This window comes from Anopheles funestus, chromosome 2RL, assembly GCF_943734845.2.
Source record: "Anopheles funestus chromosome 2RL, idAnoFuneDA-416_04, whole genome shotgun sequence".
In the NCBI taxonomy this organism is placed as follows: Eukaryota; Metazoa; Arthropoda; class Insecta; order Diptera; family Culicidae; genus Anopheles; species Anopheles funestus.
In genome coordinates, this window is record NC_064598.1 from 32,351,394 (window position 1) to 32,827,931 (window position 476,538).

Consider the following 476,538-nt stretch of genomic DNA (forward strand, 5'->3'; position numbering starts at 1 on the left):
CGCCATATGAAGCACTAAGCTAGGGAAACGGTCTATCTGAAGATGATCTAGTATTGGTGATCCATAGTATGGGAGTATCCGATGAAGGAGAAATTATCTCTCATCTCCGTCAGTCCTTTGGAGCAATAGTAAAGGCCGACGGATTACCTTCAATGATGACATGCGGGAAAGAGCGCGCCATAGAAAGTGGTTAGCCGGCGAACGGCAGTTGATGCTCCCTCCTTGCTTGGATGTCTCGTGTTGTTTTGGTAAAATCGTCGAAAAATGAACCCTCAACACCAAGAGAGCATCCCTGAAAGGAGGTAACACTTAGTTCTATCAGAAGTTCATCTAGTATTGGTGATCGATAATATGGGAGTATCCTATGAAGGAGAAATTATCTCTCATCTCCGTCAGTCCTTTGGAGCAATAGCAAAGGCCTACGAATTACCTTCAATACTAACATGCGGAAAAGAGAGCGCAATAGGAAGTGGTAAGCCGGCGAACGGCAGTTGATGCTCCCTCCTTGCTTGGATGTCTCGTGTTGTTTTGGTAAAATCGTCGAAAAATGAACCCTCAACACCAAGAGAGCATCCCTGAAAGGAGGTAACACTTAGTTCTATCAGAAGTTCATCTAGTATTGGTGATCGATAATATGGGAGTATCCTATGAAGGAGAAATTATCTCTCATCTCCGTCAGTCCTTTGGAGCAATAGCAAAGGCCTACGAATTACCTTCAATACTAACATGCGGAAAAGAGAGCGCAATAGGAAGTGGTAAGCCGGCGAACGGCAGTTGATGCTCCCTCCTTGCTTGGATGTCTCGTGTTGTTTTGGTAAAATCGTCGAAAAATGAACCCTCAACACCAAGAGAGGATCCATGAAAGGAGGCAACACTTAGTTCTATCGGAAGATGATCTAGTATTGGTGATCGATAGTATGGGAGTATGCGATGAAGGGGAAAGAATTCTTCATCTCTTTCACGCGCTGAAGGAACTTATGCTGCATCTCATTTCAGTTGTTCAATCAGTACAGTGTGTACCATAGCTATATACTAATTTCGTTTTTGAGAATTTAATTAAAAATAAAATAAAACTAAGGGAAATTAAATTATAAATATAGAAAAAATGATGAATAATATCAATGTTTACAGTATTTAAATACATACCTATTTAAACTACAAATACGGCTCTGAAGAATTTGAACGTACATCAACGGATAAAGATTTTAATGAAAGGAAGGATAGTAATTAAAAAAGGTTTGATTGTTTATCCATTTATTCGTTGATCGAGTTATCTGGCACAATTTTCCTACATCTAAAAATGCATAAATAATCTACTGATCGTTAGAATAGTTGTCTTTATGTCAACGAAATTGTTTGTGAATATTGCATGTACCCATTATTTGAATAATAGGATTACTACAGCTATGTGTTCGAAGATTTAAATTCAGAAAAAATGATTTAAATTGATCAAGCAATAAATGCGGTAATATGTAATGCAAAGTGCAATTTGTACTTAATTAAATCACTCTATATTCGGATAAATAATCAATCGATCTGGAACACATGATCGACTCAAATAAAAGCATAAAATAAAGCATTCATCTGTGGTAAATATGTTGTAACACTACTGTAATATTTTACTTTATTTCTTTCCTACCATAATTATAAAACATGCGATTCGCATCGTCCAGTTAATCCAACAACTTAACCTCCCCTTGTGCCATTGTTCTCGTCAACAGCTGGCGTATCTTGATTGGGAGATTTCTGAAGGAAAAGAAAGATTACATTGCTTAGTAAAAATTAAATTTTTCATGTTCCCGGCAAGGGATACTTACTCATAAATAGAAAGTTGATAGGGTTTAACCATATCCGGAACGACCAACTTCCGTCGATTAGTTTTGATAGCCTTCACTACACTCTCACCCAGAGTGGCTGGTTCGTAGATCGGTACACGTGTTAGCCCACTACGAAAAAAAAACCAAGGACAATCAACAGTCCAACAATCCTTTTTTATAATGTTTCTTATTATCACTTACGAAGATGCTTTCAGCAAGTTGATAGCCTGTTTGCGTGTGTTAAAGGCAAAAGGAAATACGGTCGTAGTGTGGACATGTTTCGCCTGGCCGCGTAAATACAAATCATCCTCTAGCGCATCCATAAAGCCTCGGATGGCAAATTTAGTCGTAGCGTACGTCTTTGCCCAGCCCGGTGCAATATAGCCCGCGATCGAGCTGATTGCCACGATGTGTCCTTTCCGGCGACGGACCATACTGTCGATGAAGGTTTGTGTGGTCTGGAAAAAGATTAGATAGAAGATTAAATCATTACACGTAGGAAGGTCAACGGGAACTGCAGTAGAACGTATTTATACCCAAAAGCTTGACAGCACGTTCACCTCCATGCTACGCTTGGTGTGCGAAGGAAGAGCGTCCAGGGAGAAGCTAGTTGGCAAGATGCCAGCATTGTTCACTAGAATATCGACCGGACCAAGATCTCGCTCGACGTCACGGCCAAGCTGACGCACAGCATCGTAGTCCGAAACGTCCACCTGAGATTGAAATGGCCTTTTTATAAGTAGACGATAATGTTTTTAAATAACAGCTTCAAAATGTTAGTATATCCGACACACGGTCCACTAAATGTACTAAGGGGTATACTACTTGTTTTGTTTCAAAAATTGCTCAAATGGTTATCTTTTTGCCCCGAAATGTCTTACATATATCTTTAAGCTGAAATTCTCCGTCTGACTTAATGTTTTTTCAACTGAAGATAATGGCCAATGATTGTCAAAATAACCAATTCTTTCTCCTGAAAGCACCGTAACGTAGACAATAGTCTACCGTTTCTTATCCTACACACACGTAACCATCACCGAGATACGTTGTGACCTTTGCCCACCGTCCGCGGAAATCACGTCAGAGATCTTCTTTATCTCGCTTGTACCTTGTACGCCTCGGCAGACACATTGTGGCGCCGCAGCTTGGCCACCGTTGCCGCGCTATTTGTTTCATCCACATCCACAATGGCCACGTTACAACCTTCCCGGGCTAGGGCGATCGCAATCGCTTGCCCTAACCCGTTTGCGCCACCCGTCACCAGTGCCGTCTGTCCGGAGATGTTTTTCTCCTTCGGTGTGACAACCAGTGCCACCAGTGCTTCCCACCAGAGTGGTATGGATTCGAAGGCAAACATAATCAAATTTAGCACCATCTCAACCAGCTCTCGGACACGCTGTACACTGGTTTTAAGCGGCACTGGTTCAGCCCATTCATATGGCCGGGTGATGTGATGCTCGTCCACGGTTGTCATTGTTTTGGAGATCGATTCACTTGATTTTTTTGTAATTAAACACAATGCACAAAAACTGCACCCTACACGCTGTATCGACGAAACGGAAGCAACTGAATCACCGCCGAATTGGGCACAGTTTGATATGGATGTTGGACCTGTTGGAGAAGGGAACTGTAATCTTATCCAATTGAAAGCTCGTCGTCGTCGAACACCCTTCCTTCGATAGATAAGGTACTTGGTGCGATTATTTGCTACAGGTTTTCGTTTTATTGCTTCGGAGTTGTAACACGAATCACACCCGTTAACAAGGCCGATAATGTAATACCAATTCAAATCGGTTTCGGGCAGTATTGGGCATATATCGCTTTTTTTGTATCGAGGTTAATGAATCCTATAAATTTTTGTTGTGTGGGGAAATGTTTGCTTCTAAATATCATAAAATTTAATAGTTTCATCTAAAAGGTTCCTTTCAACAGTTATGAAGGCACATGTTAAGAAGGTTATTGAAAGTTGATTTTGTTGAGCATCGTGCTGCATGTTTCCGAGGCATTTAATGTTGCAATTTAGGGATTATATTTGTGCTGGTAGTGCCCAAAATATACTATTTTAGCGGACTTTTCAACGTGTGCAATTTTAAGTCTTTTCTGGAGGTTTTTGGCCAGACAATCTCGGGTAAATTTAAGAAAGGAAAGACTCGAACAATACTTTACTTTCCATTCTACTTATTTGCACGATCGATCATGTGTTTCATAGCTGGTATCCACGATTTTGGAATTTTGGAAGCATCTTATTTTTTTACTTCGTGATACAAATTAAAACCCTTTTCACGATTTTACGACTTTTTAAAAAAAATTAATTCTCTTCTCACTCAAATAATGCTTTAAATAAAAAAAAAGAATACAAAATAATAAAAAAAATAAAAAAAATCTAAAAATTTGAAAATTTCCTAAGGCTATACTTTTTTTTGAGAAATTTAGCCAAATTTTATAAATTGATTTATTTTAATGCCAATTGGTTCAAATAAGTTTCTTTTCACTCAAATAATGCTTTAAATTAAAAAAAGAATAAAAAATCAGAAAAAAATAAAAAAAATATAAAAATTTTAAAATTTCAAAAGGTTCATTTTTGCACCAAGTTTTGCCTATAACTCGGTCGGTATTCACCGGATCGCCAATCTTTAACCTGTGGTCGGTAGATGACATCAATGGCTACATTTTCTTCTTGGACGGCCATGCCCTCAGATGTCTGTGTCGGAAGTTATTCGAGGAACCAAGTTCCATACCCTGTTTGAGAAAATGTAAAATTTTCCTCATTTTTAAGCAATGTAGCAAAATTTATAAACGTGATATATTTTAATGCGAATTTGTTGCAATAAGTTTCTTTTCACTCAAATAATGCTTTAAGTTAAATAAAGAATAAAAAATCAGAAAAAAATTTACAAACAATTTTCAGCTCGAAAATTTCATAAGGCTTACCCCTTACGTTTTTTTTGAGAAATTTTGCAAAAAAAATTAAATTGATTTATTTTAATGCCAATTGGTTCAAATAAGTTTCTTTTCACTCAAATAATGCTTTAAGTTAAAAAAAGAATAAAAAATCAGAACAAAATAAAAAAAAATATAAAAATTTGAAAATTTCAAAATTTTCATTTTTGCACCAAGTTTTTCCTATAACTCTGTCGGTAACCAACAGATCGCCAATCTTTAACCTGTGGTCGGTAGATGACACCAAAGGCTACATTTTCTTCTTGGACGGCCATGCCCTCAGATGTCTGTGCCAGAAGTTATTCGAGGAACCAAGTTCCATACCCTGTTTGAGAAAATGTAAAATTTTCCTCATTTTTAAGCAATGTAGCAAAATTTATAAACGTGATATATTTTAATGCGAATTTGTTGCAATAAGTTTCTTTTCACTCAAATAATGCTTTAAGTTAAATAAAGAATAAAAAATCAGAAAAAAATTTACAAACAATTTTCAACTCAAAAATTTCATAAGGCTTACCCCTTACGTTTTTTTGAGAAATTTTGCAAAAAAATTAAATTGATTTATTTTAATGCCAATTGGTTCAAATAAGTTTCTTTTCACTCAAATAATGCTTTAAATTAAAAAAAAGAATAAAAAATCAGAACAAAATAAAAAATATATAAAAATTTTAAAATTTCAAAAGGTTCATTTTTGCACCAAGTTTTGCCTATAACTCTGTCGGTATTCACCGAATCGCCAATCTTTAACCTGTGGTCGGTAGATGACACCAATGGCTACATTTTCTTCTTGGACGGCCATGCCCTCAGATGTCTGTGTCGGAAGTTATTCGAGGAACCAAGTTCCATACCCTGTTTGAGAAAATGTAAAATTTTCCTCATTTTTAAGCAATGTAGCAAAATTTATAAACGTGATATATTTTAATGCGAATTTGTTGTAATAAGTTTCTTTTCACTCAAAATAATGCTTTAAGTTAAATAAAGAATAAAAAATCAGAAAAAAAATTACAAACAATTTTCAACTCGAAAATTTCTTAAGGCTTACCCCTTACGTTTTTTTGAGAAATTTTGCAAAAAAATTAAATTGATTTATTTTAATGCCAATTAAAAAATGCCAATTAATGCCAAAAAAGAATAAAAAATCAGAAAAAAAATATATAAAAATTTTAAAATTTCAAAAGGTTCATTTTTGCACCAAGTTTTGCCTATAACTCTGTCGGTAACCAACAGATCGATAATCTTTAACCTGTGGTCGGTAGATGACACCAAAGGCTACATTTTCTTCTTGGACGGCCATGCCCTCAGATGTCTGTGTCGGAAGTTATTCGAGGAACCAAGTTCCATACCCTGTTTGAGAAAATGTAAAATTTTCCTCATTTTTGCACCAAGTTTTGCCTATAACTCTGTCGGTATTCACCGGATCGCCAATCTTTTACCTGTGGTCGGTAGATGACACCAATGGCTACATTTTCTTCTTGGACGGCCATGCCCTTAGATGTCTGTGCCAGAAGTTATTCGAGGAACCAAGTTCCATACCCTGTTTGAGAAAATGTAAAATTTTCCTCATTTTTAAGCAATGTAGCAAAATTTATAAACGTGATATATTTTAATGCGAATTTGTTGCAATAAGTTTCTTTTCACTCAAAAAATGCTTTAAGTTAAATAAAGAATAAAAAATCAGAAAAAAATTTACAAACAATTTTCAACTCGAAAATTTCATAAGGCTTACCCCTTACGTTTTTTTGAGAAATTTTGCAAAAAAATTAAATTGATTTATTTTAATGCCAATTGGTTCAAATAAGTTTCTTTTCACTCAAATAATGCTTTAAGTTAAAAAAAGAATAAAAAATCAGAAAAAAATAAAAAATATATAAAAATTTTAAAATTTCAAAAGGTTCATTTTTGCACCAAGTTTTGCCTATAACTCTGTAGGTATTCACCGGATCGCCAATCTTTTACCTGTGGTCGGTAGATGACACCAATGACTACATTTTCTTCTTGGACGGCCATGCCCTCAGATGTCTGTGTCGGAAGTTATTCGAGGAACCAAGTTCCATACCCTGTTTGAGAAAATGTAAAATTTTCCTCATTTTTGCACCAAGTTTTGCCTATAACTCTGTCGGTATTCACCGGATCGCCAATCTTTTACCTGTGGTCGGTAGATGACACCAATGGCTACATTTTCTTCTTGGACGGCCATGCCCTCAGATGTCTGTGCCAGAAGTTATTCGAGGAACCAAGTTCCATATCCTGTTTGAGAAAATGTAAAATTTTCCTCATTTTTAAGCAATGTAGCAAAATTTATAAACGTGATATATTTTAATGCGAATTTGTTGCAATAAGTTTCTTTTCACTCAAATAATGCTTTAAGTTAAATAAAGAATAAAAAATCAGAAAAAAATTTACAAACAATTTTCAACTCGAAAATTTCTTAAGGCTTACCCCTTACGTTTTTTTTGAGAAATTTTGCAAAAAAAATTAAATAGATTTATTTTAATGCCAATTGGTTCAAATAAGTTTCTTTTCACTCAAATAATGCTTTAAATTAAAAAAAGAATAAAAAATCAGAACAAAATAAAAAAAAATATAAAAATTTGAAAATTTCAAAATTTTCATTTTTGCACCAAGTTTTGCCTATAACTCGGTCGGTATCCAACGGATCGACAATTTTCAACTTGTGGTCGGTAGATGACACCAATGGCTACATTTTCTTCTTGGACGGCCATGCCCTCAGATGTCTGTGCCAGAATTTATTCGAGGAACCAAGTTCCATACCCTGTTTGAGAAAATGTAAAATTTTCCTCATTTTTAAGCAATGTAGCAAAATTTATAAACGTGATATATTTTAATGCGAATTTGTTGCAATAAGTTTCTTTTCACTCAAATAATGCTTTAAGTTAAATAAAGAATAAAAAACCAGAAAAAAATTTACAAACAATTTTCAACTCGAAAATTTCTTAAGGCTTACCCCTTACGTTTTTTTTGAGAAATTTTGCAAAAAAATTAAATTGATTTATTTTAATGCCAATTGGTTCAAATAAGTTTCTTTTCACTCAAATAATGCTTTAAGTTAAAAAAAGAATAAAAAATCAGAAAAAATTAAAAAAATATAAAAATTTGAAAATTTCAAAAGGTTCATTTTTGCACCAAGTTTTGCCTATAACTCTGTCGGTATTCACCGGATCGCCAATCTTTTACCTGTGGTCGGTAGATGACACCAATGACTACATTTTCTTCTTGGACGGCCATGCCCTCAGATGTCTGTGTCGGAAGTTATTCGAGGAACCAAGTTCCATACCCTGTTTGAGAAAATGTAAAATTTTCCTCATTTTTGCACCAAGTTTTGCCTATAACTCTGTCGGTATTCACCGGATCGCCAATCTTTTACCTGTGGTCGGTAGATGACACCAATGGCTACATTTTCTTCTTGGACGGCCATGCCCTCAGATGTCTGTGCCAGAAGTTATTCGAGGAACCAAGTTCCATATCCTGTTTGAGAAAATGTAAAATTTTCCTCATTTTTAAGCAATGTAGCAAAATTTATAAACGTGATATATTTTAATGCGAATTTGTTGCAATAAGTTTCTTTTCACTCAAATAATGCTTTAAGTTAAATAAAGAATAAAAAATCAGAAAAAAAATTACAAACAATTTTCAACTCGAAAATTTCTTAAGGCTTACCCCTTACGTTTTTTTTGAGAAATTTTGCAAAAAAAATAAATTGATTTATTTTAATGCCAATTGGTTCAAATAAGTTTCTTTTCACTCAAATAATGATTTAAATTAAAAAAAGAATAAAAAATCAGAAAAAAATAAAAAATATATAAAAATTTGAAAATTTCAAAATTTTCATTTTTGCACCAAGTTTTGCCTATAACTCTGTCGGTAACCAACAGATCGCCAATCTTTAACCTGTGGTCGGTAGATGACACCAAAGGCTACATTTTCTTCTTGGACGGCCATGCCCTCAGATGTCTGTGCCAGAAGTTATTCGAGGAACCAAGTTCCATACCCTGTTTGAGAAAATGTAAAATTTTCCTCATTTTTAAGCAATGTAGCAAAATTTATAAACGTGATATATTTTAATGCGAATTTGTTGTAATAAGTTTCTTTTCACTCAAAATAATGCTTTAAGTTAAATAAAGAATAAAAAATCAGAAAAAAATTTACAAACAATTTTCAACTCGAAAATTTCTTAAGGCTTACCCCTTACTTTTTTTTTTGAGAAATTTTGCAAAAAAAAATTAAATTGATTTATTTTAATGCCAATTGGTTCAAATAAGTTTCTTTTCACTCAAATAATGCTTTAAGTTAAAAAAAGAATAAAAAATCAGAAAAAAATGAACAAAATATATAAAAATTTGAAAATTTCAAAAGGTTCATTTTTGCACCAAGTTTTGCCTATAACTCTGTCGGTAACCAACGGATCGCCAATCTTTAACCTTTGGTCGGTAGATGACACCAATGGCTATATTTTCTTCTTGGACGGCCATGCCCTCAGATGTCTGTGCCAGAAGTTATTCGAGGAACCAAGTTCCATACCCTGTTTGAGAAAATGTAAAATTTTCCTCATTTTTGCACCAAGTTTTGCCTATAACTCTGTCGGTATTCACCGGATCGCCAATCTTTTACCTGTGGTCGGTAGATGACACCAATGGCTACATTTTCTTCTTGGACGGCCATGCCCTCAGATGTCTGTGCCAGAAGTTATTCGAGGAACCAAGTTCCATACCCTGTTTGAGAAAATGTAAAATTTTCCTCATTTTTAAGCAATGTAGCAAAATTTATAAACGTGATATATTTTAATGCGAATTTGTTGCAATAAGTTTCTTTTCACTCAAATAATGCTTTAAGTTAAATAAAGAATAAAAAATCAGAAAAAAATTTACAAACAATTTTCAACTCGAAAATTTCATAAGGCTTACCCCTTACGTTTTTTTGAGAAATTTTGCAAAAAAAATAAATTGATTTATTTTAATGCCAATTGGTTCAAATAAGTTTCTTTTCACTCAAATAGTGATTTAAATTAAAAAAAGAATAAAAAATCAGAAAAAAATGAACAAAATATATAAAAATTTGAAAATTTCAAAATTTTCATTTTTGCACCAAGTTTTGCCTATAACTCTGTCGGTAACCAACAGATCGCCAATCTTTAACCTGTGGTCGGTAGATGACACCAATGGCTACATTTTCTTCTTGGACGGCCATGCCCTCAGATGTCTGTGTCGGAAGTTATTCGAGGAACCAAATTCCATACCCTGTTTGAGAAAATGTAAAATTTTCCTCATTTTTGCACCAAGTTTTGCCTATAACTCTGTCGGTATTCACCGGATCGCCAATCTTTTACCTGTGGTCGGTAGATGACACCAATAGCTACATTTTCTTCTTGGACGGCCATGCCCTCAGATGTCTGTGCCAGAAGTTATTCGAGGAACCAAGTTCCATATCCTGTTTGAGAAAATGTAAAATTTTCCTCATTTTTAAGCAATGTAGCAAAATTTATAAACGTGATATATTTTAATGCGAATTTGTTGCAATAAGTTTCTTTTCACTCAAATAATGCTTTAAGTTAAATAAAGAATAAAAAATCAGAAAAAAATTTACAAACAATTTTCAACTCGAAAATTTCTTAAGGCTTACCCCTTACGTTTTTTTTGAGAAATTTTGCAAAAAAAATTAAATTGATTTATTTTAATGCCAATTGGTTCAAATAAGTTTCTTTTCACTCAAATAATGGTTTAAATTAAAAAAAGAATAAAAAATCAGAACAAAATAAAAAAAAAATATAAAAATTTGAAAATTTCAAAATTTTCATTTTTGCACCAAGTTTTGCCTATAACTCGGTCGGTATCCAACGGATCGACAATTTTCAACTTGTGGTCGGTAGATGACACCAATGGCTACATTTTCTTCTTGGACGGCCATGCCCTCAGATGTCTGTGCCAAAAGTTATTCGAGAAACCAAGTTCCATACCCTGTTTGAGAAAACGTAAAATTTTCCTCATTTTTAAGCAATGTAGCAAAATTTATAAACGTGATATATTTTAATGCGAATTTGTTGCAATAAGTTTCTTTTCACTCAAATAATGCTTTAAGTTAAATAAAGAATAAAAAATCAGAAAAAAATTTACAAACAATTTTCAACTCGAAAATTTCATAAGGCTTACCCCTTACGTTTTTTTGAGAAATTTTGCAAAAAAATTAAATTGATTTATTTTAATGCCAATTGGTTCAAATAAGTTTCTTTTCACTCAAATAATGCTTTAAATTAAAAAAAAGAATAAAAAATCAGAAAAAAATAAACAAAATATAAAAATTTGAAAATTTCAAAAGGTTCATTTTTGCACCAAGTTTTGCCTATAACTCGGTCGGTATTCACCGGATCGCCAATCTTTAACCTGTGGTCGGTAGATGACACCAATGGCTACATTTTCCTCTTGGACGGCCATGCCCTCAGATGTCTGTGCCAGAAGTTATTCGAGGAACCAAGTTCCATACCCTGTTTGAGAAAATGTAAAATTTTCCTCATTTTTAAGCAATGTAGCAAAATTTATAAACGTGATATATTTTAATGCGAATTTGTTGCAATAAGTTTCTTTTCACTCAAAATAATGCTTTAAGTTAAATAAAGAATAAAAAATCAGAAAAAAATTTACAAACAATTTTCAACTCGAAAATTTCATAAGGCTTACCCCTTACGTTTTTTTTGAGAAATTTTGCAAAAAAAATAAATTGATTTATTTTAATGCCAATTGGTTCAAATAAGTTTCTTTTCACTCAAATAATGCTTTAAATTAAAAAAAAGAATAAAAAATCAGAAAAAAATAAACAAAATATAAAAATTTGAAAATTTCAAAAGGTTCATTTTTGCACCAAGTTTTGCCTATAACTCTGTCGGTATTCACCGGATCGCCAATCTTTAACCTGTGGTCGGTAGATGACACCAATGGCTACATTTTCCTCTTGGACGGCCATGCCCTCAGATGTCTGTGCCAGAAGTTATTCGAGGAACCAAGTTCCATACCCTGTTTGAGAAAATGTAAAATTTTCCTCATTTTTAAGCAATGTAGCAAAATTTATAAACGTGATATATTTTAATGCGAATTTGTTGCAATAAGTTTCTTTTCACTCAAAATAATGCTTTAAGTTAAATAAAGAATAAAAAATCAGAAAAAAATTTACAAACAATTTTCAACTCGAAAATTTCATAAGGCTTACCCCTTACGTTTTTTTTGAGAAATTTTGCAAAAAAATTAAATTGATTTATTTTAATGCCAATTGGTTCAAATAAGTTTCTTTTCACTCAAATAATGCTTTAAGTTAAAAAAAGAATAAAAAATCAGAAAAAAATAAAAAATATATAAAAATTTGAAAATTTCAAAATTTTCATTTTTGCACCAAGTTTTGCCTATAACTCTGTCGGTAACCAACAGATCGCCAATCTTTAACCTGTGGTCGGTAGATGACACCAAAGGCTACATTTTCTTCTTGGACGGCCATGCCCTCAGATGTCTGTGCCGGAAGTTATTCGAGGAACCAAGTTCCATACCCTGTTTGAGAAAATGTAAAATTTTCCTCATTTTTGCACCAAGTTTTGCCTATAACTCTGTCGGTATTCATCGGATCGCCAATCTTTTACCTGTGGTCGGTAGATGACACCAATGGCTACATTTTCTTCTTGGACGGCCATGCCCTCAGATGTCTGTGCCAGAAGTTATTCGAGGAACCAAGTTCCATACCCTGTTTGAGAAAATGTAAAATTTTCCTCATTTTTAAGCAATGTAGCAAAATTTATAAACGTGATATATTTTAATGCGAATTTGTTGTAATAAGTTTCTTTTCACTCAAAATAATGCTTTAAGTTAAATAAAGAATAAAAAATCAGAAAAAAATTTACAAACAATTTTCAACTCGAAAATTTCATAAGGCTTACCCCTTACGTTTTTTTTGAGAAATTTTGCAAAAAAATTAAATTGATTTATTTTAATGCCAATTGGTTCAAATAAGTTTCTTTTCACTCAAATAATGCTTTAAGTTAAAAAAAGAATAAAAAATCAGAAAAAAATAAAAAATATATAAAAATTTTAAAATTTCAAAAGGTTCATTTTTGCACCAAGTTTTGCCTATAACTCTGTAGGTATTCACCGGATCACCAATCTTTTACCTGTGGTCGGTAGATGACACCAATGGCTACATTTTCTTCTTGGACGGCCATGCCCTCAGATGTCTGTGTCGGAAGTTATTCGAGGAACCAAGTTCCATACCCTGTTTGAGAAAATGTAAAATTTTCCTCATTTTTGCACCAAGTTTTGCCTATAACTCTGTCGGTATTCACCGGATCGCCAATCTTTTACCTGTGGTCGGTAGATGACACCAATGGCTACATTTTCTTCTTGGACGGCCATGCCCTCAGATGTCTGTGTCGGAAGTTATTCGAGGAACCAAGTTCCATACCCTGTTTGAGAAAATGTAAAATTTTCCTCATTTTTGCACCAAGTTTTGCCTATAACTCTGTCGGTATTCACTGGATCGCCAATCTTTTACCTGTGGTCGGTAGATGACACCAATGGCTACATTTTCTTCTTGGACGGCCATGCCCTCAGATGTCTGTGCCAGAAGTTATTCGAGGAACCAAGTTCCATACCCTGTTTGAGAAAATGTAAAATTTTCCTCATTTTTAAGCAATGTAGCAAAATTTATAAACGTGATATATTTTAATGCGAATTTGTTGCAATAAGTTTCTTTTCACTCAAATAATGCTTTAAGTTAAATAAAGAATAAAAAATCAGAAAAAAATTACAAACAATTTTCAACTCGAAAATTTTATAAGGCTTACCCCTTACGTTTTTTTTGAGAAATATAGTAAAATTTTATAAATTGATTTATTTTAATGCGGATTGGTTGAAATAAGTTTCTTTTCACTCAAGTAATGCGTTAAATAAAAAAAGAATAAAAAATAATAAAAAAAAATAAAAAAAACTTAAAATTTGAAATTTTTATAGCCTTACCTTTTTTTTGAGAAATTTTGCAAAATTATTTAAATTGATTTATTTTAATGCGGATTGGTTGAAATAAGTTTCTTTTCACTCAAGTAATGCGTTAAATAACAAAAAAAAATAATAAAAAATATGAAAATTTCCTATGGCTATAGCCTTACCTTTTTTTGAGAAATTTAGCAAAATTTTATAAATTGATTTATTTTATTGTAAATTGGATGAAATAAGTTTGTTTTGACTCAATTAATGCTATATTTAAAAAAAGAATAAAAACTAATACAAAAATTTAAAAAATTCTAAGCATTTAAAAATTTTGCAAGACCTTTTTTTGGGAAATTAGGCAAAATTTATAAATTAATATGTTTTAATGCGAATTGGTTGAAATACGTTTTTTTCACTCAAATAATGGTTAAAATATAAAAAAAAATAAAAAATAATTTAAAAAAAACTAAAAATCTGAAAATCTCTTAAGGCTATAGCCTTAGCTTTTTTTGCTACTCGAAGCTGCTTCTAATTGGTGCTAGCCGACTTCTAATATTCGATCGGTACTGTTAGTAGCATCCGTTGTTTGTATCACAGGAGTCAGCAGCATCCGGCGACGAACTTTCTTGATGGTCCGTTTTTTTTTAAACATCGTCAATGGTTTTTAAAAACTTGCCTTTCTCGTCGACTTCATCAAAACAATAAATTTATTAATTAACCGTGAATCGGAATGACTTGCAACGGTTATTCCATGGAATGCAACTAATTTACTGCATTTCTTCTACATGTGACATAGGTACAGAAATTATTAAAAGGAAACGTTTTGCGCTATTTAGTAATTCCTTTAAGGTTCTTTTAGGATTTCATTTGATATGTGTTGTGGTAACGCTGTGTAACGCATGATGCAGCTTTTACAGCTTACAGCTTATAGCTGTATGCAGCTTGTACAGCTTATAAATGCTTTTTAAATGTTTCCCCAGTTTAAATGCTGATCAACTAATTTTGACTTGCTACAAAAGTGATCTTCATCATGTGAAATGGCAAATAATAGCTCTCTACACATATTTTCGTAACCCTGACATGATCGAGCCACGGTAAGTCCATTCAGCAATCTTTCTTCAGCCACTGGAGAATATACGCCCCAAAATAAATAAAAATCCAACAAGCACAGGGAACAAAAGCAAACCACTCTGGCGTGTTTATGGTGGCAGCATGCATCTTTCAAGGCTACGAAGCTACGAAAAAGGTGAGATAATCATAATCCTCTGCGCGTCTTCGCGAACTCCAGAGGTCATCATGATTTGTGATCACGAACAACACGTAAAACCCAGCAAGAAGAAAGTACCCACACCGGAGGAAGATCTTCGAATCGATCGACATTTCACATATATCAGCGAGTTTTCGAGAAGTGACCCGATCCCCTACCATAAAGACGATCAGCTGAGAGAGAGACTTGACTGCGGGTGGGAGATTCGGACCGATCGCATCGCTTCCGTCCCTTTTGCCATTCGTTCGGTGTCTGTTGGATCGTACAGATCGGTTTTTTACTTTGGTGGAAACACGTCGAAATCTCAGGTGTGGACCAGATTGTACAATTGTGCCTGTGTGTGTTTTGTTTGTGTCCCTTTCCTTTAGATGTGGTTCGTTTAATCTCGTCCGTGTGGTTGTGTTGTATTTGTTTACAGCTTGGATAAACATATAGCCTGGGTTACCGGCAGCAAAATGCGGATACTTCACACTGGAAGCATAGTTTTGCTCTGCCTGGCATTGACGATCGGTAAGGCATATCAAAAAGAAGTAATTGTTGAGTTTAATAGTTTCAAAGAGTTTGGTAGAACAAAAGCTCGTACATAATGTTACGATCGAACGCGATCACCTTCGATCATGTCTACCAGAGCAGTTGGGCGCTCTGATGTCATCCGGTGGCATATAAATTAGCAAACTGACATTCGATCCCAGAAGGTCGCAGCACGTTTCATTTCGATTTGATTGATTCAATTGAACCCGGTTAAACTTGCAAATGATGCACCCGAACGGTACGGAACACTACCGGCAATCATTTATCGTTGTTTTGAATCGTCTGACACAAACCCCTGCTGAAGGTCATTTCGGAAACATACAAATCTACCGTTCGGATCAGAAAGTGCCCTGTTGTTGGGTAAGGGCAACACGATCCGTCTGTGTGTTCTTTCTGATAATTAGTCTCGATCATTTCCTTTTTTCAAAATTTATTAGTTTCAAACGCTTGTCTTGTCCGTGTATTGTCTGCTCACCAAAGTGTAACTGCAATCGCTTGACCTTCTTGACTCTGGCCTATTTCGAATGTTTGAGCTGAACTCATCTCTTTCGTATTTAATTAACGCCTGTGATCACTTAACGTTACCGCCTGTGACGTGTGGGTTTTCGGATGTGGAATCGTGTTTGTTCACCTCCCGCTGAAATCAACAAGTGGGATATTGGCACTAAGAGGGTTTTGATGTTTCATTTCCCAGAAACAAACGATTGTTGACGTACGACAGAAGAAGAAAAACGATCTAGTACAACATTGCTCCAAGCATTCGAAGCTGTGGACAGTTGCAATCAGTTAGAATAATCAACTAAATCGATCACAATCTTTTAAACCGACACGTGTTTGAGCCGGATCCCGTGTACACGAGACAGTATTTATAATCAGCCCCTAAAGGGCAACAGAAACAGTTCTAGGAATACCTTTCCCTTAGGGGAACGCTATTAGATTAATAAGGTTAATTATTTCATAGAACCCATTTAGCTCTTGTCACATCTTGGTTGAAAAATGAAGAATTCATTATATTTTAATTATTATCAGGAAAGTTTTCATTTAATATGGAAATGATAATACGTAACAGTTCCACTTCATGGGAGCTACTTTCGATGCGTATAACGAGATCAAGTGAAAGTGAAACATCTCACCTTAACTAACCGTTTTATTGCAGATGCCCAATGGTTCGGTAGTAGCAAAAAGAAGCAGGAAGAGGATCCGAATGTTTCACTCCTTTCGTATGCACCCGTCGATCCGAGCGTGACTCCATCCGCAACGATCGCCGCCCCTACCAGTACCACACCGATTCCGTCGACAACGACCAAAAAAGGATTCTTTGGCAAACTGTTTGGTGGAAGCTCGAAGAATGAAGAAAAAACGACTACCACCACAACGACGACCACTACCACGACCACCGTAGCGACACCGACCACAAAGAAGCAAGGCTTCTTCAGTGGTTTGTTCGGTGGCAAAAAGGACAAAACATCCACCACCACGGTTGCCCCATCGACGACGGCTAAATCGGTCACTACGGTAAAACCTGGTGTCACCACTGCAAAGGCAGCCGCTGTTCCAACGGCCGTTACTACCGCCAAAAGTCCGGTGTCCATTGCGGGAGTTACATCGACTACTGCAAAATCTGTCCCGACTCCATCCACTGGTGGAGCGTCATCGACAACCACGACGACACCCAAATCGAAGGATGCCTTCCCAGCACTTCCGACATCGCGCAGTGGAAGTCCCACACCCCCACCCGTACCGACATCAACCGTTGCCAATGCATGGACCCGTACTCCACCGACCGTACAACCGGGAGGTAAACCTGGCGTTAGCTTTGTCCCAACCACACCCGGAACGCCCGGTGCCCAGAAGGCGAGCAGTACTCCAGCTTCAGCAAGTGCCGTTGGTGATGGCCCGGCTACCGACGATGAGCTGATGGCACTGTCCGAGTTACTGTTCACTAAAGACTCCAACAGCCCGAGCAAGTTCGTTACGATCAATTATCAGAAACAGACGTCGTCCTTCGTTAATACCGATGAGGCACCAAATCCGTACGTTTATTCTGAATTTTAAAACCAGCAGCGGAACAGCTAACAATTGGTTTGCTTATTTCCAGATTCCTGACTGTGGATGAGGCCAAGATCTTCGCCATTCCGACGATCGAGAAGATGCGTGCGCTCTTCAACAACTACGAGCTGGATACGATGACCAACGAGTATGTGACGCCGCTAGAGAAGAAGGAGGAGAATGACTTTGTCGATGCACTGCTGGCCACGAATGTGATGCGTCAAGCGATGCTGTTCCTGCAGAAAAAGGGCATCGTGACGGCTGACCCGAAGACGCACCACGAGCTGCTGAAGACGATCTGGTTTACACTGTACTCGCGCGGTAATGGCAAAATTGGCAGTTCCGGGTTTGAACATGTGTTCCTGAACGAAGTCAGCAATGGTACGATGATTGGGCTGCACAATTGGCTGTACGTGTACGATATGGAGAAGGCCGGACGTATCGATTATAAGGGCTGGAACAAGAAGATGGAGCTGGGCACGGTAAGTGCAACGAGGGGAGTTTGGGACGGGGTGATCAATGATCGCTAACCTTTATCTTTATAACGCTTTCCCGTAGAAAGGAGAAATTGCAAAGGTTCGACTAACGTTCGATAATCTACAAAAACCGTCCAATTCGCTGTTTGTTGGCACATCACCCGAGCTGGAATTCGCCCTTTACACCGTATGCTTCCAGGTGCGACCGGACAAAGAATGTCCGCTGGCAATCAATGGTAAACCGTTTACGATCAAGACCTTCACGTTCCGGTATCGAGGCAAAAACTTGATCGGTGGAGCATGGCCCAACATCTAAACGTTACGAGACATTTATACCTTTCCGTTTACATCGAACTGAGTGTGAAATGGTTCAAGGACATTACTAATTTTATACCTGCAGTACATACACACACGTGCACGGTATTGATCAAGCATAATACCTCATTTTTTAATGAAATAAACACTTCCTTTTTATCTAAAAAGCTTTTTACGTAAAATAAATTATGAAAGAAGCCCGAGTATTGTTTATTGTATCGAAACGAATGATAAAAACAAAATTCTAATAGCTGTAATAGATAGTCAAAGAATAGATTTATTTATTTAGTTTTTGAATAAATATTTACGTGCTCTACTAGTTTATTTACCAACCGTAGATTTAATTTAAAAACTATCTTGAATATAAAACCCAATGCTATATTTTCCTGTGTGATCTAAAACCATTTTCGAGTTCGAATTCGAACACACCTACCTTTTTCGAAAATTTTCGAAACACTTCGGCAAATGCTCGTGTCTCGCGTTTACAAGCGAACGGGGTTCAGTACTTCACGAAACCAACACGCCAAAATACACGAAAAAAATAAAAAATATCAAGCCGTGAGCTGCGACGGACGTGTTTAGGTACATCTCGTGTCATGTTTTAGTTTTTTTCCGCGTACAGTTGTTAGAAAGAAGAAAATGCTTGTTTAAATTGTTCGCAAAGAAAGCAATTATATCGGTGTAAAATAATTTACATGTTTTACGTGTTTGTACAACATAGAAATCGTTGTGTTCTTGAAAAGAAAAGTGATATTGTTGAATTGTACTGAAATCCATATACACAAGACAGCGTAGCAGCAGTGCAAATGGAATGGAAACAAGTAATAACGTGTTCATGATGAGAATGCGTGTGAAATAAGAAGGATACGGCCCATCATTAGCTGCTTACAATACGCAAAACGTTTGCAAAATCCGCCAACGCAAACACTTGGCCGCACCTTGTGGGCAGTCCTGCAACAGTCATGGAAGGGTTGCAAAATTTCTGTGTAAAGAAGCGACCAGTAAACCAGGCTAAAGAAGGGTCGTTCAAGGGTCCTTCCCGTCTCCGAAGGGAGGCTGCATACGATTCATTCACGCATGCACGCACGCCCAAGATGGTCCTCCCGGGTTGTTGAGTTTGTGTGAAAAGTCACGGCATGATTTTTTTTTATTCTACATCTGCAAACTATTCCCATATAATTGAGATGAAAGCAGTTAGTGGAATCCATTTGTGGATGGCCCAACTTTGTTTAGAGTCGCTCGTTTTCCCTTTTTAGATTAACAATTTGTTTGCAGGGAAAAAAGATCCTTCTTCTTATACGTTAATCACAGTAGCGGATTATCCTTCCGGCAGGATTACTTTGATTACGTAGCTACCCACCACGCAAGGCGTGCCGAATACATGTGTGCGTGAGCAAGAGTAACTTCTGTTTTCTGAGAATGTATTTAGAAATGGGATGCTGATGCGATAGTGTCCGTATGTATGTGTGTGCGTGTGTTATTCATCACGAAAGAAGAAGAATATTATTGCAAGGATATTTTTTCCGGTTCTGCTCGCAAAAAAAAAATGGAACAGAACCATTCGTTCTGTTTGCTTCTTCATACGCAATGAAACGGGATAAACACAATGTCCTGCACACACTACCACAGTGATAAGGAAGCTGTCAAGATGCGATGGCTAGGCTCACCAGCATGAATTCGTTCACGCCAGCATCCCAATGTTTAGTACCAAAGTCGATACGCAAGGACTTGGTGCCCTTTTTTTTTGGGCGAACAAATGTGCATTGGTGTGTGTGTGCGCGCGCGTGTGTGTATTGAAACAATCGCCAGCATCCCCTTGATTAATTTTACGCTGCAGTTGCTTGTTTTGATTGTTCCAACGGGGAATTTTCTCCGTCTCTCGTCCTTTCAGTTTTGCGGGAAATATTTTGTTTTAAAGCAGCAGTGTGTATGTGTGCGCGCGCCTGTGTTCAGGATGAAATATTTTAGCGATTTGCGGCGGCGGTTGAAGATGCTGGTGTGCGAGTGAGCAAGGCACAGTGAAAAGTGAGTTCGTTTCCGGGTTCCAACATCTCCAGCACGGAAAAGTTCAATATTCACGGCAAAAAAAAAGGATCAACAAAAATAGTTGCTTTATAGTGGTGCGTGTGTGTGTGTGTGTGTGTGTGGTTTGGGAGGGTCCACCTGCGTGGATGTGTACAGTGTGGAAAAGTTGAAAAAGCCACGTTCTATAAAAAAAAAATTATAGCCAAGAATTCCGAACGTGGCAGAAGTGAGTAGAGCGTTTAGAAGAAGCTGTGAAAACGAGAAAATCTTTGCCCTAGTGCAGTGTGTATGTGTGAGTTTATGTTGTATTGTGTGTGAGCGTAAATTTGTGGTTGTAGTTGTCGACAGTGTGTATGTGTGTTGGTTGCTGTTTCATCCCGACACCGAGTTTAAGAATGCGTTAGTAAGAAAGAAAAGCATTTTTAATACCAGCGGATAGTCGTTTGTGGATAAGCTTGGTCAGCGAGATAATCAACTGCACGACTCACACATCCAAGCACGCACGCACGCGTGTGCACGGAGCGGCATAAGCGGTTTTCAACAAGCCACCCCCCCGGGGCGGAAGGGGCTATCCGTGGAAAGAGGCTAGATTCACCCAACTTACCGCCCTTTCTCTCAACGCAATGCAGTACGGAAACGTGATCATGGAGCATCATCAGCCTGCACCGTCCTTTCTGGTGCAGCTGCTGCATTCGGTACCGCACATCAACATAACGCTGCATCGGGTCAACGATACGTTTAATCCGAACAGCACCGTTTACACTGAGGTAAGTGCCAAGTGGCGAATCTTAGTGGAATGTGGAATTAAATTTTGTTAAAACCTCGTTTAGCTTAGGTGATTTTTCCTCATTACTTGTTTAGTATTGGGAAAAGTTGTACATCTGCTACTGGGAAAAGTCGGAGGCAAAAGGTCCGTTCTCTTCAAGGCTCTCTTTAGGGAATGGTGGTGGAAACTCGTGCTCGTGTTTGGAGAAGTTAAGAGCCACAAAAAAAAACCCCCAGCATCACCATCTTTCTGGAGAGAAGTTTGTTGACAGCATCTGATCTCTCGCGCGCGTTTCTCTTCTCGGTGCGAAGAAAATTGGCTGGGGCTCGTGTATATGGGACTGGAAGAGAAAATTTACCACAATGTCAACATTATGTCAGATAGCAACGCTATATAGGATCCTTTACCACCCACTGTAACCACTAACCGTACCACTTGTGTATATCGACCTACTCTGGCTAACTGCGGAAGGAAACTGAGTGAGCGTTCGTTTCCAAGGCGGCCCAACATGGAGATGATAAGTTAATGATTGATTATTCTCCCGTTGAAGTATATGTTCCTTTAAGTAAATAAAACGCGTGCTGACGTCACACGAGCATAGAAATATATCAGTTGGGTATGTTTTATGCTTTAGTGTTTTTTTTTTGTTTTTTGAAGAAGTTTTTTAAATTTAAAGCTTTAAATCAAAGGCTATTTGAGGGGTATTTTAATGTCTACCTCACTGTACAAAAAGGCTTAAAGAACAATATTTTCCAAAGTTTTGGAAAAAATAATAAAATTTCTTATTTTTTGAAATTTACACACTACAACTGTCATCTTTCTTTTGCGTGTGTTTGGCTAAATTTTATCATTTCCTAGCAACGATTCTTAAGCCACCGAAGAACTGTGTAAACAAGAAACACACTAAACAGTTGTGGATGGTGAGGGCGTTACAATTATTTTTCAATTACTATTGCTTTTTCTACCGGTAAATTCACATTCTCGGGAAATGCTTGTACCACGCTCTTTCGGCGACGTGGGAGGATGAGTTGGCCCAGAGAGATGGTGTTAGAAAATGAATATCCTTACTCGATTCTACGCAAAAAAAATCTTACGCTACACTTACACAAACAACTGTCAACGGGATGGTACGCACACAGTGACGAATGGTTCACGCAATTTTTCTCTCTGTATGCGTGCAGTCCTCTTCCGATTCGTGTCATATCCTGGAACGCTCTATCTGCCGGGCAGGTTTAAAACAATTTTGTACCATTTTTATCAAGTTCCGATTTTAGTAAAAGTACTAATTTTGAGGGTAAAGAAAACAAACAAAAATGTAAAGCATTTTGAATTGTTGATCATCAAAGGACGTACTGCATGTCAAGGAAATCATCCTGCTGTGGTTTATATCGGTGGAAGTGACTACAACCACACATCACATGCATGTGTGTGCGTGTGGGTGAAGGTCGTAAAATAGTTCATCCTCCCAGCGGCGTGTCCTTACATTTTGGTATGTGTGTATGTGTGCACGTACCGGAACACACCGGAAACGCGTATACGGTCATTTTACTGCTGAAGGAAGTTGTCCCTTCGTGCGCGCGATGTCGTCAGTCCTGGCAACGGGGCGATGACGCCATAAAGATTGCGTCCTCGTTTGGATTTTTCTTCTTCCTGTTGTTGTTGCGCCCCATCGTTAATCCTTTCCCGTGAGTGATTGACGCTAAAAGTGGGAAGGAAAAAAAAGAAGAGTGTGATCAAATTTGTTTAGCAAATCATTTTCCAGTATCCCTGGTTTTGTGGAGAGGGATTTCATTTATTTTGGGACATACCTTTGGCGAAACCTATTTTTGGATCATCATTGCTCGTTTTCGAACAGAAGTAGACTGCATTAAAATAATGATATACATTCCAGTAATGATGACGGACGTGTCCTAACCATTTGGCAATAACGTTATTTGGTGTGTCGTCCCAAAACGCGTGACGTAAGTATCGTTACCTCCGGAACGATGAGTCTTGGCGTTGGCCAGGTGCATTCCCTTGAGAACACACACATACACACACGCGCGACTTCTCACTTCCTTCCCTTTTTTAAAACCTTCAACTTCAATTCCAATTTTCCTGAGCGCTTTTTACGCTCAGTGTCTCCCCGCCCCAAAATACGATGCCCACTTCTCACCGCCAAGGGCAACAACAGGGCGAGATATAGGCGTTGTCTATAGGGTATTACCTGGTAATGGTAGGTTTTTGATTTTGACGCTTCCCTTGCCCACACAACTCACAAGAGAAAAAAAAGATGAAACCGATCGATTGATGATGTTGGCGTCAAGCTTTTGCAAAATCGGAATCGGCGGGATACCCCAGCGGTTTGATTGAATTTATTTTCGCGTGATTGTAATTAGTTGATTGAATCGATTTTACCGTGTTCCGGCCCTTTCATTCGACGCTGGTGTTCTGTTTTCCTTTTCTTTTCGCCGTAAATGGTTCCAGTGTGACGTTTCGTGTACAATTTTCTCCTATCAGTTATCGGGGAGGGGGAATCATTATCGGTCATACATTATCGTCACACCGGGTATGGGTTTTGTGTGTAACCTTTATCTGTTTAATATGTGTTTCCACCCCTGTACCGGTTCTGGCCCCCACCCACCCCAAAGGTAGGGTATGAGGCAAGGCGTAGTAAAGCACTCAGTAAATACAACTCCCATTCATGGGTGTCACCATCCACCAATGTGGTAACGCTTATCGGGTACGATTACTTTCGCTATTCATATAACACATTCGCCGTTAAGTTAGTGCCTGGCCGTATGATTAGCTACACACGGTTTTATTAATTTTGTACCGTGGACCCGATATCTTATCCGAGTTTTATCTTAATCGTGGCATTTATTTCATTCAACTGTAATTTACAAAACCTTTGGTTTGTTGATGTCATAGGTAAGGTATTTGTGTTATTTGTGCGATTAAGAAATGGTGGAGCGAATTGATCATGTTTGTGAGAGATTTTTCTGTTTAACACTAGAACTACCGGACCAGTCATTTTGACTGGAACGCTTCATTTTCATGACATTATTTTTTGTGGGTTAAATAATCCAAAGATAGTTGAAACATGAATTTTACATATAAATATATTCTATAGTACGATCTCCAATAAATAATAAAATATATTTAAACTCTTCGAAATTGTTTTAAAATTACCGACGAACGAAAAACGCTTAAAACGCTTGGTAGTTCTAGTGTTAAAGAGAACAGCACTAAGTTTAAATATTTACTTCTTCTTATTAACTTCTTGTTAAAGCTTAAAATGAGTTTTTTTTTACATTAAATTTATTACCTTAAATATTTAATCCTCTTCAAAACACGATGTCAGCATCAGTAACATGTTTTATGTTAGTTTAAAATTATATTTTCGCTTCTAATGTTTTTACATTTTTTTCTAAGTTTTCCTGACATTTTCTGCGTCAATAAACAACAAAATGCCAAAAAAAAAGAGCGTACCAAAAATAGGCGTCGATGAAAAAGGCAAACAGTGCTATAATTGTCTCGGTTTGTCGGAAGTCTGATCAAAAACATCTTTTAAACCCACATGAAAACTGCCAGACTGAATAGTCTGAATGGGCGTGTGTGTAGCATTAGAACGAAAAATAGAATTTTCTCTCTTTAATCTGTTGGCCTGTGGTGTAGCATGTGTTGCGAATGAAAATTCTTTTAGCCGAAAGTATCGTAGCGGAAATTTTTATGATCACAGGACGAGCAATAGTATGCCCTTTTAGGTGGACGGTGTTCACTCCCATCCCATTAACGTCATTTGGTAGCGATTTAACATTTTCCTTCTAGTGAATGTGTAATAGTGATGGTCGTCGTGCAGATAAACCAGGTTAAGGCTGCTGCCCCACGATTAACGATCTCGTACGCGGCAGATTGACGTTGATGGATCGAGGCGAAATTGTAAAATTCGATTTGATTTCTTAGCCTTCGGTCAACGTTCAGCAAAGGTTTAGCATTATTTTTAGTTACTCATGTAACAAACCGCCTATCGAAATGGAAAATAGTTTTAATCGTCGAATTACGTGTCTGAAACTTGTTTGTTTTTTAATACAATATTAGGGAGAACAAACACACGAACAGAGCTTATTCGAATAATGGCTCAATGATCAAAACGAACAAAAAAAATTTAATCTGCACAATTTTAACTTATGGAAGGCGTAATTTATAGCAGAGAAAAATCCACACATAAGCTGTAAAAAAGGTCTGAAAAATTAAAAAAAAAATTACTTCATGTATTGGATGGGTATTGCTTCTATTGGTAGATTTTACACTTTCGAGGGTATGTAGGTAAAACAGATTTAAATTTATAATTATTCAAAAAAAGTTGAATTGAATCAATTAAATAATGAATTATTTCTATTATTAATTTAAATTAACTGAACATAATTCAAAACTTTGTTCTTCATACGAAAGTAATTAAAGTAATAATTAATCATTTCTTTTTGAGTTTCCAAAAACAAAAAAAACATGATTTGTTGCACATTTTTCCTTCGATTACGTTCGTTTATTTGGACCAGCAAAAATAAATACGCTTTCGTGCTTCAAATCAAACAAAATGCAGCCATCGCATGTTTAACAATAAAGCAAAAAAAAGTGATAAAAATCACACACCACAATAGACGTTAACGCAAACAACAAACCCTGCCGATGCCGAGGCGCATTAGTGTGTGCTGCAAACGTACCAGAACTCGCTGGCTTCTCGGCGATATACGTGTACGATTCCGACCGATTCGTGATGTGAGCAGCATAAAATGCGCTCCAAAGCCGCCCCATATTTCGTAACATTCCCGTGCAGCGCTTGGGTGTGCTCCAATTTCGTGGGAGACCGCTTGTGGTCTCGCCTGAAATCGCTCGCGGTTTCCGATTACTTACTGGTGCGTCCCGGGGAACCCCTTTGGGCTTGTGTGACCCAATCGGACACACAAAAACCCCGACGCGTTCGCTCCCGTGTCCCGTCCCCGGTGGAATGTTTGTTTGACGATCTAAAAAAACAATCCAAAGCCGGTATGCACTACAATTGTGTGGAAGGTGAAGCAGGTTTGAGGTGAGTAAAATGTTCTATTAATTTACGGCAAGCCTCCCCGAAGGAGTTTTTGGATGAGAAGTGCCTTTATGTGGTGTGATGTATGAAATCGAGGTTTTTTTCTGCTTCCTTTTCGGACACTAATCGATACGCGAAGAAAGATGGATGTGGTCGACCATTCTCATCACAGTGGTACGTGCCCTCTATCGCAGACAAATGCCGGCCTGCACAGCTGCCGGAAGCTTTCGACAAAACGCTCTACTCTGGTGAGTTAGTTTCACCCATCTTTAGCACATTTCTGCCTTGTGCTAGCATCGTAATCACTACGCTGCACCAGCGCACCATTCGCATCGTTGGTCACGTTTTGCATCGCATGCAGCTGCACTGGTGCAGTGTGATAGTGTTTTGGCACTGGGTAAAAAGGAGGGACGACTGTAAAGCAAACTGAACCAGATTGCGATAAAAGCCTACACCAGAAGTGTAATAACAGCGGATGGTACAAGTTCGTTCTTGATATTGGGAACGATACATACGGAAAATGTGAAAAGGCAGAGGGCACCATACATGATGTGGGTTGTAAAAACGGGCAACATTTGCCAACGACAGGATTGCAAAGATATCAATGCTTCCTATAAAGAAATGCAGTGTTAGATTGAGGCGGCTTTTTATTTTTGTTCACACTTCCTGTGCAAGATATTGCATCTTTGTTTGCTGTTTGCGCCTTGTATCGTTTGGGGTCCTGACTTTGCTCAACTACAATCAGCTGTAAAACGGAAATTCATCATTCAATATCGCAATCTAAAAATTGCGCAGTATCGATTTCAACCCGAACAACACAGTGCATTGTAATAAAATTATTATTTATTTTGTTTACAACCTTATAAAATGTCACAGAAAATTATCTTCTTTGTTGCTCAATTGGCAATTATTAGAAATTATTATTAAAATAATAATAATTTGTTGAAAATCTCGTGTTCTATTCAATGGGTAGTCAACCCTTTTTTATATAAAGGAAGTTGCCTTCACTTACAGGGGTTTTAGATTTAATTCGGTCTTCACATTTTTTCTTGCTCTACTCACTTTAAATTTGGTCAGCTGCTCGTAGATGTGGGTCCGAATGGGATTTGTGATATTCGATCCAGTGATCCTCATTTTTCCCAGAGTCGGATTAATCGGACTCCGAGCCATTCCGGAGTTTAGTCCGGAGTAACTCCGGGGTAATCCAGAGTTTGCTCGGGAGTTAATCTGGAGTAATTCGGAGTTTACTCGGAAGTAATCCGGAGTAATCTCTGATATTAACTCCAGGATTCAACTCCGGAGTGCACTGGGCAATCAATTCCAGATTACCCTGGATTACTCCGTAGTCAATTGCTGATTTCACTTCAGATTCAAAACCGAAATCAAAATCGCTGTCGATTCGGAAGTAATTCCGCATCCGTAATCCACTCCGGAATTCCCACCACTAATTCGTTCCTGTCGTGTAGAAACCGGCGCCTCTCCTATGTAAGCCTTTACATTACAAAAGAAATAGACAATTTCACATATAAACAATAGCACATTCACATCAAACCCAACTCCATCTTTACTAGTGGAAGCTTAAAAACTGTCAGAAATTGACCTGTTGAAATCAATTGCGTGGAGTAGCAAAACGTGTGAAGCTAACAGCAAACCAACTCGAAAAACCCTGTATCAGTGTAGTTGTACTTCGTCAACTATGCATATAAAAACAATCGTTACGGACAAAAATTTGCGCATTAAATAAAGTTTGCTTTTCTAACACCACCTTATCATCTTCTCTTTGACCTTTGATAAGCTCCCTCTTAAATCCCTTCCCAGTCTTATGTCTATCCGACTATCAGCTGTTAGTAAATTGGATGAGGAATGAATTATTATTCCACCAAAGTATCAAATGCCGGGTACGTTAACTAATCATTTAGCCACTCAATTGGTGCTTTGTGCGTCATCTAATTGTCATTAAAATGTATGAAAAAAAACATAATCATTTTGGAGTGCAATAACGCCGCGGATCGGGCAGCATTATTAAATGCATTTGTTGCTGCACATGTGACGCGCACTCACTGCCTTTAAGGGCCCATATGCACTGCATCGGTCACAATCAGAATTTAGAAGGGAAACTTAATATTTTACGCACAGTCTTGTCGGAACAGGGTAGTAAATTTAAATAGGCGTGTATTATTCATTGTTTAGCATGGAGCTGAAATTGTCGCAACTGTATACGGGTCGAGCTGTAGCTGTGATTATGCTTTATGATTTTCTCACATTCCCCCCATTTTTTTCTTCTTTCTCTCTTTAACGCACGCACACACCCATAATGGGCTGTAATTGTTGGCATATGTTTAGTGGCAACAGGGCACCGTTCAAAGCACTTACGCCGAAGGAAACGTGTAGCCTTTACTAAAAGCGTTATTCACTTTGCCACCTTTTGTTTTGAGGACGGGGTTCGTTCGGTATGGGGCGAGTGTGAGAAGGCAGCGATGGGATGTTGAACGTCATTAGTAGTCAGAAAATGCACAAGGTCGATAAAGGGAACCGACAAATGTTAGTACAAGCGTACTGAGGTTGACTTTTTCATAATGGATGTTTTTTTGGGTTATTATTGTTTTTTTATTTATATTTTTAGACGTTCATAAAACATTTAGAATTGTTTCTTAATTACAAATGTTGTAAAGCAAATACATTTTTTTCCTTCTTTTTTCGAATGATAGAAAGTAAATAAAGATTTTTTCTTGTTCGCCTTGCCTTCCAAAATTATCTGGCCTCCCGTTAGTCTTCGCACCGAGATCTTCCAAAACATGTGTGTCAGCATTTTCTCTTCATTAACTTCATTCATCAGCAAATGATCCCCGGCAAACGGCCAAGTAAAACTCTCTCTGCCGCAACCTTCCAAACCTTTTGTTTTTCATTGCCGGCCACGAAAATCCCAAGTTAAGCTACGGCGGCATCATCGCCAAGCACTTTGTCCCGGTTTACCAACAAAACATTGAACGTCGTTCCTGTGCGTAGGACACTTCTGCATGTAGAGTTATGGGGAAAAAGTAAGAAATTCACCATTGCGTTCACCATTTGCAGGGTGGCTGCACGATCGCGACATCCAAGTCGCTGGTATTTGTTTATCGGTGTGTCTTTCCGCTCAACCATCTGCAGCTAAAACTCAACCAAACAAATGCTTTTACATGTTCACCTATGGTATATTAGAGATAGTACTGGCGGTTTCTTCCAGACCGTTTTGCAGTGAAACAGATGTTCGTATCCGTATCTCATTTGTTTGATGTGAGAGGACGTTTTTGTTTTCGTTTGTGTTATGTTTTTCGTCTCTACTCTCAATTCCCAACGTTTGCTGAAAAGGCTGCTGGCTGCAGTCGTGTTTACTTAAGTGCATGTAAAACAAAACATAAAATCGTTTTTCATCTTTTGCAATAATTGTTTGATAAATCTATCTTTCCGATTTAGATTGACTTTGCAAAATCGTTGGGAAAATCATTCACTTGACATACATCAAGGCATAAATAAATACGGTTTACTAGCTCCTTTAAAATCCTTTGATAGATTATTTCAATTCTTTGGTTGATAGAGTAACCCTTTACCAATATAAGGAGAAAGTTAGGAAAACTAAGGGAAACTATTTTACAGAGCAGACACCAAGGGCAAGAATGAATAATAAAATATGAAAAAATGGATTTGAGCCACACTTATTTCAAATTAATATAATTTAAATATTGTTGCTTCTACAGCTGAGGAGCGAATGACACAGTTTGCCGTAGAAATCTGCTAGAATAGGTAAATTCGTCAACTCGCTGTCTCTTTGGAAAGACTATCTACTGAAATCTACTAAAAAATGTTTTATTTTTACATTTAGCGAGCAACAAATTGAATCTCTCAGCAGGAAAACAATCGAATCTGCTATGCACAGACTATTTTGGCTTCACAGTTTTTATGGCGTTTGATGCGATATGCCAAAAAATGTGGATTTAATGTAACGATGCGACGGGATAAAAACTAATTAATTAAGATATTATAACTGTACTTTTACTGTACAGAATTAATTAATAATCATAACTGTACAATACTGTTATATGAATGTAGATTAGTGTGTATTATCAAAATTAATTTAGCTTAGCAATCACAATTACAAATAGCATTAATAATAGGCCTGAGTCGGAGCGGCCCGGTAGTGTATGTGATAAACGGCGGGGGTCCACCCGGCAGGACCGGGTTCAAATCCCATCCGAACCGTCTCTCCGTAGCAAGGACTGACTATTCGGCGACGTGGTAAGAATAAGTGTAGTAAGTCAGAAATGGCCAGCATGACATGACCTGAAAAGTTTTGAATTAAAATAGTAAACCAAATTCAAATCATTGACTAAATTATATCGTTTAATTTAAAAACATATAAAAGCTCGTTTTACTTAATATATCTTATCCGCAGTAATTCAATAGACATCATAATAAATTACAAAATTATATCACATCACTTTAATAGTTTTTTCTCTCGAATTTATTGAGTATTTGCTATCATTTTTATTCTCATGATCCAGACAAGCAAATACATGATATGAAGCAAACTTTTATCCGTGTGTTACATAAAGCTATTGTGACGTCCTTTGTATGAAGCATTGTGATTGCGTTTTTTCACTTCCCTTTGTTTATACGCGCCGCACCGAAGCTCATCTAGCGCCAAGCTTTCGTTGATGCATTAAAATACTTTCACTTCCATTAAGGCGCCAGGTAAAAGCCACTCTTGGGCGAATGCGTTCAACATAAGGCTGGGATGAGTGTGGCATGGCTTTGTCTCGAATAGAAATTACTTTCCTATGTTGATGCATTTTGCTGACACTCTAGCCTAGCATCGGATGACTTTCAAGGGGTTTGATGTGTGTGTTTTATTATTTCGATTGTTGCCCAGATTGCTTTTAAAAGGTTAAATCCCATGTTTGGAAACCCTTTTGCGCTAGCTCTTGTTGGGTAAGAGTAGAAAACAACATAAAAAAATCATTGGAAATAGATTTATTTTTGTATTTAAAAAATCCCTATTTTATTGAATGTTGAGTTATCTCGTAAAACATATTTGGTATAGCAAGAGGTTTCCAAAATGATTTCATTCTCTTAAAGTATCGCAAATTAAATTTTCTCGTAAACGAACCTCTCCTCTATCAAAAGGTAATTCCTAATTCTTATCGTATTGCGCCGTACGTTGTGTTCCTTTTTTAGAAATTGACAACACCATTCAATACAAATAGGGTATTCCATTGGTGCCAAACACTTCAAATGGACCATTCATCTCAATTTGCTGACCGTATTAAGCAGTGGACCCAAAAACGCAAAGTGTTCTAGCGTAAATTCCCGGGTACACCGTACTCACCCAATTGTCATTGGCACCGTTGTTTATATTTGCCGCATTCGAAATACGAGGTAAAAGTATCTTTCTTTTTTTTTGGATAATCTTTTTTTTTCACGCAAAATTTTCCAATCGCTCGACCCATTGCTTACCCCATTTCCATCAACTTCCGTACGGCGCTTAATAAACGCACGATTGGGTAACGGGTTCTCGAGGGAAATGTGGGTCCCTTACTGGAGCGTAACGTGTGCGGATAAAGAGTGCTTTTTCCCAACTGCTCTTAGCCTGGTCCCGTTCACGCATTCGTGCTCCATCAGGAAACACAACCAGGTATGAAAATGTACAGCAGCGATAGAAGATGGAAGTGGGAAAAAGTGGGAGAAAAAAAGAAAGAAACTAAGTAAAAATAATTTCGTTCTTATAAATATTAATTTCCGCAAAACCAGTTACGGAACAGAACGTGGCTAGGTCGCTGGAACCTTTCCCGGGCACACTGGAGCGAACCTTTTGCCAATGGAGCGGTCAATTTTTGGACACCTCAATGAAATTGTTTCAACGTTGCAGTAGAAGGAAGGAAGAGGGGTTGGAAGACTGCAGTGGCAGTGGAAGGTCGCAAAGAAAAACAAAATGCTTCAACTCCCGAAAAGCGGGTAGGGGGTTAATGATTTGGTTTGGTGGAGCACTGATGTCGTGGCTCGTTCGTTCGTTCACTCGCAACCGGAAGTTCATCGTCAGCGCAATGGACGTCACAATCAAGGTCCAAAAATGGGGTACCCAAGAGCGGGGATGTCTAACAGAGGAGTTTGGGGGAATTTGGTCGTGTTTCGGGTTCGCTGGTTCTCGTTCGAACTGGAGCACTCGGAACAGCATGATGCTATAACGTGTTTGTGTGTGCGCGAACCTGTGTAACTTCCACGGCTAACGGTAATTAATCAGAAAATGTTAATGTTGAATCTGGCGATGCCTAGAGAAATGCGGACAGAGAAAAACGAAGAGCGAGAAAGACGACATGGACAAGTATGCTAGGTTAGAATAGAGAACACACCACTGCTGGGAGTGGCTCCTCTTTTGGGGAGCATAAAACAGCATTAAAGTTTTGACCGGGAGAAATTCTTTCAATTTCAGTTTGTCCAATGTTTCCAGTCTGCGTAGTCTTTGTGTGACGCGCAAAGTTCATTTATTTTTAAATCTTCCCTTACATGTAAGCGTCAGGAAATGTAGCAGGGGTTTTCTTCTCAATAAAACTAGAAACTCTGGTAATTGAGCTACAATATCACTGTGACGTGGTGCTCTTCGTTTTTATTTCCAATGTTTACAGACCATTCATTTCTCGTCCGTTCCATAGAGAATATCGTCTCGGAAGCATCGGAACGACCCTGGGCGACACGATGCAGGCATCGTCACTGTCGCCTGTTTGCCATCGTAAGCTTCCCCACGATGCTTGCTTGAGGCTAAACAGTATATCAAATATTTATGTACATTTTGCACTCCGCTATGTTTGTTTATTGCCGCTGTGTTGCTTCCCGGTGGTGATCCCAACAGTACAACACACAAAAAAATGCTACAACTCAGAAGTTTCTCAATAGACGGGGCAACCAACTGCAGTAAAGCGTTGCACTCTCAGGCACTCCTAGTGCGCTGCTGGTTCAGGGTTCATCGTCAAGATAGTCTGAAAGGAAATATTAATTGACTAGACCTACGTGTGCATACACACACACACGTCGTGTGTTGAACCTAACCTAGATCTAGGAAAACTCGTTTTGACTACTCATACACTCCAGTAAGCGAGAGTAGTGCCGATTGCTCGGATTTCTACTCTTGCCGCTTGTCGTCCAACGCTTGTTTCTGCTTCTTTTGAGGCTCTGTTACCAGTTACCAATCCTCACTGGTGCCACCAACCACACCGTTGTACAAGATGATCCGGCTGCGTAAGTCGATACTTCGTATCGCTTCTCTTTAATCCGAGGTCATGCGGCGGTACATTTCTAGGGGTCTGCATACACGTTGAAGTGAGGTAGTGAAGAATAAAAAAAAAAGATTTTATTTGAAGTCGTTCCGGCATTGAAGCCAATCAAAGTGAACCTCGGTAAAATCTCTTATATATTTTGCATTATTTCGAATTCTCGGTGTATGATGTACCTGTTTCCATGGGATTTTTGCAATGCCAGATATGAATCGTTCTGATTGTTAAGACAATTGGATGATTGGACTCACAGCAATTGGGTTGTAAGACTAAACAACCCCAATTTCGATCCAGATTACATTTACCTTGACCTGGCTGGCTACAGAGTGGCTCAATTTCTTCTCCACTTTCTATTCGTTGTTCTAACATTCAGCATTGTGTGCTGTACATTCGAACTTGTTGTTATGCTGTTGGCCGCTACGCAAGAAAGTTGCGTATTGGACATTCATTTGCATTTGTTTCTCTTCCTGCACCGTTTGGTATAATTCTCACCAACCTGATAATTACCGCAAAGGGAAGGTGCTAAATTAACCGATTTACATTCATTTAGGGTGATAAAAATCTAATCAAAGTGTGGAATGTGTCATATTCGTAACGTGTTGTTGCACAATAATTGCGGGGTTTTGTTAGTGAAATTGATCATTGATCTACAGGCGCTATAAGTATATTAATCAAATAGTTGTAATATGATTTGAAGTATTCAAACAGATCCTTATCTCCATAGGATTCAAGATGTATGGAGGTATTTTTTAGCAATCCAAATCTTTCGATTAGCAATGCGACAAGACCCTGGTTAATGATTAAAAAATAAGAATTTGTAATAGGTCTGTTCGGATTTATTGTTCGAAATATTACTTCTTCAGTATTTTATCATGTAACAGCAGCAGTACATCTTCTTCATTCGATTGCATTATTCAAGATAGTCTCATATATCTAAGCGTTTTTAATTGCTTTTGATGGTTCTGAAAGTGTCTAAACATAGACGTCTGTCTAGCCAAGAACGAATGCAAACGAGTCTCTCCTGATGTGTTCAAGTGCACTTAATCGACAATCGGTATCATCTGGCACAAACTTTACAGACTTTCCGACAGAAAACTATCGGTAGAGTATGTATGTAGATGTTCAATTTTCTCTACCGCCGCCTCTTTAGTCCGGATGGCATCCCCCCGGTACATATGCCGACAGGTTAGGACCATCGTTCCTCGATATCTCGATGTTTCAATAAACAACCCACAACTGTGTGTTCTGGACGGGTCGAATGGACGACGGAATACCGTTTTGTTTTTTTCTCTCTCTCTCTGTGGTTTCCAGCAATGGCATGCTTGCCATGCAAGCGGTGCAAACGTGAAGGGCCATGAGACATGAGTGCATTTCAAATCTTTGGTCCGTGGGCGTGCGGAACTCTGTTGTGGGTTGTTGGTGAAGAGAAAGTTTATTGAACCGACGCGAATGCTGACACCGAAACAGATCAACATTCTCTCTCACTCTCCTCAGGAAGAGGAAGCAGGCCTAAAGGAACTGGATGATAATATTTTTCAAGGGTTCATGGTATCGGTTTTCTTGATGCTGCTGTTCAGAGTTCTGGTGCAGAATTTGTAATAGTAAATGTTGAAGATACAACAGAAGAAAAAATACAGAACTTGAAGCTGAAGTAGAAATTTGTCTGTTTTAAAATCACCTAAAACTCATAGTTATGAACTGGAATATAGGAAATAGAGTGTAACATTCCTATCTCTAGTTCTCTTGGAAGTTCAGTTGCATGAATGCCTTTTGATCAAGCAATCTTTTCTGGAGAGTCAAAAAGTTGAAATTCGAACGCCTAAATTTGTCTAAGGTTCCATTCTCCAAGTTATACTTGTTATAAGACATAAACGAGTCAACCATCTCTAGCAAAACATTCAAAGTAATGACTTTTGAAGACCTCCTGCCGAGTCGACCGACAAACCGAACAGACTGTTTTCAATTCTATTGAAAAGGCTCACTCTACCACCTCCCGCAAAGTCTTTAGAAATCTTTAATGCACTTAACTGTTGTCAGTTCGATGCATTATTAGTCAAGAACCTTGAGCATAGGTTGTGACCTCCTGCCGATTTTTGGATAGCTTTCCCGTGTTCAATTCCTTTTTTTTTTTCTTCTCCCGTCCAATGTCATCCAGTGTCGAATTTTGCAATATGCATTCAGTTACACAATGCAAGCCCCTACGTCATTCCTCAATTTACTCGTGTTTTTGTTTTTGAATTCATCTGTGCGCGAATATCCTTGTACCGAGATCCGAGTTCGGTTGCCATGGTATCGTTTAACCTAGTTTCCAATGTTCCACTTGCTCCTAGCATCTCTCGTGGGGCGTGTGTTAGTTGAGTATCCTAGTTTACGTCACTACCTGCGCCGATGACGTCAACGGTCGATGAAAATAGAATTGAATCGAATATTGGTCCTGCATCATGTTTCTACCAATGTTGTAGAATTCGTAGAATTCTGTGGTTCCGACCACAATTGCACTGTTGCATCCTTCCTTATAACCACGATGAAAGTGCAGTTGTCAGTATTATGCGCTGTTCTCGATCTCTCACTGATTCAGGGCTGTTTGTCCACACCAAAAACCCTTCACACACCCTTTAGATTGTTCCCTCGTCGAAGCGAATGAGAAATCGGCTCCAAACAAAGCGTGATTGCACATAAATTAGAAGAAATTGAGTTAGTGCGTTCAGTCGTCAACATGTCCACAGCGCCCCAAACGGCAGCTGCTTTTCCCCACGTGCCCTTTTCTCCCCAATACTTTACGTAAAAATGTTTGCATCTACAATGCTCATGCTCGCCCACACTCAAACCCATCTGAAATGGGGAGGGGTGTCGGCTTGTCCAGCATTAAGCAAAATTTATGATTTTATTCGATTTGTTGGAAGATCCAATTCACTAGCGCGCCCGTTCAGGGCTGCAACAAAATGTGGAGCAGTTTTATCCGGCAAAACAGTATCAAATCGTAGGCAGCAAAAACCACGACACCACTCGCTGGTCCGCTGGTGGAAGGTTTAGGGCACGCTGAAGAAGTTAACCCGTGTGTGTAGAATGGTAGATCGCGCGGAAAACGATAAAGCATTATTTTATTTGTTTTCTCACTTCGGTCACGAACACTAAAACCCGCTCAGACACGGGAGTGTGTTCCGGGTTTTGGATGAAAGGCTGCAATGTGTATGTGTTGCTGTTCGGTTGGATATGATTTATTTATGCCTCGGTTAAATAAAGAAATATCACTCTTCATAAATCCGCCGGGCTGCCAACCCTTTTCGATCTTTTGCTTAAGGTTTGGCACCCCAAGCACCCTTCATGAGCCTTCATATGCAAGCCTTTACTTTATTGCCCTGTGAGTCACAGATATTGGTTAGCGTTAACGAGAACATATTTATGAATGATTTCGGTTCCCAAATAATTATTTTATTGCTTAAACAGTTCAAATATATTTAATAATTGAATATGTAAAACTTTTTTCAAACATAATTTCCAACTTCCGATGTTTCGCTCGTGGTCCTTACGAATGACAAAGTTTCATATTTATATCCCACTACCGGAAACCATACATCATCGGTCATAAAAGAACGAAAAAGGAACAGCTAGCATGTAAAATCTTGATGCTCTGTCTCTGGCCTCAAGTGTTTGCTTCCTCACCGTTAATCTCGATCCACACATTGCCACGGCCAGGGCCAGCACACGGATCGGGTTCCTTCTTTTAGCTGTTTTCCACCCCTAATACTCCCGTGTTTCGTGTTGGCGGTGTTGGGCCGTCTGTGGTGGTGTGCAACTAAGCATTAAAACGTTCGTAGCCGCGCATGCAGCATGGTAAAGAGACATAATTTTCTTGCTCCGTTTTTTTTTCTTTTACTTTCAATCCATTCATTCGATGCTAAGGGTTTGACTGTTTGGATGCGTTTGGAGGGGGTGAAAAAACAGGGGCCCTGTGGCGCATTGTGGCACGACGGAAAAGAGAGCAAAAGAGCATGGGCATGAGTGAAGTGTGTGCGACTGTAAATCTCAGCACGGCAAAACATTGACTTTTCGAAGCCCAGCAATGACGCCGCCGAATGCGTGTGTCGTATGCTGATGGGTGTTTTTCGTGTGTTTGTGCAAAGGGGGAAGCAAAGTAAGAGAGAACGCATACTGCGAGAACCGACCGAGAACCGGTTGCGCCGAGCGAGCGTAAGCAGCATAAAAACCGGCAGCATAAATATTCATAAATTCCATTTCCTCTCTCAATAATGTATGTGTGTTCTGCCGGTGGTAAGACGCGGCCCCGGGCAACCATGCCAGACTGCTACCATGGAGGGTCAACGTGGTGTAAGGGTAGGTTTGCTGGGGGTGAACAAAATTGTCAAATCGACCTGATCGGTCCATGTCGAGGAGAAGGCAGGAAAGTAAGAGTGAAAAGTTGTGTGACAAGGGAATACCAACGCATAGACACTTCTTGGGAGTGAAAAGCATGGGGAGTTTTTTTGTGATTTTAGGTAAAGTAACATATCTCTAATCGTCGACCGTCTGTAGTGGTGGTTGTTGGTTCCACGCAGAGAATAGCCTCCAAGACCTCCATCGTTGAAGAAAACGATGGTGTTAGTTTATTTGCCAAGCAAGCATGTCTCGTTGTGTACAGCATGATTCATTCGTTTTTCAATGTCTGGACCTTCGGCGTGATAAAAAAAATGTGTTTATGGCAAAAAATACAAGTATTTTTCTAATAATTGAAACAACGAATCGATCAACCGAATGAATGACTCTGAATCTCAATTCTGAAGGTTCATGAATCCTCATTGAATTATTATTCCTTGGAGTTTCTGATGATTGATGTGTTATGTGGATCACCAACCGGTCGGTCCTTTTAGGATAAGGGCCCATAGTAATATTTTGAGCGTCAGCTCATGATTTGAACGACTCTTTACTGAAGATTCATATGAATGACTCTTTTCAAAAGATTCAAAATGATCCATTTTATTTGTATTTACATTTCCTCTTCTCGTAATTCTTTTAAGAAGATTAGCATATAATACAAATAATAAGTCACACATGCAAATACGGGTGCAAATGGGTGGCCATTTTTCACGCAATAAAGTTTAGGTAGTACTCCCCCAAAAACGCATACATACGGTGGTCCTATATTATACTTTACGAGGCACATCGATCTTTACAACCTGACCGCACTGTTCACCTTTGCGCCTGGCACTAAATTTTATTACTTCCTCTGCATCGACATGTGTATGTGGGTGTATCGTTGGCTGTGATTTTGGTGAATGATCGATGATCAAGACGTGATGAAAAGGGAAAGCAACCTACCGGGGTCATAATATGTTGACAACATAATTGCAGTCGTAGGTCGTCGAGTTGACTTTGGTGCTGTATGAAGTAGTAAAATGTTGATTGTTTGTTTGTTTTTTTCTTCACACAGTTCCGTACTTTGTCGTGCAGGGTCATGGTTTTCTTATTGTACCACAGTGTTCTACTATTGCTCGCTTTATGCAAATATGAAATCGGTCACGTGCAAGAGTTAAATCATTTTTTGTTGTTTCTTTTTCTCCTACAGGTAAGCTACAATGTTCACCGGACAATTAAACCATTTACATGGATCAGCAATACACAGCAATATGGTTTAACAATTCTACAATATGCCACTGTGCGTAAAACAACTCTGCGAAACAGCTTCGGTAACAACATGAACTTTGGTTATGATTTATGATTAATGGTTCTAGCGTTATAGCGCGGCACGGTGGAGTATGTGTTAAACGGCGTCAGTACCACATGATAGGACTGGGGATCAAATGCCATCTGGACCGTCGTCCCCTCGTAGCAAGGACTGACTATCGGGCTACCTGGTAAAATAAGTCTTAATACGGTCTAGCCGTTCTTAAGAAGAAAAAGACTTTGATGACTGATTAGACGAAGACAAACACAATTAGACACCTTTCTCTTCGTTATCAAATGATAGGCATGGAGTTGGGAACATAACCAAAATTGTCTAAAAATATTGCTATATTATATAATCACATTATTGCTTTGAGTAGATAGTAATGATTTCTTATTGGAAAAATATGTTTACAATTATTTTTTACCACACTCGAGAAATTGTGTCACAACTTTGTGTGCAGGAGTTCAAAATCTTGAAGTAAACCAATAAGATACAGAAATCCATTAACAACAGTAAGATGCATAATGTTTATCAGGCAGACAAAAAAAAGAAAATGAGAGAAAAGTAACAATATTGATAATGGTTAAGATAAGAGATAAAGAAAGAGGTACTCTTTTGGTTTATGCAAACGTTACCGAAACGCGCCATATGCATGTTTGCCCAGCGATAAGATCTACAGATCAAACGACAGCGGCCATGTTTGTTGTGCAGGGAGACATCCTGCTGTTGTGTCCCATGCCTGTTGCAGATGTTGCAGATGGCATGCTTCGGCACATTAGTTGTTAACAGATAGAATTTCGGTACTTATTCGTGTTTTTATTTTTGAAGAACGTGAAATGTTGTTTTAGAATTTGGAATACCTCTCATCTACTTTGAAATAGCGAAAATAAAATTTAAATATGTAGGAGAGAAGAAGAAAATATTGCGCGGGTACTGTGCTATAATTATTATAGCATTTAACCTAAAAAATATCGCTAAAGAAGTGTGCGCGGACAGTCGCATCGGAGCAACGAAGCGGTTGCAAATCAATAAACACTAAATTCAACCTACCCACTTAATATTCCTACATATATAATATACTAATAAATTAAAAGCGATAATGTATTTCCCTCAAAAGTGTCGCCCATTTTTACCACGTGTTTTACGCCTGGTTTAAAAATAAAAACCCGAGTCGCTTGAGCAACAACTGATTGGAAACAAGTTTCCGCTGGAATGGGCCAACAACCCCAACTCGTATCTCGCTAAGCACATACCGACCCTCCCGCAAACAGACCGAGGACGATTATCAAAGTGTCGTAAGCTGTTAAACGACCTTCCCTTTGCAAAAGCAGGCAAAACGTCCTTCGCTTTTAATGTCTTGTGTTCACATCGGACGGTCTACCGAAGGTCTTGGCTGTTTTATCGATCATACTCAGAAACGATACCATTTCGCGATATCGACGCGTTGTCATCATCGTCATCACCATCGCCATTTGCCAACGCCATCAACAAGTAAATCAAGCACACTTTCTCGTATCGAATATACTGAAGTGAAGCAACAAAAAAAGCAGGCACCTCACTCGTTGCTTTGTTGGGCAAGTTGTTTGACCTTGAAGTAAGTTTGTCAACTTCATTTTGTTTTTTTTGCTGTATTGTGTGGCGATGTCATTTTTGTTTCCCCGGTTATGCTGGTTCAACCACCGAACGGGGAAGGCATCGTAATGTTATCGATGTAGCAAAGTGTCTCTGACTACAAGAAAAAAACCACTCCTCTGTCTGGTCCTTCTTTTACCAATGTTCAAATAAGGCAGAAATTCGTCCATTATTCCGCAGTCGAATTGCGTCTTCTAATGAGCCTCTGGCAGTGGGGCAGACCGAGTGAGATCGTTTAATGGAATGTGGAATTAAATCCATCGTTCGGTGGTTGTTGCTGACCGTGAGCTTTTGTGAACCACAAACCCGTTTCCTTAGCGTTCTTCCTATGCGCTCCATAGTTGTTCAGCTTCCGTTTCCTGTTCTGCGACCATTGCGGTCTTCTTGCAATTGATATTCTATAGACGCGAGGACTCCCCGCAATGGACTTACCCATTTCTCTCCGGCTAAATTGTTTTGTGCGGAGAAGTGGGTATAGAAGTGTGGTTCTTCGGTTTATGAATTCTTCTCATAGCTCAAAGATTGGTAAATTGATAAGTCTGTGGGGTGAGCCGTATTTATTAGTGTGTATTGGTAATAGTTTCACTGTCTATAGGTTAGCAAATGTTGACACCATGCATGTTAGATTTCTTCCAACATGGGTGAGTCGTTTTGAAAGGGTATGCCGATTGGAATCAATTTCTTGAAGTTCCCATTTTCCAGAGTTTCTCTATCCTGATTAGACGATGTGGTCATGTCTTGTGGTAAGACATAACAAGTTTTGAAATATGCGAATTGAAATTCTTTTTTGAAGAATTCCTTTTGTATATAGCATACAGAGTAGAGTAGTTACATCAACAAAAAAGAAACAATCAGAACGGAAGCACCCAAATATAATTGACAGGAAGTCATTCTTCCCCGCAAGGAAATCAATTGTATTGAATTATCGTTTCCTAAATAGGACAGTCGATAAAGTGTCGAAAGCAAACGAAACCCCGTAATAGTACACCCACAACAACATAGACCTCTCATGCATAAATCTCACACAAAATTCTTGATTTTAGTTCAATTCTACGTTCACAATGTACTGACAACATTTTGGGGCTTGAGTTATTAAAATATTCTGTCTTGAAATTCGAGAATTGAGCAATTGCAATATCTTATGTCTGTGTCTATCCACTGACTTGAGTATGGTATCTCTTAAGTATGGATACAATTGAGCAGAATATCTCAGTAATTTCTTGAAATTTGTTGACGAACATAGCATTTAAAATTTGACAATTTTTTAAATATTGAAACAAACGATTATAAAACATGTTTATGTATTATCATTTCCATTTTTACATTAATCGAGCAGCTAATTGTATCGCTTATTAAGAAAAAAATCTAAAAGCGATCAAAAATCAAAATAAGCCCCCAAGCGTCAAAACGCGTTAATAAAAACTCGTTGAAGGTATTATAGATTCCAGTAATAAAAAGAAGAAAAATGTTACCGTATTCTGTTCGAAAGACAATTTATTCTCAAGTGACATGACATCATGAGGGAAAACTGGAATATTGTGCATAAAGACAAACTGTAGTTCCATCTGTAGGAAATAATTCACGCTTTGCTGATTCTCTTCATCTTCGCCTTGTGTGACCATCAGAACCCAAACACACAGGAGAAGAAGGAAAAATCGAACTGAAAATTCAAACAGATAGCAACTAATGTAACTGCATTCGTGGTAATGTCAGAACGTTGGTCCCTTTGATTGTGTGCCAAGCAAATAGATTCCTTAATCATTCGAACATTAATCGCTTGTTGAAAACTCATTTGCGTGTCAGTGTAAGGATGATTTTTCCCCTTCTTAATTCTGCAAATTGATTCAACATTTAGAAGCAATCATCAACTTTACTACTTTTTGTCATCCTTCCTTCGTGAGAATCGAATTGGTGGTGTGATAGAAAGGTAATCGATTTAAATTATAAAAGAGACATCGGAACACTTTGACGTAACAATTCGGCAACAATTTGTCAAATTTACTCAAAGTTCTCTTATCAGCATTATTTTCCTACCAAGGGTTCGTTTTTTTTGTTCCAACGAAACATTGGTTCGTTCGGTGTAAAGAATGTCTTGCGATGTGATAAATTGAAGGAAGCAAGGCCCGGCTAAGGTCACCGTTCGAACTTTTTCTAGATTGAACAGTACATTTCAATGTCCATTTCTGAGCAAAATCCAATCTTGGGGAAAATTGAATTACATAAGCACCGGAAGCCGTTCAACTTGGGATGGGTACCGGCACCGGTTTGGCGTTACAAGGAACGTAAAGCTTGATTCTCTTTCCTCCCGGGATGGTGATTGATCATTGGCCTTTAAATAAAGGTGATTGAAGAATGAGACACTCGAGTGGTACACTCCGAGAAAGTTGAGATGGTTTGATTAATCACGTAATGTGCGCTCCCGGTACGAGCCTATTCGAGCAAAGAATGATGTTGTACTCGTTGAGAAAAATTATGCAACGTTAAATATGTTTTATAAATTTATTAGGTTAATCATATTTAAAGGTCAACGATTGTTTGTTAAATGGAGAGCTATACAGTCGACATATTCGAAGAATTCGAATATATTTTTATTGAATTCTTCTCGAAGCTTCTGGTATCGGAAACAATTGGTAATGATCTCTAGTCAATATATTGACATATAACAAACATGCAGCGCACTCCCTATAAGTAACTCCATTTTCATTGTTCAATCGCGGGTTTTCTCACGTTTTGTATTTTGCAAACTGATACTCAGAATTCAGACATACGAATTGATTGACTTGGAATTTCTTGGAAAGTGTTCTTTCCGCCATTTACTAGAACATTTCGAGATTGTTTTTCTTGGTTCCATTTTGTTTGGTAGATAAATTTTCAATCGAATATCGTTCTTAATAAAAGTATAAATATCGTCATGGCTATTTATAAAATGTTTAGAGACGTTAACCAAATTGTTTTAATATAATAAAGTTTTAATAAATATTTTAATATAATTTAATTTTAATATTATTTGAAGAAATATTATTGATGGGCTTGTAAGAAATTTGGTTTTGACCCTTCATATCAAACCATACTAAAATCATGTTCCAATAAACGTTTCACTACAATTGTGGTCGTGTCGAAAGTGGTTGCGTTCAACGCCACTGTCCGTTTTGGGGTAGTTCCATTTTACCCCTTCATAATTGATAATATCATAACTGATCGACGGACATTCTTCACTTTCCCGTCCGCCCAAAAATGCCGTGTCAGGCTTCACTTTGGACGCTTTTTTTCGATGGATCTAAATTTGTTTTTAAAAAATTCTACCGATAAACAAAACAAAAATATCACACAACCACAAGCAAACCCCTCGCCGTTAAGCCGGTAGCACACCGTAATAGAATTGGTTTGAATCAAATCCATCAAATGAGTTTTGCTATTTGCCTTCGTCAAGTATTTACCGTGTCCAAACAGCTGATAAACATATTTTCATGGATTGATGTGTTTTTCGTCGCTTTGCCTCAGCCATCCTTACGCCGTTGTGAGTGTTTATTTTTGTTAGCGAAAACATTCTCCTAAACCCAACTTTGCGGCCCCATAGTATCGGCCGGTTGAAAATGAGGGAAATATCAAAAACCATGTGCTCGGTAACTACCTAGGCCAACTGATTATGCAGAACTTGAACGAGCTGTCAACGTGAAACGTACATGTGATGGGCAGTAGAACGAAAGCAAAGAGGCAGTTGGGCAAAGTTTGTGTTCAATCATAAGCAAAGATAAGCATCAATGTGTAACAATATAATAAAAGATTTCATAACATTTTTTTTACAGTTTAAGCGATTAAAAATAATAATTTTGCCTACCGACTACGCTCAAATAAGCTTTGGAACATATAAACATATATATTAGAACAACAACACCTTAAGAGTCATACTGAGGTGTTTATGCCCATTGACTTATTTTAGCACAAACCCGGCTGGTTGTGTGTGTGGAGGTGTTGCGGCAAACATTGGCGCAAAAATAACACAACTGTTGCGTTCGTCAGTCTCTGTCACAAAAATAAAAAGCCGGAAAATGCAGATTTGACATTTTGTCTTTCTACTTTTCCCCATTTTCCACCACTAAACGACAACCTTCGATCGATAGACGTAAGTAGCGCAATTTATGTACTTTGCTTTGACATTGATAGGACACTTTTATTACGACTTGTTGATGAAAAGAAACGGTTTAGTCTACGAATGTCTACGATTCTCAATGACAACACGAAATTTGAAATTGAGCAAAAATGAGATTTTTTAGTTTTTATCAAATAAGTTTGCAATTACAGGCCATTCTATCTGAATAAAAAAAATAAAAAATATGTTTGCAATTGTTGAAGTTATATTGATTGAAAATATCTTACGGCCTTTCGCATTATAATGATGTTCTCATACGGTTTATTTTGTCGAAAAGATGAATCATAGAATAAACTGTAAACTTCAAGATTTTCTGACTCATCTCCGTTTCTTTTAAAAACAAAGAATTTGTTTGGAAATCAGATGATTCATTGTGGAGATTTCTATATTCAGATCGCTTTCTAGACACCTTCAATGATCAATTTTTATTTTATGACTGACAAAATATTGGTGTTTTGCATTGGTATTTATTGGTTGGAGATAGTTGCGGTGGTCTTCACACAACAAAACCGACATCAAATCTCTTCTGGATCGTTCCTTCGTACTTAGGGCTGATTATCGAGTTAGTGAGGAGGAAAGACATGGAATGTTACAAAAAAAAATCCTTTTGGTAGTTGAAATATCAACGAACATAAAGGATATCACAAGAGGTTTTACCCAAGGAGATATTTTTAGTCCTGGGCCGCTGTCGTGTCGTGTCCGAAAATACTCAACACTTGAGAGAGTTCGTCTGACAATAAGTGCGGTCCTTCTGGGTGTAATATACAAATTTAGTTTTCTTTTCACCACTTAGCGGACTTCGGCTTTACACTGTAATTTACTTTACTTACACTGTAAAGTTTCTTTCTTGATCGTTGGAGTCATCGAGGCCTTACCTTGGGTAGGGGGACTCTCGATACTCTTGAAATAATAACACGAAGAATTTGGTTTGGAATCCCAGTTTTGAATCTGATCCTTGACAACTGTCAACTCACGATCGATCTCTGGAGACTGACCGCGTTCTAACAATTTTGGTTTATTTTATACTCTGAGTTGTGTAGGTGTACATGGTTTTTACATAACGGCTTATGTATCGAATGTTTCTATTTCTGTGTTTCTATTTGCTTGTAGTAATTCCTAATGCATTTCTGTAATTTTCGGTTGATGCGCATTAGCCTATAAATCATGCGTCGAGTTGGTCTTTGCGAAGCAGGGTACGGAATGGAAACTTAGGAAACCTTTTCAAGTGCAATTCACATCGTGAGAAAGTATTGCATATGCAACGTAATGAATGGTCTTCTTATATGTCAACTTTCAGGTACTTGAAAGGGACAAAACAGATGTGTTTAGAAAGGACGTAAAAAACCTAGCCATGTGTTTTATGTCAAGTGTCAGAATGAGAATAGAAGAAAATAGGAAAGGACCAACGCGATTTTGTTAACCGATTCTATACTTTGAATTTTTATGTGTTATTTGAGATTTCCAATATGTTGGTTATTTTAATGTTTAGCAGATATGCTACATGGGTATTGTAGGCCTTTCCAGAAGACTCAAAAGGATTTTAAGGACAGATGTCATTAGCATGTCATGATCGATCTACTTAGATTTTTGATAACTTTGATTTGGATTATTTTTTTCTTCCTCCAATCGATATCGCCTGATTTGTCATGTTTCGAACATGGAGTTGCTACGTGTTCAAATAAATTCGATCCTTCGATTCGATACAGTAATGGAATATTAACGATTTCATTAGAACACTTATTTTTAAAACACTTTTCTTTTCCGATGGTTATGTATATGTAGATACATTTGCTTCCTCTTTTTTGGTACAAAGACATCCTCAAGAGGTCTTCTTCTTGGTCTGCAATTTCTGACTCTCCTTAACTTTACTTATCTGTAGCAGGGTAGTACGGGATTTTGGCTCGGATGGAACTTGATCCCAGGCCCTGTCATGTAGAGACCAGCGCCGTTACCATCTCTGCCGCCGTTCCGCGGCTATCTACAGGTGATTAAATAAAATTAAAAAAGAAATATGAACGAGTAGGGCAAAAATTCAGAGTTTTTAGTTCCACAAAAGGTAATATTGTGAGGTTGACAGGTACTCAAGACTCGACTATTGAATTGTTTCAACGCTAGAGGAAAAAAAGAAAACCGAGAGCTGAAGTATTTCTTCTGACAAAGATTCAGTTTCTATTTTTTCCTAAGTTGCTATTTTTTTCTCTCATTCTACACAAAGAGGGAAAAGCCAATTAACGAGGGAAACTCGCATTTCCATTCATGGTACTTGTAGTGCACGACTGCACGATAGTAGGGGGCAGCTAAGGATGGGCTGTTGAATGTTACAAATCCATTCAAATGTAGCAAGAGGCGTTTGCCGGTCAATGAGAGATTCACTCGCTTTAAATTGCCCTTCCCATTTGCATCTTCGTACAGGCTCCCGTGCAAAAGGATCTGCATTCCGACGGGGGAAAACAGACACTTTTGCTATAAATAAACTGCACTGACCCATGTTTTCGTTGCCGGAAGAGTACCGGGGACGGGTGTACATTGTGTACTCTTTTAGTCTCTTTTTTTTATTACATATCCTTTTACAATCGGACACTGGTCTTGGGCGGCCTCCACCAACCTCTGGTCGAAGTATATCATGGTTCTTGTATATGGCACGCAAATATGCATATGTTGCACCATTGCAGTGTGTAGTAAATGGAAGAGCGGTACATAATTTCTATTGGTTTGCGATAACAGGACAACAGAAAAACGTATCCACTAGAAATGGTATTAATAGTTTTTATATTCTTCTCCATTCCCCGGTGCCTTTGTTCTATTTGTTCGCAATCTGCAGGAAGTCTTTTTAATTTGTTTTCCTTCTTTCTGCCCATCATCTCCGATTCGTTTTGTGGACTTTAGCAAGTTTATGATTCGTTCAAAGTTGCTCCACTACTTGTTCCTCTTTTTTGTCGATGCACTGTCGACTGCTTCCGGTTAATTTCCTGGCATCCATGTGCACCGGGACGCCCTCATATTCGCTGTGTTGCAGTTGTGACTTCTGTTTGTCGATACCGTAAATCCGGTTCGCGAAAAATCGATCCTGCAGTACTCATATTCATATGTTCATGGTGAATAGAAAAAAAATCCTACACGTCAAAGGATATTCATTTTCAATTGCCTCCTAGGCTTTTTCCAAACAATTCTTCTTGTAGTAATATAGTTTTGCGGAGAGAGAGAGAGAGAGAGAGAGAGAGAGACGAATGCTGGAACTAATTATGTTCGCTATCACAATGAAGTCGATGACAAGTATAGGTTCATATTGTACATATTAATGAATGATAGTCAATATGTATTGAATTCATTCCACGGTTATGGGTCACGTGACGAGAATGCGTCCTTTGCATTGACAGACAATTGACATATAGTCATCATGAAAGGTTCAATGCTTCGAAATTGTCTACTTCTAGGGGGTAAATAGAGTTATGAAAAAAGTAACAATTATATTTTACCCTATCGAACGACCCATTATTCTTGACCTTTAATAATTAATTTCCTTCCCCATCCGGGTATTACCATTAGCAGCTTTATTTGGTGCTAGACGTGATTTCCGGTCGTATTACCAATGGGACACCGAATGCTTCCGGAATGCGATGCAATTAGCTTTTTTATTATCATCATGATGGGCAGTTTGGTTGTGCACGTTCTCTCTAGTTCTGCCACAAGTGTTTCACCCCCTTTCACCGTATATATGCTTGTGTACAGGAGGTACTTGGCGGTGAGCCATGGGTTTGAAATGAGCCGAAGAATTTCATCAAACAAACGAGATTCTTCACCGTATCTCTCAACCGCTCGGAACTTGTGACCTAACTGACTAATCGTCGGACTTTCAGCATGTTCGAAGCTTTCGCTGATTAGCTCATTGAATCCTTTATGGAAGGACGAACGTGCCTCTTTTGCCCAGCTAGTCCAAAACAACAGGTATCCTAGAATGAATGTATTTTTGGGTTCTTTTCTCTGCTCGTATTTAAGCAATAGAACTACAATTCTTCGCCTTAAGAATTCTGTTTAATATTGGAAAAAATGTGTTTACTGGAACTCAAAATATATTCATTGTTTTGTAACGTTTTTCGTTTTGTGAAGTAATATCATTGTTTGATTTGCGACCATTTGTCGCCAGCATTCCGGAAGCATGCAGTACCCATAGAATTTAAAAAATATTGCCTAGTCCAACAGACGTACCTGGCCGACAAAAATGTGTGCATAAATTAAGGCATAACATACATCGCGTGCTGGAGCATTAGTTTAAAGCATAATTAAACCATTCCCCCCAACACCTACCAGAGAGTGGTACAGTACGGTATTGTGACTGGGTAAAAGTAAGGTGAATAGGTTTTTTTCTTCTTTGTGTTGAGCAAATCCGCATTGCTGCCGGTAGTGGAAAGTTCAATTAAGGAAACTAAGGATTAAGTTTCGTCTATCGTCACCATGTTACAGTATCGTTTCTTGAGCCTCGTTGTCTTGCTTTAAAGGTTTCCACGGCCGAAAGCGGATGTTTGTAGCGAGGTTTGAAATGGTATATACTTTCAATGGAGCATATTCGGGTCACCACGACCTCTTGGTGGGATATTGGGAACTTTGTGGAAAAAATTTGGAAGAAGTTTTGGGCTTCTTCACGGTTGCTATCCAGTGTGGCAAGTATTAACACGGGGAATTAGGAAAACTTGCACACTTTTGCAAATGATGAAAGTTTTATGGTTTCTGCCCATCATTAGGCTGAGTAAACTTGTGTCGAAAGTATTTTTAAAGTTTTACCACGATAAAAACAATCGCTAGAAGCTAAACGATTCCTCAACACGGTTAAGACTTTGTTTATGTTTAATCAAATCGTAATGTCCTAATAACAAAAAGGCACACAACATTTGTACCACTCGTGTACTATAAATTATTTAGCAGGAAAGATAAACAGGTCCTTTTGCAACGGGGACATAATTCTTTTAATAGACATCCGGTACCGCGATAAGGCAGCTTTAACATTGAATTCGTCTATACGGCAGGGGTTGGCAAAGTCTGGTGCACCAAATTTCGCCAGTTGTGTCACATTTTGGAAGTCCTTTTGTCAATGTTTGAATTCAACATTAGGTAAAAGTATCGCGGGTCGTATTTGATGTTGCCTCAGGCCTCTATTTTATGATATCATCTAATACGTACTTCAAGAAATTTGTTCTTGGTTACCCAAGAATTACCAAGAACACCTCGCATCTTCAGAATTATCTTTACGTGATATGTGACCCCTTTCGTGAGATGTGTTGGTACCCCTATTCTAAAGGGGTAGACTTTTTTTCGTATTCCCTGGCACACACGGAAGTGAAACACACCGACATCCACATCTCCAATTCGTTTGCTTCCGTTAAATAATAGCATTGAAAGAAACCATACCGGAGGGAACATTACCAGCTGTACTAGTTCAGACAAATAGTGTATGACGCTAAAATGACTCGAAATGAAAACGTCATTGTGCAGCACCATGGTTCTAGTTACACCACGACAATCATTGCAGAAGGCTTATGAATAATTTGTCCTGATTTGTCCTCATCATATTCATGCAAAGGTCTCCCCTATTTACGGTGATGGCGAAATGATGGAAGTGCGGTTGCATTGGATTCCGCAACCACAAGACGTTAGTCCACAATTGAATGAAACTGTGTCTGGAGTTCGTTCGACCGTCGTCGCACAGCCATTCTGGGTGTTCTACCTTTTTCCCCGTGTCGGAAAAACATATCGTGCGAGTGCTATTTGCTACACCTCCAGTACTCCTCGTACTCACCATCAAATTACGGACGCCGTCTTCGATTGCTTTTTTGCCACCATTGTGGTTTTTTTTTGGTTCTATCCGGTCAAGCATACGGAAATTCTTTCCGTCCCCCTGTCTTGGAAGATTGTTTGGGCTGTTTGTTGAAAATTGTTGACGTGTAGTAGTAGTACAGGACGCGCGTGCCGGTGGCATTGGTGGTAAATGTAATTCTGCATAGTTTATTGCTCGTTAGCATGCTTCTGAACCATTTTGGTTGTGGTTGGAAAGGGGCATTGATTTCGTCCCGGAATCACTTACACGCTTTATAAGGCTGTGTGTACTTAACCAATAAGTAAGCTTAGAATAACTGCGACTTTAAAGAAATAAAATTCTTGTCCATAAGCACATTTTCTTCGCATAAAATTAATTCTTTTAAATATGAATAACATTTTATACATATTAACACCGTTACTAATGTGATCTAAATATGTGTTCTTTCTCCTTTACAGAGTCTCGGTATACTGGCGTCAATACCGGCAGCCCTACTGATCATTTCACTCGTGTTCCTGCTGCTGTATCTGTTGACGCGCTGTTGCGACCGGAAACCGCGTAAACCCAAGTCACACGGCTGCCAAAAGTGCACCCTAATCTTTTTCGCCATAATCTGCTGTGCTGCCATCGGGCTCGGTTTGTACGGCAACGACGATCTGCATAATGGTGTGCTACAGATCTTTGGTTCGGGTCGCAAGATCGAGCAACTGATACTGAACGTACGAAATCAGGTAAGTGATGTCGTACTGAGCTGTAATCCGTCCGTCTTTACTTTTAGATGCGGTGTGTACGTTTAGTGGTGTTTGCTGTGCCCGTCGCAAAGTACATTAATGTTGAGCATTGCATAGAAAACTAACATACAAGAGTGTGCTAGAGGACATCCAGATTGGAAAAGGAATGTTTTGCGTTCTAATGTTGATGCTGCAAACGTCTAATGCGGCGTTCGTATTCAACTCATTCGAAGATTATGACCACAAACGGGTTTATCGAAGAGTTTGAGCTGCTCGCAGACGAAATCTAAGAAAGCAGGTTTTTGCGGTTTAAATAATACCAGTCATTTATATCGATCGCGAAACTGGCCAACGGTAAAATAGTGCCAGATTTGTCACAAGAACGAACGCGATGTAGTTTGTGCTGTTTCTTTACATTTAACATTAGTCATGGTGTGGTTGCAAATGCGGTTACGGCATGCATATGAGATGCCCTCATTGGCGTGTTGGTTTCGTTTCAGTATTTACCGTGGATGGTGGTTTCATTTTTTTGTTGTTGAATATTTCCCCCCAAGAAATTACCCTTTCCACGAGCAACAGGCAAAGTAATGTGCTCACGAATAACCCTTGATATTTACCCAAAAAAGATGAAATACTTTAAGTTCGTAATAAACGTTTTCTATTTTCCGGATCAAAACGGATTAGTCATGTAAATGATCATTTTAGCCTTAGGCATAAAATAGCTTGATTGTTTAGTTACAGCAATCGATTATCGTCAAATTGAAATGATATCCCCTATCAACTAACTTGAATACTGTAAACATCAAACATTATCTGACCTTTGGCTGGTGTTCGAATAAACTGTTGTAGTGACGTTCATTCTCAATAGATTCGTTAACATACTAATTCTCTCTTAGAAACCAGGCAGTAAAGTATTGGGGATTATTAAAGATGGGGGTAGATGTTACCCTTGCTTCTCCCGCAGTAAATAAAATGCGGAAGGCATTAATAAGTAGAATCGTTCAAGGTACCAGCAGTTTTTGTTTTCTGTGCGATAACTCCTTTATTTTCTCCTTCATTATTCAATTTCGAATATATGTACGCGTGCACTAAAGAATACTTTTTCATCTCAAACTAATTTTTAATACGCTTTCTTCTCTTTTTACTTCACAGACGGAACTGGTTAAGCATAACCTAAAATCGAAGGTGGTACTTTCGGAGCTGGAACAAATCTTCGAACAACCGGCCCATCGGCCGAATGCAACCGCTCTTTATATGCTTCACGATACGGTTAAGATGGCCAAAGACAATACGACCTTTGCTATCAATGCATTGGAAACGATCGTGTATCTTACGCGTCCTGCGTATACGGACATTACATTAAAAAGTTTACTGGACGTAAGTATATCTAGAATTTTTAAAGTAAACATTGAAGTCTAATTGCATGAGGTTACTTTTCTGAAACTCGTATTGAAATTGAAATTAATGTTATTAAATTCATCTTCTGGAGTTGTTATTATTTCTTTAACGGGGTTATGAGACAAGTAATAGGATAATTAGAAAAAGTAATTTCAAAGCTATTCTTCCTGTTGCTGATTCTAAATCAACATTTTTAAAGCATTTATAAAAGAAACTATATAAAGAGCTTAGTAGCAGGTATTAATGGCGTTAGATAAGTATCGACTGAGCTAGAGATCGGAATACCCAAGAGTAATTCTTTTGTGAAGTGTATCGTATGCATCGTATGCAATCGTATGCAATATTACCAATTGACTGTAGCTACACTTAAGCAGAAAAGTGCTAAGCAATGCACTTGGTAGAACGAAATCAGAACACCCGATATCAGCATGTCGATTTGGCTTACATCACACTTGCATTTTCGGTTTGTTCATCCGCTTGACCTAGTTCTTTAGACAGTAAATGAGAAATGTAGCTGCCGAACAGATACGTACTCCCTTCGTCAACTCATCAGAATAAACTACTATTGTCAAAAGCGTTGACTAATGCCGCCAAAAAATACATAGTTTTTTAGGAACCTATTCAAAATTTTATGATAAATCAGACCCCAAAGTACAAGCTCTGCCGCATCAGCTACTATCCAGGTTCTGTACACATTTAGTTAAATTTTCCATTAAAAAAGGCCGGTATTTTTGCAGCATGAACTGTGAAGCGATACGGTAGTAATTGCTCCGGGCTCCATTTCTTCAGTATCGAACAACCCGGTCCCTATGACGCCAGCAACTGGAGAAACACAAAAGCTTTCGCAGAAGATGAAAAATTCACGCTTCAACGCCACCAGTGTTCTATCACACAAACTCCGTGCACTCCCCGAAGGTTTTTAGCAGCAGTGGTTTGGTTCTGTTTTCCCTTGCATAAGAATGCCTTCGTCGTACAAGGGGCCAGGAACGATTGGGCGAAACAGTTTTGATGAAGGATTCTGTTTAGTTTTTTGTTTTATCATGAAGCACTCAACGGTTGACACTTCTTTGACTGACATTTGTGTGTTACGCTTTCGAATGTTTATGCTCTTTACAATAGCCAACATTAGTCGAGAATGTTTTCCGTGTTGATTCCATGGTGTTTCGTCGTGGTTTTTCGATTTTAGATTGCTAACTTTTCTGCTGGTTTAAAGTTAACTGTAATCGTGCACTAGCTCTGGGACCAAAGAATGAATCACATTTTATCTATTGCATAAATTAAAAAGAAAAGCAATTTTCTTTCCTCATTCATTCGTACTATTTTATCGCATTTGAGATTCAACTTGAAACCGTCTGAAAACTACTTGAGTGATGCCAGATTTAACAGCGCTTTCGGCAACCTTTCCCCGCCCCAAAAACATGTTGTTGCCTTTTTGGGGCACCATAGAAATTGCGGAAATGAATTGGTTCACTCTTGCTATTTCTTGTGTACTATCCCTTACTCCATTCTATTGCTGGGGCGTAAATTTAATGAGAACGATAGGAATTGTAGAACCCCGGAATTGAAAACAACTCGAGAAAGAATGTTTGGAAAGTTTACAGGTAGTGCAGTGAAACTTTCCTAATTAATAATTAAAATAGTTTTCTCGTGTGTTCTCACGTAAGAAAATGTTTTGCAGCTTCAGCTTTGCGAACCAGACCCGTGCTCTTGGGTTTTCCATCTTTTGCCTTTCATCGTCATGCTTCTTTCTTTTGAGTGGTGTTGAAAAATTTGATAAAACTTTGTTGAATAGCCGCAGGCAGAATTTTCTGTTTTTTGTTTTGTTTTTAAACTTTTTGTTCGCTTGTGTTTTGAGAACTATATTTTTTTTTATCTATTCAGAACTACATCGTATTGTACTCTCCTACTCTCAATGTATTAAGATTTAAAGAAAAGAATGAAATAAATACGTTCAATCAATTTAAGTATGAAATAAAAAATATTTTATTCTATTTCCTTTTGCAGACTTACGAGTTTTACGAGGAGCTGCGGTGGCCAATTACGCTCGGTTTTCTTACGTTCCTGTTGCTGCTGTGCATTATCCTGATGATTGGAGCGACACGAAGTTCTCGTTGCGCCCTGATCTTCTTCAGCGTTTGCGGGCTGCTAGCCGTCACTGTGTGCTGGCTGCTGTCCGGCATCTACTTGGCTAGTGCTGTTGCGCTGGGTGATTTCTGCATGAAACCGAATGACTTCATATGCAGCCATGTAAGTCTACGAATCGATAATATACTAACAAGAAGGAAGAGAAGTTTTTAAAAAGATAAAAATAGTTGCGCTCGAAAGAGGAAAGTGTAACAAATATTGTTTCTCATGAGATTAACATGCAGAAACTAGTATTGTCGAAGATGCAAAATTCTTGTGTCGATATGTTTTTTTTCTTTATTAAACAACAACTGTCCCCATTCAAATTACTTGAAATGATGTGAACATTTTGAAGAAATGTTGTTTATACAAACTGTTTACAAATGTTGGAAAATGTTCTCTTCGGATACTTCTATTTATCAAACAATTTTATGTGCTTTATGTGTTTCCTTCCAACGGTTGTAGTATCATTCCGCCGATAAATTCTGTAATGCGAAACAATATTCCAGGAACTCCATCACAGATCATCGCATTTCTAAGGAGGCGTACATACGCGGCCCAGGAGGACCATGTATTCATGTTACAACACTTGATGAGATGAAGCTCTTCACCGTTCATTCAACTCTTGTTCAATCCCGCCGTATACGTATTGTCTAACGAAGGAATCGTTTTTTTCCTGCATTTGTTAAGTCCTATGGTCCTACCGTTCATATAATTCACATTTTTTACTTGTGTGTGTTATGATGTGGAATGAATGAAGTTCCCTTCTGGTATTCTGGTGGTTTTGGAGGACTTGAAGAGTTCTGAAACGCAACAGCAATGCAAGAGCATATCTGTGTCCGAGGAAGCAAACAGCGAGTGTGGAGTAATTATTCAGAGTTGATGTTAGACATGTACGTTACCTATTGCGTTCATTCTTGAATGGCCGTCATCCAATTGCTTGGCTTTTCACTATGGTGCGCTGAACAAATCACTGTTCATGAGCATAACTATTCATTCACCATTTGCATTGATGTAAGACTTTGCTTGAAACATGGAATTTAATTTTCATATTGCTTTAGAGGAAATTGCTGACGTTCATTAAATAAAACATCATGGTTTAACGAGTGTCTAGTCTCACGAAGTTCTGTGAGGTTATTAAGAAAATCACAATCTGTTTATTACGAAAAACCCAACTGTTTCACATCTGAAAGCGTATCATAGTACAAAAACAGTAACGATATCTTTAAAGAGCCCAACCATATTAAGAAGTTCGAAAACCCTCTGGAACTTCTTGCGACAGTTTATCGCCATAACAGTGTGAGCTTGTTCATACACCCAAAAACTTGGTAAAAAAAACTACGGTAAAGCGCACGCGAAAAGACGTTTGATAACTTTTCTCTCACATCCGAGCAGAATTGGTAAAATTTGTAATGAAAAAAAAAGAAAAGATCTTTCGATAGAGGAGAAAGATAAACAAGATATAAAATTATCTCCATTATGTCATATCTCAACGTTAATTGGATAATAAAGTTGAAAGTGGGACGAGATTGAGCTGTCTTCATGCAAACTCTCACCACCAGAAGTGACGCTCCGCGAACCGGAACGCATCCTTCGGGGTGTGGATTTGTTGCCGTATACAACGGAAACAATTCTTCCATGCTGACCATATGCTGGATGGTGGTCATGGAAGCGGCATTAAGTTGTTGTACTTCTTTCGTGAATAAAGTCCTTAACATTACGGTTGCCGAATTTCTTCATCTTGGAACTTTAGCTATTTGTTACGCACGTTTTTTTTTCGCAAAAGATGTAAGTTTGTAAATGAAGCACTGCACTGCATTTTCTAAATGCTGCATCCTACTTACTGTTTTTGGTGTTACAACTTTTATCTTAAACTTTACGAGTGGAAACAAAATTTTCGGGGATAAATTTATCATACTTACTGCTAAATCTTTGGGATTTTACATAAATGGGATGGATAAAAATCCGATGCAATGAGAAACTTTGCATACTGGTTGTAATAATTTTGAGTGTTACAGACTACTGTTATTAACGATCGAATAAACCGCATTTTATTAAACCACTCTGATAAAGTTTTTCAATATTAGTTTTCCTATACTTCACTCTATTTTGATAAAACAATGATCTCTGCTTGACCGACTATTTATAAATGTCTGTATAATCTTCAAGGACAAATTTAATTCCACATTAAATGAGTACTTAAGTATGCTTGATGTTTGGGATTCTGCTTTATGGCTGTTGCCTGATAATTCGTGGACTTTGCTGAAATTGCCTGCTTGTTGCTTTTAATGTCCCATTTTAATAGCAGATGAGCAGATGAGGACGAATCGTACTCATTTGGCGTGATTAACATCTGTTTTATCGCTAATACAGTTCTTATTTCATGTTATGTTTTCTCCTATCGTTACAGCCAAAGCTAAAAGATGTCCAGTATACGTATTGCAGCACCGTCGGCACCAACCGGTATGTGTTACGGTTGAACGAATCGAAAGTACACGTGGATCGCGCTAAAGAATCGCTAGAGACAGTTAACAGCATCGGCATGGATTTGTATCCGGGCATTCAGATCAGCTCGAAAGTGAACAAGATCAACGGGGAGCTCGATGATAGCAAGCGCCAGCTGACGGCACTCTCGGTCATGCTGGACCGTCGCACCGTAGCCGAACACTATGCGGATGCTACACGAAGCTTGTGCGAAGGTGGTCTGCTTGGACTCACTTTAATGCTGCTGGCCAGCTTAGTGTCCGCAGCCATTTTAAGCTTGCTCGTTTGTGTCGATTCACACACATGGATTTATCTTACGAAAAAGTATGCAGTTGGTCTGTTTTTGTGTTGCCCTTAGATAATTTAACTAACGATAAATCACTGTTTTTTGGCAATCTCTTAACAGGCGGCCTGGTTACGAGGATAAGGCGGAAACAACGCCACTGTTTCCGGCGGGCGCAAACGCATCACCGGCCGCACCAATCATCGCTTCCGGCACGATGACGATCAATCGAACGCTGCTGCACGCACAAACCGCTACAAGCAACGGGACAACGGGTGGTGCCGGAGCAGCAGCTGGCACCGGAACGCTCATACCGACCAGTGGGCGTAATGGCACCACACACGGAATGCGCGGGTTTGCATCCTATAGTGGCGATGAATCACCGCCACCAGATTATAACGTTGTGGTGCATGATAACAACAGGCATGGCTTCTTTGTTCTTATTTTTTTATTCTAAGTTATCTACATCAAACAAATTGTTCTGTAAAGCATTTTGCAATCATTTCATTTACGTATGTAATTGGTTGTTGTTTTTTTTGCAAGCTGCGACTGCTGGTACTTGGCGACAGTTATACTATGCGTTGTGTTGGGCACGGAGACAAACAACTTTGTACCGCAACAAAGTGCACCGTGTTTGGATGAATATTGTTATTCATGTTTTATATCCTTACTCACTATTCAACATAGTTTTTCGATAAACGGATGCAAACTATTATTAAAGTTAGCAATTAGCATAGCTATGCTCATAATTCGTCGACTGCATTCATTCCAAATGTTAACTTTATTCGTTTGTATTAGTTTCCTTTTTGGGATTAGTGATTTTTTTGCATATTATTTATCATCCGTACATCAGCTACGTACAAGTTGAGGTCATGCATATTAAACCATTTAACAACCCACACACATTTTCATCAATTTTAAAACTTGTGTACTGGAAAATGTATTCGATCGATTTTTCCTTTTATTTTACGATGGTTTGTTTAAGGTTTGTTTTTATTGCACCGCAAATTGATAGGATGTATTACACACAGATCCAATTTATGTTTGTTCCTTAAAGCCCTCGCTTGTACCCAACTGTGCAGACGGTTGTTTCTGCTAAATGTTTCTATACATTTCTTTTTGTTTTTTTTTGTTTTTACTAATACTAATTATGTGTCGTGTAATTTCACAGAGCATCTGGCCATCACACTCTTGGGCGACTACCCTCGCAGCACGCTCCTATGATGGGTCCTAATAACGGCAAATACGCCACCCTAAGTAAACAGTGCAAAACACTCGAATCGAATGATTTCTACTGAGAATCGCCTGCCTGCAATATGTCTGCAGGCAGCAATAAGCTAGGTGAGCATTTTTTTTAGTCTAATATGGTTCTGTTTTACGTATCACAAACTCATGTAATGTTGAATTTCTTTCAGATAAGAAACTGACAGCATCATCCGCAACACTATCCGACAAAGATCCGCGCGACATTTCCAACAATGGCTTTAATCGCTTTGATCCTAAGTATGTGAGCATAGGACCGAAAGCTATCCGCAGCACGGTGAACAACGCAACAGCAAATGTAAACAAGTGTGCGACTCTGCGGCACGGTGGACGTTATGGTGGTTCACTAAGCGTGAGTGCTGGAATAGGAGGCAGTGGTGGCCATCATGCGGTGGCCGGTTTGGGTAGTGCTCGATCAGGCACAAGCCCGAGTCCGAATCTCAAAAACGTTCAGCAGCCAATGTTGAGCCAAAGCCAAACACAGCAATACAAGCAGCATCATCAGGATCGGCAGCTGTCGTCCTCAGGTGCTGCTCCGGGAATGATCGTCGGTGGCGGTTCAGACCGAACCGAGCAAAAGCTTGCCATTTCAACCGTGTCGAAAGAGTACAGCCAACAATCCTACTCGTGCGCCACACTGCCGTACAAGAAGCCCGGAAGCGGCTACACCGAAACAACGACTGCACCGGCAACGGTAACCACATCGATACTGAAGAAGGAAAGCAATCTGGATAGCCAACATAACCAGCGTTACGCTCCAACGGTTTACAGCATCGACACTTCCGCCTACCATCATCAGAGGGAAGGCAGTGGAGGTGGCTTTCATCATCATTCGCAACAGTCACATCATCAGCAAGCGCTGCCACAAACGCAACAGCCACAACAGTATCAACAGCAGCAGCAAACACACCACAGATCGCTGTCGAGCACAAATCAGTTGTATCAGGAGACGGGCGCGGGTTCAGTATTCGCCAGCCCGCCACCATCGATTGCGTCAACTGCGACGACACGTTCGAATGTGTCGATCATTAACCAACCGCTACCAGACATACCAACCAGTGCTGGCGGTGGCGGGAGTAGCAGCGTTGCTGGCAGTTCAATCAAAAACAGCCAACAACCGCTCTGTGCCGCCACCCTCAATCAGTATCGGTCGCTGCAAAGACCACACAAGCAGCAAACCGGTAGCGGCGGTCTGTCCACCCTAACGACCCCAACGGGACTCGGAAAACCCACTATTCCACCCAAGGTGACCCCACCGATGTTGCCCCCGAAGAACCGACACAAAGACGATTCGCAGTACCAGAGCAAATCGGCAGCGATGGCGTCCGGTTCGGGCGGATTCATCGTTACCCCTCCACTGCCACCCTCACGGCCACAACAACCGTTACCTCAACCACCACCGCCACCACCAATTCAATCGCTTCACCATCACCATAGCCAGGCAGGAGGACAGCAGGGCAAATCTTCGTACGGTGGTAGCAGTGGTATGAGTATATCGAGCAATTTTAATGCCATCCAGCAACAGTTGCAAAATCAGCTTCATTTCAAGCAGTACCATCAACTTACGCAGCAACCGTGGCAACGGGAGCAACTACCCCAGCAATCTGGGCCGAACGTGAACGTAGCAACGAATAGTAGCACTTTTGCAAATTACGATCGTCAGCAGGCGGGTCTCAGTTCTAGCAGTCGCAATCGTTCGTATTCCGGTGGAAGTAGTAGCATCGACCAGCCACCACACTCCAAACCGAGCAATATTGAAAAGGCCAAGAGCCATCACCATTCGTCGTCTGCAGCCGCTCCAGCCCCCAGTGGAGGAGGATCAATGGTGGCGAATTATCAAACTCTTCCGAAAAATCACCATCATCACCATAACCCGCAGCAGCAATTTCAGCAGCAACAACAGCAGCAGCAACAGCAACAGTACCTACAACAAGGTCAATCGAGTTCGTTCGGTTCCACGAGCAGTGCTGGTCAACATCAGCCGCAACCGAAAAGCATCCTCAGCAAAACACGTCCCAACGAAACACGAGAACGGGAGCAGCGTGAACGTGAAAGGGAGCAACGGGAAAAGGATCGGGATCGTGATCACCATCGCGAGCGAGATCGGGATCGTGATCGAGATCGGGATCGAGATCGTGATCGGGATCGTGATAGAGATCGAGATCGGGACCGTGATCGAGACCGTGATCGAGACCGCGATCGGGATCGAGATCGGGAACGAGACAGAGATCGGGACCGCGATCGAGATCGGGAGCGAAATCGAGACCGCGAACATCGTGAACGAGACCGCGAACGTGACAGGGACAGAGAACATCGAGAACGGGATCGTGAACGGGAAAAGGATCAAGACCGAGAACGTGACCGCACCGAACGGAGTCACCATCATCGATCTAGTCATGAGTATCATCACGATTCTAGCCACGGTACGCAAACCAACAGCAAAAATCCGAACGTGTACTATCGTTCGCTGCAGCGTGGTGGTTTGCAAGCGAATAATGATCTCTACTCTGTAACAGAATTGTGAGAAAGGTTTGATTTTTAAGTTTGTTCTTATGCAGCTTAAGTTCGACTTAATCAACCCATCTTTCAACTGCTACTACTACCAGTACTACTACTACTACTACTAATGCAACTATTATTCGATTCGGAGCGATTAAATTGTAGCGATATGTATCGCGACCGCACGCACAATAGAGAGCAGGCTTCTCATAGCGTGTCGGAGATGTCGCGTGTGCTAGAGTTTTCTTTTCGATTGTTTCTTTGTCTACCGAATGTATCTTTCTCTAAGCGTTCTCTTATATTAAAACCGAATTTCTTATCTGATATAGAACACAACAAATGCTCATACGTAACAAAACGTAACTCGGATGGCACAATTTCTTTCTCTGCAATTTGGGGAAAGGCCTACCAGCAATAGTATAGAGAGTTAAGGAAATTCAAGCGTAAAGAGGTCTATGCAAATTTTAATACAGTCTTACTAGGGACAAACAATCGGCAGAGTTAAGTGTGTTGTCTATGCGTAGACATTTTATTGTCTAGGTAAACTGACTGTGGCCAAAAAGGATCGCAACGTAGACTCACGATTGAACAAATATCGACCTGTAACGATAATGTCACCAACAAGGTACGGAAGCATAAAAATCTATCAAACCAATATTCAATTTTTACACAAGCTATTGTTGATAAAAAAAAATGTCATGACTGTACATAGAAAGCAAAGGAAATACAAGCGGAAAAAGACTCCAAAAGGGGGGGCGAAAACTTTTACTGTTAATGTTATTCAATACTGTCTTTTCAGACTAATGTAGTGCAACCACAAAATAAACAACGTAAATAAGGAAGATCTCTTTACTCTACAAAAAAAATAGAAACTTCAACCTAAACTCGCCAAAAAGTAAACAAACAAACATGAAATGAATTCATTGCAAGTTGCACGAAAAGAGTTTCTAAAAATAGGAACTCAAGAAAAAAAAAATAGTTTTGCACAGTTATGAAACATTAAAAAAAATCTCAATCGAGACATTCCTCCAACAGGATATGAATAAACATGGCAAAGACACGGGAAATGTATAGTTGTTTAGAAACGAGTTAAGCAAAATGTAAGCAAAAACAGGTCAAGATTTTCCAACAGGAGTGCACGCAAAGTGAAAAAGTTTAAAGAAAAAAAAATACAGCAAATGAGATCTAATATGGCGAATTAAGAGAGATAAAGCATGAACACTTGATATACAAAATTATGCCTAGAGTGAAAACGTACATTATAACACTACCAATTGGGAAACAGTTACAAGGTGGAAATTTAGAAAGGCGGAATGTCATTTCCTTTCTTTGGTTGCGAATATTTTCCATAAAGTTTCCACTATATTTCTATATTTTCATACTGCTGTTAATGCTTTCCTTTTTTATGCACATGTAAAATCATATCCTTGTTACCACTATCTCTACTAGACACCCAAAACCTTTTCTTTCTTTGCCCTGCAGAGTATTTGTCAGTTTTCTTATCTAGTTTATTTGTTTGCAGTAAATGTTTTTAATTTGTTTAGTTCCATGTTCCAAATACTATATAATGAGAATACTATGTGTAAGTGGAAATGAAAAGCGGCGAAGAGTAAATGAATGGAGGCAAGCCGAAATTTTTATACCAAATCTCGTTAAGCAACATGAAGGAAAAGTAATATAGAACTTTAAAGAATAACTAAGGCGTATCAGCGCTTATAAGTATGAATCAATTCCACGATACATGAGAGACTACAAACCGCGGTAGCGAATAAGGGATAGGAACACTCTTACAGTACACAAACACGAAATCGATTTTTCAAACACATACACACACACGCCCGTCGAGCCTACACCAGGTAGGTGGACAGAATGGCAAGTAATAACATATGATGCATTAATTAATTCTCGAAACAAATCAAATTCTAATCATAGTTGATGAAAGCCAACACACAAGGAAATCTCGTTGAAAGCATTACATAAACAAAGCGATAGGCACATGTATCGTAAAATTATATTAAGCATATAATAAAGCATTGAAACATTACAACGTTACAACAGGTAATAGAAGCGAGGACGAGGGTTTGATGATGGTCACAACATAGTTTAGGCTGTTAGTCACACGGGAACCCCTTTTGCAAATGTGAGAAATGACGCGGTATTAAGTAGAAACGGGAAGATGGAAAAACACTGTTCGTTAGAAAGCGAAAACTAGGTATAAACAATGGAAAACGATTTACAAGAAGAACAAAAAAACACATAAAACGTAGTAGCGGATTAGTACTGGAAGTAAAATCCGATAGTAATCAAAATTTTCCCTTCACTTACCCTTACAGCATTACACATACACCCAAGTCAGCAAAGATAGGGAATTAATTTAGCTCAAATTAAAGGGAATGAAAACAGAATGATTCAAATGCAACGGACGCCGTAGTTGATTGAGCCACATCGTTTTGTTTATTTCAAAGCCATGCTAAAATGTACAGTTGCAGTTGCTAGTTAGAGTCAAGTTAATGGTTAGTGCTGATCACCATCTTCACAAATTTCAAAAAGATTCCTTTTACGCGAAGGTAATACTTGACGGTAGCGTGATGCAACTGAATGTTTATTGTTTTGTTTTTAAATTTTCTCAAATTAAAGACCGAATTAAACTTAAACAAGGAATTTTTTTTAACAACAAATTCTAACGTGTTGTTGGATACAGTTGATGTAATACAAATTAGAACGGATAACCAGTCGGGAAGAGGAATTTTTGAAAAGTGAAAGTGAAAGCAAAGTGAAGACATACTTACTGCAAGCAAGCCAGCATTTTTCGGGTCAATTTACTAATGTATAAGAATGGGATGAAATGTAAAAAAAAGGAATCTATTAAAACATAAAAACGAGCGGGATGAACGCGCAGTGTTTGCTGAATTGGGTTGTATTGTTTTAGTAAGCAATAGTTATGCATTTTAATTATAAATAGAAGGCTCAATATTTATAAACGTTTTCTTTCCGCACTACGTTTGCCGTCTTGAACACCGCTCCTCCCCCCATCCAGTAACAATACCTTTGCCCATAATGATGCCACAGCCTAGCGCGATTTTACAGTATTTTAAATTGACTTCAAACATGGACCGAGTGATACACCGTGTCCGTAGGCAAACGACAATGATTTTATAGCATTTTGTTCGCCAAATAGAGAACGAAACAAAGCGCGTAAACCGTGTGTGCTTATGTTAAAAGTTGTAATAAAACAGATGTTCTAATGCTTAAGTTGCACCGAGAGTAGACTGAAACGAAGAGTTAACGAAGCAAATGGAAAGTATGATAGATACAATGAAAAGATCAAGCGAATGATTGAAATCCAAACCCAAATAGATAACGTACCGAATGCAGATAGCATTGAACTTATTGAGTTGCAGTTTAAATTTTAATCAATCAGTACATTAAAATGTTCATAAGTTTCGTAAATTAGCACACTTTGGCAAATACTAACATAACAACAAAAACAAACACACCAACTGAGCTTTTCGATATCAGGCAATGTTGCATAGGGAGCAAAGAACACGCACAATATATTTGAAACGGTTTTTAAGTTTTCCGTTTATAGTCTGTATGAAGAGAGAAAAAATGTAACTCAATCTTTCGCTTTGGTTGTACGATTCAAACCTTATAAATGAACGCATGTTCATAAAGCTGCAGGGTGACATTAATCATATTTTATTTTAATTTTTAAGAATACAAAATCCTACGTTATTATTCTGCTCAGTGGAAATACAGTAAGATGAATAACGCAAACAAAGCGGATAGAGCCAACGACAAAGTAAACTTATAAAGAAAATATGTAAGGAAAACAAAAATAGCAACTCCTGTCGGGATGCACTTGGTAACAGTTTGAGGAAAATGTAGAATATGTCAAAACTTTTAGGACTTATTAGTATTACGATATAAAAAAAGACGAAAGAGCTGATTTTCCATTAAGTAAAGCAGCAGTTATTTGTATCAGCACCCGACGGTGAATGATGAAATGATGGTGTGTGAAGTACTCGAATGGACCTCTTTGATAGGCTCACGTGGCGCATCCTTGATTGCATTTTACATTAACTTATGGACAGGGTGCGCAAAGTAGGAAATGAAACCAAGTGTGTGTGTGTGTGTGTAAGTGTGTGTAAGTGTGTGGTCGTTACGGTAGACCGATTGTTTATGCTGTGTGATGTTGCTAGTTACATGAAGGGTGCCATCTTGATTAGAAATGAAAACATATAATCGTAATATAGAACACGCAGAACGTGAAATAATATGCGCCAATCACACATACATACACACACGGACACATACACATATAAATATATATATACATAAATAACACCGCCACGCACAGATGATATAAAGTGGAGCGCGCCTATATTCAGCTCTCGGTTCTGTTAAGTTTAGTGCTGGTTGTACACGATGATTTTTTCCTGTTTTCCATTTCAGTAGTTAGTTGGTATAGATTAAGCTCATACATTACTTGTGCTTCAATACAGTCAGCATAAGGGCAGAAAATTAATTTCCAACAGTGGATTTCAATTGCAATATTACGTTTCCAAGATCCATGGAAAACCCGAAGCAGGAACACTTGCACGCATACATACACACCCGTGAACCGATTTTCCGTTAGTCAGCAAAGAATCGGTATTTATTTAACGTACACTTCACTTGGCCGTGCATCACTTTATCTGCCGAATCGATTAGTGTTTCATATTTAGTCAGTTTTACTTCCATAAAGAAAACACGAGAACACACGATTGTGAAAAGGATTAATAAACAAATCAAAATAATTGATACGCATTTGATCTTTTATTCATTAAACGAAGTTTTGGTAAAAAGGTAACAGTATCTCGGAATCTTTTACATTGTAATCATTTTAAGGTTTTTTGTTATGATTTGTGTTGATACAATTTAACGACATCTACTGACCACGTGCTCAGTGTTAAGTTTTTTCAAGTTAAACGCATAAGCTTCACAATTAAGCTACAAATGATTTATTTTTACTGGCGTTTAACTTACATATGGTAATGAATTCTCGCTTATTTATCGAAAAAACAATGATTTCTAATTTCATACAAAATTATTTAAAATTTCAGCGCCCTTTTGAATCAAAACATTTCACGGTTGCAGTTTGACACGTGTCAAACCATAGTCTTTTTCACTGATCACCCGTTGTGCGTAGCTGTCAATACTTGCACGAGGTTATTGTTTTTCTTTTGTGCGTTGTTGCGGCTTTTCTCGTGTTAGCGGAAGGAAAAATAGCCTTTAAATTGGATAAAACATGGGTAAATCAAAAGCACTCCGTATAAAGAAAATCGCCGGGCCGAAAGCTTTCCTCGAAGAGCAATTGAACGATGGTCGAGTGTCCAAGAAGTCCAAACAGCCCAAAATACGGCTGCGGGCAGAAGAAAGCAACTATGTCGATTCGAAATCGTCCAAAAAAATCTTGCGACAAGCGCGTAAACAACAGGCGGAATTGAATTTTCTCGACAAATCCTTCGGTCCATCGCTGGCAGAATCCGCTTCGCTAAAACGGCGACATCGTTTGGATGGTAAATATCCCATGGGGCTGCCTTTTTTTGCGGAATGCCACATCACACATCTTGTTTTCCCTTCACCAGACAGAGAATCATCCGACGAGTCGGACTTGGAGGATCGTAATGAACCCGATATTAATGGAGAAAATTTGTACGACGATATTAAAATCACCGAGGAAGATGAGCGTGCACTGCAAATGTTTCAAAACAAGTAAGGACTCTCCGAATGAAGTATTTTGCGTTGCGATACTGATGTATGCCTTTTTGTTTTACAGAGATGGCACGAAAACCCGTACCCTGGCCGATATCATTTTAGAGAAAATGACGGAGAAACAGACCGAAATTCAAACACAGTTCTCCGACAATGCCTCGCTTAAGCTGGACGATATCGATCCGAACGTGCGCCAGATGTACAAAGGCGTGCGGGATGTTTTGAAACGCTACCGGAATGGTAAAATTCCGAAAGCGTTCAAGCTCATCCCCAAGCTGCGGAACTGGGAACAATTTCTGTATATTACGGAACCTCAGCAGTGGAGTGCAGCAGCAATGTTTCAGGCGACACGTTTGTTTTCGTCCGGTCTTACGCAGCATATGGCGCAGCGTTTCTACAATCTCGTACTGCTGCCGCGCGTTCGTGATGATTTGGCTGAATTCGGTCGTCTCAACTTCTTTCTGTATCGATCGTTGAAGAAAGCACTGTTCAAACCGGGCGCATTTATGAAGGGTATCGTGTTGCCTCTGCTCGAGTCAGGCGATTGCGCCCTGCGTGAGGCAATCATCATCGGCAGCATTGTCAGTTGCACGTCCATCCCCGTGCTGCACACAGCGGCATGTTTGTTGAAAATTTGTGAAATGGAATATTCTGGCGCGTGTTCCGTATTTATTCGCATCATTTTGGATAAACGGTACGCGTTACCGTACCGAGTAGTCGACGCGGCGGTGTTTCATTTCCTGAAGTTTGAACAGGATAAACGTGATATGCCTACGCTTTGGCACAACGCTTTGCTGACGTTTGCCCAGCGGTACAAAAACGATATTTCCTCCGAGCAGCGAGATGCGCTGTTGCATTTATTGAAGTAAGTATACTCGAATCTAGTAACTTTTTAGTACATTTAATTAACCTTATGCTTTCGTTTGCAGGAAAAAATCGCACCCTAAAATTACTCCGGAAATTCGACGGGAACTGCAGGCTGCTCGTTGCAGGGATGTAGAAGTTGGTCAAAGTTTAGCTTTGGAGGGAGAAATGGAATTCGAGGAAGATAATGATTATGCACCAATGGAAGACGATGGAGAGGCACACGGATCCCAACGTGTAACGTTCTCATCGAGCACACAAAGGAAAGACGTAGAACCCTTGGATAGCGACGACGATGATGATGATGATGATGATGACGATGAGGACGAGGACGATGATGAGGAGGAAGATGAAGAGAAATTATAATAGCGCTAGTTTCATGAGAAGGTAAAATATGTTCTATAATAAAAATATTATTGCTTGTATAATCCTCCTGTTTATACAAGGTGCGTCATAATACCATAAACTTTTCCATTTTTTGGTCAAAATCCTCATTCAGTAATAATTGGTACAATCGTAAGCTAACTATCGGTTATCAAATTAAGATATAACGAACCGTTTTGCGTCGTTTTTCCTGCTTATTGCCAATTCCCCGCGGGAAGATTGGTCATTTGTCTGTGTTAATTAGCAGTATCTTCTTTTCCCCATAATCCAAAATCAGAATCCGAATTTTCATTATTGTAAAAATTATGTGTTTGAGTTGTAATTCACAAAACAAATCGAAAATATTTGGTAGAAGTGCAATCCAAAATTAGGAATTCAAAAAAGCCCTCTATTGTCACTTGAAATGGCCTGGAACTTTTGACAGCAGAGAATCCTCACAAAAATCAAGCTGTCAGGTGGATGAGTAAGCCAAGTGAAGAAGGAAAAAAGAACAATCCTGTTAAGTTCGCTTTTCCAGCTGCTTGTATCAAAAACCGTACAGAAAGGTGTAAATATTAATTATTCTACCCCGCATCCCCTGCGTTGTGAAGTAAGTTTTTGTGCCGAAAGCCACTAGCGAACAGTTGCGCTTCATAGCTATGTGTTTACATGCTAAAAAGCGTACGAATTTCATTCCGAATCGCAGACTGATAACAGCGGACAAATGACGTAGCTACTGTTTGTGGGTAGTACGAGAAAAAGTTTGCTCTCGGTTGGTGCTGCTTTGATGTAGGGAATAGTTCGCCGAAATAGGGAACCATTCAATCCCACGCGATTAGGAAGCAAACACAGTGCGTGAAACATTACGGAGCAGTGTCATTAATTCCGCATTTTTTCCATTTTTCCTTATTAGTCTCCCCCAGCCTGTACGCGATTGGAGTGAGTCGTCGCCAACAATCGTGCACGACAAGTGGCGACACAGCGAAAGATTGTTTGCTTGAAGCTTGACAAATTGTGCTTGACTACTACGACGCTTACAGTGGTACAAACGGCAACACAGCAATGGCTGGATTGAACGACAATCCGTTCGGTGAGCCGGAAATCGACAATCCGTTTGCGGTAAGTGTGATTTGGAAATCCAACACCGTAATGCGAACCAAACCCGCCGGCGTTTTACGCTAGCTGGAAACTGACTCTGCTTCTCAATCCTTCACAGGATCCTTCGATACAGCAGATCACGAGAAACACGACTAGTTTGCAACAGACTCTAGATGACTACCGACCGTTCGATAATGATCGTAATGTGCTGGGCAATGGCAGTGGAGCTAACCAACCGGCTACTCTACACCCGTCCACACAGTCCCCACCAGTGTACAACCAAAGTGGAGCCCAATTTCAAACCAATAGCAATGGTGCAATGTCACCGAGCGGAAGCAAACCGGACGGAATGACACAGATCTCCACCGCCGAACTCGAGGTAAGTGATTGGCAATGATTCTTTTCTCCTTTTTTACCATATGGCGAAAAACTCTAATCATTATTGTAATATTCCTCATCATTGACCCTATGATACAATGGCAACACTTTCTCGAATCTCCACACATCCTAATGGACAATCGTTGGCTATCTTCCGCTGTCTTGCGTGACCGGTATTGTGATGAACTTTTTACAACGAACCAAAGAATCTTCGGGTATGTTTAAGTGTTTTTTTGCTGTTAGTTTGTAACACTTGTTCTATTTTAAAATGCCCTTTTGTTTCGGTTGTTCTTAACTAATCGCTTCATTTTCCAAATCTTGATGCTTTCAAAACGGTCTCAATTGTCCGTCCTGCTTATTACCCCTTATCAATCATTAAAAAGAAGAGAAAAAAAATGCATTCCTTTTCGTCATCTCCGATTATTTTTTTTTTCTTTCTTTTGGTGCTCAGTGACAATTTATTTCGATTCGTGTCTGACAAAACAGTGCCTTATCAAAAACTACCATAGCAAGCCACAAACCGTGTACCGCGTATATGAAGCAATACGCTTGTGTTTGTGAGATGACTAATTAACGGCTTCCGTTTCCTTCACACTTGCTTTGATTGATTTTCTGGCTTCGATTAACGTTTTGCAATGGGAATGCCATTATAAACACATTTACATTTCATGGCAGGGAAGCAGACAGTTCCTGTCGATGTATGATTATTCTTTGTAGAAATAAATGCTAATATTATATCATTTATCGCATCGAAAAAAAGAATACATTTACAGCACAGAATAATGTAAAACCATTGTATAAATGCTTTGTTTCTTCCCTCCACAGCGTGCTCAGGAAGAGCTGGAGCGCAAAACGCGCGAACTGGAACGCCGGGAAGCAAATATGATGCGCAGCACCAATGGGCAACCGAACAATTGGCCCCCGCTGCCATCGTTCTGCCCGATGCAGCCATGTTTCTACCATGACATCAGCCTCGACATTCCGTCCGAGTTCCAGAAAACGGTCACCCGACTGTACAAGCTCTGGATGTTTTATGCGCTTGTGATGGTGGTTAACATTCTTGGCGGGCTGGTGATACTGATCCATTCGGGCGAGTTCCGCACGTTCGGGTTAAGCATCTTCTATGCGATACTCTTCACGCCGGCATCGTTCCTGTGCTGGTAAGAAAATGCAATCGACGCATTCCTTGGACTTCCTGAATGCTAATAATTTATTCTTTTTTTTTTTCATTCCATCTCTCCTCAAGGTATCGCCCAGCGTATAAGGCCTTTAAGACGGACTCGAGTTTCAACTTCATGATGTTCTTCTTCATCTTCTCCTTCCAAGCGCTCGTGACCACCATACAAACGATCGGGTTTCCCGGTTCGGGCACGTGCGGTGTCATCATGGCCATTAGTCAGTTTAGCTCGGGCTGGGGCGTTGTAGTCGGCCTGTTTCTGATGTGCATAGCGCTTGCCTACGGTACCTGTGCTGCTGGCAACATTTTTATGCTTACGAAGGTAATCTAAAATTAAATGAATCCATTATCAAATCGATCTTTACTTATGTGCATTCCGTTTTTTTCCCCAAACAGATCCACCAGATTTATCGTTCGGGTGATAAAATCACGATGGGCAAAGCACGCGAAGAGTTCCAGAGCCAGTTTATGAGCAACTCGATCGTGCGTGATGCAGCAGCCGGTGCGGCCCGTGCCTCCGTTCAGAGCACCTTGAACAGGTACTAGAGACGTATTTTGATTGCGTCTCCTTCACATCCTCACTACTTTCATTGCTACTTCTACTTCTAAAACTGCAACAACAAAAAACAATCCCCGTTGTTATTATTACTGTTACTACAAAACACCACCACTTACTCACGAGCACTACCTACATTTACCTACCAACCCAACCTGTACTTTTGTCCAATACGTACGCTTCGATTCCGAGACCACTTAGACCAGTACGGACTGTCTTTAACGAATTCTCCTCCTTCCTGCATTGCCTATCGCCTTGCCGGCCTTTGTACGGCAGAGAGACCGATCTCGCTTAACCCAATCCCCCAAATAATTAAAAAAAAAAATGAACAAAACCACCCTGGAACTGTCGTGTAGAATGGACAAATCACACGTTATGTTTCGTACTGCAGCCCCTACAGTTTATAAAATCCTGCAATCCCAATGTTTCCCCCCAATTTCGGTATTAAATGTTTTTGATAGTGTACGGTTTTTTTTTACAGTAGCATTTTTGTTATTGTTTTTTGACAAAACCTTTTACACACCCCCTATTAGTAGAGCGCCTTTCCGTTTTTCATCGCGACGTTTTTCCACCATTCCGCGCGATTTTGTCGTTTTGTTGTTGTTTTTGTTTTGTTTTATTTCGAACATTTCTTTTTCCTGTTTGATAAAGAATGTTCTCAGTTTACCTCATATGTCTCCAAGCTCATATGACCGAACGCAGCGTAGTTGTGTGCTATCCGTTTAATGAATTCCGTTTGCTTAAGGATCGTATTTAATGACGCAAGCTAAAAGGTGTATTGTCCAAAAGTTCTAGGCAGCAAAATTTACTTTTCCTTCGAACTATCAAAAGCAACATAGGCCGGGTGGGACAAAATAAAAAAAAAAACCTAACAGTAATAGTAAAGGGGGGATATGATACCTTTGGAATGTTAGCATCCGAGTGTGTCCAAGAAGCGTGTAAAACTCGCATCATCTCCATTGTCGTTACTTAACCAAACGGTGTAAAGAATTGTTACAAAATGTAGCAAAATGGAATTGATTGCGAACAACTTTCGTTACAACAGTACAGGAAACAGGTGTGTCTTAAAAATTCTTTTCCACTAACATGTGATCATTCATCATAAAACGATCGATACTCCCTCTACCCGCTATGCAACGATCCCGCGTGGATAAAGTTTCGTGGTTACTTTTTGAGCGCAAAAAGATTGAATTAGTTTAGGCAAAACAAAAACCCCCCCTTACTTTATGACTAATAGATATACGTGAAAAAATTCCACAACTGAAGGTTCATTTTCTAAATGGCGCAAATTGATGTGTTGAGTCAGATGTAGGCGCAAAACAAAGGCAGAGCCCCCCGCGGCCTGTCGATTTAAAAATGTGAAGTTAATTTTTGATGAGCAAAAGATTCAAACGACGTTTAAAACGATTATCATTACTATGGAAACTTTACTTATGATTTATATTTATCTTAGCTTTACAACGTGACAGGAGATAATATGAAAACACTATTACACGAATAAAGAACTCTCCGCCACCAGGAATGAGAAACATACATATGAAGATCGGGTTTTTTTTGTTTGTTTGTTTGTTTGTTGGACACTGTCTTTTGTATGTTTTTTTTATGCTAGTTGCTAGATTCTTCTTTCCCAGTACGCATGCATTTTCCCCGTTTACAATCTGCCGGTTTAGGTGAGAGTTTTCTTTTTATTCCTCTAAGGAAATTTTGCCTTTTTTTGTTTTTGTTTAAAGTGATGACCTTTATCTATTGAATACGATTAATTTTTTGAAGTAGTAAATTGCCTGCCTTTAAATGCTAGTGAGTGAGTTTCTAATTTTGTTTTCGGTTCCTTTTTGTAATGCATGTTTCATTAAAAACTTTCCCCTTTGCAAAACATGAATTTAACGAATACCCACAGATCAGTCGGGAATTGGAAAGGGTTCAATGATGTACGACATTCGAAATGTTTACTCTTACCGATGCAACTTTTTCCTTCCCAGCTGTGTGTTCATTAGCCATATATTAAAATCCACCTGTGTTTCTGTATTCGGTGTGTTGTTACATTTCTAGCCCGTATTGAATAAAATGTACCGAGCGAACCCGATTCGATGCGATGTTATCTCACAGCCTTTCTCCTCCTTCCTCCTCGGGGCAACGGAAAGGTTGCAGGAACCGGAAAATAGAAGCTCGATTCGTACTCTGACACACGCGGGAACGGATTCAACGGATGGAATCAATAGTTCCAATGCTACCCAAGTATTCCTATGAGAAGATGGCAATGTGGCAGATTGTTAGCGGTGTCTAGGATGCTCAGTGTCCGCTATGTTAAATTTACTAAACCAATTCCGTTTGACGCATGGCTCCCATCAGTACTTCCAACCCTCAAAACTATCATGTTTGGTAATGTTTCCGAACTGTTCATCCTTTCTTGTTGTTCGTTTATCTTGTTTTAATCGTTTTGATTTGCCAAGCAGCTATTAAATTGTGTCCCAATGGATTTTAATGTTTAGATGTCCCAGGAGCTCTGTAAGGCGCATCCTCCCAGTATCCCATACCCGGCCTGCAGCTTTTTTGTTTAACTTTTTTTTTTGCAAATTGGCCATCACACAAACGCTGCCACAAAGGAATGCTGAACTAGGTGAAATTTCCTTTTTCTTATGTAAAACAAAACGCAAATGGAAAACGTGTCCGAACGTTAAATGAACTTTTGTTTTTGTAAGCCGTTAAGTAATCACCTGCATATTTAGAGGCACCTTCCCTACCTGTTCCACAACTCGAAAAGTACACGATATCCTATCATAGCAAGAATATGTGAATTGAGTGTTATACTTTTATATTAATGATGCAAAGTAATGTACAATTTATGTACTATTGCACTCCGTGGAACGTGTGTCGTATGTTTTTTTTCTAATGCACTGAACGCAAACAAGTGTAAATTTATAAACTTATTAATAAGAACAAACTCACGTGTGCTAAAGCAAGGATAGATGATAGATGGCTCTAACGCGAAAGTGTTGTAATGAAAGCATGAGCGAATCGTTTGCTGGATTGAATAGTAATATACACCGTAAATTCAAATCAAAACATATTAATTCGTTACACATATTTTCTTCAAATCATCACACATAAACGGTACACCGTATATTATGCTGAAGGAAACCAACATAAACGGATACAAAGAAAGAAAGTGTTTGTGTTTGCTCTAGTACCTACTAATATGATTTAACTTTATTACTTAAAAACGGCATTTAGTAACGTGAGCAGCAGACGTGTGAAAGAAAGTAGATAAATGATGTGAAACCCAATACACACATGATGTGCTCTCGATGTAAAATTTAATACTGCTAAACATAATGGAATAAAAACTGTATTATCCGTACCATGAAGATGGTTTAAGAAATTGAGCAAAATAATATAATATATGTACAGATAATGCTTTTATGATGACATGCTTGTAAAACCGAATTAGAAAACTTTATTTTCCGGTTGTTCGTGCACAACCGTACGATGATTGTTTCCAACAGTTGCTTTAAACACTGCGGGGAAAAACTAAAGGAAAATTTGCTGCAACACCTTGAAGGAAAGCGAAGAAAAATATGCCTTAAAATCTGAGTTGAAAAAAGTGTAAAACTGCAGAAAATTCTTCATAAAACGGATAGTAAAAACGGAAAAACAAACCTCGAGAACTCAAAGAAAACTATGGAGAAACTCAATTGAAAAATTGCTGAAATATTTGAGTAAAACTAGAGGAAACCCTATGGAAAATTCTTATACTCCCCGAAGGAAACCAACATACAAATGTCGAAAAACAAATTACCCAAAAGCTTGCGGAAGGTTATTGAAAAGTTTTGAAAAAAAATCCATGGAAAAGGGCGGGCCCTAGCACCGACAAATCCTTCGAAACCTAATAGAATACTCATACAATCCATGAAAGACAAACACCGGATACAATCAATCGTGATATTGAAACAGGAATCAAGACAGTCTGGAGAAGGCAAGTTGCACATGGAGTAAAATCTAGTTTTTCTGTGTCCGAGTGATATCCTGTAAAAATCTCCCATTCTTACAATATATCCACCGTGCTTGCATACTTAAAACATAATACACAATGAAATAATGGGCAGTTTATGGTGGATTTAAATTTTTTTGTATTTCTCAAGAATGTTTCAATCCTTACACAAACATCATCACCATCAATCATCACCCGGGCAGCAGTAACTTACGCCCTTCCACGATTGTTCTGTGAGTCGCACGATCGTAAAGCTGATGGTATCGACAACCACCCATCGATCGTATGACGGATGATCGTGATTATTACCATTCGATCGAACGAAAAGGCGTGTAACTGCCACACCAACCGACAGCAAGTAGGGTTTACTTGTGTGCCGCCTTGCGCATATGGGCCAAAATGTTGGACAGTTCTTCGCGCTTCCTCTTGGCACGAATGTGCGTGCCGAGACGCCGCTTCAGGAACTTGAGCGCACGCTTATCCTTGGACACCTTCAGCAATTCCATACCACGCTTCTCGTACGGGGCATGTCCAACGACCTCACGCACCAGATCGCGCACGAACTTCGTGTGCTTGGTTTGGATCTGTTGTGGAAGAAAGAATGTGATACGAATCGTTTACTTAACGGTTCTAAACGGCTGGATGATGCCGGTACTATGCCACATGAGTGCTATGTGCGAATCAGAACCAGAGATTAACCAGCGAGAACGATTTTGCAAACTACATCAACAGAGACGACCAATAAAACATTGGCCGGTCTGTGATTCGTAAGCAAGTTCGAACAGTCTGTGAATGGATTAATGGAAGTTTCATCATGGTAAAGAGAGGATAAATAAAGGTGTTTTTCAACAAGGTGGAAGTTAAAAGAACACCACCGACAAGGGAGGATCGGTCGCGAGGCTTGCTTGGTTAACTTTAATGGATACTTACACCCTTCAGACGGGACGGGCGGATTCCTTTGACTTTGCGGTCACCGCGGTACTGGAGCTGCTTTATTTTCGTCGTCTTGTGGCCTTTGTTCAGGCCGACGCACATTTCATATCTCGGAGCCATGGTTGTCTCCTGCGCACGCCATCGCGCGAAAGGTAAGGTTTGATATGCCAGCAGCGAACAACAACCACACGCACAAATCAGCAACACGATGCAGGAAGAAATGGAATGGAAAAACGTACCGTTAAAATTGAACACATTACACACGCGAAAGTCACTCAAATGTTCTGCACGTGAACCAAAGCAACATGGGCGAATATTGTCGACATTATTCTTTCCGGTCGCGCGAGGCAAACCGTGAAAAAATTGACGAAAATTGCCGCACAACAGTTCGATCACATCTTACCTCCTTGCAATTGACAGCCGGAAAAGACCACCAAAGGTCTGAAGAGATGCGTAGATGGGTTGTAAAGGCGGAAGTTGATCTTTTTTTTGACATCACTCCCATGACAGCAGTCGACATAGAATCGAATGCATTCGGTGCGGTGCGGAATGTCGACTTTCTAAATGGGAAAAATGATCGTTGCCAACAATTGGACAGTTTCTGTGGTAAGTTTTATGTACGTTCTGCTTTTTGGTTGGAATGATAAAAATGGAGAGAAAAATATACTTTTTTCTTGTACCACTGACAGTGACCGTTATCAAAATGGTTGTTTAATGATATTTGTTGATATACATTCTTCTGCGTCTTTTTCTTTCATATGCAATCACATAGACATGGCGTTAAGTGGGACGTCATACGTCAAGTGTTTACCACCGAATTGTTGTAATGTGGTTAGGCCCGCGCTTTTCAACAGTTTCATTCTGGATGTGAAATTTAATACATGCTGTAAGACAAAAGCTCTACAATGGATGTAGGTTCGAAAAAACGAAAAAATAGTTTATCTCCCAAAGAAGGGGTGAAGACACCAAAGAAGGTGAGATTTTCGCTCGCGGAAGACACAGAGAAACAGGCAGTATCAGAACCAATCTTGAAAAAGGACGCAGTAGCAGCAGCAGCAGCATCACCACCAGCAGCAGCATCGCCACCAGCAGCAGCATCGGAAAATGATAGCAGTTTGTCCGAATTGCATGAAACCGTTATTGCTTGGCTTCGGAAAAATTCGACCAACACGAAAGTGTCTTTGCATGCATATTTGAGAGAGTGTGATAATGCTGAATATCAAGAAGAGGAGGTTGATACTGCAGCGATTGAGGTAATAATGATCCGCGCATCACAGTTGATTGATTCTAAACTAATCTCGCTTCCTTTCCTTGCACCGCTACCCTTGCAACAGACCCCCATAAGGATAGCACTTGGCGACTATACGGACAACATGAAGCGCAGAAGCTACAAGTTCGAGTGCGAGTGGGGCAAATGCCAGTTCATGACCGGAACGGATCGCAAATATTTCCTACACGTAGAATCGCACGCTGAAACGACAGTTGGTGAGGAAGATGGAAGCTATACCTGCAAGTGGGATCTGTGCGATTTCAACACCGCGGAAGGGGGCGATTTTATTGGCCACGTGCACTATCATGCGTATCACACGAAGCTGAAGGTACACGGTGCCAGCATACATATGCTAATGCGGCTGCCCAGCTGCACAAATGATAGCCGTGCACGTAACAACATAAGCAACCGGCCGCATATGTTTCGCTGCGAGTGGGCTGATTGTGACGAACGCTTCAACAAAGCGATGGACTTTTTCCATCATACAAAGTACCATATGATGGATATGTTTGTACCGGGGAAGAAATCGACGAGGAAACCAGTAAAGTGCCAATGGTCGCTCTGCAAAAAGTCATTCACTTGCATGGACGCAGCAAAGAAGCACATCAGAACGCATTCGACCGAGCGTGAAATTGCGTGCTATAACTGTGGTACTATGTTGTGGGCGCGTGTAAAGTACATTGATCATTGCACCCGCCAGTTGGGAATGGCCCGTAAGTATTTTCGGGCATACTTATCTCGATGATTCATCGATTCACATCTAATTTATTAATTGTTTTTTTCTTTCTTGTGTTTCTTCTTCTCTCTCTCGGAATTCCCTCTACCGCACGTACCAAAGATCGTAAATATAAGTGCCCGCAATGTGACCGAACCTATGCTACTAAACCTTTGCTGCACAATCACATTGAAAATCACGACAAGTCACATGAATGCGCACTGTGTCCTATGAAGTACCAGTGTGCCAGAAAGTTAGCGCAGCACATGCTTCGAAGGCACATGAAGCTGCGTAACTTCAAGTGCCAGCAGTGTGATTACGCAACGTTCACCCAGTACGAACTAACGAAGCATTTGGCAAAACATGACGAGACGAAAATATTTCGATGCGAAGAGTTTGGATGCAATGTCGCTTACAAATCGGAAGTGTCCATTAAGAAGGTAAACGATGCATGGTTGTGGATAAAACGTTTTCACTGCAGCTACAATTATTCTCGTTCCCTTTGTTCCCTTTTCAGCACATCGGCTGGCATTACAATCTGCCCGTACCGGTTTACGCGTGTCACCTTTGCAAATTCTCGCACAAACTCTCGATCAGAGTGTCGAAACATTTGCGGTTTACGCATAACATTGGACCACCGCCCGGTTTTTGCAACAACCGGTACAAGATGGACAGTGACGGAGTGTTACGGCTGCAGTCGTACGTTACACAAAAGCAGAAAGCAGCTACAGCAACGACAACGGAGGAGGCTGCAGTGCTCCTATCCGATGACGGATGCGATGCTAAAGTTAATGGTGAAAGTGCAGAAAATGCAAACACAGATCTAAGCAAACATAGAAAGCGCGGTACAACGGAACGGAACAAAAAAGCTAACAAGGCAGATACGTACGCCCCGATTAAAGGGATACCACAAATCGAATCATTTAAATCTATCGGTTTGGGTGAGTTTGCTGTTGAGCTAAAAATGGAACCGGAGCCAGAGATGGAACAGCAATCAACATCCGATAGTGATGTTGCTGCTGCTGCGGCCAATCCGAAAGATGTGAAGAATTTTATGGTTATGAAGCGTTACTTGAAAAAAGAGAAAAGTTAAAGAAACTTGGCGAATGACAAGGAATTATCTGTATTTGCTATTTGTATTGTAATTAATGGATTATGGTTTAATAAAAAAAATGTGAACCTATCAGAGATCTTGCTCTGCAGCATATCATTGTGCGTGGAATACTGTATCATTCGTGCTTTGACAACCGTCAGGATCTCTGCAGGCAAGCCAACACAGCTGAGCTAATGAATAAAAAAAAACCAGCCCAACTAGCTCGTGGTTCATTCTTCTCGATAGTCCTTCGTTAGCATAGTCCAGGGCTCGTATCCGTAGGGGACTACCGGGCGTATCAGTGTGCGATACATCGTGCTGGAGTCTTCTACATCGCAGAAGTTTGTGGAGCCCGTAGTAGGCACGATAGCCCTGATAAATACCCCTTCGCAATGGTGTTCCTTGAGTTGAGTTTCCAATTGTTGGCCTGTCGACTTCGTAGCGTGCGTTGATATCTATTAATCCCAAACGAAATTTCATGGTTACTGGTTCTTTGCGGTGGGCAGGGCATCTCTCACAACCGCGTATCTTGTCGGAAGATCTAAGCATTCTAGTTGTTTAAAGTCCCGCAGGATGTATCCTCTAACATGGAGAACAGGGGGTCGGGATTCCCCGTGTAAATAAACTCAGTATTTCAGAGAAATATGTTGCCTTTCTGTATACCGTGGACATATTGATTAGGATATGGAGAGCCTAAAAAGGCTTCGAATCCATACCCATGTTAGTGCGGTAAGGCTGCAATGCACCGACGATAGAACAGGAAATGTAAAAATTTAAATATTGATAAAGATATAAAAGCTAAAAGATAGAATTAAATAAAGAGTGATGATTAATCACAAACGCGAACATTTTACTTTCATCAATCTTCCATATCGGAGTTTTGCTCCGAATACAACATTGCTAAAACAGTCGAGAAATTAACCATGCAGATATTGTTGCTAGAAATAAAAATTTAATTTTGTTTAATGCAATTTGGTCCCTAGTTGTAGCGAAAAAGAAGGTTAATAACAAATTGTAGAATAACATAATATTTTGTTCCAAATTACATTATTTAATGTCGACATAAGGCGACATCTGCGTGCTGGTTCGCATCGAACGCATTCCCCGCCTAAAGTCGACATCATTGACAGTGACAAACGTCATTACGACGGAAAACGGAAGTAGGTAGCGGTGTTCAGCTTGCTAGAATCGCTCCGATTTGACAGCCTTTTTACTCTCCTGGAGTGTATGGGAATAGACGTGTAAAATGAAGGTACGAGCGAATAATGCTGAAATAAACATGAAATACGGTGCTGATTGATCTGCTGCGGTTGTGATTAAGTAGTGGGCTAGTAGATTGCGTTTGTTTGTTGCAGTGAAACAGTCTGGTGAAGCAGAAATGGTGCAATAAATGGTTGTCGGCCACAAGGCAACGCGTGTTAGCTTGCTGTGTGTTTCGTTGTCGTATCCAATGTTTGACAGTCGTGTCTTGCGGGGGATGGATATGATGAACCCGGCCTGATGAAGTATAGGCCAGTTGTTAGATGGAGATTACGATCCCCCTGTTGACCCCCGATCTTAACGATGGTTAACTGATGCTTTCGCCATATTAATAACGCAAATTTGAATTTTTTTCATTGCATCATTGCATCCCTATGTTTCGATGGTTCTTCAGTGCAACAAACAACCGATCTCTGGATAAGATGGCGATGTTCCGGGGTGTATGCTTTGGAATCGAATCGATGTGTTGACTCTTTTTTTTGCATTACAGTTGAACGTTTCGTTTCCCGCTACGGGGGCTCAGAAGACCTTCGAGATCCCCTCGGATGACCACAAGCTGCGTCAGTTCTATGACAAGCGTATGGGCGCGGAACTTGCCGCCGATCATCTCGGTGACGAATGGAAAGGCTACATCTTGAAGATTGCCGGCGGTAACGATAAGCAGGGTTTCCCCATGAAGCAGGGTGTGCTGACCAACAGTAAGTAAAAGTGGAAAGAATCAAAACGGCTGTGGTGCTGCTCGTTCGGAGGCTCTAATTGCAACCGTTTCCTTCTCAGCTCGTGTTCGTCTGCTCCTGAAGAAGGGCCACTCTTGCTATCGTCCGCGTCGTACCGGAGAACGCAAGCGTAAGTCGGTGCGTGGTTGCATTGTCGATCAAAACCTGTCCGCCCTGGCGCTGATCATCGTGCGCAAGGGTGAGCAAGAAATTCCCGGCCTGACTGACGTGAATGTGCCGCGCCGTCTCGGTCCGAAGCGTGCGAGCAACATCCGCAAGCTGTACAATCTGGACAAGAAGGAGGATGATGTGCGCCAGTATGTTGTGAAGCGTCAGCTGCCGGTAAAGGATGGCAAGAAGCCGCGCTACAAGTCGCCCAAGATTCAGCGCCTGATCACCCCGGTGGTGCTGCAGCGCAAGAGACACCGTCTGCTGATTAAGAAGCGCCGTTCGGAGGCTCGCCGTGAGGCGGAAGCGCAGTACTCGCGACTCCTAGCCATGCGTCGTCGCCAGGAGCGTGTGCGCCGTCATTCGCGCCTGTCGTCCATGCGCGACTCCCGCAGCTCGCTGACCTCGGAGAAGGACAAGAAGTCGTTGGCTGCGGCCAAGAAGAAGGAAGCCGCTTCCAAGAAGGAGGCTACTACGACCACCGCCGCCACCGCAACCAGCGCGAAGAAGGGTGCCGTTGCGAAGAAGGAAGTCGCGAAGAAGGACGCTGGCAAGAAGGCAACCGGCGGCAAGAAGGAGGTGAAGAAGGATGCCACCAAGAAGGAGGTGAAAAAGGATGCGCCCAAGAAGGAGGTAAAGAAGGACGCTGGCAAGAAGGATGGCAAGAAGGAGGAGAAGAAGCCGGCAGCGGCATCCGCTACCGCCGGTAAGAAGGCGGTGGCGGCCGCTAAGCCCGAGGCCAAGAAGGCCGCTCCGAAGACCGAGGGCAAGAAGCCGGCAGCAGCTGCGGCAACCGGTGGCGACAAGAAGCCGGCGAAGAAGGAGGCAGCACCGGCGGCTGCCGCCAAGAAGGAAGCCCCGAAGCGCAAGCCCGAACCAGCCCAGCAGAAGGGTGAGGCCAGCGCGGCAAAGAAGGAGAAGAAACAGCAGCAACAGAAGAAGAAGTAGACGTGTGTTGGCCCCGGGGGGTTTGTGGCCATGAGGTGAAAAAGATAAAACCGGTTGTTCCAGCATATCCGGCGCCCGGATCTCCGATCCTGATTCTGACACCTGCTACCGGTTTCCTGCTACCGGGTTCGCTATTAGGGGTTTTTTTGTAATTTAATCTTAAACGATATGAAGAAAAACACAATACAACAGAGGTAATGATAAAGGATCGGACATGGTGTATAGTTGAATTGGTTTCTTTCTTGTTATTAAACACTTCACTGAGCAACTGACGCTTGCTGTTGATCATCCGAAAGGAAGTAATTTATATCGCGGTTTTGCTTTTCTTCCGCCGGCATTTCCGAGTCTTTGTGAAATAAAACTAGACTTTGGTCGTAAACCAACGGACTTAAATGTTTATGGAACATGTAAACAAAGTTCAATGAAGCATAATCACTAAGCAGAACAGAAAAGCATTATAAAAAAACGTGATTTTTATTCATTCTAAATCGCATAAAACCTGTTACGCACAAAAATAAGTCTTTTGACCGCAGAAAGTGATTGTGTGTAATGGGCTTTATTATTCCAAATATATCAAGAAATAACTAATGCACATTATCAACACAATTAGGAAAAACTATTCAAACAGATCGGTAAACGGTTCTGTGACATCAACATTTGTTTTGCTTTCATTTTACAATTCCCAATTCCAGCGCCTTCGCTATATTGCTAGTCGGGTGCATACGGGTCAGATGGTTCCGTAAGTGCACCTTCTGCGTGAAGTGCCGATTCGCACAGATAATGCACTGGTACGGTTTCAGCCCGGTGTGGGTCCGTTTGTGTTTGTTCAGATCGGAGCTGCTGGTAAATGCCTTGTCGCACACATCGCACGAAAACGGTTTAACGTTCGTGTGCGTTAACAGGTGCGTCTTCATGGCGCTCGATTGCGTGAACGCTTTGCCGCATATGTTGCACTCGAACGGTCTTTCAGCCGTGTGCGTCCGCAGGTGCGATTTCAGGTTGCCGGACTGGACGAAACTTTTGTCACAGTAATCACACTCGTACATCTTGACCTGTGCATGAAGCCGCAAATGATCGACCAAGTTGGACCGCCGCAGGAACGTTTTATCACATACGTTGCAATGGTGCGCGGTGGTGGCACGAGGTTCCGAACGAGGTTTAGGCTCGGGCACTTTTGTGCCAATCTGCTGCAGTACGATCTCGACTGCTGTTAGGGCACGCTTTTCACTCTCCAAACAATCGTTCGGTTCGCTTTCTTTCTCGCCCGTTTGCTGGTGTTCGTTCAACTCTTCATCTTGTTCGATTTCCATGTGTATTTCATCATTTTCGGCTGAGGCATAGCTGTCGGCATTTTGTTCCTCAGCGTTCGACTCGAGTGCTTCCTCGTCGAGATAATTTTGTAGCATCTCATTAGTGCGGTAAAAATCTTGAATGAAGCAATACGCATCGTCCAGACGGGTGGAACACAATTTGCAGATCTTCGAAGGAAGCTTGCTGGTTAAAAGTATCTGCGTGGGAAGGATTTGAAACGTTTAAACTTTAGAGAAACATCCCCATCAATGCTAACGTTGTACCGCGGCAGCCGCACTTACCTCATTGCTGGTAACCTTCTGTATAGCTTCTATCAATGTGATATCATTATCCGATGCAAGCAATGTTTTGGAGATGTCAAAGTAATGATCAGACTCGTTCGACGATAAGCAGAGCCGGCAGCAGGTACTGAAGTTGGTAATTGTTATTTCGAACGTACATTCGTCCCTTGAGCCCATCGTTGTAACGCAAATCGGGGAAACCGAGCGTAAGCAGAGTCGCACTGCGTGAAACTTTGTTATGATGCTGTGAAGCAGCTGTCAAAATTTGGTAAACAAAAAGCGAACACAAGGTGGCTCAGGCTCAATTGCAGCGGTCAAATTATGTTCTTTTCGAAAAATATATTACCGATATAGAAAGTAAATTAAAACGTGTTGGATTCAACAAAAATTAATTGCTAATTACACATAATTATATTCTTTTACCATGAGTTTATTTGTTTTGTGTAACAAACTTCTGACCATCGCATTTTCATTTTATTCCTCCTCTAATGGCGAGTGTTTTTTCTATTATACGATTATGTTACGGTTTCCTTCAGTTTAAACTATTCAACTAAAAACCAAATGCTCAAGCTTAATGCGATAGCACGTGCCTTCCTTTCAATATTTTTCTCATCAACACTCGGCGACCGGACAGAGTAGACATCCTTTTCAACCAACCGTGCACACGGACGCGTTTGGTTTCTCGTGCACGTGGAAATTGGTTGCGGATGACTGTCCGTGTGGAAAGGAAGCCCCAGGCACCACCGGCCGTTACTTCCGAGAGGCTATTTGCTAGATTGCCGCTGAAGAATGGAACTGTCGGTAGCTTAGGCAGCAAGATTCTGGAAGTTACGTAAAGCGATACGAGCGGTAGTTTTGTGGAATTTGTGTACTACAAACCAATACTCACTGCAATGATCGCACCAAAGCCATCTGAAAAGCGTTTTACTCGTATAATAAACAGGAACCGGTAGGTAAACGCAATTTGTGTAGAACAATCCGTGTTTATGGATTATTTTAGCTGAAGGATGGTATTGTTGTGATCTAGCAAGACATTTGACAGCTGATTGCTATGTACAAGGTGTGCAGAGCAACAGCGCAACAACTGCTCTAGATCAGTCATGATTGACATGTTTGGGAGTGAATTTTTAAAGTAACCGTTAAATGGCACTAGTTCGATATTAAAAACTAAACTACTTTAAAAATGTAGCAAAAATGCCAAAGTAGATTTGGCCCCTTTATTTATAAATTTGACGCCCCTGCACCTCTACCACTGACAACTTAAACTTAACAAAACCGATCGAGTATCGGTTTATACTACATAGCGCAGTGCTAGTGCAAACATACTCCCTCACATGACAGAATGTCATAACAACATTAATATAAACAAAGTAGCATGTGCTCTTCGCGGTCCATGGTTACAAGAAGGATGTAAATCTTATAAATCGGAAGCGTTTTATCGAGAGGGGACAAATCTTATTTATCGGAAGCGTAATAATTCCCTTTGCCGTGGTGCCATCCGTGTTGTGTGTTGTGTTGTGCTTCATCTTGTGCAGCTGGCCTCGATGCCGTGCCAAGTGTTCCGTGCGGGTTAAGTGCTTCGCATCCGTGTGATCGTCTATGTTGTGTGTTGTGTTTGCCGGTTTATTTTTCACAGCTGGCTTCCGTTCAGTTGAATATATCCCGATGGATTGCGGCTTCAGTTCAGTTCTCGCTAGTTGTGTACCAAAAAGTTAAAGTGTAGCAAAATGTGTTTGAAATGGTAGTATATATTCAGGTGTTGTGATATCGGACCAAAACTCAACATTATCAGAATCAGGTAAGCAATAAATTTACTACATTTGGAACTACTTACCATTACAACATTTCAACCGATAAGCGTGATATATTCATGTCATGCTAATAATTGTATAAGAAAACAAACATTACTTATATCAGGACAAAATGGAGCAAAGTTTTACCACAATACTTTTGTGTGTTTTGTGTTTTTGTTTTTTTTTTATTAGTTTAAGTTAAGTTTATTTTCATTAAGATTAATTTCCTGTCGGATGTCAAAACCATTTAAATTATTTTATCTTGTTAAATTATTACTCCATCTGTTTTGGGGGGTTTCTTCTTCTGCTCGCCAGTAGTTCTCTTGTAGCTTAGTTTGATTTTTTCTTCATTCCCCATTTTCTGCCCTTCGATTAGTTTCAGCTTTGCTTATAAGATTCATTTGTTTTGTTCATTTTCTAGTGTGTTAGTGTTACTTTTTTGTTATTTTTGTCGATGAATTTCATCTATTGTTTTTTTTCTCTCTTCTTCTCTTTCTTTCAACATTTTCATTACAAAAAGGAATAAAGCTTCAATTAGTGTGCATGCGTGTTTCGTTTCACTTTTGTTTGTTTTTTTGGTAAGAATATGTTTGGAAATATTTGTTCCACCCTTTTGGAACACAGCGCCTTCGGCTTTTGGTTTAGTTTAGCATTGCTGTTTTAAGGACGTGAGTTAAAAACCCCTACTGCATTCGTACGTTCGTAGCTTGGTTGGTTTAAGTGTCCCTTTTTGCGTGCTACGTTTCGAGTCGTTTGCGTTTTTCTCTTCATTCATTTTGTCTCATCTTATTGTACGCTACTACACTATCGCTTGCAGTAAGTGTAGCTCAAAACCATCTAGGGTTGAGTGTTTGTAATTGGCATTGTTACGAATCTCATTCTAGTAGAAAATAAAGAACAATGTTTGAAAATTTGGTGAAAAACATTTGAAAAATTTTAACGATTGTAAGAGAAAACCAACACTATTTTACATGCAGACCTGGGATGGGCCATTACAGGCATCCTTTTTTTTTTTTGTTTTGTGTGAATTTTTCTTTTGTTAGTACAGCCATTAGAAGTCTAGCTAGCTAGGCGCGATATCGTTGCGAGGCGCAGTTTGACTGCACCTCAATTCCTATCAGTTGATGTATGCTTGTTTGCCTTACAATCTAAAGTCCAATAGGGAATAGTGTGTTTTGTTTTGTTTTGCGCTTTGAGCCACATCGTTAAGTGTAAGTAGTATTCTGGCGAAACGGAGAAGCTTTTAGTGAGTAAAAAAAAACAACAAACACGCATCCCCCCCACGTGTTTGACAGGAGCGATTTGGCGCCTACTTGTTTGACGTGTTTCTTCATTAATTTATTGTGATTGCCTATAACCACCAACACTACCTACAAGCCTTGCGCAGGCTGCTAGGATCAATTTTGTTTTTAAATTTAAACTAGAGCTAGAGCTGTTTGGAAGGATTTTTCTTACCGCCTACACCCGAAGCGCCGATTTAGCGCCGTTAACAGTGTTTATAGTTTATCTTTTTTTTTCTTCAGAAAAAATGGGAAAAAACAATCACTTTATCTTATACTCGAGATATGCATAATCTGTGTGGTATTTATTTCACTTCTTCCTCGCTTTTCCCCCCCTTCCCGCCTCCCCTCCCATCGTATTGCCAACGCTCGTGAAAACCGAAGGACAGTGGTTGGCGCCGCAATGTATGCAAACGCATCACAACTAAAAATTAAAAGCGTTCTAAAGCTTTGTGGCTTTAGGAATCATATCGTATATGGTCGAGATGGTGCAAATGATCGCCATGTTCTACCTACCCCTAAAACTAGCCTTTCTGCACCCCTCTTTTTTTAAAACCAACTTGACCATCACACGCACACAGGAAAGCTACACACATAAAGGGCGTACGTAATGCTACACATACAAGCTTTTTATTGCGCAAAATTACACACCGGACGCAAGTGCAACATAATTCCTTTAGGTATGTGTGTGTGTGTGTTTGTATTTTCGTATGCAATTTGTCATTTTGTGAAATTAGCAAGGAGGACACAGCATCGTCCGGCATCGCTAAAAGGTGGTTGCACGCAAAATGGCCGTGGCCATCAATGACGATGTTAATAAGCTTTCTTATTGCAGCAAACAAGGCACTGTGGATTTTTTATCGATTTTTAGTGATTTCCGTTCCATTTGTTTTTTTTTTCTCCCCCGCGTCCCACTCTTCTAGCTTCATGCTGCAGCTTTCGATTCGATGCTTGAAGATCTACAGCGTTCTAATGGACAATTTTTTTTTGTTATATACTTTCCTATTACGTTCTGCTTTTTCCATCACCATTTTTCATTGTTTTTGTTTTATTATTTCACTCGCGTTTCACTTCCACTCTAGTTTCTGTGTGCTGTATTTGTTTTGTTTTACTTTTTTAGTTAAGTTACCGTTGTTTAGGGATCGGTTTCGTTTTTCTTTTTTTTACTTTTTTTGTTCCATTTTCTTTTCCTTTACGTATCATACAGCAGCCAGACCATCGCGCCATGCTTTTAGCTCCTTTAATCCATTGATTTTTAAATTTCCTAACCTATCATCACCTGGTGGCGGTTGCTGATAATGCTGACGACACGTATCGTACCAGCAGAATCATTGCACCGTTTTACCGTTTATTATCTTAGCTCTCGTCACCATCATCATCATCATCATCATCGCCGTCATCAACCTAAAGCAAAACCACCATAATCAGTGGTAGTATTTTCTGGTTCCCTTTGGTTTCCTTTTTTTTCCCTCCCCTCCCCTTGTTTGGACGTCATTTGTGTTGTGTGAAAAAAAGGGGAAACAAAAAACGCGATACGCCCCAAAAGTTGATTGGAGTCGTTTTGCAGTCAGCGCGAAAGAAGCGTTTCGTTAGCTTCCCAGGGCAGAGTTTCACCCATGCGGTGATGGTGTGTATTTGTTTATTTTTATATTTGTGTCTCTGTTTGCATCACGACATCTCAATATCCTTCCGAAGCGAATGGTTTGGAGCGCCTAGGCAGCGTTACAACATTATTCTTAAACTGTAACCGTGAAGAGATATAGCGCGCTTGGTTTTGTTTAACGTTGCGCTGCTTGTAAGATTTATTATCTTAATCATGTTTTTTTTTGTTGCTTTTCTCCCCCCAATCTGCTGCTTTGATATTGCAATGATAAAAATCTTTAAAAATTGGCTTATGTATATTAAAGGGGATGTGGTTCGCTGAGATGTAACAGTAGCATCACACATGTGTGGTTTGGTCTTCCATCCGATAGTGGTGTGTTCTCCTCCCACGGAAAGGGGGAGCTGTTGTTTTAACGAAAATAGCTTATCAAAGCTTACAAAAAAAAATGGACGTTGCACGCGTATATGCTTTGCTCGACCTGAAGCTGGATTTCTTCAACTATATGCAGCAAAACAGGCTTAAATTAGATTGGTTGATCTGCTTTCTATTTGTACGAATCCAGTCAAATCCAATCCCACGTTTGCATTTTATTCTGTGTGTGTGTTTTTTTTTTGGCGAGAAATGAAACGTGCACAAATTGCTATTAATACTTTTTGTTTGTAGTCTTGCATTTTCTATTTTCATTGTTTATTTTCCTATCAACCGTTGTTCATTTTTACTGGTCTGGAAAATCTGGTTAAACAGCATAATGGAGTGACTTTTTAAATTTGTTCTAAATCCTACCATTACCCCTTTCTGAATGATCTAAAACCCCCCTCAGTCATGTTCGTTCCGCTCCATTTGTGTTGTTGTTTGATTTTCTCCCACAGGATAATCATTAAAAGAAAAAAACTTTTTCAACCTCCCTATGTTTGTAAATGTGTATAAACATACCAACATCGTGTTTGGTTTGATGCTGGTAAGAACCAAAAAAATCTAAACAAACACAAAGTTAATGAGCAACAAAGTCGAAAAAAAACGAATGTTTTCCAACAACTAGACTAAAACAAAATGGAGCAAAACATGATACATGTGTAACACAAAAAAAAAATCGCTTCCAACGAAATATCATTTTCAAAACGCGGTATTAAACCATCATTAAAAAAGAACACCGAATCAAGCAAAGTTGTGACCAAATTTCCACGAGTGCGTGCAAAAAAAAAACCCGGTGCTTTTTGATGTTTGGAAAATTAACTTCTCAGTTGGAAAAAAGGAATCAAAAAAAAAAAACACCAACCGCTTAGATACCCCTAGAGCTCGTTTGATTAGGCCTGATATTTGGGAAACCGTAAGGAAGAAACTTTTTTTACTTTCTTTCCTCCATACCCGTTGGGTTAATCCTGATCCGTGGGAAAACTCTTTCCAAGTTGTGACTAGTTCCTGGAACAGGGCGCAAACATTTTGCCATGATTTGCCATCGATGGATTTCCTTTCCGTTTTCCTTGACGATGGCTAATGGTTTCGAGTGAAATAATCAAGTCAAGCAAGCCTCACCCAAAACGACAGGGTGCCTGTCGGGTATTGAAGTTACAGTTGTTTAATTGGCCTAAATGTTAAACCATTAGACAGGATTGATAAGGCTGAAAATGTGTATTTTTTTGTATTTGTTTGCTAATTCTTTCATTCTCTTCAAGCTTTAAGGATGAAAGTCCGGTTGAGGGTTTTTTGGGGGTTAATCCTGTACCTTCACAACCATCATCAATTGCTTCACTTTCTGCCCAAGTCGTTAAGCTTGGTGGCACATTTTCTCACCACATTTTATATAGACGAGACTTTAATAAACGGTGTCTCCAATCTGTTTGGGGAGTGATTATATTCTTTTCAAAGCTTTAAAGCTCATTAATTTGACATAAATTGCTCATCGCTCAATATCGCTATCGGTTACTGTAGTAGCATCACTTCGTTGAATGTAATTTGTCCGTTATTGCAACACTGTTGGAAAGAGGAATTCAAACAAGCAAAAAAAAAATCATCAAAAACAGTTACTTGATGTTTTTCAAGCGTGCAAAAGACAACAAAATAATAATACAAGCTTGCAATTGCAAGAAAGATGCTAAAGGAATTATTTACACTTCGCGGCTGTGATTGAGAAGCGTTGTTGGTATTTATGTTTCATCATCAATCGGTGTGTGTGTATTTGTTTGTCTTTTTTTTTGCTTTCTTTCCCACCCCAGCTATAGTTGTTTGAAGAGCAGCTCTCGCTTCGTAAAGGTAAAGGCAAAAAAAAAAATACTTTAAGAAGGTCCAACTTTGGTTGGGAAACGTTTACTGTACAAATTTGCACTTTTGTTCCACAATGTTTGTTACACTATCCGCGTGTGCTCTCCCTTACTACCATCTCTCTCTCTCTCTCTGGATCTACATTTTTATGAAGATGAGCGAAAGTTTCCAACAAAAGAACAACGAACGAAGAGCTGTAAGAAAGCGTTGTGTTTCTAAGTAAATTAAGCTGTTGCTGTTGATTAATTTATTGTTCGAGCGTTGTGATTTTCTTTTTCGGTGTAAGTTGATGCTTTTGGGTATCTTGTTGGTTGTGCCATATCACGTTCAATTAAATTGATTCTTCTTTCAATTGCTAATTGCTAAAAATTGAAGATGCTATTGTTTAAGTTGTTGAAAACGAATCAAAACGATGAGTAGCACGTGCGAGTTGTGTAGTGAAAATTTATTTAAATATTTAATGTCAACAAACGGATTTCTTTAGAACATTCGCCACCTTCTTGATTTCATAATGTTTTGTTCGAGGTCGTCGCATTCCTTCTCCCATTCGGGATACTGCCATCGGTGTACAATGTGCGGAATTTTGATTGATGATGTCAAACATCATCATCATAACCATCATGAACGTTCCCAATAGAAATATCAATATGAAAATTGTGTCACTTCTTCAGCGAACAGAAGTGTTTCATTTCTTTTTCGTTCGGTACAAACCTTTCATAATGGAGTGTGATTGTGGGCTATGAGCTTTAAGAATGGATGTAATAAGATGTTTCAGACCGTTGTAACCGTTTCTGGTGCCATTCTCTACTAACGAGTGAGGACGGTTGAGAGGTTTTGCTTCTCAACTTGGTTTTTAGTGCGGGTATTGTTTTGCAGTATGTACATTAATGTAACAGCGAGAGTAGGATTTTTTCTAAATTCCTTTAAACGAAACTAAATGGCACTTTTAAAACTGGATGCTTTCTAGCCGAGTAGGCTTGGCAATGGGAAGTAATGCTTGAAACCGACTCCCATTGGTTGTAGTTTTCCTGGATTGTGGGTTAAATGTAAAAATACTCTATATTTTGTACATGTTCCATTGAGTATTTGTACAAGAGCTACTGTACAAGAGTAATAAAACAAGTTGATAGGTTAATGAACCTTTTTGAAAAAACACAAAACAAAAGTAAAAAATACCTTCCAGAAACATAAGATAAAGCGTGAAACTGTTCTCAAATTTTGCCATGGTAATAAAGAAACTAAAGTATATTCTTATTTTAAGAGCATGCTAACAGGCTTTTGCGAAGGTTTTGCACAATTTGTTACAAGATGAACAAAAATTCTAATTTGATTATAATTTGAGCAGTAAAAATGTTGGGCACTTGCGATCATAGCCATAGAACTCACAAGAACTGCCTTGTTGATACTGTTTTAAATTTAATATAATAATTTTTTTTGTGTAGAGTATTGTTTTTTGTTGGTTAGTAATTTTATGGTATCCCTATCGTGTGGATTGCGTATTGCAATACAAGAAAATCATGCTTAAGAATTATTGCTTCAAATAGAGCATTTTGCATTTAGATTATTTTACATACATTAATAACTGGATGATTCCATTCAAAATCAGATACCGCAATAAAATATTATATTTTTATATATAAGTATCGAAACGATTATTACAGCAATTCTGTATAGAAATTCTGCTTTTTTGAAGATAAATTAAATTGCAATGTTGGCCTTCTCTTAGTCCAGATCTGTAGTTCGGTAGGATATAGCTGTTTGTGCTACGATTCCTAATCATCGAAGAAACAATGGGGATGATATTATGCCCACAGTTCTCTTCCAAGTTATAGAATGAGCCAGATAATATACATCATTAAAGCAACATTTTTAAATTTTTTATATTGTTTTGTTTTTTTTTTATCGATATGTTTCCAGAAGTTGTTGAATAGAGTAGTACGATTTTATACCCAATTTCTGAACTACAAACAAGACATTGGTGCTGATTAGTGTTGTGCTTAATGAATCTTAGGACGAGAATCATTGATAGGAATTTTCACTGAAGAGTCATTCCAATCATGATTCAACTTCCAAAAAAGTTGGAGAATCCTCAAAGATTAATTAATTGTCAAAGGTTTATGTATCATCAAATATTTGGATGGGATTTGATATCTGTTTCTGTTCTTGTTTCCCGCTACCACATACAACACCGGGCAGCCTCGAATCTGTGAGAAAAAAAATCTGTGATTCAAGAATCTTTTAGTGATCATGAATATTTGAGGATACATGAATCTCTTGAATATGAATGATTCAGAGTCATTCGTTCCATACGAAGATTAATTCAGATTTATTCAACACTATGAAACAGATTTATCCAACACTAGTGCTGATACAGAAAGTAGTTGGAAAATTGCATACCACCAGGCGCATATTCACAGAGAAAAGCTGTAAAACATTTAAAATGAATTTTCTTTTCCTAGTGTAGAGATAAATCATATTGTGCATTATTTCCATGAATGAAGGATAAAGAATTGGAGACAATCTGCAATTTGCAATCTGAAGTAATTCGATTTGCCTCAAAGTATGCAATCTGCATGACAGAGCAATCTACTTAAAATCAGTAGTGCGTTAATATTCTTAAAGCTTTATTTCAAGAAATACTAAAAAATGAATTTCCGTATAGTCAAATGCAAACAATAACATGCTTTTTATTTGCAGATTATTGAAATTCCTCACACATGGAGGTAATTTCGTTGGCATTTTATTTGACGTGTTTATATACCCATTTCGGCAGAGCACAACAGACACCATTGTAGCACATTTTTCCAACATTTTTTGTCACGATTTTTCCGGAGGTATGACGATAGTTCAATACCGTGTTCACCGGAAGATAATTCTACACATTCCGGTAGCAAACAGCTTAATAAGAACAGACCTTTCAGAAACATTCCGACGCACGTTTGATCGTACTCGTTAGAAAAAAAAACACACACAGAAAAAACCCATCTGTCGTCATCAATTTGCGTTAAAGGAAAGAGCGTTAACGTGAGGTATGATAAAAATTGCTTTCCATTTTTCCGTCCGTTAGAACCCACGAAGGTTTAAACCATTTGATAAAATGTCCCCAGACTCATATAGAAAACCCAGAGCGGCCTGTGGTTTGAACCATTGAACTACACAAAATTCAATTACGGCACGTTGCATGAAGCATGAAGAAGGTGTGTAACGCTTTCCGGGTACATTCACATGCTTGGTGACCTTTTTTTTTTGCTCCTTTATTTCCCTTCACCGATGTGGGAGCCTTCATCCACCATGTTCAAATGATGCGATATGTTTATGTGTGTATCGGTAAGCAGTATCCAATGCACCATCCATGCCCGGAAGTGTCCTACTCTTTCCACACCAAAATGGACACACACATACACACACACACATGGGACACACTCTCCAAGGGACTATTGTGGATACATTAAATCGATGACAAAAATGTGTCGCCCCAATTGCTGCGCTTCGTCCACTTTCCCCCCCCCCCACACACACACACACACACACGTACACATCTCGTACGGCCTTCCATGGACGATTTCCCATCGGATTACTGTTACTTATCGTGGTGATGGTAAAATTTTGATCCCTCCATTTTCCACTCGAGCACGGTCGATTGGGACAGATTTTTGTTGCCTTCTGTTTTTTTTGTTGCTTCTCATTTGGCGCTTTATAGGAGCGATGTTTTGTTTGTTGTTTGTTGTTGCTGTTTCGGATGTCGCCAGTATCCTTTTGTAGTATCCTTTTTTTTGTTGCTCTCTTCCATTCCACTTCTCATCTATCTATTTTCGCTGCCAAACAATGAAATTATCGGTGGCTTACTCTTTGTTTGGTGCTGGTGGTTTTTTCTTTTTTTTTTTGGGGTGTTTGGGGGTTTTTTGTTCTTCCTTCCGTTTCTGCATGCCTCATTGCTGTATTGGTCTTTTTTCTATTTTAAGGAGGTTTTATCCTTTTCCATTTTTATGGCGACAGTTCAACCAATTTAGCGTGTTTTGGGCTGTTGTGGTACCGAGCGAGTGGGTGCTGTCTTTTAATGTTAAGGTGGTTCCGTTTTTCCATCTCCTTGTATCGAGTAGCACTCGGTTGGGTTTGTTAGCCTTTGCGTAAGCTGATCGTACAAAAAGGCACCAAAGGTATCGCTTTGCAACAGTTCGCTGAATATGTTGTCGCTTTCGGTTGCGGACGTCCTTCAAGCGTTAGCCTTTCCTTTTTTTGTAATGGTTCATGGGTAAACGCTTTTACAGGCAAATTGTAAGGTGTGATGTTTTCCGAAGGATTTGACACGAAATTATAGCAAAGCGATTTATAGTAGAACATTGAACAACAGCAATGATGAATGATAGGGATTGTTTGTATGATATTGTTTTGTAGCTGATATAAAAATTACATACAATTAGGCTTAAAATGGAATAAATCCCCTATAACATTTAAACAAGCAATAATCTGATCTTTGTTTTCCAATATCAGCAAAAAGTCCACAATAATCTGATAATAATCAACATAAATCTGATATTTGTCCTCTCGTATTTTGTACAACAATAGGAACAAACAAATTACAAACAGTCCACCTTTGTATACAAAAAAGGTACAGAAATAGTAAATACATTTGTATAAAGTAGAAAACAATGCTGGGGCAGAGTTATCGCAGTTCACCTGTAAAAACCCCATTATGTGACATAAAACAAAAATGTCGCACAATTGTTGACATTATCAAGGAAAAGCATCAACAAAAAAAGAAACGTAAATCACTGTGATTGTTTTAATTATGTGCTTTAAATTCGACCATGCATCAACATTTGCCAAAAACGGAAAAGTTACAACCCTCCGCTACAAAAGACTCTCACGGGTCGTATGATCCTTTGAAGCTTTTCCCCCGTCCTGAATACAGGATCAAAGCGAGTGCACGCTTCGTTTCGTTCACCATCGTGCTGGAAGTATGTGTGTGTGTGTGTGTGGGTCTCATTATTTCACTGCGCCAAGAGTCAACCACTACAAGAAACGTGCGATTGTGTGACAGAGAGACATCACACAAACCGTGTACTTTGTGTCGCGTTTTGATATTTACCACAAAACAAATCCAAACGCGTTTGATGTTCGGTCGGTTCGGTTAAGTTTGTTTTTTATTTGATTCTTTCTTTTGTCAGTGTTGTAGCTGTACTGAAATCATCTGGTTGCGTGAACATTTTGTGTCTGTGTGTGCTTGACTGTCTATATCCAGTGTGTGTGGGCTTGCGAGGGTGCGAGTGTGTGGGGGTTGAAATTTATGAACCTAATTTTAGCGTCCGAAAATGGATCGCATTGGGCTGCATTGTTCATAGTCCCCCGGAGAGCAATTTAAAATATTATCTACAGCCTCCCGGAAGGTGGTTGGTGTACGAATGGTACGACTGGCATTACAAATCGATCCCTCGGTGATGAGCACGCGCGATGGTCGATTTTTGACAGCCCAGTCCAAAAAGTTGGATGGAAGGATCAGGTGAGCTTGAGTTCTTATGTCGGGTAGGGATTTTCTTAAAAAAAAAATAAAAAGAAATACAACCCCATCACAAGGGTTAACTTTTCCTTTTTGCTCGGTTAACCTCCAGAATTGGCCGGAAGGGGTTATCTGTGCTTTGGTTCGCTTTTTTTTTTAAATTGATGTGTTAAGGAAACTAATACTACACAAAAGCCCACCATTTCTGGCGGGAGGATAGCAGACAGCGCTGAGAGCGCTTTTGTAGAGCTTTTCTTTGGTTGTAAACATCCAACACATCCATTCCCCAAAACCGGGAGGGATTTTGGAGGCCTTCATTTTGAACAATTCATTGACCAATTGACAGGTAGTTCTAGACGGTGTATGAAACACCTGTCACAAACAGTGGACTGGTTCCGGGGGACCGGGGTTTAGCTTAACCTCAACTCGTACCTTTGACTTTAATCCTACCTTCTGATGTTGCGCAGCAAGAACAGAACAGTGAAATAACAGGATAACCGGAAAAATGTCATCCCGATCGATTTTTCGCTTCACATGGTTTTGTTGGGATGATGCTTTTGAGTTCGGTTCCGGAACACGACCGGAAGCGATCTAATCAATTTTTGTCCACTTCTTCCCTTTTGCGAGAAAGCCGAAAAAAAGGCTTGATAAAAAAAATGGAAATTTGTGATTTATTTGTGATTTGTGAGCCCAACCGTTCGTGTTGGAACGTCTTGAAAAAGGGTTTTGTGTTGCTAGAACCGTAAAATGTTGATTCGTAAATTTTTTTATTTATTTAACAATGTAAAATGGATAAAGCCACGCCGAACAGAGAGGCTGGTATTGTATTGAGTTGAGATTATTGGCAACATACTACCAGCGCTTTGGTGAATGAAACATCAATTTGTGCTTTACGATTTTGAATTGATTGAGTGGATTGCTCTGGACGTTCGATACTGTAATATTTATGCTTTGCTATGATGGAAATATGCAAAATATTGTTGTAAAACTTTCCCAAACTTCGATTAAAATAGGCTTATTTATTCTTGGTATGAATTGTTTGTTGTCCAATCGATTACTTTATGTTGCTTGATGTGTTGATATTCTTTGCCTCCTGCCGGAGGATACTTTTGAAAATGAATGGCTTTTTTATTGGAAATGCTATTTTGATGGAAGAAAATTTTCATATGACGTTGGAAAACCTTTTTATCAACTTATAAGTAAGAAAAGCTTGATGTTTTAATCAAAATAGAAATCAATGAAACAATTATAGAATATACACTGCTTTAAATTAATAAGAAAATAATTATAAAAAAAACGTTCGTCTCCCTCTTTGAATCTTCTCTTCGAAGTCCCTGCTGTTGCGGGAAGGTTATACGATGTATAACTAGCTTCAATTTAAATTTTCAATTTGCCAACCACATCGAAAGGTCATGTCGCCAACTTCCCATCGACCTAGTTCTCTAGGCATACTATCTCGCTTGTGGTTGGCATTGGGTCAACCAGAGCTTTTGCATACCCTCTGGTAAGTTCTGCCAGCTTCAAGAGCTGTGCTTGAATTAAAATGGAAAACAAATTTCGAGTCGAGATGCAGCAGAGAGAGGATCGAATTCTTGGAGATTGCCAAAGCAGCTGCACTACTGGACAGTACAAATATGCTGCAAACACAGTATCGTTCTTTTGAAAAGGTTAGCTGCTTTCTGGAATGAAATCCGATTTCCAGAACCAAGCGAACTTGGCCGATCGGGTTTTTGGCACAGCTTTTTGTGCATGGAAGTTTCCCAGATCTATGGCGGGTGTAATTGTAGTAAATGCTTGAAACAAGGTCAAGCTTTACATTTCTTCCGCTGTAATTCCTTTCTGGGTGTGGTGTGCATAAGAAATCGAAGCAAATTTAACGCTTTTTTTAATTTTTTTCCATAGAATTGTTTTTTTTCTTTTTAGGCATATTAGAGGTACATTTGTGAAAATGTTTCTATTTTAATTAAAACAACAGTTTTTAAAAGTCATCTGTATATTTATAGCATGTTATCAGCAGCTAATGTCAATTCCCAATTCTTTCAAAGCAAAACCCAGACGTTTTACTTTACTTAAGCAATAAGTAACGTTAAATAATATATAACAAAGCAAGGCAAGAGTGCAAGAATACCAATGTCCAATCTCCACATAGTTTTAAACAAAACAAGAAATAATAAAACCGTTCGACCGCTAACTGACGTTGCCGCTCAATCACACGATAGAGGGCGCTACTGTTATTAGTAGCTCAGCTTTACTTCACCCCATCCCATGCAAAAAGTCACTCCGCCGCTTATCAGTTTCCAGACCGTTAACGATGCGCTCGTGTGTCTATGGATAGCACTGGATAGTGTCTATGGATAACAACCACGCGCTTACTGTTAAAAGTGTTACGTTCGGTTAAAGCTAGATTCTAGTGTGTGCTCGTCCACTTCGTGGAAGGTTTAAGTATACAATCACTGTACCGAAACCTGTTTCAGCTGTAAGAGGATTTTTGTGGGAACGCGGACGGGTACGTCAAATGGTACGCACGAATCTTTCTAAGCCGCGCACTGGCTGCACGTTACGCTAGTTTGTCTAACGGGCTTTTTTTGGAGCTAGAGAAACACATTTTCCATCCGTAGGAAACAAATGGAAAAACGGGGCGGTTTTATTTTTTCAATGCGCTCCACTGTGCCAACTACCGACATGACCAACGGGAAGTGCTTTCGTACCGTGGGCGTGATCCGTTACGTCTAATTCCAGTGTTACCCGCGCTTGGTTGAACGCTTCCGGTTGGCTCCGCAATTGCCTTGAATCTGTGTTATTTACTGTGGGTATTAAGGTATTTGCTAGTAGAGAAATATAGTTTTTTTTTAAACTTGAGGATCGTTTGTAGAGACCGGTAGAAGAAATAGGATCTGATGCAATAGTTTGCCGTTTTTGCTGCTACGCTTCATGTAGTAAGTTTTGCTCTAGTTATTAGCTTTAGAATGCTCCCCGACTCTAACCGTACCAATTGCTCTTTTCAATCTCTTTAAAAGCTATACTCTATTGACTAGGTTGATTTTCTAATTGTGTTTTTTTTGTTTGTTCGCTTGATGGACTTGCTGGTGTTCGTAAAGGTGTCGATTTTTATTATGTCGTTTTCCCCTCCAAATTTTTTAGCTGCATCTTTCGCAGCTGCTAATAATCACGGTTTTACAGCTTTTACGGTTTTACTGTAGTGTTAAGTTTTAAAGAAATGTAGGTTGTAGAAATGTAGCATCTCATTTATTTTCCCCTTTTAATTTATTTTCGCTCGTTGTGTTCCCTTACCATTATGTAATGTGCGCTGGCCGGTAAAGCCAGCAGTTAGCATTACTTTAGAACTTTATTTGCTTTTTCCGATTTTTTAAATATTCTATAACGCGCCGAATCGTGCCACCGGCAGTCCACCGATACGTACCCCGAAAGTTGGCCCTTCGGGCGAATGCAACCACCAGGTGTTATGACGGTGAGCGAAGAAACGAACATACCGGTGTGCTATACCCTCAGCAAAGCTATGACGGCAGCAGTAGCAACCTTTGCGTAACGCTCTGCACTAACGCTAGCAGTAGTAGACCGGCTGCGGTTGCTCTGCTCACCGGTGACCAGAACCAATCGCCGGACCGTGCTAGCTGGTTGGCCCCATTTCCGGCCAGAATCTCGGCCCGCTTCCGGAGTCGTTCCTGGGGGAAGAATTGCACGGGAAAAGTATTTGTATATATATCAATGCAGAATAACAAGGAAACGAAGGCATTCGCCGTAAGATGGAGACGGTGAGGGAGAGTTTAAAATTAGTTTGAAGCGCGCAAAAGCCTGTCGGTGTAATCGGTGCTGTTGAGTAATGGCATTGAATGTTTTCCTTTTTTGGGAATGGAGGGGGGAAAAAGAAAAATGTTCCGGTAAACGATAAATTATGAACGCACTTCAATATGGCGTACGGATGAAGGGTGCAGATGGAACAACGGCGAAAGCTCTCGGTGCCACGGGAGAGTTGGTTTTAACGATGGATGGAATAATCGGAAATGCTTTTTTTTCGTGTGCAGCTTGGATGGTTTGCGGGTAACGATAGAGCACGGGGAATTGTGGTTCAATTAATTGTGGGAAAACGTTTTTTTCGACGATTTTCCATGGAGGAAAAGCCAGGAAGTGATACAATGAAATGCATTTCAAATGAAGCAACTACTGAATGGTTAAGGAACAATTAGCGAGAGAAAAAAATGGATATTTTTAGCAACGAAAGGTATGCAGTATAAAAAAATGTAACAAGTTGCTTTGAATTTCATTTCGATGCTACATACCTGATACATGTCGTCCTCACCGGGTGGATCTAAACATTCAAATTCACAGCATCGTTCACCTACACGAAATTTTTTACAGAACTGCAGCAGTAAGGAAAAGAAAAGAAGGAAGGAAAATTCGGAAAAATTTATTAATAAAGGTAGCAACATATTTCAATACACGAAAAATCATATCTTGAAAGGATGCTCTCAAGAAACAATAACTTCTAGTTCTTTATTGGGACCATGGTTTTGTCGAAACATGTTCGTTTCCATACCTATCTTTGAAATGATTTCATTTTTCTCAAACTTTTTCTTACCTTCTGCTACAAAAAAACCTCATTGCATAAGCGTTACCTGGATTGAAATACTTTACGTTATATTTCCAATTCCAATTTTCTCAAGTCTTCACAGTAATTTCATTATGAAAACCATGAAACAACATCAAATAAATAACAATTTTCTTTTGTGGGCGCAAGCATTTCATTCAATTGGAAGGTAGAATTCTTCAGAACTAAATTAATAAAGCTAGAGATTATTTTCGTCTTCGCCCGACGCCGAACGGCCGAACCGCGTGAGCGTAACGTGAATCCGTTTTTATTTCCTCCTTACCGATGCTGGGAAAGATTTAATAACAATCGTTCGAATGATTGCACACCGGCAAACGGCATAGCAACGCTTAAAACTCCTACGCCGCGAACTAGGGAATGGAATTTCCTCCGGATGAATCACGCTCAGTGCTGGGTGCAATTTTCCTCTTTGCCGCTGATTAAGTGTCCAGATCGAGAAGACGGGAGAGTTTAAATAGCTAGCAAAATGCCAACCTGGTGGAGTAGAGTTCCGTTTTTCACTCTGATCGATCGGGTTTGCAAAAGCGAAAAAAAAGTCACCATCTTTGGTGCAATTGCTTTTTGCCTTCGTAAACGCAAAACCCATCCGAAGCAGTTTTCGAACCACCAGTGAGCGGACGGGAAAAGTAAGAATATTTGTTTAAGCGTTCGTGTTGGGTTTTAATTCGAACAAAATTTTATTACCGTGTTGCACTTCATCCCGGTTAATAGCAGATGCAATGTGATAAGAAAATTGCATTTACATGCTGTTCGATGGTTGGGTCACTTACATAAGAAGAGAGAGAGAGAGAGTATACATATATCGGTGCATTAGCAGCATGTAATAAATGTTTTGATCGGTATTGTGCTTATTGAATCCTTTGAAAAGAGTCAAATGAATCTTCAGTCATTCAAATCTTGAGCCGACTCACAAAATATTAATCAATTTTTATAAATTCAAATGAATACTGAAAGATTCATGAATCCTGAAAGAGTCATGAATCCTGAAAGATTCATGAATCCTGAAAGATTAATGAATCCTCTGAGTATAAGCTGCTATCAAAATAGAAATTCAGAGTTATTCATTCAGCTCAAAGATTCGTTCAGATTCATTAATCTGAATCAGATTCAGTTTTGATGAATTTCATTCAATTCAAGTGGAATTAAATATAAATTTTCGATGTTGAACTTTTCTTTCTGATCAGTATATTCGATTAAGGCATTGGAAAGTGCATTAAAAAGAAAACAAATTACCCGTGAGTTATCTTTTCTAAATATTCAATCACGGAAAGCAAAAATAGATTTTTTTGTATAGATTTATTGGTTAGACCTTTGAATAAAATATATATTTCTTTTATTTTTGGTATACAATGTATACAATGTCTATTTTGGGGTCTTATAACAGATAGCGACATGTTCAGGCTCGTTGAAAAAATAAAACTCTGGTTCTGGTTTGACTACTCTAATTAACGTATTCCAGTTGGTCTTATTTTACCACACGCTGTCTTGGACGGACTTCCATCGGAACACCAGATACGACATCAACTTGAAGCATGATGTTTGCACTGACAGCAATCTTCTTTAGTGGTTACATTCAAGGGCAACCGTGCGTTCGATTCGACGTACAGAGAACGATTTTTACTTGTTTTTCGTTCGAATATGTTTCCGAACAACTACCCTTAGGTATATGCGGATGATTCGTTCATCAGTATCGGGGTGTGTTTCGGCACTAGAGCTTTTATCCCATGATCCGTGTACGGGAAAAATGAAACTCCCTTCCCCAGTACGTCAGCGCATCTATTTTTATCCAGCAACAATCTTGTTAGAGGTAATTGCCAATTCATTTGAGCCGAGTATCTATACGACTCCTTTAACCGTGGGGGTTTTATATGTACCTTGCCAACGTATGTGTATGTGCTACACTAGCCCCGTGAAAGGATATGATGCTTTTTTCTTCCTGGATGGCCCCCTTATCCAATCACCTAGCAATCACATCTTGGCATCTGGTTCGAAATCTGAAGCTTCCCCTAATAACAGTTGATTGTAAGCTAATGAAAGCATGTTCATTAGCTGTTCCGAGGGAGGTTTTTTTTCTGCTGTATTATGGCCAATACTGATGCAGCATATCTACATACGGTTTTCCCCTTGATTGACTCGTAAGTGAGATTGATAAAGTGCAGCGAGCGTTGATGTAGTGAAATTATGTGGAACAGAATTTATTGCAATTGGAAATTAATGAATCGAACACATTGCTAAAGAAATTCCACATGTGATGTTCGTGATGTTCCTAAAGTTTCTTCATTAATTAGCGTTTTCAACCGTGATGATGGGTATTAAAGTCTATTACCGAAGGATATTTTTTCTAGCTCATTGATTCAAATTTAACAAACTCACAATGGAAACACATTTCTTTCTGTGGATTATATCTCCACAATGTAGGATTGTCCCTTATGATTCACGTCAAGCTGTAAAAATATCCCTCGATGAAAGCGTGACGTATACATAAATGGTGTTACGAAAAAGGTACGTACAAAGGATTCCGATTGTCTGAGATTGCAAAGGATAGCAAAAACTGGGATGAAAAGATAAGCTTTTCTAATACGTACAAGCATTGTGATACACGCTACTGCGCATGGAAATGGTTGATTTAATGTGAAAAAATGGATTAAAAAATATCAGCAGGGAAAGTGGCGTAAGATTCTATTGTTGAAAATATCTAGCGAAAGAAAAAAAAATACTCGTAAAGTTAATTCTTCTCATCAACTGTAAGAAATCTAAGGGTAGTAGGAGATTAAAAGGTTTGAAGATTTATTTTCCTACTTTTATGCCTAACATTTTTTATCAATTTCCCCAAATACTTAAAAAAAGTGAATTTATTATTCCTTGATTTTAAATAGTCACTTGTTCACCACAAAATGTTTAACCTAAAGTTGGAAAAACAAAATAGTATCGTGGTGTAATATAATTCCATAACGGGGTATAAAATTATCACGCAAGGCTGATTTCGCATCTGGGTTAGTTAGTTTTTTTGCTTCATTCGCAATCCGAAGCGACGAAACATTATGGAACAAGTTCGTTTTAGAACCGTGGGCAAGCACTCCCTGTTTAATTGCTGTTAAATTGCATTACTTCCCAAACTAACAGCCACACCGGTGGACGGATGATGAACTGTTTCGTACTGTACCAGTAAAACGATGGCCTCCAGCGCAAGCCCGTGCTCGGATTCGGGCGATGTTGAAGCTCAAAATTTCCATTCTGTGCAATCGCTTGTATTTCAGCTATCGTCTACGATCATTATCACCGTTCGGCGGGATTCATTTCACACCGGATACTGTTCTTTACGTAAGTGCACGGACATGGTTGGTTGGTTTTAGTGTTGGTGGTATCCGTTAATTAATGGTATAGATATTTGTATGCGGCGTCAAACCGTTGGACATTACCAGGTAAAGCAGATGGAGGGTTGATCGAAATAATGGACTATGTTGGATGTTTTTTTGAAACCATGTGTTACAAATGGTGCATGGTGGTGGTCGGCACGTAGCAGATGTGACAAAAATTACAAAAGGTAGAGCAAGTATAGGAAGGAGAATAACTATGCTAAATATTCTGTGAACATTTGTTTCAATTTGTGTGACATTTTGAATTGAATTTTACATTAGAATAAAATGTAAAGAATTTAATTTTATGAATACTGGATTTACAAATGGATCGACTTCAATAATTACAAACAGAGAAATTATTTTCCTTTTTTCTTTTGATTCAGTTTCACTGACATGCAATAGTAAAGATTTCTTGCTTGGTATCAATCGTGTGCGTAGGCGAGGCCATATTTCGCTACGAGGAATTATTTCCTAACTCCTTAGGAACTTTTTTTCCATTTATAGTGAATTGTTTTCAATACCTTGAAACAAAGGTTTTAAACCCCTTTTCAAGACCAAACATTTTGACTATGAAGCTGAACATCTGGGAATTGTAATTGTTTCCAGAGAGTTAAGATGCTGCATCAATAAATTGCATGGTTTCTATCATGAAAATCGATCAAATTGATCCTTTTTTGCAGAACGAAGAGAGTACCAAAATACACACGAATGAAAGCGAAATATTGTATTGTTGTTTATGTGAATCATTAACAGAAAGTTTTTTCTGAAATAAAGTATTTTTGTGTTGTACTCCAAGAAAAAAGGATAAAAAAATTAGTCTTTCAACTTTATGGAAATATTAGTTACCATAGAATCTGCTACTTATATTATTTTTTGTTTGTGTTTCGATAAACAAATTAGAAAATCTATTGAATTGTACTCAAAGGAATCGAATTAATTGATTAGTCTGCAAAAATAATCAATTTTAAAATAAAAGTTCCCATATTTCCATGAAGGTATTGCATTGAATAGTAATAGGTACCAGGCGTCTCCATTGATTTGGTGTTTTGTATGTACATCTTCTTTTTCACGTTTTGAAAGGAAATTCAAAGTTATGTTATTTTTTGCAACTTTTAATTTTTAATTTGATTTTTTTACTTGTATTGAACTTGTTTAAAATAATTTGAATTTTTATATCAAATTATACAGTGAGGAGTGGAACTTTCACCTAAAACAGGTTGTCAGGGAATTCACGTATGCAAGTATTATAAAAACGTTTTTCCATAAAATAGAATGTTGACTAATATCAGAGGTCTCCAGGGGCAAAAATGTTCTGTATTCAATATTCTTCTTTTGTAAACTTTTAGTAAATATTAGGTAAAATAGGAAAGTAAAACGTTTCCTGAAGTAAAAAACGTGATGTAAAACAAAAAGTATGTTAAGTTGTATAACATGAACAGTTAATTGTTAAAATATCTTTAGTTTACACGAATCCGGTGATGCATACTTTGCACTTCCGGATTTAGAGCGGGATAACTGGGCGGAACTGTGCTCGGTTACCCGTTTGAAGAGGTAAATCCTTGGAAAACTAAAGCTCGTGCATGTATGACTGAGTGAGTGATGGTGTGGTTTACTAGGTGGAGAATAAACTTTACATCAGCTTTAGAGCTCCATTCATACGTACGAACCGGTGTGTCATAGAGCAGTAGCGGTTGTTTTACACGCCGGGTTGACATTTATCCCGGCATGTATACCTTGCAGCATTAAGCCCGTGATCTACACGATACCGGTACGAAACCGCTCGCTGGGGGCTTTAGCTAGCGTTACCATACAAAAGCCACAAGTAGAATGCAATGTACGTGGTAAATCTGGATGCTTGAGACGGATGAGCAGATGGTGAGATGGGATGAGCGCAACCACGTTTGTACAGGTATGCCCATCCGTCAGCGTACTAGGTCACGGTGGGATGGCTCGATGAATGCTTTTGATCGTCAATTCTCTTTGAATACTGCTTGATGGCAGTAATACGGGCGGTATTTCGTATGGTTCAATAAACACTGTATGCATTTTCAAGCAGTGCAAAAGCACGTCAAACCGCGCTTTGCTAGAGAAATTTGAGCCAGTACTTTGAGGAATGTGTTCAAGAACATAAGCAGGTTCGTTGAAGGACATTCGATTCGGAACGTTACGGTGGAACCCGTTTGCAGAAAATTCATTTGAAAGTGTTTTACAGTTGGATGTTTGGATTTGTATTTCACTTATCGCGAAAACCCACAATCTTGGAATTTGGGGTCGGTTTTTTGTGAAACAAACCTAGCAAAGGAGAATTTGTTATCTGACTATTGAATCATCATGATATGACAAAAAAGCCTTAAGAACAATCATTTTAAATAAAATCAATTTTAAAATGTAAGTGGTTCACACATATTTCAATAAAGGCAAATATTGAATAGTACCAGGTACCAGGCGCCTCCATTAAAGCGATGTCTTTTTAAAGCTCGATGTTTTCACCCTTTTCAAACGAAACTAAAAGTTTTTATCTTGTGTGCGACTATTTTTAAATCTAACGATAAGTAAAACCTAATGATGCTATTTCATAAAACTTCCCATTTTACTCAAAGATTCTCAAAAAATAACTGATTAACTTATGCAATATAAAAATAACTACAACTTATCAACTTCTCTTTATGTTAATCTGTCAATTTAACATATTTCTATCGTTTCTTTTATAAATCTTGAAACTAAACAAACACATACACAATGAACAAATGTAAGAAGGTTGAAACGATGAAGCTATATGGCCAGTCTTTTGAAAGTGGTTGTGTGTTTGTTTAGTTCATAAAAAAGAGTTTGGTGCTTAAAAGGAAAACCAAAGCTATTCCCTACTGTGTGGAAACACTTCATTACCGTACCGTAAAAAGAACAACGAGCAAACATGCTAAAACAACACATGGTGCGCAGTAGTTTTTCATAACACTTAAGTATGCAAATAATTCCGTACAACAGCTGCGCCAGTTACCGTTGAGTACCGGTTCACCCAGTGACTAACGTGTATTAAGCTTTTGACACATCAAAAGACCCAACATTGGGGCAAAGCAAACTGCACTGCAGCAAGTGTATGTTAAGCGTCTGTTTAAGTTTTAAGAACAAAAACTGTACAGAGTCTTGTTTCCCGCACTGGTTGGGGTTTAGTTTTGTTCGCATGCTTTCATTATAAAAGACTCAGCTCGGTTATTGATGGATGGAGTATTCAAGTTGAATATTTAAAGGGCATGATTTTCTGAATGGTTTTTGGTTTTAAACAAAAGTTAGTACCATTTTTTCCCCGCAAGTTATATTAGTTTTTGTTGTATTTTTATTTAATTTAAACGCTTCTGTTTAATGATGCTTGACTCCGTTGTTTATGCGGTATTGCATCAAGCATGATGCGGAATATTGTATTCTTGTGTATTTGACTGATTAAATGAAATAAATTATATTTTTGTTCTAATTCAAGAAAAAAGAATAAAGAAAACTTTAGTGTTTCTGCTCTATAAGAGCCTTCAAAACATGGCGGCATTTTTAAAGAAAAAAAAATAACTTAGTTAATTAAAGTAGAATCTGTTATTTATTTTTATTTCTAATTTTTTGTTTGTGTTTTGATTAAAAAAATAAAAAAATTACTGAATTATGCAAAAAAGGAGAGCCTTAAAAAATTAATTTTAAAATGAATGTTCGCATATTTCAATGAAGTAAAATATTGAATAGTGCCAAGTACCAGGCGTCTCCATTAGTGAGATATTTTGTCTCTTATTAAAAACTCTTAATTTTTCACCTTTTGAAACGAAATTCAAAGTTATGTTATTTTCCGTTAATTCACCATAATATAAAAATCATATAAAAAAGTTGTTAAAAAGTAAAAAAATGAAGTAAAAGATTGAATAGTACCAGGAACCAGGCGTCTCCATTAGTGAGATATTTTGTCTCTTATTAATTAATTAATATTAATATTTTTTCACCTTTTGAAAGGAAATTTAAAATTATGTTATTTTTCACAAATTCATCATAATATAAAATTGTATAAAAAAGATGTTAAAAAGTTTCAATAAAACAGACACCTAAACTAGCGATAAAATTTCACTAGTAAAAAAACATTTTCACATCTCCACCCGTTCTACAACCTTTTTGAACAAAGTTTTATCAGACAGGAAAATAAGAATAGCATCTTAATTAGTGCAAAATGAAAGTGATTAATAGCACCCGAAAGTAATCTGCTACAAACAAATAGGAAACAACATTTAATTATCGTGTAAGTACACAGCTTTCCGTTCACCAAGCGGCTGAAAGGTATTTTCGCGCATAATTGTGGTTAAGTTCTTCCAAGATCTAGTCTCATCAAGTGCACGTTCGTCGCAACCATGCGTTATGATTCGCCCCGTTACGATTGTCACTGTCTTATCACAGCGTTCATTGTGCCCATTCGTGCTCTTATAGATGGGCACCTGAACGTTTTACCTTACGACTGATGAGTACGATGGGAAAACTTTTTTCCACGTGATTTAATGAATTCATTGGTCTTGCGTCTCGCGGCTAAAAGAAGATAAAAATAGGGGTCTCCGGGGGGGCGTAGGAGGAACCTAAAAACAGCCGTGGATGTAGTTTATGAGCATGCTAATTGGAGAATCTAATTAAAAAGTTTGTTCGGTTTTTGAAATTTCTGGTCGGTTTCTGAACATTGTTCGCTTGGTTTGAAAGCCGATGCTTCTTGCGGTATAAGGCAACATGTCAAACGATGCGGATGGGTATTTGGTAGAAGTAATGGTTGAAGTAATTTATTCCGATATCCCGGTTGAAGGTGCTACAAGGTGGAAGTACAATTTTTGACGCTGTTTAATAGAGTAGCCAGCTTAGAAGTGAACTTGAAGGGTAATTTTAAAGTGCGCAAAAAATGTGACGAGTAAAATAATTCCAGGAATCCGTCCTGTTTCAAACGAATTGGTCAGTTAAATGAAATATTTAACCTTTAAGTCTCCTTCCGGCTAAATACCAATCGACAGAACGATGTTCTTAAGAACAGTTTTTTAAGAAATGAAACAAAAACAAAGTTATTCCCTTTAGAGTTTATAATTAACACCTTTAGAATAATAAATTGCATGCTGCCAAAGTGAGAAACATGCCTTCAAGTTGATTTTCCCCATCACCTTTCTCATTATGCATCACAACATCATTATGCTTCAATGTTGTTTGAATAATTGTTCAACAATTCAATAACACCGCTTTCATCGAATTGATCGGCATTTGCCTCATCACGTTTTGGATGGGGACGTTGTGATTTAAATTGCGTAGCATCAACTCGTCAGCAAACAGAGCAAGATTCAACAACGATGAATGTTTGCATAATTTCACTGCTAGCATGTGCTTCGCGTCGAATAATAAAAATCTGCGCCAGCAGCACACAATCGATGGCGTGTGTGACCTTTTTTTTTGTTTGGCAAAAGGACGTACACACAAGCGCGGTTACAAGGCTCGGTAGAAAATTTATTGTCGACCATTTTAGCGTCCGTTTTTGAGTGGTGATGCTATAAATTATGCTTCCTTTTTTTTGGTAACGGCAGTATGGTTCATTCAGTTTAGAAGTTAAGAAAATACGGAACAATCTACCACAAAATGGTGGAAATCATAAGGTAGTCGAGACGGTGCCCTATGAAAATTAATAACGGATTTCTCCGCAAGTTTTGAGCAATCCAGTATAAATTTCCTGTACGTTTTAAGTGGCTTGTGAGATGCTTTTGTCTTTAGTTTTTCCCATTCGAATTTATGTCAAAGTTTGTAAACATTGTTGAAGTGTTTGTTTGCTGCTTGCTCGTATGCGTGGAAAGGGATTGTTTATTTTGAAATTCAATTAAAATTGATTCAATTGCGAATTGTCGTGCATGGAAGTAAATAAATTTATCGTTAATCGATCACTTGGTTATGTGTTACATGTATAAAAATTTGTTAAATAGTTAACGAAGTTTTTTTTTATTAAAAAATCATTCCAATTTCTTATGTTATTGAAATAAAATAACTTCGTTTGTTTGAAAGAGATTTAATGAAATTGAACTTAAATTTAACTCTACAATTTGTTTAAATCTCCTCTGTAAATACTTACATAAGGTGGATCACAGTATATTGCTTTGCACCATAGTGGCTCAGAGTGGTAGCAGACGCACAGACTGCACACTCCCGGTCCAGGTACGTAGAGTAGACCGTGTGCGACCGAGTTTCCCTGGAAGTCGACACAATCCTCTTCTAGACTAGCTGCAAAGAGAGAAAAATGGAGAAGAAAAAAAAGAAAAACATTGTTAGTTGGCAAAAGGGACACATGACAGCAAAACTGACAAAACAAACTTTTTGTTCCGATCTTTTTTTTCTGCTTTCTAAAGTTTGCAAAGACTACTAGCGGTTGTTAATCGATTATGCTTCGATTGTATATCCATACCAAACACTTATGGCACAGCACTTAATGGTACATTGGAAATAGTTCGACGGGTTATCCTTGATTCATTGGCAAGTTTATTTTCGAAAGTTCGTCGACATAGTTTTTTCAGTTTTTTTTTCGATAAAGAAAAATCCTGCTGTACGTAAGTTTTCCCCCCAGACAAGTTATGAACATGACATTTTGTTGTCATATTTATTGGAAAACAAAATTCATATGGTATGAAGAAATGAAATACATTATGCTAAAGTTCTCTCCCATGTGTAGCTTAAGAATTTGAAGGTTACTTATGAATCTAGTCATAATTTGTTCACGAAAAGTAGTGTTAATATGAATAATTCGTATGAATATTTTTAATACACATTCTATATTATGTCATAGTATTGAAAGTGATTCATGATCCATTATTGTTCCATTAACACTAGAACTATCAAGCGTTTTAAGAGTTTTTCGTTTGTGATTAATTTTTAAACAATTTCGAAGAGTTTGAGTATATTTTATTGATTATATTAGGTCTTACTACAGAATATACAGTGGAAGACCGATTATCTGTGCTCATCGGGACTAGGCCCCTGTCGGATAAGCTAGTATCACGGATAATAGGTAAAACTATTTTTATTGATAAATAAATAAGTGTTTAGTGTGTAATGGTTGGATTTTTTATACCTAAATCTTAATATGCTTTGGTGCACTTTGCAAACTAAACCTGTTCTATTTGGTCGAACTTGAGTCAATTGTATCATTTCCTATTGAGGCTTTTATTACTTGTTATCACCGATTTGTAGTAAATATGTCAATTCGCCTTTGGAACTGTCATTTCCGAGCTGCACGGATAATGGGACAGCCGGATAAAAGGTATCCGGATAATCGGCGCTCCACTGTACGTGTAAAATTCATGTTTCAACTAGCTAAGGATTGTTTAACCCCAAAAACGAATGTGATGAAAATGAAGCGTTTTAATCAAATAGACTGGTCCGGTAGTTCTAGTGTTAAAGATAATAAAAAATTGAAATGCATAAAGGATGCATCAACTAAACTAATTAATTACAGTGTTTTTATTGTGGATACTTGCTGACTGGATCTTGAAATGTGCTGCATGTGAAGCAACCAAAGCACGCATCCACAAAACATAAATGCACCATGAAGTCTTTGTTTCTGTCAGAAACTTGCCTTGTTCTTGCCCAACCACTCCTGTTTAACTGTTGTAGCTAAAAAGCACAAAGTGTGTGTGCCATTGAAATTCGTTGCACTATTTCCTCACACAACCAGACTGGTAACTAACTACTATAACGAGCATCTTAGGCCAAAGTTGACAACCATTAGACGTAGCGTAGAACACTTCCTGTATTGCGAAGCCATGTCGCTAACCCATTCAAGAGCGACTTTACCTCATAAAGCAAATTACTTGAGGCAGGATTAAGGAAAAAGGGAAAGATGAATGAATGGGGTGAGTTAAGAACCTGCCTGGTTCCTACCATCCAATGGTTTCAAATTTGTCTAGTTAGAGAAACTGAACCACAGTAAGATTTCACAGGGGGAAAAGTTGTGCATAATCTTCTACTGTCAGTGCTGGGAAATGGAAGGATAGACGATGCGTGTCTACCACGGTGAAGAAAGTACCGAATGAACGATTGCAGGCTTAACGCTCGAAGGAATGAGTATTCAGATTTTGAAGGATACTTGAATGAGAATGTCGGTCTCTAGAAGAAGGTATGATTTTACTTTGCCTCACACACACAGCAACTCACAGAACCCTTTTACCCTTTTGTCTAGAGGTTCGCGTAATGTAGCATTGTAGTTCGTGCGACTGTCTAGTGCAGCAGCACCCGATGGTGAGGGTTAGTGATGTAAAGGTCAAGATAATCAAGTGTGCAGCAATTGTGTAGACAAGCATTTCGTGGAATTAGCTACACAAACGATGGTGGATTAGGACGCTGAAGATACGATTCCGCGTATTGTATGTTGCGCTGGATTGACGCAAACCTTTCCGATTGTTTTGCTGCTAATTTTGTTGTTGATAAATAAATGTTTTGTTTTGATAATAAGTTGATAATGGCCAGCTCTATCAGTTGCATGATGAACTCACTAACGCGTAAAAAATCAGAATTGTAAAGATCCGATGGTCATGACACTGCAATGATAAAGAACGACCTATCCTTTAGAATTGTTTTGGGCCATCCTCAAGGACAGACGAAGTAGGCAAAATCTTCTGAAACTATTAAATAGAATCAAACTATTTTTGCAGAGGAGCTTCTTCATAACAATTGCTTGCATATTGGCACCCCATGAGGTAAATAATAAATTGTTTTTTAAGACATCTTCTAACATTTTATGTTGATGTTTACCTATTCCGACCAATGGCAGGCAAATGAATTTGATAGATTTTTTTTGCTGAATTTCACACAGTCTAACCTACCGAAAGAGTATTCGATGCAAGATTCGATGCAAGATCAAATTTAACAACACATATTTTATTAAAGGGTGCATTGGCAATGTATCAAGCAATTTGCATGAAAATATTGTAGTTGGTGGATTATTTAATTTAGCCAAGATATTGGCACGACGCTGCCAACCAGTGTGCCGTGGTACAATATGGCAAAAAAAAGCTTCGACGCGTGCAAACCCAGACAAATGAGTTTTATCTCCATCTATCGATCCGGTAAGCTGCCATAACACATTCATAATTAAATTTTCCTCCTGTCACCTGTGTATCCACATCAACTGTCATCGGTAAAGGTAAAGTTGGAACGGAACGGAATATAATTGCAAGTAGATTTGTATGCAATCGTGCCAGCCAGAATGGTGGATGAGTTCCAGCACAGATACAGCGTGCAACAGTGTTCCGCGCGGCTAATAATCGATTTTAAAAGCACTATTTTTAGACATCGTTGTGAGTTTCTGCATAATATCAAGTTATGTTGTATCATGGTGCAGCCTGTTTTTGGTAGTACGGTTAGCAAAACTGGATGAATTTTCCACAGGCAGAAGTGACTCTGGCCAACAAACTCACCAACCAATTCATTATTGTGCTTGCAAAGCACGTGAAGCGTTCCGTTCCAAAGGACGCAAGGGTTTGAAGATTTTGAAAGAGTTGGTACTGTGGTAGCTGACGGCTAGACCTTATTTGGTGACACGAGCTGGAATAAGTTGATCGAGTTTCAGGTCTGTGTGTGTTTTCTCGAAGAATTTAATTACGATCGTACTTCGCCGTACAGAAGCAGTACGTGAAACGGAAGCAGAACTCGAATGCGAAACATTTTCCGCAGGCTATGAAAAGGACACGCTCAGCACCAAGTCCTAACGTTGCTGGACGAAGGAAGCCAATGTGTTACTATTTACCTCCCGTTTTCCTCTTGTTGTTCGCCAGGTCTGAAATACGGTGTGCGGTGCAATTATGTTTGTTCATGACGTACGTTCCATCCGAAGCGTCCCCATTTGTCTTGCCAATGGTAAGCGCCGTGGGCAATGCCTGGCTTGGGGATGCTTGTATGGTGTCATCAAGCGATAGAATTACATTAGCAATTGACCAGAGTAGTTATGGTTGGATGCAACTGTAGGTCATGGTGCAAAACAACAACACTCAGGTGAACGCTCAGCGTGCCTCAGGTGAACCACGGCGTTTGAAAATGGAACCGGTGTGTTCTGTTTATCATTATGATGAAACATGTAATGTGGATGATAAGGCAAGTTTTAATTCGTTGAATGATTCCAAGAATGTTTATCATGTTACAAAACCATTTAAAATGATTCTCTTTCAGATCGCATAGAAGTTTTCCAATTGGATTGCAATTGTAACTTCTTAATGTAGATGCGTTTTTGTATGAAGCAATCAAATTCAGCAGTGTTCTGTATGGCTAAAGGTCATGCTGGTCATTTATGGCTAACTGGACTTATTTTTACCAAGTAGCCGGATAGTCCTGGTGGATACTGGTGGACGACGGTCCGGATAAGGTTTGATACCCAGTCCTGTCGTGTAGAACCGACGCCATTTATCACATAACCACCGGGTCGCCCCTAAATCCAGCAGTCAGATAAGCGAATAAATCAGGGGTCCTCAGAGTTTTCACCAAAAGGGCCAGATAGTAAAAAAAATACCTGAAACTACGGGCCAAATATAGTGGAGCGCCGATTATCCGTGCTCATCGGGACTCAGCCCTTGCCGGATAAGCGAATATCACGGATAATAGGCACAATTTTATTTAATGATGAATGTTAGTGTTTAGTGTGCAATGGGATGACTTTTTTATAAAGCTAGATGTTAATTTCTTATTTACACTTTGCAAAGTAAATCTGTGTTTTTTTTAATTTTAGCAAATTATATCATTCCCTGTTGGAGCTTCTACATATTTCTTGTTATCATCGGTTTTGCATTTCATATTTCATTCCTCTGTTATAAACGTACAAACCCGATTTATTGGTGATGTTAGCGCGTTTTATTGTAATGGTAACGTGCGTTACCCACGACGTACGAACAGAGAGAGAGCGTGCCCACTATTTGCCACTAATTATATTTCCTAACTGAGTGCCTTGCGCAGGCACTCACTACTTCGGTAACTTACTATAATAAAGGGTGCGTTACACGATTTACTTATGTGCTAAGCTGACTCCATGACACCTCCTTCGGAACTGTCATTTCCGAGCTGCACGAATAACAGCCGGATAAAAGGTATCCGGATAATCGGCGCTCCACTGTACTTGAAAAAAATCTTGAAACTTGTGGATACAGGGTTTTCTGCCCAAGAGATTAGGTGATTTTTTTCGAAAAAATGTAGATAGATACAACATAGTTGGTGTTGATTTGGATTCGAAGAACTAAAAACAATCTGATATCGTGATAATTGGATTTTGTGTTCTGCGTGAGCCCTACAAACTTTTTCTGGCGGGCCGGATCAAATCGCCCAGTGGGCCGGATTTGGCCCGCAGACCGGACTCTGCCGACTCCTGGATTAAATGATGGATGTTTTTCAATATTAAATGCTTAGACATGCTGTTTTTTATATCAAAGATCAATTAATAAAATTCTATCAAACAAGTATTTTTTGCTTTTTTATCTAAAATGCACGTAGTGCGGTTTAGGTCAGCTTTTAAAATCTCTACTCAAAATCAAATAATCAAAACGCCGTTTCAAATAAGTTTGAGATTTGGTTGTTTTTTTTTTTTGTTTACGAGAATTGGGTATGTCTCATTCTGTGTTCCGTGAGCTCCTACATGTCCATTAATTACAGCCTACTGAACGAACTGTTTAGGTATAATAGTTTATTGGACTTCTTCTTCTCCTTCTTTTTGGCTTAATGACCTCTAAGGTCATGCCGGCAGGATAGTCAGTCCTTGTTACGGGGGGACGGTCCGAATGGTATTTAATATCCAGTTCTGTCGTGTGGACCGTCACCGTTTATCAAATAAACCCCCATAGTTAGATTATTTATTTATATTAGAATTTATTGATGTAAATTTTATAAATATATTTATAAAATTTATATAAAATAATATTTATAATTTATATAAATTTATATTTATATAAATATTTTTTTTTATTCATAAAGAACGGGCCGGCCGTATTGGTGTTTGATAATAATTTGTTTGGTCCGGAATAATTTTTGGCTTAAAAAGCACTACCACAGAGAGCCATTTTATTGTTGGATAACGCTCCATCACATCCAGCAGAATCTGTTTTGAATACATATGCCATGTTTTTGGCCAAATTTCTTTCACCAAATGCAACTAGGATAATCCAACCAATGGAACAAGTAGTAATAAGTTTACTTAAACGACTTTGGAACAGGACGACCAACTGTTGGATTTTTGAAAAAAAGTGTTCGCTATATACAGTGATAAAGCTATATAGATACTATATACGCTTTATCTAGATGTATAAGTGTCATTGACATTTAAGGGACTTTTATCCGTGGAAATCGATTATTCGGCATCAGCCCGTTACCAAGCATCCCGGATAATCGACGTTCTACTGTTCTACAATTCAATGTGTTAACGAACTATATGATTTAAATTTGTTTATCCAATTAAATTACACTCCTGTATAAGTCACCATAACTCGTTTGGTAGATGTATTTACGATCAGTGCACATGTCAGTAAGCACACTTGCGGTTACTGAACAATTGTCAATTGTGGCAACCAACACTAAAATAGCCAATCCGGTACTAATTGTGGACCAGGAAATCGTTTGATTGATCGTAGAATTCTCAGAATCACTTCCGATGGTCAATGCGGTGTAACAGAAATCGGAGAAGATGCAAATCTTGCTTTATGGTCGTTAGAAGTACTGCTTCGATAGCACTTCGAAAATATTTGCATACTCGTTATTGCTACGCGCTGTGTCTGACAGAAAAAAAAACCCGGCAGTTAAGAAGATTGTCTCGAATATCCGTTCGCTCTAATACCACTTTTCTCACCCTTCGACAAACGCTCCGTGAAGTTAGCAGTTTTCGCTCACCGCATCGTCAAAAGCTATTCATGGTTCTCCGCAAATAGGCACTCACCGGAGAGCGAACGTGAGTGAATGTTGTTGAGCGCTCTCTGGGAAAAGCTCTGAAAAGACAGCAAAAGCTGTCTGTCAGCCTGGTGTAGGACACGTTGCCGGAAGTACAGCATTATGACGTCAACATTGACACACATCCTTCGTCGCGCAGCTGCTACTGTCAGATCCTTTTTGCGGCTTGCGGAAAATGTCTGTTTGCTACCATCCAGACATGCAATGTCGCCATCCTGATGCAATCTTCGTCTGCGTCCGCACTGGCCCCAACCGGGGCCGGAATGGAATTTGAATGGATTGACGATGGTGGGCGATACATACGCGCAATTGAAATGCAACCGTTAGCGTCCGCCTTTGATGAAAAGTTCGTCTTTTCGCACCATGGCAAAGGTCAACTCAAAGCGGGTAAGAATTGCAAAGATGTTGGAATTTATCCAATGATAAAATGTCTTGTACGGGAAAACGGAAAACAGCAGAAAATCGAACCAATCCAATTTTTGGTGTAACATTTTGTAATGCTCTTTCCAGCTTTAGTTGTAGCGAAAAAGAAAATGACGATCGATTGGTGTCGTGTTGGAGCGTAAAGGACGTTTTTTTTACAAATGAAGGCAAAACTTTAAATTGCAGCGAATTGAAGATGAAGCATAGTTGATGAAAGCAATCCAATGGTAATGTTATCATCTCATCTTACGAAAATCGACAAAATTGTTTCTTGATTGCTTACAAAGTGATGCCCTTTGCAGCATCTATTCCGCCTGATAATTTGTTTGCTTTCTAATCTTTTGTATAATATTTTTACAAAAACTGGACATGGTTAAACGAAAAAAAGTAAACCGTTTTGATTCCCATAGGAAGGTAAGCAGATAGTACGATAGAGCAACATTTAGCAACAATTAAAAAGTTAATCTGCATCATTGTGTTATAACAAATAAGCTATTTTTGTAGCATAACTGCTCGTTTCATTGTTTTGCTGCAAAAGCAAACGATCAATGGAGGCTCCTGGTGGCGCATTGTTTGAGAGTGTGTGTGGATTGGGAACAATACCCGTTTTGGAATTGTGAACAATACCTTCATCAGGCTCAGCTCGGCCGCAATGGCTATCAACACCGGTACCACCGAGCAGCGACAGCGAAACCGGGTGTTGGAAAAAATAAAATGCACAACTTAACGGGTGGACGACGCACTGGGTTGGTGGGTGCCTGTTGGAGGTTGGAGGCAGACAAACAAGAAACATAAAGTAGGATGCTTCTTTAAGTTGGAAAGCGATAAACCAAGCTGTGAGCCCCTTTGAGGCAGGCGGCTTTTAGTGCGAAATGTAGGCATGGCATGTTTACGGTCGCTTGCGGTGTTACTCTCGAAGCCATAGCGACGGAACGAGCGGAAATTCCGTGAATAGCGCTATGGCGAGTAGCCATCAGGCATGACGGAAATTAAAAATTAGAAGGGAAGAAAATAATGTTCGCAACCAGTGCGGCTGCCGGGGACAGGAAGTCACAAATACTGTTTAACCTAGAAAAGAAAGAAGAAAGAAATCTCGTAGACCTTATGTTGTATTCAGTAGGTCGGATATGACGCTTATACTAAACTCGCAGATGTATCATAGTATAAAGTTGCTTATAAGTATATGATAAACTCGTTTGAAAGATCCTTTTTACTATTATGTATTATTTGCACATTTTCCTACTTCCATTAAAATAGAAAAAAATCTAAAAGAGGTGTAAAATAGGCCGAAATTCAGAGGATTTTTTTAAATTCCTTTTAACACCTTTTTATTAACTTTTAATGTTGCTTTTTTGAAGAAATTGTTAAAGGCGTATTTTCTGTTCGCTTCTAGATGCTCATTGGTATATACCTTTATTGTTACAAGTTAGATAACAACACCATTCATCCGTGTATCATTACTTATGTATTTGATTCAGTATTTAAAGTTGCATACCCTGTTGCCGGTTTATCACACGGAACAAATAGGCCACCAAAGCTTATGTAATTTTGAGTGTGGTATGCTCTGGATTCAAACTATTTTTAGCACAGTATGCATTAAATATTTCAAGCGTTTCGAAGAAGCGTCGGATTTGCTGCGAGCGACCCAGCACCTTGCGCAAAGTTGCAAAACCTTCGCTTTTGGTCAACGTTCCGCTTTTGAAGTCTTGCTGAAGCTTTGTGGTAAATAATTTAGCTGAAACAAACCCCACAAGAAGCGGTGCGTCCTGTTGTGTGACAAGGTTAATGCCATTTCGTAGCTCACTCACACATGCCGAGCTAAACTGCACACTTTCCTTAGCAGTGAGCAAGAATTTCCCCATCCCCCGAAGAGATGGTAAAGAATGTGTCGTCATTTTATAATCTTTACCGGGTACGAACATTCCAGAACTGACTGGGAAATGATCGCGAACCCCGACGGTGTGTCGTTTCATTTCTTATTAAACACGTTAACATTGGTCGAAGCGTTAGGATGGTTGAGTGATTTTGGTGCTGCTCTTCGGTGGTCACATTTGTTTAATGTTTAATGGTACGTACGCGGTTTCTGCGCATTCTGGCCATAAGCCTTGGGGATAGTTTACGAGTGCTAGTTTCGCGCGTGAAGTGATCTTTTATGGAGCTTTTCTTTCTTTGAAGCAGTCGCCAAACACCAAGTGTAAAGCAATGGTAAAACTTTGAGTGCCAACCCAATCCTACACTGAAGTAGTTCGTGTCCTAATCGGACATTTTACGGAAGGTATTTTTATCTGTACAGCAACCAAAACTGTCATTAATCCATCAGTCACAGCTGACGGTTAAGAGGTTTGCTTCAACATTATTCACACCTGCTTACATTGCTCACACTCTCGACACAACGTAAAGTGAGGCGTTTTCCCGGTTTTTTTTCGCTTCCGTTCTACCGACCAATCTTCATTTGTTAATACGTTTGCTCTACTTCTACCACTCGGGGCTTGAGAATTGAGAATTGTTTGCGAATAATTTAAACCATTCATCCAAAACGACCGTGAACAGGTAAAGGCAATGGTTTCCACCAAAAAAAAATCAATTCCTTTTCCATTCGGATAGCGGACTTCTTGGCTACGGGTCACTGACAAAGACAAACATTTTCTTAGATTGTTTGGGGACGCTTTGGAAACAACGTTTTTCCCGAAGAAAAAAAAAGGTTCCGGTTTTTTATTTGCCCTTATCAGGTAAAACTCTTAAAGGTAACAGGAGAAGAGTTGGCAAGTGAAAAGGGAAGCATAAATTTAATTTTTTGGCTACTACTTGGAACTTTCGTTGATTTTGGGCTGTGTTCCGACTGACCTGATTCTTAAAACGCATTCATTTGATTGTTCGTTCCCTGAACAAAAAGTCAAGCCTTCGAACAGCTATCGAACAATCTGTGGTAGTGTGAAATGGAGGGAAGATTTGGCATAATACCTTTGACGCCGAAGGTTTTGTTTTCTTTTACCCTTATCGAAGCGGATTGTTCGATGTAAGAAATTTTTTTTAATGTTTTCTATTTGTCTATATGTAAACAGTTTATTCTGATTGTGATACATGTGGTATAAACGATGGGTTTTAGGAAGTATTACTTAGTTTAAGGATAGCTTTATAAATAAGAATTTCGAATATAATGAAAGAGATTTTTCTTCCACTTCTCCATGCAGCTTACACTTATCAACTGCCGTGAGTACTTTAAAATCTCTCCTCCTTGTTTGTTGGGCGGTTTATTTATAAAAAAGATGAGAAAAAAGTGAATAATTCCCCATGTCATTCAACGTTTATTAATTTAATTACCATCCCATGCGCACATTAAACGACACGCGAAGACGTATACACGACTGAAAAGCGGTAGCTATTTTTCGATCTAGAATTCCTATCTATAAACGGAAAACCAGCAGTCGGCGAGCAGTCGAGCGATGCCGTACATTGTTGGTGCCATTTTAAAATACTTCAGGCACATCCTCAAACCGCAAGCATTTATGAGACAGCTCAGAAAACCTGAATGCTTGGCGGTGGGCTTCCACTGGAGGCAGGCAGAACCTGTCTGATTCGTTTCCGTTTACGAATGGTATTCGTTTCCCATTCATTGCCGCGGCACGACACGTACATATCCGTGGGAAATATTACGATCCCATCCCATTCTGCTGCCGGCTAGGAGGGCAATAAGTGTGCCGCAGCATTTAGGCTTCGTGCGCTTGCCCGGACGGTTATTATCGTTAGCATTTTTCGCCGAAATGTATGCAAATTAGATAGCAAGCGTTATAATCGACTACGAAGAGCACCGGAATGCGTAATGGAAAATGGGGCGTTTGACGTGGATAAAATGGGATATGGGACGCGGGTGGGGGTCTGTTGGTTTGCAGCTAGAATTTCCCAAGTAGTTGCCTTCTTCGATCGAGGATACCCAAATGCTAGCGCGTTGTCTGCGGTCGCGCTCGGTAGAAATATGTGCAAGCGACCAAAACTATGGCATGGTGGCGTGGCAAGAAGCTGCTAGTTTGCCTGAGTAGATTGCTTTTATGGTAGAACCGCTGTAAGCTTCCGCGTGCGATAGCTTTTTTGGAGGTGACTTTGAGCTGAAATATGGTGAAGCTGAAAACAAAGATAGACAGTTGGTAGAAAGCATTTTGTGTGAGACATAGTAATGGCTGTGAATAAATTGTTTCGTTACGCAATATGGGGAAAAATAGGAAAATGTAACTCTATATACAGGCGACAGGGGGAGCCCGGTAGCGTATGTGCTAAACGGCGTCGTAAGGGACCTTCCCTCTGTTGCAAGGATTGACTATCCGAATACGTGGTAAAAAATAAGTAAAATAAGCCAGAAATGACCGGGTTCTTAATAGAGAGAGAGAGAGAGAGAGAGAGAGAGAGAGGGAGAGAGAGAGAGAGAGAGAGAGAGAGAGGCAAAGAGAGAACGAAGGAAAGAGAGAGCTCTATATAAAAAGTGACAGATTGTAAATATATATTGGAATACACCGCAGCTGTCAAAAGTGCGGTCCTCTTAGCTCAGTTTTGCTACTCGTTCCACCATAAGTTCAAAAATAATGTACTACGGAAAATATTTCTTATTTCCTATTGCTTAAAGTAGCAATAATATTTGAAACTACAACAGCAGTACGTGTAAATGAATAAACATTTTACATAAATACATGAAATTCATAATAAAGCAAATGGATACAATAAAAACATTGGATAAAGGTTCTGGGCGCTCCTAGTAAAGTGGTGGCCCATGATAATTTAGATTTAGGAACTTTTGGGCAACAGAGTTTATTGAGTTTGACAGCCCCGATGTACACATACATATACGACCTTGAAGTGGTTCTATGGCAATGGTAGTACCACACGTAATAGATAGATTGATAAATATTGATATACGTTACCGAGTGAACATTGGTTTTTTGTAAGCTTTTAGATGAGGATGGGAAAATATTGACGAAGAGATAAGTTTATCTACAATAAAAAGAAAATGATTCTCAAAGAATTCTCGTTTAGATTAAATATGGTATCGATTACTAATATAAAAACAATTTTCTTGGATTTATCACGGATCTTTCATCTAACAATACCTAGCGGAATGATAGAAAAAATACTTCAATTGTTAGTAATAAACAGTGAGATAACTTAAGCCCTAGACAAAAAAAAACCTATCATTCATAAATCGATGAAGCGAGTCACCCTTCAGGGAAGTTAGACGTGATCCCACGTTGCTGTTCATTGTTTGTTTTTCCCGTTCGAACATGTGTTGATGATTGCTGGTTAGTTTTGTCGATGAGACATTGCTTCCGATGTGATGGTTGCTGATGACTATGATTTGTTTGAGCGGTGTAAAACAAAAGCTCACTCTTCTAGCGATAGTGGTGTGAACATTTCGATGAAAGAACATGAAAACCCTAGCATAGGCGAGAAAGAAAGGTTTTGTGACAACACAGATGCACAGTCACGTAAACTGAGTCAAGCACTGGGTAGAGAACGTATTTTTATACATTTTTGTTACACTGATATACGATATCGATCGTGAAATCAACATTTTCGTACATCAAGAAAATCGATACCACCATAGAGATTCGTCTGATTGCTGTCGGTAGACCACCGATTGGTCTGTGATCGTTTGGTACATATTTCAAGCTGACAGTAAGGAGTGGAAATACACATGAAAGGTAATTCCTAGCGTTTGAAGCTGCAGGCTAATATTTGAATGTTGGTAATCGATTGCTACACAGATGGCTGGGAGTAATCCTTTTCATCATAGTAATGAGTGGGGAAGTGGATGGAATTTGAACACAGTTCTATCCCGATGTCGATAGCGCTAGCGGGATAATACGGGCAAAGCGATATGAGGGGAGTAATGTGAGTGAAAAAGATGTACGTGGAACTTTATGTTCGTAGTTTCGATTGCATTAGCCCAAGGGATTTGAAATGAACACAAGATGATGAGATGTGGGAAACGTGCTTATAATGTGTTTATTCCACACAAGATCGATCATGGTATTGATGTGAATGCAAACATGTTTGTTCGTTGTTACTATCGGGCTGGTTGTTCATCAATCCACAGCATACAAACGTTACTTTCCTTTGTTGATTTAATGAGTGGTACTGACTTGTGATATGTACGATATTGATTGGTTTTAAGTACATATGTTCAAATTTAAACGATTGGTATGTCACGGATGTCAGAGTATTTATTGCTATTGAACGACATGATTAATTGAGAATTAATTTCAACATTGATTGTTTCATATTTTTACTGTACAACACATTTTATTGGTACGTGATTGAATTCCCCGTAAAATGATGGACATTTCTGTAAATAATCCTGATTAAATCCTATTGTCATTCAACAGTTGAAAGCGTCATTGTATTGATTCGCATGACATTGAAATGAGCGTTTGAGTTTCGTCCAAAATGTACGTCTAAGCTAGAAATGAAAACGGTGATGAGTGCTCGTAAATCCACACACTCTCCACACTTTCCCGCTGAAAGGGTTGAAACTTGAGGCGCAATTCTCATCCGAATGGATCATCCCAAAACTGGCTTCACGCCAAGCGTCCTGCCGTCTGCCGAGCAATCGAAAAGGGTTGGATGTGCTAATTTGGATTACAAATCAAATTTACCATTCCATTTCAACGTTTGCGTGTGTTAGGTGTGTGGAAAACTTTCCGATCAATGAAACTGTTTGCCCAACACCGGTGATGAAAAGAAGGTGTGCGCTGGTGTATCAGCTATGGTAAATGAATTATTTGGGCTTTCGTGCTCACATTAGGCACAGCGTTTCCTTTCCAATTGTCGTCTCCCCGATGAGGGTGGGTGAAATTTGTACCTTCAGATTTAATGTTTTCCTAGCAAATGAATGTTTTTGTGGAGATTCTGTCCTGTTGGGAAAAGGTCCCCGTAGGGAGTTAACCGAGATTTGAGGGATGCTGTAGTCTACGTAAATTTAATTCCCTTTTAACGTTATAAGAGGGTGTTGTTCATGTAGACATTAACCATAAGATTAGTGAGGTGCCGATTGCTATTCGAATGGATGAAAAAGTGTAACTAATGTTGAGAAAATATTGTTTCGTAGAATTTGTGAAAGGAATAAGGTTTTAGATGTAGATGTATATGCCTTTTTAGTCATAAATATTTAATTTTTTGTTGTTTTGTTTAGGCGTATGATTGACACATTCAGCAAGCTATTGAATTGTATAAAAGATGGCGTACCAAAGATTTTTGTTTTATTCAGATAGAACGGCTTGGCCGTATTGATACGTACAAAAGAATTGTTGAACAAACAAATTGTTAAAAATCTTTGCTATAAGTTCGATATACAATCCACAACTTGCTGCCACAACTTGAAATCGTTGCTTAACAATTTTGTTGAACATGTCAACGCCATATTTTGAACACTTCAAAATCTCTCTATCTTTCTGTCTATCTCTGTCTATTTCTGTCTATCTCTCTATTTCTTTCTCTCGTTTTCTCTCTTTCTCTCTCTTTTTATCTCTATCTTTCTCTCTCTCTCTCTCTCTCTCTCTCTCTCTTCTTGGCTTAATGATTTACTAGGTCTTTCTTTCTTGACTTAACGACCTTAGAAGGTCACGCAGGCCATTTCTAGCTTTTTAGACATGTTTTCACCACGTAGCCTTGTCTTCGCAGACTTTAGTCATGAAGGGCGGCCCGGTGGTGCATGTGATAAACGGCGCCGGTCCACACGGTAGGACCGGGTTCAAATCCCATCCGAACCGTCCCCCAGTAGCAAGGGCTAACTATCCGGCTACGCAGTAAAAAAAAGTCTAGTAAGCCAGAAATGGCCCGCGTGACCTGTAAGATCGTTAAAGCCAAGAAGAGAGATAGAGAGTCATGAAGGTATTGACATATACTGTCCAATTCGTATCAGAATTTCGGTGCTTTATCAAGAAATTCATATCCATTAGCCAAAACTTGAAAGTGGGTCCAATAGAAAGCATCAAGATCAGCTTTGATCGGGAGCATAACCCGAATACTCTAAACAGAACCGGTGAGTAAAAGCTAAATTGCAACAGCAAAGCGTGACGGAAACGGTTCTTCAATTTGCCACATCAGGCAAAACCCCTTACGGTACTGCGCGGCCAACATCTGGCCTAGGTCGGAAACAATCCACAACTACTACTTGAGTTTTGCCGCCTACTACTACCACTGAACCGAGCCTAGCACACGCAACCGGAAGGAAACAATGTTTCGAGCTGGGCGTGTGGGCAGAAAAATGCATAACGCCACTTGGACGGTGGCTGTCAACAATGTTTATTGCTCGCTTGAAAAGTGTCCTTGTGCACACCGGAAGACATACCAACGGGGAACCGGGATGTGAAGCTGGTAGTGGTTAGCTCGATCGCTCTCGCGTACAAAAGGGCATACTTGCAAAAAAGCGTTCCTTCGGGCTAGCAGCTGTCAGTACGAAAGCATATCGCAGTTATAATTCCTTTTGGAACTCTCTCTCTCTCCATATCTTCCTTACGCGCTTAAGGGTGTTTGGTGGTTCTTTTCTATTCTTTGAATGTCTTTCCGCCACACTGTGCAAGGCTTGTGAGCATGTGAGAATGTGCGTGGCAAAATGTCTGTGTTGACTTCACTTTGCGCCGATTACTTCACTAGTGGCTGTTATTTCCTTATCCACGCTTATGCTTTCGCACACATTCCTTACGGCTGGGTGGTTTTGACCTCGGTCAAGTGAAGTGGTGCTCGGGCTCGAGTCTTTGTAAACTAGCAAGGCCGTGTTTGAGTTAGCTTTGCCTCGGCGCATATGTGGCACGGTGAGAAACATTTGAAGTAAGTACAAGATTTGAAAAGAAGAGCTCAACAAATCGCTACTGGGAAGTGTGCGAAGTGTTTTGCAAGACTCCCAGGCAGTAGCCATAAACTATTATGAACGAAAAAGTGAAAAGAAAATCGAGACATGCTGAATGAATGCTTAGCGAAAACATGTGAACGGTAACTCGAAAAAACTGCTCGACATGTGCACGTACGATTACAAAAACATTGACATAGCTTATTGCATCCGGCGACGAGTGCCACTGCAGCTTGGACCTTTTTCGACCGATTGGTACGGCAAAAGGCGAAAAGGTTAAGTGTTTTTGCTGTGGGGAGAAGGAAAAAAAAATCAAGCGAACAAAGCCATACTGCATCCGTGCTAGATTGCCGTGATGCAGGGCTAAGTATGCAGTTGCATACTCGTTAGGGTAAATTAAACGTACGTAAGTGGAGTGTATAATTAGTTCCTGCTATGGGTGGACCTGAGTCTAGCTTAGGACTGACTTTGTAATGCATGATGTACGGTGAATCCCTACCGTAACGTACCATCAAGCGTAGGTTAAGGAAAAAAAGTGTTCTTTTGACAAACCCCGTTGCTTCGTTGTTTAAAAAGCTTTCTCTATTTATGTATGCAACTTGCTCGAATACCAAGGATATACCCAATTATGATTTAACATACCTTTATTGTTTAATCAAATGAAATTAGATAAAAAATCACTACACTTTGACAAAAAGAAGAACACTTTAATTGCTTATTTAGATTTCGCCATATTTTAGACACAGAACTAATAAAGAACAGGGAAATAAACCTTTGAAACGAGTTTATTTACATTCGTGAATATGTGTTGACGTAAAAAACTAACGTCAAACTTGTTATCAAAAATTTATGTCAAAAATGTTATCAACTTTTTGTCGTGGAAATTATAAGTTATAAAAATCTGTCAAAAGCTAAAAAAAGTGACAAAAGCTCTGTTGTTTCGTTTTTGTCAGGCCTCGTTTTCCAGTGCCTTATATAATTTCTCTTAATTCGTTTTTTATATTTATCTGTAATGATAGAGATTGTATTCTCTATAAATGATTAACAAATTATTCTTCGCTATGTTACAATTTTTTTCCAATGATGATTGACGCACCCCAAGAGATCTGCGCAATCAGTGAATAAAATCAAATGCCAACTACCATTTAAACATGATTGAAAACATGAAGTTAAAAGTAAATTGTTTTTGCTGTTAATAGTTGGTTAACCACTAAGCTAGGAAAAGATACACATTGCAGGACCGCCATAAGAATGTAACCTCTACTCTGCTCTAGAATCTGTAGAAGCCGTTCCATTAGCTAAACATATGACTTCGGTGAAGAGTCAAACCACAAGTTGGGAAAGGATCAACACACCACTCTCACACCACTTAGATGGTGTGGTATTTTTTTTTCTCCATCGAGTACTTTTCCCTCATCCAAACTGAACCATAGTTCAGGCCCAGTTTGGTTGGAATTGGTAGAAATTAAATATCATCCATTTAGGGTGTGTGTGGATGCGTGTGGTTTAGAGGATAGGTGAAAAAGTTTTGTTGCTTTTTCCAAGTTTCGAGGCCGATGTCGTCAGACGAAAGTTTGTCGTACACGCAAACGTTTCTGAATGCTACTGTGGGGGAAATCTGTCTAAAACTCTTATTAGGAGGAAAGTAGTCATAGTATCGTGTGGAAAAGCTTTTGACATTTGACTTACCTAAAAATAACTAACACTAACTGAAAGTAGTGAGGGAAACTAGATGGAATAGGTTGATGTATCGCTTTGATTGAGTGTACATATAATTTGGTAGAAAGTTTTTCTACCCACTTCGTTCGAAAGCACATCGTTGAAATAGAACCATTTTCGTGATTTTTTTTAAATAAAGTTTTGTTACTATTTTTACTTTCGTTTTTTTCTCTTTTAAAAACACTTCTGAAGTTGAGTATTTTCCACTTAAATAAGACTTCCAGTGAACCGTACCGTAGCAGAAACCGTAGTGCAAAAGCGACTGTCGAGAGTACTTAACAAAAGCGATAAAAATACGGTCCCTTTACAAAAGGGCGCACCTGCAATACTTACCTACATAGCCCATGAACAGGCTGAGCAAGGGCACAGCCAGCAGATGCAGCTTGCTATTCATTGTGTACTATAACGGTTACACGTTCCACGGTGTGCCGGTTTTTTTCCCGGCGTTGCTCTGGTGTCGATTTCAAAACCTACGGACACTCAATTTATCCAGTTTGGCAGAAAAACGCGGCGTACTCTGCCCAAAATCGCGGGATCGAATGAAAATTTCCGAGAATGCCGAAGCTTGTAGTTTGCAGAAAAATTGCAATACTATGACAAGATAGGAACCGGTTGTATTGAGCCTTTTTTTTGGGTATAGGTTACCGAAAAAAAAATACAAAAAGGAAAACTCACAATGGGAAGTGGGTATGAAATAAGTGAAACCGTTTGTATCAAACACGGCCCGGTGTCAGTTTGCTTCGTCGGCAAGTGGTTACACTTTACACGGGCAGTACGCTTTTCCTGCAACCAACAGTCACACTTCCGTTAGCGTATTTCCATTCCAGTAGTAACTTCCTTAGCAAATGGGCGGAAGATGCCCATAAGGTGCGATTTTCAGATGTTGCTTTAGTGTCGGCAAGCGATTTTTTTTGTTCACTCGATGTGTAATAGAATGGGCATTGCGTTTTTAACCAGGTTTTCACCACTTACTCCAACACTCGCAAACAAAACGTCGGGGGATCGTATTTTTCCCGGCTGGATGTTTTGGACTTTTTAATCATTTTGTAACTTCCACCTCACATCTCTTGTCGAAAGCAAAAATGGTTTAATTTAATAAAAGAAACAAAATCTTCACTTTTCGCTTGCCGGTTCGTTGGGAAATTTTGTTTTCTTTTGTTTTATTCTCTGACTTTCACATCATGCACCAAATCGATAGTGGTCGGGCAGGAGCGTTCAGAAGAACGTTGTGAAACACCGCCCTTAGGTTTCTTGCGCACAACAATGTGTTGAGTAGATTTTGGTGAACCGGGCATCCGGATGAGGCAATCTGAAATTAATATTGAAAAAGGAGAAGAAAGAAAAACGTAAGATTTCGTGCTTTGGCTGGTAATGATTCAAATAATATAAACGAGAGCTGTGTATGTATCTATAGATGTGTGCGTTTGTGTCCGTGTGTATTATAATTGTGTTGGTTCGATTTCGTGAATCCGTGTCTCCGGCCGATGGCTTATGTCTTTTCGCATTAGTAGCAGCAGAGTTACGAACTTGGCCCACAAGTCCAAGGGACGGTATTGATTTCCCGTGTTTGCTTTTACTAGCACGAAAGGATAAGCTCTGCCCGGTAAAACGTACGGCAGACTGGTGTTGGATGAGAACGATCAAACATAATATCAGGCAACTCCTAAAGTTATGGTCTATAAGGATGGGTTTTGCGTTGGAAACTATTAAATATAAAAAAAAACTTATTTGGCTTTTTGTCAAGTCGCGTTTGGTGAAATCTTTATGAATTTATTGATTTTAAGCAAATGTTAGAGTGAAATAAACAGTTCTAACGCAACCTGTTTGAGAATATCGCTCTATCTCTTTCCGTCTATCTCTCTCTCTCTCTCTCTCTCTCTCTCTCTCTCTCTCTCTCTCTCTCTCTCTCTGTCTTTTTGCTTAATGACCTCTAAGGTCACGTTGCCCACGTAACCGAATAGTCAGTGCTTTCTACGAGGGGACAGTCCGAATGGGATTTGATCCCCGGTCCTGTCATGTGGACCGGCGCCGTTTATCACATACACCCCCGGGCAAGTGAGGATGTAAACCGTATATGGTAAAATTAAACTTACAGTTACGAAATGCTAAATATCTTTCCATGCACCACAGAATACGATGAAACTATACCGTTCACCTAATAGATAACATTTACAGCACCGAAAAGAAGTTTGCCTGTGGAGAAAAGTAGCAAATCACCAACGCCTTATAGGTTGATTTATCATTAGAAATGATTTATGAGCAGCCCCATCGGTAAGTCGATAGGATAATGGTGTCAGCTGTCGTTTTCTTTAAAATCTTCCACACGGGGTAAAAAGGAGACGAGTAATGCGACGCCTTGCGTAAGAGGAAAATACGATGTATAGGGAAGGGAAAAATTAAGCGTAACGAACGAAAACCCGGCACAAAAGGCGTATTACCCCCGCCCGGTAGGGGTAAGAGTATTGCGCCAAAATATTCAACATAAAATTTGACTCCACCATCCCCAAAAACTGAAACCATGAACTGACTACCCGAAATGGTGATGTGCGACAAAATAAAATAAATCATCCAAAGCAATCAAATTTTCGTTCGAAATACGGGTACCCCTGGGTGCTGACGGGCATTCCGGATACTTGCAAACGAAGGATGTAAACAAATTAATGTGAAATTCAAGCTCCAGCACGAGCAAGACGCACACACAACCACGGATCGGTTTTTGCCGGTAAATGCGAAAGCATCTTGCAGCTGCTGGTCTTTCCAAGGGAGGTGATCATCATGCTGTCTCCGTGTTTTTTGCCATTTATCATACCGATAATCGAATAAAATGAAACTTAACGACTTAATGTGAGGTAATGTTAACCATTGCGCTCTCTGAAGCGGTGAAGTTGGTACTTAGGATTATTTGCTGTTGATGTAATGCTTGACGGTTAATTAATTCTTTCCGATTGACTGACGTTTCAAGTTTGCAAAGCAAAACAAAAACAAAACTTAGTAAAACGTTCAAGAAAATGTCATATTGAAACTTTTTCGTAAAAGCTCTAAAACTTTCTTTCTAGAGTATGGTGGAAAAGCTAAAATAAAAACAAAACAACACCAAACAATAATATGTCCACGTGCCACACTGCTTCCAAAAAAAAAATTGACAAATGAAACATAATCCAATAAATCGTCCGCAATTTGATGACCGGCACAGGATGACGCATGCGACTTTCGGCTCCAATCTTTCCAAACCAGCTTCCTCCTGGGCGGGGAGAAACAGTGTCAAGAGAAACAACAAAAAAACAACACCAAAACGGCAGTCACGGAACGCGTTTCGGGCGCGTAATTTCAATTCCCTCAAGCGTCTTAGCAATCCGGATGATAACTGGTGTGGCGTACTGTTTTATATTTTATTTTTAACTTAACCTTTCGGGTTTCCGCGGGGGGAAATGGGAGCTTCCGAAGTGTGGACATTGCGAGATGTTTCGTTATTGTGTCTCTTACAACAGTAAAAAAAAGAAGAAAACTGCTTGCTCTTTACACATAAATATTCATGTTAAGAGCATTAAGTGTGCGGGACGAGAGATTATATGAAGGTGCGCTAGAAATACGAAGCTACAACTCTGGTGTGAAAACAAAACGATGCTTAAAGCACACAGTCAGCCAGTTTCTTATACCACCAATAGGCGTTCTCATTCGCGTTTGTTTTACAGCGTGAAGGATGCTGGTATTTATAAAATTGTTCTCACTTGATGTTTTTTTTTGCATTGAATTGGAGGGGTGATACTGTAGTATACGGTATGAAGACGGGACGTAACTTTCTGTTTTGCCATCTTTGTAACAACCGTCCCTCCGTTTGCTATTGTATTTTACTGTCTGACAGCAGTGGCAGCTCTAATGTCAGGGAAGAAGCCAGCATCTGCATGTTTGTACGAAAGCAGCACAGCAAGGAATGGAAAACAGTATAAGTTTCTGTCGTTTGGTATGATACGTACGGATGTCAGCTTCATTACGGATGTGTCAAGCAGGTTGGAAAATCGAGATGAAAGAGGGAAAAAATTGAGTAGCAAAAACACGTTCAGATATAAAAATAAATTTCACACAAATAAGAAATTAGATGACATTAAAATTGCATTGCGAATGCATTGGCAAAGGTATGGTTGGTAAAGCTTAAAGTGTCAAATATAAACTTTCGTTAAAAGATACAATTTTCCTACCGACCGAATGACCCAGCATTTTCAGCAAGAGGGTCGAAGTTATCTATCCAATGCTTTCAACGCGGCGTTTGCCTTTTGTTTAACCTCCAGCACAAAAAGTGCCCGGTACCACGGGTACACCCTCGGAGCGATGGTGACGCGTTACAGAGGGACAGGCCAAATTGACACATTCCGTAAACGAATTTTCTCTTACACAAAGCCGTACCGTTCGCTCATTGTTTGGGAAAGCTAAAACTCACGCTGAGCGGTTTTCGTGGATGAAGAAGCATCAGCCTCTTGTTGTCTTTTTGTATTAAAACTGGAGATGAAGGTTGAATGGCGGGAACGAAACGTCCCGCTGTGAAAGTGAGCAGTGCAATGTTTACGGAAATGCTTGTGAAAAGTGCGATCATTGTTCCTTTTGCTTGCTGCCGCTGTTGTGCATTTCATCAGCAGCCTTTATTTGTTTATTAAGAGCTTGGTGTGCTGGTGCTAGTTGATAAGTGGTAGTACCATTGGTTTAGTTTACGGTAATTGAAGGTCGTGACGAGTGTAAGGAGCAACGTATTATTTTCGTATTAGTGGTTTACTAAACAGGAAAACAGTTGAGGTGTGGAGTTAAGAAATATTTCGTTACAGGGTTCGCCTAGTACCTTGTGATTGGTAGATGAAAATTTATTACACATTAGTTGTGGGTACTCTGGAGTGGATTCATTAATCCACTCCGACTCCGACGTATAAAAACCGGATGCAACTCTGGGAAGAATCACAAGTTGACTCCGGATTACTTTGGAGTAGACTTCTGACTACTCCAGGGTAGACTCCGGATTACTCCGAAGTCAACTCCGGATTATTCGGAAGTTAACTCCGGATTACTCTGGAATAGACTCCTAATTACTCCAAAGTAGACTCCTTAGTTTATTACTCCTTAGTTGATACCGAATTACTCTGGAGCTCCTCATCCCCCGGGCGTTAATAATGCCGGAGTCTCTCCGGAGTTTTCTCCGGAAAGTCTCGGAGTCGGATTAATGTGACTCCAGGAAAATTGAGGGTCTACCAATCATTAGTAGACATTGGATGTTTTTATATAAAGAGTTAATATTTGACATTTTAAAGGTAATTCACATTTTACCAAACAAATTCATTATGAGACACCTGTCGGTATACTGGACTTGAAGCAAATGTTTATCGAGACTAATATCAGTCCAAAACTCATCATGTTACGAATCAGTGGATTATTTCAAAGCTACGAATACACCTCTTTAGGGGCAAATAATGTAATTCAATTGCTTCAAAACCACAGAATAATTGATTCTTTTGTCTGATCTTCTAAAGCAAACATCAAATGTAGGCATTTGCTAATAATGAAAAACAAAACTCGACTTGTTATCTTACCTTCTCGTGTAAATTAGCAAATAAATGGACCTAAGAGTAAACAAAAAGCACTCAACATCTTCAAACACGAAGATATTTAACGTCGTCGGTCAACCGAACAAAGGAAAACACTTAGTTGCACTCGATTAGAATTGGTTTTCAAGAGACAACCTACAGAGAAAGGAACGTTAAAACAACGACGTAAGATTATTCTGTGCGGATGATGTACGATGCGAAGCTAAAAGAGGGTGTCGGTGAGATACATTTCGGTACGGCGAAGGATATCTAGGGGTAAGGAAAATGAGATACACAACTTGAAAGAAGCGAACCGAAATCAACACTTCACTCTCTTGCCTTTTCTCTCTCTCTCATTTCTCTCTGTTGTTTATTTGTTGTGCCGCTGCGAGGCAACACCATCGTCCATCCATCATTTGTTGCAAAGCGAAATTATTTTTGGCAACTCCGTCACACACCCCACATCGGTGGGGCCGTTTCGTGTTGATGCTCGTGCTTGATGGCAACATAGCAATTAGCGTAACCGAGTGCCGTTTTCGGGGTTAACCGGTTGACGGCAAAACGGGGAGCAAAACTCAAAACATTCCGCCGATGCTAAGAACAGATAATAATTCGGTTGTTCGGTTTCGTCGCGCACCGGCGACGGTTACGATGAAAATGTCGGTTTAGCTGCTAAAAATACACCAAATAAACCGAACCGTCTAGGAAAAGGTGTGTACGGCGTGTCTGACTTATAGCGTGATCAGTGATTTTTTTCAGGCGGAAATTGTTTTTTGATATTTTGTGTCGCTTCAATGCGGACCGCCATGCTTTTGCAATACTAGTTGTAAACTATCAGCATCGCTTAGTGAATGACAGGAAATAGGGAAAAATCGTTTCAATCATATTTGGTATCTAGGTCAAATTGTTAACTGTGAAGAATGTTATGAAAATTGAAGTAAACTTAAATGTTAATGTAATTAAATTTACTGCATAATAGCACAAATAAATCCGATTCCATCTAGCGTCGGAAATTTAACTTTGATGTACAATTGACATATCTATTCTTGCCAACGTATCGTAGGGTTGTTTAACAAATGTCAAACTGTCAATTGGAATAAAAATAGATGGAAAAATCACGCTTATTTCATATTTAGTTGGTATACGACCCAATTATTGAGGTGCCAACTAACGAATGACCCATATTAAACCGACTCAATTAGTGAATATCGAACATATTGCTATCGTTTTTATCAAACACTATTTTTCATGTAATCCTCGAAGTTTTTTGAAGTAAAGTTAAAACAAAATTAAATCCTATTAAATTTGAAGTGTGTTATCTTTTATAGACATTCTTCTACTACAACTCTTATGTTCCACTAGGCAGCAAACTTGGTTCGCTCCTGTTCATGCTTTACATTGAAGATACCACCCACCTGACGATTATAACATACTGATGTTTGCGTATGATGTCAAGCTGTATGTCTCTATGAAAAATGCTAGTAATTGTCTTCGTCTTCAACATGTAATAGACGTTTTTAGTTCTTGGTGTTGTCGTAATTGATTGTCATTATCTGATGAAAAACTTCAAGTCTCGTCGTTTTAGAGATCTAAATCTTCTACCCTTGTTGACTACAATATTGACAAGAGTTCGCTAAAACATCCTTTACATGCTAGAGAGCTAGGCTAGCCTTCTTGACAAGTCACTCAGCTTTAGACGTCATACATTTAATATGTTAATAATTGTGGTAATCAGATGATCTTTCGAATGAATCAAACATCCATTTAAATTCTGTTGTGATCGTTAGTCAGATCAGGTTTAGTCTTTTCTAGAATTTTATGGCCCTCCTAATCCCAAAAGTCTCAGTTAGCACATTTAAACAATCGCCACCCACTAACGTACGACTAGATTTTATCATCCGTTTCCATTTGTTAGTACTCATGCCACGGGAAATACGATTTTCGACTGCCTAGAGTAAATATTGATTTATATTTTAATTATTACGCCATTTTGCCTTATTGTCAGCAATTGAGCAATTAAATCGATGCCTCAGTTCCGCTTAGCTCAATACATTTTTAGCGCCTTCCAGGAATCTTAAGTTTCGCGAAATAATCCGGACAGTTTCGTACCGTACCTGGTTCCTTTAAATGTTAAGTTCACCGCCTACAATAGAACATAATATGCACGAAGTTGGTATACCTCAACCCTTGTTTCGGGAAAATGATCATATACGTTATAGGTCAACTCACCCTGATAGATCAAAAATATTTTTATTAGGTTTTAAGGCTGAATTCATTATTACTTACGCATGTTACATTTAAATGATTCAATGTAAACAATCCTTGTTAAAATAAGCAACAGTTTGTTATAACTTTTCACTTAATTAATTTTTATTTTTTTCATCATATAACTTTCTAAAATATCTTCTTTATATCGAATGTATCGAAAAATGAGACCACCTTGTGCATTATCTGAACTTTTTTGCTTCACTAAAAATCAAACGTAAATCACTGCTCTTTGAAGCATGCTGAGAATTAAATAGAGCTTGTTAGTTGAGCAACTTCACTGCAGTACTAACTATGCATTGAATATTTATGAGGGTTTTTTTACACACTCATACATTTTGATAAACTCAAAACGCTTCATCGCTAATGGTTAAGCGATCACAAATGCACCAAACAGCAGGAGCGACTGTCCAAACGAAGTCGCTTAATCAAATCAGGGGACAGCAACAACAAAAAAATGTGGGAAAAAATCGAATTTATAACTTTCCCTCATTGCTAATGAAAATTAATGCGTAATTCAACGAACCACAACGGAAATTAGGATTCATGAGTTGGCAGCCCTTCACTCACGCGTTCATCGGCGCGTTCATTTGGGTCTATCCCGGGGTGGTGTAAGTGGGTAACGAGAAGCCATTTTATCAGACTGGTTCCATTCGTGATGGTGGGTGTTGTTGATCTTGACACCCTGTATAGCAAGGGTAATGGTATTCATCAAGGGGAGAAGAGCCACCATAACATAGGGAGGGACATGCAAATATGACACTGGGCACGTGGGAATGATGTTCCGGGTATTTAAGGGTGCAAAAAAAGGGGACGCTTAAGCAGAAGAGGTCTTCTTTCCGTTCGTTACCAAATGACGGATTAGTGGTTGTGAAATTTAGGCGGTGGAAATAGCTACCTGTACTTTTGCAGTGGGAAATTGTAATTGGAAGGTAAACACTTTGGGTTGCACTGCATCAAAATTAACAGTGGTGTGGTCGATGGTAGTATAAATAATGTAGTTTGTGGTCTTTCGCTAGTTTTGAGCATTCAGAGCGAATGAGGGAGAAAGAATAAATACTAAGTGGGAGAGAATGAGACAGAGAACCAAATAGAGCGACACAGAGCTCAATTTTGTAATTCTAGGCATCGGAAATTCAAATGTCTATTGATCCAAATAATTATCAAGTAGGTGGAATGGCAAGTATTGCACTTGACTATGAGGTAGAATTACCTGCAGTGCAGTTGTTGCAGTTGCACAAAATGTACTCATCTGCGTCAATGACATAATTATACGTGTATCGTGATTTACTGTTGATTTACACAAAAATCTTTCATTAACAATCGTTCCTGTCCATAGCAAAAAATATTTAATTTATATTTTACACCATAAAATATTACACAACAGTATAGTGTGAATCTGATTCTGATTCAAGTATCTCAACGAATCTTTGAACTGAATGAATGAATGACTCTGAATCTCTATTCAGAAGATTCATGAATCGTCATTGAATTATGAATCCTTAGAGTTTCGGGACAGCGATGATTTATGTGGTTACCTCACTACCCCCCGGTCAGCACTTTTGGAATAAGCCCATCTCCCCACTTTTTAATTTAAGTTTGTTTGCAGCCTTAGGAGACTGGCAAATTTATAGATATTTTTTTATTTTTTTTAGGTCTAGGAGATTGAAAATTTTATAGATTTTATTTGAATTTTTTTTATTATTTTTTATTCTTTTTTTATTTAATGCAATATTTGAGCGAGAAGAAACTTATTTCAACATAACATACATCAATTTATATTTTTTTTAATTTACTCAAAAAAGGCTAGGAAGGAATCGGCTCATGATTTGAATGACTCTTCACTGAAGATTCATATGAATGACTCTTTTCAAAAGATTCTATAAACAAAACTAATATATAATATTATATAATTGTCCTTAATGCAGTTTTAGATCGAACCATAATGGTATGGTCCATACGAAAAACAATATTCTTTTTTTTGTCGTGCGAACAAAAATGTTCGTAGACATGCCATTGTGCAATCAAGTTGAGATTATAGTTTCGGTAGCTTCACGTTTCTTTGTGGCGTAGACTTTCGCGTGACTACCCTTTCGTGCTTGATAGTAGACTGCAGAAAATCGTGAAATTGATTAGTTTGTTACGTTGCGTTTGATGTGTTAAACCATAAACTGCTCCAGTGCTAATATGGCTGAGTGCGTGTATATTATCGTGCTTACATGCCTTTTTCATTGGGGCAATGTTAGTGCACGAGTTAAAAAAAAAACTCCCTCGAGGCATATAAATATTTTGGTGTGAATTAAGGTTTCTTCTATCTCATTGATTTTACTAAAGGTGTGTATATATTTTCCCCAAAAAAAAACGCACATTTAAAGGTACTGGGACACATTGTTAAAGGTGTGAATGAGCCATGCATTGCCGGCTTTGGTCGTTACTTTGACTATTGATACTGGAGCAAGAGGCTGCCGGTAGCATTTTCATGGGTGTGATTTACTGGAATGTTGATGCACATGGTAATTCCGGAAAATGTTCGCATGGGTGATGGATAGCAAACAAGCGCAAAATTTCGACCAATCCCCGCCGGCTGAAACGGAGCCTTGGTGTAACGCAACCATGCATCTGCCATGTTTGATGTACCGTACCACAGTGGGTCGTACATTGCCCGGTCACATGGTACGGCGCTAAAGAGTCCTTCGGGGTAGCCGTCATTATAGCGTGGACCGGATGCGAAAACAACCGGAAACTGATGAGTGGCGTCTGCTGGAGCACTGTTTTGTTGAGCGAATCGACCAAGCCAATCTGTACTTCTAGGTTTAGATGGAAAATTTTACAGGGTTTCTGTAAGTTGATGGTATACACATGTGTGCAAAAAGAAGCAAAAAGGTAAAGCAATTGTACCGTGGTACAACTCATCCATCCATTCATTCATGTTGTATGAGTAAATTTGTTTTGTTTGTTTTTGAAGCATATTACATAGGATGGAGATTTTTTTATTTAACTTACTAAAAGTTTTGATTTTGAACAAAATAAACTATTTTAAAAATGTTTGACAATTGTTTGACTAGTATTGTAAATAACAACGCGTCGTTGTGTGCGTGATGACAGATTTCAGACTATATAGCTCATCATAACACAAGTCGGAACATTGTGACAAAATGGTCGATATAACGGTCGCTTGAAAACGGTATAAATAAGCGCGAAAGGCACGTTTTCGGACCTCTATCTCTTTATAAAACGACCGGGAAATGAAGACCAATTCGTGAATTCTTTCCTAATAGGGGATAAAAAAAATGTTTAATCATTTTCTTCACAACTACCTTTACTGCCTTTCAAAAATGCAACAATTAAAAAAATGATTGAACCCTCATTCTTTTCTATTCTTTTCAAAACAGGAAAGATTCTAAATGATCTAAATTGTTTCTGTGAAGATAGTTTTACTATTAATATTGAAGAAAATTGTGTTTAATTTCCGCTTTTTCATGCAAAAGTAAACCAATTTCCCTACCAAGAGACGGCGTGTACACACACATAGGATTGTAGGTTGAGTTTGAAACGAAAGAGTAATCACCGATGTGACATGGGACCACCGATATGGTTTGGCATCGCACAAAAAACCCCGAACGCACCAAAACGGTACCACAGGTATTTTTAGAGCGTCCGAGCAAACCGTGCGGTTGCTTTCGCGTATTTTCGCAAAATCGCTTCAATGTCGCAAGTCCGCAAAGGAAAAGCGGGTCATGGGTGTAAGGTTTTATCAACTTGGGACAGCGGCAGAGGCTGCAGCTTCGTTACAAAAAGGATATTACTGTGTTAGTGTGAGAGCATCACAGTCGTTCAAATCACGTTTTAACATTTTATATCCAAATCTTCGCAGCGTTGTGCACGGTTTGTAACGTAGAGTTCTTCCTCGGAGCAAGAAACCATCGCGTAAGAGGTGCTATGTATATTCTGAATGCGCCACAAAGAGAAGATCTTTACGGATGGTTGAGATGGAAGCTGAAAGAGTATCAAAACTAAAAAAAAGACAAATTCACCATGCGGCACTTAGTGTGTGCCCTTCTGTTTCACGGTTCCTAGTTGGTGAAAAAGATTTTTTTTCTTTTTAAAAGCATATACACACTGTGTTTGAACCCATCAAACTGTGAAATGAATTTGTCCTTTTGTTTCAGCCGTCTTTTGTAGCATAGCGCCTTCTAAACCACGAGAAATCAGATGAAAACTTAAACCAAACTAGCTACAGAGCTTTAGCCACAGTTTCCAGAGTTTGTGATTTTGAGAGGTTTTTTGTTGGTTTTGGTTGTGACGAAAATAAGGGATACTTACTCTTCACTCCTTAACGTTGCATGATGTTGTGTATCCTTTTAGTACTGTTACTGCAGCGTATGCGTTATTCCTATAGAAACATGCCCATACGGAAAGTATGAACTTTAGCAATAGGGGTACAGGAACGGTCACACAATAAACACTGCGAAATTGAAAGCACTATTTACCAGCTTTACCACTCACTTTAGGTGCATTTCATTATTAACACCCTGATCTGACAGCAAAAGCAATTGATTTTACTTCAAATATTAAACTTCCACATCACAACTTCCCCATGTAAACGAACACCACCAAAAACACTTTTCTTAAGGATGATCAATACTGCATCAGGTTGCCGTAAAGGCTACATATCGTAACCGTTGCTATGACTTTTTTTACCTCAACCGTGTCACGGAAGGGTCACGAAAAGGGTCACGGAAAGAAAGAAAAGAGCTGGTCACCGCATCATCAATCGCATCCGCTGAAAGCACGGTCCATACGCTCACGTGCCCACAAACACATCAGACACACACACAGCTTACACACACGCACCCCTTTCTTTCCCTTTTCACTTTTTGTCACCCCCTGGTACACTGCAGCAAAACTCACTGGAGACAAAACTCCTAAATTCACCAAGCAAACAACAACAAAAAAAAGGATATATGAGGCGGAAAGCACTGCAGTATGAAACACTTTTCGAGCGAGTTTTCCACGGCGTGGGGGAAATTTTGTTGTGGTGAATGGGAAGGTTTTGTTCACCTTTTGCTGCTGTTATTATTGCTACTTTGATCTTCTTCCGTTTTCGTGACGATATTTGCTTGCTGCCTTCTGTACGGCAGGCGTCCAACCGTCTGCTGGTTTATCTGCAGTCCGCAGAGTGTATTTGGTGTATGAGAGAGATATCCTGGGAGAGAAAGAGCGAACAACGTACCCGTATACGGGTACCACAGTCGGTAGCCGCCTTAGACGTTAGGTTCGGGTTACCCCCGGGTCACCATGATACTGGACAGATATGTATTCACACGCATTGTGCCGCGAGATGTGCCGAAACACCCGTCATCAGGCTGAAGCACAAATCGATTTCCCTCTGGTCGTGTATGTGGTAATCTACACGGAAATATTCTGCACAAATTTTATGCGGTAATGGTTGCGTTCCAGCAAAAACCGCTACCGTATGACTGACACAAGTGCGCGCGCGTTTTCGTACCAACTCGTCTGGCAACACGTTTGCAACTGAATCATACTCCTTGCCCGAGTACGGTCGCGAGTTCAAAATACTGCAACGTCTCCCGTCTGCCTGCATACCGCTAGGCTTTGTTTCGGTCAGCTGAGCTGACGGTAGAGAGTGATGATGTCAGAATTCGCGAGAGCGTAATGAAGAGCCAAGAGCGACAAAAGAGCACTTTGCTCTTTACGCATATGAATCGAGATTTTCCCCACAAGCGATGGAGACGCCTGGTGAGTGACTCGTTCACATAAAACCGGCATTAACGGTGGAGCGCGATGGGACACTCAGATATCTCATATTTACCGGCGATTTATTTATTCCCTTATTCCCCACTGGTAATGTGCATGGGAAAATGCGTGTTTGTATGCGTTTACATACGGTTTTGTTTTGTTAGCGTACATGGCACGCGGTTTGCCACGCGGTTCTATGCAATGGTTATGCGAGTGCTATTTTCAGATAAACTATTTTTCCCCCCGGGGGGTGGAAGGGGGGAGGGGGGTGGTTTCGTTAAAATTAGCTACAAAATAGAAAATAGATTTTCCAAGCTGGAGGGATGTAGATTGTATCACAAATGAGGTATGATTGAGGCTTTACAGATTTTTTAACGTTACATCAATATTTTGTGTAAGTACAATTTATAGTTGATAAATACTTGACTGAAATGAAATATGTCATAATAGTATACGTATAGTTAAAAGAATTGTTTACAAGTTGCTCTCTTAGTATCTAACAAATCTCTAATAAGAGATTTCATTTTGTACTTACATTGCAAATTTTACTTACGATAGAAAAAGATTGTCCCTTACATGCTTGAAGTTATTTTTCGTGATCAATTATGTGTTCGAATGGATTTTCCCAAAAAGCACTAAGTTATTTATTAACCTAAAAAGGGCTTGAACTATGGGTACGTGTGAACAAAACAAGCCGATGACACATAGCAACACACAATAGCCGTACTAAAGCATCCAAAAAATCTAACACAGGAAAGTGAAACATCATTTCTGGCATTCCTCAACGAGATGAAAGAAAATGTACATTCTGTACCAATTCCTACACTGGTACACTGGTCACGGACCGGGTATAAAGGTTTATTTCACAAAGGCTCGAAAGAGCAACAAAGAAGAGAATGGTGAGAGGAATTTGTAAAGGTAACAGAAAAATAACAAACATCACAGAAATATTAAACCGGGCTACAAAAAATGAAACGGCCAAGCATTCCGATTCTTTTCGGGAGGTCGACTTTATTTTGACGCGCTGAAGCTTAATTTCGTGCACCTTTCGCCTTACTTCATCACCTTGCGAGTAATGGAGCAACGATGACAATATGAAAAGAAATATTGAAAAGTGCGCCGGAAAATATGTCATAATACTGACGTCACAAATGGTGCAAACGCGAACTCACCTTCGTCACTCAGTGAGCGCTTTATGGCAATGGTTGACAGTGAGTGCTGCTTTCCACACGTTAGCTTCTCACAGTGTCATGTTTAAAGATATGAAGATAGTCCTACGATAGCATAATTGTCTAAAAAAGTGCGTGTTGTGATTCTGTCTTTGGAAGAAAAACCATAGTAATTGTATCTACTCACACCTTTCGATAGCTCTCCTTTCTCTTCAAGTCTCTACTTTCCTTGATCTGTCAGTATCTCTTTTCTTACCGTTTTCTCTCGGGAGAACATTGTTTTTGCAACATTGTGGAACCCATCATTTGTTATTTACGATGTGATATTTTTGTTTTACTTTTGCTTCAACAATCCCATGCAATAAAAAAAACATATAACAGCTGTTAAAGTGTAGAAAAATAAACGAAATTATACAGCAACAACTCGGTGAATTAACTTGTGATAAAAAATAGTTTTTGGTTTTTTGCAATTTTTTTGAAATCTTCAGTTAACATGCTACGTATTTACAATATTAATGTTGATGTTAGTTTTTCTCAGTCTTTGTGAAGATATTTTGAAGAATTTCATTAGCTACCTTTTCTTTACCTGTTTCCATTTATTTACGCGGGAAAATACAAACTTGTACGATGTCGTTTACCTTCCAAAAACAACCCACACACCGAGACAGTATTTGTTTGATTGAACTAGTTTTATGGAACTTTTCTACAACTTTTGGGAATACTTTCCTCCTTTTGGTCTGAAGTTTATGGCCTTCCGAAACGCACCGAACAGCTCGATTCGATTGTGTGTGTCTGTGTCTAGGTTGACATTTGGTACAAACGTTGGTTGGACGTCCTAATTGAAATAACTTTTTCCACGAAAATCCCTTCGAATCATGCTTCTCTTGGTGTGTAAATTTGTCAGAGATGAAGAGAGCTAATAGGTACAGCCAAGTTGCTTACTTCAAGTGGCTCAACAAATTCATTAGCTTCACTTAGTTCAACAGTAGCAGTGTTTTCATTATCACTTTAACTGTTCCATTGGTACGTTGAAGACGTATACAAATGTCAACTTGGATGTAGCAAGCTCCGGGGGGATGTTTTTTTTCTTCTTCGTTCAATATTTGATTGTCTTTTCAATGGCGGCGTTTTACATCTTCTTTTAAGTGGTATTTATCCTTTTATCTTATTTGAACGGATTACAATGATTGACAGCACAGTAAGCAGCGTCACAATATGAAGTAAAATAAGCATCTTAAGACATTTCGTTTGAAGTCATCTCCTGATTGCATGCCATTTGAAGATACAGTTCCTAGAATGTATTTCAATTGATTAAAGAAATTGTTTTTCTTATATCAATTGCTTTATTTTGCGATCGTCTATGACATGACTGCGATATAATGCTGGACTTATTTTTACCTCGTTGCCTTCCTTATAGGGGTAAGGATTAGATGAAAGTTATTTTTCAACCCCTTCTTCTTCTTGGCCTGCTCAAGGTTGAGCACGTCACGAAGACATGGCCAGGTCTCCAATAAGTTTAATGTATATTTTTCGACCCCTACCTTCATTGTATTCCATCGAACGCTGAAGCATGAACCCATTCGAGATAAACAAAATATAAGCTACTTTATCTTAAATTTATTTATTTTTATTTATTTATTTATAATTAATTATTACGGCATTCATCTTAAATTTAGTCGGATGAATAATTTTCGATCGACAAGATCGAAACGACAAACAATAGTAAAACAACGAGTTTCTCTCTTCTCTTCTAAACTGCGACATGTAACAAAAGAAGCAAACATTGTGCTAGTCGAAAGCAACGAATGATAATTGCATTACAGACAGAAAATGACATTGAAAAACAAAAGGGCTGTGCCCTTGCTTTGAATTGTGTGCCTGCAAAATACCTTCTTCAGCGTGTATGGGAAAAAAGAATGTGCATAGCAACGAAATAGTATCGAACCTATCGGCGTTGGGTAACATAAGGATTGTGTCTATTGTGGTTTAAAATATTGATGACCCAAGTGCACGGACACGTAATTGGAAAATCAATCAAAGTTTCAAGGTTGACACGTTAATTAGTCTTTGAATATTTTATACGAAATGCATGTTTCCATATGCACAATGCTGTCTGCAGCTACTCATAACCGTATGGGTTAACCATATGGAAGGTAATGATGGTTTAGCAAATTTACTAATTTACTGCCTTAAACAGATTCATCCTTAAACTTTGAATTAAAATTTTAATTAATTTTAAATTTTAAATTTTAATTAAAATTTAAATTAAAACTTTGAACAAGTAATAGATAAGAATCAGGAAACATATAAATAATGTCTCATAAAAGGTGTTTAGAAAAGGAAAAGAAAATGTTTAAGATTTAAATTCTTTTTCCTTTTTAACAATATTCAAGTTTTTTTTCCATTTCAGGTAAAAGGTGAGGAAATGAAAAGCTGCATTAAGCTCTACTCAGATGAAAATATCGGAAAAGGTTCATGCGCAGAATAACCGAAAGCTCTCGCCTAAAAAGCTTATTAAGCGAGCAATTGGAGCTTTTCCTTCGAAGGGATACTTCTGTTCTACGGTATTTATTCAATTTTCTAATTTTTATCTGTAGATGGCTTTTTGCTTATGCAAATGTTCAACATACGTGCTATTTTTTTTTCATAAACGTATAATAAAAAAATGAGTTGAAAACATAAAAAAATATTCAATAAACTTTTAAATAGTTTGATACAATTTATGAAAATTTTATGAAGCTGATAAAGCTAAGCATCAGATTACATCAATTAAACTGATTGAAGCAATTGGAATCAAATTTGTTTGGTAGAATCAATTGAAATTAAAATTTGGACAGCAGTTGCTACATAAACATCACGTAAAAACAAAAATTTAAAACATATTTTGAGAGATTGTAATAGTAAGCACTTGACTAACAGCAGAGCAAAAATGGCCAAACTTTCACAGCTCCAACGAGATTGATTTGTTACAGCATGCACTTTTCGATATTTTCGATTTAAGTGCATAAAACAGCAAAATTAGCAGAATAATGAACGGAAGTATACATGCTGCTGCCTGCTGTCCAGAATTCGGCCAAACTGAAACATTAATTTTACAGCTTTCACGCTATGTTGCAGCGTGTGAGATGTGCGCTTTTCCAAAAACTATGTTATCGATACGCAACGCAGCGAAAATAATGCTAACCGAATGTTTCAGCATGAAAATTAATTATGCAGTTTCGTTTGGAAGGTATCGTGTGCAAGCGAAATACGATGGATGTTTGGATTGACGATGATTGTTGAATTTTCATACAGCCTCAGTGAATGATCGTCCAGCATTGATTGTGCCATCGTTCTAATTAAGCATAAAAAAATGTTCGTAAACTTGTGGCAAGGAGTTTTACTGCTGTTTAGTTTTTGGAAATTTAGGAAAAGTGCTTATGTGATATTTCAGAAGCTTAAGCGAGGTCCTCTCACACTACAGAACCTATCACAAAATCGAATCCGAGTCGCCTTCTTGTCTGACTGACAAACCGAAATTGTCGTACAACATATGTTTAGTAAGCAAGAAATGACAGGCCGGATCTAGGAAGTCAATACGACAAGAACAAGTAAAGGTTTTGAATATGCCATAATTAATTTCGAATTGTAATAATTTTCATTCGATTAATGGCGTTATTTCCATCTTCTGCTACTTCTATTTTCATTCGGTAATAAATCATACAAATCACAAAGTTGCCGACAATGCTCAAATCAAATGCTTAATGCAATGACATTTCATTGCACGTTTTGTAGTGAATATTTTCACGAACTGCTTCCAGAAATGGATTTACTTTAAGTGCCGAGAAATTATTTATGTATTTTATGACGTGAAAAACAGATGCCTCAAGGTAGAACGGCCTAATGCCAAAATCACTCATCGCTCTCATTGTAACACGCCAGGGGAGACCGGTTCGATATTAAACCTTTTCTTTGACTTTGGATTAAAAGCAACTGGTTGTTCATTGTTAACCCAATCCGTATCAAATGGTTCCGTTGCTGAAAGTCTCGACGGCAAGATAAAGTTTCGCAATGTCGTTCCAGAGCAAATCCATAAGCCAATAAGCACTGCCGCACTCCGACACTCGATTAAATATTGATTTTACTAAAAAGGGGTGCGCTGTGATCGCGAAGAAATGGCCAGTTTGACCGGAAATGCCTACGGCGAAAAATTCGACAGCCCGGAAATAATCAGAATTTCTAATCAATCAATCGTACTGCTGAGACGTTCGTTGGGCAAGGTGATTGAAGAAGTTTTTCATCACCCACACAAAAACGGGAAACGGATGGGTTTATGTTTGCCGTCGGATGATTGAATGGTGGCGAGCGTAATAATAATAATATGCTGCACAAAATCAGTTCGTAGAAAAGTTTGCAAAACGATGTAGATTTCCCCCGGGGGCGTGGTAAGATTTTAGATTGATTCCGTTGCAAGCGATATTGTGGTGCGGCAATAAAGGGTTGATATTGTTTTTATTTGATTGGTTTTAATAAATTTGTTCCATTGTGTTTCGTACATTGTAACACTGTAGCTTTAATGTAATTTGTACAAATTATTTAGGTTGTTTTGTTCGCAGAAATGGTTGCAATTGTTACATTTTTTGTTATTTGTTCATAATAATGCGACAAATTTTAGAAGAATAAAATAAAAAGCTAAAGAGATATATTTAAAACACGTTGTACATTGATGTAATGGAATTTGATATTGATTGATATTATTTGTACATTGATTGATATTTAAATATAAATATTTTTAAACAATTGCTTTAGAGTAAAGGGACCATTTACCTCGCACCGATTTTTTAATTTGGCATTTCTATACAGAGATTACACAGTTTATTTCAATAGTTTCGATTATATTTGTGAAACTTTTTAGTTTATGGATAATTATACTACTGTATTATATTTCATAACATACTTGAAATCTATTTCATCGAATCTTTTTTTATTCTACTGTTCTATTATTAAATAAACAGATGATCAAATTGTTATGGAACGACCAATATGCCAGAGTTTATTCAAAGATTTTTTTCCCAAAGGTGTAACCTTGAATTATTATACAATTATACCTCATCAAATGGCTTCGTCCAAATCTTTTCAAAAGTATTGAATTAAGGTACATATTAGTGATGGGCACCCGGAATCGGAGCTACCTGATTCCGATTCCATATTCGGAATCGGTTCTGATTCCGATTCCGTGTTCGAAATCGGTTCTGAATCCGATTCCGTGTTCGGAATCGGTTCTGATTCTGTTGTAAATAATAACGCGTCGTTGCGTGTGTGATAACAAGTTCCGATTATAGCAACTAGGAATAACGATCATCACCACATGACCCTAAGTCGGAACACTATGATGAGTCGATATAAAGGTCGACACAGTATAAATAAAGGCGAAAGGCGCGCTTTCGGCCCTCTCTTGCAACAAACAGACGAAGATAAAAGACTAATTTTTTGACTTCTGATTCGATAGGAGACCAACAAACGTTTAAACTAGTTTTCTTCACAACAGATTCCGAGTCCGTGTTCGGAATCGATTCTGATTCAGATTCCATTTTCGAAATCGTTTCTGGATCCGGATCCTATGCTGGAGTCGGTTCCGGAACCGATCTTGGCACCGATTCCAGATTCGATTTTGGAACCGATTTCGGGATACAATTCCGAACCTACTCTCCGGAATCGATTCCGGAAAATTTGGAGCACTCAGGAATCGTTTCCGGAAAATTTGAAGCGCTCTGGAACCGATTCCGGAACCGATTAGGAGGTTACTGTCGATTGGGGATTCGATTCCGGAACCGATTCCGGGATACAATTCGGAACCAACTATTCGGAATCGATTCTGGAAAATTTGGAGTGCTCCGGAATCGATTCCGATCAAAACAGCATTTTGCCCATCACTAGTACGCATGTAAAACTTACGAGGCTACCAGATCCAATATGAAATTTGCGATTTAATTGAAAAATTTAATGCATCAATAAATACAACAACAACTACTATTACTACTACTACTACTACTACTACTGTTAGATAAAAAATCAAATCTTCGTAATCAAGTCAGATTTTTCCATAGGCAATGACAGTCAATAATCTGGTACATAATCGTTTGTTTATTAACTTTAAGAAGAATATATGTAAGTAAACAGTAGGGCTCACCGCACCACAGTTGCTACTTATCGTACAAATGAATTGGCTCAAACCAAACGGATGCTCATTCGCAGCTTTTCCACGTTCTGCTTCATGGATTGAAAATTGACTCATGGCTGGTAGCGATTGCAACAAGCAGTAAGTCGGTATCAAAAACCAATTTATCAAGCAATGAAAGGAAATCTAACCATGTGCTTGGTTGTGCTGTTTATTGGTTGCTGTTACTGCTCCGGCCCGGCATGTAGTCTCCATTCAATTGCCGTATCAACATGGTAATACACAGACACTTCTTTATTTGCTATCGTAAAACGCCAGAACATGGTGAACTCCGGTGCATGTAATTGTTTGTTTTATTATTTTAGTCACACCATTTAAGCGGTTTATGCTCATGTTGATCCCCCTAACCTTATTAAAGTGTTTTGCCTTTGTCATTGGGCAAGTTGTAGCGTTGGCATGCATAAAGGTGGCCTGGTGAGAAATGTTTTGTGTTGTTTTATTTAAACACACTTTCTCACGCACCCTTTTGGCCGACATGCTAACGGATTATCATGGACATCGTACCACTTTTGTGCTGGTACCGTGTTGTGAGCTTTTCCGTGTGTGTACATTTTGCACAATTCGGTGACAGTGTGCAAGAGTGAAGCTGCTAAACATTGCACCGATGAAGCGTGCCGCTTGCAAAATGAGGCAATAAATTAGCTGCATGCGTTTATGTATTTGCATTTGGTTTGGTTTTGCCAAGGACAAGCGAAATTGGTCATAAATTTCTGGCACCGATAGAGTCATTAGTCTCGGCTTGTGTCGCTTTGAATCGAAAACATAAGGAGAAAACAATTAGCCATGTTGGTGTGTAGAAAATAGCCTTTCCCTCCCGTGTGTATTTCGTGTGTGGTTTGTTATAAAAAAAAACTAATGCTTCGTGTACGGATCAATAAAAAATGGATTTACCAACTACGTGTAAGCTTATACGCTTAAACACACTTCAGGGCAAAAATCCAGGTTAACAAGCTGTAAAGTTTCATTTCCAAGAAGATAAAATTGAACGCTTCGTCTGCAATAAAAACGTACCTATCATCGGGCAAAGCGATAGACCCGGTTGCCAACTCGTCCAACCTATCAGATCCAAGCAAGCGAATTCCGAATTAAACGTCACTTAAGGTCCTATCGCGGTGAGCCCCTGCCATCATACTGCTGGAAAAGCTTGTGCAGAATTTTAAGTTTTCGTTCCGTTTCTTCTGGGCAACGGGCCAAATGCAATGGCGACAACTTTTCGTTTGCTTGTAGGTGCTCCGCACTCGAATGGGCTGATGTGTCGGGCTGTGAACTATCTCCTTTACGACGAAAAATATTCACAGTGTTTTCCCATGTCACTGCTACTGTTTGCCAGACAACGAATTGAATTTGGGAGCCTCTTAAATCACTGTACAACCATGTGGGAGAGTGGACAAAGGTATCAACAGTGAAACAATGAGTCTGGAGTTTTTTGTGATATATTTAATTTCATCCGTTACAAAATTTTCTTAAATGAAATAGATATGTTTTGTAAAAGAGTTTGTAAGATTCATATTTCTACTAATAGTTTGTTCATTTGTTTGAAACCATATTATGGTTTTATTGGTATTAGCAAGTCTTTAAAAAAGTTTCGACTTTAACACTAGAACTACCAAGCGTTTTAAGCGTTTTTCGTTCATAGTTAATTTTTAAACCACTTTGAAAAGTTGGAGTATATTATAGTGTTTATTTTATAGATCTTTCTACAGAATATACATATATATGTAAAATTCATGTTTGAACGATCTTAAGATTGTTTAACCCCAAAAATTAATGTGATGAAAATGAAGCGTTAAAATCAAATTGACTGGTCCGGTAGTTCTAGCTACACTACTGAAGTAACTACTGAAACCATCAACAATTTCTGGCACATTTAGTAGAAAATCTCTTACAGTTTAATGATAACAAAAGTATAACTTTAGTCCAGTGTCTTTTAGGAAATTCAGGAGTTTTACCATTTCGGCTTGTCTATTAGACAGTGCAATCTCTAAATGTTTTCCCAATACATATTTTTTCCTTTCTTTGCTCTTCTCGTAGTAATCTGGAGTAATGAGGTAATGAGTAATGAGGAAATGATTAACTGTCAGCTCCATGCCACAAAAGGAACAAATTCAAGGAGTTTCTTTCTTCAACTTGTGCGTGTGGGTTAGTCGCGTGTGACCAATTAAGAAAGACGATTGATAACACGATCGGTCTTGAGATACAGAATCAATTGCCTGCAAGTGAGGATCTGGTATGGTGTCTTTCTCCAGAGCCTTCAGAATGCTAGCAGTATCTGTAAAGGTCTGCCCCCGATAGGGGCTTCCTCTGATGATACAGCGATAGCAATAGCTTCTGCTGAAAGTATGGATGTATAGTATTTTAGGAAGGATATTCCACAACATGCTATTCTCGACTGAACCGTCAGTTTAGATTATAAAAACATGCAATGGTGTATATTCATGATTAAAGAAGACAAATGTCCAAAAACCCATAAATGTAAGAAGTCGAGTGTTTCTTCTTAAAGATGAACAAATATACGCATTTCAGTATCCTATACGTTGTGAACAAGAATGGCTCTCCATTAATAAGCATAAATTTTGATTTACCCTTTCATGAGGGCCCCAACGCCGCAACCTATTGCACCGTGTATGGTGAGAAAGTTTTGACCTCCAATTTCCAATGACAATCCCAAGAGATGCCAGCGTAACGCATGTGGCCAAAGTTCGCCACAAATCTTGCGCTTACACTTCCAGGCAGTTTTGTTTCAATGATGATTTATGTTGACTCGCCGAGCTTTGAGGTTTATGGTGTCAGTCTTCATACGGTTCTGAACAAAAGTACTAGCCGAACGGCAAAGGCAAAGAACTTCGGGCGAAAAGATATGCTCTACGTTCGAAAACCCCATAATCTATGGGTCTTTAGTGTTAGGGGACGTCACGGTTAGAAAAACACACTAACCGGCAAAGTGGTGCCTATCGTGTAACAGCGGTGGTCGGTAAAGATGGTAACAACAAGTCGACATAACGCCTCCACAACAGACGTAGTAGACCCGTTCGTAAATACCATCCCTTTTCCCGGTAGCGTGCGAACTCAAACTTAAAAGCTGATAATCACATTGTAAACTCAACAACGTCAACGTTCGCTTTCGGGTGACTTACGTGTAAGCAGGAAGAAAAGGGGGGAATGTCCTTTAGTTGTTGCCGAAAGCACACACCCGTCAGAGCATATGTTTGCAAAAACCGTGACAGCCACCGGACCCTATACAGACCTCCATACACAAGGCTTGATCTTGTTTGCAGTTCATGCAGAAAAGTCGCTTTCCATCAGTGCACCCGGTCAATATGGTACCGAATGTGGTGCGAGTGTCAGTGAGCTAATGGGGGAAACGATAAGTGACTCCCCTCCCCATGGGGGGTAATGCGTCCAAGGTTCGCCACCCATGTCGAACACTGTTATTTATGGTGCCGGTTGAAAAAGGGTGACAAAATGTGAATTATGTTCTCGTAATCCAATTTGTAAATATTTCCTACCGGACCTTTCGTTGTTTGGTAGTTTTTCGCGATGTTCATACGGGGGGAGTTCGTGGTATTCCGTGTGGATGGAAAGCCATTTGTCATAGACTCCAGACCAGAGTGCACGAAAGAATTATTCGTCATGAACGGGTTTGGTATGGGAGAATTCATTCGTATTGGAGTGTAGTTGATAGTCATAGGTAGAGCTGGGTGTAGATTTTTTATGCACCTGATTGACCTGGTGACCTTCGTCCATGGCTGCAGTAAGACTAACGTAACGATTAAAGGCTTTGCAAGATGACAATTTCTGTTTTTCACCCGATCGTTTCAACCGTTTTGCTATTGATAATTTGTTTCAATAGACATGGTGCGTGATCGTGTTTCTGCAGTCGTTCGTAAATATTTTAATGGTCATTCTCAGGCTGACATAGTGTACCGGATTGCTGCCAGCGTATAGATAAATATGTCGATTTGAAAAGCTCTTCCCTCCAGAGCTGCCTGCCGTCCGCCAGAAAGCAACCAGTGTGCCGAAAGCAAGTTACCCATAACGGGAAGTATTCATCCATTCCCTTCAGTTCTGCTAGCTGAATCACTTCCAAAACCTTGGAAAGATTTCGTTAGCGCTAGAATTCAAACATAGAGCCAAGGTTCCGATAAAGCAAGAAACCTCGATAGAGAAGAACGTCAGCAGGGTGGTGGTCTTCGCTAGGACGGAGAATGATGATGCAGTTTACGGCTTTTCTCCTTTCTTTTACGACTTCAATTTACATAATTGGATGATCGGCTTGAAATTATATTGATCGTAAAATTCGTTCGTTATTCTTCTGTGCTGTGAGCACAGCCTGGGACACGGACGCGTCTCGGGCATGAATGCCACCCTCGGGGGCCGGCAAAAGGTGGACAAATAATACAGATTTGTGACAATTGCGATCGTATCATCGAAGGATGTACCGTCTTCTTGGCAAGAGTGAGTTTCAAAGCTAAGGGCTAAGAAGCTAACAAAACGGTACAGCAGACTGAGAAGGAGTTGGCAACTGGACGAATGCGAATACTGTGGTATACGTACACAATCGGAAGAAGTCCGGCTTTTCAAAATTTACTGTCCCCGGGAACGCGGAAGGAAATCGATTTCGAAGATTTATGGCTCACGATCCGTCATGAGAAAGCACCTTTTAGGTGAGGATAGTCGTCTCCACTGCACTGGGTGGACAGCCTGAGCTGGAATGGGGAGGTGGAGTAGAAAGAGGGATGCGAAAAGGAGGGAGTATTTATTGGTCGGCAACCAATGCAAACCTGCCTTCAGATACACATGCACAACGACAGCACATGTGCCGAAGTTTTCAGTAATGTTTTACGATTGTTTTGTAATAATCGCTGGCGCTGCTGGAACGGTTTTATGGACGGCTTTTTTCACGATAGGAAGGACTGCATGCGAGGGACTATTTGGATTTTGTGGTGTGATGACCTGGTTGTGTGACATCCACTTGTGTGAGGAAGAGGAATGTTTAGCAAGCAAAAATGATTGTAAATAATATTATAATTTACTGCTTTGTTTATAGTTTAATAGTTTATAATAGTTTATGCATGAATAGTATCTAGGCTCTGTTTATCAATATTGGAAACTGAAGCAATGAATTAAAAGATGTTTGGAGAAATTTATCTGAAAGATGTTTGGCACATCTTAACATCTCTTGAGCTGTCTTAATTCAACAAATTTGAATGTCTAGTTCTTGATAATCAATTTCCAACAAGCTAATCCAGATGAGATTATATAGACATAGGATTGAAGTGAAAATACATATATTCCATTTTTTAAATCTATTATTATTTCGAGCTATCGTAGTAAATATATTGATATTCTGATGATAATTTATTCTAAGAAATTCTATTTCTTCTTCTTCGTCTTCTTCTTCTTATATCGTACTATAAACCTTGGGATTGATCGTAGTATGCCATTTATAGCTTTCCTTGACCACATTTACCCGTAGCAGGATAGTACTGGGAAGCGATCCGGATGGGATTTGATACACTGTCCTGTCGTGTAGAGAGCGGCCCTACTACTAAATACACCACCGGGCCCCAAGACTACACAAATGATAAACAGTTTTCATTACATTCATTACAAAACATAGACAAACTCTAAAAAAAATTCACATTTGATCAAAAAACTATAAACAACTTTAACTTTCCAACAAAATTAATAAACTTTTATAAAAAATTGTACATGAAAAGAGAAGAAACTTCACTTTGTGTATGTTAATAGATATGAACACATTGCTTAGTAGAACTTCTACTTTTAAAAAAACTACTTTTGCTTATTTTGCTATCCGTCTTGGTCATCTTAATCAACGTTTTCAAGAAACATGAGTAGACACCTGTATACGCTTCTCTAAAGGCTCTCTTCATTGACTACATTCCAAGCAATTCAGTAAGTGCAATATTTCTTAATTATAGCAAAATATTTACGTTTCCGTTCACCAGCTTCACTGATAACTGTCCCAACACATGAAAGCACAAAAATCCGAAGTTTTTTTGTGATGTATATTTGGTGCCAGTAGATTATGGCTTGGGAACCAAAAAGGATAATGCACAGTATCATCAGCTAGTGAACAATAAATTTCAATTCCTCCTATACTTTTTGATTCTACGTCGTACGACGTACAGTGCTGCCAGCTGTTGATAAAAAAACCAGTCCCGTTTCGTGCTGATCCTTTTCGGTGTGTCTGTTGGTCATCGATTTGGGCGATGAATCCAGCTTTGGTTCCCAAACCCTCCCCCAACATTCGTTTCCCTTGCGATACCGCGAGCGCACACATGGCATGCGCGTTCAACCAAAACTCAATTATTGTGTAATAATAATCTCGCTCACCGGAAACGTTTGTGTGCATAAAATGGCGATAATTTACAAACTTCCCTCGTTTGTCGCCCAACCCATAAAGCTGATATGCTGACCATGGTCCCGTATTCATGTTTCTTCCCAGTGAGTTGGTCGCATTTGGCTTATCCGCCACGTTTCCGGTTCCGGTTGAACGGCCCAGCTCCGTTCCGAATGAAATTCCGGTGAGCAAGTGTGGCACTGTGGAATCCATGTTGCTTCTTGTTTTTTTCCTCTTCATTTTCTTTTGCTTTGCTGAAGCAAACGAGACAAAGTCTGTGGAAGACAGTTCCGACGAGCGGGTTCCTTTTCGGTGTTGATGTGACGGTGCCAGCCCGATGTGATTACTTGTGACCAAAATCATCATCATCGTTATCTCCGGAGCGCGTCGTAAGCGCTTTTACGTTTCTCGGGTCCCCCGGCTGAACCGGGTTGATCCCTTCCACGTTGAACTTTCTCATGACGGCTATCGGCTCGAGACGAGGAACGCCGGCAAAAGGATGAATACCTCTGTTGGCACCGATTGCCGAGTCTCGTTGGCAGCTTACCAAATATCCGATCGGACCACGGAAAAATTATCACCGGACAGAGTGCATTATCATAACCATTTATTCATGTGGACAGAATTAATGAATTTTTTAATACATTGTACATCGGCACGGTCCTCTCACCGTCACCACCGGTCTTGGCGGGGTGGCCCTACCATTTGTTATTCCGTTTCGTGATGATTTCGGAAGTGAGATTTGCATCCGGCAACGTTCGAGCACGGAGCAAACAATTCAATGGTAACAGATAGCCATACCGAGCCATGGATCTGACTGTTGACTAATGTTGTCGTCTTCCTGGAAAATAGCGACCGATAGCATCGCATCGAATGTCCTTACGCGATAAGCGACGGCGGGTTTATGCGGAACTGAGAATGAAAAATTACACGAGGTATGCTTTTGGCTTCAATCCCATTCGCTTGCTTGTAGAGGGTTGAGAAGGTCGAATAAAATATAAAAGCTCAGTGGAATTTGGTGGTAAATTCTTGATAAAAATGGCAGATCACGCTTTGATTTGCCGAGTGGATTGTGGGAAGCTTTTGAAACAATATCTTAATTCGCTGTGGCAATTGCTTGTTGCATTGTTGTGTTTGTCTTTCTTTTGAAATACTTTTTTAAATGTTTATTTATTGGTTATGAATAAATTTCCAAACCAATCAATTTGCTTTTATATTTTCGTTAGGTATGGATACTTTTTCAAGAAACTTTGCTTTTCTTACTAATTCAGCAATGAACTTTATGGATTTTTCACTATCTCACAGAATAGTATTTGTACTCGAATAATTTTAACGATAGATTTGTAAATTTATGCATACCAATCTACCTAGATAATCCTATCGTAACAACAAACACTTACTCTAATACAGCACACCAACAACAACAAAAATCACTAAACAATGTACATGCACACATCAAAAGAAATGACAAATGTGAAAAGTTTACAACATAATTTCCCTCTATCTCTTCTCGTGCCCTTAAAACATCCGGCAATGTACGAAAGAAAAGCGAAGGGAAATGAGTTAAGCATCATGGAAAAGTTCGACCGTACGCCAATTGGGGATGGAAAGGAGTTGTGAATATCTTCGTACGTAGTTTTCCCCACATCCCACATTGTCTCACCCGGGAAAGCTCATGAAAAATTGAAACCACGATATGCGCCCATCCACCCGTGCTTGAGTGCATCTGCATTTGAGCAGTGGCGGTGCCTTTCGGGCGGACGGTGACACTTTTGCAAAGCGAAGCTGGCATTCCGTGCAGCACCATGCAACTGCACCAGCCAGTGCATCCGAATGTGTGTTGCGAAACCTTGATGGAGGGAAAATTCCTTTTTCTGGTCCATTTACTATCCAACGGAAGCACACTTTGGCCAACATCAAGGGTAACGTGTCCTTTGGCGGATACTCGATGGCACTCACTTTATGTGTAAGAAAGGGACTTCTTTGTGTGTGTGTGTCTGTGTGTAAGTGAGCAACGCCGTCCACTGGTTGGCGGTGTGTGTTGTAAAAAGTTTTTATTATCTTAGCAAATGGCAACAAGCGGTCCGGACTGGCATCTAAATGACGCAACAGTGAAAATGGCTGGAAGAGCAAAAAAAAAGGAAGTGGGATAATGGGTGGATCATTGTATGAAGCCGAATGCCCACAGTGGTTTGAAGGGTGTGTGTGCGTGTCCATTGTTATGATGTATCATTTGCTTCAACAACACTGTAAAAGGCGGACGGATGGATTGTGCTGTTGATCTTGGTGTAATTCAATTGTTTACGATGTTTTCCATTACATGTTTGCCCTTCTATTTAGATTGGAAAATTTCAACACAGCTATATAAGCGAATGAATGTGATCTGTTTATAATCGTGCATTGTTTTATCAATCAAAAAATGTACGAAAGTAGAAAATAATTTAAACAAAGAAAAATTTTATGAAGCTAAAATAATTTACACATTTATGGTTTTTGATAACTTTAAAGGAAATTTTTTTCAGAATAAAGAGTTTTTAATTTAACGATTGACTTTAAAACATGATTTTCTTACGCAGAACAATTTATTTAACACTCAATCTTTATGAAGAACTACCGGGTCCGTTATGTTTTCACATTAATTTGATTTTAAACACTAGAACTACCGGATCAGTCATTTTGACTGAAACGCTTCATTTTCATCACATTATTTGTTGGGGTTAAACAATCCTAAGGTAGTTGAAAGATGAATTTTACATATAAATACTATAGTACGATCTATAAAATAAACAATACAATATGCTCCAAATCTTTGAAATTGTTTAAATATTTAACCAGGAACGAAAAACGCTTGGCAGTTCTAGTGTTAAGTAATATAATTCCTAATGAATGCAGAACATTTTTACCTTAATTCTCTCACATGAACTTAAAAAAAACATTAAAACTTGTTTAAGATCTTCAAAATTGTTTAAAAAGTAAATAAAAAAGCATAAAACGTTTATTAATTTTTACTGTTACTGTTATGCGTCAACAGCTCTACCCGTCTTACTATCGGGTGTTAAACCCCCCGGAATAAGTGTTCACCATTATGCACAGTCCCAAGCACCATACCGGTTGACATGATACACACACCGTACCGAATGGATAGCCGAACTAATTCCAAAAATTTCTCACAATTATAAAACCAATGTCCGTGCTAATTGAATTTCCATGAGTCATTTGATCTGGTAAAAACACTCATACGTTGTTTTCATTACTCTTACCATCCGTTCCTCGCCGTGTTTTCCTTGCAGTCAAGTACACAGTTGGTGCAAAAATGGAAAATCCTTTTCCCAGCAATCAACAGTTCATTCAGCCGGAAGCTATTCTTTTTCCGCCTGATTTGATATTTATAGCTCGTGCTCGGAGCGGGGAAGGAATTCGAAAAAGGGAGTGAGAGAGAGAGAGAGAAGAAGATAATACAGCTAAAGAGAAAAAAATACACGAAAATTCAAATGGAAACCATTCAGTGACGAAGCTCATATGCATAACGGTGTGGACGTTGCAGTGGATCAACGGACGTATGCTTCATCAAACCATGCCTCTACATATACACGACTGCCGGACGTGTCGTACGGTATCGAGGTGGAATAGCCTCGACGAAAAACATGAAGCAATACACCGAAACCACAATTGAATTTTCGGACTGAAAATTCTGAATTTAATTAAACGTTCTTCGTGTGTTCCGATTTGCACACGATCGGGCGGCAAACAACATTGCAAAGGTGAGGCATGGCTTTACTGATTTGCGTGTGACTGCGGTTGGTATTTCTATGCAGATATAAACATTTTTTGTCGCATTTTTGAAAACACAAAAAAAACTCAAGTTTTGAAAACATATCAGCTACTTGCGTAGAAAGTGGGATTTAGAATTCAATCGAACAGCTTCCTTTCGGTGCAGTTGTATGGTTTCCATTTTTAAGGTGGGGTGGGCGTACGGGATGAAATAAAAATGAAAGGTTGTATATATTATAGCGGAAAGAAGAAAAAAAAAACGTCATCTCCGAAGGCTCATGAAAGCAACCGGAAAAAAGTTCGATTCAGCTCTGCGAATGTTGCAGCACCGGATGGAAAATATGTTGATTATGCTTGACGATTGCTTGCTACCGAAGTGGGTGGGTACTAGTGGTACCTTTCAACAAGGAATGCCCGATCTTCGCCCTTCAAACCTCTTGTTCTATGGTTCTTTCAGACACACTAGAAAAGAATTTGCATATGAAAGATTGTTAGCTTTTACTCTTTCCTTCGAGTGGGAGTTTGGGGAGTAAGTTTTATGCTGAGTGTGACAAGCATAAGAGTGTGTTTGGTTTCCCATTTGCACATTGCACTGTGCACCTCGAAGTGTGTTGGACGAGTGTGCCAAACTCAAAACAAGGACATACACACACACTGCGCCATAATTCACTTTCCATGAAAGGTCCAGGGATGGTGGTGGAAAGGTTAGTAGCACAGATAGCATCAAACGGCAAGATGCAGCATGCATCGAAAGCCACACTGTGCGCACATGGGCACAAATTCGCTCCGAAAAGATGGAAAGAAATAAATCCAAGACGTGGAAGGATATTTTTGTTTTCAATTTCTGTTTTTTTTCTTGCCTCCCACCAGTGACATCCGTCGCCGCCGGGAACCATAACCTTCTCCTCACCGGTGTCATAATGTTATTTTACCGCTCAAGTATGCTTTTCTCGAGCATTTTGCCATAACACTCGACGATGGCTTTCCGACTCTGATAATGGTCAAGCCGCAAGTAAGTGGGATGGGGCGAGGGAGAAGGAGTTGTTTGAGCTAAATTGTGTGAAATTTATTCGCATTGCATCTTTTGTGCCGAACCCGCTCCAAAAAGGCACTCCGCAATGGGCAGCAACAACCTGCAAGCGCTTTTGGGTGAGTGCTTTCGAGCTTTACGCTTTTCTTAGCAAAAACCCCATCCCAGAGTGTCCAGTGTTGTGGTGTCCGGTGGTCAGAGGAATTTGTTTGGTCGTGTTAGTATTGTTGTTGCACTGTTTCTTGTGAACCGTTTTGAACTAAAAAAAAACCCCTCCGCACGAAAAGTTCCATACTAGTGCATCAACGTCATCGGAAGGAAAAATAGAATTATGCGATATCGTACAGCATTACAGTGTCCAGAGGGTTGGGAAATGAGATTTATTTTGCCACAGGTTTTTCTTACAGTTACGACACAACGAGTATTGAAAGGAGGCGGGGTGGGAATCTTACGACCAGTTTGAAGAAAGTTTTCGTTACACAATGCGCTACAACACGAGGTGGAGACACTCAGGGAATGGGTAAAAACTATTTCACTGATAGCAGCATACGAAACAAGGGGTTTTGATGGTTCGGTTTTCAGAGAGGTTACCTTTTTTTGACTGCGGTCCGCAGGTCATTCAACGCATTATACGATGTATATCTCTTCACCCTTTAACCATTCGTATGCCCTTGTTCTCGACTGAGTTAAAGCCCGGTCAAAGGCTATTTAGTTTGGCATGGCCGTCGTCAATGGTCTCTCAGGAGTAAGTTGTCCTAAAATGAGCTTCTTTGAGGAAAGTTTATGTAAGTGCATACCGTGAACTGTCCAGTTTCGTTGACCAGTTTAAGCGCTGGATCTTCGTGCAAGACACTGCTGGATTTATGCTAAAGTGTTGGACAGTATTATGACAAATCCATCATTGTGATGGTCTTTTTAGCTAGTTTTTGGTTTCAACTATGTAACGAACTGGATCGCTAAACTACGTTGATCCTCTTGTAATGTATTTGGATTATTTCCGAGAAGGATATTATCCAGGTTTGGGAATGTTGGGCTGAATCGTTTGTTTTGTGATAAAGAGTTGGGGGATAGAGTAATGCAGTTGACAATTGATAGCATATAATGGCGGAATTTTGGCACGCGATCAAATCGCAGCACATTGTTGAACGATGGATCAATGGTGTAACTATGAAAATATACCTTTTTTATTGCTACTTATTATTCACTATATGGCGTCAGTGCCATTTCAGCACTGGTCAGCTGGTCAGTACTGACCAGTGCCCTGTTTAACTCGGCAAGTGGGACGGCGATTGATACTAGGTCGATAATAAAAATGACAACATAATTTCTGCTAGCAATCCATGGGTATTTTCATCAAAAGTCATGACACAGACAATAGAGTGGTATATCTTAGTGCAGTTGCAAGCTTTTTAGTACCGCGGACCACATTTTGTTCAATAAATTACGTATTATGTAAAGTTATACGAGTAGTATGAATCGCTATAGACGCAGATGGCAACACGGCCAGAATAACAATAGGCTTTGAGATTTTATTAAATTATTGAACTTTGCACTAAAACAATTATTTTTTACAATTGCTTTATTTGACAGCTCGAAAAACGTGGAATAAATTCTTCGAGTAATATCGCTTGAAATGGCGAATAAAGTGTCAAAACGATCAGACTGGAGATCATTGTCTTAGAGTACGCACTAGGCTTAAACCTTGGAGCAATAGTAGAACTAGAGATATAAAAAAAATCAACTTTGCATGACGTTAGAGAATAGGGAAGAGGTGCGTGACAGAATGCTATTCATCGGAAAACAATTCCATGAATATACCAATACAAAAAGATGGGAAATTACTTAAATTATATACTTAAATTGGTTGCTTTTTGTTTCAAGCTTTCACTAGTTTTTACTATTTCTTACTTAATTTAGGTATGAGATCTTAGTATTACAATGTTTTAATGTAATATTACAATGAAACATAGCGAAATACTTCCTTTAAAAATTATGTTCATGATTTGATTGTTTGGTTATTTCTGGCTCAGGTACACTTATAGTTCCGTGTTTTAATGGAGTAGAATAATTACTTAATAGAAGCGACCCACTAGGGTGCGTCTGCAAGTAGCATCACTGATCTCCCACGCGGCAATTCCAGTACCAAATCTCGTTAGAAACAGTTCCTCTACAGCAAGGCCTAACTATCACATCGTGGCTTACATATCCTAGTAGAAGAATTACTAGATCCCCATTTATTATGATCCACAAAATCATTTAATTGTTATCCACAAAAAAAGGATCTCTTTTTTTTTGCAATGAAATGCCTGGCCCTTCCATGTATGAAAGTCATTTCCCAACAAAAAAGTTAAAAAAAAACAATACAAAAGTGATTCGATGAAAAATACAATTCAAAGATTGTGTACTCAAAATGGCTTACACGTGTAACACCGAATCGAAAAATAACACGGGCAAAAGAGTGAAAGAGAAACAGGGGGAGAGCAAATGCTGTAACCTTTCTGCACCTTTCTTTTCATTGTTGGCATGCAAGCCGCTTAACCTGAAAGGGGCTTTGGTGTACCGTAAAAATATGGAAAATAATCAGCATAACTACGAGCGTACATAAAAAGGAAATGATGATATCGCAACAACAACAAAAATCTACAACAATCCATCCAATGGCAACAAAACACCGAATGAAAGTCGACGTAAAAATACAATTGGTTTCTCAGTTTGCCATCGTATATGCTGCTGTATTGTGGAACCAATTTAGAGGATTTCTTTTTCTGCTGGTAGAAGAAAACATAATAATGTTTCTCGAGCGTATTGAATAGGTGTGTGAGTGTGTGGTGTGTAAGAGTTTGTTCGCTCACCAGAGGTTAAACATACAAATGCGGAGCAAATGTATAACAGTACCTCAATCACCTTTTGTTGGGTACGCGCATAAGCAGTGGAAAGGGATGTGGTTTTGGATAGGAAATCAATGCCCCCAATCTCCCAGCTCCATTCGATTATACCCGGACTTGTGGTGGGTTCTGTTTCTTCCACCCCTTTTTTTGCGCAATGATAAGCGTCAGTTTGGCTTCACTTTATGGCCACACGTGGCGTCACGGGCATGGATTCAAGATGTTTCCCATTCACGTGCAGAAGCTTACGGGAATTGATTCGATCTTCCCCATTTCCATTCTGGCAGTCCTAGTGGAGTCTGGGCGCAAGTAAATTGGTTGCGCAATTTTTCGATTTGTGTTGTGATTCAATCATATTTTATATGAATTTCCAACCCATTCGCCAATGGACGTGGTGAAAGATTTATGTTCACCTACTTAGCTCATTTCGTATTCGATTTCGTTTAGCAGCTTAGCAGCATTTTGAATTTCATCGCCCATTTTTTGCCATTGCCAAATTCAAACGATTCTAAACGAAGCATTCATTCGCAACGAAGCTTAACGCGACAATGGTAAGCGTACCATGCTGCAAAGACGATAAGTTTGTGTCACGGGACAAGGATCGATGACTATCCATCTAGAAGTTGCCAGTGCAACGGACCGCAAACGTGCAGCGACTGAAGCGTTCGCTGACGACGGTGTGACGCTCGCCGTTGATTAGCACAAGCGAGAAGACGTCGCTGGAAATGATTTGGAGCGCAAAGATACTCCTACGGTAGCAACGCGCGCGTTTATTGTTGGCTGGTTGCAATGCAAATGGCAACCATTGCGGGGCCACAGTTTGGTTCGGATTGGCTGGTCGAAAATGATTATAGCTTCCGTGGCGATCCGACCGTGTAACGTCTGCTAAATAATGCATCCACTTAATTATTGCAACCCATTTGATGCTGTGATTCTGTGCGGGTGGGTTCGTTCTTGTGGCTGCGTTTTCGTTCCGCGTAGCGTGTGAAAACGGATGTGGTTAGTTGTGTGCGCTGTTGTAGTATTGAGTTTCTTAAAGAATTTAATAAAAAACGCTGTATGAAAATAGCAAATGAACTCAGATGTCTATATTTCAATCCAGTTCTTTGCTTAACACTAGAACTACCGGACCAGTCATTTTGACTGGAACGCTTCATTTTCATCACATAATTTTTTAGGGTTAAACAATTCTAAGGTAGTTCAAACATGAGTTTCACATATATATTCTAAATTATGATCTGCAATAAACAATAAAATATATTCCAACTCTTCGAAATTGTTTAAAAATCAACCACAAACGAAAAACGCTTAAAACGCTTGGTAGTTCTAGTGTTAACACTAGAACTACCGGACCAGACTGCAACGCTTCATTTTCATCATATTATTTTTTGGGATTAAACAATTCTATGGTAGTTGAACCATGAATTTTACATATATATTCTACAACACGATCTCCAATAAATAACAAAATATACTACAACTGTTCGCAGCGGCGCGAACAGGGGTAATTTTTCGGAACACGAATACTTTCTATAAAAAAAACAGGCGATACCTTTTTAAGCGGTGCTAAAAACCGTACCGTTTTGTGCTTCTTTTCTTTTCGTATTGATCGCACGCAACGAATACGATCCTTTTATTATCTAATTACTCTCTCCCATTCTCTCTCCCATTGCGTAAGTGCGTAGCATCAAATTCCCCGAAGCGCGTATTTGACGTTTTGTCGGACATGTCAACAATAGCGTCGTTATTATTGACAACAACTCTTCGAAATTGTTTAAAAATTAACCACGAACGAAAAACGCTTGGTGGTTCTAGTGTTAATTTTGCTAAGCAAATTTTGTGAAAAAGGACTATATTACGAAGTGTAGTAAAATTGCATTATAGTTACAATAGAACATAACAAAAAATAGTAAATTCATTTACTCCCTTGTTCACGCCTTGTTGTAATTTACTCGCACTAATTAATTTTTGCTTTATCTTTGGCTGCAGTACAATGCATCGATCGCATTGTTTTCTTCCAACGATGAAGAGCTCACGGTGAAATTTTAATTGGATGGAAACTGTTGAACTTATGTTTCATGAAGATTTCCCAACAAAGATGGTTGGATTGGAAAATAATGTGAAAACACCATTCAATGCAGTGTTTGTGAAGTTGAAGTTAATAGTGTTTTAAATAAATATAATTTATTTTCACATAGTTTGGTGGCCTATTGCAACCCGGCCACTCGCACGACTTGAGTCCATCCAGCTCAAGTGTTCGGGATTCACTCTGAGTTTCTGGGATCGCCTACTGGATTATCGGACCAGGCCTGGTTGCTGCTTGGCCTAGCGCCCCTTAAGGAAAGGTTGCTGTTCGTAGCAAATACAAATAAAAAAAAAACATCTTTAATTATGTAAGTCATGGTTATCCTTTTCAACTCCTACAAAATTAATGTCTTACTGTTTTTGGATATTTATTTTTAAATGTGATACTTTTTCTCAAACATTTTTCTATTTGCTTAAATTTTGATTAAGAAGTGAATAATACTAAATCATCAAAGCGTCCATTTAAAAAAATTTACATTTATGCAATAAAAATCCTACACGATATGTAAAACTGAAGAAACATCAACATCCGTTACGCCCTAAAGTCATAAAAATCGACCACCTAGAGCGAAAAAAGGCGGATGGCGCTTTGGTTTAGGAGAAAATTTTATGTGATTTTACTCCTTCCGGATGGTCACATTCGAAGTGGACGATTCGCGTTCATTTTACGAGGATACCAACCGGGCCCGATATGTTCATGTTGTCCACGGTTGGCGATTTTCTGCTTCCTGCTCTGTTTGATAATTCGTTTTGATTGGATCCATCGCTGGTAGAAACGGTCGAGTAAACTTCAGCCGTTTTTGTTGGGGGGGGGGGGGGGGGGGGGGGGGCTAAATACGAGTCAGTTTTATGATGCTTTGCGAAAGTTCTGTGTTTTTTTGTCACCCCTTACTTGCTTCAGCTCAATTTATGCGTTTGAAAGTTTTTCCGTTGTCACATAACTTACGCTAGCTGCATCATCCATTTCTTCCCCTTAGAGCAAGGGATCAATTTTTTGTTTGGTCTCTCTTTTCGGTATGATGTTTTATCTTCGTTTTTGATCGCTCCAGTGAACATTGGATGTTCCACAACGGATGAAGTTGATAATATTTTCATTTGTGCAAAACTGACGCAAGTTTGGTACTCATCTGGAGAAGATTTCTGTGGCACGGTGGCTTAAGATGGAAATCCAAAAAAAAAAGAAAACATAACATAACGAACCAGACGCACTATCATTATCGTTCTTCATCGGATGGTCACCCGACGGTGCCGCTTCCCGGTTCCCCTTAGCCTCCCGGATTTGTGGCTATGTGTGTCGATTTACGACCGAACAAATGTTGATTTACGACCACCAAAAACATGGCGAACGCACATAGGAATGTCCTTTCCGTGCCGGTTTGTTGGAAAAATCGCATAAAATGGACCTAAATCAAAATTAATGTGTTTTTCTCTCCCACCGAATGGACGGGGGCCCACAATATCGACACCGTGCTGGGAAGTGGAGTGGCTTAATCGGTTAGGCCTCAAAGTGAAAGCACACGGGTATTAGTCGGACGAAATTGATTTTCCAATCTTACGAGAAAAAGGCCTTTCCCATGAGGATGAAGGTTTTTGGCGTCCGGATGATCGATCGCTATCATAGGATGGAATGAATATAGAAGATGACCCGTCCCTCACCCTCGAGCGTCTCAAGCTGTGGATTGAAATTTGATAGCCATCTTCGAGCCTTTCCAAGGGGGGAATGCTGGTTGGTTCTCGGTTTTCGGGAAACATAACTTTTTCCTCTAATTTAGATCTAATAGAGCCGACGGACGGATCGTCCAGCAGGGTAGCGAGGTCAAGTGAGTTGTTAAAGCCGGTGACCGATTTTATGCCAACGAGGGAGACGAGGAAGCTTCATAATAAACAGCACCCAAAAAAAAAAAAGAATATCGTTTGTATAACGAAACCAAGCGGTATGAGAAATGGTGCTTGACGTGCAAAAATCAAACTCGCATTAGTGCAGCTGGCCCTGTGTGTTCTGGGTGAAATAAATCCGTCGCGGGCCGTTGCTCGTAAATCTGCTGATTTGAAATAAAACACAGTTATCGCGAATGGCGAGAACAAGGCTCATGAAACGGTTTTCGTGAACCTGATTTTTGTTTCATAGTAAGTGCGGAAGAGCAAGCGAACATACACTGACGATAAGCAAATTCAGGAATAGCTTGATCCGGCAGGAGGTTGATTGTATCACAAGAAATTGCAATCCAATTCTTTAAACTGTTGAAAATTATGGTAAAAAAAGCACCACGAATGACCATTAAGAACAAAAGGTAGCTTACTTTAGGCAAGCAATCAGCTTTTGGGCTTATTTCTTTTTGATACCTTCATTACCTGTTAAAGGTTCACCTAGATTTCGAGAGGGAAACAAAAACGTAAAAACAGTTGCTTTCGTTGGAAATACCTTTTTGATACAAGCACTGGAACTTCGATGTAACAGGTTTCGAAAGGCATTCCTTCAGCGAATGCAAACGAAGAACGTGAACTTCCTTAGCCGTTGTGAATTTTACGGCGTGCTGAATCACACCGGACTGATTAAAAAACTAATCAGTGGAATTGGCGAATGGATCCGATTACCTGCTGCTTGTTTCAATCCCATTCCGATAAGCAGACATTGAATGTGAGTTAGTCATAGCTTTTATTTTTCTCCGCCGGAAATGGTGTCTTAGTCTGGAGTGCAGTCGATCGTTGCTCAAATAACGGAACAAGGGTTTTTTTCAGTTCAACCCTTAATTGGATATCAAAAACTTAGTATCTTAAATTACGTTTTAAAACAGTTGTAATGGTGACTCATTTTTACTTGCATTTGTTGTAACGATCGATCGTTAGCGGTTTTCCACGATTTATGTGAAGTAGTGATGGGAACTTCGGGGCGGAATTATGAATGTACTCTGACTTACTTATGTCTGTACTTATGACTCTGGAGTTGAAAACCCGGATTCGATTTCAACAAAATCTGTTTTCAAGCCGGAGTTGAATTAGACATTATCTCCGGAGTCAACATTGGAACAAATGCTTTTTTTCAGCCCGGGTTTTTAAACTATTTCAAATGTTTTTTTTTCTAGTTTTACTAAGGTTTTTTTTATAACTTTCGTCATATTTTGTGGTATTTTTCCATATGTTTTCGTATTATTTTTAAAAGATTACCACAAATTTTTGAAAAGTTTTTTTGGGGGTATTTTTGAATTGAAGTTTTCTCCAATACTTTAAATATTTTTTTTACACTTTTCGTTGGTATTTTTCGTAGATTTCAATTGGTGTTGGTGTTGAGTATCAGTGTTCCAAAAGCTCCATTGTCGTTGAACACTTTATTTAAACAGTTTTCAGAGAGGTTCTCTATCAACTTTTACGAGTTAACAATAGTTAGTTTTCCATAATTGATTTGGTTCCCACTGTTTTTGTATCATCTTGTTTATATCCTCTAAATTTCGGAGTTGATCCGGTGTCGAATGTCGGAATGTCCTGGAGTTCTAATACTCCGATTCTGGATACATTTGGATTTTTTCCCATTACTAATGTGAGAATCGCAAAACTTTTGTAGCTCCGAATAATTGCAGTAAGTAAGTAAGTAAGTAAGTAAGTATGCGATGTTTCATAGGACCTGCCTCAAAATATAATTTAAAAAACTCATGTTCGTTGGGAAATAATAAAAATGAAAGTATTTTATTACACACTGTTTTTATCATTGATAACTGAAGTAAAAATATCAATTTTTTTACCGTTTTCGTAAGGACGGATTATTATATGGTTAAAGTTTCTCATTAATTAAAGAAAGTATTTAAAAAATGAGTGCGATGTTGACCATTATGGGAACAATTTGAAAAGTTGTGTATAAACAAATGCATTTAGTATGTAAAGCTCACGTATCCAACAATGGATAACGAAACAAGGACTCTCCCTCTCTCTTCTTTACGACCTCTCAGGTCATGCCGGCCATTTCAGGATTATTTAACTTATTTTTATCACGAAGCCAAAGAGTTAGTCCTTGCTACGGGGAGATACACTCCGGACGGGATTAAATATCCGGTCCTGTCGTGTGGAACTGGCGCCGTTTTACACATACACCACCGGGCCGCCACAAAGACTAAGAACAACTATTACCCTGTATAAATTCTGCGCCGTCCCTTTAAGTCTCTAAATAAAATGATAATTTAAGTCTCTAAATAAAAGACGATGTCTGTTTGGCCAATAGTTAAAACAATACAAATACAAAAATAATATAAGAAAACTATCCAAAACTTGGAAAATTTTATTATATTTACTATATATTTCATGTTTCTCTGTTCAATGTTTGTAAAACAGTTTTAGAAACATTTTTTAAACATACTCGTTTAATACTCCTTTGAATATTCAGACACACGTCGTGAGTTTTGACATAATCGTCCATTCGTTTCCCGCGACAAGCTACTGAACGCAATTCCGGCAGCAAACAGGCAGAATGAGTTTCAGTTAATTGAATGCTTCATTTAGCATCAACCGGAATGGGTTATATTGCGAAAAGGGGTAGCTATTTCCGGTCGAACGCCACCGTAAACTGACTATTTCCGCCCATCCAGTTTATTTCGATCCAATTGAGCACGGAAAATGCATTCGTTGGTTCGTTTCCTTGCATCTGGGATGCAAGAGAAAGCACCAAACAGGGGACACATTTTCGGCAGCATTTAATAATCCGAATCATGTGAAGTCAGTGAACCTGCAGTGGAAAAAGCAGTCGCACCACATCACCTGGTAATAATTCGTGTTCGATTCGGTTCGGTTACACATCAATCTGCCCGGCCGACGAGGGAGGAAATCTCTCGAGTGCAAAAACCCGGTATCGGAGTGCGGGTGTATTTTCATGATTGTTTGGTTTTGTGTTGGATAAACCACCGAATAAAATTTGATGCACAAAAATTGCATTCGGATACTATCTGTTCACTGACCATTGCATTGCGAGGGGTGGGGATCGATTGAGTTGCTCTTTTTGTGCATTGGTCCATGGTGGTGCATGCGATGGCATTGGATGCAGTTTTTGGTAACGGATCGTTAGCAAAAGTATCTCGTTAAATCTCGGTTTCGCGTTGAAGTGGCTAAATGTTTGGCCTGTTACTATGTGCAGCATTGGAATTATCTCTACCTGTGTGGCCTGCTAGTTTCGGTGGAAACAGACAACCGGATAGTAAAGGGCTGAAGTTTAATGATGTTGCTATCACTTCGCATCGTGCGCAACAAATGATGCTTTATTAGGTTTAAGTTGAAATATTTAAATAGTCACATACACACGCGCACACACTCATAAATGTAAACCCAATAATGGAATAATGTGGGATAATGGTGGGAATGAGCTTCGCAAAAAAACCGTGATTGGGTCGTTGAATTAAATGAAACACTTGAATATTGGATTTGCCGCAAAAACACGCCGAACGCAACATTTTAATCGGATTTCGGCACCAGATGCCAGAAGTTGGTCAAAATGTCAGCCATTTATAGTGTCTTCTTTTCTGCTTTCCGCGAAGTGGTTTATTTTAGAAGGATTAATTAAACCCAACGCATTGCATATGGCATGTTTAAACATGCTATGTATTTGGTGGTGGAGCACTGTCCAATAAATAGATAAATCAGTGGATAGATCCATTTTGATTAACTTGTTGAAAGACAAATAATATACCAATTTATTTTACCAATTTTCAGTTGTTTAAATTTGCATTTTAATGAGATATACTATTTTGGGGCGGCCCGGTGGTGCATGTGATAAACGGCGCCAGTCCACCCGGCCGGACCGGGTTCAAATCCCATCCGGACCGTCCCCCCGTAGCAAGGACTGACTATCCGGCTACGTGGTAAAATAAGTCTAGTAAGCCAGAAATGGCCGGCGTGACCTTGAAGGGTCGTTAAGCCAAGAAGAAGAAGAAGAAGACTATTTTAATATGTGAAATATTGTTAATTTGGTACCTTGTTTTATAAATAATTTCTCCGAAAATGGATCTCTGCATTTTAGAAAATGAATGCAAAATGAATGCTTAAGTTATTTGATTTAAGTTATTCAAAAACTTTATATTTTTTAAATACTTGTTAAAAATTTCATACCAACATAATGGCAAAAAACGTAAGTAATAGCTACAAAAATGTAACTGTTTAGTATTTCAATGCGTTTTCCTGGGATCTTCGTTTCCTAGAATCTCTCAAATGTTCATCTGACATTTTTTACATAATTTTGCTAGTTGGGTTTTGTTGTTGAATTTATTTCTCTTTGTTCTTGGCAAAATAGTAAAAAATATTTATCTAACAGCGTTTTTTGCACTTTATTAATTCGTTTTTTGGTCTTAAATTGAAATTTTGAAAATCCAGCGCAAAGGGTGCGAAAACCCTATTTATTTTTTAAACTTTTTATAGTTTTTTTAAGGAACTTTACGGTGAAGAAAGTCTTTGAAAATGTAATATTTTACATATCTTTAAAATGTTCTTTAATTCTCTTCGCTAAGGAGATTTTCTTTAGCCGCTTTTATTGTGAATTATGGTTCAAGGAGGATCTTACAAATCAATTCTAGAATGTTTGAAGGAAAATATTGTTTCTGTGAATGTTTCGATATCCGTGAGCAGTAAATATCAAGAGTCAGAATTCTAACCATTTGCATTAGCTTCAGTATATTTTATCGTTAGTGATGTATAATGACCTTATTTTGGGGCAAGATTTTCGGTACAAACAATTCATCCATCTCGCATAAATTCACGTTCAATTACGGGTCTCCCTTCTATCTACTCACGCATTGGCATGTGATCGAGGTTACCACCACCTTGCGGCACCACCTATGTACGTGCCATTCGACAGCCAGCAACGAGATCAGCAATCGGTGCAAAACTACTGCAAAAGAACTCGACTGCAGAACCGACATTTTGCAGATACAAATCGAAGCGGAAGAACGGAACGCATCGGCCAAATGGCCGGAGGTGAGGTTGATAAATTTGTTCAGAAAACTAAACCGATCGGAACGGGTGGCAAATTCTTCGTTTCCCACTAGGGTGAGCTTTCTAGAGTGTCTCTCCTCTGCACAGCGGAAGTCACTTCCCGCACAGCACTTTATATTCAAATCACATAATTCAAAGACAATATCGAGTGAAAATCAAATTCATAATAGTAAAATATGATGATGGTTTTGTTGGATATGGCAGGGAATTGGCTTGAAAGTGGACCCGGTTTCCGTTGGTTTCTGTGAACCAGCGTTGGCCAGGGTTGCCATCGGGGTAGGTTATTGTTTCCGGATGGTCCGAGCCGTACTGTTTTAACAAGAAACCGACGATGGAAGGGGTTAGTAGCTGGGATACACATTTTTTGTTGTTATCCTCGCCCCCAAGGGTACTGCAGAAGAAAATTCTTCTTGTCAGTTCGATGTTTGTGCGATGCTTCATTCTTTCGAAAGCATTTCTTTATTTTATTCCGTTTCTTTTTTTTTTTTGGTTAGAAAAGAAAATACTCGAATGCATCCAAATAGTACAGGAAAAGTGTTTGCCTTTTTTCCATTCTTTCCATCACATCCCGTTTTGTGCCGGGGACTGCCCCGGATGGGGAGGCCCCCGATGGGAAGACAAATGGTATGCCACTCGAGAGCAAACATGTCGGTTCGAGAATTTGCTTCGAGTTTGTGCAGTAGAAGTTGATGTTTCATTCGTTTCGGTTTTGTGTGTGTTTTTTACTTTCCTCTGCCCGACTTAGAAAATAAAACTTCCGGCCAAGAATGAAAAGAATGAAGAACGAGAATATTCAAATCGTTCGTTTGCTTCCAGTTTACATCTAGAAGGTAGGAGGAATGTGTTTTTTTGTTTGCTTCCTGCTGCCAACTTTGAAGATTGTACCGAATCGTTTGCATAGTTGTGCAAATTTATTTAATTGTATACATTTTGTAATGACCGCTAGATAGCAAAAGAAAAGGGTGTACATGAAGTTTTATGATCGATTCGATGCAATTAAATCACTTGTACGCATGTGTGATGTGCTGATGCAATGGGTTCGTTTCGTTTTATGTTGCATCGAGAGGAGATTACTCCTACATTTTATTTATGAGAGTTTTATTTTGCATACTTCATGCTGTTTTCTGCCGATGCAGATAGGGCTGCAGTAACATAAATACATAAAATTGTTATCAAAGACAAAGTCTGTCTTAGCAATAAGTGTGTAGATTTGTCTGTAGAGGGATACATTTGATTCAATATAAAAAGTTAGTAACCATTTCCGCATCATATCCGCATCATTGTGTGCTTCTGTTCTGACCCAAGTATACAAGGTCAGACATGTGTGATTTTCCATTGATGTTCTAAGTGTATTATTTAAAGTTGTCCGAATGATGCATAGGATGATGTGTAGTATGATTAATATGTCCTTTTTTAGTATTTTGGATTAATTTTTTTTCTGAATGGCTTGGTTGTGTATGTGACAAACGGCGTCGGTTCCATATGACAGGACTGGATTTCAAATACCATCCGGACCTTCCGCGTGTAGCAAGTACTGACTATCCTGCTACGTGGTTAAATAAGTCTTGATACGGTCTAGCCGTTCTAGAAGCAAATCAATGTCATTTTTTGTCAGATTTCAGTTTTTAACAAATATTGATATCATTTTGCAAATAAATACTTTGCTGTCCAACATATTTGTTAATTGTTTTTTTTTTTTTATTTCAATTCAATGGATCGTATGTGGCCTCTTAAAGCCGACTTAAAGCCGTAGTAATCCGACTTCGAGACATTCCATAGTGTACTCTGGGATTACTACGGGTATTATTAACGACCAGAAGGGGCGGGGTGAGGAGGGGGCGGGGTGAGGAGGGGGCGGAAGATTACTACGATGTTAACTCTGGATGCAGCATCGGAGTAAACTCCGGAGTAATCCGGTATCAATTCCGGAGTAATTTGGACTATACTCCGAATATTTCCCGGAGTTGCATCCGGTTTTTATACGTTGGAGTCGGAGTGGATTCATGTATCCATTCCGGAGTTCCCATCACTACACCTATACAATGCAGGAACACAAAGCGGGACAAGGCCGTTTCAAAACGATTACAAACGGCGCTGAAGTCATGCAACATATCGAGTATGTAATATTGACCAGCACAATCCATTACTTTTGTTTATCTTGCATCTATCTTGTAGCCATACATTAGCTGACGAAGCATCAAACGTTTCAACTAGTGATGTGCTAATTGAATCCTTTGAAAAGAATCATTTATGTGAATCTTCAGTGAAGAGTCATTAAATTCATGAGCGGATTCCAAAAATATCCCGGGACCCAGGATCGGGTACAAATCCCATCCGGACCGTCCCCCGGTAGCAAGGACTGACTATCCGGCTACGTGGTAAAATATGTGTGGTAAGCCAGAAATGGCCGGCGTGACCTGTATGGGCGTTAAAGCCAAAAACAGGGAGAACCGTGGGGATGGGGGGGTTAATGAAGGTCGGCTGTTGAGGTGGGTTTATTGCAGTGCTGATCAAATAAATCATCGGGCTTTCCCGAAACTCTAAGAATTTATAATTCAATGGGGTTTCATGAATCTTCCTAATACAGATTCAGAATCATTCATTAGCCGTTCAAAGAATCGTTCCCATTCATGAATCTGAATCAGATTCCCAAAAAATTCGTTCCGTTCCGTCGGACGTCGAAAAATATTTTCCTAACAAATTCTTTCTAATCCTTAAGCATTAAATCCTTAAGCAAGTTTGGCGTTTTGTCCAAAGTTACCGTAGCTGCTGTTTTTCTATTTTGTTCCTACAATCTGGAAAAATAGAAGTTAAAACTCATCGTTCGTCAAAACCATATCTCAACAGATTCGAAGGACATATTCCATTTAAAATTACAGACGTTTGTTGAATGTGAATCCAACCAAAACCCCAAAACATTGGTAGATCCATTAAATGTGTCTCAAGTGACAATTTTTGTCATCATACAAACCCTAAGGAAAAAATATCGATGCTCGAATAATGGAAGAAATCATAAGAAGTAAACAAAAGGCCAATTATCTCAAAACCATTGATATTATGCTTCCACAAACGGTTCCAAATGTACTCGTTTCTGCATCGCATTGTCACTTGCAACGAAAAATAGATTTCTTCCGATAATTTTAAGCGCAAAAATTCATTGCTTTGACTTGATAAAGTCAGACCAACAACCAAATTTACTTGTTTCTATCTGATAAAGTACATTATTTGTTTGGTTGTTTAATAGTACTAGAGTGCGAACGATGGTTGATATATTGCTGAAGAGATAGATATAAAAATATTTATTACAGTGTGAGGTAAAAGGTTAAATTGTTAACACAGAAGGTTTGTACATTGTTTTTATCACCCACCAAAATATCTCTTTCTATTGTTTAGTATTGTATTAAACCAGCGATCGGTCAACGGTTTTTAGGGCCGTTATGTGTTTTTATTTTACTTCTTGACGGGAAGAAAGGTTTTAACTTGTAACGAGCCTTTCAGTGCTCGTTCGAGCAGTAATTTCAGCATTTAATATATTTTTCATTCAATACCCCGTCATTCTCTCTGCATGCCAATCACGTACGGGCTTTTATTATCAATTTTCACCATTGTTCCCATCTTGCTTTTTTTCCTCGGGCTATCGTCCGCGTACAGAGCAGGGTTAACATCCGGTCAATTTCTAGATGCTTAGTGTAACGATTCGTTGTCTCGGATGCAAAGGGATGCTGACGGAGTTTTGCTGTGCCATGTATGGCTCGTTCAACGTCCCGTGTCCCGTAAGCTACATCGTACGGCGCTTTAATGGGGAAATTTATTTGTATTTCCTTACCGTCTGCCCGTTTCTCCCCTTCCTTGGTGGCCGTCCCAAAGCTTACCTTTCGGTCCGTAGGGAACCTCGCGGTGGACGGTGCTTGTGAGATCGCTCGGTAGATTTATGGGTTGCTGCCTTATAACTGCCTATTCTCGCTTGGTGAGAACAACTGGGAAAGATACCGGTGCCGCAACCGGTATTTTTCAAACCATGTGTGAAAAACCGGGCCCGAAGAAGCCTCCCTCAGCGTTGTGCGAGAGGGAAAAGATTCGTCGTATAGTCGTCCGTTTTCCCTCGATGGCACTGTTCTGTCATCGTTAAAGAGCGATAATTTAACCAAAGCCTTAATTTTTCGTTCCTCCCGTAAGACGGTGTGGTTGCCGGAGAGCTACCTTTTTGCAGAACGAATGAAACGGCATAAAGTGGGTTGTTCTTTATTACGACTTACGCTCCGGGACAAAAAGCAAGGTGTAAGGGAAGGGAATTTGGCAGTACTGATGTGTGGAGTAGATAATTCTCCTTTGGCCGATGATGAGAATGGATGAAGTCGTCGGTGTAGCCTGGTAGAGTAATATTAACGTTGCGGTTAGGTGGGTAACGCATTACTTATTTAATTGCAGCAACTTGACGACAGGTGCCCTATTTTAGAATGAAAAATAGCTTACGACCGATATAAATCAACCGAAAATCATCAGCCTAATGGAAGATTATTTTTTTCGGGTAAAGGTATTTTCACAATTGAGGTACACATATATCAATCAATGATGTAATTGGCACCTGTTTTTAATTTAGATTAGCTTTGTATAGGTAATAGTACAGGATAGTCCTATAGCAGTGTGTCTTGGTTTTCAGTCTAACATACTGAAAGCTGAGGATTAATTTTAGTCGAAAACGAACTACAAAATGCCAAGTTTTTGACTCTTAGAAATGTTTTTATTTAACATATTTTCGAACATTTGATGAATAGAATAGAAAATATTTGGTATAAAATTTGTTTGAAGTGGCAAGACTAATGAATAATCAAAAATAATATTGTAGCGCTTGCATTTTTAACACTAGAAGTACCAAGCGTTTTAAGCGTTTTTCGTCCGTGGTTACTTTTTTTACAATTTCGAATAGTTGGAGTATATTTTATTGTTTTTTTTGAGATCGTACTATAGAATATATATGTAATATTCATCTTTCAACTATCTTAGTATTGTTTATCCCCAAAATCTAATTTGATGAAAATGAAGCGTTTCAGTCAAAATGACTGGTACGGTCAATCTAGTGTTAAAAACCAGTAGTGTTAGAGTAAATGTAATATTTTTTCTTTACACATTTATAAGCATCTATTAATCATATTCATACATCTTATACATATTTGCAGGATTTAAGGAATACTTGTTATTAAGATATATTTTGCAAGATTTTTTTTATAAAGAACTATGTTCTACATAACTCAATACAAACAATTTTATATTTAACTGTCTACATAAAGCGGTTTAGGGGCGGCCCGGTGGTGCATGTGATAAACGGCGCCAGTCCACACGGCCGGACCGGGTTCAAATCCCATCCGGATCGTTCCCCCGTAGCAAGGACTGACTATCCGGCTACGTGGTAAACATAAGTCTAGTAAGCCAGAAATGGCCGGCGTGACCTGTAAGGTCCTTAAAGCCAAGAAGAGAGAAGAGACATAAAGCGGTTTAGTCCCTACTTTAATTGAGATACTAAGTAACCAATTGTAATTGTGCCAGCTAACACGATCACAAAGTTTTCACCACTGATTCCTTTATCGCTAATTCTCGATTCGAGTCAAATTGTTAATGTAATTACGAAACCAATTACATCCCGTAGCAACATCCCTTTTGCCGTGTGGTGATTTACAAAGGTTTCCACGTCTAGACGAGCAGCAAAAAAAATGAACAGAAAACCTTCGTTTGAGGAAGATTTTTTTTTCATACAGAAAAATAAATGCCGAAGGATAGGATGGGTGGAAAAAATCTTCAGCCAAGGTTTATTTCACTCTTTTCCCACCTGTCTCACACTGCAAAACGCTTGCTCACAATCGCAGAATCGATGATGAAGGGAAGCAAAATCAATTTCATGGTGCTGAATATCCTTCGCGGTCGATGGTGATTAAAGTACAGAGCTGGACCAAAGTTTGGATCCGCACCTTGATGCCACCCCGGTTGGTCGATGAAGTGAAAGTTTAAATCTAGTTGAAATGAGTTCCGACCTTTTGCGGGTATCGGTCGTCCTGCGCGAGTAACTCAGGGCGTGTGCGTGACGAGCAAAACAAATGTGATGAAAAAAAACCATGTTCAGCCTTCAGTGGCTTTGAAAAGGTGAACTGAAACTTTTTTTTTTGCTCTCCCGGTATTGGATTACAATTCTATTCTGTTTTTGCCCTGAGTGCGGTGCTGAACAGAAAAAAAGTTTCTCTCAAGGATTACGATAAAACTGTTTTGGACTAAAGGTCGTCAAGTTGTTCATTTGGTTCAAAACATTGAAGATGAGTAACTGTTACCTTTTGGGCATGGCGAATACGTATAGTATCCACTATTTATCCAGTTGTGAGTTAATGATTGATGAGCCTAGCCTGTAGAGTGATATATTTGTATATTAAATCTATAAAATCTGTTGAGAGATTTATGTTTTTTACGCAATGTCCTCAAAATATCAAACTTTATTATGAATAGGAAATTTAATCTTAATTTACATATAAGCTATTTGAGAAAAAATCCAAATACATTTTCATTTGGTTGTTCGATACAATTTAATTTACATATAAATAAAAAAAAAAGTACGAAACCTTTTCTTCTACATATGGACGATACCAGGAATAAACGATACATGACACATTACAAACCATCCAGATGATACGTGGAAAAAGTTTTAATACTGTGCCGTAACTCCCTACCAACATTGCTGTATTGTGTGCGTTTGCATTAAGTGAATTAAAATTCCATCTGCCGAAGTTCGGGTCGGTCGGGTGGCTCGGGTGATGCACTCACATACAACGACCTGGTTCAATGTTGCGATCTTACTGCAACAATGCAAATAATTTCCGATTCTTAGCAACCGGTATACCGGTTAAGTTTTCTTCTTTTCTCTTTTAAGAAATATTTTTTTGAAGAAAAAAAAAACAAAACAAAAACATTCCCCCTAACGCTTGATTTTGGAAACGCTAAGACCGAGTAAGAGGACAACCATCATCGGGAAGAATCGTAACTAAATAATACAGTTTTATGTGTTTCTTCATAAAACTCTATGGCAACGAAGCAATGTCGTTCCGCTTGCATTTCAATTCTGCAACCATGGGCAAGGAACAACCCTTCGGGCCAAGACCCGAGAGAATGATGTGAGGTTGCATGTATGTTTTTCCAGTGCAGATTGCAAATGGTTTTGCAGGCTGTGTGATGTGTAACGTACGGCAACATGTGCATGTGTACAGCTTGAAGCATTTTCCTTAAAGGGTTGTCTTGTGTGAATCTTTATACCAATTCACATGTGCATGCAATTGTGTGTGCGTGTATATCTCTTTGTGGGTGAATGTGTAAAACGGGGCTTCTACAAACCCCATTCCCGGGATGCGCTTTCCCTCTTTCGATGGACAGCACAAACTATTTCAATTTCACCGAAAAGCAATCAAAATCAACTTACATGCTGCTATTCATGCAATCTTTTTACCCGCATGCATACATGCACCACATCCGTGTATAACAACCAGCGATCAGCCGGGAACCTCCCCCGGGGGCGAAAAAATGGAGAGCGAAGTGAAAAATTCCGAAATCTAGCGGCATTACGGTGCTGCTTTTCTAGTATTTTTTTTTCTTCTGTTGCCAAATAGTGATCGGTTTTCTTCTTGCGTCATGCTCTATTTTCTGACCCCTCACTCACACGTCGTTTTTATCCCGTCGTTTTATGATCGTGTATCAACGTGCTCATGTGTTTTTGGGCGATGCAAGTGTACCGGGGCGGTTGCCTAACCTTAAACGTTTCCCGTAGGAGATTGGGGAAGCGAAGCTTTTCTTTCGATCGTTCCTTACGTTCCTTAAGGGTTTCGCTGTGTGTTTGTCGATTGTTTAATTTGCGTGTATGTGTGTGTGTGTATGTGTGTGTGTATGTGTATGTGTGTGTTTGTGTGAAATAACCGCATTTTTCCGATGACGAAGCAAAGGAAAGTTAGCCTTCGGGTTAGAGTTACTCTCTTTATCTCAGGCCGGTAGTAAAATTTGCATATCGAACGATGATGTGATTGAAAAAAAAGTACTCCGCTAAAGGGATTGCAGCACCAAGATTCACCACACAAGAATGGAACAACCTCACTTTAGCCCGGTTCGTGCCTTTGGTTTCGCCAAACACCGTCATTTGATCGTGAGAAATCTTTTCGAACGTTTTCTTAACCTCGATTGAAATATCGAGAAACGGCAGATTGGTTCTCTGCTCGATAATGGGAAGGTTGGCACATCGTTCCCCTTTTTACGTCGTTCGATGATCTGCTTTGGTTACTGGTCGTTTATAGTTTTCCTATGGATAGTGTTCCCAAAAGGGTGTGTGTATTTTACTCTGTTTGTGTTTAAATGTGATTTTCACTAACGATGTCCTAAGGGATTTGGTTGAAAATGTAGGAAGATAATATGATCGATACGATGCCCATTTCTACGGGAAACAAGTTATTTCAAATTGTAAAATGTTAAAAGTATTTTACCAAATCTTTGTTTATTTTTCAAATGCATAAATGCTTCAAATATGTTAAGTTTGCATTAAACCATTAAACCAAACGAATAACTATTTTGAATCCTTATTTATGAAGAGTTTAATCTTTAATTTTTTCAATTTTGTGTATATCTCCAAACATTTATATTTTTGTTTGTGCCTTTAGACCCAAGAATCTCTGATGGATCTCTGAAGATTCATGAACCGTGAAAGATGTTTGGATACTATCGCTATAATTACAGAAATGTAATACTTAGAATATTTCCGATGTTTGCCAAATTTGCTACGAAAACTAAGTAACAAAAAAAAAATCCAAAGATTAATTCATGCAGCTTAGATATAAACAAATGTTTTCTAAGTCAGGACATGATTCAAACGATTCATTACCGAAGATTCATTGGAATTTTTTTGTTTCGGAAGATTCACGAAGCATAATTCTAGACAGGAGTCGTTTTACAGGAAGCGATGATTTTTTATCAAAACAATATAACTCGATATAATATAATTTAACTCAAGAGAGAACAAGAAAATGTCACGCCGCTACGCGCTATAATTGTTTATAGCATGAAACAAATAATACAGACAGTCGCATTAGAGCAGCGTAACGAAGCGGTCATAAGGCAATGGAGTTAAAATAAATCATTAAACTAACCAAACCCACCTATATTTATTTATTTATTTATAATTCATGATGACGGCTTTGGCCGTATTGTCAGCCTCTGGAGTTGAAGCAGTACAATTGACATAATTATCACAAGGCATTTCCTCCTTGTCCTTTGCCTTATCCCGGGCATACTCGGTTGTGATTCTGGGGTTTGTGGTTATTGCTGGTTTTGTTACTATTGTTGTTGCGGATTGGTTCGGAGTCCTATTGATTTTTGTGCGTCTTGTTGTTGAATACATAATTGGGGTAATTGTCCATACTGGTTCTATTGTTTGATGGTGGTGCTGGTGAAAATGGTGAGTAGACCAATAGCGGTCTTGTTCCTCGTTGCTTGGGGGCTGCACAGGACTGTAAAAAACAAACAACAATTACAATATTGTGGACAGCACAAAACACCCTGTCTGCCTCCCTTTTGCGGCTCTGGTTTTTTCCTCGAAGACGACTGTTTCCTCAACGGCTTGGCTAAGGCACTACCAAAAAAAAAAAAAAAAAAAAAAAAAAACATGTAAGGACGAATACAACACAAGAACCCACCTATATGTCAACATATTTTTAACGAAATAATAACTTTTTTATTTCATAGTTCGCTATAGTTCGTATAGTTCACTATATGCACTATTATAATATTTTTGGCGGAGATGCCAAAAAAAAAATCGAGTATCTCTAACTTCCGCATGTTCCGTATGTCGATTATCAGTGCAAATTCGTTACAAAGTGATCGTTACATAATTTATTTATTTATTTATTTTTATTTTTTTCTCTGCTCGTAATATAATCCAACATTTAATCGATTTCTTGATTAACCAAAATTAGTTAAAATATTATTTAGTTGAATTAAAAAACTGTTTTACTTAAATTATGCATGTGTTAGAAAATCTCTTTGCTGTCAAATTTTAAAAACCGTTTATAAGAGGTAACGTCTATCTCAGAGACTAAGGAGACATAATGCCTTGTTTATTGTGCTATATACGTTCTAATAGTTTCTAATATTAGTAGTATTGCATTATAAAAATAAAACCAAGCACATTTACTCGTTTTGGTTTTTGGAAAACCAGCTCACGAATGTGTGAGTAGCAACTAATTAAAAGGTCGAACAAATGTGCAGTGTCGAAAGAGGAAACATTGCACTCGACGCAAGCCATAACGTTGATATTGCGGTGCTAATGCAATTACTTTCAATGCAGCAGTGCAGCCAAAGAAGAGACGAACAAAACTCAGCTCATAAAAACGCATCCCATTCTAACCTGAGAGCGAGTAGCAAAAATGCAAAACCCCCCCTCCGGATAGGAGGCTACTGTTCTCCGAGTGTCTTTCTAGGTGTGTTTTAATCTGTATGTACTTTTGTTGTCCTGCTCCTATTTTGCACGAGTGCAAAAAACATGGTTAAATGCGAAATAAAAACCACCATCAGCGCAATGGCATGAGGTACGGCTAAACTTTTTTAAATAGTTCCACAGCGAAAGCGGGCTGTTTATTTTCATTCGTTTCTGCGCAATTGGACATTAACGGTGGTTGAACAGCAATTAGAGTTTGCAGCTTATGTGAGGTGTATTGCTATTTTCCTGGCATTATGGGGTACCGTTACGATAGGTTTTCTTTTTTTTTCTTTCTCTTCTGATAATAGCATCACTCGCACTCCGCAAAACTTGACATTAAGAAGGTTGAGCAAATAGGCTCGGTTTATGGGTTTCATTTAATGAGCATTCCTTACCCCACGATAGTGCCTCAGTGGTAAGCAAAATGATCGCCAAGGAAATGTTTTTTGCACGAAGTGCAAAGAGCTTGTTGGAGGAAAACTATTATTCGCTGTTTTCTTGGTTTTGCTAAGAGGATTTATAGTGCTGAAGAGCTTTTACAACCCGTTTGCAACATTCTCTGCGCAGAAACTATTAATTGTTGATGCACAGTATATTTAAACAGATAATGTAGACGGTCCTATCTATTGCTTCTCTTCAAACGACCTCGTTTTATTGGTTCAATCAATTTGATTTTTTTTTCGTTGTAAACAAGTTTTGCACCATATTTCTGAGGGAAGGTTCACTTTCAATTTTTCATTAAAATCAGTTCCGTCTACGTTTCAGGAGTAATCGTAATCAGGAGTTGCATGTTAAATAGATGATAAATCATAAGTCTTCTGGGAAACATCGAGGTCGAGGAAAAATTAATGAACCCCGGCCCGTAAAACCAAATCAAACGATACGAACCCCTCGTGATGACAAAACCATTCGATGGTGGACAACAACCCATTGCTGGATAGTAGATTGGAAGAGAAAAATACGTAAACAAGCAAATTTTAATATATATGCAAATCAGAAATGCAATTTAGATCCGCAGTGGTTGGTTTTCGATTTGTGCTGATTCTTACTTTTTTTTTTAATTCTTTTTTACACTTCATAAACTGACATTGTTAGTTGTGGTTTGGATTTATCAACAAAGAGTGTGATTCGTTAATGAACAGTTCTAGAAAATATTTAATTTTCCAGTGAATATATGTTGATATGTTCATAACAATATTTGAATGAAAAAAGAATAAATTTCTAGTACATGTTTTGTTATACCGCAGCAAAAAAGACTAGTTGTACAAGATATGATAACAAAGAATATTTTATGGGAGCTCATCGAATTCCTTCAACTTCTAGTAAAAAAAATTCCACTAACTAATACTCTTAGGGTTCATGTAAGTGCCCTCCCGAGAACCATTGTTTAGTAATGGTCTACCAGCTTGCGTAACACACTATTCCATACATAAGACCAGCTCCTTAGATAACTACTTTCCTTGGTGAGAGAACTCAGTATGTCTTGGATTGAACACCGACAAATATGAAATGATGAATGGCGCAACGATCTTGCCAGACTGATGTCCATTGAATATCTGCGCAACGAGTAAGTGGTTCAGACATTTATGTTCCTTTGCTTTCTTGTTATTTGCTTCGATTATTGTATAAGCTGTTTGCACTGTACTATATTCAAAGAAAGGGTATCTTGTGTACATATAGAGCATTATGGAGACGCCCAGTACTTTACTGGTAACTGGCACGCGGGAGTGATTTAGACATTTATTGTATTTTTCTTTCGTTTTATCTGATTACAATTTTAAAAACACTTGTGTAGATATAAGGCTCCTCATAATTTTTTTGTTCAATTTGCCTGGAAAAAGAGAGCATTATGGAGACGCCCAGTGATTTACTGGTAACTGCAGCGCGTGAGTGGTTTGGACGTTTGTTGTCCTTTTCTTTCTTGTTAGCTGCTTTAATTATTCTATAAGTTGTATGCATTGTACCGTAATTAAAAATGTGTAGAGTAAAGCCTTCCCACATTTTTTTTGTTCAATTTGCCCACAAGAAAAGAGAGCTTTATGGAGGCGCCCAGTGCTTTACTGGTAGGTGCAGTGTGCGAGTGATTTAGACATTTATTGTTTTTTTATTTCATGTTATTTCCTTAGATTTTAGTTATAGTTGTTTTCTTTGTACTAAAATAAAAAATGAAGATATAAGGCTACGCATTTTTTATCTTATTTATTTTATTTATTTTATTTATTTTATTCCTTTTTATCTTATTTGCACAAGAAAAGAGAGCCTTATGGAGACGCCCAGTGTTTTACTGGTAAGGGAGGCACATTGGCAAATTCGTAAGAAAGAATGCAGGCAATGAAACATGATTGCCTTTACGAATAAAGGAATTAATTTAAAAACTCACGGGATTTAATGCATTTGTTCGAAACGATAAGAGCATTCACAAGACTGAAACATCAATAAGGTTAGAGAAATTCAAGGAATGCCATAAATTATTCAGGACGAAAAAAAGAACTGTTTAAAACTGGTACTAGTAATTAAACACTCTATAATCCTTATCAGTACTATTTTTGGTTTGCCTAAACCTTATCCCAACAATTTCAACTAGAAAACAAACTACAGTACCATCTGAACAACTTTTTCCTACCATAAATGCACCTTGTGAAAAAAAAGGAAAACAACCAAACAAGTAAATAGCATTAACTCAGTCCATATGAGAGTACTTATAAAACCGGAAAGTAGACAATCCCTTGGGGATGCATGGTTCAAAACTGATAGTACGATAACTGTACCGGCGTTGCAAAACGAGTGACGATGGTTGTGCACTGTGCTCAATAATTACTGCATTGCTGCTTCGGTGCTATGTGTGTAAATAAGCGAACACACAGCGTCTCTGCACACGGCCACGGTCTAATGTTGTAATAGGATAATTATACTGCCAACAAAGTTAGCAGGCCCCCGTGTGCACATCATAATATGAGTGCAATAATAAAAATAAAACTATTCGATGGTCATTTGCTAGTACGGCAAAGGAAAAAGAAAATCACACACACACAGAATCAGATCAAAGCAGTGGAACAAGTTGAAATGAAACTTTTCCTGTACTCGTTTGTCCTGCAGATATTGTTACAACCACACTCATACACGCAGTGGCTATAAAAAGGAAAGAGTGTATCTTTTCTGTTGCCCGTTTCCATGTTCTTTTTTCTGTTGTGCTTCTGCTCGGAACAAGAACCAACCAGCACTAGTGAAAGAATAAATAGAACGACAGTATAATAAAAACTGTTCCGAAACACAATTCAATGAAATGATTCGGACGCAAGAAAGTGGCATCGGTGTTGGGTGAACCGTTAAATTAGATATCCTTCCCGCTTTGTCAGCTCGTAGCTGCTTCTTCATTCCGGTGACACTGCCTTGGCAGTGCTATAATGTGCCCAGTAAAATGGCTTCCGGTGGTCCAAAATACGATTACGATATGTTGACACCATTTACGGGATAGTTATCTCCGGAATTGTTAACCCGGAAGTTGGTGCCCGCAGGGGTTGAGGGGGAGCATGTGTTAGGAAGGTGGGAAGAAAACTTTTCTCAACCAGTTCCATTTTTTTATTTTCCTCTTTTTTTGCACCCTTTCTTACCAGTCTGTGTTCTAGCCGCGTAAAATGTTAGATCTTTTGCAAGACGAAAAATAAAATTGCACCAAGGTGAGAAATCGCAAACGAGTGAGTTGGTGTGTTCATGGGCAAGAGAAAACTCGATCGTAGTACAGCCAGATTGTACTCTGGCCCTGGTTTGTGTTAGGCGTGTGTTTGTGTAAATGGAAATCTGCCGAAAAGCTCGTGGTTAACCGCAAAAGTTTCACGTTCAGTTTCGTCGTGTTGAAGCATCGAGCATATTCGGATAAAAGGGTCCGGTGCGGCAACGGGTACAAATGGTTAGTGCAGTGGAAAATGCATTCCCTTCGATTGCATTGAAGATGATCAGATTTCTGTGGTGCGATTTTCCGATGAGGTAGACTGCATTCATTAAGCAAAGGTCCCGGATCGGATTGTAGCTTCTTGCACCACCACGATCCAGGAAATGGGGTGGTACTCCATCTGCATGATGGTTCCCACTTATAACGTACGATGAGCGCAACGGTAACGGAGTTTTAGGCGCTTAATTACTCTCCAATAACCGCAACCACCGGGTGGCCCTTAGATGCATCTATTCATATCAGCAAACTCTGTTAGCTTTTAACGAAGGGCCTTTCGTTTGCATTTCGGTACGAAGCATCGCTTCCATTTTGTTTAACACTGCGTTCTTTTTTTTTGTGCTTAACCTCAAATTAATGAATCCATAGCGCGAAACGGTGATGAAGATGAGTCGGGTTGATTTTTTTCTTTATTGACCGATGGTAATCTTTCTGTTATCATTTTACCAGTTTTATTTAAATGATTGCTTCAATTAAATTCTGATGTTGAATGAAACTATATTCTAGAGAAACGTTTCAAACTAATTTTTATTTTAAATTTTTCAAGCGAAATATACGAAAAAAAAAAGTTTATTTGGTAAATGAACGAAAAGCTTCAGAAAGCCTTGTGGAATGGATGACAATTAGTCTTTTTTCCTACTAAATTACATTTTTATTAGTATTTTTTGCTTTCATGAATACTGCGAATGAAAAGTTTTTGCGTTCAAGTGATATGTATTGGCATGACGTTTGTGTATGTTCCAACTAAATTAATTATTGTTTACATAGAAAATGAGTTTGTGTGTTTTTGGTCGGGTTGTTTGCAGAAGTGAAAAATGAATTTTCTATTTTATGATTATTTCACCATTTCCAGCAGTATGGGGTGTGTGGCTCTATAAACAAAACTTATAATTTCCTCTAGCTAACCAACTAAAAAAATTACACTCAAATAGCTTTATAACTATCGATGAAAATCAAATATGTGTACCTTTTTCACGAAACTATTGAAAGTGATAGAGTAAAATATTCAATAATGCAATTGAACATCAATGTTTGTAATTGTGTTGTGCTTTTGTTTATGAAAAGCAAATCTTTACATATGCAGTAAAAAAATATTTTCAGTAACATTTTTAATGCTGTTGCTAACTCCGATACGGTTAAAACACACCTGTCAGAGTGTACGCGAAGCATTTTCCCATAAACCATTACTGTTTTCTTTTACATCTGGAGTAAGCGATATTTTTTTAACACATGCTCATAAAATATACAAATTCCCACACAATATTAGCGACGATGTAAACGCTTGTCCCATTAGGCATAAATTTTGTAATAACCTTTGCGTCGACGTACTAATTTCACGCACATCCGGGTCGTATATGGTAAGAGGCCAGAACCGCCTTAAGGCGTGTTTGTGCTTACACCTGCAAAAACCCACACGCAATTTTCTATGCCTATTTTACGACACCAGGTACCGATTCTCAGGTGTATCGTATGTAGCAAAGATTGAGTAGGGCGAAGTGTCTTTGGCAAGCAACAAGCTGGATGAATAACCAAATTGCTGGCTTAGTAAAATTTAATGCACCATTTTTATGAAAGGTATGTCGTTTTTGGCGTCCCGTTGCCAATGTTCATGACAATGGGTAAGTTTTTTTTCAAAAATTATTTATTTTTATATTTTGTAACGAGATTTTGACATTTTTTTACATTTTGGTGCTGCGCTGTAACGTGTTTATCTTTGGTTGTTTTTACTAAATGGCGCAATTTGCTGTCTGTTGCTTCGCAACGTAATTTGACTGGTATGTAATCAACGGTCAGATGCAACATAGAGCTTGTCGTCTTGTATTTTGGAAAATGTTTAAATTGCATCCATTAGGCACACAATCTGCTGCTACGTCGTAAAAGGGAAAGTGTGCACATGTTGTCATTTTCCCGATTTAATCAAACATCTTTTAGAAAATATTTTTTATTTGTTGGTTTTCGAACGAGTTGATGAAAAGAAAATGTTACAATACAGTAAAACAACAAAAAAGGTGTTAAATATGAATTTCATACATAAAAAACGGAAAGCAAGTTAGCGGCTAATGGTGATAAACATTCTCGAGTATAAATAATGGTGCAAATAACAGTAGAATAATCGATTTCGTTAACAAATTTCGATCTTATTTTCGCTTTTGCTCTTGGCAACCGAGGGCTATGTGAATCGTATTGTTTTTTTAATCTTTTGTCTTAAATCACAACGACCTGTCGTGTCCAACTTCCAATCCTAGCCCAGACATAACATCCGTGCCGTGGACATTCCAATCAGTCAACTCCCAGATAACGCAACCCATCATCAACCGTAGGCAAGGGAACGACCGTTTGCTTTCTTTTTGCTTCTTCGCAATGACAAATCAACGTATCAAAAGAAACGACTTGGGACCAGTAGCGTGCTGACAAAACAAAACAAAAGCCCTCCTCCAAGCAAACAGAATGAAGTCAAACGCAGAACCAGCTGTAGATGATGTTGATAAGCGCCAAATGGATAGCACCAGTGTGTCGTTTGCGTTGAACTGGTGAACTCACGGGTCAACAGATCTTGTCAACAGGATACAACAGCAATCACCCTTGTTCCGTCCATTCCCGTGTAGGGAGTTACTTTGTAATGTCATGCTTAGTGCTGCTGCTTCGTAACGTTGTGTACCGGTCCAACCCGGTGCTGGACGTCGCTACCTACAGAAGAAGGACACCTTACCATTTGCATAAAGGATAAGCCTTGAGTGTTGTGGCTTATCGCGCACGAAGCCACTTTATTTTCGGGTGATTGTTATACCGGGACGGGGGAAAGGTTTTTTGGAAGAAATGCCGAAGGTGCCAAACGACTGTCCTGTTTCCTCTGGCGGGGGACAAAACACCCGAAACTTACCCGGTGGTGTTTGGTCGGTTTGCTGTAAAGCTTCAGCAGAATCGTAAAGAATTTAGCGTCTCTCACGCAGATGCAAAATGCCGGCTATAACAAAGGGCAGCAAAAGCATTGATCCTTTTACGGGAACTCAAGAATGCTTAAAACCTTTTGTGGTTGTACGTGCAGGTGATAGAAGCTCAACACGCAAAAGAGATATACCAAACTCTTCGTCCTTGGCATAATTTCCCTTATCGACCTGCACAACGTTACCAACCGGAATGGTCCATTCGGGCGGTAGAGGATTTAATTGTCTCGTCTTATCTATGCTTCTGCGTGTACGTTGTGCGTAGAAGGTGCGCACGTTCGGTACCGAATCATTATCCCGCCGTCCAGCGTTGTGCTTGGAAGTTTGTGCTTCCGTTCGGTGTAGTAACGGGCAACGTATTACACAGGGATTCGTACTTCTATGGGTCAATTCTTAGCTCAATATGTGCTTGATGAACAATCATCAAAGAAGAATGAGATGGGTTTTCGACACTGACAGCAGTAGGAATTAGTGCAACCCACAGTTTATCTGGATGTCTGTTTTTTATAGTGTATGTCGGTTGAAATGAAGGAGAGCTTTCAGTGTGTGATGAGATTACGCAAGCTTGAATCCTTGTGCTTCCATGAATAAAGCATATGGGCGAGATGAGAGTGATTAACAGTGCAATCCTTGCGTTGTATTGCATTGTACAAACAATTACAAGTTTATACAAAAAATAGTTAAATTTAACTAATTTAAAAGATATTTGCATTCAATATTTTGCAATGACATTGTTTGTAAATATAATAATTTATGTTTTTATTAAAAAAACCTTTAGAAACACAACTTTTATACAGTTAAGCTTGGTTGAAATTTTGTATATATTCGCATTCGTTTGTATGATTAAATAGTGCCAAATTTAAATATAATTCAATATGAGGGTTTATGATACCTTCCACTAGTTTTTTTTATATGGACTTTGACGTTTGGCGGATAATTTTGCAAGCTTTCCATACAAGCAGAGTGGAAAATAAGCTCTTATATTTCTAATTAGAAAATTTTGCCTAATGACAGTTTTGATTAGCTGCTTGACAAATGTCAAAACAAGGCATTTTACTAGCATGGCTGAAACACGTTAGGCCATATCTTCCGAAAATTATTTTATTCTTTTTACAAATAATAAAAATTATTAATAATACAAATAAATAAATAATAATACAAATTTTTAATTGTGCCATGACAATTCTTTCATGCATGTATGATTCTGATAAATTTGTGTATTTGTTATACTTTATTAATTATTTTTGTAAAACTTTTTTTTAGATAAATAACTAAAACTTCACGATTTGTCAAAATTATATGTAATTATGTCAACATTGTATGTCCTTGAGGAATCCTTGCTTGATGATATTACCTATTAACAATTTCCCACTCGATTCTCCTCGATGTTTTGTCAGATCTGGCCAAAAAATTTTAGCTTTCTAATTCAAGGTATTATAGACCCTATTGAAGGTTGTGTGTTTCAGCTACTCTTTGAATAGCTCAGCATCAGTAGCCGCAAAAATGGAGCGGAAAATTTTTGAAAATACAAATATTAAATAATGACACCACTTTTCTTATTGCCCATGGCAACATGTTGGCAAAATTGTTTGAAACAATGCAAACATTCGTATACTTTACTCATGCTTAAATTTTCCCCTTATGCGTTCAAATTACAGATATGTGGTTTTCGAATGAAACCCGTTTTCTAGAAATGAAGGTTCCCACCTCAAAAACCACAATTTCCTATTCAAACAAGTTAAAAATACAACCAATCGCCGTTGGCCTTCTGCATGACGTGGTAGGCCGTGAATTGTGGTGGTCGAACGGAAAGCACATTCAGCCAAGGTGTTGTCAGCTAAGAAGATACCGGCATATTTCGACACGGTACTGCCGGTGAGCATGGCAAAGCGGGAAATGAAGCAATCCTATGTGCCACATACCCGAATCCTAGAAAACCATGGTGCAATCTACGACCTGCACCTGCACCGTTTATTGAAGGGAATGAATATTTCGTTTTCTTCTTCGAAACGGGTTACGGGGCTTGTCTGACTCGACCACAATGAGGCCTGCAGTGAGGCAATAGGGGGCACACAACACACAGTGAAGTGCTGCGGTGGTAGATGCTTTGTACCGTGTTGCACACGAAATGGTCGCCCAGATGACAGACTATCTGGCCCACAATTAAACGGCCCTGGTGTTCGGCCGTCACGAACACATGGATGGATGGACGGAAGAACCTTACTGTAGGTGCTTTGCTGGGACGTTACGAAACTCTTGCACCATGATGCATCAGGAAATGTAAGGGCAATAGGAATCTTTCTGCCACTCCTTTTTTTGGAACCGCTTTCCATCATTTATTCAGTGTGTGTGTGCCAGGTTTCTGAATTCAACGAGTTTTGTAGCCGGCAGCTAAGGCCTCTGTAAGGTTTTGCAAGGACTCTCTCCTCTGTCCTGGCAACCAACGTACCGTTGCTGGGTATAAAAGAAACCCGCTGACAGTTGAAGAGGTGGAGGTTTTTTCGGGGGTCTGTTAGACTTGCAGCATTGGTGCAAAGCGGTTCTTATTCTGCTCACTGGCCCGTGTAGCACCCGTGCCTGTCACATAATTCTTTCGAGCACGTTTGCGCCTAGACGGAGCAGCTCACGTTTGGAAACCGTGCGGCAGATTTGATGCATTGATTTGCCGAGAAACTGAAACTATTTCACGCATGGATTCGTTTGTCCGTCGTGCTGGTGATTGCAAGCAAAGGAACGTCCAAAGAAGGATTGATGCACTGTTGGGTTTTATCTGAATGGTAGTGTGGAATTTAGACATAGAGTTTGATTTAACAGACTGTGACTAACGGACACGTGATTGGCTTTGTCTTGTATTGTTTTATATAATAAAATAAAACAGATTTTAAGATTATTATTTATATCTTAATATTTGAACAAAAGTTTTTCGCCTTTAATTGTTCATCAATTTTATTTAATTATATTTTTTTTTTAATTTCAATTAGAACGGCTAGGCCGTATAACTATTTTATCAATTTTAAATTTAATTAAATTTCTTTTTGCATATTAATACAATTGTTTCAATATACTTTTTTCCACAATACAAAAGTCTCATTTATTTTGTCATACTGTATATTGCGACATTTACGATGCTGCTTGGAACCGTGGGACGCATCACTTAAATGTGCTACAATTTCGGAACATTTCGTTCTCTGCCATGTGCATTCTTTTGCGACTCGATTGTCGAATGCATCATCGGATTCTAAAAGCACTTCTCTTACTGTCAGCACGGCGGTTGAATCGTTGATTGACTTTCGGTACATACGTTTGCCGAAACTTCCGGTAGGCATTACGGTACAAGAAAGAACGTCTTGTGACCGATCAACCTAGCCACCTAGGTCCAATCGATCAGCTTAAGGCTGTATATCCTTTTCATCATCCGGTATCCCGAGTGGATGCTTATTTGCCTGATAACGTTCCGAACACGTACACGACTGCTGATAGTTCCGAGACCGGAACGCACCTCTTAATTCAATGCGGCACCAGGCGCCTCCATTGCAATAAGGAATTATTGTCACCGTGCGTGTGTCACCAATGGTTTCGACTTTTTGGAGTAGAAACGTTTAGCAAGATAGAAAAAGGTGGTGGTTCGATTGATGAGTTGCTGAGAAATTGTGGATTCTGCTGAAGATGTACAACGGGATAGTGATAGCATCTATTATGGAACGTATGATTTGGAAACTCGTTTGCAAAGCACGTCCTTATTGAAGGATGGTTTGGAAGATGAATTGCTATTATTGGCGATCAAATGGGGGGTTGGTTGAAAGTGTATTGAAGAACGTGCTGTGGTGTGATCAAGTGTAACAAAAACCCATTCTAGTGGCATAATTTCTGGTAACGAGACTATCAACGGGGAAACGAGACAAGAGCAGTTTTCCAAAGTAAAGGAGCTCATTATTTTCCAAGCATTACATTGTTGCAAAAATTCACCAGCGACCGTTCATTCTTACCATTCTACACTATCGTCAAACAAATCATTACACCCAGGAGAAATTCGTTGTCGTAATGAAGCACACACAGCCCTTCACTAAACTGTAGCCAAAAGCGACCCTTATCTGTGAGGCCATTTTTTCCGCTGCTTAATCCTCCAAACGGATCCGTACCCGAACGGAGTTGGTGAATGCACCATTTCAGCTCATCATTAGATGGTGGCGAAGATAAAAAGAAGCACATTCGAGCAAAAGTTCAGTGGTGGATTTTGTGAAGAAGGGTTTAGCAGCCAGCAGAATCAACGCAGCGCACTGGCACAACGGTGAGCCGTGGGGTGGTAATTGCAGTTTGCACTTATCGTCAATGTATCGCTCGACATGTATGACGGTTGCACTTTCCATTCCACTCTTCGTGCGCTGTCGCTTCATGCCCCACCCCCCAAAAACCAGTTGGACAGTGTGCTGATGGTGATGGTACATTCGTGAGGTTGATGGCGTTCCATTTTTTTTTCTCTCTCTGTGTGTGTATGTTGTATTCCAGCATAGCTGGTGTCACATTTTCGTAGTACCTGCAGAGCGAAAAGAAGATCACCACTGTTCAACATTTTAAATTGAATGAATTGCCATTTCATCGGTGCGGTGTGGTGGTGACGTGGCTGAGATTTTTAGGTTATCTTCCTTCTTCCGGATCGACCGTAAGGGAAATACTATGGCACACACACACACCCAGAGTATATCGCGGTATTTGGCTCCATCTCAAAACTAGTGTGCTGCTAGTGTGGTGCAATACGAGATCTGCAGGAAAAATGGTGCTTCATCATGCATATTTGATTGGCGATGGTGTGTGTGTATCAGAGAAGTGGTTTGAATTTCTTATTGCAATCAATCTGCCAATTTTGCGGTTATTGTCATACGCTGTAGCGGTGGCATTAATTCTCGATGGAAATAAGTATGTAGAAGGGAAGGGTTTTGAATATCGTTTGCATGATGATATGGTGTACGCTTTGTTAGTTTTGTGTTTTGTGCAATGTTACTGTAGTTTGGATTTATATTAAGATATGCTTTAGGATTACAAATAATGTATTAAAAAAAGCCTTCTTAACGGGGGCCCGGTGGTGTAAGACATAAACTATTCATCTAAGTGATAAAATTAATCTAGTATCCACGGAATGGCCGGCATCACCTTAGAGGTCCATAAGTCAAGAAGAGAGAGAGAGAGAGAGTGCAATATGATGTAAATATGCAGCAAGGTTAACAGAAGTTTAGTTTAAACACATTTGAACATTGCTCATAAATGTGCTGGACGGCTTGGTAATAGAAATTGGCACTAAAAACTGCAATTTAAAACGTTAGAACAGCACTAACTGTTTGTTTTTATCATACGCTATACTGTTTGAAATTAAAAAAATCCATTCTTGCTCAACTATTGTGATACTGTTTTCACCGGAGTAGCGTTACCGATACAGAGATTAGTTGTGATAGTATAAGGACCGTTAGGGCTAATGAAAAGCGACCATTGTAAAAACTCACTACAATCTTCTTCTTCTTGATACGCGGTATGCTTGTGACCTGCTGAGGACAAAGATGAAGAGGACGGGAAGGGACATTAAGACCTATAAGTGAAAAGAGACTGGGTGAGTCAATCTCATTCAGTAGAAGGCTGACCACAAAACAGGTTTGAAACCTGAATCGGCGTGAAGTCTAACAATTCAAGCCCAAAAGTTGACAGCGAGTGGCGGAAGAAGGGATGAGGAAGAGAGAGCGTCCGAAAATGCGGCGAAATGTAACTCTCGTGAAGAATTATTGCGTTCTGATGCGTTCTAATGCGTTCTAATCTATTGATATTAACTTGGCTCGAAGGAGTCTAAATGACAGCACTGGAATACGTTAGTGATTGTTTAGTTATTTATACTTGTCTCCTAGGGATTCGATAAATTGCTCTTTCCTCGTTGATAGATTTGTTAGTAGCTATCATGGCTGATGTAAATTTAAGGACAAATCGTGGTTTAAAATTCAATTAAGCGAGAGAAAAATGTTGGAATTCAAAAACCCTTGACGTGTATACTTTAAACTTAAATCACTGTTATTAACTTTTACTATTACTATTTTTTTTCAAATGTTTAAAGAAGTAGTATATTTCTAATATTAATACTTAATCTAGAAGTCTATAACTAACAGTTCTTTGCTTACATCTATTTCAGAGTTCTTGTTTAGCTCGTTTATGTAATTTATGAAACATTTTAAATGTACATAATTCGTTTGATTACCTTCTGGAAATAAAAATCCTTCCCAGCTCAGTTTTTTCTTCTTACTTATAGTTTTAGTCAGTTCGATGAATGTTTCCCATTTCGTTTTGATTCTGATGCATGTAATGTACTTATGTTCTAATGTTTCGATATCACTGCAGTTTGGACACTTGTCGGAAGTTCTAATATTCATATGTTTCAACGCTTCGTTGCTATTGAGTTTTCGATGGATGAGATAGTAGTATAGATTTTTTTGGTTGCTGGTCATTTTACTGTCAATATTGTCTAAATCTGTTTTTGCACTTGTGTTACTAATGACATTACCTACACCAAAACTAAATATAAATATGCGAACTAACTATATCGTAACCGCATTGTATTATTTCGTTCCAGCTCCAGGTAAAGGAATGACACCCGTACTATGTGAATGTCTCAAGCAGGAAGTAAAAGAAACCATACTCACCGTAGTCGAATGGCGTACTGTTGCTTCCCACCAAAGAGGTAAACTATCAATCATCATAACATTTGCCGAGAGTAAAATCAACATACATCAAATCAAAACCCTCTGTAGGGTTTGTTTCATGCGTTTTTTTTTCTGTACCATCCAACCATCACAACTACTCACAAGCTTCCTGAAGAGTCTTATTGGGTTCTTGTTTCTTCATTTGCTTCGTACGAAACTTTTCACTCGAACAACTGATGCCCCGGCGAAGCAAAAACAAACAAAAAATGCATTTTGTTTGCGAAACAAGTGTATACGGTGGCTGGCGTGCGTGCATCCCTGCACGTTGTGCAAGGATTAGTAACCACTGTTTGAGATTCGTATCGTGCGTGTGGTGATAGATGTATGCAGAAGGTGCTACTCGGTTTCTTAACGTGCGCAAATTTGAAGCACAAACGATGAACGTAGTCGTTTCCTGCATCCAAAATAAACTTGTTCCAAAAAGGCAGCATACATTTGGGTTTGTAGCAAAAACAGCAGAAATAGAAAAGAAAAACTCAATCTGTTATACCTACGCAAGACAGTAAGATATTTGGATGCAGCATCGTGTGTTCTTTCATTTCCCACCTTTTTCCCGTTTCCATTGCACTCGCTGTGAAAAGTTGATTTTGGAAGCTGACAGATTTAATGATGCTTCAAATGATACTCCTGCTTCACTATGTGTTTTTTTTTTCTTCGTTGCTGTATGTGCTGCTCTACGATATGAAGGGTGTGTTTGGAGATGGAACGACAAACCCAACGAAAGCAGCGGTTGTGTGGTAGTGAAAAATGATGCATCTTATCGCAAAAGCGGAACGGAATAGTTCGTAACTGTTCTGATATGATCGTTTGTGACTTTACTTTCGTGTTTCTTTTCGCAAGCGATAGAACCCTAAGCAGTGTTTTCTTAAAGGCTTCCCTAAGGGAGGGGGGAAGGGGAAGGAAGTCTATTAGTTTCGGGTGCGAAGGAAAAGCGTTTTAACGCTTCCGGTTTGGCAGTCCATCGTTTGTTTTCCCTTTTGGGTGGGAGAGCGGGAATGACAAATTGCGACACGTCATGTAGATTTGCGCATTTCGATTTGTAAATAAGGAACAGTTTCAGGGGGGAAAAGGAATGTTGGCTGTCTTGTGCCATTTGCTTTGGTGGTTTTTGGTTCAAAATTTGTTTGATGACAGATTTGCTGTTTGACTAGTTATCATTCAATCGATAAACTTTATTTGTTTAGAATAATTATCTTTAAAAAATCTGTCATTTTATCTAATAGTTAAACTTAACTAAAATATTTTGTGTGTGCTTTTGATGATTGAATTATACTAATTTAAAGTTGCATAATTTAAAGTGCATTGATAATAGTTAGTTAGTTTACCTTGAATTTGAGGATTTGTTTCGAAACCTTATTGTCTCTCTGTAGAATTCTTTTCAAGTTTAATTACGGAACTAAAATTTAATTTTTACTGTAGTTTGGTGTTCTTATTTGTAAGGATTGTTTCTGCAGCTAATCTGCAGATAAACATGTAAAAGAAAGTATAAAAAAGTATGATAAAATAATGTAATTTTTACATGATAATTACTACTTTTTTAAATTTTTCTGATTTTTATTCCAAATGTTGTTTAATGTGACAATGTGTGTGCGCAAAAGAATACTTACAAAAAAACGAAACATAACTTGTTTTTATTCTCCATTGGGTGGCAGAAACTTGTAGAAACATCGTTGAAATCAACTCATTTTGTTGTTGAATAAGTAAAAATCTGTTAAATAATATTCTCAATACATTTTGGTTCGTTTGTACATTCGCACGATAAATTCTGGACATTCGCGCGACAGACCAAAACAAATATTCGATTCATTTTTTTTATTCTGTTGAAGAATTGTATTTCAGTAAAAACGTTCTGCACTGATTAAAACAATCGTTAAAAATCAAAGCAATCGCTATTCGAATAAGTCGACCGATTTATTTTATAATATTTTTATAATATTTCTCATTCAATATTCCCCAAATACTTTAGCATCTGAACAAAAGCTAAATTTATCTCAATAGGTTTAAGTATAACTATATTGATAGATGACAGCAATATATGAAAGAGCATGTCATGTAATATAAATGGTTCGTGTTACTAACTCAATTAATTCGGCTTCACTAACTCGTTTTTGCAAGTGTGCCGAGCTTTTAACACCTTCAAAATTTGCCTTTGAACCGGGGATTGATGACCGATTTAGATAAATTTATTTTTGTTGGCTTTTAATGTTTTAAACTCTTAGAAGTAATTCGTAGTAAATGACAGCATTCCACAGAGCATCTTCTACTACATGAATATTTTAATTTCACAGCCAATCGAGATTGTTAAACGAACAATTTTTAAAGTTTTGATTTCTACATAATTTCAACCAAAATATTTTTTTTATCAAACCAAAGGTGTCAAGCGCTTCCGATGGAATATACTTTAGTAAAAAGGCTGAAAAATCAAGACTTGGACAAAAAAGGCTGAAAAATCAAGACAAGTCCATGAGAGATACCATAGATTTTATGTTCTGGGTGTGCTTTATAGCTCAACATCAATCTGCACTTTTCCGATGAGCCTTTCCAGGTTTAATTAAATACAGCGAAATCAAAACGTGTCCTAACTGCATCCTTTTCTTAATGCAATAAACAAAGTGCTGAGTCGTGTACTGTTTGAAAATTCTAATGATTTATTGTACAAAGGCACAATCGCTTAGAGGCCCCAAAAGATCATCTCAGAGCACTACGAATCACACTAAACAAAGCTTTTTTTAAAGTGAATAACCATGTTACAGACGACTGTGAATGGGCTACCCCTTTTTTCCTAATAGTACAAAGTGCAGTACAAAGTTACTCACACGAAATATGATGACAAAAGCTACTGGACTGGGTATGAATCATAAGTTAACTAAACTAATAATAGTCAGGCCTTAAAAGATGAAGAAGCTATTTTCAACGTGCAAGAAAGATACATTCCGGGATTGAATTAGCTTCCGTACTTCATCCCGAAATCTCAAACAATCCTTCCGAATCGGCTACTAACAAAAGCCCTGGATGGACACATACTGGAGATTGTCCGAATCGTGGGAAGAAAAAGAAGATAATGAAAAATTCAATAAATTTATCAGTTTATCGGCATTATTGGGCTCGAGCTTGATTGGGTATGAGAGTAGACTTCCGAAGAATGAAACGTGACTATGCTGCCGAGCGTGCTATAGCGCTGAATGGATGTGCAACGATAACAAAAATCTCGATCGCACCTTGCCACTGCCGGGGAGCCGAGCAATGAGTGGGCAAGAAAATTGATTATATAAATTGCATGATTGGAAAATGCACTTCGATAGAGATGCATTTCTGTTTGGTATGAACGATGCCGGTGGTCGAACGGGGTTTGCAGTTTGATTCGATGCGCGACGAATGCCACGACAGACGTTTTCATCAAATTCATTAGGATAATTTAGCCATTGTCGGATGCACGAAACTAGTTAGGTGATCGTTTCCTGTGCGGAAAGGAAAAGTTGTTTGTGAAGAGCAGGGATATCATATCACGTCGGAACGGATTTGTGTGAATATTGACTTATAGTATGAGATCAAATATTGCATCATGGTCGAATACGGTCGAGGACTCATGTGAACCGTTTGAATTGTTGTTTAAATTGAATAATATGTTTTTATATAAATTAGGCTTTGGTTTCCTGAATGTTATGCGTCAGAACTTTAAAAAAACTGTGACACTACAACCAACAAGAGAGTTTTTGACCTACCAATTCTGGCTTTCCCTTAACATTATTTATGGTTGACGAATCAACCATTCTGTGCGCATAAAGCAAAGGTAATGTACATTTTGGTTTGAGCTCATTCTGCACGTTAAAAAATTAACTCATTCAAATTATCATTAAAATGTGTAAAGCATACCTTTTTCCAGGTTTCTTTTTTGGTTACAGCGAAGGGTGATGAAAAGCATCAAAGTATAAAATAAATAACTTTCATACCTTTTTTCATCCTTTTGCAAAATGTATTGATTTTGGAGAATTTTTCACACCAAAAGTTCCATCTGTCAGAAAGATAATCTCATTACCGTGCACCATACGAAAAACCGTATTACGAATGCCACATTAACAATTGTTTGGCATGTGGCATAAAAAAAAAATTAAGGTTTGTTCCGAGTATCGAAAAGCTGTCCATCGATCAATATTGTTATGTTGTGTTGTTAAAGGATATGCATTTCCCCCCCCTTTACAGTGCGCTTATGGGTTTTTTTGCTTCTTCTGTTGATAATTTAATATTTTAGTTCCCATTTTCTGCGAATGTGTCCTCAACCACAAAGCGAAACACGATGCAGTGGGTGAAACACAGTGAAGCTTTTCGAACTGAACGCAAGCAAAGCGAAACTGTTACTTTGACAACGCGACGAATTGCAAACACACACACACACAAAAAAAGAAAACGTTCATACCATCTGCAGTAACAGCGGGTGGAGTTTGATTGTGTTCATTATGCAGCGCTTTTATCCGGCGCTTTTGACAGCGTGAAATACACAAACCGCATTACCCTCAAAGCCACAGCCAGCGGGCTCTCGTGTTCGTTGGTTCGTTGATTTATGGTTGAAGCCAAATGAAATGGGGAAGCGAATGGTGCAATCCATAGTGACGCCACCACCACCAGCACCTGAGCATAATGGCGTAACGGGTGCGAGGGTGTGAAAGTCAAACAATGATGAAAATGTTGGATGATGAGCAGCACAAACACTGGGCTGGATTTTTATAGCATCAAATCGAGCGTCACACGAATGTTTTAATGCGACACGGGTTCACTAGTGAGGATCAGCTTCGTTTGTTTGTTTCGATGTGTGTGCTCTTTGTGTTGTCTGCACACACTGTACCACATTTGAAGAATCTGCACACTAAAGCACCAAAAAAAAAAAACAAAAAAAAAAGATGCCATACAATTCCGGTTTTCAATGCATAGTGGAAGCTTTTTTCACTTTCGAGTGTCATCGCAATACATTTTCATTTCCTATCCCTGACGAAGCTGTACGAAAGACTCGAAGAAATGTCGAAAAATTGAAGCTACATGTAATGAACGAGAACATAAAGAAAAGCATCTTTCTATTGTAAACTGCTAAAAAAAGGGGAAAACTCGTCTCACAAAACCTTGTGTGAACTTGCTACGGGTCATGTCAAGCAACCACGACACAAACAGCATTCTTTTCGATGAAAAAAAAACTACCACATTATCATTATTACTGTTTTGCAGCATGATGTTTGGAGAGGAAAGAATATTATCCACAAAATGCGGAAGATACAAAGCGAAAAAGCAAAAAAAAACATATCCACATGAACTAACCAAACACGTGCATCCATAAAACGTAACACCAAACGGTTGGTGGAAGTGTATTAAAAGAAATTCTTGTTTATGCGTTACGCCGATGAAAAAAAAACCCCGGTCCGACCCGTTTTCATTTTGGTGACCGATCGTAAAGTTACATGACGGAAGGTGAAATTGTGCCAATGAAAAATGGTGACTATTCACAGCACAAGCGAAATGGAATGTGTTGGGAAATGTTTGTCTTTCCGTGCACGTGACGCAATGTGAGGTTTCTTCTATTGCGGGTTCTAAGACCGGTTTTGGTCAGGTTCTAGCATCCCAAATAATTGGCTATCTGTGAGTGGAATTACTCGTCGTTGAATAGTTGGCTTCTCATATTAACTTTTTATCATGTTACGGGGGAGTTTTGTTTCACTCTTTTTTCACGCTGATACTGGTTTTATTCATGGTTCATTAAAACAAGAGCAACTTTTAAGGCTTCAGTATATATAATTTGATAGGTTTTAAAACCATTTAAGTTTTTATTATCCAAGAGAAGTTGATGATACATTAATTACTATGAAGACAGGGGTTTTCAGCTGTTAGAACAGTGAAACTATGTAAGTAAATTCAGCTCATGACAGCTCAAAGATTTCAGATGACACATTTCGTACTAAATACGGGTTACTTTAAGAAATACTGTGAAATACCTCACTAAAAATATGTTTACACTCGATAGTGGGGTTGCTTGGTAGATATTAATCTGTCAATTGGGATAACAATGTTATTACAGTGGAATGCCGATTATCCGTGCGTATCGGGACTCAGCCTCTGCCGGATAAGCGAATATCACGGATAATAAGCCCAAATCTTTTTTTTTGATAAATATTAGTGTTCAGTGTGTAATGGTTGGACTTTTTCTCTAAAGCTAGATGTTAATTCGTAATAACGTGCACTTGTTCTATTTAGTCAAACTTGAGCAAATTGTATTATTTCCTATTAAGACTTTTATATCTTGCCATCACCGGTTTGCAGTTAATATGTCAATTTGCCTTCAAAACTGTCATTTCCGAGCTGCACGGGTAATGGGACAGCCGGATAAAAGGTATCCGGAAAATCGGCGCTCCACTGTCTTTGTAATACAACGGTCTTCCACAGAATACCCGTTTCAAGTAAAGATTTTTACAAGAAGAATCAAAACTTTTTCCCCGAAATTAAAATATAATTCCGGTAACTCGAGGAAAAATGACCACCTCGTTGGTTTCAATGCGATCCAACTATTGCAGGGCAAAATGACGAATAATTCAACTGAATCCGTCACAACCAGGCAGGTTCAACTGGTATTTCAAACAAAAACCATCAGATCCCTAGACGCATTTACAAGCGTGAGTTTATACGGCACTAATAAGGCTGTATTGGCGTCATGCTGTACCTTGCCATAATTGTGATATCATCTGTTGCCATTTAAATGTCATATCATCCAAACTATCGAAGCAGTCATCTGTAGGATAAATTTAAATAGTACAGGCTCAATTACATTATAAAGTTTTAAAGTAACTGAATGAAATTGTACTTCAAAGCATATTCCTAAAATTAGTGTATCGTTATATATCTTGTATCTAAATATTAAAATTGTTAACATAAATCATCAACATAAAAATCTTGTAATAAAAAACAGATTTTATAATTTTGTTTCGCCATCCGTCAGTTCAAACATGGTAATTTCTGTCATACGGCGAGTGCCATCCGTCAGTTCAAACATGGTACTTTCTGTCAAACAACAACGTTTGACATTAATTTGACATATTTTTTGCTCGGTTAGAACGGCCTGGCCGTATCAAGACTTATTTTACCACGTAGCAGGATAGTCAGTCCATGCTGCGGGGAGACGGTTCGGATGGGATTTGAACCCGGTCCCTGCCGTGTGGACGGGCGCCGTTTTTCACATGTACCACCGGGCCGCCCCATTAATTTGACATATTTTTTCATTGAAAATCTATACAAAAATACATAATATAATCGGGCCTTAACTTGCATTCTTCAAACAGCTGAAAACCCCTGTAAAAGCGCCGTTTGAACATTCGATTACTTTCGCGGCCATAGTGCCGTACGTGTCATCCACTCGAATTAAAACGAATGCTTCATAAAAACTGTTTAAATACACAGTTACAAAACGCTCGAAAATAATTTTCCCATCCATTCCCTATTCATTCGCAGCGTTGTAGTAGTGCTTTCTTCAATTGCATCCTTACCATTGTGTTTCCACAGAGAGGCAAGAATGCAGCTAAACTATTTATTACCACCTTGACCGAACATTACGACCGTTTTGCCCGGAATGACAATAGTGAATCAATTTTTAAACTTCACCCCATCCTTGCTATGTTTCGCTAAACGTGAACGGGTGAAAAAGTAATTGTCATCTCATTGTCGGAAAATTGGAAAACAATTTCTTCTCGTTCGACTTGATGCTATCTGTTCCCGATGATAGGGAGGGGCCCGGAAACGGGAACCTTCCAGAGTGTACTTGAGTGGAAAGCTGTCGCGAGCCATGGGAGCCATGCTGTGGGTGAGCATGCGTTTGGTAAAGGCAGCATTACGATAGCGTCCGCCATAGGTCATAAAATCGTCCATTTTAGAAGATCTCGTTTGTCGGGAAGCTTCTACCGTTTGGTCCAGTTTTATGGGAAAAGTTTTAAGATGCTGTAAACGTTCGAATTTACGACAGCGAAGGATAAAGTTATTGCTGTACCATCGGAATCTGATGCATCTGATGGGGTGGCGGTGGAATGATATAGCGGAGGTGATTCCTTTTTGGGTGGACAAGAAAAGGTGGACGTAAAGCTGATGTGTACTAATTTTTGCTGGAAATCACCGACACGTAGGCGCTGATTAACTGAAGCACCAGAAAGCTACCGGATGGAACACATATATATAATGCTGATCCTTCACATAATGTGTTCGTTATGGTGAAGCTGATCTAGATGCGTTATTCCGGCAGGTGTTTGTATCTTTCTAAACCATCGATCGATCGGCAATCGAAATGGCACGAATGAAGTTAACTAGGGAACACACGGGGGTTCCAATGTTTATGGTGCGGAAAAGTTTACGATTTTGCGACACATTCAACAGCAATGAAGTGGCATTACAATAATGCAACGTTGTAAGTCGAAAAGGTAGCCACGTACCATATTGCTATCGTTCGGCAGTTGATGACTTAGAGTTTTCTTTTGTCTTGCTATCAATGTGGTTTTTCTTTGCGATTCGTTTGCAATACCCAGCAAGAGGTGTATTGTATAAAATGCTTTATTATAACCGAAATATATTTTTAACAAGATATCAATATTTGATCTTTTTAGTACATTTGAAAAATAATTCATTTTATTAATAATAATTCCGGATACAAAGCATTTTACTCATTCGCTAGGGCATTTAAAGAAGGAACATTTTAAAAATGTATTTTTATTTATGGGTAGATCTACAGTCAACATGTTCAAAACAACAACGGAACATTTTTATAGCCTTTTATGCAAAGTTCCACTTATAACTTCAAAACAATGTATCGAAAAATGTTACAGCCAAAAAGGAAATTCATTCTCTGGCAAAAGCGAGTTTTTTGTTTGTGTTTTTCTTTTCCAAACAAGGTTTAAAAAATCTTGACATTCTGTTAACAAGAATTTGCTAGTATTTTGACTTTAAATTTAAATTTCAAGACTGTTTTCTTTGCAGGCAAAATCCAGTTTAAGTTTTTGTCAAAATTCAATTTTTTGCCATTCTAAAATAAATGGAATTCCTTAAAATTCGAATCGTCAAATATTGAATTTCGGTAGTACATTTTTATCATAATTTTTTTTTAGTTTTTAGTTCTAATGTTATTTGAACGCTAGTAGCAACAGTGATTAAAATTATTTAAAAAGATGTATTTAAAAAACAGATCACGATGAATGATCTCTTTTCAAATTTACATCACATTATATGCATAGTCTAAAGAATGTTAACCAGATTTCTACTCACAAGTAAAATCCTTTTGGTACAATCACAGTCGTCTCGTGACATTTGAAGCAAGTAGACGTGTTTGCGCGAGATAACACGAACAAACAAACAAGTTATAAAGTCATCATACGGTTTTGAAAGAATGAGTAAAGGAGAGAGAAGATGGGAGAATACGCTCCGCATCAATTTTTCGGAACTAGCGGTAAAACCATCAACGGAGGAGGTTTACGATCTGATCGTAAAAATGCTGCTACCGACGGATGATCTGGTGCGTACGCACCTAAACTTCCTGCGCGGCACCGTTTATTTGCAATTTGCATCTATGGAGAAAGCGCAAGTAGTGGTGCAGCGCAACAAGGGGAAACACGGGAGGAAGGTAGGAAACGTGTTCCAACCATTCGGCATCGACATGGAGGATGGTGCTACGGATGTCTTCCTCCAGGACATCCCGTACTTCATCACCGACGAAGAGATTAGTAAGGCAATGTCCAAATATGGGGACATCGTAAGCGTGCGCGAACTACGTCATCCAGAGGGTCACCCGCTGGCCGGGGTCTTCAAGGGGATACGGGCAGTTCGAATGGTTCGCAAGGAGCCTATCCCGTCGTACGTTACAATCGAGGATGTGGTGACGGGGGTAACGTATCCGGGACAAGTGCGCACCTGCGCACACTGTCAACTTCCTGCACATCATGGTGTTGGCTGCGCGGTGAACAGGCAGGAGAGGAGTGGGAACAGCTCTTACGCAGGCGCACTTAAACAATCGAACTTTGCGACTACCGCAAAAAATTCGCAAAAACGCACCAAGAAGCAGCCGCTAATAGTGTCGAAGGTGGACTTGCAACAGAGATTAGCGGATGCTGCAGCTTCACACCAACACACACCAACGAAGCTTGATACAGCTTCCACTTCAAAAGCAGATGTTCTGCCAGTGCCGCTAGTTTCTGACAAAGATGAGCAGGCGACACCTGCAGCAGACACTATACCGAAGCAAAATACTAGCGAGGATACGGCAAGCCGTCCAGCAGGGATCGATGACGAGATTGCCTTCAAATCACCGCTCTACATCCCATCAAATCCTCTCCCTAATCCTTCTGAAGAGAGCATTGCTGGGATTAAGCGCCGAACCGGAGATGAAGTGGAGAGTGATACCTCCACTTCATCGCAGGGTTCGCAAGTCAAACGCAAACCCGGGCGTCCACCCAAACACACTAAGCTTTTGTAAGTAAATTTTTTTCTTTTAACCTTTCCTTCTTTCCTCATTTCCTGTCCCATCACTTTTGTCCATATATTTTGTAAACATGGCTAATGAATTTAGTTTTAATATTGGTTCAATTAATTTGAACACAATATCAAACAAAACAAAAACTGATGCATTAACTACATTTACACGCCTAACTGATCTAGATATTGTTTTTCTACAAGAAGTTTACTCTACCGAATTGACAAACCCTGGCTACAACATCATTACAAATGTAAACGATGCTAGGAGGGGCACAGCGATCGCTTTACGCGAGAATCTAAAATATTCGCACCTTGAGTGTAGTTTGGATTCTCGTCTCATCTGCGTTCGGCTTGAAAATGCTGCTACGCTATGCAACGTGTACGCTCCTCCAGGCAGTCAGGGGAGAGCAGATCGAGAAGCTTTTTTCCGCCAAACAGTACCTTTCTATCTGCGCAATGCTCGTGAACCTATTATTCTAGCAGGAGATTTCAATTGCATCTTGAACAAAAAGGACGCTACGGGTGGTGGGGATGTTAGTCATGCCCTGCAAAACCTCGTGAACAGCTTGGGACTGTGCGATAGTTGGGAGATCCTCCGAGGGAACTCGGTGGAGTTTTCGCATATCGCACGTGGATCAGGCTCGCGTATTGATCGATGTTATATATCCACCTCACTAAGGACAAAATTAAGAATGACAAACATGCACGTGATCTCATTCTCAGACCATAAGGCACTGACGGTTCGTTTAACGCTACCCATTCTTCCGGCTCCTCGAGGAAACGGATACTGGCAACTTCGTCCGCACATACTATCGGATGAAGTCATAGAAGAGTTCAGGAACAAATGGGGACAGTGGACTAGCCAACGAAGAAATTATGACTCCTGGATGAAATGGTGGATCGTTTTCGCCAAGCCCAAAATTAAGTCCTTCTTTCGCTGGAAAACAAGTGAAAAATATAAAAACTTTCGTTTCCATCAGGGCATCCTTCACACTTTACTCAAAAAAGCATATGAACGTTACCTACATCATCCAGAAGAGCGCACTAACATAAACCTTTTAAAAGCAAAAAGCCTAACGCTACTGTAGAAAAACGCGGCTTTTTCAGACTTTCTTTAGGAACGCTATTGCGAACCAAAAAATTAGTTGCTTTATTCCTTGCCGATTTTCTACAAAAGAGGTTCGTTGTTTGTGATCCCGCCCATTTTATAAGTTTTTTCGCAAACCTAAACTCACCACGGTTCTAGCCGTTTTGATCGAATGACAAGATCTACACATTTATGTCGACATTAGAAACCGCAGTGACAGCGGCGGTCGGTGTAAATACCGCTTGTTTACAACATTGCCCCCTGCAGTGAGAAAACCGATCTTTATATCTCACTCAACTTCCTGTCGCTGTCATTAATGTTTTCGTTGTCAATTTTCGCACGCGTTTGCTATCGTACTAATCTCTCTCCTCACCGGTAAGTATTTTGCTGTCGATATTTAAATAACGCTAGTTTCGTTTTAGGACGTTTGTAAATGCCGCTAGTAGTTCGAACGCTCGCATGTCTCACTTTACCATCTTCGGCCCTAACTACCTCGATCACACGAGCTTTTGGCCAACTGTTGCGCGGTAAACAGTTATCGATTGCTACTACTGTGTCACCCAGCTGGATTGGCCGCACGTTTTCGAACCACTTCGATCGACGGGTCAACCTAGAAAGATATTCGGCTATCCACCTCTTCCAGAATAAGCCGGCGAAGTGCTGAGCGGCTCGCCAAGCTGATTTCACGACGGCACCACTTTCGGTAAATACGACGGACGGCTTCGATGGTACGTATGTCAGTAGTCTCGAATTGATGTCGACCTCGATTTCGGTGAACGCGGACATCAGGACTTCATCCGTCGGGTTCCGTGGTAAATTGAACTGACCTAGAACCTTCTTTACAGAGCGGACCAACCGCTCCCAGCATCCGCCGAAGTGTGGGGCAGCCGGCGGGTTGAAGCTCCACTTCATATCCGGGCCAGCAAATTCAGCCATCAGCGCGTCGACATCAACAGCTTGAAGTGCCTCTTCCAGTTCCCGTGCCGAACCGACCAAATTCGGAATCATCTCCCAGGGTTTTCCACGTCGAACAAAACGTCGAATCGCCATGATAGAGGAAGCCGTGATCAGTAAATGAGCCATCTCCAGGTGCATCGCTCGGGACGTCCGACAGGTAAATATAATTCCCCTTTGGCGGAGTATTTCGCTGACATTCAAGGTACCGGCTAGTCGTCCTCGCATCCTCACTACTTCGTGTGCGTTGAGTACCGGCGAAAGTTTGTAATGCGGGCTGTTCTTCTCTACTCCGCTCTTCCATGGCTGCGACCGGGGTGGCTCCCTTTTCAGGCAACATATCTCGCGTGCATAAACATCTGCTTGTATTCTGCTAAACAGAATACACTCAGCTTGCGCCCGTTCCTTCTGCGTTAGTGGTCCTCCTAAAAAGAAGTGTCTCCGCATGGCACGACGGACGTTAGCAATGAATCTTACCACATATCTTACTGCTCGCAGAAGCCTTTTCCATCTGGAAAAGCGGTTGAATTCTATTAGCTGATCAACGATGCTGTGATGTACCACGTTGGGACGTAGTGCCTCGGCTGTACTCGTAGTAGGTGCTTCATACATCGGCCAGTTCGACTCTGGGTCCCATAGGAAACTCGGCTCGTTGAACCAGCGACTTGGTGTTAGATCCGGTGTTTTGGTTAACTTCGGGATCACGTGGCGTTTCAAGGCGGCAGCTTTGTTACACGGCAAGCGGTTGTCGTCGTATTTCCAACGTTGTCCTGTTTCGAATCTGTCACCCTGCAGCTTCGTTTCCTCGCTACGTATCGCCAACGCCTGTTCATCGTGCTTGAATTTGAGTTGACGAGGAAGTTTAGTGATACCGAGCGAATCCAGAGAGGGATAAGCCTTGACCTCAGCCGTCGGCAGATCATCGCTGTTTCCCTCGACACTGCAAATATGAAAGTTTCTGTGACCTCCAGTCACGTTAGCGGTTGCAATCGGACACGGTCCGTATATAATCCAGCCCAGGCGCGTTTTTGATGCAATTGGTTCGTTCATCCTTCCTTCTATACATTTTAGAGATTTTCCCAATCTACAGTTATCTACACCAATTAGAAGTCGAGGTACAGCATTTGTGTAAGAAGTTAGCTGCAAACGTTTCAGGTGTGGGTACGCTGCTTCCAATTGTTGCATATCAATCGACTGTGAGGGTAACGCTAGATTGGTAACGGTGTGCACCTTAGCCAAGTCGTGTACGGGAGCCCCTTTGTACGCACCAGAGATCTGCACCGCTAATTGGACGGAGGCCTTTTCATCTTTGGTTGTATCTCCTGTCCACTTGAGACACAACGGCCGGGACATACCACTCAAACCCAACTCTTCCATCAGACTGTGGTCCATGAAGGTCGACGATGATCCCTCGTCGAGAAACGCGAACGTGTGAACCACTCTGCCGTCTTTACCACGTATCATTACCGGGACATACCGGAACAAGGTGCGATCATTTGAGCCGGAATGCGTTAAACAGTGCTTCTCCTGCGCGTTACTGGTACTCAAGGCCCCATGAAGCAGCTTGTGATGCATCGCCTCGCAGCCGTTCAAACCACAGAGCGTTTTAAGATGGCACCACCCCTTATGACATTTTAAACATTTTCGGCACAATTTACATTCACTTACGTGTTCCTTTCTTGCAGCTACCGTCATCTCGAGGAAACGTTGACAATCGACTAGGCTTGCACACTCTCCCTGGCATGCGGAACATTTAGGTGTAGGAGGAGTGTACTTACCGCTCGGGGCTGTAGCGTGCATGTTCATGTGCGTGGTGGTCGGATGACGCTGCTCTGGTCGTGAAGGTTTACCACTGCGCCGGCGGTCTGTGTCTGACAGTCCGTCAGATCTTACGGGAACCACTCTACTAAGAGCCTCTGCCAGGTCGCTGATCCAACTCCCGAACTCCGTCAACGTTACGCTGGGTAACCGCTGTTGATGTCTCGCCCATTCGATGCAGGTCGTCGGCGGCAGTTTCGATACCAGCTCCTTCATCAGGACTACGTTGCATGTGTATTCGGGCAGCCCAGACGCCCTGATGGTCGCACACATGTTTCGTACCGCGAATCCAAAGTCGGCCAAAGTCTCCAGTCTATCGGCTCTTGGTGCTGGCATGCTCCTCACTTTCTCTATCAACGCGTCCACAATCACATCAGGTCTACCGAAGCGCAGCTTGAGTGTGGCTATAGCGTCCTTCAATCCCGATGGCAGTAACAGCAACGAACTCACCGCTTCCAATGCAGCTCCTTTCAACGCTTTCTGCAACCTCATCAGGTTTTCATCGTCGGAATAACCGCAGACCGCCGTAGAGTGCTCGTAGCTTGCAATAAAGAGTGGCCACTGTTCTGCCGATCCTGAAAAGGTAGGCAACTCTCTTCCGCTGGCCTTTCGTGCGGCAATTTGGGATTGGCTCAAGAAAGTGTATCCGGAATATCCGAAAGTTCCTGCATGTCCATCAGTCAACGGGTTGTACGGGTGAGTTCCAGGTGCGATCGTGTGTGGATGTGTAAATGCGCTAGCCTGGTGAACAGGTCCGTGAGGCTGTGCGAAGGTGTTGTATCCGCGATCTTGTTCGCGGGGTGGTGAAGAAGTGCTGTGTCCGTAAAATTGAGCGTGTGTTTGTGCCGATGTGCCGTGTTGATACTCGTGTCCGAATGGTTGTGCCAAAGTGCTGTGTCCAAAGTTGTTACCGTTTCCGTGCGTCGTCTTGTGCCTGTTGCGAGGATCTCGCGACAGAAGTTTATCGAGCGCGCGTTGCCACTCCCGGAAATCCGGATCACATGGCGTAGTTGCTTCGTATAACGTTGCTGGGTTTCGTGTGGCTGTGGTCGGGTTATCCGCATATCGAGAGCGTTGGACCTTTTCGAAGGTTCCGATGGGCCTTTCCGCAGCGTCAGTAGAAACACCATTTTCTTTGTTCAGCAGCCATGCACTCGCCTTTTCCAATTCGGTACGTGGTTCGCGCGTATCTACTCGACCTATTTTTAATAACTCCAGCTCACGCTCGCGGAGTTCCACTAAACGTTGTTGCACTTCGATTTTAAAACGATCAAGCTCAAGCTGCTTCCTTCGTAGTTCCTGCTCGGAGGTCATTAACCAGCCAGGGGTCACTGACCGATGAGTGTTCGCCATCGCTGAGTTGGATGCGCCATCATTGACGCCTCCCGCGAAGTCCGGTTGCGTATGATCGTTTTGTGTGCTTGTCGATTTCTGGTTAGGGAGCGGCCGGGCTATCTGCGGTGTCACGTTCGGCGTACCGACGTTCGTGTATCTTACCGGAAAATATCCCCACGGGGTTTGCATAGTTTGCTCGCCTCGGTGGCTTAGCCTCCCTTCGCTCTGGGGCGATCCTTCGACGGCCACGGGTACTTGAGCTGAACACGATGGCGTCGTATTCACCGCGACTACGTTGTCGTGCTCTGCCGGCCGGTCAATCGAGGGTGTTTCATGGCCCTCTCGCTGGCTCGTCATACGCCCGTCTTGCTCCGTCAGATCGTCGTGTTCCATCTCGCGATTCATCTTTTACACTCGCGCGCACTGATCACAATTGCACTCCCGAAACTTTACTCGCGTTCGCGATTATCCCCGGTGGATAATACTTACACCTTTTAGCGGAATTTGTAGAAGCGCGCCCGAAATTAGTAGTTCGAAGCAAATAATTTGCTAATAGTAACGAATCTTACTAATTTTTTGGAATTTTAGAATTTCCAAACTAATTTTTTGGTTCGCAATAGCGTTCCTAAAGAAAGTCTGAAAAAGCCATCTGAACATTTATGTCGACATTAGAAACCGCAGTGACAGCGGCGGTCGGTGTAAATACCGCTTGTTTACAACAGCTACAAAGACTATTTTCACAGCATTTTATGCGAATAAACGAAACTTATATAGATGGGGAGAGTGTTTCCACTTTCCAGCTGGATGAACGCAGAAGGAAGAAAACAATAATAACGAGCCTCCAAACAGATGAAGGAGTAAACCTCATGTCTGAGGATGAAATCACTAAATACTTGCAAACAAAATACGCTGAGCTATATTCTGACGATGCATCGAAGATTAACAATTCACATAACACTTTCTCTTGCAATAGAATAATACCTGAGGATTGTAATATCAACAAAAATAGTATGGAATATTTTACTACAAGTGAAATATTAAATTCAATTAAATACTCAGCATCTCGAAAGTCCGCTGGTCCTGACGGGATTCCCAAGGAATTCTACGCACGAACGTTTGACATAATAAAACGGGAACTGACATACGTCCTCAATGACGCCCTGCAAGGAAACATTCCTAGCACCTTTGTTGATGGGGTCATTGTGCTAGTACCCAAAAAAGGGAATGCAAATGGTCTGTGTCGCTTTCGTCCGATCTCACTTCTTAATATGGATTACAAATTGTTTTCCAGAATGCTAAAAATACGTGTGCAAGGGGTTATTGAGGCATGGAAAATTATTTCTCCTGCTCAAAAGTGTAGCAATAAACCACACAACATATATGAAGCGGTTCTTTCCGTAAAAGAAAACATTGTTAATCTGAAGACAAAGAGAGTTGGCGGAAAGCTCGTTTCATTCGACCTCGCCCAGGCTTTTGACCGAGTTGATAGAGGATTTCTGTGGAAGACAATGATAACCTTGGGCTTTAATCCAGGGATGGTTGAGCTTTTAAGATCAATAGGCAACAGGTCTTCATCCCGAATACTTGTTAATGGACACCTTTCCAATCCTTTTCCCATACAACGTTCCGTAAGGCAGGGCGATCCCTTGTCAATGCTTCTCTTTACCCTTTATCTACTTCCACTCATCACTGAAATCGAAGGTATTTGCAATGATCAGGATGACCTGATCATAGCATATGCTGATGATATTTCAGTGGTGACAACTTCCTTGTCCAAAATAGAGCGCGTGAGAGAGGTGATCGAATCATTCGGGATCTGTTCGGGTGCTCTGCTTAACCTCGACAAAACGCTAGCACTCGACGTAGGACACGTAACAACAACCAACCAGATACGAGTTCCTTGGCTCCGTACCGAAGAACGTCTAAGACTGTTGGGAATATTGTTTTCCAATGATATCCGCAGGGCTATGAACAGCAACTGGGATATGGTCATTCAAATGTTCCGGCAGTTGATACGCTACCACAGGGTAAGGAACCTAAACCTGTGCCAAAAACTCATCATACTAAACACGTTCCTGCTACCAAAAGTCTGGTATGTTGCGTCAATCTGTGGCGCTCGCTCTATTGATATCGCTGTGATCACCTCACAAATAGGCAGCTTCCTTTGGGGTGGAAGTGGAGGAATAAGAGTACCTCTGCAACAGCTTGCTCTTCCGCGAGAGCGTGGGGGACTAAACCTCCACATTCCGGCCCTTAAAGCACCTGCGCTCCTATGCAATCAGTACGTAAAACAAAAGGAAAGTTTGTGTTTTGGATCTAAAGTCATCACAGACCCAACACAAGCTCAAATGATCCCATCAAACTATCCATGCTTGAAAAGTGTGGTGCAACATCTAAATAACCTGCCTAGTGATCACCGCATGTCAACAACAACGAAGTCACTGATGACTGTAGCAAAGAAGGGCCTACCTGATCCCAAGGTTGTGTTGGAAACGCCCTCCATACCATGGAAAGAGGTTTGGAGGAATATAAGTTGCAGGAGACTCTCTTCCCAGCAAAGGTCCTGTCTTTACCTGCTAACTAACAATAAAATAGTTACTGCAAAGGTTCTCTTCCAAATGGGTCGAAGCATCTCTCCAAAATGTCCCTATTGCCCTTTGGATGAAACTTTGGAGCATAAGTTCGTTTCATGCCCGAGGGTTGCTGCAGCATGGAGCATCTTAGGACAACAAATAACAACTATCCTTCCAAACGCGACATTAAACTTCCAGGATTTGCATACTCCTCTACTGCACGGAATTAGACCGGCAGATAAGAGTAAGGTTTTAAAACTGTTCGCAAATTATGTCATCCACATCATTGGAAACAAAGATGCTGTGATTGATTTAAACGTCTTGCAATGTAGTATTAAATAAAGTAAACAATGTTTTTTGTAACCTAACTAAACGCACTGAATAAACGTTTTATAAAAAAAAAAAAAAAAAAAAACAAGGTTTAAAAAATCTTGACATTCTGTTAACAAGAATTTGCTAGTATTTTGACTTTAAATTTAAATTTCAAGACTGTTTTCTTTGCAGGCAAAATCCAGTTTAAGTTTTTGTCAAAATTCAATTTTTTGCCATTCTAAAATAAATGGAATTCCTTAAAATTCGAATCGTCAAATATTGAATTTCGGTAGTACATTTTTATCATAATTTTTTTTTAGTTTTTAGTTCTAATGTTATTTGAACGCTAGTAGCAACAGTGATTAAAATTATTTAAAAAGATGTATTTAAAAAACAGATCACGATGAATGATCTCTTTTCAAATTTACATCACATTATATGCATAGTCTAAAGAATGTTAACCAGATTTCTACTCACAAGTAAAATCCTTTTGGTACAATCATAGATTTGAAGCTACTACGAATAATTTTATTATAATTATACAATATATAAAAATGAAATTCCATGCAAAAAAAATTATATGCTTCTCTGGAAAGTATTTAAAAAAAAACTAAACAATAACCATCATACATACACGAAATATGATTGCTCAGAAAGCGTTACAATTGACACGCAATAAGTGACCATCTAACCTTGTCGCCGGGTTGATTACGCTTCGTTTCGCTTTCCTATTATGCGATGAGCTACGCCCGGAACATTTCGATTGCCTCGATTGGTACTGCCAGAAGGATGACATTTTAACAAACGGGCTCGTTTCGATGACAGCTCACATGACCATATACTCATCCGCCCAGCACACGGTTGAACACTTCATGCTTGATCGTTAGCTCCGTTCGTTCCCCGCTTACATGGCTGTGATGTCTCGCATCCGGATGTGTTTTCGTGTCAGTGATTTGAGTGTTGATGGTCGGCCGGAGTGCGTGCCTTAGTTTGGGCACTCGGCTTCCCAAAAGCAGCCAATTTTATCGTGCGCTTTCCACTCCAAAGCAGATCCTGCACAAATGCCGGTTCCGTCGGCTGGTGACCCACGGCAACGGTTGTGCTTCCATGCCGGGAGATAATTTGATTTTTCCACCATCGAATCGTCAACGAAAACTCAACGCACCAACCAACCCGCAACGGTTCGCAATGTTTGCCCAAGCATAAATCACCGAACACCGGACGTTGCATGATTTTGGCTAATTCTTGGCACTGCTCGCCAACACCCTACGGACCCCCAAAAAGGGTTTCCGGTTTTACGGACCACACTATCGGACGTGCCCCCCGGGTACCATGACCGAGCAAAGGATGACGGAAATTCATTTCCGTCCACCGGTTTCCCTGGATTTCCGAGATCTAGCCGTTTGCCCGCTTCATTGGCATGTTTTGTAAAAGGGAAAGGATTTAGGGCGCATGGAAGCGGATGAAGGTGAACATTCTCGTAAGTCAATTAGATGCGTCACCGGTGGCAGGCCGTAAATTACTTTTTCGCTGCATAGCGTATCCGTTTTTCTTACCGAGCAACCATCTTTCCAGCCGGGGTTACATTGGTCAATCCTTCCTGTAGCGTCACATTGCTTAAGATTCATTTAGATATTTTTTTTTGTATGTACATAGCTAGTTCCCTTTTTTTCTACACACTTTTGCTCAATTTTCAACCGTTTTTCCTCTTCTTGGTGACTACTTTTGGACGTTGCTAACGAAGGGTTCGGTTCCTAATAGTCGGCGTGGTTCATGAGTGACGGTTGGTCACGCATTAACTATTCCGGTATCGTGTTTCGTATGGCGATGGTGGAGGCATTCGGTCGAACCGTTAAGGCTGTGTTTGGTCCTGGGTGATTAAAACTTTCTCCCCCAAAAAGATACCGTTATCACCCGGGTCGGGTGTAGAAACCTTCAGCATGTGCTTAACCTCAGGTGGTAGGATGCATGAGCTTCCTTCCGTTTTGTACTGCTGATAACCCTTGATGGTCGAAATCTTAAAGATAAATGTTCCGTATGGATCTTCAGTAAAGTGAAAGTTAGCATTGCAAGATAATGGTTAACACTAGATCTACCAAGCGTTTTAAGCGTTTTTTCATTCTTGGTTGATTTTTGAACAATTTCGAAAATAGGGCTTTTATGGTTTATTTTATAGATTATGTACATGTACATGTAAAACTCATGTTTCAATTACCTTAGGGTTGTTTATCCCCAAAAAAATAATGTGATGAAAATGAAGCGTTTCAGTCAAAATGACTGGTCCGGTAGTTCTAGTGTTAATGAACTTTCTAAATGAAAGTATGTTGATAACACTTAAAGAAGCAATAATTTTACAAATATTTTAAAAATACTCTAACACACTCTAATTTAATATTTTTTACTTTTTTTTTAAGCTCCTCATATGTCGCACTTATTGCCATTATTAACGCAAGACGTACATTCAAGGGTTACATTTGCCCTTTACACGAACCTCTCCTCCCGGCGGTACATAACCCAGCTGGACATTTTTATCATAAGAATCACGTAGTTTTTTGTGTGTGTATGTATTGCATCTAACACATTCCAACAGCCACCGTACCATCCATCATGTCCGCCTGTCCCGGTTAGTCCGTTAATCCGGTGCTTTCTATTCGTCAAAACCGTTGCCGCTTTCGTTTAATCACATCGGCTTTCGCAACGCATTCAGCCGGTAAAAAAAGGTATATACCCGTTACCTTTTGCGAAGAGATTATGGGGTTTTGTGATTTTTGTTTTTGCCACTACGGTTGTGCATCACCAGAAATGCTTATTATTCCGCACCACCTGTCTGGGATAGTTCGTTTTCGTCGAGTTCTGTCAGTGCCCCTCGCTACTGTTTCGCCGATTTTGCGTTCGTTTTTGGATAAAGACGATGAAGATTGCACACCTGAGCAGTTAGAAATCCGTTCGGTTCGTGCCTGGACACCATCTCAAGGGAGAGGTCAACATTGGAGTAAAATTTGTACGTGATTTTGCTGATGTTTCGCAATATTTTCCTCAACCGTTGCTCCCTGAGGAGTAATAGCATGGGCAACGATTTTATCAATGCAATTCACAACCATCAGCTACATTCCGGTTCGGCTTTGATTAAACAGGTTTTCCATCAAACCGTTATGATCGCTTGGATTGATGAGATAATCCTATGTTGGGGTTGGCTCACTAATGCCGAGAGATTTGAATGCTGGATATTGCATGAAACGAAGATAAATGGATCTATATTATCGATACAGAGAACGTTTGAAAGATTTATTTGAAGCGCATCTTATTGGGTGGTTTGTCTTGTCGTTATGACAGTTACAAGATAAAGGAATTAATGAGACAAAATTAATGTAGTGATCGTGGTACCGAGACTATTCTTGATGTCCATATGTCCAAAATCAATAGATACCCTCTAATGATTAAAATTTTAATACAAATAAACTATTTGAATTATCATATTTACTAAAGACATTACTCCGCAAATTATCATGCATCATTTAAATAGTATTTATTTACTATCTAGTGAAATATTTAGTTTAAAAAATTGAGTTCCTTGGTAAGGCGCTACACAACCCAAAAGCAAGCGAAGATGGTTTAAACTATTTAATAGCTTCCAAATGGCTACATTAACGATGCACAAGAGACCGGTTTGAAGTGCAAGTGTCTAATGTCGGTACATTAATTCATGCACAAAAGCATTTCATTTCGTTCAGTGGCTCCGCTTTCGTCTTTATCGCACTGCCAGTAGCGGTAAGGCAAATTTTAATAAATAATATTTTATGTTAATGGTGCTGAAAATGATTTATACTGTCAGTCGCCTATCGTGGTGGACGTCTAATCATGGGCCAGCCTTATAGAGGGTGCAGTGTCTTAGAGGCATCCGAATCGCGATCGTCTTCATGCGGAGCAAAAAGGTTGAAGAAAAACATAAAATAGATAGTGAGAACGACAGAGAGAGAGATAGAGAGAGGGAAATAGAGAGTGAAAGAGAAACAATATAGAAAGTTGAGCAAATGTTAAACTTTGTTGAAAGCGCTAAATTCACTTGGCGTAAAACCGGCTCCGGGTATTTTCTTCACCCAGCGCTGACCATGCTATGAGCAGCGAATTTTCGAATCTCGCCGGAATTCAGTGTACGATGTGAAATTTATATCCTTTTCGTGTGGCCGTGGTCGAAGGGGTTTTCAAACTTAAAGTGTGTGGTCTCCATCCGCAAGTGTCGATTCCGAAACCGACTTTCGAAGACATCCCAAAAGCGTAAACGCATGTCGGTTTCTCGGTACGAAGCACTATCTGCTAAGATTGGAAACTGTCGTCTTGTGGAACATTGCAACCCGGGGACAGAACATCTTGTGGCCGTTAGCTTCCGTTAGCTTGGTTTTTGGTTTGGTGAATCAGCAAAGAGTTCTCCACTCTACACGTACATCGTTGTTTCCCATTGCGAATGCGGTTTTTGCTTTGCTGATAGTTGACATTTTTCCCGGTTGACACTTCACTCGCAAAGTGAAACCATCGGGAGGGTAAGAAACCACAAAAATTGTACAGAACGATCGAGAGCTTGGTACCGGTACCGAGCATCTTCAAGATGGAACAGAAACAGTGTCCGATACGTGTGGCCAAAGCGTGTCACGGACGAAACTTTGTTCACTCATGTCCGCCGAGGGGGGTGATATCGTCGCTCAAAGTGTCAAAAGCGGAAATGACACTCGTTAACAGCAATCCGCCCCGACAACGTTCAGTGATTTTCGGTCGATCGGTCAAACCAGAAGCGCGCTACAACAGTTCAACCGCACGTACTGTGCGCTGGAGTGCTTTTAGGAGCTTCAAGCAGGAAATGAACTGTGAAGAAATTTAACTTAATGGAGACGCCTGGTGTGTGACGCTGACAGTGTGGTTGTAGATGTGTTTTTTTCTTCTTTCAGTTGTATTTAAAAGATTCGCGAGATGAAATTTGTTGCTTGTGGGTAACGGACAACGGTGGAGACATCTGTTTTGTCACAACCGAAGGTTATGCTGATGTCACTAGAGCGATAGGAAAACGGGGCACTCGTTTCAACAGCAGAATGTTACACGAAGCGTAACGCGTATCAGTAGATGAACTTTTCTCTCATAAAAAAAACATTACCAGGAAGTGTTGCATTTCCTTAAGTGTATCGTGAATGTACGAATTGAAAAAAAAGAAACACCAACAAAGTCACTCAAAATCTAACAAATTTTTCTTGTACTTCCCCTATAACTCCATCCCAAAAGCCATGATCTTGTGAAACGAGATAAACATTCTAATTTTCCGGTATGACACAACCATTAACGAGCACTCCAAGTTACTCCATTGCTGGCAAGCATTCTGCACCATTCGTATGTGTATGTTTGTGCGTGGTGAACAATGTTTGACCAGAGTGGAATGCCGGTGCTTCTAACATCTCACCCACGAATCTTCATCTTCTCTTCCGGCGATCCGTCCGATGTAGGTTTTGCTGGCATGATGAATTGGTCAGGGAAATGGAAAATGCTGTCAACCTAGATCCAGACCTCCAGAACCAACCAACGATAAGCTTCCACTCTGACCGGATGTTAATGTTGATTTGAAAATATTATTGTTTTCCCTTTTTATTTTGGCTGTTGCTTCCCTTTCACTATGAATGGTGCAGGTAGTGTTCTGCAAAAGAAAATAAAAAAAAGAATGAATCCGATGTCCGCACCTCCGTCTCGGTGGTAAGATAAACCACAAATTTTACTTATCTATTTAATTTAAACTTTGCAAAAAGGGAAAATATCATTTCGTTTATGCGGCGAAACGTTGCGGTGACTTTTGTAATGGTTAGGATAAATATCAGTTTATTTTCATAATCGCCTTGTGTCATGGGCAGATGGGCGAAGGGCCAGATTTGTTAATTAAATGTCCACATCTAGGATGACGATAAAGAAATGTAAGATGCTACTCAATGTGGCATGGTCGTTTGTGGTAAAAGTTCATAAAAATACGTTTAATGTACTGGACTGCTGGTAATGTTATTTGTGGTTCATTTCGAGCAATAGCAAGAGAATCTTTTCTTAATGATTAATGTGGTGTAAAAGAAGGCGAGAATTATATGCTGATAAATGTATCCCTGTAATGGGAAATTACAAATAAATGTGAATTTATTGCATAACTCAACGTTTTATCAGCTGGTGATATGTGTTTCACATTAGTTAGCAAAAACAAAAAAAATGATACAAATTCATAATTCATAAAATATTTTTAAAATTATCCAATTATTTGTATCATCTCTCCCTAGTTTCGAAATTTAATTATGTTGGATACGATTCCGAATTATTGTGAATCCTATTCCGGATCCGATTCCGTGTCCAATTCCTGATCCGATTCCGGAATCGATTCCGGGAACTAATTCTGAACCTTCTATCCGGAATCGATTCCGGAAAATTTGGAATTGATTCAGATCAAAACAGCATTTTGCCCATCACTAATTGGATCTGCTTGCAGTAATAGTAAAAATGTTACTAAACACAAAATTTGCGTGCAGTTGAGTTTGAAATTATTTGTTTTTATTTTAATTTTTTTTTCTCGGTTAGAACGGCCTGGCCGTATCAAGACTTATTTTGCCACGTAGCAGGATAGTCAGTCCATGCTACGGGGGACGCTCCGGATGGGATTTCAACCCGGCCATGCCGTGTGGACGGGCGCCGTTTTTCACATGCACCACCGGGCCGCTCCTATTTTAATTATTTATTCATTTCTATTTTATTATTACGACATTTAGCCGGATTGACAGCCTCAAAAGGCTGGAGTGTGTACAATTTTCACAAGGCATTTTTTTGTAATTTGCCTTACCTATCATGGGCAAACTCGGTTGTAGATGAGTTGATAAATTGTTTTTATTTGTTTTTAAATTATTATTTTTATTTGAACACCGAATTTTATTTGTTTATTAATTTTATCAAACTAGCTCCCAAACAAAGATCTCAGTAAAATAAAAAGTATGTGAGACTTCTAAGAATATATTTATCCTCCTAACTGGCAACGTGAAGCGTACCGTTGCGAGAAAAGATTGTTTGCAAATCTACTTACCATTTAGCAAATGGCACATTATGATGGAAAGCTTTCTTTGTGTGTTTTGTCCTTTTTGTAGCAAATGTCGATGCATGATGGTAATGCTTATTGTTGCGCTACGATGATCATCAACATCGGGCCGATAAAAGTTGGTTGTAGAAGATGAAACACGTGCTCACATGGGTGCATAATGTCACTTTTACAATCAAGGCACGGAACCATATTGTTTTGTGGGGGCCGATCTCAAACTGTACGGATGTACGTTGGAAAGTAATATGATAAGTTGCTTTATTTTTCCATTAGTCTTGCTTTCCATTTTAATGGCACAAGAATGTGTGTTTTTTTTAAGCAGCAAATTTGATTTAAAATGTTGTACTTCAAACACACGTGTTCGGTGTATCGTGTGAATTCGTGGGAAATTTTCAGTGTGGATAGAATTTTACCGGCTAATTTCAGAGATGGGTTTGTTAGGAAATTTTCAATGAAATTTTTTGAACATTGTTTTCACATGTTATTGCCACTTACACAAAAAAAAATCATTCGTTAAATAGAACCATTTTTCGACGAACTGGATGAGTACATGCTTCACTTTTAATTTTTAGACAAGTGTCACATTTTTTTCCAAAAAAGTAAAGCTTCATTTCAACATCACAAAACTGTCAAAAGCTTTTCAAGTTATTTTTTTAATCATCCTATAACAATTTTGGCATCGGTATGGAATTTGAATTTGAAAGTTTCCCGTTCCGTAAGTCATTAGTGTGAACGTGCGGTGAGTGTGTAAAATGAGACCTGTCGAGAAAACATGATCACATTCAAAAGTGCTGTTACATCAGTAATTCGTGCAAGGATCTGAAACTCAACGATCTGATCTTAATTTTTATAATATGCAGATGGTACTGCAGATGGAAAAATATATAAAACTCTAGGAAATCATGTACGGATGGATGAACAAGGTAAAAAAAAATCCACCCCTAATTCCGTCACTGTGCGTGAAGTTAACGTTCCGAAGAAAAAAGAAATTGTTTGCAGGTGTTCGAACTCCGTTTTGGCAAGCGGCCCATCATCGACGGAAAGGTTTTTTGCTTCTGCGATAGCCATTGTGGCGCACAATTTCATTTCACTAACGTGTGATGTCATCAACGGGGAACAGGTTTCCACTTTCAGCTCATTGTTTGTTTGCCAATGGGATCGGTTTACGATGACATTCGAAAGAATTGACAATACATGCCGGTGATGGAGAACGGGGAAAAACAAAAAAAAAACAAACATGTGTATGAGTTTTGTGCACACACACAAAATTTTAATCAAACGCTTGATTGGCATGGAAAGGATCTTATTTCGGGACGATAAGGCCGATAGTAGATGGTGCGAAAAGTGTCAAAGAAAGCGACCATGATGTTACGCCTTAATAATAACGTATGTTGATGATGAAACATTCGTGTTTAGTTCACACTCAGTTCAACCAAACGTGAAAAATACTTTGATCTCGCAGTGGCGTTATGTATTTCAATTTGGAAAACTCCGATCACTTTCTGTAGCTGGATCTATTTTTTTTGTGTAATTGGTGAACTGGGTATAGAACCATATATTACTCTTCAATACCTTTCGGAGAGAAGTAAAATTGAAAACTAAATTAATTCTAGTATTCTCTTTTATTGATTTAATAAGAAACATATTTCCTTCCAGGTTTTTATTAAGTTCTCTGAAACGTTCTTCAACTGGGAAAAAGAACAGTAGGCATACCTTTGACAAAATAGTTTACAGTGTTCACCTTTTTTTCAAGTTTTTCAATACAATAGTCTTGTATTTTGGTGGCGAAGGTCTGTCGTCATACCTCAGTTATTTAAATTCTTTCCTGTATGTCTGCCGTAAGGCTGCACATAGAATACTTAAAGTAACTTGAACATAATATATAACTTAAAACTAAAACTAAAACTAGGACAAGACGGGAAGTTCATGGAGGTAAAGATTACAGAAGCCTATTGATTACGATGGAGAGGCTAAAAGAGAAATATAAGACGGCCACGGAAAGAGGCTAAAGGGAGGTGGAAGTCAAATATGTGGAAGAGAAGTTAAACGATCGCAGAGCAAGCAACAATGGGTCGGAACGATCTGCTGCAGTGCGACGTCTGGAGATAAGTAAGAGAGGACGAATACGGAGTGAACAATTAGGAACATAGAGGGGAATCGAGGAGAACAACGTTGGTGAATCAATACAAACGAGCAAGAGGGGAGATATTTCCAAATGTATTTATGTTCAAATGTAAAGTAAATCAAAACTGCAACTCAGGTTTTATCACAAAGAATAGCACAATTATCAAAAGCTATATTACATTGGAACTGTTGAAAGTATTCTTTAAGAAATATTAAATATGATTTCCTTGTGCTTCAAAACGGTACCCATACGATTGAAGAATTTCTGCGAAAGCGCGGGAAGAGAAGTACTTATTCTCATTTTTTCTGTACATCTCAAACTATGAGCCTTTAAATCCACCCTCATGCTCACCCTAATTCTATTGCTAAAGATGTAAATACTGAAATTGCAATTACACATTTGTATCAAGGAATTTTGAAATAATTTGTAGAGCACAGTTTATACTTAAAATGTCGTAAGATCATATTGGCGTCTCGAGTTGTTAAATTGTTTTGTTTCCTTGTTAGGAGCAAAATAATAAAGAATATTATTTATTTTGAGAAAAAATTTTTTTCAGATTAGTTCAGCTTCATGTATTCATTGTTTCGGAAAGACTTGAACTTAGGTTAAAACATTCAAAAATAATGAGCTTAGGCTACATCGTTCGGCCTTTTTTGTCCTGTCGGATCACGTAATTTTAAATAGTCTTTCGTTTTTTTGTCCGAATTTTTTAGTTTTCCTCATGTTGCTATGAGCTATGAAATAATTTCTTCAATATGATCAGTTATTCATAAATTGAATATATATTATGGAACTCTTTTGGTTAATGGTTAACGGTAATCAGGGTGGCCACTCGACCGGGATATCGGGAAAACCGGGAATTAGCCGGGAATTTTTTTGAACCGGGAAAAACCGGGAAAACACCGGGAATTTCTCCGAAAACCCGGGAAAATTTTCTTTCATGTAATACCGAATTAATCGTCAAAGTGTACAATTTTTTTTATTCAAACAAAACGGCCTGGCCGTCCATGCACTTACAGGTACATGTTTTTTGAGGCGCTTCTATTTTTCCCTCTAATAAGTTTGCAACAAATATGATTTTGGCATTTTTGCGGTGATTTTCTAATGTTTCCAGTCCTAGTTCATGTCAGTATCTTTATGTCAAACCTAAACATGTATTTTTAGATTTTTTCGATTCTTTTGATGCATAGTTCGGAACATGAGTGTCCTACAATAGATCCAAACTCATGGAAAGGACGGACTAGACTAACAAGCAGAGTTTTTATACAAACAGGATCATTGAATTCGTTAGTCATTTTACGAACTAAATCAAAAGTCCTATCGGTCTTACTTATTATGTTTTCATAGTGTTTCGCTAGTCCATTTATATTGCATGAATACTTATGCACATTTTGCGAAATAACTCGATTCATTAAGCCCCATAGCTCTGTCCATTTAGCCCCACCTTGACAAATTAGCATCACGTGAAACATTTCCTTTCATTAAACATTTTTAGGATGTTAATGTTATACCTATTGTGTTTGGTTTTGATTAAACTTCTTCAAATGCCCATAATTCCCAAATTCTCATTTATTTTAAAATGATGTCAACTTTGAAATTCCAAAACATGTAAACTGCTTATACTAACTTGAAACTAGAAGATTTTATTTAAATTTTAATAGATTAACGCATCGAAATTGAATCACGTATGAACAAGTTACAGGCCTTTAAAGTTGCATAGAAACCCGATTGTGGTTTACACACATGAACCTAATTTCTGGAGCCCTGGGGTGAAATGAGCAATCGAAATCGGTTTGTCTACCAAAGTAGCCATTTGCATGGAATTGGGTTAAATGTTATATGATAAAGAACTTCGGCATTAAACTACTGCGCAATGTTTATTTACAACCGAGAAACTAAGTGTAGCGAACCGCCAAAAACCGGGAAAAACTTGGAAAAAACCGGGAAAAAACCGGGAATCTAAAATTCTGATTAGAGTGGCCACCTTGCTGGTAACTAATTCGACTTCGAATACCTTTAATCACTCTAAACCTCAATAGCTCTGTAAGAAGAGTAAAGATCTGAATGTTATGTTTTGGGTTTTTCGGAAAGGAAATTCCTAATTGTACTAATCCTCGGATCAATCCAAATAAAAACCCTAACAAATGTGAATTTAAAGTTTGAAAGAATCGTTTAAAATTATAAAAATAATTGTGTTCTGTTGAAATGTTGTTGATGTGTGCTGGTTGTTTTATAAATTCAACGGATTTTGCTTTGAAATAGCCCTCTCCTTTGCATGAGCGATGTAAAATGCCATAAAATACCGGGTTTATCAAGCGCGATATGATGCAAAAAAGCGACAAATCCCTTGCCTCGGATGAGTTAGAAACAATTCGATCGTTTCATTTGCTTCAATTCCATATGACTAATGCGTTTGCATAAATACAGGTTACAAGGTGCAGATCAAATGGTACACCGTAACAAAATGGAAGGAATAAAAATATAAAAAACACATTCCCACAAACACAAATGTAAATGGCATCAAACGGTAACCGAGCGTATCACTGTGGCAAAGCAATCTTCATGTTAAAAGCATCTTTCGTTCCCAAAATGTTTCTTACCCCAAAAACGTTACGCCCCAAAACGATTGCTTGTAAAATTTGCTGAAGACATTTATGTTTGAATTTCAATCGAGCACATCGACCGCTTCCAGTGCTAAGGAATGGGGATGTCGTCAAACTGTTTGACGACACACAGCAAACACTTGTTGCGAGCCACATTGACAGACGAAATGTATCAAAACGCTTTTAATAAGCAACCCGGTACAAAGTTAACCATTATCCTACGGCAAAACACTGATACAGTTTTGGGGAAGGCTCAACATTTGGTTTGCAATAAAATCTGCCTTGAGCAAACCATAATTGTGGACCCTTTATTAGCCCTCTTTCCATGTTACGGCCGATTTTTTCCCTCTCTCTCGCTTTGTTCATTATTTTCCACCAGCACCGAATGCTGCAAAACGTATGTTGACATCTTCTGTTATACACATCACATTTTCTTCGACACAAGCCGGCAGGGGTTTGTGTGTTGTTTACAATAAAAAACCCCCCCTCAGAAATCTCGTCACAACGTAACATGAGCTTTCGTTGTAATCTCGTCGTCGTGTTGAATCTTTGCACACAATTACACGATTTATGGCGAATGGTACCGATGTTGTGAAGTGCAAACATGCTTCACAGCTCCTTGCGGCGAAAGCAAACAGCCCTCATTAGAGTGTTGGCCCTCACCAGGCCGGTGGTAGGAGACTGTGGAGAGGTGTTGGTAAAATGTTTATTATACCACCGCCAACGTACGTCGTCGAAGGACTTACGAACCGACAGTGCTTAGACACCTACCTATCCAAACAACATAAATTATGCGTGAATTGTTTATACATGTGCTCGGTGAAAGTGAAGACGATTTTTCCTGCAATCGGATAATGGGCCAAGAAGACCAATTCTTGCGGAAACGAATACTCGGCATTCGGTTTGTGAAGGAAGCATCTTTACACCGTCCCAAAATAAGAAGGAAGCAACAAGATTCTACACCTGATTTCGCGGTTAGCGCTAGCAATATCGATGGGCTAAAGCTGTTCTACAATTAATTCTTATTTATGGGTAGCATATAAATTCGAAGGGAGGACTCATTATTTTGTCAGGAGTTATTGAAATGTGTGCATGTTGGGAATACTAACTTGTTGTATAGCAATAAATATAGTTTTTATTGGTATTGTCGATGAGCAAAGTTATGCTTAGGTGGAGCATATTTCACGGAGAAGTTTGGAAACGAATATCAAGTATTTATTTATACGTGTTTCGTGTTCGATATGCATTGTTCTCGTGTTAATAAAAGCTTGAAATTTACTTTTATCTACGGAAAAGATAGTAACGTGGTTTTAAAACTGAGCGATATCATCACATGATGTACACAATTGTATATACAGGGAAAAAGCAAATGATAGGATGCGGTAAACTCATTTTAGGGAATCGCGCAAGCTAATCTGAAAGTCGGAACAGTTGATACGGAATCGCGTTGCCATTGACATGGAATGTCAGATTCATACGATTGTTGTTGTTGTGTCCGCGTGATCCTTGGTTCATTACATTGTTAGTTTTTTTTTAATTTTCAGCTCCATTTTGATGAAAACTGAACTATTTCTCATTTATGACTGTTAATAATAATTTGTCTTCCTTATTTTGAAAAACATTTGTTTAAAATCTCCTTAAAACTATTATTTTATATCTCAACTCTTCAATCATCGTATATGTAAACAGCCTGCTCATTTGACATTCCATATCAATGGCACGCGATTCCATAACAATTTTGAGTGATTCGCTAACGTATTGGGTGTTTCCATATCAATGGACGCGTATTTCATTAGTATTTCGCTGTAATGTTCACTGTTTACTATTTTTCAATTTTTTGATTGTGCTATTTTTACATTATTTTGAAAACTTTTGCTTAAAAATATTTAGCAATGTTTTTTTTAAATTTAGAACTTTTAAGATTAAATTTACATTTTGATAGTTTTCTTTTAAACACACTCGCGGGTAACCTCTTGCGGATAATGACACGAGTTCAGACAAGCCACGTGTCCCATTGTAGTTCCATGCCAGAACGCCAACCGCTAGGTTATGAAGGCATGATTGCACAATTTCAATAGTCCGATGGGGGCTGTTTGATCGCTTGTTATCATTGGTATATGATTGATTGTGTTACCTTTGTTGCATTCGTTTCAAAAGCAGAAAAAAACCTTCGACACAACGTTAGTACCTTCGTGAGTATGATCCATTAGTTCAACATATTGAGCTTTTTTTTTGCTCTTGTTAAAACTGTGAAACAATGAAAAATGCTCACTCAATTGATGGTCATGAAGCATTCAACCATTACTGGCAGATAGGATGAAACGATGTGAAGAAGTGTAGAGAACTGGTAGCAAAGAAGAAATTTCCATCACACACTGTTTTATGCTAGCTTCCACGTGGGAAAAATCCTTCTTCTGCTACGGTACCAAAAAGGTGTCGATAGAGCCATCGTTCACGACATTCGCTTTACCCATTTTGTGTGGGGCAGGTTTTCATCGTAAAGCAACAAGAAATTCTAAACGGACTCGACGATACCTAGATTGTTCGCTATGGGCGTTGATTGGCGACCAAGTACGAAAATGGTTGAGAAAGCAAACTCCGAAGGCACCTTATCGAACCAGAGCCCTTTCAGAGCTGTCACTATTGAATGGTCTACTGTTGTGATTGTGTAACGAAATCAACGGATCCCGGTTTCCCCTGGAGCGTAAGGAACGAATGCGAAAGGGGACCCGTTGGGATCCGTGTAGATTTACGTCGGACGATGATGCAAGCAACGATGCAACGCTTTGTCAGCGGATGTGGAATGTTCTTCAATGGGAAAACAATTTTCTCCCCACCGGTTATCGGATCCGGTGTTTGATTCTTTCTCTGCACCGGGAAGATGATGGAAGGGTTCCTATTCCTTCCGTGTCTTGAAGCAAAACCATTGACTGGATGCTAAGGGAGTCCTTCAATTGGAACCTGAGACAAAAACTGGAGATATTCTGATGATGACATGCGATGAACCCGTGTGCTGTGTTCTGGTTCGTTGTAGTGAATCGAGATCACGGATAATTAAATAGAAACTTAGCGTGCTTATCGTACCGATATTGACAACCAAGCCTCATTCAATGTGTGAGTATGTTTTGGAGTTCTTTTTTTTTTGGGGAAGAAGGTTTGATCTAAAATTTTTCACTTGTTTTATGTCAGTTACTCTACCGGTATGGTTGCATAGTAGCAGGATCGATTGCAAACCGTTAGAAAATTTAGCAAACAATGAAATCCATCGATGGGAATGAATCCTATCGGGACACGTTGATGACCTTTGGTGTGCATGGTGCAAACAAAACGCTACAGGGGATGTGCCTCTAGTAGAACATGATTGCGCTTTACATGCAATCTACTAGAATACATTTTTTTGCAATCACATGGTCTGGGATTAGCAAGAGAAATTTTCCGTGTAATAGCAAGACAAAGCAAAATAGGGTACAAATGTGAAGCTTACTGATACAATGGAAAAATGCCAAAGAATGCGCTTCTGTGGAATAATACAGAAAACATTGTTGCATTAGATGAAATAGGTATATCAGCAGTGAAGAAAAAAAGTATGTACAATATATATAGGAAATTTTTCAAACATATTTGATAAATTTCATTAACATTTGCCTCCCTTGTTTGTTCGATCCATGCTCCATGTTTTATCACTTTCAGACAATTGTTTATTATTATTGATATTATTATTATTATTTATTTATTTATTTATGTATTTATTGATTTATTTATTTACTTGCTTGTCTGCAACATTGCTACACAAACATGAACTTATAGCTATGCACCCTTACAACAAATGACATTAAAAATAACGACCTAAGGAACTAGGCTCATCCAGAGCCTACTATCCTAAACTGAAGCTACTGCGGAAAAAAGGAATCAAAGAGAGCATCAAAGGAGTCAAAGAAAGAGTAAAAAAGAGTTGTTTGGAGATGAGCACGACACGATGCCAGAGAAAGGTGAAAATCAAACATATGGCAGCAGGAGTTAAACACCTACATGGCACGTAACAGAGGGTTGTTGCAGCCAACAGGAGTAAGTAATAAGGGGATATTTAAGAAGGACCGTAAACGGAGGGAGCGAGTAGGAGTGTCCATAGGGATAACAGACAGTAGATCAGGAGCATCGGTACAGTCCAACAGGAGACCAGCAATTAGAGAAGATGGAAGAACATAACGACGGGCTTCTAAGGTTTCTAGGCCCAAAGCACCTGGACACCTGGACGTATCTGGTGAAAGACCTCGAAACTTGTTCGACACGATCGATATGAATTTTAGCAGTCGGAGACCAGATTACTGAACAATACTGATTACTGAACAGCCTCGACCTGATCAACGAGCAGAAGAGCACCCTGACATCCAAAAAGGTCTTTAAAGTCGCGGGTATTGTGCTTCAAGAGTCCGAGAATTCGACGAGCTAAACGAACGACCACGACACAAAAATCCTTGTTCACTAAAGTTTTATTTATACTCCAAAACGTTTGTTAAATTGTCCGAACGTTTTCGCCTTACCCTGGTATTAAGAACGTCTTCTAAAAATAATGATCAATCCTCAATTTTCCATTCATCATTCGAACTGTCTCGTAAAATCGTTCAAAACCCACCGGTAGCAATTAGTATCGGCAAATAAGTACTTTCTCTTGTTGACACCTTCCATTCGGATGCTCTCATGCAGAAAGTGACCCATCGCAATCCTTTTCCTTTGGCAGGTTTTGCTGAGGTTGGGGAACTGTACGCTTGGCATGGGGAATATACTACAACCACCACAAAGGGAAACAAGGATATCGAATTGTTCATGGTGTTATTATTTGTGCCAATTGGAAAATTCAACAGAAAAAACATGTACCAGGTACAAACAGCGAAGGAGTAAAAAGAGAAAAAAACTGTGGCCAGGAAAAAACGGGTTAAAATGTGGAAAACTTCTGCAAAAGGGACGTTACATGACAACAACGGCGCGCCCGTTTCATTCAGCGTTTCGAATAGCGACCAACCAAATAGCCCTGGGGATGGTAGGCCGCACATCCGAAACATAATCAAAAACCTAATTTGCTGCCTCAATTACGCTGGAAATTAAAATCTCATCCAGCATGGCAACTGACTTCGATTCACCGATGCCGACCGAATGGGTTACAACAGGTTGGATAAAACATTTGGGAGCTTTTAGCGAGAGTTCGCGATAGATGGATTCGGCGCTAACGAACGCCAGTGTCATCAGTCAGGGACGCTCTTGTTCGATGAAGAATTGTTTCGATGCATGTATTTCATACGATGAAATTGGTTCTATCGTAACAGGGTAATATTCTACCGTAACATATTGCCATTTATCCACACACGTCATGAAAAGCAACACGCGACTGTTTGAAAACGTTTTTCTTTACGGTCATTGCTTATGAATTTCAGCTCCGTTACGACTCAGATCGCACAAATAATCAAACTTTCAAAAAAGGAAGAAATTTAGAATCCATGCAATACGAGTGATCGTTAGATGAATAATGGCGCATCAAATTGGATGAGATTTGGGGTATATTTGTTTTGGCTGACAACCAGTTAGAATGGAAAACCATTTTGTATCATCGTACTTCCAATAATTCCTATTTGCATTGTTTTTATTTGGTGATAAAATTTGACATTTATCCGATTGTCTTTTTCATTCATATTCTGCAAAACTTCAGCAGCTTACTATTTTCTACAATCTTTTCATTAAAAGATGTTTTATATTCAAGTTTTAATAAAAATTCAACCAAGTAGTATTTAGTAGTAGTGGAGCCCCGATGACAATGATATATGCATCAGATTTTGTATAAACGTTTGGGGTTTCTTCTCTGTCTCAATATGAATATTCCCAATATGATCCGCGCCTTTCATGTTTGAGGTGGTTCTATCGATTTTACGACGATTTTGATTTTAACTCCTCTCTAACTTACTTTCGGATTCGTGTTTTAAACTCCCTTCATGTCTCGTAATGTTATCCCTTGTTTCTTGTTTTATCCTTTACCTTTACAACCGCTTTGCGCTTACGATAGTTTTGTTAATTTTCTTGTTGTTCTTTAATTTTAGTTTTAGGTATAATTTAGATTAGGGATTATTGTTAAGCCTAAAGGCAGATATATGAATAAATAAATAAATGAATAAATAAATAAATTTAATTTTGCATAAAAAAATATTACAGCATTTAGATTAAAATCGAAAATAATCGAATCTCCCTATCTCCGTTCATCACAGTTGGCTTATTGTCAAAGGAGCTGATTTGGTTTCCAATTATTTCGACTTCAATTTATCTCTTTTTTTCTTTTCGTGCTTCTCACTTTCGTTCTGTTTGCTTTTAATTGCTCATTTCTTTATAGTTCTCCTTTTTTTTTCTTTTCCTACGTTATCTATCTACTTCTTCTGCTCACGGAATCCCTCCTATTTCATTTTCGTTAATTTTGCCTAGACTACTAAGTGTACTTAAGCCTTAAGTTTTTTTTAGTCTCAAGGTATATATTAAGTGAAACGCTCGAAGCCCACAATAAGTTACATAAAATGAAAATGAAATGAAAACACTTGGACTGTTTAATTGAAATTAAACAATCACATTTATTTATATATTTATTTATAATTCATGATTACGGCTTCGGCCGTATTGTCAGCCTCTAGAGCTGAAGCAGTACAATTATCACCAGGCATTTCCTCTTTGTCCTTTGCCTTATCCCGGGCATTCTCGGTTGTGAAACAATCACATGTTGCTACTCTTTTCTTTACTTCATTTAGTGCTATTTTTTATTTATGTTTTCATTCCTTACTATAAAGTTATGATTTACTGACATAGGAAATGTTTAAAATCTTATACATCATCAAAAAAAATATTATCCAATTACCAGTATTTACCACAATACCAAAGCTGTAACTTCTTTGCTTGTCGTACATACATATATAAAAAAGCCAAATTGGCATCATAACTTTACCGCGGGTATCAAATTGAGTTAACAAATTGCATACATTGCTGGCATTTTTGTTTTCCGACCAACTTTTCCATTTTTCATCCAATCAAAAGTCAAACTAAATGCAAATAAACTTCCGTTTCTGATGCACTCACCGTTCAGGCTTTAGATCAGCTTCAGCACAGGAGGTCGGCTTGCCCAAGAAAAACACAACTAAAAATATTTTTACACTCAGAAGAAAAGTTTTCCCTTTTGCCGTTGGGAAGAATATTTATCTTTTTACCAAGAAATTGCATTTCTTCACGCTGTGTCTTCCGTACCGTGCACATATGCACCCCCACACATGGGATAAGGGCGTCAAAAACAGTCACGTTAAGTTTGCTGCGTTGCCGCCAGAGCGGAAAGGAATTAACTGGTAAAGAGTGTCCACCTTTCTTCACTGCTCTTATCCATTTCCGGTAAAAGTTTTGTAGCTGACAGCATTGTGGGTGTGGTAGGAAAATCTCGTCGGAAAGGATTCGAAGGTATGATGTACAGGTGAACCTAAAAAACTAGGAAAATAAGTTGCTGCTTAAGAAAAAGTTTGAACAAGTGAGGCAACGTTGGTGATAGTTGTACGTAAAACAGTGTGACACATCCTATGATAACTACCCAACCGGTGGCGGTATGTTGTAAATGAGGCTAGCAGAAGATGATCTTTTTCTGTTGTTTGTTGACTGTATGTGTAATTGGAATAAAACAAAAAATAAAAGTCAAAAGCTGACTCTCTTTTGGGATCACCATAGGAATCTTTATCGGGAAACTCCCTTCAAAGTTTGGTGTTGCTTAAAGACGATGGACATTGCTTAGCAAAGTTTTGCTACTTTGTGTGAAGCACTGTAGCACAGCCTGAATGGCCCAGCACGTCAAATCTCACCTGAAGCCGTTTGGCTATTGAAACTCGTCTCAGAAACCTCAACTTTTCACAACTTCTTTTTATGATTATTCGGTCATCTTTATCTCACTTGCGTCCAACATTCTTGTACACTGTCAGATATACTACAGAGATGTCCTTCACTAACACAATGCACTTCAAACTTTCTACCGATTCTGTTTGGTCGATGGTACAAGAGATGGTCGGTTTAAAATGAATTAAACAACACTGAAAATCATTTATTAAATGCTCCTGTGATAAGTGCAGAGATTGTATGTTAGAGATCGTGTGATGAAAAAAGATGACATAGAAATTTAATTTTCATTCTCTTTTCAAGCGATTCATTCACGTTTCATTGTATTTGTCACTTTGATATAATTGTTGTAGTCTTGACTTTTTCGTTCGTTTACTCGTTTACTTTTCAACTTTAGAGAGAATTAGATAAGTACTATAATGTTACTTAGAACATAAGCTTGGATATTTATAATTAAGCAAAATTCTGTGTTTTATTAAAAGCTTTGCTGAGATTAAAATAAAATTGTTAAAATAAAATTTGTTTCCTTTTCTTTGTTTTCAAATAAATTTTCTGTACTAGAAAAAAATATTACCAGAAGGAGAAAACATCAAACAGGAAAACTCTAAAGCGTGTATCCATTGCTCGTAAATGTGTTTCGAATGGTGTTCGGATGAATATTTTTAATATATTACTTGCCTTACACCTTCGGCACGTGGCAAACGGAATCAAAAATCGTGCAACCGTGGTGAGGTTTCATTATCTTAGCTTTCGCCAAAAATTAGGCTGATGAGTAATGACACACGATTAAAAGTTTCTCTTTGACTGGTGATCCTGTCGCACGTCTTATGAGCACAAGTAACGAATTTTTGCCAGCCACGGATCAAGAAGAATCATTGAAGAATTTGAAGCTGTTCTTCAGGAATGGATGCCTCATTTTGTTCACCGGTAGTTGATGCAAAGTCATTCGGTTGAGTTTATTTGAAAACTTTTTCTGAGCTAATTTATTCGTACGAGGATGAGAAAGGAGAATGGTAATTTCGTACGGGATTCAAATTATTTTTGGAACAGAACATATGATTGTTTTTGGAATGGTGTGTGATAAATTTGAGACGCATTAGGCTTTTGCGTCTTGATGCTTTTTCGCCGGGCGTAAGAGTTTGTGTGAAGAATAATTTATGTAAAAGAGGATCTATACAACTCTTATTTTAGTAGAAGAATCTTCGATTTGTTTGTATTGTGTTGTTGGGCTGAATATTCCACTGATTATTAACTCGTACTGATTATTGATTGTACGGGAATGTTGCAAATGAGAAGCTGCTATTTTATCTACTTGCTGGTGATCGATTATTTTAGATGCTGACAATGATGTAAATGGTGCGATCGACTCGCACAAGAACGAAATAAGTTGGAAAATTGATACAAACTCAAGTAAATAAAATATCCGGGATCAAATACTGTCCGACACTCTGTACTAGAGATGTGCACACTGAGCAAGAGTGAATGAGCGAGTGAGTTTCATCGTGCATAGGAATTTATGATTTCAACTCAGCATAAGGAGTTTTTGTGATTATTTTACCTACTCATTTACGTGTTTCCTAACCTACTCTTTGTGCCGACTAATGACTCACTGCTTGTCGTTTTTACTCACTCACTCTCTATGCCGACTAATGACTCACTCTTTTGCGTTTCAACTCTTGCAATAACAGTGAGTAAGTATAACCCAAATATAAGTGTCATTTCATAAATTGTAACATATGTTTTGTTTAAATTAAATACGGTTTATGCCAAAGATTTTACAACCAGCCATGAAATATAAAATTCCGAATAATTACATGCAATTTAAAAAAGCTTTACACGAAATTGCAACGAATTAAATAATTAATCACTGCAGTAGAGTGATTTAAATCCAAAAAGAGTGACAAAACACTTACTCACTCTTATTGCGTGCGTTGAAACGCAAAAGAGTGAATCATTAGTCTGCACAGAGATCGAGTAAAATCCCCGAGGAATGAGTTATTAGTCGGCAGAGAGAATGAATGAGTAAAAACGTCGAGGAATAAGTAAAGCACTAGTTTAGAGTAATATTTTTATGACTCTCAAAAGAGTGAGTCAAAGTTACAAATCCTTATAACCACTCTTTCACTCTGTTTCAACTCTTTGAAAAGAGAGAGTATTCGCATCTCTAGTCTGTGCATTACTCGATGTTGCTAAATAGATGAAAATATATTTTCAGAAAAATCACTAAATAAAAATGTTAAGGATAACGAGATATTAACAACGGAGCATATCAAACATATTTCAACAAAATATGAGCATGCGTATTGGAACAAAGTGGATTAAAAAAGTCTTATATACAATTTCACCGTCAACTGTAATAAATCAAAATTGCACAATAATAAAAAAACAAATTGTTAAAATAATAAAGAATATGGACTTCGATACGTAATTGATAAGAAACCAAGCCAAGCCAAAAATTACAACGTATATTTTCCTAGAGACAAACAAATGTATAATTCTTTAAATGAAATTTGAAGGAAGCATTATATTCAAGATTACTCTTTTAGATTGATTTACTAAGAAACAATTTAACATTTTAAAATCCTCATAGATTTATAAAAGTTTATCTAATATGCTTTTTGCTTTACTTTTATTATTATTTCATTAAAATGCTTCCTAATTTTCGATTTTGTATTAATTTTGTACGCATCAATATCTCCACTGCGGTAGCAACCACTAGGCACCGCACGGTTTGTTAGCGCTCTTGTTGTGGTGTGGCGGCGCTTGGTATTACTGCGCAAGACAGCTGATGGTTGTTTTGATGGTGAACTGTCAAAGTGGTGTTTTGTTTTGAAACGAAAACAGGTTTTTGCGTATGAACGCATGGTGTCGAGTGCGAGTTTTGTGTAGCTAATTTCACGTGCTACGACACCAGACTATCGTGCAAACGCCACTGGTGTCGAATAGGAAGTGCAAGTGCATCGCGAAGTGAATGCGTTTCTGGTGCCGGAAAGTTATTTCCCCCGGTCCGGTTTGTGATAAGCACGCGGCACAGATCTGTAGCCGCCGTCGGGGTGCCGCACGGAACAGACGCAGGTAAGCAAACGACTTCGGGGACCGGAATAGAGTAAAAGTGCCTTCCTTCCTTCTTGCCGGTTCACTTAAACCTTCCCTGTGACCAACAGGTCGAAATCAGCTGGAGTGATCGGAAGAGAAATGGTAATTTACTTTCACTTTCGGAATGGCGTTTTGCTAGTCGTTTTGTGTCGTTTCGGGCCTGTCCCCCCCGTGCTAGGAAACGTGCTCCAAGTGTTCAGCAGTGTCGTTACTCGTGGTTCCCGCACTCATCCCGTCTGCTTGCTGATTTTGCAGCGCTGCAAAAAGGGTACGATTTGGTAAAAGGGCACTTCGGGAAGGCCGTCGTGAAAGCTTCCTCGAACCAGTAACCGATCGAACCAGGAAAGAAGAAGGAAACGGTTATCACTCCATCATCGCACTTGTTGCACTTTCCAGCAGTACAGCAGCAGCAAAGCAGTGATGATTTTGTGTATTGTAATTATTGGCCCTGATCTTGCGTCACGATCATCATCATCATCATCATTCAAAAGACGTCACCGGTTAGGTGACGAAAGGGAGATTACTCAATATGTAAAGTAAGCACTAAAACCCGAAGCCCTGGAACCGATTGGTGGTAAAGGGCAGATTAGAGAGCATACTCAATCACGGTCATCAGATACTGGAGCTGAATCCGTGGTTACGTGAATCTTTGAGACACACTCGCAGCAGTTGGGGTAAGCAGGCACGATTCGGTTCGTCGCTTTGCTCTCGTGGTCAGGATTTCGTATAATGATCGGTTATGTTTCTGATCGAGATCTCATATTATTTATGTTTTGAAGGGATCAATATCGCAACCAACCGGCTTATAATGGGAGTGGGCCTCAAACCCGTTCGAGGTTTTAGCATGTCTAGCGTACATTTGTCCACTCTGTTACCATTCTGTACTAGAAAAATGCTCTAATTCACGATTATATTTCATACAAGATTGTGTCCACTGGTAGATACGTTGCCTCCTAAAGCGATTAAGTTTGACCTACTTGCAAATGAAGGTTGATTAGCTGTTGATAATCGTTTGATTCATTATACAAAACAATTGTTTATCACTTAAGCAAAACAATCAAGTGTACAAACAGTACTGCAACAATTCTTACCCAGTTCAAACGTTGCATTACACATAGTAGATCCATTTAGCACAGCACAGTTCTTACGCGGGCCTCACAACGGCCATATCTAACCGGGCGTAAAATGTGCGGCCCACTGACCATAACCACACCATTTTGGGTTTATACACAAAGGAAAAAGTATGCAAAATGACGTAAGCACTCGACACTCTTCCAACACGAACTGTATTTATCTCCCCGAACTGGTGAGCGTACGCGTACGAACAACAAGGCTTGGTTGTTGATTTTGTTTGCCAGACTTGTCCCGGGGTACTTGCGTTTGCCTGCGTCTTGCGGGCACGTTTGCAATGGATTGTGCATTTTTATTTACGGGACGCGTGTACCGGACTGTTTTTCATTAAACGGAACATGTTAAGGGAAGCAGTATAAAAAAAAGAAACGTTTCACTAAGTAAGATGGTTGCTTGTTGTGGCGAAATCGGGGGTTTTTTTTTGAAGAGGAAGTTCAAACACGACCGGCCTATTACTTGTAGAATATTATATGATGTTCGTGAGTGGTTTTTTTTCGTTGTGTTTTATGCATGTTTTATTTTAACAATAATCGTTACATTTCGTCAATCTGTGACTCATCATCAAATAGAATTTTTTTTGTTCGTGCCTTTTTGAACCTCAACCAACACCATTTCACGTGATAAGATAAGAGTTGTAGGAAGAGAACAAAATGTGCCGTCCAGTAACTATTAGCGATAATAAAATTTAACCTGGCCCCACTCGCTCGCTCGCCGGTTGGCAAATTGTTCGTGCAAATGCAATTACAGGTTCGATCGGTGCAATGATGCATCGTGCTTTATTTGCCCCGTACGATTGACTTTATCGCCGCTCGGTTAGGATGGACAGGAGACGTCCAAACAGTAACAGTAGAATGCTTTTTAGCGTTCTGTTACAACCGTCTTGCAAAACGCGGGTACGAATCGTTTTGCGTCGGTTGTTAAATTTCAAGGTAAATACCGTCACCTCACAGCACAAAGACGAATGGCACAAATGAAACGGTTGCTGATGAGTTTAAAAAAAATCCCCTGCTCCGAAATGGTGTTTGTGCCCTCCGCTTCATACAATGCATTTGTTGTTTGATGGTTGTGTTTGGTTGGTACGGTGCAAAACTTGGCCACTTCCTGGATGTTGTTGTTCTGCTGGTGTTGATGTTGATCAGAGCGGCATGAGTTAGTGAGCTAGTCACGTGTTGCGCTAGGTTTGTACAATCTCAGTTCAATGGAAAACCCTAGTAGTAGTTCGCTAGTTTATCAGTTCCGAAGTGCTTCTTTCGAAAGTGTCCGATCGAATACAGAACTGCGGACCGAAGCGTAACAGTGTTGATGAGGTTTTTAATTTTTAACCTTGAATTTCAAAGGTTGTCGAATGCAACCGGCATTATGTCACAGATGTTTTGCTTGCTTACAGGTGCGGTATCGTCCGATGGTTCGTAACGGATGCGCTCTGTTGTTTGTTTTCTATTGCTTTAACGATTTACACCTACACCTGAGACTAACAGACGGGCCGGATGGGTTTTGATTTATTAAATGACTGTTTACGAATGTTTTTAGAGGTTTTCCGTCTGCTGCTCTTGAAGCCCGACTAACGAAAAGAATGCCACGTTGTGTTGGGGGAAAAACGTTATAAATCGGTTGACTTTGTTCATTAGCAATAAAATGTCAGTCAAGTTAAGCGATGTGGGAGTTTGCTTTGTGATAAAGTATTTAGTATTTAATTTTTTTAAATTTTTTTTTCATAATTAATGTCTTGGGTTTCCTTTTCCTTTTCTTCTTTCTATTGATAAATATTTTAACATGTTTTCAAAAATAAAATATTTTTAATGTTCAAATGTTTCAAATGTGACGTCATTATATAGTTGTATAGAACACAAAGAAAGTTTTCAAGAAGAATAATTAAAAACTATTACCGTAGGAAAGAATATCTCTTAAACGAAAGCTTTTGAACAGTTTAAACAGTCACCGAATACGCATTAGCACTCTAGAACCCTGCAGTCTGCAGTGGTGCCGACCGTTTGCCAACGATGGTCAGTCGTACACGATGCAGACATTTGGCGTAATTTAAAACCACCACTTTACCTTCATCGTCTTCGTGTGCCACTCGTATTGCTAGCGTTCGAAGCTGACCGCCGGTCCTTGTTGGAATCGTTTTTCGAAACGACGAGCGACGAAACCCGCGACTGTCGCTTGAAAAGGCAACCTTCGCCCGGCCAATTGATGTTGCTGCTGCCCCCTTCACTGCAAATAAAAAAACGGTTACTCGGCGCGCTCCAAAGTCGGTGTGAATTGGCCACCAAGGTACGTGCTGGATTGTGGTTTGAAAGTTACATTTTAGCTAGAAGGTTTGGGTGAGGATACGATTTTTTCTTCATCTCTCTCTCTGTCTCGCTTTGGTGGTGAAGTGTCCAGTGTCTAGAAGCTGAACTATTTTGGTAGCATTTTTGCCGGAGTATAATGATGTTGACCTCCGTGATTGAATATCTGGTTGGAATTCATGAAACATTTCAACCTTCCTTCCTCAAGAAATTGTAGCGCGAATGCAGTTTTCTACTTTCAAGCGCTGAAATGTTCAACATTGTAGATGACGATACGCACTTTTTCTTTCGCTTCCGTTGTATGTGGTTTTTTTCCAACAAACTTATCAGTGCTTGTGTTTTTTTGTTCATCACGAATGCACCTTTCAGGTATTTGATAAATGGTTGTCGTCTGCCTTGTTGAATGTTTTTTTCGTTCCACACGTACGTGTCCTCTGAACACACCTTGTACAAGAGTTGGCCCACTACACTGTACGCATTCTGGCAATTCCGGCCGATTCCAAATCACGCCAGCAGTCCGGCCACGTGCGACTATTACTAGGTGCAACCGGCCCCCTTGGTCCCCTTCACACGCACACGTGCGATAGTAATCGCGATAAGGGAACTCACCATCCAACGTGAATTGTGCAGGCAGCGGAAGGCGAGAGAAATTGGAGTTTTGCAATGGCAATACAATGGGCAGCAATTAAAACCCCAGCTTCCCAGAGCTACGTTACAAGATTTGCTGCCAGTGTGTGGTTTACCGGTTGATATTCGGTTGAGTGGCGGTTTTTTTGTGTTTCGTTGTTATTGCCTGTCTGTATGTTGCTGCTAGAATCACTTGATTGCATTCTGAATGTGATTTGTCGGTGTTTGTTTTTATCTTTCCCCACCCCCTGCATCAATAGAGCCAATAGGCTGTGGTGACTTCCGAAATTGATCTATTGTTTTTTTTAGAACTGGATGCAAAGGTTTGAAACAGATGAGATTGGATTGTTTGATTTTTGTTCCTAATTGTTTCATACCACATTTGCTAAACTGATGCTGATTGCTGTCAGTTTGCAAGGGTTTTTTTCGTTTGAGGATTCGTCCACATTGTGGTTCTTGGAGCGTTCAAGAAGGAGTCGTCCAACGACACTAAACGTTGAGTTAAATCTTTTTAACGATATGCTTGACCGAAACATTGATATGCAGTTTATTAATAACATTCCAACAATAACCTACTCCACTTGGGGCTTTGTGCATCTCTTCGCTGTAAAGTTTTTTATACCCATTCGCCCCGAAAAATGATACTTAACCCTGAACTGAGCACAACACCGCACGCGAAATGTAGCGCTTCCTCATCCATTCAACACACTGACCCTGGACGAATTTGTGGTTCGAATGAATTTAAAATTTGTTTTGCAAATGCTGTCTTTCGGTTATTAATTTAATGGAGCTTCCGATATACTTTTTATGCTGTCTGTCTCCATTTTCTTACTGTGTTTTTTTACACTTGTACACCCCGATCGCTTCGACTATTATTGGTGATTTCACTTTTTTGTTGCTTCCGTTTGTATTTTTTTTTTCAATAAATTGCGAAGGACGAACTACAAGATGAGTTGTGAAGAAGACTTCCTTTTGTTGTTGTTCGTTAAAACGGCAAAGAAGCCGTTGTCGAATTTACGGCTTTTCCGACAAAAGTTCCGACAAGAGTAGGCTCTCTCTCGCTCTTCGGGAAAAGGCTGAACGATACTAGACAACGAGAGAGCACCCAAGTGGGCCGAACGGTCGGGTTTTTCTCGGGTCGTTTTCCGGAAAAACTTTGGCATTTCCCCTTGTTTGGTGTGTGATCTGTGCGTGAACCAAACTCTTTTCAAACTGTAATTGATTAAGGGCAGGTTGGTTGATTATAGCGGAAGCTAACCAGGCGTATGGGCAGCTGGAAATCGTCATGAAAGTGACTCGTTCACCGGTTTAATATGTGCCGTTTGACGAATGCCACCCGATGATCAAGTTTACCAGCGCCGCGAGAGCATTCCGAGCAAAATTGTGCGTTACTCTCTTACCACTCGTTGCTGTTGCTTATTTATCCGACAAACAGGGGGGGAGGTTGGCTTGGGCTTTCGCAAAAGCTTCCCCCGCTGCGTTCGGGGTGGTGGTTTTTGTGTGCAATCGTACGGTGGAAAAATTCATTCCCATTCATTTTAATGCTGTCTCTGGCAAAATCTCACCAGCAAAAGAGCGCAAAGTTACTGAGCAGGGCGTGAGGCCATTTGCCAGGCATTATTAGCTCAGCACCACGCTCTCGCTTTTCGCGTTCGTGCAGCTCAGCTGTCGGCGAGCAGCAGCGCGTGTTCATGCAGGTTCATTCAGTGTTGGAACGCGTTCCGGTGCGGACACGGTGTGTCGAACGACGACAACGACGACGACGACCGCGAAACGCGAAATCGCGATTAGTGATTTTTTCTTCCGTTTACTAAAAACCACCCCGTGTGCGTGCGTGCTTTTTCGTTGTTGTTTTGTTCGCTCCATTCCGCGGCGGGACGCTCATTTTCCTTCCAGAAATTCGGGAATTTCCGGGGTGTTCGCATGTGACCGATGGTTGTTTTTTTTTGTTTTCGTGTGCGCTGCCTGCGGCGATTTGGTGTTGGAAGAAGAAAAGTGTAAGTGCCTGGTGAAATGTTCAGCAGCGGTGTTTTGCGTTTGTTTCGTTGGCCGCCTGACCAAAATTCATCATCCCTTCCGTTGGGCCGTAGCGGAATCGCAGTGGTTTCTTTTGTGCCCCGATGGCATGAAGCTCAACGTTTGCTCTTCATTGCTTGCGAACATCGCAAAATCGCGTCAATCGCGTTGGTCATTCTTTTCATATGCTGACGTCGGCTTCTGCTGTTTGTCTGCTAGCCGTGGTTTGTTGGGGAGTTTTTTTTTGTTTCTTCGAAGAGGTGGGGAAACAGTACAGATCACCACACGTACACTGCTGCTTTGTTGATCACCTTCGGGGTCTGTTCACTGCGTCTCTGCGTTCCCTTTCCTACTCCCTTTCGCTACCCTACTTCTGGGTGGTTTGAATCGTTGCGCAAAGGTTGTCCGTTGCGGTTCGACACTAAATCCATGCGTGCGTCTGGGGTACGATCGCACAGGTTAAGCTGCTGTGGATGTCTGCAGGAGGACAGTTTGACGTACAACTATCATCGAACCATGAGAGATATAATCATTTGCGGTCTCACATACACACACACACCAGATCAACCATTGCGTAGTGCAATTTCTGTACTTTGCATGATTTCCCCCTTTTGGGATTTCATCGGAACGATTTGTTCGTTGTGTCGAATAGTATTGAAGCTGTTTCTATCTATGTTAAAAATACAAAAAAGGAAGTGTGAAACAAAACACAAACGATCCGACATAAAACAATGCACATGAAAATGTAGATCGTCTTTGGTTAGGTTAAAACAACCTACCGGAACCGGAACTCTGTGCGTTTCTCCGATGTTTTTTTCCCTTCTTTTCACCTTTATACTCTCTCACTGTCCCATTTTCCCGTCCCGTATTTGTATCACTCCCCAAAAAGAGCTAAACCCTTTTAGCTTTGCTTCTTCCGTTAACCTCCTGACTATTCCTTCGCCAGCCAATGAAATTTGGGTCCAATTTTTAGTGGCCCTTTTTTAAGCATCGATTGATTGTTTCTACCTTACCGTGTTCATGATATTGGCGCTTGTGTAGGTGTGAACGTTATGGTTTTGTGCTGTTTTCAAAATTTCCAAGATAAGGTTTTGCAAATATTATTAGGGCGGCATATCCCTGGTTGGCGCAAGAAGAAGTAAAAAAAAAAGGTAGCAAAATGTGGCTCATCCTCTTCGGGAGCTAGATTGCTGTAGCTACTAAACCGACACCGGGCCCAAACAATCTGTGGGTTTTTTTTCTGTTGTTGGGTGTATTTTCACACAAGAATTCAAACCTTCTAGGAGAGTCGAAGAAAACCCTGAACCGGCATCAGGTTAGGTAATTCTCGTGCGTTTTATTTCATGCTTCCCGGGAGAAAGATTCCCTTTCCTCGCTTCCAGCCGATTACTCGGACAGTCCAGAGAAACAGGATACGGAAACCAGTCCGGGATGTGTGCTTCCTTTGCTCGGTGTGTTGTTTGTGTGGGCGTTTCAATCATCCTTTTTTTTTTAAAAAAGGACAAATGGTGTTTTATGTGTTGTTGTTGCTGTAGTTGGATTAATTTCGTCATGCTGGTTTTTGGGGCATCGAGCAGCTATAGGTCGCATCTTTTGCAGTGATTTTATCCAATAACTTTGTTGTAGGGACTAGTTTTTTTTTTTTTGATTCCATTCTTTCGGTTTCGGTTTGCGAGTTTGATTCCCAAAGTCTGGTGCGCGTGCATGAGCGACCCTTATCAAAAGGCGTGAGTTGAACGAATTTGGACATTGGGAATCAACGACGTACGTGAGTGTATTTCGGCATTGCAGAAAAAATTTTTGCCCAAAAAAAAACACGCTAGGATACACACCTGGATGAAAAACATTGCGACGAATAGTGAAAAACGGATTGCAATTTATCTGAAAATGTGAGGAAGCTTTTTCCCCATTTTTTGTTTGCCTTGGTTTGTTCTGGGTGAATTTGAGTATCAATTGAGTTTTTAGGAGCTCCGGAAAGGTGTGTGAAGAATAAATCATGAAAAAAAAATCCCCGAATGTACGGACTTGAGGGGCTTTTGGTTAGGAGCGCTTCTTGCACTTCGCACAAAGAACAAACTGAAACTTTTTCGGTTGCATCCACCGTGCACAGGCATTCGATACAAAGACCAAAGGTGATGTCATACCGATGATGCATTGGCTGTAGACTCATTCAGCCACCCGAAACCGGTGATGGAATTGCATTTTGTGGTCAAGTTTCAACTGGTTTCGAACTTGTTTTGATATGAGTTTTCGATTTCTTTTTTTTTACTGTGCGTGCGTACATCATCATTCTTTAACAAAAGGAACGAACCATTCGTTCAATCTAGCCGAAGCAATGCAAAGGAAAAACAATTCCAGTTTCTTGTCCTTCAAAGAATGAGCCGCAAATGGCAAGAAGTGGCAATTACGTTTGCGCAAATGTCAGCCCAATAAAGGAGGTGTTCCATTGGTGATCATTGAAGGGGGTGCGAACAACTCTTCGGATGTTCGAACATCCGGTGAGGTGTTTTAGAAATATCAGTTTTAATGGTGTATTGATTTGAAGTGGTAATTTAATAAATTGTTTATTGTATTGTAGAAGGCAACAAATACTTTCCGAAGCCAAATAAAAGTGAGTCATTCTAAATGACTCGTGTGTATTAGTCATTTCTGGATTTTTTTCTCGAGTTTATAATGATTTAAAGTTGCCTCTTTGTTCAATAAATCCTTTGGTTTTAAAAAAACGTTACATTGCGTTGGTTTTTTACATGTAAAATAATTATATCGGTGAATCAGTTGGCTTGTGGAAGCCATATTTCGTATTGTTAATTACTCGTTCCATCCCAATAATGTTAAACATCATTTGGTGAAGCAGTTTACGTTTGTTTTAACGTCAAACATTTGTTTTTTTTATCCCCTTTTCAGAATTAAGCACTAAAACTGGCACAAGCGATTAAAAAGGGCACGGTCATGCTACATCCCGATTGCGAATAAATATCGCGTTAGACGCGATTGCGTGTGATTTAGTTTTTCGTGCGAAAGTTAGTGTGACGGAATAAAAATCGGTATAGCAAAATTAATTGCTCGCGAGTGTTGTTACAATACAGTGTCACGTTGTGAGTTACCTCGAAAGGGGTGTAATTGTAAGGGGGAGAATCCGAAAGGGTTTTTTCTCATCCTTCTTGTGAAAATCGAAAAAAAATATTATCGTTAAAAAGCGTGTGAAAAGGAAAGAAATCCTTGAAGTGAAAATAAAAAGTGATTGAAAATAGTACACGAGTGTTGGCTAAGCTAAAAGGGAGTGAATTTAATTTCGCCCCTCATTACGTGTGTACGTGAGTGTTGTTGTTGTGGGCGGGAAGCAAAGGAAAGGTTTACCCTTGGGCTTAGATACGGTGCATCATATTTCTTGCAGCAGAGTTTGTGTGGCTTTTTGGCTTGCGTTTCATTAAAAAAGTGTCAATTGTATCGGTAGCGTTCGCTTTCAATTAAGCTCCCAAGTGGTTTCTAACGTCGGAAAGCATTTTTTTTGCAATTCATCGTTTGCTACGGATTTCGTTTGCCGATTGCTGTTTCTGCGTCATCGCAACCTACAACTTCACAGGTAAGTACAGCTGAAGTAACACGATGGGGGCTGGGAAAGAAAAAAGCATGCATTAAATCATCATGTTTCGAGGGAGAAAATAAAAACTAATGTACACACAAGAAGAAATGGTAAAAAGACACCCAGAAACCGGAGCTAAAACCTGAAGATTAATTATGGAGGTTTGATCGTTTTTGCAATTTGTTGTCTCTCGTGAGAGGTTGCTTTTATGGGGATCGGGGATTTGTGTATTGTACTTGATGTGCTTCAAAATACAAACCGAAATGGCATAATTGCTTTGTTTTTTTTTTACAATATGGTAGGGCTTATAAATGGTTCAGTTCATTTGCTGTACGTTTATATCCAACAATGTACATAATAGTATAATTTCAGTTAAAGTGATCTTTATTGGAAGTGAAATAAAAACGCTCCTGAGCTTATTTACTTATTTAGCAGTCGTAACAACAACTTCTCAGTCTTGGTCTGCTGCAGGAATCCTCAAATCTGCTCACGATCGCCGGCGTCTGTCAATTCAGTGTCCTGGCGTACACCATCTCAACTTGAGTTGGTTCGTTCGTTCGCGATTATTCTCAGGATATAATCAGTTCACCAGAGCTTAATTCTGGTATTAAAGCGAGTTTCATTCTTTGCGCGATAGTTATTTCACCATTCAATTCTTAGAATGACTATTCTTCTCGAAGACGAGTAAGAGGATTTCCTCAGATTTGAAAACATTTGTCTCCAGAGCTGACCCAAATATTGAAACGATATGGGTTTTATTTAAGTGGAGACTTTTGAATTTCTTCAGGCTTTTTAATTACTAGCATCTTAGCACGAATCTAAACATACGCGTAGGTGTTGAATTTGGACTTTATAGTTGACATTTCGGACAACTTCAAAAGTACGATCACATATCAGTCTATGAAGTTTTTGTTCCGTTAATGTCAAACCTCAGGGTCTTCGTGATTTGGTCCAAGTTTCAGAATCTGTATAGATGTATAGAACATGGTCCCCAAAGTTTCGCCTAGCGCTAAGTAAATAAGCCAGTAGACAGGGTATACCATCTTCTTAGCAAAGATCATTGCCGATAGGCAGAGAGACCAGAAAGTTTTGCATTCACCCTCACCTTGAATTGAGATATTGATATTGAGATATTGATATGATAAGCTATTGAGGTTTTAAGATCGTTTAAAATTAAGCTGAAATCGGGATTGTTTCATTTTGAATTGGCAACATTTCTCATTTTGAACAGAGCATTACTAAATCCAACGTGTGTCGATCTTAATTTGTCATTCAGAAATGCCCTAGGCCTTGAAACTCTACTCCTAATCCTAATCCTGGAACTTTTACTTTTCCAGAATGGACATCAATTGAATCGCAAATAAGATTATGTGAGATTAAAAAAGCTGAACCATTGTTCTCCTATTCTAGTTCAAGTTCAAATGATGTACAGAGTTAGATTATTGGGAGTTATAAGGAGTTGTGGATATTGTGGAACGATATGGTTATTGATAGAAGCTGTTTTTTTGCTTGTTAAGAACGGCCAGGCCGTATTAAGACTTATTTTACCACATAGCCGGATAGTCAGTTCTTGCTAGGGGAGAACGGTCCGGATGGGATTTGATCCCCAGTCCTGTCGTTTGGACCGGCGCCGTTTATCACATGCACCACCGGGCCGCCGCAAACCCGACAAGTTGTTGATAGCTACAAAAACAAATTTCATGTTCCTTATCATTTTATATGTTTTAAGCACAAATTTGTACTAATTTTGTTGTATAACATATTTTTATACATATTAATATTAATTTTTTTTTTTTACCACATAACATATTATACATAGCATGTATAATAATTTTGTTTTATGAAAGGATCGTCTTTGCAATGTCTTTGCATTAATAACAAGTTGCAATTTATATCGCTTGTTCTTGCAAATGTATGTATTGCTATACAGCTATTAACCCTCCACTTGTTAAATGAAATTACAACCACACTTATACCTATTATTATTTTTTGTTTCTTTTATTTGACGCGGGGTTTTATTTAATTTTCTTAGTGTAATAGTTTCAAGTTGAATCGTTACAATAACCACATTCGCGCGCATTCGCACAATAACCACAAAAGAGCTTTAAAAATCCATCATCACTTCACTGACATGCGGCGGTTTTGGCCTCTTTTTTCGTGTACGTGGGCCCAGTTCAACATTGTGTTCTTTCAGTGCCGTCTTGTTAGCGTAATTTGTTAACAACGCACAAGTGCCAGTTTCATGGTTCGCCTGTGATGTAACAGACGCAACTCGCACGAACATCTTTCCCGCTCTTACCGGCCACACCTGGCACAACGCGGTACAGGTTTGGTGTGGTAATGCGAATGTGGAGTCGAATGTGAGATGAAACAACAAAAAAAAACGCACGCAATCCACTACCCGATCACAAACGATAACGCATCGATCGTGACGAAGTTCGCACGTTTTCCTTTTTTTTCTTTCCACTGTTCATGTTCAACTTTATTGTTACTTCGAGTGATCGAGTTTGGAAAATCTTTTCCCCTAGCCAGCACATCAGCCCCAGTGACCGACGGAAATTACACCTCGGCTGAAGGAAATTACGGCTGACTTCATCGGGACGATGGTTTCGATTTCGGTTGCGACTGCTCTCGATTTTTAAAGGTAAAGGAAAAGCAGCTTTAGATTATGAGACGTCTAGGAGCTTGTGGGTTTTTGGGGTGCGTACAGGCTACGAGTAAACGCATGGCTGTGTTTGTAGCTTTTCACTGTGCCAAGCATTTGTTTTGTCGGTGAAGCGATCATAAACACGTTACTTAACACGCTTGGTGGATCAATCTCATCGTACGAATTTTCAAAATAAGAAAAAAAAACAACAGACGATCGCATTTCCCCGTTTGTACATTCCCTAATCGTACACTTTCATCGTATGTGCCCTACCGTAATACTGTTTAAATTATCGTATCGTAAGCTTATTAGTTTTAGTCGACTACTAGCCCCGGGGGTTGTTTTCCGCTTCCGATTGGTGGCACACGAGAAAGAGAGATAGAGACAGAGAAAGAGAGAGAGAGAGAGACGGAGAGAAAGAGTTTCTGTTTGTTTCACTTTTTCGCAGTGTCAGACGGCGAAACCGGTGAAAATGGTCGATATATAGGGCTCGCAGCATTAAATGTTTGAGCGTTTTTGAGGTGTACGACGAGGTGGCAGCTGGAGGTTAAAGTTTTCACTTTTTAATTGGAAAATGCTAGATGCTGTTGAACGATTTGAACAGAAGTGTTAAATAAGTGAACATAAAAAGTCGTTAATTTTCACGACGCTTCATACCGATTAGGTTTTTGCTCGATAAGCAGAATGAACAAAAGTCGATTAAATTTTTTAATTGAACTCGTCACCGTTTCACTTTTTCGAATTACGAAATATATTAAAAGTCAACAAATGATAATAGTAAAATTATGGAAATGTAATACAATTATAATTTATAATACTAAAGCTTCCATTTTGTTGAAATTTCTTGCTTTTTTCATGAACGTTTGAATAATCGATCCAACTCCCTTTTATTTGTGCCAGAGAATATCGATATGCAAAAAAAATTGTATAATTTGATCGACATAAAGTATTTGCTTTTAAACTATTTTTTTGTCTCTTTGTTACGTTTATACGATCGGAACTCCAACTGTTATTTTCTAATACGATTTTTTGCAAAAACCAATAAAACATTGCTTTCCAGTGTGCGGAAAATGGATAAAAGGGGAGGGAGAGAGAGAAAACAAAAAGCACTAAATGCAACCCGAAAAATTCCGTACACATTCCAAATGTCGCTAAAATTGTCAGTCCAAATCGTGGACAGTGAATTTTATTTCACTACCGTGGGAATGAGTGAGTGTATGAAAGCAGTGTGTTTCGAAGCTTGGTTTTTTTTAAACGACGAATCTTTTTTATGAATATTTTACTCCTTTATCGTATTCCGCATATTAAGAAGCTGTACGTGCTTTTCCACGACTGTGCACGGATACGTAGGCATCGCATAAAACGCAATAAAAAAATAACACTTCGTTTCGTTCAACTTTGACTTCGTTATAAAGAATCGAACGAAAGTGGGGGAAAACAGAAACAACAAAAAGAAAGTAAGAAGAAAAACAAACAAGAACACAAAAAAGACACCCACAATTCAGCATTTGGCGCCAATCACAGCACAGAAAAGGCTACAACCGTGGAGTGGAAAACAAACACCAACAAAATGGTACTGAAAAAAAAACCTGAAATCCAAAAGCGCGAATGGGTTCCGTTGTGCATTTTTTTTTCAGCTCGTTTAAACGTAAAATTTACACTAATCAGTAAACTTTTGATGGTGAATCACTTTACGGCGTTAACGTGGTGGCTGTTCGACGGCCATCGTATGTTTTTCTTGTTTTGGTTTTTAATTTTCCATTTATAGGGTTTTATACGGTGACGCCATTCCAACGGTGATTTTGCTTTTTTTGGGGAGCCTTTGTAATGTTCCATTCGGTGCGCGTTTTTGAATTGTTTGTTTTATTCTTGTGAAAATCTGTGGTTCACTATTTTGTGTAGATGGTTTAGGATTTACAATTTTTTTCTGAAGTCATCCAAGCTTGCTGGAGTTAGTATCATATCGTATTTTAACATTAGAACTACCGAACCAGTCATTTTGACTGGAACGCTTCATTTTCATCACATTATTTTGGGGGTTAAACAATCCCATGGTAGTTGAACTATTAAATTTACATATACATTTATTCTATTGTAACATCTCCAATAAATTCCATTCTTACGGAATTTAGTTTCAGCTAAACAAAAATTTAGTATCAAGTGTGAAATAAACCGTTGTTCATTTATTCAAAAAAGGCTAATTTAAAAAAAAATTATGAAAATTAAAAGTATTTCTCCTTGTGAAGAGCTTTTTGCATTTTATTCTCACCAGAAATTAGGCATAATATGAGTGAATGAGTCTTTTTTTTTAGACAGCAGTAATAACCTGCCGTTGGGAAAAAATAATAATCTGTGTTTATTTGGCCCTTTGGAAACCCTTGACCTACCTTTGCGTCTTTCATCAATTCTTTATTACACCATCGAAAAGTGAAGCCGGAACTGTTGCTTTTTTGGTCTTGGAGCACCATTTCGACATTAGTGCGCTTATTTAGCAGTTGATTAAATAACGTTGACCAGCAAAGGCTCGTAGAACAAAATGTCCGTCGTACAAAACGTTTGTTTTTAATCGTTTACGGTGAAGTTGTTTTATTTCTGCTGTTCGATGCTAGTGAATTATCGTACATGTGAAGTACGCGGACCATTGAATTCACATGTTGGTTTATTCTTTCGCTTTTACGCTTTACTTTTCGAGTGCATTCGATTAGCCGTGTGTTCGTAAGTGTGTGGCAATGTATGTGCAAGCTGAAAGTTTGTTCATTTCTTCTCGCATCTGACTTTCCCGTCCGAGAACTAGAATCGTACTCCTCCGCTTTGTTCCGAACCAGCCCTTCGAGAGTGGTCAGCTCAATTTACAGTATTTGTGTAATGTTTTTGTGTGTTCTTTTTATTCGCTTAGTTCGGCAAAGTTTTCCTGCTTTTTGGACTTGGCGTTGGGCGCTTGAGCGCTTCCTCACGAATGCACGGCACGTCCTGGTCCGGGTGTGTTCGTGGCACTGCAGAAAACATTCCTTTAGCATTTTTTTTACGGGTGGAATGGGCGAAACCAAATCATGATGTAAGATTTAAGACGCTTTGGACGGTGGAAGTTAAGTTTTTTTCCCCGTTGTTTTGATTTGATTTGAACTTTTGCCGGTCCATAGTGTGCCGTGTGTGCCGCTGGTTTTATAGCAAAAATCCGTGGCAAAATGCTAAAGATTTTAAGTAAAAATTTCAAATAGCTACCGGCAAACAATTTTTCGTTTGTTTGTTGTTTTTTTGTTCGTACCTGGTCAAATCGCGTAAAATTTTCGCGATTTTGTGTGGTTTAGATTTGTGCCGTTGTTTATTTTATTTTCGTTGGTCGTTGGGCGTTTCCCGGCTCATCTTACAACGGGGGGAGGGTGTAGAAAAAAATATATATTTTCACTTCACTTTGATCACGTTACGATCCCCGGGACGGAGACCATCCACCACCATCTGGCGCCCTTCAACGGTAGCGCGCATCCCTTTTCGTGGCAATGATGAAAAGTTGCTGAGAAATGTTCGAAGAGTGAGAGATTTTGCTGCTACCAGAAGAAAGTAAAAGTCGTGTTACAACAACAAAAAAATGCCAAAAATTAGAACAAAAAGTCGTTTTGGAGTTGAAGTTGAGTTTTGCCTTGCGGGTAAGAAATGTTGCTCGCGTACCAAAAATAGCAACAGGAAATGTGTGTTTTGCTGCGAGGGTTTTTGCTGTAAGGATTGGCTGGTGTAGGGCGGAAGGTATAATTTCGTTTTCATTGGAAACTTTGGACGTGTTTTCAAATAGCTTTATTTAGGTGTTTATGGTTGAAAGTCGCGCAAAGTGTAGCATCACACTGGAACATGTGATCTAAATGTTGTTGGTTGCTGCTATTTCTTTCTTTTCTTTTTTTGTTGGTGAACTAAGAATGGGAAAGTTTTGTCTTCGTTTGGTTTTAGATTTATTTGTAATGTTTTTTTCTTCCGCTCGTTTCGTTAGAGCAATGTACATAAATCGACGAACTCTTGTGCTTAATCGTTTGTATCGGATTAAGGATCACATGAATGTGCAAGTTTGTTTACGTGCTTTATTTGATGGAAGGCGAGTAATTGTGAATTTGGGCACGTGAATTGCTTGATTTAAGAGGCACAATACTACGGTTTCTAAAGTTCAATATGCAAGTTTGACAATTGAAGTCGAATAATCTGTCAAATTTGATACATTTTTGGACTTCTTTCAAGTTGAACTGGAATGTGCTGATCTGAAGGCTTTTGCCTTTTGAAATCGATTCTGTTCAAAGCTTTTTCAAATGTCAAAGCTTTCCGATATGGCGGATTTGTCAGTTGAGAATATTTTGTACAGTAACGATTTAATTTTGTACTAGATTCAGAAAGTGGGAAAGGATTCCACATTTCTGAAAGCATTTCAGAACTGACTAAGAACCTTACCGCTTGAACTTCAAAATGCAGAACTCCGTGATTTATAGCCATGTAATCTGAATTAGCCTAATTAATCGGTATTAGTTTGTGTAATGTTTCGCGGATTTTTTTAATTTTTTTACATGATTACGAATTTTCCGTATTGTCAGCCACAGAGGGCTGAAGTAATTACAATTGTCGCAAGGCATTTCCTCCTTGTAATTTGCCTTATCCCGCGGATATTTCGCGGATATCGGATTAGTTTCTTTCGTTGAATTTTGGCAGTGGAGAATAGGTACCGTTTCCTTTTTTATTGCTTTTTTTATAATATTTGAAATGAATCACTAACAGACAACATATTTATTCAAAAATAAGTCTGTTTTTATCAAATGAATTGTTGCTAATGTAAAATGCAGCAAATTGAAATACTTTCAATCACGCCTGGATATATGTAGAAATTACACCGGTTGTGAGTGGAGGAAACATCTGTAACCAATTACCACAGTTCATGTTCTAAAATTCGCGTCCTGTTTATAATATGTGCTACTAGTGTGAAGCATCGGTGTAGTTCAAATAATCTTCATGCTAATTTATTCTAAAAGGTTTTCATGGAAATGATTAACTTAGTAATTCAATATTAAAATTTAGTATAAATTCAACAACATTTTCAACGTTTAATTTTTTTCCCACTGCAACATAATGTCATCATTTTCATTGTGTCGTCATATCGAGTATGATGATAGTGTAGCGGGAACTATCAAAATGCTGCCTGTTTTACAAAATATAACGCAAATTACGTTGCAAAACTAAACCGTGCGAACCGTAGCAGCAATTGACATTTTACTAATGGTGTAGTTGTGTGTGTACAACGCTGAAGAGAGGGTGCGGAACAATTTAAATTTAGTACACGTTCGCACTGGTCAGCAACAACTGCATTGAATAGGCTAATTCCATTCCCATTTTCCATTTTCCATTTTCCATTAGCAACCGCATCCGCACTGCCGAACAATTGTGGTCCGGGCAAAGAATAGCTCGCCCCAAATTGGGGAAGGTTGGTTGGGAACGAAAGGGGAACAACAACGCAGTAGAAAAAAAACGTTCCACAACAGCAATTGCTTATATATAGCATGGTTGTGTGTCTGTATTTAGGAAGGAAAAACAATAACAACGTGACCGGTGGACGGCAAAAGGTGGCAAAAAGGTGGAAACACTCAAGTGTACAAATGCTTGCCCCCCACCCTCGCCCTACCCTTTACGCGCGTCGGAAGGGTGGTTTGGAAAATATTAAAAAAGGCGAGAAAAGTGACTGGAAACGATGGACACATGAAGTTGAACAAAAAGCAGAAAAAAGTACCCTCGCAGTATACAACAAACGGCTCTGACTTAAAACATGCGGAAGATGTTATTGACCAATGTTGCCTAGTGGTGCGTTTTCACTGCGCCCGAAGAGTTCGTCGGCGGGCGCCAAAAGCGCACGATTGGGCGTTGGACCCTTCAGTTTGCATGTGTTTCGTGTTCCATCTCTCCCCGCTGTGGAACATGTGGTGTAGATTGTTTGCAACTGCCACAAACATCGGTACCGGACCGGCTTTCCCTGTTCTGTAGGAAAACGGTTGCTCGGTTTTGATAGGGAGAGAATTGTTGAAAAAAAGGGGTCTCATCTGGTTTGGAGCTTTTTTTGTGCTGTTGCCGATTTAGTAAAGTCCAGAGCGATGGTGCGTTGGTGTGTGGTTTGTACCTCTATTGCAACGTGGAAGCTTATTTCCATTTCTACCCATCTGAAGAATTTTTGCGCGACCAGGCTGTGTTCACCGTGTGACAGGTGAGAAAGAAAAAAAAAGCTGACAGGGTTCGTCGCTTAGGAACTTTTTTTTTGGTTGTTGAATGTATTTGTTTCTAACTTACCGTTACATACGCATGCATTTGTGTGATGTGTTTGTGTTGTGAGCTTTTTTTTCCTTCCCCCGTATGGAGCTTTGCATGTTAGAGAGTGCATCTGCAGCGTGTCGCTGAAGCTTTGTCCTTTCGTACACAGCTGGCGAAATGTGTGCTTGTGTGGACCAACGGACGCCGATTGGCAATTACAGTAGAATTGAAAGCAGTTAACAACCCCGCACTAACAATGGGATCGGAAAAAAGCTTCACATGACTTAAACAAAACACACACACTCAAAAAAAAGGAAATTCCTCAATTCACATGATGTTGATTTAGAGCGTGCTGATGTGATAGGGGAGGTTTTAGGTTAGGAAATGGTCACCATCGGGTTGATGGTTTTTTGTTCAACATATCACCCTTAAAGGGTGTTAAATTGAAAAATGTTTTACAACTACATAGTATGTATTTGTGTGAATATATTGAAGCCATTTTATTCCATTCCGGGAAAGGAGTATTAAATCTGGTTTAGTGTTATATGCAGAAGAGATAAAGATAATGGTGCTTCAATTACCATTACTACAATATATTGCTCTAAATTATTATTGTATGTTGATTGGTAGTTTTCCTTGAATTCAACACCTGGTGACAGCACCAGTACGGAATGGAAAATACCGAAAACAAATGTTCAATATAATGAACGCATAATCAATACGAACGTTACCAAATCACGATCCTTGTCTGGTGCACATTTCCAGTGAAGTGCACCTATACCGGAGGCGCATTTCGAACGAATGATAATAATTATTTTTCCGATGTCATTCCATCATCATTAGGATTAATTGCCGTTGCTATTGGACGCGCAGCGCTTCAAAGTATTCGCACCGGGTGTCATCGTGACATAATGTGATGGAAGCAAAATCTGCTTTTTCTTTTTTTGTGGTCCCCATTCCTATCCGGGATGAGAGTTATGGCCTTTGTTCGTTTCGGAAGCCTTGTATTATGTTAAAAGCCGCTTTTGTTACCAAAGGAGATTGATGTTGCAATGATGATATCATAGGAAAAAAAAGTAGTGAATTAATTAGAACATCATATTGAAACAACATAATCGTGCGTGGATGTTTTGTAGAAAGGTGATACTAGCTTTTCAATATGTATTGATTTATTGAAAACGTCAAACCAATTTTGAGAAGGGAAAATAGTATTTTCATAGGAAAACGGAGTTTTCTTTTATTTTATTTATTTGGAAATGTTTCAAAGCAATTTTTTCAAATTCTAAAATTCATATAATTATAATGGAATATTAGATAAGTTGACTCTTTGATGAAACATTTCAGTAGAATTTATTCAGTAGTAGTAGTAGTAGTAATGTATTTGGGGTTGTCATTGTTACAATTGTTACAAAAATACATGTTTTGTCTTGTAATGGGTCCGTTTATCTAACTCTCCACATTAGCTTATCCTCAACTAGTTGGCGTTGCCGAATGATTCTTATGTTCAAAGATGTTTCTTGGTTGAGTTTAGAGGGAAAAATACAAAAAAAACCCTCAGAAAGAAGTATTATCTTACAGTAGAATTTATTAATGTTTTTATAAATAGTGTTTAAAAACGTATCATGTGTGTAAGTATGTGTTTTCCGTAATGATTGTTCCATTTTGAGTATCACTGAATTCTGTAAAGAAAAAAAAACAATCATCTTTACATGCCCACCTTATCAGATTCGAAAATAATAGATTTTTTGATTACTACATCACTACAGCGAAAGCTATAAAACAACGAAAAAATTCCCACGTCGTTCCGCGGCAACAGGACTTGCGTTTAGCTGACTTTTCCGTTTGTCATTAAATCGACTGCTCAAACTGGACAATATTTCCGTCCATTTAATCATCTGTTTATGTGACCTACTATCGCACAGCCAACCAGGTCCGGTGCAAACGGGGATTTTACCGCTGTGATACGTCCCACCCCAAAAACCTCAACCAACCCCAAACGTTCCAACCCCTACATGGTATCCCGTGCTTTAATAAAGTCTTTTTCCCTTGCCTTTCAATTTGGAGTTGGTGTGTTTTTTTTCTTCCTTATTTCCACTCTACTATCCATCCTTTACGCTTCTCACAGGGCAAAACTTGCCTTGTTTTCCCCAGCCCGCAAATGTGTTTGCTGGGTGGTGTGGCTTGTTGGTCAGCAGCCAGTAGTACTTCATTGCGTGAACGTCCTGCTAGTGTAATAACCTGCAGCCAAGCAGCGAAAAGGGGAGAAGAATAGTGTGCGTGCAAGGCGCTTCAACTACTACAGTGTGTGCGAGTTGTGCTAGGGGTAGAACTAACGGCGTTCCTGATGTACATTACCGACTTATTGCTTCGTTCGCAGTGCTCCCCACATGTCTCCCCTCCCCAACCCCGTTGTCCTGCGATGCGTCTCCCACAGACGCGATATTATGTGAGCGAAATGGCCAATAAATCCTGAAAAAAGCACTATTGCCCTCCAACCACGTGGGACATTTTTATGACGCCTTCCTGGGCTTCACATGCTCGATATACGTGGCGACAGTGGAACGTTGGAAGTAAAGAAGCTTTCGGTGTGTGGTTTACGAGCATTTGTGTGTGTGAGTGAGGGGTTGTACAAGGAGTGGAAGACAAGGAGTGGACCAATAAAGCAGGATGGACGGTTTGCGTCAGGATGCTTTTTAGAGTGGTCACAAGGTCATAATGGTGGTGTGTGACACTGTCCCACTGGTTAGCGGTTTGCTGATAGATCCGGTGATGTGGTACGATCGGTCCAACCCGGTACGCCTAAGCGCAGCACTACACTTTGACAAGATTATTGCCGAACAGACGGCCGCTTTGAAACAGTCTTTTGTGGAGTCGTACACAGCATCCAATGGTCTCAATAAAAGCAGGAATGGGTTTCCTATTGAGATTAGATTTAATTGAAAGTGGCTTCTTGGAGACTGTTGAATACTGTCTTTAATCTTTGTGCCCTTGTGCGCGGCCAAAGATGGTATGAATTAAATAGAAGATGCTCAAAAGGTGTCTTGTTCGGTGTACCTCAAAGATGCAAACGTACCGGTGTATCGTCAACGGTAGAAAAGGCATCAAATGTGCGCTTTGTTACTTGTGTTGTGTTGAAAATTCGCTTCAACCCAGTATCCTGGTGCTCGCTCCCGGTTACAAAGACCCATTACAAATTCTGGCTCTCCTGGTCCAGTCCGGGACACCGCTAGTCAATGTCCGGAACTGTTCGTTTCCTGGTGATTAACATGAGCCACAGCAGGCACGTGAGCGTACCCACTAATGTGTTCATTCCGTTATTCCTTCGTGCAGACGATTCCCTAGCACGAGGATTGCTATTGCGTTATTGAAACGTCCCTCGTCAATAGTTCCCTTCGTGTGGATGTGGATGTGGCGGCAACCATTTCATGCTGCGATGAGCACGTGAAATGGCTTCGGTATACAATGGCGCTCCATCGTCATCATTGCCGCCTTCGTGAATGTGGCTTCGCTCTTATCCGAAAGTGAAGTGTGGCATAGCCACGGTGTTGGGGCGTCCATTTCTTGGAAAAGTGTGTACGCCACAGCGGTCAGACTCTCTTGTGCTTGAAGTGGTGGATAAAGTGTTTGTTATTTTGGATACCATAGAAGCAGCCCCAATTGCCTTGGGAAATTTATCGGCATCATCCAACATTTAGGGGTGTATTACCGGAGGCACTGGCACTTCTTCAATTGGCTGACCAACTGTGGCCGGGCGATCCAGCCAGCTTTTGTGCCGGTTTCCGTTGAAATGTAATCTTGATGCTGATGTGTGGCTTGAGATATTTTCACTGCATTCTTCGTGGTCGGCGAGGGATGTGGGATGCCTTGATCAGTGGGATTTTGTAGCGATTTGTGAGCTTTAAAAGTGATTTTCAATCAAACGTTTTTGCTTTCGGCTAGTTCGCCGGTGGTGGGCAGAGGATATTTTTTTGTTCTCTAAAAGTCGTTTGAAGTTTGTTCGTTCAAAGTTGTTTTTTTTTTTTTACTTTAAAAAATTTATTGTTTATCAAGATGTACAAAAATATTTCTTTTTACTGATGGTATGACAAATTTTTTTGTTGGTCTAACTCCTATATTTTTAATCATTGGATAATAGTTTAAAATATGATATAAGATATTTATTTTTATGTTTAAAATTGATTTTTTTGCAAATCACTTTTCTCTCTGTTTAATTGAAAAATATTTTATTTCGAGGAAATAAATGACGCAATGGTGAAATTTATCGCTCTCCTAATATTGCAAAATTTCCCAACACCCTCGCAAAAGAAAAACAGAAAATTTGCAAATTTAGCTCATTTTACTGTTTACGTTGCGTTTGCTTTGTAATAGCTAGACAGAGATGGAAATGTTTATTTTTTGCTTACCACGGTCTGAACGTTTTGTAACGAGCGTGTTCCCAAAGCTTTTGCACCCGAACAATCGACCATTCCGTCTGGCAAAGCGGGGGTGGGTGTATGTTCGTGAAAAATCAGCCGATTAAATATGCTTTGATTAGTTTAAAACCAAGGCCAATTGTTGTAAAGCCCGGGGCGCAACGTTACACGGTGCGGAATGATGCAAAATTGCGCTCCCAGCTTTTGAGCGTTAATGTGAAAAATGCGAGTTTTTTTACTCGATTCGTCGTTCCGCTTAAACCTTGATTTTTAACCAATGGTAACAAGCGTCTTGGCATTTCTTTCGTTACCCTTTTGTGCAGAACTGGTAGCAGCGTGGAAAAGTGGCTACATGGTAGATGGAAATAAAAATGTGTCCGTCTGCTGTACGAAAACCGTTTGCTTCCTACATTATGTTTGTAATATACTGTGAGAAACTACTTCATACCTATTGTGTGGTTTTGTGTTTTTCACGTTGTTGTTTTTCACCCCACAACACCTCAGTAGGATGAGGTGTTAAGAAGGTATTTTGTAATCGGATCATTGATAGTAACATTTTGAGTCGATTTTTTACCTTTAAACGGTTTGTTGATACTTCCGTTTTTACGTATTATTTATTAGATGTAAGTATTTCGGATTTCTGTAAGTTAATTGTTACAATTATTATGCTAGGTTTAAGTTAACCAAAAATGAAAAATATTTTGTTTATCTACCAAGAATTTGTTTGTTTTTCTCATAATTCTAAACGAAAGTCTTGAATTCAACTTGAATTTTTCCAACACTTCGTTTTGGGAGTATTTTACCTTATTGACTGAGCTGCACCTTAAATTTTCCCCATGTTCAATTTGCTTACCTACAGTGATTGTCGTGGGTTTTGATATTTTTTTTTCAAACCACCTGCGCCCTTGAGAACAGTCCGCTTCGTGCGTTGAATTGTGTATTGCTCTTTCTGCGTCCCCCTTCGTTATCACGACATTCGTTACGCTGTGTTTGCACAACACTCGCGCGAATACTTTGTGTTGTTTGCGTTTTTTTTCACTTTCCCGAGGCATGGTTGATGTAAACCAAGAACCTGAGCCCGAACCGACAAGGATTGTAATGATGAGAGTTAGAACGTACCTGAGAAAAACGGAGGGAAAACTTGTTTGAAGGAAAACCAACCTCCCCGGCGAAATCCTGTTATTTCGTTCTTGTAAAGGATTTTCTCAGGTCTAATCCTTCGCGAGACGGCATTCACTGGGACCGACCGAAGGAAACGCTCGCTATTTATGACATCGGCATGCATGCAGCAGCATCACGGCTGGTATCAGGCAAAAGAAGCCGAACACTCCTGTATCAGTCATGGGGGGGCTTTTGCTATCACAACATCGAGAAGAGAATATGCCGAGAGCGTTAGTGGAAAAAAGGAAAAAAAACGGATGGAGCTCATAGAATATGTTTCCTGTTTTTTTCCCTCCCAACCGTTCCATTGCAACCTACGCATAAGCCTGGTTGTCATGAGGTTGAAGTCAGATACAATGATGAGCGCCCCTGCTGTATGGGGTTTGATGTGGAAAAACAATACGACACAGGATGGGTGAAAGATCAACATTTACTTTACCCATCGGGATGCGTTGTTCTGACGCTGGGTTTTTTTTTTGTTGCGGCCACTACTACTTGACTTCCGCACTGTCGGTGCCGGAAATAAGGTGTATACGTTAGTGATGTGGGAAAAGATAAAAAAAGATTTCATTGGAAGTCGAATGCAAAAACATAGTATTTTGTGCTCGGGGATTGTTTATGACGAATCTTGCTTAACCTTTCCGAGTGATGTAATGAAGTTTCCAAGAATCGGTTTCTATTATCTGCATGTTAACTGTGCGTGTAATCGTCATACGGTTAAGTTAGTTTATGGAAACTGCTTAGATTTCGTTTTATTTTTAGTGTTACGGTAAATAATATGTGTTGTTTCGTGTAAAAAATCACATCCAGATGAGTTTTTATATGTTCTCATTCTTCTTTCATTTTTTGGTTTTTGGCGCACAGAGTTATTCAGTTTTTGTCTGAGGATATATCGTAAGACGGATCCTTTGCATCATATTGCCAAGATGGTTTTTGTAATATAATTTCGTATTTATTTTTTGAAGTTGACAAATTACATTCTGTCACAAAAAGTACCGGAAATTGGTTTGGAAATAAATAAGTAATTGATTCATTTTCGAAATTTATTTTGTCGCCTTCAAAATAGAATCATCACACTTATATCATCTTTTTCCAGTCATCGAAATATTTTTGAAGGCATTTGAAGAGATCGCTTTCATTTTAGTGATGGGAACTACGGAGTGGAATCATGAAACCACTCCAACTCTGGTGTTGCAAAGTTAGATTCGACTTCAACCGAATCCGGATTCAACTCCGGGATCCGTATTGTTGGAGATTACTCGAATTGAAGTTCTCCAAAGTTTCATCAATGTTTCAAACTTCTGGTTTTTAACACATTTTTCGTTGCTATTTGTCACAAAGTTCAATTGGGTACTGCTATTGAGTATCAATGTGTCAAAAGATCCATTATCGCCGAAGACTTCATGCAAACAGATTTCAGAAAGGTTTTTTCACATTTTTTTTACGAATTCACAATAGTTAGTTTTCCGTAAATTAGTAATGATGGTTTCCGTATCACCTTGCTGATATCCTCCATCTTTTGGAGTTGATCTGGAGTCGGATGCAGAATGTACTGGAGTTGGAATACTCCGACTCCGAGTAAACTTGTATTATTCCCATCACTACTTCAATTCCTTCGGCGAATTCTTCTTGATGACCTCATTTGATTAGAAACGGCGTCCGCGGAGTCGTAATTCCAATTTTGGGAACTGAAAGAAGTCACATGAGGCTAAATCCGATGAATAGGGTGGTGTGCTGGATGTGCATTGTGCAAGTTTCGACCAAAAAAGCGTCCACAAAAAGGGCCTTTTGAGACGGTTCGTTATCATGATGCAAGGCCCATTAGCTGTCCTTCCACAAATCAGGTCATTTCTTACGCACTTTATCTCTCAAATGTGGCATAACTTGCAAATTGTACTCCTTATTTACTTTCGATTTATTTGGAACTAATCATCTTCTCGATTTAAATGTATGTTTAGATCACTTGAAGATGTTTATGGACTGCCTGAGGGAATAACCAATATTAAGTAAAAATCAAAATATGTATCTTCCCAAAAAAAAACGTTATAAATTCATCATATAATCCTCTTTTTATGAAATATATTAATAATATAAAAAACACTACCGAAAGGGCACTTACGTCACTGGATGGATGTTTAATATTTTTTAAAAACAAAGCCACTCAGCCAGATCGCCGATCGCAATAACAGCAAGTCAATACGTTGTTCTACGAAAGCCTCGGTAAATTGATGCAGTCAGTTGCTGGCCTCGACTTAAAAGGTTCTTTACGATTACGTTGCTCTGGAAGTAAAAGCAACATTCCAGTTAAACCACCATAGGTTGGAGTTTGATGGGGGTACCGAAACAGCACTCAATATTTTCAAGTCCACTTGAATGCATTAACATCTTCTGCTGCGCGTCCGACCAGCTTCCAACTTTGGAGCGAACGAAATCGTAAGCGACCTTCCGACGCTGTTGAAGTGTACGAGCCGCTTTCCGTATCGTGTTTTTTGGACGTTTTTAGCCGTGTTCGACGTTCGATAAGAGATGCCCTTCGTTTTTTGGGCAAGGTAGGCAAGCAGGCTGAGACTTAAGGGTCCGGCTAATTTGTCGCCGGTTGGAAGTTTGGAAAACAGAAAAAGCAAATGAGTTATTATGCTAAGAGCATCAAAGTCCGGCTGTGCTGTTTCATCCTGCCCTACCTCCTGCCCGGCATGTTGGAAGAAGAGGATGTTTGACTTCACATTTTGGTTTTTCTGTCCTCTTTATGTTGTTCCGAGGTCAGAGTGTGAAACGAATAATTACTTTCGTTCAGCTTCGTCTGTTCACCATCAGTCGGGTGGGCCTAATTATGTACCCGAGCCACCAGCCGGTGAAGTGACGGTCGACACTCTCAAGCACTCTCTTGAACCTGTGGAAAAACTTTCCTACGCAAGGTTGCAAGGGTGTACATGAAACGGGTTTCCTTTTGGGAAGGGAGGACGGTTAACTTCCACAGGGGAGCACATATTTTTCAGCAATGTGGCCTTTTGCATTTCGCATTCAATTCTCGGGGTTTTTTTGTTACAATTGATAAATGAAGAAAGTGAATGAACCAAAAAAAACCTCGGAGACAGTTTACGAATCATCCATGAAACCAATTAAAGAACATCGGTGGGCATTGGGTCTGTTTCAAGCGATTTTTTGTTGTTTTGTTGTGCCTTTATTTACTTTCTTCAGCAACTTTATTGTACGGTTCCGGCAAGGTTCTGATTTCCAAATACCGAGAAGGGTGTAGAAAATGAAATGAAATCAAAAATTTAAAACATTCCAACTAGAAGCGGCCGGTTTCACTTTCATTAAAAATGAAAGAAACAAAAAAAAAGACGCAACAAAGCGAAGAAAGAGCAACAAATAACAAATAATGTTTGAAGTGAAACTGATGGAAGATTTAATTTATTGAGTGAAAACAAGCTGAAAAGGGCCGTAGTGCTGATTTGAGGAGAGTGAAAGTGGATCTGTGGTTTGTGTTTTTTTTTCTTTTTATGGGTTGTTTTTTTAATTTTAGGGAAAAATCTGTAGCAAAATGAAGATACTCCTTCGAAGTTGATGATCAACTTTGTTTGCAGTTTCATCATCTTTTGTTAGGAGTTTTTAAATTCTTATTTAGATCTTTAAAAATTGTAGAAGATTGATTAATCTATTATAATATTCCAATGTTATATTATATCATTTTCATTGTAAATAAGAACAGCTTTAGTCGGCTTTACTGTTATTTAATTTTAGGGAACCAATACCAATTTGGATTTAATCCTTTTTACAACCTAACAGGACGGAAGATTGTAAGACATTAAGCAATACTTAAATATCTTGGTGAAATCTTGAAGGAAGGAAATCCTCAAATTAAGCATACCCAATTAGGTAAATCATGTTCGTTTCGGTTGGAAGTTGCCGTACGTCCGCAAAGCATAGGGTTCAATCTTCAGGTTTTTCCCCAATCGTTTCCCAAAAACCTATCTCCTCGAACCTAACAGCACCTTAAAGATGTGCATTGTTAATGGCGTGTTGCTGCAAAGTGGAGCAAATTTGTTTTCCATTATCCTTTCCGGGTTAGGATTTAACCCAGGATTGGACGTAGAAACTTGCTACCATAATTCCCAAACCCGGATGCGTAGGACCCTTCCTAAAGAGTCATATTTTCTTATCTGCCCGGTCGAAGAATGTTCGTGTTTTTGGGGGAAACTCGTAACCTCCTTCCCGGTAGCACACAGCAGGAATTCCTTCGATATTGGTAAAGATTTTCAAATGTATTATCTTCTTGGAGGGCTTTCAAGCGATTTCTGTGGGGTTTCCACAGTGTGGTCCATGGTCAATCGATATCAGAAAAGGTAAACAGTGTGACCCTACTGAATATAAACATACACACGGAAATGTCCCGCATGATGAACCGCAGGAACATTTGAATGTGTTGTTAGTATTATTTCTACTAATAAATACTGAACAAGAGTCGAAAGCAGAGGAAGGAAGATATCGCTGGAAGGATGGTTTATCGTTTAAAAAAAGTTTCCTATTCCACCCTTAGGAATGTGATGCAACCCCTTTAAAACTTGTATGAATTCTTGGTGAAAGTCAACATCCATGTATCAGTGGAAAAATGTTAGATACTTTCCCTGGTACGGATATTCCAAAGCCATACTCTAGGCAATCTAGGTGGCAATTTAGTCAGCATGCATGAATATGTTTGCATAAGCAGATACAAAGTCGGGGTTTTATCTTCTTTCTTGCTGTTAAACGGGCAAATAAAAAAGTCTGGCAAATGTGACCTTCGAGAGCAAAAAAAAAAAAAATTCAAAGAAAACCTAACCTCTTAAATATTGCTCTCAAGATATCGCCCAAAATCGAAGGATATTTATACGGACGGAAATATGTATCCTTGCGCCTATGTTCACTTCCTGGTTTGCGTCTTCACGCTTCCCATATTTAAACCATGAATTATTGCCCGATTATTTACCCTTCAATAAACAAACCATTCCGGTGCAGGACACCTCGTATTGGTGGGGGAGTTTGGTTTGTTGAGCGCGAAAGGACGTAAAAGGATCTTGAATTCTTATAGGAGGGGTTTTCCAAGCTTAGGTTGGGATTGGGCTCCCTCCCTCCCTACTCCCAACAATTCTTGGAGTATAAGCCGTATCGCTTTCGTTGTGTGTGTGAGAAAATGGTTGTCGATAAAGGACATCATCTTTTTTTTTTGGGTGCACCACACATACTGGTGCAAAAATTCTTACATCACAACACATATGCCTGGGGGTGGGTGGCTTTTGTTCGACAACAGGAAGCGAAATTTATCCCGTCCGGTGGGTAACCAATACGAAGGATGCCCTTCGGTCACATGAGCGGTGCGTGCGTGTGCGTTCATTTTTTTGTTGTGGTTCTCCAGCCGGTTCCCCTTTTTTCCTTTCGATCCTTTATTTATTAGACCCTGGCTCATCTGATTTATCTTTCCCCTTTTACCGGAAGGAGTTTACAACGGCCGAAAGGAGCAGGGAGTGACCGAAAATCAATCTTCAACGCACATTTCTGTGTGAAGGACGAAAGGAAGATTTCGTACGTTTTTGGCTGGTGAAGCTGAATTGGTTAAGGAAGAAAAAAAGGAAACCGAAAAATACCATTTACCGTATACGGTGGGAAAAGCAAACATTTATTCCATTCCAACACATGGAAGGATAGGTCCAAAGAAAGGAGCTTTCCCATGGTGGATGGGGAAGGTCGAATACAGGCACGTTGTATTGGTGAAAGAAATGAAATAGTTATGGTTTGGTGTAATTTTTTTCTCTTCTTACCTCATCCTGTGCGTGTTTGTCTGTTTGCCTTGCAATGAGACCAATATTGTTTGTTTTGTTCGGTGTTGGAAGTAAAGATAGGTTGAATATGTGTAGCTGAAGAACTTCCTTAAGAAAGTTTCACGGTTCATATGAGAATTTTGCTGTTGTAGTGGTTGTAGGCAACATTGCTTATGCTTGTATCAGTTCCAAAGAATGCAAGAAGAAGTTTTTTTTCTCTTCTTCTGGATTATTTATTTTCCCAGCTCCAACCATACACTGTTTTATGTATTCGCGCTTCCGATGGCCAACGGGGCGTAACGCACACATATCCTTTTCCGGATGCCATTAATGCTTAAACAGCATCCTATCTATTGTCATTCAGTAACGTTCATTCATCTGTCAGTTTTAATTTTAACATCCACCGTGCTGGATGTTCTCGATTTTTTCTCTTCATGAATCAACATGCTTAGTTAGTTTAATACACTTTGTTTGTGAATATTGTGACAGTTGTGCGCTTTTTGTGTTTGTTTGTTGCTTTATTTCTTTTTGGAGCTGACGAGAAAAAACAGGGACATACAATGGGCAAACTAGAAGCTAGTGAGGTGGAAAATTGGTTGACATTCAATTGGCAGATGCGTGCCGTAGATGTGGACCTATCTTGATATTTTTTTTCGGTCGTTCTTCTTTGGGTTTAGTGCTGCTGCTGTGTCTGGAGGATAGCAATAAATTAGTATTATCACCAATATTTATCTACCCTACCTCGACCAAGCATGATTATTTGTATAGATGCTGACAATCCTTGGAAGAGGAATGGATTCTTTTTTATGCGGGAATTGTGCAAGAATGGTTTGCGTTAGTTGGGAATTCGCATACAGCTGGCCAACTAGTGGATATCAAGCTAGATAGAGTCATATGTAGAAGAATGAAAAAAAAAGATTACAACGAAAATGAAATTGAACATCGGAATCGGAGCTTTTTTTTAAAGCAAATGGTAACTTAATGTCTCTGTCAATGTAAGTTGCTTGTTGGTTTCGTAATTTTGCGTAGTTTTTCATCCGATTCTGTATTGATACGCAATAAGCAGAAAAAAACGCTTCAAAGTATTATTAAAAATTAAAACCAAAAATGAAACCTGTTACATATTACATTTGAACGAAAAGTTTATTATTCTTTCATCGCAAAAGGGTGGAGTTCTAAAAGTTCCCTATAGGGGAAAAACTGAACTTCCCCTGTAAAGTGGTCAGGTTAGGCTAAGAACGTAGAAGATATTTACTTCGACCGTTCGATTTCGCTTTTTTCCCCGCTCCTTCAACTCCACGAATGGAAGTACTAAAAAGTATTTGCTGATAGCGTATGAAAGGACGCATGCGAACTTTACGGAAGATCATCCCTTTGGTTGTCGCTACGAAAGCAGACGCCCCGAAAACGAAACCCACCCGGTCCCGGGTTACTTGCCCAAGACGAACTAGTTTTGCGTTTCGCAACTTCCGCAAACACATGAGTCACCGTGGACTTGAGTGCAGTTTGGCGTTGGAGTAGGTTTTGCTTTTTCGGCAGGATGAGAGACCTGGGTTATTTCAAAGGGACTTCTTTAACAAGATTGGGATCCCCAAACCCCCCAAGTACCGGGGGGCCTTTGTTTGGCGACATCATCCAATCGCAGTTCGCAGTCTGAGTGGTTTAGTTCAGTTCAATCACGCCAGAGTGGATGAAGAAGTCGTGAAGACTTTTTCCGCATGACTTCCGTGAAACTATGTGCCACGAGAGGGTACATACATACACCCACCCGCAAACGGTCAGTCGCCGGGTTGGCGGGTTTCCTTGGTCGGAAAAGTTTGCGAACCGCACAGTGACGCCTTTGTGGCTTCTTCGTTGTTGGAGGAAAAGTTTTAAAATTTTCGTTTGGCTATTTGGGAATGCTAACTTTTTTTTTTTGGATGTTGCTGTTGCGAGAACGACGCTGCAGCACTGCAGTGAAAAAAGGGGTTTGGGGAACATAAACGGATGTAGGATGTCTTGGAGTCAAAATTTAATTTTCAAATTGTTTCGTTTGTCTGTCGGGACTAGATTTCCTTTCTGAGTCACTTATCTGACCTACCTGTCCCGGGTGATCGTGGGTGGTTTGCGTACGGTGGTGGGGAGTTATTGAGTAAAGTTTTCACTTGAACAGAGAGCTTCTTTCATGTTAGCAGGTATACAAAGTTAAAGCTTCAACTGGTGAAGTCTTACGATGAAGAACAAGATTATACCGTAATGTCAGCTTCAGTTTTAAAATTCTTTTAATAAGTTGTAAAAAAAACTTTACAGAGAAAGAATACCAAGTTTTTTTTTGAGAAAAGTATGATGAGGAAGTATGAGGAAATATAAAATAATAATGTACGATTTTTGTTATAACATTCCAAATAATTCCACTCACTTTTTGAACAACAGTTCCCAAACCAACATTCGAAACTGTTCAATATAAAAGCAATTAATTCTAGTAGTTCACAATAAGTGACGATTCCTTGTGGCGTATGGCAACAAAAAGGTTATACCTTGAAAGTGAAGATGACCTCGATCTCGACTGACATCAAAGAGAAACGGAACGAAAGTGAAACGGTGACAAACATCGTACCTTGATTGCTCACATCACACACCACGGCTGTGTAGGATAGAAATCGATCAAAGAAGATCTTTAATTAGTTCGAATTGGAACAAATGATGTACCATGGCACAGCTAAAAGTCCTTCAAATAGCAGACACAAGCGGCCAACAGTCAAGACCACTCGCCACTTCTCTCGGTTTCAGTCGATTGGTTGCCATTGTGAGGTATTTTAATTGCTTCCGGAAGTTTTGGGCCACTTCCCAATAAAGATGTGAAGATTGCATTGGGAAATTAAAGAGTTTAGTGTTCTTTGAAAATAGTTTCCACCTGATCGTTGTGTTTGAGACCTTTTTATTACCTTCTGGGCTGCATAACAGTAGTGTAAAAAGGGAATAGTTTTTTCCCTCCCGTTTTTAGCATCATTGTCGTCACATTCTATTTTGTGGACACAGTCTGCTGGGAGAGGTGCATTTTGTTTCATTTGAATGCTCATTTAGGGGGATCGTTAGTGCACGAAAAGCGGCCCCAGATCCCGTACAGTGATAAAAGGGCTGATAATTATATAGCCTCAGCAGTAGCACACAACAGTTGCATAAACTACCCTCTTTTTGTTTTGTTCCGGAAAGGTGCACGGAAGGTGGAGTAGAAATGAAACCATTTCGTGACCACAACATCGCACGTTGGGCTTGTTAAAATCTACTTTCGTGTTGGACTTTCGTTTTTGTTTGGTGTTCTTTTTTTGGTTACCAAACATGGTACCGGCTTCCCGTGAGGCGTATGTCTCCAGAGAGAGATAGGTACGGATCGCGTGCCTTTGCATAGGCAGAGACAGCTGGAAAACCCTTGGACGAGAATCTCATTACGATTTGTTGGGCTTTCAGTGGTACAGATATACACCAAAGGGGAGATTTTTTTTTTGTTCGTCGTCGAAATAGGCAAACAAAAGCACCAAACAGGAACTTTGGTACCTGTTTTTATAAGGACTTGGAAATATCACGTTCACGGGGGCAATGTGTATCAGTCTCCAGAGGATCATCAGCACCTGGTTGATTTCATTTGACACGGACGGAAACAGGTCCCGGGTGTGGAAATTTGTGGCTATTTTTCGGTAAGTTAAATACCTAGAGACAACGCATGGGTAATGCTGGAAGCATGTTGAGGGTGAAACAATATTTGCTAGTGCTATGTATTTGTGCTCGTTATAAGTTTTTGGGTAGCTGTCTTTCAAACTAGTAGAACAGAGAATAGTTATTTGATTGATTAGGGAAACTGAAGGAAATGAGTCTTATAAATGATAAAAGGTATTAGGAAAAGAAGTCTAATTATTGAAACGATAAATATCTTCTCACATAGAGCTAGTTTTAGTATTTTCATTTCATGTGAGATTTCGTTCCAAGGATTATAAAGAGTTATGAATTAATCGTAAAGCCCCGGGGAAGCAACAACAGTTGAACATTTTCTCAGAACTCAAAACCTCAAGGAACTCAAGATTTTGAGTGGTTTACGTTTTTGAGGAAAATCTGCCTCATCGATAAAAAAAAAGCATCAACAACTTTTTCAGACAATTATTGAGGAATCGCTTTGATACCTCTAATGACTTTGAGACTTTTCCTCAAACTTCCTCAGTCACTCTCATCCCTCAAAGAGCCTCTCAAAACCAAAGTTCCCGTGGCCGATGGAGCGTTTCCTCAAATTTGATCTGACTAACAATTACTCATAGTCAAGGCTATTGCTGCCTCTCTTTACATTTTAAGGCTATTAATGTTCAATCTACATTGAACAATCGTTTTATTTAAACATTCTTGGATGGCGGTTATTAAAAGAGTACTCCCAATAAGTAGTGCAGAAGATCATATCGATTTTTTGTTGCTTGCAGATGTGCAAACTTATGCAATGCTCTGTCCAGTTTTGTCCATATCTCTGGTTGTTTCGTGAGTTTCTGCTATATCCAGAAGAAATTGGTTGCGATCCAGGTGGACAAGCACCGGTACTGCTGGACAGTGGAACAAACCACCGAAATCGTAAACCACCAAAGCCACGGAAGTCCAGGGCAATTTTGGGCGAAAGCGATCGTAAAACAGGACGCATTTCAACCCGGTCGTTCCGACGTCGCCCAGAATTGCAAAGGGTGCGTGTGCCGAAGGTTTTTTTCCTGACACGTTAAAGCGAAATAAAATGGTGGCCCATGTTTCGGACGGTAGATAGTAAAATAAATTGTTTCAAGTGAATAATTAATTTAATTAAATTTCATTTCCACTACAGATGCGACGTATACAGAAAAGCACGTGGCTTGTATGTGATAGAGCCGTGGAATTCCGGTACATTGTGGGTTTGGTGTATGTGTGTACCATGGCAAGTGTGATACACACATACATACCGGGGGGGAAAAAAAGAAAAACAACATTTGCTCAGCTGGCTTGGTGCGCATAAACATGTGAAATGGATTGTTGCCATCTGAAGGCCTTGCGTACCAAGCGGAGAGGGTTGGTCACAGCCAACCGGGCATATCCTGTCCGGTGCAACATAAAAATGCTGACCAAACACGAGGTGACCTCACGTGGATGCTGGTGCTCAATTGCAAATATTTTTTTGTTGTTGTTTGCATTCTCTGTTTCACTGTAGGGCTCTCTATATGCCCTTTTTGGCAGAATGAACGAGATGGACCAACCGTCCGGATCCGTGCAGGATGGGAATTGGTATATTGGTATGTGGTTTACGTTGTGCGGGCGGGAAAGGATATGTCTCATGTTATTGGCACACGATGCGGTGGTGTACCTTCATTTAACCGGTGGCCAAATTAATGGACTGGTTCCACCTGTGCTTTCGCCTATTTCAGACAGCTTTTGCCATATAAAACCCTCCCCTGCAGCCCAGGTGTGCGTGTGTTTAAATAAAACGTATCAATTTGATCGCGACCATTCGTTTAAATCACGCATTTATGACTCAATTTCCGTAATGGAGATACCCTAAAGGATAAAAACGCTGAAAGCTAAAGCTAATCGAAAGTGTTTTTTGGTGATAATTTGACAAATTAGAATTGCAGTTCGCGAGCGGTGAATATAGGCGTTACAATGCGTTACCGGAGGGCAAAAGTGGTGTTATCAATTAGTAATTACTTGGATTGTTTTTACCAGTTTGAATTTAATTTATGCTCCGGTACTGATGGTGACATTACTGCTGTAAATTTATACCACTGTTAATTACTCTATGTTAGCACAGGCAGACATAAAAAGCAGACTCTGATCTGATGAATGACCTTGGAAGTCGATCAATTCGTACTACCGATCAAGTATTCGTTTTATTTTATTCCGGATACATCATCATTTCAGAGTTCTTTTAGGACAAAGAGTGTCAAATATATTTCCAATTTAATTATTCATTTCAATACTGGAATTGATGTTGTAGTAAATAGAAAATCTTCATGCAGTTATTCTAGCATTATTTTCCAATTTAGTTGTGCAGACTTTCGAGGTGTTTTGGAACATCAGTAAACCCACAATAAATGATAAAATACACCACCCCAATAGAGTTCCAAACGAGGGCCACATTTATTTATTTTTATGTATTTAATTGCACGACAACAACAGCCATCTCGTTTGGTATGGGTATCATTTAAAATCGTAAAACAAATGAATCGTTCATCTACGAGAAATCACTTTCTATGCAGAAACTTGTCTATTTGAAGGTTTAATTTTTCGAAAGACAAAAAAACGACCACTTGACTGTTACTGGGGCTGCCACGTCCAGTAGATTACGTTGTTTTAACGGTTGCTTTTCGTTGTGTTTTATTTCACAAACCCCCGACCCTCGCCCTTTAAAACTCATTCCGTTTTATGCGGTTACCATTTGCCCATCGCCAACCTTCACCATTTGCTGCCTTGTGATGGTTGCGCCTTGACGGATTGAATTGGAGTTTCGCTGGATGGAGCCCTGGATGGAGAACGGTTTGCGGAACAAACCCGTAAAAAAAAGGAAAGCATCCTTGGCATCCGTAATTTTTACAGCTCTCTTTGCTCGCATTTCATTACACGGCTGTTTCCGGTATTTATTTTTGTATGGACTGAAGTGTGTACCTTTTGCTTGCCCTGGTGCGGTAAACGGAACCGAACGGTTGGGTGTGTAATTGGTGGGTGAAGTGAGAGGGGGAGAGGGGACAAAAAACTGCTCCCGTGAAAATGGCTGCCCGAGCTTGAAATGAGGTTTGATCCTTTGATTTTCTGGAGGATTTCATGACGGCACAACGGGGGTAGATTAAAGCGGTGTGTTGAGTTTTGTTTGGAAGTGAAAGTTGTTTTCATAAAGTTGATCGCTCTAGCATTTATTCTAATGTATTTTTTTCTCTCTGTCTTTTTGCCTTTTTGCAGGTACGGTTTACGTTGGCAATGAGATTTGGTTCGATAAAATCGGGTAAGAGATTATTTCTACACCGTACCGTTGGTGGACCGGGAAGGATCAGCAACAGATCACAGCCATGAAGCCATGAGGTTTTGTTAGTTTTGGGAAGGATTTCATGATTTTATTGTTCATAAAAATAACCTACAGAAGTGATACCTTTTGTTTCAGTGATTTTTTTGTTGTTGCGTTGGGCATTTTATTTGCAATCTGCAAAGAACAAAAAAATAATTGAACTCAAACAAATTCCATTATTTCAACGCACTAGACTGAGCGGGCTGTCTTTTAGGATTAGTTTCGATGCTAATGAAACTTTGTTTTTTTTTGCGTTTCTTTTTTGTGTTATGAAGAACTTTATTTCGATTGAAAGGTATCGTTCATCGGAAGGTTTGGTTTGATTGACGTAGGAATGAGCCCTTTTCTTGCGATTCCTGCATAAATAGTGAAAAGTTTTACTGTATTAGCCCAGCTATGACCTTAGTATTGTAAATTTATCTCTCAAAAGCTGACTTTAATGATGAACATTGTAGACTAAGATTATTTGAGATTTGAGGAGATGAAATGCAAGTTATAATTTTATTTTGAATAGTTCCAATATTCTTAGTAAAATGTAGTGCTGTATGTATTGTTATCACTTTTTCCTAAAATCGATTAAAAATGATTCGGATAAACAAATCAGCATTATTTGCACTTAAAAAGAAATGTTGTAACTCTTCTTTGGTTTCAATTTTTTCGATACAGTTGCTCAGAATTTGGGATGTATACCAATTCGATTTTAATTAATTTTAATCAACATGTTAGTGATAGGAAAAATAGCGTCAAACATAAAAAAATATATTCGCCCAACTAAGTTGGTTAGGAGCCAACTGGAACCGTTTGTTCGGAGTCGACTCTGTAGTCGTTACTTCGAAGCCAGCTCGAGAGTCGCGGATGCATTCCGAAGCGTACATCACTGCAACATGTACTCTTGTTGCTATATTACTTTTTTACTATAAACAAACAATTTTCATAATTGTTATGAGAGTTTTGTTTAAACAAAAATTTCTATGAATTCGATTTTAATCAAATGTTAACACATTTACTTTACTACATGTTACTTTCGTATTGATTAATTACAGAATGGAAATCAATTCCCATTTTCTGAAAAACCTTTGTTGATGCAATATTTATTAATTTTTTTATTAAATATGGCGGTACTTCGCCGTATAGTCAGCCTCCTAGGGATGAACAGTGTACAATTATCACAAATAACTCGTGATACTACAACTCCTTGTAGTATTTTAATGTAATAGTTTAGAAATTTTATATTAAAAAAATCAACAATACAAAAACACTTTGCTGATTTTTTTTTGCTCGGTTACAACGGCCTGGCCGTATCAAGACTTATTTTACCAAGTAGCAGGATAGTCAGTCCATGCTACGGGAAGACGGTCCGGATGGGATATGATCCCCAGTCCTGTCGTGTGGGCCGGCGCCGTTTATCACATACAACACCGGGCCGCCCCAGCAACACTTTGCCGATGGTATCTTCTCATCTAGAATTTCCTTGCATTCTACGCAATTTTTGTGTGTGTGTAAAGAATGCAGGAAAATCTTCTAAAAAAAATTCAGCACATAAATCATCTCACCCTTGAATCGCTTATGACGATGAATTGTGGACGATTTGTAGCTGACTTTTTAAACCCATCAGGACTGATCCACGTGCTCCACTGAGCTGAAGGAAAGCTGTTTACTCGCGTACAAACAGCCTGAAACTGCACCTACCGGACACCAGATTCAGATCGATTTACAACGCAATCGAACGCTTCCCGGAATGAATTTGCCATCCCCGCAATGTGTGGATGGCATGTCAGGGAGCAATTCCGCGAATTGTATCTGTTGGTCCGGAAAATGTCGAAGATGAATGGATTAGCTTCTGTTGTTTTCGTAGCAAGATTTGTCAAAACATAGCTTCACATTACCGACATGTTTTCCCTCCTGTTTCGGGTACCTTCTTCGGGCAAATGTGCCGCAATGTGCCAATTTGCGTCCGTTTTCGTGGCCTTGCTGCCTGCTAAGGAATGGGATGGAAATTGGTGAAGTAGAGCCAGAGGGTGTGCATGGTATGCGCCATCGCCTCATTGTACTGTCGATCGATGTCGTTGCGTTTGTATCTCCGTCCCACTGGGTTTGGGTGGGGGTGGAGAGAATCACCATCGTTTGTGTGTGTGGGTGTATATCTCCAGCCCAATACCACGACCTTTGCCGCGTTTTCGATGAATCAAGATTTTATTTCACTGCCCAATAGCTCGAATGGTGCGCAGAGATTTCACTTCTGCTCGACGAAGCACCGGGCAAAAGGGTTGACATTTTCCAGTAATTGTTTTCCGGACATTTTCACGATCAAACGATTCGGTGGGAGTGGGATCACGGGGGGTAGTGTGAGTGGACGGATGTTTCACGTGTCGGAAAATGTCTCCACAAAGACGCTAGAGGTAAGAGGTGGACATGCTTTTGCGACATTAGCGCAACGAAATGGAGTTGGACACGCACACACGGCGACATTTTGAACGGGAAACTGTGAAAATCGGTTCGTTTCGTATAACATGCGCCCCCCACCTAATTCATTACTAGCGCGAGGGGGTGTGAGTAATGGAACGGTGCGGCAGCACAGAATAGATCGGGGTCTGTGTATGTCTCTGTGCTCTAGACACATACCGTCATTACCAACGGCTGACCAATCGAAACAATCGAGCGATAATCGTTTCCGGTTTACGAGAATGGTTCCGAGCCACAAAAATCACAACGAACGAACGGTTGATCAGAGTGGCGCGATTGATCTCACATTGTCCTCCCGCTGTGTGTAGCCTTACCCGGCAGACTGACATACAGAAAGGCAGGGCTAATTATATTACCCCTTAGCATGGGGTGGGGGACACCAAAAGGGGTGTGAAAACAGGGGCATGATGGTTGCGATTGAAGTTGGACGCCAAGTGTGATTGGGTTGGCTTTTGCGCTAAGCGAACACATGTACTTTGCGCGTGCGGACTTCAATGTACGCTCCGGGCTCCAGATCGACGGTCAGATAAGGGATGATCATGCTCGAAGGAAACGACAGATCGGGTGAGAGAGAGGGAGAGAGAGAGGCGGCTTGTGGTGTAGCAAGGGTTGAAGCTGAACATGAAATCCACCGTCAAGGTTATCATTTGCCAATTTAATGCCTTTGTCTGTTTCAGCTGTTCGGTTCGGATTGCTTTGTTGGGTGAGCATGCTCTTTTTTTTGTTAAACTCAACTGCTTTTCAATGCATTGAATTTAAATGTATTTGAATGACTGTTGTACACAAACTAGAAACACAAGCATTAGTTTTGAATGCAAACAGTTTGCGAATTGGTTTTGCTTGTGGTTGAACCTCCAACATGATTTGCTTCTTTTTGGGGTAATTTTTAAAGTAATTTTCGTTAGCGTTTTTGGTTTTGATTGATATAATTTTTTTTAGATAATTGTTTTTTTTTTGTATTGGAGTTTGATTTCGGAAAGGTCAGTGCAAGAATAAACTGAACCAAACCGAAGTGTTTTTTACTCGTTTTTACCAATTACTTTTAACTAATTTTTTGTACTTTAACACTAGAACTACCAAGCGTTTTAAGCGTTTATCGTTCGTGGGTAATTTATAGAATACTAGAATATATTTTCTTGTTTATTTTATAGATCGTACTATAAAAATTGTATGTAAAATTCATGTTTCAACCACCTTAGGATTGTTTAACTTCAAAAAATAGTGTGCTGAAAATGAAGCGTTTCTATCAAAATGACTGGTCCGCTAGTACTACTGTTAAAGGTTTCCTGTTTGTTTGGCCTAGAACGTCGATTATCGGGGGTGCTCGGGACCGGACTGATGCCGGTGAGTCGATTTACGACACGGATAATAGTCCCTTAAATATCAAGGTCATCTATATATCGAGATAAAGCGTATATAATATCTATATACTATACTATGGCAGTCCTTTTGATGCTAAAGCAAGTTATTATCAAATAACAATTAAAAAATAGAACGTAAAATAAAATCATTTCAAATACTTCGTTTGGTGACGATTTTCGACCAATATCGTTTGGTGACCATTTAGTAGTACCAGTAGAAATGTTCCCCACGGTTGAACAGCTGTCAATTCCGGCGCACGGTTAATCCGCCCGCCGGTTCATCCACCCCCGGAATATCGTAAATATTCCTTTCAAGGAAAACTCGCTCAAAATATGTGTCATTGTAATGGTTGAGCGCCTTAAACAGAAATGAAATTAAATAAGATCAGCAAAACGACACTACTTAATAGTAGAGACTGTTTTACAGAAACTTTATCATCGACTTCGTTGTAATTGAACACGATAACGCAAATGTGTCTGTAAGCAACGAATACTATTTCATTTCTTCCCGGTTGAGTGGAGTTGTTCAATAAATGAGACCAATTAGGTTCTATTTCACATGAGCGCACTTAATTCCCTTCCTTTAATTATCATACCATCGAAAACGGGGGTACCTCAGCGTTCCCTTTCGACAATGCTCCACAATGGCTGACAAAACAATAATTTTCCAAACCATTCCAAACGCCTTACGGAATCATTAGCACAACTGCGTTTCGAAGTGTTGCATTGATCAGAGGTACTAATGACAGCATCGTATGGAGAATCACAACGACGTGGCAGGCTTTAACCGAAAGAAAGTTTCAAACAGGGTGTATCCTTCTGGTGTAACATGTTTCGCATCGCTTCCCCCTCGAATTAGGGTCTAGTTTCGTAGCGTTACATTAAGTGATGATGACTAGGAAAATTTCTTTTTTTATTTGATTGGAATTAACATTCGTTCCTTAGTCAGTTAAAATTACACACATGCTATATACCGTACAGGGGCAACCCCCAGAATGGGTTAATATATTCATTAGTTAGGGAAGGAAAAAGGAACATACGGTAAAAGTGTAATTCGAGCTTTTACTACTAAAGCCGCTTTTGATAGTGAGAAGAAAATGGCGTACTAAAGACTTCCGATTACTAGCTCAACATCATTTATCAAACGACGGTAGCGTTGGGTCGGCAAAAAGGAAATCAAAAAAAAGAAGAAAAGTTAATCTTCTACACGAGATCGATTGATTAGTATTATTATGTACTAGCACGCTCGCGCTCGATAGAATGGTGTCCTTAATGGGTGTATACGATGGCAATGGGAATTATTCGTCGAAACCTTGAATGCAGCATATGTCTGTATCGACTGATGCCCATCAAACATCGACCAATCACACCCAATGCGAGTTTGAACTTGATTCCTTCCCCAAACGTTGATTGCTGTGGACTTCGCCTAGGTAGAAGAAAAATGATCAAAAATCATCGAATTCCTTTGGGAATTGTGGGATTGTGGAAGAAGACTCTAACAGGTGGCTATTGCACGAACGTCGTCATGCATAAGAAGGGTCAGAAACATGGCGAACGAGCATCAGTAATGGCGTTCTTTGGGGAGGTTATAATCAATAAAAACGCTTGGCTCCATCGTAGTACTACCATGCCGTTAACGATCTTGTGCAATGATCCCTGTTTGGATGAGTTTCATTATTCCGGTTCGATTTCTAGTTTGATTACGTGAAATTGAAATAAAAAAAATAGCGAATCCTCTGCTTCTGCTTGCGTTATACTCTGGTAGCGAGATATATCAACTAACGTTACAACTCTGGGTACATGAGTCCTATGCTACACCGTGGCCTGATTTATCTTTATTGGTCCGAATCTCGGTTCAACAGGTTTTTTTTTGTGTTGTTGTTTCACGGGCTTAGCATGAAATCTAGCACAATTACTTACGGTTATAGCAACCAACATAACTCCTATTGCACGGCGACTGAATCACACACCGGTCGAACTGTTCATCAACCCGTGCGCTGGAACCATTTTTTTTTTGTACCAACGCGCAAGCTTTTTGCAGGGTTATTTTGTTGTTGTTGCCGCTGCTGTCTACCAATTCACTAACCGACCGATGTCATATGATTGCATTCGCGCCAGGGGAGAGGACAGGAAAAGCGTGAAGCGGTATTATTGCGTGAGCGGTTCACCTGTTGCTACGTTACATACATGCGTGTAACACATTTCGGCCGCTGTCGTTTTGTGTCGTGCCGGATTGGCAAGATAGATTGAGCTTCTTGCATTTGCGATTCGGTTTTCTGCACAGCAGGTTGTGTGTGTATTTTTTGCTTGCTATCGTTCAAACATGCGTTGTTTTATGGAGTTTTTGTCGTGTCGTATGTCCTCTCGAAAATGATATCGTGCGTACGTAATGCATACGAACGTGCACGTGCTGCGTTTCGGTTACGGTTAAAATGCAATCCATTTCGAATGATGAAGTATGTTTTTTTTGGTTGCTTCTTCGGCGGGTTTTAGTAGATGGAACCAGCTCCAGTAGCATCATTCGAAAGCAAACAGTATTACATTTATGAGTTTACGAGGTAAAAAAAAAATCGGTTGCTTTCTGGTTGCTGATCTATGTTTTTTGGGTAATGTGTAGCGAAATAGTGTGCAGATTGTGCATATCCTTTCCGTTATGGATGAAGTACAGCGTAAAACGATTGGAAAGGTAGGATCGGTTACAAATGAATAGGGTATTCGTTATGCTGATGAAAATGTTGACTTCATGATATGTTGACATTGAGTTTTGATACATGTTTGGAGCATTTATGTACCGGTGAAACGATGTCTATACCGATCGATCGCTTGATCTCTGTGATTAGAAGAAAACTTATATGAAGGTATTTGCCGGATTGAGACGAGCTTGATCACTCTACTTAAACATTTGTCTCTCATTTGTCATCTCAAAAGCTTGATAATACAATATAGTAGAACGTCGATTATACGGTGCCGGATTAACCGGCGGGTGGATTAACCGTGCCCCACAAATTGACAGCTGTTTAACCGTGGTGAATATTTGTTCTAATGCCAGATTGTTTAAAATGATTTGTTGTGTCAAACGACCTATTTCAAATGTTTTTATTTTACGTTCTAAACAAAATTTTAATTGTTGATAATTCATTTTCTTTTGGTCTGAAATCATTTTATGACATGAAAAGGACTACCATAGAGATCCATTTTATCATTGGATAACGCGCTGCCACATTCAACAGATTCAATTTTGAACACAGATGCCATGTTTTTTGCTGAATTCTCCAACCAATGGAAAAGGGAGTAATGTGTTTACTGAAACAACTGTACTGGCCAAGTATCTTAAATATGCTTCTGAAACCTGACGACCAAGTGTTGGATTTTATAAAAAAAAGTGTTTTTTAATGCTTCTTCTTCTTGGCTTAACGACCTTACAGGTCACGCCGGCCATTTCTGGCTTACTAGACTTATTTTACCACGTAGCCGGATAGTCAGTCCTTGCTACGGGGGGACGGTCCGAATGGGATTTGAACTCGGTCCTGCCGTGTGGACCGGCGCCGTTTATCACATGCACCACCGGGCCGCCCCGGTTTTTAATGCTATATACGTTTATTTAGTGTGTCTTTTCATTGAATTACTTCGACACTCAAATTATTGACATTGACATATAAGTGACATTGACATTTAAGGCATTATTATCCATTGAAACCGATTACCCGGCATAACTCCAGTTCCAAGCACCCCGGATAATCTACATTCTATTGTAATTCCTGAGATCTTAAAGGTAAATATAACTTCTTGGACGAATTAAATTGAATAAATTAATTTAAAATAACATGAACGAAATTTATACTTGCCAGACGGCAAATTTTATAGTTGAAATCGTTTAATTTATGACAAAATTAAATGTAATGTCTGAACAGAAAAAGTTAAATTAATATTATATGAAATATGTAGTAAACTCCCCCATGTTTAGTACAGTTCGGGCTTCCCTTTAAAAACATTGATATCGCGCGACACTTTCTCTAAATGTTTCATCTCCTTAGTGTACGTTGCAGTGAAAGTTTTTGTTTAATTGTTTTGTTTTATTTTTTTTTACATATAACCGCTGAACATAACATTTCATACCCCGTTGATTATTTTATCCATTTTCGCTGGGTTACCACACCACCCCCCAAAAATGCTTAATAATCATCATTAGAAGTAAATATTTGTTCTGCTTTGTTAGAGTAACGGGCATCTCTTGCCGAGGTCACGCGTCGGTGTTTGGTAAATCGCCACACGAAACACGGCTTAATACCGTTTGCTTTAGCCAGCGAAAACTGAGCGAAACCCCGCGTGCTGATGGGTGCATGTTTATGTTGATGCTTGGGTGTGTGTTAGCGCAGCAGATTATGTCACGGTAGTCGGTTTCGTCGTCGTCACAGCACCGGTGTGGAAGGTCTGCACAAAATGGGAAGTGGTACACCCGCAAAGCAAGCCAACCATGTCGACCGGTGGTAACGCGAAGCTTATTAAAGCATTAAAATATGTTTTACTTTTGATGGCTGCACTATGTTATGGAGGTACAAGCTAACGCTTACGGGGGTAAGTCATATTCTAAAGGCCCGCGGCGTGTGGTGCTAAAATTCAGATAATTTCCCTTGGCATGGATTAACGCGGTTTCTGTGTATCAGCTGTGCGTATGCTAACCTTTACACGCAATTCGGCTTAGAAAATGCTCCCCCGCCATAAGGTCAAGATTTGTTCCGAAGCCACGGGCTCTGTAGAGTCGGCTCCACAAAAGGTCATTGCAATTATTGACTGAAGAAAGAATTCACACAGCTGCTCGTTGTTTCTTGGGTGCGGTGAGAAGCGAAGATCATAACCTAGAAATGGAAATCTGTGCTAAGGTCTGCCCGGCCTGTGCTGGCATATTTGGGGTGAGGTTTGTTGTTGTTTTTGAAATTGAAGAACAAGCATCGCCGCCTGTCTGTGTGATTTACAGAATGCAAATAAAATAAACTGACGATTGTGAGTTGCGGTATTAGACATTGAAGAAATAATGTTTTACTTTTTGTATTTAAATTGTTTCCAAAAAAAATGGCAATATTTTTGGAGATTATTTTTTAAATGGGGAGTAATTTTTTGGAACTTATATATTATTTTTCCACTCCTGTCGTAATAACTGCAAGATGCTGTATTATATTAAATTTTTGTAAAATTCCTGGATTTTTAAAGAAGCATTTTACTGAGCAATTACGCTTTACGGTACTAATTTCAAGTTTAAACGAACAAATAGCAGAACGATCAGCCGACTCAACACGCTCGAATAAATATATAGGCTTTCGGTTCGTTACGTAAGCGACATACCGATTATCCGTTTGTGTATCAACAAAACTCCCCAGCAAACGAGCATAACCGTCGAACATCATTGGGCTCCCCCATTGGGACCGGAGACGGTGCAGTGCCAACGTTCTGTGGTACGATGTGTGTCTGTCCCGTGCAGTGTGGAAACACATTCTAGCCAGTCGTATCTTGCACGGAGTTCTTTCGCCCGTTGAGTGTAGTAACATACCGGATACGAAATGAATTTGGTATCCTGGGCACCCGGGTTTTACTGCTGTTCTGTCATTCATGGTTATGTATGGTTCCGTCAAAGGGATGACGCTTGGTGCACAACCATTACAACCATCTCGCAAACATCCGCTCTCAGCTCGAGACAGGAATTAAACCTTCTTTCCTCCCCCCCCCCCCTCGTTTTTTGTCGGATAGACATTCAAAACAAAGAAGACGTCTCTCCAGAGTTGTGCAGACACCGAATGACACTTCGTACTGGTGCTACGGTTCTATTTGTTTTATACCGAGAAGCGAACGCTTTTCGATTGCCGGAACGAGATTGTGATGCAATTTCTGCACTTGGGTTGTCCGTAGAAAGGTGCCTCGGGGGTGGTTCGGGGTAGCTGGAGTTGGATGGAAATTTAATTAAAGTACTCTCCACAGATCACTCAAGAGCAGTGAGGTGGCTTCAACAGTGGGAGATGCGTTTGTCAGGCTCTGCCGTTTGGGTTTGGGAAGCCGATGCAGAAGCTGTAAATGTGCTTTTGTATGAAGTAACGCTACGGCCGATACGTCATCGTCACCAAGGATCGCCGGTGGGATCGATCGGATACGAAGGTGCTACATGATTGGTCTCGATTTTGGTATAAAATGTTGCTTGCTTTGCGATGTAATAATGGAATCGATACAGCGCGTTGACTTCTTCGATCGAAAGCTTTTGCTGTACAAATGCTATTAATCCTAACTGTAGCTACAATCGATTTTATTAAGCATTAAACAGATCTAAATTCTTATTTGTTTGTTAAATTTACAATACATTTGTCATGAATAGCATACACCCTGAAAGCTAAGTTTATCCAACAATTTAGCTATAAATACTTGGAGAAGATTGCACGGGTTCTGTTGTCGTGCAAGTTTTCAAGTTTATTGAGACGATTCCTCCCCGGAAGGATATCGTTTCACATGATCGCACCATAAATTTGTTCACATAATGGTTGTGTGCTGTAACGCTGGTAAAATGACACAAACAGAAGTCGTCTAGGGAAGTAGGACAGACTCGACGTTTCCATGTATGTGCAGCAAATATGGACGTGGTAGAGGTTGGAAATAGAATGGCTAACAGTTCTCCTTTTGCCTAAATAAAAAAAAAATTTCCCGAACATGGAAGATGGTCAGCCTTCCATGACGCATATTCGTGTGAACACTTGGAAGTAATGGGCACTGCCAACCGTTCGATCAAAAAGGTGATAAAATCGACATAGTGCCGAATGCAAATAAAAAATTTCTTCCAACAGGAATGTGGTCACTTCAGCATTCAGAGAAAAAAAAATTCAATTCACTTTTAGAATGTTTCATCCGAAGAGGAATCAGGTTTTGTAGAGAAATTTAACTCTTTCGTTTAGAAGTTTCATCATAAAGCAATAAAAATTTTTATGAAAAAATATATTGAAGAAATTTGTGTTTATTATTCGAAAAAGTTTGTCATCTTGATGATAACTGGTGATGATCTTTATTTTTAAGCTTTTATTTATGTAATGAAAAATTTATGCTAATAATAGCGATATTTTTAACTCTAGAACTGTCAAGCGTTTTAAACGTTTTTCGTATATGGTTATTTTTAAATATCAATATATATGTAAAACTCATGTTTCAACAACCTTAGGATAGGAGGGAACCCCAAAAAAATTATTTGATGAAAATGAAGCGTTCCAGTCAAAATGACCGGTCCGGTAATTCTAGTGTTAAATACCCTGTCTTAATTGGTGTAATATTTCGATTGTTCCCTGTTGTCGTTTTGACCACTGAACCTTATTATATTTTCATCCGAGACTATTCCGCTGACAGAACATGTGCTGCAAAATTTGTTTTATCAATTTATTTTGACCCACTTTTCTTCAACTACTCTCACATATCTCACCAACTACATCGGCATCGTATCTCGAGGTATGAATTGCGGGGAGAAATTTATTTTCCGTTCAGCTTGCCTTTGCAGTGGAACCAAATCTGTTGGTCTTTAGTTAGGAAATTCGTTGTACGGATGGTTGAGTACGGATACTCATACCCTTCAACTCTATGCAGCGTTTATTTATGTTCTCCACTGAACTGAGCTGTAGCACCAGAAGGCAATGGAAGAAAGGAGAAACTGAAGTTTGATTATATGTTTGTCAAATAAACAGATCAGATTTTGCAAACCGACAAGCCACCACTATCGGATAGTTGTAAAAGGATGCTCGGGAAGATTTGAGATCGATCGTTATGGTTGAGCGGAAGAGCAGCGTCGAGTGAAGTTAAGTGTCGTAATATGCTCTCGAAGAAGTCGGTCAAGAAGATGTGGATAATAGATTCCGAGCAGTTTATTTGGGAAACTATAAGTCAGCCACCATTGGCTGCTAATAATTGGGTGGAACGAATTCGAACATCATTCCGCATGAAGCGCATTAGGTGGAGACGCTATGAAAGTAAATAAACACCGATAAATGTCAAATAATAGCTTTGTTAGACTCTTGTTTGTAAACGTGGAATGGGGGGTTTGAGATGTAGGAAGATGGTTGTATATTTGTTTTAGTATTCTGTCTCAAAAAGTATTATATTTTAGATAAAATTCAATCGAGTAAATACAATCACAAAAAAGTTCAAATAATATATTGTAATTAAGCAAAATTGGTTTAAAATTATGTTATTGTCAGTATAACATAAAAACTGAAATAAATGAATAATTAAATTAATAAATAATTAAATAAATAATAAAACTAATAACTAAATACAAAACAAAATGAGCCAAATTTGCTGTAAAAACAAAACAAATGAATAATTGCAATTTCATAATGTGTGATGGCTGACTAAGAGGTGTTATGTCTAAATTGAAGTGAAATATTAAAATTAATATATATTTAGACCCATATACACATTATATTTTTTTTCCTGTTCAGTTTATTGATCAGTTTAAAGTATTATTAATATTCTTTTTTATATAACATCGTTCAACACTCAAGAAGATTGTTCAACGATAAACAAATCAGCTAAAATATAGTTCGGACACGCTTTGGATACGAAAGATGGTCGTCTTTCGAGATTTTTTAGCGTTGGTAAAATATCATTTCTCGTTTTCTCTGATTTGCGGTACGATTTCTGTTAGGAGTTGCTTTCACATACTTCATCTCACCATGAACCATGTATAATAAACAAAGATATCGTGTATCGGTTTCTTATTGACATTTGTATCGGTCTGTTTATTTTGGGAAGAACCATTCGCTGGGGTTTGTGAAGATGATTTTGCGCTGATGAAGTCAAGGTATAATTGGATTGAGCGAAGTATGTTTGCTTACACAAGCCTTTGTAAATATGTAACCGAATGCTCTCAATAGTCTCGAGAGCATCTTATTAGTACGCGATTCTTAGCGCTTGAACATTTAAGCTTCATTTGCACACCAACAAGAAAGGTACCTTTGAAAGTACACTGAAACCAATATAATTTCCTTCCCTAACCTTATCAAGTGGAAACCTTTAACCGGCTTTGGAAGGTTTTTGTTTAACTCTATGTATTGGTGCTCCTTTTTTCAAAAATATCTCCAAAATCGGGGTGAGTGTTTTGCATGCTTTTGCTTGACCTTTTTTCTATTTTATTTCCACCCATGAGACACGAAATGGTACCGTAGCATCATAAAACCATTGCAAAAACTAACCTTTTGGATGATTTAGAGATAAAATAGCTCGTTACTTCTCGCTACTCCCTTCTCTTGACTTGTGCGGAGAGTTCTGTTCATGGCAGCCAAATTCCCTCGTGGGGCCCCTTATCTCATAATGAAATTTCACGAAGACTATTAGAGAGCTCCAAAATTTAATTACAAACCTACCATCCCACCAGGTCAAAACCTTCGTATTTCAGCGTCTGGTTAGTGTTGTGTTTCACGTGTACCGTTTACACCTGCGCTGAGGAATAGTGGAATCGACTAGGGAAGGTTAGTATATCCACAGATAACGTTTCCGGGTTTTCGAAATCTCTGGATGGGTAAGCCTTGGGGCATCTTCCCGTCTGCGTCTCCAAATTGGCAATCGTCTAGTAACCATTGTCACTGTTCTTGTGGTGGAAAATGCAGTTTCGTTCGAGAGCGAAACGTCGCCGTTGGTTAAGATTGTTTATCGTTAGTTGTGATGGCCACAAATGGAATTAAATTTCCAGATTGATGCGTCGATAGGTGGTTGGAAAGCGTAATCCATTGCTGACAGTAGTGTGGGGATGTGGACAGTAGTGTGTGATGTGAGAGCACGTGCACACAGCTGTATTGTACCTTTATTGCCAATAAAGGTTTGTTTGTTTAAAATGTTTATTTTCAAATATTTATACTTAACACTAGAACTACCAAGTGTTTTGAGCGTTTTTCGTGCTTGTTTAATTTTTAAACAATTTCGAAAAGTTATATATATCGAAAAGGAATATAGTTTCTTGTTTATTGGAGATCTTACCATAGAATATACATGTAAAACTCATGTTTCAACTACTATAGGATTGTTTAAAATGATAAAGATAAAAATGAAGCGTTCCAGTCAAAATGACTGGTCCAGTACTTCTAGTGTTAATTAATTTAAAAAATTCAATTTGTTTGCGGAAATTGCAGAAATATAGCTTTTTTCATAACGGGATAATTACTTTTATTTGGTTGGTTTAAAACAATATTTTGTGTCAAATTATTCAATAAGCTTAATTAGTTAACTAAATTCAAAGTTTGCAAAAATAAGCAATACTTCCCTTAGTCAGTGTTTCGCATAAAAACATTTACTTCATTTATTCCAGTCTGACGGTATTCTTCATGAGAAAAAAACACTGAACTGATACGTGCATACGAGCAGCGAACTGATACTAAAACTAATTTTTCCCTCGCTCCCATACATGTTCCATACGAGACAGCACCGGTTAACATTATGCATGTTTGAAAAGCGTTTCCGTCATTACTAAGGTTGTTTTTCTCATCCTGTTGGAAACTTTTCGTCATATCCAATATGCGTTTGGGACCGCTGCATACTACGTGCTTCCCCGATACATTAGCATGCAGCACAGGTTAAAACGCATCGCAAAACAGTGCTGTGCTTTGCAGTAATGTTTGTTCTAGAAATTTTTAGCAAATTGAAAATTCAACCTCATTGGATTGAGTCTTTTACACGGCCAAGTTGGGAAGCAGCAGCATTCTGCGCTTTTGCGCCATACTGGTTCTCAGCTTTCCGTGGAAGGGAATAAAAAAATCAAATACTTCTAAGAACCGGCAGCAAATGGAATGAATTAAATTTAAGAAAAAACGTTTGCATATTTTCCCTACTCGTACGGTACCGGGCATTTCAGTTACAATTCCAACCATTAAAATGTGTGGCGGTACTGGAGGCCAAACCGTCTCGGGTGAAAGTTTCTCACACGTCCCAGACCAGTAAAAGGGAATAAATTCGAAATTTCTAACTTTTAAATGAGAATTTATATTATTTACTATTGTTGAGTCTTTGTTGAGCCCGGAATATGTGGAGGTTTTGGATAATTTCATTCCCGTTTGCCCCAAAATATGGGTTGTGGCAAAAACGGGGTTTTGCCGGAATGGAGTGAGGAACAAAACTTCCGAAACACGTAACTCTCAGCCAAGCCAGCTGCGTGAGAAAAATCATCATTTTCCATTGCGCTTGGCTGAAAATCAGGTTCGCCGGAGGTTTTTTTTCCTTCGTCGGGTAATGTACTAAACTGTAGCTGTTAGAAGCCACGTTATCGTGCCGCAGTTAATTTGGCCCGTGGTTCTACCCGAAGAATGGAGACGCCCGGTTACTGGAAGATGCACAGTTGCCGTCGTCGTCCAATGTGTTCCATGTTGAGGCAATTTTATCTCATGGCGTCTTCGTGCCGCATTCGCATTCGCTAGCTGCCAGTGCGAAAGATGTGCCTTTATAACGAGCCAACCTTGTGCGCGCTGGAAAACACGTGGTAGAATAAAAATTATTATAATTAGCTTCATGGGCGCACAGTCTACATTTACGGGGGGAAATGAATGAACAAAGCGGGGAAAAGGGAAAATGTGAAGTTTTTTTTTGTTGGTTGTAGTGGAATTACCAGCGCTCAACGTTTACCAGCTCGGTATGAAATATTTCGCATCGGGAAGTTTAAGGTTTCCCTAACGAACTTATGGCTTGCATGGTAGTTTTTCACGTCTTATCGAATGAAGCACATTTTGCATTACAGTTGAAGTTATTTTTACTTCCTTTTAGAATAGACGAGGCTTCAAATCTGGTGAGAGACGAATAGATGAATGATTGTAGGACATGAAAAGGAAGAAATAAACAAAAACGGATGGTTATTTGTATGTGTGAAGTTCAGTCAGGTATCATTTTTTATGTAAAAATTCGAATAATCTGCATTTACAGTACTAAAATTCATAATTGAATTTAGTTTTATTCGTTGTTGTCAATTTTATGACATTTTATCTATCTATATAAAATTCTCGTGTCGCGGTGTTAGTGTGCAAACTCCTCCGAAACGGCTGAACCGATTGGTATGAAATTTTCGCTGACCGTTCGTTAGGTATGAGAATAAGTTTACCGCTATTTTTCGTTTCGCTAGGTGGCCTCTGGCCAATATTATGAGTTCTTTTCTGTTTTTCCTTCGGTGGTTTTGACAGTTATTAGCACATCAAGTAGACATAGCCATTTTTTCAACACGATTAATGTTGAACATTACTGAAACGAAAATATTCTAACGGACAAATCAATCAAAGTAGGTGCACATGACGATTTATTTGTGTAATTTCATTCAATAAAATGTAAAGTGAGTGATGTATGTATGTATGTAAAGTAAGTAAAATGCAAGATAAGAAATAATTTAAAAAATGTGGTGTAGTGATGGTCCTCAGCATCATGACATGGAACATATTATCAATAAGTCCTTCGTTTTGATACGTCCAAGCAGTCCAAGTGACTCAGGAGTTGCTCGCAGTTTTAATTACTGTTCACTATCTCATGTTATTTTTTTCCTCAAAGGTATATTCGGCAATCCATGAACTAGCCCAGAATGCTTTTGTTGATAGTTTAAAAATACTCCATACATCGGATCAACAATTGATGCTTGAAAGGGTCCTGAACATGGTGCAATAAGTCCTTAATTTTGCTGCCTACAAGAATCTCAAACGGCTCAGGAGTTGCTCGCAGTTTTAATTACGATACAGTTGCTCATGTCAACTTTTTTCTTTCAAAGGTATATTCGGTGACTAGCCGAAACTAGCCCAGAAAGGTTTTGGCGATTGTATAAAAATAGGTCACACGTCGGATCAATAATTGCTGCTTCTTTTCAGCGAATGCATGCGTCGGTGATCGTGGAAAGGGTCCTGAACATGGTGCAATAAGTCCTTCATTTTGATACGTACAAGAAGCCAATTGACTCAGGAGTTGCTCGCAGTTTTTATTACTTCTCACTATCTCATGTTAATTTTTTTTGTGATTTGCGGCTCGGTGGTAATTCTGGAATCGGCGCCTTACACGGAAGGACATGGTATGAAATCTCAATCGTCAAAGAAAGCCTGAAATGCCTTCTGAAGTAGCATAAAAGAAGAAGAAAAGCCAAAAAAAAGAAGAAAAAATGCTTTGATTGGGAATATTATTTGGATTAAGAATGGCAATAATTTAAGAATTTTCGAATATTCAACGATATTCTCTAATCGCCACTCTAATAATACCACACGAATCAAGATTGAACACTCAAAATGTTAGCTTTAATTACAAAAGGTATGTTTAAGGGCAAAGCTAGGTTTGCCGGGTAAGCTAGGTAGTTTAAAATAAAACTAAAAAAATGATTTATTTATTTATTTATGTTTAGTTACTACGGCATTTAGCCAAAAATTTGAATTATTATGTTTCAATTTTTATTGTTTTAGTTTAACTTAATTTACTGCATATTGTTATTGTTTTGAAATCGAACCGATTAGGAATTATTATAACTTTTTGTTATTATGTTCTGTATTCTATTCTACAATTATTATGTTTTTTTTTAACTCTAAAACTACGAAGCGTTTTAAGCGTTTTTTTATTCGTGGCTAACTATTAAACAGTTATGAAGAGTTGGAATATATTTTATTGTTTATTGGAGGTCGCACTGTAGAATATGTATGTTAAATTCATGTTTCAACTGGATTGTTGATTGTACGATTGTTGAATCCCAAAAAATAATGTCAAAATGACTGGTCCAGTAGTTTTAGTGTAAATACCAAAAATTGTAACAATACGCTATCTTGTCACATATCTGTCAATAAATCGTTCACGAATAAAAACAAACTAATCCAAATGAAAGAAGAAAAAAAACATCCAAAAAAAGTGTGAAATGTTTTCACCTCAAACACCTAGTTTGAACAACTGTATGAGCTTCCGTTTGACTTTTCTTATTGTAAAACACTTTGTCGTTTGAAAAAACACAAACCTGAAGCAAAAACAAATGCAAGTGAACATATCAGGGGACTACTGTTGGTGTATAATCGTGCAAGTTTACTTTCTGCTTTGTGGTGACGAAAGTTGGTTCGTCGCTACCGGGCGGGGGTGAACTGTGGAAGTCATGAAAACGTTTAAAAAGTCGTACATATTGTAAGGTGTGGCACAAATACACCGAGCCGCCTATGACCTTCTGGTTTTCTGAAAAGAAGCGCAAAAGGTGATAGAAAGGATCTCCGTTTTCTCCATCACCGATTTTACGGCTTAAGATTTTTCCCCGGTTTGTTCTTTCATCCCGTTTGTCACCGTTTCGCACATACACACATACACCCACAGACACACACACAAGTAAATGCTTTGGTTCGATTCGGTTGCCGGAGGAACAACGTTCGGTGGAAGTGAATCGTTTTATCTTTTGCGCAAAGTATTTTCGCTGTCGGTTGTTTTTGTGTGTCATTCTGCTTTCAAGTGAGGTTTGTGTGTGTGTATGTGTGTGTTTTTTTCTTTTGCTAAAGCGTAGCACATTTCGGACCGGGTGTCGAGCGGCAAAACGGATGGTGTGGCAATAGCAAACAGAAGAATTGTAATATTACGTTGCTAAGTGCGCCTTTCTATCCAAGCGTTTACTAGATGCACAAGGAAACAGGGGAAAAAAGGAAGTCCGATGGCGGGTTTTTTTTTGTTACACTCTTTCATACTGATGATCTTTTTCTTCTTCACCACTTTACTAGATTGCTCTTACTTTCTTTTTCCTGCTTTTTTCCCATTGCTCTAGCTTTCCTTCATCCGCCATCAAAGGCTTCGAGCTGGGTTGGGGAGTTTTTATCATTAAACTGTCCTTTTGCCCGGTTGTCCTTACTGGGGCAAATTTTACTTGATACTTTGAAAGCGGAAACGGAATCTGTAGCTGTGTTATCTTTTTCTACGGTTGCACATATACACACACAACCACACATCCTGTTGCATGCCACCTTTTCATGCTTTCAAATGATGTCATCAGCTCGATGCTTAGTTTTGCTTCTTCCTTTTTGTGCCAGCAGCAGCCGCCGCACATGCCGGTGGTGGTGTAATTTTCCTCTTCTATTTGGGTTTTCGTGTACTTCTGGTAGCATGTAATAGCACATCACCAGGGAAGATAAAACACGAACGGAAATTACTAACGTACTTTACGTGAGGCATGTGTGGAAATCAGCATCAAGCCTGATCGTTGAGAAATAATCGATTGCATTAAGGTGAATTACAGCTGTACGTTGGGAAAAAAAGAAAAAAGAAAAGCTTTTTCCCGCCGCCGTAAAGTTTCTAGTTCCTATTACTATGTATATGTCAAATAAGGATTGTAAATTGTGTTAATGATTTGGATCTGATGCAATCAACGAACTGAATAAATGTTTTTTTAATTACTTTATTTTCTTATCTATTTGTTTGTTTCTCCTCCTTTGGGAAATGATTTTGTTTTTACGGTAGAGATAATTTAATGTTTTAAAATGAGTTTACGTTCCAAAAGGGCAATGAAAAATCTGCAGATGCAAATTAATTACCAGCCAAAGTGCAGTGCGTTTGGTAATGCATTTCAGTAAAATCTGTTCAACGGGACATCTGCGGGTTCGACGGACAAATGTCCTTCAAAACCGTGAAAATCCCTGGAGAGCAATGGAAGCTCAAACTTCGAATGAGTAACGAGGACGTCCAGTTCGTTCGCTGCAGAACCCGTCCTCCATTTCGTTTCGTTCAGCGACTGTTAAATTATGTCACTTTCAATTAGGGTTCATTCAGCGTGTAGGAAAATATTGTTTTGGGAATTGGGAACGATGGGTTACGAGAATTCGTTTCCCGCGCGTGTTGTTCATAGCATCTCGTTCACCGTACGTCGGCATCATTCTGTTCGAAATGTATGATGAAAAATATGATGAAAGTGTTGGCTTTACCAACGCTCCATTCTTAAAGCCCTAAAGCGAGCGTAATACTGAATGAAATATAGTGACAATTTCGGTTTTTCAAATGCTCACGATCCGAGTGAAGGAGCATTTTTCGTACTACCGTACTACTTACCCCAAAAAGGTGTGATAATCGTTTGCAAACGAGAAGAATGATCCAATATTGTTTGTAATGAAATTTTCCGACCCTATTAAACGAGTGTTCTCAAAGCGCCGGGTTTCTGGCGAACAGCAAAATAGTCTTGTTTCGCCGGTGCAGAGAAGATGATGATGCGTCCAAACTGATGTGCTTTCGGTGTATCGTCATCAACGTCACGGGCAGTTGTAGTTGTTGCTTAGCTAATGAAATTATCGTTTCTCATTACAGGTCAGTAAGCGTTAATCGGCTGGTTTTGTAGGATCAATAACCACCGATGGTCGGTGCTGGGATGCGGATGTTTAGTTCGCGTATCATGCGGAAAGGTTTGTAACCGTAGCGTTTAATGGAATATTTATGGAAAACTGTGCTAAAAGAAACTTAATTTAGCAATGAATTTTAAAACTGATGAACTTGAAACACAGAACGGCATAGATGTTTCTTTAGAAGTAGTTATAAATTGATTAAATTTTAACCAATGTTATGTACTATCATTACGAGTTTATTATTATTTATTATAATTTATTTATTATTCATGTAGAACGGCCTGGCCGTATTGATATTTAATATTATTTTAGTCTACTAAAATAAAAGCACAGCTTATAAATAAACATAAAATATTGTATCACTTTAGCTTTTGCGTTCATTAGTAAAGTAAAATTAACACACAAATTAAATCAATCAAAACGCTACTAAAATCTACCATGCCAAAAGACTCGATTGAAAAAGATCGAAGTAAAAACAATCCCAATTCGCTTTTTTGCACTCGTTTGTGTAAAACTAGTGCGGATACTGTTCCATTTCCCTTACTGGCCGTACCCTTCTACCACACTTTGCAATTTCCTTTGCTCGCCGGAAGTAACTTTGACACCGACACCGGGCGCCTCCATTCCGATTGGTTTTTGTTTTTGCCCATCCGAACAGAACCGTCAATCCGGGACTGCCTGTCAGCTTCACGGTGAAGTGTTTTCATAACACATTATTTTCTTCGTTTCGTTTCGCGGTGGGGATTGCAATAACAACAAAAAATGGGGAAATAGTGTACGGTTCCATTCCTTCGATCCGCTGTACATTGACAAACCACATTACCCTCGGAAGCGTGTTAAGGAAAAGCGCATTTTCTATCGAAAAAGGGTAAACGAAACGGAAGGGTAAGATGGATGGGTGGGTGGCTTGCCATTTGTTGGCGGCAAGCATGTGATGTGTTGTCGATGCTGTAGGCAATGGGAGAGCTTTCCCCCCCTTGATTGTGTATGTTGTGCGGGATGTATGGATGATTGTGTTGTAACTTTCCGATGAAGTACTTCATTGGTTTCCGTTTGCAAATGCATGACTGCACGCTCTGGATGTTTTCTTTATCATGACGTTTCTGTCATGTGCGCAACGGAAGGTATAGTTTCATTTTATTTTTGTTGTTCAATTTGTTTGGAACAAAAACAATATCGAAATGAAGCAAATTTAATACAAGATAATGATTAAAATTCCATACATACTACAGCAAGTTGCAATAATGAGCATAAGATATTGGAATTGTTTAAATGGTCTTAGCTTTTGAATAATGTTCATAAGGAATAAGGAATAAATAATAATGTTCATAAGTTTAAAAAGTAATTTTACAATGATAAACTATAAATTGAATTCTCTCTCTCTTCTTGGCTTTAACGACCTTACAGGTCACGCCGGCCATTTCTGGCTTACTAGACTTATTTTTACCACGTAGCCGGGTAGTCAGTCCTTGCCGGGGACGGTCCGGATGGAATTTGAACCCGGTCCGGCCGTGTGGACTGGCGCCGTTTATCACATGCACCACCGGGCCGCCCCTAAATTAATAAATTGAATTATAATATATTAATAATGTTAAACGATTATTTACTTACTTATCCGGTGCTACAGCCGGTTCTCAGTCTTGGCCTACTCCTGGATTTCTCTAAACCGCTTACAGTCGGTAGCCATAGTCATCCAATTTAAGCAATAGAAAATCATTTTAATCCAGATAATATCATCACCGATGTTTTCGCTTCGGATTTATTAAACAATAAGCGGTTATGTTCCGCATAATGCTCTCTTGTGTGCATTATTAATTCCTGCTTCAATTCGCGGAAACTGTCAAAGAGCATAAAATGCTTTTTTGCTCCTTAGCTATTCAATTCTTCAAATTATTGAGCACACAATTTAGGTTAGAAGATATGGCTTTAGTGATCTTATTATAAAAATGGTGAAAAAAAACATTAAACTCGTTGAGAAATAATGTCGATTTAAGTGTTACTTTGAATAATCTTAGTACGACTGTCGTATGGAAAAGTCACCTTTTTCGCATATAACACCTGCAGTTACAATGCTATTGGTTTATTTATATTCTTGCGATGGTAGAACTGTTAACATTTCATGTCACCGAATTCGCTATTTGTGGGCAATCAATAATGTTTAGGCTTTTATGAATTAAATAAATATAGAATAATATTAAGTTAAAGACTTTTACATACAGCCTGGCTTGTGAATAAAATTAGTCTTTTTTATTTTTTTATTTTATTTCAATTTTTGTGTTGGAAATAATTTATATTTATTTTATTACTAGACAGAATATAAATTATATCATTTCTCATACATAGTATCAGTTGAATTCAACTACAAAAAAATTGCAAATACATTAATGTAACAATTTCAGTTGCGGGCACGTAAACGAGCTTCCTTGTAGTTATGCTTAAAATTACTCCTCGGTCATAAATCTTCGCAAATCGGTAGTTTGACCAGCCGTCATTATTATCGCATACCAAACCCGGTACCTATTTAACTTGCACCTGAATATACGTTACAGCATCGCGATACCACGGTTACGCTTGTAGAGTTGGTTCATCCTTTCGTCCGAATAATGTGACTAATTGTAACAATTCCGGAGTGTGAGTGAATGCGCACATTACATCAAGTGCATCACGTGCAGGAGAAAACACGATGGATCGTAGGATGGGCCACACCGAACACACAGTAGGCGTTGATGTTATCATTAACGGCTCAGCTTTCCCAGTTCCCCGTCGTTCTGCTTTTTGGAAAACTGCGTCCCACCTGGCCGTGGGGGGCCGGACAGAAATGAGCGGCGATGATAATGGTGATGATGATGATGCTGGGCGTTGATAATATGTCCTCCGATTGTTAGCTCCGATGCGTGTGCCGTGTGAAGCGAACCTATTAATTGAGTTGTTTCACTTAACGAACCGAAGGGCGATCTCGTTAAAGCAATCAGGTAATGCCACAGCATTAACCCGGTACGCACTCATGTATTGAGTGGAAATTCCTGCTGGACAATGTGCATTACTTCCCCCCCCCCCATTACTGCCGCCCTCCGTCGTGCCACTTGTCAAGCGTGGGCGTGCAAAAATCGCTTTTATCCTACCTAATTGACATTTTTCGTGCCCTGTGATTTACTTTGGCTAGTTAGGACAGAAAACGAAAGCCTCGACGGCTTGATTTGGGTTCGCATTGTCCGCGGTTCTGACGACCAACCGTTCCTTTTTCTTTTTTTTTCTTCTGCGGACCCTTTTTTATTGTGAAGTGATGTGATTATGATCATACCCAAAAAGGTAGGGAAAAGTTATATTGTCAATGTGAAAAACTGTGGAAGAGGAGTTAGTCATCTATCCCCAAAAATAAGAAATTGTACTTCCAATTAAGTTGAATTCTGCTTGTAGCAAAAGCATCGCATAAAGCGGTATGTTATTTAATGAAATTGAAGAAGAATGCCTTCTTCTACGCTGCCGGTGATTGTTGAAAAGTTAGCCATTGTGAAGAAAAGGAAATCTTAACAGCGTAAAATCACGTTTTATTCTGCTTACTGTTTGTGCGGTGTTTTTTGTGTAGGCTGAAATTTTGTTTTGTTTTCAGCACATTGTTATACTGTTTGTAACTGACTAAAATCAACCTTGAAGGTAAAGATTCTATTTACGTTGACTCTTCTTCATCATCCTGCGATGTAAAATCACGTAATATCCGCATGGTATCATTATCCATTTTTTGTAATCTTTTTCACATTAAACTTATCGCCAGCATTGTAGGTGCAACGCTTTTAAGGAGCTAGCTGTTTTTTTCCTTTCTGTTTTTTTAGTTCTGTCATAGTTGATGGAGTTACGGGAGAAGTTGCTGAATTGTAGAAATTATTTTCATTGTTTTGCCTCAACCGAATCGTACGATACTGTTTAACTCTGGCTGATGGTAATGGGAGTTTTCGTTTGATTGAAATGGTAAACCATTATGTAATTTATCTGTTCTTTGTGTTTGGACACAAGTCAAGAAGAATGGAAAAAAGTTTTATTATAGAAAATGCTGTAAAGAATACTGTAAAGAATACTAGAATCTTTTTAGTAAATCTAACGTTTATATAATGCTCACCTGGAAGGATTCTTTGGATCTTGAATTAATACTCAGATTATTTGTTATTTGTTATTTCGTTATTTATTTGTTAAATTCAACGGACCGTATGTGGCCCCCTTGAAGCATTCGTTTTTTTTACAATTAATTACAATACATTGATTAGTTGAAATATTTTTACGTTGTACAACATTTAACAAGTATTGGGCCGCACATTACGTATACAATTTAGGAACACAAAACGCGACAAGTCAGGTTCGAAACGATCACAAACGGCGTTGAACTCACGACACATAACGAGGAGGGGATCAGAGGCGCCAAAGCTGGTACGACGCTCCTCTACGTCAAGTAAATTTCTACAGCACGATAAATCGCACACTGATATGTCCGATAGTCATATCAAAGCCGGAAGAATAAGCGTCCTGGAGCGCGTGCTGAGGATGCCGGGCTCATGTCGCATCAGGAAGGTGCTCTTCAGCAATCCGTTCGGCACGAGACGTTGAGGAGCACGGTGTGCTCGTTGACTTGATCAGGTGGAGTTGAAGTTGTCGGTGGATGGAGTTCTGCCCTAGACCGAGCAGCCCGAGAAAGAAGAAAAAGATCATTTTTATTCTTGGCTTTTAACGACCTCTAAGGTCACACCAGCCGTTTTTGGCTTACCAGATTTATTTTACCACGTAGCCGGATAGTCAATCCTTACTACGGGGGAATGGTCCGGATGGGATTTGAGACCCGATCCTTTTGTGTGGAACCGGCGCCGTTTATCATTAACAACCGGGCTGCCCCAGATCAATGATTATATTAAACATAAATATGCTATTGCTAGTGTTTTCTTATTATGCTATTATTTGTGTTTTTTTGTACTATGTTGTTTTGACTATGTTTGTAGTACATTGTCATTATGTTGTCATATCATGTTCTAGAAAAAATCGTACAGTAAAATACAAATCCTCTGGTTAAATTTCAAGCGCATAAGCGTATTTCTGAATGCTTTCCATTTCCTTTCCGCTCCGTATGTAACGTATCATTCGCTGTTGAATAACTATCAGAAGTCAGTTTCGATGTTATCATGGCATGTTCTAGACTAAACAAGTCGCTTCTTGTTAACGCATTTTCCGAACTCTCAGCATCTCGGGATGCGTTCGTTTGTAGCAATGTTGCTGCAGCTAGTCTATCGGCACAAAACCTCCCGTCCGGAGACTCGTTCTGTGGTTTCATCGGGCACCAATTCACACGGCAGGTCGGAAATAGCTTGTCAATATGAAATACCGGTAGCAAATTGTCGTTGGTGAAGCCAACGAATGAATATAAATTCAAATCAATTTACATAACGAATCAGTTCGACATAATTAGCATAACTTGCGATTCGTCACACGTGCATGCCTCTGGCCGATAGTGCTGCAGTGGTGGTACGGGTCTGACCGTAGCCTTTCTTCACCTTCCGAGTCGGCCTTGACCAGGCCGATCTGGCTCGGAAACGGAATATAGAAACTATCAATTTCTTCCTTCCTTCCTTCCTGTGGTTCAATGTAGAAGGAATGCTGTTTGTTGAATGCTGAAAGGAAATGTTTGAAAGTGCTTCTCTATTCGACAGTAGAAGATTATAACAATAAAATCTGTGTGCAATCGTTCTTGAAGGGTGACGGTTTTTAAGGGACACATCTCTTGCTATTGATAGTGGGTAGGATCATGTACGATTTAAATTCACTAACGTATGTAAATGAAAGTAGGTCTTTTCTAACAAGCGGTTTGTCGAGTGCAGTGTAAAAGCATTGTTAAAGATAAGGTTATCAATCATGCATTTTGATTGATTTTATGTTTTGCTGCACAGGCTAGCTGCATGTTTTATTTTCTTGTCTAAATTGAGGTCTATGATACCTTAAGTTAGAAAGCTAAAATTGTTAGCTCGCATCTGTCAAAACATGCAGCAGAATCAAGCGGAGGAATCCTAACAGGTAATATAATTATGCAAGTGATCCTCAAGGACGTAGCATTTTGACATACAGAATGACACTAGGTTGTAGTTTTGTAGAACTGCGTTTTATTGGAATTACAGCTTAGAAATATAATTTTGAGTTCATCTAATTTTTTAAAAAATCTGCTCAAATGTTCAGTACAAAGATGTTATACGAAAAAATATAACTATGCATAAAACAAATTAACTGTTAGGAAATTTCGGAATTTTTTAACTAAATTTACTCAGACCATTTTTTTGAGATATTTTAGTTAGAAATTTCCGAAATTTCTTAACATTAACTATGTAAAGTGTTTGTTTGAAATAACCTAGTAACACAGCTTAACAAACGCACAAAGTTAAATGAATCATTAATATATAATATAATTGTCATAGCACATGTAAAAAATTGTATTGTTTTTTCTTTTAATGAAAAGCTTAAAATAATTAAACTTATGTATTTTTATTGTTGTTTTAAATCTTAATTTACATTGGGAAAACATGGTCTAACCTGTTTCAGATCTGCTAGAAAAATGTTTTGACATTTGTAGTTTTGACATTTGTCGAGTAGCTGATCAAAACTGTCATTAGAAAAAAATCTTATCTGAAGTACACGGGCATATTTTGCTACTCTGTTTGTATGGATAGCTTTCAGCAAATAAGCCGCCAAACGTCAAAGTCAAAGTTTTAATATATTATTCACTTTCTTTTTTTAACACATTTAGTTTAGCTTGATATTTGATTTGTCGTGTTATTCAAGTATTTTAATATTTGTATTCTCTTATCAAAATATCATTCGACTTTTGGGCTTTTTTGTTGTCTTTTTTTTAATTTGACGAATTGCTTTTTCCCCTACAAGAGCATGGATGTATGATTGAAAATAAATTGCAATCATTCCACTGTTTCGGACAATCAGTATGAACCGAACGATATATTCAAAGGTTTGTTCAACCGTACTTGAAATTGGATTCGTTTTTTTCTGGTGAACCAGATGAAGGTTCTTATTAAGGAATTGGTTCGAGAATATTGCTCATCTCCAATTTGCAAGGTCTATAACCACAGCCCTGGAATGCATGCAAATTGGTCGTCATCCTTGTGCAGCTGTAACAAGATCTGGTTTTGGATTCCTTTTTTTATTGTTTTTTGTTGTTGTTGTCTGCCATGAAACCTAGAGGCCGATAGAATGGTTCTTTCCACAGTGGATTGATATGTTCTTGTTGGTAAGCAAGGGTGTGTGTGTTAGGTAATATGAGTGGATCCTTGTACAGGAGAATTGCCATGTACGAGTGAAAGGGTATGTTTCATCTGTGACTAAATTCTGAAAAGGACTTCTGCTCCCTACGATTACAGGAGTACGACGACAGGCCTCATCATTTAGGAAAAGTACAATGTAATCCCAATTCTTGTTGCCTCGACCAAAAAGGAAGGTTGGAGTTCGGCAAATGAAATTGCAATTTCTTACATCCTGAGGCAATGAATGTGGCTTCTTGTGCGTGTCTGAAGCTTTAGAAGCATAGCAATGAACATTGCCCATAGTATGAGAAAATTCTGGGAAGATGCAACAGGCCACAGTTGCAGTTGCAGTTGCCTACCTTCGAGAAGGGCATCATTTCGAAGTACCTCATCTATTGGGGCACTGGAGGGAATTTCGATTAATTGGAAGCGACTGGTACCATGCGCCAAGTTGAATGGGACTCATTCGGATGGAAATGTAAAATCTTTTCCCAATGCCAGCTACACCCGACTGCACAGTAGTTGAAATAGTTGTTTACACTTGGTTGAACACATTGAAACTGTAAGCGAGAAAGGAAGCTCAACTTACCGCACCGAGTGACGATCCGTTTGGCGGGAAAATGGGAAAAGGCAGAACCTGAGCTGATCCTGATAAGTATGTTAATTTGCATGAGATATAAAGGGAATGATGATGGAAATGTGAATTTGGAATTGGTTGCTTTAGCCACGCTCGTAAAGATTCGTATAGATTTGTGCAATTGGAAAATTGGCTTGTGGAGGATTGTTCAACTTGAAATACATTGTAATTGACCAAGCTTATTTCATATTCAATCGTGTAGGATGAATGGCTATTTGAATGGTGCTTGAGCAATTGATAACAAGCGATGAATATGTTTGAGTGTGTTTGAAAATTATTGTTTGTTTAATTGACTATGAAGCTGCTTGATGAAATATTTACTCGGTTTGAAATAATGAAAATTATGACTGTTGCGCATGTATTTAATTATTTTATTAGTTTGTAACATTATTTTATTAAAGCTAAATTAATCTAATTTAATCTAACTAACTAACTAATTTGTTACAAAATAGAACTCACGTACTATCTATTCGGCGTACCAAGGAAGAGAGAGAGAGAGAGAGAGAGAGAGAGAGAGAGAGAGAGAGTCCTATCAACGCCGCTTCCGTTGTAGGCGCGTAACTTTCGATGCTGTCACTGTAACGCTGCTGATAACGCTATAGGGCAGTTACATGCGATTATACCGCATAACACGAAACTAAAATAAATAGAACACAAAATTTATAGCTCATTGCAACATATTTTGTACATATATTGGTAGAAAATACCATGAAATTAACAGCCAATATACAAAAAATTTAAAAAGTGCTTTAATTTTTTGCCATTTCAATGGCGCCCAAAATATCCTTCATCACCAAGCAACAAATCTTTTTTTGTGATTTTTTTTCTTCCTAGTTACCATTGGTCTTTCTACCATTACTACCCCAATGGTATTTGTGATAATGGCTGTTGAACTTTTTTTTTAGAATTCCTTGTCGTAACCATCGTAATTTTTCTGATGAGTGAATGAAGAGTCAGCCATTTCTTGATGCAATCTTTATAAAGAGACACTTCTATAAATAGCGTGATAAAGGAAGGAAATACATAAAACAATAAAACCATAAACTGTGTGTGAGGTCGTAACTTCTTCAAACATAGAAAAGGATAAAGTTAAAGGCACTTAGAGTGGTGCAGTTTCAGGCGAAGGTTTCACAGCAAGGAAAAATGAAACTAGAATGTCTAACAAAATCTTGGATAAAAGCACATACCTCAGTACACTACACAAACGAGTAAGAATGATAACATTGATCGAAAGAATACGTAAACAATGCACGAGAAATAAGTGTTTTCAATTATGTGTGCCTGTGTGTGTTTGGTTGGTTGGTAGGAAAAGGTGTTTTAGTGACCATGATCTATGGAGACGAAACTGAATTTCCTGAGTGGATAAAAAAGGACCTAAGCAGAAGTATAAATAAAACAAGCCCTGATCCGTTTTGCTCCTTTCACACACTCACACGCACGAACAATCTTTTTGTGTTAGTGAAAAGATGGAGCAAAACTAACACAAAAAAACCACTACCATTGAACCGGAAATCGATAACGGACCCAACTTCTCGGCTTGATGATGATAGCATTGCGTTCCGCTTCGATAAAATCCGTTTATAGAACGACACTACTAAAACTACTACACTATTGCAACTACTTTAACCACTAGCAACACTACTACGCTTACTGGTTGCTACCACGGTCGGTCATTGCCTTTCATCACTACCCCGCAGAGTGTCATAAAATGTCACCCCCCGGCGAAGGGGCCCCAACTCCCGTCTTTTCCCAGAAGCAGAGTACGATCGTGGAAATTTATTTTATGACTCCATCTTTTCGGAAGTTTTCATCATCCGGCTGGCTGGTTGTGTGGCACAACACCCGAAGGATGTGCGGCGTAGGACCGAGGTACCGATCGTTTGATGATTTACCGTCTGGAAGGGAAAAAATGTGAAAAATAGAACCAATTGGCGTGAAAAAAAAGAAAGCAAGAAAAGGATTCACAAACTTTCTTGCACTTCTTTTCTTTTGGCCCACTTTTGCGTAATTTTACGAAACAAACGAACACGCGAGACGAGATGATAGTCACTTCCGTCAGAGTGTTTTTACGATCGGCGGGTGAAGTTTGTCTTTTATATGTTCCATCAGTTTCTCTGTCGTTTTCGATTTATGTTTTATTGTACTTTTTTGTTGTTGTTGCTCAAGACTGAACTAATGTAGGCAAACGGATTACCATTGGTTGATCGTGGCATATTCTGTGGGTAGAATTCGAACTGTTAAAGCAAGGGCCACAAATCATGCCAAAATTCAGTAGCAATATTAAGGTGGTTAAGAGCACAATGGAATGAAAAACGGTTAAATTTTATTTGGGTTTTTGAAAGGTTGCAAAATGTTTTTTTAAATGTAAAATATTTTAGTAGATATTTTAACTTTTCTAAACGATTGTTCATATATCTTTACCTCGAAAAGCTTCGATTTGATAAATTCCTCTGTGCAAGATTAAGTTCCTTCTGCTGAAAAGCACTTTAGCTTTAACACTAGAACTACCAAGCGTTTTAAGCGTGTTTCGTTCTTGGTTAATTTTTAAACAATTTCCAAGAGTTGGAGTATATTTTACTATTTATTGGAGATCGTTCTATAGAATATATTTGTAGTATAGTAGTATAGTATATTTCTTTAAGCATGTAACATACAACAATTTCAATGTTTACATTATTGGTTTCGGGCTACCATAGTCCTTTACGCAATATTTTTGAATTCAATTAGTACCTATTTCATGACGAATGCCATGTTCTGATGTTCTTATTATCACTTTAAATTTGATACCGCAGGGAAAACTTTACAAGAAAAAAACCCTGGTCACAGTGGCTAATAGAATATATTTATAAAACTCGTGTTTCAACTACCTTAGGATTGAAAACACCAAAAATTAATGTGATAAAAATGAAGCGTTTCAGTCAAAATGACTGGTCCAGTAGTTCTGGTGTTAAGAGCTAATAATCTCAAAAAATATTATAAAACCCACTCAAAACAATAAATCACCGACACAAATAAAATTGTGTTGCATTGTTAAATTGGTATTGCATAGAATTGTTAGTTTTGAAACCTTTTTTGGATTTTAATACAGATTTAAAACCCGATCGACCAAATGTACCCAAAAATATCAGCTAGACCAGGCTCTATTGAAAAGAAATGTTGAAAACTGTCATAGCACGATACGCAAAAGTTTTCACGTTACTTTGGTCACTCTACGGCATATGCTTTTGAAGGTTTACTGCTGAACATATACTGTGTTGCAGTAGCACTAGGATGTAGCTAAAAAAATGCAAGCACGTTGGTTCTATTCAATTCGGTGTGTCTATTGAGGGTGAACACTTCTGTTATCTACGGATGGTGTTCGTTTCGATCCTGACTATTGAGGTTGTTGTGGTGACTTTCCACCAGTAAAAATTTTTTATGGATTTTTTCCCTTCATGGTGGTGTGAAGGTTTTCAGAAGAAATAGTGCAAATTTCCCCGTTTTGGAGCAGTATTTTAGATCATAAGCAATCGAAAAAGCTTTTGTGTCTTTTCATCGGTTAGTTTTTTTCAGATTTTTTAAACTCCATTCAAAATGATACAACTGCGCTTGAATGAAAGTTGGTAAATAGTTTATTCTCGACATGTTTTATCCTTATGGAGATGAAGCACACATTTACAGCACCAAAGATCGGTGAAAAATTTCCTAATTGTGACAAATCAAGATAATAAATATAATGTTTCTGTTTGCTGAATCAACATTATTATAGTATGAATATACCGAGATAAAAATAAATGGTCTTCGATATGATAACATGATATTTGTTGTGTTTATTAATAAATGATTATTAATGATTACAGAAAGATTAAAAAATGTGTAAATTTGTATACTAAATGTAGCTGATTGTGGTTAATGAACTGTGCTTGTCAGATATCTAAAATTAAAAATAATCTATTTTTTAATTTTATTTTAAACTCTAATGTACAACATGTATTTCTTCTGCATATTTCAGTTTGCATGCTACCAACTATATTTTATATCGTTTTTTTATCAAATGTAAAAACGAGTTTTTAATCCTTTTCACTCTTTTTTTTTCAAATGAAGTAAAGCTAATATTTTGTGACACAAATTGTATGTTATCAAATACTGGTGTTTTCTGCAAAATTTTAATTGCCTTCATGCAGATTAGCGTAATTTTTTCCACCGATTTCCTTTGCTTGTCGTGTAATCCTTTTTAGCACATGAGCTTTCATTCCTAAAAAAAAAAAAAAACTTAATTCATTTGTGCGAACAAGTGGTATTCCATGTCCCAAACAACCCATAACTTTTGTCAACACTCATATCGTTGATTTATGAGAACGTTTCCCCATTATGGGCATGACAGTTTTTCTTAAGCTTCAAACGATCGCGTGCTGCTCATCGGCTTAACGGATGCTATTGAAATGAAACGTAAATCAAAACGTAATGAATGCATAAATGAAAGGCGCCTAGCCGTACGCGTGTACCACAGCTGTATTAAATACTAACACTGAATACCGTCTATGTTTTTTTTTTTCTATTCCAAGAGAACAGCGTTTAAAAGCACGAGAAAAAAAAACATACAAAAAAGAGCCACAAGACGTCTATCGAAAACCTTACAGCACGTTAACTCAACGCACCCCGGTAATGGTTGAATAATGGTGGAAAGCGAAACTGCAGCGAATGCATATACCCGCTGACCCTAAACACAACTGTAAGCTGTGAGCCACCGTTGTCACCAACAGCTTGCCTTCCCTCGGTGTGGCGTGTGGCAATGCTAACTATTGCGGTAAGCGTGTATTGCGCGAGTTGTGTTGCGATGCATTTTAGCACGCGAACGGCGGTGACATTGTGACGATGGCTTTACCACCGGGTGGCCGAATCACAAGATACGGTAAAAATCGAGGCCAACAATGTCGCTCGATTGTCGCAAGGCCACCGTTATGCCGTTATGCAATATGGTGCGAGCAAAGCTGCTTTGGTAGTAAGTTCGATGTCTCCCTGGTTGGTTTGTTTGCTAAGACATTTGTTATGGTTAGTGCTAGACGTATGGTTTTTAGGAGAGAAAAAAAACATACAATTCATAAGCATTTCATAAAGAATTGTATGAATAATTGGTTGGCAATAAAATGTTATGTAAAACGATTTGGCTTGTTTTAGTTTGTTTTCATATTGTTTTGTAGGAATGTTTTTACACATTGAATAAATAATTGATATATTTAATTAAACTTGACGGCAGGATGCTTTTAACTGATTTAGATGACAGAAAGTTATGTTCGAAGATGAATCCATCTCAAGGCGATAAAAATATAGCTCCACTATTATTTCATTAAGTGAACTATTTTTCATTTGTGCAACCTTTTTTTCACTTTACTTATAAAAAGCGAATTAAAAAGTCGGACTTTTATCAACATATCCTAATACACTACATTGTTGTTTTTCTTCCTTAGGTAATTACGATTCAGACTGTTGCGAAGATGTCTCCTTGCACGTGCCACTGACAGTTCTGTACTTCACGCATACATGAACCCCGACCTCGCAACCTGCCCTTCCGTGATTATCACGACAGCCGAGGCAGCCAATTGAAGCAGGTTTGATTTACATCAAGCGTGCCAAATGAAAAAGGTATATCGTTTATAGTTTTTGTTCATCCTTCATGTGACGCGTGTTACCATTTCACTATCTCCGTGGAATTAATCGACTGCAGAGTACGCCATGACCTACCTTACAGTTTTGCAAACAGAGACACGCTTAAATGTGACTGGGTAATGAGACGAGATCATTGCAACGTAGATATAGGAGATGGAGGTGTAGTTGGTGTATCGAAGCGATTTGGCATGCGTTGCACACATTGCACACACACGGTTGGTTGGGTAGCGTTGTAAAATGTGTAATGTCGGCATAAGTGAAACAATCATCCAAGCGAAGGTTTACAGCCCCCATGTTGTCGGGTGCCCGATGTTATGGCATTCGATTGGTCATTGGAGTATTTTTTTTCCAGTTTGTTGTTGACATGGAATGAAAATGACTTTATTCCCCTTTGCAAATGCATGTGGCACGCTTGCATGTGTAGCTAATGACACGAATGAAGTTGGCAGGGTACTAAATCTAAAGGATTGATTTGAGAGAGAAAACATGCAACATGAAACATTGATTGAGAAAACATGCAACGAGCAGTTTATACTTACGTAAAACTAGTGATGTGGCTGTAGCTACATACGTGGTTAAGGTAGAGTATAATTGAAACATTTGATTATAATTAGTAATATCGTTGCTATCAATTATGTACAACATATCATACAATCTAGATGTTTAGTCAACAATAATTTAACTTGAATTCTTCAAATAACCGAAATAATAGTCATTGGTATGGCCTCATGATAATTGATATTATTTCGTATCAGTTATAAGGCATCAGTTTATCCGATTAAAAGCTTTTCTATGTCTACATATTGTGTTACTTAACGTCTAAGATTAAGAGACATCTAACATTAAGAGAGAAACCTTGAGGAGGCCGGTGGTCGAAATGGTATTGGCGGCCGTCTTTACACGACAGGGCCGGGAATCAAATCTCATCCGGATCGAACTCCCGTATACAGGACTGACTATCCTACTTTTTGTTCATAAAGTCAAGGAAAGCCAGTAAAGGTAGGCTAAGACCTCTTGAGGATGTAGTTACTCAAAAAAGTAGAAACCTAGCAGAGTGTAGTCAAGCTGATTGGTGACACTTAAAAAAAAGACATACATAACAACTCATATTTGACATGTTTGACACTAAACTGATGCTGTTTGATAAATTTGACGACCGAATCCAAAGAACACTTCTCTGGGACATTTTTATTTTTGCCGTAACGATCTACTAGATCATACATGTCATTTCTTTCTTACTAGACTTGGGTTTACCACGTAGCCAGATAGTCAGTTGATGGTACGGGGGAATAGCCCGAATGGGAATTTGCTCTGTACACTCAGGGTCGCCCTTTAGTACACTCTGGAAGTCCAATATCGAGCGAATCAGGACGTTCGACACCGTTTATAGCGTTTGACCGAATAGCTAAGCGATTAGTGGACTCTTGCGGCTTGTAAACAATGAACCTTAGTATTTTTGTTGCTTTGCCTGTTACTTATTTGAAGCTGAGAATTAAATCTCAGCTATCGGTCTATTCCATAAATTGTAACAATATTTTTATTTTAAAATAGTGTTTTTGGTAAATTTTTTGATGTTCAACAACTTGTGAACAATGTTGTAATTTCTCAGTTTTCTTCTTCTTCTTTTTCTTCTTCTTCTTCTTCTTCTTTCTGCGACGCGCTTGGGTGGTACTCGCATGGGTGGTAGTGGAATCCAGCTTCCTGGGCCTTCCCCTATATTTCTTAGTTTTAATTCTATATAAAAGTGTTCGTGTGTGAAGCGGTTATTCCAGACGGTCCAGTTTTCCGAATGCTTGGATACGAAATTAAAATAATTCAATTCATCTGTTCAACTCGGATGCACCACGATCATAGAAGTTTACACAGCACATGATCACATCAGGTGACAATGTATTACAATAGACTCGGTAAATGAGCGCTATGACAGGGACATGAATGATATGATTGTACTCGTTGTGTCAGTCTTACTTTTGTTCTGTGATGTGGGAAGAAATCAGACTTCTCTCAAAAAATAAAAGCCCAACCTGTCAATTGAACGGCGTTTGAAAAGCCGTTGTTCTATTTTACCTATTTTTGTACATCGTTACTATTTGGTGTTCAATCTCGTTCCCCCAGACGAAACACCGTTCATTTGCAGCTTGATCCAATTGCCGTCACTGATGTGTAGTTTGGTTTGTTTGCGATCTGCCAGCAATGGTGCAGTGCATACTTGTGGATACCTAAGATTCCTTTCGAACGTGATGAGCAAACATCATGCCAACAAGCTTGATGATAGTGATGATGAATCATGCACACAACCGTACCACAAACACAGTTAAATGAACGGAGCGCCATTGCTACTGTGATTTTGCTCCAGACCACATAGACAACACCATTGACGGAGCACACTGTTTATTTCCCTGGTGGCATGAAGAGAGATAAGAAAAAAGAAAAACAAATTCCTCCGGTGTGAGCAATATGATGAACATTGGATATGTAGCTTCATGCATTTTCCTATATTGCAAATAGAGAGGTAAGAGCGGTCGCGTGTACGACTTTCACTAGGTTAAATCGAACCGTCAAACCATGCGGTTGCGATAAACGAGCGAAAATTTCGTTTGCAAATTTAGATTAGATTGGGAATTCTGTGTCTGTGTGTGACGGTGGTTCGATTCCTGATCGGGACAAACCTACCAAGCATCCAGTGTGGACGATTTTTGCACAATGGACGTAGGATTCCTACACGTTCATTGATATCAAATAACCGAACGAATACGGTTGAGAACTGATTTACGTGATATGTTCGATACGGTGCTGTATCATTTATTGTATGCTTGCATAAATCATTTTTCTGCTATTGGAAACGGATGATCTGTGCCCGATATGTTGGATCGCAGTTTTATATTTCATCAAAACCGTTTAAGAATATTTTTTTATGAATGATTATAATTATTTTGATTATTAGATGAAAATTGTGAATGGTTCTTGATTGTTCAAATTCAATTTTAAAAAATGTGTCAAGGTTAAAAGTGAATTACGACCAGAGCAGAAACCAAACAAAATCTTGCCTCAACCTTGAAAATTGCCAACACGAATCATAACACAATGTTGCGTGAGAGTATAATATTTCATGAAAATATGATTATCACTTTTTGCATCCATTGTGATCATCTGTTCTCTAAAAGAGGGACAGATAAAATTTCTTCTCATCCTCGAAAAATGGTACCATGTTAATTGACAAATAAATCCATGACACACTTTTGTCCTTCACTGCACGAAGGAAGTCAATTGAAAGCGAACACGAAGAAAAATGTGTCAAAATTGTTACAATCTCGCTGAAATGTTGTTGGTCCATCATTCGTAATTCAATTAACACCAATGAAGTGAAAATCCAGCTCACGGGTTCATTCGATCATATTGTCTGGTTCGAGTATCGTATTCCATATTTAAATGTGCTCCATATAGCTTTGGTCCCATCATCGGATTGTTTTTTTTTTAGTGTTTCATTCGTTAAATAATCTGTTCCAATAGCTGGGTAGGTGAGTATTTTTTTTAGTCTGAAAGAAGAGTAAACGTTCCATTTTTTGATTAAATTTCGGTGCACTTTTACATGACGAACGGATGAAGAACGATTAATTTAAATTTGTGTCTCTTTCGAATGTATTTGAATACTTTCTAGTAATATTTGTGAGGTACAACATTTATGAAAAGCCTAAATAACTATGTTGTTCCCATTTAAAAACACAAACATTTTGCACACATTTTTTTGTGTGTAGCATTATTGAACATAAAAATTTTTAATTAACATTTGTTTAGTTTGTTTAAGCATTAATCGATTTTTAATTGTTTTATTCTTCATGTCAATTTTTTAAAACGGAAAACTAGTATCATAATTAGAAATACTGTTTTCGATAGGGAAAGAAAATTTACAATTTTATCTGCGTTACTAAAAAAATAATCAATTAAATTATCTTTCTGCTGCTTTGCTTTTGCTGCTAGCATAAATTAGATGTGAGGTTTTTTTCTGCTAATTCGACGACATCGTCGAGCAAAATTAATTTTGTATGATTAATTAACTAACTGATAATTTTTGACGAACATTTTAACAGACCAAAGCGTGCTGTTAATATACTCACAACAAAACAATTAAAAAAAATCAAACAGCGATAACATGGAGCCGGGCAGTTTTACACAGCTTTCTCATGATTGCCTCGCTACAGAATGTTAATGAGATTGAACGAGATTGTTAACATATTCCCACAGAGCATTGTTCAAATAATTCAGTAACACATCAATAGTTGCTGTTTTGTGTTTGCCTTGTAGCAATAGCCAGGGAAATATAGAAAAAATGTTAGTAGAGGAACGGTGTTAACAATAGTTTCCTTTTATTTTGTTTTGTTTTTTGTTCTTATTTTATGCCTTCTAATAATATTTGATTTAAGTATAGACGGGTTACAAGTAATGTAAAATAATAGACAGATGATCTAGTTATACTATAATTTTACAAAATTTTCAAAATTTCATAAAATGAGATAATAGCTTTAATTCTAGACAATAGGATATCCTCTAAACTATTGAAGATAATCTTATTTATTTTTTTTAATTGGACTATTTATACAAAAAATATTTCAACTTATAATTCAAATAAACTGAATATGTAACTCACACTAAACATAAAAGAAATTCGGGTACCATAAAGTTGACCATTCCAATGCTTGTGATATTACAAACCCAACGTTAAGTTCAACAATTAGAACTGAAGGTAAAATGGTTGTAAAAATGGTTCATCAAAATTGAAAATAAAATTTAATCTTTTATTTTCACTCAACAAAGAAGATTCTTCTTTCGGAAAGAATCGTTCCCCGGGGCTGTACTCACACCATTGGCACATGAAGCGAACCTGTTCATCAACACTCTATTTATTGCACATCTTTTTCTCCGTACATCAAACCACCACCGTTCCACCAACCAAAACTGTTCCGTGCCGAGTCGACTTGGCCAAAAACCCGAGAACACATACTTATGCTGACGGGCCGTAAAATCGCAAAAATCTAATTATTCTTCTTATCGTCTTTTTTTTGTTGGTTGGTTTCGTGGTAATTGCCGTACGCAACCGAAACGCTATTGTGCCTGCCGCCCGAAATGGTGGATGTGTATAGTTCCTTTGTGTGCACGCGTGTGTGTGAGAATCAGAAGGTGGAGTGAAACAGCCCTCCAGGCTTCTCGTCTGTTTTCCGAATGAGAAAACATAATTAAGCCGCTGCTTTTCCGACCCAATGCGGCCGCTTTTCCAACCGAATCGGAGTGAGTTTTCTTTTGCTGTGTTTTTTTTCTTTTCTTTTTCTTTTTATTCGTTTGTTGTCGCGTCCCCACACACCTTCCTTCCGGCGTGGAATGCTTGGGTGGTGCACACACTGATATCTCAAGGCGATATTAATTAACCAAACTTTCGGTGCGTTCGGTACTGCACAAACATCATCTTTCTTTGACCCTGGCTGTATCTCGGTACGCCGCCAAACTACTACTCCAAAATGTCATCCAAACTCGCGTCCCCTCCGAATACGATAAGGCGCCATGCGATTTGCCCTTTCGTGCAGAGGCTAAAATTTAATTACTATCTTTATCTAAATTATGCCATTCAATCACATTAAGCTAACAGGATGCCGCCCTTCGACACATGGTTTTTCTAGTGCCGGGGAAATCTCCCTTACAGTGTATAATCAACACTTGAACCTGTTGGAAAAGCATTAGAAAAGTGCTTTGTCCGAGAAAAGAAAAAACACACACACACATATTGAATGTTTGATCGTGACATTAGTTATCACCTGCTCATCAGGTCCAACCGTTTCGAATGTAATTTTGTCGAGATCAATAAAAGCCCAATTCGAGCCCAAATATCGTCCGAGACTGTGTGCTAGCACGACATTTTTGCTGCTTATATTGGAACGTAAGCGTAATAATTGAACGCGTTGCTAATTAAGTTGGTTGATCCTTTCGGGAGACGATGCCTCGACTCAGATTACCCTTAGGACAACCTGGAAGGCCACTACCTTACCGTGTGTTCGTACGAAATGGAAATAAATATTACCTAATTTACAAGACGACGCTTCGTTCCGTGGCTACGGTGTGGCTGTCCTTTGCTTGTCAAGAGAGCAAATAAAAATCAAAAGCCGGAACGGTTGGACCCAATTCCTAGAGATAAGCGAAAGCGAATCCTTGTCGTAATCTTATTTCCTACTCTGCAAAAGGACAAATGGGGAGGCCCCAGTTCGCTTTATGGTTGGTTGCCTAGCGCGACGTTTCGTTCCTTGTTTGCCAGATGAGAGATCGGAACGAAACTCGACTGTCCCTTCGCGGTCCGTTTCAATCTTCAGCTCATCACAGCCCCAAAAAGTAACCCCGGGGACACATTTCTCCCCTATTGTGTGTGTGTTTGTATGGGTTTTGTGTTTGAATTGGTGCCCACTGCTCAAACTGGCCCCGGAGGCGGAAGTGGAAAAATGTATGATAAATTTAATTAACATACATTTATCAGCGCACACCAGAAGAGCCGCTCTACTCAGGATGGGAACAGAACACCCAGCGGATGTGAAGATGCACTGTCTCTGTGTGTGTGTGATGGTAACATCCGATGGCGCCCAATGTCCGACCTTCTAGATGGCAACTGAACCGAGTCCTAGATTTCCCAGAAGACCGATGGGTGCCGGAAAAATTACCTCAGTGGCCAGTGCTTTTGTCGAACGCCAGGCGCCTTCGGGGTGTCGCACGGTAGTCGCAATGAGTGTTTTTATTCTATACGTTTTTTCGCACTTTTGTTTCGTTGTTGCTGGCTACAAAGTGACCTTTCCGTTTGTGCTACTTTGGTCATCGCTGTGCAACAGTTTCCTTCAGCTATATATTCGTTGTGTGTTCGAGTGTGTGGAATTTCCCTGGTGAAATTGTCCTGTTTTGCAGGGACCATTTTGTCACCGGGGCTGTTAGCAGTAGGGACAAATTTTTAATCAAGTGATTTATTGGATTTGACGCATGGTTAGAGTGAAACACTCTACGGTGGCATTTGTATGGTTTTTTGTGTGTGTTTGTTTTTTTTTTAACAAAAGTGGAAGAAAATTGGATTTGAAATGTTGTGTGAAAATTTCACCAATGCTGGTTGGAGTGGTTTTGTAGTACAATACATTACACAGCTTCGGTTTGTAAAGGTTGTGCTTTATCGACATATTACCTGATATTTCTTGGTGAATTAACACTAGAGCTACCAGCCATTTTCATTAGTGCCGCTTCTAATAATCTCAAATGTTTATAGTTGAACTATTATAGCATAGTGAATCATATTGAAATATTTCAAATACAAAACGAATCAGGAATAAAATATTTAAACGTTTACCAGTTTTTTGAAATTATGTATAACAGAAACACGCATTAAAACTATTAGTAATTGTAGGTTTAAAACGTTTATTTTTATTTATATTTATTTTACATGATTTACCGTTACACGTTTTCCGTTGAATAAAACACTAGAAATAATAGATTTTAGTACATTTAAATAATATGAAAATTAATTTAAAGCAGTATAATATGTTTAATTTATCGGACTTATTTATTATTATATCACTTTTGCTTTATCTTTACTTTACGTTTGGGTGTAAAGATTCCTTATGATGTTGGAGTCATCGAGCCCTTACTTTGGGCAGTGAGACGCTCGATGCTCTAGCAATAAGGACACGAAGTTACGTGCTGGATACCACCCAGTTGGGTAACTCATTTGGGTCTTACAGTTTTTATTTATTTTATACTTAACGTTGTGTCTGTGTACATGATTTTACATAAGTTCTTATGTATCGAATGTTTCCTGTCGTTAACAAACCCAAGGTCGTTAGCGCAAGGTTGCAAAACTAATCCAACAGAGGGCGCTACTCTTCGGCTACGTGTGGCCGCAGGCTGAAACTACGTCGGGAACCACACTGAGAGGATCGCAAGTTTTGAGCAAGCGGGGACAAGATACGGTTGTTTTTTAAACACATTTCTACCGAATAAATCAGAGTACGAGACGAGTATGAGTACCAGTGTTAAAAGATCCGTGTAAGTTTGCTTAAAGGAAAGAAACTTTAGTTGCAGGACGCAACAGTTTCCTATTTCTAAACTTTTAACCGCTTGCAATGGTTACTGATGCATTTTATTATTTCCAACCTTAATCATTGGTAATGAGTTTAGGATTGTTTACGCTTAGTTTCCAGACTTTTATTTTATTTCGTTTCTATCTTTGTTTATAAGAAATCGCTCGCTAGTTGTTGGGATATCTTGTTTTATGGTTTTTGACATATGCATCCTGTTTAGCTTATGGGTTGTGTTTCACACTAGAACTACCAAACGTTTTAAACGTTTTTCGTTCGTGGTTCATCTTTAAAAAAATTAGACGAATAGGAGTATATTTTGTTGTCTATTTAAGGTCATACTGGAGAACATCTCTGTAAAATTCATTTTTCAATTCCCTTAGGATTATTTGCACCCAAAAAAAAAATTAGTTTTTATAGTTTTTTATAGTTTTTAATATTTACTTTTTCGTTTTGCCAACTATTGTGTTTTAATACTTCCTTTAAAATATTATTCAATTTGTGGGTGGTCTATTTACTTTGTCCGCGCGAAGGGACTTTTCAACGATCACTTCCGGTCTCTACCATGCATGCTGTTTGTTATAAATCGAATGAATTGTTTTGCTTGTACCAATCCTAAACTTTCACCAGTTTTTAATGTGCTATTTATGATTAGATGTTTAGCAGATCTGCTACAGTAGGAATTAGAAATACCTAATTTCTTATTTTTGCTCTTAACTAACAGTACTCATAAGCTTGTAAAACTTTAACCAAACATAAACCATGCATCAATTACCAAACGGTAATCAATATTTAAATGTAGTTCAAGGCTAAATCCATCGCAAGCCATAATTGTGTCTATGTGACTGTTTTGAATGCTAAAAAGCTAAACGCAAAACAGTGCTTTTGCATATATTGTTGTTGGATGAAAGAAAACAAAAAAAACACAATGTTAATTTTCATACTCTCAGTATCGTTCAATAAAAAACTGTAACTTCAAATATGCAAAAAACCACCATAAAACGAAATGCAACAGCACACGCACCGAAAGAAGCGATACCCGGGTTTTTACGACTTGGTGCTTAATTTAGCGAGATAGACATGGATGCAAATTTTCTAACGAGGCTCCAAAACTATCGCGCGTTATTGAGCTGTTCTGCAATCGATACAGTGAGCTGACGGTATGGTTTTCGTTTTATTGTACTGAAAAATCATATCATTTTTTGGATAGAAATAAAAAAGCTCCCGATCAGACAGCTTTCAAAGGGTCTAAAAGGATGGTTTTGTGTTGTTAGAAAAAGTAAATGGACCCTCCTCTCCCGGCACAACTTCGCTATTATGATGCAATTCGATTGAACAAAGCAGATGCCTTGATTCCAGTTTAGCCCCGGTCGAACATTATTCCCCTTAGCTTAATGTAATGGAAAAGTTTGATGCGCATAATTCCAAACTCGCCCGGATGCCGCACACGTCTGATGGAGTTTTTGGGATATTGTATCGGGTTTAATATATTTCCCAAATAGTAAATATTGTGCTCCCAGACCTTCTTAATCGTTTGCCTAACGATGCAAACCAGGCACAACCCATCATACCATGCCTTCCGGCTTGAGGGGGTCCGTTTTTATTTTCTCACTCTCGCCCTGTCTCATGTATCATCCCATGAAAGCTTCCGGTCGGGGAGATCGTACGCCGTTGCCTTCCAATTCCGGCAGGATGCATTCACTATCTAACTCCTGGTACGATAAGAGTGTAGAAAGCCTAAGGGGTGAAGCAAAGCAAGAAAAAAAAAACGGAACAGACAACAGAGAAATGTATGCAGTGCTAGCAACACTCCTAGCTGCATCGTGCATGTTGCTTTAGGGGCAAACGGGAGACGGGAAAGAAAAATAGTTTGCACAAAAAAAATTGGGATCGAGGCCACTAAAAGAAAAACGACATACATAGCGACCGGAAGAAAAGTTGGGCAGGAATTTTCCATCCAAAAAAAAAAAAGAAAAAAGGAAAATGAAAAGAAAAATGCAACTGAAACGCTTGGTGCAAACTTTGCTGTCGTATTTACTGTGCACGTCTTGTTCGGTATGTGTTCGAATGTGTGTTTGTGTGGACGTATGCAGGAATCGTGTGTACCTACATACCAGAAAGTGGGTCAATCGTGTGGAGGTGCCTAAGCTCATCCCGTTTTGGGCTCAAGAGTTGTCTTCGTCCGGAGCGTGTGTGTTGCACCGGTGCGCATAAGCGCCATGGGTGTCTAAGTATGTTTGTGGAGATAGGCGATGACGGTGAGTAGAATTTATTCGCCTGTATCCGGTAGTTGGTAGAGAGTGCTTTTTTTGTTGTTTGTTTCCTTCAACATCTTGCTGTTGCATGTCCCTGTCTATTGGTTCATCGCGTACATTCGAATGCGATTTTCCATCATCACTATCGATATTGATGCTGCTGGTTGCCGTTGTTGTCCGGTCCCATTCCCTTTCACTACATTTCATTCCTGGTGGTTTGTGTGTGTGTGTCTGGGTCGCGAGGGAACAACGTACGAACATGCCGGAAAGCATTTCACTATTAGCAGCGTGATCGAAAGGCACTTTTTTGCTTCACTGAAGCGCCTCTGCTGCCAGCGGTGAATGATTCTGTGTGGTAGAAGTTTTTTGCCCCCCAAACGTAGATCATCCCTGTGGTACGTATTCTATTTCTAGTCGTACGCCGGGAGCTTCCTTCGTGTACATATTGGCGCGAGCATATGCTGCTGAAGAGCTCCGTACGAAGTGATCGAAGCAGCCGGAACACTGCATGTTGAAAATCTAATAAAATTTGTTCATTTTCTATCTCTTTTTTTTGTTGGTGCTTGTTTGTGCTTGCTTCGGTGGTGAATTTTTGTTGTTACTCGAGTGAATCGTAAGATATTGATGATAGTGGATTGATGTTATGTGTGTTTTTTGTTAAATACTGTAACATAATAATTTTCCACTAGAATGACTTTTCTGCTACAAAACCGCAATTTGTTTGATGCATATTATCCAATAGTAAATGATGGTTTTGTTGACATATTCAGACCGATTGTTGTAGAAATCTGATGATTTTGTATATGTATTGTACCTAATGCTCCTTTGCAAGAAATAGTTGAATAGTTAAATTAAAGACTTTTAAGATAAGAGAACAATTTATTGCTTTAATTAACGTTTGTTTGATTAGTACAGGTAAAAGAATTTTAATTTTATTGCGTTGCAAAGCCTTGTGAAATAATTGTTGTTTTTAATGATTAGTGATGCTATTCATTTTTAATATTTATATATCTTTATTATTCCCATTGAAACACTATGATATTGACTTTATTTTATTCGCAAGAAATGTTAAATTTTCACTAGTGTTGAGTGAATCATTAATCATAAAATAATGAATCATAAGATTCATACATCTGAATGAGTTATTGAACTGAATGAATGATTTTGAATCCTAATGACAAAGATTAATGATTCCTCGAAGGTTATAAAACCTCAAAGATTCATAATTTTACGAATTGTTTACGCATCTTGACTTCAATTTTAACCACCTTGAGTTGTTCTTAGCGACTTGAACAGACCACAGAAAATTTTTTAGGATTCATGAATCTTCCAGGATTCATTAATCATTTTGGATTCGACTCTTCACTAAAGATTCGTATGAATAACTCTTATCAGAAGATTCATTAAGCACAACACTAAATTTAACATTAAAATTTTGAACTCAATTTAAATTTATATTGAACATTTTCCAACAACCTAAAAGGGAACCCACCAACAACCATTCCAAGTGAAGTAAAAAAGAAACATTTGTTTGGTCTTTCGGCAACAATAAGAATCAATTCTTCAAGCGGAACATCCCTAACCAGAAACAAAAAAAAAGCGGACAAAATCTTAAGTGCCGAAAGAAGAAAATGGTATTTTCAATTTTCCCTCTCATTGATTCAGCCTTTTTCCTTTGATGATTGAAAGCAAATTAATAGGTTGCTTGCTTTCGATGCTGCTGCCTGTGCAGCTTTTGCTAGCCTGTGTATCATTTGATAGGAAAACAACGGAACGAAAACCCTTTCAGCTCTTTCGCACCCATTCGCCTAGCAAAAGGCCGAAACTCCTGGGAGGCCCCGTGCCGAAGAAGATCAGTAGAAAAGTGCACCATTGGACAAATGAAGTGGAAATTTCACATAAAAGTCGTCGCCGGTAGCAAATGCAGATGCGCTAGACAAATACTAGCGAGCGCACTGCTAGTGCATGAAAGGGTACCCCAGAGCAGGGGAAACGAATTCTTCAAATAAAGAAGGGCTGATAGTTTACGTTTTTTTTTGTTGGCTGGTCTGTCTCCCTGGAGATCTTTCTTCGTATGGAAATCATTTCCCAAAAAAAGGCAGACACAAAAGTGTTGGTGCAACGCTCTGAAGTCCTGCAAAGATAAGGATAGAAACAGGGTGTTTTAGAAGCGTGTTGTACTGTTTCTGATCATGCCGGCATATGCCGGAGCGAGTTTAATTTCAAACAATGCCAAACCTGTTTCGAGTGAAGATAGAGTATGTTGGTAGATGGAAATTGAATAAAACAAAGGTCAAAAAAAATTTTTGTTGTACCACCGTCCGTTAGCTCTTTGTATTTATTTTAAGCAAAATGGAGAAAGCAAAGACAAAACCTGCTACGGCTTCGTATTTTCAGTGTAGAAATTGTGCCCACCCGGGCTAGGGTAGACGTTTTTCCGTGTTGTGATTGTGTTGGACTCTTTTTTCTGTATTTATTCCCAAAACGTTTTTCGTACCTGAAATAGATGAAATGTAGAGACGCAAAGCAAAGGTAAACCGAACGAACTAAAAAAACATGAAAAAAAAAACAAACACACCATGCAGATCTTTTAACGAGGCAACCAAAAATGGGATGTACAAATTGATGCTTGTGTTCATTTTCCAGCACTGTGTACGATCACTGTGCACCGGTGTGTCCATTGGAGCTTCCACTAGGCTAATCTACATCGAGGAAAAGAGAAAGAAAAAAATCCACCATCAGAAAAAAACACAGGTTGAACTGACAAGTAAAAGGATAGTGCATTTTAAGTGTCTTGGGAGAACAAGATCGTAGTACTACGATGTGTTAGCTTCAACCGGATAAATTGGAAGCAACTCAAGCGAAAGAATAGGGAGCAACCTCAGAAAAGCGTTCGCTTAATTTGCGATAAGGGTTTTATTTTTGGTCTTCCTTTTTGTGTCGACGGTTTTTGTCTCATCATCACTATTTCTGTGTACGTTCGTTATGCACAGTGTTTTACGTTTCTTTTATTGTTCTTTTATCCACGAAACAAAGCTGTACTTGACGTTGGCTAACAGGTGGTAAGATAGGGAAGTTTTGCGAACAGGTTATGGTTCCCCCTTCAAATCATTGATGTTTAAATTAAAATTAGGTTTATATATAGTTTTCAAATGTTATAAAATGTTAAATTGAAATTCAATTGTTAATTAACTAAAATTAACATTTATTGCATTGAATGTATTTTTTGTATTTTTCCCCTGAAGATGAGTGATTCATAACTGTTTAAGCATCAAAAAGCTCCTTGAAAGATAATCATTGAAAGATAATAAAATCGTTGTCATAACAATTTAGTCCTAAGTCACCAATTTTTGACTCAAAGGCACCAATTTTTTCACCAAATGTTCTCTGTAAAACATCAATTTTTGACTTTAAGGCATTTTTGACAGTGTGCATCAATTTTTGACGCACCAATTTGTGACTTTAAGTCATCAGATTTTGTCACATGACATCCAAATTTGCTTCATTATTTGATTTATAGTTGGCGTGTTGGTAGCTTGAACACTAAAGTTTTAATTGATACATGTATGATTGAACTAGAAAAACATAACAGAAATTTGTTAATTTTTTAGGTATTTACTATACTACATATACATTTTAACACAATTTCATTGTTACCAATCAATAGTCCTTAATTCTCCGGTAGGGGTCTTGTTTTTATTTCGTGTCAAAAATAGATGCATAAGGGACAAAATTATTTGATTTAGAATCAATAATTAGTGCATTAGATTAAAAAAATGATTCGATGTGTCAAAAATGTATGTTTCACAGACAAAATTTGACAAGCGCTGTCAAAAATTCATGGCCAAAATTTACGGCCAAAATTTGGCAACAACTGTAAAACGGGTTTATACAGTGTATTACAAAATTGCAAATCGAAAAAAAAAACAATTTTCCAATTATTTTTTATGTATGATTGGGTTAGCATCAGTTAATGAAAAGTATCAACAGTATACAAAATCACTTCATCATAAAGTTTCTAAACCACAGCAGCTGGAACAGACAACAGACAAGGAATCGACCACAATCGGCAATCGAGCCCTTTGCTATGGAGTACAGTGAGCAAGTTGAAGCAGGACGAGGCAACTCACGGTAAAAGTTTATGTTCTGTAAGCGGATTGGAAAAAGCATCCCCGCACCAACTGGCTGTAATGAAAAGCGATCAGCCCGAGCTAGTAGATCAGTTACCTCCATGGGTCGTTTGTCTTGTGAACATGGAGTTTAGTTTGCTCTTTGGCTTTGTTGAATGCGAACAAATATTATTCCACATGCGGGCTAGGCTAGTCAGTAAATTACAAAAGCAGTTCTTATTACCCCCATATCGCCGCTTCAACTGTTGAACAAACTTTCCTGGTAGTTATTAAAAGAGCATTGCTGATGCTTTCCACCCCGGGAGGGATAATTATTGAAACATTGTGTTGAAATGATAATGAAAGCTTGCGATTTTTGCTATAACATCATAAGACTTTTGAGATTATTTATTTAAGATTTTTTTAAATCAATTTATCATTTTTTCCAATTTTACAAGCACAACAATGGATGCAAAAACGTTAGCCCTAAAGGCCTTAAAATTTGTAAAAGCAAATCGTAACATCGATACATCGTAACTGGAAGGAAGCAGTATTGGATGCTACACTGCATGATTGATGTCCCGTGTTGGCTGGCGGCAGAATGTCGGATACAAACGGGCCATTACCAGTTGGTAAAATCATTCTCCCGATATGAAGGATGTTTGCCAGAGTGTTTTGAAAGTGATGCTTGCTATTTTGCTTGCCATTGATTTTCCACGTCCGATTTATCCTGGCGGATGATGAAGTTAAACACGATGATTGACTGACTTTCCCTTTTCCGGGAGTGCCGCAACAAACGCAAGATGATGCAGCAGCAACTGTCCGGGGTCGAAATGTGCGAAATGAAAAGCAATTTTAAATTGCCTGGGCTGGCCAGAATCGACCCCCACAGAAAGAGGGGAGTTGCAGATAATTTAAAATCGATTATTCCTTGACCCGGTTTGAGCCTCCAATTGATTTGTGGTGGTATTCGTTCATTTGTTCCATTTTCTTTTCTGCTGTTTCATTGTTTCCGCGTAATCAGGCTCAGAGAGAGGGTGGATTTTCACATATTTTTTTTAAGTCGGACACACTCTTGTTTAGTAACCACAATTTAAGGCTTTCTCTTTTAATCCTACTTGATTGAACCTATAAACATATCGTTATAAATTAAGTCACGCTTTTGATACAGTCTGACCGTTCAAAAAATAAATAAAAATTAAGTCATGCAATGAATTTTTCCAGTTGTTGCGAATATGTTTTACTTTGCATCATATCCATTTTCTTACAGAGAGAGTAAGCTTTATACTTCATTAATATGTTCATTAAAAAGTGCTTTCTTTGGCATAGAAGTTTGCATAAAATGCAAATGCAATACCTGTCCATCGATTGTTAGTTATTGATTAGCTATTTTTTGAAAAACCTCTATCTGATGTGTTGGGCGAATTGGTATTCTGTAGTGGTTCTTTTGGCCAAAAACTAGATTACACTACACTAACTTTAAGCTATACAAGTTGCTGCAGTTTTCTAACTTTCACATAAGTAGCATAAACCCCCCAATGTCACAAACACACAAGCAGGGCTGTAGAATAAACTTTGAACATACCGGCGAACACCTAACTGTGCACACAGGTCTCGGCAAACAACATACTTTGCATCAGGTTATGGTAAAACTTTTCGTATATCGTTCTGCGCCACCGGACACGTTGTGACAGGAAAATTGGTTCTACCAGAGACTCGTACTGCGTGCAGATCGGAGATCGAAACCGTAAAACCGGGTCATTTCTCTATGGCCGTGCGACACAGAAGCTGCCACTGCAGTCAATCCTTTTCCCCGATTAGAAACTTTATCCAATCAAACTTTCGCTGATCGCGACCGTCCATAGAGTCTCTCCCCCACGCCAGCGGGATGGAAACACCTTGAGTGAGTGCAATCCGCAATGCAAGCTTATGGTGACCGGAGCGAGCAATATGCAGGCAGCGTTTTTGGTTCGATATCCGGTGAAAGTGTAGATTTCAGCCTGCCGTCGAACGTTCGATTTCCAGTTTTAGAATAGTTTTGCTTTGGGGAAAGTTTATCATATTTTCAAACCATTTTCTACTCCAGAACTGTGTGCTCTGTCGTCTCTGTACGGTGTGATAAGCAATGATGGATTTCCTAGTTGCTTCAGTTGTTTCCACTGTGCCGATGGTTTGGATTCACCGGGAACACATCCTAGTACCCGTGCCCATTCTATGACCTCTGGCATGTGTATTTGTGTGTTTGGTGTTTTTTTTTTTGTAAAGAAACATTCCAGCATTAAGCATTTTGGATTTCGACTAAATAATAGGGAAAATCCTTCCCAAATCCCACCTTGGCAAATCCTTGACGAAGGTACAGGATTAGGTCGGAATGAAATCTCGTCTTCGGGTTTTTCGCTTGCCTACATCAGTTCACCCCCTCCCCGTGTAGTTTCCTCGTGTCATGGTGGTGTAGTGGTCTGTTTTACTTTATCGAAAGGATTTGTGATTCGAATCAAACACGTTTCGTGTATTTTTTTTTGTTTTGAGCCCCAGATCTCCCACTTTGGAGTTACCGTTCAGAAGCAAAAAAAAAAAAAAAACAAGTAAGGTTGAGAAAAAAGGAGGAGAAATACAAACCACTCAACGTTAGTTTGGCAGGTGGCAAGCGGATGACATTTCGGCTGAACTCCCAGGGCAATTCTTTCCAATTCATTCTCATCTCGATTGACATGGATGGCGTTACAGGAATCAGCTTTACTGTTTGAGAGGTAGTGGTTTGACTAGAAAGTTTGTTGTGGAGTTCGCTTAGCTTCAGCAAAGATATTCGTCTCACGGGGATCTGAACATCGGGCTTTATGCGCGTACGGCCGATAACCCATCATTCACTTACACCCGCCTTAAAAACATTCAGTTTTTTTTGGCACTTCCCAATCGAAATTGGAAGACATTTCCAATTTGATTTTCAGTGGATGTTTGACACGCATCGCACTGAGTTAAAAAAAACCTCGTTCCTGGTAGAAATTGTTTGTCTCGTTTTGTTTTCTTCTAAGACGCGTGAATTGTAGCCCGTTTTTTATTAAACCAAGTTTAGGGCAAGCAACCTTTAATGTATGGTGAGTACATACTTCTCACGTATTTTCTGTATCTCCTATTGCCACACGACAGATGAACTTTTCCGACCAGATAATGTCAGGAGGTTGTGCCCGTGTTGTAGCACTCGTGGTGAGGAAACAAAACCACCGATAGAGTTCGCCGAGGAGTCTCCTTGACGGGTTGAAGCCAAAAGCGTACGGTACAATGTCAATATAATACACACATCATAACATTCAATCCAAACCGAACACCCAACGTCAGGCTCAAATGACAGCTTTCCGAAGTGCTTGTCTGTTCAACGGAGGACGCGCAGCTCTCCTCACAGAAGCAACTTCTAGCGATGGTCGTGTGCTTTGGTTCAGTTCAATCGACACCAGACACACCACGCTACACACTTTGGACGGCGGTATGTACGACGTTTGTTTCGGCGTCGTTTTCCCAAGAGGCAAAAAAAGGGGAAATAAAATTGTTTGCCTGACGCACAAACTCTCATACTCATATTAGAGTGAGACATTGATTGAATTGAGAGATGGAAAAAAATGTCTAAAGCTTCTGACAGCACGTTCTCGTACGGAGGATGGTTCTTTTTTTACGTATTTTAAGTATTTTTAAAACCATTGCCATCGGTTGTACACATTATGTATCTGACATTGAGAGACAACATATTTCATTAGAGGGCGTTTTTGAGAAGTGGTCTTATACATTTTTATCCATCATTAACCAAAGCACAAAGTATCATCGCACTAAATATATTATGAATATTTGCTCTATATTTTTATTTAATTTTCGTTTCTGTTTTCGTTCAATTTTTTTTCTAATGTTTTCAAAAAAGGATATTTTTAATAATATCAAACACGCTGTATGTTACACTTGAAACGTATAATAATAAAGCTTTCTTTTAAAAATGTCATATGCTATTCTACTAACCTTTTCTTATTCTTTCTCCGTTGACAGTGTTTTTCTCTTATGACACTAGGTTGGTCATAATCAGAACGTGGACTGTCTGTGTAGAGTAGGTTTGTGAGTCTAATTTTCTGTTTTGTAGGTTTTCTTTTTCTTGTTTTTTTAAAACTTTGGTTTGTTTTGTTTGATTTTTGATGTTTTCTTGTTTATTTTCTTTGTCGTGTATTCTGCTTGTCTTTGTTTTTTTCTGTTTGTTTGTGTGTTTGTGTTTTTGTTGTTGTTTTATGTTTCTTTTCCACTATTTTATTATAAAATACGACACTGCATTTTTTATGATTTCTAGTACCGAGACTACTCTACGGTTGGATCGTTACCCAGCTCGCAATCAAAAAACGAGTTGGTACAAATTTAAATCAAACTGGAATCGGAAAATATTTTCTGGATTTCTTTTTCTCACCATTACTGATAGGACACTATGGGCATGACAGGATGTGTGGGAATAAAAATAATATTATGATAAAGCTGCAAGAGCTACAGCACCGTGTCCAGGATGCTAGTGAGCACCCGGCCATGACACATTCAGTTCCCATCTTTTTTCAGGTGGTTACCAACCGCAAAGGCCACTATCAATCATCTAACGATGACTAATGGTAGAAAGATGTCTCATCTATCTGGGCTGTGTGCAGAACGTAATGCAGGAACACGTCGTGAAGGAATGTAGAGAGTGATGGACGAAATACATAACCAAGGCAATAGGTAGATTTACGCGAATGTCTTGCAGGATAGGTTTTTTTTGTTATATGTTCGTATTTCCAGCACTCCTGTCTCCTTCCATTCTTAAAAAAATGTTCGAAGTCTAATAGAACTGCTTGGGTAGCACACGTACATGTGCTTGTTACACCAAAAAAAAGGAACACATACATCCAGTGAAAGGTGGAAAAGGTTGTACCTAAACACACATCCCACTATCACATCGGAGATGGTTCCAGATGGTGCATCTACGTATGAATAATGTTCTTTGGCCGGAAAAACCAGGAAGTTTTACCTTCCGTCCGGTTGCGCTGTATATGCGCTGTACGTTATGTGCGAAGAATAATAGAGATGATTTGATGATCGAATGTGGACACGAATGTGGGTAGTGTCCACCGGGTTTTGTTGACTTTCCGTCATGTCGGTTTGACCACAGCAAGACGGATGCCCATATGCATCCGCCTGTGCCCACAGCTGTTCTGACCACTTCTCGCCACCGCAAACACTTACATATACTAGTATCGTGTGTATGATGAAAATGTGTGCCAGAAGGTGGCCCCAAGTCTGCTGTAGGGCAAACTTCGCTTGAAGACGGCCGGTCATTTGTTATGTAATTGGACAGTTGATTTCCGTCAAACTGTCAATTACCGTCGAGTGGGAAGTTTATTAATATTTACTTTCTGGTCCCTGGTTTCTATCCCGGCTTTTGTGAGCACGGGCGGGGACGTGGATGATGTTCGGTGTCGTGAAGGATGTGTGAAGGATGTGTGAAGCGGTCGGTATCGGAAGTATAAATACACGAAGAAGGAGTTCCCATTGACAAGATGCTGCAAAAATAATAGTGACATTTCTGTGGAAGTGAATGATAGCATATGACCATTAATGGTAAATAAAAAATTATATTCTGGATTATATATAAACAATCCGTATAAGCTGTTTTATGTACGTATCATTATATTGGGGGAAAATCTTAATATTTAACTTGTATAACTATTTCTTTTATAAAAATGATGTCCCAATCGAATGCGTTCCTGTCAATGATCACTAAATTATTCTAACGTCTTCTAACATCTAACGTCTAAGACTCGTCGAGGGTCTTTTTAGGGTGTTTGAATACATTAACCTCGACTGCCTCAGTGCTCGGGGCATCACTCATTCGAACGTCGAACACTGTCGGACGGGTTATATCTTCAATATTTGATATCAAACAAGCGGCAACATAAGTCGTCGTCGTCGTTGGCCGGATTTGTTGTGCTTCATTCCCTCCGGGGGTGCTGCGTCGTATCAATATCTTGTTGAAGTTCTTGCCCCGTTGTGCTGCATAGAAACTCGTCAAAGGTAGTTGTCGATAGGTGTGTTCTTTTCGACAGTATCACCTTCTATCGAGCACGCTGTTAGTGTTTTTACGAGAGTCCTTTTTTCTGTTGAGTGGCAAAATACTTAAGGGTTGCATTTTCCCACAGCTATCTTCTATCAAAGTGGTGCAGTGTTTGACAAGCGGCAAAATTAAACCTTCTTGATAGGTGTCTTTGTTGTTGATGTCGTTGCTGCTGGTTTTGGTAAAGCATCCATTATCTCGTTTGGTACGAATTATGATCGTAGACGTGCACTAAAAAAAAGCACAGATCCTCCTCACATTATCAACATCATCAGTGGTACGAAGTTTTGACGTTGTGCATGCGCTTGACGTTAAACATGAAGCTGGTCCAGAGAAGATAGTGCCCTAAAATGTACGAAGCTTCATCAACAAACCCACTGATGGCAGTGACATTCAACGGGAACGGAAATTAAATGGCAAACAATCGAACCCGGTCCGTTTGTGCATGGAGAGTGATAATGCTTTTGAATAAATCATTCTTATGTCCGGAATGCGAAACGGATGGGCCAAGGTTTTGGATATGCATCGATTGTTTTTGCTCTCGCTGTCAGTGAAGTGAGTGATCCAGCGCAACCGGTTGAATAAATTATTTGTGACGGATAAATACGAATGATCCGGAAGGAGCGAGAATCAATAAAAGAATGTTTCGGTTTGTACACTTTTTCTGGGGTAGAATACTAACGGTTGATAACGCTATATTTATTCTATATAATCTTTATGTTTAGATTTATTTTAAGTAAAGTAAAATATTAAAATCGAGCCACCTGGAGGATGTTGTTTAATTTACATTTTTACAGACTTGTCTTCAAACAAATAAATTTAAACATAAATACCTTTTTGATGAACCCATATGTGACAAAGTTTGCTTTCTCGAATTGGTCGCTGAAAGATAAAGAGAAAAAAAGGTAAACCAGTCCGAAACCTGCATCAAAATCAGCTTAGCGTGAACCGTGAGCTTTGCTGGTAATGTGGTAATGTGAAAGGTTAAAAAAGGTGCTTTGCGCTATTACAAATTGTCGTTGACTGAAGCGCAAAAGTATGTCAGTGTGTGTATGTGGACCCCGGTCATGAAGTAACCTGTGCCTGGTTTTATCTTCACCATACCCTATCCTTTAGCCTGTTTCTTCGAAGGATTTTCCTTTTGACCCTCGTACCCATGGATGAACGACTGTAGTCTGACCGTAGCGAGACCAAACATCGGTGTCGGTTGTGTAGGTCACACTGATGAACATTATCCTTTTTTTTTGGTGCGCCCTACGGCAAAAGCTTTTTCCAAAAGACGATGACACATGGGGTCACGTAAGGAAAAACGGGGGAGTAGGGCATCACTTCATGTGCTTTATGGGGCGTAGCAATGGTCGTAAGTGAGCAAATCGACATCCACAGAAGGAGAGGAACAAAAAAACCAACGCCAAGCTATATCCTTCAAGCTGCGCAATCTTCCATTTCGAAGGGAAAAAACCCTCGCAGAAAAAAAGAACACATTCTGCATTTAAGGCGTGAGCGGATGGTTTTTTTTCTTCGTGCCTCGCAGGCAAAAGCACGTTGCAGATCATCTATCACGACAAAGATGCTTTGAGGTGCCTGCTACTATCCTTCCCGTTTTCGGATTGGGGTTTTTTTTGGAAAATGGAAAATGGTCGCCTGCCATATGTTTACTTTATACCCGTCGGCGCATAAGTTAGCTCGCTGGCCGTTGACTGCTGTATGTATAAAACTTTCGCTTCCTTACCTCGCGTCCGAAATCTCGTGCTTCTGCATAGCTGAAGTGATTTTTACTTTGCTGCCCTTTTGCCCTTGATTAATCATTCAAAATGGCATTTGTTTTTCCCACACCGATATGTACTGCTGGCCGCATTCGTTTGACCAAATGGAAGACAATAGGATGTCAGTTCCACGGTGTTCTTCTGTTTTTCTCGTTTTGTTTTACCTTTCCACCCGAAAAGAAAGTAAGTCGTTACTTGGAATAACATCCAACGGGCGTATTCTTTTTTGTTTCCTTTTTTGTTCTTCTTCTCTTCCTTTTGCTGACAATCCCTTTCAATCATACGGTCCGTGAATTTCCCCTATTGTTCCAAGAAAGGGCAGTAAATGGCTTGGCTACTTTTCGACGGTCGGTTTGAGATCGGCTTCCACAGGTGAAAAACACTTCAAATGCGTTTTTGCCTTTTCTTTTTTGCCCACTACCATACCCTACCAGAAATGGTAGGTTTACGGATTTTATTGGCCGAATAGGTTTGTGTTGGGATTGCTTGTCTTACTTGACACAGACAGACCACACCACCACTGTGTCCATGTCAATACAGAAGAATGTTAATAATGTGGGCCTGTTTTTTTGCGGGAAAATGAGCGGATGGTTTTGTTATTTTAACATCCCAGCTTATCTAAACCCGATTGCTTCTTTGTAACAACCAAGTGTTAGAAGCAGATCTCTATGGCATCTAATGCGCCAGCACTTTCACGTCCCTGGGAAAACTTAAAAAGGATGCTTTCAAGCAAATGTATTTTGTTAGTGGCTCCCTTTATATGGAAGAGAAAAATATTCCCTTTCGAGTGTATTAAATTCATCACAAACATAAACATTCTCGGCAAAAGCGAGAGTGTTTTTCAGAAGTGCGCTAATAATTGATACTGCCTTCCAATTCGTTCAGTTTGGAAGAAAGCTTATTTTTTCTACGTTAAAAAAATGGTCAACATACAGGAGGTAGCGAAACCAAGTTGGGGAGGTTAAGCTGTAACCCAAGGAATAAAGGTGTGTTAAAAGGGTTACATGAAAAGTGTAACATCGGTGGCCTATCGGGTATAAGTGGTGTGTAGGGATAGGATTATAACAGATTACTGAATGCTAAGTAATGCAAAGTATTAAAAGGGTCTGTCATAATGTCACTTAAATGTTGTTACAGAGCTTCTGTGAAAATCGTACAAGATTTAAGCAAGAAACAGATTTTAAATGTTGTTTAAAAGAAGATGTGGAAATGTTTTTATCGATGATCTAATATTTTATGGGTTTTAAGGTAATGCGGTTCCCAATTTTTAAAAAACTGCTGGCAAAAATTATTATGGGCAATACAAATATTTTGTACAGTATACAAATTAAATAATAAACATTTCGGTGTACTTGTGAATGGTTTGCCAGTAACTTGCGGTAAGCACGAAGAATCGTGAAATTGCTTATTTATTATAAGTTAAAAATATTTTAAAGTAAGTTAATTTTTCATTATATTATTTAGAAAAACAAATTACAATCCTATTCCTTTGTCTGAATAGCTTGAAAGACGTATTACAGGGTTTATCAGGTCAATATGGCATCTGAAAGGCGTAGTTCGCCGGCCAGAACATGTATTTCGTTTTCTGGCAAGTATTTCATTTGCCTCAACATGAAAATCCTGTTGCCCAATATGATTTTAGAGATTATTGCTTTAGCTTTTTCACCGGGATTGTTGCCTGCTCCTGCTCGTTATTTGTACCATATTTTCTAATTTATTTTTTATGCTTTTTTATAGTTTTTTTTAATCAAATCATATCATTTACCAAAGGGTGAGGGCACAGCTTTACGCTGTTGTGCCATTTGAAGCAGAATTTTTTAGATTCATTAAATTATGAGAAGTTTTATCACGAACATTTCGAAAACATGCATGTGTATGTGTAGCATGTGTCAAACCGAATCCGAGCAAAATCTAAACAAACAAAAATTTAGCATGGTACTTTTTTATTCCAGCAATTATATATTTCGAATAGATGAACTGAGGAAGTATAATTGCATTGCAAAAAATAGTTTATTAGTTCTTTTATACTCCGTACACAATACCAAACCGTTTTATTGCATTCTACGCTATTAAGGGATTTTTAAACCTGGCACTTACATATGTTTTCGAAATGTTCGTGATAAAACTTCTCATAATTTAATGAATCTAAAAAATTCTGCTTCAAATGGCACAACAGCGTAAAGCTGTGCCCTCACCCTTTGGTAAATGATATGATTTGATTAAAAAAAAACTATAAAAAAGCATAAAAAATAAATTAGAAAATATGGTACAAATAACGAGCAGGAGCAGGCAACAATCCCGGTGAAAAAGCTAAAGCAATAATCTCTAAAATCATATTGGGCAACAGGATTTTCATGTTGTGGCAAATGAAATACTTGCCAGAAAACGAAATACATGTTCTGGCCGGCGAACTATGCCTTTCAGATGCCATATTGACCTGATAAACCCTGTAATAGTTCTCGTTACTCGTACGGTGCAAATGCTGGCGCATGGAGGCGCATGGTACTTCGTAGATTCTACTCATAAATGAAGTGTTTCAAGCAAACGAATTATTTGTAAATAATTTTATTTGCTCGGTTCAGTTTTCGAATATCAGAACGGTACAAATAGATCCTTATAAATTGCTTAAAAATACCAGTACATATTAATTTTCATTCCATAGAGCGTGCTTTTTCAAACATGCATTTTATAAAATTTTAATTATTCGGAAACAAATTGATGTGTGAATAAAGATTAATAATCATTTTACAATGGTATAGGCAAGAAAAAAAGTAAATTATTCCGAGAAAAACAAATTACCTGCCTAAAACATTGGTTAACGTTGAAACATTTGAATCGTACTTGTGTGTCTGTTCTGTTACTTTTTTTTGTTTATTTTTCATTGCAATTTGTTTGCTTATGTATTTGATACATTTTGTTGTTGTTGTGTCGTTCAGATGAATTGCCACTTTCTTGTTACGTTTCAAGCTGCCATTAATTACCATTAAATCAGGCGCAGAAGCTTGGCCCCAAGGAATGGAAAAACCCACGGGAAACGAATACTTGGCGTACTGACGATTAGATTTGTGTCGCCATGGTACGTTTCTCATCCTGGTGTCCTTGGCAGGTGTTTGGTCTTTGGTACGCATTCATCTCCGCTTAGCCACCAGTTTCAGTTACCTTGGAGTCAGAACAAGATCGGAACTTCTTAAATTCTATTTCACCTTTCTTTTTTTTATTTGGCAAAATTTAGACGACCCGTGCACCTGGCCAAGAATTCCGCACGGGGCTACATTAAATCACGAAAAACACGCTTCTTCCGTTTTGCGTGCAACCGAAAACAGGCGCTCCCCCCCCCCTTGCTCCACCGAATACAGCCATCGTTCATTCTTCTTAATTGGATTATGGTTGTGAGCTGTTCTGACAAAACCTCCCGTGAACCTCCCGTCCAAAAACTTGTGTCGGTGGACCTACCGTTATGGTTGTTATTCCTTGTCGTACTTTTTTTTCTTCCCCTGATGCTTGAACGATTAAAGAGAAAGAAGGGAAAATTTTATAAGGTGAGGTGAAAAGAGGAACCAAAATTTTTTGTTGTTGCTTTTTAAACAGCTTTCGGCAGAACAGTACGCGTTTGAGCTGAAACGAAAGTACGTCACCACACACAGGTAAAATGGTGACTGAAGGAAACGCAAATGAATGTAAGGAGTAGTAGAAAACGCTTTTTCTTACCGTGGAATGAAAAGGAAAACGATGCACACTCGTACCGTAATTCCCGGCACACAGAACACCTTTTTTCTGTTGGGTGAAGTGCGCGAAATGGGAGGAAAACAGAAGTAATGGAGGCCTTCCGGTGGCGCCCGGTGGCACAATCAACCTGACAAATGTTGATTATGTTTTAAATATTAGAACGAGCGTTAGGAAGGTTTTCGGGCGGGGCGGGGTGGAGGACCATTACGGCGTTCCGTGCAGGGTACTTCTTGCGAATCTGTAATGTTTGGAAAGCAGGAAAACAGCGTAAGTTGCTTTTCGAATCCACCCCGGTCCAGTGATACGAAGTGACGGTTTTGTAAATCAACTGAATTCGTGGTTTCTTTTAACGGTGCACGATGGTGCGAAACATTTTCGTTACGCGTTGTAATGTGAATGCGAAAGATTTGGATGGTTTTTTTCCACCATGCCGTGTTTCCGTGTGCCGTTCCGTGTGCGTAACCAAAATGCGTGTCGTTCGGCTCGGTGGATTAATTAACATTTAAATATTTATAATTAAAAACTTCACGTCTCGGAATGGCGTACTGGCAGTGACATTGAGATGTTGGGATTTCATTTATGTGAAACATATAATTAGGTTGGTGGCACGCAATGGCACATTATGCTGCAGTGGTTAAACATTCGCTTACAATGTTTAATTTCCTAAGGATATCCTTAAAAGAAGATATACCAGTGTCAAGTTCGTGCTTGTGATGTTTGTTTTTTGGAGGTATTTTTTTGTGTTTTTCATCAGTACAAACAGAAAAAAATTGTTCATTAGTTAGAAGTTATTAGTTAGAAAAGTATTAGCAGATGATTAGAACTGTAACTCGAAGAAAAAACATTGTTTTTTTTTGTTTGTGTTGTCCTATTTCTTTGTGGCTCTCATTTTCACTCTCATTCTCTCGCTCTCAGTTTTATTTAACACTAGAACTACCGGACTACCTTCATTTTCATCACATTATATTTCCGAATTAAACAATCCTATGCTAGTTGAAACATGAGTTTTACATATATTTTCTGTTGTACGATCTCCAATAAATAATAAAATATATTCCGACTCTTTGAAGTTGTTTAATAATGAAGCAGGAATGAAAAACGCTTAAAACGCTTCGTAGTTCCAGTGTTAAGAGCCTTGAGAAAGCTAGATTTGTCATTTAATGACTAACTAGATTTATGGCAAGCAAGGAGTCCTTGTAATTGTCATGACACAAGTAGCTCTTATTGCACATACAATTAGATCCGCAACTGAACATATAAAAAAACCGTGGATAACTTGAAAAACGAATTTTTCTTTCTCCATACAAATTGCGTGGATATCGTTTTATTTTGAATGAAAAATTTTCAAACAAAAGCATTTACGAGTGTATTATGCTGTGCCGTATTTTGTTTTCATAATTCTATCTTTCTTAAAGCAAAGAATATATTTCATTCAGGGGTCATTGAAACCACTAGAGCTGGTAGTAGCCACGGAAAACAAAATCGCCTTCGGGAACTGAACCCACCCGGTCTTAAGCAAGTGCAAATGATGTCGTCGTGATTCTGTGTAGACTGATATTTTGCAACAAAAAACAGTAGACACACCGACAACGCAACACCGACAAAGCAGGGTACACGCGACTGGGGCATGTTGATTACATCTTATTACATTCCGCGATAGCCATCGGGTTTCGGGCAGTGTTACCGTGGACACTGATAGCGTCATAATGGAAGTGCTCGGATTTACCTTCATAAAGCACAACCAAAGCAAATCATGTTAAGGCCATTCCCATGGTTGGGCGTGCCGGGACAGGGGCGGGAAAAAACTAGAATCGCAACTTCATAAGATTCCACGGTTAGGCATTCCATGAGATGGAAAAAAGAAGAAGAAGTACAAACAAGCATGCCACAGCCATTGCACGGTTGCGCACCTGAGCATCCTGTAAGCATATGATCCACGGGCAAAGAATGGTGCAAAACTACGCGTACTTCGGAAATTGTTGTATGGGTGTAGGGTTGAGACGGAACGGCTTGTTTATGTGATCAACCTTTGTACAGTGAAAAAATCGGACTTTTTTGTTCTTCTTTCCGTAGCTGCAATGGCATTCATATCCTTCCATTGCCATTTTGAAGGTGATAGCTACAGACAGAGGCTTATCGGTGTTGCTGTTAAGCTTGTCCGCGAGCTAGAGATAATAGGGTACCGGGTACGAGCAAGTCGAGTCTATCTGAAGGCAAAGCTAATGGTAGCCTGGTAAAAGCTGCGCTTGTGATTTACATTTTGATTAACCACAGAGTCAGCTGGGTTTGCTGCAGCTGGTAAGGTCAAATGCAACAATGTGACGTCTAAATTTTCCATTTTCTTCGCGGGAAAATGGCTAGATTATGGCCGACCGGTGATGGGCGGTGGTCCCTCCATTAAGCTGGAGGGTAACTTAATTTGATGATGTCGTTCATTCCTGTGCTGACGGTTGGTTACTGTTGAAAATGGTAAGATTATTTACCTGTGGCCACTAATGAAAACTTCGTGCTTTTGGTTAGTTCGTGTTGATATTTGAATGTCGTTTTTCGTCAAATTAATGCACGCTATATGGTAGGTTTAAAGTAACACTAAAATTACCAAGGGTTTTAATCGTTTTTTATTCTTGGTTAAGTTTTAAACAGTTTTGAAGAGATGGAATTTATTTTATTGTTTGTCGGAGATCTCACTATAGAATTTATATGTAAAATTCATATACTAAACTACCATAGGATTGTTTATCCCAAAAAAAAAATGTGATGAAAATGAAGCGTAAATGAAGTCAAAATGACTGATCCGGTTGTGCTAGTGTTAAATGGTTAAGTATGCCGATCGATGGTCTTATGCGAGTTAATAAGAACTTTATCGTAATAATTTAACGATTTGTTTTAATATTTTTTATACTTTGACTAATAGAATTCTTCTTTCTTTTATTTCCTTTTTTTCTAGATCAACACTGCCCGAATGTCATCAAGCAAAGGAAGTGATCGTGCAGCATAACAAGAAAGCTGGTGCAAAATGATGAATTGAAAGTGAAACGGCCCACGTTTGTTGTTTTTCCGCACGTATAGAAAAGATGTTCGGGGTGAAACGAGCAATAGTGTGAAACGCAGTGCGTTGCCATTTTTTAAATAGTGCGCCTCCTTCTAAAACAGCACTTGTTCCACTTTCTAACATACTCCTTGGTTTTCCATCGACCTTTTTCCTCACCTCATATTCCTTGCTCCTACCTGTTTTTCGCGCTCCATTTACATCGAACCGTAGTGTGGTGGCTGATTTGTTTTTGTCCGATCTTTTGTGCGTGTCTCACTGTGTCGGGTGTCGGGTTCCTTGGAAGCGAAAAGTTAGCGTTTATGAGCGTGCCAAGTGTTAACGATCGTGAAAACAACTGTGCCCATCGCTATTCCGCCGCAAAACGGTGTTGCTGCTGTCAGTGCTTCGATCCGACCGCAGCCACCAGCTAGGATCTGCGACGTGCACACAATGGCGGTACCGTCACCATCGCAACAACAGCCGCGATCATGCCTCTCGTCGATTGTGCGTTACCGAAGGTCACATCAACCCAGCCACAGTCCTTGTCCGGCCATCGTTCCACCGGATCCGCACGCTAGCGGTGGCAGAAGCATGACTACCCGGTGGATCTTTGTTGCACTCGCAGCACTGTTTGCAATCACGCTGCGCGAAGTTGACGCGTCACCGAACGCCACCATCGCTAATGGAAGCGTTAATGGGCGGCTTTCGGTAGTGCCCAGTTACAACGGTAGTAGCGATGATCTAATTACGCCCGATGAGATCAACGCCGGTTTGCTGGAGTATGTAGCGGGGCCACTTCCATTGGCGGCGATGGAAGCAGCGAAACCGAAGCGAGAAAATGCACGGCCCGCCGCCATCTACATGAACGAGTTTGCCGTGTATATTCCACGTGGTGCTGACTTTGCCGACTCCATCGCGCACAAGTACGGCTTCAGCAATCTGGGACAGGTAGGTCGGTGGCACTTAATGCTCATTTCGCACATTTTGGTTTTTGCAGGTGTCGGCAAAGGTCAAGTGAAATGACCGCGAGCCGGTAAAATGATCATGCGACAATGATGCGGATGTGACAAAATTACAACACCATTAGACACCCATTATTGGCACCGTTTAGAAAAGGGAGGAGGATATTGTGGGGGGGGAAATGGAAATGCATTTTGCTGCAGAGTTGTTCCGAGGATGGCCCTTCATCACACTCATACACACATACCCTCCATCGCCCATCGTCCTTGCATCAAGAGTCGGAAAAGGGCTGCGGTACATGAGGTACCATTTTATACGTTAGTTTATGTGACAACGATTTGTCAATCCGCAACCCATTGCTCTATCACGCCCGCAACGGGCAAAACACGGATGGGTGGGCTAATAGGCCAAATGAATATTAAAATGTATAATCATAAACCGTTTAGAGAGGGGCTAATCGTTTAATAGGATTTTGATTGAGCGAACGAACATTCATGCCCGAGGGCTCGTCCGTTTGGCATTTTTTTTGGGGGCACGCAAAAGAGTAAAAATAAAACGAACAAAATAAAAGACTTTGCAGAGAGGGATACTCAATTTTTAGATATTTTTTTTAGCTTCATTCCTCTGGCTGCGGGAAAGCGTTCGTACGATAAATCGATGTTCGTAAAGTAAATGCCCTTCTGGTCGTGCGTGTGCCAATGGGGTCCGGGACCGATGGTTTTGCTGATAAATTGACGCTGATTTATCATTTATTCATGCACAGTCTGATGTGGATATTTGGGAAATTTTGGTTGGTAAAGTGGGATATAAAATTCACCAAAAGCTGCGCTACACGGTATGCATTAAATTTTGACATAATCTAGAGTTGCTTTAGGGTGCCACAGGGTGAGATTGACGTTGGTTGGGGTTTTTCCTGTACTTTACAATTTAAAGCACAACATATCGCGGTAGAAATTCGTTCGTTTTTTTGTCGATAATCTGTTCGACCCGGACACGTTTAAGCTATTATTAAATGGTTCTGGTTTGGTTTTCTGTGGCCAAACGTGCATTTTATATTTGAGGTGTGCCAAGGTTGATTTGCCAGAAGAATCTAAGAACGACCCTGTTTCGATAGTCTCCGGAGAAAAGCTTCTAGTTAGTATTTCGGTTTCGCTCACTCAAGCGAACATGCCACACACTTAGGCACAACACTCAACTCTGGTAAGTGTTGAGTGTCGGTTTGTTTATCCGACATCCGAGGAAGCCTTTCGGACACGTCACGTGTAGGCTCCGTTTGTACAAAACCATTCTTGGCACGTACTTTCATTTGTCAGCACCGTTCAACGCCTTCACATTTTTCTAGCAGTTGAGATTATTTGTATGTGTTGATAGACATTTTCTTAGCTGAAAGTGTTTTTTTATATTAAAAAAAGATATTTGAAGCTTAAGCTTACTACATATAACGAATCATGGTAAAAGAGAACCGAAAAGTTCTGCTGAATTTGAATAAATTATTCAACAACTTGTGTGGTTAAAAGCTATACTATTTTATGGATAAATAAGCTAGCAAATTTTTTCGAACATGATCCTCATTAGGTAAACATTCAGTGGAACACGTTTTGTGGTTTCTGGTTACGCCACAAGTAGATTGAGGGTAGCGAGTAAGTCAACCGACCAATTAAGGACGGTGTTGGTGGCGAAAGCTAAATTTACATAATTTTTGCATCTCTAATCCACTGTGATCAAACAGAGCGGGCTTCTTTAATTAGTGACAAATTACTATTGCCACCGGTTCTTGTTTCTCTCGCACTCTGCCAGAGAGATTACATGAAACAGGCGGCTTCGTTATCAAAAACTCGGCTTCTAGACGCGTTTGTCCCGTCGCCTATTCCCAGAAGAAAAGCTAGTAGTGGGGAATAAAAATTAGCTGTTTAATAAAAAGAACCGTTTTTTGTTAATTTAAAGTTCATTCAAGCAAGGAAGGATCTCTGTGATCAAATATTCGGGGGTTTGTTTGAAACCAACTGTGCTGGCTATTGAATCCCCTCTTTTTTATTCGAAAAGCGAGCAAGATAAAAGTAGAACAAATCAACATAAAAATGCCACGATGATGGAATTAAAATCCATCTCCATTCAATCGAAATGTCCTTTTGTTCCACGGTTTTCCAAAGATTTGCCCTTTTCCACTGTCATGAATGTTGAATCGAACAGCATTGAATCTAATTTGAATGCAAAATCGATTGACTGCTAATTACGGATCCTTAAAAGGAAGGCAACGAGGGAATGGATGATCCAGGGTGGATGGAAGTAAATGTTGAAAATCTTCGATTTGGTTGACGAAATTTTGCATTGAACACCAAAAAAAAAAACAAGCAAAGGGGACATTTGGAGGAAAACATTGGATGCGAAAAGTTTCATCCTACGCGCGTGTTTCTTCGTTACTCAGTTACGCTCGTGTTCGATATCCACCACCCCTTCGCTGTGTCGAAAGAGTTGAATTGAAATTCGGAAAACAGCATTGTCGGGTAGAACTGGCACGCCTTGCATCGCTGAAAGACCTTTTTGAAACCTTCTAGCAATACGAATAAGGATGTGAACTGTTCTGTATTAACATCTCCGTAAGTATCTTCGTCGACCGGGTCGACAATGGATGTTGATGGCGGAAAAACTTGTGCCATACCAATTAAACCGTTTTCGGAAAAGCCAAATCAGTCGTCCCTGTTTACTTGCTGCGGAGAGGGGACGATGCATGGTTTGATGCTTTCAGTTCCACTTGATGGTGCCCTTTCCGGATTCAGTCGATTGCTAGAGATTGACACTGGAAAATGGCAACAGCACTCGAGTGTGAAGCAACATTCCACTACTTGAGACTAGTTCGTTTGCTGAAGAACTTTGGCGTCTTGCTTTTTGGGGAACAGGCGAGGGGGAGGGGGGGGGGGGGTAGCTTCCGTTTGTTTTTTGGTGGTGGCGGAATCGGTTGGCAGGAAATAGTTGAAGCACATTTCAATTCGCATGCTAATGGAGAACTTTGATTTGTTCTGATAAGCAGCTTCTTTGTTTTGTAATTCAATGTGCAAACTCCGTAGTTTATTTTGTATATCAATTATCAATGAGGAGAATTTTTTAAAAAACTTGTTCAGCTTTGATTGTGTTTTAATAATTTCAATTTTAAAAAGAATTAACTGTTACATTTGTAGTATTTGACATTTTGATTAAAAATATTTTTTTTTTATATATAAAATATATAAAATATCCATGGCTAGGAGGCCATGGAAGAGATGGTAAAGGCTGTTTCAGACGGAAAATAATAAAATAATCAGTTTTGTTGGGGAAAATACGATTCTTCAATTATTCATTTTTCGATGCTTATTAACACTAGAACTATCGGACCAGTCATTTTGATTGAAACGCTTCATTTTCATAACATTTTTGGGGGGTTAAACAATCCTATGGTAGTTGAAATATGAATTTTACATATATATTCTATAGTGACATGTTCAATATAATAAAATATACTCCAACTCTTCAAAATTGTTTAAAAATTAACCACGAATAAAAAACGCTTAAAACGCTTGGTAGTTATACTGGTAGTTCTAAACCCATTAGTATTTTTATTTTCTTTATACCTTCTCTTTAAATATTGTAAAGTGTGCAATTGAGGAAATAATTTAGATCACTTTAAATTTTCCAACCCGCCAGAATCGGATAAACTCGTCCACATATGATATGTTGTATGCAAATCCTTCCGTACGCTCAAGATTCTTTGCTACCTTCTGTAGCCTTTTTTCCAATTATTTATGTTTATTAACCCATTTTATAAAACGCCCTTCACATAATCTTTCCATAAACTTACCCAATTATCGACCCTCGGATGGACCGCCACAATCCTGCGACCACCGTACAAGAGAAAAAGGGTTATAAAAATCAAACTTAACCCTCATCCGTTGGGCTCCACACATCCACATCCGGTCCAGCGATCAGCAGGAGCATGCTTAAGTGCCACATCTAAACACGTTTAACGGTGCAATACCGGGTCATAAGTAAATTCATCACACCAACACCCATGGCGGACCACGCCACCACTTTTCCTGCGGAGTGCTCGGAGAGCTTCGTGCATAAATGGCGCCATTACCGTTTAACCCTTACGAACCCACTAAAACTGCCATCCCTTTTGAACGGGTTCGACAAACGACAACGGCATAACTACAAGCTTCCATTCGCCATCATAACTAAAAAAAAGTAAAAAAGTTGTCTTACAGGTCGGCCGGGAACCTTGGCGCTTCCGGTGCGAAATTTCCAAACCCTGCTACTACCGGAAGTTATGCTCCAATGCCACTTTTGGCGATGTTGTGTAGGTACGTGATGCTTCTTTTTCAGCACACGCACACAGACATCCGGCACGCCGAGTGTCTTGGCATTCGCTCGAAAGCAAAACGGCGGCCACTTCCGGTAGGCGCCAGCGATGAGCGAATATGTTTGGCAAGTTACGTGACTGGGGCGGCATATAAAAACAGGCAAATAAATTTATTCAAATTAGACTCACTTTTTCGGCACTAGGCATCCCTACAAGCCCTTTCACCGATGGATGTTAGGGTGTGTGTGATATAAGTTGAAAATTACTCGATCATGTGCCCGGAGATTCCATGGCTCGGAAGGATGCTGCCATGCTATATCTGCCAAGGGGGGAGGAGGTAGAAACCCGACATGAAATTAGCACCCTTTAGCTTCTCAAACAAGATCATATGGTGTTTTCATTGACTTTTTGACTTCTGTATCCGTATCTCTAGCAGAGACTCGGCTTTGGGGTATTACATTCGTTGAACGTTTCGTCAACATTTCGCTTAACTTTTTTCTTCCTGCTGTTGCAGCGCGGGCAAGACCGAAGTTCTGCTTCTGGCTGTCTTCTATAAACACGTACCGAACGAAAACGTATCGACATATACACCAGCCACGGGTGTGGATATGTTCCATGGGTTAATGTTTATTTCGAGAGCTTGAAAAAGCTCTTACCCGTTCACATTTCTATCACACTTTGCTCTACGGTATCATTCTGGGAAGGTAAAACTGTATGCCAGCAGACGCACCCTTCTACAACGAAAGACGAATCCATAGTAAAGCCAACAGCAACAATATGATAAGCCAATTTAAAATACATAAAGACACACATAAAGACATCTTGATGGTGTGTTTCCTTTACATTTCAGTGGTCCGAGAGAGAGGGAAAGAGAACGTATAAAAAATACTTTTGAGAGATATTTCCCCCCAAACAAGTGCATGCTTTAATAAAACCACAAAGAGACGGTGGCTGTAAAATAGTTAGCATAGACGGGGAAACAAAAATACGGTAGCAGAAATTCCTAATGAGAAACAAACAAAAGGCACACATGCGCGCTGCTTACAGCTTCCGCTGAAAGCCTTTTTAATGTTGGCACAATTTTCGTTGATTTTACCAGCAAACAGAAAAAAGCAACTAGTTCGAGTTGGATTGCCCCAAAGGATTTGTAGTTAGTGTGGTGGAAAATCTCATTTTCACCCCTTTTTTTTGCCTGGTTCGTCCTGGTTGAGCATGCTTTCGTTGCCTGGTGCCATATCGATCCGGACGCTGCTTGCGGATGGCATGTGTGAAGCAAAACGGCGAGGATTATTTCGTTCCACTGTGTGTTTCGTTTCAATTTTGTAAGCACATCGTTTCATACGAGGGGAGGTTAAAGAATTCATTAGAAAAATAGTAAGATCCATTTATCTTTTTTATTGTCGTTTCTACTTGCGATCTGTAAGGATATTTGGCTGAGATTTAAATTGTAGCAGTGCGGTTACAAACTAAGCTTTGTTATTGAAAACAAAAAATAAACATTTGCTTTATTTTAATGCAAAATGCCACATCAAGGAGATTTTTTATTGTGAAACGAAAAAGAAAATATAATTATTCTTTTCGATTGCTAATTTCTTCATTTTACAGTTGTACAAAATGCTTGTTATCTATTTTCATACATAAAAGCATAAAACTCTTTAAAAAGCATGTACATTAAATAAAAATTTTCCAATTAATTGTAATGTATTTCTTATCATACCAAGTCGTTAAGATGAAGTAGATTTCGATTTCCGGATCGAAAACATATTGCCTGCCATCGTAATTATTCAAACAAATAACTGTCCAATGCTACAAGTTTGCTGCCTTAAATCCACCACCCCACCGGTCGGTAACTCATCTTAACTCGAATGACTTTCTTATCCAAAGTATCTAAAATTCATTTGCACCATTTCCCTAATGGATGCAAGATTTCTAGCTGATGCTAAAGACACTTCAGGACACTCCTTTTATGTGTCACACGATTTGCCACAACCACGGTGATTTTCGATAGTTTCGATAAAATTGCACTCTCGGCTATGTCGATGGTGGTTATTTGCATAAATGTGTGTGTGTAGCTTTGTGAGTACAACTTTTTCGGTGTACGATGGCTTGATTAGGACATGGCAAACCAATATGGTGAACTGTTTTACCGTGCACCAACATGGCAAGGGATTAATAAGTAATCGTAAAACTTGTCCATAGTGTGGACTAGCATCAGTAGAAGACACTCTAGCCGAAAGGCATAGCTGTGCTCGTAGTGATTATTTATGTATTTTGTGGAAAGACAATAGAATGCTTAAAGCGATCCAAGCTAGAGGAGACATAGAGACGGGAATGAAACTAGAATACGAAGTAATGATGCATGCTGCTATATTTATTCCCTTTTGGAACTCTATATTGTGTTAGCTCTTTGTAAGCATTGAATTTGTTTTTATATGTTTTGAATGTTAAATTTTTGAACTTAATGCTTTTCAAGAACAAGAACTCAAGAATCCAGTTTTGATGAGGTCTTCTGGAGATCCTGAAGAAATCTTGCGAATAACTTCAAATACCTACTCTCATATTCCGTATGTATATGTAAACACATTACTTCCATTGTTATATTGGGACCAGTTACATTGTTAACCCTCAGGCATTCTTCAACAAAGACACTCTGGGTGCTGACCCATCCACCCAGACACTAACACTACGGAGTGGAAAAATTGATAAAGTCAGGATGGAAATTCGTTTGCACTCCAGCGTGTCGTAATGGCGCATAAAACGGACACGGTCATCAATCAATCGCTTTATGGCCGATAATGGGCCCAGTGCTGGTGGTGTTTGGTGCCTGGAGAAGCCACTGTCTAACGCTCTGGCGAACAGAACTGCTGATGTAGACTTAAAATAACGCAAAAGGATGTTGGTGGTGGCCCCGATGATAAATGCCGAAAGCGTATTCCGATCCGCTTAAACTCGCCTGTAAGTACGGTTAGGGGGAAAAAAGAGCATCCCGAAATTGTGGCACGTAGTGGATGATGGCGAAAAGTCCTTAGAAAAAAGTAGGGACTAGAACCGCGTCAAACGAAGTAATGAAACATATTGTCATCGATGTGCACACTTCTTCCTTCAGGGGGCTTAGAGTGGCCACCCTGGTTAGGATAGTCAACGACACCCATATACCCTGAAGCAATCTACTGTAACCCGACGTGTCCTCCCGAGTCCGTTCCCGTTCGATGAACTATTCGGACTATAAACACAATCGGGTTTTTGTTAGTATACGACGTACGTCGATACTAATCAGGCTTGGTAACTCAGCATGGTAGATCAGCATGCTCACTGACCCGGCCACTAGCCGTGCAATTTTGACGCGTAAGGGCCTAGCCGACATAAAACAAAGTAATTGTATTTTCAGTTGATGTCGTTGTTCTATTTTTTTTATCTGCTAATACCTTATCGCCCTGAAGTCTTCTCTTTACTTTACCGAAAGCAGGTCGCGTTTTTCGTTTTTGCTTCGTCAGCCTGACCAAATGGATTGATGGTAAGCATGTTCTTCGATCATGGGGTATAAAGAAAAAAAAAACAACCAACGTCCTACACTCACACCAAGCCATAAAAAAGTAAGCACAAAACCCAAATTCATCCATCCGTTGTTATTGCTTCCGTGTTCTAGCATGTTGTGTTTTTGGGAGGACACAAACACACATTCGTTCTCTCGCCCAAAACGAAGAATAATGCCCGCTGTAGCTATTCTGGAATCGAACCAACGTCTAGAGCAGTCTCTACACCAGTGGGAGTGGGTATGGGAAATTATGATCGATACATGGCACAAAATTAATAGTCTAGGACTACACCGTCATCATCACCCTGGGATAGCTAAAACCCTATTGCAGTGTTGCTTACCAACACACTTTTCGTGTCTAGGTCACCGAGGTTCGACTTATGGATGGCGAGAGCCCTTGCACTGCTTTTTGGGAGATGATGATGCTTTTCCGGATTTTTTTTTGTTGCAAAAATTTCCACTCCACCAGCCCTTCTGCTGAGGTCTCCCGGAATCCTTCACTTTCGCAGCGGACAATAATGCTCGCGGCAAAGTTGGTCATAGATTAAACGAATCTCGTCCTTCCGTTTCTTCCCGGTGTTTCAGACATCACGGTCTCAAGCTCGGTATCCTTCCTCACCACCCTTGCATCCCGTAGATCGTAGTGCTTAACTTTTCAGCAAACGATCGTGGGTCATAAGCTTCGTGATCCGCGTTCGTGATTTTTTTTTGTTTCAGATTGTATGCAAGATTTTGTTTCTGCGCACACCTTCTGCAATTCGCCACTAACTTGCCGGATTCTTTTTTTCTTATGTCACGCGAGAATTATAGCGCGGTTCTTGTATAAGCGATGGTTCCACTTTTTCTGAGTGTCAGTTTTTTTCTTCTTCGTTTTCACTTTTGGCAACCGTTTCATTTTCGCGGTCGATTTTCTTCGGGTCGAGATTTTGTGCAGTCGCCTCTGCTGCTACTGCTGTGTTCGTTCTCGCGCACCCAGCTAGATGGAGTTTCCAATCTAATCTGATGGTGTTGTATATTATCATAGTATATTTGCTTTATGTGATAGGAATACTTTGTTTGAAAAGAACGGCCACTGCCTGCAAAGAAAGCAATCAGGGCAAACAAAATGAACAAAAGCAGAGCAACAGCAAAAGAAAGATGGCGTTTCAGGCGCTGCCGCCGGGTATCGCAGAACCTTCGCCTAACCTTCTGCGTTTACAGGAAAAAAAAGAACTGAACAAAAGAAAACTGCTCCCAAACGATCAGTGGTTTCGGTTTACTGTACAGGCTATCGAGAGAAGCTTGCATACATGTATTTTGGGTGGTGTAATTATCCGGAGCAATATTTTCGATGAGTTTATATTGAAGCCGCAACCAGTAGGAGGACGCTACCAGCTGGGTTCGAAGATAATTCAGAAGCGTAATGATATTCATAGGATTATGTGTTTTTGATGAGTTTCGCTGGTTGTGCAGGTTAACAGGGAAAGTTAACTGATATTGTTGAGTTATTTATAGATTGTCTGTGCGTGGGAAATATTTTCCAGAAAGGGAAAAAAACTTTGCAGGACTTTTTCTGTTGTCAAAATACATTACTGTTGTATTGTGAAGTGATTGTTTTTTTTTTCACTTTAAACGTTACTTTAAGTGCTTCAAAATATTTAGTTAACCCTAGAACTACCGGACCAGTCATTTTGACTGGAACGTTTCATTGTCAACACATTATTTCTTGGGGTTAAACAATCCAATGGTAGTACAAACATGAATTTTACATTTATATTCTATAGTATGATAGTACATAGTATAGTAAAATATACTACAATAAAATATACTCCATCTCTTCGAAATGGTTTAAAAATTAACCACGAACGAAAAACGCTTAAAACGCTTGGTAGTTCTAGTGTTAAATTTTTAATGTTGTGAAGAAGCTCATGCATGTATTTTGTTTAATCATGTATAATGCTTGAACAATAGAAATCTGGAAGGTAATATTTTGATTAGTTATATATTTTCCTTTAGTTGATTGCTTTTCACTCCAATATTTCCTCACGAGAAGATTCATTTTGAAAGGAACAAAGAACTTTAGTTATCCGAATAATATCTTCACTTCAAGAAATTCCGTGCAACAATGTTAAAGACAAGTGAAATCGATTCAGTGTTCTCATTGAAGCTTGTTTCAATTGCAGAGACATACGATACAAATCATATTTTGCATGACTTTCTTTCATGGAAGACAGAACAAAAAACCCTCTAAAGTAATGGTATGAAAAATAAGTAAAGAAAAAACCCGCTTCCTAGAAGCTGCTTCGTTACAAGACGGTTTTTTTGCAGAGTACAGTGTACGATGGTGCCTAACCTATACGCGCTGTACATGATCATGCTATTTACGTGTGTTTTGGTCGGCTTTCGTGCAACAGCACCCGATGACACAGCATCCATGAGAAATGAAGCACTAGCGATATAACAGCAACAAAACAAAAATCCTCTCAAACCGCCTAGAGTCATGTAAAAGCGGTAGGAAATTCTTCAATCACCATGTATTTTTTTTTCTTATGCAACCCGCTTTTTGCGGGAACCGTCCCTGATGTGGGTGAAATTTGTTTTTGATTGATAAGTGATGTTTGAGCTGCACGATACACAACAACCGGGCAAAAGTGCTTCTTTTTCATCAACCACACCTAGCAACACAGTGATCCATAAAACGGTTAAAACGGTACGCCCGGATTCTAGCGATATCCACCGTCGACGTTGACTTCATTGTATCCTTCCACTTGGTGACGAATCGCTTTGCAAAGCTGTGCTGGAACGCTTCAAGGCTTTTCCTTTTAGTAGCAGCGCAAAACATCATGTCATGACATTTTGATTTTCGTATCGTATGTTCGGTCGAATGTACTCTTGTTGCAGCAAGAAAAAAAGTTGTGTAAAAGGTGAAGGTCTGTGAAGGATAGATGTAGATCGAATTTGGAGTGTAGAAAATAAAAAAAAATACACTGGTAAACAAATCATAATCCTATAAAGCATGTACACCATGTACACATGATTTCGTCTGACTGGTGATACGCCAACTTATTTTTGTGTGTTTGTCATCTTTATTGCTCGAACGATTTCTTTTCCGAGCTTTTACTCAAGCTTCTTTAATGCTGGCTGTACTTGTTCTCCCCGGCAGATTTTTTTTCCCTTTACATTCAATATGTTTTTTTCGGGTAAAAGTGGGCATTTAAATTACAAAGCAGAAATGTAATTGGTATAACTGTCTTCAGCTATCGTTGGGTAGACATTTGTGTTAAAAATAATTTGTTCACTTGAAATGTGTTGTTTAAAGTGAATTGTTTACAATGCTTTGGAAAATAAATTTAATAATGTTGTGCCGTAATCAATTTCTTTAGCACTAGAACTACCAAGCGTTTTAAGCGTCCCAGGTTAGTTTTTAAACAAATTCAAAGAGTTGGAGTATATTTAATTGTTTATTGAAGTTCGTACCATAGAATATACATGTAAAACTCATGTTTCAACTACCTTAGGGTTGTTTAATCCCAAATATAATGTGATGAAAATGAAGCGTTTCAGTCAAAATGACTGCTCCGGTAGTTCTAGTGTTAAGGATTCCTGTTTCAATTTCTTATATTTTTTTATTTTTTTTTATTTCTATATTTCTTTAAATATGTATATTTATGAAATGGGAAGTTATCGTTTACAATATGAAGCAGTTTGGAATGCTTGTTCTTAGCGCAAAAAAAAGTTAAAGCTAAATTTGTGAAATTTGATTTTTTTTGTGGCAGTTTTTCACTTTCCCGGAGCTCACATATACCGCAAATAAAAAACGAATGAATATTCCCATCAGGGACGACTTTCCATAGTATCACACTCTTGCTGAATTCATCCGATTGGGCTTGATATTGTGCTATTAGCTGTGAAAGATAGCGCTAGTGAAAATCTCAAGCACAAAATCAATCTCACCCGTCACATCAATAACCGATATGGAGCTTCTCCCGGCACAAAGTTCCAGTTCCCAAGAAAAGGGAAGTTGAAACAGTAAGCCTAGGTTAGCCTGATGTGAAGAAAAATGAACATTCCCAGCTGAGTGCACGAAAGCAAACATTTTTGAGCAAAGTTCCTGTACAGAATTCCCGGTTCGCCGCTGGTTGATACATTCCACGTGGCTTCGACAAAACTACGGCTGTGTGTATGCGTTTTGCACACGTACGAAACCATCAAGAAGTGAAGGAAGATCTAGAGCAAAAAAAACGAGGATATAAATCGCAAGCAGATGTCAGGTGTCGAACGGATTGAATGATGTCATGAGTGATAGTGGGATGGAAAACATATATACCCGAGCTGAAGAAATGGCAGGGAAACCTCTTGGGTGTGTGTGTTTTTTGTGTGTGTGTCCGTAATGATGAGAGGAAGGGCCATAGGTGCCAATGTTGCAGATTGTTGCAATCCATTCGGATCTGTAGCTGCCGCAGTTGGCAGAGATGAACTGGCAGTCGCAATGAAGAGTCCCTATTGACTTATTTTGGTTCGAAAAGACTTAGTGATTGATGGTTGAAGCGAGCAGAGAAAAGTGTCTGCTGTCTTATGCAATGCACTGGATGTGTTTGTTAAGAGTTTTGAGAAGCTTTTCCACTGCACTGTTCCTTCACTGTACGACCTCAAGAGTACGCTCATGAATAAGTATTGAAATGAGATTCTTGATAAAGTGTTAAATAGGAAAGGCATTTTGTTTCTTTTATTTAGTGCATAATTGAAGTGCTTGAATGAGGGTGTTTCAAGCTCTAACTAAATTATTAGTGTTGTGTTTAATGAATATAGTGCAACGAGTTTTTCATATGAATCTTAAGTGCAAACTCATTCAAATCATGAATCGACTCTCAAAAGATTCATAAAATCTCATATAATCATGAATCTTCATAGATTCTTGAATCACTAAGAAATTATTATTTTACGCATTTTTTAAGGAAAATGTTATATAACAATAAGTGCGACAAGTTCTAAAATGGCAGACATCTTCACTGTTCCACAACAGAAGAAAATATAATCGAAGTACTGCAAGCATTCGATTGTAAAGACCGACCGAGGTGAATTGTTGCTGTTCTCATATTTTAACACTCATGAGATGTTGGACTGCCATTTCTGATTTCACTTGACTTTATATACCCGTAGCAGTATATTCAGTCTTTGAGGATCCATAAATCTTCAGAATAGAAATTCAGAGTTTCTCATTCAAAGTTCAAAGATTGATTCAGATTCGTGAATCTGAATCAGACAGACTCAACTATATAAATTATGCTAAAATTGATGTAGTGATTGTCACGATTGGAACTTTTCATTATTTTGGGTTTGTTAAGCTGATAAGAGAGTCCGTTTTATTTCATTTATTAATATATTGTTTTGTTTTAGAAAGATGTTGTTCGAAATTTACAATTTATTTGAAATTAAATGTAAATTCATTTATTTTTCAGAATGTCAGCAATTGCAAATAAGGTTTAAAAAAAGAATTGTACCATGTATATAAAAAAGTTTAGTTATTTAAAAAACTTAATGAAAATTAAGCTCAATGCAACTAAAAAACTATTCATCCGAAGAAAAAATGTTCCTGCTTGTATCAAAAAATTAATCAGCTGATTTTTTCTTAAAAAAGCCGATCTGTACATCCAACCGTGACGCACTGCTGATTTGTTGTTCATTAGTGTTTATACTTTTCTTAACTCCGATAACTCCGGTACGGCTACGTTTCGGCTCTTTGTCAACGTTACCGACATCGTGCCAGTGTGGTAAACACTGGTGCGTAATCGAAAACTGATGACCATTTTCATCACAATCATCTTTCATTTTGCGCACTCGTTCGCTCGTTCGTTTAGGCATTTTTCCGCATTTGTGGAAATTCTGCATGGATAGCAGAAGAAAACGAGATGGAAGAAGCAGAAGTAAACACCCTAAAAGTCTTAAAGACACATCTGTCTTCCGGTCGTACAGACCATCCGTTGTGTTCTGTTTTCGTTTATTCTACTTTTTTTTTGTTTCGCTCTACTGTCCGTCTCCTAGAAGGAGGTCATCGACGGATTTATGCGTTGTTTAGCGTTCGCCCAAAAAAAAACCGACGGTTGGTGAAGCAGAAGTGAGACGAAACAGCAATCGAAATCCAGCCCTGAATGGCGCCGCTTTTTGGTGTCTGGGCAATTGATGGCCGCCAGGATACGGGGCAACCAAGGGACGGAGCGAGGGATCGGGAGAGATCGGCACATGTTTATTAATGATCCGGTATCGAGAACACCATGGCTCTCTGTTCATCGTTTCGGTTGGGGAAAATGCATGGCAAGTTTTCGGGAATGGAGATAAAGAAATGTTGCGTTTTTCTTCACACAACCATTGTCTCTGGAATGGTGCCTCGGTTGTACCATGGGGCGTGGTGCGTGAACGAAACAATGTTCGTAGTTCACGTTGATGGTCAGAGGATAAGATTTTCGGCCGCACTGTCGCAAATCGTTTGACAGGATGTAGGATGTCGCCCGCCAAGGATCGTAATAATCAGGCCTCTTCCATCGGTCGTTAGCAAAAGGGGACCAGCTGCTTCCAGCCTGACGTCCTTATCAGGATGTCAGGCATGGTTGCTGATGAACGCTACCGATGATTGCATGTTGGAAAAGGCCATACCGTCAAATCGATAGCCCAGACATGATGAGACGTTGTGACGTTTTTTTTTTTGGGTAAATTATCTTCAACAACCTGATGGGCTCGTCGTGTCAAAATGAATGGAACCCACCTTTTTGGGCACTTTTGCAAAAATACGCACAATAAATTACGACATTTGAAACTTATCGAATTTAAGGTGTTTTTGATTAGACTAAAAGTGAACTATATTCCTTCCTTTGTCACTCGCTGTGGGTCAACGAAATGCTGCAAATCAAGGACAGCAACTGAATTTTAAACTCGTGATAGTTCAGGGCCAATTGATCAATTCGTTACAGAGATCAACCGTAGACCCGTATAAATTGAGACAAGAAAACGGCATCACCAGTTAAAACACATGTTTTATTCAAACACAACGAAAGCAAGCAACTCGACATCTCCATACAAACGATACCTTTTTGGACGCAACCGCTGGTTTTCGTTTTCTTACGTAATGACGCATTAATTATCTGAACAAACAGAAAACGAAAGAGACACAAGGAATTGAAGAAAGAAATAAAAATGTGTCCAAGCTTACAAAAAAAAGTGACTCAGTCGGTGAGTCACTTAACTTAGGCAACAAGTTAACGCGTTCAACCAGGTACAACCAGGTCTTTTACGTTGGTGAATCGTGTTGATGCTCCAGAGGGGTCATAAACTGGAGACACGTATTTGCGGTCATACAGCTTACAAACTTGTTGGGTAGCGTCAACAAGCTGTGTTGACCGTTTGTCAGATTTGGATTATTAATCATTGCCACCGCAAACTGCTCCCGTGGTTGCTTAGTTGGTAGTTGTGGTGAGAGTGTCCTACCTGGATTGCTTTATTCTTGCGATTTTTTTTTACTTTTATACTGTTGTACATTCTGAACTGTTCCAAAACGAAGAACAGTTTGACGTCACGTCACGTGGTGGGTGTTGTTTCATATCTCATCGTTATGTAGTTGTATCACACTAATGTTCGTTGTGTGAAATATTTCCACACTGTTTTTTTTCACTTCAGTTTGTTGATTATTTCACTAGCCTTTATCACGTTGTTTATTAAATCGAGGCTCATTTAGATAATATAAGCCCGACAAGCGTTGATGATATTGAATGAGTGTGTTGAAATGTTGTTCGCCAGCGAATGTAGTTATCATTAAATTGACAACTTTGTAAAACGTTGAGAATAATAATTTTTAGCTTTTTTCATTTTCATTTTTTTTCACATAATAAACTGTTGCAATGAATTACTTTTTGTTCGTTTATATATTCATTTAATTTATAATCTACTAGGATGCAAGACGTACAAGAATACGCAAGGTTCCCGAAGTAACAGATGCTACAGCTAAAAAGAGGCTGGACATAGGCAAACTGATACTTTCGTGGCACGCACGTCAGGAGTTCGTGTTTTCTGATGAGACACTCTTTGTCTGGCAACAGCCGCATAATGTTCAAAACGATCCGTTGTGGGTGCAGACCTTGGCCAGCATTCCGCCATCCCTAATAAACATACCCCGATTCCTAAATGCCGCGTCAGTGATGGCTTGGGAAGGTCGAGAAAAAATTAACACAGCGTATTGTTAGACCGAAGTTCTAGAGAACTTCCCGGTACTTCGGGAACTCTACGGGAAAGGTTTTTTTTTTTTTGCAACTGGACGGTACAACGGCCCGTAGGGCGAATATCGTCCAAGCGTGGTGTCGAGAGAATTTGACAGATTTTCTCGATAAGTCTCTGTGGCCACCCAGTTCCCCCGACCTTAACCTACTGAACTTTTTTGTATGGTCACACATGCTGGCCAAGCAGAGTGATGATCAAGTGAACACTATGGACCAATTTCAGAAGCTCATTTCCAAGATCTGGGACTAGATACCGATGAACCAGGTGTGATTGTTTTGAGAAACGTCTTAAGCGCGTCATAAAGAACAAAAGGGTGGCTCTCCTGGCAAATATCCCCTAAATGTTTTCATTAAACATCGTTTCAATAGGAATTGACTTGAAAATGTCTATCTTGTATTTTGAGTTTTTTGAGTGTGTATTCGAATTTATTGAATACCCTGTAAAGCCAATGTTAAAATGGTTTCAGTTTTATCTTGTACATTGATGCATTTTTTATAAGTGATGAATATCACCAGTGGATATCACCACTCGTTATAAGCCGTGATAATATATGAAAATATTGCTTTTATTTATTTCTGTCTACGTTTCATTTTTGGTTTAAAAATTTAAACAGTGTGTAAGTAAAAAACAAAAACACACACACACAGGCCGTGCGATTAATGAGATAGGAAAATAAATTAACTTGATGAATGTACCCTTCGTTAAGTAATTTATCACTGGATTATGGGAAGAAGATAGAATATGGTCCATTTTTTATCAGCAACAACAACACAAAAAAACCGTAACTGCTTATCCGGTGATGATGACATTATCAAATTTACACATTATGAACCCGGAGCGAACTTATAATCCTCGGGTCCACTGTGGGTCCTTTTCGTGGCCAACGTCCTGAATTTTTGTCCTCCAAAACCAACTCGATGATTTGAGGCCTTTTTACGGAGGAAACCAATAAATCAATTAAAAAGTCATCACCCCAATCAAGATCCTTTTGACACTGTTGGCTTCGACAAGTCAGTGTCAGAAGAACGAAAAAAAAAGTTAGTTGCCGACTGCTTTCCTTCCGTACACTCCTTACCGACCGAACGGATTTCCTAATCCGCTTGGCATTCTTTAAATCCTTCCCAAAGTCGACGACAATCTGGCGATTGGAAGTCGGTGAAACTTTTCAACGCCAATTCGTTGCCGTCGTGAAGGTTTGGCTGTGAGCTTAAGAAATTGTTCTCCATCCAGCCTGAACTGATCCGGGCGGCTTCAGTCTGCTGGCAAGCAGTGAAAGTAAAAAGTCAACTTTCGCTCTTACAAATACACTCACTCATATATCTATACGCACGCTTTCTCGATTTCTCGTGAACGTGACGAAAAACTTTTCTACCGGCATCCATACTCTGGTTCTTGTTACGGCTTCCGCTGTCACTGCTGTTAACCCTCCCTGAGGGTTAGATTTTGTTGGCGAGGGCCGCAAAATAGTCTGGTACGTTCCGTCGGAAAAGGGACGCCGATCGACCTTAACCATCTTTCAATCTAATAAAACATGATTAATAATTCAATCAAAAGATCTTATCAAACTTTTACAGCTTCTGTCTTTCTTCGCACTGATGGTATGGCTGTGAGCGGAAGGATTTTTTTTGCCGAGTGTCCTATAAGCTTGGGAGAAAGTGGAGGAAACAGAGTGGAGGCTGCAGAAATTAGTTGCGGCGTATTGGGGAAATTCATTCATGAAGCTCCCGTGTCCGAGAGTAGCACTACTTTTAACTTATTGGCTTCGCCAAAGTATGTCACTCAAATCACGTCCCAGAGCAGAGCAGTAGATATCATTGTGAGATACAACCGTACGATAGTGTTGATGACGTTCGCTAGTTCGCAGATAACAGCAGGGACATTTCTTTCTTAAACGGGCAAGGAAACTTTCCTTTAGGAAGCAAATACCACAAGCACCGATCGAACGTACGATCTGCTGTATCCCGGACCATTATAAGAAGTTGTCCAACATCCTATTAGTGTGTTCTGATTACTTTGACCCGAAGGATGACCAGTGGAATTGGCCGTAGATAGTTGGGAATGTTCGTTGAATGCAAGAGTTTGATCCAGTTTTACAACTACTACGAAATGGGTAGAATGGAAGTTAGTCTACTATTTTGCTACATAAAACACCTTGTCGACATCATTGATCCCAGAGTTGTGGGTTGTGGGTTAAACCATGATTTTGTTTTTTTGTTTTAAGCTCTTACATGATAGTAACTTTCAGAGCATGTTTTTTTTCGTTGTTATCCCTACTTTAAAATTTTTAGCGTGTTGAACTTCGATCTGGCTTGCTGCTGCTTTTTTTTAAACGCAAAGCATGTGTTATCTACAGGATTCGTGTAAAATGTAATTTTATTGGAAATATAAAAAAACACATTATAAATACATTCATTTAAAAATTATCAACAAATATTGCTGTTCTGTAGAATCTTATTTTAACCATTTCACGCCCAAGGGAAATATTTTTCCCATCTACGAAAATCGTAACCGATTGTTCAATTATGATTGTAAGAGGGTTTTTTTTTAAACGAAATAATAAAATGAAACGCATGTCCAAGTCTTTCTGAACGAATAAATATAGTCAAAAACACGTGAGTTTTTGCTTCACGAGTGATTCACGTAATTGTTTCATGGAAACCCATACATTACTCATTATTTTTCTGAAAATTTTTATAATGTAATTTGCATCAGAAAGCAATGCAAGAAATACCGATACAAAAATCCCAACTCGTCGTTAATTTACTTTTATGGTTCAAAGGAAAATTTATTTTACATGACAATATAGAAAAATTACACATCCTGCTATGTTTTTCTGAGGATATTCTCTTACTTTACACCACCAAAATCTAAAATATTTTGTTGTATTGCCATTTTTAGTCTTGCATGGCTTATGGTCCTGAAAGGGTTAAATATGATATACACTTATCATAAATCATACTTTTATTTTGTTGTAAATTGTGAAATTAATTGAATACGATTGAATAATTTTGAGTATTGAGAAAATTTTAGATACAAATTAAATGTTATACTAATCTAATTATTGCTTTTTTAACTCTTTCGTCCCTTACTCCATTTATTGTTGTGGGCGACGAACAGCAAATGCACACTTCTGGCGTTTTGACTTCTGGCAAACTTATTCCTCTATGATTTCATTCTCGTTTTTTAAGTGTTATACCTTCCTGTACATTACTACCTTATATAAAAGTCATTTCCAGAGGAAGGAAAAGTTTTATAAGAAGGAATTCATTTTAGTCCTTTTTATTTTGTGTTTTTGGTATATTCACCATTCTTTCAACAAGAAGAAAAGATTTCTCTGTAATTCGGTTTCTGTTAGCAGTGCTAACAGTCGGGAAGTGCTATGTCTCTTTCACACAGAAGGAAGGAATATCATCAAAAGCCAAAAAACACAATATGATGTGCGCCCTTGTGAACCATCCTCAAGCCTGTACCTTATCTTCTCTCGATACTTTTACACTCATCACCTTCCCGGCGGTTGTTTGCTGTTTTTTTATATAACTAACAAAAAAAACGCACACAGGACGAAAAAAGCGGGAGCCATCTTTGTGTAAGAAAAATCTTTCCCCCTTGGGTGCATGGAAATTTTCTACCGGCTGCTGCCTGTGCAAAGTTGGAACTTCATGTGTGCGTGAGTGTACACCATAAGGCCAAACCATTGAAGCTGCCACTGACATGGGTTTGGATGGGTAAAGTTTCTAGCAGTTGTACGAACGGGGCCCGCGGGGTTGGGAGTGTATGAAAAGTCTTTTATGACAGTTCATTATTATCCTTCGAGTTATTCTTGCCATTACAACGGCGATATCCGATCCTCTTGGCTTAGTTCACCGGCGTCGAGGTCGACTCCATTTGAGATGAAACAGAAAGAGAGAGAGAGAGAGAGAGAGAGAGAGAGAGAGAGAGGAGGAGAGAGTTTCTTTTGCCATTTGGCTGTATTCTTTTCCCTTACAGTTTATTCCAAGGATTGTGTCGCCGGTGTTTCGCACCAGTGTTCGTCAACATTTTCCCGCACGCCGAACGTTCGTTGAGGTTTTCGAATGTTTGTGAAACCGTAACTAACGACCACCGTCGTAGATTATTCCTTTCGCGCCACAAACCGGGTCACAAGGGTGTCTGTCTAGGTACACCTCACGTTGTCACACCTTCCACCTTCCACCGACGGTCACGAACATGTCATTATTTTCCCGTTTCGCTTCCGTCTTGCGCAACTTGCCGTACGACAAACAATCCCTGTTGACCGTCGCTATGCTCCCGTTCTCATGCAAGCGGGAAGTGTGGGAAGGTTTGCATCACTTTATTTTCCTCCAGAGGTTCCGGTGTCGCTGTCGACAAACGTGGAAAAAGAAAGCACTGACACCTTCCTGCTGCATAGTTGTCAACGGAGATCTTTGTGCCCTTGATTTTTTTCTTTTCGTCACGTTGCTTCTGTATGTATTTTAATTTTCATCGGTTTTAGTGTCATTGTTTGATTCGATTGGCGGAAGCTTTTAAAGTGTCGAAGGAAAATAATAAATAATCATGTGCTAAAATGTGCATTGATTACAATGGTTCCAATAGTTATTGGATAGTTTAAAAGCGTTTTAAAAACAGTGTTATTCAATGTTATATGTTTAAAATTAGAAGCTTGATTACTATAACGAACTTCTATGGTATATTTGCTATTAATTTTATATTTTATTTAATTTTATTTTTTAAGGATGTAGTTAATTACAAATTTTCAAAAGGAATTTTATTTTTATCTCACCAGGTGCTCAACACAAATAAATTGGTGAATGATGTATTCTCTATTTCTTCGAATAATTGATTTTAATTACACCGTCCAATTACCTCTGATATTAAGAAATATGTTTTGATTTACGTCTTCATCATAATTTTTGTATTGATATCGTTTTATGGCTTCAAACTTCTTCATTAAGAAACAAACTAATTTTAATGCCGCTGTAGAACGTGCCGTAACCTGGTCAGCCGGTTACCGATTTTTGCGGCCAGTCGAATGGTGAGAAATTTCTTAAGCAGATAGCTGATATTACAGTAATGGATTCTGGTTATGGGAAAAGTTTTTAATGTTACATTTTTGAAATACTTTGAAGAGGAGTTCTCTGAAGAGTATGCCTAAACAATGGTGTAATTCGTCGTTGTGCTCATCTTGCTTAATATTCACTTTCTAAGATTTTTTTTTCTAATCTCTGTGGAATGCTTTTAAATTGATATTTAAATCTGTTTTTTTTTTTCTTACAGGTAAACATTGCGCAATGGACACTAATCATCGCTGTTGCTTACCGCAAATTTATGTACATAAATCTAAGATAAGTATTAAGTACTATCCGGTGGAAATTCAGTCTTTGAACTATTAAAATGTTCAGTAACTCTCGATCTAATACTCTCTCTCTCTCTCTCTCTTCTTGGCTTTAACGACTTTACAGGTCACGCCGGCCATTTCTGACTTACTAGACTTATTTTTTTCCACGTAGCAGGATAGTCAGTCTTTACTACGGGGGGACGGTCCGAATGGGATTTGATCTCCGGTCCTGCCGTGTGGACCGGCGCCGTTTATCACATGCACCACCAGGCCGCCCCCTCTGATACTCTAATACTCTGATACAGTTATAATCAATTTAAATCAAAGCCAATCTTCATTCCACAATTCGTGCAAGTTGTGGGATTTCCGTGTTAATATTAGTCGTACAGCGTTTAAAGCTTTTATTCTGAACAACCATTGTCATCCATATTTCACTTTTGATGAGCTGTTGCTGGTTTGAAGAAAAAACATCACTGGATGCTTTGCAATATATCATGTGATTAAAATTGTACCTTCGGCATTCAACGAAAGCGCTTGCTGCTGAACAGTTGAAATGTGCACATTTTTATCTGTTTATCAACGAAACACACAGGAGAAATACAAAAACAAAACACCAAAAAAATCCATCCACCAAACCGAATCCGGTCACCGATGTCACTTTCAGAATATTTATTCACCGAAGTGAAAGACATCTCGACACCATACGCGGGTGGGCCAGAACACAGTGTCAACGAGTAAGGCTCATCACACGTGAACGTGTCTGTTTGTGTCAAAGGTGTCAACAATTTTCCATTCAAGGTTTTTCTTTTTTTTTGGTTTATCACCGATGATAAAACTTTTCCCCCATTTATCGCTTGAACAAAGCGTAACCTTTTACAACAAATCTTTTACACACTTTAGTGTTCGGTTCTTTTGTTCACAAGTATATGCACACCAACCCGGATAAAAACACTTGACCTTAAACAATGCTACCAATCCATGGTGGTCTATATGAAGTTGCGCTCACATAAGTAGCGAATTATGTAATTAATTCTTGTGTCTGTCATGGTAAAAAGCAGTGACCGAAGCATTACAAGCTTAGCTGATGTGTGTGTGTCTCATAAATTAATTAGCCCCGGGTATGTTTGCAAAGTTGATGCGATTTATTTTATCACGCTCGGATGCATCATGAAGTGTAAATGGGAAAGAGGATGTTTAATAATATCTATTGATTGTATTATTCCTCTCGTCCACCACTGGCATGTTACATTGTCATGCATGTTACTGGTTTGTCTTAAATAAGTTAATACGCTCCATTCCATTGGAATATATTTCAAATGTATAATTTCTCAAAAACTTTAATAATTTTTTCCTTAATTCTTTTCATCTTATATGCTTTTCCTTTTTTCCCATATAAATAAAATTTCATTCGAAAAATGTAAAATCAATTTTACTGCTATAACAACAGCTTCTTTTCATTTCCACTCAGAAGGCTTATTTTGAAATCGTTTAACTTTTTGCTCGCACAATAGTGTGGAAATGATCAATTCACTAAAACCGCCCAGTTACGTCAATGGTTGATGAATTTGCATAGAACAGCTCCGTACGATTGACACTGAAACTTTTCTGAAGCGTTCAACCGAAGGCATTGCAGTTTGCTACCATCCTCATTAAAGTTGCTACTCCAGCACACTCTTGCACATGGAGCGCAAAAGTGGTGCAAAAGTAATGCCAGCTGAATAAACAGAGCTTACTGTCGCTTACCGGATACCGCACTAGTTGCAAAGTTTCTGTTGTTTGCACTAAATAATTAAACCCAGTGTCATTAAGCTGTATCCGTTCTGTTAGTCTATGGTTTGCTGACTTATTTACTGTTGGCTGGCGGTAGCATGGTATCGAGTGCTTTCACAGTGACGAAGCTTAGATATTTGTAACTATTGCTTTAAACGGGATCCTTGCAGTCAAAGCTGTCAACTACTGCATATTCTTATTTATAATTGTATCTGTTATTAAGTGTATGATTGCTCTTTCTCCTTTCGTTAGCCATTAACTACCGGAAGAAAACACATCGCGGTTGATTCACTCGATCAATGGTATGAGCCACACCTAACGTTAATTAAACCGAACAATTGTCAATTGCAATCACCAACGGTTGCACTAAAGCACGCGTGAATGTGACTGTGAATGTGAATTTGACAGTACGTAGCTACATCTTCGGCTGACGGTTGACGTAGCCTGCACGAAAGATGAGGCTCCTCCATCGCCACACAAATGACTAGGCGCTTCCATCGCCACACAAATGACTAGGCGTCTCCATCTCCACACAAATGACTGGGCGTCTCCATCACAGATCGTCTCGAAACATATTTCTAACGATTTTTCCATTCGACCATGAAACTTTTCAACCATGAATTCCTAGAAAGCTTTTTTTTTGTATAATCCTGCGTGAAATGAACGTGATGCTTCTCCTTCTGTACCACATATGAGTAACTTTTTATTCGCCTCCCCCTGTTGCCAAGAAAGGAAATGATCCGTTGCCAATTTATTTATAGCGCACATCTTGTGATATCCTTTAGACTCGGTGAGTGTTTTTTTTATTAAAGGCTGAATAAATAAACAGTTTTTTTTACTGTTTCGATGTGATGACGAATCGTTTGAGATCGATGCGGGTCAATAACTTTATGTGATTTTTTGTCATTATGGTATCGTGGGGACATTTTTTTTTTGGAAAGGTGTGTAAATTCAATTGTGACACCATACATAAAATAAAAATGAAAAAAATGTGGAGTTTTTTTTATTTTAAGCTTATGGTTTGTCTATTTGAAATTCTTTCATTTTGAAATTTGGTTGATTTGGAAAATTGATTTTTGTTTAGTTTATTGAGGTTACAATAATAATGTGTTAATTTCGTTTGATGATGTTTAGTGGTTGTAGAATTCATCGTAGTAAGAACGCCTATTTACACATACTGTAGCTGCATAATATTTTTTATATTGTTTGCCTGATTCTTTGCTCCTGACTATCCCAAAAGAAACATTCGTAACCCTCGGTATGAAAATGTCCCAACAGCCCGAACATTGCAGCGCGTGTACCAAACGCGTTATCACAAAAGGAAATTTGTTGTTTTGTCTTTTGCTATTCGCTTTATTATTTATATCTTCATTTGCTGAAATGAGCTATTCATTGAACCATTTCATAGCCCCTTAGTAGATGCTAGTTTCCTTTCCTTTACCGTTCGTATATATTTGGTTTCCTTCAGGCGTCACCGGCATTGCTAGTTATTAGGTTTTTTTTCTTCCGTTTGCCCACACAAGTGTGAATGTGTACGCTAGCAAAAAACAAAAAAAAAAACACAAGAACATAGCTGTGTTATGCAACCAATAATATACGTTCAAGGGTGGAATCGTGGGAACCCGCATCCTTTGGGTTCCGGGATGCGAGATTGTAGCACCGGGACGGGTGGCAAAAATAGTCCTCCGGACCGCAAATCTTGGGCGTAGATGTTTCTATCCCAGCCCTTCTTTCGTCCGGCTTCATTGGGAGGGGACCGTTGTGGGAGTGAGAAAATCTCTTCGCTCCTAATAGTTTAGGTCATACGAAAATGCGAAGACAATAAAAACGTGATCGGAATTTTATACCCTCAGCAATTTACCTCTTCCTCCGCTCCATCCATTCACCCGGTCATCCATTGTGGAGCCCTTTTTCTCGGTGTGCGCTGGAAAAGCTAAAACGTGAGAGATAGATATTATTGGTGACAATGTATGTGTGAGAGGAAAGGCGAACACAGTGCCCCCGTTAGCCGTGAAGTTCCGATGGCTTCGTGCTTTCGTAAGAATGTACCCCTCCCTCCCCCTTCCTCCCTCTCACTTTCCATTCCTCTTCCAGTTGATCAAGCAGCGGCATCAGACTGTCTACGGGTGCAATGATTTTCGACGGCTTCCTTTCGATGGTTTCCGGTTTTGGTAACGCGAGAAGTCGACTGCTTCGCTTCGGCACCATAACTGCTCGTTGCTGTTTCACTGTGTCTCTGCTTCGCGTGCTAAACAGAGATGGATTGAAACTTACGAACTTGAGCATTGCTGCCACAAGCCGGAATACAGCAACCGCACCGCTCGGTCGCGGAAGGAAGCATTTCCGTTGTAGGTTCCTCCCTCCAGGACAGCAACCAGGGATTGTGTGCGGTGTACTACAGGGATGGAAAAAGAGAACGGGAGGAAAGAAAAATACGACCGGGCAAACAAGATGAGGTTTATCTTGGTATTCCCTATAATCATAACAGCATGTGACGACTACGGCAAATGGAACATCCCTCATCTCCGCGTTCGTTTTGCGCATTCACTTTCTCACAGCGGCATAAGAGATGTGTACCGCGTTCCTGCAAGAAAGCTATTGTTTCTCGTTTCAGTTTGCTTTGTGCAAGATGTTGACTAACCCTTTAGGAGCATCTTCGTGGAATATTTTATTCCTGCTAATTCGTTATTGTCGCCTTTGCATTACATTAGCATGCACGTCTTAAAATGTCGATATAATAAAATGACAGAAATATATGATTTACATAAACGTAAACAAAGGAAACATAAGCGACTTTATTAATGATGCAAATATTAAAGTAAAAATATTGTTCGCCTCTTAAACACAAAAAAAGTTGTAAAAATGTTACGACAAACCCTGCATTACAGTAATTCACCCTCAACTCCCATCCTTCCCCCTCAGGCTCCCGATCGTAATATTGCTTCCCTGTAAGCGGTCTGATTGCGTTACCCTACCACCGCTTGCGACAGTCTTATTTCTCAACCAAGGCGCGGCATGTGTGAATAAAGACTTGCAACGTTTGCTGCAACGGTTGCACCAAATTTGGCAATCAACGCAGAGGATCCCGCACCGCAAGGGGGGAAACGCTTGGGAAACGGGAAAAAGGGCAGCTAGTGGGAGATTGTTTGTATGGGTGATAAACGTAAATGCATTCTCACTTACTGTCGCTGTAAGCGTTTTTCCGTTGATTGCAGTTTCATGATTAGATTTCGCCGGAAACCGTAATGTCATAAAAACAATCGTGCCGGAAGTAGGGGGTGTGTGAACCTGTCTGTGTGTGTGTTTCTGTCAGTTGATGGAAATCCAATCCAATCAACGATCGTTTTGTTTGCTGTGCCGTGGCATCCAACCGTTGCTGTGTACGTTGGCAATGTGTGGTATCGATGTGTTGCTTGCATGGCTCATACACACGGGAGTGTGAAAATCACATCAAATTAAGTTAAATTTTACCGCGAACCTGACACATAAATTGAATGATTAGCTTTTTGCAATGAATTTGTTTGATTGCATTTAAATTATTCCTATTGATGTTGTCTAGTGTACGTAAGTAAGGTTTGCTAAACGCGTTATTGGTGATGTTAAGCAAGCAGGAGTTTTATACACTTGAAAAATGATGTTTTAAATTATTTCTTGTGTGTTTTATTTTGTTTGAATTAATTATAGTAACTTGCCAGATTTTTTTCTAATTATGAAAACGACATTTCATTTCCTATTGTTCTTTAAATACTGAGAAAGGACACAAAAAAGTTCTTAGCGCCAACACTTCGCCAATGAAGTTGCGCGGAAAAATGACTTTTGACTTCAAGTGGTAGTGGCTAGGCGCTGACGGAACGAGCAAACTAATGAATTAATTAGCACATTACTCGGTGCTGACGGGAAGCAACAATTTGCTATGAACTTTCCCATCTTCTTCCATTGATTCTACCGCTGCTGCTGCTGCTTCTGGTCATGGCGAAAGCTTTCATGGAAAAGAAAGTTACGTTACGAGCGGCCTGCAATGGCCGCTGAATTCGTGAAATTGTTATTGTACGTAGCCCACTATGGTAATAAAACATTAACGTTGCCGCTTGATTAATGGGCGACTGAAAGTGGTGTAACCGGAAGCAGCAAGCCTACTAAGTACGGCACCTTGGAGGATCCGGACCGTCGCTCGTTTATTCGGACCGAACGATGTAGAGTGAACAGCTAAAGCCAACCGAAAGAACATGAATCGTGATTGTAATTTTCGTACAGGCAAAGCTGGATAAATATGGAACTCGTTTAAAGAGCTTTCTGCAGAAGAATATTCTACCAGGATTAAAAACAAATAAAAAAGTCTTTTAAATGGGTTGAATTGAAATGACTAAAGGAAGCAATTTGTTACCGTTTTTTTAAATTTCTATAAAAAAAAGATTTTAGTAATTTTTCTCGCGCTATTTAATGTATTTCAAGTATACATATTGATAAGTTTATGAGTAAAAAATATTTAAAGTTTTTCTTTATGGGTTTGGGACAAAAAAAACTCTTTTGAAATGGATGATAAAAAGCACGGAGAATCATTTTCAATCATCAATCAATTTTTAAAATCATAAAATCGGAAAATCATATTTTTAAAAAATACATTTTGGCTTCCGTACCAGCTTGCGCCATATATTTGTCACTTTAGCCATAAGTATCAAAAAGAAATTTGTCAGCATATTTTTCAGTTTCCTAGTCGCCTTTCCGATCGCACTATCCGTCGTTTTGGCAAAGAAATAATTTGAATATATCCTCCCCTTCAAATTGGCACTGATCATCTCGATGGGGATGAGCTGGGGCATGTTAGGAAGGTTGAAACTCTTGGGCACCAACCACACTGTTTGATTTTACAACATGGCTGGCTTGAATTGACGCTTCTACATATTTCACCAAAAATTTGTATCTATTTTTATTGATTTTTAAAATTTATTTTAAAAATAGATTTATCAACTCCAGAAGTGCCAGAACCTTATAGATTTTTTCCGTCAACACGATGGGTGTGGCTGTGGCTGATTTTTTGTTGACCAAAATTGAGCAGACGATTTGAACTTACTATAAATTGAAGTTCTATATATGGTCTGGCAATAGCGGCCCTAAATAAAGTGATACATCTGTCAATTTTTTAAAGGGTACAGATAATTAGTATGCATTCACTACTGCCAATTTGGCCAACCAGCAAGTTTCAGGGTAATTACAAGAAAAATCGGTTAACGGCATCTTAATTACTCTTATTATTATCTTATTACTCTTATTAATAAACCTTATTATTTCAAATATTTTTCTTAATTCTTCATTCATTGCTCAATTCTGCTTATCAAAACAAAATCAACATCAGCTTGAATAAAATATCTAATTTAAATTTTACATTATTTGAATTCAAATGACATACCTAAAGGTGCCCATACACATTTGATTACTCAATAATGTTTCCCATTACAGATCTACCTTTATCACCGCATCATAATATAAAAAAAACCCGTTGGTCCTTTTGTTAATCCGTTTTCAAAAAAAAAAGCACACCAACCGTAACGACGTTAGCTAGATATTACTTAGCGTTTTACGGTCGTTACGTTTTGTGGCCATGTCACGTTTTAATCGGTGTCAAACATCAAATTAAAAAGCTCATTGGCACATTTTCCTCACGACCATCGTTTTAAACACATCCTTATTTTACCTTTCACAGCAAATGGTTCAACATAAAGGCCATGATTACCTTCCTCTCGTACGAATTGCATCGATTATTGGCTGTGCTGTGCAATTTTCGGTACCTTTTTGGAAGGTTTTTGGTGGTGGTTCGTGGTGCGGTACTTCCAATTTGGTAGCAAAAGAGCAGACCATTTATTTTTTAAACCACCTTCTTCTTTAAAAAAAATCCCCCCCGACAGCAAAACCAACTGCGATTAAATACAATTCAATGAACCGGGTACCGCTTAAGCTACTGACCGTGGCATTTCGATGCAAAGCTACCAGCAGAACCTTGCTTCGGGCTTACCCACCGATCAGTGTGCGGAGTCTATTTAGCCTCATTTAAATTTTTATGCAACCTCTTTCTTCGACCATTTGCGCACGGTGTGTGTGTATGTGTCTGTTTGGGTACCGAAACTATTGGCAGCAAACGAAGTGTGAAAATGGATGATGGTCGACAACAACGAGCAACGAGAGCATTCACGATCGAAGCGTAAGAGATGAAGCGTCTTTAGAAAAACCAGTTCAAAGTGGGATGGGCAAATCAGAAGCGGCCCCCGCGCCAAGTTTGCTAGTGAATAGGGTTCAGGATAAGCGAAAAGCGGGGAACCGATGGAACGATAGGGTTGTGCCGGTGGTGTCGTACGGCGGAAGGAAGTGAAACAAATTTCGCTGCAAACCTCCTCATTTCCGGATCATCATCATCGGATTCGTCGGTCTCGATGGTTGTTGTCTGTGTGCACGAGAAGAGCTTTCGGTGCCGGTGGAGCAGGATAATAAGAGAACTTCTCCAAAATCCAATTTCGACAAAAATCGCATTATCCCTCAAGCGAAGCGAACGGGTAGCAGCGAGAGATTAGAGGGGGTTGAGTGGAGGTTGGAAAATTCGTTGGATTTGGTAAATTTGGGGTTCCGTGTCGGTGTTGCCAGCCACTAGCGATCGGTTAGATGTCGTTTGGTCCGGTTGCTTTCGCATAAGTTCCGAGACGGCAACAAAACGGGTTCGTGAAGAATACGGAAGTGGGCTACCTACACAGGACGACCGACATACGATAGCGTATTGGGTCCGGAGGGGGGGGGGATAGTGTCTACTTGTGTGCCATTTTCTCTAGGCGCCTAGACTCATATACACTCACACACAGGAAAACTCGACTCGACGTCCAATTTCTATCATTTCGTTTCACTACAACTACTTGATGCAGCGGTACTCCGTCCGTCTAGGACCTAGATTTAGTGATAGCGTTCGACTTTTTTTTTCGAGGTACGAATTTTATCCGAACCGTCCTGGTGAATATATCCATTCCTCGGTTAAAAGATGCCATCCCTGTCTGTCCGAATGGTGGATTTTCTTTCCTTCCTGCCATGCATTAAAGTCGACCCCGTCGTTGGTGTGCGGCCTGTGACAACACTTTCCTTTCCTTAATCCAATAGTCCTAGTGAAAACAGGGGAAGCATGCTTTAAGTAGGATACATTCCACCCCCTTCACACGTTTCGGGACAGGATATGTGGTAAGTGAGTTAGTGAAACTGAACATCGTGGGCCACCCAAAGGGCCCCATGTTTGGACATGAACATTGTGACATTTTTCCCTCCTGTTGGGAAGCTTCTTCTGCCACGAGAGACTCGTTGGTATGCGAGTTTCTCTAGAGGATGTTCTCGGGGACATTCAATTTTCAATTTTCCTTCATTCTATCCCCTTCGGAACCATTTCGTCCGGGGTCTGGTTGATGATGCGTTAGAATCCTATTAACACTGAAAGGGTTTTTTTGGGGCTCCTCTCCAGTGCTCAAATAACCGAAGGGTTGATCGGAACTAAATTCCTTTTCACATTTCAATGGCACGCTGTTACACGCTGTGCAGCCGAAATGAGTGAATGTCTGGAATGATCGTTGGTACAAGGAAGAAATCGGACAAATAGCGGAACGGCATAATGATATGGACAGGTTGAACGATTGAAGGCTGTAAAACAAAATTGATATCAAACGTAACTTGCTAAATTCCATTCAATTGAAGTAGTTTGAATCTCTTTAACGACGTTCTTCAATGATAATTCAAATATTTATTTTTTAACACAAATCTCTACAATGTTGTCATGCGATTTTTTCTTATAAATCCACGCAAACCCCAATGTGAACATAATATTCATGTTTTATTTTTGCAAAAAGGAAAACTTTCCAATTATCCTTTTGCTTTAGATAATGCTACACAACTGGTTAAAATAGAAAGGAAAAAAACTCAACTACAGCTACCCAACAACAGCTTGTTTGGTAATATTCATTATTATTATTGTGTTCAATCCTTCGAACATTTCGGGTATGCCGTTCTGCTGAGAGGATCTTCAATGTTCAAATCTTCCTGCTACATCCGGTCAACAAGGATCGTCGTAGCTTTCACTTATTAATATCATTATCCGTTTGCTAATGCCTGTGCTAAATTGCATCACTTCGGATTCGCTTTTATAGCCAGCGGGTTTTGCTAAGCTTCCGCTCTCGACGTCAAGCCCCAAAAAGTCTTCAACCTTTGGCTGTTTGGCAACCCGTACACTCTTAGTTTGTTTTTGCCTTTCCAGGACCGTTGTTTGAAGGACTCTTTCTTCTTCTTCCGTGCAAAATTCGTAAGGGTTCATTGTATGGGAAGCGAAACCCCAAAAATGAATTAGAAAAAATGTGAACATTTTTCCTCGTATCACCCACTTTCACCATCAAGAAAGGCATAAAGGAATTGGATGCTCAGCAGCAGCAGCATTAACCGCTCCACTGTTTTTCGGGGTTCGAAGTTTGCAAGACGATTTGAAGTGGCCTTTCGCTTGTTTCCGTTGTATTTCCTTTCGCTTTGTCAATCATGCTTCTCATTACGGACATAAAAACAGAAGGAATCCTCGCTCCATCCTGCTTTGGCGATTGTCGTTCCGCTCATCGGCAACGGGCGTGATTTGCCGACCGGGAATAACCCCATCAAACCATGCTGCCGTATAGCGACGCGACTATGATGCGACAATGACACCATCTTAACGGCTGTTTCCGGCTTCGAACTCGGACGCACCAGTCATTTTCCTCGCTAATGTTGCGCTAGTTTGCTCGCATTATTGTGTGAAAAAAGGGATAATGAAATGAGAAAAGATGGCGCTTTCGGGCAAACTGAAAGACGTCCGATCAGCCGACAACGATGGGGACTTATGTACACTTTTGGGTCCCTGGAGTTGACCTTTTTTGCGCGAGAGATGATGGGAAAGCAATGTGGCAAAATATTAAGCTCCTAACGTTGCTTTTTCTCCGAAATACTGCGGGGGTTTGGAAGAAGATTCAACCATGCAGGAAACAGGCAGGCTCCTTCAAATGGGATTATCATCCCCGTTTGAATGTTTCCGAGTATACGCTAGAAATGACTCCAGGGAATGCTTCTTCAAACTAAACCTCACCGGTATGGTGAGTTGAAACGAAATGTTAGACATTCGGTACCCGAACTAAACGATACATCCGGCAATTATGGTCACGTGAGATTTTGTCGGAAATAGGTGGAATTGGGAGCTATAACGGCGATCCTTAACGTTTCCTTTCAGCGTCACAACACAACTGGCCATGATGGTTGGTAAAAGTGATGTGTTGGAACATTATTATAACCGATTACGATCGACCAAATTGCGACTAATGAGACCCTCATAGTGGAAAAAAATGGTTTACCTAGATATGTTGTATGGTGTGATGGTTTATTTTGTCATTTCATCGAGCTCCATGCATTTATTGTTAGTTAAATTTGAGATATTTTAATATGGAGATGATGAGGATTTATCCTTTTCTTCATTAATCTATAGGTCTTTTGAAATTGGCGAATTATATTTTTATTAATTTATTGATATTTCTATTATCCACTAGAACTATTCGTATAGAATAGTATAGAACTATTCGTGTAAAAGACTAATATCATAATTATTTTTTTTTTGAATTTAGAAATGAATTTAATCAAAAAGTTTTAAGAAGCAACATTCAATAATTTTTGTGTAGTAATATGTTTCTTGTACAATGAGGTTTTCAATCATTAACCATTTTTATCAGAGCTAATGTCTAATGACAAACATGTAAGATATCACCACACCGAAGGTCACTCACCGTTGCATTCATAATAAATGATACGCCGATTGACATTCTTCGACATCCATTTACCCGAAACACGTCCATCAAACATCATTCGCGGCTTGCCACAACCATTTATCACTTTGCCCCAGCATACATATCCCTGCCAACCCTGGCTTTCAAAAGCTCTACCGAAAGACATTTTTGCGTCCCTCACACATTCAAGCGGCGTATGGGCTTTTTGGGGTTGCCGGAACTTCCTGGAGCCATTGGATCTGGTTGTTTTCTTTTGGTGACCGTGCCCGATTATGAGCAGTAATTTAAGATGCGGTGTGACCGAAGAGTTCGCGATTCAGCTATCACATTAATCTTGCCCACTTCCACCACTTTTCGCTGTGGTTTTTCTCCCCGGGTTGTGTGACAGAGGAATTCGAAGCCGGGCAACCACGTGCCACCCATTAGGGACACGAGCTTCATTTCGCATCGCTTCCGGCACAGGACGGAAATATCACATTTATTTATCATCTTCATCGAACCGAGTCCGCCTGTGGTAGTGTGTGAACCGAACACAGCACAAACTCACCACACATTTGTACAGTAGTGTGGTTGGTACTGTTCCCGTACACAGAAGATGAAGTCGTTTCGAATCTTGAAAAAAAGAATTTAATGTACGGAATGCTTCAAAGTGTAAAGGAGGTAAATTTTTGTCGAAATAAAAACATAACCATGGGGGAAAAATCTCAAATTGGTGGATAAGAGAATAAGCGATGAAGAATGGTTTCAATAACTATTTTTATGTATACATATTGAAAAGTCTGCTAACTTCAAGAATTTTGTAGGAACATCATCGAGTGGCGGCGTCCAAAACATAAGTTATGGTTTTGCTTTTAATGCTCTCATAGCACACCTTGGAGGCAACTAATGAAATCTTCCTTAATCACCCCGGCACCCTGTAGGAAGCTCTTGACTTCACTCTAATATCCCTTCTCCACTCTCGGTTAGTTAGATTTTGTTCCCATTTATTCCAGAGCACTTCACTAACAGCCCTTGAAGTGTTGCACAAAAGCTGCACGCCGTAACAAATATTAGTACTGCGAGTGTCCTTTTTCTTCTGCCGTGCTTTTGCTCTAGTTTTAAGGAAATTTGCCCTGAACAGCTTCAAAACGGATGCGAAGGATTCGTTTAAGATGCTCCTTCTTATCTGCCATATTTTAATGGTTTACCCCAGTATAAACCATTCGCCGGTGAAACATTCTACCAGCCACAGGTGAAGTCTCTGTGAAGTTCCTACCAACTCATCGGTACTGTGGTACGTACTTTATCGTACCGACCCTCGTGGCTTTTCGAGAGTGAGTGTCGTTGAGCGGAATATTAGTAACAGCAAAAACAGGTCACATCATATGCACCAGCAGGACGGAAGCAAACCCACGGAGTGGTTGCAAAAAGCATACCAAGGGCAGCGATGCATTCAGCCGCCCTCGTTGCCCCTTTACCGTTTCACTTTGCCAAAACATTCTGCACAACATTCTTCAAGAAGATTTTCACAGGAAAATCAACCAGTGTGGTGTGTGTAGGTGAAGGAAAAGATGATCATTCCTTTTCTTGAGTGGCGCATCCCTTTTACATTCGCCTCAAATACCAACCAGTTTCGATGTGTGTGTGGAATGCTGCTGGTGTGCGGAAGACAGGAATGCAGTTTCTTCCTACATCCGTAAACGTGCAGCAAACCACCACTCGTTGGTCGCGTTTGAAAGCGCTTTAACGAAACGAGTTCGCGTGGCGGTTCGAAAGGGTCAGGTTTAGGTCAGGGCTACATAGATGGTGGCATGAAAACGAAGTAAAATGAAATGATACAGCCAGAGGTAAGGCAGAGGGTGTACGATTTAGTAAAATAGCTCCAGGTTTGGAGAATGTCTTTCTTGGTGTTTTTCCAGTGGTTCTTACCGGAATACAAAAGCCGAATCTTTCCTGCTAGTGAATGGTAGTGGATAAAGTGTGGTGACATATTTTTCATCCATTCTTGCAATAGCGAAGGTGTTACTTTTTTTCTATTCTTATCCTACTATACTCTTACCGTTTGCTAAAATAGTAGTGTCGTGGTGAAACATAACCATGCTCTCAAGGTTTTTAAATCTTTTTTTATAATATTCTTTAACTAATAAGTACTTAAGGGAATACCGTACGGAAATAAAAAAAATACTGAGGTCGTTACATTCTTAAGAAATGTTGAAGACATTTTAAGCGATCTGGACTCATGGTAGATTTTAGAAATTGAGCAAGTTGCTGCGCATGATGTTATGGAGTTTAATGGAAATGCACAACATGCGATGCGAAATTAGTTATATAAATTTTACTTGACCTTTAATTTTCTAGTAAGTGTGTGTAAATAGTCACCTTCCATTTTGTAATTATTTTTTTTATTTCAACTTAGTCAGAATGTCCCTTCAAGGATATTTTGTTTCTGTGTCGCTTTGTTTTACTGATCTTCTTGAACTACTGTTTGGCACTCAGTTAATTGTACATAAAGTTGCCCAATATTATAAAGTTATTAAGGTCCGATATGGTAGACACTAAAGATGTGCAAAGTGAGTAAGAGTTAGATAGTGAGTTGAAACATTTTGCTGAATGAGTTGCACTCACTCACCACGCGGAGTTTCCGCGACTCTTTTTTCACTTACTCACTCATGAATGTAAACATAACGCCGTGGTGAATCGAGTGTACAAAGAGTAAATGGGTAAGTTGAAACCGATGAGTCGTTAAACGAGTTGACTCCGCATAACTCTGAGTTAACTTAATAAAAAGAGTTGTATTTCTCATCTCTAGTAGACGTATTATTCTCATTTCTCATCTATCTCTTTTTATTGCGTTTGTATGTACAACAGTTTTGTATATTTTTCCAATAAACGATCTAAGATTGGTTCCACTACCGAAAGTTTTCGTCACAACACACAATGCAAGACTTCTTACCTTTATTTCGACAGTAAAGATTAAACAACAACTCGCCTTTACTTTATCGCATGTTGCACGCACTTCAAAATTGTTTGCGAATTAACTCTGATTTGTATTCCCTCTCGTTGGGTTTCATCCTCACCACAATCGCTTTATGGAAACAAGCATGGTTTTTCCTTCGTCTTCACTATATGAAACACACGTTACCTTACAATTACAAAGTATGGCTTCTCGAAAACCACACAACCAACGCCCGCAACATACTCGATGCTCCCGTCACTCAGTTGTTCACCACTTTCGCCGAAGACATGTCGAAGTGTTTCACTCTGTCTCTCCGGCGGTGGCGAAACGATAAAATGTATTACATTAATTTGCATTTTAAATCCGACGGCAAATCATTACGCTCGGTGGCGCACAGATCGGCATTCTGCTGCTACATCGTAATGGCGGCCCCGGTCGTCAGCCCGTCATCCCGGGCGGTTGTTGAAAAGATCGTCGCGCAAAAGGCAGCCGACTTCAACCGGTTGAATTTCTCGCCACTCGCATGTGGCACAGATAAAGGAAACTGCTGCAAAACATATGTGACCAGGCGGCGCCGTCGCCGGTTTCCTGTATTCGTCCGTCACAAAAGCACTCGACTACTAGTTGTTGGTTGGAAAATTTGCACACCCGAATCGAGTCAAGCATGACGGGCTCTTTGAATGGGTGCTGGAAATTACGTCTAATTATATGATGCTACCTGACGTTAGCTGTGACAGCGCGCACACTACACGCGAAGACGTCGTCAGTTCGCCACGAACTCCTTGGGATGTCCTTGTGCTAGTTTGCAAGGTATACGCACTCTCGTCCGGGTCGGGGCGCTGTATTCTTTTCTGCCGGCTGGTGATGTTTCACATTTTCAAGTTTGGTGGATAATTAAGACGAGATATAACAGCGCGTGGGTAATGTCATGTCACCGTTACCACCAAGTGCTGTGAGGATGGTTTCAAAACTCTACACGTTGTCTGTAGGGAGCTTGTTTTTTTTGCCTGCCCCGTTTCCACCAGCAATGTCGCAATATGGTAGGATATAAGGAGCCTCTTACAAACATGGTTTTACAAACGACGGGTGAACTGAATGAGCGAATGTGATGTTCAACATCATGGAAATGTTTGCGGTTTTAATTAGAAGTCATAATTCGCACCGCGAAGAGAAACTACCTCTTCAGTAGTGTGCTTTATGTATGTCGACGATGATCATAAATCTGCTGCGGTGAATGCCTGCTGCGTATCTGCGTGCTTATTCAATGAAAACAGCATTAAACTCGTGCAGTTTTTGAGTTTCCAGTTTTTTTTAGAACACTTGAAATTATTACGGTTAGATCAACATTTGTAAAAAAAGTGTATTAGACGTTATCTAGTTTAAAAGTGGGAAATGCACTACGAATATCCATGAATGTAGATGGATGCATATCAAATTAGTAGCTCATCATGAATATTGAAACAAGTGAAGGGCTCAATGGTGTACACAATTTTTACTTCGAAACTGATTTTTTTCTCAAGTGTGTCGTTCTGTTAATAAAAGTTGTTCTTGTAATATTGTCATCCTTTTTCTCTGAATTCTGAAACATATAAAGGCTAATCATTGCATGTGGAAAATGCCGCTTAATGGTTAATCTTGAAAGTGGAATGATTTAGACATGTGATATTCAATGATTAATTAATGCTTTACGATTAGTCTCGGCATTGGAATGATGACAAATAGTTTTGTTTGAAGCATTTTCGAAGTAGAAACTCAATTGATGCTCAATGTTGAACATGATATGTTTCAATTTGAAGTATGGATTTGGATTAGCATATGTTGAAACTTTTCAACTGATTTTTTGTTAAGTCATCAGTAAATAAGCTGTATTTTCCGGGCACGTGTGTGTGTGTTTTTACGCAAGATGTTAAACAAACGGTATCTGATGTACGCATTGGTGGTTGTGTTTGGATAGTCTTTGATTTAGCACTAGAACTACCAGACCAGTCATTGTGACTCGAACGCTTCATTTTCATCACATTATTTTTTTGGATTAAACAATCGTATGGTAGGTGAAACATGAATTTTACATAGATATGCTATAGTACGATCTTCAATAAACAATAAAGTTTAGCCAACTTTAGCCAAAACGCTTGATACTTTTAGTGTTAATGTGACTTACAAATAATGCAGAGCTATCCATTGACCAACACAAATCAAAAGCATATATTTGACATATCCAAAAGCGGATTTTATCCGTTAAAGAGCGATCAATATACATTCACAACTCATGAACATGCCCAAACAAATAGGTATCGAGTGAAGAAATGAATCAAACTAATCAATAAAGAACCATAATCTTCAATAGTAATATAAAAATAGGAGATATTACTATGCAATTGCGAAATAAATTGCATTTACACTACATAACCTCGTGCAGCATACTAATTTCTACTCAATTTTAATTCACATTCAACAATACCGGATTGTCTTAACTCACTCACATTTCCATCTCATCTCCCTAACACTCACTTGATCATCAATTTGCTGCCTCTATCGATAGTGCCTCGTGTACCGCTATCATAACGGTAGAGCAAAATTCAATTAAAAAGTTTTCTTCCTTGACCGTAAACGTTGGTGCATGGTACAGACAAACGGAATACACCATCCTTCCGGACAGATAAACTGATAAAGCTCGCATTTCCTGCCAATATCCTCCAGCATTCACTCTGCCAAGGCGAAACCCATTGGTTGCGATTTAATCTTTCCCTAGCTTTCAGGGCCCAAGATTCTTAGAACAACAAAACAGACAAAACTGTCAAGACTGCGATAATATTAAGATATCAATATCTTGGTCCCTTCCAATCGGGCCATCTGATAACGGGCAAGACCCTTCAGCTTTGTTGACATCGCTTCGCCTTTTTTTCTCTTTCGTCCTTTCTCTCTCCTGTCCAATAGCTTTGCACAATAGCAGCAGCAACAGCAGCAGTAAAAAAAAGCTTTAAGCTTCGCGTTTCTAAGACAACGGCTGCGTGTCTGTTGTCAGGTTGGAAGGAAACGTTATAATAGCCAGAAAAACGGGCAGAAAGCAGCAACGGCACCAACTCGATTGGCCATAGGCTGAAGCATCAGCTAAACGTCTCCGTCAGCCATTTTGCCCGTCAGGCCTTTAACAGTCAGGAACAATGAGCAGCAAAAAGGGCGATATCTCATTCCCACCGGTAGTGGGTACGACTTGTGACAATGGCGGGAAGGAAGGGTTTAGAGAGCGGCTAGGGAAGAGAAAAAAATACTTTATTGTCTTCGGCTGTGGGGCAGGGAACCGGGCCGCGGCAAGGACTCGTGGCGGACAATTTTACGCAGCAAAACATTCGCACCGGGCGCACACTACCATTCCTAGATCCGTTTTCTTCGGTGCGTCTTCGCAGTTTGTGGGTCGTTGTGGCGTTAGCATGTCATTTTGCGAAATGTGCGCGCGACGGACGATGGATGCTGCTGCCGTGCGTAGACGAAGGGGACGCGTATGCGGAGCGGAGATGCTTTACGGTTGGATGAATTTGAAGAAAATTATTTCCCGCTCATCGTTAGCGATGTCTGGTGCGGCTGCGAATGGCGAATCGTTTGTCGCAACAGTTGTTACTGACGTATTTATTCCGTCCCTACGTATTCTTTGTGTAGTTTTTTTTTTAATTTTTCTAAGCAACGTTTGGCAGTATTATTATGCCGTAGTTGATAATGTGCGACTTCGGTTGCAAAAAGGCAGCATATTTTTTGCCGCTATCATTGGTGGCGTTTTAAACTCAGCGTTAGAAGGAGATTGAGCGAAGAAATAAAGCTTTAAAATCTTAAAAGATAAATTATGTTATAGCCGTGCCAATATGTGGAATCCTTTTTATTGGTTAAGCCAAAATTATATCTCACAGAAGAGTGTCCTTAACACTGAAACTACCAAGCTTTTTAAGCATGTTTCCTTCATGGTTAGTTTTTAAACAATTTCTAAGACTTGGAATATATTTTATTGTTTATTGGAGATCGTATTATAGAATATATATGAAAAAAATCATGGTTGAACTACCGTTGGATTGTTTAACCCGGTAAAATAATATGACGAAAATGAAGCGTTCCAGTCAAAATGACTGGTACGGTCAAACTAGTGTTAAAGCGTTAAGCATAAAACATGTTAAGCGTTTAACATTAATATTCACCTATCTTCTCATGAAGTCACCCTATTCTAATTATTTGTGTGTGAAGCTACGAATTTCTTTGTATTCTTTAAATATTTAAGATGTTACTAGTAATACTAGATGTTACAAACTGTGTGAAAATATTGATCTATTGCCTTGTTACACACACGCGCACCAACACCATAAGAGTTACAAAGTGAATATGATGTATTAACACTACAACACCAGGTTAACAGTACACTGGCTCAGAGTCTATGAAAGCTTTGGTTTTATTTTCCTTTTTTTTTTGTACGGATCTAAAAGAGTTGGATTGTTTCACGGATACATTCATAAATTTAACCATTTTTTTAACATTTATTTTTTGCGTTACCCGTTTTGGGTAAGGCAATCCACTCAACCGGAAGCCGGTGAAAAATAGATTAAAATGGCTTCTTATCAACGGATTACAGGGGCGCAGCCGGTAACGCCAATAATTTGTTGGTTTTCATTGGATGATATGTAAAGGGCCCTGTGCCATGGTACCGAAACCGGCTAACGTATCCGGCTGCTGTTGTTTTTTTTTCGCTCCTTTCAACATGAGCTGATCCTTTGAAAACCTTCAATATTTTTTTTTTTTTTGGGTAACATTATTGACCGAACATTCTTGTACCGTTGCGCATACATCCACGACAATCCATCATCAAATTAATCCACAATTTACGAGCCAAACCCCATGACTCGCACACTGTGCACAGTCCAATCCTATCGGGGAACTGATTGTGAAACTTCGATTGCACATTTTCAACTTCTGTTTCGCCCTTTTTTGTACCTCTTTCTGGTTGATGTTATTTTTTTTTTGTTTTTTATCATTGCTACTTGAGCCATTGTTGCAATTGCTCTTCCCAATGTATGATCGAGTTGCTTTGTCAGTTGTTCGTTTTTTTTTGTTAAGGTGCACTACAAAATGGGAAGGTGTTATTGCAAATGTGAAATAAATCCAAGCATGGACTCATTTTACCTCGAACACACGATTTATAGAAGTATTACGATAGGATGAAAAAAAAAAGAAAACTTATACCGATTTTGAGCCAATTTTTCCCCATATCTGCATTTTTTGAAAAATATTGAATCGCTCGATATTGTAAAGCTTTTTTGGTAGACCTTTTTTTTCGACTTTTTCACAGAATGGCATAAACCCGAAAATACAGCATAAAACATCGTACGAAACAAACACGCAAAAACATTCCATTAGGTATCGCCCGGCCGTGAGCTATCTTCATAGCTCGGAGTACAAAATATGGCCTGGTGTATTGGTGTGGTATTATCACGTAACGTTACTAGTATTTCTGTCCGTAGTCTCGTACGCAGAAAGCGAAAATCTTCCGTTGAAATATTGCACTTTGATTGCCGACCTTTTGACCGTGGTCATAAATAAAAAGGTTGAAAGCGAACGGTGGCTCAACTTTACCACTGGATTTCACAACATGAAGAAGGAGCAAAAATGATTTTATACTTGTATTTAACTGTGTTTTCTATACTTTACTTTTATGTGCGCCTGTTTGAGTTTATTTTGTTACTAATCAATGTTTATTAATTTAATGTGGCTTCTAAACTACTGTTTAAGGATACGCAGACACAAAGGCATAATCTACAAAATAAATGAAATCTTTGAAATATTATTTGCTTTTCTTTCGTCTCCAAACTCAATCAAAGTTATCATTAGTGTGCTACGCTTAAAAGACGCAGCTCTACCGGTTTTATCAAACAGCACAGCTTGTGCCTTTGCAAAACTTCCGTAACCATAACTGGATCGAATGTCGTTTAGCGAACGCTTCCGGTTATACAAAACGGTACCTTTCTTCGCCCACAATTGTCCAGTGACCGGGCGAAACTAATTGTCCGTTTTGCCTTATCGCGTTACCTTCGTACGTATCGAGATCGTGTTTCTTTCGTGGGCTTTTTACATAAAACTTGTTCCTCCCACCTCACGGGTACGTAATCGATTGTAAACTGGTCTGATGATGCTCTTACAAAAAATTAAGTCAATGGTGTGCAAATGACAGAAGAAGAAAGATGACGTATTTGCTACGACGACGACGACCCATACAGACAGGTTCGAGCGTTTGCTGATGAATCTGGATCAATATAAAGCATTGGATCTGAAACGTGAAACCTTTTCCCTTTCCTGTTTAGATAATAGTTTATCCTCTTGATGGGAAGATGTAACTGATGTACGTCAATAAAGCTCACGGTAATTGCGATGAACGTAATCAGTTATTCTACTATCAATTTTATCAATTTTTTACAGCAGACTTGCTTATTATGTTACTCCTTATATTTAAGTTTAAAAATATGTTCCAAAATAAAAAAAAAATAATTCGAATTTCTGACGATGTCCTCATTTCTTTACGATCAAAATTTTGATCATCCTGCGGAACTGCTGCAATGCAACATACGTATTAATGGATCAGCATCGTTACACACCACTCTGTACCGGACTAGTGTTGAGCCGAGAACCGGTTTGCTTTTTCTCCTTCGGTCTGAAATTGAAAGTTGCTACTGCATCACGACCATAACATGATCTGACCGATGAAGTTGATTGCAATGTTGCATCAACTGCAACAGTATGCGCATTGACTCGCACAGTGGCACAGTGTTAAATAACGAATCCGCCGCAAAGGGGGAACATATGGTTTTACCGAGTGTCTACACGTTTGCGTCTGTTGCAATTGGTCGTTAATATTTAGCCACTTATGAAGTTGAGTTTAGTCGAGAAATGGATTATGCTTGATAAACCGTATGGTGAAATATGGTCGCCATTATTTCTATTTTTTAAGTTATTTAAATAACTGAATTGAAATCTTTGAAATTGAAGCGCCAGTGACTCTTCTTCGAAATCACATTTCCAATAATAATAAAGAGTTTGTTTTTTTTTGCATAAGACATTCACCGCTCAATCATTTAATCGACACGATGTTGCGGACGATAACTGAACGTTTCCCAACATTATCGACATAAAATCTTCTTGAAGCACAGCAGCTTCATTCACGGTACGATATTTGTCTTGAGTACAAGCACTCACTTAACCGCTCTGCATGCCATCCCAAGGTGTCCAGCACGAGGTGTCAGGAGTGAGTACAGAAAACACACACACTTACACACAACGGCTTCTCGGAAGTGTACTTGATTTGCTAATAGAAACCCAACAGACCAGACAGAGTGAAACGGCATGCGGGTAGAAGCATACATCGAAAACACGAAACAATCTCCCATGTTCCGGTGGACAAACAACCCCGGGCAACGGTGAAATTGTAGCAATCTTCTCCGCCACCATAAATATTGGTCCATGCAGGGACGTGTATCGTTTAAATTACTTGATATATTGGAAAATAAATCAAATAGCTCAAGATTTCCGGTATCTACCCATATCCCTGGTTTGGTTTCGTGGTGTGGGCGAGTGCGAAAATCCTTTCACAACACTTCCCTACAACGATCGGTTGGCTAGGTTGCAGTGCATCTTCTTCCGCTTCATCTCACACTCGCAGGAAGAGATTGTTATCCTCTTCGTGCGGCCAGTGCTTTCCTCACGTCGATGAGGAAGGACTTTTCCTGCTGCTTGCAATTTCTCCTGTCTCGATTACTGGTGTGGCTATTATTTTCTCACACTGCATCCCCATCGCTTGTGCTTTCATTTTGTAGGCAGCCATCGTTTTCTTGAAATAGTTGCAGCGTGTAAGATGTCTTAGCATCATTCACGTGCGCTTCGTACGTGCTTTTCAACTGCATACTTTACTGGTGCTTCTTATAGCAGTTCGAACGAATCTAAGAAAATCAAGCAAGAGAAGTACTCGGACGGAAACTTTCCACAAATGTTAAAGTTGCCTGATAGGAACATTGCTTAGGCCAATGTACTTGCCGATTAAAATGTGACTTTGTGAAAAGCGAGATAATGAATTTCCATTTTGTAATATTTTCTTTCATTATTTTATATTTTCAGATCGGTCCCCTGAAAGGCTACTATCTGTTTCACCATAATCACGTGCGCAAACGTTCGATAGATCGTAGCGAAGTTCATCACAATGCTCTTAATACAGAACCGGAGGTAAGAACGTTGCAAACTCAGCACTAAACGCATTGAAACATTTTTATTAATATATTTACCATATTTTCTCTACTTATCTTATTGCAGGTCCGATGGGTGCAGCAACAACATGAAAAGCCCCGATACAAGCGTGATTATAGCACGTTCGATCAGGACTTTGTGCGATTTCCGGGCTTCCGTTCGTTGGTGTCCGGTACAAGGATGGCGTACCGTGATACAAGCACCCACAATATCTTTCCCGATCCACTGTTCAAGGAACAGTGGTACCTGGTGAGTGCCGTAGGTGTTCTTCTTCATCCGTTCATATCATTGTTTGTGTGCGTGTGTGCATGGCATGGTTTTCTTGCGAAAATGTTATCTCTTTAACTAACTATTTGATTTTCGTTTGAGCTTTAGATGATCTTTGTAAGCTAACTCAGTTTGCTGGTATAAACTAATGCTCTAAAAGTGTGTGCTGTTTGTATAATTGCATACATCTAGGCGCTTTCATATTTTTTTTTCTGAAGCAAAAACGCAAATTAAGCTTACTTGAAAATAATACATAACTCACCTTATTTAAAAAAAATAAACAATTCAACATTAAAATTAAAGCTCACGCATAATGTTTACCCTCCATCTATAACTGGAGCAAAAAATTACATTTTCCTTCAAGTCACGATCAGCTGTGTATCAATTTCTCATTTTTAATGGTAATTTAATTATTTTTTTTCTCCATTTGCCAAAACCATACGCTGTTATCAGTTTTGTGCGCTGAGCTTGAGAAATAATTTGTTTTTCCCGCCTTACGTATCCTGCCTTTAGGGGGTTGACTCTCTAGCACAAGCTTCATGTTTCATGTGCGTATCAAAGTAAACACGCACACCGTGCTGAAGCGCTACCAGTGAAGTGGGTTGGCTTCGCAAGGAAAACAACCATATTCGTGGAAAGAAAATTGTCTTACAGAAAGGTGAACCAAACAGCGTCGAACAGTGTGGGTGAACGAAAAAAAACTGCTCTAAAAAGATAACCGGTTATAATACGCGTAAAAGTCTGCCTGTGTGTTTTGCGAAAAATGGTGTAGCCTTGCGTGAACTTTTTCGCGCTTTTGAGCCCGTGTGTGTATGTCGCAAAAAAGTGCATACGGGGTAAAAAAAATATAATCATCTAGAAATTCAACACGAAATATTAAGCTCAAATATTGTTCTTGTGAAGAACTCTTTTAGTAGCTCAACAGACGGATATCATGACTTTTCGGAGGTTCCGCGTTGATGAGAAGCATTATGTATATATTCGTCTTTATGTTTCTTTCTTTTTTATTTCTCGCTCCACTTTTCGTTCATGTTGCCAAATAAAAATCTTTCACATCGTGAAAATTTAACTCCAACGGCTCTAAAGCTTATACGGTGTGCTCACTTCCAGCAGTGCCTCACTGAACAGCTACATATTTGTTAACGACGCACATGTATGATGTGTTTTGAGCATTTTCTTGTCTTTTACAGTGCCTTTCGCACATCTTTACCCACGTACACTCACGACTTCTATTTTATCAACCGTACCGATCGTAAAGCTTTTCAGTGCGACCTTTCCGCTAATCCTTTCGAAAACGGTTGGCGATGTTTGACTTTTGCTCGAAAGCATTTTTGATTTATGTATTTTCCTTCACTTTTACTCCGGGTTTTCGGCAGCGCTAGCAATCGGCGCGAGTTTTTCCCCACTCGCTTGAAATGTGATATCCTTTCTTGTCACTTTGTCGCCAGTTTCTTTCTAGATACGGTTTTTCTTCTCCCACCGCATTTAGCGACGCATCTGTTTCGGGTGTAAAGCGCAACCGGAAGCTGGCATTCGAGAACTTCCGCCGGATGGAGAATGCATACCCCGTGGTGTGTGAGAGTGTTTGTACGCATAAAATGAAAAAAAAACGAAGATAAAGAGAGAAACATACAGTTTCTAGCCGGCTCAACAAATTCACCAGACTAATGACCTCCCGCTCTCGACACCGGAAGTCGTGTGAAAATAAATTTCAACCCATTGCGTGAGAGGCATGGGAAGTGATTCAACCAAAGATTTCCACGAAACACCCACCCAAAAAGGAGTGGTTGGGCAAAAGAGTTCCAAACAGAGGGAACAAAGTTGTATAACGATACGCAAAACCAACACTCACACTTGCACCGAGGCCAGCTTAACGGCTTGAATTTAATTACTTTTCGAAAACGAGATTTTAGCAGTCAACTTTTGTGAAGAAAACAAGCGCGAGTTTCCCCGTTTTCATAGCATTTTCCTTTTTTTTACACTGTCCCTGTATCACTGCCCGTTTCGTGGCCGAACAAAAGTCTGCCCACTTTCGGTTTCATTCCGTTCGGCATTTTTTTTTTCACGGTTGCTTTGGAAGGTTTTTCGCACGGCGAAAAGTAATACCATCCCCACCGGAATGGGGTGTCACAAGTTACACAAAGATAGAAAATAGGCTTCTCGTTATCGATAGGTTTTCCCGTTCCCTTTGTTTGCCCTTTTTTCCCCCACCGTTCGGTGAAAACGCGTTGTTAAATACATTTCACCAAAAAAGGATAGAATCCTTTTCACTGACAACCCCCGGTTTCTGATTCTTCGGGTTCCGGTTCTGGTTCTGGTTCTGGTTCGGTTTCCCATTTCGGTGTTCGGTCGTATATCATAAATTTTTACTCGCTCTTCATTTCTTTAGCCTGTCTTGTCTTCATATTTTTTTTCTTCGTTCTTTTTCTTCTGCACACTGAAGTAATCGTTCCGCTTTTGGAAGGTCGTAAATATTAGCACCCGAAGAAAACTGAACCCACAGAAAAGTTGCTTCCTTCGTTGCGCGTTTGATGTTGCGAAATTGGCAAAGAGATAACTTGCTTGTTTGAAAGTGTCATCAACAGCCTCTCGCTTACTGCTCCGTTCACCGAGAACCGTACGTAGAAAGGCGCTGCTGAATTGGGATTGAATCGGCAAAAAAGTAACATAAATTTTCCAGTTAGTTTACCATTTGCCGTTTGTCCTTACTGGTATCCTTGCATGGAAACGATTCGGTCTAGAATGGAATGGAGCTTTTTCATTCTTTCTTTCTTTTTTTTGCGAAGCTCATTCACACATCAATAAATTTACAGAATGTTACATTAAGATGTTTTTGCTTTATTTTTTCCGTGTGGAAATTCTTCAACTGAATACGTTCACTCGTGTCAATTCCGGTTAGGATTTCGCCATTTTTTAGTTAGTTCCTGTGCTACTTGCGCTTTTCGAGACAGCTTTGATTTATGACAAATTAAATAGCAGATACTTACTGAAGGTTCTTTTCAACTTTTTTTAAAAATTTCTGCTAGTATTGAAAGCAAAATGAAAATATTCTTTTCATTCTAGTTTAGAGCATTAACATGTACATTAATTATGTGAAATCTGTATATTGCTATAATACTCCCGAGTTAAAATTATACCTGTTTATGCATAATATTCTACCTCTTTTCGAGGAATGGATGTTTTTTTTCTTTTAGATGAAATTTCAAATTTGGAACCTTTTTACAATTTGGATTGGAATATGTCCAGATAGATATCGCATCTTTTCACCTTTGTGGTGTTTTCGTGAAATAAATGTGATTATTCTCGAAGCTTTCTTAACTTACACATTAGCAAAACTTTCTAACATAATGGATGTGTAAGCCGAGAAAGTAACAGAAAATGGCAACATTCTACATATTTACGTTAAAACGAATAAGTCGCAAGTTTTCGATACCTAATATCCAAGAATTATTTAATAAACATCTGTAATGATGTATTTCGAAGACATTACCTTCTCCAACGATCGAAGTACAAGTCTTTCTGGCTGAACTCGATAACATATCTAGAAGATAATTTTATTTCAGCTAGAATAGATCTCTACGGCGACATTCATTTTTTTCACTTGAATCGGTCGCGACGCCATAAAAGAGTAAACATTAATCGTAATATAAATCGTAATATCGTAAATAGATATCGTACATGCAATTTTTATCAACAACATTTAATGTTTGGCCAAGTAAGACTAAGATCAAGAAATTTATAGTGACACTAGCTAACCCGACACAAACCTAGCTTTGCCCTTAAACATGCCTTTTGTAATTAAAGCAAACATTTTGAGTGTTCAATCTTGATTCGAGTGGTATTATTAGAGTGGCGATTAGAGAATATCGTTGATTAATTGAAAATTCTTAAATAATTGCCATTCTTAATCCAAATGATATTCCCAATCAAAGCTATGTTTCTTCTTTTTTGTGACTTTTCTTTTTCTTTTATGCTACTTCAGAAGGCATTTCAGGCTTTCTTTGCCGATTGGAATTTAATACCATGTCCTTCCGTGTAAGGCGCCGATTCCACATGTACCACAGAGCCGCAAATCACTAAACAATATTTTTTTAACTATTCACACACTTGCTTTTTTATTTATTTGTCACTCATTTTATGCTTTAATGAACAAAATTGCACAAAATAAATCGTCATGTGTACCTACTTTGATTGATTTATTCGTTAGAACTTTTTTGTTTCAGTAGTGTTCAACATCATTCGTGATGAAAAAAAGGCTATGCCTACTTGATAACTCCCGTAGGAAAAACCGAAAAGAACTCATAATGTTGGTCAGAGGCCACCTAGCGAAACGAAAAGTAGCGGTAAACCTATTCTCATACCTAACGAACGTTCAGCGAAAATTTCATACAAATCGGTTCAGCCGTTTAAGAGGAGTTTGCACACTAACACCGCGACACGAGAATTTTATATATATAGATTATTGGAACTTTTTGTTTAAGTTATCATATTGCAATGAATAAGTACATGATTTAATAAATAAAACAAAAACAAAAAACAATATAGTAACACTAAGAATCACCAATTTGATGGTGTATAGCACATGGGTATTTTTTTATATTATCAAATGTTTTGAATATTCGACATGTATACATTCGAATAATTAGTCCACAGTTCAAACCGAACTTACAGCCTATTCCAATAATGTTTCATTTTTTTCCGAGGTCAATTTGCGTAAAGCTAATGCAAATATAGTTGGTCATAAATTGAGCAACAATTGAAATGAACACCACCACCGATATTGCCTTACCCGTATGTTTATTAATCGTCTCAATCGCCTACGGGGGAGTGCTTTACAATTTACACACCCCCACGATATCGCAACTAATTAGGCACGTCGGAATTTACAACCCAATGAACCTCTGCAGCAAATAGCCGTGTGCAACTGACCACATGAATAGAGCGGCAAGACCATCCCAAACTTCCCTGGGGGTGACAATTAACATCGTCAGAGCAATACATTAGGCCGGTGGTTGGACGTGCTCTAGGTATGTGTGTGTATGTGTGGAGGGAGTGATGCGTGCATTGGCTCTTAGCATAAATCGAACCACATTCATGATTTATTAAAATCCTAGCCCCACCCACATAAACGTACGTCTTTCAGTTAACCTGTGTCATGCCGGGAGTCGATTAAGCGTTTCGCTAGGTTGGATGTATCGAGCTCGGTACAATTTGGTACGACGGTGAGGGAGGGGGGGATAGATCATCTTCGTGAAAGCCTCAGCATGAGGAAATCGAACAGTGTAGTACCCAGCAATAAAGTCATTAATACTGACGATTTATCAAACGACCCGAAACCGATCAGAACCGCTGGTTAGTTAATGTTTACGGAGGCTTTTGTTGGGCCATCGCGTGACGTGTTGTTTTCTTACTTCTCTGCCCTTCATGTAAATCATATTCCACAGTGGGATTAAAAACGAACCGCCGGGCGATGGAAATCCCACCCATCAATCTGGAAGTCAGTGTTGCAAGTTCGATTTACATCGGCCATAAATTATCTGCATTTTCCCCCCAGTAGTGCGTAACTTCTGTTGCTAGTGTCGCTGTTGCGGTAATAAAGTGGCAGGATTTCCCACGAACTTTTCCCTCCTCCCAAGCAAGTGTTGCCGCACAATCATCCTGTTGGCAGGAACACAGATATCACAGAGCCCATCAATAAAAGAGAAATGGGGGGAGGCAACCCGTGCCTGACTTTAACCTTAGCGAATCGGATTGGAAACAAACTGCACTATAATTGCAAAATAATGTGCTTCTCTACTGATAAGGAAGCTGATGAAGCGGGTGTGTGGGAATACATCCGAAATGGGGAAGGTGATTGAAATTCGGTAAATAATTAATGTGAAGTTTATGCATATTACTGTTCACCGGGGGTTGGGAAGTCGGGAACGATATTTGAAACATCAAACGACACGATTCGCGCAACGGTCCTGGGGCCAGAATTTGTTTGCGCTTGGAAATTTCATCTGTGCCCGTTTCGAGGATCCTTAAATTGGGCTCGGATCCGTTGAACGATCATTCTCTTAAATCAACACAACCACAAACTTCATGTCTCGCTGCCGCAAAAGGGAAATGTTTGGGGGGGTGAAGAGGAGAGAGAGGGCATTTTACTAACGGTTCAATTTCGCTCACTTACTGTGTGCACACACACACCACGCCAACGTCCTGAGGTGGCGCACCTCAGTGTCCGTGCGTGCGGTTGACGATTCGGGTCTGTGTTCCGTGTCGTGGCTCAATAAATTTATTAAACATGCATTTCGCTGACATTATCAATTAATTCATTTTTCATTTGTCCCACGACCCATAAACGGTAATTAGCTTCCGCGGTTTTCCCCCTCTTTGGAGCCTTCTTACGCTGGGGGAAGCAATTGGTTGGCACCCTCCGTTTTCCTTTTGCGGCCAGGCTTTTCCTCCCAGCCTTGTGTGATCGTTAACTGGCTTTTTTTTCTATATTTTTCCTACCATCATTTTTTCATTATTTCTTACCCAAATATAACGAAAGTTATCTCACGAACTGGTAAAAAGGGAAAATTAATTTGAGTTTTATATTTGGGGCTTTTTGGCGCGGCCGAAAAAAAAATGCACGTCCGTGCAAAACAATCTAAATGCATACCCAGTTGCACCGGAATACAGTGGAAAACTAAGGAAACTGCTGCGCGGAAAGCGAAGAAACCGTGCCAAATTCTCTTACGGGTGTGTGTGTTTTCCTCCTCATTGTTTTTTTTCTACTACGCCCTTAAAAGTTTTCGTCCTCGAATGAATATGATTTATAGCTTTAAAATGTGATCCCGAAAACTCATTAAGCAACTTTGCCCATAATTCTAGTTGTTGGTTTATTTGTTTTTTTTCTCTCTCCTCACTTTTTAGTGAGCGTTACGTTTGTATAACTGCGTTTGTGTCTTTTTCGATGTTGCAAAATAAATTCATCATGCGAATGTACATTTTCCATGCAAGTCATAAGCCTAATGAAAAACGAAGTGTGCAATCGCTCTGCGGCATATAAGTTCTACAAAACAAAAAAAAACTAATAGTACAGAAAGTCGCCTGTCCGGACATACATACACTCTTACATGTTATTTGTACAGTCTTCCATCGTCTTTCCATACCCAATATGTCGTTTTCGTTGCCTCGTTGAGCCAACCAAACCAACTTCATAAGTGAAATTGTTTTCCCAATCCTGTTTATGTACGTGTGTGTGTAGCACATACCGTGCTGAACCGTAGTCGTGTAAAACTTTCACTCCACTTTCACGTACATTAGCGTAAGGTTAGGAAAACGCGACAAAATTTGTACATTCATGAGCATAAACTTGATTTCCAAACTATCAGCGCGACACGAAATTTTGCAACATTCATAAGCTGTTGCTGCCGGGATCTTGGGCTGTTTGCACTACGGTGTGTGTGTGTGTGTGTGTGTCTCGGGCGGGAAAAGTTACTCCTGTCACAGAACAACAAGCGGTGAACGCTTGGTTCCATCCAAAGTCGAACTAACGAAAATGGAATTTGCTTCAACATTTGCATACGGGAAGCCAAACGTACCCCAAAAAGCGGCACTCCTGTCCAAGAACTGTGTTGTCGCATTCTTTTCTGCGCGAGCTTCTTCGCGAGCAGTAGCACGGAAGTGTCATGTGGATCCCGCCATCCGAACCTGGTAGAAGACGATGACTATCTCGGTGAAAAGTCATCACTAAAATGTCCCACTTTATGTGTGTCGCCGTGTCCGGAGTTGAGACGGTTGAGAAAGGGGGAAAATTGTTTGCAGTGACACAAGAACAACAGTACAGGAAAGCCGATTAGCGAAAAGCTCAGTGGGAAATATTTTCCCCCAAAAACCTGGGTGATGAAGATGGCGGGTGCATTAAAGGGTAAAATGTGTGTTGAAGCCAGCAAAATGGAAGGATCTGAAACACGTGGCTTCGGGAACGCCTATCTTGAGTTTGGCTCAAATCTAAACGACATCCAGATAAACTCAACCACAATTATAGAGATGGTAGAAGGTAAGAAAAAACGCCAAGATTTTATTTGTCATTGTTTGTTTGGTTTGTTCTCGCTACCTTTCGTTACTTGAGAACACATTGAGAACAGACGGGATGGTTTGGTTTGTTCATATTTATTTTCACATTTTATGACGATCATTTTGAAGCTTTTAGCAGCTCGGTCGTGTGTATTCAGTAATTTATAATTGTTGAACGAATTTATGTTCACCCGGACCGGGTGATTTAAAAAATTAATGAAAATACTTTCACGAAGCAAAATTTGTTTTCTTAACAACAGCAATGTGTGTGATTTCATAGCCAAAAGTTGCTGGGAATGCTACTAAGTTCATTAATTGTAGAGTTGCTTTGAACATTGTAACCAGTATTTCGCTGTTTCTGATGAAATAAAGCTGAAATTGAAACCTGAGATGTCTGAAATTACAAATTACAGTACTTTGTAACGAATCCTTCTTTGCTATTTAATACTATTAAATTTCGATTCATGTTTTAGTATAATTTTTTTAAATAGCGTTTTTGATTGCTATTTATTATTTATGTAGGTTTCTATTTCATCCTAATTATCATTTTCCAAGCATCAGTATGTTTGATTACTGCTAGAAACAATGTTAATTGGCATTTATTCCTCATGCGATTTTTTGTGCTGAAAGGTACATTCGATAAAAAAAATGTACTTAGCCAGGTAGAGTTGTTTCAAAATACTACGTAGAACAGATTATAAGTTGAATTAAAATTGATTTTAGGAAGCAAAAATGTGCTAAAATGTGTGCAATATTTTTTTTAATACGTTTGTTGATAATTATTCACTATTTGAAGTCAAATATCATCTTAATTGTTGTTAATTTGTTTAATTAAACAATGAACATGCACAACAAATGGAAATTCATATAAAAATAACCAATGCTATTATAATCCAAAATTAAAAACAATCCATTATTTTCAAACTTGTTAATAAACATGGAACATCTTAATAAACTCAAATTTATTATTTAAAAATTATTATTTGAAAAACATGATAAACTTTTTTTTTAATTGCAGCCAATTATTTATCATCTGCTCAACTGGGAGTCTTCAGCCTTTTTATTGACACTATCCGAATGGGATTTGATACACAATTCTGTCGTGTGGGCCAGCGCCATTTTTCTAATACACCTCCATACACCAGGATGTTTCACTTTTATTTGTTATTAAATTTAAAACTATTTTTGGTTAAGTGTAATGTTCGCATACGTCGCTTTTATTTGACTTCCCCGAGCGACAAATTGTTTGCCACACAATACTGCTGCCACACTGCTGCAATACTAAATAGACAATAAGGCTTACATCTATACTTATAATCTAGTTTCTTAAACTTTAAACCAAATAAAAAACGCAATTTAAATTATTTCCCGCAAACGAATGTAAACCAAAACAGAAAAATTCTATTATAACCCCAATCCGTATCATTTGTGCCTCTAATCACACCGGGGAGGGATCATTTTTTTGCTTTCGAATGTATTCCATAAGCTCATAACCGGTCGCCGTACAGCATCATAAAAGTTCCATTAGATTGCTCTTAAGGATAATGCAAATTCATTGCGTAAATTATCTGCCTACCAGCGCGGCTCGAAGAGACCGATGGGTGTGGGCGGATGGAATCATTCTCTTCCCTGGCGCTGATTTGATGGTGGTTAGAAATATTTAAACGTAGCTCTGGAAACAACCGAACAGTATGTGCACGTTGAAGATCAGTTTGGAAAGGCGACAAACCAGTACTTGCCGACAGATTTAATCAGGATACTGAACGAGACAATGTCGTTTTTGTCGTTTTTTCGTTTTTGCCGCTGCCGCTTGACTCTCCCTTCGAACCAGAATCCGTATGGTAATGGTCCGTTCGGCATAAACTTCTGCTTCTGTCACAAAACCCTTTGCCAAGTACATATGCAAGTGTGTGTATGTTCGTTTTTTAACTAAATTAAAATGTAACGGCTCTTACATTACGCATTCACATGAGCGGTCACCCTGGAGCTGACCTTTTATCGGGTAAGCTTAAGCTAAAATGGAGTAAAATGTTTCTACGTCTGAAATGGACACCAAAGAAGAAGGAAATAGTACAATGATGTGGAATTGTGTTGTGCCCTCAATATCCTGTCCTGTACTTGTACTGTTAATTCATACGAACAAGTCCACTTTTCAAACGGCTCGGCTTCCTCCTAATACCATCCCATCGAATGATATTGTTTGCCCTTCCGGCCGTTAGTGGGAAATTTGTGTTCCGAACGGTCTTCTTTTAGCTAATGACAGCTTAAGCGTCCGAAACCCTTCGCTTCCGGCTTTACCGCTTCCCAAATGTGCTGACGACGATGGACAACCCGAGCTTACTACATATATATGTGTGTGCTATCTCTTTCCTCTTTGCAGAACGGTGGCGCCAAGGATGGACCGGACATGAACGTTGGACCGGCCTGGCAGAAGGGCTACACGGGCAAGGGTGTCGTCGTGTCAATTCTCGACGACGGCATCCAGCGCAACCATCCGGATCTGGCACTCAACTACGTAAGTAGCGAAGATTTGCATTTCACAAAGATGTAGCTTTTTCAATTGATTTTCAGTTTTTTTTGTTTCAACGAGAAAGTTATCACCCGTTTAATCATCCGTTTATGCAATGGGGACATCTTAGCCATAATACGCATTAGCTCAATTTGTTTAGAAATGCCTAATACCATATAGGCTGGATGAGTTAGATTTTTTGACTTGTTTTTTTTTTATCTGCAATATGAAATCGAATCGTTGTACTATTTTGTCCCTAAGCTCAAAAATGTTCAAAACCCACCGGATAGAATCGACTACTGATCGATTTCCTATTCTACATCGGAGCCATTTTGGCGCTCACTACAACTTCCAATCATTCTGTCGTGACGAAACCGGGGCACAACTGGACACAAATTCCGGAACCGAAAACAAATAGCCAATGACACGCGCACGTTTGAACAATATTCCTATCATAATCATCACACACGGAATACGCATATATCCCGGCGTGGTATTTTCGTTTTGCAAATATGCTACTGCCCGAAAGCTTCCCGCTCGGTTAATCGTCACGTGCATAACCATCGCACAGGATAGCGATGACTTGGAAATTCTCAGAACTGACCATCGAAACGCACACACACACATGTTAGACACGACTTTGGGATTTGGAAGCTTCCGGTCCAGCTGCATTGTGCACATTATCGGTATCGTTTCCCCGTTCGAAAGTGTCCTGCCGTGTGATGCGACAAAGCTTACCGAGCTCGATGACTCACGGAGATTATATATCATTCATTGGACGGACGGACACTGTTTTCGAAATTGGACCAAACCATATCGTACGTAGTGAATTGCATTCCAAAATGCACGCACAGCATTGACTATTCCGTACTGTGTCCGGGGATTCCGGTCCGGATGGTAACGAACTGGTTCCGGGAACTGCCAAAGAACCATCGCTTTCAATAACAGTATTATGCGTATGTGTGTAGGTTTTCATCCTCATGCTTTTGTTTTCCAACAAATTTACTTTTTTTATCCCACATTTATTGGATAGTAGTAGTGGTGGGAACTCCGGAGTTGTTGTTGTTTGTAAGTTTTGAGAGACAAATTAGTCTCTTTCGTCTCAAATGGAACTCCGAAGTGGATTCATGAATCCACTAAGATTCTGACGTATGGATTCAACTCCGGGAAAAAATCCAGAGTAATCCGGAGTTGACTCCGAATTATTCCGGAGTTGTTACCGGATTACTCCAGAGCTCACTCCGGAGCTGAATCCAGAGTGAACTCAGGAGTAATCTCCGATTTTATTCCTATTCCGGATTCAATTACGCCAGAGTTACTCTAGAGTTTATTCAAGAGTTCACTTTGGAATGTCTTGTTGTCGATTAATTGTTGTCGACTCCGGGAAAATGGAGGATTTACCCATCACTACATAGTAGATCAAAAACGTATTGTAGCAGATAATATCTAATCTGCTATACAGCTAGTATTAAAGTAACAGCTATTACAAAAATCAGACTTTGGGATCGGTATTTAAGAAATAGACAACACAAGTTTGCAACCCAAATCTATAATGACCCACATAAAGTACATGAGTGCAATGCAAGTAGGCTACATACATGTGCTGCGTAAGCATTGGCCACAACCGTGGTAAACGTCAACAGGTAGAACCCGGATGTTTATTTAATAACACCAAATCAAAAATCAAAACTGACCCGCGCAGCGAAGCCCAAAATTGTTTACGAGGCAAAATATGTCCACGCTATGACAAAAACGTTTAAGCGCAAGAAAGTAGGTCAACCCGCGAGGCTCCGCCCAAGAACGACAAAGGCGTCAAACTTAAGCATACTTTTAGAATGATATATAATAAAGTACCGGGCCAAAGTAAGACAGACTTAATCTGGACTTGGCATAGAACGTAACCAATCTGTGTCCGTTTATTTCCAGACCATTGAGTAACGTCTCAATGTGTCCAACGTTCGTAAAGTCAGTAAGATGTATCCGCGCTTCACTAACTTCCACCAAGTGATGGAACGGGAAGAAAGTCCGATGATAAGATAGGTGATAAACAGGTAAGGTCAAAGCCTGTTACATGGCGACCGTGACTTTAATCGGCAATCTTCGGATGGAAAAACTGTCTCATCGAGTGAGTCTATTAAAGAAACACTAAAAGTGCGTAATGTGAACAACAGTGCAGTTATAACCACGTTAAAAATACAGTCGACAATGTGAATCCAAACAATACGCATAGAAGGATGGTGTCAATATTGAGATCCCGAGAAAAAAAAAAGAGACAAAACATTTGCGCCAAACGTGATGATTAGCAAGTGTGCATTAAAAATGCAAAAGTGTAGCAGAAAACAATAAGTGAATTGAAAAATTGACGATACAGCAAATTTTGGCAGTGTACAGTTAACGTGTTACACAGGTAAAAGTGTACCAGAAGTGCATATGTATACCAGAATTGCATAAGCAACACATGTACGTGAAGAAATAAAAATGGGTGGAAAAAACTCTACTCCAACTACGAAAGTGCAAGGAGATAATGATCTTACGATCATTCAAACACAGAATGTACACAGTGAACAGCACGTCAATCACGAACTCAAGTTGAATCTGGTGTTAATAATGGTGACGATTGTGTTAATCATCAAAGTACTAAAAATGGCATACAAGATGGTTTCGCAGCAGGCAGAAAGAAGAGCAATCCAAACATTAACGCTGCCAAAGTGAGTGATAATGAACGAGTGAGAGCGGAAAAGCAAAACAAGGCGAGTGGAAGGCGAGACCACGGCTCACAAATGGTGACCGGCGGGATCCCAAGAGGCAGGAGCCTCCAACGTTGAAGACATCGATCAGGAACCCCACGAAGAGCAGCCGATAAGAAGAAAACAACCAGGCAACATGATCAGCAGATGAATTGCAGAAAATACACCGGCAAGTAAAGGAGTAACTATTAATCAATGCAAAATAGACAGGTATGTCAAAACTAATAGAATTAGTTCAAAAATTACAATATATCCTTAAGAAATTAAACGATAAAACTCAAAAATTAAGAACGAGTAGACTAACACAACTAAAATTGCAAGCTGAGGAATTACATAAGGAGATCCAAAAGGAAATAGAAATAAATAACAGAAAATACGGTATAGAGGAAATAATACAGCTAAAACGCACCGCAAAAAATGCATGGGAAGAAATCTGCTGCAAAATAGAAAACGAATTGATAAACTCGTCGTTAGAAAGTTTAGCCGAGGAAACAGAGATAAAAGAGCAAAAACCTCAGGCAACATTTAAAACAAAAGGAATAAAAATGACTAATTTCGATATAAAATTAGCCACAGGGCTAGTACCCATCTACGATGGATCAGCTGAATTGTTTAGCACCTTCGAAGATGCCTCTAAGTTACTGTTCGAGTTGAACGAACAACACGAAGAAATGCTAGTAAAATTCTTAAGAACTAGATTAACAGGTAAAGCAAGAATAGGATTACCAACATCGATAACAACATTCAAGGAACTATTGGATGATATAAAATTAAGGTGTGAAGAGAAAACTAATCCGGACAAAGTAATAGCAAAACTTAGAGCAATAAAATCCGGAGATACTCAAAAGATTTGCAATGAAGTAGAATTGTTGACAGCAAAGTTAAAGGTAATTTACTTAGAACAAGGAATCCCAGAAAAAGTGGCAAACGACATGATCGTGAAAAAAGGAATAGATACTCTAAAGGAGAAGATCACTAATGCGGAAACAAAAACGCTTCTGAAGGCAGGAACATTTACGACCATAACAGACGTTACACAAAAAGTAATGGAAAACGAGGGTGATGAGACTAACAAGCATGTTTTCAATGTTAGAATGCCTGACAAACCATACACTAGGAATAACACTTACAATAACAACACAAATCACAGATACAACAAATACAAACAAAACTACGCGTATCACCAGAAGCGAGTTACTAACAACTACAACGACAGAAACAGGTACAATTCAGATAATAGGCCACAACAAAATTATAGGGCAAACCCACAAAACACTAGAAATCAAAACTGGCGAACAAATAATAATCGCCGTATTTACCAAACGTCAGTACAAGCACAGGGAAACAATTTTTTAGATCAACCCATGTCGTCCCAAATCAACGACACATATTTGCAATAAATTTAACGGGAGCAGACTACATCAAATTAAAAATACAGGCTACGGATGACGCATATTGCATCTTAATGGTAGATACAGGTGCATCAGTATCGCTACTGAAGAGAAACAAAGTAAAACCATATTCTAACATTAATACTAACAACCTAATCACACTAACAGGCATTTGTAATAACCCGATCAGTACAGTAGGCTCACTAGATACAGACTTACATTTCAACAACGCCATAATCAACCACAAATTTCATTTAATTACCGAAAATGTTGAATTACTGGCAGACGGAATTTTGGGAAGAGACTTCTTCAAACACTACAATTGCGACATTTTATATCGAATGGAATCACTCCATTTGATCCATAACGGTATAGAAGTGTATCATCCGTTGGAAGATGGAGACGTCAAGGGAATGTACCTACCTCCACGAAGCGAAGTTATAAAGAAAATCAGATTTACACATATTACAGAAGATTCTATCATATCAGCACAAGAAATTAAGCCAGGAGTTTTTTGCGGTAACACAATTATTAGCAAAAATAACCAGTTCATCAAATTTATTAATACTAGAGATGAACCAATACAAATCAAGAATAATGAATTTAAGCCACAAATTGAACCGCTACAAAATTACAACATACTCAAATTTAACACAACAGCCGATAACAAAAAAGATAGAGTACACAAACTTTTGGCAAAAATCGACATAGAAAATGGCACAGCAACAGATAGACAAAGATTACAACAAGTTATTTTACAATATAACGACATCTTTTGTCTAGAAAATGATCAGATTACTACGAACAATTTTTATACACAGGAAATACAGCTAAAAGACAATATTCCCACATATATACCAAATTACAAACAGATACACGCACAGACAGAAGAAGTACATAAACAGGTAAATAAAATGTTACAAGATGACATAATAGAACATTCTGTGTCTTCTTATAACTCACCTATCCTGTTAGTACCAAAAAAGGCAACCGACGGAAACAAGAAATGGAGACTTGTTGTTGACTTTCGACAACTCAACAAAAAAGTACTACCTGACAAATTCCCATTGCCTCGAATTGATTTCATTTTAGATCAGCTAGGAAGAGCAAAATATTTTAGTACTTTAGATCTTATGTCAGGTTTTCATCAAATACCCCTTGAACAAAACTCAAGAAAATATACGGCATTTTCAACAACGACAGGGCATTACCAATTCAAACGAATGCCTTTTGGATTGAACATTAGCCCCAACAGCTTTCAGCGTATGATGGCTATCGCTATGGCAGGTTTAACACCTGAGCTAGCATTTGTATATATAGATGATATAATAGTTACTGGATGCAGCGCGCAGCATCACATCAGTAACTTAGTTAAAGTTTTTGATAGGCTAAGAAAATATAATCTTAAGCTTAACCCAGAAAAATGCCACTTTTTCAAAACACAAGTAACATATTTAGGGCATAAAATTACTGATAAAGGAATTTATCCGGATGATTCAAAATATGAATCTATAAAGAAATTCCCCATACCAACTAGCGCCGACGAATCCAGAAGATTCGTCGCTTTTTGTAATTATTATAGAAAATTTATAAAAGATTTTGCAAAGATTGCAAAACCTTTAAATAACCTAATTAAAAAGGAAATAAAATTCGAATGGACAACGGAATGTCAAAATGCATTCGACACATTAAAGCAAAGATTACTTTCACCAACTATCCTAAAGTACCCAGATTTCACCAAACAATTTATAATAACGACAGATGCTTCAGATATGGCTTGCGGAGCAGTATTGTCACAAATAACAGATGGTAATGACCATCCAATAGCATTTGCCAGCAAAGGTTTCACCCCAGGTGAAAAGAACAAACCAATAATCGAAAAAGAATTAACAGCAATACATTGGGCTATTGACTATTTCAAACCATATGTATACGGCAGAAAATTCTTAGTACGAACAGATCATAGGCCTTTAGTATATCTGTTTGGTATGAAAAACCCAACTTCTAAACTCACAAGGATGAGACTAGATTTGGAAGAATACGATTTTGACATTGAATTCCTATCTGGAAAAGCAAATGTAACTGCTGATGCATTGTCACGAATAGTGATTAACTCGAATGAACTAAAAGCATCAATTCCAAAGTTAAAGAGTGAAACAGTACTCATGGTAAACACTAGGGCAATGGCAAGAAAAGGTCAAGTCTCACAAAAGAAACATGAAAAACAGACGAGGATTGATCACCCCACAGTCTGGGAAGCAAATAAAGCTTCAGAAGTGAAAAAACTTCTTAAAATAAAAACGGCCAAAACAAAGAATAAACTCGAGATAGTGGTATACAACCACAATTATAATAAAGCGCTAGGAATGACCGATATTCCATTACATAAAAATGCGAAAACAAGCCAAACATTAGAGTTTGCGCTGCATCAAGTATGCCAAATCGCAAAGAAATACAAAAGAGACAAAGTAGCTCTATCAACAAATGATAGCATATTCCAGTATTATTCCCTGCAGACAATCAAAGAAATAGCAAATAAAGCTATATCCGATAGTGAAATTGTCGTATATACTCCACCCAGGTGGATAGAATCGCAGGATGAAAGGCTAAGAATAATCTCGGATTATCATGTGACCCCTTCGGGAGGACACATAGGCCAATATCGATTGTATAGCAAATTAAAAGAAAAATATAACTGGAAGCATATGAAGACGGATATCCGCAAATTTATACAAAAATGTAAAGCATGCATAACGAATAAAACGACAAGACATACGAAAGAAGAAACAGTTGTGACGACAACTCCTTCAAAACCATTTGACGTAATAGCAATAGATACAGTAGGACCACTACCGAAAACAAATAATAACAATAGATACGCTGTAACAATTCAGTGTGAACTAACCAAGTATATAGTAATAATACCCATTTACAACAAAGAAGCTAACACAATAGCAAAAGCATTGGTAGAAAACTTCATACTAACATTTGGAAATTTTGTAGAACTAAAATCAGATCAAGGTTTGGAATACAACAACGAAGTGTTGAGGAAAATTTCCGAAATTCTCAAAATTAAACAATCATTTGCTACAGCATATCACCCACAAACAATAGGAGCGTTAGAAAGAAATCATAGAAGCCTAAACGAATATCTAAGGAGTTACACTAATGAACACCACGATGATTGGGATCAATGGACAAAATTCTATGAATTCGTTTACAATACCACAATGCACACAGCTACAGGATATACACCTTACGAACTAGTTTTCGGAAGACAAGCTAATTTACCACAAGATATATACAAAACAAAAATAGATCCAGTCTACAATGTAGAACAATACTACAACGAAATGAAATTCAAATTACAGAAATCCAACGAAACAGCTAGAAACAACCTAATTAAATCAAAATTCAGGACACAAAGCGTACTAAACCAAAATATTAATCCTAGTAATGTTAAATTAGGAGACCAAGTATACCTTACAAACGAAAACAGAAGAAAGTTAGACCCAGTATACATTGGACCATTCACAATTATAGACATCAATGGCACAAACTGCGTTATCAGACATAACATAACAGACAAAGAAACAACAGTACATAAAAACAGAATAAAAACGCAACTGTAAAGAATAATGTCATTCTTTTCAAGTCATAACATTATTCTCCTAAAGAGGGGAGGTGTAGCAGATAATATCTAATCTGCTATACAGCTAGTATTAAAGTAACAGCTATTACAAAAATCAGACTTTGGGATCGGTATTTAAGAAATAGACAACACAAGTTTGCAACCCAAATCTATAATGACCCACATAAAGTACATGAGTGCAATGCAAGTAGGCTACATACATGTGCTGCGTAAGCATTGGCCACAACCGTGGTAAACGTCAACAGGTAGAACCCGGATGTTTATTTAATAACACCAAATCAAAAATCAAAACTGACCCGCGCAGCGAAGCCCAAAATTGTTTACGAGGCAAAATATGTCCACGCTATGACAAAAACGTTTAAGCGCAAGAAAGTAGGTCAACCCGCGAGGCTCCGCCCAAGAACGACAAAGGCGTCAAACTTAAGCATACTTTTAGAATGATATATAATAAAGTACCGGGCCAAAGTAAGACAGACTTAATCTGGACTTGGCATAGAACGTAACCAATCTGTGTCCGTTTATTTCCAGACCATTGAGTAACGTCTCAATGTGTCCAACGTTCGTAAAGTCAGTAAGATGTATCCGCGCTTCACTAACTTCCACCAAGTGATGGAACGGGAAGAAAGTCCGATGATAAGATAGGTGATAAACAGGTAAGGTCAAAGCCTGTTACAGTATCACTCCTTTGCTGTGAGAACGCAATCAATATTTATAGTCCACAGATGATGTATCGCTATAGCAGGGATTGTAATATTTGTTTGAAATCCTATATCATACAGAAACTATTCTTGATATAACAATTTAGTTCGTTTATAAAATCATAGACATGGATCATAGACAAATGTTCTATTCGCGGCAGAACGATGTGTTCCTATGCCGTTCAGTATCATCACATCTTCCACATCTAATACGCTCAACAAATATGCATTCATGCTTACCCACCATCATGCCACACGAGTACAATTTATCGGTAATTTTTGTCTGCTTTCAAAAGGTAAAATGCTTTACCATTTACGCAGATACACAATCACACACCATAGAACCGTTCCGGTTGCGGTACACATGTACTCCATCCCCGGTATCACCAGCTCATTCAGTGCCGTGGTTGAGTTAATTATGAAAATGAAGTAGGTAGCTTCGGTGCCCGTTTCCCAGAGATCACTATTAAAACGAGCCGCCTGTCCACACCGGAAGTCGCACTTCCTCGAGCGATTCCGGTTGAAATGATAAAGATGGCATGAGCATGTGCGGTTTCCGCTCCGGTCGATACACCGAGCGTGTGTATGCTCCAGCGGTCAGCCAATTGTGCTCACTTCCGCCACAGGACGCCATATACGCAAAACGATTGTGTGCGTCAATCGGATGATGGAATAGAGAAATCGATACTAATCAATCCTGCCCCGTTACGCCGGCTACGCTTCGGTAGTGGTAGCGAAGTTTTCAATTGATTATATTTGTAGTTGCAGAGGCTGATATATGTTGATTGTAGTACGTGTGCTGCCGGTAGGCTTTAGGTAGTTACGAGTATCAATTTATTATGTTGCTTTTAAGCATAATAGAAAAACACAATAAGGGTTTTTTTTTGCTATAAATTTAACACTAGAACTACCGGACCAGTCATTTCAACTGGAACGCTTCATTTTCATCACTTAATTTCTTGGGGTTAAACAATCCTTTGATAGTTGAACCATGAATGTTACATATATATTCTATAATAATATCTCCAATAAACAATAAAATATACTCCAACTTTTAGAAATTGTTTAAATATTATCCAAGAACGAAAAACGTTTAAAACGCTTGGCAGTTCTAGTGTTAATGATTTAATATTTCATTTTGCTTGCTTTTAACGTAAGCATTTTGTGCAATATGATGTTTCTTAATGAAGCTAAGTATTCTTTAATTCAGGACAATAATTATGCTCTCTACCGTGGAGCATTACAGTTAAATATTTAAACTTGAATTTTTAATTCGAAGTAAGCTGTTGAACGTATCTTTATATTGATTTCCATTTAAGTTTGGTTTCTGTAAAAATTGTTATCCTGTTAATTGTTTCTTTTAAATTATTTTTCTGATAAAACACTAATCCTATCGTTGCCATTAATCCATATATCGACACAATTCATGTTCCGATTCACGTTCGAAGCTTCGCGTAAGGACATTTCAAGGATCTTACCGGCTCGCGCCCAAAATGACAAATCACAACAAACGAACAAATTCTATTCATCAACATCCCCCTCCCATGACGATCCCGTAACAAATGTGTCCCGAACTTTCATTCTTATATTCCCGGTTGTCACCTTTTCTCCCCCAAAAGAAAAAAAAATAGCACCAAATTCGATAAAAAGCTCTAAAACTCATTATTCAAATTAACCTCCCAAGGATTTCCGTCGCATCCACGCGGTCTTCCCGGTGGATCGAAAACGTTCGTGTCACGCGTTTGAAATCGTGTCCGGGCGGCATTTGCCAAATAGCTTCCCCTCACCCACAGGCATACCGATCGTACGCATTCCATTGGCTCATTCCTTCTAGCCAATACTTGTCAAATTAAGACCCATGTAAATGCCACATTCCCCACCGGTGGTGGTGGTGGTGGTACGGTAAAGCACGTGAAGTCATTTTCCCATCCGTACGCCCGTGGAAGCTCGTTTCACATCCCGTCGTGCTGCTGCTTCACTTTGAAGTCGTCGGCAACCGTGTTTGGACCAGTTGATAAAAGGTTTCGAAATGAGAAAAGCCCACCGCCACACATTCCTACTGCCCCGCCTGGGGATGGGCCGATCATCACCCACCCATTCATGACCAATGGCGCGAAATAGTCTTGAATTGATGAAAATGGGATCAACCCATCTTCGCGGGGGTTGAGTCGCTGTACGTTCGCGGAAAGGGCTCGGTTCAGTTTTTGTCTGCTCCGGCACTGGTTCAGGCAACAGATAAGGCGACAAACCGATCGAACCACCGGATGGCAGCTTACTCTGCCAAATTTATTCCACTACCGAGCGATTGCTTTGCGATTTTCATTCACTTCACATCCACGTTTGCACCAAGGGACCGAAGTTCTTCCGCTTTTTGGAGGGTGGGGGCTGTAATAAAAAGGGGGCTCGTGTCCCAGAAGAAAAACTGTACACGAGATAACGAAATCTGACATCGTGGACGTCGCTGTATCCGTGGTGTTTTCAGTTGGTGGACCATTAAATTTGCAAAGCTCCGGCCAAACGCGATGCAATGTTAAATTGAAGCATTGATTCTTTCAGCATCAATGGTGACAATTGTCTTAAGCTACCGATACTTAACAATACCACGGAGATACGAATAAACAATTGCATATTTAAGGGGCTTACCAACAAGGGTGATGTGACACCCACCGGAGGGGTTTGGAATTTTTCACCACATGATTCCCGGCCCCCCGTCTGCAGATCGAATCGGATTAACGATGGAATCCATTTCATTAGCAAAAGCCCGAAACCACCAACCATGTTTCCGTTTATCTGTCTTCTGCCATTCTTCAGCGTCCAAATGGTTTTTAGTCCGATTCCGCGTATCGATGAATCGTATCGGCTGTAATAGGTGAATGTTTTGTGAATTGGTTATGCATCACTTCGACAAAGGCCGTAATTCTTTGTAATGACTTTTCAATTTGTTTTTCTCGGTGGGAATTGATTTTCCGCCGTACCGAAGACAATAGCGTACGTGCAACTGGTAGAGAGAGCTTAGCTTTATTGATTTGAGGGATGCTGTTTTATGAGGAGCAGTAAAATTGGTTGATTATTTATGGTGGTAGTTTATTAACGAGAAACGTATGAAAAAAGAAGAATTTTGTAGTTATAGAAGTGTTTTAAGAATAATATTGTAAAGTTTTTACGAAAGGACTTTATCCGTGTGTTCTTTGATTCTTTGTACGCAACTAAACTCCTTTTATTTCATGAACCCTTTGAGTCCGCATTGACTCTCTACACGTTTACGTCACACGGTCGAGGAGTTGAGCGTGTTCATTTACACCGACCGATCCGGAGCTTCATAGTTCCCTCAACATTTACCACTAAAGTATTTGGACTTAAGTAAGTCCCAAGCAATTGTTTTACGTTTGCAATAAATTAGAAAGTCATTAATACTTAAAAGATGTTACAAATAGTAAAACAATGCACAGTGAATGTACCTGGTTTTGTCATGGTAACTTTTATACTGACCGACTAAAACAAAACTACTGCACAATGTAAACGGCACAAAAGAATTGCATCACATTGACTCTTAATGCTGTTCGGGTACGGTGCTAGTGTTCTCTTGGGCACCATTCAGGTCAAGCTATGCACACTCTTGTCATTTGTGCACGTGTTGGTACACGTTACGGTGCATTCTATGCTATTTTCTTGCCTTTCCAGCACCGTCGACGGCAAGGTTTCGGTAACTTCTAGTGCAGCACGGGGAATCATTCTTTTGCTGTCGGGCGAATAAAATTCCCTTCCTTTACCTTTTGCCGCATAATGTACATTTTGTGGAATTGCATGGAAAACAGGCTATAAAATAGGAAGTATGTTTTAAGTGTTTTTTTTAAGTTGAAAATAATCACTCAAAGATCACATATTTTTCAGTACCTTTTTTGTACATGAAAGCAACTTCTCAAAGAGTGTTTTTGTTGACAAAATAGGATACTCGGTTTAAAAAAGTTAGGTGAACCTATTCATCCACGACCAATCCCTACCCAGGCTAATGCTAATCGGATTACAAACAGAAGAATCGATTGCAACAGTTTTATCTTTACGTAGCTGTGTTTTACTTTCCTTTTTCCATGCTGACACGCGGTAAACAACAAAAAAAGGGAAAAGATTGTTATCAAAGAGTTACACATTTGCTTGGTGTACTTTGTCAAAGGCGCTTTAAGTATTTTTTTGCTTTCCTTCCTCGGAAGCAAACCCTGAGCATGTTATGCTTGATTTTGTACAGCTGAAAATGTGGTACTTGAAAGCTTTTTTTTCGTTTTTCTTTTTTTTTTAAGGAAAATATAAACAAAAGCAACGATCTGCGTGTTTTTCTTGTGTTTCGTATATCGGATATCGACATGAGTCGTTGTTTTTCCATTTGGCTGTTTAGTTGGGGAAGATGGTTGATTTTCTTTGAAATCGAATACTTTCATCCGTCACATAGAAGGGAAAAACTTCGCGCCAACATTACCCCAAGGAAGCTTTCGCTTAAAATACGTATAGGTACATACCACCATCTTCAACATTTGGCGCATAAAGTAGAAAACGCGTATAGTCAAGCTACAAACAGATTTTCACCTATTCAATCAATATATAAAAAGGACTTTTCAATATGTTCGTTTTGCGAGTTTACTCATACAGCAGTATATTTTTTTTCTAAAAAGAAAAAAAGTATTCAGAAAAGTACTTCAACCACAAATGGAGAACCAAATCATTACTTACATTTCTCCTTGTGGGATGTTTTTTTTTCGTATTTCGTACCCAAGTGAAAAATCCCCCTACCCTTACTTTGCAGCTTTTTCATCATCCACTTTCAAATCAATACAAAACACGCGTCATCTAGCAATTCGGCTTAGTCAAACACTGCGGAACAGCGGTACAATATCAGCTCAATTTATGCTCATTACTGCTGCTCATCATTGACAGCTGTTTGCTTAGGGGCATGTGAGACTGCTACCCAGTTCCCAACCAAACGAACCATTGCGTAGAAATCGGCGTTCTAACTGAAGCGTTCCACTCGACGAATGTTGTGCGCGCGATGCCGTACGCAAATGAGAATGTGATGATGACACGTGCTCAAAGTTCGATGAGAAAAGTTCGGATTTAGATAAATGAAACACCGGCATGCGTATGCCCCCTAGCATATGTGGTACCTGGAATGTGCTCGAAAAGGGGAAGTGTTATTGAATTCCTCTTAATTTTGTCAAATGAGAACGTTGCTGTTCGGGGGTTGGGGCGCAGACATCCGTGCGATTGTTCGGGGAGCAAACGTCGTTGTCATTGGCGTTTGCAAATTTATGTTCGATAACCATCTGAGACTCCAAGCGAGAATGGATGTTACTCTTGCTTTAGGATATGTTTTGTGATATTACAAAATTCAAGTAACATATGGTTTTGATCGAACATCAAAGGTTTCCAATTTTTGCACCTTTTAATTAAAATTTAAACACTTTAGAAAGTTTTTAAATAACAAATAATAGGTGTATTTATTTGGATGAAAACTAACCACAAGTTCAATCATAGCAAACGAAAGAAAGCATGCAAACTAGTGATGGGAATTCTTCAACAGCGTCCGGATTCCGAACTCCTTATAATTGGGAATTATTCGAATTGGAGTTTTCCGCTGTTTTCCTCAATGTTTTGATTATATTTTTTGTAGGTTTTTAAAACACTTTTCGTTTATATTTTTCATAGATTTAATATGATATTTGTATAGAGTATCAATTTTTCAAAAGCTTATTTGCAAAAGTTTGCATAAATAACTTCAGAAACATGTTCTCATATTTTTTACGAGTTTACAATAATTGGGTTTTCGTAAATTAGTAAAGAGTGATTTCCAGTGTTTTGAATCGTCTGGTTTATATCCTTCAAATTTCTGAGTTAATCCAGAGTCGACTGCAGTATGTCCTGAAGTAGCAATACTCCGAATGCGGATAAAATTGGACTTTTCCCATCATTCAAATTACTTTTTCCACGTCTTTTCACGAATTTCTTCGTTGAATTTGACGACAAATTTATTCGTTTTGGCGTTCAGTCCAATTTACCTAAGGCCATCGATTATTTCGCGTCCGGCACCCCAACAAAGGATGAACTCGAATCACGTAGTTTTAATAAGACTAGAAAGCTCTGCAATTGTGGCTGACATAACCTAACGATCATGAACTCAAGAAGAAGAGTGTTACAAAAATATGGAAAACGAATGAAAATACGCTAAAATAATGGATTCAACAATATAACAGACAAATGTCCTGAAGAATAGAGTGGGTGAAGATAAGGATCTGATATAACATTTGTACATGTTATGTTAATAAAAAAAAACTAAGGCTAAACTAAGGTAAAACTAAGACTCATCAGATAAAACGATTCATTTCCCTCTTTGTTAACACCATGTTCAAGAGTTCGTATGAGTAAAGTGTTTCTAAATTGAGTACCCTTCTCTTGAAAAAAGTTTGTAAGCTTCGTTGGAAATTTTTCAAACCCTTCACACTAAATGGTTATAATAGCGGAAATCAATAAAATATGATGAGCATCATTTTAAGTTATGACTTCTCATCCCCAAAAACTTGTCGATAGTTTCGAGATCTGTCTGAAAAACGGACCATCACCGACGGAGACCCACTGGAGACCGGTTGTCCGCTAGTGCACTTCATCACTTCACCACTTGACACACTTGCCACGATGGTTTCGCCAGTCAATCAATGAAACTACCGAAAAGTCCTGTAAACGAAACTATCAAATTAGCTTCACCCGTCAGCCACCACGAACCATTTCAACATCGTTGACCTTACTCTCACTAACTATAATCGAACCTTCTTCGTATTAGAGTGTTGGGGGGTGGGCACGTTTTTCCGGTGCTTTTCCGGTGCTTTTCCAGCACTTTTCCCAATGCAGTAAGAAGGGGATGCAGCCGGGAGCGCCTACACCCGTTTTCGTTCCGGGTTTCCGGCTGAGGGTTGCGGAAATCAGGTGGGAGAAAATTGAGCGCAAAAGCGTGTTGGGAAAACCGTTGGTCTGGTCTGGTTTTTGGGTGTGTAGCACTTTTCGGGCAGCGCTTCCCACATCCGACACATGTACGTCTGCATAACACTGTAGCGGGTTCCTTTTGCAAAATGTCGACAGGCCAAACTTTGACAGACAGCTAGCATTGGGGCTTTGGTTTTTCGGGTTCGGTTTTGATCACCGTATGCCAGAGGGAACGTTGAGAATGTGCCCTGCTGCCTTATGGGATACGTCTCTGTTTTTGCCGGCCAAGATGGATGTTTTCTTTCCCGTAACCATTCGTATCCCTCTGTTGTACCATTGCCAGCCCGCATCCTTTGCTTCTTGCCGTGTTCCGAAGGCTTTTAGATTTCAACAGGACTTCACTCTTCTGCTAGCCCACGTGGCCTGCGGGAGGTAGCGTTAGTTAGTGCTATTTGTTTGCCTTTCGACTTCGGCCACACATCAGCAAAACGTGCCCCGTGTGTTTGGTACACACTTTACCACGCTCCGTGATAGACCGAACCTAGGTTTTTGGTGCTCTTTTTAGCCTCGGCCTAATCTATTTTCCAGCTGCTTTCGATGCTGAACTTCAACAGAAACATACACAAAAAAACTCGCCTTCACCATCAATCATAATTCTGTTGGCTCCGGTGTTGTTTATGCGAAGCAGGTCACTTCCGTACGGGGAGTCAGGTCCGAGCTTCATCAAACAGATATTCGAACGAAGTTGCTACAGCTGCTTTGGTCCATTACCTCGCCTTCACTAGCTTTCTTGGTCTTCCAATTTCTCGCAACCAGGACCAGCCAAACTGTAGGAAAAGCATTATTTCACTCCATATGTCGATACGATTTGGAAAGGCTGCTTCGTTTATCCATTCCTCCCGCGGGGATTCCCGAACTCCTGGGCGAACTTTTCGATTGCCACTTGATCCTGCCATCGTCCGGTTGGTGGTGTATCAGCAACAGGACGTCGAACGTTTTGGATCCTTGAAGTAGATGTGATACTTGGAATACATTAATTCCATTCCACCGTCAGCTGCATGCTGGCTTGTTGTCCTCCTGCCTGGAAAAGCCAACACGGGGCAAGAGGTCGAAGATGGTATAATGTGGTCAATAGAAGGAACTCATCATGCTGTTGCCGGCTACATATGGCACCTTGGTTGATGAGCTCGTGAATTATGATAGGTTTGATGGGGTTCGGAAGAATAATAAACCTTAAACCAAACCATGCGGACGGCATCTGGATGGATTCCGATTAACCTGTATCAATCATTGAGGCAATTCAAGGGGGGTTTTTTCCACAGACGTGCTTCCTTAGAATGATTCGAATGCGGCAAGGGTCTTGCGTGCGCCAAATCAACCAAATCAAGTACCGGTTGCTGCATGATTCGGTTTGGCTTAAGCGTGACCGATGACCGTTTGCAATACTAATCCAGATAGGGAATAATCAGACATTTATGAATCGTTTTCTGCATGTTTCGATTAAACCGATGTTTGGCTTTCAAATGTTTTTTTCGCACAAACCGTCACAGGCCTATTGATTGATGACCAATATGTCGTTAATGTTTTAACGTACAATTAATGATTCTGACGGCTTTGAATTAACGTTTGAAAGTGTTTTGTTTCGGTTTAAAAATAAAACTGAAGACAACTTAATTTACCACAAAAATCGAAACATTTACATTTTGAATGAAATTCAAAAAGCTATGGAATATATAATAACAAGTCTTTGTTCTCTCTTGTTATTAAAACACGTCTTTATTCCGCAAGTTCAAGAGGTGCAGAGATCAATCTAGAACGAGCCTTTCTGTCTGTGCAACTTGACCTTTGCATTGCTGTCCGGTGGACAAGGGTTTTAGTTAGGTACGCCGTTACACTTTATTCACGTATATAGTGGAACGTCGATTATCCGGGAGCGAATTAATCGGGGGTGGTTTAATCGTACGTCGAAAATTTACAGCTGTTTAACCTTAGCTTAGCTGTTTAACCAATTGAACAATTGTACTGATGTCTGGTTGATTTTAATTATTAATAACCATACGATACATTTCAAATGTTTTTATTTTACGTTGCAAACAAAATTTAAAATGTTATTTGTTTGGTTGTTTGGCTCAGAATCATTTTTGGCAAAAGGACTACCAAGGAGAGCAATTTTAGTATTGGATAACGCTCCGTCACATTCAACAAAATCAGTTTTGAACAGAAATTTCATTCACCAAATGTAACTAGCATAATCCAACCAATAGACCAGGGAGTAATAAGTTTACTGCAACGACTGTACGCGTATCGTATCTTAAGTTTGTTTCTGGAACAGGACGACCAAGTGTTGGATTTTTGGAAAAAAATAAGTGTTACTATATACAGTTATAAAGTATAGTAGATACTATATACGCTTTATCTAGATGTATAAGTGTCATTGACAGCTAAGGGACTATTATCCGTGGCAAACGAATAACCGGCATCGGTCCGGTCTCGACCACCCAGGATAATCGACGTTCTACTGTACTGTAATTATACCAACTATAATTTTATATTATGATACTTACAGCCAACATAAGTTAAAAATATTCATTATTTTCCCTTATACCAATCGTCGAATTATTGCGCAATCATCCTGATTGTAACCCCTTCCGATGGAACAACCTTCCTCTCAGCCCTTCAGCCATGCGGAAAAATAGTGAAGAAAATCCGATTCGAATCTCAAATTCTAAGTACACGTTGACAGCGTCTTTCATCAGGTTGGCATCTCAAAACCCCCAAAAAAAAACCACCACCATGCAAATGGATACATTCCGGAACGTACAAAGTAGTGTTCGTTGCCAACAAATCGTAACAATTCGGGTACGATTTTCGATGGTGATGGCATCCATCATCCGTTCGCCCTTCTCGCTACTTGTCAATGCCGAATGATGAAAATCGGGCAAAATTCATTCATCCGATCAAAGCAAGTTCAACATTCGGGGGTTTTCCGGTAATGTTGCATTGTTAGGAAAATGAAGACGAGCAACCGGTGAGAATCGAATCAGTGCTTCGAACGGCGCACGGGTTTTTTTGGGGGGGGGGAGGGGTTTGATTTGCTTGAACTCCAATTTCAATTCCTCCCACACTGTGCTGTTTAGGGATTCGACTTGCCCTGGTAAAAGGGGTTTGCAGAGCGAGCCATTGCTCAGTGGTAAACGAAACGTTATTGTAGACCGCTGCCTGGCTGAACGTACAACTACCACTGATTTTGTCTGATTCCGTATGCAGCGATCGTTGCCAACTTCAGGAACCCATCCACCCACCCACGCTATTCGGTGGTGGATTTGTTTGCTTTGATTGCGAATTGTTGTTATTTTGGCGCAAGTGAACCAAACACACGGGGTAAAAGCATACAAACATCCTTTCCTGCTCGGGAGTTATCCGTTTGCGAAGAGTTTTAGTTCCTTTTTTTCTCTTCCCTTCACTGTATAAAAGATTGTTTCCGCTTCTTACAATCCGGTTTTGCTGGTTCACCAGTGGCTCAAAGCTCATCTAACCTCAATGTAGCCCTCAGGAGTCGTTTAGCTGTGATGCGAATAAAGTGTGTCGGGCAGGCAGCATTCCAATCGTTTTGATACCGGGCACTTGCTGAAGTGGTTTTGAGGGAGAGGATTTCATCGCGGTTGGCAACCCATCGGCAAAAGGGTCGGGGATGGTGCACTATCTCGTTAGAATGTATCGGTGCACAATTGCATCCGTAACGTTGCATATCGTTAGCCAATTGCATCCGTAACAAGGGAGTGTGTGGCTGTATGCCCGGGACTGTGTGTGCAAAACACATCCAAAACTCGTCTTAAATTGGGTATCGTAAATTTGTTCCCAGTCGGAAGGTCAGATGCTTTCGTTTTACATTTTTTCCCACAGTGTAGCACGATTGTATAGATTGAAAAGTGTATTTTTCCGCAGAGAGTTGGGTAAAACTTTGTGTAGCACGGGAGATGAATGAGATAGCGTGGGTTTGCGAAAATGGTTTTCGAGGGTTTTTTGTTGTTGCAGAGTGTACACAATCACTGAAATGGTTTCTTCTTTTAATGTTGTGACTGATTGAATAGGTACTTTAAATGACTGCTTGAAGCTTGGTTTCACTTTTTGATTCAACTTTATTTCAACTCTATCGTATACGAAAGGGGTTGATGTACAGAGAGTGGATCACACTTTTGAAGTCGCCCGAAAATTTAACCATCTTCCTTTTTTTTCTTTTTACATCTTGAAGAGGACTTTGCTGCTGCTATTTTTGGTTATCCTTAACGTCGGAGATATGGGACGGACAACATTTTGTGTGGGTCCAAAAAACTGTCACGTTTCGTCAAAGGTCTGCTTCGACATTTTATAGTTTGAGAAAACTTCTCCACTTAAGCTACCTTGTTGCGAGTATACAGATTCTTTATAATCCTAGAGCTCACATACGCCTCCGGAGAGCTGGGTCGTGTCTAAAGCGTTCGGAAGATAAATGCTCAGAAGGCATATTTGGACTTCCTTCTGTTTAATGAGGCTAAGCATTTAAACGAAATTTAGACTGTGTGAATCGGCGGTATGATCCAATTCGGAACACATATCATTTCCGTACGCAGGACTTACTATCTTGGTGAGGTTAAATAAACTTGAAGAAAGCCCGTAATGACAAGCCAAAACTGTGAAGTAATGGCCTGTGTCATGAAAATGATTCCGAACGACCCAACATGAAATGTCTGTTTAGGTCTACAACACGGACATGAGAAGGTGTGGTAGGCCTAAATAGAGAGAGAGAGAGAGAGAGAGAGAGAGAGAGAGAGAGAGAGAGAGAGATAAATGATGGTGTTGGCGTCCATCAGAAAGATCAGGATCTGTTTGGGAAATTAGGTCACTAACCGTCCACTAACCGAAGTTGAATCCGGAGTTAAAAACGAGAATTACATACTCCGGAGTTCACCCTGGATGCAGCACTGGAGATAACTCCAGAATAATTCGGTATAAAATCCGGAGTAATTCGGAGTCAACTTCGAATTTTCCCGAAGTTGAATCCGGTTTTCATACGTCGAAGTCGGAGTCGATTCATGAATTCCCAGTTCCCATGTACATGGTTGTAGCGCACGATAAGTAAATTCATATTTATGTTAGTACAATATTATTTATTTCTTTATTAACTTATGATCACTAATCACTGTTTTTACTAATTTGGCTTATTTTTAAATGTCTTTTAAATATAAATATGAAAATGTTCTCGTTCTTCACTCGTAGTGCTGTTTTCAATTTCATTATGCTTCACTTTTCACGTATAATCACCAAAAAATAGTTCATTCTAACTGCATTTCGTTTATAGACCGAAAATAATTTAAAGAAGTGTCTTAAGATAATAGTTTCAGGGCAGGGAACATTTCATTCATCCGTTCTATCACACTCCAATGCTTTATGAAGTTCCATATAGCTATGCGCCTGATAGATCCGCTGGCAAACTGCACATTTCATCGTTCTCTCGAAGAACAGACATCAAGACCGAACTGTTTTCCTCACAGCATCATTACCGTAAGCGAAACGGAACGATGAACGATGCAACCTCCCGCAAATGTCTTCCTTTCCCCTTCTCTTCTCATCACCCTTAACATCACGACCGATACCTTGGAGTTTTTCGCCTTATCCACATAATGCTACCAGGCTGGTGGTACGGAACAAGAAAACATAAGGTTAGTTTAAGCACCCATTTCCGGGAGAGCCACACACCGAAACGACTGAATTAAGATCCGCACGTGAAGATCAAATACCGACTTTAAAAGGTTGCACATACGCTTTTTATGCGCTCTACCGATGTGCAAAACGACAGCCTCAAGCGGGGGCTGTCTCGGCCCCGCTCCCTGGTTTTCCCGTGCCCTCGGCATGGCAGCATAACTATGCAAAAGAACGTGCATGCCGACAACATTTGCACACAGGCAGGTACTTCCGCACGGGGAAGGATTCCTTTCGTGCACTTTCTCTACTCGACCTACACATTCCACTTTTTAGGATAGAACGGATGCTTAACAGTAAGGTATGCTGGTGTACTATTTTTGTTGCTGTGCTCTTGTTCCTCTTCTTTGCTCCAAATTATGCTGGGCGTAGTGTGGATGTGTGTGAGCAGTACAAGCAAAGAGTGTCAGAAGGTATCCTTAGGTCATGTTAGAACGCTTTATGCCAGCAATGGGTTAGAAACATTTCCCTTACGCTAAGGAGAAAACATTCCCATGTCTGAAGCATCCGACTAAGCACGGGCACAGAGAAATGCAGGTTAAACGGTGTACTCAAAGGTATCCTTTCCACCTGTTCCACCCGAACCGAACTCAAGAAAAAGCTTGCGAAAAGGTCAAATAGTGTGACATTAAAGGGCCACTCTGGTGCAATCGGATATGATTCCCAAACGCATGAGCACGAAATTTTCGCTTCGCTTATTGTAGCTTCCGGTAAACAGAAACTAGCCATTACTCATCACATGCGATATGCTAAAAACCGATCGCTTGATGGCACCACGTTCAGAAATTGATATTAATTGATAAAATTAATACGGTCAGAGTATCTAATTTTTCCAAGACCACACCCATGCTCGGACCACACTGAGCTGACCTGAATTAAATGCATTTTTATTACTGTTCACAGTACACATAGGCCTACAACGGAGTGGGGAGGTGTATTGCAGTCACCCATCGTAGGGCTGCAGTATCATTTATCATCACGCTCTTTCACACACAATGAAAAACAAAAACATTTTCCAGCTCTGGTCTGTGTGTGTGTGGTTGCTTTTCAATAGTTTCATTTTGGGCGTTTTTTACGTTTTGTTTTACTAATGCACCAAATATTCTGTGATGTGAAACAGAAATTGCAACGAAACAATGGTGCAGTTTCGATACTTCCTACCGACCGACGCTGATGATGACGATGCAGCTGTGTGAGAAAGCGTTGTGAAAAATTGGCGCTTGCTCCGCAAAAAAACGAGAAGTTACGTGAGCGATATAATTTGTTTAAAAAGCATTAATATTCTTGCGCTTGCACGGATGCATTCAATTTCTTTACTTTTCCAGGCCCTTTTTTCCACTCTTTCCAAACATCGCCCCTGTGTTTGGTGGAAACTATTACCATTTGCTCCGGTGGAAAAGCTGGTAAAATTCGCAACGATAGCAGCAGTAGCAGCAGTAACAACAACAGAATAAAGTAGAAAAGAATTTGTAACAGAGTAAAGCAAACAGCACTCTTTTGGTCATCTCAATTTGTTTCTGTCATTTGGAAATGCAAAAACCGGCTGTGACTCCCATGCACTGTTGAATTTTGTGCTGACTTGTTGTATGCTCGTGCAGTGTGTGCTACTGCGCCATTGTGCGCCGAAGATTCGGGAAAGTGTAGCAGGACAATTGGAAAAACGAAGGTCGGTGCTAGGATTCGTTTTGTTCCAAAAACGGATGTGTCCGTGTATAAAGTATGATAGATTGTTTATAATTTATTTTCCTGTTTGCTTTCTTGTTTCTCTATTTCACAGCCACTCTATCCCCCTTTCTTCTCCTTTATCTCATAAACACACATTCGCTTTAATCATGCTTCTGTTCACGATTTTTTTTGTTCTCTCTCTCTCTCTGGTTGTAGCAGTTTTCTGTTTTCCTTTTTCCTGTTGTATGATTTTCCCGAGATGCTTTTAGCTTGACCTTCCTATGTATGCTTTTCAGTTACTAATTCTACTGCACTTCATGACATAAATATAAAACCAGCACTATTGAGATTTGAAGACAATATTAATGAGACAAATGAAAATCATTTTCTACAGATTTTAAAAGAATAAAAAATTGATTTTAGTAGTTTTTAAAATTGTTCTAATTGTACGTGTTAATTTTTATAAATAATTCAAAAATATAAAAATGTAAATATAAACATATAAAATTTAAATAGTAAAATCAGATATATAATTTGCATTTAACAACTTTCTCCTTGACATCAGTAACTCCAAAAGTATTTCAAGCGATGGGTCTCCTATGTGCTAGATTGAAAGCTTTTCGATAGTAATATTTTTAATTAATGCCCTCACAATTATACCACGAACTGTACTATGACATAACATTGCAGCGAACCAACTGAACCATGTTTCCTTCAGGTCGTTCAAGTCCGGGCAATTCATACTGCTCTCTGCTTCAAATTAAGGTTTAATAGTACCTATTGGAAGGGATTCTTTTTTCCCCCCATTCCACTCTCCCCATTTACGCTCGTTCGTATGTGTGTACTAAGTGGCTCACATTAGAACCGATCCATTATTAGTTATCGTTACACGGCTTTCATCAGCAGCGCTGTTTGTTTGTTTTTCAGTACATGTTACGAAGCATACAGCTGTTGCAACGCCTCTCAGTTGATTGAGCCATTGATCAGCCGATTGTTGTAAATACCCGTTGTTAGAGGTGAAGTTTTCACCTCTAGCCTACCCACTACAGTGTAGATGATTTTTCATTACATTTTACGTACCATTATTGCTTCGGGTTTTCGTGCTTTGGCTGCATCACAAGGATTGATAGATGGTAGTGATTTTAATTGAACCTTTATTTGAAACAACCACCGAGAGCAGCAATGGAGGAAGAATTTTTTATTCAATCTATTTTTAACGATCGTTCTACAGTGGCATACGTTCGTGTCAAGGTAGAGTCTTGTGCTACCTTTCCATGACAGGATAAATTTCCTTTCCGTTTTTATTTTATGTTTCCTTCTATTTATTTTAAACTGTAATAACATTTTTGCGTCTTTTTTTTACAAACAGTCTGATGATTGACGATTGATACAGAATCATTCATATTGAACTCATTCCGCATGAAAACATTTATACGCTTGATCGCATTTTTGTATTGAGAAAACTTTTCCTCATCAGTCGTTGCGCTTTGCTTCATCACACATGAATTTGTAATTTTTCTCTTCCCTCCGAAAGGTGTGAAAACATCCAACTTTCAACACCCCAACTCCGTATAACCACGAAAGAGCACAACTTTTGACTGCTTAATTTCCCTTCAAATTGTATGCAAATCATGTCCACGTCTATTACCATGACATTCGAAGAGCAAAACGTTTGCGCGATAAAAATCAATCGTTACAATCAATAAGGAAAAAAAGTGAATGCAACAATAATGGAAAGCAACAGAAAAAAACCGGCCCGCAGGAAACATTATGCTGAAAATTTTCCGCAAAACATGAAAAGTATTTTTTAATTTACACCCATTCATGTTTCAGCAACTTCTGCTGCTGTTTCCTTTCTTTTGATCCTATTTTTTCCAAAATTTCACGTTGACGGGAAACTTCTGCTCACAAGGTGCAAGTTCGCTTCATTTTTCCGAGTGGCTGTTATTTTATCGTTTCGAATTTTCTTCCTAACCATGGGCGGTGCCCTCCCCCTACATCTATCTGCTTCTGTTACCGACCGAAAATAAGGCTTTTATCGTTTTTGCCTCACCATGTCATGTTTCAGTCAGGGAAAAGTTTACCACCAGCTTTCCACCAATATCGAAAATCACTTTCACCTGTCCCTGGTTGCGAAGGTGAAGGACCCAGAAGTGTATAAAATCAGACCGGAATTGGCTCGAGTGAAACGATGCGTCGTTCGGTTCGGTTTTAAACGATTCGTTTTATCGACGCTTGCAAAACGCAATCAGACTGTATGTGGAAGTTCAGCAAAAAAAACCTTCCAAAAACCGCAAGAAACCGTGAAACGTTGTTTGCATATTTTCGATACCACCGTTGGTTTCACCTTCCTATCTTTATCGGGTAGGAATTTTATACCCTTCTTAATATGTGCCAGGATCGGGTTTATTTTCATTTTGTACAGCACGAAAATTTGCATACAATATTAAGCATTTCCAATATTATGCAGTTGCAGGGGCCGTCAACATAGGCAGATAACATTTCAGAAATCGTACAAAACTTTTCATTCATGTTCGAAGTTTTCATTTTCCTTATTTATCATATGTAATATTTTACCTTATATTGGAATGTTTTACGTTTTATTTTTTGTTTAATTTATGTTTATAGTTTCTTAGAGAATCTCTTATCATTTTCTCCAAGTTAAAACTTAATTTACTAAATTTTTTGAAAACTGATGCGACGAACATGGAATTTTACGGAATTCACAAACGATAAAAATAAGCCTAGTTAAAATGAATAGACAATTGAAACTGAAAACATTTTCTCACTTGCAAATGCTAGTTGGAGAAAATGTCGAATAAATACAGATGTCTAATCAGTAGTTCATTATCCGTAAGACAGACGTCTGCATAAAAATATCCAACATGAAAATATAAACCGAAGACCACCACCTACACGATGCATCGCGGTAACATGGCCACGAGGTCACGAGTGGCAGCATGTTGTTCGAACGATCGTTTCAAATAATACATTATTACGTTTCATAAATCAACACCCCGAGCGAACGATGCAGCAGTGCCTTCCGGTTTGTGCTTCGGTTCCGGCCATAGTGAACCGTCTTGCTTAAATCACACCTCCCCTCCTTCATCCCCTCCCACCACTCCTATCAGCTTCTCCAACCTAGTTGAGGTAAAACTGGACGCAGTCGTCAGCAAGAGTGATGGCCTCTAATAGGCACCTTCTGGCCGCACGGTTCGGTGCAAAATGCCGGGCGTAACATTGACAAAACGATACCGTCGTATCGTCGCATTTTCGACCAACATTGTTTCTGACCACACCACAACATCACTATTATCATCATATCACCTAACGGGCATCGGAAATACGGGCCCTGGTTAGGTGTTCGCCTTATCCTGCCGCGCATGGTAAAAGGTGTTTTGCACCAACCAGCCTAGAACGAAGGTCGTAATTATGAAAATTAATAGCGCCAGTGAGACTAATATTCGGTTGAGCTATCGATTGTGTTGGCAAAAGGGTGAGACCAGCAGACCAAGATGTGTACGCGAGAAAGCTACCATTTCCGGCTGTGGTCACATTGGTATACTACACCATATTCGAGCTTAAGTAGACGGATTGAGAGGGGCCGGGGTAGCTAATTACGCCGAAAACCTCAAGCAATGTATCCATTGCCATAAGAAAGCGTATGGGTTTGGCCCCTTCCGGCAAATTGGAATTTGTACCATTTCGAACGGAAATCACCAGTATGCCTTTTCGAATGTCCTTCGTAAGGAAAATGGTTACGATTGCTCTATAAATTCTCGTTCTAATCTGTTCTTCAACACTGGGAAGAACGACTAAATTCTAGTATTAACACATTCGGCAAACAGTGAGTGACAATCCACCTTGTGCCAGGTGGACTATGAGAGGTCTATGTCAAATAAAACCATTAGAAGTTGAATGAATTGATTGTTTGAAATGACAATCAATTTCTTATTGGGTTAAAACCCTTTTTCTCAAAATAGTCTACACATACAAACGTAAGCGAAAACAAAAATTAAAAACACTTAAAAATTTTCGTACCTATGCCTTTGGAGTTAAAATCTTCAAAAAATCAAAAGACTTAAAAGCATTTAAGACAAAGATCTTTAAATGTAGTTGTAAAAATTTCAATTGCTAACAAAATGAACATTTGTTGTTTTCAAAGCGCTTTCAACTGTTATTTTGCTAGTTTGATGGAATACAAGAACGAAACGAAATCAATTTGAAAAAAAAACCTTTGTTAATATACCGATTCGTGCTGTTTTCTTCATCGGGATGGGTCATTCATTTCTGGGTTGTAAACGCAGGGTGATGGCGACCGAATAGGTTTTGTTAGAAATAATCTTTTCTCAGACTATTATACATTTAAAATAAATTCAACCCGTTTTAAAATATCTTTTCTTGACCTTACTATACGTCTATGAAGGATTTTCCCTTACTTTACTGCTAATTTATTTATTTTTTACTCACGAAGAAGGCCCTTCTTGGATTACCGTATTGCTTATTACTATTGAATACTGTTGACCGTTGAAACGTTTAAAAATAAGGGAAACCCTATTTGAGCGGTTCCTGAATTGAAATATTTCGAAATCCTTAAATTGTATTGTAATTGTATGTATTAAAGCTTTAGTTTATATACAGTAGAGGTTTCATATCGATTGTATTCGTTCCGCATAATGCGCTTCCTGCCTTGATGCGCGAGCATTATCGCTCAATACTCATTAATAATCACTAGAACCGGTAGTCCAACGCATTAACTATACATTTATAGCATTTTCAGTTGGAAATGTTGCCTTTAACCGAATGACAGCCTTCTTTCTACTTTGTGCTTGGCAGAAGTATTGATCAGAGACAGAGCAAGGCACTCCAGAAGAAATAGGCTGAATAGAAAATCCTCTTTCGTATACGATTGTAATCTCATCATTGGGCAAAAGGAAGTTAGGTTGTCCCTTATTCCAATCGATTGAATACAATATTATGCACACTTACTGTAGGTGCGTTACACGTCAAATGTTATCGACTAAAAGCGATGGCAGAAATCTTTCCATCCGAGGTCATTGTGTTGTTTGATCCGTCAGTCACATTACTACATAAGAACTCTGCAAGGTTTTACCAATCATTCTATACTTCTTTGTCTCTCTTTGTTTTGCCGATTCTGTTAAAGTATGGGAAAACCATAACTCATCGACGTTTCTTAATCCCGGTTTGGGATATTCATGTCGATATATTGTTTAACTGTAGTGTTTAACTATTTTTTCTACTATTTTTCCCCCAGGATCCAGACGCATCGTACGACATTAATGGCAACGATTCGGACCCGATGCCGCGCGATAACGGTGACAACAAGCATGGAACGCGCTGCGCTGGTGAGGTTGCAGCCGTCGCCTTCAACCAGTACTGTGGAGTTGGTGTGGCGTACAACGCAAGCATTGGTGGTAAGTAGAAAATAGTAAGCGAAAACGTACAACAAATTAGTCTAATTTTTTTACGATAAACAACAGCCATATGAAATCTTTAAAACGACCATAAATTGATCAACCTTTTTGATCGAAGAAAAATCAAAATGCGCAACCTGCATTTGTGAAAAATGAATGTCTACTATTGAAGCTTTAAAGGTTTACATAATGGCGAACCGGTTGGTGATGTGTTTGTGGTTGATGACACGATTACGACTTTTCCGCCTATCGGTCAATCTTTTTACTCATTTCCTGCACAAAATGCAGCTTTTATTACCAGAAAAATAACTTACTTTTTGTTATCGGTTTTTGTTGTTGTTATTAAAATCGCAAACATTTTAATGACACGTGACATAGACTGTGAAAAGGACAGTAAACTAACGCGAACAATACCCGAACGGGAAATTTCAAATTAATTTTTCGACATCATTTTCGACCAGCTGAAACTATTAACACTACGAAGCACTATGTTGCGACATCCATCAAGTGTGAGATTAATCTTTATACATTTTGTTTACCACGTTTTGCTTCGACACTTCGGCACAGCTTTTTATAACAGTCGCCGATCGATCATCGGCCGCGTACAGGTGCTGCCAACCGTGAGCATCTCATGGTAAAAAAAAATCCCGCACTCAATGGAACACAAATGTAAAAACTTTATTGTGAAAAACATATTTTGTCCATTCATCATCCACTAGCAAAAATCCCATCACATATCTAATCGTACAATAAAGATGAATGGCTAACCCGGGGTGGGGAAGGATGTCCCAAGTTTTGACGAAGGTAGATAATAAAGTTTTGGTGCGATTGTTCATTTTAGAAACAACTTAGTTGAAGGGGAAAATATAGGTTAAAAATATGAGGAGAAAAATCACATAAAGCGGGGTAGGATCATTTTTATTTTTGCGTGTCCCATTTTCCTTGCCCGTACTTCATCCATCATTGATCAAGGGAACGTACTACCTATCTTTAATATATGAATTGTGTATCTTTTTTCCGTGTGCTTTTATTCAGCATAGCATTCCAGCACACTTGTAAAGCGTTACCATTCCATTCTTCACTTAAACATAGAAAACATGGCAGTAAATAGGCATTTTGATTAAATATTTTCACTTGCTTCATACGAGCGGAGTTCATTTTCTGACGGGCGTATATCGTGTCGGGATTTCCAACAACTGTCTGCCAGCAAAAACCATTGGAAAAACAGGAAAACGGCACCACACTCGGAAAAGGGCACGCACCATTTTTCTCCATTCCGTTGGCGACGTGTCACAAACGGTTGTAATAAAAATTTGATGAAATGTTCACGCGTCGTATTGGCGCGCACATGGGACGGTATTCGAAGACGCGTAAGAAACTCATTTCTTTCCATTATCAATTTCGTTCATTTAACCCGTGGAATGTTGCACGGGCCGGTTCGAACGATTTATCAAACTAAGATCAGATTACAGTTAAGCAGCCGGAACAAATGGGTCCCATTCGTGTACTACCTGTGGGCAGTTTTGAAGGTTTTTTTGCCTTTGCCTGAACGCACTTTTTCGAGTATGTTTTTTTCTCGAGCGCCGAGAAAACGGGACGAACGATTGCGCCTTGTTCGGATTATTCCCGCCGGTAAATCGACCGTATCAATCACTATTGATCAATTTTAAATGGATTTGATTGGATTTCGTTTATTTTTTTGCTTTGGTTTGTTTGAGTGGGCTTGATTATCTTTCCTTATTTTTCTATGGTGGTGCTGCTTATATCCTTGCCAAAAAAAATGGCTTCAAGGAAAGGAACGTTCAACAGTGGTCCTAGAACGTAGAAAAGTGCGAAATGGTCACGAAAATATTGAGCGTTTAAATTAAATTTAACACGCTGCTGAATAAATCTTTGATCCAGCTGCTACACTTATAGCTTGAAAAGGAATATTTAATATATTAACATAGGTAACGTTCATAAACACCTTCTAAAACCGTTTAATTTTACAAAAGATTCAATGATTTTCACAACAAAAATGCTAAACATCTAAAACAGAAGCCAAAACAAAATGGTTTTAAACAGCATCGATCGAACGTAAAAACGCACACACCCTGCTACAAAAATTCCTATCACGAGAAGATTACATATTTTATGATACCACATTTTTCTTCAGCCACGCGCATATTTTCACCCACATTCGGGTTGCGTTGTAATATTTCTTCCAATTTGTTCGACGTCCCGCTGGTTGTGTCTGCCGTTGGGATCCGTTTTTTTTGTTGGTTTGTTTGTGCGTTACACCCTCTTTATTCAGGCACCGTTGCTATCGCGCGTTTGCATATATCTTCATGCCTGGTTCGCCTACAACCGGTATCGGTTTCCCTCTTCCCCCACCCCAAAAACCAATGTGAGGAAGATCACCACTGCCACATCTTATCACCTTTGCTTATCCTTTGTCTGGTGTAAATATATGAAACCCCTGAGGTACGGCATAAAGCAACGCATTGGAGTTCCTTTTTTTTGCCTGGTGGTGGAAAACCTTTCACGCTGTCGCTTCAAATTTCTCATGGGGCAGAAAAAGAAGAAGAAGAAGAAGCAGAAGGAGCAAAACCTTAAGAAAATATGTCATAACTCGTAAGCGAATTTATTTTTATCTCTTCATTGGCTTGAAGGTGGGAATATGTTTCGATAAACATGATCTACTTAGGTTAGTGCGTTACCGTTTTTCCTAGGAAAACGCTCCGTACGCTACGTCATTCGTAAACGTTGCATGCCGTAAAACGTTTTGGGCACCAAAAGTGACTAAAGACTTCGTCGGGTAGGAAACTAATATGTCTTATCAAATTGTGTTTTTTGTTTGCTCTTTTTCCCCTAAAAGGCGTACGCATGTTGGACGGTACGGTAAACGATGCGGTAGAGGCGAAAGCACTCGGTTTGAACCCGGACCACATCGATATCTACAGTGCCTCCTGGGGCCCGGAAGATGATGGTTCGACGGTGGATGGACCGGGACCGTTGGCACGGCGTGCATTCATCTTTGGCGTCACGAGCGGCCGACAGGGTAAGGGTTCGATCTTTATCTGGGCCTCCGGTAACGGTGGACGTTACACGGACAGCTGCAACTGTGACGGTTACACGAACTCCATCTTTACCCTATCGATCTCGAGCGCCACTCAGGGCGGGTAAGTCTGTTCGACTGCGGCCGTTTCATTAATTTCTTGTGCTGACGCTTTTCGCTTCCTTCTCCTGCAGCTATAAACCTTGGTATCTGGAAGAATGTTCATCCACACTCGCAACAACGTACAGCTCAGGTACACCCGGACATGACAAGAGTGTTGCCACCGTGGACATGGATGGATCGTTGCGTCCTGATCGGATCTGCACCGTAGAACACACGGGCACCTCAGCCTCGGCACCATTAGCCGCTGGCATTGCCGCACTGGCACTGGAAGCCAACCCATCCCTTACCTGGCGTGATATGCAATATCTCGTAGTGTTGACATCACGCTCCGATCCGCTCGAGAAAGAACCGGGCTGGATACTGAACGGCGTCAAGCGTAAGGTAAGCCACAAATTTGGCTACGGACTGATGGATGCGGGTGCAATGGTAAGTTTGGCCGAACAGTGGACCGCCGTACCTTCGCAGCACATCTGCAAGTCGCGCGAAATCAACGAAGATCGTCCGATCGAAGTGTCCGTCGGCTACACGCTCCAAACGCACATGGATGTGAATGGGTGTGCTGGTACGGTGAACGAAGTGCGCTACCTGGAGCATGTACAGTGTAAGATCACGTTACGATTTTTCCCACGTGGAAATCTGCGCATCCTGCTAACCTCACCGATGGGTACGACCTCGACGCTACTGTTCGAACGGCCGCGTGACATTACCAAGTCTAACTTTGACGATTGGCCATTCCTGAGCGTACATTTCTGGGGTGAACGGGCCGAAGGTCGGTGGACGCTGCAGATCCTTAACGGTGGACCACGCCGTGTTAGTCAGCCCGGAATCCTTTCGAAATGGCAGCTCATTTTCTACGGTACCCAAACCAACCCGATCCGGCTCAAGTCGGAAGGTACGCGTACGGGAGCGGCCGGATATTCCGGGCTGAATCCGTTTGTGTTTCCGACCGAAACGGATATCAATCAGCAGGGTGGTTCACTTGGTGGTGCCGGTGCAGCTTACTATCAGTCGGATCTGTACAACAACTTTATGAACTATCCGAATCTGTTCAGTGCGGCCGGTAGTGGGATCGATAAGACGGTGGCAACGCTGAACGGTCACAACATTCCGACGGCACAGCGTGAGAATGTGATGGCGGATTCGAACAACAAGCTTGTGGTGTTGCACGACTGTGACCCCGAGTGTGATCAGCAGGGATGCTATGGAAAGGGCCCGACGCAGTGTGTTGCCTGTAAACATTACCGATTGGACAAGTAAGTAATGCATCTAGCTGTTAGTTAGTAGAACTTTACTAAAAGACATCACTTCATTTACACACGATTTCAGTACCTGCGTAAGTCGGTGTCCACCAAGAAGCTTCCCGAACCAGGGAGGTGTCTGCTGGCCCTGTCATGAGTCGTGTGAAACGTGTGCCGGCGCCGGCCAGGACAGCTGTTTGACGTGTGCCCCTGCCCATCTGTACGTTACCGATCTGGCCGTCTGTCTGCAGGTCTGCCCGGAGGGATACTACGAAAGTAAGTATGCGTTGTACAGCGGCGAAGCTAACCTCCATCGTTTTATATGGCACAGATTTTATTATTAACTTCATTTCCGCTTACGCTTTTCCGTGTGTCAAAAAAACGATGCTATACACTCGCATACCGACCGGCATAAGTGAAGGTGGCGTTAAGCACTCTGACCGCTGTGGTTGGGCTGTGATAACATAAAACACAGAACACACACACCGAATCTGTCGCCTCCGGGTCGAACGTCTCGCAGCATCTCGTGGCTGCGTGTGTATGAATTTAATCCGCACTTTGTGCTACAATATCTTTCGCTTTTCGATTTCGGAAACGCAAAACGCCCCCGGAACGTGGCTTCCACACTCCATTCGTTTCGGTCTGGTATTGCGGGTGGTTGGGGGCTAGAAGCCGCAAGGGAAAGAATGCCTCCCACCGTTTGCTGGAACGTGATTGGATGGTATGGATGGTGTGTTTGGTACGGTGTCATCTGCCACCGGTATGACGGGAGGTTTGTCCGGGGGAGATACCGACGGCATTACAACCAAGTTCGTTTGTCTCTGGGAAATTGTAATTTCACTCCCCATTCGTGTGTACTCTCACGCCGATGTCACAGTGCCGAACCATCGCAACAGGACGATGATGATCACTCGGATGAGCACTGCTGTAATTTGTTTTAATTATGTTTGTTTGTCATTTATAATTATTAATTTTAATGCCGACCGGAGGACACCGTACCGGGTTTTTTGGGGGAGGTGCCGGAATACATTGCCTGGTGCGGGCGGGTTCTGTTCTGTTTGTTTGCGCAGTGTTCGCGTGTTTGACTTCTGCAGGTCAGGCTGGCGCACTGTATGCGCCACACAATGTTTGCCGATTGGAATGTGTTCGCCTCTCCCTGTGGCGTTATTTGTAAAATTTTTCACATTCATTACGGCACCACTCGACAGATGGTGTTTTTTGGGGGGAGATGTTGCCGTGTATCTGAACGCTTAATAGCCCGTTAAGACGTTTTAAAAGCAATGTGCTAACGTTGCGTAAAGAAGCCGACATGCGTATGTTTGTGTGGTTTAGCTTGAGAGGCTATTGTAAACAGAAACTTTGCGTGACTTGTTGCATCTGTATCACGCATGTACAGGATGAAAGTTTGCTTTCCTAAATATATTTGGTGTGCCGTATTCGTTCGGCAGCTGTAAACTAATTTCTGTGTAAAAACACACAAACAAATATTTTTTTCAAATTTCACTACCAACATACATAAATATCGTTTCATTAGGATACCATCTAGTCGTACAGTCCCTTGGGCAATATTTATCACCCATCTATGGTGCTGAAACAATCGTTTAACCGTTTCGACTGGTCCTTGTGTTTGTGCGCGAAAACATACGCCTTCAACGAGCGTGGCGTGCTAATTTATGGTTGTAAAACTGTAAGGCATTTGCATGGAGAAGACAGCCTGCCCCACAAGCCCCAACAACAAACCTTGACAAATGTGTGATAATGACAGCGAAGGAAATTGGGCTGCGCAAAAGTTGTCTTTGATCTTCCGTTCTAGATGCTGCTCGCATGCGGCGGTACAAAACGAAAAGCGGTACAAACGAAATCCTAACCGGCGTCTTTTCTGTGCTCGATACGAAACATGGGCCAGCGAAATGTGTTTGTGGCGCAAACGCAAATTCAATTATCTCCAGACTAATCGGTACGGAGGAGAAACGTTGCTAGTGGGCACAAACAAAACAAGGAACCCATTTTGCGAAAGAATGTGATTTTGCAGATTAAGTGCATACGAATGCCCTCCTGCTACCGTCATTCCCAGCTCACAGCAAACAAGTATGTGCCCCATTCTGAGTCGATATCGTACCATTGTGCAACATTTTCCATGCGGTCGACCATATGAGCCATGCCTTTTTTTGATGGAAACATCCAACAGCAAAGATGCTGATGTTTGCATAAATTCACAAGAAAAACACAACGAAAGTGGAGGTGAATGAGGACTTTCCAGAACACAACTTGTTGGCAATTGTGCTCTACCATACCACCGGTGTAGGAATGATTGTCAACGATAAGCCGTTCATTTACTTTAATTTAATTCTGTTTACTATAACGCAACCCTATGCGCCTGTATGTAGGCAATTCGAGATCATCTAATGATGGTGAAAGCGAACGAATGATTTTTAGTGGATAACTAACCGTGTTTTTTTATATTTTGTTTCATTCTCTACTTTCCATACTTTCAGATTACGATAATCGAACATGTGTGCCGTGTGAAGCAAACTGTGCCTCCTGCCAGGATCGGCCCGATTACTGTACAAGCTGTGATCATCATTTAGTTATGCATGAGCACCGCTGTTATGCCGCCTGTCCGAAGAACACTTACGAAACGGAGGATTACAAGTAAGTATACAATCATTCCCAATGATTCCCATCACCGGATTCTGCTTTGCAAACGTTACCCGTCTGTGACAAAGTAGCGAAAGGACTGGATGTGTGTTTGGATGCGAAACTGTCGAAATACGGGTCCAAAAATCGTAAGAATTAGGAAGTTTTTTTTGTTCCAACAGGCTTCTGGCAGGTTGTACTAACTGTATACTATCATAATATTAGCGGTAAAACTCGTCTGGACACACGTGCGGTGTGTACGGTACACCGGAAGAGAATGTATAATCTCTCTAAGTCTATACCACAGTCCTAACATGTGTACGTTACGCCCGCCCGGCCACGGGGGGTAAATATTGTACAACGAACCATTCCAAAGGCATTGCCTAGTGACAGGAAAGAGTCAGTACCATTAGAACCGGAAGCACCTTTGATACGGTAGTATTATTTTAGGACATTAACATGCTTGAGCGAGTGGTTTCAAGTGTTCGTACCACCTGGCCAGCACAACCTGCTGTGCGAACTACTCAAGCGAAATGTCTTTATCTGTGTGTAAACAAAAATTGCTACACATAGGGGCGCACCAATGGTGCAAATGGTGCAAATGTTCATCACATGAAAGTGACCATTCTACGTGGCCATCATTGTGTCTGGTGTAGAAGTACGGTTTGTAGAATACCACACCCCGTACCAGCATACACCAGCCCAACCAATCCAATATAATCCTCTACGTAACAGGGTTGTTCCGTTTTGTGAACCCATTTGCCCATCGTACTATCGGTTCGCCCAAGTCTATCGAACAACAAATTCTTTGCCCTACTCTACCATTCCCTTTTTCTGCTGTGCCCTTGGCTTATCATCGCATACGCTCACTGACAACACAAAGTAATCTGCAGGTATTCAATTGCCACCACCATTGAGGGGGTTGGTTGGTTGCCTGTGTCTTAACTTCTCGGCTGCGGTAAAATCGAATCGCCCATTCCCTATTGATTATTTCCCTTCAAGAACACACAAAAGAACCGGACAAAGCAACATCTTCCCGTTCCCGGGGAAGCGATGGTGTTTAACTTCTTGTAAACAAACGGTAACAGGTTGTCCATTCTCTGGGGCACCGTGCTGTTGCTGCTGCTGCTTCTGCTGCTGCTACGATTGCGACAAAGTGGACAAGCAAAGATCATTCTTATAAATTTGCACACACTTACACTGCTGGTGCTGGTGGTTGCTGGTGCTGACAGTTGTCGATCTGCATTACAATCGTCCCACGAAGGACGACCGCTCCCAAAGACGGTGGCAGGTGACCAAACAACGTTGTCGTATCGTCGTACCGTGCAAATTGAAAACAAGATAAGCAATCATTTAATATTCCATTGAAGAAATGTCCTTGGACACAAAACGTAGAGGTTCGTTGTGTGTCTGGTCGATTCGTTACCATTTCTCCATCGCTGTTACCATTGCACAAAATGGGGAACAAAACAAAAAAAGGAAGAAAGTACGTTGGTTTTGTATCGCACACGATGTGCGCGCCCCGCACAACGTTGAATTAGCAGAATGGCACCGAACCAAGTATGGGCACAGGTTTCTCTAAGCTTTTTGAATCGAAAATTTGCTTTTGATGAAATTTTTTTTCCACTTTTCCCTTGACGTACTTTGCTGATTCTTTTTGTTTTTTGCTTTCCTTCCGTGTGTATTACCACATTCTGTACCAGCACATTTGAATGTAGAAAACATCGAAAGCGTCACGAACATCGTTTCTTCCGCCCTAGCTCCCATCACCCCGTCGATTCGCTTGTGTTGAGCCACCGAAAAAAAAATTGGTTATTTTATGAATAAAATTTTATTACATCGTTCCTCGAAGGAAAGTGAGCAAACGTGACGAAACTCACAGACAAGGTCCCGTACACACTCACACGGCCCCGATGGGTGTCGTCCTGGTGTAACGAGTATGTGTATTTTTGCACCTCATTTTACACCCCCATCCCCCGGGGGTACCATTTGGGGAGGGCGGAGGCATCTTTTTTTTAAAGTGACGATTGTAAAAATAATGCTTATGTTGCACAATAAACGGTGTGTCGTTTTATGTTAACGCTTCCCTTTTTCGGTAACGATCCAAACGAGCTTCCCTTAAAGCTAAAAAGGGGCGAACAACCGATATCCGGGCCCGACTGTGCCCAAAACCATTCGGATCGATTGTTTCGATTGTTTCGCAAGAATGCTAACACGAATTTAGAACCCTATTTGTCTGTTCTTTTTTGTTTTAGTCTCCCTGCTGGTATGTATTCTTTAATCCTTGGACCTTTTTTCGGCGGTTAAAGCCGTCTGGGGTTGGGGGTTGGAATAAAACGGACTTTAGACGGTGTTAGAACGAATGATGGATTAGCCGCGGTACAGATTTCCATCCAATGCATTTGTGATGAGGTTCGAGCGTGTGAACGGAAACAAAGATAACGAAAAAGTAAACTCTCATCAAGCATAATTGATTAGCTGCCGGGTTTGAAGGTGATAAAGGAAGCAACAACAACAACAAAAAACAAACCCACACACCCACACGGGCCGGGACAAAGATCGGATTCGAAACGCAGGAGAAGTAGGAAAAAATATGCGCCAACACAAAATTAATTTAAATTCCATAACCAACTCCGGCATACCTAATCCTGTCCGGCATCAGATTAAATCCTGTTTGTGTGTGTGTGTGTGTGTTTCGACATCCGGTGCCGAGGTGTTACGATGGAGGTGAGAGAGGTTCTCTTTTTTTATTTCCTACCGCTTAGGAAAAACACTCCACTTTTACGCCTTTGCTTGTGGGAAAATGAAGATTTGCGTAATTTTACGGATGGGTCCAAAATTTACTTACTCCATCTCCTCCATGTCTTGTAACAACGCCAAAAAAAAGGCTTACACTAAACTATTGGAAGCAAAGCTGCCATCATCCAGTGTGTCCTTTGTGTGTCCTTTCTGCAGAAAAATTGTAAACCACCTTCAGCTCTTTTCTTCTGCTTACTTCAGCGATGAAAAGAGAACTCTGTTCCGGTTCCATTTTCGACTACACCGGAGCCATGCTCCACGCTCCATTTGGTCTGGTGTGCGCTAAAGTGAGTGTGCTGCCATTTTGCTGCCAATTTTCGGTTATGATCCCGTTGGCGTAATTCTATTGATTTCCATTTTGCAATTCCCGTCCCTTCTGTCCGCTACCGGCTGTGAATGTGAAGGTGCGGAGACGCATCTGAGAGTAGCGGATTATTTCCGTTTCGGATATTCCATTATTATGTGCTCGATTGAACCGATCATAATTTGTTCCTAGCCGGGAGCTGTGAATGCACACTGTCAGCCGCATATCGTTGTGCCATCGTTTTCCGTTCACTTCCGTTTGTTACGATCAAATGCAAGGAAGATACCAGTTTAAGGGAAGATGAAGATGAGAAGAATGAAGGACAGTTAGCAGCACCCTGTCCCATAGGGGGCTGGGTAAGTAGTTTTGTGGATATTTCTTATTGTTGTGTTGTTGACTCTTCTTTTGACAATTGTCAGCAAACTATTGGCGATTTTGATGGAAGGTTCGATGAAAGCGAAAAACCGACCACCACCAAAAACTGCTTGACACCGTGCCAAGTTCGACTTGGCCGGATATTGAATACGCTGTCCTTATTCGCGGCTATGGTCATTGTTTTGGCCCCCTTCCCATTCCCGGGTTGAGGTCACTTATCGATAGCTTTATTTTCAGTATTGTTCACCAAGCAATTCTTGAACCGCAAACACACCCAGCAGCGTCCGGAAAAATACGTTCTCGAAAGCAAACGATTGGGAAAGATCTTGCACTATGCCACTTCCATCCCTGAGCAAACATTTCCTACCCGATACGTCGTCGTTTACGCCAGTGTGTATTATTTTTGCGGCCAAAGCGTTTCTGTTGACGACGGATTTCCTTTATGCCATCACCATCGTTTACAAAACGGGGTTTCTGGCTATCGTGTAACAAGGATTGAGGGAAAGAAAATTCAAAAACCCAGCTCAACAAAAGTGGCGAAACAATATTATTTCAGTGAAACCCACCGCGCAACGACAATGCGTGATTTTCTTTCCATTTTCATGACGTTTTCCTGTGTTTTTGTTTTTTACAAAAAAAAGGAGATCGCCAAAAAAAACGACGAAGAGCAAACAATGGCAAGCAAACCGTGAGTTAAAAACGCACAAAGTATTGCCACTGGAAGAAGAAAAATCGGTTGAATTCGGTTTAGTGTAACGAACCATACCGAATGACAAGATATGGTTGGGCGAAAACGGGGTAGAGGAGACGATGATGGGACGCAAAACAGGCAAAGAGAAAAACAAATTGCAGTAAAAGCACCCATCGCGACAGAAAACTCGATCGGCGGATGAAGCATGTAATTCTATTCGGGAAAACTCATCGGAACGGGTGAACTTTTCGCGACGAGATGGAGAAAGAGAGCGAAAAAAAAAAGAAATGAAAAGCACTGTTCAGCCACCAGAACTGAATAAGAATATGCTTCGTTGGTTGATTTGTACTTTGAATTTTACGGTTAACGTCTTCGATCGATTGTTAAAATTGTCAATTCTTTCATTTCTTTTGCATTCCCTGCCCGCTTCTATCTTACCATGGTTCTGTTGTCACTACTTACTTACCATGCTTGGGAACAGAATTTTGAATGGTGAAAAAAAACAAAGTGAAACCTTTTGTTGGTTTGTGTTTGGTTGCAAAACGAAAGACTTCCGAACGAAAGATGATGACAATTGTAAACTGCTTGTTAACTTGATTTTATTGGTGGAATTAATTTTGCGATCCCTATTTTATCCTTATTTCTATGAATCTTCCCTATCTTTGAACAAGCCTTCATTCGTTTGCTTTTGGTTTTCATAGCTAACATATAATCTTTATGAACTATGATTAAGCCCAGTTTGCTCTACAAAACTAGCATCAAACACAATTGAAATTCCCAGTTATTTTTACAAGCTAAAGAATAACCCGACTCCCTTATAGATGAAAACTGTATCGAATGTATGAAGTTAAAAATTTGAATGAAAACAATTCAACCAGATAGTTTCTGCAATTTTCTAACGTTTGGGTAACTAACACAAAAAACGCGATCTATATCGTGTAATCTAATGAAAGCCACCGTATGGCAAGTCGAATGAACTTTTTCTGAATTCTTTCTAATCTGTCAAACTTGAGAACGAGCCCTTAAGCATACACCATAATTGGAAGTACAAGAACAGTTGGTGTTCTTACAGTGCTTAAAACACTTTAATGATTTTATAAATTTCATATCATAAAGTGATCTTGACCCATAAAGTGATCACCGGGTCGGCACGGTGGTGTATGCGAAAACGGCGCCGGTCCACACGACAGGACCGGGTATCAAATCCCACCTGGATCGTCCCCCCATAGCAAGGACTGACTATCCTGCTACGTAAGTCTCGTAAGCCAGAAATAGCCAGCATATGCTCAGGTCTTTACGCCAAGAAGAAGAAAGTGATTTGGTAAATTTTGGGTGTCGAGCAGGAAAAAGATTGAAGTCGATCAAAATTCCTAGATCTCGCACCGCTTCAGAATGTTAAAGAGTTGCGTCAGAAAAAGTAAAATTATTATGTTTTGAGTACACCTTAGTATATCTGATGTATTCGTATATTTCTGCGAAAAGTACTCTATAACACGTCATTTTTGACCGCGTTTTAAAGTTTACCTTAACGGAAGATTAGTTTAAACAGTTTTTGAACCAGAACTCACAATCCTCAATTGAAGTGTCAGATCAGTTCAGTTTAACTCATAAAAAAACTTGATTATACTGCGTTGTTAAAGATTGTGACAGCAAGTTATAAATTGTTTGAGGAATTGCATACCTTTAGGCTTCAATTTTTGCTTACTTATACGTCAGACGTCAGGGTCTTGACTTGCTGTATGAGTCCTCTAAATCGTTCACAGTTCAATGCCCTCTTCAGCCAGTCCCAGTCATTCGGATCGATTCGGTTTGCGATTACTACGCCTCTTCTGTAGGTAGGCCACCATGTAGGTGGCCTAAAAAATTGTGCAGACTTGGTTGCCCGGTGCGATTCTATCTAATGGCATCATCCGGCCACCGGAGCCTTACGAGAGTTAATATTTGCACCATAGTAAACTACAACTATAGTAAAGACTGTCAGTATATCGGTTCCTTCATTGTCCTTCACATCAAACCTTCTTCTGCGCATTTTCGTCTCAAACAATGACGCAAAAATCTCTCGCCAGTTTTGGACAATGTCAAATCCAATTAAAGTACATTGAAAACTCACTTAATTTTAAATTTTTTAATTCACATTTATTTTTTTCTTCTATTTAGTTTTGGTGTTTGTTACTTTTATACTTTATTTCTATTTGACACATAAATAAATATTGTCTCTTTGTAACAGAAAATCCTTCTACTATACCCTAATACATTGAATACTGCTTGAGCTTTTTCCTTACTCATGCTAAAATACCCCTTCCCATCTTCCTAATCCTAATAAATAACTTTACCTTATCTCATCACACCTTCAATGGTAACGAAGCGTAAGAAATGCAAGTGATGTAATGCAGTGCATCGTGATAAAAATCATTTCTGCTGCATCCAACGCGCAACAACAATGCGCCCGTAACAACATTATTTAACTTCCCCATTTTTGTGCCCATCCTTGGAGCTTTATCCCTTCAATGACTTTTAGACTCCCATACTTTGCCGTACCGGTGACATTTTACGCTTCCACGGGCTTCCTCCGATCCTGCCCGGGCAGTATCGCGCATTATGCTATCGCTCGTTAAAATCTTCATCACCACCCGTGCACCGATGAAAGCTCGTTGCGCCAGCTGGCACTAATGTTGCGCATACGAAGAAACGAATGTTTCATCTTGGGCCGAAGTCTTCCATACACTGCAAAAAGGTGCGCTTTTGTTTGGTTCCGCTTTGTCGCACACCACCATCGTAGCTAATGGACGTATGTCCTCCAGTGTCAACTTCCGTTTTTTTTTTGGTGAAACCGGAAGCTGCTCTAGGGAGTTTTGCACCCACGCGACGTTAGGTCATAAAAATTGAAAATAAAATTTCATGCCATCTTGAGCACACACATACACGCTGGCTTCAGTGTGCTTCTGTTGACGGTTGTGTAGCTTTTACCTATTGCGGAGTGTATCCTGTTTTTCAGCCTTCGCCCGTTTTTCTCCCTTGTTACGGGTCATCGCCAAGCGTACACCGGGACCGTACTGTGACGGTAGCAAATATTATCTGTCACTTCATATTTTTTTACGATTATTTATCGCAATTTGCTGTCGCGTTTTCGTTTCGCGCCCCAGTTCTTTCGCTTCGCCTCGTGTCTGTTCGGTGCTCACCGAAGACACAACCTTCAGGCGTGCGGATGACAGTGCCGAGGCCGTGCTTCCGATTAAAGCTGGGCCCTTCACCGTCGGTACGGCTAAAATACGGATACCAGAAATGCACACGCTCGTTCGTAAGCGAATCCTTTTCCCCGCCCTTCCCCATCGGGCCACCTCGGGTCGAGACGGTCTCATATATTCTCTTATTTCATTATCATATGACACATGCTTGGAACTGGTGACCACGAGGGATATGAAGGTGTGTCTTGTTTCGTCCGCCAACCGTGTTGCAGTGTGACCAGTCCGTGGGAAGTCGGGGGAAAACGAAAATTCGTGGCACAGCAAAAGGGTGGCAAAAGTGGCAATTACGTGCGCCGGTGATCTTGCGGAACGGAAGGAAGCGCCTGCAAGCACTAGGACACGACAATGTGACGCTGTGTGTCTTTTACTCGTGGCTGGCTTCTTTTTTTTTGTTACTTCACTAGGAGAAACATTTTCTGAGACAAGCTTTGCACCCCAAAAACCGAGGGACACCATTTTTCCCTTTGGTGGGTGGAAAGGCATACCATGGTAGTAATGTAGTGCGGCCTCACGTGTACCTCCACGTGTGTCTGTGTGTGTGTGTGTGGTCTAGCGTGGTGAAAAGTCAATTTCAGGTGCCTCACTGTACCTGTGGATGGTTAGCGAAACATAACTCATACTTGCGACCCAGTTTTCCATACTTTCCATTGCACACAAACACACACCCACACGGTACGGTTGTTTCAGGGGAGAGTAATGGCGATCCTGGCGATATGAAGGCACCCCCACCCTAGGCCGGAGCAACGCAGAAGAACGTATGTGCATAATTTATGCCTGCTTGAGGTGTACATAAAAATTCTATCTGTATTTAAGTGCTTCCTACTGTTTTCATTCTACTCCACATGCCTCTGGAAAACGGACGCTTCCGCTTCATGCGGAACGCACGGAAGTAAATGTTCTCTCACACAGTTACAGTACCAAAAAGCATGTTCACTGCTTCCCACATGTGTGTGTATGTGTGCGTGTGCAAAGTGAATTCGTTTCCTTTCTGTTTTTGGGAGTCGTTGGTATATTACGAATATTGCATCTGCCGGTGGTCTTTCAAAAGCGCACCCGAGGCACCCTGTCTTGTGCATTTGTGCTTTGTTTCGTTGTTAAATTTTATTGCCACATCTGGTGATCGTAAAAGTCCTGCTGCTGAGTGCGCTGCCAAACCGCATGCCTTCCGGCTTGCTTCCAGTAGCAGACACCCATGGCCGCCGTGTCTGCTAACGTTTACCTTTTAGATTTAATATCCATCGGTTACGATTGTTTTTGTGTGGGGGATAGATATGCTATCTGTTAATTTAAACAAAATAAAGTAGGTTTTTTGTTTTGTTTTTGTTGAGATTATTGCTTCTCTACAAGCTGGTAACCGTATGGTGTTACCCATGTAAAGAATAAAGCAAAATAAAAGCTCGCAACTGACAACGTAACACAACAGAGTGAACGGAAAATAATCTCCTCTTTGTTGTTGCTGTAACCTAATGATCAATTACCCGCACTAACCATCGCTTTTGTCTCGGTGTGATAAATTGTTATTAAATTTCATTACAAATGATTGTTGTACACAAAGGCAAACTGCAACTACGGTAACACAATATTAATTTAAATGGATATGAAAGATGCTTTTAAAAACGCTTTTCAATTTTTTTTAAACATTATATTTCAATGTTTGTGTATGTCATTATGCTTTAATTCCTTTTTGTTTGTGAAATTTAATCATTTGGGTGGGTTTGTTTTTACCAGTTACAGGTTTTTGTTTCCGCATTTGAAATATGAAATATTATACTGTCATCTCGTTTCAAACAATAATTTAAACTTCTGTTGATTCTTTTGTTCCTCTTCCATTGTCAACTTCCAAATAAAAAATGTATCTCTTTACAGTAAGTGTTATATTACAAGTTTAATGACATCCATTCACATGCCATTTACTGAGAAAATTTTGAAAAAATATTGAAAATTCACCGTGTATTTCCAGACTCCCCAGTTATTATCCATGTATAGCCACAATAGTCCAAGAATCTGCTTACCTTCCAACGTCCAACCAAACATAAAATTAAAAGCGAAACAAATACACAATAATATCCTGAACTACTTGCCCATACCACACGTAGTGCAAAAATATCCTAGCATGAATTGGAAATCTATCTGGAGGAATACTAACAACAATTCTCTAAACTCAAATGAAAGAAGCATCTACTACATGTTAGTTAATGAAAAATTAAAGATAAAATCAAAAGAATTTGAGTTACGAATGCTATAGAGTTACGTAGAATACGTCTACGCTAGTTACGTAGAATGCTATAGAGTTAAACAACTATGGAATGATTTAAAAATAATTGCAATTAGATTAGAGATAGTGTTACCCACATTTGACGAACTTGTTAAACCAGAACTAAAAAACTGGAAAAACATATAAAATCAAAAATACTTAAAATATTTACACATTACATAGAATTCATAAACAACAACAAATCAAGTGCACTAATCAAGCTAAAGCTGTATTGTTTTAATAAAAAAAATTTAACAAATCCTTCTAATTTATAAGAAATATATTTAAAATTATCGATTACTATATCTAATGTTTTACTTTGTTCGTATTTTTTTTCTTCTCCAGCTGCGCCGATTGCCATCCGTCCTGCGCCACCTGCAACGGATCATCGGAGAGCCAATGCATTCTATGCCGGGCCGGTCGATTCGCACACGAAGGTCGCTGCCTGAACGCCTGTCCGGACGGTTACTATGGTGACAAAAAGCGCCACGAATGTATCGCTTGTCCGCATGGTTGCGCGACCTGTGGTAATGGGGCCGTTTGTCTCACCTGCCACGACAACTGGACGATGAACCGGAAGGGGAAATGCATTGCCAACGGTAACAACAACTGTGACGAATGTAAGTGCATTTCAGAAGAGAGAAAAAAACGTTCCCTGCCAATGGATAAAAATCTTTATGCACAATTATAAAGGTGAAGCCTTTTAGCTGAAACGTGCCATTGCGAACGATTGACCAATGGAAAGGGCTTTTCTATGGAATTGTACCCCCGGCCAGGCAACACATCTTCTTTGTCAGCCTTTCAGCAATAACAGAAATAATACCTCTTTGTAGCGTATGCCTTTCCAATAGTGAACAACGATTGAATGGAGGGAATAATGGATTCAACATGATATTTAAAAAAAAATCTTCTTCACTTTCTGTTCGAGTTCAGATTGACCGTGCCGGGGGAAGGAGCAAAGTGTAATTGCAATTTTATTTCTCGTCATAAAAACAAATGATGATCTTCTTCTCGGGATTCATTTGGTTTGAAAAATGCAATGTCTTATTGTGCATTGTAAATTTATGCTCCATTGTACTGGGATCTCATTGAAGTTTAATTAATGTACCATAAGTTGGCATTTGTAATCTTTCATCATAGATACATTATTTTAAAAGCTAATCTGATTGAAGCGTCGTACGGCGTTTACATTGATACACATTGATATTGTTCTTTAGAGTCCTATATTTCTTGCTCAATGCAATGGAAACACATGGTAATAAATATAGAAATAATTAATGTACTGCAGCTCCGTCAGCTATAAAATAATATGCCAATGTAAATCCTTTGATCCTTTGAGTCATTAAAAATCATCGTCCCATAAAGTAACGGTTCAGCTACTAACGCTCAACTCGTTGAGAATTATTCATTTCCAACGTATTATAAATTCTAGTGAAATTTACTATAAATTTTAATACGCTTTTGATGTGTTAAATTCCCACTAATTTTGCTCCCATTTCACATCAGCTCATTACATCGGAAGCTGAAGCGGGCACATTAAATCTTTTACGCACTACCAGGCGCCTCCATTATACGCATGAATTTTCCTTTTTCCAACTTTTCATGCCCTTGTTAACAGTGATTTTGCTGCATCGCATTGTGTGTTTTCTGCTGATAGTAATAGCCACCCTACTGGTTTCTAAATATGCTGCTACCCATCCCCAAATGCACCTGTATCCCGCCAAGTAACCACCGATTAATGCGCCCGAGTGTAAATTTTGTGCTCGTTAAGTGAAGAGTCGTATCGCTACCGATGCATCTCAGCGGTGCAACGATGCATTTCCTCGTAATTGAAATGAATGCGAAACCTTTTCGCCGTAGCAGCCGTATATTGACTGCTGTGTCGTATCTAAACGCTAATACCAATCGTTCACCCCCCACCCGGGGGGCCATCATGGGAGTGGAATGGAAAATGGACGGAAAACAGATGCCGAGATGTGACAGAAGAGGTACAAGAGGGTTGTACAAAAATAAAAGCAACACAAATTACGCTCACATGGCATGGCCTGAAGCATGGATTGACAATTGTCATTTGCGATGTGATGCACTGGTGAGCTTTTGTCCACCGATAGCGAGAAGCTGTTGGGCTGTTACCATAACAGCGGGTGGACGTTTTGCCGAGATGATTTTTGTTTTGTTTGCTCACATCTTTCATACACTGGAACAGATAAGTGAAAAGTGGCAAAAAGTTACTTCTCTTCCACCGATGTTATGTTGGATTTATGCACAAAATATGCATTCATGCGATATCAATAACATTAAGTGCATTGACTCGTAATGTACACTGTTGTGATGATTAGATTTAGTACCGAAATTAATGCTATCTGTTTTTAATTGTATGAAAAAAAAATCGCATCACAAAAAAGGCATGAATTAGCATGATAATAGCGGTCTCATTTTCGTAAAAATTAATAAGTTGGAATATGATAAACGATAAAACAATAAGCGGAAATGTTGTGACATATCCTTGACAGGTTCCAGGCAAAAAGGGGAAATGGATAATGGAATGTGAGGGACTTTTATCACCATTGTCAGGGCGTGTCGAATACATCAATTGTGTAAACATTGAAGAATGCTTGATTTTAATGAGATCTGTTCGCATGAATGTTAATTGGAAGATTCCAATATGTATTCTTTTATTTATATTGTACGATAGCGTACAATTTTTTGTTGTGGTTTTTTTTTTAAACAAAGAAAACAGAAACAAAAGTATCAATTTCGTATGATTGCTACATTTTCCATGCGATATAAATAAAATAATAATATGATCAATTTTAATAATGCAAAACTAACAAACGATATAAATTTCATCGTATCAATCGCCTGGTAAACAAAAATTAATTACCTCATTTTGATTATTTCCCTTTGCAGCGGAATATTTTGAAAACGGCCACTGCCATCCATGCCACTCCACGTGCGAAACTTGTACCGGACCGACCGAGAATGAATGCTTGACCTGTGCCTCGAATCTGCTGCTTCAGGGCCAACGGTGCGTTAACGTGTGCGACGAAGGTTACTACATGGAGGTGGGTGTGTGTGCCAAGTGTCTGCACACCTGCACCCAGTGTGTTTCGCGCATGAACTGTACCGCTTGCATGAAGGGTTTGCAGCTACAGAGTGGCGAATGTCGCACGACCTGTGCCGATGGGTAAGTTGGCACCGCTGCACTTGTCAAGAAAGTATACACCAGGGTAACGATGTATTGTTTTTTTTTAAATATACTGCAGCTACTACAGTGACCGTGGAACGTGTGCCAAATGCTACCTAAGCTGCCACACGTGCAGCGGACCCCGGCGTAACCAGTGCGTCCAGTGCCCGGAAGGTTGGCAACTGGCCGGTGGTGAATGTTTCCCCGAATGTCCGGAAGGATTCTTCAAGACAAAGTTCGGTTGCCAACGTTGCCATCATTACTGCAAAACTTGCAACGGTAAGTTTCGCGACCAAGCATCAGCTTCAAAAAGAAACCTTTTTTTAAGTATGAAACGCGCCTAAATGTAGGCAATAATCTTGTTTTTTTAGCAACCGATTTTTAAAATGATCAAATTGAATATTTTTTCTAGTAAAATTTTATCCAAACTAAGATCAAAAGTTATCAATACGGCCAGGCCGTCCTACCTGAAATAAAAAATAAAAACAAAAATTTATAAATTTTTTTTGTTCTTTTCTTCTTCTGACAGGAGCTGGTCCGCTGGCCTGTACATCCTGTCCAGCCCACAGCATGCTGCAAAACGGACTGTGCATCGATTGTCTCGCCTCACAGTACTACGATCCACCGACGCAAACATGCAAAACGTGCCACGAGTCGTGCCGGACGTGCAGTGGTCCTGGTCAGTTCTCCTGTCTCACCTGTCCCTTCCCACTGCACCTTGATCGACTCAACCATCAATGTGTGCCTTGCTGTGCGGCGGACGCATCGCCCGACGATCAAAGCTGCTGCCATTGTGACAAAGCAACCGGTAAGTGTCTTGGATAAGGACCCCCCTTAGTATAGGCAACAAGCCTGAGCATCTTTTTGTATGAATGTTTTCCTTCCATTCCATTGCTTTAGGTGGCTGCATTAACGCATCGCCCGCCGGCAAACGACGCATCGGTGCCGAGCAACAGTTGCTACAGTTTGGCGAGGAAAGCAACAGTGGTGCCGCTATTGTACCGGGCGAGGGTGCAGAAGCCGGCCAGTCCCATCGGGTCTGGCAGCAGTTCCTAACAAGCACGTCCACGCCGACGCTGATGGTGGTCGCCGTGTCCGGCTGTCTGCTAATTGTTACCCTGTTTGTAGTGATATTTACCGTTTTACAGGTGAGTGTATCTATTGGGTGAGGTTGTTTCTTTGTACCACTGCTCATAAGTCAGGCATGAAGGGGACTCGTTCAACATATTCTAATCAAACCTCAAATGCTATTAGTTCAGGTAGTTCGCGTCTACGAAAGCCACTTGTACAGCGAATCAAATCTTATACGCTTTTGGGTGGCAATGAACTTGCACGACAGCGGGACGTACATTAGCTTAGTTTATTAATCATCAGTCTTTAATTAATATCAACCCTTTTCTGCACAGCTAATAGTACTGCATGGAAGTTCGTTTTCTCAACTTCCAAACCCGGGTACATCAAAATGACATTCTTGAACATACACACACATGGTTTGTAGAGTAAAGATGCAATATTGATTGCAGAAGGATATGAAAGATTGAAGGATTGATACTCGTCGCAATTTCCGCTGTATCTTCGCAATAGCACGAACCTTTAAAACCGTCGACGTTTGCCCGAAACGCGATAATATCGTGCGCTCATGTCGATAAATCACCATCAAACGTTCCATCGATCGGATGGTTCCCAAACTCTGGCTGCTTTGAAGATGGGCCAAAATCAAAGCACCGACGATCGAATCCCCTGTTTACCGGGCCGTGGAAAGGGAATTCCAATTATCCATCCAAACGCGCTGATACCCACGCTACGGTGGAGAAGTTGTTTAATCGGAAATATGATTAAATCTGATGCGAAACACTCTCCCACCCTCAAGGGTTCTCCACCTTTTGCATGATGGTGAGCAAACGATGTTAAAGGATTTTCACTGCTCAACTTCACCACCGTCCTAGCCAAGAGGAATGGATGGGAAGTGATGCTGACGCTGTTGCAAACGAAGTTTACGCCAATGAGATATAAAGGTTGGCGCGGCGACCGCAATTTTCGGCTTTGATTTACGATACAAACCGGCAAGGCTAAGGAAATGGGGAAAAACCACCACACCATGGCCGCGGCCCCGTTGAAATGTAGAACGCGTTCAAACCACGCTAAGGAGGAAGAAAGTTTCTCAAGATCCCACGAACACGAGCACCTTTGACGCTTGCGGCCACCAGGCCGCAAATCAATTTGTCGCGCTAAGCCAACATCGTCACTTCCGGTGACGGTGGTTTACCCCGTCCGATATGCCTGCCGGCTGATTTTGGACACCCGTTCTCGTCTCGTATTGTTTACCCACCCGTTTCGGTAATGTTGTACAGCTCCCGACATCCATCCGGCCACGTTCTTGACTCGCTCAGCCCTTTGTATTTGAAACCCTCGGGGGTAATGGCTTGCTTCGTTGGTACAGTGCAAGTTAATCGCAGCACGCGGTGACAAGTGTTCGACGGGACACGAAACCCATCGTATCGAGACTTGAAACCCTTCGGTTAGTTACGACTCTTCCGTCGATGAAATTGGTGTTTTATTTATGGGACATCCTTCTTAAAGTGCAGGAACGAACGATTAAATTTCGGCATCGTTTTTTCGGTACTTCTTTCGACAAGCAATGGCTGTAAGCCACATACTTTAATGTACAGGAATGTAAAATTCAATATCGCATGATTGCGCTATCAATGAAAGATGTGAAACGGGAGCTTTGGAACAGTTTTTTTTGTTTAAATTTAACAAATTAGGTGTAATTTATTAACCGTAAATTGGAAGCATCTATCCTCTATTATTTACGTAATAATTTAATAGGGTAGCCTCCCATCTTATCACAAAAACTAACAAAGAAACCGTTAACAATCAGCGATTAGGTTAAACGATCCTATCACGATAATGTCTTTAAAAATTGCACGATTTTTTTTTTTTTTGCTCGGTTAGTGCGGTCTGGCCGTATCAAGATTTATTTTACCACGTAGCAGGATAGTCAGTCCATGCTACGGGGGGACGGTCCGGATGGGATTTGAACCCGGTCCCTGCCGTGTGGATGGGCGCCGTTTGTCACATGCACCGCCCCTATACCACGAAATGTTGTTTTATTTTATGTACGTAAAATATTGATATTTGAAATAAAGATTTATAAAAAGTTTGTCTACATTTGCAAAATGCAGAAACCATGTTTGTCAGATTTGCTAGCAAAATGCGTTTGGAATTTTTGTTTTGCCAAACGGCCACTTTTTAAATTCAAAACAACAAGAGAGCATCCCAGCTAAGAGGTAACATCAACTATCGTTCGCCATCTCACTGTTTTATATATCGGTCCCTTTCCCACCTGTGAGGACTTTAGAAACAAATGTTACCTTCCTCCATGGATGCTCTCTTGGTGTTGAGGGTTCATTTTTCGATCATTTTACCAAAACAACAAGAGAGCATCCCAGCAAAGAGGTAACGTCAGTTACACGTAGCAGTATAGCCAACGCTGTGTACACGTGTACAGCTTGAAATCACATTTAGCGTTGGGTCACGAGCGAAAGAGGTACCTCAATCGCTCCGCTCACCTTATTGTGCGCGCAGCCCACGCGAAAAAAAGGTAGCTCCGTACGGAGCGCTACACACAGGAGCGATTGTGCGTTGCGCTCCCAGAAGCGAAGTTTCGCACCACAAGGAGCGCTAAACACAGGAGCGATTGGGCGATGCGCTCCCATTTGAAAATTTCCTAAGGCCTATAGCCTATAGCCTACCCTATAGCCTTACGTTCTTTTATGGAAATTTTGCCAAAAATTTTAAATTGATTTATTTTAATGCCAATTGGTGCAAATAAGTTTATTTTCACTCAAATAATGCTTTAAATTAAAAAAAATATATATATAATCATAAAAACCCGTATATAAATAAAAAAAAATATAAAAATTTGAAAATTTCAGAAGGTTCATTTTTGCATCAAGTTTTGCCTATAACTCGGTCGGTATCCAACAGATCGCCAAACTTTAACCTGTGGTCGATAGATGGCACCAATGGCTACATTTTCTTCTTGGACGGCCATGCCCTCAGATGTCTGTGCCAGAAGTTATTCGAGGAACCAAGTTCCTTACCCTGTTTGAGAAAATGTAAAATTTTCCTCAGTTTTGAATATTTTAGCAAAATTGAAAAATGTCGTATATTTTAATGGGAATTTGTAGCAGTAAGTTTCTTTTCACTTAAATAGTGCTTTAAATTAAAAAAAGAATAAAAAATCAGAAAAAAAAATAAAAAAAAATTTCAACTCGAAAATTTCATAAGGCTTACCCCTTGCCATTTTTTTGAGAAATTTTGCAAAAAAAATTAAATTGATTAATTTTAATGCCAATTGGTGCCAATAAGTTTATTTTCACTCAAATAATGCTTTAAATTAAAAAAAATAATAAAAAATCAGAAAAAAATATAAAGAAATATAAAAATTTGAAAATTTCAAAAGGTTCATTTTTGCATCAAGTTTTGCCCATAACTAAGTCGGTATGTAACGAATCTCCAATCTTTAACTTGTGGTCGATAGATGGCACTTCTTGGACGGCCATGGTCTTCTTGGACGGCCATGCCCTCAGATGTCTGTGTGTCTGTATAGATGTCTCAGATGTTTCTATAAATATGCCAATCTGATAAGGGTGTATAGCCTTAGACTTTTTTAAAAAGTAATATAGCAAAATTTATAAATGTTACATATTTTAATGCTGCAACAAGTTTCTTTTCACTCATATAATGCTTTAAAAGAAGAAAAGAATAAAAAATAACAAAAAAAAAATCAATTCGAAAATTTCATAAGGCTTACCCCTTGCCATTTTTTTGAGCAATTTGGAAAAATTTAAAAATTTGTTTTATTTTGAGGCGAAATTGTTACAATAAGTTTCTTTTCACTCAAATAAGGCTAAAGCCTTCTTTTAAAAAAGAAGAAAAGAATAAAAAAACAAAAAATAAATAAAAAAATTCAAAAAATTTGAAAATTTCCTAAGGCTATAGCCTTGCCTTTTTTAGCAAAATTTTATAAATTGATTTATTTTAGTGCCAATTTGTTGCAATAAGTTTCTTTTCACTCAAATAATGCTTTAAATAAAAAAATAAGAAATTAGAAAAAAATAAAAAATATTATAAACATTTGAAAATTTAATAAGGCTAGTGGGTCAAGAGCAAAAGAGGTATTTCAATCGCTCCGGTCGTCTTATTGTGGGCGCTCCCGCACAGCTTATGGGAAAAAGAGGTAGCTGTATCGCAGGAATCGCTCCTGCGTGCAGCGCTCCTTGTGGTGTGAAACTTCGCTTCTGGGAGCGCAACGCACAATCGCTCCTGTGTGTAGCGCTCCGTGTGGAGCTACCTTAAGCGCACCGCACACTTTAGAGAGCGAGAGCGGTGCGTCGTGTTAAACAGTCAGTCCGTGTGCGCAGGTTAAAAACACTTTACGGAATATCTGTACTTAATTATGGTTGTTCAGAGGTGATTAGTTGTTAAACTAAAAAGGACTAAAACAATCTAATCAATTTCGTTGGAACGTCATAAATTAGCACATATTTTTAAAAGAAGTCTTCCTTGCTATAAACAGCATAGAAAATCTTGAAGCAAAAGTTATTACAACCGCAATACATCAAAATTTAAAGACGTTATCAGGTGGAATGATCGTTCAATCCACCATCCACTGTTTTATGTATAAATAATTCTGGTGCTTAATTTATCATAAAACGACACAACTTTATAGCCTGATTAATAAGCATCAATTTGCCAAAGGAATTGTTTCATCTGTTTCGTTACTGACCCCATCGCTAATCTAATGCTCCAGTTTAAACTGTTTTGCAATTAGTAATCAAACGATCATTTTTAACCCATTTACAATATAATATTAATGTTTCTTTTTTTCTGTTTTTCTTTTATTTCTTCTTTTCATCGTTCCTTCATCCGCCAATCGATGAAACAAACGAAAACAAATCAAACAAATGCCGCTCGAAACCGCAAACTCTCCACGCATCGCATCGATCAAATTGTTCCGGTCGCAAGCAGAAGCGTAGCCAAACGATGTACACTGGAATTAAGTATAATAAATTAGGCAAGAAACCACCGTCGGGCGGTAGCCGAACCACGAGGATATCGATACCGGCCGATGGCGATGATTTACTGGAACCAATTGTAAATAATGGCGACGAGGAGGAGGACGACGAGGACGACGAGGAGGACGATGATGACGATGCGTACGGTGGTGGGGCCGAACCGACCAGGCAAACGCTGGCCGGAGAGGAGGAGCAGGACGAGGAAGACGAGCAGCAACAACGTGGAGGACGTTTTGACAGCCGGAGGTCAACCGCAGCAATGGCGCCCGCCAACGCTGCCCGAGGGAAAAGGACGTTCCGGTATGCGGCTACCGCACGGACCTAGGCATCACACACCCACGGATGAATTTAGAAGCCGGAATGAACATAATTTTACACCTCCCTTTCCAACGTCCTCTCGCGGTTACCGTTTCCCCTTTGCTCCTCCACCCACGCATACATCCACCCATCGTATATGCGAACGAGGTGTCTGACACGGATGATGGGTGCGGAAAGGTGCGTCTGTTTGCATGAGAATGTCCGTGCTGGAGGAACACTTTAGTGTGCCGACCGTGTTTGCACGCGCGTGTGTGCGTGTTGAAAAATTTTCCCAATAGCAGCTTCCTGGGAGGAACGTCCCTCCCCCCGGACATGAAAAGCGAACATCAAGCGAAACGGAACCAGAACCGAACCCGCGATGCCTGTGACCACCGCGTATGGGCACAGTATGGCAGATAAACCGCGGCCATTCTCAAACAGGCCGACCGGAACTGGCCAACGCACACCCACACACACGACCTCCACATCGCGACAGCAATTCATCAGTAGTTAATTTTAAATCATTTTAAGAACTTCGCGCCACTGTTTCATGTGGTCAGTGTGAGCCACGTAAATTATGCTTCGTTGAGTTGTTTTTCTCCACAGGAATTTTCCCACAAAACAAAACAAAAATGCTCTATACAAATACTGTTTTTTTTTTTTATTAAAATTATAAAACAAAACATCTTTTCGCATATATTTCGTGGTTCCTTGCATTTGCAGCCAACCAACGGGATGGTACGTGCATTTGTGTGAGTTTGTAATTGTGCGTGTGAATGTATGAGTTTTTTAAAGTAAGATTAATGCAATTTTTGTGAAATTTTTTTTCTAAGCTTACAAAACACTAACTTCGTTTGTATGATTTATTTCTTTACTTACTTTTTTAAACACTTTTTCGTTTGATCTTGTCTATTTCCTTATTGCTTGCAAACCATTTTGTGTTTCTTTTGTTTTTTTTATATTTATATTTGCTTTTTCTTTCTTTTTTTCTGTCTTTTCTTTCTTTTGTTTATATGTACTTCATATTTACCCAATTTCTTGGTAGTTATAATTAACCCTTCTAAGCTTATTAATAATTCTTTCGTAGTTTCATTCTGCGCTCTGATTGAATATTGCGTGTGATTGCGTGCATTTGCGTGACTAATGGTTAACAGAAAGTGGGTAGCAAACGAACGAACTCAAAACACAAGGTTTAGAATGGGAAATCATGTGGAGAACAAAAAAAAACGGGAAAAGAAACTGTCGCGCGAAAGGAGCAAAAATACGGGAGGTAAAAGATTGAAAGAAGCTAGGGAATATTATATATATATACATATACATATATACATACTTTAAAATAGATATATATTGAACTATACATATTTTTTTTATTTTGAAAAAAAACACAACCAAAAACCGTCTATGCAGAACGGCAGCAAAACGCCTAAAGGGGATGCGAAGCGAAGGGGCACAGGGAAAGGTGAGAAAAAAGGTAGCTAAAAAGCGACAAGCGAAAGGTAAAAATCAAACTCTTTTTAAACAACCCCCGCCTCGGCTGCAAAATGTTGAGCATTGTGTATAGCAAAAAAAAAATCCCATTCAAAAAAAAGGCCCATTAGAAGTGTAAGTGTGTAAAGGAGAAACGAACAAATGGAAAATGAGCCCCGAAACAGGAAAACAGAGTAACGGATACAGTTGGGTGATATTTTTCCTCTAAAAGAAAAAGGTAAGGGAAAAAAGGGCAACGTTGTAGCAACGTGAAAACACTCGCATTAAACACACACACAGCCCACACGGACACAAATCAAAAGCGTCGGTAGTGGTAACGAACGTTCGAAAACGCATTGGCAAAAAGCAGTGGGAAGTAAAACAAAAAAAAACAACATGAAAACAGGGGTGATATGGTGTTATACTAGGTAAAATTTAATTATTTTTTAAGTCAACCAGATAAATAAACGTAAACGAAACACGAAACACAAAACTAATACTGAAACAATTTTGCACTAGCGACAAAACAACAGAACAGAACCCGAACAAGCAAACACACGTGTTGCGGTGTGTCAGAAGGGCGGTAATGAAACAAAATCAAACAAAACGCTCAGCTTTTAGCTGAAGACAGACAAAACACAGAAGAATCAAAACTGATGCAAAACAAATAGCACACAAAATAGGAAAGAGTAACACACCCATGAGGTGTGAACTTATTAAAGAAAAACAAGCAAACAAACATAGTTGTTAAACGCCATGAAAGAAAAGTGTAGGAAAATTGGAATGCCAACGAAAAAAGGATGGGAAAATGGACCGAGTGGAGACAGGAAAGTGCGGATTTTGGGGGGGGGGGGGGGGGAGGGAAGGGGGATATGAAAATTGCATCGGAAACAAACATACATAAGCCAAAAGCATGTACACGCTTCGTGTACACGCAAAAAAGGGAGGAAAAGCTAGAACCAGGTTCGTACTGTGTGGAGAGAACAAAAAACCTGGCAAGAAGCAAAGCGAGTAACACACAGCTGTACACTGCGAAAGTGCATGACAAAATGTTCAACTTGTTTTTGTAAAAAAAAAGAATGAATAAAATGGAAACAACCCAATCAAATCATGACTTTTCTTTTCTTTAAAATATTTAATAAAAATGGAAAGAATCCAAAGAAAATGGTGCAACGCCCAGGTAATGGTAAGGTAAGGAACGTTTATTTCACAACTTCATTTTGTTTCTATCGCGTTTGCCAAAATGGCATGGAATGGCTTTGTATATTGTCTGTTGACACCACGGGGGGATCTATCGCTTTTCCCTATCGCAGATACTCACTCAGTTCGAACGAGCGGGCACCGTTGCCGGGTTGGGCTAAATAAAACCGAGCCCGATATTTGCCGCCCGTTTTGCGCGAATAGATCGTGTCCATCTCTTTCACCACATCGGCCAGGGCAGCCCGTTCCACCAGCGTCACCGTACAACCGCCGAAACCGCCACCGGTCATCCGCGTTCCGAGCACGCCACGTGCCCCAATCGTACCCTCGACGAGCAGATCCAACTCGTAGCAGGACACTTCGAAGTCTTCGCTTAGCGATTTGTGCGATTCCGTCATCAGCTGGCCCATCTGTATGCAAAGGGAAGAAACGAAACGATTCAGTTCCATGCGAAGAAAAGTGTATAAACGACAAACGCCGCGGTATGATCGGAATAGAGATGTGCAAAGTGAGTAAGAGTGAGGTAGTGAGTTGAAACGTTGTATTGAACGAGTTTCGTTCACTCATCGCGAGGAGTTTTAGCGACTCACTCATGAGTGTAAGCATGTAGCCGTGGAGAGTCGAGTAGCAAAAAGAGTAAATACGTGAGATGAAACGAAAATGTGCGAGTGAGTTGAAACAAGAGTTAATTGAAACGAAACGTTTAATAAACATGAGTTGAAACAAGATTCTTTTCACTCAAATAATGCTTTAAATAAAAAATGAGTAACAAATACTAAAAAAAAATTAAAAAAAATCTAAAATTATGAAAATTTACTAAGGCTAACAGCCTTACATTTTTTTGGGAAACTTAGCAAAATTTTATAAATTGATTTATTACAATGCGAAATTGTTGCAATAAGTTCCTTTTCACTCAAACAATGCTTTAAATAAAAAAAAAATATAAAATAAAAAAAAACTGAAAAAATCTATAAACTTGTCAATCTACTAAGGCACATTTTTGCACCAAGTTTTCCCTATAACTCGGTCGGTATCTAACGGATCGCCAATCTTTAACCTGTGGTCGATAGATGGCACCAATGGCTACATTTTCTTCTTGGACGGCCATGCCCTCAGATGTCTGTGCCAGAAGTTATTCGAGGAACCAAGTTCCTTACCCTGTTTGAGAAAATGTAAAATTTTCCTCATTTTTGAGTAATTTAGCAAAATTGAAAAATGTCATATATTTTAATGGGAATTTGTTGCAGTAAGTTTCTTTTCACTTAAATATTGCTTTAAATTAAAAAAAGAATAAAAAATCAGAAAAAAATTGAAAAAAAAAATTTCCACTCGAAAATTTCATAAGGCTTACCCCTTGCCATTTTTTTGAGAAATTTTGCAAAAAAAATTAAATTGATTAATTTTAATGCCAATTGGTGCAAATAAGTTTATTTTCACTCAAATAATGCTTTAATTTACAAACAAAAATAAAAAATCAGAAAAAAATAAAACAAATATAAAAATTTGAAAATTTCATAAGGTTCATTTTTGCATCAAGTTTTGCTTATAACTCGGTTGGTATACAACGGATCGCCAATCTTTAACCTGTGGCCGATAGATGGCACCAATGGCTACATTATCTTCTTGGACGGCCATGCCCTCAGATGTCTGTGCCAGAAGTTATTGGAGGAACCAAGTTCCTTACCCTGTTTGAGAAAATATAAAATTTTCCTCATTTTTGCACAAAGTTTTGCCTGTAACTCGGTCGGTATCCAACGGATCGCCAATCTTTAACCTGTGGTCGATAGATGGCACCAATGGCTACATTTTCTTCTTGGACGGCTATGCCCTCAGATGTCTGTGCCAGAAGTTATTGGAGGAACCAAGTTCCTTACCCTGTTTGAGAAAATATAAAATTTTCCTCATTTTTGCACCAAGTTTTGCCTGTAACTCGGTCGGTATCCAACGGATCGCCAATCTTTAACCTGTGGTCGATAGATGGCACCAATGGCTACATTATCTTCTTGGACGGCCATGCCCTCATATGCCTGTGCCAGAAGTTATTCGAGGAATCAAGTTCCTTACCCTATTTGAGAAAATGTAAAATTTTTCTCATTTTTGAGTAATTTAGCAAAATTGAAAAATGTCATATATTTTAATGGGAATTTGTTGCAGTAAGTTTCTTTTCACTTAAATATTGCTTTAAATTAAAAAAAGAATAAAAAATCAGAAAAAAATTCAAAAAAAATTTCCACTCGAAAATTTCATAAGGCTTACCCCTTGCCATTTTTTTGAGAAATTTTGCAAAAAAAATTAAATTGATTAATTTTAATGCCAATTGGTGACAATAAGTTTATTTTCACTCAAATAATGCTTTAATTTACAAACAAAAATAAAAAATCAGATTTTTTTTTTTATTGGTTAGAACGGCCTGGCCGTATCAAGACTTATTTTAACACGTAGCAGGATAGTCAGTCCATGCTACGGGGAGACGGTACGGATGGGATTTGAACCCGGTCCAGCCGTGTGGACTGGCGCCGTTTATCAAATACACCACCGGGCCGTCCCTAAAAAAAAATCAGATAAAAATAAAACAAATATAAAAATTTGAAAATTTCAAAAGGTTCATTTTTGCATCAAGTTTTGCCTATAACTCGATCAGTATCCAACAGATCGCCAATCTTTATCTGTGGTCGATAGATGGCACCAATGGCTACATTTTCTTCTTGGACGGCCATGCCCTCATATGCCTGTGCCAGAAGTTATTCGAGGAATCAAGTTCCTTACCCTGTTTGAGAAAATGTAAAATTTTCCTCATTTTTGAGTAATTTAGCAAAATTGAAAAATGTCATATATTTTAATGGGAATTTGTTGCAGTAAGTTTCTTTTCACTTAAATATTGCTTTAAATTAAAAAAAGAATAAAAAATCAGAAAAAATTTAAAAAAAAATTTCCACTCGAAAATTTCTTAAGGCTTACCCCTTATCATTTTTTTGAGAAATTTTGCAAAAAAAAATAAATTGATTAATTTTAATGCCAATTGGTGCCAATAAGTTTATTTTCACTCAAATAATGCTTTAAATTAAAAAAAATTATAAAAAATCAGATAAAAATAAAAAAAATATAAAAATTTGAAAATTTCAAAAGATTCATTTTTGCATCAAGTTTTGCCTATAACTCGGTTGGTATCACACGGATCGCCAATCTTTAACCTGTGGCCGATAGGTGGTACCAATGGCTACATTTTCTTCTTGGACAGCCATGCCCTCAGATGTCTGTGCCAGAAGTTATTCGAGGAACCAAGTTCCTTACCCTGTTTGAGAAAATATAAAATTTTCCTCATTTTTGCACAAAGTTTTGCCTGTAACTCGGTCGGTATCCAACGGATCGCCAATCTTTAACCTGTGGTCGATAGATGGCACCAATGGCTACATTTTCTTCTTGGACGGCCATGCCCTCATATGACTGTGCCAGAAGTTATTTGAGGAATCAAGTTCCTTACCCTGTTTGAGAAAATATAAAATTTTCCTCATTTTTGAGTAATTTAGCAAAATTGAAAAATGTCATATATTTTATTGGGAATTTGTTGCAGTAAGTTTCTTTTCACTTAAATATTACTTTAAATTAAAAAAAGAATAAAAAATCAGAAAAAATTTAAAAAAAAATTTCCACTCGAAAATTTCATAAGGCTTACCCCTTACCATTTTTTTGAGAAATTTTGCAAAAAAAATTAAATTGATTAATTTTAATGCCAATTGGTGCCAATACGTTTATTTTCACTCAAATAATGCTTTAAATTAAAAAAAATAATAAAAAATTAGATAAAAATTAAAAAAAAATAAAAATTTGAAAATTTCAAAGGATTCATTTTTGCATCAACTTTTGCCTATAACTCGGTTGGTATCCAACGGATCGCCAATCTTTAACCTGTGGTCAATAGGTGGTACCAATGGCTACATTTTCTTCTTGGACGGCCATGCCCTCAGATGTCTGTGCCAGAAGTTATTGGAGGAACCAAGTTCCTTACCCTGTTTGAGAAAATATAAAATTTTCCTCATTTTTGCACAAAGTTTTGCCTGTAACTCGGTCGGTATCCAACGGATCGCCAATCTTTAACCTGTGGTCGATAGATGGCACCAATGGCTACATTTTCTTCTTGGACGGCCATGCCCTCAGATGTCTGTGCCAGAAGTTATTGGAGGAACCAAGTTCCTTACCCTGTTTGAGAAAATATAAAATTTTCCTCATTTTTGCACCAAGTTTTGCCTGTAACTCGGTCGGTATCCAACGGATCGCCAATCTTTAACCTGTGGTCGATAGATGGCACCAATGGCTACATTTTCTTCTTGGACGGCCATGCCCTCATATGCATGTGCCAGAAGTTATTCGAGGAATCAAGTTCCTTACCCTGTTTGAGAAAATGTAAAATTTTCCTCATTTTTGAGTAATTTAGCAAAATTGAAAAATGTCATATATTTTAATGGGAATTTGTTGCAGTAAGTTTCTTTTCACTTAAATATTGCTTTAAATTAAAAAAAGAATAAAAAATCAGAAAAAATTTCAAAAAAAATTTCTACTCGAAAATTTCATAAGGCTTACCCCTTGCCATTTTTTTGAGAAATTTTGCAAAAAAAATTAAATTGATTTATTTTAATGCCAATTGGCCAATAAGTTTATTTTCACTCAAATAATGCTTTAAATTAAAAAAAATCAGAAAAAATTAAAAAAAAATATAAAAATTTGAAAATTTCAAATGGTTCATTTTTGCATCAAGTTTTGCCTATAACTCGGTCGGTATCCAACGGATCGCCAATCTTTAACCTGTGGTCGATAGATGGCACCAATAGCTACATTTTCTTCTTGCACGGCCATGCCCTCAGATGTCTGTGCCAGAAGTTATTCGAGGAATCAAGTTCCTTACCCTGTTTGAGAAAATGTAAAATTTTCCTCATTTTTGCATCAAGTTTTGCCTATAACTCGGTTGGTATCCAACGGATCGCCAATCTTTAACCTGTGGTCGATAGGTGGTACCAATGGCTACATTATGTTCTTGGACGGCCATGCCCTCAGATGTCTGTGCCAGAAGTTTTTGGAGGAACCAAGTTCCTTACCCTGTTTGAGAAAATGTAAAATTTTCCTCATTTTTGCATCAAGTTTTGCCTATAACTCGGTCGGTATCCAACAGATCGCCAATCTTTAACCTGTCGTCGATAGATGGCACCAATTTTTTTTTTTTTTTTTTTTTTTGTAAAAATGTTTATTAAAAAAGAAAAGAAAGAGAAAATTTAACTTATGTACTATAATGGCTACATTTTCTTCTTGGACGGCCATGCCCTCAGATGTCTGTGCCAGAAGTTATTCGAGGAATCAAGTTCCTTACCCTGTTTGAGAAAATGTAAAATTTTCCTCATTTTTGCATCAAGTTTTGCCTATAACTCGGTCGGTATCCAACGGATCGCCAATCTTTAACCTGTGGTCGATAGATGGCACCAATGGCTACATTTTCTTCTTGGACGGCCATGCCCTCAGATGTCTGTGCCAGAAGTTATTCGAGGAATCAAGTTCCTTACCCTGTTTAAGAAAATGTAAAATTTTCCTCATTTTTGCATCAAGTTTTGCCTGTAACTCGGTTGGTATCCAACGGATCGCCAATCTTTAACCTGTGGTCGATAGATGGCACCAATGGCTACATTTTCTTCTTGGACGGCCATGCCCTCATATGCCTGTGCCAGAAGTTATTTTAGGAATCAAGTTCCTTACCCTGTTTGAGAAAATATAAAATTTTCCTCATTTTTGAGTAATTTAGCAAAATTGAAAAATGTCATATATTTTATTGGGAATTTGTTGCAGTAAGTTTCTTTTCACTTAAATATTACTTTAAATTAAAAAAAGAATAAAAAATCAGAAAAAATTTAAAAAAAAATTTCCACTCGAAAATTTCATAAGGCTTACCCCTTACCATTTTTTTGAGAAATTTTGCAAAAAAAATTAAATTGATTAATTTTAATGCCAATTGGTGCCAATACGTTTATTTTCACTCAAATAATGCTTTAAATTAAAAAAAAATAATAAAAAATTAGATAAAAATTAAAAAAAAATAAAAATTTGAAAATTTCAAAGGATTCATTTTTGCATCAAGTTTTGCCTATAACTCGGTTGGTATCCAACGGATCGCCAATCTTTAACCTGTGGTCAATAGGTGGTACCAATGGCTACATTTTCTTCTTGGACGGCCATGCCCTCAGATGTCTGTGCCAGAAGTTATTGGAGGAACCAAGTTCCTTACCCTGTTTGAGAAAATATAAAATTTTCCTCATTTTTGCACAAAGTTTTGCCTGTAACTCGGTCGGTATCCAACGGATCGCCAATCTTTAACCTGTGGTCGATAGATGGCACCAATGGCTACATTTTCTTCTTGGACGGCCATGCCCTCAGATGTCTGTGCCAGAAGTTATTGGAGGAACCAAGTTCCTTACCCTGTTTGAGAAAATATAAAATTTTCCTCATTTTTGCACCAAGTTTTGCCTGTAACTCGGTCGGTATCCAACGGATCGCCAATCTTTAACCTGTGGTCGATAGATGGCACCAATGGCTACATTTTCTTCTTGGACGGCCATGCCCTCATATGCATGTGCCAGAAGTTATTCGAGGAATCAAGTTCCTTACCCTATTTGAGAAAATGTAAAATTTTCCTCATTTTTGAGTAATTTAGCAAAATTGAAAAATGTCATATATTTTAATGGGAATTTGTTGCAGTAAGTTTCTTTTCACTTAAATATTGCTTTAAATTAAAAAAAGAATAAAAAATCAGAAAAAATTTCAAAAAAAATTTCTACTCGAAAATTTCATAAGGCTTACCCCTTGCCATTTTTTTGAGAAATTTTGCAAAAAAAATTAAATTGATTTATTTTAATGCCAATTGGCCAATAAGTTTATTTTCACTCAAATAATGCTTTAAATTAAAAAAAATCAGAAAAAATTAAAAAAAAATATAAAAATTTGAAAATTTCAAATGGTTCATTTTTGCATCAAGTTTTGCCTATAACTCGGTCGGTATCCAACGGATCGCCAATCTTTAACCTGTGGTCGATAGATGGCACCAATAGCTACATTTTCTTCTTGCACGGCCATGCCCTCAGATGTCTGTGCCAGAAGTTATTCGAGGAACCAAGTTCCTTACCCTGTTTGAGAAAATGTAAAATTTTCCTCATTTTTGCATCAAGTTTTGCCTATAACTCGGTCGGTATCCAACGGATCGCCAATCTTTAACCTGTGGTCGATAGATGGCACCAATGGCTACATTTTCTTCTTGGACGGCCATGCCCTCAGATGTCTGTGCCAGAAGTTATTCGAGGAATCAAGTTCCTTACCCTGTTTAAGAAAATGTAAAATTTTCCTCATTTTTGCATCAAGTTTTGCCTGTAACTCGGTTGGTATCCAACGGATCGCCAATCTTTAATCTGTGGTCGATAGGTGGTACCAATGGCTACATTATGTTCTTGGACGGCCATGCCCTCAGATGTCTGTGCCAGAAGTTTTTGGAGGAACCAAGTTCCTTACCCTGTTTGAGAAAATGTAAAATTTTCCTCATTTTTGCATCAAGTTTTGCCTATAACTCGGTCGGTATCCAACAGATCGCCAATCTTTAACCTGTCGTCGATAGATGGCACCAATTTTTTTTTTTTTTTTTTTTTTTTTGTAAAAATGTTTATTAAAAAAGAAAAGAAAGAGAAAATTTAACTTATGTACTATAATGGCTACATTTTCTTCTTGGACGGCCATGCCCTCAGATGTCTGTGCCAGAAGTTATTCGAGGAATCAAGTTCCTTACCCTGTTTGAGAAAATGTAAAATTTTCCTCATTTTTGCATCAAGTTTTGCCTATAACTCGGTCGGTATCCAACGGATTGCCAATCTTTAACCTGTGGTCGATAGATGGCACCAATGGCTACATTTTCTTCTTGGACGGCCATGCCCTCAGATGTCTGTGCCAGAAGTTATTCGAGGAATCAAGTTCCTTACCCTGTTTAAGAAAATGTAAAATTTTCCTCATTTTTGCATCAAGTTTTGCCTGTAACTCGGTTGGTATCCAACGGATCGCCAATCTTTAACCTGTGGTCGATAGATGGCACCAATGGCTACATTTTCTTCTTGGACGGCCATGCCCTCATATGCCTGTGCCAGAAGTTATTTTAGGAATCAAGTTCCTTACCCTGTTTGAGAAAATATAAAATTTTCCTCATTTTTGAGTAATTTAGCAAAATTGAAAAATGTCATATATTTTATTGGGAATTTGTTGCAGTAAGTTTCTTTTCACTTAAATATTACTTTAAATTAAAAAAAGAATAAAAAATCAGAAAAAATTTAAAAAAAAATTTCCACTCGAAAATTTCATAAGGCTTACCCCTTACCATTTTTTTGAGAAATTTTGCAAAAAAAAATTAAATTGATTAATTTTAATGCCAATTGGTGCCAATACGTTTATTTTCACTCAAATAATGCTTTAAATTAAAAAAAATAATAAAAAATTAGATAAAAATTAAAAAAAAATAAAAATTTGAAAATTTCAAAGGATTCATTTTTGCATCAAGTTTTGCCTATAACTCGGTTGGTATCCAACGGATCGCCAATCTTTAACCTGTGGTCAATAGGTGGTACCAATGGCTACATTTTCTTCTTGGACGGCCATGCCCTCAGATGTCTGTGCCAGAAGTTATTCGAGGAACCAAGTTCCTTACCCTGTTTGAGAAAATGTAAAATTTTCCTCATTTTTGCACAAAGTTTTGCCTGTAACTCGGTCGGTATCCAACGGATCGCCAATCTTTAACCTGTGGTCGATAGATGGCACCAATGGCTACATTTTCTTCTTGGACGGCCATGCCCTCAGATGTCTGTGCCAGAAGTTATTGGAGGAACCAAGTTCCTTACCCTGTTTGAGAAAATATAAAATTTTCCTCATTTTTGCACCAAGTTTTGCCTGTAACTCGGTCGGTATCCAACGGATCGCCAATCTTTAACCTGTGGTCGATAGATGGCACCAATGGCTACATTTTCTTCTTGGACGGCCATGCCCTCATATGCCTGTGCCAGAAGTTATTCGAGGAATCAAGTTCCTTACCCTGTTTGAGAAAATGTAAAATTTTTCTCATTTTTGAGTAATTTAGCAAAATTGAAAAATGCCATATATTTTAATGGGAATTTGTTGCAGTAAGTTTCTTTTCACTTAAATATTGCTTTAAGTTAAAAAAAGAATAAAAAATCAGAAAAAATTTAAAAAAAAATTTCCACTCGAAAATTTCATAAGGCTTACCCCTTGCCATTTTTTTGAGAAATTTTGCAAAAAAATTTAAATTGATTAATTTTAATGCCATTTGGCCAATAAGTTTATTTTCACTCAAATAATGCTTTAAATTAAAAAAAAATCAGAAAAAATTAAAAAAAAATATAAAAATTTGAAAATTTCAAATGGTTCATTTTTGCACCAAGTTTTGCCTATATCTCGGTCGGTATCCAACGGATCGCCAATCTTTAACCTGTGGTCGATAGATGGCACCAATGGCTACATTTTCTTCTTGGACGGCCATGCCCTCATTTGCTGTGCCAGAAGTTATTCGAGGAATCAAGTTCCTTACCCTGTTTGAGAAAATGTAAAATTTTCCTCATTTTTGAGTAATTTAGCAAAATTGAAAAATGTCATATATTTTAATGGGAATTTGTTGCAGTAAGTTTCTTTTCACTTAAATATTGCTTTAAATTAAAAAAAGAATAAAAGATCAGAAAAAATTTAAAAAAAAAATTTCCACTCGAAAATTTCATAAGGCTTACCCCTTGCCATTTTTTTGAGCAATTTTGCAAAAAAAATTAAATTGATTAATTTTAATGCCAATTGGTGACAATAAGTTTATTTTCACTCAAATAATGCTTTAATTTACAAACAAAAATAAAAAATCAGAAAAAAATAAAACAAATATAAAAATTTGAAAATTTCAAAAGGTTCATTTTTGCATCAAGTTTTGCTTATAACTCGATCAGTATCCAACAGATCGCCAATCTTTAACCTGTCGTCGATAGATGGCACCAATGGCTACATTATGTTCTTGGACGGCCATGCCCTCAGATGTCTGTGCCAGAAGTTATTCGAGGAACCAAGTTCCTTATCCTGTTTGAGAAAATATAAAATTTTCCTCATTTTTGCACCAAGTTTTGCCTGTAACTCGGTCGGTATCCAACGGATCGCCAATCTTCAACCTGTGGTCGATAGATGGCACCAATGGCTACATTTTCTTCTTGAACGGCCATGCCCTCAGATGTCTGTGCCAGAAGTTATTCGAGTTCCCTACCCTGTTTGAGAAAATGTAAAATTTTCCTCATTTTTGCACCAAGTTTTCCCTATAACTCGGTCGGTATCCAACAGATCGCCAATCTTTAACCTGTCGTCGATAGATGGCACCAATGGCTACATTATCTTCTTGGACGGCCATGCCCTCAGATGTCTGTGCCAGAAGTTATTGGAGGAACCAAGTTCCTTACCCTGTTTGAGAAAATGTAAAATTTTCCTCATTTTTGCATCAAGTTTTGCCTATAACTCGGTTGGTATCCAACGGATCGCCAATCTTTAACCTGTGGTCGATAGGTGGTACCAATGGCTACATTATGCTGTTGGACGGCCATTCCCTCAGATGTCTGTGCCAGAAGTTATTCGAGGAACCAAGTTCCATACCCTGTTTGAGAAAATGTAAAATTTTCCTCCTTTTTGAGTAATTTAGCAAAATTGAAAAATGTCATATAGTTTAATGGGAATTTGTTGCAGTAAGTTTCTTTTCACTTAAATATTTCTTTAAATTAAAAAAGAATAAAAGATCAGAAAATAAAATTTAAAAAAATTTCCACTCGAAAATGTCATAAGGCTTACCCCTTGCCATTTTTTTGAGAAATTTTGCAAAAAAAATTAAATTGATTTATTTTAATGCCAATTGGGGCAAATAAGTTTATTTTCACTCAAATAATGATTTAAATTAAAAAAAATATATAAAATCAGAAAAAAATAAAAAAAATATAAAAACTTGAAAATTTCAAAAGTTTCATTTTTGCATCAACTTTTGCCTATAACTCGGTCGGTATCCAACAGATCGCCAATCTTTAACCTGTGGTCGATAGGTGGTACCAATGGCTACATTATGTTCTTGGACGGCCATGCCCTCAGATGTCTGTGCCAGAAGTTATTCGAGGAACCAAGTTCCTTACCCTGTTTGAGAAAATGTAAAATTTTCCTCATTTTTGCACCAAGTTTTGCCTATAACTCGATCGGTATCCAACAGATCGCCAATTTATAACCTGTGGTCGATAAATGACATCAAGGGCTACATTTTCTTCTTGGACGGTCTTGCCCTCAGATGTCTGTGCCAGAAGTTATTCGAGGAACCAAGTTCCTTACCCTGTTTGAGAAAATGTAAAATTTTCCTCATTTTTGCATCAAGTTTTGCCTATAACTCGGTTGGTATCCAACGGATCGCCAATCTTTAACCTGTGGTCGATAGGTGGTACCAATGGCTACATTATGTTCTTGGACGGCCATGCCCTCAGATGTCTGTGCCAGAAGTTTTTGGAGGAACCAAGTTCCTTACCCTGTTTGAGAAAATATAAAATTTTCCTCATTTTTGGGTAATTTAGCAAAATTGAAAAATGTCATATATTTTAATGGGTATTTGTTGCAGTAAGTTTCTTTTCACTTAAATATTGCTTTAAATTAAAAAAAGAATAAAAAATCAGAAAAAAATTAAGAAAAAATTTCCACTCGAAAATTTCATAAGGCTTACCCCTTGCCATTTTTTTGAGAAATTTTGCAAAAAAATTAAATTGATTAATTTTAATGCCAATTGGTGACAATATGTATATTTTCACTCAAATAATGCTTTAATTTACAAACAAAAATAAAAAATCAGATAAAAATAAAACAAATATAAAAATTTGAAAATTTCAAAGGGTTCATTTTTGTATCAAGCTTTGCCTATAACTAAGTCAGTATCCAACAGATCGCCAATCTTTAGCCTGTGGTCGATAGATGGCACCAATGGCTACATTATCTTCTTGGACGGCCATGCCCTCATATGCCTGTGCCAGAAGTTATTCGAGGAATCAAGTTCCTTACCCTGTTTGAGAAAATGTAAAATTTTCCTCATTTTTGCACCAAGTTTTGCTTATAACTCGGTCGGTATCCAACGGATCGCCAATCTTTAACCTGTGGTCGATAGATGGTACCAATGGCTACATTTTCTTCTTGGACGGCCATGCCCTCAGATGTCTGTGCCAGAAGTTATTCGAGTTCCTTACCCTGTTTGAGAAAATGTAAAATTTTCCTCATTTTTGCACCAAGTTTTGCCTATAACTCGGTCGGTATCCAACAGATCGCCAATCTTTAACCTGTCGTCGATAGATGGCACCAATGGCTACATTTTCTTCTTGGACGGCCATGCCCTCAGATGTCTGTGCCAGAAGTTATTGGAGGAACCAAGTTCCTTACCCTGTTTGAGAAAATGTAAAATTTTCCTCATTTTTGAGTAATTTAGCAAAATTGAAAAATGTCATATATTTTAATGGGAATTTGTTGCAGTAAGTTTCTTTTCACTTAAATATTGCTTTAAATTAAAAAAAGAATAAAAAATCAGAAAAAATTTAAAAAAAAATTTCCACTCGAAAATTTCATAAGGCTTACCCCTTACCATTTTTTTGAGAAATTTTGCAAAAAAAATTAAATTGATTTATTTTAATGCCAATTGGTGACAATAAGTTTATTTTCACTCAAATAATGCTTTAATTTACAAACAAAAATAAAAATCAGAAAAAAATAAAACAAATTTAAAAATTCGAAAATTTCAAAAGGTTCATTTTTGCATCAAGTTTTGCCTATAACTCGGTCAGTATCCAACAGATCGCCAATCTTTATCTGTGGTCGATAGATGGCACCAATGGCTACATTTTCTTCTTGGACGGCCATGCCCTCAGATGTCTGTGCCAGAAGTTATTCGAGGAACCAAGTTCCTTACCCTGTTTGAGAAAATGTAAAATTTTCCTCATTTTTGCACAAAGTTTTGCCTGTAACTCGGTCGGTATCCAACGGATCACCAATCTTTAACCTGTGGTCGATAGATGGCACCAATGGCTACATTTTCTTCTTGGACGGCCATGCCCTCATATGCCTGTGCCAGAAGTTATTGGAGGAACCAAGTTCCTTACCCTGTTTGAGAAAATATAAAATTTTCCTCATTTTTGCACCAAGTTTTGCCTGTAACTCGGTCGGTATCCAACGGATCGCCAATCTTTAACCTGTGGTCGATAGATGGCACCAATGGCTACATTTTCTTCTTGGACGGCCATGCCCTCATATGCCTGTGCCAGAAGTTATTTGAGGAATCAAGTTCCTTACCCTGTTTGAGAAAATATAAAATTTTCCTCATTTTTGAGTAATTTAGCAAAATTGAAAAATGTCATATATTTTAATGGGAATTTGTTGCAGTAAGTTTCTTTTCACTTAAATATTGCTTTAAATTAAAAAAAGAATAAAAAATCAGAAAAAATTTAAAAAAAAATTTCCACTCGAAAATTTCATAAGGCTTACCCCTTGCCATTTTTTTGAGAAATTTTGCAAAAAAAATTAAATTGATTAATTTTAATGCCAATTGGTGACAATAAGTTTATTTTCACTCAAATAATGCTTTAATTTACAAACAAAAATAAAAAATCAGATTTTTTTTTTTATTGGTTAGAACGGCCTGGCCGTATCAAGACTTATTTTAACACGTAGCAGGATAGTCAGTCCATGCTACGGGAAGACGGTACGGATGGGATTTGAACCCGGTCCGGCCTTGTGGACTGGCGCCGTTTATCAAATACACCACCGGGCCGTCCCTAAAAAAAAATCAGATAAAAATAAAACAAATATAAAAATTTGAAAATTTCAAAAGGTTCATTTTTGCATCAAGTTTTGCCTATAACTCGATCAGTATCCAACAGATCGCCAATCTTTATCTGTGGTCGATAGATGGCACCAATGGCTACATTTTCTTCTTGGACGGCCATGCCCTCATATGCCTGTGCCAGAAGTTATTCGAGGAATCAAGTTCCTTACCCTGTTTGAGAAAATGTAAAATTTTCCTCATTTTTGAGTAATTTAGCAAAATTGAAAAATGTCTTATATTTTAATGGGAATTTGTTGCAGTAAGTTTCTTTTCACTTAAATATTGCTTTAAATTAAAAAAAGAATAAAAAATCAGAAAAAATTTAAAAAAAACTTTCCACTCGAAAGTTTCATAAGGCTTACCCCTTACCATTTTTTTGAGAAATTTTGCAAAAAAAAATAAATTGATTAATTTTAATGCCAATTGGTGCCAATAAGTTTATTTTCACTCAAATAATGCTTTAGATTAAAAAAAATTATAAAAAATCAGATAAAAATAAAAAAAATATAAAAATTTGAAAATTTCAAAAGATTCATTTTTGCATCAAGTTTTGCCTATAACTCGGTTGGTATCACACGGATCGCCAATCTTTAACCTGTGGCCGATAGGTGGTACCAATGGCTACATTTTCTTCTTGGACAGCCATGCCCTCAGATGTCTGTGCCAGAAGTTATTCGAGGAATCAAGTTCCTTACCCTGTTTGAGAAAATATAAAATTTTCCTCATTTTTGCACAAAGTTTTGCCTGTAACTCGGTCGGTATCCAACGGATCACCAATCTTTAACCTGTGGTCGATAGATGGCACCAATGGCTACATTTTCTTCTTGGACGGCCATGCCCTCATATGCCTGTGCCAGAAGTTATTTGAGGAATCAAGTTCCTTACCCTGTTTGAGAAAATATAAAATTTTCCTCATTTTTGAGTAATTTAGCAAAATTGAAAAATGTCATATATTTTATTGGGAATTTGTTGCAGTAAGTTTCTTTTCACTTAAATATTGCTTTAAATTTAAAAAAGAATAAAAAATCAGAAAAAATTTAAAAAAAAATTTCCACTCGAAAATTTCATAAGGCTTACCCCTTACCATTTTTTTGAGAAATTTTGCAAAAAAAATTAAATTGATTAATTTTAATGCCAATTGGTGCCAATACGTTTATTTTCACTCAAATAATGCTTTAAATTAAAAAAAATAATAAAAAATTAGATAAAAATTAAAAAAAAATAAAAATTTGAAAATTTCAAAGGATTCATTTTTGCATCAACTTTTGCCTATAACTCGGTTGGTATCCAACGGATCGCCAATCTTTAACCTGTGGTCAATAGGTGGTACCAATGGCTACATTTTCTTCTTGAACGGCCATGCCCTCAGATGTCTGTGCCAGAAGTTATTGGAGGAACCAAGTTCCTTACCCTGTTTGAGAAAATATAAAATTTTCCTCATTTTTGCACAAAGTTTTGCCTGTAACTCGGTCGGTATCCAACGGATCGCCAATCTTTAACCTGTGGTCGATAGATGGCACCAATGGCTACATTTTCTTCTTGGACGGCCATGCCCTCAGATGTCTGTGCCAGAAGTTATTGGAGGAACCAAGTTCCTTACCCTGTTTGAGAAAATATAAAATTTTCCTCATTTTTGCACCAAGTTTTGCCTGTAACTCGGTCGGTATCCAACGGATCGCCAATCTTTAACCTGTGGTCGATAGATGGCACCAATGGCTACATTATCTTCTTGGACGGCCATGCCCTCATATGCCTGTGCCAGAAGTTATTCGAGGAATCAAGTTCCTTACCCTATTTGAGAAAATGTAAAATTTTCCTCATTTTTGAGTAATTTAGCAAAATTGAAAAATGTCATATATTTTAATGGGAATTTGTTGCAGTAAGTTTCTTTTCACTTAAATATTGCTTTAAATTAAAAAAAGAATAAAAAATCAGAAAAAAATTCAAAAAAAATTTCCACTCGAAAATTTCATAAGGCTTACCCCTTGCCATTTTTTTGAGAAATTTTGCAAAAAAAATTAAATTGATTAATTTTAATGCCAATTGGTGACAATAAGTTTATTTTCACTCAAATAATGCTTTAATTTACAAACAAAAATAAAAAATCAGATTTTTTTTTTATTGGTTAGAACGGCCTGGCCGTATCAAGACTTATTTTAACACGTAGCAGGATAGTCAGTCCATGCTACGGGGAGACGGTACGGATGGGATTTGAACCCGGTCCGGCCGTGTGGACTGGCGCCGTTTATCAAATACACCACCGGGCCGTCCCTAAAAAAAAATCAGATAAAAATAAAACAAATATAAAAATTTGAAAATTTCAAAAGGTTCATTTTTGCATCAAGTTTTGCCTATAACTCGATCAGTATCCAACAGATCGCCAATCTTTATCTGTGGTCGATAGATGGCACCAATGGCTACATTTTCTTCTTGGACGGCCATGCCCTCATATGCCTGTGCCAGAAGTTATTCGAGGAATCAAGTTCCTTACCCTGTTTGAGAAAATGTAAAATTTTCCTCATTTTTGAGTAATTTAGCAAAATTGAAAAATGTCATATATTTTAATGGGAATTTGTTGCAGTAAGTTTCTTTTCACTTAAATATTGCTTTAAATTAAAAAAAGAATAAAAAATCAGAAAAAATTTAAAAAAAAATTTCCACTCGAAAATTTCTTAAGGCTTACCCCTTACCATTTTTTTGAGAAATTTTGCAAAAAAAAATAAATTGATTAATTTTAATGCCAATTGGTGCCAATAAGTTTATTTTCACTCAAATAATGCTTTAAATTAAAAAAAATTATAAAAAATCAGATAAAAATAAAAAAAATATAAAAATTTGAAAATTTCAAAAGATTCATTTTTGCATCAAGTTTTGCCTATAACTCGGTTGGTATCACACGGATCGCCAATCTTTAACCTGTGGCCGATAGGTGGTACCAATGGCTACATTTTCTTCTTGGACAGCCATGCCCTCAGATGTCTGTGCCAGAAGTTATTCGAGGAACCAAGTTCCTTACCCTGTTTGAGAAAATATAAAATTTTCCTCATTTTTGCACAAAGTTTTGCCTGTAACTCGGTCGGTATCCAACGGATCGCCAATCTTTAACCTGTGGTCGATAGATGGCACCAATGGCTACATTTTCTTCTTGGACGGCCATGCCCTCAGATGTCTGTGCCAGAAGTTATTGGAGGAACCAAGTTCCTTACCCTGTTTGAGAAAATATAAAATTTTCCTCATTTTTGCACCAAGTTTTGCCTGTAACTCGGTCGGTATCCAACGGATCGCCAATCTTTAACCTGTGGTCGATAGATGGCACCAATGGCTACATTTTCTTCTTGGACGGCCATGCCCTCATATGCCTGTGCCAGAAGTTATTTGAGGAATCAAGTTCCTTACCCTGTTTGAGAAAATATAAAATTTTCCTCATTTTTGAGTAATTTAGCAAAATTGAAAAATGTCATATATTTTATTGGGAATTTGTTGCAGTAAGTTTCTTTTCACTTAAATATTACTTTAAATTAAAAAAAGTATAAAAAATCAGAAAAAAATTCAAAAAAAATTTCCACTCGAAAATTTCATAAGGCTTACCCCTTACCATTTTTTTGAGAAATTTTGCAAAAAAAATTAAATTGATTAATTTTAATGCCAATTGGTGCCAATACGTTTATTTTCACTCAAATAATGCTTTAAATTAAAAAAAATAATAAAAAATTAGATAAAAATTAAAAAAAAAATAAAAATTTGAAAATTTCAAAGGATTCATTTTTGCATCAAGTTTTGCCTATAACTCGGTTGGTATCCAACGGATCGCCAATCTTTAACCTGTGGTCAATAGGTGGTACCAATGGCTACATTTTCTTCTTGGACGGCCATGCCCTCAGATGTCTGTGCCAGAAGTTATTGGAGGAACCAAGTTCCTTACCCTGTTTGAGAAAATATAAAATTTTCCTCATTTTTGCACAAAGTTTTGCCTGTAACTCGGTCGGTATCCAACGGATCGCCAATCTTTAACCTGTGGTCGATAGATGGCACCAATGGCTACATTATCTTCTTGGACGGCCATGCCCTCAGATGTCTGTGCCAGAAGTTATTGGAGGAACCAAGTTCCTTACCCTGTTTGAGAAAATATAAAATTTTCCTCATTTTTGCACCAAGTTTTGCCTGTAACTCGGTCGGTATCCAACGGATCGCCAATCTTTAACCTGTGGTCGATAGATGGCACCAATGGCTACATTTTCTTCTTGGACGGCCATGCCCTCATATGCATGTGCCAGAAGTTATTCGAGGAATCAAGTTCCTTACCCTATTTGAGAAAATGTAAAATTTTCCTCATTTTTGAGTAATTTAGCAAAATTGAAAAATGTCATATATTTTAATGGGAATTTGTTGCAGTAAGTTTCTTTTCACTTAAATATTGCTTTAAATTAAAAAAAGAATAAAATATCAGAAAAAATTTCAAAAAAAATTTCTACTCGAAAATTTCATAAGGCTTACCCCTTGCCATTTTTTTGAGAAATTTTGCAAAAAAAATTAAATTGATTAATTTTAATGCCAATTGGCCAATAAGTTTATTTTCACTCAAATAATGCTTTAAATTAAAAAAAATCAGAAAAAATTAAAAAAAAATATAAAAATTTGAAAATTTCAAATGGTTCATTTTTGCATCAAGTTTTGCCTATAACTCGGTCGGTATCCAACGGATCGCCAATCTTTAACCTGTGGTCGATAGATGGCACCAATAGCTACATTTTCTTTTTGCACGGCCATGCCCTCAGATGTCTGTGCCAGAAGTTATTCGAGGAATCAAGTTCCTTACCCTGTTTGAGAAAATGTAAAATTTTCCTCATTTTTGCATCAAGTTTTGCCTATAGCTCGGTCGGTATCCAACGGATCGCCAATCTTTAACCTGTGGTCGATAGATGGCACCAATGGCTACATTTTCTTCTTGGACGGCCATGCCCTCAGATGTCTGTGCCAGAAGTTATTCGAGGAATCAAGTTCCTTACCCTGTTTAAGAAAATGTAAAATTTTCCTCATTTTTGCATCAAGTTTTGCCTGTAACTCGGTTGGTATCCAACGGATCGCCAATCTTTAACCTGTGGTCGATAGATGGCACCAATGGCTACATTTTCTTCTTGGACGGCCATGCCCTCATATGCCTGTGCCAGAAGTTATTCGAGGAATCAAGTTCCTTACCCTGTTTGAGAAAATGTAAAATTTTTCTCATTTTTGAGTAATTTAGCAAAATTGAAAAATGTCATATATTTTAATGGGAATTTGTTGCAGTAAGTTTCTTTTCACTTAAATATTGCTTTAAGTTAAAAAAAGAATAAAAAATCAGAAAAAATTTAAAAAAAAATTTCCACTCGAAAATTTCATAAGGCTTACCCCTTGCCATTTTTTTGAGAAATTTTGCAAAAAAATTTAAATTGATTAATTTTAATGCCATTTGGCCAATAAGTTTATTTTCACTCAAATAATGCTTTAAATTAAAAAAAAATCAGAAAAAAATAAAAAAAAATACAAAAATTTGAAAATTTCAAATGGTTCATTTTTGCACCAAGTTTTGCCTATAACTCGGTCGGTATCCAACGGATCGCCAATCTTTAACCTGTGGTCGATAGATGGCACCAATGGCTACATTTTCTTCTTGGACGGCCATGCCCTCATCTGCTGTGCCAGAAGTTATTCGAGGAATCAAGTTCCTTACCCTGTTTGAGAAAATGTAAAATTTTCCTCATTTTTGAGTAATTTAGCAAAATTGAAAAATGTCATATATTTTAATGGGAATTTGTTGCAGTAAGTTTCTTTTCACTTAAATATTGCTTTAAATTAAAAAAAGAATAAAAGATCAGAAAAAATTTAAAAAAAATTTCCACTCGAAAATTTCATAAGGCTTACCCCTTGCCATTTTTTTGAGCAATTTTGCAAAAAAATTTAAATTGATTAATTTTAATGCCAATTGGTGACAATAAGTTTATTTTCACTCAAATAATGCTTAAATTTACAAACAAAAATAAAAAATCACATAAAAATAAAACAAATATAAAAATTTGAAAATTTCAAAAGGTTCATTTTTGCATCAAGTTTTGCTTATAACTCGATCAGTATCCAACAGATCGCCAATCTTTAACCTGTCGTCGATAGATGGCACCAATGGCTACATTATGTTCTTGGACGGCCATGCCCTCAGATGTCTGTGCCAGAAGTTATTCGAGGAACCAAGTTCCTTATCCTGTTTGAGAAAATATAAAATTTTCCTCATTTTTGCACCAAGTTTTGCCTGTAACTCGGTCGGTATCCAACGGATCGCCAATCTTCAACCTGTGGTCGATAGATGGCACCAATGGCTACATTTTCTTCTTGAACGGCCATGCCCTCAGATGTCTGTGCCAGAAGTTATTCGAGTTCCCTACCCTGTTTGAGAAAATGTAAAATTTTCCTCATTTTTGCACCAAGTTTTCCCTATAACTCGGTCGGTATCCAACAGATCGCCAATTTATAACCTGTGGTCGATAAATGACATCAAGGGCTACATTTTCTTCTTCGACGGTCTTGCCCTCAGATGTCTGTGCCAGAAGTTATTCGAGGAACCAAGTTCCTTACCCTGTTTGAGAAAATGTAAAATTTTCCTCATTTTTGCATCAAGTTTTGCCTATAACTCGGTTGGTATCCAACGGATCGCCAATCTTTAACCTGTGGTCGATAGGTGGTACCAATGGCTACATTATGTTCTTGGACGGCCATTCCCTCAGATATCTGTGCCAGAAGTTATTGGAGGAACCAAGTTCCTTACCCTGTTTGAGAAAATATAAAATTTTCCTCATTTTTGAGTAATTTTGCAAAATTGAAAAATGTCATATATTTTAATGGGAATTTGTTGCAGTAAGTTTCTTTTCACTTAAATAGTGCTTTAAATTAAAAAAGAATAAAAGATCAGAAAAAAAAAATTTAAAAAAATTTCCACTCGAAAATTTCTTAAGGCTTACCCCTTGCCATTTTTTTTGAGAAATTTTGCAAAAAAAATTAAATTGATTAATTTTAATGCCAATTGGTGCAAATAAGTTTATTTTCCCTCAAATAATGCTTCAAATTAAAAAAAATATATAAAATCAGAAAAAAATAAAAAAAAATATAAAAATTTGAAAATTTCAGAAGGTTAATTTTTGCATCAAGTTTTGCCTATAACTCGGTCGGTATCCAACAGATCGCCAAACTTAAACCTGTGGTCGGTATATGGCACCAATGGCTACATTTTCTTCTTGGACGGCCATGCCCTCAGATGTCTGTGCCAGAAGTTATTCGAGGAACCAAGTTCCTTACCCTGTTTGAGAAAATGTAAAATTTTCCTCATTTTTGCACCAAGTTTTGCCTATAACTCGATCGGTATCCAACAGATCGCCAATTTATAACCTGTGGTCGATAAATGACATCAAGGGCTACATTTTCTTCTTCGACGGTCTTGCCCTCAGATGTCTGTGCCAGAAGTTATTCGAGGAACCAAGTTCCTTACCCTGTTTGAGAAAATGTAAAATTTTCCTCATTTTTGCATCAAGTTTTGCCTATAACTCGGTTGGTATCCAACGGATCGCCAATCTTTAACCTGTGGTCGATAGGTGGTACCAATGGCTACATTATGTTCTTGGACGGCCATGCCCTCAGATGTCTGTGCCAGAAGTTTTTGGAGGAACCAACTTCCTTACCCTGTTTGAGAAAATATAAAATTTTCCTCATTTTTGAGTAATTTAGCAAAATTGAAAAATGTCATATATTTTAATGGGTATTTGTTGCAGTAAGTTTCTTTTCACTTAAATATTGCTTTAAATTAAAAAAAGAATAAAAAATCAGAAAAAAATTAAGAAAAAATTTCCACTCGAAAATTTCATAAGGCTTACCCCTTGCCATTTTTTTGAGAAATTTTGCAAAAAAATTAAATTGATTAATTTTAATGCCAATTGGTGACAATATGTATATTTTCACTCAAATAATGCTTTAATTTACAAACAAAAATAAAAAATCAGATAAAAATAAAACAAATATAAAAATTTGAAAATTTCAAAGGGTTCATTTTTGTATCAAGCTTTGCCTATAACTCGGTCAGTATCCAACAGATCGCCAATCTTTAGCCTGTGGTCGATAGATGGCACCAATGGCTACATTATCTTCTTGGACGGCCATGCCCTCATATGCCTGTGCCAGAAGTTATTCGAGGAATCAAGTTCCTTACCCTGTTTGAGAAAATGTAAAATTTTCCTCATTTTTGCACCAAGTTTTGCTTATAACTCGGTCGGTATCCAACGGATCGCCAATCTTTAACCTGTGGTCGATAGATGGTACCAATGGCTACATTTTCTTCTTGGACGGCCATGCCCTCAGATGTCTGTGCCAGAAGTTATTCGAGTTCCTTACCCTGTTTGAGAAAATGTAAAATTTTCCTCATTTTTGCACCAAGTTTTGCCTATAACTCGGTCGGTATCCAACGGATCGCCAATCTTTAACCTGTGGTCGATAGATGGCACCAATGGCTACATTTTCTTCTTGGACGGCCATGCCCTCAGATGTCTGTGCCATAAGTTATTGGAGGAACCAATTTCCTTACCCTGTTTGAGAAAATGTAAAATTTTCCTCATTTTTGAGTAATTTAGCAAAATTGAAAAATGTCATATATTTTAATGGGAATTTGACGCAGTAAGTTTCTTTTCACTTAAATATTGCTTTAAATTAAAAAAAGAATAAAAAATCAGAAAAAAATTAAAAAAAAATTTCCACTCGAAAATTTCTTAAGGCTTACCCCTTACCATTTTTTTGAGAAATTTTGCAAAAAAAAATAAATTGATTAATTTTAATGCCAATTGGTGCCAATAAGTTTATTTTCACTCAAATAATGCTTTAAATTAAAAAAAATTATAAAAAATTAAAAAAAAATATAAAAATTTGAAAATTTCAAATGGTTCATTTTTGCATCAAGTTTTGCCTATAACTCGGTCGGTATCCAACGGATCGCCAATCTTTAACCTGTGGTCGATAAACGGCACCAATGGCTACATTTTCTTCTTGAACGGCCATGCCCTCAGATGTCTGTGCCAGAAGTTATTCGAGGAACCAAGTTCCTTACCCTGTTTGAGAAAATATAAAATTTTCCTCATTTTTGCACCAAGTTTTGCCTGTAACTCGGTCGGTATCCAACGGATCACCATTCTTTAACCTGTGGTCGATAGATGGCACCAATGGCTACATTTTCTTCTTGGACGGCCATGCCCTCAGATGTCTGTGCCAGAAGTTATTCGAGGAACCAAGTTCCTTACCCTGTTTGAGAAAATGTAAAATTTTCCTCATTTTTGCACCAAGTTTTGCCTGTAACTCGGTCGGTATCCAACGGATCGCCAATCTTTAACCTGTGGTCGATAGATGGTACCAATGGCTACATTTTCTTCTTGGACGGCCATGCCCTCAGATGTCTGTGCCAGAAGTTATTCGAGTTCCTTACCCTGTTTGAGAAAATGTAAAATTTTCCTCATTTTTGCACCAAGTTTTGCCTATAACTCGGTCGGTATCCAACAGATCGCCAATCTTTAACCTGTCGTCGATAGATGGCACCAATGGCTACATTATGTTCTTGGACGGCCATTCCCTCAGATGTCTGTGCCAGAAGTTATTGGAGGAACCAAGTTCCTTACCCTGTTTGAGAAAATGTAAAATTTTTCTCATTTTTGAGTAATTTAGCAAAATTGAAAAATGTCATATATTTTAATGGGAATTTGACGCAGTAAGTTTCTTTTCACTTAAATATTGCTTTAAATTAAAAAAAGAATAAAAAATCAGAAAAAAATTTAAAAAAAATTTCCACTCGAAAATTTCATAAGGCTTACCCCTTACCATTTTTTTGAGAAATTTTGCAAAAAAAATTAAATTGATTTATTTTAATGCCAATTGGTGCAAATAAGTTTATTTTCACTCAAATAATGATTTAAATTAAAAAAAATATAAAATCAGAACCAAATTTAAAAAAAATATTAAATTTTGAAAATTTCAAAAGGTTCATTTTTGCACCAAGGTTTGCCTATAACTCGATCGGTATCTAACAAATCGCCAATTTATAACCTGTGGTCGATAGATGACACCAAGGGCTACATTTTCTTCTTAGACGGGCATGCCCTCAGATGCCTGTGCCAGAAGATATTCGAGGAACCAAGTTCCGTACCCTGTTTTAGAAAATGTAAAATTTTCCTCATTTTTGAGTAATTTAGCAAAATTGCAAAATGTCATATATTTTAATGAGAATTTGTTGCAGTAAGTTTCTTTTCACTTAAATATTGCTTTAAATTAAAAAAGAATAAAAAATCAGAAAAAAAATTAAAAAAAAATTTTCAACTTGATAATTTCATAAGGCTTACCCCTTGCCATTTTTTGAGAAATTTTGCAAAAAAATTTAAATAGATTTATTTTAATGCCAATCGGTGACAATAAGTTTATTTTTATTCAAATAATGCTTTAAGTTAAAAAATATATAAAATCAGAAAAAAAATTCAAAAAAATATAAAAATTTGAAAATTTCAAAAGGTTCAGTTTTGCATCTAGTTTTGCCTATAACTCGGTCGGTATCCAACAAATCACCAAACTTTAACCTGTGGTCGATAGATGGCACCAAATGCTATATTTTCTTCTTGGACGGCCATGCCCTCAGATGTCTGTGCCATAAGTTATTCGAGGAACCAAGTTCCTTACCCTATTTGAGAAAATGTAAAATTTTCCTCATTTTTGCCCCAATTTTTGCCTATAACTCGATCGGTATCCAACAAATCGCCAATTTATAACCTGTGATCGATAGATGACACCAAGGGCTACATTTTCTTCTTAGACGGGCATGCCCTCAGATGTCTGTGCCAGAAGTTATTCGAGGAACCAAGTTCCATACCCTGTTTGAGAAAATATAAAATTTTCCTCATTTCTGAGTAATTTAGCAAAATTGAAAAATGTCATATATTTTAATGGGAATTTGTTGCAGTAAGTTTCTTTTCACTTAAATATTGCTTTAAATTAAAAAAGAATAAAAGATCAGAAAAAAAAATTAAAAAAAATTTTCAACTCGAAAATTTTATAAGGCTTACCCCTTGCCATTTTTTTTTTTGAGAAATTTTGCAAAAAAAATTTAAATTGATTTATTTTAATGCCAATTGGTGCAAATAAGTTTCTTTTCACTCAAATAATGCTTTAAATAAAAAAATGGATGAAAAATAATAATTCCTAATAACATGTCCTTGCCGATCAGACTATTCCGCTTGTTCGCTTATGC

The 476,538-nt window shown here is 39.1% G+C and overlaps 12 protein-coding genes and 3 long non-coding RNA genes across 29 annotated transcripts; 7 read left to right on the plus strand and 8 right to left on the minus strand.

Annotated features, from left to right (window-relative positions):
• Nucleotides 1-1,544: 1,544 nt before the first annotated feature.
• Nucleotides 1,545-4,106, minus strand: LOC125764341 (uncharacterized oxidoreductase YoxD-like). Its single transcript, XM_049428493.1, has 5 exons — nt 2,926-4,106; nt 2,354-2,530; nt 2,019-2,275; nt 1,818-1,946; nt 1,545-1,746 (listed from the first exon to the last, which is right to left on the minus strand). Exons 1-5 carry the CDS (start codon nt 3,289-3,291, stop codon nt 1,674-1,676), a joined length of 1,002 nt encoding a protein of 333 aa, XP_049284450.1. The 5' UTR covers nt 3,292-4,106; the 3' UTR covers nt 1,545-1,673.
• Nucleotides 4,107-7,701: 3,595 nt separating this feature from the next.
• On the minus strand, nt 7,702-13,273 carry LOC125764383 (uncharacterized). Of its 2 annotated transcripts, none has more exons than XR_007418458.1 (3): nt 12,919-13,273; nt 9,912-10,101; nt 7,702-7,952 (listed from the first exon to the last, which is right to left on the minus strand). It is a non-coding gene; the product is annotated as an uncharacterized LOC125764383 (long non-coding RNA). The 2 variants fall into 2 exon arrangements; XR_007418457.1 differs by having other exon boundaries at nt 9,912-11,152.
• Nucleotides 13,274-15,160: 1,887 nt separating this feature from the next.
• LOC125764322 (endoribonuclease CG2145) lies at nt 15,161-18,528 on the plus strand. 2 transcript variants are annotated; one of them, XM_049428468.1, is made up of 5 exons: nt 15,161-15,335; nt 15,418-15,509; nt 16,687-17,563; nt 17,629-18,061; nt 18,138-18,528. In XM_049428468.1, exons 2-5 carry the CDS (start codon nt 15,455-15,457, stop codon nt 18,369-18,371), a joined length of 1,599 nt encoding a protein of 532 aa, XP_049284425.1. In that variant the 5' UTR covers nt 15,161-15,335; nt 15,418-15,454; the 3' UTR covers nt 18,372-18,528. The 2 variants fall into 2 exon arrangements, with proteins under 2 accessions (XP_049284425.1, XP_049284424.1); XM_049428467.1 differs by having other exon boundaries at nt 15,161-15,307.
• A 324-nt stretch (nt 18,529-18,852) lies between these two features.
• LOC125764303 (protein tweety-2-like) lies at nt 18,853-66,361 on the plus strand. Of its 5 annotated transcripts, none has more exons than XM_049428432.1 (9): nt 18,853-18,952; nt 20,262-21,162; nt 51,239-51,511; nt 52,664-52,888; nt 54,914-55,156; nt 57,444-57,841; nt 57,924-58,223; nt 58,972-59,141; nt 59,216-59,355. In XM_049428432.1, the coding sequence occupies exons 2-8, from the start codon at nt 21,019-21,021 to the stop codon at nt 59,096-59,098; spliced, it is 1,710 nt and encodes a 569-aa protein (XP_049284389.1). In that variant the 5' UTR covers nt 18,853-18,952; nt 20,262-21,018; the 3' UTR covers nt 59,099-59,141; nt 59,216-59,355. The 5 variants fall into 5 exon arrangements, with proteins under 5 accessions (XP_049284389.1, XP_049284392.1, XP_049284391.1 ...); XM_049428435.1 differs by having other exon boundaries at nt 57,924-58,154; XM_049428434.1 differs by lacking the exon at nt 18,853-18,952 and adding an exon at nt 19,033-19,051.
• A 371-nt stretch (nt 66,362-66,732) lies between these two features.
• LOC125764324 (bystin) lies at nt 66,733-68,640 on the plus strand. Its single transcript, XM_049428474.1, has 4 exons — nt 66,733-67,123; nt 67,193-67,319; nt 67,384-68,184; nt 68,249-68,640. The coding sequence occupies exons 1-4, from the start codon at nt 66,853-66,855 to the stop codon at nt 68,547-68,549; spliced, it is 1,500 nt and encodes a 499-aa protein (XP_049284431.1). The 5' UTR covers nt 66,733-66,852; the 3' UTR covers nt 68,550-68,640.
• A 355-nt stretch (nt 68,641-68,995) lies between these two features.
• On the plus strand, nt 68,996-75,152 carry LOC125764338 (secretory carrier-associated membrane protein 5A). The gene is made up of 7 exons (XM_049428491.1): nt 68,996-69,156; nt 69,460-69,665; nt 69,763-70,023; nt 70,848-71,182; nt 71,269-71,521; nt 71,596-71,738; nt 73,805-75,152. Exons 2-7 carry the CDS (start codon nt 69,609-69,611, stop codon nt 73,812-73,814), a joined length of 1,059 nt encoding a protein of 352 aa, XP_049284448.1. The 5' UTR covers nt 68,996-69,156; nt 69,460-69,608; the 3' UTR covers nt 73,815-75,152.
• Nucleotides 75,153-75,858: 706 nt separating this feature from the next.
• On the minus strand, nt 75,859-77,206 carry LOC125764367 (60S ribosomal protein L36). Its single transcript, XM_049428532.1, has 3 exons — nt 77,080-77,206; nt 76,674-76,805; nt 75,859-76,327 (listed from the first exon to the last, which is right to left on the minus strand). The coding sequence occupies exons 1-3, from the start codon at nt 77,194-77,196 to the stop codon at nt 76,109-76,111; spliced, it is 468 nt and encodes a 155-aa protein (XP_049284489.1). The 5' UTR covers nt 77,197-77,206; the 3' UTR covers nt 75,859-76,108.
• A 219-nt stretch (nt 77,207-77,425) lies between these two features.
• Nucleotides 77,426-79,849, plus strand: LOC125764315 (histone H4 transcription factor). Its single transcript, XM_049428457.1, has 4 exons — nt 77,426-77,929; nt 78,011-78,659; nt 78,785-79,101; nt 79,179-79,849. The coding sequence occupies exons 1-4, from the start codon at nt 77,582-77,584 to the stop codon at nt 79,752-79,754; spliced, it is 1,890 nt and encodes a 629-aa protein (XP_049284414.1). The 5' UTR covers nt 77,426-77,581; the 3' UTR covers nt 79,755-79,849.
• Nucleotides 79,850-80,877: 1,028 nt separating this feature from the next.
• Nucleotides 80,878-83,059, plus strand: LOC125764334 (40S ribosomal protein S6). The gene is made up of 3 exons (XM_049428487.1): nt 80,878-81,006; nt 81,505-81,712; nt 81,792-83,059. The coding sequence occupies exons 1-3, from the start codon at nt 81,001-81,003 to the stop codon at nt 82,844-82,846; spliced, it is 1,269 nt and encodes a 422-aa protein (XP_049284444.1). The 5' UTR covers nt 80,878-81,000; the 3' UTR covers nt 82,847-83,059.
• Nucleotides 83,060-83,383: 324 nt separating this feature from the next.
• Nucleotides 83,384-84,716, minus strand: LOC125764340 (zinc finger protein 26-like). The gene is made up of 2 exons (XM_049428492.1): nt 84,439-84,716; nt 83,384-84,354 (listed from the first exon to the last, which is right to left on the minus strand). The coding sequence occupies exons 1-2, from the start codon at nt 84,613-84,615 to the stop codon at nt 83,515-83,517; spliced, it is 1,017 nt and encodes a 338-aa protein (XP_049284449.1). The 5' UTR covers nt 84,616-84,716; the 3' UTR covers nt 83,384-83,514.
• A 246-nt stretch (nt 84,717-84,962) lies between these two features.
• Nucleotides 84,963-85,478, minus strand: LOC125764379 (39S ribosomal protein L34, mitochondrial). The gene is made up of 2 exons (XM_049428548.1): nt 85,328-85,478; nt 84,963-85,259 (listed from the first exon to the last, which is right to left on the minus strand). The coding sequence occupies exons 1-2, from the start codon at nt 85,348-85,350 to the stop codon at nt 85,010-85,012; spliced, it is 273 nt and encodes a 90-aa protein (XP_049284505.1). The 5' UTR covers nt 85,351-85,478; the 3' UTR covers nt 84,963-85,009.
• A 287-nt stretch (nt 85,479-85,765) lies between these two features.
• On the plus strand, nt 85,766-451,220 carry LOC125764278 (furin-like protease 2). 6 transcript variants are annotated; one of them, XM_049428342.1, is made up of 18 exons: nt 238,056-238,316; nt 247,307-247,985; nt 295,394-295,488; nt 337,991-339,022; nt 383,135-383,239; nt 383,327-383,518; nt 393,957-394,091; nt 422,216-422,375; nt 425,233-425,536; nt 425,607-426,788; nt 426,862-427,049; nt 429,269-429,425; nt 439,424-439,698; nt 441,989-442,265; nt 442,345-442,544; nt 442,795-443,073; nt 443,166-443,413; nt 448,302-451,220. In XM_049428342.1, exons 4-18 carry the CDS (start codon nt 338,525-338,527, stop codon nt 448,671-448,673), a joined length of 4,572 nt encoding a protein of 1,523 aa, XP_049284299.1. In that variant the 5' UTR covers nt 238,056-238,316; nt 247,307-247,985; nt 295,394-295,488; nt 337,991-338,524; the 3' UTR covers nt 448,674-451,220. The 6 variants fall into 6 exon arrangements, with proteins under 6 accessions (XP_049284298.1, XP_049284297.1, XP_049284299.1 ...); XM_049428341.1 differs by lacking the exons at nt 238,056-238,316; nt 295,394-295,488 and adding an exon at nt 85,766-86,236; XM_049428340.1 differs by lacking the exons at nt 238,056-238,316; nt 295,394-295,488 and adding an exon at nt 196,839-196,941.
• On the minus strand, nt 95,216-142,350 carry LOC125764369 (uncharacterized). Of its 4 annotated transcripts, XM_049428538.1 has the most exons (7): nt 141,839-142,350; nt 141,112-141,142; nt 140,929-140,998; nt 129,110-130,085; nt 110,966-111,114; nt 101,169-101,249; nt 95,216-100,553 (listed from the first exon to the last, which is right to left on the minus strand). In XM_049428538.1, the coding sequence occupies exons 4-7, from the start codon at nt 129,168-129,170 to the stop codon at nt 100,386-100,388; spliced, it is 459 nt and encodes a 152-aa protein (XP_049284495.1). In that variant the 5' UTR covers nt 129,171-130,085; nt 140,929-140,998; nt 141,112-141,142; nt 141,839-142,350; the 3' UTR covers nt 95,216-100,385. The 4 variants fall into 4 exon arrangements, with proteins under 4 accessions (XP_049284495.1, XP_049284494.1, XP_049284493.1 ...); XM_049428537.1 differs by having other exon boundaries at nt 140,929-141,530; nt 142,115-142,350; XM_049428536.1 differs by having other exon boundaries at nt 140,929-141,530.
• Nucleotides 451,221-456,597: 5,377 nt separating the features above from the next.
• LOC125764382 (uncharacterized) lies at nt 456,598-471,837 on the minus strand. The gene is made up of 4 exons (XR_007418456.1): nt 471,752-471,837; nt 462,435-462,624; nt 461,539-461,910; nt 456,598-458,561 (listed from the first exon to the last, which is right to left on the minus strand). It is a non-coding gene; the product is annotated as an uncharacterized LOC125764382 (long non-coding RNA).
• Nucleotides 463,618-471,727, minus strand: LOC125764384 (uncharacterized). Its single transcript, XR_007418459.1, has 3 exons — nt 471,570-471,727; nt 466,031-466,935; nt 463,618-463,710 (listed from the first exon to the last, which is right to left on the minus strand). It is a non-coding gene; the product is annotated as an uncharacterized LOC125764384 (long non-coding RNA).
• Nucleotides 471,838-476,538: the final 4,701 nt, after the last annotated feature.

Coding starts and splice junctions, on each gene's coding strand:
- LOC125764341 (XM_049428493.1), bottom strand. CDS start 3,291: ATGACAACCGTGGACGAGCATCACATCACCCGGCCATATGAATGGGCT. Junction 2,531..2,925: donor TGTCTGCCGAGGCGTACAAG/GTACAAGCGAGA, acceptor TTTCAATCTCAG/GTGGACGTTTCGGACTACGA. Junction 1,947..2,018: donor AACTTGCTGAAAGCATCTTC/GTAAGTGATAAT, acceptor TTTTTTTCGTAG/TGGGCTAACACGTGTACCGA.
- LOC125764322 (XM_049428468.1), top strand. CDS start 15,455: ATGCGGATACTTCACACTGGAAGCATAGTTTTGCTCTGCCTGGCATTG. Junction 17,564..17,628: donor ACCGATGAGGCACCAAATCC/GTACGTTTATTC, acceptor GCTTATTTCCAG/ATTCCTGACTGTGGATGAGG. Junction 18,062..18,137: donor AGAAGATGGAGCTGGGCACG/GTAAGTGCAACG, acceptor GCTTTCCCGTAG/AAAGGAGAAATTGCAAAGGT.
- LOC125764303 (XM_049428431.1), top strand. CDS start 59,117: ATGTCTGCAGGCAGCAATAAGCTAG. Junction 59,142..59,215: donor TGCAGGCAGCAATAAGCTAG/GTGAGCATTTTT, acceptor AATTTCTTTCAG/ATAAGAAACTGACAGCATCA.
- LOC125764324 (XM_049428474.1), top strand. CDS start 66,853: ATGGGTAAATCAAAAGCACTCCGTATAAAGAAAATCGCCGGGCCGAAA. Junction 67,124..67,192: donor ACGGCGACATCGTTTGGATG/GTAAATATCCCA, acceptor TCCCTTCACCAG/ACAGAGAATCATCCGACGAG. Junction 68,185..68,248: donor GCGCTGTTGCATTTATTGAA/GTAAGTATACTC, acceptor TTTCGTTTGCAG/GAAAAAATCGCACCCTAAAA.
- LOC125764338 (XM_049428491.1), top strand. CDS start 69,609: ATGGCTGGATTGAACGACAATCCGTTCGGTGAGCCGGAAATCGACAAT. Junction 69,666..69,762: donor AAATCGACAATCCGTTTGCG/GTAAGTGTGATT, acceptor AATCCTTCACAG/GATCCTTCGATACAGCAGAT. Junction 70,024..70,847: donor TCTCCACCGCCGAACTCGAG/GTAAGTGATTGG, acceptor TTCCCTCCACAG/CGTGCTCAGGAAGAGCTGGA.
- LOC125764367 (XM_049428532.1), bottom strand. CDS start 77,196: ATGTCGACTGCTGTCATGGGAGTGATGTCAAAAAAAAGATCAACTTCC. Junction 76,806..77,079: donor CGGCTGTCAATTGCAAGGAG/GTAAGATGTGAT, acceptor TGGCGTGCGCAG/GAGACAACCATGGCTCCGAG. Junction 76,328..76,673: donor GCCCGTCCCGTCTGAAGGGT/GTAAGTATCCAT, acceptor CTTCCACAACAG/ATCCAAACCAAGCACACGAA.
- LOC125764315 (XM_049428457.1), top strand. CDS start 77,582: ATGGATGTAGGTTCGAAAAAACGAAAAAATAGTTTATCTCCCAAAGAA. Junction 77,930..78,010: donor TTGATACTGCAGCGATTGAG/GTAATAATGATC, acceptor CCCTTGCAACAG/ACCCCCATAAGGATAGCACT. Junction 78,660..78,784: donor CCGCCAGTTGGGAATGGCCC/GTAAGTATTTTC, acceptor CACGTACCAAAG/ATCGTAAATATAAGTGCCCG.
- LOC125764334 (XM_049428487.1), top strand. Junction 81,713..81,791: donor GCAGGGTGTGCTGACCAACA/GTAAGTAAAAGT, acceptor TTTCCTTCTCAG/CTCGTGTTCGTCTGCTCCTG.
- LOC125764340 (XM_049428492.1), bottom strand. CDS start 84,615: ATGGGCTCAAGGGACGAATGTACGTTCGAAATAACAATTACCAACTTC. Junction 84,355..84,438: donor AGAAGGTTACCAGCAATGAG/GTAAGTGCGGCT, acceptor CTTCCCACGCAG/ATACTTTTAACCAGCAAGCT.
- LOC125764379 (XM_049428548.1), bottom strand. CDS start 85,350: ATGGCTTTGGTGCGATCATTGCA. Junction 85,260..85,327: donor GCTTTGGTGCGATCATTGCA/GTGAGTATTGGT, acceptor CGTAACTTCCAG/AATCTTGCTGCCTAAGCTAC.
- LOC125764369 (XM_049428537.1), bottom strand. CDS start 129,170: ATGAATAGCAAGCTGCATCTGCTGGCTGTGCCCTTGCTCAGCCTGTTC. Junction 101,250..110,965: donor TATACTGTGATCCACCTTAT/GTAAGTATTTAC, acceptor TTACTGCTGCAG/TTCTGTAAAAAATTTCGTGT. Junction 100,554..101,168: donor GTGAGGACGACATGTATCAG/GTATGTAGCATC, acceptor TTCTTCCCCCAG/GAACGACTCCGGAAGCGGGC.
- LOC125764278 (XM_049428341.1), top strand. CDS start 338,525: ATGGCGGTACCGTCACCATCGCAACAACAGCCGCGATCATGCCTCTCG. Junction 383,519..393,956: donor AGTGGTACCTGGTGAGTGCC/GTAGGTGTTCTT, acceptor TCCTCTTTGCAG/AACGGTGGCGCCAAGGATGG. Junction 429,426..439,423: donor TACGAAACGGAGGATTACAA/GTAAGTATACAA, acceptor TTTCTTCTCCAG/CTGCGCCGATTGCCATCCGT.